The sequence below is a fragment of the Stegostoma tigrinum genome, chromosome 1 (genome assembly GCF_030684315.1).
Source record: "Stegostoma tigrinum isolate sSteTig4 chromosome 1, sSteTig4.hap1, whole genome shotgun sequence".
Lineage (NCBI taxonomy): Eukaryota > Metazoa > Chordata > Chondrichthyes > Orectolobiformes > Stegostomatidae > Stegostoma > Stegostoma tigrinum.
The window spans coordinates 103,812,141-104,304,794 of record NC_081354.1 but is presented as its reverse complement, the minus strand read 5'-3'; the positions used below and the strand labels follow the sequence as shown (position 1 = coordinate 104,304,794).

At 41.9% G+C, this 492,654-nt stretch overlaps 2 protein-coding genes across 10 annotated transcripts; one reads left to right on the top strand and one right to left on the bottom strand.

Moving 5' to 3' along the window:
- Positions 1-6,626: 6,626 nt before the first annotated feature.
- On the bottom strand, positions 6,627-281,625 carry LOC125452898 (gamma-aminobutyric acid receptor subunit beta-1-like). Its single transcript, XM_048531861.2, has 9 exons — positions 281,088-281,625; positions 280,907-280,998; positions 280,620-280,687; positions 139,494-139,714; positions 96,267-96,349; positions 46,391-46,528; positions 41,210-41,362; positions 37,878-38,125; positions 6,627-9,313 (listed from the first exon to the last, which is right to left on the bottom strand). The coding sequence occupies exons 1-9, from the start codon at positions 281,165-281,167 to the stop codon at positions 8,966-8,968; spliced, it is 1,431 nt and encodes a 476-aa protein (XP_048387818.2). The 5' UTR covers positions 281,168-281,625; the 3' UTR covers positions 6,627-8,965.
- LOC125452861 (gamma-aminobutyric acid receptor subunit alpha-4-like) lies at positions 280,420-346,565 on the top strand. 9 transcript variants are annotated; one of them, XM_048531801.2, is made up of 10 exons: positions 280,420-280,693; positions 282,998-283,135; positions 283,314-283,432; positions 284,104-284,171; positions 284,694-284,914; positions 285,028-285,110; positions 285,659-285,802; positions 285,993-286,145; positions 327,992-328,251; positions 337,344-344,993. In XM_048531801.2, the coding sequence occupies exons 2-10, from the start codon at positions 283,053-283,055 to the stop codon at positions 337,884-337,886; spliced, it is 1,674 nt and encodes a 557-aa protein (XP_048387758.1). In that variant the 5' UTR covers positions 280,420-280,693; positions 282,998-283,052; the 3' UTR covers positions 337,887-344,993. The 9 variants fall into 9 exon arrangements, with proteins under 9 accessions (XP_048387758.1, XP_048387765.1, XP_048387781.1 ...); XM_048531808.2 differs by lacking the exon at positions 280,420-280,693 and adding an exon at positions 281,240-281,346; XM_048531824.2 differs by lacking the exon at positions 280,420-280,693 and adding an exon at positions 281,409-281,559.
- The last annotated feature ends 146,089 nt before the right edge of the window (positions 346,566-492,654 follow it).

The window sequence follows — 492,654 nt, the reverse complement described above, 5'->3', positions numbered from 1 at the left end:
TTTCTTTGTTCTTTGTTCTGTCTGGAGTTACATGTAGTCAGACCAGGTAAGGACAGCAGATTTACATCCCTGAAGGACATTAGTAAACCTGATGAGCTTTACAACAACCAACAGCTGTTACACGCATGCTATCTTTTAATTCAGATTTTTAGTTTCATTGAGTTCAAATTTCACTGTCTGCCAAGGTAGGATTCAAACTCATGTCCTTAGAACATTAGACTGGGGCTCTTCATCACTAATCACATGATAATGCCACCACCTCCCATTAAATGAGAAAGAGGGATATAGTATTCCTTTTAATAGCATGAAGAATTTAAGGGATGTATTTGAAGGAGTGGGTGATTAAGTGGAATTAATTTTAGGAACTCCCCCTATGGATTAATTACTTCTTCCTATCCTCCACTTGCCGAAATTCCTGTTCCAGGAATTGTGGGAAAGAAGAACAGTTGTGATCACCTGTTGGCATTTACATTTCACAGTTGTTTTTGTTTTAGGTAAGGGAAAGTCTATTATGAAAATTTTATTTACCTTACATGGTTTTGGGTGAATGCATTGCTAAGTGCTTAACGTGCATGTAATTTGACTCTCACAAACAATTTCAAACTATCATCTGAATGCTAAACTCAGTCTCTTTAAAAACATTCAGGCGAAGGATGGTAGAAAGAGAGAGTTCATTCTGATAACAAACTGTTCATTATCTTTTGGTTAAATTGTTGTGGCTATATCATAATCATTAAAATTCAAGAGATGGTAGGAGCTGCAGATGCTGGAGAATCTGAAATAACAAGGTGTAGAGCTGGATGAACGCAGCAGGCCAAGCAGCATCATAGGAGCTGGAAAGCTGACATTTCAGGCCTAGACCCTTCTTCAGAAATTTCAGCCATTTCTAAAGAAGGGTCTAGGCCCAAAAGGTCAGCTTTCCTGCTCCTCTGATGCTGCTTGGCCTGCTGTATTTACCCAGTTCTACATCTTGTCAAAATTTAAGAGTCCACTTTATCACATGCCTGTGTAATGCTGGATAATAGGCTCTATTGTCAATGACCTGACTTGGGTGGTAACTTGATGTAGCGAACATAAATATCCTGCCTTTAACAAACCAATCTGATTTTTTGTTCTATTGATTTCAGTAGGATAAGTTTGTAGGAACTTGGTTTTTAACAAGGAAGTAACTATAGAAATGGTGCTCACTTCAACAATAAAAATGGCCTTGCTGTAAATGTTAACAAATATAACTACTCCACAATAATCTTAGCTCAAGGTTTAGCTGATAATTATGAACGTGGGATTTTTCAATCTCATTGTTTATGGAGACAACTCAGCCCCTTTTAAATTACAAGATGTTGAAACTATGTCATCGAGTCATTGGGCTGCATGTGGTTGGTAAAGAGATAACATAGACCTTTACAAGTGCAGTACAAGGTGAATTTACATAGGGAAATTGTTAATGTAAAAAGAAATGAGTCTGAGTTAGGTGGAAGGTTCAACCTTGAGATATCTCTTTCCTAATGCAAGCTCACCCTTATCTTTTATTGTGCCTTGGTGGAGACTGGGTGATATATATCTTCCAATGAGGCATGTTGGTATTTCACATATAACATTATTGTTAAGATTTTCTGTTGCAGTTGGCTGGTTATCTCAAGTGTTGCAAAACTTTCACCACAAGGTACTCTATCTGTCACCTTGGTGCAGAATTCTGCCACTTCTGAGGTCTCTAAAGTTAGTTCAGCTTTGGCCTATAATTATCACCAAGCCGCAAAACCATCACTGTACCTCCCACATATGTTTAGCCCTCTCATCCACTCTTTGATTGATCCCCACCAAGCTTGAGATTTTGCTTCCTACCTGAGTATACAGTTGTCCCCGCAACCTCTTTTTAAACATAAACCCCGGTGCTTCTTTGCAGCAGATGTTAGAATAACTTGATTTCTCTTTCTCACATTTCTTAATCACTGCAGTGGCATGCACAAGGTTTCAACTTAAAATTACAGTTCCCTAAATAAGAGAATGTTGGGTTATGTTAAGGGAATTTGTAATGTTCTCACCCAGATCCATTAAAACCCTAGAAGAGTAGCCACCAGGTCTGGAGAATTTATGACAGTGTAGTTTTCTTCATTACTGCTAATTTGCTTACATTGAGTATGGTGAGACTGTATGGTGAGTCCCTGATCCAATATTAATTTTCTTGGAATGCCTGGCATACTGATCTTTTCATTATCCACAAATTCTCATCATTTAATGTGTTCCTTATTTTCATTGACAAGTCTATTGCAAATGGTTTTCACCACTGATTAATTCCTTTGTCGAAAATAATTTAAAACTTTCACATTGACTTATATCCTTTGCCTATTTCTTGGTGCATCTTTCTGGTAACTCATCATCATTTTTGTCATCTTTTGCTGTTCCTTGTGCCTTTCGTGTTTGCCAGGATCTGAGCTACATTTTGCATTTTTTTTCGAAGTTTTCCTTTTGGTTTTGTGATGCCGCTTAACTCTGAAATTATCTAAGGCTGTGTTTTGAGGCAAATGGAGCTCTTATCCCTTCAGGTTTAATCTGTTTCTTTATAACATCAAATTTGTGTTTAAAACATCTCCCAGTCTTTTATCCACTTACAAGTTTACCAGTTTACTGTGGAGAATTTCTGCCTTATATCATTGAAATCAACTTTATCTAAATCTAGGATATTTAAGCTGTTTCACATCTTTCTCTTTGAAACACCAACGTTGGCTGCTATTAGTGAGGAAACATAAATCAGATCGATAAATAACTTAAATTAGAGCTTACTGTTGATTTCATATTGTGAGGTTGACGTGAATCTCCAATTCACAAATGTTTACTGCAATATGTTGCTCAAATCTAGATTTCATAGTTTTATGCTAAACATATTTCATATAATCTGAAGATTAAATAAACTGCAGCTATTAAGATTTGATTGGGTGAAACCTCTTTTCAGAAATGTTCCAGTTTTCATTCTCTATAAATTCTTCTCTACTTTGGAATTGAGAGTTTTACAGATATTATTTCTGCACACAGACTATAAACTTTTGGATTTGATCAATATGCTAGCTTTGGAGAACAGCGGACAGATAAAATATAAAGTTCAGAGACAGAAACCAAAAATTATCTCTGTGGTCAAAATGTTCCACCGGCTGTATAAAGCATAGATGCAAAAAAGGATTTCAGTGCTTAAAATATACCACAAAATTTACACCCATGCTGCCTGCAGTAAAAAACTTGTTGTTTGAAAGTATTTCACTAACAGTTACAATGAGTAATACTGAAGTTAGAAAAGTTTCATAGTCAGTTTCTGTACGATTGTATGAAATGGTATTAAAGCCATAATTAGATGGTTGATTATTATAATGATTGTAACGAGGGCAGCCAGATGGACCTCATAGAACATGAGTGATAATGGGAACTGCAGATGCTGGAGAATCCAAGATAATAAAATGTGAGGCTGGATGAACACAGCAGGCCAAACAGCATCTCAGGAGCACAAAAGCTGACGTTTCGGGCCTAGACCCTTCATCAGAGAGGGGGATGGGGTGAGGGTTCTGGAATAAATAGGGAGAGAGGGGGAGGCGGACCAAAGATGGAGAGAAAAGGAGATAGGTGGAGAGGAGAGTATAGGTGGGGAGGTAGGGAGGGGATAGGTCAGTCCAGGGAAGACAGACAGGTCAAGGAGGTGGGATGAGGTTAGTAGGTAGGAACTGGAGGTGCGGCTTGGGGTGGGAGGAAGGGATGGGTGAGAGGAAGAACAGGTTAGGGAGCCAGAGACAGGCTGGACTGGTTTTGGGATGCAGTGGGTGGAGGGGAAGAGCTGGGCTGGTTGTGTGGTGCAGTTGGGGGAAGGGACGAACTGGGCTGGTTTTGGGATGCGGTGGGGGAAGGGGAGATTTTGAAGCTGGTGAAGTCCACATTGATACCATTGGGCTGCAGGGTTCCCAAGCGGAATATGAGTTGCTGTTCCTGCAACCTTCGGGTGGCATCATTGTGGCACTGCAGGAGGCCCACGATGGACATGTCATCACCAACACCTTCCACCCCAACCTCAAGTTCACCTGGGCTATCTCCAGCACATCCCTCACCTTCCTGGACCTCTCAGTCTCCATCTCAGGCAACCAGCTTGTAACTGATGTCCATTTCAAGCCCACCGACTCCCACAGCTACCTAGAATACACTTCCTCCCACCCACCCTCCTGCAAAAATTCCATCCCCTAATCCCAATTCCTCCGCCTCCGCCGCATCTGCTCCCACGATGAGGCATTCCACTCCCGCACATCCCAGATGTCCAAATTCTTCAAGGACCGCAACTTCCCCCCCACAGTGGTCGAGAACGCCCTTGACCGCGTCTCCCGCATTTCCCGCAACACATCCAACACACCCCGCCCCCGCCACAACCGCCCAAAGAGGATCCCCCTCGTTCTCACACACCACCCCACCAACCTCCGGATACAACGCATCATCCTCCGACACTTCCGCCATCTACAATCCGACCCCACCACCCAAGACATTTTTCCATCCCTACCCTTGTCTGCTTTCCGGACAGACCACTCTCTCCGCGACTCCCTTGTTCGCTCCACACTCCCCTCCAACCCCACCACACCCGGCACCTTCCCCTGCAACCACAGGAAATGCTACACTTGCCCCCACACCTCCTCCCTCAACCCTATCCCAGGCCCCAACATGACTTTCCATATTAAGCAGAGGTTCACCTGCACATCTGCCAATGTGGTATACTGTATCCATTGTACTCGGTGTGGCTTCCTCTACATTGGGGAAGCCAAGCAGAGGCTTGGGGACCACTTTGCAGAACAGCTCTACTCGGTTCTCAATAAACAACTGCACCTCCCAGTCGCAAACCATTTCCACTCCCCCTCCCATTCTTTAGATGACATGTCCATCATGGGCCTCCTGCATTGCCACAATGATGCCACCCGAAGGTTGCAGGAACAGCAACTCATATTTCGCTTGGGAACCCTGCAGCCCAATGGTATCAATGTGGACTTCACCAGCTTCAAAATCTCCCCTTCCCCCACCACATCCCAAAACCAGCCCAGTTCGTCCCCTCCCCCCAGTGCACCACACAACCAGCCCAGCTCCTCCCCTCCACCCACTGCATCCCAAAACCAGTCCAGCCTGTCTCTGCCTCCCTAACCTGTTCTTCCTCTCACCCAAACCTTCCTCCCACCCCAAGCCGCACATGCATTTCCTACCTACTAACCTCATCCCACCTCCTTGACCTGTCCGTCTTCCCTGGACTGACCTATTCCCTCCCTACCTCCCCATTATACTCTCCTCTCTACCTATCTCCTTTTCTCTCCATCTTTGGTCCGCCTCCCCCTCTCACCCTATTTATTCCAGAACCCTCACTCTATCTCCCTCTCTGATGAAGGGTCTCGTCCCGAAACGTCAGCTTTTGTGCTCCTGAGATGCTGCTTGGCCTGCTGTGTTCATCCAGCCTCACATTTTATTATCTCATAGAACATGAGTTCCCTGATTGGGGCTGTTAATCTGGTCCAATCAGGGAGCCTTGGCTGACAGATATAAACAGGAGGGTAGGACATCCTGACACTTTGAGAACTGGCTCTGAGGGAGCTGATCAGCATCAAGGACTTTCCACGTACAAATAAAGGGTGATGGAATACAGCCTCTGCGGAGTTATTTTAACCTTCAGTGATTTTCACTTCAGTGTGTATAACAGTAATAAATGCTGTCCACAAACATTGCTGGGACTGCAAGTTAGCTCTGACATTACAGTATCTGTCACACTTTATGACCAATGCTGCATCACTCTGAGTGCAGGGTATATTGTTACTTCTTAGCATCAAATACTGGAATGTTTAATAGTACTTGGCACATTGCTTTTTCGGTCAATATTTTGCAGTATTTAATTATTATAAAAAGTTTATAGATAAAGTTTATAAGTAAATTGCGGTATTGAATAGATTTAGCATTCTCAACATGTGGCTTAAGTAATTAAGGCACTATATTCAGCCATATCGAAGGATAAATACACTTATAAAATCTGTTCTGTTTTTCTTGCAAAACCTGGGAATAATTGTTAGAAATATGATTGAATATAAAACTTTGGTACACTGAATGAGGCATGGATTTAAAATTCTGCTCTCTCACTTTTGCGAACTAGAGTTAAAGTGAAAAGAGAGAAATAGAATGGGACAGTTTACTCCACTTGCTATTTGTGATAAAATTTCCATGCATGATTCAAAATAAATTATTTCATTAAAAATAGTCACCTGAAGAAATTGCTTTGAATATCACTCTTAACAGACATTAAGGTCTCTAGGTGAGCATGATTTGGGAGTATTCGCAATACAATATTGGTAATTAATTCAACAGTCAAACCTGAAAAGACTATAAATAAAAATAGCTTGAGATTTGAATACGGAAGAGGTGAGTAGGTTCTGTATTTCCTGTGTTTAGATACATTTCAAGCCAAGGCAATCACTACACTATAATAAATGCATGCTACACCTAGCTGTAAGTCAACTATGAAGTTTGTAAATACATGAAATGGCCCATCCAAATGCACTGATAACAAGCATGTAGACAAGCAAAAAATAGAAAAAAAAACTGTGTTAGAAATATAATAAAAATGTATTCGTATGACGATGCATAAAACAATTGTGTTAAAACAATAATGTTCAAAAAACCCACAAAAAACAGAAGAGAACAAAAACCAGCAAAATCTATTTGAATAAACAGAGACTGATTTTATCACATGAGGGTTCAAATCTCACCTGCTCCAGAGGTGTGTAACTACATCTCTCACAGGTTGATTCGAAAGTAGTTTTTTTTTCATGCAGAACCCAGATATTAATTGGGTAGTGAGTGGTTTGAGAAGGTGCATGGTGGTATATTTTAAAGGGCCTTCTTTAATTTGTGATGATTGGTAGCCTGGTGGCTGGGTGGTTGCAAAAACATAGGCAGGGAGCTCGGAATCCATGGGCACTTTTTCACCAGGCAGTAAAGCTAAAATGTGCCAGGCAGTGATTAGGCCTGCAGGTTGGGATGTAAAAGGTGAACATGGACATCAGGTCTGCATCATTGGAATTGTAATTATGATTTTGGTGGAGATGAAGCTATGAGGGTTTTACTCAGGAGGGTTGGATCTGGGGCATCATGGTTGCAAATAGGTTTGGGGCAAAGCAAAGATTTCAGAGCTGCCAATAGGATTTGGTGTGGGCCTGGAGTGCTGAGGATATCAAAAGGACAGAATTATGATTGGGTACTGGTTAAATTGCTCAAACCTAACAGTTTAATCTTCACACCCGTCCATCAATGTGGTCTAGAAATCAGTGTTGCCAATACTAGCTGATACACCCATTGCAATTGCTTTCATTTTACAGATTAAATGCATTTAAAATGAAGTGGGTAATACTGAAAAATACTGGACAGTATTCATCCATTAAAACTGTGAATAGTAATTGCTCCCTCTATATACCTATGATTTAGTGTTTTTTTTATTTTCCTGTAAGTGTAAAACGGGGAAAATCAAGTCTGAAGATCAAATGCTCATACACTTTATGAAGGAATAAAATGATTTGATTCCTAATCAAACACAATACATGGTATTTGATCTCCTACTAGGCTGTGAATAGTCATGAATAGTCATTCCGCCCAGTGGGAAACAGAGACCATTAGTACACATCAATTTCCAACTGTGTGTCAACCCATTGCTATTGGTTTTCTATTGGTAGTAAGATGGCCATACATCAGCCATGCTTAATGTGGTGGCCCTATTCATTGATTGGAAAGATGGTGGCAACTTCATTGCATTCCTGGAGAGCCCTGCTGAATCTAAATGTCAATCAGGCAGCTCGATAGTGCCCATCTTTTATAGGAAAAGATTATGCCCTTCCCCTCCCAAATCTGCTCACCAATCAAAGGGGTGGGGCTCTTCACTGCCACCAGTAGAAATGGTCGCTGCTGGACCGGCAGAAAGCCTGACGCAGCAGCCATGCTGATGATGGTGGTGATGGTGATGGTGGGGGTGGGTGGGGGAAGGTGCTGCAGGGATAGATAATTGGGGCCGGCTCACTAGAGCCAGTCAGACAATAATATCTGACGTGGGTTTAAGGTGTCAGTTTGAGGAGCAGGGAACAGTTTTCAGTGGCAGATATCCTTGGCTTTGGTGAGGCTCTCCATGAGATACAGAGTAGCAGGAGCCCCCACTGCTGTAGGTATAGTAGGTGGCCCTCCCATTTGATTTGGGCATTTTCACTTGCCACTGGTAAAGTATAACCAGTAGTGATGAACTGAGATTGTCAATTGGCCACCTAAAGGCTTTAATGGGCCTCAAGGTGGGTAGTTAGTCTGGGCCATTCCCAGCTAAGATTTAAATGAATGGAACTGGGCAGGTGACTGGCTTTCCCCCATGCAACCCTAATCTTTTCCCACTGTCTCCACCACCCAGGTTTGTCCACTGGCTTCGGGACCCACTGTACCCACCTCCTGGGGTCTCCTTCCTGGCTACTGCTTCACAGCCGGTGAAAAAGTTACTGCATTCCAAATAGCCAGCAGCTCTTCACCTCTCAAGTTTTGGGACCCCTGACAACAGTTACCAACTGGATGTGATCCTGTCGGGATTCCCAAAAGTGGCTAATGCAAGCTTGCCACCATTTTTGCAGTTGTAAGGTTGGTGGGATGGGGCCACCACTTCAACCATTATTGTCAAACCTAAACTTTTAAAGCAGAAGATATCAAGTAGCTATCATTAGGATTTAAGTATTGAACGATAGCAATTTATTTCAAAAACAAACTATTCATCATGACCAAACGTAAGCTCATTGGCATATACATTTATGAATTTAATCCCCACAACATTACAAGAGCTGAATATCTTACCTTGAGCTTGTTGCTATTTTGCTACTACAGTTGTTTAAGGGTTAATAAATGAAAACAAAAGAAAGAAGGTATTTTATCTGTACTGTACATACTGTCTGAGTTAGTGCACATAGTACAGCCAGTACACCAAGTTAAAAAACCCAAATGTAACAGGAAAGACCACCCGTGACCACCTGTCGATGGCATTCACATCAGCCAAATCTGGGATCTTAATTTTCAGTTGTGATGTTCGTCGCCGTAAACGTCCCTTCTTCTGAACAGTGTGCCTTTCTAGTGTGCTTCTACCATAGCCATCTCTGCTGGTAGCTGGCCTTCTGTATTGGATGTTGGAACTGTCATAAGAAAACATGGTCGCTCTTGGATCATTGATATTCGTTAACACCTCAGAAGCTTTCACTTCATTCCGAATTTCAAGACTTGTTAGGAGAATGTTTCCATGGGCATCCACCTGTCGCGAAAAGAGAAATATTTTGAGAAACAGAGAATGCGTATTAGTTGGGGCATTGCAGTCTAGGGCTGCTATCACTGCTTATGCAGGAATGCAGACATTTCATAAACCGATGAGTAATTAAATGGCATTTCTGTGCACAACCCATAGTCATCTTGATGTAACACTAACTTTCTCTAAGCGCCTTATGAACTGAAGAACATGAAAATTCCATTTTGGCAGCTGTAGCACCAGATTTATGGTAGGATGCTTGTTCAGTCCACCGGTCCACCTTAGCACTGATTCTGTCCAAAAAGACAGGGTTGAGTTCATAAAGACTTGATATATTTACAACATTTCCTGCATGCAGATGCCGCAGGAGTCTGAAAATTTGGAATGTCACCTTCTTACCACGCTGTGGAAGAAAGGATCTTGTCAAATTCTGAAGAAAAGGCTTTCATCTCCAGATATAACTTTCTTAGAATGGAGCCGATCTCTTTGAGACTGATAGCCATTGGAAAATTACAGAGCAATTCTGTACAACTTGCCATTGTTGAATATTTTGGGAACTGGTGGTATTGTCAGCTGGTTAGGCTATCCTACTAGTCTTGTTTCTTACAATGATATCATGGAGCAGGTGAGGGTCAGGCAAATAAACACTTGACCCGCTCACATTAAAATCTGCATCTGGCTATTAAAGGATACACAGTCTAACGGTGATGGATTCAGACATGAGTTTAAGTCAAATTCAAGTTGTGAAATGAAGTTTCATGAATCTGCCAATTTTGCATTCAGTAACAATGCACAATAGTTCAGTTAATGAATTGCAATAAGATTCGGTAGTTACTGATAATTGTGAAAAATGGCCTTCATTGTCATCTGGGGACTGATGTGATCAGGTAGGGAGCAACATACTGATGAAATCAGACTTCCTGCAGCGAATCACTCAACTAACATTCAAATGCATCCTGAATGTGACCTAAATATGTGCGTGCACTGGGGAGTTTCACAAGGGAGGGATTAGAGTTTTAATTAGTAGAGTCATACGTCCAGAGTTCATAACTGCATATCTATAACTAAAGTTTATTTATTTGTAATAAATAGTAATTCTTGTTATGTATAGAAACCTGATCTGTGCATTCTCTCGACCTGAGTCTAAAAGAAAGGCAAAATGTATTTTCTGCAAATGACAGACTTGTTTTTGGCGAAGATTTAAAACCCAGGTTGTTTGACTTCACAGATAATGGGAACTACAGGTGCTGGAGAATCCGAGATAACAAAGTGTGGAGCTGGATGAACACAACGGCATTTTAGGAGCACAAAAGCTGATGTTTCAGGTCTAGACCCTTGGCTTAACTGGAAGTAGCATTGGTTGACAGAGCTAAGACAGAGATAATTGAGGTACAAGCACAATACTTGGGCTTAAAGGAAATTCAAGAGAGACCAGGCAGTCTTGGTAGTGAAGCTTTGAAATCAGGTGATATTTAGTTGCGGCTAAATTAGCTTAAACATGAGGTGATTAAAAGAAAACTGGAATTTCAAAGGAAAGAGTAAGTCAAGGAAAAGGAAACGGAATTGAAAAGAAGTGAAAGAGAAAACTAGAATTAGAATTGCAAGAGAGAGAAACCAAGATAATATGAATATCAGCTTAAAAGAATGCTAGATAACAAGGTGTGGAGCTGGATGAGCTTGGATTCTCCAGCATCTGCAGTTCCTATTATGTCTGATACAATTAAAAGAATGCTGTCGCTTACTTCAGTGTAATTTTATGAAACCTTTAACTTTTATTATGACACCAGGAATAATGAGCCAGTGAGGAGTAACACAATGTCCAGTCAATTTGGTTCACTCTACATTATGTTTTGACATAACTTACGCATTGTTTGCAGCAAAGGCTGTGAGCCCTCTTAATAACCTGTGAACCTGGCTATAATGCTGAATATCTGACCACCCTAACTGCTGGTCCTGTAGTCAATGTGATACATAACACATACAATTTCAGCTGATGGGAATTTCCTACTTGAAACATATCTGCTAGGTGCCTTGAACACTCTATTCCTCACCTCGTTGTCAGCATTCACAAACAATGTCCATGTATCTGTGCTGAGATCTGTGAACACTAAACATAAAGGATCACAAGGAAGCTTCAATTAGATTTTTTCAAGGCTATACTTGAAATATTTTCTGACTTTTTGCTATGGAACACAGAGTCACAGAACTGTTATGTTATAGACAGAAGGTCATTCAGTTTGCACTCAACTCTCCAACAATCACTATGACTTAGAACCATTCATCTGCATTCTCCCAATACATCTGAAAATTGCTTCAATTTAAATAGCCCTCTTGAATGTCTCAATTTGTTCTGGCTCCATTAAACTTTCAGGCAATCCATTTCAGATCTGAACAACTTGTTATATGAGAGGTTCTTTCTCACATCTTATTTGCAATATTTGCAAATCACTTTAAATCCGTGACCTGTCATTCTCAGTACTTTTATGAGAGGAAGCAGGTTTCCTCTACCTACATTATCTAGCTCTTTTATGATTTAGAAATTCTTTCAGATTTCTTTCAGAAATCTAGTCACTTCTCTACAATATCAGTTCAAAATCTCATCCATTTATCTCATAAATAACATTTTTAAGCTCATGAACAATTTATTTTGAAAATCTCTTCTGCACTCTTTTCGACAATAGAGACTACAGCCCAAATCTCAGGGTTAGTGGTGAAGATTTATTCTGCTCATTTTTTTACATTAGAGTCTTTGCATCTTTTGCATACAGCAATCATAACTCCACAATACTCATGGTTGCAATGGAAAATGACCATGATGGGCATAAAATCAAAGTTTAAACTGAGGCAAATCTGATGTTAATCAAATCAGGTATGATTTGGCCAGAGTGGACTGGGAGAAGGTACTTTTAGGTAAATTTGTGTCAGAGCAGTGGGTCACATTCAAGAAGGAAATGAAAAAGGCCAACATGTTCCAATGAAGATAAAGGGTAGGGCGTCAAATCTTGTGAACACTGGTTATTGAGGGATATATAGGATTGGACAAAGAGAAATAAAAGGAGGCGTATGGCAGATACTGAGGGTTCAAAATTGCAGAAGCCTACAGAAGTACACAATGTGCAAGGGGAAACATCAAAACAAATTTAGGAGAGCAAAAGGGGGCATGAAAAGAAATTGCATGGAAGAATAAAGGAAAACTCTCAGTTATTTTACAAGCACATCAAGGACAAAGGATAACAAAGGAAAGAGTAGGGCCTAATAAGGAGCAAAGTGGTAATTTGTGCTTGCAGCCAGAGGATGTAGTAGGTAGAGGTTCTAAATGAGCACTTTGTGTTGGTGTTCATTAGTGAGAGAGATGTAAAAATCAGGGAGATTGTGATATACTTAAATAAATTAGCATAGACAGAGAGCTGGTTCTGAGCAGTCTGGCAGGCTTTGAAGTAAATCAACAGGGCTGGATGAAATATGTCCTGGCCTGGTGAGTGAGGTAAGGGGGAAAATAGCAGGAGAATCAATTTTCAATTCTTCTGTGGACACCAGAGAGCTTGCAGAGGGCGCCTAAAACACGGCCTTTGTAGTACGATTATCCAAGAAAGGAGCAAGATATAAACCAGGAAATACAAGCCAGTCTGTCTAATTTGGGGAAAACTATTGGAAGCAATTCTGAGCAACAGAGTTAATCTGCACTTGGAGAAGCAGGGAGGCAGGGATCAATCAAGAATAGTCAGTCTTGTGTTAAGCAGAAGTCGTGTCTAACCAAATTGATAGAATTTTTCAAAGAGGTGATCAGATATGCAAATGAGGGCGATGCATTTGATGTAGTCTATTTGGATTTCAGCATGGCCTTCAATAAGATCCTGCATGGGAGACTGAGTTAAAAGGTAACAGCTCACGGGATGCAGGGGAATTCAGCAAATTAGATCAGAATTGGTTCAGTGGCAGGAAGAAGAGGGTAATGGTTGAGGGGTGTTTTAGTGACTGGAAGCCTGTGTTCAGTGGGGTTCTGTTTTTAGGCTCTTCTGGCAATGTAGTATATACTATAATATATATAATATATATAAATTTAGACTTGAATGTACAGCGATTGATTAATAAGTTCACAGTTGATATGAAACTTGGTGGTGTGGTAGATAGTGAGGAAGATAGCCCTGGATTATAACCTTAGGATTTAGATGGACTGGTCGAATGGATTGATCAGTGGAAAATGGAATTTAATCCAGAAAAGTGTGAATTGATGTACTTGGGCAGGACAAACAAGGCAAGAGGACACACAATGAATGGTAGGCCCACGGGAAACACTGAGGATAAGGGGGACATGGTGTGCATGCCCATTGTTCACTTCAGATATCAGGTAGGGTACATAAAGTGATTAAGAAGGCAAATGGGTTCCTAACCTTTATTAACTGAGGCACAGAGTTTAAGAACAGAGAGTTTATGGTGGAACTGTCTAGAATTTTGGTAAGGCTACAGCCAGAGTATTGTGTGCAGTTCTGGAATCCACATTACAGGAGGGATGTGATTGTACTGGAAAGGATGCAAAGCCTATTAACCAGGATGTTGCCTGGACTGGAGAGTTTTGGTCATTAAGACAAATTGGATTAACTGGAGTTGTTTTTCATGGAGCAGTGGAGGTTGAGAGAGGACGTGATTGAGATGTTAAAAATTATGAGAGACATAGGAGGACGAAACTTTTACTCTTGTTGAAGGCATCAAGGTCCAGGGAACATGGATTTATGTAAGGGCAGAAGGTTTAGAGGGGATATGAGAAAAACATCTTTCACCCTGAAGCTGGTGGGAATCTGGAACTCACTGCCTATAAGGGTGGTGGAGGCTGGAACACTCATAACATTTTAAGAAATGTACACTTTGGTACACTTCGGATACCAAGACATACAAAGCTATGGGCCAAGTGCTGGAAAATAGGATTAGAATAGTTAGGTGGCTGTTTTCCACCAGCTCAGACTCAACAGACTGAAGGGCCTTATTTGGTGCAGTAGAGCGCTAGGACTACCTTGAGCAGAGTCAGGAGACTAAAGATTAAATGCAGTTCCCATGAAGCCACGCCCTCTGTCATCTTGAACTGATGACATACCTTTAAAGATTTGTCTTCAATTTCTTCAAACTTACACAATCTTAAATGGAGCTGTCTTCCTCTGCGATTGCAGAATTCTCCCCTCAACAACCAAACTTTTTCCTTATCCCCAGCAATGGCTCCTCTGATACGCCTTATAGACATTCATTGCCCTTTCCCTGACATTGATCCTTTTCTCTCACCCGAATAATGTTCACCACCTTTCTTACCTCCAACCCCTCTCCCCACCCCATCAACAACCATTCTCACTCTGTATCTCCACAGGTGAGTCTTTCCTGTCTGGTCGGGGGGGGGGGGGGGGCGGGGGGGAGGAGGGAGGTGGTGGGGGTGTAGTGTGCACTGGTCAGCACGAATGGGAATGGTGGTGAACATTGTTGGAAGTTCTGTTGTACTAATTTATCTTGGTGACAGTACTTCTTACAGACTTGGGGTGGCATGGTGGCTCAGTGGTTAGCAATGCTGCTTCACAGCACCAGCAACTTGGGTTCAATTCCAGCCTCGGGCGACTGTCCATGTGCAGTTTGCCCATTCTCACTGTGTCTGTGTGGGGTTCCTCTGGGGGCTCTGGTTTCCCCCCACAGTGCAAAGATGTGCAGGTGGATTGGCCATGGTAAATTGTCCCTAGTGTTCAGGGATGTGTAGATTCAATGGGCTATAAGGGATGGGTCTGGGTGGGATGCTCTGAGGGGTGGTGTGGACTTGTTGGGCCGAACTGCAGGGATTCTATGATTGTTGGAGGTTTCTGTGATTTTGGAGTACTTTGATGCTTCAGCTCATTTACAAACATGAGTACAAACTTATGAAATAGAGACAGGAGTAGGTCATTCAGATCTTTAAGATCTGCATTCAACAAGATCATGGCCAATATCAATGGAACTCCAAATGTGCATTTCCACTTACGTATAAGGAACCTATTTACCTCTGCCTTAAAAACTGTCAAAAAGTCTGATTCCATCATCTTTTCATGATGAGAGCTCCAAGGACACATGACCTCAGAGAAAAAAAAGTCTCATCCCAGTTTTAAATAAACAATTCTGATCATTCTATCATGAAAGGAAATATCCTCTCCATTGCAATCCAGTCAAACCCACGCAATATTGTTTCAAATTTATTTCAATTAAGTTGCGGCTTAATTTTCTGCACTGCACAAGATAGAAGTCCTATATCTGAGATATATGTACACTACTGTCATGTGTAGAAATGTGTCGAAACTGTAAGTTGTTGTCAGTGTTAGAACATAGAACATAGAATATAGAACAGAGATCATAGAACAGTACAGGCCCTATAGTCCATGATGTTGTGCCAAACTTTTACCCTAAGTCTAAGGTCCACCCCTACCTTATACTATCATCCTTCTGCCTATCTAATAGCTGCTTCAATGCCCCTAATGAGGCCAACTCCACTACCCTGTCCAGTAATGCATTCCACGCCCCGGCCACTCTCTGAGTAAAGAACCTACCTCTGACGTCTCCCCTATATCTACCTGCTTTCACTTTAAAACTATGCCCCCTCGTAATAGCTACCTAGCTAGGTAGTACACCTAGCTAGTTAGCTAGTAAAAATGATGTGTGTTTGACAGCCGACACTGTTATTAGTACAGCAAACTCTGAATAAATATTCCATTGCAAACTGCATCAGGTCAAATGCTAGAAATCAAATTTTGTACATAACTTTGTTAATGTATTGGGTAGATTTTCTCATTAAATTCAGAGATCCAGGAAGAAATAGAGTGCTGTTATCTTTGTACCCATCAATTACTTTGAATTCAACCACGTTCGGCTTCTCTAGTGCATAACAAGATGTAACACTCATGCTGGGAATTCAATGCACTGTGGGTGGACAATCTGATTCTTTGTACTGCCACTGTTTACACACAGCATTGGAAAATCCTCTTTACTGAGGTTGAGAGTAATCTTGCACAGACTCCATAATATTGTCTTTGTTTTTCAAAAATGACATCAAATCTTTTCACTTTAATTCTAGTTAATTAAAAACTGTCCAGGATTAACATCCTTCTTGTCAAAAGGATTCCAATCTACTCAAGCAATACAATATTGATTTAATCATTTTGCCTCAATGATTTGCGGCAGGCTACTATTATTTGTTTTTCACTAGTGCTGTCATACTTTTCTATACAAATCAGATGTGACAACTCCCCCTCTGTGGATTTGGCTGGCATTTTATTGACTGTCAGATCCTTCCTGATGAGCACAGCACCCTCCTGCATATAATGTGTTTTTATCTTGTCTGATCATTCTGCAACTGGGAGCTCACATCTCTTGTTTGTAACCACATGCAGTAATTGTTGAGACTCTCCTCTCAGCACTGAACTTTACTCAATGGGATAAAAGATCAGGGATTCGTGTAGACGAATAAAGAAGCTCAATTTCTGCATCCAATTCTATTATCCCTGCTCATACCAGGAGCCGAATCTCATAAAGGTTCACCCAGAACTTCATTAACTGGTTACTTGCATCCTTTCAATACATTCATAAATTGGCTTTTCAATGTTGCAATGTCCTTTATAATGGGACGTTCTTTGATTTTACTGTCAGTGCAGTTTTTATTTTGACCTAATATATATCTAACACAACTCAAATGTTTCGTCTTCTGATTTTTATAAACATCTTTTATTTCCAATTCCCATGTTCTCTGTGGCTTCCGCTGCTGCACTCCCTATTATGATATAAATGTGGCTCTCTATCTCCTACTGTCTCACAAAAGTGTTCATTTCAGTCACAGCAGTAATTGGTCTGCATCATGTTCACTGTTGAGACAGCATTTGGCTTTTAGTCTCACATCCGGTAAATAAGTGCGACACGTCTTTCGTATTCTAGTTACCCAATAATGGGCAAGCTCAGCAAATGTTTGCTTTTTCATTACACATATTAATGTTGTATGCAACTCCTTTTAATGCATGGTAATCATTTGTGATTTGGTTTCATAATCCAGTCACAGCCATTTCAAACAATGAAGTAATCAACTATATTGCTAAAATCATTAAAAGATATTATTCAATAGCTATTGTCACTTTTACATCCCAAAGAACAAAATGGTACTAGAAATTATGTAGAATTATTTTTAAGCTTTGTTAGAATCTAATACTTGATCACTTGACTGTGGAGTAAAATAAATAGTAAAGTAGTCATTTGCTAGTGCAGAACTTGATTATTGCTGAAAAACAAATAAATTTTCTTAAAGCTTTTCTTCTTGCGCTTATCAGGACAACCCACAAGAAATACCAATGTAAAGGGCAAACAACAGTTATGCTGCATAAGAGTAGAGTATTCCTTAGCAAGTGGAATATGATTGTTAGAGGCATCACCATTGGGGGTGAACCAGTTAATGATGATTGACAGTTAACTGCTAGCTTTTGTTTAAATTTTTAATTTGACAGGTTGAGTCTGATTCATGAAGGCATTGCCCTCAGAAGTAAACTGGAGAAAGGCTGTCACTTTTTTTTGTAAATAGAAAATGCCATAAAATGTGCAGATTGTTCTTACTATCTGCAAAGAACAAGGCCCTGTGTATTAATCTATGTAGCTTCCAGTGTGCGCAAGTGCAGGCCCAATTGGCAAAAGTTGGTTCAATGTCACTATCTGCACACTCAGGGTTGGTTAATAAATACTGTCCAATCACAGAAACACATCCGATGTTCGATACTGTCTGCTGGTTTGATAAGTGTTGGCTGGTTGGGTATGGCCAGTACTTTGCTTGTCGCAAACAGCTGAAGGAATATGCTGTTTAATATGATCCCGTGTCTTTGGGACAAACAGCCATGCCATTGCACTGGCACTGAAATCATACACCATGTTAATCAATTATGTGATAGGCAAAATGTCTTTTGGCTTGACAACAGCATCCTGTTAGTGGCGAACACCACTCATATTGCTATAGCATTGTAGTAGCATGAAATTGGAATAGATTCATCTGGCACTGCAACTTTCAAAGCATTTTATCCAGGTTAACGTAGGCATTTTTCAGGGCAAAAATTGGAGGTCTTAGGTATATTCATGTGTGCACGTAATAAATTACAAGAAATGATATAGTCAGGGTAGCTATTATCCTGCAGGAATGCTTTGTGCACCTTATTTCAACATGATGCAAACAAGTGGCTGTGGAGATGCGCCTGCAGGAGACAATACTAGAGAGACTTCTGGCTGATTTCTCAACGAGAACATCAAAGAAAGCCAGCTCATTTAACTGCTCCATTTCAAAGGTGAATTTTGAGCACATGTAAGACGTGTAAGGGACGTGCTTCTCAGAGGGACGTGGATCTTTAGAACTTGCTGCCTCAGAAAGTAGTGGAGGCAGGACACTGAATATTTTTAAGGCATGGCAAATAGATTCTTGTTCGGCTGGAGAATTAAGAGCTATTAGGGTAATTCAAAATACAGACAGCTTGGTTGTGATCTTATGAAATGGTGGAGCAAGGGCTGAATGGCGTTGTCTTACACTCATGTCACTTTGAATTCACCAGTTTGTATGTTCTTAGAGCAATAATTCAGGATCTCTCTTCATGCCTTCTGGGTATGAAAATTCATATTGTTGCCCTGCTCAGATTCTGGCCAATGGTATCCTTCCCAGGGCACTGATAGTGAGGGATTCAGCAATGATAATACTGATGAATAATACAGGGCACTGGTTAGATTCTCTTTCATTGGAAATGCTCATTACCTTGCACTTAAATTCTGGTGAATGTTACTTGTCATACATCAGCCTTAAGAAACAACATTGTCCAGGTCTTGCTGTATTTGAACATGGACTGCTTTTGAAGACTCACGAATGATGCTAAACATTGTGCAATCATCAACGAACATCCCACTTCCGACCTTCTGATGGAGGGAAGGTCATTGATGAAGCAGCTGAAGAACCCCTGTAAGCCTAACATGGCCAATGTTATAGGTTGGCTAGAGACACACCTAGTTTTGGAGAACAGATCTTCAGTTTTGTTGTCAGGGCCCAAAACCTTTGCAGCATCCAGTGCCTTCAGCCATTTCTTGAAATCATGTGGAGCAAGTTGAATTCGCTGCAGTCCTCAGTTAAATCAAGAGAGACAGCATTCACTCAGGGACTTCTTGTACTGTCAGTCGAGGGAAATGTCTGGTATTAGTTCAGAGGTTCAGGCATCATCAGTCAGTCACTCAATTCAGTCAGGGTCACCTCATATGGGGTGAGAAGTACATTATCAGGCAGCCAATCACCCGTCTTGCTCTATTGTAAGATGTTTTCCTCATGGAATGAGAGAAAGAGAGGGATTGAGTAAGATGAAAGTAGATGACACAGCAGTAGAACTTGTCCCTAGAGACCTGTGGAAGAGATCAAGGGGGATTATCGACTTTGGTGTTTCTGACTGAAGATCGTTGCTGAAGTTTCATCACTTGCACTGGGTACCAGCACCAGTTCTACTGCTGTGTCATCTACTTTCATCTTACTCAATCCCTCTCTTTCTCTCATTCCATGAGGAAAACATCTTACAATAGAGCAAGACGGGTGATTGGCTACCTGATAATGTACTTCTCACCCCATATGAGGTGACCCTGACTGAATTGAGTGACTGACTGATGATGCCCGAACCTCTAAACTAATTCCAGACATTTCCCTCGACTGACAGTACAAGAAGTCCCTGAGTGAATGCTGTCTCTCTTGATTTAACTGAGGACTGCTGACAACTCTGATAAGCATGTGTCCGTACTAAATGACAAGGCAAGGCAGAATTAATGTGAGCTCTGGCAGCTCTGGTTGGCAGGGTTAAGATGGGGGGAGGGGAAGTGCCAAAAGGCAATACAGGGCACGGATGTTGTGAGCATCCAGGGAGACTCAAGGCAAGTGAATTGTAAGACAGAGAGAGAGAGTTAACACGCCAAGATGCAAGGGGCCCAATGTGTGGTCTAGACGACTGTCTCAGCCTGCAAGGCGTCCTTGCAGTAGCATTTCTGTAGAGGTTGTGCTTGTGCCCCAAAATGCAGCTCTGAAAGGAGGGTCCTGAGAGGCTGGAAACTGCCAGACGCCAGAGTTCATGGTTGTCAGGCACAGAGGTTGATGCCCTGATGTGTTAGTGGGTATCCAAGATGGTGGCCTGGAAGAGCAAGTGGCGAGCTGGAATCTGCAGATACCCACTCTGACTTTCCTGTTAGGAATTGTTGACATCTAGTCTCCATGTGTCAGGAGGTAGCATAGGAAGCTGCACATTAATGAGGTGAGATTGGTTGTCATTGGTGCTGTTAACAAGCAATAATCCCCATTAACAGGCTTCTTGCCACAGCCCATAGCTAAGATGATTTCCAAGCAGTTGTCAGGACTTAACCTCCAGTGGACGTCAGTCCTCCACTACTACCAATCCAGAGATAATAGGATCTGCAGATGTTGGAGAACCAGGTTTGTCACCAGTTTGTTTCTAAGTGGCAATTTCTATCATTCATAGCCTGCCTCTGGCGAGATCCATCAGAGGTGGAAATGTTGCAGGGAGCCACTCTGATAAAAGATTTCCTGAAATGTACTGCTCTCCTAACTCCTAACTTGTCTATGTGTGACTAATAAGATTTCATCATCTGACATTCAGCAGCATTACCATTTCTGAATTCCCCTTCCTACAAACCATGGGCCCACCATTGGCCATATACTTTCCTGAAACTGCTACACAAATACTTTGATGAGATGTACAGACAAGAGGATGGAATTCTGTGACAGTTAATTATCCTGACTTCACAAATCATGTCAACCATATATGAGGCACAAGGAACAATGTGACATGGTACACTTCATTTGTCTGGGTGAATGCAGCTCCAACTGATTGCTAATACTTAAGAAACTAAATATGCCATTCAGGAAAAACAGACCTCTTAAATCAGTAAATAAAAACCAAAAGAACAGTGAATGCTGTAAATCAGAAACAAAAACAGAAGTCAGCAGGTCTGGCAGCATCTGTGAAGAAAATGTCAGAGTTAATGTTTCAGGTCACTTAAAAATTCACTCCTTCACCAACAAGTCACAGTGACAGCACTGTTGCCATCTAAAAGATGCAGAAATTGGCTAAACCTCATTCAACAGCAAGAGCTAAAGGTGTGACCTCAAACACCTCAAAGGGCAAGGGTGTCTTCAAAGTTACATTCCATTCTGATTTTAAAAATACATTGCCGTTCCTTCACTGTCTTTTGGTCAAAATCCTGGAGTCTCGAGCCTGACAGCACCATGAGAATGTATCATCATTGCGCCATGCACTGCAGCAATTCAATAAATTGAGTCATCACAATCTTCTCAAGGATAATTAGGGATGAACAATAAATGCTGGCTTTGCCAGTGATATCCATATCCCAGGAAAAATAAAGAATAATAATCTTTTCCTGGAATCACACGACACCAGGTTAGAATCCAACAGGTTTATTTGAAAACACAAAACTTCAGAGCCTTAGTTCTTCTTCAGGCGTTAGCGCTCCCCAGTATGCCAACATTTCATGTACAGGTTTGAACAAGACTTCTTTGCTGCACAGAACCTCTGACCAACGCTACATGCCAGATATATTGACAAAATTTTCTTCGTTTGGACTCATGGCGAGGAATCACCAAAACAACTACATAGTGATATGCACAAGTCTCATCCACAATCAGACTTACCATGGACTACTGTTTAGAATCAGTCTCATTCTTGGACAAACACATCTCCATGAAGGACGGGTACCTCAGCATATCATTCTACCAGAAGCCTACGGATAACTTCACTATGCTGCACTTCTCCAGCTTCCAGCCAAAACATGTTTAAACAGCCATTCCCAACAGGCAAGCCCTACACAACGCAGGATCTGTTCCATTAGGGAGGAATAAGACTGACGCCTGAAGGTATTGAAAGACGCCCTCATAGGAACAGGATACAATAATCAACTCATCAATCACTAGTTCCAATGTGCTACAGCCAAAAACCATAATGGTATTCTCAGATGACAGACATGGGATACATCCGATAGGGTGCCCTTCATTGTCCGGTACTTCCTGGGAGTGGAGAAACTAAGCCACGTTCTTTGCAGCCTTCAGCACATTATCGATGGTGATGAGCATCTCGCTAAGATCTTCCCCATACCTCCACTTCTCGCCTTCAAACAACCGCCAAACCTTAAACAGACCATCGTTCACAGCAAACTACCCAGCCTTCAGGACAACATCGACCATAACATTACACAACCGTGACATAGCGACCTCTGCAAGACATGTCAGATTTTCAACACGGATACTACCATCACACGTGGGAACACCACCCACCACATGCACAGCAGATACTCATGTGACTCGGCCTATGTCGTCTATCTCAAACGTTGCAGGCCAGGATGCCCCAAGGCATGGCATATTGGCGAGACCATGCAGATGCTACAACAACAGATGAATGGACATGGCCTAACAATCGCCAGATAGGGACGTTCGCTTCCAGTGGGGGAACACTTCAGCGGTCAAGGACATTTGGTCACGGATCTTCAGGTAAACATCCTCCAAGGCAGACTTTGGGATACACAATAAAGCAAAGTCATGGAGCACAGTCTGATAGCCAAGTCTGCTATGCATGAAGACGGCCTCAACTGGGATCTTGGGTGATATACACTCCCATACGCACACTCGCACACATACACACAGACACAGATACACACACGCACATGCATTCACACACACACACACACACACACACACACACACACACACACACGTGAATCTATGGGGTGAATTTGTAGATATATTTTACTTTGTTCAAAAACCACACAATTTATAGACAGTCAGTGTTGCGTTTTATAAATTCCCACTTTAGAAATAATACCAGTCTGACTCCAAACTAAAACACATACAGATTCTAAACAAGGTCTCACACTTAACATGCATTGTCTGACCTAAAATGTCACCTCCTCTTTATACTGACAAAACCTTTCATTCTCTCGGGACCATGACTTGAAAGGAATTCGGGGATTTATGTATACATATTAATGAATTTTGATTAAAGATTTACCAGCATCTTAGGTTTGTGTAGTACATCCTCATCAATGGTGTGAACCTTTGATCTTTTACTTATAAGTTCGGTGTCTGATGATACCTCTCTCACTAACACCTGAAGAAGGACTCAGACTCAGAAAGCTTGTGATTTCAAATAAGCCTGTTGGACTATAACCTGGTGTTGTGCGATTTCTGATCTTGTCCACCCCAGTCCAACACTGGCACGTCCAAAACATGGCAATCTTTTTCTGAACTGCTCTCACATCTACATGGGAGATATCAGAAATTCTTGAATAGTGAGGCTTAAATGACACAATAGTGCCATTTTGCTCTCACCCATTTATAACATCCTGTTAATGGAATTTATATGATATGTTTTGCAGAACTCACGAAAGAAAACTCATGTTTGATACCAGAACTTTCAGTCCTGCTAACCGTAGGCAACAATTCAGTTCCACATTTGTGCTAAAGAAGATTACATCACTTGTGAGCAATGAGTTGTTGAGGTATAACACAAAGTGGCTCAATGGACTCTCTCTTACCAGTGTCAATCAAGCAAGGCAACATTACTCGAGGGCAGAAAGTACAAGGCACTAATTAAAACAGCACTGACACAAAATCATGAATTGTTTCAGCTGCAACGATCCCAGTCAATTCTTAACTCAGATCCAAATAACACATATTAAAGTATTAAAATTAGTTAATACACAGTTTGAGCTTGCATTATTATATTAAGCAAAGTTTTAAACTGTGCTAAGATATCACCTTCAAAAAAGCTATGTCTTGTGCAATATAGTTAACTTCAAGTAAGATCAAGCTGCCAACAATATAAAAACTAATAAAAACTAATAAAAACTGCTTAGTTGAAATTACATTATTAAAGCTTTATAACTAATACAATACCTCCATTCAGAAAAAGTTGCACTTTGCAGTGGTTCTCAGTTTTAGTCCCTGCAGCAAGTACTACAAGGAAGGCGAAGTTACTGGGTAACAGTATAAAACAGTGATCAAAGGCAAGAGAAACATGTAGACATCTCAATCTGAAATACTAGATCCTTTCCCAAACTGTACAATCTTATGGATGATCTGGGGTGCTCGAACACGCCCTGTGTTATCTTTATGTGAATACATGGAAAATGGGTGCTAATGTGGAACTACGCCATCCACTGATTTTCTCTTGGGAAATGCTGTGTGATTACAGCCAGGGTTACTCAGTCAGAGGGAGGTAAGTGTAAATTCATTTACTGGTCTCGACCTGGATAGAATTTTGTTTTAGCACTATTTTCCTCTAGCTCTTTGCAATGTAAGGTTTAAAGTTTTTCTGTTTTGCTTTGCTTAGAGGAAATTTGATTACCAGAATATAAAATACAAGCCAAGATGGTGACTGAATTCACTCTTGAAATCAGGAGTGCAGGCATTGAGATCTGAGGAAAGTTGTCCTCTCTGTCTTTGCTTCACCAGGGAGGTGGTGAAGGAATTGTGGCTTCTGGAATTGAATCTGTATACAATCTCGCCTACAACTTCACTGCAGGTTCCCTTGGGAGGCCTGCATCATTAATCAATAAACAGTAAAGACATATCATAGAACATAGAACATAGAACAGTATGGCACAGGGTAAACACTTCAATTACTTCTCGCAATAAATAACAGCAGAATGAGAAGGCACATTTTTTTTCCATCTAACAGTCTTCCCCAAAATCCAGGGCCTTATTGATGGTACTCTTGCAGCCATTTGTTAACAGAAAGCTGCTCAGCACTATGTACCTGGTGCTCCTCTTCTTCATTTCTCTACCTGATGGCAGGTCCTTGCCAGTTATTTATCAAACTGCAGGCTTTTTATTACAGGTTCAGAGCTTACCTCAGTCAGAACAGGCATTGCATCCAGTGCTGATGGTTAGTCCTCTAGTTAAGTGAACTAACCAACCTGTCCTCAATATCCATAACCCCCTCCATTCCCTCCACCCACTGACCTAACCACCTAACTGCAGTATGCGTATGCACTGCCTGTGAATTAAGTGGATCTAGCACTGTGTGAATCTGGTCCATTACTTATCTCAACTGCACATGGATATCTGAACATGCAAACAAGGAAGAGTAGGCCAGTTGGCCCTTCAAGCCTGATCCAATAAGACGATGGCTGATCTGATTTTAACTTCGAATCCACATTCCATCGTACCCCTGATAATCTTTTACCATTTGGGACTTAAGAATCTATCATCCTCCACCTTAAAATGTTTTAATTCTGCATCTACTGCCTCTTAGGGAAGAGTTGTTTTTTTCCCTCATCACTGATATAAATGGGTGACCCCTTATTTTTAAGCTATGATCTCTACTTCTGGATTTTAGTATTTCAAAAGAAATATCTTCTTTTCAGGATCTTGCTTGACCTTTAGTTATAAATGATCCACTTCCTTTGTCACCTGCTCTATGTTTTAGTCTCTCTGTCGGTAATGTCATTTAATATGTGACCAACAATGATAACCATGAGCAACTAATTGATCAGAAATGCTGCTTCAAAATGTCTACATTATATTGTCAGTAACTAGGCTTTTGTCTCCTGTGCCTCACTCAGCCTTTGTTCTGATAGTGCTTGCAGCTTTCACAGTGATAACATGAGCCAGGAATGAAGACTTAGGGTGGAACATTGCCAGGCCCTGAACGATGGTGAGACAGACGGGAAAGGATGGGGACATTGGAAAATGAGATTCTCAATGTCAAGAGGAAAAGTTTGATTTTTGGCATAAGATTTCAAAAGCTAGCTGAGAATCTCACTCGAAAACAGTGTGGGGCACGCAGCAATGTCTCATTATTAACTAATCACACTCCACCTATGTGCAAGTTGCTATTTTCTCAGGTAGTGGAAAGAATCTAGATGGCAACTATTTCTGATATGAAAGGCACAGCTGGTACGTAATGGTTGTGGTGGGAACAGCTGACTTTATCACCAGAAAAGGGCTCTGTTCAGTCAATGTAAAAATCATCTGTGGTCATCGGTATCAATTCTTCAAAATCAAAACCAGGTAGCCTGGATCATTGCAAGACAATGGCTATTCACTGCAACCGTGGATAATGACTCAGTTATGCAATTCCCTAATGCTGAGCATACATTTAATACAGCCCATTCTTCCAACAAGAACACAGCGGAAGACAATAGGCCACTTCATGAAGAGATTGCAACGCTTGAATTGAACTGTGCACTTTGCTTTTCAATCCAGGAAGAATGTGCAACTTAATCTTAGCATGCTGTCCCCAGTACAAATGGAGCAGGCAAACAGAGAACAAAATGGATACTGACGAATTGGAAAAATAGCAGCAATTTTCTGAGGAGGAAAATGATAGTACAATACAGTGTCGGGTGCAACGAGCTAGACAAGACTCAATTGAGATTCAGCTCCAATAGATCAGAATTGGGTGAAGTCATCATTCACTGACTGTAAATTCGGTGCTGTTTGAAAGGAAAGCAGCCCCTGTTTGTTCCCAAGGCAAATTCTCTCTTTGATTTTCCCATCGGTTTATAGAAGTTAATGTTTGAAATCATCACAACAACTGATGCTACCACATTCAAACATGACACAATGTTATGTCATGACAGGTGTTAGGGAAAGAGCATCACTCCTTCAGATAGAGTTTTAACGTTGTGTTTCATTCTGGAAGGGCAGCCTCTGGAGCTTTATTCTTGTACCAGAAGCTAAAACGCCAGTTGATCAGTCAGGGTGATGACAGAAAGTGCTTATCAATGTGATATTCTATGTAAAATGAAATGTCACCATACCAGTTGTGTATACTCAGGAGCTTTTCATTATCCTTGCTTCACACGCGGGTGCAGCTAGAATGGAGGGACACTGCCCCATACTGGAGCCTGTTGACATGGGGTTTTGGGAGAATAATCCCAGGGGAATTTGTGAAAGGGGATGGGAGAGAGTAATTGAGGGAATATTTGCATAGAGCAGTGGGAGGACTAGAGCATGAGTCTTGGTGAGTGGCGGGTGCACTAGCAGAGTTAGAGTGAGTGTCAGGTAGTAGAGACAATTTGGTGGTACTATATTTACCCTCATGAAGAAGAGAAGGTAATTAACATCTTAGTGACATTGCTGGGCATTCCTTGTGATTGTGGATGCCACACTGGCCCACGTGGCTACTTCAGACCAGGCTGGCAATGTCATGGTCTCGTTTGGAAGTCCAGCAACTCATCCACCAGAGCCTCCAGGTCCCTGCTGTAAAACGGGCTGCCAAATTATCTTTATTGGACATTCCTGGGGAAATTCATCCAACATTACAACTATAAAGGTTTATTCCTAACTGGCATTGTTTGACCTGCTGCACAGCTGGGCTTTAAATAAGGTTCTGTCGGCAGTAGACCCACAAGGTTCCGGTGATGGGACATCCAGAATGTTCCAGGGACAGTTTGTACTTCTGCTGCTGATGAGTGCACGATAGCGTGAGAGTGGGCCCCTGGGGGCGTAGTACATCCTTAATGAGGTGAGGTTTGTAAAATCACATGAGAAAACCTGCTGGAGCTCCTGGAGAGAAACTCTCCATAGAACTCCCAAATTGACGCTTAGCCCAAAGTCTCATTCAGCTACCCTTTCATCTTATCCTTTCTTTCTAAAGATCAATAATAAGGCGTCACCTTAAAATGAAGATGCCTAGTTGAGCTTGTACTGATATTAAACATGTAATTAGGCTGATCCCAAAATGGGGTTTGTTAATCTTAATACAGAGCAGGTGTAAAGCTCCGAACTGAAGACCCACTGAGACCATTGGGAAGGTATCTTTTTCAGTAGTGAAAACACATCTGCAGCAACATTCTTGTTAGCCTTCTCAAGAAGTGAACAAGCCACTGATCTGCCCAAATGGTGAAAAGTTTCTTGATTCTTAATGAAAACTGAAAGAACTACAGGTGCTGTAAATTAGCAACAATAACAGAAGCTGCTGGAAAAGCTCAGCAGGTCTGGCAACATCTGTGAAGGAAAAAACAGAGTTAACGTTGCGGGTCCAGTGACCCTTCCTCAGAACAGGTGTTCTTGTTCCTTAACCTAGCTGTGATGGAAACACTCAGATCCGTGCATGTAGATACGCAGTTGATAGCTTTATTTGACGCTTGACAGACTTGAAGGATTCTTTTATCTGTGGGGAACAACCTATTATTTAGGAGGAGAAACCAGATTTCAGCCTTCAATGTCTGTAATTGAACATTTTTCATATCTATTAGCTATGGTAATCAAGATCACTTAGGGATATTATATTTTACTCCAAGAACGATTTCAACAGCTTTCACTGAAGTTATATAATCTTAATTGTTAGAAAGACACTTGTCTACTATGTATTGACTGTCAGCAGACAACACCTTTCATTGTGTGACTAAGGACTAATATTCTGCAATTGTGCAATGTATGAAGAATAAATAATAAAAGACTGTTAAAAGCAAAAATATCATATTCAGAGTCTCTGCATATGAGATCATCAGTAAGAAAGAATATAGAAGTTTGTATTTTCTTTCCTTTGCAGGGTAAGTGAGGATCCTTCCTGTTGTTAAACAGGACTGTCCACATGTCAAATCATATTCAATTATATCTATCAGGGATTTTGACTGGGTAAACTGAGGTATTGTGGATTCGAGCAAAATCAATCTTGGATTTTAAACAGTTGTTCTACTCAAACGGATTTAACTTTATCTTTGATAAAACTTAGGAAAATATTGATTTAGCTACAGAGTAAAGAATCAAAATATCTGCCTTGTGGTTCCATTCAACAATATATCTGTTTGTTCCATTTATTAAAATATTTTTAAAAAAACCTTCATTATCTATGATTCATCTAGATTTTTAAAACTACTGCCTTGGGTTGAATCATCATGAGTAATGGTTCTGGTATATCGACATGCAACATGCATTCTTTAACAATCTGCTGTGATGTTACTTCATATGAATGTTCATTAATAGCAAACACAACCATACACAGACCATCTACATGAAAGTAAACATCATTCATGCTTCACTGGATGAAAACAGCCTTAGGAAAGGTTTACATTCTGTAAATAGTAGTAGGGTAAAATGGAAATCAAATGTAAGTAATCCTCAAATATTATGCTATCTGAGGATTTGACGGACCAACAAAAATATGCTTAATGCATTCTTTTTTACAGTTTTACCACAATTTTTGAATGTGCCTTAAACTAGTAAATACTAAACTACAATTGTCTGGGAATATTACATTCTTCTTGCATAATTGTGCAAGTGATCATTTTATGGAAAAATTATATTCAGCTCAGTTGGGGCAGTTCAAGGTTTACTCTGTTGAAATGAGATTTTTTTAAAGTTTGGAAACAAGACTAGAAATGTAGCTTAGTATAAATGCTTGTCATATTGCGGAATATGGTCAATAATTGTAGTGTTTTAAGTTTGCCATGAATTTGGCTGCAGCTATTGGTCTATGATTAGCTTGCAAAATTTTGACAAACTTTGAACACAAATGGTTCCCAAACTGAAACTATGATCCCCATTTTGATAAATCAGTGCTTCAGCAAACTGCAAGGGTACTTGGACTCATAACTTATTATGTATGAAAGGATTTACAGCTGTATCTCACCATCTGAACATTTCACTTACTTTCCCCACCATGAATTATACTTCAATATTTTAATGACAGGCTCCAAAGAAAGAGTAATATTGGATTAGATGCTGTGATTGCCAGTGATTTTTGAATGTATTTTATGTACAGAATTAAAAATACATATAATTTTAAAAATGTATGCTCTTGTAGCCCAAGCAATAGCTAGAAATCTATCAGCTCCAATGTAGAAATGTGTGATTAACTTCAAAGTGTCATTTTGCCTTCTGTATAGGCGTAGATTGCTATAATTATGATTTTTTAATAGAATCATATGGAAAAGCGGCACTGGAGGAGGCTGGTTAGCCCACTGAGTAACTGGTACCTGCTTGGGCCCCAGCTATGCCTGCCTCTTTGTAGGTTACGTGGAACAATCCCTCTTCCGTATCTACACTGGCCCGAAACCCCACCTCTTCCTCCATTACATTGATGACTGTATCAGTGCCGCTTCATGCTCCCAGTAGGAGCTCGAACAGTTCACCCACTTCACCAACACCTTTCACCCCAACCTCAACTTCACCTGGACTATCGCTAACATCTCCCTCACCTTCCTGGACTTCTCTGTCTCCATTTCGGGCAACCTCTTAGAAACCGATATCCATTTCAAGCCCACCAACTCCCACAGCTACCCAGAATACACCACCTCCAACCCACCTTCTTGCAAAAATGCCATCCCCTATTCCCAATTCATTCGCTTCTGCCGCATCTGCTCCCAAGATGAGGCATTTCACTCCCTACATCTCAGATGTCCTTATTTTACAAGGACCACAACATCCCCCCCCTCAGTGGTCGCAAACACCCTCGATTGTGTCTCCCGCATTTTCCACAACTCATCCCTCACACCCCGTCCCCGCAGTAACAACCAAAGTAGAATACCCCTCATCCTCACATACCACCCCCACAACCTCTGTATCCAACGCATTATCCTCCGACACTTCCGCCATCTGCAATCAGACCCCACCACGAATGACTTTTTTCCCTCCCCACCCTTGTCTGCTTGCCAGAGGGGCCACTCCCTCCATGACTCCCTTGTCTGCTCCACACTCCCCTCCAAACCCACCACACCCGGCACCTTTCCCTGCAACCGCTTGAAGCTTGAAATCCAACACTGATGCCATTGGGCTGCAGAGTTCCCAAGCGAAATATGAGATGCTTTTCCTGCAGCTTTCGGGTGGCATCATTGTGGCATTCAACTCCCCCTCCCACTCCATGGAAGACATGTCCATCCTGGGCCTCCTGCAGTGCCACAACGATGCCATCCAAAGGTTGCAGGAACAGCAACTCATATTCCACTTGGGAACCCTGCAGCCCAATGGTATCAATGTGGACTTCACAAGCTTCAAAATCACCCCTCCCCCGACCACATTCCAAAACCAGCCCAGTCCGTACCCGCCTCCCTAACCTTCCTCCCACCACAAGTCCCACCACTCTGCTACCGACCAGCCTGATCCCTCCTCCTTGACCTGTCCGTCCTTCCTGGACTGACCTATCCCCTCCCTAACTTCCCACCTACACTCACCTTTACTGGCTCCAACCCCGCCTCTTTGACCTGTCCGTCTCCCCTCCACCTAAAGGAGAAGAGGGGTGATCCTTTATCCATCTTCTATCTGCCTCCCTCTCTCTCCCTATTTATTTCGGAATCCCCTTCCCCTCCCCCACGTCTGAAGAAGGGTCTAAGCCCGAAACATCAGCTTTCCTGCTCCTCTGATGCTGCTTGGCCTGCTGTGTTCATTCAGCTCTACACATTGTTACCTTAGAGCAGAGGTGGGATGCTCTTCAGAGGGTCACTGTGCACTTGATGGGCTGAATGGCCTGTTTCCACTCTTTAGGGATTCTATGATTCTAAAGGGCTCCTGCAGATATTAGATCAATGAATGCTTCCACTATATCTCTGTTTTCATTGGAATGCACCATTACTGAAGCATTCATGGTCAGGCTTATCAGATCATGCAGCATCGCTTTGCACAATCCTCCCTTTCTTCCATGGGCTACAACAATGAGCACGGTGATTTTTTTTTAAAATACAGGGACTGAACTATGAATGAAATGTGCTGAGCAGGTTTGATTATCTTTGAAATGTCTTTAAAATTTTGTGGATGACAGATTGACAACTTTCTAAAATAGCATAAAAAATGTACACGATTTTCTCCTAAAACTTCCTTAGGGCAGCACAAATTAGTTGGATACACCTCCAAAGTTATCAGTGCCAAGGTAACTTTGGGTGAAAGCAATACAAGCATTTCTGATTCACATATATCCTGTTATTACGCAAGCAACTTAATCCAGATATCTTCTGATGAAGGGTCTAGGCCCAAAACGTCAGCTTTCCTGCTCTTCAGATGCTGCTTGGCCTGCTGTGTTCATCCAGCTCCACACTTTGTTATCTCAGATTCTCCAGCATCTGCAGTTCCTATTATCTCTAATCCAGATATTGACTGTTTCTCTGTTTCTTTTCTCATTCTCATTTCCATTTTTCCATTAGGCTATGAACTTCCGTTCGATCAGTCTATAGTTACATAGTGGCTTGTATTCCCTTCTGTAGAATAGCTGACAAGGAGACTTTCCCACTGTTATCGCCTGCCATCAGGCATATTGAATGGGTTTACAGACTGACAACCAACATTTTTAGGTATATCGAGGGGCTGAATGGTCTACTTCTGCTCCTATTTTTCATATACTTCATGAATGCACCTTCCATAGCCATGTCTATTACTGGGCTGTTACTATACAGAATTTAAATAATTGGTATATTACTAGTTTTTTTAGTTGGTAAATGTCAAAAAAGAGCAAGCCTCCTGGAATGTAAGCTGCCTTCCGAGAAGATGGTGACGGAGTAGGATGTCCAGCGAGAGGTCATCCAGTTCTGCCCCTTTGTTTCCTTCTTTTTCCTTTTTTTCCCCTTTCTTCTTCCTTCTCTTGGCCTCGGGCACCTGGCCTCTGATGTGGGGTCAGCAGATTCGCTAGTGGCCAGAGCAGGGACGCCAGCGACCAATGGCCCAAGGTGGGGAAGCTGGTGACCAGCAGCCCAGTGCGGAGTGTTGTAGCAGCCAGTGGCCAGACCACATGGAGGCTCCCTGCGTTGGTCTGCTGCGCAGAGTCTCTGGAGAGAGATTGTGATGGTTGTCTTTTTAATTTTGATTCTTGCTTCTCAGGCCTACAGTTATACCATGTACAGCAGTAATGTAACTTCTTTTTTCTTCATTTCTCTAATCTGTAACTAAGGTTTGTATCCAGATATCTTTGTACCTAACCATCTTAGGTTGTTATAGGCAACGTATAAATGTTTCACTGTACTTACCTGAGTACTTGTGACAATAAAGTTAATTCAATTCAATTCAATTTGAATGTTTGGAAGGAAATCATCTGAACAATGTCAGAAGAAATGTCTCTCTCCTCCTAATCTAAATAAGTTATTCAGGGCCACGTCAGAAATGATGTAAAGCTGCATTGAACGGTGAACATCCACAATTGAAAGATCATAGTTGACATATCTTACTCTCATCCACATCTTTGTTGTGTAACTTTTTAAAGGCATCTTCATCATTCTCCCAATATTTCTCTGACAAAACTTGGCCTACAACATATTGTAAGTATTGTACATAGAAGTAAAAACATGATCTTCCCCCGTGAGGCTGATGTGAACTCACATGAAATGTAGATTCTTCTAAAAATGTGACAGGTGGAATATTTTCAGAGGAAAGCCATTTTTAATTGCAACTTAACCACAGAATTACTGCATTTTAGTGGTTTTATATAAACACCATGAATTGGTCCTATTTGAGAAAAATCCATGAAGCACTCTGGATACACAGACAATGAACAGATTGTAACTCAATGGCAAGACGCTGCAGCAATGATGACCAAGAAAGCAGCTTAAAACAAGACATGTATATAAACTTTACCCTGAATACTCTTGGAATATATTTGTCAAGCTGTGTAATTTTCATCATTTGGCCAAGACGTCATTTCAGCATATTTACAGTTAAGGGGAAAGGTTAGCTTAACTCCCAGACTGTCATGAAGCATGAAATCATCCATGGAATTGTACACTGCCTTAACCCTTACATCTGGGCCAACCTGCCTTTGAAATGTTACGTAAAGATTTATTTTCTAAATATAATCTGCATTAACCCTTTGAGCACTGAAATGCCGTTTGGCAAATGGAATAACTGAATCTTGAAAACTGTTAATGGCTATAAGGCACATATAATTAAGATAACACAAAGAAGTAAACTGTAAATGTATAAAAAGCACCCTAAGATGCAATATTAACGATATAATTATTTCTTTAGCTTGGTGTTCTGAGAATGTATTGCACAATAAAAGCAAGGCTGAAGCATACATTGAAATGTCTTTTGATGACAAATTAATCTTAATTGCATTTTTGTTCTCTTCCTTTACAATACAGTAGATTCCCTTTTCAAGACAGCTTATGGAAAACCTCCTTCACCTGACAGGGAATCATGGGGATCAAGTGGATCCACTGGTGTTTTGCTCCACCTTATGTCTTTGTTACTTCAACAGAGAAGAAAATCAGGTTGTGTAATAAAGCAGCATTTTGCCTGATCTTTTCAATTTGCAGGTGTGTGGATTAGGTTTTAATTTCTTCAGGATATCTGTACTATCTTAAACCTCTTTAAAATATTTGTTATTAGGATGTGGGTGTTGCTGGCAATGCCAACGTTTATTGCCTGTTGCCAACTGCCTTTGTAAAGGTGGTGGTGTCATCTCCGAATCTCTGCAGTCCCTGTAGTGTAGGTACATTGCTGCTGGAAGGAGATTTCCAGGGCTTTGGATTCAGCCACGGTGAAGAAACAGCGATATATTGCCAACTCAAAGTGGTGTGTGCCTTGGAGGGGAACTTAAATGTGGTGGTGTTCCCATATATCAGCTGCACTGTTATTGCAGAGTTCATGGGTTTGGAAAGTTCTGCCGAAAAAGCCTTGATGAATTGCAGCATATACCTTTTAAAGGTATATACTGCTGCCACTGTCTGCTGGTGGTGGATGGTGTCAATGTTGAATCTGGTGCGTGGAGTGGCAATCAAGCTTGCTGTTCTGTTTTGCATAATATCAAGCTTTTTGAGTATTTTGAAAAGCATTCATCTAGGCACTCCAGCAAATGAAAGACATAATTTGCTGAAACAAAAAGTGGAGTGTTTCTACTTCTGACTTGTTCCTAGAGCCACAGCATTTACATAACTAGTGAAGATCAGTTTCTGACAGTGGTAATCGCAAGATGTTGATGGTGATGGTTCGGGGACGGCAATGCCATCGTAAGAGAGAAATGTGAAATTTATCTGTTGGAGGTGGTCATTGCCTGACACTGGTGTTACACAAATATCACTTGTTGTTTATCAGGCCAGACCCTTATCCAAGTCTTGCTGTACAGGGACTTGGATTGCTTCAGTATCTGAAGAATTCTACATAGCACTGAACATGATAAAATCTGTGGTGACATCTACAAATCAGACGTTACATTGTATGCTGTGAGTTTGACTTGTTTCCCATTTGATGAGGAGTGAACTGAATTGCATGAAGGCTGGCATCTGTGATGCAGGGGACCTCTGGGTCATCCACTTCATACTTCTGGATGAAGATTCTTACTCATGCCTCAACCTTATCTTTTGCACTGATATACTGGTTTCCTCCATCATTTAGGATGTGGATGATATTTGGGACCTTATCCATCATTTAGTCTTTTAATTGTCCATCTCCATTGACAAATCTCCCCATGTCCAAGTATGTGTCCAACCAGCAGAGGGATTTTCCACTGATTCCCATTGACTGTAGTTTTGCAAGGGATTCTTGATATCACACTCAGTCAAATGCAGCTTTTGTGTCAAGGATTGTCACTCTCACCTCGCCTCTGGGATTCAGCTCTGGAGAGAAGGTCGTATTGTAACAGTACTGGAAAGTCCCGGTTAGCAACACTGCTAGTTTTGGAGCACAAGTCTTCATCAATTTTGCTGCATTGTTCTCAGGGGCTATAGCCTTCACAATATCCAGTATCTTCAGCCATTTCTTGATATCATATTGGGTGAATCAAATTAGCTCACATTAGCATGTGTGATTACAGGCAGATGGTAAGATGGATCGTCCACTCTGCACTTCTGCCCGTGGTTTGTTGCAAATGCTTCAGCCTTATCTTTGGCACTGATGAACTTGGTCCCTCCATCACTAAAGATGGGGATGTTGTGGGGCCTCCTCCTCCAGTGGGTTGTTTCATCATCCATCACCATTCACAACTGTTTGTGGCAGGACATCCACAAGGTTAGATCCGATCCGTTGGTTATGGAATCACTCAGCTCTGTTCATTACTAGCCGCTTATGCTGTTTGATATGCAGATAGCCCTGTGGTATAATTTCACCAAGTTGGCACCTAATTTTTAGATATGCATAGTGCTACTCCTGACATCCCTCCTGCACTCCTTTCATTGAATCTTCTCCCTCTTACCTTTCTGTTATTAGTTTTGTTCATCATTGTTTCAAATGTCTCCTTGTCTGGTTTTTCGACACTCATTACTTGTCTTCTGCTTTTCTTCAGTCCCCTCCAGCTTCTATTTTACAGAAACTGTAAACCTCAGTTCAATTCTGAGCTATTCTGTTGCAACCACATACCAGCTAGTGCTTCAGCACACTGCTACTAATGTACTTACATTCCGATATTAAATATTATTATTACTAATATTGACTGAAAGCAGCTAAAATAAACAGCAATACTTTACTTTGGACTATCTCACCTTCTCAAGAGGTCTGTCTAGTCTTAAAGTATTTAGGTGTGTTCAAAGCAAGTAATACAAATAGATAACAAAGTGTAGACCTGGATGGACACTGCAGCCAAGCAGCGTCTTAGGAGCACAAAAGCTGACATTTCCAGTTCTACAGTTTGTTATCTTTGATTCTCCAGCATCTGCAGGTCCCATTATCTCTAATACAAATAGACAGGTATGTTAGCTTAATGTAGAGGCATAGAGTCATACAGCACAGAAACAGACCCTTCGGTCCAATCAGTTCATGCTGACCATAATCCCAAAATAAACTAGTCCCACCTGCCTCCAAACATTTCTTATTCATGTACTTATCCAAATTATTTTTAATCGTTGTAACTGTAATACATTGAGACACTGCAGTATTTAGGTTTTTAGGAAAATAAAAAATAGACAAGAACTCATTTATATTTCAACAAAGTTGGTGATCAATTGGATGTTACTATCTTTGAACCTGGTTACCTGTCAGTCACAAAATATTCTACGTTCTGATCACAGTTGAGATGTAACGTATAATATGCAATTGATGTTTACAGCCAATATGTTGAAGGCTTGAAATTAGGTTAAACAACAGCTATTATTATGGGAACATAAGCAGTGCCATAGCATTAGAATACAAAAGAAAGAAATGATTGAAATTCAGTAAGTAAACAGATTCAGCTGCTAAAAGTTAAGCTATAGCTGCTGAGCGTATGAATTTCAAAATCTGGATATTAGAGATGCCTTGGACAGTGGAGTTGGATATTTAGACTGAGGTCATATAAATGCCTGTTGAAAATCTTTGATATATTGAATATATTGAATGCTGGTCAGTAAAATGTAAGTACCACATAAGTATGATCAATTCTGACTACCTTGCACCGAAGACAATGAGTCAGCTACAGATTCATGTGTAATCCTAATAAATTAAAGACTATTTCCCACAGTTCTATAAAGGAAAATTACTTGCTAAGGGATAGTTCAATTTCACCATTACCTCTTGTCACTTTTGACTCTAACCAGATCTCACAGCAAAAGAAACATGCTTAACGGTGATTCCTTAAACTGCAAATTACAGTAAAGATAGGAAACAAATGTATAATAAAGAGCTAATTTATTTGACCACTCTGTCTTACATAACAAGCTTGAATTTGTTTACCTGTGTTTTGTTGGTTCCAAATCTGCTTTTCGCGTGGGGCTGTGTTGGTTTCTGAGTTGCTTTTTTCTGAAGCTGTGGCCCTCTTCCAAAGAATATATAGTTGACAAAGGCATATTCCAATAATGCCAGGAATACAAACACAAAGCAACCCATCAAGTAAATGTCAATAGCCTTCACATAGGGGATCTTGGGAAGGGTTTCTCTGAGGTGAGTACTGATAGTTGTCATGGTAAGTACAGTTGTGATTCCTATGAAATGTTGGAAAAATAAAAGTCAATAAGAAATTTTGAAGAATATATCTACTTCCATCTATTGCATATTTTTAAAAAAAATCCGACACCTGCACACAAAAACGACAACTTACACTGATATGATACATTTAAAAGGGCAGCTATTAAATAGGGAAGCACGGTGGCTCAGTGGTTAGCACAGCAGCCTCATAGTGCCAGGGATCTGAGTTCAATTCCACCCTCAGGCAACTGTCTGTTGGAGTTTGCACATTCTCCCTGTGTCTGTGTGGGTTTCCTCCAAATGCACCGGTTTCCTCCCACAATCCAAAGATGTGCAGGCCAGGTGGATTGGCTGTGGTAAATTCAGGGATGTGTAGATTTGGTAGGTTATAGGGGGATTGGTCTGGGTGGGATGCTCCAAGGGTTGGTGTGGACTTTTCGGGCTGGAGGCCTGTTTCCACACTGTAGGGATTCTAAGATTCTATGAAAAAGACCAAAACGTTTCGAAATGTGTCAGAAGGAATTGGTGGCCAAAAGCATAATAAAGGAAGTGGACTTGAAAGAGATTCTCAGGAAGTAAGAAGAGGTGCAGAGGCAGACGTCTCAGATGACCAAAGACATAACTGCCAGTGATGGAGTCACGGGATAGAAGTTGCATCAGATCATTGTCAGAGCAACAGAAGGATCAGCGTGGGAGATAACAGGACTGAAAGAGATTACAAGGAGGCTGAGGCCATTTCAGTGATGCCAGGAAGATGGATAAGCTGGACTTGGTTTTGAACTGAATACAAGGGAGCAGAGTTTGGATAATCTCAAGTCTGCAAAGGGTGCTGAATATTTTTTTCTTCAGGACGTGGGTATTACTGTCAAGGCCAGCACTCATTGGCCAGTCCCATTTGCCTTTAAGAAGGTAGCAGTGAGTCACCTTTGCTGTAGTCCATCTGGTGCACATACACACACAGGTCTGCTGAGCATGGAGGTTCAAGATTTTGATTCTATGACAGTGAGAGAATGGCGTGATAGTTCCAAGCCAGCATGGGGGCACCTTGCCAGTGGTAGCATTCACATGTATCTGCTGATCTTGTCCTCCTTGGTGGTAGAAGTCACAGTTCGAAAGGTGCTTCCAAAAGAGCCTTGGAAAGTTGCTGTGGTGCAGGAGAGGCAATGACCTAGGAGTATTATCACTGGACTGTTAATCTAGAGACCCTGGTAATGTGTTGGGAATTCTGTTGAAATCCTGCCTCAGCAGATGGTGGAATTTGAATTCAATAAAAATCTGGAATTAGGAGTCGAATGATGACCATGAATCCATTGTCAATTGTCAGGAAAATCCATTTGGTTCACGATTGTCCCTTATGCAAAGAAACTGCCATCTTTACCTGGCCTGGCCTATTTTTGACTCCAGACCTTACATCAATGTGGTTGATTCTTAACAGTCCTCTGGGCAATTAGGGATGGTCAGTAAATGCTGCCTAGCCAGCAACACATCCATCCAATGAATAAATAAAAAGAAATTTTGTAAATAGAATACAACGATGACACTCTGAACCAGTCATGGAGGGAATTAATGTTTACATTGATGAATGACATAGCAATCTAGTAGGTTTCTTTATCCTGGATGGTGTGGAGCTTCTTGGATGTTGTTGGAGCTGCATTCACCCAAGCTTGTGGAGTATTCGTGCACTGGTAAACAATGGATAGATTTTGGGGAGCTTGGAGATAAGTTACTCACTGCAGTATTTCCAGCTTCTGACCTTCACTTGTAGCTAAATATTTTACATTGTTGGTCTAGTTAAGTCTCTGGTCACATAGTGAAGGATTTAACAATAATATCGTGACTTAATGGCAAGAGAATTTGATTAGATTCTCTCTTGAAGGACAATGCCTGGCACATGTGTGGTCTGAATGCCACCTGGGCAATATTTGGATGCCAGCCTATGCAGCACTGGGTTAGTCAAAACTAGAAAGGACAAAGACAAGACTAATTGAAGGATGGCCACATACAAGCAATGATACAGTTTCTGTGATGAAGATGGTACGGGGTTGAGAGCTGAAGTGGGAATCTTCAGTGCATCACCAAGGTTGCAAAGAGTGTGGTTCAAACTGAGACAAAAAGTCAGAGTTGGGGAAGGGCTAAGATCAATAGCAACACTTTGAAGCACATGCTATGGAATGCTACATCTAGTTATGAGGAAATATGGCGCTCCTAAGATTGGATGGTGGACAATATTTCGAACAAAATGGAGACAATGCCAGGTTGAGAGAGAGATGTAGGGAATAGAGCTGAGTGTCATCAGCATCCATGTGGAAACTGACCCATTCCTTTATGGATCATGTCTGACTTAGTGATTATAGTCTCACATCACTCCAGCAGATTAGTAGAGGAGGTAGTGAAAAGTGCAGCTATTCTGGGATCCTCTGGTAGGTAGCAAGGTATGGCCAGGACTCAGGAGCCACCTTTCTATGTTGTGCATGTGAAACTTCAGTTATCACATTGTCAACATCAACCTGCTCTTCAGACAGGCTCTGATGCTTCAATCAATGTGACACCTCTACTTCCCAAAGCCACCAAAGTTTTACTATTTTATTTCTAATAAGAATATTAAATAAAAGTATGACTAAACACAAGGGCAGAATATAGGGTTTAAAGTCCTCATTTTCCAGATGTCCACATCATTCCTGTTGTCTAGATTCACCTTCTCCCACACCCCTGAGATGAATGTATGACCATCTTGTGACTGATACAACTCGATTCATTAACATTTCATCTGAATCACAGTGTAGGGAGTCACCGTTAAATCACTGCACTGTGATGTATATTTACACACTGGTTATATTGCTTCCAGACTGATAACCCAGAGGGGTCCTCTCCAACAGCTACTTAAAGCACGCCGATGCCTCACTCCCTATTGCAGTCCATTTAAGATTATCCAAAGACTGTAAAACCAGCTTCTAGTATTCTGTACGGCACTCTAATTTACCTTAATATTGCATCCCCATGCTGGCCCTCACTTGGTGATCTCTATCACCATATCCAATGGATATACTTTCGTACGTTATATCTCATTCACAGATCAGGATTGCTGAAGGTTATTTAAATACCTAATGCAACTCTTGCAGCAGAAGCATCATAATTAATCCAGAAGGATACCCATGACAAAATTGTGATTAAAATTGAGGGCATATATGTTTGTAAGATGAAATAGCCAATATTTCTTTTCAGTCGAAAACTCAGTGATAGTCTTGGATAAGAACCTAAAAATGAAACAAATAAATGAATCAAAACAAATGCTTTACAGTGCCTATTATCACACCACACCATTTGCTCTTGTACTATGAAAGTTTTTGTTGACTCAAACCCATCATAGAGTTTCCATTGGTCCTTTGCACCCATACCCCCACCTTTTATTTGCTCATAACATGTTATATTTCTAATATTCCTCAGTTCTGCTGAAAGCTCATTGACATGAAACATTGAGTAGAATTTTCCAGGCATGCCTAGTGCTTTTAGAAGGATGGGCGGGGAAACTTCATTGGGCACAGGCAAAAATTCAGTTTCACAATGGCAGATTAGGCTTTTGCTCGTAAGATCTCAGAACCTCTCAGTCCGATCAAGTTTCATGATCATCATTGTTGAGAACCTGTTCAATATTCACGAGATTGTTATGAATACTAATGAACACCCTAAACCGCTGGAATTATGTTCAGAGGCGGAAACTTGTTTGGCAAAAACAAGAAACACAAGTGTTCACAAACCCAACCAATAGTCAAGGCATGAACCTGGAGCTATCTGCTCTTTGTGGACCATTCAGAAACTAATCATTACATGTATATTTGTCCTGACTTATCTTTTTGGAATCACCTTTTATTTCTAAACTGTGTGTTAGGTTACTTATTCTCAGGTTCAGGAAATAGTAAATTCACACTTTGCTCATTCAAGGGAATCTGAATTAATTGGGTCCTTTTAAAGCATAGGTTCATGTGATCTGGGAGAAAGGTACTCACAAAGGAATGGATCCTTTTTAAAGGAACCATATGACAACCAACTGAGGTGGTGGATGAATAAACAAAGGGAACTAAATCATCCCAGCTTACCTGGGAGCTTAATGGTTTGGGGTATCCATTGAAACCATAACAAATTGAGGAAGTTCATCTGGAATTTGGTCACAGCACTTTCCCTTTGCAAATTATTCTCTTAATTTAGCCTTTTGATAGCATCTCAAATAAAAATAGTGTACCCCATTCAGGAAATGTAAGGTAGCAGTGCAGATCAACTAGACCATTTATACATTGCTGAAGCTAAATAATACCTTTGCACAAATTGATGATAAAGCTGTAATCAATTCATAGCAAAATAACAATCATTCAACAAATCTTTGTGCCTTTTTTCCCCCTGAACTTGTCCACTTGTTGCAGTAAATCAAACCTAATTTTAGAAACATAAATCAGAATTATAAGCAGATATCTCTGTAGAAATGGTATCTTATTTTAAGTGTCAAACTTGGGAAACAATGTCCTGTGTTCAAACAGTGAAAGTTATTTAGGCTACCACTACCCTTAGGCTACCATATTGGAATAGGCATTTGAGATCTCACCTGAAACAGGCACTTAAGTTAAAAATGCAGCTCAGCATTACTTTGGGGCCCCTGAAGTAAACCAGTTCCTCATGTTCTTCATACTGGTCTGAGAAGAAGCCACAAAGAATGGAAGTATATGAAGAAAAGAAATATTTCTGTGAAGTAAGATCAAAGGATGTGTGGCTGTGACCTGATAATGGCACTTCCCCCCCTTGGCTTTCCATCTGCAGCCATTATTTAATGGTTGCCTCCCTTCAATGAGGCAGATTGTTAAGATGATAGGAATAGCTCTGGTTTTTTGTTATTTACACCATTATTACTCTCTTGACCGATGTGAAGATTATTTACACTAGTGCAGTGCAACTCTACCTCTGAAAGAGAGAGCTCAGAAGAGCCAGGAGGAGACATGAGAGGTTGTTGACGGATAGGATCAGGGTAAACCCTAAGGCTTTCTATAGGTATTTAAGGAATAAAAGAATGATGAGATTAGGATTAGGGCCAATCAAGGATAGTAGCAGGAAGTTGTGTGTGGAGTCAGAGGGGATAGGAGAAGCGCTAAATGAATATTTTTCAACAGTATTCACTCTAGAAAACGACAATGTTGTCAAGGAGAATACTGAGATACAGGCTACTAGACTGGGTGGGATTGAGGTTCACAAGGAAGAGGTATTAGAAATCCTACAGAGTGTGAAGATAGATAAGTCCCCTGGGACAGATGGGATTTATCCTAGGATCCTCTGGGAAGCCAGGGAGGAGAGTGCCGAGCCTTTGGCATTGATCTTTACCTCGTCATTGTCTACAGGAATAGTGCCAGATGACTGGAGGATAGCAAATGTGGTTCCCCTGTTCTAGAGGGGGAGTAGAGACAACCCTGGTAATTATAGACCAGTGAGCCTTACCTTAGTTGTTGGTAAAGTGTTGGAAAAGGTTATAAGAGATAGGATTTATAATCATCTAGAAAAGAATAATTTGATTAGGGATAGTCAGCACAGTTTTGTGAAGGGTAGGTTGTGCCTCACAGACCTTATTGAGATCTTTGAGAAGGTGACCAAACAGGTAGATGAGAGTAAACCGGTTGATGTGGTGTATTTGGATTTCAGCAAGGCGTTTGATAATGTTCCCCACAGTAGGCTGTGGTACAAAATGCGGAGGAATGGGATTGTGGGAGATATAGCAGTTTGGATCAGAAATTGCCTTGCTGAAAGAAGTCAGAGGGTGGTGGTTGATGGGAAATGTTCATCCTGGAGACCAATTACTAGTGGTGTACCGCAAGTGTCGGTGTTGGGTCCACTGCTGTTTGTCATTTTTATAAATGACCTGGATGAGGGCGTAGAAGGATGGGTTAGTAAATTTGCAGATGACACTAAGGTCGTTGGAGTTGTGGATAGTGAAGAAGGATGTTGTAGGTTACAGAGAGACATAGATAAGCTGCAGAGTTGGGCTGAGAGGTGGCAAATGGAGTTTAATGCAGACAAGTGTGAGGTGATGCACTTTGGTAGGAGGAGCCGGAATGCAAAGTACTGGGCTAATGGTAAGATTCTTAGTAGTGCAGGTGAGCAGAGAGATCTCAGTGTCCATGTACACAGATCCTTGAAAGTTGCCACCCACGTTGACAGGGTTGTTAAGAAGGCATGCGGTGTTTTAGCTGTTATTAATAGAGGGGTCGAGTTCCGGAACCATGATGTTAAGCTGCAGCTGTACAAAACTCTGGTGCGGCCGCACTTGGAGTTTTGTGTGCAGTTCTGGTCACTGCATTTTAAGAAGGATGTGGAAGCTTGGGAAAGGTGCAGAGGAGATTTACTAGGATGTTGCCTGGTATGGAGGAAAGGTCTTACGAGGAAAGGCTGAGGGACTTGAGGCTGTTTTCATTAGAGAGAAGAAGTTTGAGAGGTGACTTAATTGAGACATATAAGATAATCAGTGGGTTAGATAGGGTGGATAGGGAGAGCCTTTTTCCTAGGATGGTGACGACGAGCATGAGGGGGGCATAGCTTTAAATTGAGGGGTGAAAGATATAGGACAGATGTCAGAGGTGGTTTCTTTACTCAGAGAGCAGTAAGGGAATGGAACACTTTGCCTGCAACGGTAGTTGATTTGCCAACTTTAAGTACATTTAAGTTGTCATTGGACAAGCATATGGACGTACATGGAATAGTGTAGGTTAGATGGGTTTCAGATTGGTATGACAGGTCAGCACAACATCGAGGGCCAAAGGGCCTGTACTGTGCTGTGATGTTCTATGCTCTATATGTTCTATATATTTTGTTAGTGCAGCTTAGGTTTGTTGACATATTCATGTAGATTTTGGATCATTCCTCTTGCAAAAAGCAAAGCATTTAGCATTTACGCAGCTTAAAAGACGAAGACCAACCATTATCTGAAAGAAATGTAACATTTTCCTTCCCTTTCTTTATTCTCTTTCTTTGGAAGGGGGAGAAAGTTTAGTCCTTTCTCAATCAATCAAATTCTTTGTATTACAGAGTCACATACTTTAGTTAATATTTAAAAGGAACAAGAAAATGATACATTGTGCAACTATGTTCAAATCAAATGAACAACATTGAATTATGTTCCAATACATGAACAAAATGTTCCTGAAGATGTTTTGGAGCAGATATTTCTAATATTTACATGGAGACAACAATTACTGGGCATAGAGAGCAGTAGAAGATTAGGTGATGAGGATTGGGCATCCATAACTAAGTCCACCTGATTTTATTTAATGTGCTGAATTCAGATAGCCTTTTAAACTCGAGTACAATCAGAAAAAAATCTACCCCTTCTTAGTTTTTCTTCTTATCTTATTTTTTCCCTACGGTTTTAGCTATGTACGTAGAAGATTAGTTTGTTCATCTAAATGCAGTGAAAACATTGATATTTATTAATTCTTAAAAGTCTACATTTAGAGGGATCTTGTGATGCAGTGGTATATTTCCCACCTCTGGAGTCCAGGAGGCCCAGGTTCAAGTCCCACCTGCCCCAGATGTGTGCCGTATCATATCTGAGTGGATTGCTTAAAATCATTTTTGGGGGTAGGCAATGGCCTAATGATATTAGCACTAGACTATCAAACCAGAGACCTAAGTAATGTTCGGGGGACCTGGGTTTGAATCCCATCATGGTAGATGGTGTGATTTGAATTCATTTATAATCTCAAAATAAGAGTTGAATGATGACGGTAAAACCATTGCTGATTGTCAGGAAGAACCCATCTGGTTCATTAATGTTGTTTCGGGAAGGCAATCTGCCATCCTAAATATCCTCTAGACTCACAGCAATGTGGTTGACCATTAATTGCCTCGGGGCAACCAGGGATGGGCAGTAAATGCTGGTCCAGCCAGCGACATCCACATGCATGAATGAATAAAAGGAAAGCCAGAAGTGAGAGAGTACTGTTTCTCTCATGTTTAAAAGGAATAGAAAGCCCTCATACTCCATTTTATCATAATTGTTTTGAAATAGTATCCACTTTTAGTTGGCAGCTGGTGGAGAACCGTGGATGGGGAAAACCTGAAACCTTCTCATCATTCACTGACTGCTCAAAAGTTTCCAAAGCTAAACTGTTTTGCTCTACACTCACACTAAGCCCGAAAGTTGGGTGCAATTCAGAATATTTTCTAGCACTCTATTTTTAACAAGCTTGAACCCCTGGAGTTCAGCAACATAAATGATTAATACAGCATCTATTCCCCTTGGAATAGCTTACCTGTAGCAAAAACTGCTCTTTTTGAAACCAGCTTGTGTTCGACAATGGAGAACTGCGGCAGTTCAATCTTCTCAACTCCTGTGACTGCATAGCTACCACCTGTCCACTGAAATTCAATGTCATCCGTTGTGTACCCATCTATAAAGGAAAGCCAGAAATCTGTAAGGAATTAAACTCTTTCTGCACAGTCCAAGTGCTTTGATAAATGAAAACCTCACTCTTCAAACACAGCAATGAAATAAAAGCAACTATCAGTACTGCTGTCTGGCTTCACATTTTGAAAGATTAACCATTCCCAATTGCTTTTTGCTATTCGTAGGATCCCAATGCACCTGCCTGCAATCCTTCTATGTAAACTGTGGTAAGTGAAAGCACAAGTGTTCTTTTCAGCATGTTGTCTCTGCAGACCTAGGTTAACCGGCAGAAGGCACTCATCACTTGCAATGGAGTGAAGCAAAATGAAATTATTCCAACATGACCTAAAATAATTTATAGTCCCTTCTGGGAATGCACAAGGTCAAATGCCATATTGTAAGTATTTATGAAAGGATCTTATTGAGCTGTGGCCTAATGAACCTTTGGATTTAATAAAAGGTTTACGAGCCCTAATAACTCATTCTCCTGCAACAAACACTTTGCTGTAATGCTCGCTGCAGTGGATGTGCCATCACAGACCTTCTTTGATGAAATTGACGCATCTCTAACTTTCTTTGAGTGTGATGGAAGTTTATTAACCCAAAACATTATTGGTGCTTTTTTCTCCACAGATTCATCCATACTTGCTGAATATTTCCACTGTTTTCTTTTTCAATTTTCGACTACCATCATTTGCAGTGTTTTGCTTCTTGGGACGAGAGTTGCTGGTGAGACCAGTGTTTGTTGCTTACCCTTAATTGCCCTGGAGAAAGGTTTATGGTGAGCCACCTTCTTGAACCGCAGCGCTCTTTGTGATGCGGATATACCTATTAGGAAATCCCAGTGACAGTGGAAGAATGACAATATAGATCCAAGTCAGGATGGTATAGGTCTTCGATTGAAATGTACTGGTCACGGTATTTCCATGGATCCACTCCCATTATCCTTCTAGTTGACAGAATTTATGGGCTTAGGAAGTATTGCCAAAGGGAGCTTGACAGGTTGCTGCTGTGTATCATGTACATGGCACTCATTGTTTTTGCTGTACATCAGTGGTGGAGGTTGTGAATGTTGAAGATAATGGATGGAGTGCTGATCAAGTCTGCTGCTGTATTTTGGATGGTGTTGCACTTTTTGAGGGTTTCTGGAGCTGCACTTATCCAGGCAACTAAAGAGTATTCAATCACAATTCAAACTTATGCCTTGTGGATGCTTGGTAGACTTTAAGCAGTGGACTACTCTTATGAGTACAGTATATATGTACAGGTCCAGTTCATTTTCTAGACAATGGTAACTCCCAAGTTATACTGGGGGAATTCAACTATAGTAATGCCATTGAATGTCAAGGGGAGATGGCCAATACCTTTCACATATGTGACGGAAATATTACTTCACAATTATTAGCCCAAACAAGTTTGTAGTCAGTGCACATTGCCTGCTGTGTTATCTAGGTATTCTGATTATATGATGGAGGGAAAGTCATTAAAGAAGCAACTGAAGATGTTTGAGTCTAGACACTATGCTGAGGAACTCCTGCACAGATGTCCAGGTACTGAGGTGATTGACCTCCACAACCACAACCACCCTCTTTTGTTCCAGGTACGACTCTAACCCATGGAGAGGTTTACCACTTTCATCAATTTTCTCGGGCTCCCAGATGCAACACTTAGGCAAATGCTGCCTTGATGTTTAAGGCCATTACTCTTATCACATATCTGGAATTCAGCTCTCTGGTGATATTTGAAACAAAGCTATAATGATGTCAGGAGCTGTGGGATCCTTGCAGAACCAAAACTATGCATTGGTGTGCATGTTCTTGCTGAGTTAGTCCACTCTGAAGCACAAGGCTTCACTTTTACTGCCAACATGTTGTTATGGTTTGTAGCATTCCTGTATCTGAAATTTGATATCATGCATAATAAGTGGAAATGGTTGATGGCTGTTATCGGTGATGCTGGTTAGCTTGGGAGGAGAGTGAGGTGGATTCCGGATGATGATGTTTGCTAGTATCTCAGCCTTTACATTGTACAGACATGGTGGGATCTCTCTTATTGAGCACTATTGTTCACAACTTCAGAAATTTCATCTAATCTGCCAGATTTTGATAGTTTAGCTCTGTCTAGAACATGATTCCTCTGCTGTCAGCAGGCAGGAATTCATATGTTGCTGCTTGACCAGGTTGGCAGATTGTGTTTTTGGTCTGGGAGGTGGTGGCCCTGGCATGCTGTCCCATGCATCTGTTTGCACTAAGGATGGTCTCCCAGTTCATTATGAATGATAGAGTGAGGGATACTCCAGGTTGTTGTTGAATACAATTCTGCTCCTGTTGGTTGTCCACAATACCTCATGGATGCCTAGTTTTGAGCTTATAAATCTGCTTTCTACCTAATCCATTTAGCAAGGTGGTAATGCTATACATAGGAATATGTGGATTAGAAGCAGGAGTAGGCATGTCAGCCTGCTCTGCCATTTAACATGATCATGATCATGATCTCACCCTGGTCTCAACTCCACTTTCCTGCCTGCTCCCTTTATCAATCTTTTCATCAGAAACATTTCTATTTTTTCTTGAATCTATTGATTGATTCTGCCTCTACTGCACTCTCAGGCAGTGAGTTCCACAAATTCACAACCCTCTGAGAGAAGTAGTTTCTCCTTATCTGTTTTGAACCTTTCTGCTCTCACTCTGTACCTATAATCTCTTGTTTGAGACTGTACCACAAGGGGGAACATCTGTTCAACATCAACCTTATCAACCCCATTTAGCATTTTATTTATGTCAGTCAGATCCGTCTGCATTATTTTAAACTCCAGTGAGTAGAAGCCCAAGCTATTCAATGGCTCCTCATACAGCCCTTTCATCCTTGGAATCAATCTAGTGTACCTCTGCTGAACTGCCTCCAGTGCCACCACATCATTCCTCCAGTAAGGAGAGTAAAACTGGGCACAATATTCCAGATGTGGTCTCACCAATGCCTTATATAACTGTAACAACATTTCTTTACTTTTATAATCTAGTCCTTTTGCAATTAATGCCAGTAATTCCACTTGCCTTTCTTATTAGATACTACATCTGCATATCCACTTTCTGTGATTAATGCACAAGGACACTCAGATCCCTCTGCACTGACACACTTTGACTCTGCTTTCCACTTAAATAATAGTTTGCACTTTTATTTTTCCAGCCAAACTTGACAAATTGCACCCATCCACATTAAACTTCATCCTTCAGATTCTGGCCCATTTTCCTAGACATCGATAAGCTGTTTATCTGCTTAATGCAGCCTGCATTCCACCTATGCGAACTTTTCTATGTTAAACCTGTAACTACTTGAAGATTATTGTTACAGATTATAAACAGTTGAGGTCCGAGATCTGAACCCTGCAGCATCCCACTAGTTACTGTTCACTATCCAGAGAAGGACCCATTTTTCATGACTCACTGTTTTCTGAAAGTCAGCCAATTTTCTTTCCAAGCCAATTCTCTACCTTTAACCCTCTGGGATCTAACCTGCTCATCAGTCTTTTCATCAGTCTTTTTTTTTGTCAAATACCTTCTGGAAGTCTAGATATACTGCATCCACTAGATCCCCATTATCTACCTTCCTGCTTAAATCCTCCAAGAACTCCATCAAGTTTGTCAAGCATGACTTGCCCTTCATGAAATTGTGCTGAAACTGGTGGATTGTGAAAGCAAAGTGTGGGGCTGGATGAACACAGCAGGCCAAACAGCATCTTAGGAGCACAAAAGCTGACGTTTTGGGCCTAGGCCTTTCATCATTTTTTCTAATGAAGAGTCTAGGCCGAAAACGTCAGCTTTTGTGCTCCTAAGATGCTGCTTGGCCTGCTGTGTTCATCCAGCCCCACACTTTGTTATCTTGGATTCTCCAGCATCTGCAGTTCCCATTATCACTGGTAAATTTGTTTTTGTTTTTCCCAAATGTTAAGTAGAATGATGAGGGTGAGTTGAAGCAGGTTTTCACTCATGTTGGCTCCTTCAGCACAAGTTTCAGACCCAGACCGGTAGCTTTGTCTTTTAGAATTTAGCCAGCTCGATCAGCAATAGTGGTATTTAACTGTTTTTGGTGATGGACATTGACTCCCACCACTGAGAGTACATTAGCTGCCCTTGCCATCCTCAGTCACTCTTCTAAATGGTATTCAACTTGGGGGAGTAATGATTCATTAGCCGGGTGGGACAATAAGGTGGTGTGAGAGAAGGTGGCAATCAAGAGGAGGTTTCTTTTCCCATGATTGATCTGATGCCATGAGAATTTATGCAGTGTAGTCAATGTTGAGGACTCACATTGCAAATTCCTCCTGATTGTGCAGCAGTATACTATCACTTCGAGTAAGTCTGCTCTGCCTATGGGACATGACATAACCACAGATGATGATGAATAAATCTTATGGTTCAACTTCTTTTTAAACATGGCAGTAGTTTCATGCATTCAATTAAACTTTAAATAGGTGCATTTCTCTGCCTTTCCACCGTTTAATTCATTTTACAATTTGTAGTGAACGTTCTTAGCAAAAGTCCTTATGCTATGATTTCTTGAACAGTGAAAACAAAATTGTGATCAGCCAGTGTAACTGTAAGTACCCTCTAATTGTCAGTGTGTTCATCTCCATTTCGATGTTGTCAAACTTGAGGATGGGACTTTTCATGAATAAACCCACAACAGTAGTTGCAGTCTGACCAGACACTCGACTCAGGCTTGTGTTTTCTCTGTCTTGTGTTTATTCACACTTTGCAGGATTACGGATGGAGTCCCACTATATCAGATTGTCACAAATCGCTTAACCTGAGGATTTCCACAAAATACAACACTGTATCCTGCTTGCTTTTCATTAGGGAATGGTTCTGGGTCCCAGCAGAAGCACCTATCCAAATTTGACACCGTAGCTTGCTAGTATATCCATCGTACAAAGGCAGGCTGAGGATTTGAGACCATATATTCATTTTAATTTGTAATTCTTCTGTCCTGGATGATTTCTGGGACTAGCAGCCTCCAGCTCAGAGGTTCAGTACACAGGTGCAGGCATGGATGCTGACAGTTGCACTCCCACCATGGTTTGTAAGTACATGTCTAAGCAAGCAGTGACTCTCCATCTGGGTACATATATGGCCTGAGGAAGAAGGAACTGTGGGCAGCTGTATCCTTGGAATCACAGTGTACCAGAGGAACAATACAAAGAGTCTGGCACCCAACTGATATCCAGTCTTGTATACATTTATCCACTTAGTATCAGCACAAAAACAATAGCTAAATGCTGCAGAAACTGGAAATCCGAAATGAAAGCAGAAAATGATGGAGAAACTCAGCAGTTATGGCAGCATCTGCGGAGAGAGAAACAGCATTAGAGTTTTGAATCTGACAAGACCTGACTTCAGAACTGAAAGGGGGTGGAAAATGGTGTTTTTTTATGTTGTTGACAGAGGGGAAGATGAGCAAGTGGAACAGATGGTGGGAGTGCCCACAGCAAAAGTCAAAGGTGTGGAATTGATGGTAAAGCAGTGGTAGAGGTGTAGAATAGGTATAAATAATACCTGTGTAATGGAGAAAATGGGCCATTCTCTGGATAGAAAAATCAACAAGACCCAAACAAGACAAACTGAGGGTGGATACAAGTAAAATGGATGATTGATGTCATGCTCTGAAGTTGTAGAGTTCAATATTGAATTCCGGAAGCTGTGAAGCGATGAAGAGGAAAATAAGGTGTTGTCTTTGAGCTTGTGTTGTACTTTGTTGGAATGCAGTGTTAGAGCATTCACTAAGACCTAAACAGTTTATTTCAGCAGAATGAAACTTCAACTTGCTCTCAAGAAATGGAGGTCTCAGTTGGCCTTTCTTCGGTGCTTTGCCAAGAATTCCAAAGAGATAGTCCGGAAATTTGACATTATGGACTAGGCTCACCTCCTGAAGCAGTTTGGCTGTCAGTGTAAATTTGGGATTTCCTCAACTCCTGCAACCATTTCAATCCGAATTGTTCAGTGGATAATCTATCTTAGCCTCCTCCTGAGGTTCCCTGAATCACAGATGCCAGCTTTCAATCAACTTCTATTCATTTCAGGAATGGAAGAAATTATTGAAGGCACTGAATATTGCAAAGGCTGTGCGTTCGAATAACATTTCAGTATTGGCACTAAATACTTCTGACTTTTGGAATACTGCATTCAATGCTGGTTGCCCTTCTGTAGGAAGTATGTTGTCAAATTTGAGATGGTGTAGAAAAGGTTTACAAGGATGTTTCCTGGATTGGATGGTTTGAGATCCAAGGAGAGGTTCATTAGGCTGGGCTTTTTTCCCCTCGAATGTTAGAGACTGAGGGATGATCTTACAGAGGTTTATAAAATCATGAGGGACACGAATAGAATGAATAGCCAAGGTCTTTCTCCCCAGGGTGGGTAGAGTCCAAAACTAGGTTTACAGTGAGATGGGAAAGATTTAAAAAGGACCTGAAGAGTAATTTTTCACACAGAGGGTGATGTATGTATGGAATGAGCTGCCAGAGGAAGTGATGGAAGTGGGTACAATTACAACATTTGAAAGGCATCTAGATGCATTTATAAATAGGAAGGGTTTAGAGGGGTATAGGCCAAGTGTTGACAAATGGGACTAGATCGGATCGGATGTCTGGTTGGCATGGATAAGTTAGGCTGAGGGGTCTGTTTCTGGGCTGCATGACTCTATGACCTCAAACTGACCATGCCAAGCTGTTCCAGTACAGTTATAACACTGGGGTTTACATGACTATATAAAAAATTGCCCAGCTATGTCCTGTGCACAAAAAGACAGACAAATCCAACCCAGCCAATTACCGTCTTCCCTATCTGTTCTCAATCACCAGAGTGATGGAAGGTATTGTTGACAGTGTAATTGAATGCTATTTACACAGCAATACAGTGGTCACTAATGCGAGCTTACCAGGGTCATTCAACACCTGAACTCATTGCAGCTTCGATCCAAACATGAACAAAGGAGCTGAACTGTAATACGAGGTCAGAGTGACTACCTTTAACATCAAGGAAACATATCATTGAGTTTGATAACAAAGTGTCCTAGCAAAATTGAAGTCGATGGTATTAGGGATAAAACTCTCCAATGATTGGAATCAAATCTAATTTCTCCACTTCATGAGACCCATTATTGTGCTTCTAGTTGGTGTATGCCCGAACCAATAACTTATTCCAACAAACCTCTTTACGTTCCTGATGTTGGCACCCAGGAGGCACCAATGCATTTACAGCATTCTAACTAATTCCCTAATACCACTCCACTAAACGCCAAATCATAATATCAATATACAGCATTCTGGCAAAGCTGAAATGCTATTAAGATACCCGATAAAGCAACATATTAAAATTGAGCAGTGTGTGTAGAAACTTGCCTGTCAAAATACTTGCATACCTTCTCACAGATTTGCCGAACATTTGTGATATTTTTGAATGTTTCTGCACTTCCAGTCTGGCTATTTTGGTCCTTATTTGTATTGAAGGATAACATACAATTACTGAATAAACAAATCTAATTTTCTGAAATAAAGATAATAAAGTGTGAAGCTGGATGAACACAGCAGGCCAAGCAGCATCTCAGGAGCACAAAAGCTGATGTTTCGGGCCTAGACCCTTCATCAGAGAGGGGGTTGGGGTGAGGGTTCTGGAATAAATAGGGAGGGAGGGGGAGGCGGACCGAAGATGGAGAGAAAAGAAGATAGGTGGAGAGGAGAGTATAGGTGGGGAGGTGGGGAGGGGATAGGTCAGTCCAGGGAAGACGGACAGGTCAAGGAGGTGGGATGAGGTTAGTAGGTAGGAAATGGAGGTGCGGCTTGGGGTGAGAGGAAGAACAGGTTAGGGAGGCAGAGACAGGCTGGGCTGGTTTTGGGATACATTGGGGGGAGGGGATGAGCTGGGCTGATTGTGTGATGCAGTGGGGGGAGGCGATGAACTGGGCTGGTTTTGGGATGTGGTGGGGGAAGGGGAGATTTTGAATCTGCTTGGCCTGCTGTGTTCATCCAGCTCCACACTTTATTATCTTGGATTCTCCAGCATCTGCAGTTCCCATTATCTCTAATTTTCTGAAGTTGCTCTGGTTGCATTTCTGGAACTCTTCTGTTCTATGCATTTATCTTCCATTTTGCAAACAGCCAAGTTTTTAACAGTGACAAATAACCTTTGAAGCAATTGAACTGTTGACTGCTGTGGTACTCTGCACCATGTGTTATCTATCAGGAGCACTGATTGTATGCAAATTAAGTGCTGGATATTGTCCTGGAAGAGGAACAATCAGAAATGACTTTGCAAATTTTGCACTTCACTATTACCAACACCCACTACAAATTGCTAATTTGAAACACTTTTCACATTCTCTGGATATTCTTAAACAATGGAGAGTTACTTAATTCGAAAAATTAGTCACTGTATGTCGAAATACATTGTTGCATGGTCCCACAAATACACAAGATTCCACAAAGTGGGGCAGCCCACAAAATGAGTGACCAATTTTTGACTTTTCTTTGTTCTTTTACTGACCTTGACCACTATGTGACATCTTTGAATTCTTCTGGCACTTGATCCAGTTCCTCAGGATCAGATTGTGGAAATTGACCTCACTATCATAGAATCCCTACAGTGTGGAAATAGGCCCTTCAGCCCAACAAGTCCACACTGGCCCTTGGAGCATCCCAACCAGACACATTCCCCTACAACACACACACCCCTGAACACCACGGGTAATTTAGCATGGCCAATCCACCTGGCCTGCACATCTTTGGTCTGTGGGAGGAAACTGGAGCACCTGGGAAAAACCCACGCAGACACGGAGAGAACATGCAAACTCCGCACAGACAGTCGCCCAAGGCTGGAATTGAACCCAGGTCCCTGGCGCTGTGAGGCTGCAGTGCCAATCACTGAGCTGCCGTGCTGTCCCAAAATCTGTTCAATCCACTCCCATTTCTTCTAATGTATTCCTTTTGGCCTCCTGATTTCAACTGAACGTATGGCAATCCTTTTCTTGCATGCTTTCTGTCCGAAGCCTCCAGTGCAACTAGAGAACCCAGGAGCTCTCTTGGTTATTCCTTCATTTGATATTCTCCTCCTTAGAGTTAGAGGTAGTCAGCAATCTCTTCTGTGCGATGAATGCAGCTCTGCTTTATTGAAATAGATGTTAGCCATATGTGCTGCTGAGCCCCTGTTAACTTTTCCAGCCAGGCAGCTCTGCTGATGTGCTGACCAATAGGCTGGGGCCAGTAAAGCACAGTTTGGAACAACAAAGTGCTTTTACCATGTAGTTATTGTTATAATGTAGAAAAACTCTGAAGCCAATTTCTGCACAGTATAGTCCCACAAACAGCAATGTAATAATAATGCGTTTAGTTATGTTAATGATATTAATTGAAGGGTGATTATGGCTAAGACACCAAGTTCCTTATTCTTTTGCAAATTAGTGCCAAGGGGAGCTTTATATGAGGGCAGATGTTGCCTTGGTTTAAAATTTTATTTGAAAGACAGCACATGCAATATTAAAGGGTTCACACCTGAACATGCATACAGGTATCTATGTCAATGGTGATGATATGACCACATGATGATAGACATGGTGGTATCAACACACTAGCTTTTATCATGTACGTAGTTATAACATTTTTAGCTCATTTGATGTAAACAACAACTGCTTTAAAAAAGACCCAGCATCGAGCTATATCTTTACCTGACAGTAATGCCCCACAAATATCAACTAGAACAGACCAACTGTACAATATTTCTTCAGTACCCACAGAAGCATCAGCCTTAGGTTATTTAAGTTTCTGAAGGAAAAACTGGATCCATTATCTTCTGAAACTGAGGTAAATAGGCTCGCCCTGAGCTCTGAAGAGGCCAGAGATCCCATAATGTATGTAAATGTGCATGTTTTCTGAAATTTATCACCACAAAGTTAAACTTTAATATTAAATTCAGTAATCTTGTACTTCATGTAGAAAGCTATTCTTTAAAACTGTATGGGTTGGTGGTAAATCATGTCTCTTCTTTGCTAGAGCAGCTTCAGTGACAGTATGAATTATATTGCTAAGGGTAGCAACTTAAATTTGATAATAAGTCAGTGTTACCATACCTGATATCAAAACTAAACATCCATATGTTATTGTCTCCATGAAGGAACTCACTTCCATTCATTCTCAATGCTCCAAATTACCTTTATTTCCATTGTGTTAAGTGGCTTGTCATGGCTGGCAAGGGATAAAAGGATGCCCCTCATCATCATTATAAGGGCAGACATGGGGATAATCACATCTGATTGTATAAATTTTAGCTCCATTCATGGCTCTTCAGATACACAAGCAGCCTTTGTCCAAATGCAGCAAGACCCAAACAACACTCAGACTTGGTGTGATAAGTGGCAAGTTATATCCATGCCACAGAGTGGCAGGCAAATGACCATCTCCAACAAGAGAGAGTCTGACCACCATTTCTTTACACTCAATGGCATTAACATCATTGAATCCTCGACAACCAACATTGTAGACATTATTGTTGATCAGAAACTGAACTTAACTGGCCAAAAATATGCAGTGGCTACAAAAGCAAGTTGGAGGCTAGGAGTATTGCAATAAGTAACTCATCTCCTGACTCCCCAAAGCCTGACCACCATCTACAATGTACAAGTCAGAAGTGTGATGGAATATTCCCACTTGTCTGTATGAGTACAGTTCAAACAACATTCAAGAAGTTTAACACTATCCAGGACAAAGCAGCCCACTTCACTGGCACCAGATCCACAAATATTCAGCTTTTCATCACCAACATTCAGGAGCAACACTGTGTAGTATTTATAAGATATGCTGTGTCTAAATGTTTCATTGCCAGCATCTTGCAAGTCTATGACCTTTAGCGTGTGTAAGGACGAGGCTAGCAGCTGCATGGGAACAACACGATCTGCAAGTTCCTTTCCAAGCCACTCACCGTCCTGAGTTCAATTTGTATCACCGTTCCTTTGCTGTTGCTCAGTCAAATCCTGGAAGTCCTTTCCTGACAGTACTGTGAGTGTACACACATCACATTGACTGCAGCTTTACAAGAAGGCATTTCAATGTCTTTGTGAGGGCACTCAGTAATAAGCAACATAAGCTGATCTAATCAGATGTACCCACATTGTGTGAATGAATGAAAAAAAGTAATACTTCACATGTCAGGTAGCATTGCATTGCATTACTATCAACAATATTAGATTTTGGGAAATATTGAATACATAGTGTCTGATTTTATGTCCCTGAAAAATTATTGACGGACGATCATGAATTATGCACCTGAGGCTTCCTGGCAGACTATTTCATGAACTGTTAGTATCACCTACCTAGGCATTAGAACTTGTGCTAAAGAAAATCTTAGTGTTAACAAAGTGTGGGGTTGGATGAACACAGCAGGCCAAGCAGCATCTCAGGAGCACAAAAGCTGACGTGTGTTGAATAAAGCCACAGAAATACTGAACTAAATTATGCCACTTCCTCCAGTTTGTGCTTGCTACAAGTTCCCTGGTAATGTTGACAGTGTTGAATTCACCATAGCAACAGCTCCTGAGAGTCAGCTCATCATCCACCCAAAAGCAAGCAGTTCGCTTCATTATTTTAAAAGAATAATACAGCAAAACACGGAACTTAAACATCACAAAAATTACTTTAAAATGCAATTATTGCAAAAGCGATTATTTTAGTTTGTCATGTTAAAGTATATTCCTATAAACATAGACATCAGGAGCAGGAATACACTGCTCAGCTTCTTGAGCCTCCTCTTCCATTCAGTATGATCATTGAAGCTCTAATTACTCAACATTCCTGGCTACTCCCGATAAGATTTACCTCAGGCTTATCAAGGAACTATTCACCTCTGCCTTAAAAATATTTAAATACCCTGCTTCCACTGCCATTTGTGGAACACAGGTCCAAATGATTCACAAGCCTTTGAAAGGAAATAAATTCTCCTTATCTCACTCTTAAACAGACAATCCCTTATTTTAAGACAGTGACCTTTACTTCCAGATTATTGCAGAAGTACATTCTTTCCACCTGCACCGTGCCATAAACCCTGAGGATCGTATATATTTCAATAAAATCATTTCCTATTCTTTTTAATTTCAACAGCTACAAGCCTAGCATTGAATTTTTCCTCATAATTCAAACTACCCATTCCAGGTAAACTCCTCTGAACTATTTCCAATGCGTTTATATCCTTCTTCAAGTAACAAAATCAGTGCTGTGCAAAGTACTTCTGATGTAACTCAGTTGACTAAATGGCTAGTGTATTGTTCAGAATAATGCCAATAGGACAGGCTCAATTCCTATTTTGATTGAGATAGATTTAGGACCTGCCTCTTTACCTGTCCCTGACAACATTATTACCAAGGAAAAACAGGTCAGAATAGAAGTGCTGACAGACAATAAACCAAGAATATGGGCAGCACGGTGGCTCAGTGGTTAGCACTGCAGCCTCACAGCACCAAGGACCCGGGTTCAATTCTGGCCTTGGGCGACTGTCGGTGTGGAGTTTGCACGTTCTCCCCGTGTCTGCATGGGTTTCCTCCGGGTGCTCCAGTTTCCTCCCACAGTCAAAGGTGTGCAGGCGAGATGGATCGGCCATGCTAAATTGCCTGTAGTGTTCAGGGGTGTGTGGGTTATAGGGGGATGGGTCTGGGTGGGATGCTTCAAGGGACGGTGTGGACTTGTTGGGCCAAAGGGCCTGTTTCCACACTGTAGGTAATCTAATAAACAAAAAAAACTAATCTAATATCTTTTGAGATGTTTCCTACATCATGAAAGAAAACTTGATGTAACTTATTTAAAGTAAAAGACAAATGAACAAGACTATTTTAATTGTTTAGAATAAAAATATGTTTGGATTAAAATATAAGGTTGAAGTGTGCCTGAATTTGGTGTTCACCACTTCTAATCCCAACAACTACATCAGAAGTACTTTGCACAGCACTGATATTGTTACTTGAAGAAGGATATAAACGCATTGGAAATAGTTCCGACGAGTTTACCTGGAATGGGTAGTTTGAATTATGAGGAAAAATTCAATGCTAGGCTTGTAACTGTTGAAATTAAAAAGAATAGGAAGTGATTTTATTGAAATATATAAGATCCTCAGCGTTTATGACAGGGTGCAGGTGGAAAGAATGTACTTCTGCAATAATCTGGAAGTAAAGGTCACTGTCTTAAAATAAGGGATTGTCTGTTTAAGAGTGAGATAAGGAGAATTTATTTCCTTTCAAAGGTTCGTGAATCATTTGGAACTGTCTTTCACGATTGGCAGTGGAAGCAGGGTATTTAAATATTTTTAAGGCAGAGGTGAATAGTTCCTTGATAAGCCTGAGGCAAATCTTATCGGGAGTAGGCAGGAATGTTGAGTTATTAGAGCGGCAATGATCATACTGAATGGAGGAGGAGGCTCAAGGAGCTGAGCAGTGTATTCCTGCTCCTGATGTCTATGTTTATAGGAATATACTTTAACATGACAAACTAAAATCATTGCTTTTGCGATAATTGCATTTTAAAGTAATTTTTGTGCTGTTTAAGTTCTGTGTTTTGCTGTATTATTCCTTTAAAATAATGAAGTGAACTGCTTGCTTTTGGGCGGAAATTGAGCTGACTCTCAGGAGCTGTTGCTATGGTGAATTCAACACTGTCAACATTACCAGGGAACTTGTAGCAAGCACAAACCGGAGGAAGTGGCATCATTTAATTCAGTATTTCTGTGGCTTTATTCAACACATAACTGTTTTTTTGACTGAATATAGTGGTTTAATCAAAAATGGTTAAAAACAAAATTCTTTTTTTTTGTAATTCTTTCCCTCCCAAAGCTGACCTGGAGGGGAGAGAACGATTTTCCACTTGCTGTAATATTGGTTCATGAGTGGTCTGCCAAGAGGTGTGTCTGAACACAGTGGAAAGAGTGGTAATGAGATGCGGGTTTGGGTTAAAAACATTTGTCACAACCATTTTTCTCTTTCTCCACAAAGCAGCACAGAAAAAAAATGAGAAAAGTTGCTTCGGAGATCAAAGTCGAGACTCTGGATTTGGCACACGTGTATCACTTTATGCTTCAACTGTCTATTTTGCAGTAGGTAACTTCAAATTCAAAATGTGACAGTAAGACAAAGAATGAAATGAATGAACAAATCCCAAATCGATTTGCAAAACACTTTAGCCTTGTCAAAATCTGGAAGTAATTCTCTGACCCAAAGTTGCACTGTGCAGGATGCAGTTTCACCGGGGGAACTTTTCTACACTGCTCTTAGGTCCTCATTTCACCCTGTGTAAATTGTAACTCTGCCAGTTTTCCTTGGTACAATTTAGTAGACAAACATTCTGCCCCATCTGGGGGTAAATCCTGCCTCCAAGAGCTGCTGGCCATTTGAGAGCTCTTTTCCCAGCAGCACTAGCTGATCCAACCAAACAGAATCAAGGGAATGCTGAGTGCTCTGTTTTACAGAGACATGGCTCAATCCTGCTTCTGCTGACTGTGCCTTACAACCTGAGCGCTTTCCAATCCACCAGATGGACTGAACGACATCCTCATGCAAGGCAAAGGGCAGAAGGGCCTGCCTCCTGATCAACACCTCTTGGTGCTAGCACATGATGACCCTGGTGTGTTATTGCTCCCTGGACCTATAATATCTAATGGCGAAGAGCCACCCTGACTTCCTACTGTGGGAGCTTACTTCTGCTATTCTGATAGCAGTTTACATCCCACCCCATGAGGGAGTGAAGAGCACACTTGATGAAATGTAGACCACTACAAATAGCCTTGAGATGGAAAACCCCGAGGCCATGTTCATTGTAGCCGGTGACTTCACACAGGCCAATGTCAAGAATGTGCTATTACAATACCATCAATGTGTCTCCTGTCCCAGCAAACTCCGAACATCCTTGACCATTGCCACACAACCATCGAAGACACCTATCGCTCTATCCCCCACCTGCATTTTGGTCAATCAGACCATAAGGCTCTGCTCCTTCACCCTTCTTCTTCAGAAACTGAAGCATGAGGGTCCAGTACAGGAAGTCGTACCATGTTGCTCTGAGGTAACAGGCGAGCTCACACGTGACACTTGGAATCGGTGGACTGGTCCATATTCAAGGACTCAGCAGCCAGTCTAAGTGACTATGCCACCACCATTATAGACATCATCAGTATGAATGTAGAGTACTACGTGTCAATCCGAGTGTTCCCCAACTGTAAACCACGGATGAACTGGAAGATCTACTGCCTACTGAAGTCCAGGTCTGAGGCATTCAAGTTGGGTGACCCTGACTTATACAGGAAATCTAGGTATGATCTTTGGAAAGCCATCAGGGACACCAAGAGACAATACCACACCAACCGTGGCAAGGCTTACACAATATAACAGGCTACAAAGCAAAGTCGAGCAGAATCACTGTGAACAATGCATCCCTCCCTGATGAGCAATGCTCACTTTGAACAGAAGGTCAGTGAAATGATGTTACTTGACCCAACAAGCTCGGTTTGCACTTGTACCCACAGTTCCCTCCGCAGTCATCAGATTAGCCTTCTTGAGAGTGACTGGTCTGGATAGAGTCCTCAGCTGTGCACTCAGAACCTGTGCGGACCAACTGGAAGGAGTATTCACTGACATCTTTAATGTCTCCTCACTACAATATGAGTTTCAAAATGACCACTATCATCCCGGTGTCAAAGAAAAATCAGATGATGTGCCTGGTGGCTCTGGCATCCATCATGATGAAGTGCCTTGAGAGGTTAGTAATGGCATACATCAACTCCAGCCTCCCTTGATCCACTACAATTCACCTACCATTGCAAACGCTATCTCCCTGGCCATAAACTCATTCCTGGAACATCTGTATAACAAAGTCATCTGTGTAGGACTCCTATCTGTTGACTTTAGCTCTGACTTCAACACCATAATTCCAACCAAGTTCATCCCAAACTCCAAGACCTAGGACTCCGCTCTCCCCTCTGCCCCTGGGGGTCCTTGATTTTTTTGACCCACAGACTGCAATCAGTAAGGAGAGGTGACAGTGCCTTGTCCACGATAATCCTTAACACTGGTGCCCCGCAAGACTGCATACTCAGCCTCTAACTACACTCCGTATACATTCACGACTGTGTAGCCAAATTCAGCTCTAACTCCATTTACAATTTGCCTTTGGCACCACCGTAGTGGGTCAGGTCTGAAACAATGACTAGACAGAGTAAAGGAAAGAGGTAGACAACTTGGTGACATGGTGTAAAGATAACATCTCTCCCTCAATGTCAGCCACATGAAGGAATGGTAATCGACTTCAGGAAGTGGAGTAAAGGACATGGTCCTGTCTGTGTCAATGGTGCTGAGGTGGAGTTGGTCAAGAACTTCAAATTTGTAGGCAAAAACATCACCAACGATTTATCCTGGTCGACCCACATTGATGCCAGTCAATAAAGTATACCAATGCCTCTACCTCTGCAGAAGGCTACTGAAATTCGGCATGTCCACAATGAATCTTACCAATTTTTATAGATGCACCATAGAAAGCAGCCTATCTAGATCCATCACAGCTTGGTATGGCAACTGCTCCGCCCAAGACTGCATGAAATTACAGAGAGTAGTGGACTCAGCCCAGTTCAGGATTTGTGTTCGCTGCCCAGCTCTGCCTGCCTGCCCAGGAAAATTGCAGTTGTCAAGGACAAAAAGAATCCCTAGCATACAGATGGTTTAAGATTGCTGTGTGGTGAGGGCAGACAGGTAGACACCAGGGGCAGAGCCCATAGCATAGTACCCGACATAATGCTTGTACCACCAATAAACCTACATTAGGGTGTAATACTCAATTCACTGAGTGAAACAGAAATACTAGCATTCACAAAATGTCTTCACAAATAAAGAAAAACATAATTATGGACAAAGGTTTTTTTAGTATGGTGTTGATACCATAATTGATAGTTGTATTGTAAGTGTTTTGCTAATTAAAATCTGTTTTATTGTTTATTTTTAATGACTGTGTCTTTAGGATTTGATTTCACCAGTTGACTTAGTTTCTATTTCTTTTCTGTCCATTGGTGAAATAGATCATTAGAGGAAATATTTAGGCCTGACATAAGATATTTTGCAAATTATTGGTAATAATTGGTCTTCGTCCAGTAAGATGACCACAGAGTAACAGGGCTGCCTGTGGACTCTTGCCCAGGGCCCATCTGATCCCATTTGCTTTCCTTCTTTCTTTTACTTTTGCTTCTGCTCTTTTCTTTCACTTTGTTTTCCTTTTCTGTTGGTATTTTTTAATTCTCTTCTGTGGTGAGCTGTTTGGCCGCACTGGTGCAGCAACGAGAGTGAGCTGCCTGCGGAGCGATGGATGTGGTTTCTCCTGGCGATAGGAGGTGGTGGTAGGTTCTCTCACCGATCAGGGCCGATGGCAGCAAAGCTCCTCCATGATTGGGGATGGCAGCACCGGCAGCAGTGGACTCTCCAAGATAGGCAGCTGAAGCAGGACTTGTGGCCTCATGGCGGCCTGGCTTGGCAGCAGAGCCAGAGACTCTTGGTGCGGGATGAGTGTGGGATCAGTGGTATCAATGAATTGGGCCCAGCAGCAAAGAGATGGCACCTAAATTGGGTGACACCTATGTTGGTGGGTTCGGCACAGGCGGTGGAGGGGTGGTAAGGATCTCCATTGTGGCTAGGTGCCAGCATGGACTGAAAGACTGATATTCTGAACATTTCACATCTTTATTTTTCTAATTTCTTCCTATGATCTGTAATGCTGGGCTATTTACTTCTTTACTTTTTAAATTATTTTTGTTCCCTAAGAATTTGAACTTAAGTAACTGTACCTACCGACACCGCTGGAACCCTGCCCACAGCCGACGACCTCATCGCTCCACCCACAGCCAGCAGCTTTAGAGGCGACAGCCACACTGAGCCCTGACGAATTTTCACCATCCCCCTCGACCTCCCACTGACTGAGGACGAATGGTCAGTCCTCAGCAAGGGGCTCACCTTTGTCCCCCTCCACCCACACATCAACGAATACGTTTGGACATCGAGCAGTTTTCCGCCACCTTTGCCTAACTTGTCTGTCTCCCCCACCTATCTTTTCCTCTACCCACCTTTGACCTGCCTCCCCCTCTCCTTATTTATTTCAGAACCCTCTCCCCATCCCCCTTTTCTGATGAAGGGGCTAGGTTCGAAACGTCAGCTTTTGTGCTCTTAAGATGCTGCTCGGCCTGCTGTTCATCCAGCTCCACACTTTTTTTATCTGCTACGCTGTAATGCAGCGACTGTAAAATTTTCACTGTGCTCATGTGAGTGCATGTGACAATAAAGCTAAATAAAAACTGAAAGAGTTGTGGATGCTGTAAATCAGGAACAGAAGCAAAGTTGCTGGAAAAGCTCATCCGGTCTGGCAAATGTGAAGGAGAAAACAGAGTTAACGTTTCGGGTCCAGTGACCCTTCCTCAGAACAACCGGACCTGAAACGTTAACTCTGCTTTCTCCTTCACAGATGCTGCCAGACCTGCTGAGGTTTTCCGGCAACTTCAGTTTTCGTTCCTGACAATACAGCTAATTCAATTCAATTCAGTTCAAATAGTTAGTTGATTTCTGCTTAAATATCCTGCACATATCTATAAAGCATCTGTAAAATTATATTAAATGAATATTATACCCCCGATTGACACTTTGATATAAATAAGATGGCAGCAGAATAAGATGCTCCAGCCGGAGCTCCTCTGCCCGGCTTGTTATTTTTCTTTTCTCTCTTTTATCCCCCTTTTTTGCATTTAAAAGAAAATTGGCACAAATTTATCCACAGGGGAATGGAGCAGCTGGAGAGGCCTGAAGACAAATCCATAGCAGAGGCCTGTGAGGGGAAGCAATCCCGGAGCAGCGGTCAGCACGTGGACTGAGTCCTGGAGCGGAGGCCAGTGAGGGGAATGGAGTCCCGGAGCGGATGTTGGCCAGAGAATGGAGTCCCGGAGTAGAGGTCGGAGAGGGGACTGGAGTCCCAGAGTGGAGGTCGGTGTGGGGAATGGAGTCCCGGAGCTGAGTTTGGCTGGGGAAATGGAGTCCCGGAGCGGAGGTCGGAATGGGGAATGGAGTCCCGGAACAGACATTGGAGCGGGGAATGGAGTCCCGGAGCAGACATTGGAGCGGGGAATGGAGTCCCGGAGCAGAGGCCAGCCAGGGAAATGGAGTCCCGGTGCAGAGATCAGAGCAGGGAATGGAGTTCCAGAGCAGAGGCCAGCCGGGGGAATGGAGTCCCGGTGCAGAGATTGTCGCGGGGAATGGAGTCCCGGAGCAGAGGCCAGCCGGGGGAATGGAGTCCCGGTGTGGAGGCCGGAGGGGTAAGAAGTCCGAGAGCAGAGGTCTCTGTGTGGTATCGAGTCCCAGAGTGTCAGCCGGCGCAGGGAATGGAGTTCTGGAGCGGAGACTGGTGCAGAGAATGGAGTCCCGGAGCAGAGATCGGCACGGGGCAGTGAGTCCCATTTAAAACCTACCTTGGAGCAGCTGAGAGATGACTAGAGGCTTCGAGTGGGATGGGCTGATTGCTGGATTGGGGTCTGGTGCAGGTGGTCAGACCACACCTGGAAGCCTCTGTGTTGAACTACTGCAATGTATTATTTATTTGTAACTTGCTTTTCTGACTGAAATGTCTCTCATTTTAACTATCTTATATCTCTAACTTATACAATGAACCATTGTAAGGTAATGCAACTACTTTTTGTTTCTATTCCTGTTTTTGTATCTAAGACTTGTATCTCGGTACGTTATACCTAAGATGGAGCTATAAGAAGGGTCATTGTAAAACTTTTTACTGTACTCCTGTACTTCTGCAATAAAGGATCTTCTCATTCTCATTCTAAAATAACAAGTGGCTTTGATTTTCAGGCTATATCTGGAAGTCAAAGATGAGTGACAGGTCACTGGGAGCTATACCAAAGCCTGTTGGTGATTCAATAACAGCCTGCATTAATACAATGTTTTTAATGTAATAAAACCTCCCAAGACACACGGCAGGGGTTTGTAAAATAAAGCATGACACTGAGCCACACAAAGTTATATTCAGGCAGACGAGTAAAACCACGGTGAAAAAGACAGCAGAAATTCAGGGATTGAAATTGATCATTTCAGAGTTTAGAGACTAAACAGTTAATGACAGGAATAGCCAAAGGTGAAGCCATTAAAATCAAGGCTGATCATGAGGCCAGAGTTTGAAGAGCATGGGTGCAGGTGAAGTCAGAGGAGATCACAGAGTTATGGATAGGCCAGGTCACGAAAGGAATTAGAAACGAGGATTTTAAAAAAGGCGTAACAGATCCACAGCAGATGCTATTTCCCTATCCCTGCACTCATCCCTGAAACATCAGGACAACCAGGGCACCTACCTACTCATTGACTACAACTCTGCCTTCAGCACCATAATCCCTTCCAGACTGATCTCAAAACTCTGAAACCTAGGTCTCTACACCAACCTCTGCAACTAGATCCTTAGCTTCCTGACCCATAGACCACAATCAGTGAAGATGGACAACTGTACCTCAACCACAATAACCCTCAACACTGAAGATCCCACGGGTGCATTCTCAACCCCCTACTGCACTCCCTGTACACCCACAACTGTGCAGCCAAATTCTGAATTAATGCCATATATAGGTTTTCTGATAACACCTTTGTGGACAGATATAAAACAATGATGAGTCAGAATACAGAAAGGAGATAGAGGGCTTGACAGCGTGATGCAATTACAGCAACCTCTCTCTCAATAGCAACACAACTAAAGAACTGATCATTGACTTCAGAAAGAAAGGAGGAGAACGTGCCTCCATCTGCATCAACAGAGCTGAGGTTAAGAGGGTGGACAGCATCAAGTTTCTTGGAGTGACGATAACTGACACACTTGCCTAGAATTCTCACATAGATGGAACGGTCAAGAAGGCATAACAACACCTCCTCTTCTTCAGACAGCTCAGGAAATTAGACATGTCCATAAGGACTCTCACCAACTTCTACAGGCGCACAGTAGAAAGCTTACTATCCAGGTGCATGACGGCCTGGTACGGTAACTGCTCTGCCCAGAACTGAAAGAAACTACAGAAGGTGGTGCGCACAGCACAGGCCATTATGGAAGCCAACCTCCCATCCATGGACTCTATTTACACTTCTCGTTGCTGCGGAAAGGCAGCCAACACCATTAAGACCCCACCCAGCCGGTAATGCTCTCCTGTAACCTCTTCCATCAGGCAGAAGATACAGAAGCCTGAACACATGCACAAGCAGGTTCAGGAACAGCTACTTCCCTGTCATTACTTGACTGATGAATGGTTGATCAATGATTAATGTTGATCTTGCTTCCTGCCTCTCCTGTCCAGTGTAACCTGTATGCCTCACTCTATCTAAGGACCCTATGATCTGTATGTCAGCGTTTGCTATGATTTGCTTGTACTGCTGGCAAAACAAAGCTTTCCATTGTACTTAGGCACATGTGACTACAGCAAATCAAATCAAATCAAAGTAGTTGTTTAATTGGGAGCTAATGTAGGTTAGTGAGATTTGAGGTGGTGGCGCTGGGCAAAGTGGTTACACATTCCTGGAGGACATGGTGATCCATTGCTTTTCCCCATTGCTTTGTGATATGACAGTGTTTGCAAGGTATAGAACAGACAACTCTTACTCTGACCACAGACACTGCTTCTACTTTAAAAGTGATGATCACTGGAACAGAACCACCCATCCATGAGATGTTATGGCTTAAATTTAAATTGTTTTGTGTCCACAGACACATAAGATTGATCTCTCATAGCAGAATTCCCTTAAGTGGACCTACATGTGTTTATTTTCTTCAAATAGAATGCTCAGAATTTTGGAGAGTAGGCTAAGATGCAGTGTGGGCAGACACATTATATGCTGGAAAGGCTCAGGGTGGAGACCCTGTCACATTCACATCTCCCCCAATTAAGCCTGGGATGGGAAGGTTTGAGAATGTTTTGACTATGCCCAGTGGTCAGGTGAAACTGTTGGCAATACTATACCAGTAGCAAAGTTGGACAGGTGGGTGGAAACATTATTGAGAGGCCTAGTTGCCTGGTAGGGGGACTCATTCTTAGAGCATAGAGCATAGAAAAGTACAGCACAGTACAGGCCCTTCGGCCCATGATGTTGTGCCGTGGAATAATCCTAATCCCAAAATAAAATAACCTAACCTACATTCCCCTCAATTCACTGCTGTCCATGTGCATGTCCAGCAGTCGCTTAAATGTCACTAATGGCTCCACTTCCACGACTACCACTGGCAAACTATTCCATGCGCTCACAACTCTCTGGGTGAAGAGCCTCCCACTGACGTCACCTCTGTACCTTCCTCCTAACACCTTAAAACTATGACCCCTCGTGGCAGTCAAACCTGCCCTGGGGAAAAGTCTCCGGCTATTGATTCTATTCATGCCTCTCATTACCTTGTACACCTTGATCAGGTCACCTCTCTTCCTCCTTCTCTCCAGAGAGAAAAGTCCGAGCTCAGTCAACCTCTCCTCGTAACACAAGCCCTCCAGTTCAGGCAGCAACCTGGTAAACCTCTTGCACCCTCTCCAAAGCCTCCATATCTTTCCCATAATAGGGCGACCAGAACTGGACACAATATTCCAAGTGTGGTCTTACCGGGGGTTTGTAGAGCTGCAGCATAACCTCGCGGCTCTTAAACTCGATCCCCCTGTTAATGAAAGCCAAAACATCATATGCTTTCTTAACAACCTTATCCACCTGGGTGGCAACTTTGAGGGAGCTATGCACTTGAACACCAAGATCCTGCTGTTCCTCCACACTGCCGAGAATCCTGCCTTTAATCCTATATTCAGCATTTAGGTTCAACCTTTCAAAATGCATCACTTCGCATTTATCCAGGTTGAGCTCCATCTGCCATTTCTCAGCCCAGCTCTGCATTCTGTCAATGTCTCGCTGAAGCCGGCAATAGCCCTCGATACTATCCAACAGCGTCAAATGGAGGCAACCATCAGCTAAAGTCAGTGGAGTTGTGGATAGTGCAGAAGGATGTTGTAGGTTACAGAGGGACATAGATAAGCTGCAGAGCTGGGCTGAGAGGTGGCAAATGGAGTTTAATGCAGAAAAGTGTGAGGTGATTCACTTTGGAAGGAGTAACAGGAATACAGACTACTGGGCTAATGGTAAGATTCTTGGTAGAGTGGATGAGCAGAGAGATCGTGGTGTCCATGAGCATAGATCCCTGAAAGTTGCCACCCAGGTTGATAGGATTGTTAAGAAGGCGTACGGTGTGTTAGGTTTTATTGGGAGAGGGATTGAGTTTCGGAGCCATGAGATCATGTTGCAGCTGTACAAACCACTGGAGTGGTCGCACTTGGAGTATTGCGTACTGTTCTGGTTGCTGCATTATAGGAAGGATGTGGAAGCATTGGAAAGGATGCAGAGGAGATTTACCAGGATATGGAGGGAAGGTCTTATGAGGAAAGGCTGAGGGACTTGAGGCTGTTTGCGTTAGAGAGAAGGTTAAGAGGTGACTTAATAGTGACATACAAGATGATGAGAGGATTAGATAGGGTGGACAGTGAAAGCTCTTTTCCTGGGATGGTGATGGCTAGCACGAGGGGACATAGGTTTAAATTGAGGGGTGTTAGATATAGGACAGATGTCAGAGGTAGATTCTTTACTTGGAGAGTAGTAAGGGTGTGGAATGCCCTGCCTGCAACAGTAGTAGACTTGTCAACTTTAAGGGCATTTAAATGGTCATTGAATAAACATATGGATGATAATAGAATAGTGTAGGCTAGATGGGCTTCAGGTTGGTTTCACAGGTTGGCGCAACATCAAGGGTCGAAAGGCCTGTACTGCGCTGTAATGTTTTATGTTCAGCGGCAGGGTCTGTCTCCATGAGGAGAAGCCTCACACACTTCACACCAACGGCTCTACTTTTCCTTACCAGGGCCACCCTAACCTGTGGTCTGAAGTTCCACTAACCAGCCTCCTCTTGGCATTCTCCAGGACTGAAGTACTGGCAGTGGCCACCCTTCTCAATAGCACTGTTGGTCCTGAAGAGCTGCCTTCTCTAGACTGGATGACAACTGTCAGAGATGGGACATCTTCTCTGCAGCATCTGGGAAGACCAACAACATGCAACAGACTGCCTGACTAGAGTTTCATCATGCTAGGGCTCCCAGAAATGTCTGGCTGCTGTTGCTATTGGTCTCCAGACGATGGATCGATCTACAAATATGACTATAAATTCTTTCCACTCTGTGCTCTGGCTCATTTAAAAATGTCCAGGGCTTTTGTGCATCCATAAAGATGTACACAGCATGCACATTTCAGAAACATGAGAACAAACACAGTGCAGTACTCTGTGAGATGCCTTCCTGCAGGTATCCCTGGCTATTGTTTGTGTAGGCTTTATTACAAATGAGTAACCTTTCCCTCCTAATATAAATGTCTATGATGAAGTAGGGGGTAAAACGTCACTGTTATATCTTGGCAATCATATAAGCACTTCTGTAATCACTAGAAAGATGAAAAAGTAGTGCATGTAAAATCATTAAAATGTCATCATTGCGGAGGTCTCTATTACTTGTGGCAGCACCTTACTATTAACCTTGAGAATAAAGAAAGTAAAATCAGGCTGTTTGCCTGAGCTCCTATCAAAGCCAATAGTTCTGTCATAAATCTTATAATAGTTCAGGAGGAAACTGACACCTACAGTGTACCATCATTCCAGTTCAATCTCCATGGCAATAAACCTTAACATTCACAATGTACAAGGATCTAAAAAGCTGTCCATAAAAAATTAACATAAATTTTTAACACTCCATTTCTGGACTGATACGTTCATCATCATCATCATAGAATCCCTACAGTTTGGGAACAGGCCCGTTGGCCCAATACATCCACATGACCTTTGGAGCATCCCACCCAGACCCATCCTCCTATAACCCACCTAGTCTACACATGCCTGAACACTATGGGGTAATTTACCACGACCAATCCACCCAGCCTGCATATCTCGGGACTGTGGGAGGAACCTGGAGCACCTTAAGGAAACCCACGCAGACACAGGGAGAATGGGCAAACTCCACACAGACAATTCCCCAAGAATGGAATCGAAATGGGTCCCTGGTGGTGTGAGGCAGCAGTGCTAACCACTGAGCCACCATGCCACAACGCTCCTATTGTATGCTCCAATAGCATAGATCCACTATTTTGTTCTTTCTCTTTTCTCAGTCAGTCTCTTGTGACTGAGGATGTGGTATGAGAAGGCTGATAAGTCTAACCCGTGACCTATGTATTTGCCACATGTGAGGCAGGTGGTGCATAAAGCGATGAACTGTTTGAATGTTTGAGCATTCTTTCAAACACCTTGAGGTCATCCTTGCACGTTCCCAGTTAAGGCAACTGATGTGTTCACTCTTCCCAAATGAACTTGCTCCACTTTGGTTAGAACAAAGCAGGGTCTTCCATGACTTGGTGGTGATATATAACCTCTTCAGAGATGCTTTGAGGATGCTTTTACAGAGACATGGGCGGCACGGTGGCTCAGTGGTGAGCACTGCTGCCTCACAGCGCCAGGGATCTGCATTCAATTCCAGCCTCAAGTGACTGTCTGTGTGAAGTTTGGACATTCTTCTTGTATCCACATGGATTTCCTCCGGGTGCTCCATTTTCCTTCCACAGTCTAAAGACCATGCTAAGTTGCCTATAGTGTTCAGAGATGAGCAGGCTGGGTGAATTGTCCACAGCAAATGTCCAGTTACTGAGATTGTGTGGATCTGGGTGGAATCCTCTTTGGAGGGGTGGTGTAGACTTGATAGGCTGAAGGGCCTGCTTCCACATAGTGGGAATTCTATGATTCTATGACATGGTTACAAATTCATCAAGGGTGGGATATAAGTATTTCAGGGTACATAATACTTCAGAGAGGCAGGCAGAATAGCAAATTGTGAAATGTTGCTTTAATAGCAAGTAATTACGTATAAGCAATAGTGAGGCAGGATCTGCCTTAGAAGAGTCAGTGTGGTTGGGAAATAAGAATAGCAAGAATAATGGTAGGGCAAGGAGTTTATAAGTCCCCTATGAGTAGTTATAACACTGGATGGAGAATTAAACAAGTAATTATTGGCGCATGTAACAATAGCAATGTGATAACTGTGAGGGGCATTAATCTTCATGTAGGCAGGGGCAACCAACTCGACCAAAGTAGTCTAGAAGCTAGGTTTGTGGAATATTTTCCTGAGAGTTTCTTGAACATTATGTTATGGAAGTGACTTGGGAGATAGCTATCTTAGGTGTAGTATTATAGATTGTAATGTTATATATCTGGTTCATAAGAAATGCTGTAGTACAAAATCCTCTAGGAAATTCTGACCATGGGTGGTATTCTCCCAGGCCTTGAATGATGTGGGTGATGACAATCCAGTTGGGCAAATTTAGCGAGATCAGAAAAATTATTTATTGGTGTCAGGAAAAGAATTTTCCACTCAAATCGTGAATGACAGGTAGAGACATCACTTCTGAGCGGCCGATTTGCATGCATTAGCATTCCATTATTATCTACTCTCAAAGAACAAAGAACAAAGAAACCTACAGCACAGGAACAGGCCCTTCGGCCCTCCAAGCCTGCACCGATCAAGATTCTCTGTCTAACCTGTCATCTATTTTCTAACGGTCTATGTCCATTTGCTCCCTGCCCATCCATGTACCTGTCCAAATATATCTTAAAAGACGCTAACGTGTCTGCGTCTACCACCTCTGCTGGCAACGCATTCCAGGAACCCACCACCCTCTGTGTAAAGAACTTTCCACACATATCTCCCTTAAACTTTCCACCTCTCACTTTGAACTCATGACCCCTAGTAATTGAGTCCCTCACTCTGGGAAAAAGCTTTTTGCTATCCACCCTGTCTATACCCCTCATGATTTTGTAGACCTCAATCAGATCACCCCTCAATCTCCGTCTTTCTAATGAAAATAATCCTAATCTGCTCAACCTCTCTTCATAGCTAGCACCTTCCATACCAGGCAACATCCTGGTGAACCTCCTCTGCACCCTCTCCAAAGCATCCACATCCTTTTGGTAATGTGGCGACCAGAACTGCACACAGTACTCCAAATGTGGCCAAACCAAAGTCCTATACAACTGCAACATGACCTGCCAACTCTTGTACTCAATACCCCGCCCAATGAAGGAAAGCATGCCATATGCCTTTTTGACCACCCTATTGACCTGCGTTGTCACCTTCAGGGAACAATGGACCTGAACACCCAGATCTCTCTGTAGATCAATTTTCCCTAGGACTTTTCCATTTACTGTATAGTTCGCCCTTGAATTTGATCTTCCAAAATGCATCTCCTCGCATTTGCCGGGATTGAACTCCATCTGCCATTTATCTGCCCAACTCTCCAGTCTATCTATATTCTGCTGTAATCTCTGACAGTCCCCTTCACCATCAGCTACTCCACCAATTTTAGTGTCATCTGCAAACTTGCTGATCAGACCACCTACACCTTCCTCCAGATCATTTACATATATCATAAACAACAGTGGTCCCAGCACAGATCCCTTGGAACACCACTGGTCACAGGCCTCCAATTTGAGAAACTCCCTTCTACTACTACCCACTGTCTCCTGTTGCCTAGCCAGTTTTTTTATCCATCTAGCTAGCACACCCTGGACCCCATGTGACTTCACTTTCTCCATCAGCCTGCCATGGGGAACCTTATCAACCGCCTTACTGAAGTCCATGGATATGACATCGACAGCTTTTCCCTCATGAATCAACTTTGTCACGTCCTCAAGGAGTTCTATTAAGTTGGTAAGACATGACCTTCCCTACACAAAACCATGTTGCCTATCACTGATAAGACCATTTTCTTCCAAATGGGAATAGATCCTATCCCTCAGTATCTTCTCCAGTAGCTTCCCTACCACTGACATCAGGCTCACCGGTCGATAATTACCTGGATTATCCTTGCTGCCCTTCTTAAACAAGGGGACAACATTAGCAAGTCTCCAGTCCTCTGGGACCTCACCTGTGTCGAAGGACGCTGCAAAGATATCTGTTAAGGCCCCGGCTATTTCATCTCTCGCGTCCCTCAGTAACCTGGGATAGATCCCATCCGGACCTGGGGACTTGTCCACCTTAATGTCTTTTAGGATACCTAACACTTCCTTATGTCAACTTGACCTAGTCTAAGTAAACATCTATCCCTAACCTCAACATCCGTGATGTCCCTCTCCTTGGTGAATACCGATGCAAAGTACTCGTTAAGAATGTCACCCATTTTCTCTGAATCAGCACATAACTTTCCTTCTTTGTCCTTAAGTGGGCCAATCCTTTCTCTAGTTGCCCTCTTGCTCTTTATATATGAATAAAAGGCTTTGGGATTTTCCTTAACCATGTTTGCCAGCAATATCTCATGGCCTCTCTTAGCCCTCCTAATCCATTGTTTCAGATTTGCTCTACATTCCCAATATTCTTGCAAAGCTTCGTCTGTCTTCAGTCACCTAGGCCTCATGCATGCTTCCTTTTTTCTCTTGGCTAGTCTCACAATTTCACCTGTCATCCATGGTTCCCTAATCTTGCCTTTTCTATTCCTCATTTTCACAGAAACATGTCTCTCCTGCACGCTAATCGACCTCTCCTTAAAATCCTCCCACATATCAAATGTGGATTTACCTTCAAACAGTTTCTCCCAATCCACATTCCTCAGATCCTGCCAAATCTTGGTATAGTCAGCCTTCCCCCAGTTTAGTACTCTTCCTTTAGGACCACCCCTATCCTTGTCCGTGAGTATTGTAAAACTTACGGAATTGTGGTCGCTATTTCCAAAGTAGTCCCCTACTATAATATCAACCACCTGGTCGGGTTCATTCCCCAGCACCAGGTCCAGTATGGCCCTTCCCGAGTTGGACTACATACATACTGCTCTAGAAAACCCTCCTGGACACACCTTACAAATTCTGCTCCGTCTTGACCCCTAACACTGAGTGAATCCCAGTCAATGTTGGGAAAATTAAAATCTCCCATCGCCACCACCCTGTTTCTCCTACACCTTTCCATTATCTGTTTACATATTTGTGCCTCTATCTCACGATCGCTGTTGGGAGGCCTGTAGTGCAGCCCCAACATTGTTACTGCATCCTTCCTATTTCTGAGTTCTACCCATATTGCCTCACTGCTTGAGTCCTCCATGGGGCCCTCCTTCAGTGCGGCTGTGATATCGTCTTTGACCATTACTGCAACTCCTCCACCCCTTTTACCTCCCTCTCTATCCCGCCTGAAGCATCGATATCCTGGGACAACTAGTTGCCAGTCATGCCCTTCCCTCAACCAAGTCTCAGTAATAGCAATAACATCATACCTCCAGGTACCGATCCAAGCCCTAAGCTCATCTGCCTTGTCTACTACACTTCTCGCATTAAAACAAATGCACCTCAGATCACCTGTCCCTTTGTGTTCATCATCTGCTCCCCGACTACTATTCCCTTTAGTCACACTGACCCCATTATCTAGTTCCCTACAGGCTTTCGTTTCTACCTCTTTTCTGTCCAATGTTTGGTTCCCATCCCCCTGCCACATTCATTTAAACCCTCCCCCACAGCATTAGCAAAAGCACCCCCAAGGACATTGGTTCCAGTCCGGTTCAGGTGTAGACCATCCAATTTGTAATAGTCCCACCTTCCCCAGAACCAGTTCCAAATAAATGAAGACCGCTCCCGCTCGAGGTAAGCTTTTTGATTTGGCAAAAAAAAAGTTACCTTCCCGGCAGCCTCCTGGTGCTCTCTCTGTCTGGCTCTCCCGCCCTCCTTGCGAAAAGGAGGAGGGCGGGTGGGCGACACTACACGTGTAGTGTCTCGGGTTCAGCCGCTGCCCAAATAAATGAAGATCGCTCCAGCCCGAGCTACGCTGTTTAAAGTGGCAAAAAAAAGGTTGCCTTCCCGGCAGCCTCCTGGTGATCTCTCTGTCTGGCTCTCTTGCTCTCATCGCAAAAATCTCATCTCATTAAATGCAGTTTTTATTCTCCCATGTAATAGAGAAATCAGATGGCCACATATGAAAGTCACAGCAGGCACTTGGAGGTTCCTTGGGGTCTCCATCTTGGCTAGCAATCCCCAACATCTTCAGGGCCTATTCCACGGGAGCAGCTGCCTGCACACTCCCATTCATTGACATTAGCATTGGACTTGCGGCAGACTGCCTTCATCATCATGGCACATCTCTCACATGCTTACAATACACTTCTCCACTTCAAATTGTACTTTGGAGCACAATCATAACCTTTCACTGTAATCCTGCTGTCACGTCATTTTGTGTGGAGGACTTGGCGCCTATCCCATGCACTGCAGAAAGGTACTGCTCAAGGTTCTTCATTGTCAACCACCATTCATAGCTGGACATAGCAGGATGCGCAGAATAAATCAGATCCATTGGCTGTGAGATTGCTTCATTCAATCACTTGCTGCTTCTGCTGTTCGCCACGCAGACAGTCCTGTTTGGTAGCTTTACTGAGTTGACACGCCACCTTTCGATAAGCCTGGTCCTGGCTCAGCTCTTCATTGATCTCGATCCTGATTTTAATGGTAGAATGGGGTATATTCCAGGTCATTATGTTGCAGATTGTACTGGAGCACAATTCTGCTGTTGCTGACGGCCTACAGTGCCTTGTGGGTACTTGGACTTGAATTGCTAGATCTGTTCAAGGTCTATCCCGTGCAGCCTGGTAATTGTGCCACACAACATGATAGAGGGCATTATCAATGTGAAGGCGGTACTGTGCTGTGATCAGTCTGACAGATACTGTCATGGATAGATGCATCTGTGGTAGGCAGTTTGAGGAGGATAAGATTAAGTATGTATTTTGCTTTGATTTGTTTCCTCACCACCTGCTGCAGATCCTTTCTATGTCCTTTAGGGCCTGTCCCGCTCAGCCAGTAATGGTGTTGCTGAGCCACTCTTGGTGATGGGCCAAGAACAGGAGCCAGAGTACATACTGCACCCTTGTCACCCTCAGTACTTCCTCCAAATCATATTCAACCTCGAGAAGTATGAATCCATCACCTGAGGGGGGTGGAGCGGGGGGAGGCAGTGCGTTTTGTAGCAAACAGCAAGAGGCTTCCTTTCCCATTTTGACCTGAAACAATGAGAAATCCCAGGGCAACTCCCATCCAATGCTGTATCCCATGCTTCCACATCTGATGGATGTGTCCTACCAATGGGACAGGGCACGTGCATGGATACTGATAGTGGGATACTCTCTGTAAGGTATGCTTCTGAGAGTACGACTATGTAAGGTGTTGCTCCCAAGTTTTGGCACTATTCCCCAGATGTAATTAAGGATAGCGTTGCAGGGTTAGCAGAACTGTGTTTGCAGTTGTTATGTCCAGTGTCTACTTCGATGCCAGGTGGTCTGTCCAGTTTAATTCTTTTGGGAGACTTCTCAGCGGTTAATACAATTACGTGGCTTGCTGGGCCATTTCAGAGTGTAGCAGCTTCCTGGCTGCTAAAACACAGATTGCCAACTTGGCCAAACAGCAAGGGATGCCTGGTACATTGGCCAAGTGCAAGTGAAATCACAAAACCCACACACAGTGCAAATGCAGCAGCCTGGTGCTAATGTAAAATATGTAAAATGCAACAGTCAGACTGCACAGACACTCCGAACAACTTAACCATTAAACAAAGGGCAGCCCAGACAGAAAGGCATCGGGTCCTGCTACACAAAGAAACTTGATAGTAGCGTGCCATCAAACTGATTGACCCCTTGTTTCAAACTATTAAGCGCTATCTCTCTAATTGGTCAGATCACAGGTATACAAACAGAGTTCACCTGCAGGCCTCTCCCCTGGAATCTCTCTTGGAACTGCTCTTGTCTAAGGCCTTCTGAGAAGACAAATATGGCAAAAGGCAGGGATTAGCTGACCATTCAGACAGAGAGCGGGAGAAAGCAGCTTCGCAGACCCAGGGACGGAGTCACAGAGAGAGACAGAGACTGTGTAAATTTACAAGAGACTTGGGAAATATTGTAACTGTAAATGGCCAAATAGGATCAGGGATAGTATGTTTAATATTAAAAAAATTATTGTAATTTTGTTCCTAATAAAGTGGGAATGACTTGATTTGGTACCAGCTTGTGTTCGTGTTGATTTGACCACTTTGATATTGTGGGGCACCCAGGCAAATTTATTTGTAACATTCTGGTTGGAGTTGTCTGCAACTTGTTTAAAGAGGAACCAGATGACAAGACAGGCTCTGAACTACTAATCCAGCCATTACTTTCCCTTTACCATGTCATTGGTCGTTACAAGTTGCTCACAGCCATCTCCAGGAAGGAGAAGTAATCGTGGCTCATCTTGAAAGTGTCACCTTTGGGGCCATAATTTACAAAGACCATTCAGGGCCTCACAGGCTGCACAAGCCTCTCACCTTGAAATGCATGTATTTACTAATGTGTTCTTATATGCAATTCTTCCTTTCTTGGTGGGAGGGCAAGGTTTCAGAAATCCTCCTGCACTTTCAATTTCCCACTGTATTTACCTGTTGTGGCTTGTGCTGCAGCAATCAGAATAAGGTCCCAATGTCAAAGATCTCATGGTCCTCTCTGTTGGAATCCTACTATATCAAGGACAATGCTAAACTGTTATTTGTATGCGATGAGAATGGCAGTGCGCCTTATTCATTCCTTTTTCCGATATTTCCCACATAGGTTTATTGCAAAACGTGACTAATGGATCATACCTTAGATGGGACAGTGTTGCAGAGTCTACTGTGTAGCAAAGGTACAGAAGAATTGAGGGAACTCTGAAATTGACATTTAGTTAATTTTCTTTGTTAATTTCAGCCTCGTAATATCTGTGAAATCCATACTAAGTTGAAAAGTTACATATCTAAATTCAAGCATTAACCTTAAACTTAAAGCCAGTCGCATAGATATGAGAAAAGAACTGACTAAGGTGAACTTAGCAAATAGACTAACAGGTATGGCTGCAAATTTGTGTAGGCTGCATTTACGGATACCATCAAAATGTTCAATAGAGGTTTACTCCATTGATAAATAGAAGCTCAGCAAAAACGACCTATTTCACAGTTCACTCAGGAAGTTATGGATCATGTTAGGTTAAGTAGAATCTAAAATAGCAGTAGTATGTTGTTACAAAAACATCAAAAATATGAAGCTTGGTGTATTTTAGAAACTAACAAAGGGATACCAAATAGCTAATAAAAAGGTAAAAAAGTAGAATCTGAGAGAAACAAGCAGAGTGTCAATAAAGTGTCACACAAAAAAAGTAATGTGCAAGATAAGGAGTTATGGAGATGTGATGACATATTCTCGTGGATAGAGATTGAATAATGGATAGGAATCTCACAATGAGCATGAACACTACATTTTTGTGTTGCAGACAGTGAATAATGGAGTCCCACTGATGTCAGTGCTGGAACCTTAGCTATCTATATTCAACATTACTAGACCATATGACCATAAAATATAGGAGCAGAATCAGGCCATTCGAACCACTGACTCTGCTCTACTACTCAATCAGACTGATACATTTCTCAACCCCATTCTCCTGCCTTCTCTCCATTACCTTTAATCCACTCACCAATCAGGAACCTATCTATTTCTGTCTTAAATACATTCAATGAGTGTATACCTCCACAGCCCTCTGTTGCAATGAATTCCACAGATTCACCACCCTCTGGCTGAAAAAATTCCTCATCAACTCAGTTCTAAAGGGTGATCTGAGGCTGAACCACTAATCCAGCCATTACTTCACCCTTTACCATGTCATTCCATTCTGAGGCTGTGCTCGTGGGACCCAGTCTCTCCTAATGGGGGAAACATCTTCTCCATGTCTATTCTATCCAGGTCTGTCAATATTCCATAAGTTTCAATTAGATATTCCCCTCATCCTTCTAAGCCCAATCAAATACAGACTCAGAATCCTCAACTGCTCCTCATATTAGAAGCCTTTCATCCTTGGGATCATTCTTGTAAACATCCTCTGGACCACCTCCAAGGACAACACATCCTTCTTTAGATATCCATGGCAGTATCTTGCGCCAGACATTATGGGCGCTTGTCTTATTTAGCAACCTCCTGTGTGACGCCCGTTGAAAGGCCTTCTGGAAATCCAAATGGACCATGTCCACTTGCTCGTTACCTCCTTAAGAAATTCTAACAGGTTTGTCAGACATGACCATCTCTAGATGAAGTTGTGCTGATTCAGCCCTATTTTACCTTCATTTACTGATTTGGATGAAAAGTCTGAGAATTATGTATTTAAATTTGTTGATCATACATAACAGGGCAGAAAGGCAGACTGTGCAGATGGCACAAAGAGGCTACTAACTGAGTGAGCAATAAGATTACACATGAATTTTAAAGGAGGGAAGGATCAAGTTATTCACTTTAATCACAACAGTCAGAAAGTAGTGCATTTTCCAAGTTACGAAGCTTGTGTGTGAGATGTTGAAAGAGACTTGCATGTGCTTGAACAAGGAATTTAGAAAGTTAGCATGCAGATACCACAAGCCATTGGGAAATCAAATTACAAGTCTTATTACAATTGAACAGAGTTTTGTTGAGACAACATTTGGAATACTTGCGAACAAAGTGTGGGGCTGGATGAACACAGCAGACCAAGCAGCATCTTAGGAGCATAAAAGCTGATGTTTCAGGCCTAGACCCTTCATCAGAAAAGGGGGATGGGGAGAGGATTCTGAAATAAATCAGGAGAAAGGGGGAGGTGGACCGAAGATGGAGAGAAAAGAAGATAGGTGGAGAGGAGAGTATGGGTGGGGAGGTAGGGAGGGGGTAGGTCAGTCCTGGGAGGACGGACAGGTCAAGGGGGCAGGATGAGGTTAGTAGGTGGGAAATGGAGGTGCAGCTTGAGGTGGGAGGAGGGGACAGGTGAGAGGAAGAACAGGTTAGGCAGGTGGGGACAAGCTGGGCTGGTTTTGGGATGCAGTGGTGGGAGGGGAGATTTTGAAGCTGGTTAAATCCACATTGATACCATTGGGCTGCAGGGTTCGCAAGCAAAATATGAGTTGCTGTTCCTGTAACCTACGGGTGGCATCTTTATGGCACTGCAGGAAGCCCAGGATGGACATGACGTCTAAGGAATGGGAGGGCGAATTGAAATGGTTCACAACTGGGAAGTGCAATTGTTTATTGCGAATCGAGCATAGGTGTTCTGCAAAGCGGACATAAGCCTCCGCTTGGTTTCCCCAATGTAGAGGAAGCCGCACCGGGTACAGTGGATGCAGTATATCACATTGGCAGATGTGCAGGTGAACATCTGCTTGATGTGGAAGGTCATCTTGGGGCCTGGGATGGGGAATGAGTGAGGAGGTGTGGGGGCAGGTGTAGCACTTCCTGTGGTTGCAGGGGAAAGTGCTGGAAAGTGGGGTTGGAGGGCAGTGTGGAGCGAACAAGGGAGTCACGGAGAGAGTGGTCTCTCCGGAAAGCAGACAGGGGTGGGGATGGAAAAATGTCTTGGGTGGTGGGGTCGGATTGTAGATGGCGGAAGTGTCGGAGGATGATGCGTTGTATCTGGAGGTTGGTGGGGTGGTATGTGACAACGAGGGGGATTCTCTTTTGGTGGTTATTGTGGGGGCGGGGTGTGAGGGATGAGGTGTGGGAAGTGCGGGAGACTTCGTCTAGGGCGTTCTTGACCACTGCAGGGGGAAAGTTGCGGTCCTTGAATTACGAGGACATCTGGGATGTGCGGGAGTGGAATGCCTCATCCTGGGAGCAGATGCAGCGGAGGTGAAGGAATTGGGAATATGGGATGGAATTTTTGCAGGAGGGTGGGTGGGAGGAGGTGTATTCCAGGTAACTGTGGGAGTCTGTGGGTTTGAAATGGACATCTGTAACTAGCTGATTGCCTGTGATGGAGACAGAAAGGTCCAGGAAGGTGAGGGATGTGCTGGAGATGGCCCAGGTGAACTTGAGGTTTGGATGGAAGGTGTTGGTGAAATGGATGAACTGTTCGAGCTCCTCTGGGGAGCAACAGGCGGCGCCGATACAGTCATCAATGTAACAGAGGAAGAAGTGGGGTTTGGGGCCTGTGTAGGTGCGGAAGAGGGACTGTTCCACATAACCTACAAAGAGGCAGGCATAGCTGGGGCCCATGCGGGTGCCCATGGAAACCACCCCGCCGTCTTTGTCTGTAGGTAATGGGAGGAATCGAAAGCAAGGTTGTTGAGGGTGAGGACGTGTTCGACTAGGCAGATGAGGTTGTCAGTGGGGGTGGACTGGTTGGGTCTACGGGACAGGAAGAAGTGTAGGGCCTTAAGGCCATCTGCATGGGGAATGCAGGTGTATAGGGACTGGACGTCCATGGTGAAAATGAGATGTGGGGTCCAGGGAATTGTAAGTTCTGGAGGAGGTGGAGGGCGTGGGTGGTGTCGTGGGCGTAGGTGGGGAGTTCCTGGACCAAGGGGGAGAAAATGGAGTCCAGATAGGTGGAGATGAGTTCGGTGGGGCAGGAGCAGGCAGAGCCAATAGGTCTACCAGGGCAGGCGGGTTTGTGGATTTTGGGAAGGAGATAGAAACAGGCCATGCGGGGTTGGGGAACAATGAGGTTGGAGGTTCTGGGTGGAAGGCCACCTGAGGTGATGATGTCATGGATGGTTTGGGAGATGATGGTTTGGTGCTTGGGGGTGGGGTCATGATCAAGGGGGCGGTAGGAGGAGGTGTCAGAAAGTTGGCATCTGGCGTCAGCAATGTAAAGGTCAGTGTGCCATCCTACAACTGCGCCTCCCTTGTCTGTGAATTTGATGGTGAGGTTGGGAGCAGAGGGAGTGGAGGGCTGCCCGTTCTGCAGGGGAGAGGTTGGAATGGGTGAGACGGGTGGAGAAGTTGAGGCGGATGATGTCTCAATGGCAGTTGGAGATGAAGAGGTTGAGGGAGGGTAGGAGGCCCAGGGTTGGTGTCCAGGAGGAGGACTTGTGTTGGAGGCAGAAGGGGTCAGTGGAGGGAGGGTTGGGCTCACGGGTGGAGAAGTAAGCGTGGAGGTGAAGGCAGCGGAAAAACTGCTCAATGTCCAGACGTGACTGGTACTCGTTGACGTGTGGGTGGAGAGGGACCGACGCCCTCATCTGCCTTGCCAAACTTGTCTTCACCCTCAACAACTTCTCTTTCGATTCCTCCCATTTCCTACAGACAAAGGGGGTGGCCATGGGTACCTGGATGGGCTCAAGCTATGCCTGCCTCTTTGTAGGTTACATGGAACAGTCCCTCTTCTGCACCTACACGGGCCTCAAAACCCCACCTCTTCCTCCGTTACATTGATGACTATATCGGCAGCGCCTCACGCTTAAACAGATCATCCATTTCACCAACACCTTCCACCCCAACCTTCAGTTCACCTGGACCATCTCCAAAACATCCCTCACCTTCCTGGACCTCTCTGTCTCCATCACAGGCAACCAGCTGGAAACTGATGTCCATTTAGATTAGATTAGATCAGATTCCCTGCAGTGCGGAAACAGGCCCTTCGGCCCAACAAGTCCACACTGCCCCTTGAAGCATCCCACCCAGACCCATTCCCCTATAATCCACACACTTCAAGCCCACCGACTCCCACAGCTACCTAGAATACACCCCTTCCCACCCACACCCCTGCAAAAATTCCATCCCATATTCCCAATTCCTTCACCGCCGCCGCATCTGCTCCCAGGATGAGGCATTCCACTCCCGCACATCCCAGATGTCCGTGTTCTTCAAGGATCGCAACTTCCCCCCCGCAATGGTCGAGAATGCCCTTGACCGTGTCTCCCGCATTTCCCGGGACACATCCCTCACAGCCCGCCCCCGCAATAACTGCCCTAAGAGAATCATCCCTCATCCTCACATACCACCCCATCAACCTCCAGATACAACACATCATCCTCCGACACTTCCGCCATCTACAATCCAACCCCACCACCCAAGACATTTTTCCATCCCCACCCTTGTCTTCCTTCCAGAGAGACCACTCTCTCCGTGACTCCCTTGTCTGCTCCACACTCCCCTCCAACCCCACCACACCCGGCACCTTCCCCTACAACCACAGGAAGTGCTACACTTGCCCCCACACCTCCTCCCTCACCCCCATCCCAGGCCCCAAGATGACGTTCCATATCAAGCAGATGTTCACCTGCACATCTGCTAATGTGGTATACTGTATCCATTGTACCTGGTGTGGCTTCTTCTACTTTGGGGAAACCAAGCGGCGGCTTGGGGACTGCTCTGCAGAACACCTCCGCTCGGTTCACAATAAACAACTGCACCGCCCAGTCGCAAACCATTTTAACTCCCCCTCCCATTCCTCAGGCGACATGTCCACCCTGGGCCTCCTGCAGTGCCACAACGATGCTACCTGTAGGTTGCAGGAACAGCAACTCATATTCCGCTTGGGAACCCTGCAGCCCAATGGTATCAATGTAGATTTCACCAGCTTCAAAGTCTCCCCTCCCCCCAGTGGATCCCAAAACCAGCCCAGCCTGTCTCTGCCTCCCTAACCTGTTCTTCCTCTCACCTATCCCCTCTTCCCACCTCAAGCCGAACCTCCATTTCCTACCTACTAAGCTCATCCCACCCCCTTGACCTGTCCGTCCTCCCCGGACTGACCTGTCCCCTCCCTACCTCCCCACCCATACTCTCCTCTCCACCTATCTTCTTTTCTCTCCATCTTCGGTCCGCCTCCCCCCCTCCCTATTTATTCCAGAATCCTCTCCCAATCCCCCTTTTATGATGAAGGGTCTAGGTCCGAAACGTCAGCTTTTGTGCCCCTGAGATGCTGCTTGGCCTGCTGTGTTCATCCAGCTCCACACTTTGTTATCTTGGATTCTCCAGCATCTGCAGTTCTCATTATCTCTTATCTTTGGAATACTTGCTGCAGTTTTGGATATACTGACATTGGAGACAGTAGAGTTCAGGTTCATTAAATTACTCCCTGGGATGAGGTGATTTTCCTATGATGCAAGTCTGAGCAAGCTGTATCCACATTCTTGGGACTTCAAAAGAATGAGTGTTAATCCCAATGAACCTTTGAAGGTTGTGAAAGGGCTTGTTGGGGTAGATGTTGAGAAATTGTTTACACTGGTCTGGGAGCCTAAACACGAGGGCACAGTCTCAAGACAAGGGGCAGATCTTCTTGCACAGAAATATGAAGACATCATTTCGCCCAGAGGGTTGGTGCATATTTGGAATTCTCTGCCCCAACGGGTTTTCAAATCTCTATTGTTGGGTGTATTTACTACTGGAATGGACAGATTTTGGAGAATGAAGGCTCTTGGGAAGAGGCAGGGAAATGGAGTAGAAGCCCAGGATTGATCCTGACCATAGTGATTGGCAGAGCAGGATTGATGAGCCATCTGGTCTAATCCTGCTCCTGTTTTCTTGTGTTCCTGTGAAAGATTTGACCTGCCCTCCTGGGAGTCTCCCAGCACAACTGAATTCTACTTAGACCAATTGCTTCAGGGATTTGCTATCAGGGACATGAAGCAGACCTGGCACACAATGGAGCTGGTTTTGAATGTTTAGTACCTTGATGCTAGGCATATTGGTTTGGGAGACAACACTTCTGTTGGACCACCTTTCTTGCTATCAAACTTTGAGGGCCTTGTAAAGGTTTTGCTGGTGGGATTTCTCCAGTGCTTTGAGGTGCCGCTGTATATTGTCCAAGTCTTCAATGCACATATAGAATCACCAGGACCACCACTGCCAAGACCTTTATTTGGGCTTAATACAATGTTCCTGGATTGGCCAGAAGCCGAGCTGGTGCTGTGTAAGTCAGGACGAATTTCATCACCTCTGCCTACATCCCTCTGTATCATTATTCAATTCAACTTTATAATGATCGTACCAGAATACAACATTACTTCTCTAATTCCCCGCTCATTATTCATCAATATGTACCATAATGGAATGCAAATTGTAAAGGCAATTGCACATTTAAAATATGAATTTTTCAAAAAAAATTAACATAACGTTTTACTCAAGTGTTTAACAGGTCAAATAATATAGTTTAACAGTAACTGCAATTAGTTATGGCGCTAGTTTCGTCATAATTAACTTTTTCCCTTCAAGAATAGGATAATGATGCTGCACTGATAATTAGACTATATTTATGAGCATAAACATCATAGAGAATATTTTCAACGACCTTTCAAAAAAAATTATTTCTTCTACCAGTTAAAAAAAGTCTTTGTAAGATCCTAACTGAATTGTTTCATAGCAAATATCAAGCCATGCAGATAATCTGGTGCTTTTTAGGTACTGATTTCCTCCTAAATGAGATGACAGCAGACTGATTGGCCTTAATGTTTTATTATTTTGCTCCATGTTTGTACCAATGTTTTATTGCAGTGACGCATTTGTCATTTATACCGACACTCATCTGGAAAGATCACTGGCTGCCTTACTCCATGTTCATGAAAAGGGCTCGACAAATATATTTTCTGAGGAAAGCGAACAAAAACTTAATGCATCACAGTTATATAGCTTATTACCTTCCTGTAGATATCAGGTCAGAATTTATATGGGGTAGGTTTTCAATTTATTGCCAAGATAAATGTCCATTGCGGATAGACTGCCCAATAAGTGGAAATTGAGATTGGGTGTTTCTATAATGGGTGGCTAGTCTGCAAAATCTGCTTTATGCCTGGATAGTGAACTGCATATTTATTGCGATAACCTCTTATTCACAGCATTATACTTGTACTGGATGTTTAATTGGAAATATGAAAAAAAAGATCATTTTCACTTCAAATATGCAAAATTTATGACTACCAAGAGAACAGTTGTATTATCTAGTGAGCAGGAATCTCAGTCAAAGATAATAACATTTCTAGCACCTGTCAGAATAGAAAGAACCACTTTCATATCAGTTTTGATTAAATTGGACATTACACTTTCAAGTTATTTCCTTTTATTTCTTTAGGTTCTGCCTGTAATATTTCTTATTATAGAGAGGGTAGCTCAATGGTCAGAGAATGCTACTACTATTGTTTCAGATTATTAGGATGCATGTGTGTATTAGATGCAAGTTGTCTGTTGTACACTTTCACTGAGGACCGCTGAAGTGCCATCTTGGCTCAATTGGTAGTATTCTTGCTTCTAAGTTAGGTAGTTGTCTGTTGAAGTCCCACTTTAGGATGTTTCCATAATACCTTACAACACTAAAGGAATGCTGCATTAAAGGTGGTGCAGTCCAAGGATGGAAAGTAACCAGGTTTCTGACTGTCTTTCAGGTGGATGTTAATGATCTACAGCTCTATCTGAATGAGATCACAGAGTCTATCTGAGCTTCTGCCCTACACGGTGTCATATTACTTTTTATGAGTCCTTGCAAATCCCTTTACGGTAACAATAAATGCACAGGGCAAAGATTCTAGGGTCATGTTTTGGGGATTTGATAAGGCACTATTTAAGACTACATTTTCTTTGCCATAGATTAGACTTGATAGTTGCTGAGATATGGGATTTTTTAAGGTTGTTAATGGGGTGTGGTATGTGTTATTGAGCACAGATATATTTGAAGTGGCCCACAAGATCAGATATGGACAACCAGCCCAATGATGTTGGGAGTCCATAGCGAAGATTCATTTGGCCCTTGAAAATCATTAAAAAAATTTAGGATCGATAAAGATGGTATTATATAACATTAGCCGTTATTCAGAACCGAAAAAACAGGCCTTTTAGATCCACACATCTAAACTAGTGTTAATATTCGACATAAACATTGTCCCATTTAATTCTCATCAACAAGTTCTATATTTTTTCCTCACGTACCTATCTAAGTTCCCCAATCAAATGTAAATGAAACACTCAAGTAATAAGAAAACTGCTTCTACCAGGGAGGTGGACACAGGTCCTGTTCTGTTTGCTCCTCACGCAGTGTGACTGGCCATACAACGACATGAACAGAAAAAAGTATGTAAGTCTCATACTGGTCATGAATTTACTGCCGTCATCGCTCAACCTTGAGCAGTGAAGAATAGAAAGATCATCAAAAGTGACATTCCAGAAGTAACATTCTGATCTCATCAGTTTCAATTGAGAGTACAGTGCTGGATAGGGTATTAAGTAAAGCAGGCAGGCTAGATATGGATAACAAAGTGTGGAGCTGGATGAACACAATAGGCCAAGCAGCATCTCAGGAGCACAAAAGCTGACTTTTCGGGCCTAGACCCTTCATCAGAGAGGGGGATGGGGAGAGGGAACTGGAATAAATAGGGAGAGAGGGGGAGGCGGACCGAAGATGGAGAGAAAAGAAGATAGGTAGAGAGGAGAGTATAGGTGAGGAGGTAGGGAGGGGATAGGTCAGTCCAGGGAAGACGGACAGGTCAAAGAGGTGGGATGAGGTGGTAGGTAGGAAATGGAGGTGCGGCTTGAGGTGGGAGGAAGGGATGGGTGAGAGGAAGAACAGGTTAGGGAAGCAGAGACATCCTGGGCTGGTTTTTGGGATGCAGTGGGGGGAGGGGTTGAGCTGGGTTGGTTGTGTGATGCAGTGGGGGGAGGGGAAGAACTGGGCTGGTTTTGGGATGCGGTGGGGGAAAGGGAGATTTTGAAGCTTGTGAAGTCCACATTGATACCATTGGACTGCAGGGTTCCCAAGCGGAGTATGAGTTGCTGTTCTTGTAACCTTTGGGTGGCATCATTGTGGCACTGCAGGAGGCACATGATGGACATGTCGTCTGAGGAATGGGAGGGGGAGTTGAAATGGTTCGTGACTGGGAGGTGCAGTTGTTTGTGGCGAACCGAGCGGAGGTGTTCTGCAAAGCGGTCCCCAAGCCTCCGATAGATTTGTTTTTTTCTGTAGGCTATTCTGTCTTGGTATGATTCTGCCTTTGTAGTCACATCCTTTCACCTGAACAAACAGTGACATTCTTAATTGTGGAATTTCATGACAATCCTTCATGCGACAACAATATCAAAAGATATTGACGGAAGGACCCAAAGTGATGTTGTACATTGGAGCTATAGCTGATAGAATATGGGCTGCGGTAGGATAAAAAAAATGATATGGCAGCTGTCAGGATAAATCCATTGTAGAAGGCACAATTTTCCAAGAATCCAAGAATTCAAGAATCCAAGGTGAGATAAATTTGTTAAAACTGCTAAACCTGCTCAAATTTTACAAATAACAAAATAATTATATATCATTCTCAAGGTCCCAAGCATAGGAGAAAGAAACAGTTGGTAGGAATTTTGCTGTTTGATTGGGGCCTCGACATTGTGAACATTCCTGTGTTCTGTTCCCCAATGGTGTTGGTCTGACACAATATAGAACAGAGAACAGTAGAGCATAGGAACAGGCCCTTTGGCCCACTGTGACTGTGGCAAACATTGACGCCATTCTTAACTATTCCCATTTGCCTTCACATGGCCCATATCCCCCTATTCAATGCCTTTTCATGATTTCTAAATGCTTCTTAAATGTTGCCATCATATCTGCTTTTACCACCACCCGAGCAATGCATCAGTTTTTTGATTTGAATTCATGCTTTGAAGTTCTGACAGAATTCATTTGCATAATCACAAGTATGAAATCATTTGTGAATTAGCACAAGTGGGCAGTATTTTATAACTTAATCTTTTTGCTCAAATAAGAAAATATTATTTGACATATTTAAGAATATTTATTAATATCGCTGTAAAGGGTCTATCACAAAACCTAGTAATTTTTAATGAGTGATAACAAAGTTTGGGGCTGGATGAACACAGCAGGCCAAGCAGCATCTCAGGCGAACAAAAGCTGACGTTTCGGGCCTAGGCCCTTCATCAGAGAGCTAGGGTCTAGGTCCGAAACGTCAGCTTTTGTGCTCCTGAGATGCTGCTTGGTCTGCTATGTTCATCCAGCCCCACACTTTGTTATATTCATAGAACATTACAGCACAGTACAGGCCCTTCGGCCCTCGATGTTGTGCTGATCTTATCTTGGATTCTACAGCATCTGCATTTCCCATTATCACTGATACAATTTTTAATGAGTGTCTAGCCCACTATGCTTTTGTAGCCCATTTTAAGTTACTGAAAAATCAGTTAAAAAGCTGTGCAGAATTATTTAGTTTTTCGCTGATGTACACAAGTAAGCTTCTCAGGAGAAGTTCATGAAAATTTGGTTTGTGCTGAATGTAATTTTTAAATTTGTGCTTAAGATACAGCCATCTTTTGTGATGTCAGTTTTGCTTCCAGCAGGGTATCTCTACCTGATGTGGTAATGTTTATGCTATCCTTCATAACTTAAGTAAATGAGCATGGATTACATGGTATTGAATGATCCAACAGATGTTTGTTACAACTGGTTATTATGTACAGTGATTATATGCACAAGTACAGATGTGACTGGGTTGGTATTCAGATATTTAATTACAAACGACCAGCATCACACTCCCCTCCAACCCCACCACACCTGGCACCTTCCCCTGCAACCACAGGAAGTGCTACACTTGCTCCCACACCACCTCCCTCACCCCCATCCCAGGCCCCAAGAAGACTTTCCACATCAAGCAGATGTTCACCTGCACATCTGCCAATGTGCTATACTGCATCTGCTGTACCCATTGCGGCCTCCTCTACATCGGGGAAACCAAGCGGAGGCTTGGGGACTGCTTTGCAGAACAGCTATGCTCGGTTCGCAATAAACAACTGCACGTCCCAGTTGCAAACCATTTTAACTCCCCATCCCATTCCTCAGATGACATGTCCATCCTGGGCCTCCTGCAGTGCCACAATGATGCCACCCGAAGGTTGCAGGAACAGCAACTCATATTCCGCTTGGGAACCCTGCAGTCCAATGGTATCAATGTGGATTTCATAAGCTTCAAAATCTCCCCACCCCCACTGCATCCCAAAACCAGCCCAGCTCATCCCTGCCGGCCTAACCCTTTCTTCCTCCCACCTATCCCCTCCTCCCACCTCAAGCCGCACCTCCATTTCCTACCTACTAACCTCATCCCGCCCCCTTGACCTGTCTGTCCTTCCCAGACTGACCTATCCCTTCCCTTCCTCCCCACCAACACTCGCCTGTACTGGCTCCATCCCTGCCTCTTTAACTTGTCTGTCTCCTCACCACCTATCTTCTCCTCTATCCATCTTTGATCCACCTCCCCCTCTCTCACTATTTATTTCAGAACGCTCTCCCCATCCCCCATTTCTGATGAAGGGTCTAGGCCCGAAACATCAGCTTTTCTGCTCCTAAGATGCTGCTTGGCCTGCTGTGTTCATCCAGCTCCTAACCTTGTTGTCTTGGATTCTCCAGCATCTGCAGTTCCCATTATCTCTCTTTTCAATCACGTTATGTTTCAAACATTCCCAAGTAAAATGATGTCTGAGACCTTTATGCCCTCATGTCACATATAGTGATAAAATCAAGAGCATGTCCTATAAAGGTGTATTGACATCCTTGGTCTGTTAAAGTTATGCTAATACGCTGACTCAAACAAAAGCAGAACACTTATATCGTAAGTATACAGAATTAGTTTTAAACCTATCTAACTGTCTGGTGATAGAAATAACTAGCAGGTTTCAAAGATCAAGATCTGTTTTAATGAAATAATTGAAGAAACATCAAGTCAGGAACGACAACACATTCTCTTTTATCCTTAACCCTGCATCACATTTTATTTCTTTGGTTTGATCCCTTTATTGTGGTTGAAAGAATGCAAAACAAATGGTATTTTGCCTGTGGTGGGAACAGCACAATATTATGTAAACCATTCACTTAGCTTGGTTCCCTGATGTTGTGTGACTATCAGTCAATCAAATACAATTAATTTTTTTTACTGGGACTCTCGCTACAATTCCTAACATTTGCCACTAGGTGGCAATGCACTAATGCATTTGCTTCCACAGGTGGATTAATTGGTAAAGAAAGGCATTTTATTCTCTTTTTTGCTATTCTGCAATGCATTCCATCCTCAATGAGCATCTTTCTCTGACACTCTTCAATGAAAATGCCTCCTGATTATCCCTTTTTCTCTTACCCCTTAGACAATTCTGGCTCCTGACCTATCTCCTCTCCAGCTGTCATTTGCGCATCACATTCTGTCCCCTCACTGCCTCTTTTCCATCCTTAGTTGACCCATCCTGTGCTCTACTACCACTCTTTTCACTCCCTCTTCCTTGCTCTCCTTTCTCTGTAGTTATCTTATCAACTCCTTTGATTACTGCTAACACTTCAATTACTCAATGCGTGAATGTAGATGATATAAAAATTGAGTGTATGGGTGATAATGAGTAAAATGAAATCTGTCGGCGCAGGCTTGGAGGGCCGAAGGGCCTGTTCCTGTGCTGTAGGTTTCTTTGTTTCTTTCTTTGACTGCAGAAAGATATCAAGCGAATAGTCAAAAGGGTGGTAAATGGAATTCAGTCTGGAAGAATGTGAGTTAATGTATTTACGAAAGGCAAACAAAGAATACAGTACATAGTCAACGGTGATATTCTGAGTGGTTTCAAAGATCTTCAGGGGGTCTTTGGAGTATGGAGCAAAGATAATTGAAAATAACTCGACAGGTGGATTAGGCAGTTAAGAAGTCATGTGAGATATATTACTTAATTAGACTATATGACCATAAGATAAAGGAACAGAACGAGGCCTTTCAGCCCATTGAGTTGCTATGCCATTCGACCATGGCTAATATATTTCTCAACCCCCATTCTCCTGCCTTCTCCCTGTAACCCTTGATCTCATTACTAATCTACCTTAAATGCATTCAATGACTTGGCCCCCACAGCCTTCTGTGGCATTGATTTCCATAGATTCACAACTCTATTGCATGAAGATATTCCTCTTCACATCAGTTCTAAAGAGCTCTCACACTCACACTGTGAAGCTGGGCCCTTCGGTCCTAGTCTCTTCTTATAGACGAAAAATCTCCTCCACATCCACTCTATCAAGGCCTCGCAGTATTCTGTAAGTTTTAATCAGACACCCCCTCATCTTTCTAAACTCCACTGAGTATAGACTCAGTGTCTTCAACTGCACCTCCTATGACAATCCCTTTAACTTCAGGATCATTCTTGTAAGCCTCCGTTGGACCTCCTCCAATGCCAGCACATCCTTCCTTAGGGGCCAAAAACTACTCACAATATTCCAAATGTAGTCTGAACAAAACATCATACAGACTCAGCAGCACATCTCGACTCTTGTATTCTAGCCCTCTTGAAATGAATGCAAAAATTGCTTTTGCCTTCATAATTAACAACAGAACTTGCATGTTAACCTTAAGATAATCCTGAACCTGGACTCCCAGGTCCTTTTGTAAATCAGATTTTTGAAGCCTTTCTTCACTTAGAAAACATTCTGTGCCTCTTTTTCACTTGACATTCAATGACAGTGACAACATTGAGACCTTCACTATCCTGGGGATTACCATTGACCAAAAACTGAAACGGACTTGCCAAATAAATACAATGGGTACGAAAACAGGCCAGAGGCTGACAATCCTGTAGCAACCTTTCTCCTCTATCCCCAAAGCCTGACCATCATTTACAAGGGATAAGCCAGGAGCATGATGGATTAGTCACTGCTGGATAAGTGCAACGCCAAGAACACTTAAGGAACTTGACATCATCCATGAGAATGCAACCTGCCCGCTTGGCACTGCATCCACTGCCTTCCACATTCTGTCTCATCATCACCAACAATGCACAGGAGCAGCAGTGCGTGCATGTACTCACCAAGGAACTGTTCTCAGCTTGTTCTAAAACCATACACTCTACCACTTAACTGAACAAGGGCAGCAGATGCATGGGAACACCACCACCATCTGCAAGTTCCCTTCCATATCACACATCATCCTGACTTGGAAATATATCGCTGTTCCTTTATATTCATTGCTTCACCGTCACTTGTCAGAATCTTAGAACTGTCTCCCTAATGGCATTGCAGGTGCCTCTACACCTGAAGGACTTGCAACACTTCAGAAAGACGGCTCACTACAGAGATAGGCAAGAAATTGCGGGTCTAGCCAATGATGCTCACATCCCATGGACGAATTAAAACAAGCAACTCATTCAGTCTAATTCCTGTCCTTCCCTCTATGTTTTCCCTCTTGAGTTATTACCCAACTGCCTTTTGAAAGCCTCAACTGAATCTGCTTTGGCCACTATCCCATTCAGTGAATTCCACATCCTAACGAATGCCTGCTGTTTTCTCATGTCATCATTGCTTCTTTTGTCAATCGCTTTAATGTAGCGTCCTCCAGTTCTTAACCCTTCTGCTAATGGCATTGGTTTCTTCCAATCTACAGTGTCCAAACCTGCTAAGGTTTTGAATACATCTAACAAATCTTGCTGTTCCTGGGTTTTTCAATCTATCAGCATAACTACAATTCATCATCCCTTTTTTCTGAATTCTTTCTAATGCCTTCATATCCTTCCTAAAATGTGATTCCTAGAACTGGGCACAATGATCCAGTTGAGGTGGAACCAAGGTTTAGTACATGTTCATCAGGACTTATTTCCCTTTATACTGAATTCCCTTATTTATCAAACCAGGATCCTGTGTTCTTTATTAGCATTTGCTCAATGTATCCTGTCATCCTCAAGTCTATACACCTCTTGCTTGCCCTGCACTTTTACCTCCTTAAGATATATAATCTTTAGATTGTATTGTCTTTCTATGTTCTTTTGACCAAAATGATAAATGGATTTGGTAGCATAGATACTGTGAAAGTATTTCCTCTTCTTGTGAAGTCAAGAATAAGATGGTATCATCTTAAAATCAGAGCCAGTTCACTTAGTGGTGAAATTTGGAAACAAAGTTTCACTCAAAGTGTAGGCAAAATCTAGTACTCTTTCTTGAAAAGGCTGTAGATAACAAAATAAGTGAAATTTTCAAGACTGGGATTGGTTAGATTAGCGTACCAAGGGTTAGGGAGCAAAGGAAATTAAATCAAGTTCAGTCACATGTGGAAATTGAATGACAGAATATGCAGAAGGGGCTGAATAGCCTACTCTTGAACCTATGTGCTGAAATGTGTGCTTTATTGTATTTTTCTGCTTTAAAACCATTACCCAGCACTGAAAAAAATACCTATCATTGATGATTAGCGCTGTGACTGTTCTTATGACAGACAGATACGACAATATTTTGAAGTGCTGCGTCTAATGCCTAATGCTCAACTACTGAGAAGAGAGGTAGAAAGAAGTGCTCATAAATTAAATTAATTTGATGCTTTAAAAATGTGTTTTATATCCTTCCAGGCTGTGAAACCTGAGGACAGCCAATAAGGGTCTAGGCCCGAAACGTCAGCTTTTGTGCTCCTGAGATGCTGCTTGGCCTGCTGTGTTCGTCCAGCCTCACATTTTATTATCTTGGAATCTCCAGCATCTGCAGTTCCCATTATCTCTGATACAATTTTAACCTCACTGCGAAGCCTCTTCCAGGGATGCCTAACCTGAAGAAGTTACCCTCCTCCCTCCGGACCAACCTCAGGGAATCTCTCTCCCATGACAGCCAATAATGTGCAGGATTTGAATTTTAGCTAATTGTGTATCTTGCGTCAGTTCAGTGTTGTGAGGTCGGCAAGGATTGAGCAAGTGTCATCTAAGGTGTAGCTTTCTGAACAAACCTTCTAGTACCGTGGCATCAGGCCACAAAAAATGTGATAAGTATTAACATCCAATTTTCTATTAACCAGTTGTTACTTTCATCACAATGCCACAACTTGATCTCTATCATTGCTACTTTACAATGAAACAAAGAACCTGATTGGAAGACTTACAGCTTTCTATTTCAAGTGTACAGTTCTGTTCATCCAAGGGATACCTCCTCAGATCCATCATACATGCTGCTGTCGTCGTGATTCTGTGAGGAAAGAGTAGAATATGTTTTTCAGAGTTTTTGGCAAACCTTTCTAGCAGCATTGATCACTTATAGCTATTTTGTTTGATCATATCATGAAGGATTAATGTGAAATAACCCAAATGAATTCCATTTCGGAGGTTTATTTGTATGATTGGGACGAGTGAAAAGGAAGATCCTGTTGAATATAAAATAACTGCATTATCACCCCTCACAATACTGTTCTGGTAAATCTACACAAGATATTATTGTATCAGCTAAGCCCAAAAGATTTCATCATCATCCTGATGGAATAAGGCAATAGAGTAAAGTTGCTGTTCTGGCAGTAGGTGGGAGCTATATTAATTTTGTATTCTGTACTTATTATTTACACATCTTTGAGAAGTACTGCCTTCAGTTTTATAATCTCCCACACTGTAAGACTTTTGGAAGAGTATAATTTAAATTCTCAGCATCAAGCAAACCACTCTCATTGCAGGCTGTTAACTTTACTGCACCAAATCAGGTCATCGATGAGATTCCTGTGGAAGGTTACTGAAGTCCCAGATAACATTCACAAATGTCATTATTGGTGTAAAGATTGCCAGAGGTTCGGGAATAGTCTACAGTGTCGGATGCCTGACCATAGATCCACGGCAGAAAGTCCAACTGTCCAAGTTACTTAAAGGAATAAAAACAGAAATTACTGCAAAAGCTGAGTAGGTCTGATAGCATCTGTGGAGAGAAATCAGAGCTAACTTTTCAGTTCGAGTGACCTTTCCTCAGAACTCACAGCAAATAAGCCAGAGAATGTAATGGAACAGGGGAGTGATGCAGCTCTGAGCTAGAGTGAAGCGATGCTGTTGGAGAGAGAGAGTATGGCATGGCACTGAGTGTGGATCTCAGGATGTGGCAAGAGCAGCTGTCTCTAGAATGTTGAATATCACGGCGATACCTATGGTCCTGGGAGGATTCAAAGCACAAGGGATGAAACTTGAGTTGGAATCCATGCCGAGTGACTCTGAGTCACAGACAGTCACTGAGGAGTGTGATATGGCTGTGGAGACTAGCTTTAGCAAATACCTGATCAAACACCAGGAGTGACAGTGAAATTTAAGTCGGTGGGCAAGAAAAGAAATTGGAACAGAAATCCTGTCAGAGAGAGGAGCAAACCTTCTTCAAGGGCGGCATGCCCAGAACAGATGTTGCAGTTAGTTAAATACTAAACATAAACAGAGAGAGCTGTGGATGCTGTAAATCAGCAGTAAAACCAGAAATTGATGGAAAGGTTGACAGGTCTGGCAGCATCTGTGGAGAAAAATCAGTTACTGTTTCGGTTTGAGTGACCCTTCCTCAGAACTGGAGGAGAATGAATAGCTGCTAATGGGGACTATTAATGGCTAACAATGGGTCATCTGTAATAGCAGACCATGTGATAACAAGGCCTAGAGCTGGATGAACACAGCAGGTCAAGCAGCATCATAGGAGCAGGCAAGCTGACGTTTCGGGCCTAGACTCTTCATCAGAAATTGGGGAGAGGACAGGGGTTCAGAAAAAAATAAGGAGAGAGGGGGAGGCGGATCAAAGACGGATAGAGGAGAAGATGGAGGTGGGAGGACAGACAAGTCAAAGAGGCAGGGATGGAGTCAGTAAAGATGAATGTAGGTTGGGAGGTAGGGAGGAGATAGGTTAGTGCAGGGAGGACGGACAGGTCAAGGGAGCGGGATGAGGTTAGTAGGTAGGAAATGGGGGTGCAGCTTGAGGTGGGAAGAGGGGATAGGTGAGAGGAAGAACAGGTTAGGGAGGTGGGGATGAGCTGGGCTGGTTGTGGGATGCAGTGGGGGAGGGGAGATTTTGAAGCTTGTGAAATCCACATTGATACCATTGGGCTGCAGGATTCCCAAGCGGAATATGAGTTGCTGTTCCTTTGTTACCTTGGATTCTCCAGCATCTGCAGTTCCCATTATCTCTGATACAATCATGTGATAACAAAGCCTGGTACATGTTCCTCTAGGTCTGAGGGATGGAGGAAGAAGTTTTCCTTTTGGAACTCCTACTATATCAGGACAAGAAGGAGCAAACCTGTCAGGCCCTACAAGTAATCTTTGGGCCTCTCAGCTTCAGTTACTCCTACCTCCTCTTGGCTGTTAAAATGCCACATCTAGCTTTGCTCCTCCCAATTCCTGCCTTAATATCTGATTGAGTCAGAAAAATAAAGCATAAAGTGCACCAGCCTCAAGAGCCTTCTTTCTCCTTCTACTGATTGTTGACAGATTTATCCTCCATCGTCCCCACCTCGTTTTTATTCACTTACAGGATGTGGGCATTGCTGGCAAGCTCAGTATTTATTGCCTATCCCTAATTGCCTAGAGGGCAGGTGAGAGTTTATCACATTGCTGCATGTCTGGAGTCACATGTAGGTCAGACCAGGCAGATTTTGATCCTCAAGGAACCAGGTGGATTTTTCCTGACAATCGGCAGAAGTTTAATGGTCATCATTAGATTCATAATCACAGATTCTTTTTTAATTGAATTTAAATTCCACCGCCTGTCATGGCAAGATTTGAACTCAGGCCCCCACATCATTACTTGTGCCTCTGGTGTAATAGTCTAGTAATAATATTACAAGATCATTACCTCCTCCTTAATCGTACCTCAAAGCTTCCTCCTCCTCAATTCTCAAGTCAATAATGGGGACCATTGTAACAGAAGCCTGCTCACGGCCGTATACAAGCACATAGGTACACCAGATGTTTTGTGGGAATCTGCACGCTCTACTATTAAGTTATTAAGCTCAGAAGAGTTTTCATTTCTTCAACTTTGGCAGGTTGTTTGCGAACTACTGGGCTTCTCAAATCCTCCTTGATCTCAGTTAATATAAGGCTATTGCTCCTCCTTCAGTCAAGTTGTTTGAAATGTTATGGTACTGACTTTCGTTCCAGACTTCCTTCCTTTCTGAAACAAACACACACATTGCTCTTGCAGACACGCACAATTGTGTTGATATCAAGTAAAATTTACCTGGAAAGGGAGTGAAATGTAGCAAGGGGTCAATAAGATCTGATAGTGTTCAGCTGCTATCTCTATGTCGGCACAGCCATTCACTACAAACATAAATTATAGTATGGGAAAAGCAAACAACTATAGTTCTCAGAGATAACAAAGTGTGAAGCTGGATGAACACAGCAGGCCAAGCAGCATCTCAGGAGCACAAAAGCTGACGTTTCGGGCCTAGACCCTTCATCAGAAACAGAGACATCAGAGACATGTGATCTGATGAAGAGTCTAGGCCCGAAACGTCAGCTTTTGTGCTTCTGAGATGCTGCTTGGTCTGCTGTGTTCACCCAGCTCCACACTTTTTTTATCTTGGATTCTCCAGCATCTGCAAGTTCCCATTATCTCTGATCACTATAGTTATCAGAACATAGTTGACAGCTTTAAACTAAAATCTTGATATAGTTGTTTTTCAATATATTAGCATCATACAGTAAATAAAGCTGTAATGTGGATTTATCTCTGGAATTTAAGCTGGAGATGACCTGTGGCTTGGAAAAGACTGGAAACTGGGATTTTGAAAATTTGTTTACCATTTTGTAAAGACTTTTTGGATTGATGCCAGAGATTAAAATTCATCTGCAGCAGCTTTTGTATTTTTGGCATGAGTGTAGAGATCTGGTTTAAGTGCTAACAAATCTGTTATCCTAGCAATGAGCTTGTCGAGATCTCCCACTACAGTCACATTCCTGTTGTGTTTTAGATGATGCATGGAATAGGCAAACTTCATTGAGTGATTTTGACAGTGACATGCAGGATTACACTCTTTCAGGGATGCTCACTCTTCTATTGCCTCAACCAGTCATCTGTTTTCCATAGAGTACCTCTGATTTGGTCACTTCAGCACAGAAGCAGGTATCTATAACCAAGATAGACAAACAGGCTGGAAGAACACAGCAAGCCAGGCACTAAATGGAGGAAAGGAGAAATCAATGTTTTGGGTACTAACCCCTCTTTAGGATTAGCTGTGGGGGTACGGGGACTGCAGATAAAGGCGGGGGGAGGAAAGTAGCGGATTGGTGGTGATAGGTGGATACTGGCAGTAGTCACAACATAGTTGGTTGATGGGAGGGATGAATCGGGCTGGAAGGGAGGGTCAGTAGGTAAAATGGAAGGGAGGAGGTGGGGCAGGAAACAGAGCTGGGGGATGGAGGGAAGGTTATTTGAAATTAGAGAAATCAATGTTGAGTCCTCCAGGCTGTAGGATGCCCAAGCAGGAGGTAAAGTATTGTTCTTCAAATTTGCATTCTGAATCACTGTCACATTGGAGGAGGCTGAGGACAGACATGTCGGAGGGAGAGTGGGATTGGGAGTTGAAATGGACAGTGACCGGGAGGTTAGGTTGGCCATTATGGACCAGTTGAAGGTGTATCGCATTTGGTCTCACCAACGTAGAGATGACCACGTCTGGAGCACCAGATGCAATAGACTAGGTTGGAGGGGATGCAGGTGAAGCTCTATCTCACATAGAAGGACTGTTTGGGGCCCTGGATGGAGGTGAGGGAGATGGTGTGTGGGCAGGTGTTGCTTCTTTTAAAGTTCCAAGGGAAGGTACTGGGAGGGGGGGTGGTTGGAATGGTTGCTGGGGAGGGTGGTGTGAACTAAGGAGTGTCGAAGGGAATGGTCTTTGCAGAAGGCAGAGAGAGGAGGGGAATGGAAGATGTTCCAGGTGGTGGGGTCTGATTGGAGTTGGCAGAAGTGATACTTTCATTTCACCACCTTTCGCCAGACTTTCACCACCATTCCACTACTCCCCTCTTATCTGCAGCTCCCCCTACCCCCACATCCAATCCTGAAGAAGGGTACTACCTGAAATGCTGACTCCTCCTTTTCTCCAGATGCTGCCTGGTCTGCTGTGTTCTTCCAACCTCCCTTTTGTCTACCTTGGATTCCAGCTTCTGCAATCTGTTTTGTTTCCACCCAAATCTATAACTAAAGAATGTTTGTTATCTTGCCAAGAAGGAAACTGGAGCACATAACTATAGCTCAATATTACTGACAAGATCTATTAAGATTTCTAAAAATACTTATTAATACTTTTTAATACTTGTCTCATACTTTAGAGACTTTTAAGCGACTCTCGGATAGGCACATGGAGGATAGTAAAATGTAGGGTACGCAGGGTAGATTGATCTAAATCGGATAATAGGTCAGCACAACATCATGGGCCGAAGGGCCTGTACTGTACTGTACTGTTCTATATTCTATGTAATAGACTTTGTTTCCCAATTCTGTTATTGTCCCTGGGCTGCTTCAGTTTATACTCAAACTTAACCTAAAGAGTTAACTACACTATGGAGAAAATAGGTGTCTATTAAACAAAGGTCAATTTTTAAAGGCAGGAAGAAAATCACGGATTCCAGAAATGTGAATAAAAAAAAGATGTTGGAAGTACTCAGCAGGGCAGACAGCATCTCCAGAGTTCATACTGTAGGTGTGATCTCTTTAAACTTTTCAAGGGGGTTAAATGCTTAATTACCCTTTGAAATGACTTAGGATGCCATTCACGTCAAGGGCAATCAGTGGTGTACAACAAATGATGCCAACAATGCCCAGGACCCACGAAAGAAAAATGAAACTGAGTGATAGAGATCGGTCCACACCTAAGATATTCTTATAGGTTCTCTACGCCTGCTGACTGCTGTTTCCAGCATTTTTGTTCTTGTTATCGCTTTTAAGAACAGGCAGTTGTTCACTGAGATAGCTGAGAGTTGCTATGCTCAGGACAACTTTTCTGAGAGCTCCTGTGTATACTTGTCATTAGAAGATAAACATCCATTTATCAAGAACCATTGCTGTTGCCGTACTCCAAGATTCACAGAAAAAAAACCCTGAATGCAATATGCAATTGGATGGCCTGGAAATGTTTCAGATATTTATTCTGGAAAAATGAGCAGGCAGCCAGTACATTGTTACAATGCCTTTTTAGAGCTTCTTGTCTAACATGCTTTGCATGCAGTTTGACAAATTAAGTAGCAGAGATGCTAATCTGTAATTTCAGAATCCAACTTTGATCTCAGCTTGAAAAGAAGCAGGATCTTCATTGCCCAATCACTCTTAATAGCTTTAGTTTCAGAAACAAATTAAACAGATAAGCAATTGCAGTTACTCCTTCCTTAGAAAGGAATCCTTGTGTACCTCTGTAGTCAGTGGTTTTGTAAGGTTACATTGTTGAAGGAGTTGACCACTCGCTTAAATGATTCTAATTTAGACACGTGACTGGGGTCTTTAGCAATAAGTACTGAAGCTGATCTAATATTTTTGTCATGTAGCAGCGTTGAAGAGTCCACACTACAAAAGTCCTCTGAATCCAGATGTTGCCACATTTCTGCATTACAAGTATTTCCAGTTTTCTTTTTATCACTGATAAATGCTGGATATCTGAGTTTTGGCTGAAGCAGTTACTAACTGTGAAGGAATCATTCTGGCACAGTAGTTCTGACTTTGAGCAAACTGGATTAAGATTTGATGCCCACTGTTCTCTTTAAATGATTTTCTCTTCCACCAAAATTTACCTCCATCAATTATTTTTTATAGTTGCTAATCTCGCTGAGGAGAAATATTTTGTTGATTCCATATCTATAAAAAATGCAAGCTGTTTCTGCAGAAGCAGCTATCCGACATAAAGTGTCGGGCAAATCACAATATTGGGATTGAGGCCATGCTGAATAAGTATAAGACTAAATTCTTGAGCTGTGCTCGAGAGAACATTGTATGTGTTGGGTATCAGTGTGTCAAATTCACAATTGTTCCCTTATATTTCTGGTGATTAGGATAATTGCTAATGCATGAATTGGATGTGCTGCCTTCCATTCCAAATTGTATGATCTGTGATCCCATCAAGCAAGGCTGTGGGACCTCAACTTCTCCAAATTCATCCTTGCTTGTATTCATTGTGTCTTAATAGACTTGCCTTCTAAATAATCATAATAGACATTACTGCAAGGTTACATACTTCGCAATATGAATAGGCTTGCTAGAAAATTTAAAATGTTTGCCATTCAGCAAGCCCTTCACAGCCTAAAATTTCTGTTTTCCATTTTTTTAAGAGCTAGAGATAAATGTTTGGGTGTCATAGCATTCTGCTTAGGGACAGTGGTAATTTAACACAATGCGTTTTAAATTAAGCTGTGTTAAGATAGATTATGACGTAGCTCTCCATTAAAGCGATGGTCAACTCTTCCCTACTAATGTTAACTCAGGAGTTGGAGCTTAGGGAAGAAAACCTATCATTCCGACCCTATCTCTGATCAGGCCGACATATGACTCCACACCCACAAGAATGTCATTTACACTCAATTGTTTTTTAAGATAGTCACTGAGCCATTCAATTCACATCATGCCACTAAAAGGAATTCAGATGAGAATAAAACTAAACAGACTACTCAGTACTGATACAGGCATCAGAACACCACAAGGACAGGCAGAGCACAGTTCACCCTGCAAAGTCCTCCTGACAAACATCTGGGGACTTAGGCCAAAATTGAAAGGCATAGCAGGCGGCACGGTGGCTCAGTGGTTAGCACTGCAGCCTCACAGCGCCAGAGACCCGGGTTCAACTCCAGTCTCCACACAACTGTCTGTGTGGAGTTTGCATATTGTCCCCCTGTCTGCATGGGTTTCCTCCAGGTGCTCCGGTTTCCTCCCACAGTCCAAAGATGCGCAGGCTGGGTGGATTGGCCATGCTAAATTGCCCGTAGTATTCAGGGGTGTGTGGGATGGGACTGGGTGGGATGCTTCAAGGGGCGGTGTGGACTTGTGGGGCTGAAGGGTCTGCTTCCACGCTGTAGGGAATCTAATCTAAATAAAACAAGAAACGACCTGATGCAGTCATACTCACAGAAACACACTGCACAGCAAATTCCAGAGACTCTCACATTATTACATTATCATTGCAATGCTATGTTCTGTCTGTTCAGTAAGGCAGACTCAGCTGAGTTGACTCCGCAGGACTATTATGGTGCAGTCGGAGACCATTTGACAGCGTTGTCTGTACGTTGTCTGCAATGGTTGTATGCTGTCAGGTGGTAATAGTCCTGGAAGCACTCAACATTAAGTCAGACACAATGATGTCTCTTCGTATCAGATCAAACATGAATACAGTATCCATGGGCGCTGTGGGCCACTGGCAGCAGCAGAATTGTACTCTAGCATGAGCTGTAACCTTATGGTCCGACATATTCCCCAGTCAACCATGCAAATCAAGCCAGGGATCAACTGTGGTTTAAAGCAGACAGCAGGTGGGCATGCCAGGACCAGCACCAGTCCTGCCTAAAAATAAAGTATCAACCTGGTGAAGCCACCAAATAGCATACTTGCACGCCACACAGTGAAAGCAGCAAGTGATAGGCAGAGCTAAGCGATCCCACAACCAACGGATCAGATTTAAGCTCTGCAGTACTGCCACATCCAGTTGTGACTGATGGTGGGCAATTAAACAACTCACCGGAGGATGAGATTCCACAAATATCCCCATTCTAACAATGGAAGAGCCCGGCACATCAGTATAAAAGGTAAGGTTGAAGCATTCGCCGAACTGCTAAGTGGCTGATTCAAAATGAACTCCTCCAATGGTACCCGACATTACAGATACCGGTCTTCAGCCAATTCAATTTACTCCACATGATATCAGGAAATGGTTGGAAAGGCTACAGGATCTGATAACATCCTGGCAATAGTACTGAAGACTTGTGCTCCATAACTTGCCGCTCTCCTAGCCAAGCTGTTCCAGTACTGTAACAGCACTGGCATCTATTCAGCAATTGCCCACGTATGTCCTATTCACTAAAAGCAGGACAAATCCATCCTGGCCAATTACCCCCCCATCAGTCTCCTCTCAATCATCAGTAAAATGATGGAAGGTGTCATCAACAGTGCTGTCAAGCAGCACCTGCTCAGCAATAACCTGCTCAGTGATGCTCAGTTTGGGTTCTGCCAGGGCCATTCAGCTCCTGATCTCATTTCAGCCTTGGTTCAAACATGGATAAAACAGCTGAATTCCAGAGGTGAGGTGAGAGTGACAGCCCTTGGTATCAAGGCTGCATCAATTGAATGTGGCATCAAGGAGTCCGAGCAAAACTGGAATCAATGGGTATTGGGGACAAACTCTCTGGTGGTTGGAGTCATACCGGGCACGTGGCAAAATGGTTGTGGTTGTTGGAGGCCAGTGAGCTCAGTTCCAGAACATCTCTGCAATTCTTTAGTATAGTATTCTAGGGCCAACCATCTTCAATTGTTTCATCAATGACCTTCCCTCCATTAAAAGGTCAGATGAAGAGATGTTTGTTGATAATTGCACAATGTTCAGCACCATTTGTGACTCCTCAGATACTGAAGCAGTCCATGTTCAAATGCAACAAGATCTAGACAATATCCAGGCTTGGGCTGACAGGTGGCAAGTGACATTCACACCACACAATGACCATCACCAATAAGAGACAAACTAACGACCACCCCTTTACATTTAATTGTGCTACCACCACTGAATCTCCCATTACCAATATTCTGGGAGTTATCATTGACCAGAAACTCACTGGATTCACCACATAGACACTGGCTACAAGCACAGGTCAGAGGCTGGGAGTACTGCAGTGAGCAACTCACCTCCTGATTCCCCAAAGCCTGTCCATCATCTGCAAGGCACAAGCCAGGAATGTGATGGAATACTCCCCACTTGCCAGGATGGGTGCAGCTCCAACAACACTCAAGAAGCTTGACAACATCAAGGTCAAATCAGCCCCCTTGTTTGACACCACATCCACAAACTCCACTTCCTCCATCCCAATGACACTCAGTAGCAGCAGTGTGTACTATCTACAAGATGCACTGCAGAAATTCACCAAAGATCCTCAGACAGCACCTTCTAAACCCAATGACCACTTCAGCTAGAAGGACAATGGCAGCAGACACATTGGAACACTATCACCTTTATGTTTGTATCAAGGGACTCATCATCCTGACTTGAAATATATCACCATTCCTTCACTGTCGCTGTGTCAAAATCCTGGAATTCCCATCCTAAGGGCACTGTGAGTCAACCTACAGCACATGGACTGTGGTGATTCAAGAAGGCAGCTCACCACCACCTTCTCAAGGATAGTTAGGAATGGGCAAGAAATGCTGGCCAACAACAATGCCCATGTCCCAAGAATGAATGAAAGAAACAGGAAACCTGCTTTTGATAACCACATATCACTTTTGCTCAGTTGATGTTTAATAACTTCAGGTGCAATCATTGAGGCTGGCAAGAGCATGACATATGACCTGGATAGTGGTTGGTGCAGGCGGTGTGGGGGTGGATCATCAACTTAAGAGCAGTTCAGTAGTACCACTATTAACCAAGTTGGCCAAGTCCTGAAGGATAGACCTGGAAGTCTAGAGGGTAGAGGGTGGTTTGTCATGTACAACAGAATGGGTAGAGTAGAGGCCTAGATGTTCTCTTTAAGGTGATATGTAGGAACAACATGCCCAAAAGTCCCTGGTTCTGTAAGATTCGGTAAGATAGAAAAGGGGATTTTAGCATGGGAGCAAATCAATAGAGGCCCTAATGGGGTATAGATACTGCAGGGGAGAGCATAAGAAAGCAATGAGGAAAGTAAAGTGAGGGCATGAGAAATATTGATGGGTAAAGTCATGGAGAATTCCAAGATAATCTAGAAGTGGACAACCAGTGAAAGAATAGGACCTAGGAAAGAATAGTGCTACACTTTGCCCCCATACCTCCTCCCTCACCCCCATCCCAGGCCCCAAGATGACCTTTCATATCAAGCAGATGTTCACCTGCACATCTGCCAATGTGGCATATTGTATCCATTGTACCCGATGTGGCTTCCTCTACATTGGGGAAACCAAGCGGAGGCTTGGGGACCGCTTTGCAGAACACCTCCACTCGGTTCGCAACAAACAACTGCACCTCCTAGTCGCGAACCATTTTAACTCCCACTCCCATTCCTCAGATGACATGTCCATCATGGGCCTCCTGCAGTGCTACCATGATGCCACCCGAAGGTTGCAAGAACAGCAACTCATATTCCGCTTGGGAACCCTGCAGCCCAATGGTATCAATGTGGACTTCACAAGCTTCAAAATCTCCTCTTCCCCCACTGCATCCCAAAACCAGCCCAGTTCGTCCCCTCCCCCCACTGCATCACAAAACGAGCCCAGCTCCTCCCCTCCCCCCACTGCATCCCAAAACCAGCCCAGCCTGTCTCCGCTTCCCTAACCTGTTCTTCCTCTCACCCATCCCTTCCTCCCACCTCAAGCCGCACCTCCATTTCTTACCTACCATCTCACCCTGCCTCCTTGACCTATCCGTCTTCCGTGGACTGACCTATCCCCTCCCTACCTCCTCACCTATACTCTCCTCTCTACCTATTTTATTTTCTCTTCACCTTTGGTCCGCCTCCCCCTCTCTCCCTATTTATTCCAGTTCCCTCTCCCCATCCCCCTCTCTGATGAAGGGTCTAGGCCCGAAACATCAGCTTTTGTGCTCCTGAGATGCTGCTTGGCCTGCTGTGTTCATCCAGCTCCACACTTTGTTATCAAAGAATAGGACCAATTAGATTCTAATGGGGGCTATCTGCATGGAACTGGAAAACATTGGTTGGGTATTAAAGAAGTTCTTCATTTCGTTGTCACTTGGAAGAAGGAGAATGCAGACAGAGAAGAGTTGTATTCCAGGTTGCTTTGGGAGGTGAGAGAGGAACTTCCAGGGGCTCTGACTCAAATTTTTAAATTTATCTCTGACATAAACAAGGGAATTACAGGCCAGTGAGTCTCACATTGTTGCAAAAAATTCTGAAAGAAAGAATTTATCCCCTCTTGGAGAGGCAAGTTTTGATCAGGAAGAGTCAGCTTGGCTTTTTCAGTGGGAGGTCAGGCCTAACAAATTTGGTCGAATTTTTTGAAACAAGCCCAGCATGTTCAGTCTCTCCTCACAAAACTACTCACTCATTCCAAGTATCAATTTGGTCAACTTCTTCCAAACCTTATCAAAGAATTCATATCCTTCCTTAAACAAGGTGATTAAAATTAGACAGGACATTCAATATGTGGTCTCACCAGTATCTGTATAACTGAAGAATAACATCTTTACATCTGTTTCCAATTCCTCACATAATAAACAAAAATACCCCACTGGCCATCTTGATTTACACTGTCCCTGCATAGTAGTTTGTTGTGACTCATACATTAGAACACCTAAGTCGCTTTTCACGTCAGCATCTAACAGTCATTCTGAAGTTAAATAATATTCTGAGTTTTTAAACTTCCTGCCAAAGTCAACAACTTCGCATTTTTCCACTTGCCACAATTTTGACCACTCACCAAATCTATCAATTTCTTCCTGCAGCCTCTTTATGTCTTATTCGCAACATACTTTATTGAACATCTTAGCATCATCTGAAAATTGAGCTGCCTAACACTTCATCTAGATATAGGTCTGTTAAATAATAGCCACTTCATTAAAGAGCCTAAGATAAAGTGTGTCAGGACCTGAAGACATGTCAGACCCCAGGTCCATCAGTTTATAGAGTGTCGCTTCCCTCGTGATTGTAATTTCACTAAATTTCATAGACCACTGGGCTGGTGCCTCTAGTTTTTTTTCCAATTTACATTTATGACTTAGATGAGTGGAGCAAAGGCATGGTAGCTACATTTGAAGATGACATAAAGATGGGTAGAGAAGTATGTTTTGGTGAGGACATCAGGAGGTTCCAAAACGATAGATAGCTTGACTGATTGGGCAAACATCTAACAAATAGAGAATAGAAACATAAAAGCATGGAAAATAAGAACAGGAGTAGGCCATTCAACCCTTGCTCCACTATTCAACATTATTAAGGCTGATAATTCAATTTAGTACCCTATTCCCACTTTGTCCCCATACGCTTTGACCCCTTTAGTGCTAAGAGCTATATCTAAATCCTTCTTTAAAACATTCAATGTTTTGGCATTAGAAAGTTCTACCCATCCCAATCCTAAATGGTCTACCCGATATGCTCAGGCTGTGACACCTGGTTCTGGACTTCCGGTCTTTGGGACCATCCTCCCTGCATTTACCTGCCGAGCACTATTAGGAGTTTTATTGAGAAACCCCTACATTCTTCAAAACTCCAGTGAATATAGTCCTGACTGATCCAATCTCTCTTCATATGTCAGTCCTGGAATCAGCCTGCTAAACCTTCATTGAACTCTCTCCTAAGCCATAACTTTCTTCCTCAGATAAGGAGACCAAAACTGCACACAATACTCCAGGTTTGGTCTCACCAAAGCTCTAGGCAATTACATCTCAGTGAGATATTTGGATAGAGATAGAGGAAGCTGATGTACTGAAAATTTTGTCAAACATTAAGATTGACAAGTCGCCAGGCCCGGATCAGATTTGTCCTCGGCTGCTTTGGGAAGCGAGAAATGCAATTGCTTCGCCACTTGCGAAGATCTTTGCATCCTCGCTCTCCACTGGAGTCGTACCTGAGGACTGGAGAGAGGCAAATGTAATTCCTCTCTTCAAGAAAGGAAATAGGGAAATCCCCGGCAATTATAGACCGGTAAGTCTCACGTCTGTCGTCTGCAAGGTGTTAGAAAGGATTCTGAGGGATAAGATTTATGACCATCTGGAAGAGCATGGCTTGATCAAATACAGTCAACACGGCTTTGTGAGGGGTAGGTCATGCCTTACAAACCTTATCGAGTTTTTTGAGGATGTGACTAGTAAGGTTGATGAGGGTCAAGCTGTGGATGTGGTGTATATGGACTTCAGTAAGGCATTTGATAAGGTTCCCCATGGAAGGCTCATTCAGAAGGTCAGGAGGAATGGGATACAGGGGAACTTAGCTGCTTGGATACAGAATTGGCTGGCCAACAGAAGACAGCGAGTGGTAGTAGAAGGAAAATATTCTGCCTGGAAGTCAGTGGTGAGTGGGGTTCCACAGGGCTCTGTCCTTGGGCCTCTACTGTTTGTAATTTTTATTAATGACTTGGACGAGGGAATTGAAGGATGGGTCAGCAAGTTTGCAGACGACACAAAGGTCGGAGGTGTCGTTGACAGTGTAGAGGGCTGTTGTAGGCTGCAGCGGGACATTGACAGGATGCAGAGATGGGCTGAGAGGTGGCAGATGGAGTTCAACCTGGATAAATGCGAGGTGATGCATTTTGGAAGGTCGAATTTGAAAGCTGAGTACAGGATTAAGGATAGGATTCTTGGCAGCGTGGAGGAACAGAGGGATCTTGGTGTGCAGATACATAGATCCCTTAAAATGGCCACCCAAGTGGACAGGGTTGTTAAGAAAGCATATGGTGTTTTGGCTTTCATTAACAGGGGGATTGAGTTTAAGAGTCGTGAGATCTTGTTGCAGCTCTATAAAACTTTGGTTAGACCGCACTTGGAATACTGCGTCCAGTTCTGGGCGCCCTATTATAGGAAAGATGTGGATGCTTTGGAGAGGGTTCAGAGGAGGTTTACCAGGATGCTGCCTGGACTGGAGGGCTTATCTTATGAAGAGAGGTTGACTGAGCTCGGTCTCTTTTCATTGGAGAAAAGGAGGAGGAGAGGGGACCTAATTGAGGTATACAAGATAATGAGAGGCATAGATAGAGTCGATAGCCAGAGACTATTTCCCAGGGCAGAAATGGCTAGCACGAGGGGTCATAGTTTTAAGCTGGTTGGTGGAAAGTATAGAGGGGATGTCAGAGGCAGGTTCTTTACGCAGAGAGTTGTGAGAGCATGGAATGCGTTGCCAGCAGCAGTTGTGGAAGCAAGGTCATTGGGGTCATTTAAGAGACTGCTGGACATGCATATGGTCACAGAAATTTGAGGGTGCATCCATGAGGATCAATGGTCGGCACAACATTGTGGGCTGAAGGGCCTGTTCTGTGCTGTACTGTTCTATGTTCTATGTTCTATATCCCTACACCTGCACTTGAACCCTCTCATCATAAAGGCAAACATTTTCCCGAAAAGTGAACAACCTCATACACTTGAGGTGCAGAAGGATTTACACTCAAGTCACAAAAAGATTCAATGCAAGTACCTCAGGAAATTAAGATGGCTAACGGATTGCTTTAGACGAGTAGGGGAAGACGGTAAAAAGTTTCTTGTTAGGAAAGGGAATCAAAGGTTATCGGGAGTAATTGGGAATATGGAATACAGGCACAAAGAAATCTGCCATGATCTCATTTAATGGCAGAGCAAGCAGAACCAAATGGCCTATTTATGATCCTAATACATATTTTATTTGCATGTGTATTGTAGATGTTACTCTGCAGCCACTGTATGTCAGAGGTGGATCAAGTAAATGTTGAAAGTGCTGGGGTGTAAATCAAGTAGGTTACGTTGTCTGGCACACCTTTGTAATGCCCAGGCTAATGCAGTTGTCAAGGTAATGTTTGATGTGGGTCATGCTGGATAAGGACAGATGTCATCTTTCTTATAAACTGGCACTACAAGGCTATATTTTACAGTGAAGGATATTTAATCTGCAGCAATACTAAATTATAACAAGATCTAATATAGAGTTGGTAAATTGTCTTGTGCAAGAATTTTAGAAAACAATAAATTTATCAAAGGCTTGACAGAAGATGCAAGGCACTAACAAACATAATTGAAATACTCCATTGATTATTCAACCAATACATGTGTATTGGTCATGGGTTACTGACAAAGAAAATTTATATCCCTCATTTCCATTTGTATTCCCAGATCTCCTATTTCCAAAGCCATGCATAATGTAGTGGTAGTAATTCATTGATTTCACATCATTTAAGCTTTAGAATTAAATCATTTATGTTTTATATAAATATGCACATTTTAATCTGTCTTCTAGTACAAAAATGATCTCTGCATAGTCCTGCGACTGTGTGTCTGTATGCGTGTACATATGTGTCTGTCTGTCACTTTGAAATAATTAGGCTATTCAGTTTGAAGAGCTTCCAGTCCTGCAAACATTAACACTTAGCTCCATGAGGTGTCTGTTGATTTTTGATTTCTTACACTGACTGCACTACTCATGTACAAACTGGCACCAAACCAATTTATGGCAACATGTATCTTCATAATTCACCATGACAGTCTATTATTCCACATTTGCTGTCTGACGTGTGCATGCTCGTGTGGAAAATGACTACGTTAGCAGACAGAGCTTGCAATGAGAAAGAATATCCTCCCACATATATCTTGACAACTGCTATGCCACAGCATTAGATTTAGAATGAGAATGTCTTTTTAAAAAAAATTATTCTTAACTGACTATCATGGTCTGGTTTCTGTTAGAAGCAACACTGTCCAGTGTAGTAACGCAGATGGAAAAGCATTATTTCAAGTAGTTTGGCGACCTAATGAGCAACATTGATAGAAATGCTACAATACTACACAGTGGACCTACCGTATGTTTTATCAAACCATATATAAAGGAAGGTTCCAATGTTTGACAGCAGAATGGCTGAATTAGGCTATGTCAGCCCAGGTAGTAATTGGCAACATACTCGAGAAATATGAAAGAGAATCAGCCAATGCTATTCCTTGACCTGTGCTCAAAAGTGTGCATGTGTCTCAGACATGAATAATGCCACTTAAGTGAAGGATTGTCCCTCTCAGAGGATTGTGCGACTTTGAAATTCCCTGCCTCAGAAAGTGGCAGAGTTCAGGATCTTTAATCATATTTAAGACAGAGATACATAGATTCTTGTTAGGCAGGGGAGTCAATGGTTTTAATGGGGTCAAGATGGGAATTTAGAACTTAGAGCATAAACAGATCATCCATGATCTTGTTGAATGGCAAAACAAGTTCCAAGTGGCCAAATGATTCACTTCTGATTTTACTTTGTACGTGCGGAGGAATGGAATTGTGGGAGATATAGCAGTTTGGATCGGAAATTGGCTTGCTGAAAGAAGACAGAGGGTGGTAGTTGATGGGAAATGTTCATCCTGGAGACCAGTTACTAGTGGTGTACCGCAAGGGTCGGTGTTGGGTTCACTGCTGTTTGTCATTTTCATAAATGACCTGGATGAGGGCGTAGATAATAAAATGTGAGGCTGGATGAACACAGCAGGCCAAGCAGCATCTCAGGAGCACAAAAGCTGACGTTTCGGGCCTAGACCCTTCATCAGAGAGGGGGATGGGGGGAGGGAACTGGAATAAATAGGGAGAGAGGGGGAGGCGGACCGAAGATGGAGAGTAAAGAAGATAGGTGGAGAGAGTGTAGGTGGGGAGATAGGGAGGGGATAGGTCAGTCCAGGGAAGACGGACAGGTCAAGGAGGTGGGATGAGGTTAGTAGGTAGCGGGGGGTGCGGCTTGGGGTGGGAGGAAGGGATGGGTGAGAGGAAGAACCGGTTAGGGAGGCAGAGACAGGTTGGACTGGTTTTGGGATGCAGTGGGTGGGAGGGAAGAGCTGGGCTGGTTGTGTGGTGCAGTGGGGGGAGGGGACGAACTGGGCTGGTTGAGGGATGCAGTAGGGGAAGGGGAGATTTTGAAACTGGTGAAGTCCACATTGATACCATATGGCTGCAGGGTTCCCAGGCAGAATATGAGTTGCTGTTCCTGCAACCTTCGGGTGGCATCATTGTGGCAGTGCAGGAGGCCCATGATGGACATGTCATCAAGAGAATGGGAGGGGGAGTGGAAATGGTTTGCGACTGGGAGGTGCAGTTGTTTTTTGCGAACTGAGCGGAGGTGTTCTGCAAAGCGGTCCCCAAGCCTCCGCTTGGTTTCCCCAATGTAGAGGAAGCCGCACCGGGTACAGTGGATGCAGTATACCACATTGGCAGATGTGCAGGTGAACCTCTGCTTGATGTGGAATGTCATCTTGGGGCCTGGGATGGGGGTGAGGGAGGAGGTGTGGGGACAAGTGTAGCATTTCCTGCGGTTGCAGGGGAAGGTGCCGGGTGTGGTGGGGTTGGAGGGCAGTGTGGAGCGAACAAGGGAGTCACGGAGAGAGTGGTCTCTCCGGAAAGCAGACAGGGGAGGGGATGGAAAAATGTCTTGGGTGGTGGGGTCGGATTGTAAATGGCGGAAGTGTCGGAGGATAATGCGTTGTATCCGGAGGTTGGTAGGGTGGTGTGTGAGAACGAGGGGGATAGGCCAACCTCCGGATACAACGCATTATCCTTCGACACTTCCGCCATTTGCAATCCGACCCCACCACCCAAGACATTTTTCCATCCCCTCCCCTGTCTGCTTTCCGGAGAGACCACTCTCTCCGTGACTCCCTTGTTCGCTCCACACTGCCCTCCAACCCCACCACACCCGGCACCTTCCCCTGCAACCGCAGGAAATGCTACACTTGTCCCCACACCTCCTCCCTCACCCCCATCCCAGGCCCCAAGATGACATTCCACATCAAGCAGAGGTTCACCTGCACATCTGCCAATGTGGTATACTGCATCCACTGTACCCGGTGCGGCTTCCTCTACATTGGGGAAACCAAGCGGAGGCTTGGGGACCGCTTTGCAGAACACCTCCGCTCAGTTCGCAAAAAACAACTGCACCTCCCAGTCGCAAACCATTTCCACTCCCCCTCCCATTCTCTTGATGACATGTCCATCATGGGCCTCCTGCACTGCCACAATGATGCCACCCGAAGGTTGCAGGAACAGCAACTCATATTCCGCCTGGGAACCCTGCAGCCATATGGTATCAATGTGGACTTCACCAGTTTCAAAATCTCCCCTTCCCCTACTGCATCCCTCAACCAGCCCAGTTCGTCCCCTCCCCCCACTGCACCACACAACCAGCCCAGCTCTTCCCCCCCACCCACTGCATCCCAAAACCAGTCCAACCTGTCTCTGCCTCCCTAACCGGTTCTTCCTCTCACCCATCCCTTCCTCCCACCCCAAGCCGCACCCCCCGCTACCTACTAACCTCATCCCACCTCCTTGACCTGTCCGTCTTCCCTGGACTGACCTATCCCCTCCCTACCTCCCCACCTACACTCTCTCCACCTATCTTCTTTACTCTCCATCTTCGGTCCGCCTCCCCCTCTCTCCCTATTTATTCCAGTTCCCTCCCCCCATCCCCCTCTCTGATGAAGGGTCTAGGCCTGAAACGTCAGCTTTTGTGCTCCTGAGATGCTGCTTGGCCTGCTGTGTTCATCCAGCCTCACATTTTATTATCTTGGAATCTCCAGCATCTGCAGTTCCCATTATCTCTGGATGAGGGCGTAGAAGTATGGGTTAGTAAATTTGCAGACGACACTAAGGTTGATGGAGTTGTGGATAGTGATGAAGGATGCTGTAGGTTGCAGAGAGACATAGATAAGCTGCAGAGCTGGGCTGAGAGGTGGCAAATGGAGTTTAATGTGGACAAGTGTGAGGTGATGCACTTTGGTAGGAGTAACCGGAAGGCAAAGTACTGGGCTAATGGTAAGATTCTTAGCAGTGTAGATGAGCAGAGAGATCTCGGTGTCCACGTACACAGATCCTTGAAAGTTGCCACCCAGGTTGACAGGGCTGTTAAGAAGGCATACAGTGTTTTAGCTTTTATTAATCGAGGGATCGAGTTCCGGAACCAAGAGGTTATGGTGAAGCTGTACAAAACTCTGGTGCGGCCGCACTTGGAGTATTGTGTACAGTTCTGGTCACCGCATTATAAGAAGGATGTGGAAGCTTTGGAAAGGGTGCAGAGGAGATTTACTAGGATGTTGCCTGGTCTGGAGGGAAGGTCTTACGAGGAAAGGCTGAGGGACTTGAGGCTGTTTTCATCAGAGAGAAGAAGGTTGAGAGGTGACTTAATTGAAATATATAAAATAATCAGAGGGTTAGATAGAGTGGATAGGGAGAGCCTTTTTCCTAGGATGGTGACGGCGAGCACGAGGGGGCATAGCTTTAAATTGCGGGGTGAAAGACACAGGACAGATGTCAGAGGTAGTTTCTTTACTCAGAGAGCAGTAAGGGAATGGAACGCTTTGCCTACAACGGTAGTAGATTCGCCAACTTTAGGTACATTTAAGTCGTCATTGGACAAGCATATGGACGTACGTGGAATAGTGTAGGTTAGATGGGCTTGAGATCGGTATGACAGGTCAGCACAACATCGAGGGCCGAAGGGCCTGTACTGTGCTGTAATGTTCTATGTTCTATGTTTCTATGTGCTCTCAGATGACTCAATTTGACACATCCTGTCAATCAGAAAAGGACACATTTGTGCACATTTTATATTTTCTGCCTGTCATCCAATCTTCACCACAAGCTACTACTTTTGCACAATAACGTAATAAAACCCCTTTCAGAATATTCACATCTCCCCTTTATCCACAACATCTATCATTCTTTCAAAGACTAAAATAAATTGGTTAAACATGATTTAAAAGGGACCTAAGGGGCAACTTTTCCACACAGAGAATGGTGCGTAAAAATCGACTAGATTAATTTAGGATGTCTGGTCGGCATGGATGAGTTGAACCAAAGGTACTGTTTCCATATTGTAAAGCTCTGTGACAAGATTTACCCTCTTTGTTTCCTGCAGGGTCTTGCAGACACTACGAGCTGGCTGCTGCCTGATGGACTTGTGGTCAAAGGTGGTTTTCTTTACAAATTCCTTGAAGAAAGACAGGTGATACAGAATGGTCCAACAACTTGGAGCATTCCACTGCAATGAAGCAGAACCTCAGTATGTTGTGACACTTGGTGCTTGCATACTGAGAGCCTATGCATAGCTTGATACAGCCCCATACAAAGGTGGCTTTCAAGATGAAGGCAGCATTAGGTATGCTCTTGCCCCCAAACCAGAGCTTTGTACATTGTGGCCTTGTGGACAAAGTCCATCTTAGACCTCCAGGTGAAGTGAAAGATTGGTCGGGCAACGAATGGGCCAGGTACAACAAAAGACTGCCTCACACCTGATGACCGGGTTTTTACCCACAATGGGGATGGAGCTGAAACTGCCAAATCCCAGTTTCTGCCTCTGGTATCTAGAATGCGAGGGGGTTAATTGGGGATATTTTACGTTTGACTCTTTATTTTTAGAAATTGCATGAAGTGGGAGGGTCCCCGGGCAGATTTTACCCCTTGCCCAGTTCGGGAACGCAATGCCCTCTTATTGTGTTTTTTCAGGTTGACTGGCCTGATCACCAATGCAGCCTGCTCCTTGGGCCAACAGTTTGAAATGTGGATGGTCACTTCCACGGATAGAGTTCCCAGAACCTGGGTCTTACTCAACTCTAAATCTCCAACCCTGGAATGGAAATCGTGTCCTTCTCTCAAGGATGTTAGTGAAATATATTGGTTCGTACAACAATTGATAACAGGTTCATGGTAACTATTCCTGAGACTGACTTTTAATTCTAGATTCATTGGCCAACTTAAAATCACCATTTGATACAGTCTGCCCAGTCTGGGTCTCTGGATTACTATACTAGTGGCATTACTAATGTATTTACTCAGGGTGAAGGTAGGGAGCAGGCAGCCTCCCTATTCACCACCCTTCACTCTGATTAAATGTCCTCTTCCACAACAAGAGGATAGCACAGGATTCTGCCCATTGCAGTCTCCTGTGACTTTGAATAGATGTCATCTAACAGTTATCTCCACCAAAAAGAATTAAACCAAACTAGTTTATAAGTATGTTACCGAGACTGGAAGGTTGAATAATAAGGAAAGTCTGGGTAGGCTGGAACTTACTTACCTAAATTGTAGGAGACTGAGGGGTAACCTATTGAGGTTTATAAACTCATGACGGGCATAGCTGAAGAGAATAGCCAAGGTATTTTACCCAGGGTAGGAGTGTCAAAACTGCAGCAAATGGGTTTAAAGTGAGAGAAGAAAGATTTAAAAGGGATTTGAGGGACATCATTTTCACACTGAGAGTGGTGCATATATGGGATGAGCTGTCAGGCATTGTGGTAGAGGAGGGTACATTTACAACATTTAAAAGACATTTGGATCGATACCCAAATGGGAAAGGTTTAGAGAGATATAAGAAAAACAAATGGGAGTGGTCCAGTTTAAGAAACCTGGTTGGCATGGATGAGATGGACTGAAGGGCCTGTTTCTGTGCTGTACGACTCTATGACTGTAAATGTCAAGAATAGAGTTTCAATGACTTATTTTTACTATTAAGAATTTCTTGAGCATGTGGATCTACCCACTGTTGACCTGGAAGATTTGGTTGGTTGCTGTTGGGTGCTTTTGAGCCTGTAGAACCCAAGCTTGCTGAGCGTGTCCTGCCCAGATGCACATTCACTATCAGTGTTTGTGAAGTGATGTACCATAGAAATCACTACAGTGTGAGGGCCAGTCCCTAGCTTGCAGCCTCTGAAATGGCACACAATTGAGTTTTAAGTATAGTCCCAGTGGCATAAGGTCCCAGCAGTGACGCTCATGTTCACCTTGACTGCATGTAATTCAATGAGAAGGATGATGTACAGAGCAGTGAGGTGAAGCACACAATATTGCATAAAACAGCTGCTATGTGTCATATTTTACCCGGCATCATGTGACACACTTGACAAAACACTTTAAGTGCATGTAAAAGCCCAACATCCCAGTTGCTGTAGTATACCAGACATGTTGAATGACAGTGGCACTCAATTCATGACTGAATAATTCAGCTGGGTCATAAATGTAGGTAAAATTTAACACCACACACCATCTTCACACACTGTTCCCGGTCAAGTGAGAAGGCTAAGGTGCCTATGAAAATTGCTAAAGGGATCCTAAAGAAACCAAGTAAAGCCATCACACACTTGTATAACAGAATCTTTGAGTGGGAAAACATACCTGTTGAAGTAAAGTAGTCCAGTCAAAGGTTAATGTCTTACTATTCACAAACTACACTTCCCAAAGCTAAATAATTACTCAAACCAAAAGTAGCAACTGGGGTGAGTGACAAAATCAAGGTCTATCACAGGGAAAATGTTAGAAACTAATATTAAAGAAGTTACAAGGGGGTACTTGGATATGTTCAAGATAATTAGGCAGATTAGACATGGTTTGGCCAAAGAGAAGTCACATTAAGCTAAGTTATTGGAGTTCTTCGAAGGTGTAACTTAGGAGCTATTGTGGACCAAGAGGCCCATGTTCATATCCCACCTACTCCAGAGGTATGTACTAACATGGAACAAAAACAAAGCTGCTGGAAAAGCTCAGCAGATCTGGCAGCATCTGCGGAGGAGAAAACAGAGTTAATGTTTTGGGTCCGGTAACCCTTCCTCAGTCTGTATTAACATCTCTGAATACGTTGATTAGAAATATAAGTGAAGTAATTCGTGCTGGTGCTAAAGAGGAAATGGTGGATGTAATGAATTTAGATTTCCAGAAACATTTGGTAAGGTGTTACACCAAAGGTTATTGTGGAAAATAAATGCTCTTGAAATAGGAGATAACATTGGCATAAATAGAAGATTTGCTGGCTGACAAGAAGCAGAGAATAGAAATAAATGGATCATTTTCCCACTGGCAGGATGTCACGAATGTGGTGCTACAGGGGTTGATGCTGGGGCCTCAGCTCTTTACAATTTATATAAATTTGCTGACGACACAAAGATAGGTAGGAAAGGGCATTGTGAAGAGGACATAAAGAGCCTTTAAAGGGATATCGATAGGTTAAGTGAGTGGGCAAAGACTTGGCAAATGGGCACAGTTTGAGAAAGTGTGAAGTTGTTCTTTTTGCCAGAATGAATAAAAATAGACAGATTATGTAAATGATGAGAACTTACTTGGCTGTGTTAGTGCATGAATCATAGAAAGTCAGTATGCAGGTATAGCAAGTAATCAGAGAAGCTAATAGTAAGCTAAGTTTTATAGTGGGGGAGGGAAATAAATCGAAAAGTAGGGATGTTATGCTTCAGTTATACAGGGCAGTGGTAAAGCCACGTCTGGAATACTGTGTACAGTGCTGGTCACTGTACCTACAAATGAATGTTAATGCTGGTAGCAGCTTAGAGAACATTTACTAGACCAATACCTGGAATGAACAAAAGGTCTTTTGAGGAAAGACTATGTATATCATGGCCTTTAAACTCTGAAGTTTAGAAAGTCAAAGGTGACTTAATTGAGACATAGAAATTTCGAAGTGAGCTCAGTTGGGTGGATGTTGAAAGGAAATGTTGCCTCTTGTGGGAGAATCTAGAACTAGGGGTCGCAGTTTAAAGATAAGAAGTTGCCTGTTTGAGACAGATAGAAGGAAACGTTTCTTTCTCTCAGGGGGTTGTGAGTCTTTGCAACTACCTTCTTGAAAAGACAGTGGATGCAGAATCTTCAAGTAATTTATGGTAGAGGTAGGTAGATTATTGGTTACCAAGAGGATGAAAGAGTTTGGGGAGATATGCAGGAATGTAGAGATAAGGTTAAAAGCAGATCAGCCATAATATTCTTGAATGGTGGATCAGGACTGAAGGGCTAAATGGCCTACTCTTGTTTCTTGTCCATGTGTCCATATGAAAGGTCAAGCAATGGAAAGCCACATTTCACTTTGATAAAACTGTCAGGTTATTTCCGGGGCTGAACCAATCAGAGTGCAAACATTCAACGTTCCAACTAAAATCTTGGGAACTGTGTAGTCATTGATTACACAGAGTCAATATGAATCACCAGATATAGCATTATAGCCACATGCACATTGGTATAACTAGTGAAACTGTGCCTTTACTACAGGCAGTGAATCAGGATGAAGTGACAGGTTTTATTGGTAGAGGAATTGAGATTCAGAGCCATGAGATCATGTTGTAGATGTACAAAACACTGGTGTGGTCGCACTTGGAGTATTGCGCACATTTCAGGTCGCTGCATTATAGGAAGGAATGTGGAAGCATTGGAAAGGGTGCAGAGGAGGTTTACCAGGATGTTGCCTGGTATGGAGGGAAAATCTTATGAGGAAAGGCTGAGTTCTTTGAGAAGGTGACCAAACAGGTAGATGAGAGTAAACCGGTTGATGTGGTGTATATGGATTTCAGCAAGGCGTTCGATAAGGTTCCCCACAGTAGGCTATTGTACAAAATGCGGAGGAATGGAATTGTGGGAGAGAAAGCAGTTTGGATCGGATATTGCCTTGCTGGAAGAAGACAGACGGTGGTGGTTGATGGGAAATGTTCATCCTGGAGACCAGTTACTGGTGGTGGACTGCAAGGGTCAGTGTTGGGTCCACTGCTGTTTGTCATTTTTATAAATGACCTGGATGAGGGCGTAGAAGGATGGGTTAGTAAATTTGCAGACGACACTAAGGTTGATGGAGTTGTGGATAGTGATGAAGGATGCTGTAGGTTTCAGAGAGACATAGATAAGCTGCAGAGCTGGGCTGAGAGGTGGCAAATGGAGTTTAATGTGGACAAGTGTGAGGTGATGCACTTTGGTAGGAATAACCGGAATGCAAAGTACAGGGCTAATGGTAAGATTCTTAGCAGTGTAGATGAGCAGAGAGATCTCGGTGTCCATGTACACAGATCCTTGAAAGTTGCCACCCAGGTTGACAGGGCTGTTAAGAAGGCATACAGTGTTTTAGCTTTTATTAATAGAGGGATCGAGTTCCGGAACCAAGAACTTATGCTGCCACTATACAAAACTCTGATGCGGCTGCACTTGGAGTATTGTGTACAGTTCTGGTCACCGCATTAAAAGAAGGATGTGGAAGCTTTGGAAAGGGTGCAGAGGAGATTTACTAGGATGTTGCCTGGTATGGAGGGAAGGTCTTACGAGGAAAGGCTGAGGGACTTGAGGCTGTTTTCATTAGAGAGAAGAAGGTTGAGAGGTGACTTAATTGAAACATATAAAATAATCAGAGGGTTAGATAGGGTTGATAGGGAGAGCCTTTTTCCTCAGATGGTGACAGGGAGCACGAGAGGGCATAGCTTTAAGTTGAGGGGTGAAAGATATAGGACAGATGTCAGAGGTAGTTTCTTTACTCAGAGAGTAGTAAGGGAATGGAACGCTTTGCCTGCAATGGTAGTAGATTCGCCAACTTTAGATACATTTAAGTCGTCATTGGACAAGCATATGGACGTACATGGAATAGTGTAGGTTAGATGGGCTTGAGATCGGTATGACAGGTTGGCACAACATCGAGGGATGAAGGGCCTGTACTGTGCTGTAATGTTCTATGTTCTATGTTTTCGTTACAGAGAAGAAAGTTAAGAGGTGACTTAATAGAGACATACAAGATGATCAGAGAAGTAGATAGGGTGGACAGGGAGAGCCTTTTTCCTGGGATGGTGAGGGGACGTAGCTTTAAATTGAGGGGTGATAGATATAGGACAGATGGCAGAGGTAGGTTCCACATTCCGAGAGTAGTAAGGGTGTGGAATGCCCTGCCTGAAACACTAGCAGACTCACCAAATTCAAGGGCATTTAAATGGTCATTGGATAAACATATGGACGAAAATGGAATAGTGTAGTTTAGATGGGCTTCAGATTGGTTTCAATGGTCGGAGCAACATTGAGGGCCAAAGGGCCTGTACTGCGCTGCAATGTTCTATGTTCTATGTTTACCATCTGCACAGAGGACAGAATGATCTTTAGTCCTAGAGGACCACTGTTCCCCAAAAATAAAAATGGACCAAGAACACTAATTACCATGGCAATGAGAACTTCCACAGGAAAGGTGCTCTCTGCAGAAGGAACATCAGTTTAGGATTGAACAGATGCTTGAAGAACAACCAAGAACAACATAAATATGTACCAGTAGGAGAGCTGCACAGTTTAAACACTACGTATCCAATGCATGTACTGAGGATGACAAAATGAGAATTGACTAGAATTAACTGTCTTGTTCATGAATGATAGTTTCATTTATGATTATTTACTTTGGGTGACTGCAAATATTATGTATACATTGTGTTTTATTTTACACAGAAACATAGAAGATAGGAGCAGGAGGATGCCATTCAGCCCTTTGATTCTGCTTTGCCATTCATCACGATCATGGCTGATTGTCCAACTCAATACACTAATCCAGTGTTCTTCCCATAAACTTTGATTCTCCCCAAGTGCTATATTTAGTCATCTCTTGAACACATTCAATGCTTTTGCATCAACTACTTCCTGTGGGAATGAACTCCACAGGTTCACCACTCTTTGGGTAAAGCAATGTCTTCTCATCTCTGTCCTAAATAGTCTACCCCGAATCCTCATACTGTGACCCTGCTTCTGGACACACCCACTATCGGGAACAACCTCCCTGCATCTACTCGAAAGATCATTCTGTCCTCTGTGCAGATGGTGAACATAGAACATTACACCACAGTACAGGCCCTTCGGCCCTCGATGTTGCACTGACCATTAAAATCAATCTGAAGCCCATCTAAACTACACTATTCCATTACAGTCCATATGTTTATCCAATGACCATTTAAATACCCTTAAAACTGGCGAGTCTGCTCCTGTTAGAATTTTTATAAGTCCCTATTAGAGGCCCCTTCATTCATCTAAACTCTCATGAAAACAATCCCAACCTGGGCAATCTCTCTTCATGCATCAAACGCCCCCATCCATGGAATCATCGTGGTAAACCTTTGCTGCACTCCCTCGAGAGCAACAGCAGTCTTCCCCAGGAAAGGAGACCATAACCTATGGAAGGGAACATATTTGGGGACAAACTAGCTGGCTTGGCATAATCATGTGACCTCCACCTCTGTGATAAGTGTGCAATCTATGGGGCTTATTAAACGCACATTACTTGAAAGAGACACTGTTTGCAAAGCTGACAAAGGAGCTCATAAACATTTCCCAATTCTCTTCCTTCTTGTGGGAGCTTATCTGAGAATTGATTAAGCACAGTTGATGCAGATATCGATCCTTTTTCTTGTTGTTTCTATATACATTAAACCTTTGAAAAATAGTCATGAATTCCCATTATTCGAGGATGTTAGACAAAAGTTGGCCAGAAGTAAAAGGCAATGATGAAATAGCTTCTGGCCAATTGATTTTGAGAAGCCTCATGTGTGAACAATAAATGACAGACATAGTTATTAGTTTCTGTTTGACTGGAATGTCAATGCCATTGAGAAGACATCAGTGATACTTATCACAATAAGATCATTAGACAACTGCAAATAGGTACAGGAGTAGGACATTCAGCCCCGGGAGCCCTTTCTGCTGTTCAACCGGATCATGGCTGATCCAACATTCCTCACGTCCACTTTCCTGTGTTTTCCCTATAACCCTTCATTCTCCTAATGGTCAAGGATCTGCATAGCTCATCCTTAAATATACCGAAGGACTCTGCCACCACAGCTCTCTATGGCAAGGAGTTCTAAAGACTCACAACCATTTAAACAAAGAAATTCCTCTTCATCTCAATCTTAAATTTTCACCCTTTTATTCTAAGACTATACCCTCTAGTTTAAGACTCTCCCATGAGGGGAAACATCCTTTCAGCATTTATCCAGCGAAGTACCTTAAGAATCCTATATATTTCAACCAGATCACCTCTCATTCTTCTAAACTCCAGTGAGTAAAGTCCCAACCTGTTTAGTCTTTGCTCATACAACAATCTATCCATTCCACCCACAGCCTCCAACCTCATTGTTCCCCAACCCCGCATGGCCCGTTTCTATCTCCTTCCCAAAATCCACAAATCTGCCTGCCCTGGTCGACCCATCGTCTCAGCCTGCTCCTGCCCCACCGAACTCATCTCCACCTATCTGGACTCCATTTTCTCCCCCTTGGTCCAGGAACTCCCCACCTACGTCCGTGACACCACCCACGCCCTCCACCTCCTCCAGGACTTCCAATTCCCTGGCCCCCAACACCTCATATTCACCATGGACGTCCAGTTCCTGTACACCTGCATTCCACATGGAGATGGCCTCAAGGCCCTCCGCTTCTTCCTGTCCCACAGGCCTGACCAGTCCCCCTCCACCGACACTCTCATCCGCCTAGCTGAACTCGTCCTCACCCTCAACAACTTCTCTTTTGACTCCTCCCACTTCCTACAGACTAAGCGGGTGGCCATGGGCACCCGCATGGGCCCCAGCTATGCCTGCCTCTTTGTAGGTTACGTGGAACAGTCCCTCTTCCGCACCTACACAGGCCCCAAACCCCACCTCTTCCTCCGGTACATTGATGACTGTATCGGCGCCGCCTCTTGCTCCCCACAGGAGCTCGAACAGTTCATCCACTTCACCAACACCTGCCACCCCAACCTTCAGTTCACCTGGGCCATCTCCAGCACATCCCTCACCTTCCTGGACCTCTCAGTCTCCATCTCAGGCAACCAGCTTGTAACTGATGTCCATTTCAAGCCCACCGACTCCCACAGCTACCTAGAATACACCTCCTCCCACCCACCCTCCTGCAAAAATTCCATCCCCTATTCCCAATTCCTCCGCCTCCGCCGCATCTGCTCCCACGATAAGACATTCCACTCCCGCACATCCCAGATGTCCAAGTTCTTTAAGGACCGCAACTTTCCCCCCACAGTGATCGAGAACGCCCTTGACCGCGTCTCCCGTATTTCCCACAACACATCCCTCACACCCCGCCCCCGCCACAACCGCCCCAAGAGGATCCCCCTCGTTCTCACACACCACCCTACCAACCTCCGGATACAACGCATTATCCTCCGACACTTCCGCCATTTACAATCCGACCCTACCACCCAAGACATTTTTCCATCCCCTCCCCTGTCAGCTTTCCAGAGAGACCACTCTCTCCGTGACTCCCTTGCTCGCTCCACACTGCCCTCCAACCCCACCACACCCGGCACCTTCCCCTGCAACCGCAGGAAATGCTACACTTGTCCCCACACCTCCTCCCTCACCCCCATCCCAGGCCCCAAGATGACGTTCCACATCAAGCAGAGGTTCACCTGCACATCTGCCAATGTGGTATACTGCATCCACTGTACCCGGTGCGGCTTCCTCTACATTGGGGAAACCAAGCGGAGGCTTGGGGACTGCTTTGCAGAACACCTCCGCTCAGTTCGCAACAAACAACTGCACCTCCCAGTCGCAAACCATTTACACTCCCCCTCCCATTCTCCAGATGACATGTCCATCATGGGCCTCCTGCAGTGCCACAATGATGCCACCCGAAGGTTGCAGGAACAGCAACTCATATTCCGCCTGGGAACCCTGCAGCCATATGGTATCAATGTGGACTTCACCAGTTTCAAAATCTCCCCTTCCCCTACTGCATCCCTAAACCAGCCCAGTTCGTCCCCTCCCCCCACTGCACCACACAACCAGCCCAGCTCTTCCCCCCCCACCCACTGCATCCCAAAACCAGTCCAAACTGTCTCTGCCTCCCTAACCGGCTCTTCCTCTCACCCATCCCTTCCTCCCACCCCAAGCCGCACCCCCTGCTACCTACTAACCTCATCCCACCTCCTTGACCTCTCCGTCTTCCCTGGACTGACCTATCCCCTCCCTATCTCCCCACCTACACTCTCTCCACCTATCTTCTTTAATCTCCATCTTCGGTCCGCCTCCCCCTCTCTCCCTATTTATTCCAGTTCCCTCTCCCCATCCCCCTCTCTGATGAAGGGTCTAGGCACGAAACGTCAGCTTTTGTGCTCCTGAGATGCTGCTTGGCCTGCTGTGTTCATCCAGCCTCACATCTTGGAATTCTCCAGCATCTGCAGTTCCCATTACCTCTCATCCTGGTGAACCTTCTTTGAAATGCCTCCAAGGAAATGGTAATTTTACTTAATTATAGGGACTGAAACTGCTCCCAGTATTCTAAGTGATCTCACCAGCACCTTGTATAGTTGCTGTAAGAGTTCCCTGATACTTAATTCCAATTCTCTTTGAAATAGGGGCCAACATTCCAGAACTGCTGAGTTTGCCTGCAATTTCTTTGGTCCAGAATTCACAATCAGCCCAGCTCATCCCCTCCCCCCACTGCATCCCAAAACCAACCCAGCCTGTCTCCACTTCCCTAACCTGTTCTTCCTCTCACCCATACCTTCCTCCCACCTCAAGCCGCACCTCCATTTCCTACCTGCCACCTCATCCCGCCGCCTTGACCTGCCCGTCTTCCCTGGACTGACCTATCCCCTCCCTACCTCCTCAACTATACTCTCCTCTCTAACTATCTTGTTTTCTCTCCATCTTCGGTCCGCCTCCCCCTCTCTCCCTATTTATTCCAGTTCCCTCTCCCCATCCCCCTCTCTGAAGAAGGGTCTCGGCCCGAAACATCAGCTTTTGTGCTCCTGAGATGCTGCTTGGCCTGTTGTGTTCATCCAGCTCCACACTTTGTTATCTTCTGTTCACAATTTGTTGTTTATTTTATTCTTCTCCTCATTACCTGCTGCACCTGTCTGCCAGTTTTCTGTGTTTTGTGTACATGCCCTTTGTGTAGCAGCTTTCTGCAGTGTTTTTCCATGCAAGTAATATTCTGTTTTTTTTTTCCTTTCCAAAGGAACAACTTCTCACTTTTTCACATTATACTCCCTTTGTCAACTTTTTGTGCATTTACTCGACCTATCAATATCTCTGTAAACTGTCTACATCCCTCTTACAACCTACTTTTACAACTTCTTTTGTGTCAAATTTGGCTTCTGTTCATTCACTCATTCCTCCAAGATGTTTGTATATTGGAAACAGTTGCAGTCCCAGCACTGATCCCAACTGGAACCTCACTGGTGATAGGTTGCCAACCTGAAAACAGCCCCTTAGCTCCACTCGCTGTTTTTGGTCCAAGAGCCAATTCTCTACCCATGCTAATCACCATTATATCCCTACAGTGTGGAAACAGGCTCTTCGGCCCGACAAGTCCACACCAACCCTCAGAAATTCTACTGAGACCCATTCTCCCTATAACACACCTAATTTACACATCCCTGAACACTACAGGCAATTTAGCATGGCCAATCCACCTAGCCTGCACACCTTTGAACTGTGGGAGGAAACCAAAGCATCCAGAGGAAACCCACACAGACATGGGGAGAACGTGCAAACACCACACAGACAGTCGCCCAAGGATTGAATCGAACCCAGGCACCTGGTGCTGTGAGGCAGCAGTGCTAACCACCGAGCTATGGTGCTATACTACCTGCAACACCAGGTGTCCTTATCTTATGACTTAAACTTTTGTGAGGTAGCTTGTCAAATGCCTTCTGAAAGTCCAAATACACCACATCTACTGCTTCCTCTCGAGTCATTCTAGCTGAGACTTCTTCAAAACAACTCTAATAAATTAGTCAGACATGATTTCCCTTTCATGAACCCATGCTGACTCTGATCAGATTATGATTTTCCAAATGTTCTGCCTTTTCTTCCTTAATAACAGATCCTCATACTTTTCCAATAATAGACGTTAGGCCAGTTTTCTAGTTTGGCACATCTGTAAACTACCTCTCAACAAAATGTGTGAAGTGATTGTATTATCTGTTCATTGCATCTCTCTGATAGTACTGAATTAATAGTCTGACAACAAATGAGACAATCGCTTTTTATTACAACCACAACATACTTGTTGAGAGAGTGTGATGTAAAATGCTGCGGCAAAAAAGAGCACATCCTTCAATACAATTATTTGCAATATTGCTAAAGTATCAACATGTATTTATTAAAAGACTTAGTAGAAAGGTGATTTCTTAAGATCTTAACCAGGAACACAAGCTCATTTCATCATCTATATATCTGTACTGAATCCAAACTTGTGAATGTGTTACATGTCAAAGACAAAACAAACCACTCTCTTGTTAGAATGATAAGGTGCACTTTTATCCACTGTTTTCCTCCATGACATTTTGATAGATAGTCCTCAAGAGGTGTTCGAAAGCCATCCTAGCAACTGCATATAACAGCATTTGACCAGTGAAGAAGATATCATTGTTTAAGTGTCCAGAGCAACCAACAAAACTGACACAAATCAGATTCTTCACTGAGGGCAGCATAGTTGATTAATTGTTTAACAGGAACTTCTGCCTAATTTTCTTTCTCATCAACCTTTTTTGGACGTGATATAACATACCTCCGTCACATATGGGACTTGCAGGTAGATCTTCTTGTCCAGCGGTAGGGACACTAACAATGCACAGCAAGACTCACACCTTAACTTTTTTTAGATAGGCACGGTTCTACAATAATTCTTTTCTCCAGTTGTAAATGTAGGTAGCAATTAATCTAGAACCAAATATTGACAGCAGAGCAAGAATTGAAATATTTGATTAAAATATCAATTGATAAAGTGCCTTTACTATTTTTAAGAATGTAAACAAACTTAAATAATACACTTGACCAGATTTTTGTGCTGTAGAGTAAAGCAATTCTGATTTTTCAGAGGGTTGTGGGTTTCAGTGCATCCAATTGTGTGAAGATATAAGAATACTATTAGCAAGGACACAATTTAGCAGGAAATGAAATCAAGAACTTGCTGAGGATGCAACATGAAGGGTGTGAAGGGGGAATGGTGTGGGACAAAGCTAGCAATTAATTGGTAGAAATGAAAAGATTCGTAAGATGATACAACAATCTTGTTACCTTGTCAAACTGTCACTTTCTAAATAAGTAGATTCTTACACTGTGATAGCACATATTTCAGATTTCAACACAGGAAACTATAATGGGTTAGCTGTTTGAAGGCCAGAGCTACTTTTAAACTGCATCTTATCATTCTAACAAGAGAGTGGTTTGTTTTGTCTTTGACATGTAACACATTCACAAGTTTGGATTCAGTACAGATATATAGATGATGAAATGAGTTTGTGTTCCTGGTTAAGGTCTTAAGAAATCACCTTTGCACTAAATCTTTAAATAAACACATGTTGATACTTTAGCAATATTGCAAATAATTGTATTGAAGGATGTGCTCTTTTTTGTCACAGCATTTTACGTCACACTCTCTCAACAAGTATGTTGTGGTTGTAATAAAAAGTGATTTTCTCATTTGTTGTCAGACTATTAATTCAGTACTGTATCAGAAAGATGCAATGAACAGATAATACAATCACTTCACACATTTTGGTGAGAGGTAGTTTGGAGATGTGCCAAACGAGAAAATTTAAATGCTTTGTTTAGTTATCACTTGCAGCGTTTGAAATCACTGTTTATCAAACAAAATATATTTTGTTGAAAATGAAATTTTATTTGCAAAGCACTGTTTTTGTACCAAAAGGTCTGATTCAATGTGGGATAAGTCAGAAGAGAAATGTGGCTGGGCAATTAAAATTGAACAATTTGATATTGGCTTGTAGTAAATTGTTGCACGACCAGTCAGTCACTGATGCTGGCTGGTGATACAATTTGGTTTCTGAAGGAAGAACAATGAATTGGAGGTATACAGTAAGTTGAGAGGTTATAGCCATAGTAGTGTAACAAATCCCTGAAGAAGGAATGATTTTATCCTGGGGAAATATTCAAAAATATTGGCCTCACGAACAGAAACAACTAATAGACAGCAGGGACATGCTGGATTGTTTCTTGACTGTGTTGTGACTGGATCTCAGAACAACAGAATTAGTCGAGGAAAGGAGGGATCTACGGAAAGAGATGTGGCTTGGAAATTATGTTATCTAATATTATTTTTGAAATATTAAATAAAAAGCTGAAGCAAAACAGAATGAGGCTGAGACGTTTACCCCATTTTCCTTTACAGAAATATAACAGGCAGTTCTTGAATTGAGAGAGTTATAACATACAATCTACTCAGAAATTGAAACCAACACATCATGATATTATTTAAAAGACAAAGGGTCAATTAATAAATGGAAACCACCTAAAACACTCGTGGATGAGGATTGGGTAATAGTACAGCAGGTGACAATTCATCTTAGAATCATAACAAATTTTATGATTATCTTACAAAAATTAAATAGCAAGTCATTTGGGTATTGGGAAAATGCAGGATACAATATTAAGATACTTTTTTGTCCAAGATTATATCACCATGTGGTTAGATTTTGTTAGATATGCTGTACCTGTGATGTGGGTGGGACCTGAATTATAAATTAAACCCACAACTTTAAATCTAGTATAGTTTTTGATGAACTATTCAGCAGTTTTATAACAATTTGTTTAGAAATGTGTTTCAGTATCTTTGAACAATTATGGATGCATGGACAACCTTTCCTAAGGCCATATCTTTGCAAATAATGGCAATATTTGTAATGGAAAAATGCTGCAATCCTTTGTAAGATATGGATTACTCAAAGAAATACAATTGGATCAAGATTAAAATTTTATGTCAAATACTCGAAGATACAATGAACTATTTGGGAATAAAATGACGTATGGCTTTAGATTACAATAAACAATCTCAAACAGCATTTGAAACAAACATCAAACTATAAAATTTATTGTCATGAATGTCTGATTTATTGGAGTGAAGAAATTCCCTTGCTACTATTTGGCAATAACGATGTCCCTAGTAATCTTTGGAATTGCCCAGGTATGTCCTGTACATAAAAATGGAACAAATCCAACCCAACCAATTATTGTCCCATAGGTCTCCTCTCGATCATCAGTAAAGTGATGGAAGGTGTCAACAACAGTGCTGTCAAGCAGCACCAGCTCAGCAATAACCTGCTCAGTGACATCCAGTTTGGGTTCTGCCAGGGCCACTCAGCTCCTGACCTCATTACAGCCTTGGTTCAGCTCAAAAGGGCTGAATTTCAGAGGTAATGTGAGAGTGACTGCTTTTAAAAATGAATGGGTCAGATGTATCCCAGATAATGGGAATTGGCCGATCATTGAATTCAGTACTCTGTTTCTTCTTTCACTCACACCCTTGATCCCTTTATCTGAAAGTGTTATATTTATAATCTTCTTGAAAATATTCAAATTTTGGCCGTAACCTTTTTTTTATGGCAGAGAATTCCACAAGCTCACCACTCTCGAGGTGAAGAAATTTCCCCTCCTCTTGGTCCTAAATGACCTTTATCCTTACACTGTGACTCATGGTTCTGGACTCCATGGTCATTGGGAACAGTCTTCTTGCATTTGGCCTGTCTAGACCTGTTAGAACTTGACAGGCTTCTCTGAGATCCTCCTCATTCTTTGAGACTCTAATGGATATAGTCCTAACCAATGCAGTCCCTCTTCATATGCTAGTCCTGCCTTCCCAGGAATAAGCCTAGTTAACCTTCGCTGCACTCCCTTCACAATCAGAGCATCCTTCCTCTTATCTCATACCTTTAATAATATCATGGACAGCCTTTGACAACATACCAGAAACAGTGTTCAAATGTTGCTGAATGCTTGAATTACTTTTAATCTGCTCACATTCTATGTGCAGTTTGGGAGTTGGTGATTAGTTAAAACAGTTGAAAGTGACTGAGACGATGGTTCCAACACATAAACTTTTGGGTTTTACTGAAACACAATAGGCTTCCCAGGCATCCTGACACAAAGGGAAAACAGTGGCAATGGAGAGGGTTGAAACTCTATGTCAGGGCAAAGAGTTGATTGTACATGTTTGACACTCACTGCAGCTTTAATAGCTGCTCATGGGGAAAAGCTTCTGCAAAATATTTGGGCTGGGATGTTACTTTACACATTGTTTGCAATGCTTGTAAGTCCAAACTACATTTTGGGGCAATATATATCAGATCAGCTTCAGTGCAGCTTACGTCACATTAAATTGGATCTCAGATGAGAACCAGAGAAATTAGTGAAAGGCCACTGTCACAGTCCTACTGCTCTTTAAGAATAAAGGCTTTTGCAGAGGGTCGCAACTTGCAAGTGATGTATCCAGTGTACAGGATCTACTGATAGAGGACATGCATCTTACATACGAAAATACAACATCAGTCAAGAACAGCAGTAGATTCAGGCTCTCAGGTCTACTCTGTCATTTGACAAGATCATGTTCGACTTGTTTGTGGCCTTCACTCCACTTTTGAGTCTACCTCCTATACCCTATGACTCCCTTTTCAATCAAAACTCGAACAATCTTAGCCTTAAAAATATTCAATGATGCTGAAATAAAAGCAAAGTGCTGAGTCCTGGACATCTGAAATAAAAGAAAGTGAAGTGTTGGAGAAATTCGGCAGGTCTGGCAGCATTTACAAAAGAAGAACCATATCAGACTTGAAACCTTCCCTCTGTTTTGGTCTCTACAGATGCTGCAAGTTTGCTGAATCTCTCCAAGCACTTTCAGTGATCTGACTCTTTTGCTGTCTGGGGAAGAGAATGCCACAGATCAAGGATCTTCTGAGAGGAATAAAAATCCCCCCACCTCCATTTTAAATGGGAGAGACTTTGTTTTTACATTATGTCACTGAGGTCTTTTTCACAAGGGGAAACATTCTCAACTTCCAGCATGTCAATTCCCTTCAAGTTTTTACATGTTGATTATTTTGAATGAATTATTGTCACTTGTACATAAGTACAGTGAAAAGCTTTGTTTACGAGCAGTATAGGCAGATCATAGTAAGCGAGGACGTATAGATTACATCGCACATAGCGTGCGCTAGGTAAGATCAACATTAACAAGATCAGTATTATTTGAAGTTAGTGAGTCTAACAACAGTCTAATAACAGCAGGGAAGAAGCTGATAGTCCGGGCTGTGTGCACCACCTTCTGTAGCTTCTTACAGTCCAGGGCTGAGCAATTGTCATACCAGGCCATTATGCACCTGGACAGTATGCTTTCAATGGTGCGTCTGTAAAGGTTGGTGAGGGACCTATTGGACGTACAAAATATTCTGAGCTGCCTGAGGAAGAAGAGGCGTTGTTGTGTCTGCTTGACCGTCGCATGTACGTGGGAATCCCAGGACAGGTTGCTGGTTATTGTCACTCCTAAGAACTGTCAACCCTCTCAACCTTAGCACCATTGATGTAGATGGGGGCACATTCTCCTCCTTCTTTCTGAAGTCAACGATCAGTTCTTTAGTTTTGCCAACATTGAGAGAGAGGTTGTTTTCATGTCACCATGCCCTCTATCTCCTTTCTGTAGTCTGACTTGTTTTGTTAGCTATCCGTTCTACCATGGTGGTAACGTCTGCAAACTGGTAGATGGCATTTGTTCAGAATTTGGCAACACAGTAATGGGTGTACAGGGTTTACAGTAGGGGGTTAAAAAGCATCCATGGGGTTTTCAGTATTGAGTGTTATTATGGAGGAGGTACAGTTGTCTATATTCACAGCTTGTGGTCAGTGGGTCAGAAAGTTGAGGACCCAGTTGCAGAGGGTGGACCCCAACCTTAGTTGTGAGTTTGGAGATCAGCTTGGAGGGGATAACGATGTTGAAGGCCAGGCTGTATTTGATGAGCAGGAGTCTGACATAGGTGTTCTTGTTGTCTAGATGCTCCAGAGATGACTGCAGGGCTCGGGATATGGAGTCTACTGGGAGCTGTTACAATGTTTCAATGTTAATAAAATCACCTGTCATTTTTCTAAACTCTAATGAACACAGGCTAAACCTACCCAACCTCTTATAAGACAACTGTCCCATCCTAAGAATCAGTTTTAAGTGAAACTTCATTAACTGTTTTGAATGCTGAACTGCTTCTAATTGTTTCAGTTGCGACTTAAGAAACTTCAGGAGTTGCATGAAGTGCACAGCGCATAGTCCACAGGATCATGAAGTCTGCTGAAGCAGGATCTTCTGTGGCTGGAGCCAATAACCATACTTGGTCCATAGCTGTCAAATCACCAATGTTCTTGACTTTTTTAATCTCTGAATTCGATCAAGGATGTGCTGCAAACTTTTTCGGATTCTTGAGGCAAACCACATTCAAAAGTAAAAACCACTGACAGGTGCGATGCAGAGATTTCTTTAATATATCACACATCTGTTCATCTCATCAGTATATCGATCCCTTCTGAAAGTATGTTACTACTCTCTGCATAAAAATCTGCTCTCTCGAGAATATGAACAATTGACCCTTACTTTTGCTTTCTGTCTCCTCATTAATTTTTTACCGTGGCTGTCACTATCCCTTTAACCCCATTAGATTTAACTTTGCAATTATGTGATATTTTATAAAATGTTTTTTTAAAGACGGTACATAAATTTGCTGCACTACTTTCATCAAACCCCGTTTGTTATTACATTAACAAACAAATCGAATTTGTCAAACATGATTTGCTTTTAAGTCTGCTTCTTTGATTAAGTTATCTTTAATTAGCCTGGTTGCATTCTTCTTACTCTTTATTTATTTAATGTTCTTCTATCAGTTAATAAAAAAACTTGCATTTATAAAGCTCCTTTCATGTCGTAAAGCATCTCAAGGTACTTCTAGAATTGATTATCATAGCAAATGAACACCAACTCATCTATCACAATGTTCTAGATGTTTAAAGGCTTGATCAAAAGGGCTGGTTTTTAATGAATATATTAAGGAGGAGAGAAGCGAAGGAGTAAAAAAGTTTTGGGAAGGAATTTGTGGTGTTAGCGTCTAGGCAGCCGAAGACATAGCAGCCAATAGTTTTATCATCTTGTCATGGCATGTGAGTATTATTGCTAAGACCAACATCTTACTCATCTCTGATAATGGTAGATAAATTAAAATCAGGGATGTGAAGCAGGCCAGCATTGAAGCAGTAGACATATCTGAGGGAATGTAGAACTGGAGCAAATTACAGAGATAGGGAAGAGCGAGACCGTGGAGAGATTTGAACACAAGGACAATAAATTTCAAATTGGGCTATGGTCAGATTGAGAGCTGAAGTTATATTGTCATCATATACATAATGCCAACATTTATATACCAACAGGGCCCCTCATGTAAATCCAGTCTGCTGCCTTACATATACATCCATATCATCCCTGACATATAAGACCACACTACTGTCTAACATATGAAAGTGGTCTTTTGAATTTGTACTACTGGCTTTTTACACACACTAGACCAAGCTACTAAGAAACTACTTGTGAGGGTAAGGGCATCATGTGTGACTGTCCATCTTAACTGCTTGAATGCAGCAAGTAAAGATGTCATCGGTGGACAGGTCTGGGCTTGAGGAAGAGCATGAGGAGTTTTGACGAGGGAAAAATATGGGAGAACATTGAAATAGTTGAGCCTAGAAGTAATAAAAGAATGGATGAGGATTTCAGCAACAAATAACCTGATGTAAGGTTGAGATGGGCAATGCTTTGAGTTAGAAATAGGTAGTCTTAGTGATAGAGATGATGAAGTAAGAAACTAAGCTAGGATGGAGTCTATGGAAAGAGAACAGAGTTTGTGTTGAAGACCAAAGGCATTATTTAATTAGTAGAGTTGTATAATCTTTCAATATTGAATGTCAGCTAACCAGTGTGACAAATCAAAGGAAGTGGAGGTGTCAACAAAGGTGCTGATAAGGTGCAGCTGCATTGTTATAGGAACAAAGGATATAGGACTTAGTAACAGGAGTAGGCCATTCAGCCCTTACGGCCTTCTCCAGCATTCAATTATATCAGTACTGATCCAGGTGTGATCTTAATGTGCCTTTCTACATACCACATCTCTCTAATGAACATTGAGTCCCTTGTCGCGTCAAAAATCTAACTAACTCAGCCTTAAATAAATAGAATCTTCCTATACTATGTTGGCTTTCAGCACTCCTTAACACATTGCAAAATTATCTGTCTCCCCACGTGGGTAGATAAAATCCTAATAATTAAATAGAGGCCATTTCCAAGGTTTCTGAAGATGCATTGTTACTTCTTCATTCGTGCTTTCTCATGCTTCACTAGCTTTCAGCTTTGACAACAAAAAGCTGTTTGTCTCTGTAGCCTTGGGTGATGATCTATCAAACCCCTTTTTAGTTATATAAGGATTAAAAATTAAATATTGATCCTTTGAGGATTGCTGTAGCTTCACATTCCCTTAGTGTATTGTAAATAGTCTACTGAATTCACACAATAATTGGTTTTTGGTTCGCACAATTATCAACCTGAACTATGTTGTTCTAGAAATTGTAGAGTCCTGGCTCAATTCAAAAGAAATATTTTCCTTCACTGAAAATAAAGGGATAGGCAATAATTATTCATTGTGGTCCATTTGTACTATCCATTTAAGGGTAGCACAGTGTCTCAGTGGTCAGCACTGTTGCCTCACAGCACCAGGGACCTGGGTTCAATTCCACTCTCAGGCAACTGTCTGTGTGGAATTTACCCATTCTGTGTGGATTTCCCCTGGGTGGTCTGGTTTCCTCCCACAGTCCAAAAGTGTGCAGGCTAGGTGGATTGGCCATGCTAAATTGCCTGTAGTATTCAGGGATGTGTAGCCTAGGGGGATGGGTTTGGGTGGGATGCTTCAAGGATCAGTGTGGACTTGTTGGGCCAAAGGGCATGTTTCCACACTGCAGGGATTCTATGAAGTATTTTATTTTAAACCTTTCATGGGATATGGACACTGGGGCAAGGTCAGCTTTATTTCCCATCCCTATTTGCCAGTAAGAAGGTGATGGTAAGCTACCTGCCACTTGAACTACTGCAGGCCATGTGGTTTAGGTGCATCTACTGTGTTCATAATATTGTTTGTTTGCTGACTGTCCACCCATATACTTTTACTACTCTGCAGAATTGCATTCCTACATATTTCCCTGCATAGCGCCCATTAACACAAATATTGAAACTACTTCTCACACATATATTTAGATTCTCCTTTCACATATATGTGCATATGCTTTTCATGTTGATTTATTGCCATCACACATACACCTATACAACCTCTATGTAAATTCACTCTGCTACTGTACATATATATCTATATCACCCTGACATATAGGACCACACAGTTGTTTAATATACAAAAACATTTCAAATTTATGCTACTGTCTGTCTTTTTACAAATCACAACAGCCTACTAAGAATTCAGTTGGGGTGGTAAGCGCATCATGTATGATTCTCCATCTCTAATTAGAGGATAATCTGTGGAGTTTGTGGATCATCCTGCACAAATACTCATCTGTGGTCCAAAAACTTGAAGCATTGAGTCTGGATCATTAACTGGTAAAACCAACCCTGTACTCAGTATCTACACAGTATCACACATTTATGTGTACAGGCACTCCCAGGTTACGAAGAGGTTCCATTCTTGAGTCTGTTTGCAAATTGATTTGTACACAAGCTGGAACACAATGCTAGGCAACATAAAGTAGCCATTCATAAGTTCATAAATGTTTGTATGTCGGATCTTTAAAATTACACAACTACATAGGATCACCACAAGTACAAGTGTTTGTCAGTTGGGCATTAGTAAATCAGGGAACCTGTATACTTAAGCACTGATTGATGTCCTTCTCTGTGACAATTCTCAGGACAACAATGTGCTCACTAAGTTTCCAACTTTGAACCAGCTGGAAGTGATCATAAATGTGCCTCCCTTTGCATGTATGCACATTTAAGATAATATTGTCTGCTTCGATTACCAATAGATTGCTCAGAGTCAGTCTGAAGATCAGCTTAAAATAGTTGAATGCTCAAATTCTGTGAGATTTGCCACAGTCTGGCAGGTTCCATGATCCAGCATAAATGTCTCATTCCATTAAATGGAAGATTTGAACTGTTGTCTCCCTGAGATACATCTAGATGTATGACCTAACTGTATTTGCTGTGTCTTCCCTATCAATACAATGTCAACACCACATTTACACTGGAATTTGATCCATATAAGCACACTGCTCTTTAATATATGTCTACAATCACTACGTCACAAATATTTATACTACCTATATATACGTAAATATGTAGTTTTCACAACTAAGTCAACCATATGGCCAATATTGAAGCACTTCCGATTTTAAAAAAATCATTCTTCCGAATAATGTCAAGTGATAACCATTTGTGCCAATTATAATGGTGGTGTCACTTGTATTGGCTTTAAGCAAATAGTAACATCAAAGTGTAGATGTGCCTCCTATGGTTCATGTACATATGCTCAGCTATGCTGCTACAGATGCATTCTCAACAAGAGGGAATGACCAGAGGGTGGGAGAACTGTTAACCCTGTTCTAATTGCTGCCTAAAGAATAGCATTGATGTGGGCCTGGGAGCAGGCAATTACTTCCTTTAGAAATTGAATTATCAGGGGCAATCTGCAAAGAGAGAAGAGATGCGGCAAATTTAACAAGGAGAGAGCAATAATCAAATGTGTGCTTATTAGAAGATTCTTCGTTTCTGCAGAAGGGTCTAGGCCTGAAACGTCAGCTTTCCTGCTCCTCTGATGCTGCTTGGTCTGCTGTGTTCATCCAGCTCTACACCTTGTTATCTCTTATTAAAATATTGTTATCTCGTATTTAGCAACAGATAAACTGCTTGGATGCCAAGAGCCTGCCAACTGTGATCTACATAACTGTTCAAATAAAGTTAAAACAAACCTCAGGCTGTAGAGCACTGTGCCATCTGGGTGCAGACGAATCATTCGATTTTTCACTGTAACTCCATGCACAAATGACTTTTTGTCATTAATAAAGTAGGTGTCGGGAACCCAGAGTTGGTCAGCCACTCTGTTATCTAGAGTAAGATTCAGAGGTATCCCAGAGTATGAAAGCCTCTTGTCTCTCCAGGACTGCTGGAAGTACATTGTCAGAGTATAATCCTGTACAGAAAGAAGAAAAAAAAGTCAACTCCTCAAGTTCAAAGTTTCTTTCTCTCACCTCTTTCACCATTAATGGACCAAACCACCAGGTGCCGTTTTCTTTCCAAGTGTGATCATGGATCATGAAGATGCACTTAATACTACTTCCCAACAGTTCTGGGTCATGGTCGAAACACTCACTGTTTCTGTATGATGCAAGAAACAGGCTGGCCATAACGCTCTTGTGTAATTCAAATACATTTTTAGATTTTAGATTAAAACAAGAGAATGTTGCAGAGTATTCCCTTCATTCGTAATACATAGAGCAGAAATTGGATCCAGGGATTCATAAGAAGTTATTACAGCGTCATAACAGATTAAATATTATGTCTGCAGGACCTTTAGGACCTATTTTCTCTGCTTTATTGTCTATTTATTTTGTGTGTAAATACCGATGCTCTACATTGGGGAAACCAAGCGGAGGCTTGGGGACCGCTTTGCAGAACACCTCCGCTTGGTTCGCAGCAAACAACTGCACCTCCCAGTCGTGAACCATTTTAACTCCCCCTCCCATTTCTCAGACGACATGTCCATCATGGGCCTCCTGCAGTGCCACAATGATGCCACCCGAAAGTTGCAAGAACAGCAACTCATATTCCACTTGGGAACACTGCAGCCCAATGGTACAAATGTGGACTTCACAAGTTTCAAAATCTCCCCTTCCCCCACTGCTTCCCAAAACCAGCCCAGTTTGTCCCCTCCCCCCACTGCATCCCAAAACCAGCCCAGTTCTTCCCCTTCCCCCACTGCATCACAAAACCAGCTCAGCTCATCCCCTCGCCCCACTGCATCCCAAAGCCAGCCCAGCCTGTCTCCGCTTCCCTAACCTGTTCTTCCTCTCACCCATCCCTTCCTCCCACCTCAAGCCGCACCTCCATTTCCTACCTACCACCTCATTCTGCCTCCTTGACCTGTCCGTCTTCCCTGGACTGACCTCTCCCCTCCCTACCTCTTCACCTATACTCTCCTCTCTACCTATCTTCTTTTCTCTCCATCTTTGGTCTGCCTCCCCCTCTCTCCCTATTTATTCCAGTTCCCTCTCCCCATCCCCCTCTCTGATGAAGGGTCTAGGCCTGAAACGTCAGCTTTTGTGCTCCTGAGATGCTGCTTGGCCTGCTGTGTTCATCCAGCTCCACACTTTGTTATCTAAGCTTTAATATTGTTGGGTCAATGAGGAGAAAATCAAGCAATGCTGCTTTTCAACGTTTTGGACTGAACGCTGAGATCAACAATTTCAGAATGCAAACTCCTTCCCCCCATTTTGTTTCTTTTTCTTTGTATGTCGCAGGTGTATCTTATTTTTGCTTCAGACAGCGGCTCGCTTGCTGCAGGCATCACTTTCAGGTGGAACCTTCCAGTCCTGGAAACAGCAGCCTGGAGGATGGAGGGACACGTCATCAGGTTAGGTGGCAAAGTCTCAGAACTTCACCATCAGTCTGCCTCCAAAGCATTTAAGGCCATAAGATGTACCAGTAGTGGCAGGCCATTAAGCCCATCAAGTCTGCCATGTCATTCACTGCGACCAGACAGTCCTCAGTTAATGAACACTTAAGGATTCATTCTGAGATGGTCCCTGTTTTTTCAATTCCAGGTTGGAATGATCCATCAGCCTACCTGGCCAAACTGGTAAACTAGATACTATATGCCTACCTGACTGGTAGAGCATTGTGGTAAATGAGTATACTGGGTAGGCTGTCAGTTAGGAGGTAGTCCCTCAGTTTACACTAAGCCATGCATGGTCAAGATAGTTCTGAACCCCGTGGCTTCCCTCCCCCCCATCTGTGCGAACTCTCCCTGTTGACACTCAACTATTCTCTGGGTTGCTCCTCCATCCTGGGAGTCCAGCGAGTGCTGTACTGGCAGCAAACATGGTCTCTTCTTCCATGGCACTGCTAGAGCTACAAGCCTCTCATTGGCCTGCAGGTTTTTGGAACGCAGGACTACCTGAATGAATATCCTAACCCAAATGGAGAGCCAGAAGGTGACCCAATCAGGTACATGTTTGCTAAAAGATCTAGCAAGTTTTCCAGAGCCTACCAAATTCCAGATTGTCCCTGCTAATCTTTCCTGCTTTTGAACTTTGCCTGAAAATCAGAATATTCTGCCACTTGCTTCCTCTTCAGTCCCATCATGATTCCCTATGGCCCTTTAACACTGGGCTGAATCTTGCCATATTTTCTCGAGTCATTTTGTCATGTTTCATAGCAGGCCTGGAGGATTTTCTCAGGCCATTGTCCCAACGTTGCTTCATTATTTACCTACCATATCCCAGTGATGTCTTCTCACCCAATACTAGCCCAATATTCCCACTCATTTTATTTGGAAGTACACGCCGCTGCTGAAATATCCCATGATCTCGGGGTTGACACCATCTTAAACTCAGCTGTTGTGTAGCCGATTAAGTGTCTGCAGCTCAGACTGTAGCTGCCCCAGGACAGTTTGTGACATTTGCCATGGACATAGTATAAGGGAAATCAGTGCTCCACTTTGTGGACAGGGACCTGGAGGTCCTGTACGGGATGGTGTAGAGGAGGTTATCAACATTAGTGCAGTGTTAACCTTCTGGAGTAATGCCCAGCAGTGTAGTAATCAGGTCAACAGGGTAAGTGCCATCATCTTCCCTCTGCTACCTCACACTCAGTCTATCTCTGCTACTGGATACATCTTCCACCAAGGTTAATGCTGTACCACTCTCACTGTTGTATGCTGGGTTCAAATGGCTCCTTCTGTGCTGTAGTATTCAATGGTTCGCTTTTATTTGTCATATACTTTTTTCCATTCTTTTGTCCTTGCCCCGTTAGCTTTCGCCTGCCTGTTACCCTTCCTTTTTAATTTAAACTTCTCTCCATATCATTTGTTAGTTTCCCAGTGCGGTCATAAGTCTTGCAGTTTTGTCTGTGTGAATTTTATCAGTTTTACACAGGTCATTGCTCATCTCATGCTGATCCCTGTGTCCCACAAATCTTGCCCATTTCACTGGCTCCCTGATCATACAGGGACCTTCCCTTATCTGACGCCTTATGCATTAATAAACTTGTGGTATCAAGAATGTTCCTGAAACCATGTCAATTCTTGAAACTTCTGTTGGAGGACTACAGTTCTGTTTCTTCCTATGTCAATAACATTTGATAACTCTGCTTTGTTCTCCCACATTTTGTGCCCCCTTTTATGTTGCCCCTCATGATGGTATTTGGGTGGCTAAAAGAACAAACACGTCAATATGTTAGGACTACATTCTTACGCTTCACTTTCACCCTTCTGCAACTCCTGGCCCATGACTGACTGCCACATTACTGCCACTGTCACAAGGAATCTATATTTTTAATAATAATCTTTTGGGTGGGGAATCTCTGGAATGCATTTATACAGAGGTCAACTCATTAAATATATTTAGGACAGAGGTAAATAGGTTCTTGATTCACAAGGGGATCAAAGGTTACAGGGAGAAGGCAGAAAAATGGGGTTGAGAAGTGTATCAGCCATCGTCAAATGGCAGAGCAGACTCAATGGGCTGAATGGCCTAATCCTGCTCCTATGTTTTATGACTTTTCTAATAATGTAGAGCAATCCTTGAAATTCCTTTCATATGCCTCAGTTCTAAGTCTCATTAAAGAATTTTAGTGGTTTACAATGCTCTGGAACATCCACATTGGCTCTGTTGTTAAGTCTGTGTCACCCTCACAATGATATTAATTGCAAGCGTGGGAAGTAATTACAAAGTCTAGGCACATCATTCAGAGAGAGATAAATTGTGCCAAGGAAACATAATAGGCAAACCTTAAAAAATAATTTATTTGAAGAAGAATATCAAGGAAAATGTATAGCTTGCCAACATGAATTCTTACATTTTGAAAGCAAAGACTGGAATACTATCTCAGTTAAGTTAATCAGTACATCTGTTAAGATCTTAAATGCGCTGTGTGAAAGGGTGGTGAAAACAGATTAAATAATAACTTACAAATGGAATTGGACAAATACTTGAAGAGCTATGAGCAACAAGGAAGGGAATGGGACTAATTACTTAGTTTGTGTAAAGACAGACAGTATGGACTGAATTGCCTCCTTCAGTATTACACCATTTCATAATTGTATGGTTGTCAGCGCAAGATTAGTGTTCTGCTGTTGTACAAAATACTAAATTATACTTGTGTAAATAGATATGTAACATGCTGCTATACAGCACTGTTACTTGTAATATGCTGGCTGCTCTTTGTGGTCGATCTTTCATTCTTAGCAGTCACTCTCAGCAGATTTACTTTTGTTTTGGTCTATTGGCTTTCATTCATGGTTTCCCTAGCTATGGGATATCAGCAGAATATGGGTGTGTAGAATCAATGCTGGTTCCTTCTGCTCCTCTTGAAGCCCAGTGACCAAAAATATGGGAATGCAATTAGAAATGTCAATGCAGCAGCTGAAAAAAAGTTTCTTAAAACAAAGACATTAGAAAATCAGCAAAGGAGACGTTTAAAATTAGGATAACCTTCTTGCAGGGGCTATGAGCTATATCCCTGGTGCTGGGGTATTGGGTTGTTATTTCACTTGGATGGATGAACCGAGTGTACAGAAGAATAATGCCAACTGTTCAGGTTCAAACTCTGTGTTAACTGGAGTAGTTAATGGAGACCTGCCCACTCACCATACCCCATGCTTGTGAAATAGTTATGCTCCAGTAAGTAACTTAACCAATTGTCTCTCTTGAGCAAAAAGAAGTGATTGCGGCTCCACATTTTCTCAGGGCAACTGAAATCTTTAGAAAAAGGGGTATTTGTAGCACATTGGTAGTGATTCTAACTCTGGGTCAGGAGGACCGGGTCAAGTCCCACCTACTCCAGATTAAATTGATTAAAAGTGTTTAAAGTCTCAGAGCAAAATGTTGCAGCATTTCTGAGGGTGACCCTTGAGTAAGACTAGGTAGTCTTTAGGAAGGAATTAAGAAAATAACACTGCAGGTTAAATTCATGATAATAGCTTTTTGAGTACCTGCTGATGGTAGATAAAGTTCTCTGTTAGCACTCTGTACTGTGAAATTTAGCCCCATTTAAAACGGTTAATCAAATTTGAGGAGTTACTGTTTCTGGCACAAAGCTTTGTAAAAAAAAGATTAAAATGTTAATTTGCCCAGGCAATTCTATAATTCCGAAAAGTATGCCATTCTAAAATTCAATTAAAATGACCACGATAACAAATCATTTTGTATAATGATTATCTCCAGAACAACTCCATACTTTGTAAATCAAACACTTGAAAGAATTTGGTAAACAACTGCCAATGTCTACCTGAAGGAATGGATTGAAGCCAAACATGACTATCAGTTCCATCACACCTTATTCCTGAAATTGCCTGTTGAATTCTTAGCCTCCTTGTTGCTAACCTTCTTAGTTTTTTTAAAATTCACTCATGGAATGTGTGCACCACTGACTGGCCAGCATTTCTTGCTCATCCCTAGTGGCCCTTGAGAAGGTGGTGGTGAGCTGCCTTCTTGAACCACTGCAGTCCACTTGCTAAGGGTTGATCCACAATGCCCTCAGGATGGGAATTTCAGGAACGCACAGAAGCTTTCTAGGTGGAAATTTCCTTCTTTGCCTTTGGCTTTTTGTTCTGGTATTTCTCCAGACATGGAGGCGTGGCAGTATTGTATTGTTTGATTGGGAGGTTCATAGACCCAGTTTCAAATTAAAGTGCATTGACAGTGCTGATCATTGTGCTAAGACTTTGTCCTTTCCCCACAGTTCAAGATGCAACACTGTGTCTGTAAGGAACTTGAGACAAGCAACCAGGCATGGTCTGACAGCTCACTGAGCTCACTATTCCTTGATTTAAGAAAAGTGATTATTTCAGGCATCAGATTTTTTAAAAATTGCAAGGCCTCTTTAGGAAGGATGTGGCAAAACATGAAAATGTTCAGAAAGGATTTACCAGGATGTTGCCAGGGTTTGAGGGTTTGAGCTTTAGGGAGAGGCTGAATAGGCTGGGGCTATTTTCCCTGGAGCATTGGAGGCTGGTGGGTCGGGGTGGTCCGGGGCTGACTTTGTAGAATTTTATAAAATCATGAAGGGCATGGACAGAGTAAATAAACAAGGTCCAAAACTAGAGGGCATAGGCTTAATATGAGGGGGCAAGATTTAAAAGGGACCTAATGTGCAGCATTTTCATGAAGAGGGTGGTGCGTGTATGGAATGAGCTGCCAGAAGAAGTGGTGGAGGCTGGTACAACATTTAAAAGGCATCTGGATGGGTATAAGAATAGGAAGGGTTTAAAGTGATATGGGCTGAATGCTGGCAAATGGGACTAGGTTAATTTTGGATATCTGGTCAGTACAGATGAGTTGGACTGAAGGGCCTGTTTCCATGCTGTACATCTCTATGACTCTATGAGGGGCATAGATAGGGAGAATAGCCAAGGTCTCTTTCCCAGGGTAGCAGAGTCCAAAACTAGAGGGCGGGTTTAACGTGAGAGGGATAAGATTTAAAAGGGACCTAAGGGGCAACTTTTTCACGCAGAGGGTATTGAGTGTATGGCATGAGCTGCCAGACGAAGTGGTAGAGACTGGTACAATTACAGCATTTAAAAGGCATCTGGATGGTATATGAATAGGAAAGGTTTAGAAGGATATGGGTCAAATACGAGCAAATGGGACTAGACTGATTTACAATATCTAGTTGGCATGAATGGGTTGCACCGAAGAATCTGTTTCCACGCTGTAGAGCTCCGTGGCTCTGTGACTTTCCCCCAACTTAACTACATTGCATTAGCTTGCAGAACTAGTTCACCATAAGCAGCACTGAGTCGGAGTAAGGGTTTAAACAAATGATGTGGAAGGGCTCTCGCTCGAATCAAGTTTACAATGTTAACAACAACTTTCATTGTTTGAGAAAAGTCCATAACTTTACTCACTAATGTTTGCAATTGGGTTATGCAGTGGTAATCGACAAAAGAGGTAAATCAGGACCATTTCTACAGAATGCAATGAAGCCCACATTTGCACCAAGTATGGCAGGTATACCTTCAGTGGTGATAGAAGCAAGTGCCTTGACTACAATGTCTTTTTTTCGAGCATGAAAATTTTAAATTCATTGTAGATATCCTCTCTCTTTGTTCTCTGTTTAAATGGCAAAAGCATGACAAAATCCACTTTAGTTGTCATCTCTGCAAAAACAATGCACACAAAAACAATCAGCTGTGCTGGGTCAACCTTATTGATAGGTTCTTCGAATTACAGTGAGAAGCATTCACAGTCCTTCGGGCCCTGCTGTATTTGCTAAAAGATGTCTTCGTACAAAGATTCCACTCATCTGGCTACTGCGGAAGCACTAAGTGACAGGTTCTGGATTGCCATTATTATTTCTTCTTTGTTGTTAAAGTCTTTGAATAAAGAGTGTCAGCAGCCAGTGGTTCTTCCATTGCCACATCATCTGTCAATAATTTCTTCGGTTTTTTCAGCTGACATAAATGCGAAATGATACATCAGTGCAGGTGTTAGCTTTCGCTGCCGATTTAGGCAAATAAAAGCTCAGTTGAGCTTTCAAAATAGCCTTCAGCTCATCAACTTTCTTTATCTGAAGCATGATGTTCAAAGGAAAGCTACATTTGAATTGATATTTTTTGGATTTACTGTGCATTGTTGTGTAGTGTCATTCCAAATTTTCAGCTTTACTTATCGATATACAGTACTTTTGTGACATAATTACCCAAATACTCTTTTCATTCATGTAAATCCTCTTTCCCATTCCACAAGGAAGCCGTATATTTCTTTGTAGGTGGTCCAGGTTCATCACACATCATAATTATTTCACCTTGTAGTTCATGATGTGGATCTGCTGCTGGTTCACGTTGCAGGTCGGCCTCTGGATCTGCACCTCTGGCTTATTGGGAATGCTGCTGACTGTTTTCAAATGCAGATGAAGGGGAAGTGCTGGTGTTGGACTGGCGAGGACAAGGTCAGAAATCACACAATGCCAGGTTATAGTCCAACAAGTTTATTTGAAAGTTTATGTTTACAAATAAACCTGTTGGATTATAACCTGGTGTTGTGTGATTTCAAGTGCAAAGGCATGGGAGGTCACTCCTGTGGTTGTGATGTGTTTCTGGGACCTAAAGTTGGCTTGCATTGTTTGGATATTGGTTGCAGGAGGGTTGCCTGTTCTCAAAATTGCTCATGGTCTGCACAGATCTATTTGATAAGCAGCTGAAGAAACAAAAAAACACAGACCTACAGGGACTAGGCAAGGGAGTGGAACTAGCTAAGCTGCTCTTGCAGAGCCCATATAGACATGATGGGTGAATAGCCTCCTATATTTCTATTATAATATAGTGGCTTCGCACATCAGTTTCTAGTATAGTTCATGTTCATTTGTATGCATTATCAACTCAAAACTTACATTACTCTGCCATGATCTGGACCAAATGGCAACAGGATATAACAAGCTGGCAAAACCTGTTAAGAACTTCTCTCCATGCCCATGGCTTTGATGCAGTAGCATGGTGATTGACATGTGAGCTGAGAGGGAACTCAGTTGGGTGGTGAAATTAACTGCCACAGACTCTGTGATCAACTAATGATTGTGGTCTATATGTTGGAGACCACTGATGTCAGGGATTCTCAACATGAAGACAGGGCTTCATCTCCACAAGTTACTCTTTTCGACACTGTCATGGACACATTCTTCTGTAGCAGGTAAATTGGTGAGGATGAGGTCAAATGTATTTTTTTTTCTTGTTGGTTCCCTCACCACAAATCACAGATCCAGTCGAGCAGCAATGTCCTTTATGATTCTACCAGCTCGATCAGTAATGCTGCTACCAAGCCACTCTTAGACATTGAGGTCCCCAGATTACAGTTTGCATACAGCCCTCAGTGATTCTTCGAAATATTGTTCAGTATCAGCTGAGAGAGAACAGTATATAGTAAAACAGGAGGTATCTTACTCATATTGATGCCATTAGACTTGAACAATGTATACCTTAGCAAGTTACAATAATGGTTGATTCCTCTTCATGTAGATTATTCTTTTTAAGTCTGTCCCAGCAGGTATTTGCTAAAGAATTGGGACCACAATATATTTTTTTCAAGTTATTGTCCTGAGATTTTAGCTGGCTACCATTTTGGACACTGGAAATAACACATTTTTTTAAAAGAAATTATCAAGTTGAAGGATAGATACATAGCAGCATAGAAAATAGGTGCAGCAGTAGGCCATTGGGCCCTTCGAGCCTGCACCACTATTCAATATGATCATGGCTGATCATGCAATCTCAGTATCCCAGTTCCACTTTCTCGGCATTCGCCTTGGCCCCTTTAGCCACTAGGGCCACATCCAGCTCCCTCCTGAATATATTTAACAAACTGGCCCCAACAGCTTTCTGTGGGAGAGAATTCCACAGGTGAAACTATAATGCAGCACCGAAGCTAAGAACAGTTGGAAGGAAGATAAGTGAAGAAATATAGTGCAGGCGCCACTGAACATAGATGGGAAAACTAAGGAAGGTAGTTCTAAAGGAAGTAGGTTCTACAACTTTGAATGCTGATAACGTATATAATGTGGATTTGTTCATGATTTAAAAAAATAAGAAAACATGTTACTTGTTATAAAGGTAATTACCTACTCAACTGCCTATGTTTTCTTTCTCTCAGTAGTTTGTATTTAAGTATTTGTTCTTACCTGAATAAAAGCAGCAATTAGGAATTGCTTAATTGGAGTTTTTAAGAAGTGTAATTGACTGTTAGCTAATGAATCCGTAGTTTTCCCACCTCCAGTATCAGAATTGTGAAACCTTATGTAGGCAAACTTAGTGCATGTAAATGATTTTAAAAATTGTTGATTCTACACAGATGGAAACTGCTAGAAAAACTAAGCAGGTCTGGCAGCATCTGTGAAGAGAAATCAGAGTTAACATTTTGGGTACACTGGCCCTTCTTCAGAATCTAAAAGGTTAACATTGATTTCTCTCCACAAGTACCGCCAGACCTGCTGAGTTTTTCCAGCAATTTCCATCGTTGTTTTTGTTTCTGATTTCTAGCATCCACAAATCTTTTGGTTTTTTGGTTGATTCTATGGCTGCTTATAGCGATGATGGCATGATTTACATCTACCAACTACACTGCAGCTAATTACCAAGAAACCTTGGCAGTAACTTCCAAACACATGTTCTTGAACACTTCAAAGAACAAAGGCAGTCAGGTTTGTCTGACCAGTTCCTCCTTTAAGATGATCCTTAAAACTATCAAGTTTTTGACCTGTGTTAATATCTGTTTATGTGGTTTGGTGTCAAATTTGCTTTGATATGCTCTTGTGAGTATCTCTGGGATGTTTAACTGTATTAAAGACCCTTTATGAATGTATATATGTACTGCTTTTAATAGGGGACGAAAAGGCAAAATTCATGGATAATTTTATGGGCCTAGGCAATGCATTCGGATAGAGAAGAGTAACCACATCAACATGTGAATGTAACATGTGACTGTCTGCAACAATATGTTTGGACCCACTGTGAAGTTAAAGGTACAGATGTCAATTTATTTTGTTGTAGCGTTCAGCTGTTCATGTAGCTGCAACTCCAGGAGTACTTTCAATCTGCAAATGAAACAATTGGAAAGGTTCCATGAAAACCATCTCACATCAAAATCAGTGTAATTAACACTGATGGGCTCCAAATCGCCAATATAGCACTGAAGTCATAGTTATACAGGAACGGTTGGATTGTTCACATGTCAAATGAATGGTTTTCCAAAGCTGCATTTTATAATCAGCAGATGACAGGTGGTAGGACAGTAGGGAGTCAGAGGAAATGTTTTAAGTATAAGCTGACACTCATCCATAAGTCTAGGAAAACACAGCCAACAAACATACAATTTACAAATCTTCTCATTGGCATGAATTCCCTTATCCAACCATTATACCCGTTCAAAAGTAATGGTTCTTCTTTCCTTCATACAGTCACAGAAGCATCCTGTGTTTATACAGCATTGAAAGGCCTGCTGATGCAGTAGGAGTTGAAGTAATATCCTTCTGCAGCAACAGGGGAACCCAGGGAGACTACTGTTTATGTTTAAAAATATTTACACCCAGAAATGCTAGGGCCTTCTTAAGGTCCGTCATGCAATTTACGTCTACTCTTGTCTCAGACTGCATTGGGCCTGCTGGATTGAGAAATGGCTTAAATTCTCAGTGTGACCTCGTAGTGGACTTAAACCTGATGCCAAAGAGTTTCCTTAATGTGACAGTGGTTTGGGCCTAAAAAGCTTCCAAACTCTTGGAATCATATCTGTGGTGAAAACTCTGATCTGATCTCTGCAGTATATGGTAGTACTAACATCACTTCTTCACCAGGAAATCCACTCCCCTCAATAGGATTGCAGTAGGTCAATAGTTTGGTTAGGGTCAAAGTCATCCCATGGCACAGTTGTTATGATTCTAGATTAGCCTGCCAAATTTATGTTAGCATCTGGCTAGGGATCAGTAGAGTCACAGAGTTATACAGCACAGAAACAGACCATTTGTTCCAACTTGTTTTTCCCAAACTGAATTAGTCCCATTTGCCTGTGTTTGGCCCATATCCCTCTAAATCTTTCCTATTCATGTGCCTGTCAAAATGCCTTTTAAATGTTGTAACTGTACCGGCATCTACCACTTCATTAAGCAGCTCCTTCCATATATGCACTGCCCTCTGCACCAAAAAAATGTCTCTCAGGTCCCTTGTTAAATCTTCCCCATCTCTCCTTAAACCTATGCCTTCTTCTTTTGACCTCCCTCACCCCAGGGAAAGACCTGCCATTCACGTTATCTACACCATTCATGATTTTGTAAACATCTATAAGGTCACCGCTCAGCTTCCAATGTTCCAGGGAAAAAAGTGCCAGCCTATCCAGCTTCTCTTTATAACTCAAATGCTCCAATCCCAGTAACATCCTTGTAAATACTTTTTGCACCTTTTCCAATTTAATAATATCCTTCCTATAGAAGGGTGACCAGAACTGCTTGCAGTATTCCAAAAGTGGCATCAATAATGTCCTGTACAGCTGCAACGTAACATCCTAACTCCTAATCTCAATGTGTCAAACTTTGAGAACCCTGGTATTTACTAAGAGATTAAAGCCACAAAATTCCATGATTTTGAATAAATGAAAATAAATTTTACTACATTAGGGTAGAAAAGTAATCCAATCTAGAGTGAATAGACAATTTATATTCTGACATCCAGAATTATTATTAGGTAATCATGGATAACAGACAAACTGTAGTCAAGCATTCCACAGACCATATGAAATAATGACGTGGTCAGCACAGATTCCACAGAAACCCCTTATATTATTGACACTTTGGATTATCCAATCTTCTTAAAGCTCTACAAGGATTTCCAGTCCTCTCTTTTAAGTCTAACTTTAAAGCTCTATTAAAAGCTACTCACAAGGACCGCAACTTTCCCCCCACGGTGATCGAGAATGCCCTTGACCGCGTCTCCCGCATTTCCCGCGACACATCCCTCACACCCCGCCCCCGCCACAACCGCCCCAAGAGGATCCCCCTCGTTCTCACACACCACCCTACCAACCTCCGGATACAACGCATTATCCTCCGACACTTCCGCCATTTACAATCCGACCCCACCACCCAAGACATTTTTCCATCCCCTCCCCTGTCTGCTTTCCGGAGAGACCACTCTCTCCGTGACTCCCTTGTTCGCTCCACACTGCCCTCCAACCCCACCACACCCGGCACCTTCCCCTGCAACCGCAGGAAATGCTACACTTGTCCCCACACCTCCTCCCTCACCCCCATCCCAGGCCCCAAGATGACATTCCACATCAAGCAGAGGTTCACCTGCACATCTGCCAATGTGGTATACTGCATCCACTGTACCCGGTGCGGCTTCCTCTACATTGGGGAAACCAAGCGGAGGCTTGGGGACCGCTTTGCAGAACACCTCCGCTCAGTTCGCAAAAAACAACTGCACCTCCCAGTCGCAAACCATTTCCACTCCCCCTCCCATTCTCTTGATGACATGTCCATCATGGGCCTCCTGCACTGCCACAATGATGCCACCCGAAGGTTGCAGGAACAGCAACTCATATTCCGCTTCGGAACCCTGCAGCCATATGGTATCAATGTGGACTTCACCAGTTTCAAAATCTCCCCTTCCCCTACTGCATCCCTCAACCAGCCCAGTTCGTCCCCTCCCCCCACTGCACCACACAACCAGCCCAGCTCTTCCCCCCCACCCACTGCATCCCAAAACCAGTCCAACCTGTCTCTGCCTCCCTAACCGGTTCTTCCTCTCATCCATCCCTTCCTCCCACCCCAAGCCGCACCCCCCGCTACCTACTAACCTCATCCCACCTCCTTGACCTGTCCGTCTTCCCTGGACTGACCTATCCCCTCCCTACCTCCCCACCTACACTCTCTCCACCTATCTTCTTTACTCTCCATCTTCGGTCCGCCTCCCCCTCTCTCCCTATTTATTCCAGTTCCCTCCCCCCATCCCCCTCTCTGATGAAGGGTCTAGGCCCGAAACGTCAGCTTTTGTGCTCCTGAGATGCTGCTTGGCCTGCTGTGTTCGTCCAGCCTCACATTTTATTATCTTGGAATCTCCAGCATCTGCAGTTCCCATTATCTCTCAGTCACAGAATGCTTCAACAACTGCTCACACCCTGGTAGTTCACTCTCCCAGTTGGGACTGCATTCCTTCGGATTCTGGAAACTGTACTCTGGCACATACCCTCAAGCACAGTTTCAGCTTTTCCATAGACAGTGCAAGGAACGTTCATTTTTGGGAACTTAGTTCCTGAAGTGGAAGAAAATTGGAGTTTTGTTTTCAGTTCTGTGAAGTCCTGACTTGTTCTAAATGGTCAGAAAATAATTTTGAGCAATGAGTTAAAAAAAAACAGCATTCCAAGCAGTCATGTAATCTTAATAACTAACAAGCCACATGTAGTGGTGATTGCTGAACTGACTTGAGTTTTATGAGCAGAAGAAGAGAGAGAGAAAGAGGAGCCAGAAACGGTTTCACTTAGAAAGAAGTAGAGGTGCTGTTAGTTGCAGTTTCCAAGTGTCAGAATTGGGGTAAAATGTCGAGTTGCTTCGAGGAAATCTCCAAAGCAGAAGTATACTGAGGTGTCAGAGAAGTAGACACCACACAAAGCTGTTGAAAAGATGACGTTAAGCAACCCATGTTAAGAAGCAATAATGAGCTGAGCAGGGCAAGAAGATTTATTGTGGAGAAAGGAGTCACTCTTCACTGAGGTTTAAGTGTCTGTAAGTTATTGCTGGAATTAAAGGGTTATATCTTTCTTTCCGATATTTGTAATCAGTTTGTTCTAATATTTCTTACATAGTGAAATAGTTTTTGTATCTTTTGTATTATAAACTATTATATTATTTTCTTAAATGTCTGTTTCGACAACATCTTGAGAATGTATTCAGTGACTGACCTCCATGGTAAATGAAAGAAATGTAAAACTTATGGTCTACCAAAGTAGCCCTTAATCTGGAAGCAGATTTGTCCAGAATTATCTTTAGATGGAATTATAATGTACACTTCCCAAGCTGGTACTGTCTCTTTTTTTTACCCAGTTCTAATCTTGCTCAGCTGCACTAAGCACTACTGCTTGTGGGCTCCATTTACCCCATCCTCTATCACTCTGAATGGCCCCGAGGCTACTTTTGAGATACCCAGCAGTTCCCAGGATTTTACCTGACACTCCAATACGTAGCTGCGCCTACTAGTTCTCAAGACTTCGCCTGATTCATAACTGTACTTAGCTATTGTCAGTTCATGGAACTTCTTCATGAGCTCCAACTACACAGTTATTTTCAATTATCTTCTCAGCAGCACAGAGACCAGTGCACCTTCTGCATATTGATTGCTTCCCACTCTGTCTTTAACTATCTAACTGACTACCAATTGATTGATAACCCTCGATCTGTCCTGAATGACCTGCTGAAAATCTAGCAAGCCCTGTGCCTATTATTAGGCTGAAATGAATGTAGCAGCCATTACTACTTGAATGTTACAAACATCAGAACTCTTTGTTCCCTGAAAGCTCGAGGATTCAGAGATTGTTAGGTGGCATGGTACAAATGGGGACAACAAAAAAGGGATTTCATCTCCCAGTGTATTTGTCACAAAGAGGATGGTTGGAAATTGGAATGATTTTGCAATGAGGAGCCATTCAGGCAGTGACCATTACCTTTCTAAAAAAAATGCAAATATTAAGACACAAAACTGTAGGAACGAGATAAAATAATCAGATAATGCTGGACTAATAACTCAAGATTCGATGTAATGATCTTTAGCCCTTGGTTCAAATTTCACCAGCATGAATAAAACATTAGTATCACAAATGGTGACATGAAATTACTAAATTATTGTAGGAAACCAACTCAGTCATTCAGAACCTCACAAGGGACTATGATGGTACAGTGTCTGGACTAGGAATTCAGGGGACCAGACAAAAGTTGTTGGGATTTGGGTTCAGCTGACAAAATTTGAACTCAATTAACAAAAAAAGATATTACTTACAAACTAACACTGACAGTTAGAAAATTTCATCTGGATTGTTAGTGTCCTTTATGGAAGAAAATCTACCTTCCTTACATGGTCTTGTTTACATTTGCCTCCAGATCCACAGTATTGTAATTGACTCTTAACTGCTTCCTGAAATGGTCTGGTCAGACACAGTGCTCAAGGACAATAGGGATGGCCTTGCTGGGCTTGCTAATGACACTCACATGCCATCAAAGAAAAAAAAATAACCTTTAAGGAAGGAAATCTGCCATACTTTTTGAGATGCAGACTTACAACACGAGCCATTCAGTTGAAGAAGGTAGTTTGCTGTTTCTTTCTCAAGGGCAGTTAGAGGCAGGCAATAAGAGAACAGAACAAGATAAAGCTGAAGGCCTACTGAGCAATTTCCTGATGACCCCTTCACATTGTCCTTTCTGTGTTGCTAGTAAACTGTTAGATAACCTAAAGGGATGGAAACCAATCAGAAGACTTTAAAGTGTTAAAAAGTATTTACCATGGCTCACATTCAAAATACAAAACATGCTCTTGTCATGCCTAGCTACAGCAGATCTCATGGTTTGAAATATGTGCTTAACTCAGGTGATAAACCAGCAAACTGGATTTTGTAGGCAAGGTGAAAATGTTGTCATCCCTGAAAGTGTGAAAAATTGAGTTTGAATTTCAAAAACAGCTGTGCTGACAGAGTTACTGGAAGATTCACTTATGTGAAAAAATGTACCCAATGCAACAAGAAAGTTCAAGTTTGATTATAATGGATTTTTAATACTGTTAGCTATGCTCAGGAAGAAAGTCAGCAAAGTATTGTGTGGGATTTATGACAGAAGATACATGTCGGCAATTCTTCTGAAACCACATTGAGAGAGGAATAATGCCATTGTGAGCTAACAATATTTTAAGCCATATTCCAGGAACTTCGACAAAAGAATAAAGGATACAATGTGTTGATAACTGAATTGTAACTAACCTATTGAGTTATGACAGTCCCCAGCCCTGTTCACTCTTCCCACTCCTCATTATTTTCCTCTTTACTTCATATTTTTCAAAATACACTTGTTTAAGATACAACTAATGGTGATGAAAGCTTCTGGCCAATCATGATGCATATGTACACATCACATAATGTAGTTCCAATATTAAATATTTGACCATTTTTAGGTAGCACAGAATTTAATTATGACTGACATTTTGTTGAGGCTGTTTGTCTTGCACTCGCAACAATTGTTGCAAAAATATCAATTTAAGGAAGAAAACAGGAGTTATACAGTGTGCAAGCAACATGGCCTCTGGTTGGTAGATATGTTAATGCGGAGAATTAATCACATATTGATAATTGCTAGTGAAATGCCAGGCTTTGTTGAAATATGAAGCCAGCCAACTTAACTGATTGGTCAAGACCGCCATAGGAATTGAACCAGTGAATGGCTGTCATCTGCTCAGCTGAGATGAAACAGACAAGGTTTGATCATGACCCCACGCCTGACCACCAAAACATCATCTCCCAAGCCATCCACAACCTCATCACTTCAGGTGACCTCCCACCCACAGCCTCCAACCTCATCGTTTCCCAACCCCACCCCACCTGTTTCTACCTCCTTCCCAAATTTCGCAAACCTGACTGCCCTGGTTGACCCCTGTCTCCGCCTGCTCCTCCCCCACTGAATTAATCTCCACTTACCTCAACTCCATTTTCTCCCCCTCAGTCCAGGAACTCCCTACCTACGTCCGTGACACCACCCACACCCTCCAGCTCCTCCAAAACTTCTGATTCCCTGGTCCCCAACATCTCATCTTTACCATGGATGTCCAGTCCCTATACACATGCATTCCCCATGCAGATGGCCGAAGACCCGACCAGTCCCCCTCCACTGACACCCTCATCCACTTAGCTGAAATCGTCCTCACCCTTAACAACTTCTCCTTAAATTCCTCTCACTTCCTACAGACAAAGGGGGTGGCCATGGGTACCCGCATGGGCCCAAGCTATGCCTGCCTCTTTGTAGGATACAGGGAACAATCCCTCTTCCGAAGCTGCACTGGCCCTATCCCCCAACTCTTCCTCCATTTCATTGATGACTGTATCGGCACCACCTCAGGCTTCCATGAGGAGCTTGAACAGTTCATCCACTTCATTAATACCTTCCACCCCAATCTTAAGTTCACCTGGACCATCTCCAATACCTCTCTCTCCTTCCTGGACCTCTCTGTTTCCATCTCTGGCAACCACCTGGAAACCAATATCCATTTCAAGCCTACCAACTCCCACATCTACCTAGAATACACCTCCTCCCACCCACCTACCTGCAAAAATGCCATCTCCTGTTCCCAATTCCTTTGCCTCTGACTCATCTGCTCCCGAGATGAAGGATTCCACTCCTGTATATCCCAGGCGTCCTCGTTTATCAAGGACTGCAGATTCCCCTCCACAGAGGTCGAAAATGCCCTCGACCATATCTCTCACATTTCCCACAACTCATTCCTCACACCCCTTCCCGCAATAACAGCCATAACAGAATCCCCTTCATCCTCACATAGCACCTCACCAACCTCCGGATCCAACGCATCATCCTCTAACACTTCTGCCACGTGCAATCCGACCCCACCACCCAAGACATTTTTCCCTTCCCACCCTTATCTGCTTTCCGGAGGGACAACTCTCTCTGTGACTCCCTTGTCTACTCCACACTCCCCACCAGTCCCACCACCCCCATCACTTTTCCCTGCAAGCGCAGGAAGTGCTACACTTGTTCCTACACCTACCCCCACCCCCCATCCCAGGTCCAAGAAGACCTTCCACATCAAACAGATGTTCACCTGTTCAGTGGTTAGCACTGCAGCCTCACAGCACCAGGGACCCGGGTTTGATTCCTGCCTCGGGCGACTGTCTGCGTGGAGTTTGCACATTCTCTCTGTGTCTGCGTGGGTTTCCTCCGGGTACTCTGGTTTCCTCCCACAGTCCAAAGATGTGCAGGTTAGGTGGATCAGCCATGCTAAATTGCCCGAAGTGTTCGGGGGCGTATGGGTTATAGGGGGATGGGTCTGGGCGGGATGCTTCAAGGGGCGGTGTGGACTTGTTGGGCTGAAGGGCCTGTTTCCACACTGTAGGGAATCTAATCTAATCACCTGCACATCTGCTAATGTCATAATATTGTATCCGCTGTTCCCAATGTGATCTCCTCTACATCAGGGAAACCAAGCGGAGGCTTGCCGGCCACTTTGTGGAACACCTACGCTTGGTTTGCAACAAATGTCTGCACCCCCAGCTGCGAACTATTTCAAGTCCCCCTTCCACTTTTTGGATGACATGTCCATCATGGGCCTCCTGCAGTGCTACAGCGATGCCACCCGAAGGTTGCAGGAACAGACCTCATATTTTGCTTGGGAACCCTGCAGCCCAATGTCGCCAATGTGGACTTCACAAGCTTCAAAATCTCCCCTCCCCCTACCGCATCCCAAAACCAGCCAAGCTTGTCTCCACCTCCTTAAGCTGTCCTTCCTCCCACCTCTCCACTCCTCCCACTGCAAGCCCCCGACCATCTCCTACTTACCAGCCTCATCCCGTCCCCTTGACCTGTCCGTCCTCCCTGGACTGACCCATTCCCTCCCTAACTCCGCACCTAAACTCACCTTTACTGGCTCCAACCCTGCCTCCTTGACCTGTCTATCTCCTCTTCACCTATATTCTCCTTTATCCATCTTCTATCTGCCTCTCCCTCTCTCCGTTTATTTCAGTAACCCCTTCCCCTCCACCATTTCTGAAGAAGGGTCTTGACCTGAAACGTAGGCTTTTCTGCTCCTCTGATGCTGCTTGCCTGCTGTGTTCATCCAGCCCTACACATTGTTATATCAAAGTTTGTGCTTGCAAGAAGCTGGGCAGTTGATTAGACTCAGGAACTGAAATGTTGTAATTTTTGGAATATTCCCTGTGTTATGTGCTGGACAGTACAGAAATAGCAGAATAGGGCAGATGAACATATGGCTCAAGATTCAGAGCTGGAGGGAGAGTTTCAGGCTCCTGGATCACCACGATAATTTCTGGGGAAGGTGGGATGTGGGATAGTGTGCATCTGAACCAGAATAGCATAGAATGTGGTATGTATACATAAATTATTAGAAATAACAAGACAGAGTGAGAAAGTGGTTAACAAAGTAGAACTCATCCTGGGCTTTATCATTAGGCACATTGAGTACAAAAGCAAGAAAATTATGTCAAACATTGATAACAAAGTTCTTTTTGCCACATCACCCTTCCTTCCCTTGCTCATCACTTTAATGTTGTTATGGAAATTGTCTGAGAAGACTGGAAAAAGTGAGTGTTATACTATTATACTGTATTGTACAGCTTAAAGAGGTCACCAGGAAGAAGCCAGCATTTGGCATCTTGATGGGAGTACATCTTGATTACTAGGAGAGGGTCAGGAGGGCACCAGCTGCTGCATGTGACAGAGAAAGAGAGAGAGAGAGAGAGAGAGAGAGAAGGAGGGAAAGAGAGGGAAAGACAAAGGCAGGAAGGATAGGAGTGCGAGATACAATGCATCTCTTCATCTCTGGGCCTGCTCCACCAGATCAGTCAATGCAGTGCCCGAAACCCTGTGTGCTTCTCACTCTGTCCCTTAGCAATTCTGACATGGGCCATGGTGCCTCATCCAGCTTCTCCATACATACTGGGAAATGGCTGGGTGAAGCCAGCGAACATATTGTTTACAAAAGCCGTACTTTATCAGCTTTGTAAGTGAGTGCTAAAACAGCAAGAATTTGTTTCTGCACCGCCAGGCAAGTTTAGATTTTGGTAATTGCTAATTAGAACAAAAATTTTGTACTAAAATCAGACTTTCAATCAGGCATGTCTTATTAGCACTGTATACATTAGTCCATGCTTTCTATCAAAAAAACCTCTTTTGTATTCAAATGGCACCTTTTGCATCGTTGCAACATTCCTATGTTCTTTAGAACAGTTGCAGTATATTCAAAGTATAATGACTGTTATAATGAAGGGAAACCTGGTATCAATTTGAACACAGCAAGGCCTCAAGCACTAAAAGAGGTAATAATTTGAAAATGTGTTTTAATGATTAAAGGAGAAATATTGGCTTGGAAACTAAGAAAGGCTCCAAGATTTTATGTATAATATACTCACTTCAGAGAGTATGAGGAATCTAGGAAGTAAATCAATACACGCTATGCAAATATGACCAAACATCTGAATACTACCATCAATATCCTTTGTAAATGATCTTAATGAAGAGTGAAACATTGGATGGTCTATTAGTTAGTGTGTTAGTTAAAATGAATCAATGTCTCTTTCACAGTAGCTTACTGTCATAAAGAAAGAAAACTTCCATTTATATCATGTCTTTCAGATCAGATCTCATTCCAAATCATTTCACAGCCAGTCAAGCACTTTTGAAATCCAGTCAATGTTGTAGGGGAATCCATTCTGCACATGACACACAACCAAGTTCTAGAAGCATCGGTAAGTTAAATGAAGAGATAACCTGGTTTTAAAATGTTGGTTGAAAGTTAAATACTAATCAGAACACTGGGAAAACAAGCTTCCTTTCCTTTCAATAGCGGAATGGGGTCATTTGTAGCTATCTGAGAAGACAGCGGCATCTTTGCTTCGACAGCTCAAAAGCTGGGCACCTTCAGAATTGCTGCACTCTGTCGGCACTATAAGGGAGTCTTAGCCTGAATTATGTGCTTAAGTGGTGGACTGGGCATTGAATGACGTTCTTTAGACATGACAATACATCCACGAAGGGTGATTTCCATCAGAGAAGCATTTCTGCTGCTGACTTGCACTCAATGTGTTAGAACTTTGCCTCAATCATTGGCAAAATGAACTAGATCAGATTTGTCATCTGGAATACACCAGTGTCAGATATTCAGTTCGTTTGACTGGCTCAGCATTGTGTTTAGTTGGTCCATTCATGGAATCCAGGGAGATAGCTATTTGGATACAGAGTAAAAAACCGAAAGAACTGCAGATGTTGTAAATCCGGAACAAAAACAAAGTTGTTGGAAAAGCTCAGCAGGTCTGGCAGCATCTGTGAAGGAAAAAACAGAGTTAATGTTTTGGGTCAGATGATCCATCCTCAGAACAGTTCTGTTAAGGGTGTAAAAAAGGTTTACAGGAATGAGTTCTGAGGAAGGGTCACTGGACCTGAAACATTAACTTTGATTTCTTTCCACTGATGCTGCCAGATCTGCTGAGCTTTTCCAGCAATCTTTGTTTCTGTCTCTGATTTACAGCATCTGCAGTTCTATCAGTTTTTACAAGCATGTTGTCAGGGTTGGCGGGTTTGTGCAATAGGGAGAGGCTGAATAGGCTGGGGTTATTTTCCCTGGAGCATCAGAGGTTGAGGGATGATCTTATAGAGGCTTATAAAATCATGAGGAGCATGGATAGGATGAATAGTCAAGGCTTTTCTCCCAGCGAGACCAAATCTAGAGAGCATAGGTTTAAAGTGAGACAGGAAAGATGTAAAAGTGATCTAAGGGGTAACTTTTTCACATAGAGCCTGGTGCATATATGAAATGAGCTGCCAAAGGAAATACAGTTACAACATTTAACAGGCATGGGCCAACTGCTGGCAAATAGGACCAGAATAATTTAGGATATCTGGTCAGCATGGATGAGATGCACCAATGGGCCTGTTTCAATGCTGTATAACTCTTTGACACTGTACTGCCCATCTCATGCCACTATCCAAGACAAATTTCTCCTTTATTCTGATAATCCATTTTTGCATCAGTAGCAATTCTGAAAGCGGAGGCAAATAGAAGACACTTGCTCAATTATACTTTTTTTTGTGCAGCTACTGACCATTTGAAATCCACTGGGAAATAAAGCTATGTTTTGCTTTAAAGATTCAGAAAAGAGGGAAAATGAATTGAATTGCTAGATTTTTATCAATATATATGTGGAAGTACGGGGGCGGGGGTGACTGTGTTGAATACTATTTAGAGAATGCAGGTCATGCTTTTTTCAGTCCACATGAAGCAAATTGACTGGAGCTATTTTTTTGCGGTATAAAAACAGATAGCCTTTATACCTTTCAAGAAGTGGGAATTTGCAACCCTTGTATCTATGCAACTATATGCCGAGAGAGATACCAGTATGTACTTATTAAGTGCAGGGTGTCAGATGAACAATTACCATCAGTATTAATTTTATGGTCCTGTACTGACAAGGGAGAGCTACATGTATTGGCAGAGCAAATTGAAAATTCAGGAGCATGAGTTTCTAATCATTAATTTTAATAACTGTAAAAGTTCTGGCACTGATTGCCCAAATGTCCAATTTCTGCTCCTGTTTGAGAGATTCTCACTTGGACTTCTAAATTTATCTCTTGTAAGTTTGGTATAAATTGTGTCCTATTGTTGGATTTTTACCTGCAACTACGAAAGCCAAGCTCATTCACATTACATACCTACATAACATTCCGTCAATAATATTCATCTTTGATGGAGTAGATTTATAACTTTGTACCTCTGAGCAGGGCATCATGCAGATAATGGCAATTTGGGTCAGAAACCAACATATGATTTTTCCAAGCTTTAAATTCAAAGGACAGAAAGTTTTAAACTTTATTAGAATTCTAGCTAAGTACATCAACCAATATTCACTTCCAAGCATTAACGTTGGTGTTGAGTTCTACACATTTGGTGTGCAGATCTTGACATCTGAGTGTCTGAGCTATGTTCCTTTGGAATGCGACACAATGTCAGGTAATGAAGTTTCACAATTTTAAGGCATGTGCTCTTGGACATTTCACAGAAGTGAAAAGGCTAGGTGCGGACAATTCTGTTCACTACATTATAGGAACATTGCAATTGCATGAGAGAAGGTAGAAAGGAATTTAACCCAGAGCATTTTAGCTGTGAGGCAAGTTAGATAGGTTGTTGTTTTTTTTTGGAACAGAAGAGGCTACGGGAGATTTAATTGAAGGATACACTATATGCATGCACGAGATGGACTGAATAGGTAGAACATATTTTCTATTAGCAAAGGGGTCAATAACCAAAGACAAGGATTGAAATAATTGCTAGAGAATTGTGGAGGAGTTGAAGCGTAATTCTTTCCATCAAGAGGATGGTAGAAGTTTGAAACTCACAGCCTGAAAAAAATTGACAGCAGTCGAAACCCTTATCACATTTTAAAAATACACGGATAAGTAACTGAAGTGTTGTGATGTATAGGCAATTCACATCAAAGGGCTTCTGTGTAAACCCATTACTGTTTATTAATTTAACTGGTGTGGCCTATTTTCTTGACTCAGGCCTTTTGATGTTCATGGCATTTTGGCACAGTCTTTTGCTGGGAATTGCCAATGGGGAATGGGGAGAGGTAGTATGAGGAAAACAAATCTTTCCTTCTGCTGGTGGCTCTTTGCTGCTCCTGGAATAGTCACAATGCAATGGGATGAATGGCTTCTGCACTGTAACATTTCAGTGATTCTTCAGTCATATTTATTCCAAAGGCACACTAAAGGTGAGGTCACTCCTTAAACCCCTCAGAAAGTAAGTACGTATGGAGTATGTAAAAAATGCACAATTCTATTCTGATATGGATGTCATTGGTATAATCTTCAAAGCCATACATTGACATGCAGAATTGTTTGGCAGTACAGGCAGTATCCTTTTCTGTCGACTAACACTATGGAATGTTACACATATATTTGAACAGTAACATGTGAGACTGACAGAAGCTACCTATGTCAGCTGTAGCTCTGTCAGTAGGACTTTTACATTGGAGTCATGAGGACAAACATTTAAGTTAAACTCCAGTACTTGAATCTATAAAAACTCAAGGCTGACACTGTGTCCCCCACCAAGTTAGTACAGTATTTGCTGTTAATACGTTATCTTTTGGATGAAATGTTAAACTGAAGCTCTGTCATCAGCTTGTTCAGGAGGTTGTGAAAGATCCCACGGCACAAGAAGAGCGGGGAAACTATCCATGGTCTGGGTATCTATCCTTCAAACAACATTGCAATAAAAATTTATATAATCATTACTACATTGTTAACTGTAGAATATTCATTATGTAAAATGTGGAAAATGGATTTTGGCCTGTGATGTTATCAACTGAGGAGGGAACACTGCAAACACTATACTGTTGAAAAACATTTGTGTGTCTTCTACTCCTGTTACAGCCTAGTGTTGAATTTATTGTAGTCAGGGCTATCTGTAGGGTCTTGTGGTTCAGCAGCGGTGTTCCTACCTCTAAGCCAGGAAGCTGGGGCTCAAGTCCCACCTGCTTCAGCGGTGTGTTATAACATATTTGAACGGTTTAATGAGGAAAATGTCTAAAGAGAGAACCTGTGACCTTGGCAATGTATCAATGTTCACAAACAAGCTGATCCCAAGCCTGCTGCACGCTGTGTTTTTATTGCCTCTGTAAACTCAGTGCTGATAATATCATTGGAACACATCTAATTCCAGTAGCAGTGATTATTGATTTATCATCTACAGCCAGACTTACAAATCATATCAATACAGACCTGGGGGAAAAGTGGATGAGTCCTGATAACCTGCAGGGATTGAGATTAGAGATTAACCCACTCAGGCTATTTGCAAATGTTATGCTGCCATGCTGAGTGGCTGCTCATCAGATCAAGAGCACAAGTTCATATGAGGCTAGCACTACTTAACCTGTACCTTCTAAAGAGGAAATGCATCTGGGGTGCAGCAAGTGTCGGAATAACCTGAGTCTATCAGCGCAAGAAGAACAGTGTAACAGATGCAAATTCAGAGGGTATGCTCCAAAGCTCCCTGATGCAGCATTAGAGATATCACTAGAAAGGAGGTCAAAGGTCTTCAATCCAAACAGGGCCTTCCAACAGACACTGAGAAGGCTATAGGAACAGATAGCCCTGACTGTCAACACAAGCCATTTTGTCTGCAGGAACTGGATGCAATGCAGGAAGAGGTGCAGAGTCCTCAAATGAGTGATCAAGGTAAAGTGAATCATTCTTTATTCACTATGTCCTCACAAATGAATAATCAGTTCTCCACACTGGCCTATTCACCACAGCCCACATCACCCATCTATCAACATACTGAATTAAACACAAATCCTACTTCTCATCCACAGACTCAGCTCATCCTGATGCAAGCCTCACGACCACAACTCGCATTTTACAACTCACCGCCCGTGTGTAGTCAATGGCACCCTGGGCCGAGGGGAAGCACGCACACAATCCTGCAAAGCTATGTGCTCAATCCACCTGGAAAACCTAGCTTAGACTGAAACTACAGAAGTGCTCACAAAATGCAAATCAAAATAGCATGTTTTTAACATTGACGTCAAGGATCCTGGATGGATAAAGTCCCTCGCTGATTGCCATTTTACCCCATCGCCTCCTTCTTTAGCAAACAGCTTTTACTCTTCTGAGCTACTTCTGCTCCATTTCCCTTTCAAGCTACTGACTTTCGCTAAAAAGGAGGCATTGCAGTTATGCTGGAAGGGTGCAAAATTTCCAAGTATATGACTTAAACAAATTGAACTGCTGAGGAAAATCTTTGAATCACAGTCTCCTCATGTACTGTGAAGTGGAGCTAAATTTACTTTCTATAACATAATTGTAGCCTTCAGTGGTAGCAGGTTCTAGGGCAACTAATCCTTCTGATTGTCCTTTGTCCTTTTCTCTGATGAAGGGTCTGGGCCCAAAACGTCAGCTTTTGTGCTCCTAAGATGCTGCTGGGCCTGCTGTGTTCATCCAGCTACACACTTTGTTATCTCGGATTCTCCAGCATCTGCAGTTCCTATTATCTCTGTCCTTTGTTATACTTTGTTGTTAATGTTTCTGAAATTTTATATTTTGCTGATTCCTCAGGGGACTGAAACATTTGAATGCTTTCTTGTAGTCATCTTTCAGTGAGGTCTCCTGACCATTTACTGACTCTCTCTGCTACGTTGATGTCGATTTTAAAAACATGGTATTTTGATGTTGCATTTTGAGGCAGACATGAGTGCGTTTGTCTTTAATTAATACTTAACAATGCGAAAAGAACATTAGCAATGGGGCCATGTGTTAAACTACATTAAACCAGATTACTCCCCGGAGTAATTCAGGATTCAAAGTGAAAGTCCATTAATGCTAATGTGCAAAATTACTTCACATTGATGCGTAGTCAGTGTGCGTGGGAGTGGTACTGTCATTTACAGTACCACTTGACATTTAGTATAATGTTTTCCCCTTTGGACAAACCTTTTTTTGAGAACAAGTGGAAAACTTGAATTAAGTGTTAAAAACGCACCTCTGAACGGCATTATCAATGGAAATAATTTGAGTCATAAAAATAGGAATAATAATAGATGACACATACTTTCTTTTTGTGAAACAGTTGCTAAAGAGAATGGTAGAATTCTGAAAAGAATGGAAGGTTAGGTTCTATTATTCAGCAATAAAGTGTAGTTTCAGAACAATAAAATTATAGGACAATTACAAAGTCATCAGACTTAGACTTGGTCTGACAACAACCTTACAGACTCTGAAACTGACAGGAATGCCTCAGAAAGTAGGATTGCTCTTGTCTGACAACAATGATCAAGAAGACACTAACATTCATAGCAAACACACATCACTTAAGATGCTGCTTGGCCTGCTGTGTTCATCCAGCTCTACACTATGTTCTCTTGGATTCTCCAGCATCTGTAGTTCCTATTATCTCTCACTACTTTTAGTTGTGAATCTAGTAAACTTTGGCCCTTACAATAAAATTGTATCCAAGACTTACATTTCCATTTCTGAATGGGTTTGTAACTTAAACAACGTACAATAGTTGCGTTAAAGAGGAGGCCATTTGGTCCATCAAGTCTGGGCTGTTTGCAAGAGCACATTTGCTAGTTCCCAGCCCCCAGATCCTTTCCAGATGGCCTTGTATCGTTTCAATCTCTTCAAGAGCTTTACGCATTTCATTTGTAAGCCTAGATTAAATTGGCCTCTACCAGCCCATCAGGCAGTACATTCTGGATCTCACAGTTTAAAACAGGCTTTCTGACAGTACACGTCAGCTCTTTTGACAATCACTTGATCTTGCATTGGTTCTGCCAATGGGAACAGCTTCTCATTTTTGCTTACAAATTCCTCCATGCCTTTGTCCCTTCCTATCTCTGTGATTGCTATGCTCATGGACCTCTTCAGCCCACCCTGATTTGAATTACTCCAGCATTGGTGGCCTTAACCTCTGCAGTTCCTTTCCTAGACTCTTTACTTCTTGACCTCCTTTTCTTTTTTAGCTCCCTTTTTAAACCATACCTTTTGCCAAAGTTTCAAAATTGCATCCTTAATGCTACCCAAGAATCTGGATTATAGGGATCTCTGAAATATATGACATTCCTCAGACCACGGTTCTAACTGCTTCCTGGTATATGCACCTATTGTGCTGCACCGCTACATGTGTACACTTCACCTCTTTCTCCAATAGCACTGACTTGCCTACCTTAAAGAAGTTCTAGTCTTATGTATCATTTTCCTCCTTCGTTTCATCCGGTGCTTTAACAAAGAAAAGTCTTTTTTCTTGCTTTGAGGTGTTAAGAAAGGCAAGATTCAATTTCTCACAGCCATCAACACCCCTTCAAATCTTTCTTATCCTTCACTTCCCTCTAACAAGATCCCTTCTTCACACTGCAATGCCTTTTGGCACTATCAAGATCTTGAGTACGTTTTGCCCAGCTTTGGTTCAGCTTCAGAAAATCTGTTCTAATACTTGTTCGCCAGATTTCTGAGGAAAAAAATTATGCTGCAACTCATTTTTTTTCTAGACACCAAAGTGTGGAGCTGGATGAACACAGCAGGCCAAGCAGCATCTTGGGAGCACAAAAGCTGACGTTTCAGGCCTAGACCCTTCATAGTTTCTTTCAAAAGCTTATAGTGACGGGCAAAAAGAATAATTAGGTACCAATGATCAAACAGCATGGATTAAACAAACAATAGGGTTCTAATATGAGTCTGATGTCGGTAATGGGTAACTTGTTGGAGGTGATTCTGAAGGATAGGATTTACATGCATTTGGAGAAGCGAGGATTGATTAGGGATAATCAGCATGGTTTTGTATGAGGCAAATGGTGTCTCACAAACTTGATTTGTGTTTTTTAATGAAGTAACCAAAAAGATTGATACAGCGCAGCGGTAGAATTTGTTTACTGGGGCTTCAATAAAGCTTTTGACAAGGTTCCATAAAGTAGGCTAATTAGTAAGTATGATCACATGGGAATCAAGGTGAGCTTGCCAATTGGTTACAAAACTGACTTTACGGTAGGAGATGAAGGATGGTGGTGGAGGATTGTTTTTCAGACTGGAGGCTTGTGACCAGCAGTGTTCCACAGGGATCGGTACTGGGCCCACTTTTGACTATCATTTATCTAAGTGTTTTGGATGACAATATAGAAGGCATGGCTAGTAAGTTTGCAGTTAACTTTAAAACTGGTAGCATAGTGGACAATGAAGTAGGTTGTGTGAAATTACAAAGAGATCTTCATCAATTGGTTCAGTCGGCTGAGGAATGGCACATGGAGTTTAATTTGGATAAACGTGCGATATTGCAATTTGGTAATGCATACAAGGATAGGACTTACATAATTAATGGTAGGGCCCTGGGTAATGTTGTAGAACAGGGACACCTAGGGGTTCAGGTAGATAATTCTTTGAAATTTGCATTACAGGTAGGCAGGGTGGTTAAGAAGGCGTTTATTGCCTTCAATGCTCAGACCTTCGAGCATAGGAGTTGGGACATCACGCTGAGGTTGTACAAGACATTCGTGAGGCTTCTTCTGGAGTATTGTGTGTAGTTCTGGTTGCCCTGTTATAGGGAGGATATTATTAAACAGGAAAGAGTTCAGGAAAGATTTACCAAGATGTTTCTGGGAATAGAGGGGTTGAAATGTAAAAATAGAGTGGAAAGACTGGGACTTTTTCCACTGGAGCATAGGCGATTGAGGGGTGGCCTTACTGAACTTTATAAATCATGAGGGAAATAGATAAAGTGAATGGCAAGGGTCCTTCCCCTAGGGTGGGGGAGTTGAAAACTAGGAGGCGTATTTTTAAAGTGAGAGGAGAAAGATTTAAAAGAACATGAGGGGCAACTTTTTTACGCGGAGTGGTTCATGTATCGAATTAACTGTAGGAGAAAGTGATGGATGCAGGTACAGTAACAACATCTAAAAGACATTTGAATAGGAAATACTTGGAGGGATATGGGTCAAACACAGGCAGGTGGGACTAGTTTATGTTGGGAACATGGTTGGCATGAACTGGTTGGACCAAAGAGTCTGTTTCCATGCTGTGTGGCTCTATGACTCTATAAACCTATCAGCCAATCAGAATGATAATCAGGAGCCAAGGTGACCTCCATGAAAAGAGTGATTAAAATGTGAAGTAGAGTTGTGGCTAGAGTGAAGGAGGTACAAACTTTTGATTAAAGGATGGGACTTTGAAAGGACATTGTTTCATTCCTGAGTGATTGAGATTGCGTCAAGGCATAAGAACTCAATTCCACAGTCTGCTATGAAAATGGATGTGTTCACATATTACTTTCCTCGTTTTTAGTGTTTAGTCACATCTGTCCAGTATACAGAAATAAATTGCTATGGCTGGAATGAAGGGCAAAGTTGTGTTTTTAGTGTATCTGACATTACATTTCATGCACTTTCCAGGCATTCACCAATTTCCAAAATGTATTCCTGCCATATGGAGCTCTGAGCAGGGAGTCCTAAAGACGAAAAGTTATCTAGCATGTTTAATTTGACCAAAGACAGTGTTTCATCAGCTCAGGTTGACACTGCCAGCTTTAATCCTGAATTCACATAGTTCTTTTTGAAAATAGGCCTTTTTCAGGAATGTAATATGACTTCAAGCCACCCCAAATTGAGACAACCCAAATGATTAAATTCTGCACTACACTGTCGCTGCTTATAGGAATTCCTATCAGACTACATTGTCCTGTTTTGCACTCTTTTCACATCTTACCTGTAGCACGTCTGCAACTACTCTGTAACATTCCCAGTCAACCGTGCCTAGGAATATCCCTCTTTCTGCTGCTGTCTAGTTTGCCCTCGAGAAGAGATCTCTGTAGATTTTCAGGTCTGATCTAATGGCCAAAATAGTGACATTTCCTTTTTTGGTTGTGACTTTTTCAGAGTCCTTTTAGCCTTTGTGATTGCAAGCATCTCTTCAAATTTAAGCACAAGTCTTAGCATCTGCATTTCATAGCCCCTTGTTTTCTTCCACGGGTTTTTATTTAATGTCCAAGTGCTTGAATCAGACAGGAAAGTAAATAACAGAGAGCATATTTGCATATTATTGTTTTCCTTATGATAAACTTATGTTTTCTTGTTGGAAATGTATCCTCTGACCTCAAGAAATTACATTTCTATTCTTGTTCTGATTTCAGCATCTCAACTACAATCTTCTATATCATTTGATCTAAATAGAAAAACTTATCTACTTGCTTCAGTGGGGCACCATCCATTTGAATCTACACTGCTATTCCTTTGATATATCAAGGTCATCACTAGGCAGATGTGAGTTGCTTATGACAAGGGATTATTTCTTGTTAGAAACCTTATTAACTGCACATTTCACCTTATTAATATGCAGCTTTCTTTCATACTATGTTTATAAACCAGATGCTGCAAATCCTCAAATTTAACACACACAACAGGGAGCGAGGTTGTTTATAAAGAAATGTGGTCGATGGAGTGTAATTGTGGACACAGAGGTGGTTTGAGGTGTGTGTACTTCAATGCTACAAGAATCAGAAATAAGGCGGATGAACTTAGAGTATGAGTCAGTACATAGAACATAGAACATTACAGCACAGTACAGGCCCTTCGGCCCTCGATGTTGTGCCGATCTGTCATACCGATCTGAAGCCCATCTAACCTACACTATTCCATGTACGTCCATATGCTTGTCCAATGATGACTTAAAAGTACTTAAAGTTGGCGAATCTACTACCGTTGCAGGCAAAGTGTTCCATTCCCTTACTACACTCTGAGTAAAGAAACTACCTCTGACATCTGTCCTATATCTTTCACCCCTCAATTTAAAGCTATGCCCCCTCGTGCTCGCCGTCACCATCCTAGGAAAAAGGCTCTCCCTATCCAACCCTCTGATTATTTTATATGTCTCAATTAAGTCACCTCTCAGCCGCCTTCTCTCTAACGAAAACAGCCTCAAGTCCCTCAGCCTTTTCTCGTAAGACCTTCCCTCCATACCAGGCAACATCCTAGTGAGTCTCCTCAGCACCCTTTCCAAAGCTTCCACATCCTTCTTATAATGCGGTGACCAGAACTGTACGCAATACTCCAAGTGCGGCCGCACCAGAGTTTTGTACAGCTGTAGCATAACCTCTTGGTTCCGGAACTCGATCCCTCTATTAATAAAAGCTAAAACACTGTATGCCTTCTTAACAGCCCTGTTAATCTGGGTGGCAACTTTCAAGAATTTGTGTACATGGATACCTCGATCTCTCTGTTCATCTACACTACCAAAAATCTTACCATTAGCCCTGTACTTCGCCTTCCGGTTACTCCGACCAAAGCGCATCACCTCACACTTGTCTGCATTAAACTCCATTTGTACTTGGAACTATGATGTTGTGACCATTGCAGAAACTTGGGTAACTGAGGGACATCACTGGTTGCTGGAAGTTCCGGGATTTAGATGCTTTAAAAGAAATAGGGAGGGTGGAAAAAGAGGCGGGGGTGCGGCATTGCTAGTCAGGGCCAGTATAGCAGCTACTGAAAGGTAGTTTGAGAATGATACGTCTGCAGAGTCAGTTTGGGTTGAGGTCAGGAACAAGAAAGGAGCAGTCACTTTGTTGGGGTTTTTTTACCAACCCCCTAATAGTTGCAGAGAAGTGGAGGAGCGGATTGGGAGGCAGATACTGGACAGATGCAGAAGTCACAGAGTTGTAGTCATGAGTGACTTCAACTTTCCAAATATTGATTGGAGACATTTCAGTTGGAATAGTTTAGGTGGAGCGGATTTTGTCCAGAGTGTTCAGGAAGGATTCCTGACACAGTGTGTAGACAGACCAACATGAAGAGAGGTCACTTTGGATTTGGGTCCTGGCAATGAACCGGGCCAAGTGTCAGACCTGTTGGTGGGAGAGCATTTTGGTGATAGCAATCTTTTGTAATAGTCATGGAAAAGGATAATTGCATACAGCAGCGTAAGGTTTATAATTGGGGGAAGGGTAATTACAACTCTGTTATGCACGAACTGGGTAACATAAAATGGGAACAGATGCTGCCAGGGAAGAGCGCTATTGAAATGTGGAGATTGTTTAAGGAATGCATACTGCGTGTGATCGATATGTTTGTCCCTAGCAGGCAGGGAAGATGCAGTCGAGTGAGGGAGCCTTGGTTCTCAAGAGAAGTCAAATGACTGGTTAAGAGGAAGAAGGATGCTTATGTAAGGTTTTGGAAACAAGGAACGGTAAAGGCTCTGAGCTGAAGAAAGGGCTTGGGAGAGCTATAATGGGAGATGAGAAAACCTTGCTATATAGGATCAAGGAAAACCCAAAGGCATTTTACATGTACGTGAGGTATAAGAGAATGGCCAGAGAAAGGGGAGGGCCGATCAAGGATTGTAAAGGGAATTTGTGCATGGAGCCCAAGGAGATAGGAGAGGTCCTTAATGAATACTTTTCTTCGTTATTCACAACTGAGAGGGACCTAGTTGTAGAGGAAGACAGTGTGAAACAGACTGGTAGGGCAGAGGAGGTCCATGTTGATAAGGAAGATGTACTAGCAATTTTGAGGAACTTGAAGATAGATAAGTCCCTCGAGCCTGATGGGATTTATCCAAGGATTCTATGGGAAGCAAGGGAAGAGATCACAGGACCTTTGGCGAGGATCTTGTCATCCTCACTGTCCATAGGTATAGTGCCGGAAGATTGGAGAGAGGCAAACGTCATTCCCTTGTTCAAAAAAGGAAATTGGGGCAACCTTGGAAATTACAGGCCAGTTAGTCTTACATCAGTGGTGGGCAAATTATTAGAAAGGGCGCTGAGGGATAGGATTTATGATCACTTGGAAAGGCACAGTTTGATTCGTGATAGTCAGCATGGATTTGTGAGGGGTAGTTCATTCCTCACAAACCTTATTGAATTCTTTGAAGAGGTGACCAAACACATGGATGAATGTAGAGGAGTGGATGTGGTAAACATGGATTTAAGTAAGGTGTTTGATAAGGTTCCCCATGGTAGGCTCATGCAGAAAGTAAGGAGGCATGGGATAGGGGGAAATGTGGCAGGTTGGATTCAGAATTGGCTGATCCATAGAAGACAAAAAGTGGTAGTGAATGGAAAATATTCAACATGGTGCTCAGTTATGAGTGGTGTACCACAAGGATCTGTTCTGGGCCCTCTTCTATTTGTGATTTTTGCAAATGATTTGGATGAGGGAGTGGAAGGGTGGATTAGCAAGTTTGCAGACGATATGGAGGTGTGTTGCGTTGTGGACAGTGCAGTGGGCTGTTCTAGGTTACAAAGGGACACTGATAGGATGCAGAGCTGGGCTGAGAAGTGACAGATGGAGCTTAACCCTGAAAAGTGTGAGGTGATTCATTTTGGAAGGACAAACTTGAAAGCAGAATACAGGGTTAATGGAAAGATTATTGGCAGTGTGGAGGAGCAGAGGGATCTTGGGGTTCATGTTCACAGTTCCCTGAAAGCTGCCACCCAGGTGGATAGAGTTGTTAAGAAGGCATATGGTGTGTTACCTTTCATTAATAGAGGGATTGAGTTCAAGGGCCAAAATGCTATGCTACAGCTATGCAAAAGCCAGGTTCGGCCACATCTGGAGTATTGTGTCCAGTTCTGGTCGCCTCATTACAGGAAAGATGTGGAAGCATTGGAAAAGGTGCAGAGGAGATTTATCAGGATGTTACTTGGAATGGAGGAAAGGTCTTACAAAGAAAGTTTGAGAGAGCTAGAGCTTTTCTCTTTAGAATGACGAAGGATGAGAGGTGACTTGATAGAGGTGTACAAAATGATCAAAGGTATAGATAGAGTAGACAGCCAGAGACTTTTTTCCTAGGGTGGAGGTAGCTATTATGAGGGGGCATAGTTTTAAAGTGAGAGGAGGTAGATATAGGAGACATGTCAGAGGTAGGTTCTTTACACAGAGAGTCATCAGGGCGTGGAATGCATTGCCAGAGAGGGTAGTGGAGTTGGCCTCATTAGGGGCATTTAAGCGGTTATTAAATAGGCATATGGATGATAGTACAAGGTAGCTTTGGAGGTTAGATAGACCTTAGGATTAGGGTAGAAGTTTGGCACAACATTGTGGGCCGAAGGGCCTGTACTGTGCTGTACTGTTCTATGTTCTATGGAAGTCAGAGCAGGTACCTGCAAGCATTTTCCATGTTGATCATCATGTAATATCCAACAAAATGCAACACAAGCTTGAGGAACAACTCCACGTTTTCCACTAATTCACTTTGCAGTCTCTTGGACTCAATATTGGATTCCATGATGCCACAGCCTGATCACATGACATCTCTCCTCTATTCCCCCACTACCATCACATCCCTCCATACCACACCATAGCCTTGTCCTGTATGTCATTAAAATAAAACAAAGAACTGCTGATACTGGAGATCTGAAATAAAAACAGAAATTGCTGGAGAAACTCAGTAGGTCTGGCAGCATCAGTGGGAAAAAAGCAGAATTAATGTTTAGAGCTTGGTGCCTGGGGTCCTCCAGTGTCATTCAGCCCGAATTTGGAGTGCTGTATATTGTATAATCAGAGCAGGTAGTGAGGCAAAGATAGATGCTGCAGAACTGGGTGAACAGGAGCAGTTTTCTGAGCACCATAAGGACATTTGTGGAGGACGAAGCTCTTCTTGTCCATGACAGAGCTCAGATGCTTTGGGTACCACAGGCCAGACAGGAATCAGACTCGGTGCCAGTAAAAAAGACCTGGGCATGGCAGACAGTCATGGACTGTAAAATAGTCATTGGTCATGATGCCAGCAATGGTGTGAACTGCAGCCTCTATCGGTTTTAGTCGTTTTGCTTTTGCATTTGCAATTGTAAATAAAAGCTTATGTTTGTAATTGTCCTATTGCTTGCCTGTATGTGATGTTTGATGACAAGATGTGGTTATCCACTGGGCACTGGGACAGAGTAGCAAGGACCTAGAGAGAGTATTTAGCTGGGGTGTTCCTAAGGACAGTTGCTGACTGTGTGGCCTGATGACTAAGTAGTGACTAGGCTGAGAGAATGGGTTTCTATGTGTTAGGGAGTCAATCATGCTGTTAGATGAGCCATAAGCAGCATGGCTTTGTGACTGCTGTGCCATTATGTTGCCCATGGCGGCCAATGCTGGTTTGCTAACGTTTGTCCAGGTGCACAACAGCCTTTTAAAGATGAAGCAAGAGGCATGGATGAAGGTGCTTTGGCAAATATCCACAGATATCCAGTTGCTCTGGGAATGGCACGTGGTAGAACAGTACATGGTGTCCTTACACTACGTGAGTAAACATATTTAGGTCAATGTACTACTTTATCATCTCCTTGCAAAGGCGAATAATGTCACTACCCTCCCAGAAGTAGATTCTCATTTAAATGAATAATGCTTGTTTTGAAAGTATTTTATGAGTATAACTAAAATAAATCTATATGCTGTAAGCACTGAAATACATAACAAAATGCAGTAGCCCGGTCCCTTCTACACACTAGATCTTTTTTCTTGCTGTACTTGTGCTCGTAATTCATACACCATTAAAGTTGTTCCAGAGGAAAAAATCAACCAGCTCATGCTTTACCTGATGCCGATATTTTATATGAAATAGACCATGTTATCTTAGCTGGTTAAGTAACATCTTTCAATTTCTCTGCAGCATTATTCTGAGGAGGACATACTGCTAATTACTAATGTTCTGCCTCCACATTTCCTTGGCAGCTGGCACAGAAGAGTCTTCCAAGTCACAATTCTCACAAGGTCAAGTTCCTGGTTTTCAGCTTCAACGCCTGATGCCCTTCAGCTATGTCCTTTTCCATGTTCTCTCCAAATTCTGAAGTTCTGAAGAGCACAGCATGCAGCACTAAAGCAAGAAGGAACCTCAGTCGCATATTTCGATGAATCTCCCGTTCTATCAAAATAACAAGCCTCGGCCTCCAGAATGCCCACAGTTTTCTTAATGGTCACTCACTCTAATTGATGACTGTGCCTCATTAAACCAATGTTAAACTATCGAGTTTTCAGTTGGATGCAGTTATGAACCATGCAAGCAAGCCTCATGTTCCAGCAACTGATCTGGCACTTGAATGCCATTTCAGAACAGAACTCAGAAGCTAGAAATTCCCACAATATAATTAATAAGACGACACCCTTCAACTTTAGTAAATAGAAATTGTTAGCCTCACTCCAGTGGATTTACACCAAATATTCATGGTACTACATGGCTACCGTCTATCACCACTTGAACTTTGGGGAAATGAGAAAAATGAAGGTGCTGAATAGTCCTGCCATGCTGTTGTCGAAGCCAATTCTGAAACGAATGAATTCCCTACCTCTGCTTACATCAGTATTGACTCTCTGGAATATAATGATGAGTACCACCCTGCGTGTTGGTTTAGCTTGGAAGAGCATAAAAGAGAAGAACAGGAACAGAATTTCACAACCATTGGTTCAATTGTTTGGACAATTGAACTGGACTTCTACCTACTATTCAGTAACATTGTGAAGACATACTATCATAACTTCTTTAATGATTACCATCTTTTGTACCTGTTCGTGGGTTCTGACTTACCATGTAGCATGTAGACTCAGCCTGCTACTACTGCTGCACTGTACCCTGGTTTACCAGAGAGGTCAACCTTTCCTGTAACCACCAAATGTAGCACTTTAACTTTGCCAGTCAGCAAACATTAGGTTCAAAAGCATCCATTTATTACCTTCTTTCTGGCTTCGTTTTTGCTATTCACTGGTTTCCAATATCTATTTCGCTAACCACATTCCTGGAAAGTCTACCAATAGTTCTCAGTTCTATGTTGCTATGTTGCAATGTTGCAGGTAGAAAATACATTTTATTCTCCCTTTTGGCTATTTATGTTGAGATGATTCCAAGCTTTACATTCTGTCCCTCCACTTCAAAAAAGCACCTAAGCAAGACGCTTGGAGTTCATCTTCAATATTAAATTAACACAACATTCAACAACCAAGATTTTTAATAAGTATTGCTTAACCAGACCCATGCTATATGGCTGCATCTGGAAAATTAACCTGTTTTATTTTATATCGATGATTCTGGTATAATGAGAGCAAAGCAATAATGGGAATACAAATATGTTTGCGGGAGTAAGTCTTCATCTTTAGTGTTCCTATGACACAGATCATGAGCTAGATTTCTTAGGTGATATTTCTAATCCTTCAATAGAAAAGCCCACCCACCCAAAGCCTGGCTGCCTTGCAGCAATATTTTGTTGGAGGCAACATTTATTGATTCAGATTGGGATTTCCATCTGGGAGGATGAACTGACCTGGAGTTGCTGGAAGTCTGTCTCACACTCCCTCACTCCAACCTCATTCTCTAAACTTCTTCATACTGCTCCCTACCACTACCCATTCACAAATCTCACACCCCAAACCTTGATCTCCAATGAAGCAAGCTTCACATCGGTATATCCAACCTGGGATCTGGGTTCGATTCTAGCCTCGGGTATGTATTTGCACATTCTCTCCGTGTCTGCATGGCCTTCCTTTGGGTGCTCCAATTTCCTCCCACAGTCCAAAGATGTGCAGGTTAGGTGGGTTGGCCATGCTAAATTGCCTATAGTGTCTAGGGTGAGAAGTGCAGGGATAGGGCAGGGTGTGGGTCTGGTTGGGAGGCTCTACGGTGCGGCGGTGTGAACCCGATAGGTGTAATAGCCCACTTCTACACTGTAGGGATTCTATGATTCTATGATTCTATTCCATGATTCTATGATTCCTGGCCTCCGAAATCCCCAATCACAGTCTTAAAACCCATTTCTCCCACCCCTGCCAATCAGTCCCACTCTCAGGTCTTTCATGTCCAACTTACTGCCACAGTGTTCCACTGCCTTTGATCCATCTCCCTTTCTTCTCTGCTCCTTAGCTGCCACATGGTGTCAAAGACCCACACACTCATTAACTAGCTGGCCTCTCAAACTGAGCAGTTCAGTCCACATGTTTCTCTGTATGTGTTACGTACATTCACATAGCTAGGCTTCAGGGTTCAGCCTAACTCCACACGCATCTCTCTCTCTCCTACTTTAACTCTGGCCAAGTGCTGTTTACACCCAGTCAGGAGCAGCTCTGTGACATCGTTGCAAGGTTGCTTCAGAGTCCTTACACAACACTGAGTCCTAGATTTTGCATTCAGCACACAGAGAACTCAAATATTAGTCTTGGTGATCATGCACAAAGCATGCCTTTGAAGATGTTTTTGTCACAAGAGAGTGTTAATTGTCTGGTTTGCTGGAAACCAGAGAATCCAGAAAACATCTGCAGCCCTGAAAAGAATCAATTAACGTCTTGTGGGTCATTGATCACATAACTAGTGGTGAATTTAAACAGTGGGAAATGTCAGGAGTGGACGGTAAAACAAATCACTTTTTAGATAGCGTTTTCACAGGACTGACCTTTGAAAAGCATTTTTCAACAGCTTGCATATATTGCTGAGATTAAACTGCTGCAGTATTCCAATATTATGCAAATTATAAGAATAACCGTAAACAGTTGTTGTTTTGCAACAACCTGAAACTCATCACGTTCAAGAAGAACACTGTCGGGATAAGAAGTGTTGGGGTGCTTTGACACTCCAGCTAAATACTCAGCATTACTGAGGCTTTACATCTGCTCTGAAAATTCTAAACTGAATCTGTGCTAAAACCAGAGTAAGCATGTGTAAAATTTCTCATTTCTTTGTGGTTCTGGCTATCTAATCTCATTGATGTAGGAGTCTTGGAACAATGTAGATGAGGTAAAAGTGGTAATTAGAAGTTTAAGCTTCCTAAGTGAGTACCACAGTTGGTGCATGGATCTTCTTTGGAATCCAGATGTGTATCAATAAATTATATCCAAGGTCTCTCCCTATAATGGAACATTAGATCCATATGGAATCTGGTTTCCCACATTGGCTGTGCAGAGTGTTCTTGGTCACTATGGTCTGAATATTATGAGTGGCAGAATGGATGTATGGATCTATAAATGAAGGCATCATTCCATGAACAGTGCAGCCTCCCTTAGTCCGCTTATCCCCACACTACTACAATTCTAGGAGCTGCTGGAAAGCTTTGGTTGAATGGGGAGGGTGGTGGACCTGGCCTCTCGATGGGCAAATAAGTGCCTGGATAAAAACAAGGAACCTTGCATTTTTGTAGCACCTTCTGCATGTCCCAAAGGAATTCATAAGCAATTAAATATTTCTGACGGATAGTTGCTGTTGTAACATAGAATTTCCAGCCACAGATTTATGCACAAGTCCCAACAGATCACAATGTGATAATCAAACAATAATTTATTTCTCAATGACTTTGGTTGAGTAACAAATTTTAACCAGCTCACATTGAGGTCTCCCGGGCTCATCCTCAAAACTGGCATGAATCATTGCCATCCTTATCGAGAGAACAGTTGGGGCCTTGGTTTAGTATCAGAATGATCACTGAAAGAAGGGTCTGGAAGAAAGGTCACTGGACCCAAAATGTTAGTTCTAATTTTTCTCCACAGGTACCTCTAAGATTTTCCAGAATTTTCTTGTTTTTGTTTGAGAAGTTTCATTTCAATGTAAAGGTTGATGTTTACTTGGTCTGCCTGAGTGAGATGAAATGGTAACAGTCCTGATGCAACTAGGCATAGGCTTTGCTTTGTTTTAGGAATGAACATTGATCAGTTTTGCTCCAGCCCCACCACCACAACCGTTGTCATAAATCTTCCAAACTAACTGGGTGCTCAGGCTACATCAGCGTGAGTGGTTGGAGATATGTGGGTGATTGTCAGTGTGTTGAGTAAAATGAGAAGGCAAAAATATTTGGAGCATGAAAATTAACCTCTTTACAGTCTCTTGCTTGGGCTGTTCCACACCAGATACCGATTGATGAGGCTTGCACATACACATCCTACAATTGGTTAATGAAAATCCCATCAAGATCGTAGAATGTGTATAGGACTTGATAGAAAATTACAGATTTTTATTTGGAAGCACTTGCTGTTCCAGAACATTCCTCTGTAATCTGCAAAATTACTGTTGGTTACTGCTGACATAGGTTCTCCCCACTGTGTTCGATTTCTTCTGATCCCTCTCAGAACTACCTAGCTGTTTGCCATCACTGCAAGGCAATGAGGCTGGTCCTTAAAATAGGCTGCTTTAAATATTGGCACAATCTGGCAGCCTGTTCCACACTTGGAGTTAAACGCTCCCTCATAATGTTTGCAGACATTAACATGGAATTGCATTTAGTTAATTTTTTCTAATACATAAATGCGCTTTGATGTTTATTGCTGAGTTCACTTGGCACATTGCTGAGGAGGTAATTAGAATGATTGGCCTTTTCATTGCTGCTAAGGCTATTTTAGTGATAGCTTTGAGATAATTACACATAATAACCACACAACCAGCATGCCATCACCCTGTGTTTCCATAGTCAGCTAGGCCAGCCAATGGAATGTAAAATGTATTGAGCCAAATTAAACAGCACAGCAACTGGATGACCCATTTGAACTTTGCTAATAAGTATGTGTAAAATTTAGATTGTGTTAACTGAAGAATGGTATCCAAGACCCATTAAAGTATCAGAGACAGAAATCTATATGTAACGAACCAATTCATTGAGATAAATCATGATAAAGGGACACAGATATTTTGTACAAGAAACAAGTTAGATAATTTTAAGTGACACAAGGGTGTGATTTGGTATTTTGTTCAGTCCTGATAAGGTCTGGCAGCAGATGTTGAAGAAAGAAACAGACATTCAGAAAGTTGTCAGGTAATTTACACACACATATCACATGGATGACCCAAGTATCAATGCTATGAAGAGCTATCCATGAACCTGCATGGCAATTATCATGCAAGGCCAACGCAAAACCTTCAGATTGGGACTTGGATTTAGAGATCCCCAACCAGCCAACTCACTGGTGTTAGAGCCAGTGGGAAACTTGCATTGCTGCAGTGAGGGTGAAATGACCAAACTAAGAACTTAGAGATAGTAGGAACTGCAGATTCTGGAGAATCTGAGATAACACAGTGTAGAGCTGGATGAACACAGCAGGCCAAGCAGCATCAGAGGAGCGGGAAAGCTGACGTTCCAGGCCTAGACCCTTCTAGAAAATTTTCTGAAGAAGGGTCTAGGCCCAAAGCATCAGCTTTCCTGCCCCTCTAATGCTGCTTGGCCTGCTGTGTTCATCCAACTCTACACCTTGTTATCTCACATTAAGAACTTAACTGTGATAATGGGAACTGCAGATGCTGGAGAATCCAAGATAATGAAATGTGAGGCTGGATGAACACAGCAGGCCTAGCAGCATGTCAGGAGCACAAAAGCTGACGTTTCGGGCCGAGACCCTTCATCAGAGCTGATGAAGTGTCTAGGCCCGAAACGTCAGCTTTTGTGCTCCTGAGATGCTATGCTGCTGGGCCTGCTGTGTTCATCCAGCCTCACATTTCAAGAACTTAACTGGCCTGCAATAGGCCTTCCTCAGGATTTAGAGCTTCAGGCACAGAAATACCTCTTCACAAAACCTGTTCACCAATCAGAGGCTGATTAATTAGCCTAATTAGCCATGGATTGGTCCTCTGCATCAGTCATTTCCATTGCCCACTGATTGGCGTCAGTTTTCCTGCTGATAGATCTGGGTCGTACAGCTTTCCTTATGATTAAAGAGGCCCATCTGCCATTAAGCCTGCTCCACTGGTCTCCATTAAACATCAGACATGATCCTTTCACTTGATTTTCACTCACATTCATATTTCACTCAGTTTTCCACGTTACACAATATCTTGTCATGGATATACATTGCAATTCTTTCATTAATACTGCATCAATATCCTGGAATTCCCAAACTAGCAGCATTGAAGGAGCACCATCATCACTTTGGATATCAAAGTTCAAGAAGATAGCCCACAACCAGGTTCTCAGAGCAACTAGAGATGATCAAAAAGGCTTGCTTATGTAGATATGCCATCACCAGCTTCACTTGAAAAAAGAAGCCACTGGCCAGTTATCTGTGCATTTAAAAAATACTGGAGTAAAAAGCCATCAACAGGACTATTTGAGGAAATCACATTTTAGATGGACAATGGAAAACTTGGTAAGACAGAACTAGACTTTGAAAAGGTTGATATTGTATCACTAGTGGCTACAAGCTGCATTCAGTTAAGTTGTGATCAAGATCCACAAATGATCATGGGGCCACGATTTAGTTGTAATATTAAGGCTCCTACCTATATCAAATGGCATCCTTAATACCTAATAAAGGAGCTCAAATAATATGGCAATGAATAGGAATTGAACAGGAATGAGAGGTGAACAAAATGCTAACAATTTAAATTTAACAATGTTTTCTCCATAGAAATAATAACGAGCAATTCATTGGCTGTCATAGCAACTGACAATCCCATGTACTCACTGAATTGAGAATTTGATGATGATTTATTATTGTGGACAGTGAAAATTTTAAAGAAAACAGAGACAAAGGCAAATGCAGGTCTTTTTTTTAGAAAAAAAATGATAAACAGATTGCCGCAAATGCAAAAAGGTCCAAAATAAGACAATGACAAGGTTAGGATGTGGGAGAGTAATGAGAACTTATATTTTATCTTAGACAATAACTGATGTTGAAATCGTTCTTTACTCTGGATGATTACAGAACAGCAATTTGCTGTGATTGAATTAGGTAAATATGTTTATGACTGGTTCTGTATTTGTTGATTTGTGGAATAACGCAGCTTAATGATTCACATCTGGTCTCACCTCACTATGATTTTTTTCATCTCCCTTCATTAAAATTAATTTGATCAGCTTTATTGTCACATTTACTCACATGAGGACAGTGAAAAGTTTACAAGTCGCCACTTATGATGCCATCTTAGGTACAAAGGTACCTAGTTACAGAACATTGGCACAAAGCAGAAAAATAAAGAAAACAAAGTTAAAAGTTACAGTCTTTCTTATGAAAAAACGGTAGAAAAACAAAGGAACACGGTTAGAATTCAACACCATAGTCCATAAACACTTGGCCATGCTTGGCTTGGAGTCCTCACAATGGCTTGACCTCTCCCCTGCCACCACCCTGGGCTTCCTGCTCTTGCTGCCTTGCAGCCTGTTCCTGCTACTGCACGCACACAGGCATTCACATTCATGCGCGCACACACACACACACACGCATATAAAGCCAACTGATTTCTGCAGTTACCTCAATTACACTTTCTCACACCCCACTTCCTGCAAAAACAAAACAGTCCTGAAAGAATTCATACTGGACTTGAAATGTCAACTGTTTCTCTCTCTCCACAGGTGTTGCCAGATTTGCCGAGCTTTCCAGTGTTTGCTTCAGATTTCAGCATCTGCATTATTTTGCTTTTAAACCATGTTTCAGTTTCAAAACCAAAGTTGCTGGAAAAGCTGAGCAGGTCTGGCAGCAACCGAGGAGAAAACAGAGTTACCATTTTGAGTCCAGTAACGTTTCCACAGAACTGCAGGTTTCAGTTTTGCTGGATCATTTCTGAGAGCCTAATCTGACTAATCAGAGTCAACTTCTCCTGGTTAAAATTTAAACAAAGTCTAGCAGTTAGCTGTCAATCAGAACTAATGAATGGATTTTCCATACAACACCTCCACCAATTAGAGTCCATTTGCCAACCAATCAGCATTTACTCTCGTCAGAGATAATGGGAACTGCAGATGCTGGAGAATCCAAGATAACAAAGTGTGGGGCTGGATGAACACAGCAGGCCATGCAGCATCTTAGGAGCACAAAAGCTGACGTTTCGGGCCTATTTTTCTGATGAAGGGTCTAGGCCTGAAATGTCAGCATTTATTCTTGTGCAGTATAAATATTAGTTTTCTTCTTGAACTCCTTAGCTTGTGAATTGACCCCATGCATTAAAAAAAAGGTTTTAACAAAGTATGTCTTTTTTCAGCAATACCAAAACTCCCTGCAGCCAAACATCTAAATGTAAAATGTCAAAAGGAGCAACTCACTCAAAGAATAACGAAGGCCTGAGTTTCTGTGAATTTGTGACAACTCCACTTGAATCTACCTCCCCTTTAACACACAGGATATCAGAAAACATCTATGAACATCTCTTACATTCTGAACTATATTCTTACATTTATAATTTTTAAATATCATAGTTCATTTCTGAATTCTGCCTGCATTTGACAATTGAGAGTACTCACTTTTTCATTATAGATCAGACCATCTTCCAATTACAATTTGACATTCCAAATGACAATGAACCTGATGAGAATTTTTCAAAGCCTTCTTCCTCATAGATCAACTAATTTTTTTCTAGCTTCTTGTGACCTGTAAAAGCTTGAATTAATTTCATGCAGTTCATGGTCACAATCCCTTTCCCCTTTTAAAGGTTTTATTTTACACATGCTTTACGACCCACATCTTCTATTCACCAGATGCCATCAATCTTTTGTTTCTCTCTGCTGTTGCATTCCTCTCTCACACTGGATGACATTCTATAGACCTTTAGAAACTAATTCCTTAAAGATTGAGGATGTTATTGAATTTTCCACAGGTAATAATATAGTGCAAGATCAGTGCTCAACAAATCTGCCTTTTGGTGAAGTAATAATAGGAACTACAGATGCTGGAGAATCTGAGATAGCAAAGTGTGGAGCTGGATGAACACAGCAGGCCAAGCACCATCTTAGGAGCACAAAAGCTGTCGTTTCGGGCCCAGACCCTTTATCAGAAATCTCTAGGCCCGAAGATGGGTCTAGGCCCGAAACATCAGCTTTCCTGCTCCTAAGATGCTGCTTGGCCTGCTGTGTTCATCCAGCTCTACACCTTGTTATCTCAGATTCTCCAGCATCTGCAGTTCCTATTATCACTGCTTTGGGATCAACTGGTGATTGCAGTGCAAATTACTTTGAAATTTTGAAATGCATCTTTTCCTTAGAGTTTTGACTTTGACTTAATTGCAAAGTTCTGGATGCAAAATCTGCCATGAACAAGGGTTATCAGCAGCCTAAGTTGACATCCTGAATCCTGGAACCAGCTGGCAACACAGAATTCTGGATCTTGTTCTTTGCTACAGGAGACATGTCAATGTCCCATTAAATACTGATCCTTACTCTCACTATATTCATTTTTACTGTCATCCCTGTACCAGAGTGCCATGGTCAGTTAATCCATCCATCCTGCAACTCCACTCTCATCCAAACAAACCGAAATAACCTTAAACCTGGTGGACAATTGCAAAGATGGTAGCCCCTGCACTCTTGTCCACTGAGGTCCCTTACCAGCCTCAGAAGGAGCCTCATTCCCCACTCCCGTGGCGTGTGACAAAGATTCACTAGACTTGTTCCCAAGACGGTGGAAATAAGGAGAGATTAGGGAAACCAAGGCTGTATACCCTCGAGGTTAAAGAATGAGAGATGACCTCATTGAACCTAAAAAGTACTTAAGGGCATTGACAGGATAGATGTAGGTAAGATATTTCCCCGGTTGGGGAGCATAAAATCAGGACAGAAAAGTTAAAACGAAAGGGCATACCATTTAAGACCACCATGATGGGAAAAGTTTTCACTTAGGGTTGTGAATCTCTGGAATTCCTTACCCAAAAGATTTGTGTAAACTCAGCATTTGTGTATGTTTAAATGGATTTGATTAAGAAGGAGTAAAGGGTTCTGGGGACAGTCGGTAAAAGGCATTGAAATGTTCAATATGTCATGATCATATCAAATGGCAGAGCAAGCTTGACTCGCTGAGTGCATAACTCCTGCTCCTATTTTCCTATGTCCCATATTACTGATCAAAACAGAAAACACTGTCCTAAGATGTGTAATGCTACTGAGTAGAAAATAATGAGGTAATCTTTCCACTCCCTGATATGTTACACGGACTGCAGCTCAGGCCTGAGTTCAACGTCTCTGAGCCAAAGATCCTGAGTAAACACTTTCTGCAGACATGTTTGCCCTGGCTCACGCTGGCATGCAAAATCCCCCACTTCTTTTCATAGAATCACCACAGTGTAGAAACAGGCCATTCGGCCCAACAAGTCCACACCAACCCTCCGAAGATCATCCCACCCAGACCCATCGCCCGACCCTAACTCTGTAACCCTGCATTTCCAATGGCTAACACACCTAACCTATACATCCCTGAACACTATGGGTAATTTAGCACAGCCAATCTACCTAGCCTGCATGATTTTTTTTTGGACTGTGGGAGACAACTGGAGCACCCAGTGGAAACCCACACAGACTTGGGGAGAATGTGCAAACTCCACATTGACAGTTACCATCGTTCATGTGTAATAGTCAACCACTTAATTATTTCAATTAATTCATTATTTTTGTTTTTGTATGTATCATTAAAGTCACCACCAGTTCCTTGTTCTATTTTAAACCTAGAAATAGAATAGATCTTACGCTTTTAAGGTGGTATAACGGACAGCAAAGAAGGCTATCTCAGAGTACATTGGGATTTTGATCAACTGAGGTGGTGGGCCGAGGACTGGCAGATGGTGTTTAATGTAGATAAATGTGAAGTAATGCATTTTGATATGGCAGACCAGGGCAGGACTTACACAGTTAATTGTAGGATGCTGGGGAGTGTTACCAAACATAGAGACCTAGGGGTGCAGTACATGTCTCCTTGAAAGTGGTGCCACAGACAGACAGGGTGATGACGAAGGTGTTTGGCACATCTGCCTTCATTGGTCACAGCATTGAGTAAAGGAGTTGGGATGTGTATGTCACACTGTACAAGACATTGGTAAGGCTGCATTTGGAGTACTGCATACAATTCGGGTTGCCCTGTTATAGGAAGTACGTTATTAAACTGAAAAGGGCGCAAAAACGATTTACAAGGATGTTACTGAGATTGGAGGGTTTGAGTTATAAGGAGAGGCTGGATAGGTTATAGTTTTTCTCCCAGCTGGGTAGAAGGCTGAGGGGTGACCTTGTTGAGGATTATAAAATCATGAGGGGCATGGAGAGGCTGAAAAGCCAAGGTCTTTTTTCCCAGGGTAGGGGGTTCCAAAACTAGATGGCATAGGCTTAAGGTAAGAAAGATTTCAAAAGGACATGAGGGGTAACTTTTACAACAGAGGCTGGTGCATATATAGAAAGAGCTGCCAGAGTAAGTGGTAAAGATGAGTACAATTACAACATTTAAAAGACATTTGGATATATACAGGGATAGGCAAGGTTTAGAGAGATTATGGGCCAAACACAGGCAAACAGGACTAGTTCAGTTTAGGAAACCTGGTCAGCATGGATGAGTTGGGCCACAGGGTCTGTTTATATACTGCATGACATTATGGCACTATGACTTCTTTACACTTAACTGATACTTACCAAACAGTGAAGTTCTTCCTCTGCAGTAGGGTAAGGACCATTTTTAAAGAATTAAAGGGTTAGCAAAACTAACGATCGTTTCCTTCCCCTAACACTCTTTTAAGGGCTTCAACTTACCCAGTCACCTGACTTCTCGGTGGGTGAGAATAGTGGCTAGTTTCCCAACTGGGAAATTCAGGACAACCTGTCTCCCAAATGTCCAAATTTGGGTAAATCATTGTCATAGAGCCATAGAGTTATACAATCAGAAGTACAAATGGAGGATAAAGGGATGGCATCAGAAAGCCAGCCTTCCAGCCCTTATCTCTGAGGCTCCAGGGGAGGGGATGGCCTGGTGGCATTACCAGGTGGTATTACAGTTTTAAACTATAAACCCACCCAGAGAAATATTCTGGGGCCCCAGGTTCAAATTCTGCCACGGCAACTGGTGGAAGGTGAATTCAATAAAAACTTGGAGTTAACAGTCTAATTACTACTGTTGTTAACTGTTGGTAAAACCCATCTGCCAAACCTATCCTGTCTGGCCGATGTGTGACTCCAGATCCACAGCGACCTCTGGGCAATTAGAGATGGGTAATAAATGTTAGTTCAGCCAGCGATACCCACATTCCATGAATAAATGAAAAGCACAACATCCCTCCCACAACTGCTGTGAGAAGAATGTGATAATAATTGCTCATGCTAGATCCCTTTAGCAACAGGCCTCGACAGCCTCTTCTGAAAGTTAGGCCGTCAGTGTTGAGGCACCTGATTGGCCTGGAGAATCTGAGATAACGAAGTGTAGAGCTGGATGAATACAGCAGGCCAAGCACCATCTTAGGAGCACCTGTCAGCTCTTAATGAGCTGATTGATAGATAGTAGGATGATGCTGCTTACTGTCACTTATGAGGCAATTAGGAAAGTAGCATCCATAGAAAAGAACTGCAAGTGTAAGCAGATGATCGGGAAATGAGTAACGACACTGAGAGCTGCGATCCAACTCACAACATCTGTTCTTGGTGTTGAAGAGAAAAGTATAACAGGAATTATCGATGACATCACAAGGTCCACCAAGTAGTCATAATGATTCAAAACATCCAGCAGTCTTTTGGGAATGCAACAGGCAGCAGCAGCCCATTATATGTGAATAACATGTATAATCTAAGCCATGAAATCAATGCAGCATTACAGTTCTGGTAACAAAAATGTCAATGTTTTGTCTCTGACCCTGTGAGATGAACCAATGTTGCCTGTAGCACAATCTTTAACTTGCCATCTGTTTTGCCATGTTGAACTGCCCTCAGTAAGTCAAGCTATATCATTATGTGACTGGAACTCAGCCGTGCTACACAGCAGGGAGAGGAGTAATGCCTGGATTTTACAGCAGTCCCAATTCGCTTTCAACCTAAATGGACATATAGCACAATTCTAATATAATGTAAGCCAGCCGAAAAAGAATACGTTTGTGCATTTTAAATCATGCAATATTTCTTACAGCACAGAATAGAGATCACATAGAAATTTTGTTTCACAATCTGTATCACCTACTTCTAAGAAATATAGCCCACAAGTAATCAGGTAACTCAAGAAATAAACTACAGATAGTTAGGAAATGAATGAATTAGTTAAGAATAATAGTGAAATAATATAATATAGCCTGTGTATAAAGATTAAAGAATGTGGGAGATTGTGCACAACAGGACTGCACTAAACAGCCAAGATAACGAAGTGTGGAGCTGGATGAACACAGCAGGCCAAGCAGCATCCAGGAGCACAAAAGCTGATGTTTCGGACCTAGACCCTTCATCTTGGCCTGCTGTGTTCATCCAGCTTCACACTTTGTTATCTTGGATTCTCCAGCATCTGCAGTTCCCATTATCACTGCACTAATCAGCCAAATTGACAAGGAATGTATCTGGTTCAGGACACTTTGTATAGTTGAGATAGAATCCGAGTAGGACTGAGTGGAGAAATAATTACTGTATCATTTACTCCATGATGCAGCCATATAGCAGACAAAGGCAGATACATGCAAGGGTAGAGAATAAATGCTCTTCATCTAGCTAAAGGGAATGTGGGAGAGATAGTGAAAGATTTAATAGACACTGTTTGTGTTCAACAGATACAAACAGTTCGTTACCTGTGAGGGGAAAGCACTTTTGAAGAACAACCTGGAAACTTACAAAGGTGGTATGTCCAAGGGGAAAAGGGGGCAGAATAATTTAGAATAATTTCAAAAGGGGATTCTATGATTGAGTTGGATGGATGGCTTTCTTTACAGTCGGACTGAAGAGCTTTATCTACTTGGTGCCATGGTACAGGACATTGAGAAATACTGAGAAAGACTCTGGAAAAGGAATGGGTGGATCCAACTGTCGCACTCTGTTATGTAGCTATACCAAAGCAGTACATTGTATGAGCTGCTACACATGATAAAGATTGCTATCACCATCCTCTCTCAGAGTAGGGAATTACAGAGTCCGCTTGGTCTACTTTGGTCAAAGGAAGTCCACTTATTGGTATAATTGAGGGTGTGATTTATAAACATCAATATCATTTAGTTTAGAGAGTGATAATGGGAACTGCAGATGCTGGAGAATCCAAGATAATAAAGTGTGAAGCTGGATGAACACAGCAGGCCAAGCAGCATCTCAGGAGCACAAAAGCTGACATTTCAGGCCTAGGTCCTTCATCAGAGAGCCCAAAACGTCAGCTTTTGTGCTCCTGAAATGCTGCTTGGCCTGCTGTGTTCATCCAGCTTCACACTTTATTATCTTTCATTTAGTTTAGAGTTTTGATTTTGTTCTAATCGCTTGTGGGTTTTAGTTTATGTGCATGGCAGCTTTTATTAGTTAACTTGTCAGTCTTTCTGGAGCTAAGAATTTTAAACCAATTTGTGCGAGAATGCAACTTTTGGTATAATAATGGGAATAGGTTTACTCTGAGAATTTAATGTTCAAAGACAGTAACTATGAAAAACCATTTGCTGGTTTTTAATTGAGAACAATCAGGAATTGATGTTACTGATTAAGGATAAAAACCCTATAGATTGACAGCTTTTGGATTCAGTTTTCAGAAGCCCTGGTTGAAACTAAATCTAAGAACAGCTGCGCCTAGAGAAATTAGTTATTTCAGAACAGCGAGGAAATAGGTTATTTTAGTGAAAATATTTTTTAATTGAAAATTTCAGATCAGAAATGCTTGCTTAGAAATCTGAAACTCAGAAAATTTAAGCTCTATTGTGCCTATCAAAGAAAGGCTATCAACTCTCAAGAGTGAGAATCGAAAGACACAGTTAAGTCAATCCTATAGATGTGTGATAGTGAAGGGAACTCTCTCTGGGGTTTGAGTTTATAAACTAATAGTATTGGGATAAATTAATATTTCTGTGTGTTTGAAATCTTTCAAGTTGTGTAAATAGCTAGATTATTATATTTTACCTTCATTTCTTAAATAGTGGGTCAGTTGGGGCCAATCAGATTTAGATGGTAATTTGTATCAGAAGGGTAACGTCACTGGATCCAGAGGCCAAGGATATTAGTGCCCTATAAGAAGAAGCTTTGACAATTGTGTCTATTTTCACAAATACTCAATTTTATACGGAATTCTAAAAAGGGAAATAGGTAATCGGCAATTTAGCAAATCACAAAGGGGGTAAAATCCCAGGTCCTGATGGAGGGAGTGGTGGTGTGATGGTAATGTCACTGGGCTAGTAATCCAGGACACCAGGCTAATGATCTAGTTTCATGTCCCCACATCCCACAATAGTAATTGGTCATATTTGAATTCAATTAAAATAAAAATCTGGAATTAAAATCTTGCCTAATGGTAAACATGTAGTCACTGCCAATTGTCATTAAAAAGTCACTTTGTTCAATAATGTCCTTCAGGGAAGCAAATCTGCCATTCTTATTTGGCCCAGCCAGAGGAAGTAACAAGGATACGAAGATGGGTCACATTGTGGACAGGGTAGTGGGCTGTTCTAGGTTACAAAGGGACGTTGATAAGATGCAGAGCTGGGTGGAGAAGTGGCAGATGGAGTTTAACCCTGAAAAGTGTGAGGTGATTCATTTTGGAAGGACAAACTTGAATGCAGAATATAGGGTTGAAGGAAAGATCCTTGGCAGTGTGGAGGAGCAGAGGGATCTTGGGGTTCATGTCCACAGTTCCCTGGGAGCAGCCAACCAGATGGATAGAGTTGTTAAGAAGGCGTATGGTGTGTCACCTTTCATTAATAGAGGGATTTAGTTCAAGAACCATGAAGTTATGGTCTAGCTATACAAAAGCCTGGTTCAGCCACATCTGGAGTATTATATCCAGTTCTGGTCATCTCATTACAGGAAAGATGTGGAAGCATTGGAAAAGGTGCAGAGGAGATTTACCAGGATGTTGCCTGGAATGGAGGAAAGGTCTTACGAGGAAAGGCTGAGAGAGCTCGGGCTTTTCTCTTTAGAACGATGAAGGATGAGACGTGACTTGATAGAGGTGCACAAAGTGATCAGAGGTATAGATAGAGTAGACAGCCAGAGACTCTTACCGAGGTGGAGGTAGATTTTATGAGGGGACAGAGTTTTAAAGTGAAAGGAGATAGATAATGGGGAGATGTCAGAGGTAGGTTCTTTACTCAGAGAGTGGTCAGGGCGAGAATTGCATTGCCGGAGAGGGTATTTGAGTCGGCCTCATCAGGGGCATTTAAGCGACAATTAGATAGGCATGTGGATGTTAGTATAAGGTATGGGTGGAGGTTAGATAGGCCTTAGGTTTAGTGTAAAAGTTTGGCACAACATCGTGGGCTGAAGTTCCTGCACTGTGCTGTACTGTTCTATGTTCTATGAGGACAATTGATGAGACCAGAGTGGTGGACGTGATCTTTACGGATTTCAGTAAGACGTTCGACAAGGTTCCTCACGGTAGATTGATTAACAAGGTTAGATCGCATGAAATACAGGGAAATGTAGAAGACTGAGGGTGGTGGAGGAGGGCCTGACTGGAGGCCTGTGACCAGCAGTGTGCCACAAAGATCGGTGCTAGGTCCACTGCTTTTGTCATCTATATAAATGATTTGGATGTGAACATAGGAGGTATCGTTAGCACATTTACATAGAAACATAAAAACATAAAAGATAAGAGCAGGAGGAAGCTATTCATCTCTTCAAGCCTGCTCTGCCTTTTTTCACAATCCTGGCTGATTGTCCATCTCAATAGCCTAATCATGTTTTCTCCCCATAACTTTTGATCCCATTCACCCCAAGTGCTATATCTAGTTGTCCAATGTATACATTCAATATGACACTAAAATTTACGGCATAGTGGACAGTGATGAGTAACTTCAGGGTACAATGGGATCTTGACACGATGGGTCAATGGGCTAAGGAATGACAGATGGAGGTAAATTTAGATAAACATGAGGTGCTGTATTTTGGAAAGGCAAGTCAGTGCAGACCTTATACACTTACTGGGGAGCATTGCTGAACAAAGAAATCTTGGAGTGCAGGTTCATAGTTTCTTGAAAGTGGAAACGCAGGTCGGTAGGTTGGTGGAACTGAAAGAAGGTATTTGATATGCTTGCCTTTATTGGTAAGTGCATTGAGTAGGAGTTAGCTGTACACTGTACTGTTCTCTCAGGTCCAACCCCAAGATTATTATCAAACCTGTTGATAAGGGCGATGTGCTTGTTGCCTGGCTTGCTGACATCTATATGGCAGAGGGTGAGTTACAACTCTCAGACATTTCGTTCTACCTCCCCCTGGATCATGATGTCACCATTGAACATCAGGCTACAGTTTCCAGGACTGTCACAGACACCTTATTCACTCTGGAGATTTCCTCTGCTTCCCACCTCATCGTCTGCCAATCTGGCAAACCTATCCCCATTGTTTCTTGTAGCCCCGTGTCAACGTGGTGTTGACTCATGAATGTCCACTCATCCCCATAGCTGCTTTTAGCTCCAATGCCCACTTTGCATGAGTTCATACCAATCCACCACCCTCTGCTATTAGAACCTCCATGCAAAGTTCTTCAATGGGCAGTTCTCAGGAGCCACACTGAGTTAAAATAGTGCTTTTAATATCTACGGCAGGCTTCACTAGGGAAAACAACTTTCTGCATCTTTGAATTGCCTCAGAATAAAGCAGGTGAATGGTAATAATGCTTATGACAACACTTTGCATTAAATCAACAAACATCTATTGAAACGTCAGGAAACAATTTTTGACAACACAGAGATATGGACAGATTGTTTCTTTTTCCAAACTTTAAATAAACAGCAGGCTATTAAAATAACTTGGCGGCTTGACAGTTCCTCAGGCTCTTTCTGTGTTTTCTGAGCATTTACATCCACTCTAATAATTTGGTAAATCACATGATTCTGGATAAGGTCTCTCGCTGCGCCAGAAAGCAGGTTTCTTTGAACTCAGCATTGAATTCCAGTGGCCATGCTGAATTCAGGACTCCCCGTGCACGAGTCATGTTCTGCTGTTGTCCTTTTACCAGCAAAATGTAAATCTGTTGGAAACAGGGACAGGCTTTTCACAGCCTCGTCCTGATGTTATTTTGGATAAGCTGTGGAGTCTTGACCTCTCTGCAAAAATCTAAACCCCACTTTTATGTCAATTGAAAAAATTTGTTGAATTTAAACTGAAAGAAATAATAGAAGAGTACCTAGGAACAAAATGTCTAATAAAATATAGCTTGGGTTCTGAATAGCTTAAATTATGCTTAATGAGCTTGATGGAATTCTTGCAGGAAGTGAAAGGAAGAATTAATAACAGCAATGCAGTCAATTACAGCATCATAAGTGGAGATTTTAAAGGCATTTAACAAGCTACGGCATGATAAGGATAAAGAAAAGGGCACTTGAAGTCAGGTGACAAATAGCTGAAGAGGTAGTAAATTGGCTAAAAACTAGGAAGTAGAAAATGTGGGGGGGGGGGAGTTAGTATTCAAATTAGAGAAAGGTAGAACACATTTCAACATGGATCAGTGCTAGGATCACTGTCATTTATAACTTAGATTAATGGTTTGTGCTTGGCAAGTGCAAACTGGGGCCATAGCTAATACTGGGGAAGAATGAAACATTGTGCAAAATGACATTAGACAATTTGCGAGCTGGACAGTTAAATGGTAAATGAGTTTTAACAGTAATAAATATGAGGTGTTACAACTTAATAGAAAAGAATTACATTACCTATTCCCTAGAAAAGAAGGGGCTCAATGAGGTGAAGCACAAAGGAATCTAGGGACACTGGTAAACAAATCATTAGCAGTAGCATCAGAGGTCAGCAAGGCAATTAAGAATGCTAACAAAGTCACTAGAGTTACACTTTTCTACCAGAATAAGTAAATGAAAATGAGTATGTGAAAGAAAAACAAACCGGAATACATGCTGAAAAAAACGAGGTGAGGCAGATGGAGTGTAAGTGAAATCCTGTGCAGTAAAAACACCAGGAAGGGCTAATTGAGACATATGGCATATTCAAACGCTTTATATTCCATGTGATGCTATGTAACAAGTCAAACTCATCTAAAGAGTTGCTTATCACATAGTCACAATTGGCAACCTTTTCTTTCCCATTTTCTTTGTGGAATTTATCCACATTAGATGCTCAAAATTGGCTTACAATGAATCAATGACCTGTTTTACAGTGCAGTTGATTTTCTTTGGCATTGACTCAGTTGAGTACCATTTAAAAATGGGCTGCTGGTCCTTCTCTGAGCCTGTTTCTCACTTCTGTCGCAGAAAAATGTCTCAGAATCACAGAATTGTTTATCTTAGAAGGAGGCCATTTGGGCTGTGGTTCCTGCACTGCTTCCATCACCGAGCGTCAATCTCCTGTCTATATTCCTACACACCATGTTCGTCCAAATACTCATCCAATGCCCTCTTGACTGGCTCAATTGAACTCGCCTCCATCATATTTCTAGGAAGTGCATTTCATACTTTAATTAATTGCTGCGTGAAAAAGTCTATTTCTCTCACTATAGTTTCATTTGCATTCATTTGTCACCTCCAAAATGTCAGGCTACTTGACAGTTTATGAGTCATCATTAAAGCTCTGGCATAATTATATCATTGCTTTGACATTTTTAAGACTGTCCAGGCAGTTAGGTGGGTGTCTCCCAAAAACTGTTGTCTTATTCGTTTATAGTATAAATCAATACTCTTCTGGGCTAGAAAAGTACCCTCATACCCATTTACACCTGTGCCCAAGGCATTCTGGATGGATGGATGATTTTATATACTAGTTCAAAATTATGGTGAATGAAATAAATAATTAAAAGCAACACCCACACCCCACCCTTCTGACAACGAGAAAGTTTCAGTAAAGTAGGAGAGATACTGGTTCCCCACTGTTAATCAGCTGATCCATGTTCAAAATTTCATGTTTAGTTAACCAAGGCGAAATTTCACAGATGGTCATTATCTAAAAGTTGGTGCTATTCCCACTCTATAGTGTTGGTCAAAAGCAAAGGTAGCACATGCTAGAAATTTGATTTTGTGTTTTATATGATTTCCAGTTACTTATTTTATATGACAATCTCATTCGCTTAAACACTAATCTCAAAATTGGTAATTTTAATCCTTGAGTACTCTGATAATTCCAGGAGGAACAGTTCTTTTTGAAAAGGTAAATTTCCCTGCTTATTTTCTGAACATATCCAGTCACCATTGCAGAGATGAAAGTTTTTCACCACGTTCATATTCATTTGAATTGCAGAAGTGAAAACTGGATAGCTGCAAGTGTTGTGCTCTGATACATATGAACCTTCCTGGGGCATATCTTAAACTACTGTTGATCATTATCCACATCACAAGATATGATGAGTGAGTCCCATGTAGAGCTGTTGGGGTGTTTCAATCAACATTAATAACAGTAACATCTATGATGCTGGGCACCCACTGAATGTTAAATTTAAATAGTAATATTTACAAATAAAAAGCCCACATTATTGCTTCACCAATCTTTGTGTGTGGTTTGTATGTTCATGTCTCAATGAAGAATGGAACAAATTGACAATATGACTTTGAAGGTTTGACTGAGCAGAATATAAGACTCAATACTTCCCATCCAGTGCAAGAAAGTAGCTTACCGTGTAAGTAATTTTGCAGGGTTGTTGGAATTCTGCATACCAGGGGAGATGGTAGCAAATTGGTGATGTCACCAGATTGGTATTCAAGAAACCCGAGCTAATATTATGGTGATCTTGGTTTAAATCCCACTATGGCAGATGGTGAACATGGATTCAATAAACATACGGAATTAAACAAACCAGTTTAATGATGATCATGTGGCCAGGACTAATGTTAGGCCAACTCTATGTATCTTTCTCCCTAAGAAAAAGCCAGGGAACTTTAGGCGAGTGAGCCAGTAGTGGGCAAGTTATTGGAGAGGATACTGAGTGACAGGATCAACCAACATTTGGGTAGTCAAGGTCTGATTAGGGATAGTCAGTATGGATTTGTGCGTGGGAAGTTATGTCTGACAAAACCTTTTGGATTTTTTAAAATGGTAACCAAGAGGATAGATGAGGGTAGAGCAGTGGATGTTCTCTATATGGACTTTAGTAGGACCTTTGAAAAGGCTAGTCATGAAGGTTAGGTCACATGGGATCCAGGGAGAGCGAGCTAATTGGATTCAAAACTGGCTCATGGTAGGAAGCAGAGGGTGATGTTTGAAGGTTGTATCTCAGACTGAAGCCTGTGACTCATGGCGTGCCACATGGGTCAGTGCTGGGACCTTTGTTACTTGTTATTTACATAAATGATCTGGATGTGAATGTACAAGGCGTGGTTAGTAAGTTTGTGGATGATACAAAATTAGGAGGTACAGCTGATAGCAAGGAAGGTTATCAAAAATTACAGAGAGATCTTGATCAAATGGGGAAGTGGGCTGAGGATTGGCAAGTGTAATTCAATAAAATTAAGCGTGAGGTGTTTGGAAAGTCAAACCAAGGTAGGGCTTTATACAGTAAATGGTAAGGTCCTGAGGAGTGTTGTGAAATGGAGGAACCTAGGAATATAAGTACATAGTTCGTTAAAAGTGGTGTCATACGTAGACAGGGTGGTGAAGAGGTATTTAGCATACTGGGCTTCATTGGTCGAAGCATTGAGTATAGGAGTTGGGACATTATGTTACAGTTGTATAAGTTGTTGGTGAGGCTGCACTTGGGGTATTGTGTACAGTTTGATCTCCTTGTTATAGGAAAGACATAGTTAAACTGGAAAGTGCGCAAAGAAGATTTATGAGGATGTTGCCAGGACTAGTAGGCCTGAGTTATAGGGAGAGGTTGGCCAGGATAGGGTTTTATTCAGTGGAACGTAGGAGATTGAGGGGTAACCTTATTGAGGTGTATAAAATCATGAGGGGCATAGATAGGATGAAAGTGAGAAGATAAATCCAATACCAGGGTCCAGTGTTTAAACAAAAGAGGTGACAATAGGATGAGGGAGCAATTGGCTAAAGTAGACTGGTAGCAATGACTGTATGATGGGACAGTTGAGGAATGGTGGGGGACTTTCAAAGCAATTTTTCAAAGTGCTCAGCAAAAAGGAAGGACTGTGAGAAAAGGGGTAATCAGCCATGGACATCTGAGGAAATAAGGGAGGCTATCAAATTAAAAGATAAGGCATACATAATGGCAAAGACCAGTGGGAAACTAGAAGATTGGGAAAACTTTAAAGATCAACAGAAAGCTACAAAAAAGGTGATAAAGAAAAATAAGATAGAATATGAGACTAAACTAGCTCAGAGTATAAAGACAAATAACAGAAGTTTCTATAAATATATAAAATGAAAGTGTGGTAAAGTAAACATTGGTCCTTTAGAGGATGAAAAGGGGGATTTAATAATGGCAAATGGGAAAATAGCTGAGGCACTGAACAGGTATTTTGTGTTGTTCTTCACAGTGGAGGACATGAACAGCTTGCCAGTAACTATGGACAAAGAGACTAAGTCGGTGAGGGCTTAGAAATGATCATTATCACAAAACAGGTAGTGTTGGGCAAGCTAATGGAACAAAGGTTAGGCAAGTCTCCTGGCCTTGAAGGAATGCACGCCAGGGTACTGAAAGAGATGGCGGGAGTAGTAGCAAACGCACTTGTGGTAATTTTCCAAGCTTCGCTGGATTCTGGGGCATTTCCAATGGATTGGGAAACAGCCAATCTGATGCCACTGTTCAATCAAGGAGGTAGACAAATGATGGGGAATTATAGGCCAGTCAGCTTAACTTCCGTAGTGGGGAAAATGCTTGAATCTATGAAGGGGGAAGAAACAGCGAGATATCTAGATAGAAATTATCCCATTGGGCAGATGCAGCATGGGTTCTTGAAAAACAGGTCATGCTTGACTATTTTGCTAGAATTCTATGAAGACATTATGAGCATGGTGGGCAACGAGGACCCAGTAGATGTGGGGTAACTGGATTTCCAAAAGGGGGCATTCGACAAGTAGCCACACAAAAGGCTGCTGCATAAGATAAAGGTGCATGTTGTTATGGGCAATGTATTAGCATGGATCGAGGATTGGTTAACTAACAGGAAGCAAAGAGTGGGAATAAATGAGTGTTTTTCTAGTTGCCAAACAGTGACTAGTGGTGTGCCTCATGCATCAGTGCTGGGACCCCAATTGTTTATAATTTACACAAATGTTTTGGAGTTGGGAACCACTTGTAGTGTGTCAAAGTTTGCGAATGGCACTAAGATGAGTGGTACAGCAAAATGTGCAGGATTCTGAAAGTTTTCAGAGGGATATAGATAGTTTAAATGAGTGGGTGAAGGGCCAGTAGATGGAATTCAATGTTGGTAAATGTAAAGTCATCCATTTTGGTAGGAATAACAGTAAAAGGCTCTATTACTTGAATAGTATAAAATTGCAGCATGCTGCAGTGCAGAGGGATCCTGGGTTCCCTTGTTCATGAATCACAGAAGGTTGGTTTTCAGGTACAACATGTAAATAAGAAGGCAAATGGAATTTAGTCCTTAATTGCTAGAGGGGTTGAGTTTAAAAGTAGGGAGGTTATGTTGCAGTTGTATAGGGTGCTGTTGGTGGCACACCTGGACTACTGTATACAGTTTTGTCTCCTTACTTGGGAAAGGGTATACTGGCATTGGAGTGGGTGCAGGGGAGATTCACTAAGTTGATTCCAGAGTTCAGAGGGTTGGCTTACGAGGAGAGACTGAGTAAGCTTGGATTATATTCATTGAAATATACAAGAACGGTTGGGGGGGGCGGATTATGGGGGTATCCTATAGAAACATGTAAAATAATGAAGGGAATAGGTAGGATACAAACAGGGAGGTTGTTTCCACTGGGGGGTGAAACTAGAGCAAGATGGCATAGTCTCAAAATTAGGGGAGCTGTTTTAGGACTGAGTTGAGGAGAAATTTCTTCACCCAAATGGTTGTGAATCTGTGGAATTCCCTGCCCAGTGACCCACTTGAGGTTTCCTCATTTAATGTTTTTAAACCTAAGATAGATACATTTTTGAATAGTAATGGAATTAAGGGTTATGGTAAAAGAGTGCGTAAGTGGGACTGAGGCCATGAAAAGATTAGCCATGATTTTATTGAATGGCAGAGCAGGCTTGAAGGGCCAGATGGCTTACTCCTGCTCTTGGTTCTTATGTCCTTATGCTCTAGGGCCTAAGAAGCAACTTATTCATGCAGAGAGTGGTGTGTATATGCATTGGGCTGCCAGAGAAAGTGGCTGAGGCTGTTACAATAGGAACATTTAAAAAATATGTATACAGATATATGGATGGGAAGGTTTTAGAGGGATATGGACCAAATGCAGGCACTGAAAGTAGCTGAGTGGGCACCATGGTCAGCATGGACCAGTTTGGGCCAAGGGGCCTGTTTCCATGCTGTATTACTCCATGAAACTGTCAATTACCATATTAAAAATATTCTGATATACTTGTCTCCTGTAGGGAAGAAAATCTGCATATATTTGCCTCTGTTCACACTGCAATGTGTTTGGCTTTTAGCTGCACTCTGGGCAATAAGTGCTTGCCTATTAAGAAAGACAGTCAAAAGAAGAAAGGAGGTGGCCACATCAGCATCTTTAGCAAAGGTTCCCAAAAATCAAGTGTCAGCAAAAGAGGGCGAAAGTTTTGATCCAGAGGTGGGGAAATAGAATATAGGAGTAAAATTGCTGGGAGCATAGAAACTGAGCTTTAAAGCATCAATAAATAAATGACCAGGAATGAACTAGTAAGGACAAATGTAGGTCCTTTACAGTCAGAAGCTGGCTCATGACTTTAAAAAAAGTACTAGGGAGCAAGATATACAGAGTTGGCCTAAAATCAATATTTGGAAAAATTGTTAGAGTCAGTTATAAAAGTGATAACATAATATTTGAAAAGGATTAGCAGGATTACACAAAGTCAGCATGCGTGTATGAAAGGAAAATCATGTTTAACAAACTTGCTGGAGTTCTTTAATGCCGTAACTAGTAGAATAGATAAGGGAGAAATTGTGGATATGATGTATTTTTGATTTTCAGAAGGCTTTTGATAAGTTTTGCTAAATAATAGGAGTGGGCAAAATTAAAGCACATTGGGTATGGAATTAGCATGGATAGAGAATTGGTTGACATGACAGGAAACACAGCGTGAGAATAAATAGAAGACGTTTTGGGATGGGACACTTCTTCATTTTCTGAAGAAGGGTCCTAGCCCAAAACTTCAAGCTTCCCTGCTCCTCTGATGCTGCTTGGCCTGCTGTGTTCATCCAGCTTCACACCGTGTTATCTCAGATTCTCCAGCATCAGCAGTTCCTACTATCTCTGTGAGAATAAATAGGTCTTTTTTGAGTGGCAGGCAGTGACTAGTGAGGTATGGCAAGGATCCACACTAGTGCTTTAATTATTCATGATATTTGTAAATGACCTGGATGAGGGGAAACAAATGCAACATTCCCAAGTTTGCTGATGACACAAAGGTGGGCAGAATGGTGAGTTGTGAGTTGGATGCAAGGAGGCTTTAAGGTGAGTTAGATAATTTGACTGAATAGGTAATCACAGCAGATGCAGCACAACATGGCTAAATGTGAAGTTATACACAATCTCAACTTCAAATGACCTCTTCAGGGCTTTATCAAACACTCCCAGTCTGGTACAATTACTCAACTCCTTATTCAGAGGTAATCTATTATTTACATATCTAACTATCTAATTCCTTTCTTAGAGTAATTGTTTTACATATCTATCTTCATTGAAGACTTCTACAGAAGGGTCTGAACTGAAACCAAAGCATTCTTTTATTCCCAAGCTTAAAATTAAGTCCAGAAACTTTTAACTGAAACATTCACGCACAATATTTTTTCTTGCTGTGTTATAAACTCTCTTGAGCTAAACAAAACCCCATAACTCTTGGAAGCTACTTCTTTATCAAGTTGTTTTAAGAAGAAATCCAGGTGGCTACATAAATACTTACAAATTAATCACTGAACTACTTGGATACACATAAAATCCTATGAGCCATAAATTCAAAATGTAAAAATCTGAAATGTAATTTAATTAATTAAAATATGTAAATCACACACACAACATCAAATCATGAATGACCTTCCATCACTGCAAAAATATGTAAGTCACACACACAACATCAAATCATGAATGACCTTCCATCACTGCAAATTCAGAGATGGAGTGTAGCTGATGATTGCACGATGTTCACACGTTTGCAACTCCTCAAATAATGATGCAGCCCATGCTCAAATACAGCTAGAACTGAACAATACCCTGAATTGGGCTGATAGTGACAAATAACATTTGTACCATACAAGTGCTAGTAAGAATCTCAACATGATGAGAGATGTTTTAACCATCACCAGTATTTGCAGTCTTCTGCTTTTACACAAATACTCTGGCTAGAAGAGCAGTCAGAGATTAGGAATGGTGCCGTGAATAACTCACCTCCTGCCTCTGCCATGCTTGTCCTCAGTCTACAAGGCACTACAAGGAGTGTGTTGGAATACTGTCCAGCTGCCTGCAAAGGCACAGCTCCAACAACATTCAAGAAGCTTGACACTATTTCGGACAAATCATATAGATTAATGGTTTAGAGAAAAAATTGTGAATGCACCATAGCTAGATTTTCAGACAACACAGAAAAAGGTGGAAATGCACATTATGAGACGGATACAAACAGTTTACAGAGATATATTGGTAGGTTAAATAAGTGGGCAAATGGAGTATAACGTGGGAATATATGAAGTTGTTCATTCTGAAAGAAGAACAAAAGAACAGTATTATTTAAAAAGAGATAAACCACAGAGAACTGCAACACAAAGAGGCGTGGGGAAACTTGTACATGAGCTGTTTTGAGTTCAGGTGCAACAGGCATTCAAGAAGGCTAATGGAATGTTGGCCCTGATTTCAAGGAGGTTTCAGTATAAGAGGAGGGAAGTCTTACTGCAATTGTACAAGGTCCTGGTGAGACCACATCAGGAGTCCCGTGAGCAGCAGAGGTTCTCTTATTAAGCGAAAGATATCATTTCATTGGAGACAGTTCAGACAAGGTTCACTAGGATGATCCCTGATATGGAGAAACTGACTTAAGAGCAAAGGGCATGTTGGAACTCTACTGCAGCTTAGAAGAAATAGAGGTGATCTCATTGAAATGTAGAGGGCCTTGCCAGGGTAAATGCTGAGAGAATGTTTCCCCTCGTGGAGGAATCTATGACCAGAGGGCACAGTCTCAAAAATAAAGCTGTGCCAAATGTAAAACTGGGATAAGAAGGAGTTTCTTTTCTCTGAGGGTTATGAGACTTTGGAACTCCTTACTACAGAGAACTGTGGGTACAGAGTCCTTGTGAATATTTAAGGCTGAGATAGACAGATTGTTGATCAGTAAAGGAATTGAGGGTTATGGGGAAATTCTAAGGAATGTTGAATCTGATTGAATGGTGAAGCAGGCTCAAGTGATGAATTGGCCAACTCCTGTCCCTATTTCTTGTGGTTTTGTGGTCATTCCTATTGATCGGTATTCCTTCTATCACCTCCAACGTTCATTCCCTCCAACACTGATGCACAGTGGCAGCAATTTGTGCCATCTACAAGATGCACAACAGCAACTCACCAATGTTCTCCAAAGGTATGCTCCAAACGCACAACCTCGACCACCTCAAAGGAAAAAAGGCAGCAGATGCATGGTAAACCATCAGCTGGATGGCCTCCTCTAAACCACATGCCATCCTTACTTGGAAGTGCACCATTACTCCTCCAGTGTTGCTGGGGTAAAATCCTGGAACTCCCTCCTGAACAGTACTGGGATGGGTCTACACCAGAAAGACTGTAGCAATTCAAGAAGACAGCTCACCATCAAAGGTAATTAGAGATGCAGAATAAATATCCAACTTTATCCAGCTCTGCTTATATCGCATATATATTGCTTATAAATAAATGATATGCATGCTCCTTTGCGGAAGAGTATTTTAAATCACAGCTGTACAGAATATGATGCACTCATCCCATGACATGTTCAGCAGTTCAAAGCAGTAATGATAGGAGTAAAATATACCATACTGAATGCACTAACTGCACTACCCAGTAAAATAGATGCATAATTAATTTTATCTGCAAAAATATCTTCACTATTATTTCATACATCATTGTCTGTGATTGGTGCATTTGCTTCGAAAAGGAAAATGTAACAACATGCAGCTTGTCGTGGGATAGAGACAGAGAGAAAGTCTATTTTTCTGCCGGTGTTATACCACATACAGACTATCATGGGCACACAGCGTTCACACAGCCCTTTCAAAGTGTCAGGGACTGCATTTGTTTTGCTTTGCAAATAATGTGGCATTGATGTCCTGTGCACCTCCTGGCAGCTATTTTCAATGATCTGGGTGGATGCACCTGGAATGTCGTGAAAACATATTTTCACCTATTCCAGTTCATATCTCTGCCGTGTTTCTCGTCAGGGAGAGTTTTGTAATGTTATGCCTGCTGTACAAAGGGTATACACTGAGTGCATGCAGTTGCCGTGTCTGTGACACTATTGTGACCCATGTCCCTGTGTCCTATGAGTCTTTCAGAATTTTAGCAAATAGAAGAAATTACAACAAATTAATTTGCCCTTGGTAAATGCCAAGGAAGATGAATTGGTGCAGTAGATTTTGACCTGCCCAAAAGAAATGTAGAGAAAATGGATGAGATGCACATCTACCCCAAACTAGGTTTGGGATTCCCAAAGCATTTCCAGATCTGTGATAACAAAGTGTGAAGCTGGATGAACACAGCAGGCCAAGCAGCATATCAGGAGCACAAAAGCTGACGTTTCGGGCCTAGACCCTTCATCAGAGAGGGGGATGGGGAGAGGGTTCTGGAATAAATAGGGAGAGAGGGGGAGGCGGACCGAAGATGGAGAGAAAAGAAGATAGGTGGAGAGGAGAGTATAGGTGGGGATGTAGGGACGGGATAGGTCAGTCCAGGGAAAACGGACAGGTCAAGGAGGTGAGATGAGGTTAGTAGGTAGGAAATGGAGGTGTGGCTTGAGATGGGAGGAAGGGATGGGTGAGAGGAAGAACAGGTTAGGGAGGCAGAGACAGGCCGGGCTGGTTTTAGGATGCAGTGGGGGGTGGGGATGAGCTGTGCTGGTTGTGTGATGCAGTGGGGGGAGGGGACGAACTGGGCTGGTTGTGGGATGCGGTGGGGGAAGGGGAGATTTTGAAGTTGGTGAAGTCCACATTGATGCCATTGGACTGCAGGGTTCCCAACCAGAATATGAGTTGCTGTTCCTGCAACCTTCGGGTGGCATCCTTGTGGCACTGCAGGAGGCCCATGATGGACATGTCATCTGAAGAATGGGAGGGGGAGTTGAAACGGTTCGCGATTGGGAGGTGCAGTTGTTAATTGCGAACCGAGCGGAGGTGTTCTGCAAAGTGGTCCCCAAGCCTCCGCTTGCTTTCCCCAATGTAGAGGAAACCACACCGGGTACAGTGGATGCAGTATACCACATTGGCAGATGTGCAGGTGAACCTCTGCTTAATATGGGAAGTCTTCGTGGGGCCTGGGATGGGGGTGAGGGAGGTGGTGTGGGGGCAAGTGTAGCTCTTCCTGCGGTTGCAGGGGAAGGTGCCAGGTGTGGTGGGGTTGGAGGGCAGTGTGGATTGTAGATGGCGGAAGTGTCGGAGGATGATGCGTTGTATCTGGAGGTTGGTCGGGTGGTGCCATCTACAATCCGACCCCACCACCCAAGACATTTTTCCATCCCCACCCTTGTCTGCCTTCCAGAGAGACCACTCTCTCCATAACTCTCTTGTTCACTCCACACTGCCCTCCAACCCCACCACACCTGGCACCATCCCCTGCAACCGCAGGAAGTGCTACACTTGCCCCCACACCTCCTCCCTCACCCCCATATCAGGCCCCATGATGACTTTCCATATTAAGCAGAGGTTCACCTGCACATCCGCCAATGTGGTATACTGTATCCATTGTCCCCGGTGTGGCAAACTGTGGCCTGATCAGTGACAGCAAATTACTGATGACCAGTTATCAAATGAACCTTACTTTTCTGGAATAAAAACTGGAATTGCTGGAAAAGCTCAGCAGGTCTGGCAGCATCTGTGGAGAGAAATTAGAATTAACATTTTGGGTCCAGCAACATTTCCTCAGAACTGACAACAAAATTTTTTAACGGAATATTTTCTCCTCTGAGCAAATATGTCCTGCCTGGTTTATCTGTCGCAAATATATTTCAAACCACACAACAAAGTGCACACAGGCTGTCTTGCATGAATGTAAGTATAAATTTTGCGTCAATTTCTCATAATAAAAAAAAGTCGAAAGAATCATTTGTGAATAGAGGCACATCAGAAGCCAGCGAACAGGTTCACACAGCATATGTGCACTTGCTTATGTAGGAGTAAATTAGTTTAAACCTACTCTAGCATTAATGACTTATCGCATGTGGACCAGTTTAGACAGCTGGCACAATCAGTAAGAAAACTCATTTAACGCTAAGGTTCTTCATTAACATTAAATGGATTTGAAGATTGACTTAGCCATGTCCAATACACATGTATCAATCTGCAGCATTCTTAGCTTTGGGCAAAGAATAAGATGATCGGGATCAAAATTTACCAGATTACGATGCTCCGGATGAGTGACCAATTTAGAATGCTTCTCTGTTCTGGTGCATAGTCACAAAGAAAATGGCCAGACAATTTAGCAGTGATCCTGGCAGTGGATCCGTGCACTAATCATTATAGAATGCAATGCAAATTGACAACACTAAATACTCATCACTGCACGTGCTTTTACATGTAAAAATAACATAACTATGTTGAATTTATGTTCCAGTATATTATGTAAAAGTAGATAAATGGGGATTTGCAGCCTTAAAATTGTTCTTTTCTTGGAAGTTATTGATAACACAAAATTTGTGACTTCTGCATTTGGCATTCTTTAACAAGTTACTGTTTGGTAGATTATATACCTTTCTATTTTTGTTTGTCATAATTCATTTTGGCATTCAGTTATATGAGTCTTTGTCAGGACCAGAGGGCAAAATATTTAAAATTACAGTTCCCTTAATGTCAGCTTAATACTTTTATTATTCTAAGCAGATTCTTTTCTTGAATGAGTTCAGTGAATTTTATACCTATTTGAATGAGGGGTGATGATGGTGGCAAATTCATTCTGGAAACTTCATTGCTGCAAAGGGTAGGACTGGGTTATGCAGTTGTGTTAAGGAAACAGAAATGCAAGTGAATATGAAACAAAAGAAAGAGTAGAGTGTGAAAGGTACAGGAAAATACATTAGCCAAAAGAATAAGCTATATTTCTGTTGTGCTCACACTAAACAGTCTGGTGCAGGAACAGCAATTCTTTGTCTCAGACTCACATTCAAATCATATTCTACTGATTTTAGAAGATGCATATATTAATTTATTTTCTCCACTTAAGGCTTTTCCATATTGAACCTTCACCTGCAAACAAACCAATAAATAGTTCACCGAGTGCCATTAACATTCATTTTCATTTGTTTTGATTAAATGCATGTATTATTTTAAGTTGTATATAGGGTACTTCAGCTGCTACAGAGTCAATACTTCATGGTCCTGGAATTTACATTGCACTAGGACCAAGCACAATTGGTTCATGAGTAGTGCACAGTGTACTCAAAATATGATAACATATAAGCCCTTGTCTCTTGAACCACTTACACTTAAAAGCAGACATTCTTTTTCATTGGTCAAGGCAAAAACTCTCATCACATGTAAAAATACTTAGGATATGCACTCGAAATGCCATAAACTGCGCATTCATAGCGACATAGCTTTTACAATAGCAACATTTAAAAAACATTTTGATAGGCACACGGATGGGAAGGGTTTAGAGGGATATGGGCCAAATGCAGGCAACTGGAACTAGCTAAGTGGGCACCATGGTGAGCATGGACCTGTTTGGGCTGAACAGCCTGTTTCCATGCTGTAATGCTCTATGACTCTATGACTGTACAGACCAAAAGTTGGAAAGTGGGACTATAGGCTGGACCGCTCACTTTTCATGGACACAGTGAACCACCATAGGCACGATGAACCAAATAGTCTCTTTCATTGCCTCAAAATTGTCATATTTCTATATTCAATTTGATTTGAATAGCAGCCATATTCAACAAATAGATAGCACATTATGAAGTCCAATTGCCCTCTCTGCTTCGTGTCCTAAAAAGCAGTCAATGGCCATAGAAGAAAACATGACTGGAAAGTGAAATGCCACTAATTTCAGCTTGAAAAAAAGACTGTCCTGCTGCATCACATTGCTGAGATGCCCTAAATTAGCCAGCATAAGCTGGCAACATGCGTTGTTCTTCCAAAATCTACTGTCTCAGATTTGCTAAAATAGTAGCGTAACTGTCAATTGAATCAAACACGAAGCTTTGCTTGATAACTCAAAAACTGAAGAGAATTTCTGAGATAACACAGTGTGAAGCTGGATGAGCACAGCAGGGCAAGCAGCATCAGAGGAGCAGGAAAGTTTGACATTTAGGGTCAAGACCCTTCTTGGTCTCTACCCGAAATGTCAAACTTTCCTGCTCCTCTGATATTGCTTGGCCTGCTGTGTTTATCCAGCTTCACAGTGTGTTATCTCAGATTCTCCAGCATCGGCAGTTCCTACTGTTTCCGAAGAGAATTTCTGTTTGCATTTGATGCAACATGGACGGTGGGAAATGTGAACAAGGGGGATAAGAAAATTAGGATACTCTGACTGCTTTAAAGGAGTTCACCATATGGTTATTTGTGAGTAAGTGCAGGAATATGTTCTGAATCAGTTTGTCCTAGGCCTAGGAGTCACAAGAAGGATCACAAATTGTTATGATTTTAGACAGCTCTCTGGGATGTATTAATATTTCTAGACTGAGGATCATTTAACCCAAAGTTCTCCCTAAATTACAAGGGCCAGGTTTGTGGGTTTGATGTAGAAATTGGGAGAGGGCTGGCTGACAGAATTTTTGATTGGTGGATGTGGGAGTGAGGTTTGCTATTAGAGACAGACCGATGCCAAGCAGCCAGGTTAAAGCATTTTACTCCCTGCTACTGCTACAGGGACGATGGCCAACTCTACAAATTAATGTGAGCCAAACCCCTCCAATTCTCACATTGTTATCTTCTAATTAACTTTTTAAACGTATCGACTTGACTTCTATACATATTTCCAAAGTGATCATGTTGCCTCGAGAGTAAAACTGAAGCCTGTGTTCTTCTGGACTGGAGGCTAGGTGCCAGTGTGGAATGCATTGGAAGGACTGCTGTTCTGAACTTTTTATTTCTCTATTTTCTGATTTATTCCTACAATCTGAAATGCTGGGCTTCTTTTATTTATTTAATTTTCAATTTTTTTTTCCAAGAGCTTGCACTGAAGAATCTGTACCTAGGTACGTTGTACCTAAGATGGCTCCATAAGTAGCAACTTGTAAACTTTTCACTATAGTCATTTGAATATGTGACAATAAAGCTAATTCAATTCAATTCAATTCAGTTCAATCTCTCCAACTATTTACTGTAATTGGTAACAGCTCTCTTTGTTTTTAGTGGAGGCAGTTTCTTTGCAGATAGACCTGTTGCCTTCTTGATTCTTTCACACACACATTTATCCTAGTATTGAAGGACATTAGGGCATTCTGCAAATCTGTAACCAGTAGTCATTAGTGCATCACTGGATTTTATTTCAAGCGGGACTTAATGCATTCAGAGCTTTCTAACTCAGATCCGTTTTGTAATTAATAAGAATGGATTGTCATTTGCTTCATAGGCTCATTCCATCACAGCAATATTAGCTGCAAACCTTTTTTCACTCTTGCTTCTGATATTTTGAGAGTGAGGGACTGTAAATAGTATCTTGAAGAATGTTCCATTTTACTTCTGCCCTCTTTTTGGAGATGCTGGTGGAAATACTGTTCAATTTAATCAATTAAACCTCCAGAGGAGGAGCTTAAACGAAAGCTATTGAGTTACTTGCAATGGGCAAGTTCTGGGTGATGAAGTTATATCACCTGAACTCATCAAATGCAGAGAAACAGCAGTCCTGTAGCATTTGCACAAACTCGTGCTTTCCCACAGGTTTTCTGCAGAGCAAAGATAATGTTGTATGAGGACAAGGATGACCACAGTAACAGCTCTTGAGGCATCTCCTTGCTGAGCATTGTGGAACTATGGAAAAGTATTTGCTTCCTCCCCTTGTTAGGTTGGAAATCTTGGCTGAACACGTACTCGGAATGTCCAAATGATTTCAGAACTGGAAGGTTCACAATTAACAAGATCCTCTCAGTCCAGCAGCTGCAAGAGAAATGCTGTGAACAAAGCAGCCATTATGTATTGCTTCAGTTGATCTCACCAAGATATTCACCATGTGATGCAGAGGTGGTCTAAACTGCAGGAGAAACACGGTTTCCCACTGACACTGCTCAAGGAGATCTCCTCTTTCCACGACATGTTAGAGAAAGTCAGCTATGTTAGGGCAATATTGGAACTCAATAAGGTCTGCAGTGGGGACAAACTGGCTTGTATTCAGCATTGATACTCTTTGGCATATTTGTCTTTTACATCCTGTCATATGCTTTCTAATAATCTACAGAAGATGTCTACTTACAAACCATAACTGCTACTAATCCGTTCATCCTTGCTTAGCTGATATCCAAGACAAAAGCGCCCCTGGTCCCCATCAAAGAGTTGCTCTATTTTGAGCATGTTACGTTAGGATTCCGTACCAACGAACACTTTTAGTGGTGAATAGATAGACTTTCCCATGGTTGTAAAGAGTTTAATTTGAGAATCAGCATCAAGAAGGTCAAGGCCGTGCTGTGATGAATCAGTATTGACAATATGAGGTTGTTGGAAAATCTATATTCTACAATCACCAATAATATGGCTCTTGACGCTGAAATCAACATGTGCCTTTCAAAAGCTACTGCCACCATGGTCCATGTTAAGATAATACAGGATAGCAGCAACCTCAAAATGCAGGTTGGCCAAGTTTGCATCTTTAGCAGCATTCCTTTCTTTACAGTGAAGGGACTTGAACAGTACTTTCTGGGCAGCAGAAGAAGTGGAATAGTTTCTATTTCCTTCATCTCAGACATATCCTCAACAAGGCAAGGTGACATACAGAGGTTCAGGAGTGTGCTAATTACATCATTACACATTTTTTGATCAGCCAACAACTGACTCAGTCACCATGCCTATGCACCCAAAGGCCTTCTGTTTGGTTAACTGGGTAGTGGGTCAAGAGCTTCTGGGAGTCCAGACCTCTGCTACATGGACACTTACAAGTGAGAGATGAGATGTCAGGCATTGATACTGACAATAGGAGGCAGCTGGTGATGGCTATGACATCTGGGAGCAGAGCCAGAGAGGTCAGCATATAGAGAGACTGCCCATTGAAAACATTGAAAACACCAAATCCTGTACCATCTCAAACTTCACATGTATTAAATGTGGCAGAAACTGGTATGCTAGAGTGGGGTTCCTGAGCTGTTGTAAAAGGCAATTGGTAGCTGGAACAATTAATTGACATCAAGTGATATGTTCCATAAATCAGGGTAAAAACAACTGTACCCGTGACAGCTAACCAGTTGTGTATCAGTGATAATGGGAACTGCAGATGCTGGAGATTCCAAGATAGTAAAATGTGAGGCTGGATGAACACAGCAGGCCAAGCAGTTGTGTATCAGTTCTGTGTTTGTTACCAAAAAATATGAAGATGAGTACTTCCACAAGTTGAGCCTGAAATCTCATATGAGAATGTTACGGTAGCTTATGTTAATAGTAAATCAGTAGTAACATGAATAGCTATTAAGTGTAATGTGATAAATGTTTACTCTTTACCCATGAGCCTACATTTTGCTTAAGACTTGGTGTGGGCATATTTCCCCACACCATATCACTAGCTTAGCCTGATACAAACAAGAATGATTGGTTGCAGTGAATCTACCAAGGGTATCCTGACTAGTTGGTTTGAACACAACTACAGCATAAGACATAAGCAACATTTGGCACAAGGGTCACACATGGTAGTAGCTGTTGCAAACCAGAGAGTTAATTCAGCCACATTTGCTGAATGGCTGTGTGGATTTCAATCAGATACTGCTCATCTGAAGAATTCTCCAGCTCTACAACAGTCACAGATGGCTGAGTAGAAGAAGAAAATGTTCCAGTCACAACACTCTTGAGAGTATCTTTAAATATTCAGCAGCTTAAAAACAAACTGCCTGCCTCTAGGAGCTTAGAACAGCCATAAATGGTTAAAACTATTGAAAAAGCTTGTGCACACCCAGGAGAGTCTTACCAGAGCCACAATGGAAAAAAAACAAGGATAAGTGGTCGATATCAGACACCTGAAGTAAGACTATACCATTAGAGTGAAAATTTCTCACACTTTGTGGAAAAATTCTAGGCTTAGAAGCTGAACAAAAGTTCAAATTGCAGAAAAAGCAGATGAACAGTATTAAATTCATTAAAAATTTTTGCCAAAACTGCAAAAGGCTTTAGAAACAAAGGGTGCCTGTTAACATTATTTAGAACAGTACAATGTGATCAGAAAACTGAAAGCAGAGCAGCAGTTCATTAAAAACAAGCATTTTGAGAAAAAATAACAAGTTTTCATTGTGCAATCAAAAATGTTCTTAAAAGGCATTTTTAAAATTAAAACCAGCATAAGTATCTTGGATCACAAGCAGAAAGGCATAAATAAACCATGTTACAAGAAAAAGACCTGAAAGCCACGGAAGAAGGGAAAATAGTTCTGAAATAATACTCTTTCCTCCATCTTGAGAGAAACAAGGTAGAGCAATCCTTCAATTTTAAACAATTCAGCAATCTTTAAATTATTGAAATTTTTTTCAGCACAAGCATCTTGGAAAAAGAGGGTAATTTTGAAGCATTTAAAAATTTTCTTCTTTAAATGACAGAAATTAAATTAAAATTTGGAAAAGAGAGTAGAAGATTGCAGTTAAAAATCTTCATTAACATAAGTCTTTATTAAAAAATCACCTTTAAGATACGGCAACAAAAAAAATTCTTATCATAATCAAAAACAAAAGTATTTAAAAATGTTCTGAAGAAGACAACATTTAATAGAACTGACGTGACTGTAAACTATAAAACATTAAATAGTTTTTTTCTTAGATGGTCCTTTGTGACTGAAGATGACTTTCCCTTGGGAGCTGTGGGTCCTGGGGTGGTTAAACATCACAATGTTGGATCCACACACCTTGCTGCCACTATGGGAAGCAGTATTTGAAGAGGTGGATGGGTTGGATGCTTGGGTTTGAACTTTGCCTTTCCATTATTTGTGTTTGGCCTCCACCTGGGTCTGTTGGAGATGCTTGAAAATGGTGGTACCTTTAGTTTGAGTGGTCTTGGACAAGAGACTCCAATGGCTTGGTAGAAAGTTTTTCGCTAAGACTTTCAGGATGTACTTTTAGCAGTTCATATTGCTCCAGGTAATTATTTGCTGCGACAAAACCCAGAATGGAAAACATGTTTTAGTCCACCAATACATCTGATTAACACTATCAGTGCCTCAATACTGGCGACGTTTACCTGAGTGAGGATACCAATATCAGAGCAGCTATTCTGCCATTGGAATTGCAGGATTGTGTTAAACCTTTTTTGGTGACATTTTTCTGGAGGTTTGAGGTGTCTGCTGGACATGTATGGTAAGAGTATTTGGCAACTGCTTTACATTAAGAACCAATAGTAAAATGGAAAGGCCGAGATCTAATAGAAGGATACAGCTTTCAGAACTCCCCATTGACAATGTTATCAATTACATCGATGCATTGTCAGAATTTTGTGATTGTGGTGTTTTACCACCAGAACTAACTGGGGACTGAATTATCTTTTAAATGTTACAATCAAAGATGAACACACATTGGAAAGAGATATTGTAATTGGGGTAGAAGCTAAAATCTGGAAACAGCAAAAGAGAATGATGGGAGCAGAAAGCCAAGCTAGCACAAGAAGCTCATCAGACTTTGTCAAATTTCTAAGGTGTGAGAACACTAAAGCATTACATAACAGACCAACACAAATTGTTTTTAACTCCATCGATGCTACAAATTACTGTTCTCAACATGGAGTTAAAATGCTGCATAAATAGTCATCATATCCACTTTTATCACATTCATGCAACTTTCCTAAGAAACTGGAATATTACCAGAGAATTTGCAAGAATCAAAGACAACCTTTTTTTGAACCATTAAATTAATAATGCTAGGGTGCGTGAAAAGGTTAACATCTTACAGCAAACATGTTTGGATGAAAACCCAGAAAACAAGGCATATCATTATGAGAACACACATCATCATATGATGATATTCTACCTTTAGCTGACATGAAACAAACTTTCCTTTGATGGCTTATGTGAACCAGATATGAGAGAGACATTACAGCAGAACAGTCATTCAACTCATTTCAAATGTGGCACCGAGGCAAGTGTCATTGTTTTATCTGAACAAAACTTCTTTGTAGAAGCAAATGAAAATTGCAACCTTCTTGGGAATAATACCACACAGGATGGGGTGGAAGTGAAACAAGCCCCAAAATTAAAGAGGCATTAACAATGTCTTTGAGGCCTGAAGACTATTGTTATACTGAAAAGGGTATATTTTATTCATAATCAGCAGAGCTTGTCGTTGAGTGGTTTCCCCAGTGTCCTTGACTGAGATGACCAAAATACGTGTCATCTCACACGTGACAAGACCAATAGAATAGTATTCGGGCATGGTCACATATGAACACCCAATCGTTCAAACAGATTATGTGTTGATTTTACATTTATCAATAAGACGGTGGTTCGACCTATCCTATGAATGAAAGGTTAACCAAATTCTCTAAAAACAAGATCTTCACTAAATCTGGTGCCTACAGTGCTGTCTGGCAGGTTTCATTAGACAAAGAGTCTAGACTGTTTACCACATTCATCTTGCCGTTTGGGAGATTTTGTTTCATCAGATTGTCTTTTAAAATTGTCTCAGTTCCACAATATTTTTCCAACATGTAATGTTCACTTTACAAGGCCATAAGGATGATATCCTGATCCATTTAGAGATGACAGAAACTCGTGACCAAAGAGTATATACAAATGAGTGTAAGCAGCAGGGCTGACCTGCAATAAGAAATGTTAAGTTCTCCAAAGACTTTCTCTGATTTCTGCGACATATCATTGATGCATTGAGAGCCGAAAGGCCTGTACTGTGCTGTAGATGTCATAAAATCAGAACCCTAGAAAACAAAGATGGTAAAAGAGTTCCGATTCCCAAGTTAATACTTGACTTCAATGATTTTAGGAATGATAAGCTACTTAGAACTTTTTCATTAACCTCCTTGGCAACCATTAATCATTGAGACACTTACTCTAAAATTGTCAATGGATGGCGTAGAGTGCTAATTCCGAATATTTCTGATTCAATTCGCAGTTACTGAAAAGGAAGCCCTCTCACTTATATTTGCCTGTGAGAGACTTTCAGATTACATACTGGGTCTCGTAGTTCCTACAGAGATTGATGATAAACCCCTGGTCTCACTGATGGTGGAAAAGCATTGGAAATATGTCTCCATCGATATAATGATTTTTTCCTCATTTTGTGAAACTTGCTGATACCAAATATGTGCAAGGAAAATGACAGATAGTGGCAGATGCTCTCTCCAGAGTGACTGTTGTTAATGTTACACCAGTAGAAAGGATTTTGCTGGTGAACTGAATTCCTACACTCAAGCCTCAAAATTGTTAGGGACAGCAGCAAAAATAAAGCTTAACCTCAGCAAAGAGAAATAGAAAACAGATCCCAAAAATATCACGATACATTGATGCTGTATAGAAGTGTGTCAGAAATGAAACCTAATGGCTTAATTATGAAAGCTTAATTTCTTCACTGATAAAATTTAACTATTATTGATAGTTGATGACTCATTATCATTTTTTCACTCTGAACCTCGAAGCATCAAGACAAAGAAGCATCAACAAATGTAGAGACGGAGCTCCAGTTTCAGTACAGCAGTCAGGAGACACAAAATAGTTGACGATCTCTTAAGTGATTGCCAGATATGCACCACCCTTTGTCACAAATGAAGGAAAAGGAAGAAATTGATTTCTGTGACCTTTCCTACCAGACCATGGGAATGCCTCGGTACTACCCTGGTTGCTTTTATAAAATAGTGGCCAACTATTTATCGTGATAGTCCAACGTAAAGAAATTATATTCCACCACCACCATAATCGTATAGTCCCACACGAAATACTTGTCAGCTGAAGAATCCCAGATGTTGTTATGTCTGATAATGGTCCAGAATTTACCAACACAAGGGTCACACATAAAGCATGGTAACAGTGGTGTCCATCTGAAGAGTTAATTCAACTGTATCTTAAAATATCTGGGCTTTGAACAACCAATAAGATGTTAGGAAGACATAATTGCAAATGCACAAGTCTTTGATCTTTACACAAAAATACTATTCAATGCTTTAAAAAACCACACTGCTCCAATTAGATTGAACCTGAAAACCTATACTTCCTGATGGCATTAACCTCTGAATAACGAAAAAAAAGCTTTATAAGTGGGATAAGATTTAGTGTAAGACATGCAGTTGGAGAATTGGTGGGAGCCTCAAAATACCTCCAGGGACGGTTCCGATGCTTGTGAAACATCTTTCAACACAATCATGTTTGTGGTGGGATGGAAATGCTGGCCCTCAGAGCTGGTGGAGAATCAGACATTGGCAGGTCTCCGTGGCTGAAGATGACACCAGGAGCAGCAGTTCAGCCAGAGGCTCAACATTTACCTCCAGGACACCCAGACCACCATTATATTCCTGTGGGCTCAGGGACAATTTCTTTCAAATGGCTCATTAATGAGACTCCTTTGATATCCCACTGCCATAGGGCAGGATTCCCACCTCTAACATAATTGAGGAGTGTTTTCCCATGCCGGAAATCTAAAGCTGCTTCTCCTGCTTGATTCTTCTGACCCAAAGTTTCTTGCCATCATTGCTACTCTGGCAAACTCCACTGTTTCTGCAGGAAACAGCCAATTTTACCTGGTGATTGAAACCGGCTGAATAATAAAAGGCACATAGAGAGTGTAACTGGGCAAGGAAAAGCTGGCCATTTACTCTCCTGGTATACTTTTAACTGCAGGTAAGAGGGGAGAACAGAATTTTGAATGTTGGAAATGTGAAATAAAAGCAACATCACTGCTGGGGACACACAGGAGTTAGTTTGCATCTACAGGCAGTCCCTGTGTCGTGAATGGGCTCCATTCTTGAGTCTGATCACTAGTTGATTGGTGTGCAAGTCAGATCACAATTAAGGCAATATAAACTAGTGCTTTGTAAGTACAGGAAATGTTTATGAGTCAAATCTTTAACATTACACCCCTCTATGGGATTGTTTAGTGAGTGTAAGCTCTCATAAGACAAATGTTTACAAATCAGGGGCCCCTACATTTAAAGACAACCATGAAGCATCATAATCCACATTCACTCTTTATAGGTGCAGAGTGACTTGATGTGCATTTCCAGCATTTTCTAAAGCTATTCTAATTTGCAAATGATTGACACTGTTATTCAGTAAATTTCCAACGAAACTTTAAGTTAACTCAGTCGGCTGGATGGCTAGTTTGCAATGTAACGTGATGCCAACAGCTTGAGTCCAATTCCTGTACCGGTTGAAGTTACCATGATGGATTCTCATTCTTCACCTCTCCCCTTGCCTGAGGCATCGTGACATTCAGGTTATACCACCATCAGTTCTCACTCTCTAAGGACAGAGCAGCCCTATGATCCACCAGTACAGCGGTTTCTTTCCTGGTTGTTTATTGTCTAATTCGTACTTTGATCATGAAATGTAGCTCTGACCCATTATCAAGAATTACAATTAATTTGGGCATTCTCCTCAAGTACCATTTGTAACTTTTTGTCTACTATTATAAATTCAATTACAGTGCAATCCAAAATCTGTTGGACAGTAAATGCTTTGAATTTGAAAAATCCTCACATGCTTTTTGACCCATACCTTGAACAAATTTAATCAGTGAACTTATGAACAACAGGCTGTGGTTTGCTCGTTTATTTCTTCACTTTAATGAAATCGGTCATTTTCCATCAAGCTGTGGACTGAAACATCTGTTCCAATTACCAATGCTCAATTGCAGATGCATGCGTTATTTTCAAATCAGTTCATTTTTTCTTGTTCCAGCAGCTAATTTTATTTCTGAAAAGGCACAGCAATCAGCATTACAATTCCTTTACTTGAAAAACAAACATGTTACTGCCCATAAAAAATTAACTTCAGTCAGTTTCCCTGCAACATGTCAAATAAAAAAAAATCATGGATCAAAATCATGAACTAGTTTTACACCTTGATTAAAATGATAATCAAAGATAAATCCTTTGATTTTCTTCAGTTCCTGATTCAAAATCCATTCCCAGTCACTGTCTTCATCCCTGGAAGTAGCAGCTGTCTGAGGGAGACACAGAGATGCACAACACGGAAACAGACTCTTCAGGCCAACTCATCATGCTTATCAGATGTCCTAAATTAATCTAGTCCCATTTGCCAGCATTTGGCCAATATCCCTCTAAACGCTTCCTATTCATGTAGCCATCCAGATGCCTTTTAACTGTTGCAAATGCGCCAGCCTCCATCACTTCCTCTGGCAGCTCATTCCACACAGGCACCACATTCTGCATGAAAAAGTTGCCCCTAAGGTCTCCTTTAAATCATTCCCCTCTCATCTTAAACTTGTGTCCTCTAGTTGTGGACTCCCTTACCCTGGGAAAAAGACCTTGGTTATTCACCCTATCTATGCACTTCATGATTTTATAAACCTTTACAAGGTTACCCCACAGCCTCTGACACTCCAGGGAAAATAGCCCCAGCCTTCATAGAATCCCTACAGTGTAGAAACAAGCCCTTCAGCCCAACAAGTCCATGCCAACCCTCAGAGCATTCCACCCAGACTCATCTCCATATAACCCACATAAATCTACACATCCCTGAACACTACTGGCAATTTAACATGGCCAAACCACCTAGCCTGCACATCTTTGGACTGTGAGAAGAAACCGGAGCACCCGGAGGAAATCCACGCAGACACAGGGAGAACGTGTAAACCCCACACAGACAGTCACCCAAGGATGGAATCAAACACAGGTCCCTGGCACTGTGAGGCAGCAGTGCTAACCACTGAACTACCGTGCCTCTCCCTATAGCTCAAACCCTCCAACCCCGGTGACAACTTTGTAAATTTTTTTGTACCTTTTAAGTTTAATAATGTCTTTCCTATACAGAGATACCAGAATTGTATGCAATGTTCCAAAAGTAGCCTAACCAATGTGCTGTACATCCACAATATGCAAGGAACTGGCTATTTGCATTCTTGTTCTTATATTTGACATTATGTTGGTTTTCAAACTCATAACTGTAGAAGCAAATAGATCAAAAATATCCACCCAACAAAATCCTGCCTCAGCTCATGTACTGCTGGGATTTTCATACATGCTTCTCTGAACTGTCGAACATACTCCTGACCTTTATTAATTTGAGCACTTGTAAAACTCTCTGCCCACATCCTAACTTGCAACAATTATTGTTCCCTTGTCACACTTGCGCTCGCTTGTCTAAATCAATTGCTAGTTAAGCCATCACACGGTGTGAAGCTGGATGAACACAGCAGGCGAAGTAGCATCAGAGGAGCAGGGAAGTTTGATGTTTCGGATCGAGACCCTTCTTCAGAAATTTGATTTCAGAAAAAGAGTCTCAACCCGAAACGTCAAGCTTTCCTGCTCCTCTGGTGCTGCTTGGCCCGCTGTGTTCATCCAGCTTCACACCGTGTTATCTCAGATTCTCCAGCATCGGAAGTTCCAACTACCTCCAGTCAAGACATGCTTGATTTAAACGTTTTAATTCTTGTTTCCAATTGCTCCTGGCTTGGCTCCTCCCTATCTCTGTAATTGTCTTTAACTCTTCTATGTTCAAGCTACTATGCTCCAGTGATTTTGGGCTTCTCAAGGCACCGCAATTTTATTTTGGCCACCACTGGCACCTTTTCTAGATTAATGCAGTTAGCAACAGGAGAATACATGGAGATCGGGGTGACACAATGATGTCAGAGTCATGTGACTAGGTATAGCAATCTGCAAAAAAATGCAGAAGTTCCAGTTTCATATGAATATCCATTGTGTGTATATTTTTAGCTTTAAATAAAGATTTCTTGCATGAAAATAAATAGACTCGAGCAGCAAACCAAATAACCAATCACATGAAAGAAAACCTTCAGCCCCACGCCCTGAAATGTCCACATTTAAGTCCCTGAATCTTATCTCTTGACTCTTGGTTGTCTGCCATTATATTTGGCTTGATATTAAATTTAGTTTGATTTTGCACCTGTGAAGAATGTTGAGAAATTTTATTATTTCAAAGATGCTTCACACCAGTACATATAATTTAACAAATCAAATTTAGTATAACTTTCACAAGACAAATAACACATTTGCACAAACTTTCAGAACACACTTGCTGACTATAAAAAACATTAACGTGGTTAACTATATTAGCAAAATCAAAATTGTTTAGTAAAATTGTGTTTACTACAAAATTACAAAACAAGAAAAGGAAGAAGGTAGCTTACATAAGGTGGAGGAAGCTAGGGTCAAGTTCAGCTAGAGAGGATTACATGCAGGCAAGGAAGGAGCTCAAAAATGGTCCGAGGAGAGCCAGGAGGGGGCACGAGAAAGGCTTGGCAGAAGGAATCCGGGAAAACACAAAGGCATTTTACACTTACGTGAGGAATAAGAGAATGGTCAAAGAAAGAGTAGGGCCGATCAGGGATAGCATAGGGAACTTGTGTGTGGAGCCTGAGGAGGTAGGGGAAGCCCTAAATGAGTTTTTTGCTTCTGTCTTTACGAAAGAAACGAACTTTGTAGTGAATGAAACCTTTGAAGAGCAGGTGTGCATGCTGGAATGGATAGAGATAGACGAAGCTGATGTGCTGAAAATTTTGTCAAACATTAAGATTGACAAGTCGCCAGGCCCGGACCAGATTTGTCCTCGGCTGCTTTGGGAAGCGAGAAATGCAACTGCTTCGCCACTTGCGAAGATCTTTGCATCCTCGCTCTCCACTGGAGTCGTACCTGAGGACTGGAGAGAGGCAAATGTAATTCCTCTCTTCAAGAAAGGAAATAGGGAAATCCCCGGCAATTATAGACCGGTAAGTCTCACGTCTGTCGTCTGCAAGGTGTTAGAAAGGATTCTGAGGGATAAGATTTATGACCATCTGGAAGAGCATGGCTTGATCAAATACAGTCAACACGGCTTTGTGAGGGGTAGGTCATGCCTTACAAACCTTATCGAGTTTTTTGAGGATGTGACTAGAAAAGTTGATGAGGGTCGAGCTGTGGATGTGGTGTATATGGACTTCAGTAAGGCATTTGATAAGGTTCCCCATGGTAGGCTCATTCAGAAGGTCAGGAGGAATGGGATACAGGGGGACTTAGCTGCTTGGATACAGAATTGGCTGGCCAACAGAAGACAGCGAGTGGTAGTAGAAGGAAAATATTCTGCCTGGAAGTCAGTGGTGAGTGGGGTTCCACAGGGCTCTGTCCTTGGGCCTCTACTGTTTGTAATTTTTATTAATGACTTGGACGAGGGGATTGAAGGATGGGTCAGCAAGTTTGCAGACGACACAAAGGTCGGAGGTGCCATTGACAGTGTAGAGGGCTGTTGTAGGCTGCAGCGGGACATTGACAGGATGCAGAGATGGGCTGAGAGGTGGCAGATGGAGTTCAACCTGGATAAATGCGAGGTGATGCAATTTGGAAGGTCGAATTTGAAAGCTGAGTACAGGATTAAGGATAGGATTCTTGGCAGTGTGGAGGAACAGAGGGATCTTGGTGTGCAGATACATAGATCCCTTAAAATGGCCACCCAAGTGGGCAGGGTTGTTAAGAAAGCATATGGTGTTTTGGCTTTCATTAACAGGGGGATTGAGTTTAAGAGTCGTGAGATCTTGTTGCAGCTCTATAAAACTTTGGTTAGACCGCACTTGGAATACTGCGTCCAGTTCTGGTCGCCCTATTATAGGAAAGATGTGGATGCTTTGGAGAGGGTTCAGAGGAGGTTTACCAGGATGCTGCCTGGACTGGAGGGCTTATCTTATGAAGAGAGGTTGACTGAGCTCGGTCTCTTTTCATTGGAGAAAAGGAGGAGGAGAGGGGACCTAATTGAGGTATACAAGATAATGAGAGGCATAGATAGATTTGATAGCCAGAGACTATTTCCCAGGGCAGAAATGGCTAGCATGAGGGGTCATAGTTTTAAGCTGGTTGGTGGAAAGTATAGAGGGGATGTCAGAGGCAGGTTCTTTACGCAGAGAGTTGTGAGAGCATGGAATGCGTTGCCAGCAGCAGTTGTGGAAGCAAGGTCATTGGGGTCATTTAAGAGACTGCTGGACGTGTATATGGTCACAGAAATTTGAGGGTGCATACATGAGGATCAATGGTCGGCACAACATTGTGGGCTGAAGGGCCTGTTCTGTGCTGTACTGTTCTATTTTCTATTTTCTATTAATTCAATATGGTAATCTCTCCAGTTATTGACGTATGCAAAGTTTCCATTTTTTTCATGAGAAGTACTTCCTCTCTGATGTGAATCTTTGAGTTCATTACTGCTTGTTACCATTGGCAGCTGACATAATTTGGGCTGCTGTTATAATTTGTCACATAATGCCATGGAAACTGGATTAATTATCATTTTATCCAATGAAAGGTAATAGTTTACTGACAAGGAACATGTCCTTATGAAGCTATTTATGAAGCTGAATACTTATAATGCTAAGTCTTAAGAGGAAACAAAACACATTTCAATATTCCATTTCCTTCAAGGTAATTAAATCCAGACACCATTAAGACCATCTAGAAATTAATCCTTTTTTTGGAATGCAGGATTTTGAATACAAAGTTCGAAAATCTTAGCTATCAATTTTAATCATCTATATTAAATGCCTTGCAATTGTACACACTTCCTGTTGTCACACTTGATTTCTGATTTATTATTTATATGTCTTGGTTGCATCCAAGCTATCCAAACTTAATACTGTATTTAACTTTCACTCCTCTTCAGATTAGTTGGTGTCACTGCATCTGCACTTCCATTATATTTGTATGCTTGGTCATAAACCAGGCAGCTCAGCTGCTTAGATTATTCGAGTACGTTGCACATTAACACCAATGACGTGGCTCCAATTCCTGGTTGAGGTCAGTATAGGGGTCTGCCTCGCAGCCATGCTCCTCACCAATTTCATCCCATAAACCATGATTAACAACTCTCAGGCATTGTTTAACGTACTTGATGATAAATCAGGCAATCGAGATTAATCGGTTACTAGTAAATTTGACGTTTCCTGGTTTAAAATGACATAGTGTCAGCATTTTTTAATAGCAGCACTCTTCCTTTAGTGGGTTCAGGATCCATTCGAAGGACCTGAGCGGAAACTCGAGGCTGATGCGACTCTGAGTTCAGAGCCACTTTCTTTTGGATGTGATGCTAAATCATGTGAAGGATTCCACAAGGAAATACAACAAGGTCAGGGAAGTTCCCCACATTAACCAGGCTGATATTTATTCTTCAACTAACATCATAAAAAAACAGATTGTCTGGTCATGAAAACATCACTCTTTGTGGAACCTTGCTGTGCACAAAGTGGCTGCTGTATTTCCTTAATTCCACGAATAACTACATTTCACAAGTATCTTAATTGACACTAAGATATTTAAGGATATCTAGAAATCATGAAAGTTACATAAGCATATTCCTTTCTTTAAATTTTAATGATAGTCACCTGTTTTCTGATGCCGACTATTTATGTTGCCTGACAGCTTTCACTGTTTATTCCTGCTCCCTCTTCCACACGCAGCCACCTGCTGTGGTATCCTGAGCATCATGCTTTGGCTTATTCATTTTGGCTTTAGCTGCGTTTCATTTTGGAAAGGGTTGATCTTCTGCTCTGACATCCACTGCATATCCCTAGAGGCTTTAACTTCAATTTGCTTGTACCCATTGTCTCCAGCCCCAGATGTCTCTGACCCACATTAACATAAAGCAACAGGGCAGCTGATAAGGAATCTTAGAACCAGAGATTTTTACAGACGAGACCAAAATGCCTCAAAAAATGTTAAGGAAATGGCCTAAGCACTAATCTTTACCTTATTCACAGGCAAGTCTAAGGTGCTGCATTTCAGATGTGATTCAATTGGTCACACTGCTAGACTTTATTAGAAAACTTAACAGAATAATAGGTTCTTTAACTACTAAATAGTAACTGTTCCAATATGGTAACATCACACAAATGCACCCTTGGTAAAGGCAAAGTCAGTAAAACAAATTGTCTGACATGTGATTCTGCCATTAGAGGGGGAACTTAAGTAGCAGAGACAACGAGAGACAGTGAGAGAGAGAGTGACAGAGAGAAAGAGATGTGGCAGCTTCTATATTGAGCTCCAAATCCACAATAACTGAAAACCCCACTTCTATGTGAGCCTGACTCCACCTATTCATGCTGTTCCTATTGTTCCAACTTTAAGCTAAAATCCCCAAGGCTTTGCAATCTGTTTATTTTATTAGCTTGGAAGAGGCACCTCATTGTCTGTGGCTCAAATCTCTCTTAATTCAGATAAGATAACTCAGATTCCTCTGCCTGCCACCTTGCAGGTTCTATTTTTCTCTCTCCAATTTCCTCTTTGCTTTTCGTTCCCAAATGTGTAATTATCCATTGAGGACAAATCATTGAATGTTTCCAAGAGTATGGAGATCTAAAGGGTGTGGAGACAAAGCAGATTGATGGTACTGAATTGATGAGTAGCCATGATCATATTGAATGGCATAGCAGGTTTGAAGGGCTGAATGGCATACTCTTGTTCCTATTTTCAATGCTCTTATGTTTCTAAACAGCCGATGCTCCAATGTTTGTTGCTGCAAATCATAGCAAAGGTATTATCCAACAGCCACCACTCTCACACTGCAGTCTCTCAGTGCCCTCAAACACTCGTTCTGCTATAAGTCACTCAATCACATCTCTCACTCAACCTGAGCAATATGAAAAGTATTTTCGACTGGATCACTTATAGTCATGAGAGTTCAGTTTTGTGCTGCTATCAGGTACAATATAGAAACATTCAGGAATGGCAGCACCAAAAGGAAACTGACGTAAAACTGATTGGTGTAGTGAGTGAGGACTTCATTGTCATATATTCATTCACAGAAACAATGCCGATGTCGAAGGAGCTATTCAACAAATGCTTGTACTTTGGAGGTAGAGATACGTTTAAAACCAAAACTTACTTTAAACTGAATATATTTCTATCTATACAAGATTTCCCTTCAACTTGGAGATTTTAACCAGCCTCATTCCTGAGATGTGAAACTCAAAACCACATTGCTCCTCTGGAAAAGGTGCCATGCTTTAATGTTAAATTTACTGGCAGACAGACTGCCAACGCAACCTTAAGCAGGAATTTTTACTTAAATTAGTTTCTCAGGGACGCAGCTCTGAAGGGAGGAGGTCAGGTGTTGAGATCAGTGGGTGCCTCAGGGTTCCTCAACCATTCACTTCAATGATGGGAAATCCTATGGAAGGTGCTGAGTCAAATGTTGTGAACAGAAATATGTACATTCTATGAACATTGTATCGGTTTTGACTTTGTAACTGAAAGTCTCTTACACAGGCTTTAGCAGATGAGACTGCTTTATTATATAGCACTATAGATCTACAGCGTCAAGTGATTTACCTTCCTACATCTTCTCAGAAAGGACTTTTAAAAGCTCAGCAATATACAAACCTGCAGTGCAATCTTATAAATGTATCAGTGATAATGGGAACTGCAGATGCTGGAGAATCCAAGATAATAAAGTGTGAAGCTGGGTGAACACAGCAGACCCAGCGGCATCTCAGGAGCACAGCTGACGTTTCGGGCCTAGACCGTTCAGGGGTCCCTGAAGGGTCTAGGCCCGAAACGTCAGCTTTTGTGCTCCTGAGATGCTGCTTGGCCTGCTGTGTTCATCCAGCTTCACACTTTATTATCGTGCAATCTTATAAAGTTTTCTTCAGAAATCAACTTGCTCCAAGTTGAAATTATCTTTCAGTGTGGGGTTCTGTCACTAAAGGTTATTGGCAATTTTTAAGAATATTTTTGGCTGTATTAAATCATGTCTGTCATTTCTCATATGTCGGTCTGGCCCTGTTACTCCAAATTGCTGTTGGGGTGGAGATAGCGGAAGATTTTGGAGATGTGGGAAGTGTTGAGGGTGGATACACTGAACCTGATTGGATGAATATCTTGCCCTGTTGTTGGGGCTTTTGATATCTACACTGGTTGATTAAGAGATCTTCAGTATCATTATGGCATCAATGTCCACCCTCAGTAGACGGAAGGCTTCCTGAATGTATCTATGGTGGGGTGCCCAGTCTTCGCCACAATTAATAAAATGCATGGTACAGTTGCACTTTCAAATAACAATAAAGGCAACTTCCATTTGTTACACCTGTAATGTCACTGGTCTCAATACACACGGATAAAGAAGGGCACAAATTTGACTGGGCCAACATATCCGTAATAGCACGAGCCAGCCAGAGACATACCAGAGAATTCCTGGAGGCCTGGCATTCCAACTGGAACTCCATCAATAAACACACTGAATTTGACCCAGTATACAAACCACTGAAAAACAGAAGCAGAAGTCATTCTAAACATCCCTGCAAACCGAGGCATATAAATAACAAGCGGGACAGAACACCAGCGCTTCACTGGAGGTGCACTGATGCTGTTACCAAGCAGGGTGATGAAATATCTGCAACCAAACACATTGGCTCGGCAAGCAAATCTCCAACATCATCCAGAAGCCGAGCTACAAGAGCTTCTCAAAAACTTGAAATGTTGTTTTCCATCTGAGACGGTGCATGCTTCTAATCCTTTTTGAGATGCTTTGACCTCTACAGTTGTCTCTCTCCTTGGTTAGAATATGTTTCTCATGACAATGGCTGGTTAAGTGACCCGAACACTGTTTGGTGAGTCTTCTGCCACACACATGGAAAATCCTGCCTTAAGAGCTCACATAATGATCATACCTTATTAGCAGAATCTGGTAAGTGTGGTACTCGGAAGTTTAAAAATTCTGTAGGTCCCCTTGTCTTGGGGAATAGGTATGTATTGTACATCTTTGAGTTTGCCTGATTCTGGAACTTGAATAGATAGAACCAATCAGTACATTTCATCTACATTCTCAGTTATTTCTTGTTGTTGAAGACGAATCATTCACGACAAGCTGCTGAATATAAATTTTGGATGTTCTCTTCCTTGCTTAGCCGGATTACTGCAATTGAATCAGCAATCCAAATAAATCCAGCAATATTTCCTATAATCCTGTCCACATATTGCTGGAAGAGTTCTGGACTGATGGATAAACCAAAATATAATTCATGGAAGCAATATATTTCAAACGGTAGTGTTTTCTTATGATCACTCCATCAAGTGAACTGACCAATACTCATGTTTGGTATCCAGCTTGGAGAAGAACTTACCTCTAATTACTTGCATGATGGACAATGGAGAACCTGTGGATGTGGTGTATCTGGATTTCCAGAAGGCATTTGACAAGGTGCCACACCAAAGGCTGCTCCATAAGTTGAGGTTGCACAGTATTACAGGTAATGTATTGGCATGGATAGAGGACTGGTTGACCAGTAGAAAGCAAAGAATAGGGGTAAATGGGTGTTTTTCTGGTTGGCGGTCAGTGGCTAGTGGTGTGCCTCAGGGATCAGTGTTGGGACTGCAGTTGTTTACAATTTACATAGATGATTTGGAGTTGGGGACTGAGTGTGGCATGTCAAAATTTGCAGATGACACTAAGATGAGTGGTAGAGCTAAGTGTGCAGAAGACACTGAATGTCTGCAGAGGGATATGGATAGTCTAAGTGAGTGGGCAAAGGTCTGGCAGATGGAGCACAATGTTGATAAGTGTGAGGTCATCCACTTTGGTAGGAATAACAGCAAAATGGACTGTTTTAAATGGTAAAAAAATTGCAGCACACTGCTGTGCAGAGAGATTTGGGTGTCCTCATGCATGAATCGCTAAAAGTAGGATTGCAGGTGCAGCAGGTAATTAAAAAGGCAAATGGAATTTTGTCTGTCATTGATAGGGGGATGGAGTTTAAAAAGAGGGAGGCTATGCTGCAGTTGTATAGGGTCCTGGTGAGGCCATGCCTGGAGTACTGTGTGCAGTTTTGGTCTCCTTACTTGAGAAGAGATATACTAGCTCTGGAGGGGGTGCAGAGGAGATTCACTCAGTTGATTCCAGAGTTGAGAGGGTTGGATTATGAGGAGAGAATGAGTAGGCTGGGATTATCGCAGCTCATTGGAGTTCAGAAGAATGAGGGGAGATCTTATAGAAACATATAAGATTATGAAGCAAATAGACAAAGTGGAGGCAGGGAGGTTGTTTCCGCTACCAGGTAGAACTAGGACTAGGGGGCATAGCCTCAAAATAAAGGGAAGCAGATGTAGGACTGATGTCAGGAGGAACTTCTTCACCCAATGGGTTGCGAATCTGTGGCATTCCCTGCCCAGTGAAGCGGTTGAAGCTAACTCGCTGAATGTTTTTAAGACATGGCTAGATAATTTTTTGAACAGTAAAGGAATTAAGGGTTATGATGGGTGGGCGGGTAAGTGGAGCTGAGTCTCAAAAAGATCAGCCATGATCTTATTGAATGGCAGGGCAGGCTCGAGGGGCCTGATGGCCAACTCCTGCTCCTAGTTCTTATGTTCTTATGAATTTGACATTAAATTCCACTACTGCTAGGATTGTGTGTGAACATGTTTTTAAGGAAAGCCTTGGGGTGGTGGGTGGAAATAGGGATGGCTTCCTCAGCAGCTGTAGAGCTGTCAATCACCAGGCTGCGTTCCCAAACTTACAAACTCCCAAATGTTCCCACAGAGGTGTCAGTGTCTGTGCTGGTGTGTGCTGCAGGAGGAAGCTTCGTTGATGCTTCCTGTGGCATCACGACTCTTGCCCTCAGATGTCAAGGAGGTGGTTCTAGGAATCTGGTTATTTAATTTTGGTGGTTGTTAGGGTCAGTAAAAGATTTCATAATAGAGTGAAATATAATCCCATTTATCCCAACACTGTCACATTCTAGTATGCAAATACCAGACAGGATCACTTTTTTGCTATATCTGGATGTTTCACTAAAATGTTCCTTTCAATTGCTGATCTTGAGAATTTAACAGCCTCTTCCTTGATTATTGTACAACTAAGCTTAGATTTTCTCAGCTCCACATTACCCATTCAGGGTTCTACCAAATATTTTTGGTCTGAAAATTTCAAAATAAAATCCTTACACTTAGGTAGCCTCCTTCTTAACTGTTCTGAACCATTTCCTTTCATCAGGAGAAACTATTTCTTACATCTAATTTCAACCAGGATTTCTGCAAATGGAAAACAAATGCTTTCTAACTTATGGGTTTTTCCCTTAAATGAAGAAAAAGGCCCTTTTAAACTGAAAACAAGCTAATGATCTTTAATGTTTACTCTGTCTGACCATAGCACTCTTACAATATAAACAAATTCCCATTGTCGTTCCAGGTCCTCTCTCCCTCACCCTTACACCAGTCTGAAAACAGGCTGTAGAAACACTGAGAAGTTAATCATGAACACCTCCCCACAACCATACACATATACCAAAACCCACATGTCACTAAATCAAAATCCTGGCACTAAATGACATACATATATATATATATAAATCAGACATCTCAAATCACACACTGGCTATCAGAGGTTGATTTTTGATACATATTCTTTAGGATCCTGTTGTGTAAGATATTCAGGTTTACTCCTTTGTTGACTTTGGCTATGCACATGTATTTGCTTTGCTTTGGGCATATGATGCTGATAGTAGCAAAAGGCTTCGAATGTTTTTGTCACAGCATCAGAAGCCTTTTTCTACTCTGAATCTTTACTCTCGAATTTCTAACTATTAATCGTATGTAGGTAATTTCATATTTGGATCTCTGGCACACTCCCTCTCATTGCCTGCATGTTGTCTTTTGTATCTAATTTTGTCCTCCAGTTGTACTTCCAGAATCAGATTTCCTCCACAGTCCATAGTGCGGTCTCATTTTTCTGACATAAGTTGCAAAGATCTTGGAATACAAGATAGTTTTGCGGTGAGTGCAATAGTTCATTTCCTTTGGCTTTCTGTATCTTGGCTAATACACCAATAGTGGCCTTGCAGCATCTGTAGAGAGAAACACACAGTAAACGTTCACTGGACTTGAATGTTAACTCTGTCTTTCTCTCCATATTTGCTGCTGGACCCACTGAGTTTCTCCAGCATTTCCTATTTTTGTTTCAGATTTCCATCATCCACATTTCTTTCTTTTCCTTACACCAAAATACTGGCAGCTACACATAATTCTTGAAGATACTGCTACAATTGCTTCAGGTTTCCACAATGTGTTAGTATCATGATCTTTTCCTCTTGGCGGCTTTCTTGGAAAGATTTCAGCAAAAATTATATGACTAGGTTTACTTTACGCTCAGACTGTTCAGCTTCTGAGAAATCACAGACAGTGCCCGTGTCATGGAATCTGTTGACACACTGATCAATCAATTTTTTTTTGTTAGTTGCTGCCTCTAAAACATCCAAAAGGTGAATCGCTTTGATCCCACAGCAGGTTCTACGGTGTAACAGGGTCTTTCTGATCTTCCACAGACAGGTTCCAAATGTTAATGCTGTACAATGGTGCTCGCCACATGTTCTACCTCCTAGATACTTGCTTACTAGCATATTTCAGTTTAAATTACTATTACAAGAATAATTTTTACCATAATTAAAAACTGAATTATTCCTTTAAGCAGACCACACAACCCCTATATCCAGGATTTGGTGAACTGCCTGATACCTGGCTATGTGCTACAATGTTATATAGACCATCTCCAGGTTTCTTCCAAATGTAAATTTATATGCACTTCTTTAACCATCCAAACGTTGAACTATCTTTAGTGATCAGTTGAAACATAAATAATGAAATTGTGCTGGACAACAGCAAATGCACAATCCAACAGTACTAGTAAATCTCACTTTTAACCTAACATTACTTATTTCTTTCTTTCAAGAAAATAATCTCAACTGAACTGTCCTGAGCTAATTTAAATAATTTACAATTAAAATAATATTTAATAATTGCAGCCAGGCTGCTGAATTTGCTGCCTGCCAGTTTACTGTGTATTTTAGTTATCCATTTACTGAAACCACAGATTTCAGCCAGACCTGCTAAGTCTTCCCACCAATTTTTGAATTTGTTGCTCACTACATACTTAGCATTTTCTTTCCACTTCATTTAATTTTTTGAAGCACTTTTTCACTGCAGAGTTTGAGGATGTAATAATAAGATAATCTTTGTAATTGCCCAGATATACTTACAAAAAGATATCAAGCTTACAACAATTGAAAATATTTAATTAATCCACCTCATTGTTTTTGAAGACAAACAGTTCCAAAGTCACATAACCTTCTGAAAGGAAAAAGAAGCTTCTTTTCATCTCTGTCTTCAAAGGATAGTCCTAAATTTGAAAGAGAGCCTTATCTTTCGGGATTTAGCCACAAGAAGAAATATCCCTACCATTTCCACCTTGTCAAGGCTGTTCAGATCTTACACACTTCAGTTGTCACCCCTCACTTTTCTACACTCCAGTGGATACAGGCCCTACAAGTGTAACCTACTCAAAAAAGATAACTCATAGGCATCATTCTGGTAAACCATGCATTTACACCTTCCTTAAAGAAGACCAAAATTGCATGCAGTATTCACAATGTGGTCTCACCAGTGACCAGTGAAATTGAAGCATAAAATCCTCAGCTTTATGTTCAACTTCTGTCATAACAAAGGACAGTATTTATTAGCCTACTTGATTGTGTCGAGACAGCACATAATATTTTGTCACTCACTCACTGAAACACACAAATCCTAGTGCACATTGGAATTCTTAGTCATTTTCCATATTCTGCTATTTCATGCTCCCTGTAAAGTGAAATCTATACATTTTCCCATTTCAGCCTATCTTGCATATTTTTATCCTCTCTGTCAACCCAACAACATCTTTTTCAACTTTCTTATGCTTTGTCACTACATACCTTCCTGCCTATCTTGATGTTGGCTGCATATTTGGCTTATTTTAATTCACTTATGGGATGTGGACGTTGTTGGCTAACCAGCATTTATTACCCATCCCTAGTAGCCCTTGAAAAATATGATGGTGAACGGACTTCTTGAAACACTGCAGTCCACCTGCTGTGGGTTGACTTACAATGCCACTGGAGAGGAAATTCCAGGATTTTGACCGAGCAACAGTGAAGAAATGTGATATATTTCCAGGTCAGGATGGTGAATGGCTTAGAGGGGAACTTGAAGGTGGTGTTCCCATGTATCTGCTGATCTTGCCCTTGCAGATGGAAGTGGTCATTGGTTTGGAAGGTGCTATTTGAGGATCTTTGGTGAATTTCTGCAGTGCATCTTGTAGATAGTACACACTGCTGTGACTGAGCGTCACTGGTGGAGGGAGTAGATGTTTGTGGATGTAGTGCCAATCAAGTGGGCTGCTTTTTCCTGGATGGCGTCAAGCTTCTGGAGTGTTCTTGGGGCTGCACTCATCCAGGCAAGTGGGGAGTATTCCATCACACTCCTGACTTATGCTTTGTAGATGGTGGACAGGCTTTGAGGAGTCAGGAGGTGAGTTACTCACTGCATTATTCCAAGCCTCTGACCAGCTTTTGTAGCTATTGTGTTAATGCAATGAGTCCAGCTGAATTTATGGTCAAGGTAACCTCAAGAATGTTGATAGTGGGGGATTCAGTGATGGTAATGCTATTGAATGTCAAGGGGTGGTTGTTAGATTGCCTCTTATTAGTAATGGTCATGGCCTGGCATTTGTGCGGTGCAAATATTTCTTGCCACTTGTCAGCCCAAGCCTGGATATTGTCCAGATCTTGTTGCATTTCAACACGGACTGCTTCAGTATCTGAGGAGTCAGGAATGGTGCTGAACATTGTGCAATCATTGACAAACATCCCCACTTCTGACCTTATGATGGAGGGAAGGTCATTGAAGAAGCAGCTACCATGCTTTTTCTTCTCTCTTCTAAGTCATCCATGAAAGTGAAATTGAGATGAAAAGTCCCTTAGCATCCAACTAGAAATGTAAACTATTTGTGATGATCAGTCAGTTGGGCCTGAGAAGCACTCCTTTAAAGGCCATCCAAAGATGTGGCCTTGAGATTACAGTGTAGAATAATCAGAACAACAACAAATCTTTTCTGTCTTTGTCAGAGATTCCTCTTTTTATTGTATTAGCAGATGTGCTATGCCATTTAAAATGAAAGCGTAAATCTCAAGAAAAGCTTAGATTTATGTGTTTGCACTTTTTATTTCCCAAAGCAATTTCAACCTATCTATTCCCAGAAGCTGGTGCAAGGAAACACTGAAATACCTTGCGTCGTGCTAAGAACAAAGGAGAGACAGCAAACTAAAATTTGGACAATGCAAACTATGGTTTAAGTGCAGTGTATGCTTATAGGGACTGAATACTAAACTGAACCAGCGCAAATAACATTTGTGAAGCTGAACCAAAGGGAAACATAAGCCTGTTGGCTTATTGAATTTTCTATATGGACAAGCTTCCATGCATAACTTGATCTTGCATTAAATATTTTGTTGTACCGGGCAACCTTCACTGAAGCTATCAAATTGAATGAGCTCAGAACTAAAAAATGAAATAGTGTTCCAGATCCTTGATGCATCATAAGTCAGACAGGTCCTAACTGTATTGAGGAAGCACTAAAAGAATAACAAAATAAGAAGGTAACACACCATGCCTGATGTTGCTTTTTCAGTAAAAAGACATATTACCTTTCATGATGTATCAAAATAAGCAAAATGCAGACATTATTACCATCTACACACCTTTCAAATCTTTTCCAAGAAGAAAATCAATAAGATTTGCTACAAATTGGTTGTAACACATCATTCTGTGAACCTCAGTGGTATTCACTGTTATATTCTCACAGATTGCAGGTTGTAGGTAACAAATCACTATTGTCAATCTGTCCACCACCTGAGCTATAAAAAACAATGAACAGAGTTTAATTAATTGCCCAAAAGAGAAGAAGCAAAAAAATTGATAAAAGAGAGACATTTGTAAGTTCGACACAAAACATCTAATGAAACGTGTACATATATCTATTATAAAGCTGCCAGGAAAAATTTATAATACATATGCCCATATCAAAATAATGAGTTGTTTTCTTTCTCTGTGTTGCTAAAAGATCATATTCTAATAGCATTTCTCATGTTCACTGGAATAGGAGTAGGCTATTCAGCTACTTAAACCTGTTTCAGTATTCGTGGTTAGATCTCGGTTGATTTGTGCATCAGCTTCATTTAGGTATACATTCTCTGATTCCTTCACTAAATAAAAATGTATTGATTACAGAAATGGAAATTTTAATTGCTTCAGAATCCATAGTAAGTAAGGGAGACAAATCAGATTTTCTTTACATTGTGTGAAAAATTGTTCCTGCTTTCACACCTGAACGGCCTAAATCTAAGACAGGATTATATCTCCTAATTCTGACCTGAGGAAACAATTTCTGTCGCTCTGCCTAAACAACTATTTTAATCATTTTAAACACCATGATTATCATCATTCAACCATTATTAATCACTTGCCTGTTTGACTGCGGTGATAGCCTCTCTGATTGCCATGTGGTGCATAATCATCCTTCTCTATCAGTCTTATAAAATTTGTTCTAGAAATTTTTCATCCAACAATGTTGTAAAATAACTAATTTTCTAATGGGGAAGCTGATTTTGTTTTACATCTAAGGAACAACAATGGCTATCTAACAGAAAACAGATGATGGTGAAATGGGGCACTTTCAGGGTTATCACTTGATAACCAGTCAAATGCCGCAGAGATTCATGTTGGGGAATCAACTGCTTACAACTTGCAGTGATGCCCTTCATGAAGGGAGTGAGTGTATTTGCTGTTGATAGAAAGGGAGGTTGGGAAGGAAGTTGTGGGGAGAAAGCAAAATCTAAATTTTCCTGATCCTGTGCAGGCAGTGTGTGTGTATGAAACAGGGGAGGATACTCAAAGAGTGTTTGGAACCAAACTGAGTGCGCAATTTCAAAGCTTCAAGGCCTCATTTGGGGACAGTTTTGTGGCCAAGCTTGCATTTTGCTCCATGGCTCAACAGAAGCAGTTTCACTGTGGCAGGCATGTTGGAAGAATAGATGCTATGCGCCAAAGATAATGTCAAGGGCAGGAAAAGTAACATCCACAGCTCAAATGTTCTGCTAAAGGTAAAGAAGTTTCTCTTTCTCTCCAAGGAGCCAAGTGATCTTATTTCTCTGAATATTTTACTTTCAATTTACACCTCCAAAAAGACCTCCTTGATGAAGAGCCCTAATGGTGTACAACATACCTTTGCAATGCCTGCCACCTGCCTTGGGGTTATATCGAGTTGCCTGTGTGTTACCTTTTTATTTTGTTATTCTTTTTGTGCTTTCTCAATACAGTTCGGACCTGTGTAGCTTTTGATTGGGTGTTTAGGCCCATGGTTAAACTCATGAACTTGTCTCCTCTCTGCTATGACATCAATAGAATCAGGTCAGGGAGTACATTTGTTTCTGTGGTTGTCTTTTAGTTCTAAACCGCAACTCAAGACTCAGAATTTGTCCACAAACTATTTGGCACTTCATTTTTAAAGCAAAATATATAAATTCTTCTCATGTCTATCAACAGAACAAAACAATAAACAACAGCCCAATATTCCACACACTTTAACCACCAGGAGTCTTGACAGAAATCTCACAGGAATACAACTAAACATAGAACATTAAATCTGGTTCTTCACAGACTATGATCTATTATAAACTCCAGTTTGTGCAGGCTCTATCAAGGGAATAGCAAACCTTCTACAGTTCTCTGAAATATCTATATCAAACTGCATGTCACAGCTTTACATCAATTTAGTTGGCAAAATAGCACAAATAGGATTTTGTACATGCAGGGACCATTCATCTTTCTGTGTGGTTTTCCTAATGCAATGGAAATTTTAATTTAAAAAAAGAATCATGAGCAGTGTTTCTGTCACAGGGCTATGTAATAATGGGAGTGAGTGGGTTGCCATGTAATACAGCCTTGAATTTTTGAGTATTAGTTGCAAAGTCTGTGGAGGATAATTTGCTAAACTAAACTTATCGCCTAACCAAGAAAGAATAGGAAATGGAGAATGAGCGAAAACCAGGATCGAGGTTGGAAGTTGGAGTAATGTGGTGATCTTATTAAAAACATATTATCAGCAAAACAAAACATTGTTACAAGAAGAACTCTTTACAAAATAATCCACCATAGAAACTTTATAGCCATCTTTGTTACTAAACAGCAGAAGTATTAAAAAATACTTGAAATTGAAATTAAATCTATGCAGAAATTGTATACTGACAGATCAAAGTTTATGCAGACCATCCCCAAATTGAAGTTGTATCACCTAATCTTTCTTCTTCATTCTGTTATAGACATGATAGGAAAATTTAACTTAAAGCTGATTTACAGTTTCCCTAGCCTATTACCACAGCGTTGTTCCTTTAAGGAAGATAGAGATTTTGCAAAAACTAATTAAAGTAGCCTTCCAGTGACAGGGATAAGAAATAACATTTATATTACTCATCTTTCTCTAAATTATTTTCCCAACCCACACCAGGCCCTGTCAGCACAAGTAACTTATTTTCACCTACTTATAGTCTCAGTTATCAGCTTTACTTTCTTTCTGGTTTACCATTATCTAACCCTTTGTCTGCTGAACTTTTTGTCAGTCTGGGCTCCGTCTCCACCTACCTGCTCACTCAATTCCCTGCCCCCTCTCAGTCTTCAGCAAATATACCACCTTTTTCTTGCTGCAGTCAGTTCTAAAGAAGGGTTATTGGGCTCAAAACATTGATTCTGCTTTCTCTGCGCAGATGTTACATACCTGCTGAGCTTCTCCAGCAATTCCTGCTTTTATTTTAAATTTCCAACATTTTATTACACACGTATTATTGTAGAACCAGTGGTTAGCACTGCTGTTTCACAGCACCAGGGACCCAGGTTTGATTCCAGGCTCAGATGACTGTCCATGTGGAGTTTGTACGTTCACCCTGTGTCTACGTGAGTTTCTGCCAGGTGCTCTGGTTTCCTCCGACAGTCTAAAGATGTGCAAGTTAAGTGGCTTGGCCATGTTAAATTACCCAAAATGTTTAGGGAAGTGTAAGTGAGGTGCATTAGCCACAGGAAATGCAGGGTTACAGGGAGAAAGAGAAGGGAGGTGGGTCTGGGTGGGATGCTTGTCAGAGGGTTGGTGTGGACTTGTTGGACCAAATGGCCTGTCCTCACACCATGGAGATTCTATAAAGAAAAAAAAAATGTGTATTTTAATTGGAGTTGGTTCATCAATTTTAATCTTAGATGCAGCATTATGTATTCTTATAGTAAATCAACTGAAATGGAAGTTTGGATAAATGTAATACATTCTGTCTAGCCAATTTGACTAGCTGGATTGGCCATGCTAAATTGCCGATAGTGTCCAGAAGCATGCGGTTTAGGTGGATTAGCTATGGGATATGCAGGGTTACGGGGGTAGGGGAGTGGATGCTCTCTGGAAGGTTGGTGTGAATTTGATGGGCTGAATGGCCTGCTTCCACACTGTAGGGATTCAATGAAACTCACTATAATCTGTCTAGCACTGTTGTATAGTCGATCTATCCCACTATTACTCATAACACTGCAATTCTTCCCACTGTATTTTTTCAGAAGAAAATTGCAGGCAATGGCTCTAGCCTTCTTTTGTAGTGTTCTGAACACTATCTGTATGCCGAGGGGGTATATTGGAATTCAGTCACATGCTGTTCAAAATTTCCTATCCAATTGGAGGTGCCATTTTTGATATTCCTATCTATACAGAGCAAGAAAGTTCTGAGCACTAAAAGATCAAGAAATTGTGCCTGCAATTATGTTATGCAAATAATTTCCTACATCCTTCTACACATCTCTCGATTCCTTTGTCCAACATCAAATTGAGTTATGTAACTGGCTTAAAGGGCTACAAATGTGAATTTCCTGCAATTATGCAAGTTCAGCCCATAAATAATTAAACACATAATTTTCAACATAGCTGGAAACAGAACTTGCTTTGGACACTTTCTTGTTTATCATCATTATTAATCAATTTATTTGCGTTGTATTTTCTATTCATTTAAATGCACTTAGAGATGATACTATAAAAATTGACAAGCTTCCACAAGTTCTTAGCCGAACTGAGTCAAACATGCATGAGTAATGGCTTGAAATATGAATTTATTTACTGGTACTTAAGGAAGCAATATATAGTGTGAATTAGCATTTTCCTTAGGTTCAATTATTGACTCTGATTTCTGCTCTTGAAAGTCTGGTGTAATCTTCCCAGCTGCTGAATGTCATGGTCTTTGGTGAATCGGTTGGGAAAATAGAGTGGGATTTGCAGAAAAGTTTCTTGACATTGAGAAAAGTCCAATTATCCAACTATGTATTAAACAACAAGACAAGAATCTTGATTGTTAACCTTTCTTGCATCGATTTGCATGCATTAGTACGAGGTGCAGTTTCCCATTCTCCCATGCACTGGATAGAATATAGATGGTGAGAATTCCAGACAAGAAAGCCAGGGAAGGTGCCTAGCTACTGCAGGTCACCACTTGCTGCTCTAAACTCGCAGCTTAGGCAGAAGTTCCCAGCAACTCAGGGTGTTGTCCATTTTCACACACCCACCATCCAATGACATTGGCATTGAACAAATACCAGCTTTCCCAAATCCCTGCGGCATTTTCAAACCACCTACAGTACAGTTCTGCACCATGAAGTGCACTGGCACATTTCATTGTAATGGTGCTGTCAGCATATTTTGTACTTAGAAACAAGCAGCCATCTCATGGATTCAACCAGAGAGCACCTTCGGGGTTCCTCACTTGCTCCCTTAGTGTTTATTCATTTTGTTCCAAATTGGATGCTTATAGCATCAATGCCTGACCTACTTTTTGTTCTTTGCCCTCTCAGCAAGTGTGTAAATGCTCACAGTACTTATTATTGCCTCATTATTTAGCACAGACACAAAGTTAGGCAGTTTATCATGCTTGTCAGCAATGATCCGTGAAGGGGATGGACATGTTACTGCATGTCATTGTGTGCTATGTCAATCTCACACCTGCACCATGCGCCAACAACATATGTGGCAAGCACAGTGCATACGCATCAACAAACTGGTGATGTCACAAAGTCTGAGGGGGGAATCTTGAGTCAGGTCAAGGGAGACAGCCTTCAGTCAGGAAGTCCTGGCAGAGTAAATTAAGGGTGTCATCTGATATCATCCAAGGTCTTTGATATAGTTAGTTTGCTGCTTGGGTTGGAAAGGGTCTGTCAGATATAGGACTATAGTCTACCTTACAAGTCTAGTGCAATCACTCCAGGGAGGTGTGGAAAGTCAGTTGGGGAGATGCACAGATCATTCAGGAGTCTCAGAGTTGGTGGGAACTGCAGATGCTGTAGAAACTGATAACAAGGAGTAGAGCTGGATGAACACAGCAGGCCAAACAGCATCAGAGGAGCGAGAAAGCTGGTGTTTCGGGACTAGATCCTTCTTCAGAAACGGGGGAGGGGAAGGGGATTCTGGAATAAACAGAGATCAAGGGGGAGGCAGATAGAAGATGGATAAAGGAGCAGATAGGTGGAGAGGAGACGGACAGGTCAAAGAGGCGGGGATGGAGCCAGTCGAGGTGAGTGCAGATGGGGAGGTAGGGAGGGGATAGGTCAGTACAGGGAGGTCATGGAGGTGGGATGAGACTAGTGGGTAGGAGATGGGGGTGGGGTTTGAGGTGGGAGGATGGGATAGGTGGTTGGAAGGACAAGTTAGGAAGGCAGGGACGAGCTGGGCTGTTTCGGGATGTGGTCGGGGAGGGGTGATTTTGAAGCTTGTGAAATCCACATTGATACCATTGGGCTGCAGGGTTCCCAAGGGGAATACAAGGAGCTGTTACTGCAACCTTTGGGTGGCATCATTGTGGCACTGCAGGAGGCCCAGGATGGACATGTCATCTGAGGAATGGGAGTTGAAATGGTTCACCATCTGGGAGGTGCAGTTGTTTATTGCGAACCAAGCATAGGTGTTCTGCAAAGCAGTCCCCAAGCCTCCGCTTGGTTTCCCCAATGTAGAGGAAGCCACAACAGGAACAGCGGATGCAGTATATCACGTTAGCAGAAGTGCAGGTGAACATCTGCTTGATGTGGAAAGTCTTCTTGGGGCCTGGGATGAGGGTGAGGGGGGAGGTGTAGGGGCAGGTGCACCACTTCCTGCGGTTGCAGGGAAAAGTGCCGGGTGTAGTGGGGCTGTAGGGGAGTGTGGAGTGGACAAGAGTGTGTCTCCGGGAGACGCCACCAAAGACATTTTCCCCTCCACACCCTTATCTGCTTTCCGGAGGGATCACACTCTCCGTGACTCCCTGACTGCTTAACAAAGATGGTTAGTGAGAGACTAAGGGAGACCATGGTGATGATTCCATTACGGAACCCAGTCACTGAGGTCGAGGGTCGATACAACGCTGCCCATCCTTCCACCATCATCACGGTAGAGAGGATGATAGACCGCCAGAAGATGAGCTTTCAAAGCTTGGATCAGTTAGGGTGGGGGCATTTCAGTAGACTCCAGGCAATGTGCTGCATAATCCTAGCATGCTGTGCAGTACAAAACTGGAGCAGGCTAAGAGGAGATGTGATGGATGCTGAACGGCTAGGAGAGTTGGAGCAGTCTTCCAAAGAAGGAAGTAAGGCCACTGGGTAGGAGGAACATCACCTTCATCATCACAGACCAATGCAGAATCAGGCACAAGAAGCCAGGCAGGAACTAATTGACAGATCTGAGCTAGGTGAAGTGACCACTCATTGAGTATAAATTTGTTACTGTTCAAAGCAGTGTCTGCATGCTCCCAGAAACAAATGCAGCTTCTGTCTGTTTGCCTTTTCCTCACTTTTACTGCTGCTGATTATAAGGTTTTCAGGCAACTGCAGGCTTTCTAGTGTGTGATGACCCTACATTGAACATATGGCTGTGTTACCTTCTTTCACTTGTAGTTTCACATTGATTCATAGCAGACATCTGCAATATACGTAGTTTCAAGCTTTACTGCACAGCAACTTTATTTAATATTCTTCCTAGTCCAGTTGCCTAGAGGTCAATTAATATTGCGTCCATTGTTTCCTAGTGGAACTGACCAACCACGTTACTATCTTTGCATCTCTAGCTGCCACAGCATTATCACAATAGTCAGTGAGATTGATCATAGGAACTGCCGAGGCTGGAGAATCTGAGATGACAAGGTGTAGAGCTGGATGAGCACAACAGGCCAAACAGGATCAGAGGGGCAGGAAAGCTGACTTTTTGGGTCCAGACCCAAAACATCAGCATTCCTGCTCCTCTGATGCTGCTTGGCCTGCTGTGTTCATCCGGCTCTGCACCTTGTCATCTTGTTTAGTCAGTGGGAGCATTGTTTTCTGTCTGAAATTGACATTCGCTGTACAACAAATTGTAGAATGTGAATGTTCATTATCAATAACACTAAAATAATCAAAGAAAGAAATAGAAACAGCAAGACATTGTCAGATTTGCATCTCAATATGTAATGCCTCAAGATGTCCCAAAGTATTGTCATCAAATTAATAGCTTTTATATCTTTGAAGTGTAGTCACTATTTTTAGTGTCAGAACACAGCAGCCAATTTGCATACAGCAAGATGCCATATAGTGCAATGTGCTAATGGCCAGATAAAATGATCTTGAGTGATGCTTGTTCAAGGATAAACATTGGATCAGGCCATCAGGGAGAACTCTCTGCTCTTATTCCAGTGCTGGATGTGGGATATTTCATATTTGTTTGAAAGGGCGGCTGGAGCTTCAACTTAAAAGACTCACTGGACTTTGGATTTGTAGCATTGCGACTGCAGGAAAGAATATACTACCTTGAAGTGTCTGGTTCTGCTAATCTAATTTCATTTTCTGTGAGCTGTTGTTCGTAATTACCTTTAACAGAAATGTATGCGCTGCTTTCAGATAAACGTGTCTGTACTGCACTGGAACTTTGACCACCATAGAATTGCATGTAACTAGTACCAGCATTTGGCATACTCATTGCACAATGTTTCTCCATTAGTTGTCCAATTGCCATCATTTAACAAGCAGCAATGATGCTGTAACAGAGTACATCACCCTATCTAGTCAGATAGGATGATGTCTTATTTTTCTTTTACGTAATGTCAGGCTTCAATACTGTGACCGTTGCTTTGACTACCCTGCTTCTGAGATGTTTTTGAAATCATTACCTCGATGACAAATGTCCTGTGTAGAAAACCTTGACTACATAATGAATAGATGACAAACACGCTGTACAGTTAGTGCACAAAGCATCATTTACATGGCAGAGCCGCTTTCAAAATGTCCATTTATGGTAGCAGTAACATTAACAGACAGACAGAGGTCTAAACACCATGGCAACTAAACCGCATGTTCACTGCAAAGGTTCTGTTCTGTTTTATTTGATCATTTCTATGCTGTGATGCTATCACATGTCTAACACTCTCCATAACAACAACTTGTCACTTTCCTGTAATGCTTCAGCTACATTGTTATTGGGCTTTCATTTTTAAACCAGGGACCACATTTTGTACATAAGCTTTCGAATCAAGGAGCAAAAATGTCTATTTTAATTTCTGATCATTTGTTGACCATTGGTGCATACACATTCAACATATGACAGGCAATAAAAATCAGAAATTAATGTAATACAATCAAATGTCTCACCATCTGTTATTATCAATGTTCATAAGTTAGCAAGTCAGATAGGCACTTCATTTCCAGGTATGCCTGGTGCTGCTCCTGGCATGCCCTCCCTCACTCTTCACTGAACCAGGGTTGATCTCTTGGCTTGAAAAGTAATGGTCGTGTGGAGAATATGCTGGGCCATGAGGTTACAGATTGTTTTAAGTACAATTCTGGGGCTGCCCACAGCACTTCATGGATGTCCAGTCTTGAGTTGCTCGATCTGTTCGAAGTTTGTCCAATTTAGCACAGTGATAGTGCTACACAACACAATGGAAGGCATTCTCAATGTGAAGGCAGGACTTTGTCTCAATGAGGACTGTGCGATGGTCACTCTTATCGATGCTGTCATGGGCAGATGCTTCTGCAACAGGCAGGTTAGAAAGGATGAAGTCAAGTATATTTTTCCATCTTGTTCATCCCTCACCATCTACTGCAGACCCAGACTTGCAGCTATGTCCTTTATGTCTTGACCAGTTCCATTAGTAGTGCTGTTGCTAAGCCACATTTGGTGGTGGACAATGAAATCCCCCACCGAGAGGACATTCTGCACCCTTGCCATCCTCTCTACTTCATCCAGTTGTTCAACACAATGAATGTCCTAAATCTAAAGCATTTAGCATTGAATTAGGAAGCTTCATTTGTACTTTTTATGGAAAGTGACTGTAATCCTTAGCTTGTTGAATCAGAAACTTGTGAAGAGCAGGCACGTTTCAAGCGTGATTACAATTTAAATCTGAGATGTGATTTGATAATTGCAGGAAGTCAATGAATTAAGGTCTGAAACATTACTACATATCACAGAGCAAGATCCTAGGTAGCAGTCTGCTGTGAATGCTATGAGGGCAATTAGCAACACTTTGGGAAGACTGGAAAGGCTGGGAGAGGGGTGGATCTGGAGTTTGTCCCTCTTGCAGCATCATAGTATTATTTATGTAGAAAATAGCAGGTTAGCTTGAGAAGAAGAAGCCTGTGCTCCTGCTGCTATTGGCATATAAGCTGTGATGGAAATCCACCTAACAGTGGGATCTGGCTACTCTTGGCTCCCTGCAGCTGCTGGGAACTCTGAGTCCTTGGAAATCCAGCCCACGTGACTTCAACTGATCCACATAGCTTCAGTAAAACACTTAATCATCTGCCTTGGCAACTCATTTAAAATATATGGGTGGGATTGAAGATAGAGATAACAAGGTGTAGCACTGGATGAACACGGCAGGCCAAGCAGCATCTTAGGAGCAGGTAAGCTGACGTTTCAGGCCTAGGCCCTTTCTGATTGGGGTCTAAGCCCGAATCGTCAGCTTTCCTGCTCCTTTGATGCTGCTTGGCCTGCTGTGTTCATCTAGCTCTCCACCTTGTTATCTCAGATTCTCCAGCATCTGCAGATCCTATTATCTTTGGGTGGGATTGAAATTAGTTTTCAGTTTTAACTCTTCCAATGGTCTCCTGTCTGTTTGAGAAAGATGAAAATGCTCCAAAGCGCCATCACCACTGCTCCCCAGCCCCATGCAAACAGACCCTAATGATCTTGAAAAGTCTTTACACTGCAATCCTGGTGTTGACCGAACTCATCCAAATGCTATATGATGTTATATATATTTATAACTAAATAAATGAACGTGAAACGGTGACAAGTCCATTTTAGCAATGAGAATAATGATTATCATAAAACAATGGCTTCACCCCTTAAAGCTGCTGCTCAGCTAATCGTAACAGCAACTGCCTGAAATTTCAAGGTTCTTTCCTTCGGGCAAAATAACACAGCAAGGTAGCATTGTAAATTTATTACTGTGTGTATATAACAAACCAGGCAAATTAACACATAAATACTTCTTGAAATATTTCAGACACACTGCTGAGTTGACGCCATATTGATTAGATGTCTGAAAAGACTCCATTATTCGATTCACAATTGATTATTTCAGTATAATCAGAAATACTTTAAAGGTAGGCTATGCTCGTTTCTAACTTCTATTGTAGTAAGTAGTTAAGCAGATGATTAGGGTTCACTCATTAATTAATTGGCTGGGTAGATATAAAGTGGAAGCAAGGGATCCTTGTGGTGCTGTAGTACAGTCCTTATCATGAGTTCAAATCCCACAATGGCATTTGTCAAAATTTGAATTCAATTAAAAAAATCTGGAATTAATAGCTAGTTTAATGTCAACCACTATTAATTATTGCAAAAAAAACCATCATGTTCACTAATGTATTTGAGGAGAGGAAGGAAATCTGTCACCCTTACCTGATTTGCCCTACATGGGACTGTAGATCCACAACACTACGGTTGACTCTTAACTGCTCTCTAGGATCCCGCTTATGGAAACCCAATGAGTTCTGGACTAGCTAGTGGTTCCTGCTCATGAAATCTCTTTGCTTCACCGGACTGAAACTTCAATTTACATCAGACAGTTGCATTGCTATCTTGTATGGACAAGGGTATCTCCCACATGGTGTACTTCCATGGTACCTCTCACTTGCAGTCAGAGCAACCATGGTGTTGTAGCTTTCTGGACTCTCCTTTATTTGAATATTCAGATCACTGCAGTCCACCTTATGAATGACTCCATTAGAAATCGTTCAGACAGTTTTGGTGTATTAGTCCATTCAGCTACTCACATACGACTTAACACCCCTGTTATGTTGTGCTATCTTATTAGCTGTCACGGAGCTGAAAAATTAACTACAGGCTGAAATCTGAATGCAGATTTCTTACAGTGTGGAAGCAGGCCATTTGGCACATCGAACCCACACCAACCCTCTGAACAGCATCCCACCCTATCCCCGGAACCATGCATTTCCCACAGCTAACACATTCTTGACACTACAGGCAATTTAGCATGACCAATCCACGTAACTTGCAATCTTTGGACAATGAAAGGAAACTGGAGCACTGGGAAGAAGCTCCATGTAGACACAGAGAGAACATGTAAACTCCTCACACAGTCTCCCGAACTGGAATTCAACCCAGGTCACTGGTACTTTGAGGCAGCAGTGCTAACCACTGAGCGATCAAAATCACCTGATTAGCTTCTATTTCCTTAGCAACTTAAAACATAGTTTAATTTATCAGAAACAATGTGACAGTCAAGAAAACTAATTAAGAAACACCCTCCACCACCACACCCACATCAAAATTCTGTTTCAAGAATAAAGGCTATTAGACCATCTTATTTCACAATTTCTCATTTTCGATAAAGCAAAAGGACATTACTACAAAGTCAGATCCCAGTCCAACTCTACAATGTGGTTGTGTGAGATTATTACTTGCCCTCCGAGCTTGAAACTCAATAGAATACAACTGAAGTGAAATGTTAAATTTAGAATTTCCTGGTAGTCCAGTCAACCGATACAAAACTGAAGGAAAAAGGCATTTTTAGCTATTGACATTTAATGGCCAAATTTGCACAGAACATACAGCACAGGAACATATAATTCGTTCAGGATTTATATTCAATTAAAGCTTCGTCCTATTTATACGTCCTACTAGTACTTTGCACCCAAATATTATTATCCAGATTTGCCTGAAATGCATCTGTATTATTGGCCTCAACCCCTCTCTGTGGCACCATGTACTTACCGATTCACTAGCCTCTAGATTAAGACATTTTTACTGAACTCTGCATTTGATTTTCTGTTGACTACCTTAGATTGATTTAGCAGCCCATCACACATTGGAACATGGGCAGAATTTAATCATGGAGACGTGGGCCTGCTGGCATATAAGAAAATAGGCGGCATGGCCATGCAGGATTGACCAAATGCATTTACATGGATACTGTCTAATTACTGGTTAGAAAGTGTGGGGCATGTTCAATGACATGATTGTGCTGAGAGTCAGGGCGAGGTCCACACACCACTGATGCCATTTTCAATTGGTAATTGGCCCTGCCTGGAGAGTTAAATACTCTTTCACTGCTTCTAGGGAAAGACATGAGAGCCTCACAATGGTACATCTCAGCCCTAAGAATGTCATCACTGAGTGTGGAACTGAACAATCCAGATTCAAAAGTAGACTCTTTCATCCTCTGATGAAATCCCTAGTTTTCAGAACTAGTGAAAAAGTGCGTGGGCTTCATCTGACCAGATGACTTATTAATTTTGCTGTTGGCCACACTCTCTGTGGTTTCAAAGGTTGTGCTTTTTGAGTCATACCCTAACTTAATGAGAGACTGAAATTTTAGATTTAGAACCACTGGACAATAAACACTCCTAGTGAAATGGAAACTTCTGGTTTCTGGGGAAGCTGAAACTGGTGGAAACTAGAGAAAAGATATTCTAACATTTGACTGCCGATCACCCAATAATGCAGTGAACGAAGAAAACCCAAGAGACAAAACAAGTAAATACACGGTTTCTTCAGCTTTTGCTGTGACTTAAATTGACCAACCACTCTTAGCTGTACACTATACAAGGTTGTCATTGAGGACTCAGGTATAGGTTAGGCTGGTGGGCACACATATTCAATGCTAAACAGAGGAGCTTCTGGAGAAGTGCACATTTTGTTGGGCCTGTGAAACTCAGGTTGCTTGGGAGGTGCTTTCACATAAAAATCAATGGGCTAAATCTTTGAAGAAAAGTAGCTGGGTTTCTACTGAGGAAGGTTAGATCTTTGAAGCATTTTGTGACTGCAATTGGTGCCATTTCTGCTTACTGGGCCACCTAGTAAATAAATGGGATCTATCTTTGTTGCATCTGCTATTTAATGTACAATTTATAAGACCAGAAGACCATAAGGCACAGGAATGGAAGAAAGGCCATTCAGCCCATCGAGTCCACTCCGCCATTTCATCATGGCTGATGGGCATTTCAACTCCACTTCCCTGCTCTCTCCCCATAGCCTTTGATTCCTTGTGAGAACAAGAATTTATCAATCTCCGCCTTGAAGACATTTAACGTCCCAGCCTCCGCTGCGCTCTGTGTCAATGGATTCCAGAAGCCCACCACTCTCTGGCTGAAGAAACGTCTCCTCGTTTCCATTTTAAATTTACCCCCTCGAATTCTAAGGCTGTGCCCATGGGTCCTAGTCTCATAATACATGTTGACCTTGACTTGTCTGTTACTTCATCTATAGTTTATATGTTGAATTTGGTTTGATTGTTTACAGTAAAATAAGTTTTTCATTAGGGCTTTCAGTAAATTCAGTCCTTTTGCTTTGTCCATCTCCATGGAGATGATAACAATGCTCAGAGCCATTTTGTGTATTTAGAGAACAATATCCTTCTCCAATATGGGCAATGTGGGATATCTTTTTTCCACTTCCCATCCAACTGAAGAGGCCTGAATTGAAGTTGCAGCAGAGGTGAGCAGACATTGGGCGCAGCTAAGAGACTGGGTCCAGTTTATGAAGTGAGTGAATGACCTTCTCAGCACCCAAGCATGAGGTTGAGTGAACGATGTGTGCATTGTGGTTGCAGGTAGGCCAGAGGTGGAGAATCAATAACTTAGATGGGATTACAAGGGTAGCTGCATGTATACTTGTTCCCTGTACTGGTCTCCTCAAGAAGAAAGACATGTGATGCCCATCATAGTCTGACAGAGGCCAACAAAAATAGATTCAATGCAACATGATCTTGAAGCTTGTTGCCCAATCTAATACAGGTAAGTGGATATGAATTTACAGCCATTACAGTGACCTGCATTTATAGCTGGGAACTAAATATTCAGGAGAATGCGATTTTAAGAAGTACAGGAAGGAAACAGCAGTGTGGTAGCATTGTTAGTACAGGATGGAATAAGTACTGTAGCAAGAAATGATCATGGACCAGAAGATATAGAATCTAAATTGGTAGAGATAAGAAACAGGGAAACAAAACATGTGGAAATAATCTACAGGAATGGCAACAAAAGCTATTCGGTGGGACTGAGAATAATCAGGAGATAATGAGAGCATGGAACAAAGACAGTACATTAATCATGGGTGACTTTAATTTTCATATAGATTAGGATGTTGGCAGAGGTAGATTCAAGGAAGAATTCATTGAATGTTCTATGTTATATGTTTTCAGGACAATTTCATACAACAATGATTCATAAAACAGCGATCAGAGTATTTTGGATCTTATTAGCTGTAATAAGGAGTTTGAATAAATGATGTCAGAGCAAAAGATCCCATTGGAAACAGTGACGATAGTTCGGTAAGAATTTTGCATTCAATTTGAGAGGGAGGAACTTGGGTTAAAAACAGCTGGTGCTAAGCTTAAATAAGGAATGAGGGCAGAGGTGGGCAAGGAGTTTAGCAACAAGTCTCTTAATAAAAGTGGTAAATGTTTATGAAAATATTTCATGGCTCGCAGCAAAGATACATCCCAGTGAGAAAGAAGGATTCAAGGAAGGAGATGAGCTGACCAACTAGGGAAATTAGGGATAGCATCAAATTGAAAGATACAACATACAATGTAGCAAAGATTAGTAGTAAAAGTCTTCACAGTAGAAGATTTCAGTAACATGCCAGAATTACTAACTGATCAAGGGGTAATAGTAGGAGAGGAAATAAATGCAATAACTGTTACTAGACAAAAAGTGTTCAGAAATTAATGGAGTTAAAGACCAATAAGTCCCCTTGGCATGATGGGATATATTCTAGGATATTGAAAGCAGTAGCTACAGAAATAAATGGCTGCCCTGGCAGTAATCTTCCAAGAATCCTCAAATTTTGGAAAAGTCTCAGAGGATTGGAAAACTGCCAATGTAAAGCCTTTATGTGAAAAAGAACGGAAACGAAAACCAAGTAATTATAGGCCAGTTAGTTTAATGTCTGTTGTTGGGAAAATGTTAGTGTCTATTTCAAATGATGCAGTAGAACAGGATTCAGAAATATTTAATATGATCAAGCAGAGGCTTCACAATGGGGAAATCATGCCTGGCAAATTTATTAGAATTGTTTGAGGCGCTATCAAGCATGATACATAAAGGGGAAATGATAGATGTAATATATTTGGATTTACAGAAGACATTTGATAAGGTATTATGCATTGGCTTAATAAGACAAGAGCCCCTGGTGTTGGAAGCATTACACTGGAATTGATGGAGGATTGACTAATTAATTGAAAACGCAGAGTAGTGAAAAGAGGGGCATTTTCTGTATGGTGGCCCATAACTAGTGAAATGCTTCAGGAATCAGTGCTGGGTCCACTATTATTTGCTATATATGTATATGACAGATGAGTAAAGTAAATATATTTTAGCCACATTTACAATTACTCAAAAATTGATGGATGGCAAATGGTGAGGATGATATGAGTCTGCAGAGGGATAAGCTAGGTTAAGCAAGTGGGCAAACAACTGGCAGATGGCATATTATGTGCAAAAATGTGAGTTTATGCACTTTGACATCGAGAATGCAGGAGCTGAATATTATTTAAAAGGAAAATGTCTGCAGATATCTGTAGCACAGAGGAATTTGGGAGTCATTGTGCATCAATTTCAAAAAGTTACCATTCAAGTTCAGTAGGTAATAGGAATAGCAAATGAAATATTGGCTTTTATTTCAAAGGGAATGGAGTATAAAAATAAGGAACCCTTGCTGAAACTATATAAGGCCACAGCTGGAGCACAATGAACAGTATTGGGCTCCTAATCTAGGGAAAGATATGCTAGCATTGAAGGCAGTCCAGGGAAGGTTCACTACGCAGATCTCAGGAATGGAAGGACTGTCTTATGAGGAGAGACTTGAGTTGGGCCTGTAGTCATTGGAGTGATGAGTGAGAGGTGACCTAATTGAATCATACAAAATTCTTGGGGATTTGGCAGGGTAGATGTGAAAAGGCGGTTTTGCCTTATGGGACCGGAGGCCATCAACTCAGAGTAAGGAGGTCACCTTTTTAAGACAGAGATGAAGAAGAATTTCTTCTTTTAGAACCTAATGAACCTACGGAATTCTTTACTGAAGAGGGCTGTACAGGCTGCTTGAGTAAGTAATTCAAGGCTAATATTTTTTAATCAGTAAGGGAATCAAAGATGATGATGAAAAGACAGAAAAGTGGAGCTAAAATGATCAGATCAACCATGATCTAATTGAATGGCAAAGGAGATTTGAAGAGCTCAATGGCTGACTTCTGCTCCTACAGCCTAAGGGCTCACAAAAATTGGATAAGCAGGAACTTGTGAGAAGGAATGCCGGATATTTGAAATCTGATCCTGTTTGAGATGGAGTCACTCAAGTTGGCCAGAGAACAGGATGTTTGTTCTATCTCCAGTACAAAGACCAGAGCGGTAGGCATTGAGAGTGAGGAGGACAACAGAGTCATTGACCTTTTTGGGCAGAGAGGAAGACCTCCACACCCATGGATGGGAGGAGGTGTTTGAAAGGCAGAGAAGATAATTAAAAGACCATTAGATGTAGGAGCAAAATTAGGCCACTCAGCCCATCAGGTCTGTGCGATCATTTGATTATGCATGATGTGTTTCTCACTCCCATTCACCTGCCTTCTCCCCGTAACCCTTGATCCCCTTATAAATGAAGAACCTATCTATATCTATTTTAACTAATCATTTTGCTTCTCTCATGCAGATACACATACTCTGGAGAGTTGAGGAGAATCTCTTAGGCCCATACTGAGAAAGAGTCTCTACACCTTACAGGGTTCAACAATGGATCTTTCACACACACCATTCATGAGTGCAGAGAAGAAAAAAAATGCAAGCATTGAATAGGAAGTACACATATATTGCAGCGGAAGGTGAAGGCAGAGTAGTGAACGTATTATTATGGGTTTCAACAAGGCATTCGACAAGTTCTGCATGGTAGACTGGTGAACACATGGAATTCAGGAAGAGCTGGCCATTTTGATACAAAATTGGCTTGAAGGAAGGAGACAGAGGGTGGTGGTGGAGGATTGCTTTTCAGACTGGAGGCCTGCTACTAAGGGCGTGTTGCAAGGCTAGGTGTTGGGTGCACTGCTTTTTGTCATTTATAGAAATGATTTGGATGAGAATATAGGAGGTATAGTTAGTAAATTTTCAGATGACACCAAAATTGGTGGTGTAGTGGAGAGCTAAGAAGGTTATCTCAGAGTACAATGGGACCTTGATCAGATGGGCCAATGGATTAAGGAGTGGGCAGATGGAGTTCAAGTTATATAAATATGAGGTGTTGCATTTTGGTAAGGCAAATCAGAGCAGTATGAATACACTGAATGGTAGGGTCCTGGAGAGTTATGTCAAAGAAAGAGACCTTGGGACAGAAGTTCATAGTTTCTTGAAAATGGAGTTGCAGATAGACAGGGGAGTGAAGAAGGCATTTGGTACCGTTGCCTTTATTGGTCAGCATATAGAGTGTAGGAGTTGGGAGCATATGTTGCAGCTGTACGGGGCATTGGTTGGGCCACTTTTGAAATACTTTGTTCAATTCTGGTCTCCCTGCTATAGGAAAGATGTTGTTAAACTTGAAAGGGTGAAGAAAAGATTTACAAGGATATTGTTAAGGTTTGAGCTGTAGGGTGAGGCTGGATTGGCTGGAGCTATTTTCCCTCGAGGTTTGGAAGCTGAGGGGTGACCTTATAGATGTTTATATAATCATGAGGGGCATGGATAGGGTTAATAGACAAGGTCTTTTCCCTGGATTGGAGGAGTCCAAAACTAGAGGGCATAGGTTTAAGGTGAGAGGGGAAAGATTTAAAAGGGGCTTAAGGTGCAACTTTTTCACACAGAGGATGGTGCGTGTGTGGAATGAGCTGCCGGGGAAGTGATGGAGGTTGGTACAATTATAACAATTAAAAGCCATCTGGATAGGTGCTTGAATTGGAAGGGCCAAATGCTGGCATGTGGAACTAGATTAATTTAGGATATCGGCATGGATGAATTGGACTGAAGGGTTTATTTCAATGCTGCACATTGAAATAAACCCTACGACTCCATAAAGTTTCCCTCATAATTAATCAATAGTGATGAACTTTTAAAAAAATGCTTGTGTGAGTAAAATGTATTTAATCTACCAACAAATTAGTGTTCACGATACTGATTACCTTGTAGTATTCCCTGCATCATTATTCTCCGCATTCTTGCATATAAAGTGTTGGGCAACATTTTATTTTTAAAAATGGAGTTTACTCCAATTCATCCACTTAACTGTAACAGTACAACACCACTGGTGTATACTTCATCAGCTGAACTGGTTTATTTCACTATTAACCTGTGGCAGTTGGATCTCTACATCTCCCCCCAGACATCTTCATTGTGTGGTTTGTATCGACTTACCTTTTTGTTCTCAATTTCCTAACTCCCTGTAGATGGAACTGAGCACTCATTTGCCCCTAGTCCTGACAGCCTCTGTCTGTTGTGAAGCAGCACAGGAAATGATTTATCTCCATTGTCTAGTCTCTAATTATTGGAGTGAAATTCAAAACCAAGTCTTCTATTTATCAAAATATTTTGGCTGTCAGTTTTCTCAGGAGAGTAAAACAATTGAGTTGTTTATATTTTATTCGCACTTACAAAATTACTCTTGCTGAAACAATCTGTAGCAAGTCATCGGCAAACAACTGTTGGCAATATTACTGATCAAGCACAGATTCTTTTTGCATTGACATTGCATTGAAAGGAGTGGCACTGAAGTGAATATGGGGAAGTGACCTGAACTGTATGGAGTGAGTGATTGCTGAAGTATCATTTTTGACCAGATGATTGTTACTTGTGGTTTTTTCTCTCTGTTAAGTACTGAGTGGGCTGTTTGATTGACATCCAAACTGTTCATTACGTAGGGAAGTACTGGCGGCTGAAGAGTTGATTTTTCATTCTATGCTGTCCTGAATGTTGTACCTGTATTTAGATTGGCTGCTTTTGTTGATGATGTTGTATGAAATGATTCATTACATTGTACAAGTGAAGTGGCAGTTGCATTGCAAGAACCCAGTGTAGCAAAAATCAGCAGAGGGCTGGAGAAAGGTTGAGTAGACCGCACCTCCACTTATTCAAGTTGAACAGAATGCTAGATGATCTTGTTGAAACATAAAAGACCCTGAGGAGCCTTGTCAGGGTAGGTGCTGATTCAAGGGATCTTGCATTTAAGATGGAGATGAGGAGGAACATCTTCATGTAAACTATGACGATTTAACTGATGACATTCTCTGCAAGATGCCTGTTTATTCCCAGAAAAATTCCTTATTCTTTGACTGGGAAAAGAATAAAATCTCAGTTCAACAGCATGGTTAAAAGCAGGGTTATATCGCCAATGACAGAACTGGCACACTGGTGCTCAGAGTTAGTAATTGTTCCCAATGGAGAGCTACGATTGCACACAGATCTCAATCAGTTCAACAAAAAAAGTAAGGTGAGAACTATATTTATTACACCATTCAGGCAGTGTTGCTTTACCTGCCTATCATTTTGGATCTCCAATGCGCTGGAGATTTTTCAAAGGGTAATATCTAGAATCTTGAATGAATGGGGAACCACTTGCCTCAAGAATAATTTCCTCATGGATAGCAAAACAGAGAAGGAAACGACAAAGTGTCAGAGATGTGCAATTGAGTGCAGAACCTATAGTAGAGGAGAAATGCCAATCTCTAGAATGCTGATACCATTTTTAGGACATACTGGGCCAGATATTCTGAGGACAGACAACCTCCCACAGATTGTCAAGAAGTTATAGTCCACTGGGCAGGAGGGTGGTTTGAGTCTAGGTGGGGTTTATGGCTTCGATTGGATTAGGTTCTGGTGGTGGGGAGAAGGGGAAATCAGGCCCTTGGCATATAGGGGTTCTGGGGTAGACTTATTGGGGATGTGTGAGGTAAGTATGAAGTTGGATTAATAGTTTCCCAGGAGTTACATTACGTAACTAATAAACTAACTTTTCCTGATTAACTGTTTTCCTAACTTCATTGCAACCATTTTAAATGGAGTCTTTCAATGTGATTCTCGCATAGAGGAATTGCCCAGCAGAATTTTCAATTCCCTGGATAATACCTTATGAGTGTGCTTTGATCGTGATTCCACAAGGTCCCCTTGTGCAACTCCCATCTACCCTGGAATAACAATTGTCTAGTCAGTGGAAAATCTGCCTCATAACCCCAGAACAAGGCAACATAATGGACCCAAGGGAGACAAGAGGCAGCAGTAAATTTTTGGCACGGAAGTAAGTTGAAGTATACTGCTTCTTGGGCATGGTGAATCAACTGGGAAATTTTCTCCCTGGCTTAGCCGCTTTTATTCAACCCATCACAGAACTTTTTAAAAAGAAAACCTATCAATGATATTGCAGTCAGCAACAGATCTTAGCTTTTAAAAGGATTAAAGAGAAGATGTTTTCTACCGATCTTCTAACACTTTACAGTCCAGACTAATTTGTGATAGTAGCTGCAGGTGCATTGTCCACAGGATTAACAGCAGCCCTTATTCAAGTGAAAACTGATGAGACTTATAAACGTGTTTATTTTATTTTAAAGATTTTGACAAAGGCTGAAGAGAAGCATGCAATCATACAGAAGGGACTGTTAACAGCCACATGAGGATATGAAACATTCACAAATTACCTGATGGAACTGAAATTCCAGGTCACGATGAACTACAAGCCTTTGGGAACATTAGTGGGATTGAAAGAAATTTCAAAAATATGTACAAATGTTTGGGCTAATGAGGTACAGCTATGGACTAATTAACGATCCAGACAACAATCAGGTAGCAATGAACACGCTCAACAGTGCTGTAGATTGAGCAGGAAAACAAGATCTTATTCTGATAGGAGATGTGGATCCTTATTCCATAGCAATAACTGACACTTTACCAGCAACCAAAGGGAAACTCAGACAGATTCATGTAGCTCAAGATCTGACAAGAAATACACAAAATTCAGGAAACTCTGTCCACAAGAGTGATCAAAATATAGTCCAGCAGACCGACAGCTGAACCAGTGCCAGGAGCAGAAACAGCAATTGAAAATAGTGGAAGATTTATTAATGTATGACCATAGAATGGTGACACCAAAGTCTATATGAAGACAAATCTTAGAGAGCCTTCACAGGGAGCATCAAGGTATCATGAAGTGCAAAGCAATAGAACAATATTTAGTGTGGTTTTGAGGCATTTTGAAGGACAGTCATCTTGCCAAATACGCACACCATGTCACCAACGTTTCCAGAAAGGCCATGGGAAAAGTGGGCAACAATTTATTTGGTTTTAAAGAGAAAATATATGTTTAGGTCGAGTCAATTTTTTACAAGATGTCTTGAGGTGGCAAAATTTCAAGCAAACACAGCAGATGGAGCAATCAGAGCACTGAAAATGTATTTTGTGCTATATGGTTTCCTTGACGAATTAGTATGGGAAACGGGTCTCAATTTCTGAATGGGGATTTCAGGAAGTTCATGTATAGCCAGGCATCCAAATGTAATATGTTTTTCACACCATCCTCAGTCAAACAGGGAGGCAGAAAGAGCAGTCAAAACCGTGAAGTCCCTGGTACATAAGAACTCAGGCTGGGAATTAGATCTGCTCATTTATAGAGCAACACAATTGAACACTTGAAGCTAATGGAATTATTAATGGGAAGCGATGTGTCAGTTTTAGAACACAACCTCAGACCAAACGTAATCTCTCAAGATCTCTCATAATCTTTAAGAGAAGCTAGAAGAGAAAATCCACAGTAAAAAGGAAAGGTGGTACTAAACATGTGGACTTGGATCCCTTTAAATACAATTATTGTACAGTGTGGGACATCATGTTCATTCAGCAGCTCTTACCCACCTCAGCCTCCCAAACTGATCACCCTGTGGTGACACCCCAAACAGACTATATGTCCTCCTAGACCAACTAAGAACTGCTCCCCTTGGACTTTCAGATATGGCTATTTGGCTGAGGCGCATTGCAGTGTGTCTGTCGTATAAACTGCTGGCTCGGGCATTATTTTCACTGGAGCATAGGAAGTTGAAGGTTGACTTTGTCGAGGTTTATAAAGTTATGAAGGACATAGATAAATTGAATAGCAAGGGTCTATTCCCTAGGGTGGGGGAGTTCAAAACTAGAGGACATGTTTTTAAGGTGAGAGGAGAAAGATTTAAAAAAGGATGAGGGGAAACACAGAGAGTGATTCATGTGTGGAACGAACTGCCAGAGGAAATGGTGGATGCAGGTACAGTCACAATATTTAAATGATATTTGGATAATTACATCAATAGGAAAGGTTTGGAGACACACTGTCCAAATGCAAGCAAGTGGGACTAGCTTAGTTTGGGATTATGACTGGCATGGACTAGTTGGACCGAGGGGTCTGTTTCCATGCTGTACGACTCTGATTGTTTAGGTGTGACATTGATTTAGCTCTGTACTGTACAATGATATCCAGATGCCTGCCTGCTCAATGCTCCTTGTGATAAGCCGTCTGCCTTCCCCTCCATGCTAAAACGCAATACATATCACAGAAGTTGGTAGTCTCCAAGTAAGCAAAAAGTGAGTGTGCACTAAGAAATACTGCTAAAAGATGTAAGATGTATCCTCTGTACACGATGAGATGATGTTTGTCCCTGAACTCAAAATGACCTTGCAGAAGCATGCATGTTAAAGAATGTCACTTGGTAACAAAGAAGAAGTAGCCTCAGGGAAAGCATATGTGAGATGCCAATAACACTTGACGCTCTGGCCCAATGTGAAGGAAGTGCACTGGTTTAAAAGACGAGACAAAGCGGTTAATGTTTGGGATTCTCCTCCATACAGTGTATCATGAAGTACAGAGGCCCCTTTAGCCCGTCGAGTCTCTACCACCAAAAAACACACTACTACCTACATTAATCCTGCTTTCCCATACAAGGCTCATAGCCTTAGCGTCTGGATCATTGATTGTACTCAAAGCTGAGTTAGACAGATATTTGATCTTCAAAGGAGTCAAGTGTTATGGGGAGAGAAGGAAGGGGCAGCAGGGTCAGGACAGACAGGGGTGTAAAGATGGGAGCACAATCAATCAGTTTTGATCTTAATGTTGATGGAGAAGGCTCAAGGAGCCAACTCTTGCTCCTATTTTCTTTTAGATTAGATTTCCTACAGTGTGGAAACAGGCCCTTCGGCCCAACAAGTCCACACCGCCCCTTGAAGCATCCCACCCAGACCCATACCCCTATAACCCACGCACCCCTGAACACTACAGGCAATTTAGCATGGCCAATCCACCTAGCCTGTACATCTTTGGACTCTGGGAGGAAACCGGAGCACCCGGAGGAAACCCATGCAGACACAGGGAGAATGTGCAAACTCCACACAGACAGTCCCCCGATGCTGCAATGGAACCTGGGTCCATGGTGCTGTGAGGCTGCTGTGCTAACCACTGAGCCACCGTGCCATCCCCTTTTGAAGAGCTAGCTGCTATTTTACAGAGCTCGACAGCCAGATGTTGAGTGACAATCCCCTGCCTGCTTCTGCTGGCCAAATGATGTGTGGAAATTGTGTGATGATTCTAAAAGAAATTATTGAATCAGATAAGGTCTCCTTGCCCATGTTTGATCTGATGTCATGAGACGTTGTGGGGCTCAGAGTCAATGTTGAGGACACCTAAGGCTGCTTCCTACTGATGGTTATCAATGTGCTGCCATCTCTGGAGTGTGTGTCCTGACAGTAGGACAAGACAGACCCAGGGATGTGACTGTGGTATCTGAGATATTATCTGGAAGGAGAGATTCCGATGTCAGACAGTTGTCTGACCGGTCTGAGGACAGCTCTTCTGAGTTTGGTACAAGTCTCCATATGTGGAAAAGAAGACTTTGCAGTGTCAATAGGATTATATTTGCCATTGTCATTTTCAGTAACTGTTAAATAGTCCAATTTGGTTTCACTCATTTCTTTGCACTTTGTCTTAGATCATTCTTAGCATTGCTTTTGAATTTATGAACTTAACTGAGAAACGTAACACCTTGAGATCAGATTGAGATTATGAGCGAAATGAATATCTCCTCTGTACCTGAGAAACACTTGCTTAATTTTCAGAAACTGCATAAAAGTCCAAAGATTAAAATTATCAGGAATTTCTGTCTGTATCCAGCAGCTTTCATGAACTAATGTCTATACAAAAAAAAGGCACTAACATAGTTAATTGAATGAGTTTTGGAACTGGATTTGAATTCAGCCCTGAATAATGGGGCAAAGTTCTTTTCTGACTGCTAGCCAATATTGTTTGTATTCCAAGTGAAATTGGCCAGCCTCAATGCAGTTCCCAGTGGGTGGAAACCAACAGTGCACCATTGCAGATGACTCCGGTCTAATTGTTACTGGCAGTCTCACTCAGGGAAAGATAGTTTTGGAAAGCACAATGTCATTTAGCGTTCAGGAGGTGTTTTTGTTGTTAGCTGAAGAAAGACACTTGGAGCAGTATAAAGGAAGCTCCTGCTGTCAGTGATCAGGGAGTATCTGTTGCCAATGCTGAAATGTGAGTTTCCAATGTTGTTCTCCTGGTGCATAACTTCATTCACCATGAGCACAGATTGGAGGTTTAATTTTCCAGCCATTTAAATGAATTGTTGGAAAGTCATTTCTAACACAATTGAATTCCTGGTGCGTGTTCCCATTAGGGGAGACAACTCAAAAAGAGTGCTCTGTTGGAAAATGACCTTTTTGAAATCAAAAGAGAAAAATATGCTCCACTTCCGAGAGCTAACAATCCTTCTCATGAATATAAAATTCTTCAAAAAACAACATAATGGGTAAAAACTTCCTAGGTAATTTTGGTACATGTTGCAGAGTTAAAGATTTCAAAAATGATGTTGGGTCAAGATTCCAACATCATCCTACATCATTCTACTCTTTTACACTGAGACTGGATTGAAGACAAATGAAAAAGTCTAGTAAGTAAGTAGAATATTTAACAAAGGTACAAAGTTATGTCTTAACATTTAATTCTGGATTTAAATGTTAGACACCTATTTCTCAAACTGTGCACATTTTGCCAGGCTCTGATGAGCTTCTTCAGTGACACTGACAGGCTGCAAGGCTTTGCTCCCTGAACTGAAGCATTCTAGTCATGCCCAGGTAAGAGGCTGCTGTTGAAAACACTAATCCTTTGATCAAGTGCCTTCAAAGCCAAACAGCTGCATTTCCTCACAGTTAGCCTTCACCAGGGCTTGGGAACAACTTACACAGCTTCAACTTGTATCTCTAATTGTTGGGGAGGTGGCAAGTAAAGGAGCAACACCAACACAATCAGGAACAATGGCAGCAGCAGGTACAATGGCAGCAGCAGGAACAATGGCAGCAGCAGGTACAATGGTAGGATCATGGCACAATGGCAGCAGCAGGAACAATGGCAGCAGCAGGAACAATGGCAGGATCATGGCACAATGGCAGCAGCAGGTACAATGGCAGCAGCAGGTACAATGGCAGCAGCAGGAACAATGGCAGCAGCAGGAACAATGGCAGCAGCAGGTACAATGGTAGAATCATGGCACAATGGCAGCAGCAGGTACAATGGCAGCAGCAGGAACAATGGCAGCAGCAGGTACAATGGTAGGATCATGGCACAATGGCAGGATCATGGCACAATGGCAGCAGCAGGTACAATGGCAGCAGCAGGTACAATGGCAGCAGCAGGAACAATGGCAGCAGCAGGTACAATGGTAGGATCATGGCACAATGGCAGCAGCAGGAACAATGGCAGCAGCAGGTACAATGGCAGGATCATGGCACAATGGCAGCAGCAGGAACAATGGTAGCAGAAGGTACAATGGCAGCAGCAGGAACAATGGTAGCAGAAGGTACAATGGCAGCAGCAGGAACAATGGCAGCAGAAGGTACAATGGTGGCAGCAGCATTAATTGCTTTCTCCTCTCCACCCCCAAAGGTAGGAGACACAGAGATTCAGTTGTAGGGAGGCAAGACTCCAGCACAAGGTATACTGCCAGAGGATCAGCTCTCTTGGCATGTCTGAGCATCAATGTCCAGGAGGCACAGGCTCTCGTGGGAAGTCACTACTGAAACCTGCAGCCATTTGGAAGTAGACCGGGGATGGTCCAATAGACCAATGGATCGGGGTCAAATATTGCCAGTGAAAAATCAGATGCCCATCACTGGAGGAACACTCTCCCTCCTCAAAGTCTCTGCCTTTGACCAAGGTTGTGTAATCTTTTCTACTGCAACGAGAGAAAGCAGTGAGTTAAGAGTAATAGAAATGGCATTTGTGGAGAGGAGGAAGGACACCATTTGCACTGAGTAGCTGTAAGTGAGAGTGCAAGAGGACAATAGGATCACAATGAATGTGAGTATGGGCTACACAATGGGGATCCCTTTGTCTTCTAGTCTCAGTGCGAGCAGCTGGGTGTGAGTACAGGACAAATCTGTGGAGGGGGAACTCAGAGAGACTCCTTTGATGCAGGCAAATGGGTTTTCTCTACAATAAATAGATTATATCTGTTCAGTAGCTCTTTCTTCCTCCACTTCCTCTGGCAGGATATGGTTCTGCCTGATGGGCTTCCCTCTCAGTCTCAGTTACTTTCAGCAATCAAGCTCTATGCCATTAGCCACATTGTAGTACTCGTGGGTTTGGGTTAAGTGAAGGCAGAGGCTGCCTGTTGTCCACTCCTGCCTGTGGCTGGAGGAGGAAATCTAAACAGCAGCAAGTGCTTTGTAGTGTTTCTTTTGAGATCTCTCCAAAAATGTACACTACAGAAGAGCAGTCACACTGGACTCAAAATACTATCTCTGCTTCTCCCCACAGACCTGCAGAGTTTCTCCAGTGTTCCATCTGTTTGTTTCAATTCCAAGCATCTGCAGTATTTTACTTTTATGAAGGCTGCAGCATAAAGGTGTTTTTTTTCATCCACACTGTAAGGTAGTTAGAATTTATAAAACAAAATCATAAAGCTATTCTTGCAATCTGGGTTGAAAGTACTGGGTCATGCCCCCAAATATGAATTTACTGTTCTTATGGAAGGTAATTGAGCTGAAACATTAGCTCTGTTTCTCTTTATAGATGATGCCTGACTTGCTGAGATTTCTAGCACTTTTGTCTGTTTCAGATTTCCACACAAACAAACACTGGATTACACTGTTGCTGTTCTAAGTATTAATGAAATAAAAACAGAGATGCTGGGAATCTGAAGCGATCACAGAGAGTGCTGGACAAACTCAGCAGGTCTGGCAGCAGCTATGGAGAAAGAAACAGAGTTAATGTTTTAAGTCTGATATGACTGTTCTTCAGGAATCCACAGATGCTCCCAGACCTACTGAGTTTCTACAGCACGTTCTGTTTATGTTAATTAACAGCCACGGTAGTTTACTTTTATCTCAATGTTATTGCTATATGCTGCATTTATCAAAGGACGTCTAAGACCAGATGCCAACAATAGATGTTATTATTTGACTAAGATTGTTCTGTGATAGTTTGGTGAATTTAACTTGTGAATCTTGAGAGGGGATGATCAATACCATGAAGGATTGAGGGCCGAGTGTTCGGGTGGGAGCTGAAGCAGGATAAAGGGACTCAGGACTAGCCCATTCTTTACCAGCTAATTGACTTAAATATTACGATGCTCAAAGGAGGGAAGGAGGTGAGAGTGGGCAGGCTGCTTTTTCACCAACTCTGGATTGGAAACGGAAGCAAGAGGTGATCTCCTTTGGGGAATACCTTGTGTACATCCCGGGAACAGCCTCCCACGGTGGTAGCTCCCCTTTATGTTCCTGTGGCTCTCAAAACCTGATCCCTCCTGAGCCTCTCCCACATATCCCTCTCTGAGCAAAAGGTCAGGGTCATCTCAGCCTGGAATTCATGTTGTCTTCTTCATGGGACTGTCTGCAGCCCTGGCAGTGGCCCCTGCTGAGGTCTGTACTACTGAGGTTGCAAGGGCAGTTGGCTAGTCTGATTGGCAGGCAATTCTCAAGGGTGGGCCTTCATCCCAGTGAGGGGAAGGAGTCCCATGCTGAGCCTGTTTTGGCTGCATGCAGTGGTTTCTGTTTGTCAGGCAGCCTCTTTCTCTGTGCAGAGGTGAGGTGGGAGGGGTGGGTGAGAGCAATAGGTCCCTTACCCAAGGAGAACGTTTTTTGCGCAGTTGAGTTATTGTGATTTGAATGGCACTGCCTGAGAGAAAGGGTGGTGGCAGCAGATACAATGGCCAAATTTCAAAAGGGAGATGGATAAAACATCAAGTAGGGAAAATTACAGGGCTCCAGGAAAAGATCAGGCCTTGTGCGACTAACTAGATATTCAGTCACAAAGGATGGATACATCAGGAGAAAATAAGAGCACAACTCCACCACCAATCTACAGCATGAAAATGTCGCAGCCATATTTGAACTGTCATGTTCCTTGATGTTCCTTTTGAGATAAGGAATAATATACAGCTTAGGAAGAAACATGGGTTACAATAAGGTTGAATCAGTGCTGGCTTGGGGATTGACAACACGTGGAGTTGACTGTAGTTTATGAAATGCTTTGGGTGCCTTTGCAAAAGTTCAATCTATTAAAGTTGTTTTGCTAGCTGGTAACCCCTATATATACCAACTATGTCTCCTGCCTTGTAATCCAAGTAATACTGTCGCTATTGCACAGTGAAGTTGCTCTGCTCTCTGTTTCCCTTGAGAAATAGATTAATTGAATAGCCTGTGCAAACAAGTAATCTGTGACCTGTGTGATCCAACTGTGCGCTGCAGGCTTCTGGCATACTGCTGCTTATGTAGACTATGCAGTTATGCAGCAGTTACCTTGGCACAGTGATTGCTGCACGGGACTAGTTGGCAAAGTTGATAACAGTACTGTGTTGAATTTTGTGACAGTTTTTTTTGTGCAAGCTCAATGCATCTCCATTCAGTTCTGATGAAATTCTTTCTGCTGCTGATTATTGTTAAAAATGAATTATGTCGACATGGTTGTGTGGCATGTTTTCTCTGACCTCCAAAAAAACCTGTCAACCAGGATCAGATGCCAAAGGAATACTCATGTACATCACTGGTCTAAAGCTTTTTAGGGCAAAGATGCCGATGACAAAGAATAATATTTTTAAAAATGATACAAGCAGGTATAATTTCCTTTCTGCCTCAGTATAGAGTGAACATGTTCACCAGCAACTGCCTAATGTTGAATTACTGACGAAGGAGCAAGTTGTTGGAAATAGCTCATTTTTAGGAAATTGTTGATTACATTTTAGCTCAGGGCTCGATTAAAATGTCTTTTCTTTTTATTCATTCATGACATGGAGGCTAGGTCAGTCATATCAAAGGGCAGTTACGGTCAAATCACATGGCTGTGGGTCTGGAGACAAATGGAAGCCTGATTTCCTTCCTTAAATCACAGTACCGCATAGTTAGTTAAGTCAATTAACTGTGTTAACATGGCTGCCATTAGACAAGCTTTTTTTAATTTGAACTCAAATTTCACCACTTGTCATAGTTGTATTCAAACCCAAGCCCCGCCCTCACCACTATGCCACCTCCTACACTCAAATGGGTATTGAGAGGAAAGTAGGAGGCCGATTATGTTGACACTCTACCTGAACTCCAAAACAATATCAAATAATCACAATCCTGACAACCATAAACATAGACATATGACTTCCACTTAGTCCAAGCAGTTAGGTTAAGTCATGTGGCTTGTAGGAAGTGTCCTTTTTTATAGAAGTGCCACACTGGTCCTTCAGTGACCTTTAAAAAAACGGTTTCTGGTATATGTTCAGCATCTCTGTGAACTAATTTTCATAAATCTCAGACATGACTCCTCATAAAGTATCAATAACTAATCCACTTTCATAACAACTTGAATGCTAACATCCTGCTGGTCAGTCACCTAATGAGGACAGAACACTATAGTGAATCACTGCATTGTAAATGTACTTAAATCATCATACATTGTGGGATTTGAAGTCAGTGAGATCTTTCAAAACAGTTCTTAATTCCATTATTAGCTCCCTTCAAGCTTCATAAATTAAGTAGCCTGATGTGGCTCCCACAGTCTTCCAAAATCCACTTAAATGGATGAAAATATCAATGTTAAGGAAATTTCTATTTAACCTATGTGTTTAAATGTTGATCCCAGTGTCACTTTATGTGAGAATTGCATTACAACCCACGACAGTTCTCACTTGTGAGAAAATTGAGTCAGTTATGAATAGCCTGACTTTAAGACTGTGAACCTGCTTGTGAATCTGGGCCTCCGGACATGAGTACAGACAGTGTCGGGAGGCAAAAATCTGTCAGCTAAATTGCAGTACACATTCTCTGTAAGCTTTGCTTTAGTATTGTCAGACAAAGGATGACTTGATGGCCAATTACAGATAAGGTAAGAAGCATGTGACTAGTCAAATAGAAAGCTAAAGTTATAACTGCTGTAATCAAACCTGGGCTCTTTGATCATTTAGACACAAACTTAAAGGAGCTCACTACTTGGTATCCTTTCCTCTGCAAAATCCAGCGGCCTGTCCTCCTTCTCCTCTTGCTTGAGGTCACACATCTCCTAAAAGCTCTCCCCTGATAGGTGGTGGCAAGGGTTGCTCCTCTTAATGATGAGGCTATGGGGGAAGCTGCTTACTGCCATGAATTTTGATACATGAAGGTCTGCTCCGGAGAGGTCCTGTTGCAGAAGCATTGCTTGGCATGGCCAATGGTATGATATTCATCACTCCTTGTGGCAGTACTGCTCCCATTGTAAGATAATAAAATGTGAGGCTGGATGAACACAGCAGGCCAAGCAGCATCTCAGGAGCACAAAAGCTGACGTTTCGGGCCTAGACCCTTCATCAGAGAGATGAAGGGTCTAGGCCCGAAACGTCAGCTTTTGTGCTCCTGAGATGCTGCTTGGCCTGCTGTGTTCATCCAGCCTCACATTTTATTATCTTGGAATCTCCAGCATCTGCAGTTCCCATTATCTCTGCTCCCATTGTAGGCAGGTTGTGCAAGTGTGCATGGGTTCTGGACTACAATCATGAGAAATGTCTTGTGTAAATAAGATGAAAGTTGAAACATGCTCAAATGACTTTAGTTCATCATCCTAATATGTGTGCAAGGAAAAATAATGGAATTCCTACTGAAGGATAAATAGAAAAAATCTATAAACTGAAAGAAAATATTGAATAGCTGGCAATTTAGCAAGAAAATTCCATTGATTTCACTGAATAGGTAACAGAAACACTACACTTGCATGATACAGTCGAGATACTTTATGCAAATTTCTGAAAGGTTTTTGATAAGATATGATTCATTTTGTTAAATCAAAGAAACCACAAAGGTAAGTCAGTGTCAGATTAGTGGGAAGGCTACTGGTTCAAAATAATTTATTTGCAATAAACAGTGCAAAATCTTTTAATCTGAATTAGACGGTTAATTTGAATTGGGCAATTTGGTGATTGAGTAAAATTTTCTCATTTGTGATGACTCTGGGAACAGTAGGGCTCGCTTCCAGCTTGCTACCCCAATAAATCATGACAACAACCAGCACAGAGTTGAGAAGGGAAAGTCGTGTGTCTCTATCAAGATTGAATTGTTGGAGGATTTAACAAGGAGGTTTTTAAGAGGGCAGTACATTATCTGTGGTTTATATGGATTTGAACAAAGCGTTTGGCAGATAGTTCAGAAAAGTAATGGTCTATGGGGTATAAAGCAAAGTAGCAAGTTGAATCCAAAATTAGCTTAGGGACAAGAATCAAGCGTAATAGTCAACAGATATTTTTCTGACTGGAAAGTTATTTTAAGTAGGTTCCGCAGGGCTTTGTACCAGGTACTTTTCCTTTTGTGGTAGATATCAATGATTTGGAATTAAATGTAGAAGGTAGGAAGACAGATATAAAATTGCAGTAGATATAAAATTGTTGCTGCAGTTGATAGTCTGAAACAAAGCTGAGGGAAGATGGTAGGAAGCTCTCAATACACTAGATAGCAAATAGGAAACAATCCTGTGAAGTGTGAATTACTTCTGGCAAGATGACCGCAGGGTAAGTCATTCAATTCGCAGTTCACTCTGCTCGCCAGTTCACTTTCTCTTTCCTTCTTTGTCTTTTTTTTTGCCTAATTTTCTCCTCCTCTGTAGTTATTCTATTACCACCTCCACCTTTTATCCACTTACTGAAGGAGTTGGGAAGGAGCTGGGTTGGGACCAGAAACCACATGGCAGGAGCTGAATGGCGTGGGTTATGTCCCACAGCGATGGCGGATCGAGCGCAATTCGGAGCTATGGCAGCAGATCAAGAGCAGACCAGCAAGAATGGGCCGGTGAGGCAGCGGTGACGAGAGCATGCTGGTAAGGCAGCTGAGAGTGGGCTGGTGAGGCAGTAGTGGTGAGATCAGACCAATGAGGCAGCCAAGAGTGGGCCAGTGAGGCTGCCCAAAGCGGGACACTGGCAGCTGCATGGCATGGGCTGGAAAGCTCGTAGCGGGACTCTGGCAGAGATATGGTAAGGGCTGGAAAGTCCTAGTGGGACTGCAGCTGTGGAAGGGAATATTGGGCTCCCTTAAGATTTTAAAAAATTTTATTTTAAGTTAATGCAAATGGTGTCATGTATGTACAGCGAAGGTACACACTTTCCACCGTATTTTTACATTGAATACATGTCAATAAATGATTCAATCAATTCAATTCAAGTATAGCAAAGCATGGGAACACTTAAGTGGTAAATATTGAGAAGTGCAGAGAAACAAAGTGACTATGGAACTGATGTTCGCAGATCTCTGAAGTTGGTTGGGCAGCTAGAAAAAGCAAAAAGGATACTTGCTTTATTATACATAAAAATTACAATTTGGAAACGAGTCTTTCAATATGAATAGCGAACAGTCTTAACCACTGATCCAAGCAAATAATTTTAATGACAGTTAATCACACTGTCCCTAACTCCTGAACTCCCTTTATCCAAATGGTACTTCAGGAATTTGGAATGTAATCAATCTCCCGGTTCTAAAAATAATAGACCTTATTCTTCTGTAACATTTTAACAGAACATTTTAATATTCATCTTGAAAGATTCATCACCTTGGTGAAAACTTTTTCGTAATAAAGGAAGACAGAAAATGCTGAAATTACTCAGCACGACTCTGTCCATTGATGCTGCCTGATTAGCTAAATATTCCTACCATTGTCTGATTTCAATTCAGATTTCCAGCATTATATAGCTTTTGAGGTCGTGCAAGGGATTATTCATCAGAATGAGAACAAATAATTGTATTCCATCAAAGAAAGCAGTGCCTGCTTAAAATGAGAGCATTTAGGTACCCTCAATGTAACGCTGTCTTTTACCTTATGGAGTTGCATGGTAACTCAACCATTACTTTCAGTTCAGATCATAAATCTTCAGTAACTTTATTTGTCTTTTCTTGTTGATCAGATTGCACTATACACTGATGCTGCTATAAGTATGGTAAAGTTATAAGGCAAACCATTTATTGCTCTCTGTGGTGGACATTTTTACAACAACTAATTAAACCAACCTGCTGAAACATGCAGAGAAGAATCCTAACTAATTACATCTCTTAAAAGGTACTGTTTAACTTAATTATTTTAACAAACACAATATAGGATGACAACAGCTGTTGTGTTACCTAACTGATTATATGCTCTATGAAATTGTATGAATTAGTATCAATTAGAAAAGCCTTTGTTTTGAAATGCAGTGTTTTCTATTTCCAGTGAAAGTTACAATGGAAAAGGGTTACATGGGCTATTGTAATTTAACAGTATGTTTGCTTCAACTTAACAGCAATAGGCCATTCATCCCAGCGAGTCTGATCCATCATTCAGTTAGATCTTTTTTTATCAACACAATCGTGCTTGATCTTCTACCTTAGTTCTACTTGCCTACACCATCTCTATATCCCTTGATGTCATCAATCTCTCAAATTCTTTTTTGAACATGTTCAATAATTGAGCTTTTACAGCTCTCGAGGATAGAGAGCTCCAAAGATTCACCACCCTCTGAGTGAAAAAAAACCCTCCACGCTACTAGTGTTGATCTAGTTTACCCAGTCTATGTGTAAATTTAAATCACATTGATTACTTTATTAACTACATTACGTGCAACTCTAATTTCCTGATTAAGACCATGCCTTAATGTAGTCACTACAGTGCAGTGACCTATAGACAACTCCCAATGTTTGTTGCCCATTGCTATTTCTTAGCTCCACACAAACTGATTCTACACTTTGTTCCTTTATTCTAAGACTCTCTCTTACAAATCTTGTCCCTTATGAAGAATGGGATTTCAAGTCCTTTTCTATTTGCATATCCCTCCAAAATGATGAATATCCTTGGACATTCCAGTCCTAATCCTGATTACGCTTGATCTTGATAATCTTGATAATAGCAATTAAATTAAAGGCCTCCACACTTCTAACCTGTGGATATGATTTAACTGCTTTTTAATCTTCTTCCTATCTCCCTGAAACCTGCTTTCAGAACCTCATCCCCCTTTCTACCTAAGTCATATGTAAAAATTTGGCCCACGACCTTTGGTGGTTCACCTTTCCCCAGAAGAATGTATAGCACCCATTCCCTGAAATGCTTGACTCTGTCAACAAGGCTTGACTCTGTAAAGCTACAGAAATGCCTGTAGGTTCCCTTAATTAATGAATCCCCTAAAACAACTGTTCCAACCCTCTTCTTCATCTCTTCCTGCACAGCTGAGCCACCCCTGGTGCTACGAGCCTGGTCCTGACTGCACACTTCTGAGAAACAAATGCCCTAATCAGTGTCCAAAACAAAAAGAATAATTAGTCAGCAGGACCTCAAGGGACCCCTGCACTTTCTGCCTGCTTCTCTTGGGCTGCTTGGCTGTCAACTCTCACTTTTTCTGTCTCCTTACTTCTAACCTGTTCTGTGACAATCTATCTAAATATGCTATGCATGTAGCTCTGAGCCCAGGGCACCAATCTGAGGAAATCCTCCAAAGATTGAGATGACTGACCTCTGACAACTACAACCATTTTCTTCTATGCCAGGAATGACTCCAATCAGTGCAGATATTTCCATGATTCCCATTAACTCCACCCCTTCTAGGGTTCCTTCATGGTCATTACAACCATGATGCCAACGGCAGTCACTCTCACCTCCCCTCTTGAATTACAGCTCTTTTTTTCCACTTTTAGACCAAAACTGTATTGAGGTCAGGAGTCAAGTGATTCTGATGGAATGCAAATGGAGCATTAGTGAGCAGATTATTGCTGCGTAAGTGCCCCTTTCAGCACTTTGCAGATGATCAATAGAAAGGCTGATGGGGCAGTCAGTAGCTGGGTTGGATTAGGAGTGCCTTTTGTGCAAAGGGCATACATGGGCAATTTTGGGGAGATGCCAGTCATTGTAGCTGTGCCAAACAGTATGGCTAAAGGCATAACTTGTTCAGAAGCTAGGATGTTAACAGGGCCCATAATGTGGGAGCATTACATGGCTTCAGCTATTTCTTGATATCATGTGGAGTGAATCAAAATAACAGAAGATTGGCATCTGTGGGCGGCACGGTGGCTCAGTGGTTAGCACTGTAGCCTCACTGCGCCAGGGACCCGGGTTCAATTCCAGTCTCGGGTAACTGTCTGTGTGGAGTTTGCACATTCTCCCCGCGTCTGCGTGGGTTTCCTCCGGGTGCTCCGGTTTCCTCCCACAGTCTAAAGATGTGCAGGCTAGGTGGATTGGCCATGCTAAATTGCCCATAGTGTTCAGGGGTGTGTGGGTTATAGGGGAATGGGACTGGGTGAGATGCTTCAAGGGGCAGTGTGGACTTGTTGGGCTGAAGGCCTGTTTCCACACTGTAGGGAATCTAATCTAATCTAAAAGAGGAATGGACATGGTTTACTATTTGAACCTTTGGCTGAAGATGGCTGCAACCGTTTTAGTTTACAATTGTGTACTGAAGTGCTGCGATTCATCATTATTAAGGACATTTGTCAAGTCTTCTCCTCTTATTAGTTAACTTCCCACCACAATTGATGCCTGGTTGTTTATATAGTCATTACTTGCTGTGATCATCAACGTCTACTGTAAAGATTGTATCAAGGAAAGCCAGGTAAAACACATAGAATATGAGTGTTCTGATTGGGGCTACTAATCTGGTCCAATTAGGGAGCCTTGGCTGATGGATAAAAACAAGACTGTCAGATGTTCCGTTCACTCTGACAGCTGGATCAGTGTCAAGGACTCTCCATGTGAAAACAAAGGGTGTTGGGATACCAGTGTCTGTGAAATTATTTTGGAGTGCAAATCCTGACCGGTGTGAAAATTTGAGTTTATTTACTGTGTTCTGGTTATGATACACAAAACAAGTCTTGTCTGGGCTTCACAGCTTCAACAAAGCTAGCCCAGCAGTGGTGTACCTGTGAGGTCGGGAGTTTTGTGGGTTACATCATGGTAACTGTAGTTACTCTGCAATGTAACAGTATGCTGCATGAGAGGAGATGACTGACCATCAAGCAGTCAAGAAGAAATAGGCAGGAATTGGAGGATCCCCAGCTTACATCTCACTCTCCAACCAGTATTTAGTTCTGGTCTATCATACCGTAGCTCTCCCAGCTGTACCAATAGCAGAGGGCACAAAGAGGGACTAGAGAAAATTAGTGACATGAGATTCAATGGACAGAGGATCAGGCAAGCATTTCTGCAGGCATTGATATAAATCCAGGATGGGATATTGCCTGTCCAGTGTCAGAGTCAATGATATCACTGAATTTCGGCACAGCACCCTGAGGGAAGAAGATGAACAGCCAGCATTCCTGCTCCACATTGGTACCAACAACATAGATAGAGAGTGACGTGTGGTCCTGCAATCCAAATTTACAACACAGGACTTCAAAAGCAGTAAACTCCAGATGCCTCATCGTACCATGTCCAAGTGAGTACAGAGGACACAGCAGATGGAACAGTGGTTGGAACAAATGTTGCAGGAAGGAGGGCTTTACATTCTTGTAGCTTAAGATCAGGTCTTAGGGATTGCAGACCTGCGCTAAGTAGGCAGATTAACCCTAACTAGGGCTAATATCTTTGTGGAGCTGATATACTAGTGCTATTAGGGATCACTTCAATTAAATTGGAAGTTGTGAGAGAATCAGGAGGTATACATGAACAGGGATACCAAAGGTGTTCTGAGGAAAAATCATGATAGACTACAAATGTTGGAGATAATGGGAACTGCAGATGCTGGAGAATCCGAGATAACAAAGTGTGAAGCTGGATGAACACAGCAGGCCAAGCAGCATCTTAGGAGCACAAAAGCTGATGTTTCGGGCCTAGACCCTTCATCAGAAAAGGAGGAGGGGGAGAGGGTTCTGAAATAAATAGGGAGGCGGGGAGGCGGACCGAAGATGGATAGAGGAGAAGATACGTGGAGAGGACAGTATAGTTGGGGAGATAGGAAGGGGATAGGTCAGTCTGGGGAGGACAGACCGGTCAAGGAGGCTGGATGAGGTTAGTAGGTAGGCAACGGAGGTGCGGCTTGACGTGGGAGGAGGGATAGGTGAGAGGAAGAACAGGTTAGGGAGGCAGGGACGAGTTGGGTTGGTTTTGGGATGCAGTGGGGGAAGGGGAGATTTTGAAGCTTGTGAAGTCCACATTGATACCATTGGACTGCAGAGTTCCCAAGTGGAATACGAGTTGCTGTTCCTGCAACCTTCGGGTGGCATCATTATGGCACTGCAGGAGACCCAGGATGGACATGTCGTCTGAGGAATGGGAGGGAGAGTTAAAATGGTTTGTGACTGGGAGGTGCAGTTGTTGATTGTGAACCGAGCAGAGGTGTTCTGCAAAGCAGTCCCCAAGCCTCCGCTAGGTTTCCCCGAAGTAGAGGAAGCCACAATGGGTGCAGTGGATGCAGTATACACATTGGAAGATATGCAGGTGAACATCTGTTTGATATGGAAGGTCATCTTGGGGCCTGGGATAGGGGTGAGGGAGAAGGTGTATGGGCAAGTGTAGCACTTCCTGCAGTTGCAGGAGAAGATGCTGGATGTGGTGGGGTTGGAGGGGAGTGTGGAGCGGACAAGGGAGTCCCAGAGAGAGTGGTCTCTCCGGAAAGCAGACAAGGATGGGGATGTAAAAATGTCTTGGGTGGTGGGGTCGGATTGTAGATGGCGGAAGTGTCGGAGGGTGATGTGTTGTATCCGGAGGTTGGTGGGGTGGTATGTGAGGACTAGGGGGATTCTCTTTGGGCGGTTATTGCGGGGATGGGCTATGGGGAATGTGTTGCGGGAAATCCGGGAGACATGGTCGAGGGTGTTCTTGACGGCTGTGGGGGGGAAGTTGCGGTCCTTGAGGAACGCGGACGTCTGGGATGTACGGGAGTGAAATGCCTTATCCTGGGAGCAGAGTCGGCGGAGGCGAAGGAATTGGGAATAGGCGATGGAATTTTTGCAGGATGGTGGGTGGGAGGAGGTGTATTCTAGGTAGCTGTGGGAGTCGGTGGGCTTCAAATGGACATCAGTACAAATGTTAGCTTTGCTTTCATCTCCACAGATGCTGCCAGACTTGCTGTGTTTCTCTAACATTTTGTTTTATTTCAGATACCCAGCATCAGCAGTATTTTGCTTTTATTCCAGTTTTGAATATATTAAATGGCACAGCCTCCACTCTCCTCAAGTGAATGTCACAACCTATGATTCTTATTGAAGAAAAAAAATCCTTCTTACCCCAGACTATAAATGGGAGACTCCTAAGTTTTAAACAGTCAATTTTTCTCCTCTGTTCTTTTTGTAATTTGTTGACCATGACCTGAATTGGCTGCTATTTTAGACGGAGGGAGTTCAAAGTGAATTACATTGGTCTTGGTCTGGAGTCAGAAGGAAGCCAAACCAGGTCGGAATCAAAAATTTTCCCTCCTGAAAGATCATTACTGAACCAAAAGTTATTTGAAGCAAAAGTTAGTGATCAGCCAGCCTTAATAATGATCAATCAACCTTAACATCAAGATCACATTTTAATCAAGTTTGGCACCAGGAATCCATAGTAAAACTGGAATCAATGAGTATCAGGGGAAAACTTTCTGCTTTTTGGAGTGCTACCTGACACATAGGAACATGGTGGTTATTGTTGGATGTCAGTCATCTCAGCATCAGGGCTTCATTGTGGGAGTTCCTCAGTGTAGTGTTCAAGGCCCAATCAACATTAGCTGCTTCATCAATGACCTTCCCTCCATCATAAGGTGAGATGTGGGGATGTTCATCAATGATTGGAAAATATTCAGCACCATTTGTAACTCCTGAGATACTGAAGCAGTCAGTATTCAAATATAACATGACCTGGACAATATCCAGGATCTCAGTTCTGAGGAAGAGTCACCGGACTCGAAATGTTAACTCTTTTTTCTCCTCCACAGATGCTGCCAGACCTGCGGAGCTTTTCCAGCAACTTTGTTTTTGTTTTTGTTGTTGTTGTTGTTGTAATATCCAGGAGTGGGCTGACAAGTGGCAAGTAATATTTACTCAACACAAATGCCAGGCAATGTCCATCTCCAATAACGGACAATCTGACCACCACTCCTTGACATTCAATGGTATTACCATCATCAAATCCCCCACTATCAACATCCTGGAGGTTACCAGAAACTCAATTAGATTTGCCATATAGATATAATGGCTACAATAGCAGGCCAGAGGCTAACATCCTGTGGTGAGTAGCTCCTTTCATGACTGCAAGGTCTGACTTGCAAGGCACAAGCCAGGAATGTGATAAAATGCTCCCCACTTGCCTGGATCGGTGCAGCTCCAACAACACCCAAGATGCTGGACACCATCCAGGACAAGGTAGTTTGCTTGACTGGCACCACATCCACAAGCATCCATGTGCTCCACTGCCAACATTTGACAGTGGTATTCAAAATCATGCGGTATCTGGACTGAATAGGTATAGTGAAATTTCCCATTCACAAAAGGGTCAAGAATCAAAGGTCATTGGCAAAAGAAGCAATGGCAAATTGATAAAGAAATACCATGCAGCGAGTGTTTTGGACCTGAAATTCATGGCATGTGAGCACAGGAGACAATGTCAACTGTACGTTTTCAAGGGAAACTTGATCATCAGAAAAAGAGCAATTCACGGGGCTACAGACAAAATGTAAGCGAACATGCGTCAGAGGATGGGCACAAACAAGATGGGCTGAATGACTTCCTTCTGTTCTTTGACTATTTTATGATCCAACAACATGTTTCATTCCATTGAAAAAAACTCTCAGCAAGTTAAAACTATATGAGTAACTTTTGAGCAATGAACCTATGTGGCATGTACTTGCAAAAGGAGCAGTTTGTTAATTAAATGCACCATAATATAAGCAATTAAAATAGACATTATCCGAAAAGTACTATTGCTTTCTGTCCATTCTCATAACTTCCACAACAGAAATCTGTTGGCCTTTCTGAATTCAAGAAAGAGTAAAATACAACACAATTTTTGTTATGGTAACATCAATATAATTGTTTTAATATTGTTATGTTAGAATCTTTCTGATCTCCAAATGTAAGACTTACATCATACTTTTATTGCTAGCTATGAAGATGAACTAAATGTTCATAGCTCTATTTCCATTATATATATCTGCAGTATAACAAATTAATTTAATACAGTACATGCCAATTCCCAACTCAATTCTCAATATAATGAAAATAATTTTGGTGGCTGTTGGTTTATGACATATTGTTTATACATTGAAATATTTCTTGGTGAATTATATTGCAAGTTCTCTCTTATTTACAAAGGGTTTTGTTGATGTTAAAAGTCTTTTTTATTAAGATGTTGTAATTAATTGCTGTCTATTTACATAGTAGCATGAAGCATAAATGAAGACAAATGGATTGCCTCCTTTTGTTCCTTTGCTTTTAAATAAACTGTATAAAATATGCACTTCCTTATCAGAGCTAGATTTTTGAACATTTTCCTTGGTCAAAATGTACAATTGTAGACCCTAACAAAAGGAACCTTCAGAACATGGTCTGAATATTTCAACTAAAATGTTTGCACGATGGTAACAGACATACGAGCCCTGACCAATTTTGAGTTGGGTAAGAGCTGAATAATATTACTTGCATTCTGTAGCATATAATTTCAATGCTCATTTTACAATTCTTGGGTTTAATGTGGGTATTGGCATGCAAAGCAAACACAATCGTTACACATTTTCAAGATGATTTGCAGTTTTAAGGGTTAACTTACTTGTTGATCAAACTTTCTGGTGTTGTTCCAGAATTTCAAACCTTCCTTGGTATGTTGCTCTTTTACTTTTCTTTTAATTAATGTACAATATTCAGCACTATTTGATCTTTTAGACTGTAGCTGGAAACAATGTCACATATTAAAGAAATAGAAGACTTTAAACTTCAATGGGTTCTGCATAAATATGGTACTGTACATTGGTCAGGTATAGAATTTGAAATTTGATAATTAAAGTGTTTTGAATTTTGTGCTGTAAGAGCACTAAAAGAATATGGGATTTTCATCCTACATTTCATGTTACTTGTCAAATTTGCCTGCAGTCCTGTGAGCAGATGCTGAAATAGGGAAGCCAGGATTGATGCAGTTTATCTGATCTTTTGCACTAAAGTTGATTTTTATGTGTATTTCTTGCTCCTTGAAAAATTACATTTGTTAATATGTATTTATAGAAACCGCTTTTCTGTTTTCAACTCCTTCCCTCATTATACTTGGGGTCATCTTGAGGTTGGTTGATGACATTTTTGCGTCTCCTCCTTCTTCCTGACAATTCCTTCTCCATCACTTGGCTCAACCTATGTACTCTCACTGCAGCCGTGATTGTAACATTTCAATCTCTTCTTAGCTACATTTTCCGAAGTTTCTACAATTTTCACTGATTCTCTGATGTGCTGACTACTGATTTTGTTCGTTCTTGTTAATCTACACATCCATCTCAGCATCTACGTCTCATTAGTATCCAGGCAATTTTTTCCCTCTCTTCTTGAAGTCAGCCAAGTTTCAATTTCCATACTTTCATATTCTGCCACCACTGACCCCCCAGCATTTGCAACTAGTCACTTTCTCCAAATCTGTGCATATAATCTCTTTACACCTTTACTCTTATGCTCTTTCTAAGTCTCAAACTGACAGTATAAACTGGATTGGGTCTGGGACAAGAGGTCACAGTCTCAGGTTAATCATTTAGACATGTAGAAATATAGAAAATAGTAGCTGGAGTAGGCCAACTAGTACATTGAACCCACTGTGTCATTCAATACAATCATGTCTCAACCTCCATCTGTTTCAGACTGAGATGATGAGGTGAAATTTGGTTATTTGGAGAGTGGTAAATCTATACAATTCTCCACCACGTAGATGATGGAGGCCAAGTCACTGTACATACTTAAGCAATAAATAGATTTCTAAACACTTAATGGATCAAGGAGTTTGAGAAGACTGGGAATATGGCAGTGTGATAGAGGGTCAGTTATGATCATTTGAATACGGAACAGGCTCAATAGCTACTTCTGCTCCTATTTTCTACATTCTTGTGGATTTTTTTTTCTGCTGAACTTTAGTGATTTTCTCCATTTTCCTAGACACCCACTCTTGAACCAACTACATGGCTCAATGTCAACTTTTAAACATTCATTTCCATGACACTTCCTGTCTCACTTTTTCAGTTAGAATATCTCCAGTATTCAGGATCTTCTGTGCTGGTCCTTGGGTATATGCTGTCTTTGGCTTTGAAACTGTCAATTACTACCTCCTCCCATGTGTTATTTCTTATTCTTGGCTCACATTCTTTTTTTAACAGATGAATATATGAATGCAGGTGCTCAAGAATATTTCTCACTGAGTATTTCTTTCCCAAATTTGTATAGTTTTCACGACTAATTTATCACATGACCATCTTTCCAAAAATTTCTAAGTATCTGTTTCATCTTTATGTAATTAAGATCCATGAAAATTAACTTCCATTTATACAGCTGCCTATCACTTCACTATACATTGAAATGAAACTTTCTGTACCGTTTGCACACATCACAATCATGATTGTTGATTAGTATTAGACACAGTCATCCAAGTAAGGAAATTCAGAATAATTACAAGTATTTTGCTTCTGTTGATGGGTAGAGCAGGTTTGATCAGTTATATGGTCTGCCTTTATGGCTATTTACCCAATGAAACATTTCGTGGAACTATGTTAGGAAGAGGGCAACAGAGATTTGTAAATGAATGAGATGGAGCAATACGCCTTGACTGCATCTACTTTGATTATGAAAGTTGAACACGAATGTATTGAGTTTATGTTTTCAAATCTAATAATACACAAATATCCTCTGTTATGAAAACATAGGAATATAAGAAAGAGGATCAGGAGTAGGCCATCTGGCCCATTGAACTTGCTTTGCCATTCAACAAGGTCATAGTTGATCTATCTGTGGACTCAGGTCTACTTACCTGCCTGTTCATCTCAACCCTTAATTCCCCTATTGTTTGAAAATCTATCTATCACATTCCATGAGGTAGCTCAATTGCTTCACTGAGCAGGGAATTCCACAGATTCACAACCCTTTGATGAAGAAATTTCTCCTCAACTCAGTCCTAAATCTGCTCCACCTGATTTTGAGGCTTGGCCACCTAGTTCTAGTTTCACTCATCAGTGGAAACAACCTCCCTGCTTCTATCTTATCTATTCCCTTCATAATTTTTTGTTTCTATAAGAACCCCTCATTATTCTAAATTCCAAAGAGTATAGTCCCTCCCTTATAAATCTCAACTCTGGAATCAACCTAGTGAACCTCCCCTGCAACCCCTCCAGTGCCTACATCCTTTCTCAAGTAAGGAGACCAAAACTGTACACAGTACTCCAGGCATGGCCTATGATCTACAGGGTTTCATGTATATGGCAATAATTTACTGGTGAGTTCAGATGACAAAGAAGCACATTACAAGGTGCATGAAGGAGAAAAATATATAGCTTAGAAACTGTATCCTAGTAGTGCTTAGACTCCAGAAGCAATTTATGTCTCCACCATCACTTATAGTAAACCATAAAAATAAAATGTCAGAAAATTTGTTGGGTGAGTTATCACATTCTTTATGCTCACACCTGACAAACAGTAAAACACTAGACTTGAGAAATATACTCACATGATCTTTTACCTTCTGAAACAAGCAAACTCAAAATAATTTTGGTTCTTTGCATGCCCAAAGTAAACCTTCCCTTTTGTTAATCTCACTCAAACAGTGGAATTCATGCAGAATGATAACTATTTATCCGTAATATAACTGACACTAATTACATACAGTGCTACTTTTTGAATTTGAATGGAATTTCTATTTTAAATATAATTCTATAAATGCAGTGGCAAAGAAAATTGAGATTTCTCTTGTGTTAATGCATTTGAAATGTATAGAACTAAAAAAGTGATTCATTACTGTCCATAATAGATGATAATAACAAATTTGTTAGATCCAATGGTGCCTCAGTTCTCATCAATATTTTCAAAATCTCAAATCTCCTTCATTTGTCTAAAACTAAATGCATCATTACACCTGGAAATGACATTCTAACATTCCTCCACACTGTTGTCAAAGGACAAGAAAAATCAAGTGATCTGTTTGATAAGAGATTTCTTCCTCTCCTTCCCACCAGTTCCTTTATTTCAATTGCAATCTTCCTTATTTTTATTCATAGATATGGAGATATGGTTACCTTATTTTAAATGTTTCTGTTTTACTCCATATATTGCGTCCTTCACAAGCTCTTCCATGATATTACATTGAAAATTCATGGTTAAAGTCCCCAGCTTCTCAATTCATCCCTAAGACCTAACGTCCTTTTGACTCCGTCAGTCTTTCTAATTTCACTGAAACACTTGACATCATCCATCACTAGTTGGCAATTTTCTTTATCTACCCTTTTCAATCATGTTGCTGGACTTACAGCACTGAGTTTTGCCCTTTACCTTGACTTTTCAATTAACAGGCGGTGTCCCTAGTTACAGGTGTGAATATTTGCTAATACAATTTTCTTGCTAAACTTGTAGACGCCACATTCTGGATTAGATCCACTGTGGAAGTGGGATATGGGAAGTCGCAGGTATTGCAGTGGTTTGCAACTAGTCTTATCTCAAACGTTACGTTATCAGCGCAAGTAGGATCTAGATAATTAGGGTCAGGTCTATGAAGCCCCCTGCATAATAATCGTATTATGGGTATGATCAGTCGATGGCACTGAGAGGTAGTGAATTATTATAATCACCAGATGGCGGTATTATACATTCTAGAAAGTTAAACACCTTATTATAATACTACTCACTTTGAGTAGATTTAAGCAGCCGGAGGTAACGAAGCCACATCTACACAAGAGTAGTATACTGCGATATAGTTATTGCTCCAGTTGCCGAACAAACTCATGTAACTCCAATAAATGCAATATTCGGGAAATGGCTCCACACTCACCATCATCACCGAATCCATGGGAACAATGGGGCGATCACGCATTTCAAATAGATAAATATGTTTAAAACAACACGCTTGGAGAGTTCATTTCCACAGACCGGTATTTAAAGAGTGCACTCACCATATTGACTTCAGAGACCATGTCTATGCTGGCAATATCTATGTTCATACCAACGTCCACAGGGAGACCTTGAGGTAAACAATACATTATCTAATTGTGATATTGCAATCCATTTTCTTTAAAATAACATCGGTGTACATCACCGCGGGCAGCAGATGTTGCACTGCTGCGGTTAAATCTTTATTATGTATATACAGTAAGTCTTGTTTATTTGACTCGTTACTGACTGCTGGAGAACAGGAACTACACACAGATACATGGGACTATAACGAGAGGAGCTGATTTACCTCCGAAATCTGGTCTTAATCGAATGTCATATCCCTTCAGCAAGTTATCCACGGTGTCTTTCACGTATGACATGTTGTTGGACTCATTAACTCTGGGGGGGGGGAGAAATGTGGATTTTATTGGCACTAAATGTGAAGCAGAGAAAACAATGACAAGGAACGGTTAGAGATCAGAGCTCACCTCTGGGCATTGCAAACCATGGCCACCATCACGGGGATCGTCAAAATCCCGAAGCATCCTCTGTCCTGAACTCTCCACATTCCTAACTTTGATTATTGAAAGGTCTTTTCAGCGAAGATTCAAGGAATGCAACTTAGTCCAAAGCAGTACAATAATTCCGAGGCGCTACGCATGCGCGCAGCTTCCACAACATCAAACAGACTGTTTGCTGTGGAAACAATTTCACTTGCAAAATAGTCAAACAATCAGACCCTTCGAGGTATTTTCTTTCTCTCTCTCTCTCGCAAATGATTACAGGGTTGTTATTATGCTAATTAAATCACAAGGTCTCAACTCGGTGTTAGCTGAATTACCTTCAGCAGGAAAGACGGAGCGTGGCTCCAATTTGTATTGAGGTGGTGAGACTGCTTCAGGAAGGTGGAACGAGATTGAAAAGCGTGCCTTGGTCCAATGTAGTAAAGCTTTTCCAAAGGTATACCGCAGTGTTACAATTTCAGTGAACAATGGGGTAAAGATCACCTCAAACACTGACCGAGTCGTTGTTGGCAACCGCTTTGAATTGTTTACTTACGCTCAAAAAAGATAGACGTGGCGAATTTGGGCACATTTCATTCTGAAAGGGGCGCCACGCAACGCAATCCCAGCGTTTAAAATCGATAACGGTAAAAAAAAATGGTGACGAGCTATCAAAACAGAGCTCAGGATCATCTCTGTTTTTAAATTGTTACAATATTATCGCCACGAACGCATTAGTCGAACCCTCTAAGAGGAGGCGACGTTAAATACATGTGACTGACTTTGTCTGTAACTTTACTGTTTGACTTTGGAACGTGCAACCTTTCATCTGAATGAGCAAAAGCACGCATCAGACCGATGCTGGAAAACAGTTGAGGAAGGGTCACCGGATCGAAATGTTAACTGATTTTGTTTTTCTTCACAGATGCTGCCGGACCTGCTGAGCTTTTCCAGCAACTCGCGTTTTTGTTCCTGATTTACAGCATCCGCAGTTCTTTCGGTTTTTATTCCAAGTGATTTATGGTGTGCCATAGACTGTCCTTGATAGCTGGGTGAGATGAGTGAAAAGCATTAGACAACGTGAGAATGTTTTTATTTGGCACCGTTTGTTTCCCCATGCGGACTACACGGTTATGAAACTCCAGAAAACCAGACTGCTAGTCATGCAACGTCTTTGCGTGACTCGATTTAGTGCAAAACATGGGGTTTCACCTGGTGCAAAGCAGTGCACACCCTGAGCCCTGGGTCATAGGAGCTGAGTAAGGCGAGGGAATTCAGTTCCCTCGTATCGTCAGCTCAGCTCCAAGCCCGAGTGCCAGGAACTGTGCACTCCCCTTCGCGGTAGTGAGGACGATCGAGAATAGGAACAACAGGAGAAACCTTTAAAAAAAGACAGCAGCTCAATATTAGCTGCAGAATCTATCGTGGGCAGACCAGTGACAACAGATCCAATCCCAGGTTAGCTGCCTATCAATGCCTATCCATACATTTGACCGCAAAACTATCGCAAGGCGCCTGTGCAAAAAAAAGTGCAGGAACTGCTTCATCTCTACGTGTTCATCTCAAAGCAGGAATGTGTGCCTTGTAATTGCCAGCAGCTCTCATCGACCTCCCCCCCCCCCCCCCCTTCCCCACCACCACCGACATTTGGCACTCCATGCAGCAGGTGATAGAGCAGGAGAGTGAGTTCCGTGCTAATGCTTAAGTTGCCGTTCACTTCTGACCTTGTGCTTGCAGCCTGGCGCCTGCCAAAGGTTTGGGGAAGCGGCCGGGCTGATGCGAGAGCCTTCGCCTCTTAGTGAAGACTGCCAGGAGGAGGAGGGGGAGGGAAAGACAGGGAGGGAAGTACTCCATAAACACCAGTGTGTTTTCTCACGGCTGTGATCTCTCCTCAGGACAAGGCAATTGGCGGCTTGCAAAGGGAAGAAGCTTAAAGTATGGCATGCAAAGATGGTTCCAGCCAGGGAGTCTGTGATCAGGATGTCTTACAGTTACATTTCCACTCTGCTTTACTTTATCTACGTGACAGCGTGGTAAGTAAGGGAAGGACAGCGGCTCTGCCGCCTCGTTTCACAATTGTTTGGGCAATGTACTTGCTTTGTGTCTTTGTACGGCGCAAAGGACTAAAAGATCGATAAGATAATAGGTGGCCGGTCAGAGCTGCCGCCTTGTCGTTATCTGGTCACACCAGGTCCCTATCTTCACTTTCAGTATCGGTGAGAGCTCACCAGAAATCAAGAAAGATGAGAAATTATATCCAGAAAATTTTACTCGTATACTGGACAGACTCCTGGACGGATATGACAACCGATTGCGACCCGGATTCGGGGGTAAGTTCGCACATATGTTTATTTACGACCTTTATAGCTTAACTCATCAGAGCATCTTGCCTGCTCAGCATTTACGTTTTTACTTGGAAAACTGGCTGTATTGTAGCTTTATATCTCGAGTATGATTATAAACAGGGCAGTTAGTTTACCCTGGGGAGGGGTGGGGTTGGGTGGATAAACATGAAGGCGTCGTTGATAGGAAGCAGAGGGGTGGGGGGAGGTTTGTTGGGAGAGAGTTGATGGCGATACTAAAGGTGCAGGTAATATCGCCGAGGTTTTAGCAGCTAATATGGAAATCAGTGTTTGAGGGCAGTGCATCCGCTTTCTCGTTTCTTCTGACTGTTACCACCTTTTGAAAACCTTTGCCAGGGACACAGGTTTATCTGGACATATCTAGAGGTGTGCAGGCACAGTGGGAAGATAGGCAGACCAGCAAAGTTGAGATCGTGCGCATTCATGCTGTGAAAAGCCTATAACTTGGTCATACTGTCAATAGAACTTGGAAAGAATACCCGGAATGTATCTGGGAACGAGAGGAAGATTGCAGGCTGCTGCATATTACCGGAATTTAGGAAGAGCTGAAAGTCCAAGAATCCACATGTTCTTGGTCAGCTCATTGGGACCGGTTGCTGTCGGAGAGAGTAAAAGTGTTTCCAACGTCTGTTCCACAGGGGCTGTGACTGAAGTGAAAACAGATATCTACGTAACAAGCTTCGGGCCAGTGTCTGACGTTGAGATGGTAGGATTTCATTATTAAAACTTCAGTGTTTCAAGTGGACATTCCACCTTCAGACTCTTTGCAAAATGATATTTAATTGGCGCGTGCATTATCATTTACCCAAAGCGGTTCATATTAACATTCAGATATGGGGTCAATGTATTCCAATGTATCTGGAGAAGCCATACATACCCACTTAAAACATTTACCTCGAAAACAAACCACATGCCTGGAAAATGCTTCACCATTCATTTCACTTGAATAGAAAACGGCAAATAAAGAGATAAACCTGACTGCTTGATGTAGCCCATGTGGATTTTAGCCCTGCGTCCTATTGTGTAATGTTTCGAAAGACGCTGAATATTAAATAATGCATTACACAGGAACTGTGTAGATTGCACAGAGGCATGATGGCACTCTGTATGGAATAAGTTAAGTAAACGTTATAATATTAAATATGTTTTTAAAGCAGCTTCACACATTACACGACAGTGTTTTACTTCAGTCATCCATTTTTATGCTTCTTCCCCGTTTCCAACCAAGGAATACACAATGGATGTGTTTTTCCGCCAAACCTGGGTGGATAAAAGACTGAAGTATGACGGCCCTATTGAAATTCTTCGCCTTAACAACATGATGGTCACTAAAGTCTGGACACCTGACACGTTCTTTAGGAACGGGAAAAAATCCATTTCCCACAATATGACCGCTCCAAACAAACTATTCAGAATTATGCAGAATGGCACAATTCTGTACACTATGAGGTAGGATTTCCACATTATACTGTATAAAGTCTTTAATGCCATTACTAAAGTACTGAAAGCAGCTAATTCCAAATATTAAAATAATCTGATGTGATTTTCATTTTTAATTTTAGACTTACCATTAGTGCAGAGTGTCCTATGAAACTGGTTGATTTCCCAATGGATGGCCATGCTTGTCCTCTTAAGTTTGGAAGCTGTGAGTTTGCCTTCTTCTTGACTTAATATATTGAACTTCATTGGTACCGTTCCTTTTTTATTTATTTGGAATTGTGCACATATTTTAATAATGCGGTGACCTTTGGGGAAATAAATTTGTGCTTGTCGCAAATAAAATTCAATTATGTTCTAATTTCTTAAGACAAAAGTAAATGGTTTAATACCTTAATTCTGTGCTCGGAATTGTTTTGAAGAAATAAAGCAAACAAACAGAGCAAGTAGTTGGAAATTTTGCAAAGTGATAAAAAAGGGAGAATGATTGTCATTGTATTTGGAATGATCATTGACCCTCCAACATAATTTTCTTTGTAGTTGAGTATTTGTTTTATTTTATTTAGATTACAGTATTAACATCAAAATAGATTTGCACACTATCAGAAAATAGCTTGAATATGTAGACAATTTTGGAATAGTTTTAAAATAAAGTTCACACGAACCATACTGAATAGGTCTTTTTACCCACATTTACTTGGTCGGGAAAGAATTTATGCAGTATTGTTATAAGTTCACTATTTCCATATGTTTCAGATGCATATCCTAAAAGTGAGATAATATACACATGGACAAAAGGTCCTGAAAGATCAGTGGAGGTACCCAAAGAATCTTCTAGCTTGGTGCAGTATGATCTTGTTGGACAAACAGTATCTAGTGGCACAGTTAAATCCATTACAGGTAAAGGCATAACTTTATGGAATTTTCAATAACCACCACAATCTCCAAACATCTGAGTACACTTTGAGATTTATTTTTGTGAAATAATACATAATTATTGCCAGATTGTTAATGTACTTCTATCCAAATCAGTTCATCAAACTTAAAACCGAATTAATACTCATGGAATGGAGTTCTTTTTCATTTTTAGGAGAATATGTGGTGATGACAGTCTATTTTCACTTGAGAAGGAAAATGGGCTATTTCATGATTCAGACTTACATACCCTGTATCATGACGGTTATTCTCTCTCAAGTGTCATTTTGGATTAACAAGGAATCAGTTCCGGCTCGAACAGTTTTTGGTATGTACCTTTAATCCATAAGCAGTGTGCTGGGTCATTTCGTTTTAATTCTCTGTCTCTCCAGCCCATGCAAATCAAAGTGTTAAATTTCATTGTCTATCAATGCTGTTTCTGTTTCCACATTTCTTAATTTACTCATGAGAATCCTATTTACTTGAGGATCAGACACTTCTACTCTGGGCCTAAAAAGTCTTTGGAAAGTTGATGAGTTGATGAGAGTTCAATCAAGAACTTAAGGTTCTTGCTAAATTGGTGCATATTTTTGGTTTAGGATTTCCTTGTGCAGGATAGCTTAGCAAAATTTAAATTTCTTACCTGTGGTCAGGGAGGGGCATTAAAACAGCAGGGAGAGTAGTGAGTGTGGGTCCTGCTGCCTTTCATTTCCACCCTGATTGCATCTGTGATAGGAAGACCGGTGGATAACCTTTCCTGAATCATTTATATGGGAAATAATGTTTACTTAGTGACGCATTTACCATCACTGATATCAATACTGTGCTGGGTTGGAAGATTCACTATACAGAGAACATGACACACAAAAATACATTTGAGGCTATTTGAAGGCTCACAGGGGTTGTGGGTGTTTCTTTCCCATTCAAAGGCATTCCATGCCTGATTGAGGGGAGGGGAGGGGTATCTGCTCAAGAGTAATCCCTCTGTCTTTGCAGTTGAATATCCTCAATGTTAATTACTCCACCTGTGGCAGCCATTCTTTCTGAGGGGTTGCCCCCACACCTCCCCCCTCACCCCCATCCCAGGCCTCAAGATGACTTTCCACATGTTCACCTGCACATCTGCCAATGTGGTATACTGCATCCGCTGTATGCGGTGTGGCCACCTCTACATTGGGGAAACCAAGCGGAGGCTTGGGAACCGCTTTGCAGAACACCTACGCTTGGTTCGCAATAAACAACTACACCTCCCAGTCGCAAACCATTTCCACTCCCCCTCCCATTCCTCAGTTGACGTGACCATCCTGGGCCTCCTGCAGTGTCATAATGATGCCACCCGTAGGTTGCTGGAACAGCAACTCATATTCCGCTTGGGAACCCTGCAGCCCAATGGTATCAATGTAGATTTCACCAGCTTCAAAGTCTCCCCTCCCCCCAGTGGATCCCAAAACCAGCCCAGCACGTCCCCGCCTGCCTAACCTGTTGTTCCTCTCACTCATCCCTTCCTGCCACCTCAAGCCGCACCTCCATTTCCTACCTACTAACCTCATCCAACCCCTAAACCTGTCCGTCCTCCCTGGACTGACCTATCCCCTCCTACCTCCCCACCCATACTCTCCTCTCCACCTATCTTCTTTTCGCTCCATCTTCGGTCCGCCTTCCCCTCTCTCCCTATTTATTCCAGAACCCTCACCCCATCCCCCCTCTCGGATGAAGGGGCTAGGCCCGAAATGTCAGCTTTTGTGCTCCTAAGATGCTGCTTGGTCTGCTGTGTTCATCCAGCTCCACACTTTGTTATCTGTGGCTTCTGAGGGAATGACCCAAATCTCAAATTTTTTTCTTAAACTATCTGCCTTACATGTTCTCTTGTGTCTGTCAAGATTCTCTTTAAAATCTACGTTTTACACCATGTTTTTTGTTCACCCGTCCCAATATTTCCTTATGTGCTTTGGTATCAAAATTTGATTGCTAACACCCTCAGGACATTTCAACCACTTTAAAGTGCTACCTAAACACTAGCTGTTGTTGACAATGGACAGAATCTGAATGAGTCTAAATTGGAACAAAGAACTGTAAATGCTAGAAATCTGAGATCTAATCCTGTTTTAATATGTGACATAATACATATGCACATGTGCATGCACACACACAAGCACATGCACACATACAGGATAAACACAAACATCATGGAAAGCATACAAGAAAATAGACACAAATGTATTTCATCAAAATTATTAGAATTCAGTCAGGAGAATAAAAAGAATAAGTGTTATTTTTTGCATTACCTAAAGGGATTAATGCCAGTCTTAAGGTCCCAATTGAAACCAACTAGCCTATGTGGAAACACATTTTAACTTGGGATTTCTTCATTTACATGGTAATGCTATATGTGCGCATGTGTGTATGTATGTCCCATGTGTCTGTCTTGTTCCCACATCTGCGGCTGGATGAACACAGCAGGCCCAGCAGCATCTCAGGAGCAGCTGGGCCTGCTGTGTTCATACAGCCTCACATTTCATTATCTTGGATTCTCCAGCATCTGCAGTTCCCATTATCATTGTTCCCACATCTCTTCTGTAAATTTCTCTGGCTATCCTGCCAAAAATCTTTCTGCCATTTGTAATCTATTCCAGAGCTGTCACATCTTTCAAAGCTATTTCTAGCTCTGACAAGATAGTATAGTTTCTCTGCTAATAACATTGAGCATTGTGGCAGAATTAAAAGATAAATATTGATGTTTCTAGCACCAAACGCTACTGGTTTGATTTTGACAGTAATTCTGATAAATGTGAAAATGCCTATTTCAAATATTCTTTGAAGAAACAACAGAAGGTTTTAGTATGAATTTATGAAACGTTACATCTATTTTTCTTTGAGATCATTGAACAAAATTCATCCAATACGTTGCAACAGAAGTTTTTTTGACCTTTATCAGAAAAATCTAAATGTCTATAGTACTGAAGTAAACTGAGGATGAAACTGGGGATAAATTTCTTCGTGTATTGCCGAGTTTCTTACACTCATTGACTTTTGCAACTGGACATCCAGCATTGGAAACATGCACAAAACATGACTGTCATCTTCATACTAGTTATATTAAGCATCCCTGGTAGCTGCTTGAAATCTTTACTATGTTCATACATGAATAAATATCCCACTTGTGGGAAAGTCCTTTTGGAAAATCGATGCTTGAGAGAATTTGATTCTCTCCATCTTCTGCACAGAAAGACACCCCACACACACCCAAAAAGGAATCAGAGCACGTAAGATTCTAATATTACTCCTGGCTGTAGGCAATACTTGAAGCATTTTATAAATTTTTTGACAGGATGTGGATATCGCTGACACGGTCGACATTCCTTGCCCTTTCATTGAGAAGATAGTAGTGAGCTACCTTCTTGAATTGCTGTATCCCATTCAGTATAAGTACAACTACAGTGCTGCTGGAAAAGGAGACTTAGGAGTCTGATGCAGTGACAGTAAAGGGATTGTGAGATAGGCTCTTCTTGAACTTCTGAAGTGGCGATACTCCTTTTAATGTTTGCTGACCTCCGAGTGGCCACCTGTTTCTGGGGTATGTGGGAGTTGGGACCTGATTTACCAAAGTGCCCACCAGCTGACAATTTAAAGGCTTGATTAACTTTTAATTCAGTGGGTTTCATCGCTGTTAGAGATGGGGTTGTTTCAGTTGATAGAACAGCCACTTCGCCAGGAAAGGGAAAATCCTGGATATGGTTGCAAGTTAGGATGATCTGTGTCTTTCACTGGAAAGAGGAAGGTGACAGTCTTACCATATATCCTGTCTTTCCAGAAGGTTCATAATCTGGAAGATGCTATCAATGGGGCCCAGGTAGGCTTTTGCAATGCATCACATTACCGCTATTGGGTACCAGAAGTGGAGGAAAAAAAAAGTTTCAAGCTACGAATGGGATATTGATTCAAAAGGCTGCTTTGTTCTATGTAGCATTAGGTTTCTTGAGTGCTATTAGAGCTGCAATAATCTAGGCAAGTCACATTCCTGACTTGTCCTGGTAGATGGAAACAGCTTTGGGAGTCAAGAGGTGAGTTGCTTGTTGTAGAATTTGCAGCCTCTGACTTGCTTGTATAGCTTTTTGTGGCTGGTACAATTAAAATTCTTATGAATGTTTACCCATAAGATGTTGATTTTGAGGTTGGTAGGGAGGAGGAGTGAATCAGTGGGTGAGGGGGAGTGAATGTGTGAAATTGGTGGCAGTGTTGTTGAAAGTCCAAGGGAGATGGTTAGTTTTCCCCTTGTTGGACATTGCTTGGGATATGTGTGGTGTGAGTATTACTTGTGCCTTATTAGCCTGATTTTCATTTGCTGCTTTAACTGAGTTTAGGTTCTTTTTATTCACTTATAGGATGTGGATAGGTCAGCTTTATTGCCCGACCATATTTGCCATTGAGAAAGTGATGGTGAACTGCCGTCTTGAGCCATTGCACTACAGAATGTTCTTCGTAAGATTTTTAGAAACAGATGTAAGAATTTTGTATGTAGTGGTATTCTGTCACTTCACTAGACTCAGTAATACTGTTAAAGGATGGAAAAAGTGTCAGCATGTATTGCTATGCTTTGGGATGATATGTGTGTAGATGTTGTGAGAGGTGGGTGTGAGGCTTGCTGCAGAGCCAAGTGTGTGAGGGTGCGGTGGGTCATATGGTCACTGTGGATTGCTAGATTTGTTGATGAGCGAGTGATGGAGCATGTGCATTGATCAGTATTTGAGTTTGGTGGCCCAGTGATAGGATATGACATGTAGAAGATTAAATCTTTGATCCCAACCTGTCTTCGAGATCACTGAATATTTTCTGGTATCCAGGTTCTCAGGACTAAATCATTAGCATTGGCCTATCTGCTCCCAATGTTTGCCAGGACCCCTGTGCTTAGATCAGCTCACTCCTCCTTTCAGCTTTCTGCATTAATTCCTTTAAGAACTTTCTGTCTGGTTCTCAGTCCCTTTACTCAGAATTCTTCCTGTTCCTATAATGAATCCCAGCCAGCTGAATGAATGTTGTATTCAGAATGCACCTTGCCTTTAAGAAGTACGGGTTAATATTAATTGGTGTTAACTTTGGAGGAACATGAGCCATTGTTGAAAGTGCAGCCACTCGGCACCTCATTTAACACTAGGCTGCATGCCACAATTATAGAAGTGAGTTTAATGCACTGTATGTATTACTTTTGACAGATGTAGGTTAATTTTACCATTTGATACTGGAATTCCTGACTTAGCTAAACTGGTGAGCTGCATTTGTCATAGACTCATACAGATCTTCAGCATTTGTCTGTGCCAGTCAAAAACAACCACCCGGGAAGTAGAGTTGAAATGCCCATCAGCCATGATTTAAATGGCGGAGTGGACTTGATGGGCTGAATGGCCTACTTCCACCCCTATGTCTTATGGTCTTATGGTCTAACTATTCTAATCGCAATTTCTCGCACTTGGCTACAGTCCTGTCTGTCTTGGCATGACAAATGCACATCTAAATACTTCTTAAATGTTATGAAGGTTTCTGCCTCTACCGTCCTTACAAACAGTGAGTTCCAGATTCCCGCCACCCTCTGGGTGAAAATGTTTTTCCTTACATCTCCTCTAAGTCCCCTGACTCATGCCTCAGTCATTGATCCCTTTATCAAGGGGAAATGTTTCTTGCGGTCTATCTATATTCTTCATAATTTTATTCAATCATGTTTCCTTCTCAGTCTCCTCTACTGTAAGGAAAACAACTCAAGTGTCTTCATAACTGAAACTCTCCAGCCCAGGCAACATCCTAGTAAATCCTTTCTGCGACCTTTCTAATGCTATAACATTCCTCCTACAATGTTCCAGCATAATCTCTCTGATCTTAAACTCTATACCTTGGCTAATAAAAGCATATAAGGCTAATAAATGTGTCCCATTTGCCTTCTTAACCACTTTATTCACCTGTCCTGCTTCCTTGAGAAACCACTGGGCATATACACCAAGTTCCCTCTGCTGTTTAGCGCTTCCCGGGCTCCTACCTCCCATCATACATTCCCTTGCCTTATTTGTCCTGCCCAAGTGCAATATCTCACACTTATCCAGATTGCAATCCAATTGCCACTGATCAACCCATCTGACCAGCCTACCTATATGCTCCAGTAATCTACAACATAATTTACTAAGCCACCAATTTTTATATCATCCTTGAACTTATTGATCGACCCTCCTACATTCAAGTTAAAATCATTTATATAAACCACAAACAGCAAGCACCCCAGCCCTGATCCCTGTGAGATCCTATTGGACACAGATTTCCAGTTAGAAAATACCTTTCAGACATTACCCTCTGCTTCCTGCCACTCAGCCAATTGTGGATTCGTTTGCCAAATTTCTTTGGATACAGTGGGCTTCACTATTAGTTTCCCATTCAGGACATTATCAAAAGCCTTGCCAAAATCCAAGTAGATTACATCAAAAGCATTGCCCTCATCCACACACCTTCGTAACATACAATCAAGTTGATTAGACATGACCTCCTCTGAACAAAACCGTACTGACTGTTCTTGATAAGGTATTGACATGTGTGATAGGACTGTCCATGGTGAAGAGTATATGAATTCTGAGCTACTTTGGCAGTGGTTGTTAAATTAGTAGGGAGGCAGAGACCAAGAGAGGGAGAGAGAGGACAGTGGTGAGAGGGGGCAAACAATGAGTTTTTGGTTTCAGTGCAGCTGATGGGAGCACACACCCCTGGCTCCACCTTCAGGTAAGTAGTTTCTGAAAACTTAGATTCTGGGTACAGCTGGGAGATGTCCCCGAAGGACTGCAGATTAAATATATACAGGCTTGGTTTTCCTGAATGCTGCCCAGCTGATGATGATGACTGAACCAATTTGGCGAAGGGAGCCACACAACATCATTAGGCCATTTGTTTTCCCACTTAGGGAGCCTAATGCCTGATTCCGATGCATTTCTCTGGCTGACTTTTAAGTTATCTGGACAGGCATGAGGAGTATCAGAGAACTTACTTCTCGGAATGTGCATGCGCATGTTACTGACCATTTTGAAGGCTTTGACTCCTGTTTTGGACCTCCAAAATGGCACAGTCATCAAAGTTCTAGGCCTTATATCATGACTTATGTAAGTAGTCATAAATAAGAAAAGATTGAGATATTTCACTTGAGAAAATAAACTCACATCCTTAGTTATGTGCTAATCAAGAATTCAGTTGAGTATGGAAATAAAATTACAACTGGTAATATAATTTGGCATATAGGCTGCTATATTAGTCATGGGTGGCACAGAGGTTCAGTGATTAGCACTGCTGCCTCACAGGACCGGGGACCCGGGTTCAATTCCAGCCTCGGGTGACTGTCTTTGTTGAGTTTGCACGTTCTGCTTGGATGCTTGGGTTTCTTCCAGGTGCTCCGGTTTCCTCCCACAGTCCACAGAGGTGCAGGCCAGGTGGATTGGCCGTGTTAAATTGCCCATAGTGTTCAGGGATGTGTAGATTATGTGGGTTATAAGGAGATGGGTCTGGGTGGGATGCTCCAAGGGCCAATGTAGACTTGTAGGGCCGGAGGGCCAGTTTCCACACTGTAAGGATTCTAAGATGATGATTAGTCAAGCGATTTTCATAATGACTTTGGATGTTACTGTCAGCAAGTTAATTTACTTTGTCATTCCCTTTAAAAAATACCTTTGATTTTATCATCTTACACCTAACGTATGACAGGGATATGTTGAAAGTATTGACATAAAAAAGTCAGTGAAAATAGTCCATATGAAAGCATTACCCAATGTCATTATGAGACAGCAGCAACAATTGGATTTCTGCTCTTTCACTGTGAGAGTGAGGAGAACAAAGTGAATTTATTGGAGCATGCCTACTATCTCCAGAAATTTTGCACCTTTTTTTTCAAACAAGCTAAATTATCTTTTGGTTATTATTGTTTTATAACCTTCTCTAATTCTATTTCATAATAGCCATTTTTAGAAACTGAAGAGAAATTCGTTTTGGGTACAATATTTGTTCCACAAAATAGACTTAAAAGCAACTTACTTTCAATGATAAATAGAAAGATAAGGAATTCCAGGTATCTGATCTTTGGGCAATGCAAACTCAATTAAATATGAAGGTATTCATCTTTTTACTAGAATTTACATCAAGCAGAGTATAGAAGTAGCAGATCAGTCTGAATGTATCATTGCATTGGTTATAAATACCCAAGCAATGTCACTTATAACTTGATAACTTAGACAAATGATTTTGCTTAGTTACTACCTGAAGCAAAACCATAAATAAATATCAAATTTATCCTGCTTCTATTTCTTTGAAGCTGTAAAAATAAATAACTTAATGTCAAAAAAAGCAGGAAACTTATAATTTTTAGTTCAATGGTGATAATACAGAGTATTTGAACCAGACTTAACCTTTCAGGTACTCTCCAGATGTAAATTAGGATAAAGGAATTAATCTGATGGACAACAGATAGTAGGAACTGCTGATACTGGAGAATCTGAGATAACAAGGTGTAGAACTGGATGAACACAGCAGGCCAGGCAGCATCAGAGGAGTAGGAAAGCTGACATTTCGGGCCTAGACCCTTCTTCAGAAATGGGGGAGGGGAAGGGGGTTCTAAAATAAATAGGGAGAGAGGGGGAGCCGGATAGAAGATGGATAGAGGAGAAGATAGGTGGAGAGGAGACTGACAGGTCAAAAAGGTGGGGATGGAACCAATAAAGATGAGTGTAGGTTGGGAGGTAGGGAGGGGACAGTGAGGACAGACAGATCAAGGGGGCGGGATGAGGCTAGTAAGTAGGAGATGGGGGTGGGGCTTGAAGTGGGAGGAGGGGATAGGCGGGAGGAAGGACAGGTTAGGAAGGTGGGGCGAGCTGGGCTGGTTTTGGGATGCGGTAGGGGGCGGGGAGATTTTGAAGCTTGTGGAGTCCACATTGATACCATTGGGCTGCAGGGTTCCCAAGCGGAATATGAGTTGCTGTTCCTTCAGGCGGCATCATTGTGGCACTGCAGGAGGCCCAGGATGGACATGACGTCTGAGGAGTGGGAGGGGGAGTTGAAATGGTTTGCGACTGGGAGGTGCACTTGTCTGGTGCGAACCGAGTGGAGGTGTTCTGCAAAGCGGTCCCCAAGCCTCCGCTTGGTTTCCCTGATGTAGAAGAAGCCACAACGGGAACAGTGGATGCAGTATAGCACATTGGCAGATGTGCCGGTGAACATCTGCTTGATATGGAAAGTCTTCTTGGGGCCTGGGATGAGAGTGAGGGGGGAGTTGTAGGGGCAGGTGTAGCACTTCCTGCGGTTGCAGCGCCTTTTTGACCTGTCTCGCTCCACCTACCTTCTCCTCTACCCAACTTTTATTCGCCTCCCCCTCTCTCACTATTTCTTTCAGAATCCCCTTCCCCTCCCCCATTCCTGAAGAAGGACCTAGACTCGAAATATCAGCCTTCCTGCTCCTCTGATGCTGCTTGGCCTGCTGTTTTCATCTTGCTCTACACCTTGAAATATATTTGACAAGTAGCTTAGATAATGTAATGTAATCAAAGTGAAGAAGTTTTCCCCCCCCTGGCTTTCCTTCTGCCCTGTAGTAATCATCTGGAGAGAGAGTCACCATAAACTGTATAAAATAAACATTTTAATTGCAACTTTTAACTATAACACTTACTGCTTTTGGCTGTATTACAATTAATTAGAAAGGATGGACTCATTCCTTCACATGTCCCTCTCTTTACTGGCCTCAGGAAAGCTTGAATTCAAACAGGAGGCGATATCACAATAATGTCAGAGATAATGGGAACTGCAGATGCTGGAGAATCCAAGATAATAAAGTGTGGAGCTGGATGAACACAGCAGGCCAAGCAGCATCTCAGGAGCACAAAAGCTGACGTTTCGGGCCTAGACCCTTCATCAGAGAGGGGGATGGGGAGAGGGTTCTTTTCTCTCCATCTTCGGTCCGCCTCCCCCTCTCTCCCTATTTATTCCAGTTCCCCCTCCCCATCCCCCTCTCTGATGAAGGGTCTAGGCCCGAAACGTCAGCTTTTGTGCTCCTGAGATGCTGCTTGGCCTGCTGTGTTCATCCAGCCTCACACTTTATTATCTTGCGATATCACAATATATGTATTCTGTATCCTAGACTGCCTGTGGCTTAATGACAGAAACAAATTCTCCAGGTTCCTTAAACTGACAAATAAATAATTAGTTTATTCGGAAATAACGACTTGAACAAAGAAGTGAAGATCATTAACAAAAGGTTTAAAATGTGTAAATTTTAATGTTCAGCCACACAGCATAAAAATTAGTGCACCCAACTTCTTCTTAATCTTAAACAAGAATACAACGCTTTGCTAAAGTAATGGTTAAATTCCAAAATAAAAGTATCATTCATTGATATGTCTGAATGCAGCTGAAATTACTTGCCTCTCAAGTGTGGAGGTTTCTTCCTGGATCAGCAATGATTGTTGACTTTTGTTTTTGGTTGCAGTGTAGATTCAGAGTTCTCCTTTGATAACTTTCCACTTGTGGTGATGTGGTATTTCAATTTACAAATTTTGATCAGAAGGGTTTCGAGAAGAAAAGAGAAGGCAAAAGCTATTTCCTCTGTCGCATGTTCTCTCTGTGCTGAAAAAAATGGTACATCCCACAAGCTGAATCATGGGCCTAGTGTCTCAAAGTATCACAGCCTCAATGTCTCAAGTGAAGCAACTTATTTGTAAATACTACATTGTTTCTGCTGTAGACAGCGTCCTTTGATTTGCAAAGTGTCCTGTTCAAAATCATCAAGAATAATATGACCAGCTGATAATATCATAATAGATAAACCAATTCCTACCAAGTGCAACAATGTTTTCGTAATCTTTAGCTGGGGTTGTGTCATGAGGTCTCCAGTTATCTATTTTGGAACTGGATATCTTTCTGTAAATTCAGATTCCACACTCAGAGCTGATGGCAATGTTTAAAATGACGTGCAGAATATTGTTTTTCTTTAAAAGTCTTCCATCCAATTTTCAGATTTTAGAATTGGCACTAAAAACAAGTGGTGAAATAGTGCAAAATCAGATTGCAAAGTGAAATCCAACAGTTGTATGCAATAGAGCCTACAAAAATAAATTATATTGTTTCTAATCTTTTAAGTAATCCCAAATGAGTCACTGTGTGGGTGATGATAAAAGATGCCAATAAAATAGTATACCTGGTTCACTACTGTTGTAAAGAGTGGCATGCATTTTATGAATTTAAAGAATATAATCTAGACCAATAGCCAAGTCCCTGCTGCCAAATGATTAGCTTTTGTAATATACAGTTGTACATAATAACTAACTAAACCTGAGCATAAATAATTGAAAATACCCACATTTAAATATGAATTACCTGGAAGGGTATAAAGAAAAGCTTTGTCACTGGTAAACCAGTACAAAAGGTCAGAGACAAACACAAGATTTGGGAAAGCGGACATCGCTGAATGTGTGTCTTGAGGTACAGGAATAGAACTAGAATGAAAATGAAGTGGGACACAGACTCACTATAACATTAACTGCAGATATACTCAACATTCAATCTCTTTCATCCACAGGGGAATAAAGCTAGTACAAACCAACTGGAAGTTTGAACCTAGGTGAATTTAGAATTGTTGAAGGAAGATGTGATTGTTGTAGACAGTCAAGTAGATTTTCTGTTGCTGGTGCAAGTGGTAAGGTGGGTACAGATTGCATCTAAAGTTACACATTTTTTTGAGAATTTTTTTTGGTCAATTTTCTGCTCAAATCAATGTGCATTTAACTGTGCAAAATCTGCTGGGGACCAGTGCAATTAGGTAGTGTTTTAAAATGAAAAATGTAAAATCCTGGAGACTGGTAGGAAATGTGCATAAGGACACTGTGGAAGTCCTGAAGTGTGGACCTATGTGGAAATTGCTTTGGTAATTTAAACTTCTGATGGTCAGTTCCTGTATTTGTTGGGATGCTCTGTGGATGCTAACTGGCTTTGAATTAGCATCAGAAACCTTGGACAGTTATGTGGTACTTTCCAGAATAATATTACCACAAGATGTTAGATAGATCCAAACTGAATATAACATCTCGATAGCTACATAATTCATCACCTTATCATCCCTTTTGACCTTTTAAACACTTACCAGTACCTTACTGCTCCACCAACAATACCTGACTAACACTGCCATCTGACCCATAGCCCTCACCGACCTAGCTACAAACCCCAACTTGATTCCTGCCAACCATTTGACCACTGCTTCTACTTACTGCTCTCAATCCAAACTTAATACCCACTGACATGACCTCACTATTCCCTGACCACCCGGTTTCTCTCCCCTATCTAACTAGACCCCAACATTACCTGACTACACCTGATTTGCCAAACCCCAATGACTTAATTACCCTCTGTTCAGGACCGTTTCACCCAAAACCTACCCTACCACCCTATTACCCTCCAACTGGACTTCACAAATCCCTTCCAACCAGATCTGATATCCCTCCCAAATAGTTGGCTATCCTCCCAACTATCTGACTACTACCCAGCTCAAGTACACACTGACCAACAAATGTGTCCTACCCTCTACTCAATTACCACTTGCCATCCTATTCACTTTCTAACCCCTGCATCTGCCCACTTATCCACCTAACTGTTCACTTACATCCACTCACTTCATTCGCTCATCCAGTTAATCACATGGCAGCTTGTACTATAATATGAGGATGCGCCATGTTTTCTCTTGTCTCTACTCTGCTCCAACCGAGCTGTCCATGAGATTCTATGCTGCTCATTTCTGTGTTTGCTGACATTGGAAGACTCCAGGAGAAAATCTCCCTTTGAATTACTCTTTCTGCTGTGTGGACTCCGAGATCCATGTGAGATAGCAGCTTTAGGAAGCAGAAGCTAATGCATTGACATATGACGAACTTCTCAGCACCTATATGAGCTGAGAGAGAACCTTACTCAGACAACTTCACGTCAGTGTGGAGTGAGGGGAAATTTCTAAGTGCAGCAACAAGCTAACAATAATTACTACTGCTTGAAGGCCAAAATTACCAAAACAATTGCTTTAAAAAATGGTTTTTTAACATAATTAAGAATGGTAATTAACTAGAGTTATAACTGGAAATAGATGCCTAAGATCTAATAGACATTTGTAATACAGGGTTAATTTTAATTTTTTTAGAAGCCCATTTTTTTAATTAGCCTGTTCAGAGATGTTATTATACATCTCTGGACTAGGTGGGACTTGAACCCAGGCCTCCAATTCAAAGGTTAGGGACTCTGCTGCTGCACCACAGGAGCACCCCTTTCAGAGTAAACTTATGTGTTTTCTAATCAACCTGTTCAGAGATTTTATTACACACCTTGGCGCAGGAAGGATTTGAACCTGGGTCTCCTGGTCCAGAGGTAGGGACACAATCACTACATCACAAAAGAACCCCCTTACAGAGTAACCTGGTTTCAGCTGACCTGAATTAAGTTTTACAAACTGGCCTGAGCCATTTCCAAGTTAGATTGGAGTTCAGTTGTTAGTTTTTTTTTTCAGTAGACTTTCCAAACTTACTTGAAGGCCCACAATTTTGACATGATTGACAGCAACTCTCAATAGTGATTAATTGACCCTGGGGTCAACAACAACTTTGTTCAGACCGCTAAGCTGTGCTGCAATTAACATAAGTTAGGCTTAACATTTCATAATCTTTTCTGTCAGTGATGTCAATTCTAGCTGAACTGCCCTGGAAAGTCCACAATAATTCAGTGGAAACTATAGGCCATAATATTTATCAGTGACGTTGTCTAGAGGCTTATCCCACACCAAGGACTGGAGTTTGGTAACAGTGTGCTATTCCTGATATTGTAATTGGAGCTGTGTGCCGCTCCGCTTTTTCTGTTTCTGCCTTTTCCCACTGTATTAGAATTAAGAGTCTACGTACCAGGAGTGTCCATGCTAAACACATTTGATTCAACATTTGGGCAAGCTTTTCATTGATCAAACTCACCAACAATTCACAATACTATATCTCTGTAATCCAACAGGGACCCTCTGCATAACAATTATAACTTTTCGGATCAAAGCACAAAGCTATTAACACGAGCCTTGAGAGTGCCAAGGGTGCTTGATGTCATGGGTGTTTTTCAAAATTAAAGATCACTTGTAAGCATTTCATATTGGATCTTTACTTTATTTATGTCTGCATCATTGTTTTATTGTTGATGCCAGCATAGTCAGAGAATTAAATGCATTCGCACACTTCATACAGTCATAGAGATGTACAGCACGGCAATACACTCTTTAGTCCAACTCGTCTGTGGCAACCAAATATCCTAAATTAATCTTATCCTATATCCTCCTAAGCCCTTCCTGTTCATATACCCATCCTGATGCCTTTTAAATGTTGTGATTGGATCAGCTTCCACCACTTCCTCTTGCAGCTCATTCCACACGTGCACTACCTTATGTGTGAAAAAGTTGCTCCCTTTTAAATCTTTTCCCTCTCACCTATGCCGTCTAGTTTTGGGCTCCCCCACCCTAGAAAAAAGACCTTGGCAATTCACCCTATCCATACCCCTGATGATTTTATAAACTATGAAGTCATCCCTCAGCCTCCGATACTCCAGGGAAAATAGCCCCAGCCTATTCATCCTCTCCCTATAGCGCAAACCCTCCAACCCTGGCAACATCCTTGTAAATCTTTTCTGAACCCGTTCAAGTCGAACAACATCTTGGTTGGCATGCCTTGACAGTTACATGGAAACATGGAATTTTTCTTTACTGTGGAAGATACCATGTTGTGTTTCTTGTATGTTCATATTAGTGGTCAGTGTTATACACGTTGGTCTGTGGAACATAGTTGAAATCATAGGCTCAGCTGGCTCCTGCTTCAATGCCTTGTAAGGGACTTTGCCAGTGATCCCCCTCGGTCGGGGTAGTTGATATGATGTTGATCAGTTTAAAGCTCTGTAACAAATCTACCAGTCAACGCTGTGTAAAATGGATCCACATTTGGATAGTACTGATTCTGCCCTTTATGGCCCTCATTTTCTGACCTTGACTGACTGTCCCATTGCTACCTGCGTCCCCACCCCCACACTCAGAGCCACAATACACTGAGGACACAAGGACCTTTACACTCCTCTCCTCAATTTCACCCTGAATCCTTATTCCAATCCTCTAAGCCCACCTTCTCACTCCACAACTCCCTCAGTACTAAGTCACACTCATCTGTCCTGAGCCTCCATGCAAGAATCCATTCCTCTGCTCCTCAGCAGGTGCCTTGGGATTTTCATGTGCTGCTGACTTGCCCTTGAAGGTAGGACATTATTGGAAATTGTTTCGTATTATTGAATACTCTTGATATATCAGTGTATTAAAAATGTGAGCCCTCCGCATCCAGGTGTTATTTTCATTGCACTGCAAACATACTGCTCACTTTATCACTGCATCCCAACTGTTGAAAATCAAAATTTTGTTCCCTACCTAATGGTATCACAACACATGCCACATTTCCTGCCGTTCGTTGTTGGTTCCAGAAAACTATCCTGTGATTTTTTTTGGAGATAATGGGAACTGCAGATGCTGGAGAATCCAAGATAATAAAAATGTGAGGCTGGATGAACACAGCAGGCCAAGCAGCATCTCAGGAGCACAAAAGCTGACGTTTCGGGCCTAGACCCTTCATCAGGTGCTGCTGCAGGCTGATGAAGGGTCTAGGCCCGAAATGTCAGCTTTTGTGCTCCTGAGATGCTGCTTGGCCTGCTGTGTTCATCCAGCCTCACATTTTTATTATCTGTGATTTTTTTTAACATTTTTACGTACTTCATTTACTGTATTATGCCTAATACAATCCTGACTTCTAGACCAAAATCATTTTGCCAATGTTGTCACCGAAGTTCTAACTATGAGAATAAATTTATTTGTTTGAATTTTAGCATAACTTCAATGCATTCAGTCCCTTTCATTGATGACCTAATCCTAGATGCACCATTTTATTTTGTGAACAGAAATCTTTACCATGAGGTACATACCATGACCTCAACTTAGATGCATTGTATACTCAAAAAAGTGTCACAATATTTCATTTGCCTTTGACCCTGATTCCATTGCAATGACAGGACTTACTTGAATTTGGGCCATGTGAATTTACTTTGGCTTGTGTAATTTGAGGGGCTTAAATGGATAAGTCAATGTTACCAAAATTAAACCTCAGAGCCAATGTTGACCATAGACCTATGGGCTGTCTTCTAAGTACTACAGCTGATTGAAGGTCCCTGGACCCTTACCAAGCATAGATAAACAGACTAAAAATTGCTGTGAAAATTGCAGAACATGTTCAAATACACAGGCAGACCACCTAATGATCTACATGACACTTCACAAAGAACACTGGAGTCTTCTAAATATGGAATGCTTTAAGGAACCTTCAAAATTAAGTAAGCTTTTATTTTTCAAACCTGATAAATGAATACAAATAAATAAATGCACTGGCAACAATACCTTACAGAAGTTCAAGTGCAAACAAAAGTGGGAAACGTAAATGCCCGATCAATTGGATCTGACATCATCAATTTCCACTTGCAACTGATCAGATTTGTTCTGTCAGTTTCCACTATTTCATTTTAACCATTCCAATTTGTTCTGACAGCCTGTAGTTCCACTCTCCACCTGACCTTATTGCTTGACATTGGCAACCTCCAGTCTTGGTGATGTTAACTGGTTTCTCTTGTAAAGCACTAACAAAACACCATATAATTTGAATATTTAACTTTCAATTTATAAAACATATATGAGTATCAAGTGTTTGGAAAGTTAGCTGGCGTATAGTTCTATTTTGTTTTTAATATAAACAGAAGTGAAGATGAGTTGGCAATCATACTCTGTATCTCTGGATGAAGTACTGAAGAGAAGCCAAAAATGGTGTCTATCAATGAGAAACAATAGTGGTAAAAGCTATGCTGAGCAGACCAAATGAATAGCACTCTCAAGAAATATTGAACATGATATTTTAAATTCTCTTCAGTTGCGAACTTCTCCTTGACATGATATCCATAACTAATGTACATTAAGCAGGACAGGTGGGAACGTTGGTTTAATAGCTCTGCCTTTCAGCTGAAAGGCAATCTCAACTCCTTGTATACAGTGGAGAGCAAAGTCAAAGCAGCTGATGGGCCTCTGTCGGCCAAGGTTTACAGCATTGGAGAAATCTAGCTGAATTGTCAGCCCATAAATTAGTAGTGATTAGACAAAACTTCTCTTTTTGTTCAGATTTTACTTGAGGTACCAACATCAGGCCATACATCCTTCAGCTATTCTGATTCAGAAGCTTAAATCTTGATGCATGAAACAAGAAGTTTTGTGTATTTCAGGGAACCTTAAGTGTCAGTCTATTGCAACATTTCCCAAACTGTAATTTGCGATCCCAGTGGAGCCACCAGTTGGAAACTTGGGGCAATGAACTCTAAGGCAGTGGAATCTCCGAGTACTGTAGACAGTGACCCCTTTAAATCCTTAGCAATTATTTTAATAGTTATCACAGCCTAACTGGTTGACTCTTGAAACAGAGATAGTCTGAAGAAGGGCCTAGGCACGAAACATCAGCTAACCTGCTCCTCAGATGCTGCTTGGCCTGTGTTCATCCAGCTCTTCACCTTGTTATCTCAGACTCTTGAAGCAGACTTGTCTTATCGTAATACTCAATGGAAAGCTAGATGCTTTTTACTTAAAATCTCTAGATAATACAGATATAACCCCTCCATCCTTGCATCTCCCACCCATGTCCCCCTTTCACCTCCCCCAGGCCCCAAACCCTGAAATGGTTTGCACAGACCTGAGATCATGAGATTAAAGGTGATCGTAAAGAGAAAAATATTGGGAAGAATTTGCCTGAAAGATTGGTGCAACACTACATGACAGCCCAGTTATGGAGAAATTACACTAAAGAAACACAAAACCTACTGTTCCATGTGTGGAGATTTAACCTTCTGAATCAGAATGGCTGAAGCATGCATTAAGTTATGGCCTGATGTTGGTACCTCAGGAAAAACTTGCCAGAAATCATCAAGGTTCAAATTGTGAGACCTACATTTAATTGCACAAAGAAGAAATTGAAGACCTGAGGGTCACTACACCTAAGACAAGGGAAGTGGATGAGAAGATGTGAGCATCATGCTCATCCTCGCTGGTGTGAGAATTGAACCTACACTGTTGCGCAAACCAGCTATCCAGTCAACTAAGCTAGCTGACACCACCCTCCCCTCCCCAATAGCCCCCTTTACCCACTGATCCCATTGATAGTTTGCAAAAAATGGCATTTTGTCTTTGGTGTCTCTATTACATTGTGAACTTACTGTAATTTGCTATTTAACTTGCGATGGAAAGCTAATTAAAAACTGAAAGAACTGCGGATGCTGTAAATCAGAGACAAACATAGAAATTGCTGAAAAAGGTCAGCAGGTCTGGCTGTGTCTGTGGAGAGATGCTCATTTCTGCGTTACTCGACATACAACATTAACCCTGATTCTGTCCACAGACACGGCCAGACCTGCTGACCTTTTCCAGCAATCTCTATTTTTGTCACAGAAAGCTAATTCTTGGCATTAGAAGCCTAACTACCATTTTAACATTAACAGTAAACATTACTGATTACTAATCAATCTCTAAGGCAGCAAAAAACATTACAAGCATGGAAATTCATTTCTTTAGGTTTCCATACCTTTAGAATGATTTCAGAAATGACTAATTTTGTATTAAATGCTTTTTATTACAATAAATTTCCACCTCCTCTTTCTCTCCCTCTTATCTCTATATTTCTTACTGTCTCTTTATTTTATTTTTGATATCTCATTTGCTTTGAATTAATCCACTCAAATTCACCCTCTTTTTTTCAGCCCTTCCTACATTAATTTCCAAATGCTTGAATTTGATTGGTTAATAAGAAACATTACATTTGCCTGGCTTAGTCAAGTTCCAAATGCACTGTGTCGATACATCGTCATTAACTCAAACTTCCAGTAACTTCTGGGTAAAACGTTTTTGAGCTGAAGGGTACGGGGGCAAGTGTAACTCATAATAGCTGCTGTTAAATCCCCTGCTTCAGAAAATATGGGCCCAATTAACTGCATTAATTGCTTACCAAGTAACAATCTTACATTGCTGCTTGATTAAGAAACAAATTTTCTCAACTCCATTTGTGCCAGAGCACAGGCAGTGGTTTTTATAGTCTCATGATAAGGGTACAAGCACTGAACCTATTCTGCAGGAATTCCAACTTACCTACTCCATGAAGAGTTGGCACTTCAGACATCCCACTATTTCCATGGTGTTGGTTCCATTTTGGATGGAAATACATAGTCCATAGCACCTCAGAGCAGTCTGCAATTGAGAGCTTTTTGACCGGTGTGTTCAAAAGGTGTTGACACATTCACATGATATGATTGTGCATTATAAGTTTAGAATCATAGAATCCCTACAGTGTGGAAACAGGCCCTTTGGCCCAACAAGTCCACACCAAACCTCAAAGCATCCCACCCAGACCCACCCCACTATAACCCACCTAATCTACACATCCCTGAACACTATGGCCAATTTAGCATGGCCAATCCACCTAGCATGCACATCTTTGGACTGTGGGAGGAAACTGGAGCACCTAGAAGAAACCTATGCAGACACGGGAGAATGTGCAAACTCCACACAGATACTTGCTTGAGGGTAGAATTGAACCTGGGTCCGTGGTGCTGTGAGGCAGCAGTGCTAACCATTGAGCCACCATGCAGCCCCCTCAGTTTGTATGCTTTTACTGCAGACTTAATGCTAGGGATTGGTTTAGAAATGGTAAGTGATCAGTAAGTTGACCAGTATTGTGCAATTCTTCAGACAAATTAGAGTACTTAATCTCAAAAGAAGGTGCTCTTCTGCAATAAAAACATTGTGATTTTGATGTATTAATTTGCCTTAGAATTTTGTTTTTGACAGCTCATTTATTTGTTTGAACTTTGTAGCAATGGAACAGATGATCATTAGCTTCTGTGCTTCAGTATTTAAACAAATAGCTGAGGTCTTTTGAACTTATCAAAAATGTTAACATCTTCAGCTTTGGAGGTTCTATTTATGCAACTCTGTAATGGATCCCCTTATGAATGCATGACTGAATTTCAAATCTAAATAACAACTTCTGTTCAGTAGGAATTGTTGTCACAGCTGATAAAGAAACTGTGAGTGTTTTAATTGACATGTTTATGAACAATTAATAGGATTACCATTTTTCAAGAGGCTTATTTGGACCATTATTGAGAGGACTAGCTCCTTTTCAAGTTAAGTTTGAAAAGATGTATATTTGACTGGCAGTTTTATGAGACAACAACTGTATTAACATTTTAAAAGAGATTTTTGAATAGGTGTTTACTGTTTTTGACAGCCCATGTGCATCTCACAAACTTCCTATCATTTCTAAACCAATCCCTGGCATTAAGTCTGCAGTAAAAGCATATTATAGGGCACATGCATTCTATAAATTGTGGATGATGACTGACTGGCTATGGGATGATATGAAAAGAAATAGGAGTATAGAGGGGGCTTGAACATATGCAATGGACAAGGAGGTATATGGGGGGGCATGAAGTTTGGGCATGGGTCGATATGGATAATGGAGGTGCAGGCTAAGGTGCCTGTTCTTATGCTTGAACAGGAAACATCTGCCTATGATTGGAGATGGGCCTTCTACCTTGTCCAACTGAACATCTATTATCCTCAGTTTCCAACTTGGGCCTGTTTCTATAGCGGTGACCTTAACAGCAGTCTGTCCCAATCACCCTGCCATGGGAATAGTGTGGGTGGGCAGTGCCAGGCAAAAGGAGATGCTGCAACATGTGAAAGCAGCCTGCTTTGTTCTTCACGTTTCAAAGTTGAAAATCTGGACTTAAGTTTCAAATTGTATTCTGGCCACTTTAAAATATTCTTAACTTTTGGTTGTGCATCTCGGTCACAAAACATAATGAAACAAAACATATTCATTGGGGTCAGTCATTGGTAATTTGTTTGTTCCTAAGATTTATGTCATTTTATTATTATTTATTTAAGATGGAATGGATTTTAACTGTCTAGATGCTAGAATAATAAATGGGTACATGCCAGATTTCCATTGCATTCCTCAAGTGATTCTCTTTAATTGAGTTCAATTAAAACAAAACCTAGGCAGGGTGTGAAAATAACGGTATTGGTACATCAATTTCAGAATTCGAATTTGAACTTTGTGAATCTGTTCAGGCAGATAATTTGCCCTCACCACACTTTCTATGTCAGTTCTGCCTCTTGTGGATAGTTTATGTAATTGAAGCTATTATTGTCATGGCAACCTGACGTTTAAAGGACTGCTCAACTGTCAGATCCTTCGGCCTGTTTCCACCGAAGACTGGTGTCCACGTGAGCAACCTTTATGTGAATTTTAAGACTGGTGTCAAAATGCAGCTCATGGCTTGGATAGTTATATCTTTGACTGATGCCGAGAAGCCAAATTTGGATAAGCGCTGTCCCAAACTTTCCAAGCAGGAGATAGTGGCGGACATTTCTCACTTCGATATATGGAGCCTGGCTCCAACCTACAGCTAATAAATTTTATGCTATTTTCTGATATTTTTCGATTTATTTTTCATCTTCAGAAGGGCAAGTGTGTAAGTTTACAGTAAAGGTAGGAGTGCAGCACATTAATGGGAAGAAGAAAATAAGTAGGCAACCTAAGGTTGGAGGATATTCCTTCAAGAACTGCTGACCAATCTAAAAGCTGGCATTCTTTAGTTCTGCAGTGTAATAACTTTGCCATACGGTCACCAAGTACTGTCTTTGAACCTGTGCTATCCTGTGGGCCCTTCTGGTGATAATATCTAAACTCTTGCCTCCGTGTCTAAGGTCGTACATGCTTATTACTTCCGTGGAGTAGTCCTACTTCTTCCTCTTGCCTCTGCTGTGTTTGTCAGGGAGCAACTTTTCAGCATCTGAAAGTCTAAAAGCAGCAAATGATGGCTGGGAAGTGGGAAAGGAAGTGGGGAAGTAAACAGGATTATCTTCATCTTCCACCTGATGCCATTTCTCAGGATGAGGGTAGGAATAGAGAGTCGAAAAGGGACAAAAGGTGATCAGTTTCGCCATCCTGAACAGCTTTTGATGCGCTGGATGCCACAGGCTGCAGTTTCTGGTCCAAAAATATTTTCGATGATTTCATCCAGACAGCGTAGATGATGGCTGCAGTGTGTCATGTGCTCCCTTTTCATCCTAGTCATCCACCTCTCCCTCATGTTCTATGCAACCTTCACCGACAGACAGAGTGTCAGTGCTAGTTTTCAGTCCAGTTTGTAGATGATTTTGCTGCAGTTTATGGTACTTACCTGAGGAACATTTTTGTTTTGGGTGTATTTGACAATCTGGAGGCAAATGGAACTTCATTTGTATCATGATGCGCAAAGAATTTTCTATGGAGCAGCACCATGGAACTGCATTATAGAATACAGCAGCATATTATTTTCTTGCTGGCATTATGTTTTTAAATACATTTTTATATTGGTATACTGATATATTTTATCATTGCACCATGAAAATATGTTTGATATTAAATAAATATTTTCATTAAGTGTGATTAATCTGTCACCTGTGAGCAAGGTAACCTGATTTTTGATAGCTGAAAATGAGTTGACAAACTCATTTACTCCATAGTGCACAATTCTGGTACCATGTGTGTATTTTATGTTACTTGTTTCCCAAAGGTGTAACATACACCTACAACTGTTTGAATGCATGCTGAGAGTTTCGGAATTTCTGAATTTGAGGGCAGACATGTGGTTGAACGTTTGCTTGATCACAGGTTCCAGGAGTTGGCCATCCAACTGCCAGACAGAGAACAGAGAAGGCAGATAGTATGTGGAAGAGGCAGACTGTGCCAGAAACTGCTGAGGGTGTATCACTTTCAATCTGACATTTACATTGAATACCACAGAGAGTGAAGAAATGTTGATGGTGTGCAATGCCAACCTGGTAACATGGGAAAAGGACTGGACAGTAGGCATGGCAGAGTATAGGCACACAGAAGTCACCGGGCACTCCACAATGAAGAGGACAGGCAGGCGGTTCTGTGAGGGGAAAAGATAGCATAAAGGATTTACAGAATAGTCTGTAGAATGAAGGGTTATAGCCAGGAGTCATAGGATCTGTTGGGGAACTGATATAGGATGGATGAGTGTTGAGATGTTGCAGTCAGGATTTATGAAGGTGAAGAGGAAGTTAAAAGCAGGATCTGAAAGGTAGTAGTATCTGGATTATCCCCACTGCTACTTATTAGTGAAAGTAAAAGTAGCAGGATATGCCCGGTTAATACGTAGCCAGAGACATGGTGCAGGAGCGAGGGCTTTGGGACCCTGGGCTATTTGGACCCTGACCTGTGGCTGGAGTAACCTGTTGAAGCCTGACCAGAATTATGGCCAATATATTCTCAAAGAGATTAGTCAAACATGATAACTGTTTCATAATCTGAGTTCATACAACTTAATCATGCCTCTGCTTCATGCACCATGTCTTTAGCCAATTGTTAAATTGTCCTACTTCAACTCTAATTAATGCATAAAAATGGCCATAGTCAAGTTAATACTCTGTTTGAAGTCTTGCCTTTAAATTCCTCCCTAGCTTCTTAATCTTGACTGTTGGACCTCAACTTTTTCCATCCCATTGGTGCTTTCAGTATGCACCATGACTTCTAGCTTTTCCCCCTCGACCTGTTATCACATCCCTAATAATAGATTCCAGGATTTTGCCTGCTATACATGCTAGGCTGATGCTCCCTGTTTATTCCCTTTCTCCTTTATAGCATCATGGTTTATTTTGCTACCTCTCATTCCTTGGGAAATGTTCTGCCACCCAAAGGATTATGGGCGCTTAATACAAATGCGTCTATCTCTGCAACTTCTTATTTTAAAACCTGAGGATGCAGGTTATCAGATCCAAAGAGATGCATTGCCTTTTATTATTAATTTGTCTAGGACTATCTATTTACTCAACCTGATTCCTTCACTTGTTTTTGACACACTTCTTGGCTACTTATTATTTCCAGAATGTTTTTATTTGCCTTGTATTGTGAGGGCTTCCACAAAGTTTGGGGAGTCTATAGCCTCATGGTCTTGTTCCTGGATTGTTAATCCAGAGACCCAGGTAATGTTCTGGGGACCTGCGTTTGAATCCTATCATGTCAGATAGTGGTATTTGAATTCAATAGAATTCTGGAATTAAGAGTCTGATGATGACCATGAGACCACAGCTGATTGTCAGGAAAAACCCATCTGGCTCACTAAAGTCCTTTGGAGAAGGAAATTGCCGTCCTTACAGTACTGTGGGCAACTAAGATGGCCTAGACAGTGATGTGCTCATCCTATGAAAGAATTTTGTAAAAATGCGTTCGGTAATGTTTCTGCCATCTCCCATTATAATTTTAATTGTCTCTGCCCTTAAGGGCCCATGTTCATCTTTGCTGATCATTTGCGAATCACATTTATTATTCAAGCATTTACATGCTTTAATGCCATGTGCTACTTCATTCCCATACCTTCTTTTTCTTTCTCCTTATGAGATTCTTGGTCCTTCTTGTTGAATTCTGAAATCCTCCCAGTCCTCAGGCTCACTATTCTTTTTGGCAAAATCATAGATTTCATCCTTGATCTAATGCTTTCTTCTTGTCAGACACGATTACATTACTTTTTCTGTATAGTTTTCCTGAAGAAAGAAGTTACCTATTAAGTTATCTATTAATTCTTTTATGGCTAGTCATTCCTTATCTACCATTGTATTATTAATTATGTTTTCAAATATACCTTACTCAGCCCAGCCCTCATAGCTACACAGATAACAAGGTGTAGAGCTGGATGAACACAGCAGGCCAAGTAACATCAGAGGAGCAGGAAAGCTGACGTTTTGGGTCTAGATCTTTCTCCAGGACTCAAAACGTTAGCTTTCCTGCTCCTCCGATGCTTCTTGACCTGCTGTGTTCATCCAGCTCTGCACCTTGTTATCTCAGATTCTCCAGCATTGGCAGTTCCTACTATCTCATAGCTACATAGTTTGCTTTGTTTAGATTTAGGATCTTAGTTTCAATTCAAATTCAGTAAAACAATTCTACTATATTATGGTCACTGTTCCCCAGACATATCAGATCCAAAATTCCATTGTTGCAAGTTGGTTTCTGATTCATCTTTTATATATATATAATATATATACATTTTATGAACTTATCTTCCACACTATTGCTATGATTTATTATTTATTATTGTCTTCAATCTATTAAGATTGAAGATTCCATTATTGCTTTGTTCCCCTCATCACAAGTGCCTCAAATTTCCCAAGTTGTAATCTGTCCTACACTTCAATTACTGTTAAAGGAACTTATGAACAATTCCCACAAATGTTTACTTCCTCTCATCACCATTCAAGTTATTGCTGCTTCTTGATTTTCTGAGCTAAGATCCTTTCTTTTGGCTGCCTTTATTTCATCCCATCATCATCAACTATCCTCTCTCATCCATAGTAGAGTATCCTGGAATATTTTACCTTTCTCGTCCATAGTAGAGTATCCTGGAATATTTAGCTCTGAATTTTGGTGGCTTTATGACAACTTCTCCACAATGGATATCAAAGCGAATAAATTTTATACATGCTATTAATTAATATTATGTATCGTAAATGCTACAAACATTTACATCTCTTTTTAAATGTGATATTTTTCTAATTTTCCTTGATGTCACCTTAGTTTCCATTACCTTATTGTCTTGCTCCTTTCACTGTGCCTTCCTAATCCAGTTTGCTTATTTGACTCAAAACACTGCTCTGCTTTAAAGTCTGACATTTCCCTTCATGTCTGTGAATTGTTTCTTCCCTGAATCCTCCCACTCCACCTTCATTAGTTTAAAGTTCAGTCTACGACCCTAGTAATTTTATTTGACATTTGGTTGTGCCTTTTTTCAGTGGAGCCCATCCAAAAGAAACAGCTTCATCTTTTCCTTGCACTAGTACGAATAGCCCATGAATTAAAGCCCTTCCCACATCACTCCTCCAGCACTATGTTTATCTGTGCATTGTTAGAGCCTGACTCGGGTAATAACCCAGCAGTTTCTAATTTTGAGGCACTGCTTTCTAATAAGGATCTTAACACCTCATTGTAACTATGCCATTGGTTTCTATGTGGACAAAGGATCCACCACCATCCAGCTGTGAGTAGACATCTTTAACCTTGACATTGGGCAGGCAACATAACCTAAAGAACTCTGGTCAAGGCTATGGCATATAATTTTATTTAATTTTATTGATTTTATTGCACTGAAAGACGGTGAAAAGCTTTGTTTACGAGTGGTACAGGCAGATCACAGCAAGCAATGGATGTACAGGTCAAAAAGACTTAGATACATACAGGTTACATTATTTGAGGCTAGAGTCCATTCAGTGGCCTGATAAGGGCTGGAAAGAAGCTGTTCCTGAAACTGTTTGTGCATGAGACCCACACTGCCACCCCCAATTGTACAAACCCTGACCATTACCACAAATCTGTTCACTTTCCCCACTTATAAGATCTCCTGTACCATGCTGCCGTGGTTAGTTTATTTATCTATCGACACAGGAGTGATTTTTAAAATTTATTCATGGGATGACAGCATTACTGGCCAGGCAGCATTTATTGCCCAGATAACAAAGTGTGGAGCTGGATGAACACAGCAGGCCAAGCAGCATCTCAGGAGCACAGCTGCTGCTTGGCCCGCTGTGTTCATCCAACTTCACACTTTGTTATCTTGGATTCTCCAGCATCTGCAGTTCCCATTATCTCTGAGCAGCATTTATTGCCCATCCCTAATTGCCCAGTGGGCAGTTAAAAGTCAACCATGTTGCTGTGGGTCTGGAGTCACATGCAGACCAGATCAGGTAAGGATGGCAGTTTCCTTCCCTAAAGGACATTAGTGAACAAGACAGGTTTTTCTGACAATTGGTAGTGGATTCAATGTCATCATTAGACTCTTAATTCCAGATATTTTTATTGAATTCAAATTCCACCATCCTACACAGCGGGATTTGAACCCGGGTCTCTGGATTTACAGTACAGCGTTAATACCAGTTGACCATTGCCTCTCCCAGTGTGTACTTGTACTTGCTGGGACAATGCCAAGGGTTAAATCTTCTCTATCATTCCTGCTGGATCCACCCGCCTGACTCACAGCCACACCAACCCAACCACTGAACAGCTTAAAAGTTCTGCCTAGCCTAACTGGTGCAACTATCTGCTGAAACAAAATGGCTAAGTAGCTCTCCCCCTTGATGGTGCTCGAACTATGTCTGCAGCTTAGACTTCAACTCAGCAATTCTGAGTTGTGGTTCCTTGATTGTAGATATTTATCAGAGGGAAGGTAGCCAGGGACGTTAACACTCCACACAAGCTCCTACATGCTGCATGCTGACCCATCCTCAGAACAGACGGTGGCTGGGAAAACGTCAGTTTCTATGCAGAAAAAAGGGAGGGGGGTAGGGAGTAAACAATAGGATAGAGCCCAAAGAGAGAGTAGAGCAGTTGAACAGATAAAGGAGTTGCTAACGATCAAGCTGAGAGGGTGAATAGTTGTTAATGGGATCTGTTAGTGACAATATTGATTTATTTGTTGATTTAATCAGTCTATTTATTATTTTTAATCTGCTTCCAATATTTTAGTTTAATCAATTAACTGGTTATCTAATTTAAGTAAATAATCTGGGGGGAAAAACAGAAAATTACAACTCTCTATCTTAGTGATTGGAAGAAAACACGCCATAAGATAAAAGAAAGAAAGTGAAAGTACCACTCTCCTATCGGCTCTGAATTTCCACCTGCCTGAAATTCCCAACTATTAATGCACCATTCCATTCTGCAAACACTCTGAGCTCACCGCTCTGCCAGCGCAAACTGTGTCTATCTTTGTTCTCAGATTTGAGATGGGCACAAATCATCTCTTGCGCCTGATCTCCTTGCATCTTCTTCTCACAAGCGCATCAGATAAGGGGATGTCCATTGGGAATGCCATTGTCGTCAGTAACAGAGAAGGGAATAAGATAAGTTATAGTAAATGGTGCAAGATTAATGAGAAGGTAGTTTGCAACAGAGGGAGAACGCAAAAGGAAAACCAGTATGAATTTGGGGCATGAAAGGTAAAAAACAATGACCACATTAAGTAGAGAAATGGCTCAGATGCATTTCAAATATAATACCTTGTGTTGAAGAAGTAAAAGTAGAAGAAGTAAATACTTAAGAAAGTATTTCATTACATTACTGAGACCTTCTTGAGTACCTTTTATATGTTTTCTATTAGCTCACAAGCCTTGATGCAAGTTTCATTGTGACATGCATGTGAATGGACAATGTGAATGAGCCAAAATCATGATGGGAGATAGATAATTTACCTGTGTGGTTGGCATATTGGTGAATATTAGAATGGCACTAGAAACAGAAGCATATTGTAACCTTGACTATTCCAGTCATCTGTCATCCCTTATGTTAAAATGGTGCAACTCAACTGGCTCACTGTGACCTCAAAGCCAGTGAAGAAAAACAAAAGAACACTGCATTTACATTGTAGTTTTCAAGTCCTTGGGTCATCTTAATACCTCACAAATGATAAAGTGTAGCTATTGTTGTATTTCAGGGAAGAAATTGACCTTAGCCATTCAGAGGTGAGTGTACCAAAGCTCACTTGGATTGATGAAATTGTGATTGCATCCAATGCTGCTTGGGTGTTAGCTGATCTCTGAGCTTGCCTTCTTTGACCTTTTATTTCTTCAACACAAGGTATTACATTTGAGATGCATCTGAGCAATTTCTCTAATTAATGTGGTCTTTATTTTGTTTTCTTTCATGCCCCAAATTCAGGCAGGTGTCTGTCAGCTGCAGCTCAATGTCTTGTAGTTCCTTGAGAACTCAAAATCTGTATTGAAGGAGCTTGTGATTCATGTTCCCTCCTTTTTTATATTGTACTAAACTCCTGTTGATTCTTCACTTATGGTCAGCTTTCAGTTTTTAGAAAGCAACACAGTGAGTGGAACTACAGCTTGGATTTTAACTTGAAGATGCAATCTTTGCTGTTGGGTAGGAAGGCTGTTGTGGGTTTGTGAAACCTGGAAGAATGTGTTTCTTAGATATCTTGCAAAATGTAACTATAGAACACATTTAACTGGAGTTAGCGTCCATAGGCAGCCTGATAGACTGGAAGCTTTTTCTGTGGAAAGCCTGATTCACAGGGCTGTAGCCTGTGAGGACAGATAACTCAAAGAATGAGCATGAACATGTTAGGGGGTGGGGAGCATATGGCACAGATTGTGATATGGTGATTGTGGATGATTGAGAACTTTGATTACAGTCCTGTCAGCAGGAGTGCAGGAAGTGATTGTCAAAAGGCATGATTGAACAGTGTATGTGTACTAGGTATTATGACTCACTGGGTGGCATGCCGTTAATTGTGCCTTACTATTCCTGGAGTTGTGAAAACTATTAGCTTTTTTCTGAAGTATGTGCAGTACCCAGTTTACCTGCCTTTCAGATCAAGGTTAATAAAAGACACAGGCCATGTGCCTGTAGTAAACAGGAATTATTATTAGTTACAAGCAAGTAGACTCTAGCAACAAGTAATAAAATGTGAGGCTGGATGAACACAGCAGGCCAAGCAGCATCTCAGGAGCACAAAAGCTGACGTTTCGGGCCTAGACCCTTCATCAGAGAGGGGGATGGGGAGAGGGAACTGGAATAAATAGGGAGAGAGGGGGAGGCGGACCGAAGATGGAGAGCTCAGTTCGCAACAAACAACTGCACCTCCCAGTCGCAAACCATTTCCACTCCCCCTCCCATTCTCTTGATGACATGTCCATCATGGGCCTCCTGCACTGCCACAATGATGCCACCCGAAGGTTGCAGGAACAGCAACTCATATTCCGCCTGGGAACCCTGCAGCCATATGGTATCAATGTGGACTTCACCAGTTTCAAAATCTCCCCTTCCCCTACTGCATCCCTAAACCAGCCCAGTTCATCCCCTCCCCCGACTGCACCACACAACCAGCCCAGCTCTTCCCCCCCACCCACTGCATCCCAAAACCAGTCCAACCTGTCTCTGCCTCCCTAACCGGTTCTTCCTCTCACCCATCCCTTCCTCCCACCCCAAGCCGCACCCCCAGCTACCTACTAACCTCATCCCACCTCCTTGACCTGTCCGTCTTCCCTGGACTGACCTATCCCCTCCCTACCTCCCCACCTACACCCTCTCCACCTATCTTCTTTACTCTCCATCTTCGGTCCGCCTCCCCCTCTCTCCCTATTTATTCCAGTTCCCTCCCCCCATCCCCCTCTCTGATGAAGGGTCTAGGCCCGAAACGTCAGCTTTTGTGCTCCTGAGATGCTGCTTGGCCTGCTGTGTTCATCCAGCCTCACATTTTATTATCTTGGAATCTCCAGCATCTGCAGTTCCCATTATCTCTAGCAACAAGTAAATAGATACAAATCACACACATACACACATTCCAGCGGTCTTTGCTTCCGATTTCAATGTTGAGATGACCTGCCTTTGGTTAGCCAGCTTTTGCAAGTGTCTGCTGACTTGTAAGAAAGACAGAGTGAATGATTCACTAGGAAAATGTCTCTGATTTATCAATTCAAATTCATAGCTCACATCAAAGATGATCAATGAGGGTAGAGCAGTGAATATTGTTCACATGGATTTTAATAAGGCTTTCGACAAGGTCTCGCATGGTAGGCTCATCCAGAAGATTAAGTTGCATAGGGTTCACAGTGACTTGGATGTGTGGATTGAGAATTGGCTTGAACATAGAAGACAAAGGGTAGTGGTAGTGGTAGTGGTGGAAGGGTGTTTCTCAGGTGGAGTTCAGCGGAGATCTCTACTGGGACCTCTGCTGTTCGTGATGTACATAAATGACTTGCTTGAAAATATAGATGGGTGGGTTAGTAAGTTTGCAGATGACGTAAAGATTGGTAAAGTTGTGGATAGTGTAGGAAGTTGTCAAAGGATACAATGAGATATAGATCAGTTGCAGATAAGGGTGGAGAAATGGAGTTTAATCTGGGTAAGTGTGAAATGCTGCACTTTGGGAAATCAAATATTATGGAAAAATATACAGTTAATTGCAGGACCCTGAACAGCATTGAAGTTCAGAGGAATCTTGGTGTTCAAGTCCATAGCTCCCTGAAAGTGGCCACACTAGTAGAGCAGGTAGTAAAGAAGGCACATGGAATGCTTGCCTTTGTTTGTCGGAGAATTGAGTATTAGAGTCAGGATGTCATGATGCAGCTTTATGAGATTTTGGTTACACTGCACTTAGAGTGTTACGTTCAGTTCTGGTCACCACATTACAGGAAGGATGTGGAGGCATTTTAGCAGGTGCAGAAGAGGTTTTTATTGGAGCCAAAGAGATATACAGCCTGAAAACAGATCCTTCAGTCCAACTTGATCATGCCGACCAGATATCCTAAATTAATCTAGTTCCATTTACCAGCATTTGGTTGATATTCCTCTTAAAGCCTTCCTATTTCACCCTATGAATTTGTTGGGCTTTCCAAAGTAGCTCAAAACTAACTGGAGCAACATTTAAAAAAAAATCATTGACCTAAATTTTGAAGTTGAAAATACTTCCAACCTCTAGTTTTTTTTTGAGGGGTGGAGGTAATTGAAAGAGGATAGTAAGCAAAGATGGTAAATATGGCATCTGACTTTTTGTTGTATGTACTGAGAATTCTAAACTTGCCATTGTTTACAAATATTAATATCTGTGTTTATGTTTTTCCAGGATACTGCCTGGATTACAGGGTATGAGCTATAAGAAGAGGTTTTAAAAACTGAGGTGATTTTCTCTGGAGTGGCAGAGGTTGAGGAGAAACTGAATAGATGTCTATAAAATTATTAGATGCATAGATGTGGTTGTCAGTCAGAATCATTTTTCCAGGGTGGAAATGTCTAAAACCTGGGGGATGCATTTAAGGTGGGAGTGTGAAAGCTTGAAGGAGACGCGAGGGGCAAGTTTTTTGCAGAAAGAGCAGTAGGAGTCTGAAACGCGCTGCCAGCGGTGGTGGTGGAGGCAGATACGCTAGGGGTGTTTAAAAGACTTTTAGATAAGCACATGAATGTGCAAGGAATGGAGGGATATGAATCAAGAAGGGATCAGTTCAATTTGGCATCTTGTTCAGCACAATATCGTGGGCCAAAGAGTCTGTTTTTCTGCTGTATTGTTCTATGTTCTATGTTCAACTGCTGCAGAAAAAGTAACTGATTTTCTTCAAGTTTAGGAACAGATGAGAATTAAATATAGGCCTGCTATCTGTAGACAGATTATAGGGAAGAAAACAAACCAGGAGTTAGAAAAGGCATATAAGAAAGGCACTATTACAATAATCATGGGCAACTTCAATATTCAGGTGTACTGGGAAAATCAGATGGAAGTGGATGCTAAGAATAGGTGTTTGTACAATGTCTGCAAGATTTCTTTTGGAGCGGCTTGTGGTAGACCCCACTAGGGAACTGCAGTTCTGGATTTAGTGATATATGATAAGGCAGACTTGATTAAGGAGCTAAAGGTGAAGGTACCCCTAGGGGACAGTGACCATAATATGATAGAATTCACTCTGCAGTTTGAGTGGAAGAAGCTGGAGTCAGATGTAACAGTATTACAATTGAATAAAGGTAACAACAAAGACACAAGTGAGGAGCTGGCCAGAGTTGATTGGAAGGGGACCCTAGCAGGAAAGATGGTGGAGTTGCAATGGCAGGGGTTTCTGCGAGTAATTCAGGAGGCACAGCGGAATTCATCCCAAGGAAGAAGAAACATACTTAAGGGGAACATGAGATAACCATGGTTGACAAATGAAGTCAGAGACGGTATGAAAGCAAAATAAAAAGCACACAATGTGGTGAAGATTAGTGGGAAGCTAGAGGATTTGGAAACCTTTAAAAATCATCAGAGGACAACCGAAAATGCAATAAGGAGGGAAAAATAAAATATGAGGGTAACATGTCTAATAATATAAACAAAGATTGCAGAAGTCCTTTTCAACATACAAAAGACAAGAGAGAGGTAAGAATGGATATTGGACCATTGGAAAATGAGGCTGGAGACTTAGCAATGGGAAACAAAGATATGGCAAAGGAACCCATAGGTATCAGTCTTCACAGTGGAAGACACAAGCAGTATACCAGAACTTTAAAAGAGGCTGGGAGCAGATGTGAATGTAGTGGCCATCATTAGGGAGATGGTACTGGGAAGCTGAAAGGTCTAAAAGTGGTTAAATCACCTGGATCTGTTTCACTATGCTCCAGAGTTCTGAAGGAGGTAACTGAGGAGATTGTGGAGGCATTGGTGGTGATCTTTCAGGAAGCACTGGAGTCAGGGAGGGTCCAGAGGACTGTAAAATGGCTAATGTAATCCCTTGGTTGAAGGAGGGAGGGAGACAGAACACAGAAACTGTAGGGCAGTTAACGTGACCGCAATTGTTTGTAAGATTTTAGAGTCCATTACTAAGGATGAGATTGTGGAGTACTTGGAAGTGCATGGTAAAGTAGGGCTGAGTCAGCACGGCTTCATCAAGGAGAGGTCATGCCCAAAAAATCTGTTAGACTTCTTGAGGGGGTAATGATTAAGTTGGACAAAAGAGAGCCAATGGACATAATCTGTTTGGATTTCCAGATGCCTTTGACAAGGTATTTCTTAGGTAGCTGCTAAATAAGATAAGAGCTGATGATGTTAGGAGCAAGGCACTGGAAAAGATAGAGGCTTGGCTGACTGGCAGAAGGCAGAGAATGGGCATAAAGGGGTCTTTTACAGATTCCTAGCTGGTGACTAGTGGGGTTATGCAGTGGTCATTGTTGGGATAACAACAATGCACATTATACAGTAATAATCTGGACAAAGGAACTGAGAGGATTGTTGCTAAGTTTGCAGATGACACAAAGATAGATGGAGTGACAAGTAATGTTGAAGAGGTAGGGAGGCTGCAAAAGGACTGGGCAGGCATGGAGAGTGCACAAGGAAGTGACAAATAGAATACAATGTGGGAAAGTGTGACGTTATACTCTTTGGTAGGAAGAATACAGGTAGAAGCTATTTTCTAAATGGCGAAAGGCTTTGGAAGCTTGAAGCACAAACAGACTCAGGAGTACTAGTTTAGGATTCTCTTAAAGTTAACATGTAGCTTCAGTTGGCTGTTAGGAAAGCAAGTGTAATGTTAGCATTCATTTAAAGAGGGCTAGAATATAAAAGCAGAAATGTATTGCTGAGGCTGCATTAGGCTCTGGTCAGACGGCATTATGGAATTTTTTGATAACAAAGTTTGGAGCTGGATGAACACAGCAGGCCAAGCAGCATCTCAGGAGCACAAAAGCTGACATTTCGGGCCTGGACCCTTCATCAGAGAGCCATTTTGGGCCCCATATTGAAGGAAGAATATACTGGCCTTGGAAATGGTCCAGAGGAGGTTTACAAGAGTGATCGTAGGGATGAAAGGCTTGTCAAATGAGGAATGGCTGAAGGCTCTGCATCTGTAATCAGTGGAGTTCAGAAGGGTGAGAGGGGAATCTCATTGAAACTTACAGAATATTGAGAGTCAGTAAGAGTCAGACTGCAGATGCAGTGGGTTAGTAAATTTGCAGATGACCACTAAGGTCGGTGGAGTTGTGGATAGTGACAAAGGATGCTGTAGGTTGCAGCAAGACATAGATAAGCTGCAGAGCTGGGCTGAGAGGTGGCAAATGGAGTTTAATGCAGAAAAGTGTGAGGTGATGCACTTTGGTAGGAGTAACTGGAAGGCAAAGTATTGGGCTAATGGTAGGATTCTTAGTAGTGTAGATGATCAGAGAGATCTCGGTGCCCATGTACACAGATCCTTGAAAGTTGCCACCCAGGTTGACAGGACTGTTAAGAAGGCATACAGTGTTTTAGCTTTTATTAATAGAGGGATCGAGTTCCAGAACCAAGAGGTTATGGCGAAGCTGTACAAAACTCTGGTGCGGCCGCACTTGGAGTATTGTGTACAGTTCTGGTCACCGCATTATAAGAAGGATGTGGAAGCTTTGGAAAGGGTGCAGAGGAGATTTATTAGGATGTTGCCTGGTATGGAGGGAAGGTCTTACGAGGAAAGGCTGAGGAACTTGAGGCTGTTTTCATTAGAGAGAAGAAGGTTGAGAGGTGACTTAATTGAAACATATAAAATAATCAGAGGGTTAGACAGGGTGGACAGGGAGAGCCTTTTTCCTAGGATGATGATGGCGAGCATGAGGGGGCATAGCTTTAAATTGCAGGGTGAAAGATATAGGACAGATGTCAGAGGTAGTTTCTTTACTCAGAGAGTAGTAAGGGAATGGAACACTCTCCCTGCAACGGTAGTAGATTCACCAATTTTAGGTACATTTAAGTCGTCATTGGATAAGCATATGGACGTATATGGAATTGTGTAGGTTAGATGGGTTGAGATCGGTATAACAGGTCGGCACAACATCGAGGGCCGAAGGGCCTTGACTGTGCTGTAATGTTCTATGTTCTATATGTTCTATGCTGGAAGCTAGAGTCAATAAGTGTGGAGCTGGAAAAGCACAGCAGGTCAGACAGCATCCAGAGAGCAGGGAAGTCAACGTTTCAGGCCGAAACCCTTCAGTAGGACTGGGAAGAGGACTAGGCGAGGAAGAGGGGAGCCCAGAAATAAATAGGGGGAGGAGTGTGGGGCCAGGCGAAGGGTAGGTGGAATGGGAGATAGGTGGATGTGGATAGGAGGTTTATTGAGGTTGGTCAGTGGGAAGGGTGGAGCGGATAGGTGAGTTGGGATACGGACAGGTTGAGAGTAGAGAGATTTTGAAACTGGTGATGCCAATATTTCGGCCATTGGGCTGTAAGCTCCCAAGGTGATATATGAGGTATCGTTCTTCCAGTTTATGTTTGGCCTCACTCTGACCGTGGAGGAGACTGGGGACAGACATGTCACCAGGGGAGTGTGAAGGGGAGTTAAAGTGGATGGCTACCAGAAGGTCGGGTTAGTTGGTGCACAAAGAGCGCAGGTGCTTTGCGAACTGGTCCCCAAGACTGCATTTGGTCTCACCGATAGATAGGAGACCACATCAGGAGCAACGGATACATCAGGAGCAATGGTAATACAGTACTTGTGTTTAGATGAAGTGCAGGTGAATCACTGTTGGATTTGGGAGGATTGTTTGGGGCTTTGGATAGAGGTGAGAGGGGAGATGAAAGGGCAGGTGTAGCACCTCTTGCGGATGCAGGGAAAGGGCAGGTGTGGTGGAGGGGTTGGTGGGGAACGTGGAGCTGACAAGGAATTCACAGAGTGAACGGTCCCTGTGGACAGCAGATAGGAATGGGGAGGGAAATATCTTTCTGGTGGTGGGGCTGATTGTAGCTGGCAGATATGTCAGAGGATGATGTGTTGTATTGGGAGGTTGGATGTCAGTGGTGAGCTGGGAATCTGGATACAGTGGACATGGGGAATATGCTTATAATAGTAGAAGAGGTTAAGACCCAAGGGCATAGCCTTAGAGTGGTATATGAGGACTAAGGGGATTCTATCCTTATTATTGTAGGAGAGAGAGGGCTTGAGGGCAAAAGTGCTGGAAATGGGGGAGATGCAGCCGAGACATGCTTAATAATAGGGAAGGGTAAACTATGTCCCTAAAGTAGGAGGATATCCGGGAAGTCCTCAAGTAGAAAGCCTCATTCTGAGAGCAGATGTCGCAGAGATGGAGGAATTATATGTATGGGATGGCATTTTTACAGTAGGGTGGGTGAGAGGAGGGATAGTCGAGGTAATTGTGGGAGTCAGTAGGTTTGAAATCGATGTCACTGGTGAGCTGGGAATCTGGATAGAGTGGACATGGGGAATATGCTTATAATAGTAGAAGAGGTTAAGACCCAAGGGCATAGCCTTAGAGTAAATGGACAATCCTTTAGAATAGAGACGGGGAGGTACTTCATCAGCCAGAGTGTGGCTAATCTGTGAAACCCATTGGCACAGAGGGCTGTGGAAGCCAAGTCATTGGGTATCTCTGAGACAGAGATAGATAAATTCTTGATTAGCGAGGGGATCAAGAGTTACAGGGAAAAGGCAGGAGAATAGGATTGAGAAACATATCCATGGTCGAATGGCGGATGTCCTAATTCTGCTCCAATTTCTTTCTATTCTTACGGTTTCAAACTGGGTCTTTTTTTCCTGTGGAGCATCGGCGGCTTCTGCTGGGGAGAATGGCAGCACACCCTTCTGTGTCTTTCTTTCTATCCTCATGACTGTGCCTCTGTAAATTGTTGCCAGTTCCAACCTGAGCAGTTAGCTGTGAACCAATCAGCTTCATTTGTAAACAACTCCTTGACTCTTGGTCAACTGTACATTGCAGGAATCCTTAGCCACAAAATGTCGAGTGGACAACAAATATCCAATTTCTTGCTGTGGTAATCCTGCTCCATGTCTGTTTTTTAGAAACAGTTCTTTCTCATTGCAGTCCATAATTTTAAAGAAATACTGCTTATGTTTTCGGTGGTTGGTGGGTGCACTTGGTCCCCAGTGGTTTTATTGGTAATTGCCAGTGGGCTACAGCACCATTGCAGTGATGGGGAAGGGACCGCTTAGAGGGTTGTTGGGGATAAAGGAAATACTGCTGCACTTTCTGGTCTGAAAGCACTCCTGAAATGACATTAACTTAATGATTCTCCTCCATTAAACTGCTGGGTTTCCTGAGGCTGGGGACACTTCAGTACCTGGGCCGAAAAATTAATGATAATTACATGTTAAAGGGAGGCACGTGCCTCTTGTAATGTTTCAATGACTAACCTACTTCCAGTGAACTGCTTTGTTACTCCTTCCTTTTTCTATCTCCATTGAATCCGCATGTGAATGGGTTCACAAATGGGATTCCTTTTTAGTTTTTATCTTAATTTTAAACTCTGCCATGACTCAACTCACAGGATTTTTGGAATTAATATTCAACACTGTTGACTAGGACAGTTGGGAATAGTCTTGTGTCAATTAGTGTGACTTCAATATTTCTGAAGTTGTTTTAAAATCAGCGATTTAAATAAAGCTCATGCAAAACCCATGTCAATTAGTCCCTGACTACCTGAGGCTATTTACATTAAAATTTGAATAAACACCAAACCTTCAAAATCAGTCAGCATCTTTCATTGCATTGCAAATCATCACATTATGAATTAGCAGACATTTAATTTTTGTCATGAAATGCTTAATTTCTCCATAAAATGATCTTGACTGGAATAAATTTGATCTGAAGTTTGCAACTGGATACTTAAAAGTAGAAGAAAAATTGCCAATTAATGCAGCACGGGAAAATTAGCCTCAGATCAGCAGTTAACTTTTGAAACATAACTTGTGAATAAACCGTTTCGTTTAAAAGTAAAGTGAGAAGTGAAATCTAGAGACATTATTCAAGCCTTTTACTTTTTTTTACATTTCACATTTTTTTCTTCATTTGTTTTTATTTTTATTCTTTAAGGGAGTGATACTTGTTCATGGAATGTTATTAAAATTTATGCTTAGATTGACTGGTCTTATTCAAATAACATATTCTGTGTTTACGGTACTCCTTCACGATAAAATGTTATTTGACCATAGAACATAGAACATTACAGCACAGTACAGGCCCTTCGGCCCTCGATGTTGTGCCGACCTGTCATACCGATCTCAAGCCCATCTAACCTGCACTGTTCCATATACGTCCATATGCTTATCCAATGACGACTTAAATGTACCTAAAGTTGGCGAATCTACTACCGTTCATTTATTATTCAATAGGTCAAAATTATGATGTAAATGTTATCGTATGATAAGGAATATTTGAAGACTAGGATTAGGTATGTTGTCATTGCTGGGCTGCTGTGTATTTTTTTGGCCTCAGAGATACAGAGATGAGTCTAATTCTAATCCAAACAGTTTATTTACATAATTTTAAAATATCTCAGAAATTGCAGGAACTTCAACATAAGCACATTCACATTTCAAAGCCCAGATCCTCCTTGGAATTCGATGTTGGGAATCATTTGACACCCTCACTCCATCCATAGGCTGAAGTAATCAAGCAAGTTTCCAACGATCAGGGAATAATACTACCGAGCAAACCAGAATAATTACACCATTGAGCACGGCATAATATTCCCTTTTCAATGATAGACCTTAATTTCAATTAAGTCATTCTAAACAACAAACATACATTCAAGTTATCTATTAAATTTCAATATGTCTGTTTTCTCTAAGCACACAAATAGTCTTTGGGACACAAAAGTCTTTTTGATTTGCATTTGCTAATGAGCTGTTGTTGTGTTTGTGTGGTGGTGATGAGGTGGATGATCCATTTCACACTAGAAAATGAACTATATCCTCAATATTATGGCCTTCTTGCTGTCAAGAATCTTAATATCAACTTAGATAGGTATTGGTAATGAGCAACCCCTTGATCTGATTTGGACCAATGCAGATGATGCACATTGTGGTTGTGATTTGGTCATTTTACTTGAGCCCAATGCCAAGCATCAAATCGTGATTCCCCTGTGCCTCTTCATTTTCAAAAGTGTGCCTTCACTTAAAATATCACTTTGTGATTTGATTTGCTTTTCTTGTACTCCAACATTCTCTTTAACTGGCATTAATGGCTTAAGAACAATCTGTGGCCTGTGAAAATTGTGACTTACAGTTCAAATTGCAAGTTCCTTTCTTCATCTAGGCCCCTCTTTTGAGTAAAGCCTTGTTACATTCTGAATACTTGTAAGATTCCCTTTCGCGCATGTTCTAATTTGCACAGGATGTGCACTTGTATTATTCCTTTACTGACAGATTTCTGGCCACAAGATAGACAAATCTTCCCATTTTGTCCAGTGTCTGTATTTTGATGTCCGTAAATGCAAAAACTCATTGGTACTTTCAAGTTGTTAAAGAAATGCAAAAGTGCCAAAGTACTGTCAACGTTATTAATAGTGCCAAAGTGTTGACTAATAATAATTGTAGAGCTTTTCTTCAAAAGCTAGTTATTTCAGTGTAATCATTGACATGAGACAATATGGATTTCTGAGACAAGACTGGTTTCCCCACCAATCATTTTCACAATGGGGATCCTGTCAAGTCAGTACATTGATAAACAGCTCCATGTGGTTTTAAAGTGGTATTATTTTCATAAGATAGTAACCACTTATATGACATGTTTGCTTTAGTATAGAACTACCTTAATCAGTGAAATGCTTGTTTTCATAATAGGTTAGGTGAAGCAATTTCAATAGATTGATTTTTAATAATGCAAGTATTGTTAAATATTAATGTCATCAATAAATGCAATAATTTTATCTTAAGCCAGTGGAGGTTCTAAGGCTTGCCCATGGTGCAAACTAGATGAGATAGCATAGAGGGCAGAGGGCAAACGTGTCTGGGTGAGCTATTGATTATCTTGAGTTACCAGGAGTTTTCATAACGGTCAGAGTGGTGGTAATGTGCATGGAGTGTCATAGGGGTTTTAAAGGGCTAGATTTGTGTGTATTCTAGTATAGGTGAATAGGGTCTATGTGGCATGATGGTGATGTCTAGTGGAGCATAGGATTTAATGGGTGATATTGGGACATTGGGTATTGCATAAGGGCATATTGTGGCACAGAGTCTTAGAAAGCCTAACTCTGTGGGTACTGTGGAATTTGTTGACATTGTTATGGTAGGGACGGGTAGAGGAGTTGAGGATTGAATGGTGGGCTTGTGGAACTGCTGGGTATGAGTATAACGACATAGGGTGGCGTAGTGGGAATGAGTTGACATAACTTGGTGTGGATGCATAAGGCGATAGAGGGTTAGGGGCATTGATAATTACATCAGGCCTAGAAGAAATGAGCAGCAGCAAGAATGCCAGCCCATTTTTACAATAGTGTTGGTTGGTTGCAAGCTTAAAAGGAGTATCTGCCAGCTGATTGTGCCAGCCTATCCTGAGCTGATCTGGAAGGAATGCAGTCTGGATGAACCAGGACCATTCATCTCTGCTCCTCTCAGCTCCCAGATAACTCTGTATAGTGACTGATGAAGGGTCTAGGCCCGAAACGTCAGCTTTTGTGCTCCTGAGATGCTGCTTGGCCTGCTGTGTTCATCCAGCCTCACATTTTATTATCTCTGTATAGTGATTGTGGTCAGCCAGCTGGACTGCATGGTAAATGAGTTCCCTGACTGGAGCTGTTAACCTCATCTAATCAGGGAGGCCTGGCTGACATAAAAAGGTGAATGTCAGGGATATTTGATCCCCTGAGTGTCTGACTCAGTGAGAGGCAGTGCTATTGCCAAAGGTTTAGCATTTGTAAATAAAGGTGATTAGTGATGGAATGGAAATAACACGGAGTTATTTCCCTCTGGTGTCACTCCCTCAGGCCTCTTCCACTTCACAGCCTGGTACAAACGGATGCGGTGTGCACTGGGGAGTGTAGCTCTCAGGTGAAGTTTCAAAAAGTGAAACAATCTTATGACGCAAAAGGTGTAGATCTGTTATCAACTGCCACCAACACACTAGCCAATCTTATGACTCTCTAAAAGGTTCTCTATTTCATCTTTGGAGGGTGTTGGCTTCCGGTTGGTGCAACTGGCGTTTTTAATCACTTGCCGACCCTGATGGTTGCCCATAACTTGGCAATTGACCCCACAAATTAGGCTTAAGGAAGGATGGACAGGAGCTTCACTCTGTTGCACATATACTGACAGGATAGTGACCAGAATCAGGTGGGTGGGTAGCACTTCTGTTTGCAAATGTATGCAGAGTCTGCAAGCTCTTGAATATTTTGATGTCTGGTTTACACTTGTAAAATGGTGAACATGCCATTGGTCTATCCTATTGTAAACATTATCATTATACTGAATGTCCGAAATAATTTTAAACTTCAGGTTATTTTCTATCCCATAGTTTGGCTTGAACATCATGATAAATTTTAAATTTCACTGTTGGAAAATTTGTCAGCAACATCTCTTATTCCTACACTGTACAAATAAAAAAAGATATTTGATACAGAATAAAATGGTTTCTTTGCATGTACATATTACAAAAATGTTTTTCATAATCTTTCTGTGTTTTGAGCCTGAAGTGCCAGCTTGCAGTCCCCTTTGAATAAAATAATATATTTTCTCAATTGAAGGTATAACAACGGTTCTAACTATGACAACACTAAGCATCAGTGCTAGACATTCTCTGCCAAAGGTCTCCTATGCTACAGCCATGGACTGGTTCATTGCAGTTTGCTTTGCGTTTGTGTTCTCTGCTCTGATTGAATTTGCTGCTGTTAACTACTTCACAAATATACAAGCCGAAAACGCCAAAAAAAGGGCGGCCAAGCCTCCTGCTGCATCTCCATTGACTTCAATAAAGACAGTGTCTGCCTCAGAGGTTGTGATTCAGGTAACTGCTTTATCAATTGTTAAGAGAATGATACAGAATTGTGCAAGTTTTAATTTTTTAAAAAACGTATAATTTCTAAAGCAGTGGTTCTGTGCGCTGTTAGTTACAAGAGTTGTGGAGGTTGAATCTTATGTGATATTCGCCTACCCACTGAGTTTACCAGTGTGCCACTAAAGCCAAGGCCAGGTTTTCCCATTCTGGTGTGAGTTTATTTGCATCAAAGAAAATAAAATGATACCTGGATCTAGAATTTGTACCTCCATTCCAGTGCCAGCAATGCTCATCAGTATCTAAATCAGGGCCTCAGATTCTAGAAAAGTTCAGAATTTATTTAAGCAGAGCATGAGCATATTTTAACAATTTAGTGGAAAACAATCCAGCAGAAAAGGAAAGGTCAGGACAAGTTAAAGAAGTAAATTAACTGGGACTGTCATTAAGCCACATCTTGATCAGCAGATTTAAAAAGCACACAATGAGATATTTCTGTTTAAAGAATGATGTAAAAACAGGGCTTGGCATTTTAGACTGTGAAAGGTAAGAAAACATCCATTTTACAAGGGAAAAAAGCTAAAACTCCAACTTGGCTACAGAAGGTGAGAAAGCCTGAGAAGAAAGTTACAGTATCTCTGTTCTGACCATTCAAAACAGTTGGACAGCCCAGAAAGCAGTACAGAGAAACAATATTACAAAGAAACAAATTTAAATATGCTTGAAAGTCGTCAGCCATTACAGAACTGCCACAGTTATAATTCAGAGTTTTATTGAAGAAATTGGTGCAGACTTATAGTGATGCATTCTTTGCACACTGTACTCATTGTTGAAACTGTCCATGTCTATACGCAGTAAGACCTATACAATAGCCAGGTCTGGGCTGATCAGTAGCAAGTAATATTTGGTGAACATAAGTGCCAGCAATGACCATCTCCAATAAGTGCAAATCTAACCATTCCTCCCATGGTAATCAGTGATGTTACCATTGCTGAATCCCTCACTGGCAACAACGTGGCGTTTAAGGGGGTTTTACCATTTGCCAGAAACTGAACCGGACAAGGAATATAGTTACATTTGCCAAAAACAGCAGGTCAAAAGCTAGCAATCGTACAGTGAATAACTCATCTCTTGACTGCCCAATGTCTGGCTGTTCCCCATCTATAAGGCTCAAGCCAGGAGTGTGGTGAAATACTCCCGTCTTGCCTGAATGAGTGCAGCTCCGACAACACGCAAGGTGGGCAACACCATCCAGACCAAAGCAGCCTGTTGGATTAGCAACACATTCACAAGCATTCACTCCTTCTACTGTTCACACTTGGTGGCAGCAGTCTGTACCATCTACAAGACTCACTGCAGAAATTCACCAAGGCTCCTTCATTATCATCTTCCAAACCCATGACCACTACCATCTTGAAGGATATGGGAACAGAATCACCTGCAAAGTCCAAGCCGCTCACCGTCACGACTTGGAAATATATTGCCATTCCTTCAGCGTCACTAGCTTAAAATTCTCTTCCCAGATGTGTGCCTTCCTACAAAGAGGCAGCTCACAACCACCTTCTTGATGGTAAACATTGGCCCAGCTAACAATGCTGACGTCCCATAAAAGAATTAAAGCAATGTAAAACTATCGAATTGAAAAAGACTGGCAAGTAAAGGGAAATCTGCAAAGAATTTAACAAACATAAATGTCATTTAATCTAAAACTGCTTTTTTGAATTAAAAGAATATGCTTTTAAGGAACAGCAGATTGCCAGTCATATTGCAATGATATAGAATTTTTTAAAAATTCTGGCAATAACATTAATCAGAATATTGAGAAGCAATGATGAAGATTAAATACTCTCTAACAGATTCAAGTTCAGTGACGTACAGAACACAAAAGGTGTTCTTAGAGTTGTACAACACAGAAACAGACCCTTCCAGACCCAACTCATCTATGCTGACCAATATCTTCAATTTATCTAGTCCCATTTGCAACAATTTAGCCCATATCCCTCCAAACCCTTCCTATTCATATACCAATCCAGATACCTTTTAAAAGTTGTAATTGTGCTAACCTCTATCGCTTCCTCTGGCAGCTCATTCCTTATGCACACCACCCTCTGCGTAAAAGTATTGTCTCTTAGGCCCCTTTTAAATCTTTCCCCTCTCACCTTAAACCTATCCCTGTAGTTTGGGCTACCGAACCCTGGGAAAAAGACCCTGGCCATTCACCCTATCCATGCCCCCCATGATTTTATAATCCTTTGTATAGCCACCACCCAGCCACTGACGCTCCAGGGAAAATAGCCCCAGCCTATTCAGGCTGTCCCTATTGCTCAAACCCTCCAACCCCACAACATGATATCTCAACTCCGATAATCAATTTGCTGACCAATAAAGGCAAGTGTACCAAATGCCTTCTTCATCACCCGGTCTACCTCAGACTCCACTTTCAAGGTGTCTTTATTCGGCAACACTCCCTAGGACAAGAGTGGAAAGAATCCCTGGTTTAATCCCTACTGAAAATGCAGTTTACCAGTTTGTTCTTTCATTGCTTTTCCTATTGTTCAATAAAACTATATGTGAAAAACTGATAAAAACCTTGATTGAACTTCTTTGAGGTGACAGTTCTTATGATACAGCATTGCTGCAAAATTAAACTTTGAGTGCAAAAGTGGCCGTTACTGGGTTGCAGAAAATGAAGAGATTACAAATGCAAAGACTGTAATGTAATACTACAGTCTCCTCTGGAAAAGGTAACCGAACCATTTAAAGTGAAACTGGTGATGCTAATGATCCAGGATTCACAGAACTTGTTTATGTCAATGGACATCCAATGCACTGAGGGCTTTTTTTGTTTTGTTCATGAGATGTGAATGTTGCTGGCTGGACCAATATTTATTGCTTAACCCTAAAAGTTCTACAACTGGCTGACTTTGTAGGCCATTTCGGAGGGCACTTAATCTGGGTCAAGGCAATATTTAATCCAGATCATGTAAACATGACAGATTTTGTTTCCTGAATGCATACTTACAACAATCATTACATGATTGTCATTATACCAGCCTTTTAATTTCAGATTTTTAAATTGATTTCCAATATCATTTGCCATTGTAGGATTCAATCCAGTGTGCCTAGAGCATTAGTCTGGGACTCTGGATGGCTAGACCAGTTACATTGCCACCTCACCACTGAAGTCGTTATCCTCTTAGTCCAGTTACTATGGCTCAGGAAGCAAATGCTACAGCCTGTAGAGCTGAGAATATATGGCATTGGTGAAATAACCGTCAATTGCGTCTGAATGCTACAAGTTACAGTGAAACACAAAGATTGTAAGACAACTGAAAATGCGTATGCAGTTGCCAATCAGCACTCCTCACATTTGAGTGAGCATGTTTGTTTGGAACTCCATTTACATAAAAAGTTTGAAGGAATCCCATAAGTTCCAAGAGAACAACTAATCCAGAAACAAACTGTTGTCAAACAGTTGGTCAAGGGGCTGTCAACAGAAGATTTCATTGGACTTCCTAGATTCATGGCAGAAGCAAAATGAAAGAATGTCACCTACATTGCTATAAAAAGAAATGTTTCAAATGGTTGAGAAGAAAGATGCTCAAACATAGTTTATTACCATTCACTGATTGAAGGATGGCCAGGCCTAAAGCCTATCAACTTGGCTGAGAACACACTGAGCACCACCATTACACCATCGCTTGCTAGAGTATGACAGAAGACAAGTTGTCCCAACATCTTTTCTGGAAGGTACATAGGAAAGAATGCACTGGAGACACTTAGGGTTTATGACTAAAGCTCAGTCAGCAGTATGGTAGCTAGAGATCTTAAAAAGAGATTGACAGTCTTCTAACGCATTGTGGAATCTGTGATCATACAGGGTTGGCAAGTCTGGAAAATATTCCTGTCCTCACTGTAGTCAGATGGGAAGCTAAAACTCAGCAAAGCTTTTGAGAAAAATCAATACTAAGAACAAAAATGAGCTGTAAGATTTACTTGAACCCATTCAAGAATCTTTAACTGATATTGTTCAGACAGCAGAGCTGTTTGGTGAATGACCTGATGGAGTAAACTTAATGTCAGTAAAAAGACTGCCAAGCGACCAGCAATCTTTTCGTAATACAAGTGAGAATGAGAATGTGATCAAGTTATATTTTGCCAGCCACAATGGAAAAAACCCTCACTCTTTTTTCCTTTGTTCCTCACCCCACTGTGTGGTTCCTGCTCAGAGCCCTCTGCATCATTGCCTCAAGTGATTTGGGGTTTAGCATTTCTTATCTCCTCTACCAAATTGTTTCCACATCTTGATTTCCTGAATTGAGGTCTTCCCTCTTGATTGTGTGAACATCATCATTAACTATCTCTCCCCTTTTTCCTAGTTTCCTATCATTCCTGAATGCCCTGTTTCCTTCATGATTCAGGTCCTAATCCTCACAATCCTGCAGCCGTGTCCCTGTAAAGGTGACCAGGTCATATTTATTCAGTTCTAATTGCACTTTCAGTTCATCTGTTTTGTTTTGAATGATTGCTATTTAACAGAACTTCTAGCCCAATGTCTATGCATAGTAAGTTTCAATTATCTTCATAAAACTCAATCCCTTAGTGATGCTTTTAGATATCTATTTTATAATTCCTCATGGTATTGAACAGGTTGAGATCAAGGTAGCCTCTGCAGACATTTTAAAACAGTGTCATGGTTCATTTAAAATTGTTTGCCTTCAAAAGTAAATCCTCGATATGAAATCAGTGAATGCATTAGTGATCAATAGTTATACTATGACTTCACAACACAAGCTATTTCTGATGATCTCTTTATGATATTTCTGTACACAGACACAATCAGTCAACAAAGTTCATTTTAACTTCTGAATGGGTTTTGAATGAGGAGTGAACTCATGGCCTTTCATGAAGACTGTGACCAGAAGCCAGGCTTCATTTTCATCAAACACAGTGGCAATCCTATGTATTTTTCCCAAGCATCAGCAAATACGATCAGCCCAGAGAAAAATTTGCAGACGAGCCATTTTAGATTTGAAACGTTAATTTTGTTTCTCTCTCCGCAGATGCTGGTACACCTGCTGAGTTTCTCCAACACTTTCTGTTTTTATTTCCGAGGTCAGCCTGTTGTCGGTAAAGTATATTCTGGATAGGTTGTGATCGTTGAGATGAAGAGGATGAGAATGCAGCAACTTGGGTTTCAGTTTTCACCCGAAGTCACTCCAGCCAGCTCTAGCCTCCGTTGGCCATGGTAGTCCTATGTCACTTACAGATCCCTGCTTTGTATGTTAAGGAAGGCTTAAAAAAGGCAGACATTTTGGTTTCTCACCGAGTGTATGAAAGTGGTGATGGGCTGTTTATTGGCATTTAAGGGACAGTAAATCTATTTTAAGTTCATCACCATCATCAAGTTCTGCAAGTTATAATCAACTGTATAAATTCATTCACGTACAGGTGGAGTGATATTTTTCATTCTATCTTGATCATAGCCTGTAAGAGATTGTTTACTGGCTTTCTGTAGAATCCATTCAAAATCTTTACTGTTGATGTAAATGGAATAAAAATTAGTAATGCTTTATCACAGGAGAGCAACTTCCTTCTGTAGGTTACGGTTGACACTTACTTACACAGCCTAGGTGGTTCAAAGAAAATCAGTACAATTTTTACTCGAGTAAAGCTTTTGAAATCTCTGCTCTAATTTTTCTTCAAATGAGTTGAAATGGATTTGAAGCTACAGGAAGCTAATGCGACAATGTCCAAAAGTATAGCTGCCTCATCAGTATGTACACATTTCTTGGGAAGACTAATGGCAGCTAGTCTATGACAGTTAACCCCACAGGGATCAGTTAGCTAAGATGCAACTCTGCTTCATGAGGGCACCTTGTGAAAGAAAACAACTTTCCTTTGAGGATATCATGCCCTTTTTAGAGCAGTCCGATTGTATACCTCTTCAGTGACACTTGAAAGAGAGAAACAGTACAGTAATACAATTCCTGTGAAATTCCCATGTTCTCTCTGAGCCTCAAACTTCCCAATGATTTTGTGATAGCAATCAGGAAGGAAAACCATCCGTCAGGTTGAAATTAGCTAAGCTTGCTGAGATATTTGTCTCATCAACAGCCACGGGTGAGGTGTTGGAACATTGGCTGACATGGTGCTACTGTTTACAAAAGGTGGTAAGTAAAAGTAGGGAGCTATAGACCAGCGAGCCCAACATCAGTGGTAGGCAAGTTCACAGAATCACAAAATCCCTACAATGAGGAAACAGGCCATTTGGCCGAATAAGTTCACACTGACCCTCTGAAGAGCATCCCACCCAGACCCATCTCCCTACCCCTTCCCTGTAACCCTATATTTCCATGGCTAATACACCTAGCCTCTACATCTCTGAACACTATGGGTACGTTAACATGGCAATCCACCTAGCCTGCACATCTTTGGACTGTCAGAGGAAACCAGAGCACCTGGAGGAAATCCACTTAGACACAGGGATAACATGAAAACTCAATAGCTTGGATAGTTGCCCAAAGATCGAATTGTAAGGCAACAGTGCTAACCACTGAGCCACCATGTTGGAGAGAATCCTGAGGGACAGGATTTACATGCATTTGGAAAGGCAGGGACTGATTAGGAATTGTCAACATAGTTTTGTATGTGGGAAATTGTGTTTCAATAACTTGATTGAGTTTTCTGAGGAAGTAACAAAGAGAATGGATGAGGGCAAAGTGATGGATATGATCTTTATGGATCCTGGTAGACTGGTTAGTGAGGTTAGATCACATGGAATGCAGGGATAACTAGCCATTTGGATACAGATCTGGCTTGAAGGAAGAAGACAGAGGGTGGTGGTGGAGGCTTGCTTTTCAGAGTGAAGGCCTGTGATCAGCAGTGTGCCACAAGGATTGGGTTCACTACTTTTTGTCATTTATGTAAATGATTTGGATTTGAACATAGGATGTATGGTTAGTAATATTGCAGATGACACTAAAATTGGAGGTGTAGTACACAGCAAAGAAGGTTACCTCAGAGTACAGTGGCATCTTGATCAGATGGGCCCATGGACAGAGGAATGGCAGACATAGTTTAATTTAGATAAATGTGAGGTGCTGAATTTTTGAAAGGCAAGTCAGAGCAGGACGTAATGGTAAGGTCTTGGGGTGTGTTGCTGCACAAAGAGAACTTGGAATGCAAGTTCATCGCTACTTGAAAGTGGATCAGCAGGTAAACATGATATTGAAGAAGGTGTTTGGTATACTTGCCTTTATTGGTCAGTGCATTGAATATAGGAGTTGGGAGGTCATATTGTGTCTTAAGGACATAGGTTAGGTCATTTTTGGAATGCTGCATGCAGCTCAGGTTTTCCTGCTATTAGAAGGATGTTGTGAAACTTGAAAGGGTTTATAAAAGATTTACAAGGATGTTGCCAAGTCGGAGGGTTTGAGCTATAGGGAGGGCCTGAATAGACTAGGGCTACTTTCTCTGGAGCGTCAGAAGCTGAGGGGTGACCTTATAGAAGTTTATAACATAATGAGGGGCATGGATAGGCTGAATAGGCGAGGTCATTTCCCTGGGGTGGGGGTGTTCAAAGCTAGAGGGCATAGATTTAAGGTGAGAGGGGAAAGATTGAAAAGGGAGCTAAGGAGCAACCTTTTCGTGCAGAGGATGGTGTGTGTATGGAATGAACTGCCAGAGGAAGTGGTGGGTATAATTACAATATTTAAAAGGCATCTGGATATATGAATAGGAAGGTTTTAGAGGGATGTGGGCCAAATTCTTGCAAATGGGCCTAGATTTGTTTAAGATATTTGGTTGGCATGGATGAGTTGGACCAAATCTTCTATTTCCATGCTGTACAGCTCTATGACTTTATGACTCTAAATCTGCAGATTGAAAATTCAACATTGGAGAGTTCCGGTCTGTAACCTTCAGGCCCCCACTGAACCAATTTACACAGTTTGCATATGTATTTGTAATTTAAAATATTTTCTTTCTTCTTAATGTGATCAACTCTGGTATCCAGCTGGTCAGTTTACAGGAAGTCAACTTTGTTGATTTGGATTTGAATGCTAGGTATTCAAAAACCTCGGTTTGGGTAAGTTAAATGCTCCTTTCCTGTTGACAAGTACTCTGTTCTGCTAGGTCTTTTGTTATTATAATCACCAGTTGGGGATGACATGTCCATCCTGGGCTTCCTGCAGTGCCACAATGACGTCACCTGAAAGTTGTAAGAACAGCATCTCATATTTCGCTTGGGAACCCTGCAGCGCAATGATATCAATGTGGACTCCACAAGCTTCAAAATCTCCCCTCCCCCCAACCGCTTCCCAGAACCAGCCCAGCTCGTACCCACCTCTCTAATCTGTCCTCCCCCCATCCCCTCCTCCCACCTAAAGCCCCACCCCCATCTCCTACGTACTAGCCTCATCCCGCCTCCTTGACCTGTCCGTCCTCCCGGGACCGACCTATCCCCTCCTGAACTCCCCACCTACACTCACCTTTACTGGCTCCAACCCTGCCTCCTTGACCTGTCTGTCTCCTCTCCACCTATCTTCTCCTTTATCCATCTTCTGTCCGCCTCCCCCTCTCTCCCTATTAATTTCAGAACCCCCTTCTCCTCCCCCATTTCTGAAAAAGTGTCTAGACCTGAAGCATCAGATGTTGCTTGGCCTGTTGTGTTCATCCAGCTCTATACCTTGTTGTCTCAGACTCTCCAGCATCTGCAGTTCCTTCTATCTCTGTCAGGCATAGTTCTATTTTATGACAGACTGATGCAAGCCAATAATTATTGGATGAAAAACATTGTGTGGAACAATGAACTTTGTTCAAGATGTAGCGGCACTAAATCAGACAATTTCCAAAGTTTTGAAACGGGAATGAAAAGATATTGGAGAGGTTGGTTTTCTCGCGATTGTAACCAAGAATCCAGATTTTAAAGCATAATGTGATCAAATAGTTTAGCTTTAACTGATGAAGAAAGTTAGGCTGACAAATATTATTGCTGTTGCATTCACAAAATCACTTGTACGTAGTCATTTTTAACCATTAGATGCAACATGAATCCATGCTTTCTGCTATTGAAGCAATGTTATTTCTCCATTCTCTTGAAGCACCCTGATTCAAATGGTAATTTGAGGAAGAGAATGAACTTCTTGGTGCAATCAGATAATCTTGGCACTGAAAAAGACCACTTGGAGAATGATAACAAGAGTGCAATATCAAGACCATCTCTAATTGGCCAGGTACCTCCCTCAACTATTACTTCACCGTCTTCTGTGCCAACACCCAGTAAATTTGGGCACGCACATGCATCCCCTACAATGCCATTGGCAAGAAGCACACCACCACCCCCTCCTTGCACTCCTACAATAGCCTCATTGAGACCCACTCCAGTTCATCGCCTATGTGGAGCAACGCTAGAGCAGAACCTGCTACCATCCAGACTGTTTGGTCAATCCTCAAAGCATTCTTCACCCACCGCCGTTGTATCTGCTCCAGCCCTTCCTCCAGCTTCATCTGCAAATAGTGGAACAAGCAAAATTGACAAATATGCTCGCATACTTTTTCCGGTTACATTTGGTGCATTTAACATGGTCTACTGGGTAGTCTACCTCTCAAAAGACACCATGGAGAAAATGGAGGGTGGAATGTAATTTTGCTGCTACAGAAAAATCATCTCATCTGTAAGAACATTTCACAATCCATCAAAAAAATGCAGGGGTTTCATTTAAGGTGTGTTAATCTAATGTGTATAGATAGCAGGGTTCTCAGTAATGGCTGATTTCAATTGAACAGTACTCATGCAGACAGAACTACCATATCTTATTGCTGAGGATAAATGTGTGTAGCTGGTGTTATCGTCCTCTAAGGTTTGAATAAAGAAGTAAAAGTTGGAATATACGAAGATAATCAGCAATGTAAAGAAAAGCATCTGCATTTAAGAAAACTAAACAGAAGTACTGAGAAACAAAACTGCAAGCTCATCAGCAGCTGAAGGAAAAATGTAATGTTGCCAGTGACAACCAAGCCCTTTCAGCAGAACTGAGTTTTCTGATTTCAGTTTTTAACTCTGGACTCAAGTGATCAAATGAAGTAAGTTCTCAATTCTGCTACCTGAAGATCCACCGAACGAAAGATTAAATATTTTGTGGCTGTCCAAATATTTTAACATGCAATGTCATCTTTTCCGGGCTAACCAGAATATAACAAGGAAAAATAATTTACAGTTTGGTATTTTTATAACTAGTATTAATTTAAAAATATATTTTGTTCTAAGATATATTTGGTGACACCAACAAAATTTTTACAAGTTGGTGTGTTTCTAACAATTGGAAAAGTGCCTGTGAATTCTCAATAGAAATCAAATATAGAAAAAGTAAGGTGAGACCAGAGCATCATTAGTAAACCTATGTTCATTTCCTGTGACAAGTAGGAGGTGCCACCACTGAGTAACTAAAAACTGTCGAAAATGGAACAGTCAAGCCATGAGGCTAAGATCAGTTCTTCATTGCATTCACGTTTGACGAAACCCGTGATACTTCCACATCATAACGTCAGGCAGCTTTTGAACTTGACAAATGTAACTCTGAGATGTTCAGTGGTTTGTTTTATTGACAATGTATTTCTGTGCAGCTGATTCCACTGTCTTTTTGGAGAGGAGATGTTAATGACCTGAAAAGTTGATAGCAAGCAAATGGTTTAGGAGATTCTACGACCTGGAACAGGAACATTCCCTCTTGACAAAGAGATCGTGGTTAACATACTGTCCTCTTTCTGCTCTTTCATTGTTTTTGCTTGAGCTTTCCATTTGGCAACTCTACATAGATCAGGAAGTTTGTTGGCCTGCTGAGTGGTCTGTGCAACATGAATGTACCACTTAATAAAGCCTAGTTATGAAGATGGTATCTCTAAAATAATTCAATGAATTTATTTTTGTGGAACTGGGAGGAGCAGCCTAAATTTCTAAAATGAAGACAGAAATTGCCAGGTAAACTCAATGGGTCTGGCAGCATCTGTGGAGAGAGACAGAGTTGACGTTTCAAGTCCAATATGCATCCTTTGGTTCTGTCATTAAGACAGCTCAGTAGTACATATTTCTGGATCATTATTTTTTAAAGTAGGCATTAATATTACACAGTGTCTATGCTTTATCTTCATAGCAATATTTCCATAGAAGTTAGCAAAATCAGGAAGGAATTGTCCCTTTTGATCACATTAGTGGTGCCTTTCAGTATTTTAAGGAGTTAGGTCATTTCATTTCTCAAGGTGGCTGCTTCCGAAATTGTTTCAGTTGTACACACTTAATATGTTAGGTTACAAAGTTATAAATGCTTCTCTTCTTTCCAAAACATAATTGCCTTTTCCAATATAAAGTGCCAAAATTGTCTTCAATTCCAACAATGGTGTTACCAAAGATTTGCAGGGTTAAACCTGTTCTCATTTATTCTACACCAGTTAGTTTGTTAACGTCTTCCTGCTGACTAGATATTGTTAATTGGTACATTGCTCAATCATTGCATTTCTTTTTGCAAAGCACGTCAAGCTCACCTTTTTATATCAACACACATGGGTGCTTTGTGACAGAGTGGTAGTATCCCTACCTCTAAACCAGGTTACTTAGTTTCAAGTTCCACCTACTCAGACGTGTGTAACACCATCTCTAACAGGTTTATTAGGAAAATATATAACAACAAGCTTAAGCTCGAGCCCATTGCACCATTAGCAGGCTGTACTGAATTTCTACTGTGAAATCGATAATTTGGATGGGCAAGCCCCACAAAAAAGAAACGATCACCAACACAATATTATTTTAGCTTTTATTTCATCTCACTTAATTAAATTAGATTTTTTTGGAATTTTTATAGCCCATAAAACGACTCAGATTGAAATTGGATCTCAATGCCCCCTTTCTGTTGGATAAAGAAGTATGAGGCGCAATTCATGCACCAATGTCCTGCACCCCATTGATTGCTGAAAAATGTTGTACCTGAAAGTAGTAAATCTCTGGTGGTAACATAAAATGGATGCTAGGCCTTTCTGATATTTGAATAAATACACCCATAATATTATGTTTCACCAATAACGTAATTTTTCCAATAGACATTTATTTCAAATCATCTTTGCCTCATTTCTTCACAATTGCCTCTTTGAAGCCTTCTAGAAATATCAATCTTTTTGACAACTAATGTCAATTATCCATGAACCACTTTAAAACATTTCAGCTTGATTTTATGTTTGTCACTGCTTATTATACTTACATTTCATTTTTCTTGAACATTATTTGACTCCATTCCTTAGTCAGCAGTAATTATTAGTTGATCAAGGTCTTTGCCTTGCCATAGCAATTCTGTATTAGCACGCTGAATCTAATAGGTCTTTAGGATTCTTCAATGACTCGTGACCAATGTAGTAAATGTTCAGGTGCCCAGTGTAGATAAACTGGTGACTTCAGGCCTGAAATTAGATGCTGATTTTTTTCTAAATCGGTCATATTGAGCATCATTCTTACCATATCAGATTTTTCCTCCTCAGGAATGCATACAGTCCAGTAGCCATTGTAAATGCTTGCTTTAATGAGCTCCCACAACTCCCTTCATAACACTTATCCTTTGTATGAAAGATCATTTCACTTACTTGTTTTTTGCGAAATGTATTTTCCTTGATTTCTTTTATAAATCATTACTTCATGGGATATGGGTGTCACTGGCAAGACCAGTATCTATAGCCAATCCCTCAATGCATTTAAGAGACAACCACATTGCTGTGGCTCTGGGATCACATATAGAACTGACCAGGTATGGACAGCTGTTTCCTTCCCTAAAGGACATCAGTGAAGCAGATGGGTTTTTATGACAATTGACAATGATTTCTTAGTTAGACTCCTAATTCCAGATTGTTATTGAATTCATATGCGGCAGGATTCTTATCCATTCCCCAGAAAACAACTTGGTTCTCTGAGGTTTTTCCTTGTCTAATTACATCACTAGGTCAGAAGAACCAGGAGCAGGAGTAAACCATCTGGTCCTTCGAGCCTGCTCTGCTATTCAATAAGATCATGGCTGATCTTTTCATGGCCTCAGTTCCACTTACTCACCTCTCACCATAACCCTTAATTTCTTTACTATCCAAAAATTATTTATCTTAGCTTTAAAAACATTAAATGAGGAAGCCTCAATTACTTCACTGGACAAGGAATTCCACAGATTCACAACCAATTGGGTAGAGAAGTTCCTGTTCATTTCAGTCCTAAGTCTGGTCCTCCTAATTTTGAAACTATGCCCATTTGTTCTTGTTTTACTGCCAGTGAAAACATTTCCCTGCTTCCATCTTATCTATTCCCTTCATAATTTTATATGTTTCCATAGATCCCCCCTCATTCTTCTAAATTCCAATGAATTTAATCCCAGTCTATTCAGTTTGCCCTCATAAGCCAACTCTTTTAACTCTGGAATCAACCGAGTGATTCTCCTCTGCACCCCTTCCAGTGCTGGTACATCCTTTCTCAAGTAAGGAGACCAAAACTGCACACAGTACTTCAGGTGTGGCCTCACCAGTACCCTATACAGCTGTAACATAGCCTCCCTGCTTTTAAACTCAATCCCTCCAGCAATGAAGAACTAAATTCATTTGCCTTCTTATTTACCTGTTGTACCTGCAAACCAGCCTTCTGTGATTCAGGCACAAGGACACCCAGGCCCCTCTGCACAGCAGCATGCTGCTATTTTTACCATATTAGTAAAATCCCTTTGACTGTTATTCCTACCAAAATAGATGATGATTTACCAAAATTGAATTCTATCTGGCAGACCTTTACCCACTCACTTAAACTATCTATATCCTTTTGAAAACTTTTAGAGTCCTTTGCACACTTTGCTCTACTCTCATTTTAGTATTATTCACAAACTTTGACATACTATACGTGATCCCCAACTCCAAAACATCTGAGTAAATTATAAACAATTGTGGTCCCAACAACTGATCCCCAAGGCACATCACTAGTCACTGTTTGCCAACCAGAAAAGTACTCATTTATCCCCATTTTTTGCTTCTTGTTAGTTAACCAATTCTTGATCCTTGCTAATGCATTGCCTATACACCATGCACTTTTCCCTTATGCAGCAGCCTCTTGTGCAGCACCTGGTCGAATGGCTTTTGGAAATCCAGATTCATCACATCTACTGGGTCCCCATTGTCCACTGCGCTAGTAATGTCTTCATAGAATTCCAACAAAGTAGACGTGCATCACCTGCCTTTCGTGAATTCATGCTGTGTCCACCCAATAGGGACAGTTTTTATCTTGATATCTTGTTTTGCCTTCCTTGATGATAGATTCAAGCATTTTCCCCACTATTGGAGTTAAGCTAACCAGCTTAACCATCATTATCTCCATAAGTTCCCCTCTCTATTCCTCCTGTCTGAGAAGTTGACTCTTTTCTGGTCTTAACAGTCCAGATAGCAGATGCCATCTGATAAATAGATTAAGTGAGAGCCAAAAGAATGAAGGAATAGTATTTCATGTTGGTTTTTCCTTTACCTTTGTTGTATTCATAAGAGGGGATGGATAAGGTGAATAGCAAAGGTCTTTTCCCTCGGGTACAGGAGTTCAAAACTACAGGGCATTCTTTAAGGCGAGAGCCAAAAGATTTAAAAGAGTCATGAGTGGCAATGTGTGGAATGAATTGTGTGGAATGAATTGCCAGAGGAAGTGATAGATGCAGGTAAAGTTATAATATTTAAAAGACTTTTGGGTAGGTACATAAGTAGGAAAGGTTTAGAGTGATACAGGCCAAACGCAGTTACGTGGGACTAATTTAGTTTGGGAAACTTGGTCAGCATTGATGGGTTGGACCGAAGAGTCTGTTTCTGCAGTGCATGACTTTATAAAAGTTTATAAAACTCATTTGAAATGCTGCAAACATCATTTATGTTATTGTACCAGGATTTCTAGATCTCTGTAACTCGTGCAATGAATGAAATGGAAAATCTCACAGAAATTGACCTCGTCAATGTCAGTGAACCATATTAGTTTGGAGAAAATGAGAGAGGAGACATCATAATCAAACCTCTTTCTGTTCTAATGCAAAGTTTTTTTAATATATGAACTAAAGGCCTTGACACCCAGGTTTACTTTTTATTTGTCTTTGTGTCCTTTTCAATGGGAATGGTATCCTTCCTATGATTAGAGGTCTGGAACTCAGTACAGAACATCAGATAGATTCAGACCAGTGCTATTCACAATAGCAATAATTGTCTTCACATTTATACTTTGTTCTTACATTCATTTAACCCAGGAACATATTTGCCACTATTAATACAGCTAAGCACTGAGATGATGGTTTCATAAATTAAGCACTTAGAACATTTAGATATGCATCTTTCTTTGCTAATCAGCAGGATGTTCAAACTACAAAAAAAACTGGAAATACTTAGATCTGAAAAATTAATTCTGTTCCTCTCACAGATACTACTTGACCTGCTGAGTATTTCCAGCATTTTTGTTTTTACTTTACATTTCCAGTATTTTGCTTTTGTGTTAGCTGGTTGTTTGATTTAATTCATAATTCCTGTTTCAAAACAATTTACATTACTGAATGCTTTGCAATGTGACTTCTCCCATCAATCAGCTTGAGGCTGGAAAATTGGATGGTTGTTTGCGGGGTGCAAACATTTTGTTGTTTGGAAGATGTTCCCCAAAAGTGTAAGATACGTGCCTCACTGTCTTTATGGAATCATTAGTGTTGTGTCCCTATCTTAGTTATCTTTCATTTGATGATATGATGTCATTTCTTCTACTTTGCGAAAGCATTTACCTGTCTGAGCTACTAGTAATAGCAGAATCCAAATTATTATTGTTTGTTGGCATAATGTAAAATCATATTCACAAATTGCTTCCAACAGCTTCTTTTCAGTTATGCTATCCATCCTTTCATACACATGATGTTATGTTTCACCCATAATATCACTTCTCCAGTTGACATCTATCTTTGCAAAATTTTCAAACCATCTTTGCTTCATTTCTTGACAATTGCCTCTTTGAAGTCTGCCAGCACGTCAATCTTTTTGACAGCTTATTTCAATTATACCTGAACTACATTAAAACATTTCAACTTGTTCTTTTGCTTATCACTGCTTATTATACTTGTATTTCTTTATTTCTTGAACATTATTTGACTCTTAGTCAGCAGTAGTTATTGTGTTCTTCAAGGTCTTTGCCTGTCCATAGCAATTCTCATTTCAACATATAAAGTTCCATCGGCCGCTTTAAAGTATTTGTTAGTTTCATTTAATCTTTATGCTTGAATATGTCTTCAAAAAATATGATGATTAAATGGGTTAAGTCACAATTCCAAATAAAAAATAACTTTATGGAAATAATTGCGAACTTAAAGACAAAAATTGGAATATGTTCCATTTCAAAGATAAAAATATGTTTATACACTATGGCCAGTTTATGCATATACAGATACGAGGAAATATAATAACCGCACTACCACATTAAGATTAAAGATTACACTGTCTTCCTGATACTTATTGGCAGATTCAACAAATTATATTAACTACTATGATGGTTTTCAGTTCTCAGAAAACTCTAAATGAATTCACATCCCATATTTTTAAAAAAATTCATTTTCACTTCACAGGATGACTTTTACAACAATCGTGTTACCAGTTTGATGCCTAAATGCTGGTTCATGTTTTCTGTTAGAATTACTGGGCTTTGTAAACAAAAAAGGAAAGTATCTGGATGAAGAGTGGGAATTATTTTTTGAAGGGAGATTGTTGGAAGACTTTTGTCAAGCTTTAGTATTACAAATTTTAAAAAATCACATCAAAGGCTGCAAAGAGATTTGAGGGTACTCTAGAAACCCAATTCCATGTTTTGAACCACGTGGTACATCGTACTGTTGCCTGTGTGTTGTACACTCCTTGACAGATGCCTAGTTTTGATGCAAAGTTCTGTGCTAAGTCAGGCTGTGATCTAGATTGATGTCTTGTGGAACTGTGAAATTTGATTGTACATACAAATGTATAAATATTCTGAATAAATATGTTGTTAAATGCCTATGTATGTAACATTATCAATCACTTAATAGATTTTAAAGATTATACTGGTGAAACTTTTCAAGTTAATTCACTTGATTTCAGTCATTAAAGAACGATGTTCTGTAACCTCCTTTGCATTCCTTCTATTGAGAATCCAAAGTTTTCATACTTGTTAACTAAATGTGTGCCTCACTGTTACCTACCTTCTAATGAAGCCCCTGCAAAAAAATAAAATTATTGTATGAATAAAGTATTGAAAGTGATTGTTATTATAGCATTTAACTATCCCAGGCCCTTTATTTTTTTTTTTGAATGTATCATTACATTTTATAGACGTTGTATTACATTAATGACAGTTCAAACAGCCACAATGAAAGAGAATGTAATGTAAACATGTGCATTTCACACTTTAAATGTACTTTTTGAATGCGATACTGACTATCTGTGTTGATTGATTAACATACCATGTATTTGAAAAGTGCAGGCCCGAGACAAATGTTATTTTGCAAGCAAAAAACTTCATGCATTATTCATGTACTTCAATTTTGGGGTTTGACTTAAAATGTCATTGGTTTATTCAAGCAATATGCAGATTCTAGTGAATTTATCTATGTAAGTGTGAATGATGTTAAAGTTACCACAATTTTGGAGGGCTACCAGTCATCGGGCAAAATGAATTCCTAGATGTATTGAAATCATTATAGTGTATATCTCTTTGGTCACTTTAACAATTGTATTTTTTTAATGATGCAAAATGTATCAGAATGCCATAAAGTGAAGATACCATATCATATTGGAGGATCCACAAAATGACGAACTTTGGTTTCATCAAATTATGAGCAAAAAAAGGCTGACTGCCATTTTTGAGCATTGAAAGAAGGGGCAAATGCCCTTCTTTTATCCATGAGCATTAAATAACATGCCTGACTGTTGTGCATATAGGAATATTGCATGGGGAGGATCATGTACTTTTAATCAATTTTGCATATGTTATTTTGGATGGGTTTTGTTACTAGTGTTCTATTTACTTAATTTTGACTCATGCACCCTATTTATGTAACAGCTTACACTCGAGCAAGTGAGGCAGAAATAATTATTTGTAAATTGATGTCAGTATAATACCACAAAGGATAGCACCTGTCATATTGGATCACTGATTCATTCATGGTATCCCTATCAAGAAACTTGGTAATTTTCAGTTGCATGTTATTGAATCATTCTTTATTGACCCATACATGGGAATGTTAACAGTTTACAATTTTACCTGCAAATAGATCTAACCTGAGTGCTTGTACATTACTTATGTATACTCTATATTCAAAATAAATAGTGAAAACGAAAACTAAAGCATTTCCACTTACTTGCTCTGGCTAAAATAATGTTTTTGAATCAGTTTGTCAATAACTTATAATTATCAAGCATACATTCTCACTTCATTTAATTATTTTCTGTTTCTGTTAATGATCATTCACGTACTTGTAGACAATCAAACATAATGCTTAGTGCAGTAAAGAAATTAAAATCTATTCGACAATGCAGAAAAGTACCTAGATATGGCCTCAAAAAGTGGCATAAATCCACCTTCCCCTGCAACTGCAGGAAGTGCTACACTTACCCCCACACCTCCTCCCTCACCCCCATCCCAGGCCCCAAGATGACCTTCCATATCAAGCAGATGTTCACCTGCACATCTGCTAATGTGGTATATTGTATCCATTGCACCCGGTGTGGCATCCTCTACATTGGGGAAACCAAGCGGAGACTTGGGGACCGCTTTGGAGAAGACCTCCGCTCGGTTCGCAACAAACAAGTGCACCTCCCAGTCGCGAACCATTTCAACTCCCCCTCCCATTCCTCAGACGACATATCCATCATGGGCCTCCTGCAGTGCCACAATGATGCCACCCGAAGGTTGCAGGAACAGCAACTCATATCCTGCTTGGGAATCCTGCAGCCCAATGGTATCAATGTGGACTTCACAAGCTTCAAAATCTCCCCTTCCCCCACTGCATCCCAAAACCAGCCCAGTTCTTCCCCTCCCCCCACTGCATCACAAAACCAGCCCAGCTCTTCCCCTCCCCTCACTGCATTCCAAAACCAGCCCAGCCTGTCTCCACTTCCCTAACCTGTCCTTCCTCTCACCTCAAGCCGCACCTCCATTTCCTACCTACCGCCTCATCCTGCCTCCTTGACCTGTCCATCTACCCTGGACTGACCTATCCCCTCCCTACCTCCTCACCTATACTCTCCTCTCCACCTATCTTCTTTTCTCTCCATCTTCGGTCCGCCTCCCCCTCCCAATTTATTCCAGTTCCCTCTCCCCATCCCCCTCTCTGATAAAGGGCCTGGGCCCAAAACATCAGCTTTTGTGCTCCTATGATGCTGCTTGGCCTGCTGTGTTCATCCAGCTCCACACTTTGTTATCATAAATCCAACATGGCTAATTATTACTCCACCATTCTATACTCAGTTATCAGAAAACTGATACGAGATGCTATTGGTATCAAGTGGTGATTACTCAGCAATAACCTATGCAGTGATGTTCAGTTTGAGTTCTCCCAGGGCCACTCGGGTCCCGAACCCATTATAATCTCGATACAAACATGGACAAAATTTTGAATTCCAGAGTTGTTCGTAAAAGCAAAGCAATGTTTAATCAATCATGCAAAGGGGCCCTAGCAAAATTAAAGTCGATGGAGGTCAGGGGCAAAACCCACTGCTGGCTGGAGTCACATCTAGCTTAAAGAAAATGGATATGTTTGTTTGAGATCAACCATTTCAGTTCCATGACATCGTTGCAGGAGTTTCTCAGGGTAGTGTTCCTTTTTGCCCAACAATGCACAGCTGTTTCAACAATGACCATCCCTCCAAAATAAGGCCAGAAGTGGGGATATTCAATGGAAATTGCCCAGTGTTTAGCACCATTCACAATTCTTCAAATACTGAAAAAGTGTTTGACCACATGCAACATGATCTGGACAATATTCAGTTTTGAGTGACAAATCACGTTTGCATCTCACAAATCCCAGGGAACAGCTAGGTCCAGCAAGAGAGATTCTAACAATCTTTGCTTGACATTCAATGGCAAAACCATCAGTGAATCCCCGATTATCAACATCCTCAGGTTACTATTCACCACAATCATAACTGAACCAACTGCAAGAGCATGTCAGAGATTGAGAATTCTCTGGTATTTAGCTCATCTCACAACTGCTGCCCTTATCGTTCTCGGTGTTGGAATTTGGTAACAAATATTGTTACCACATCACCTGCCATGACACACCTCTGTTGTTAGTCACTAACAGTCCCCAGAAAAAATCTATTCACCCTCTCAGCCTGATCGTTAGCAACTCCTTTGTATGTTCAACTATGTTTCTCTCTCTTTGAGCTCTATCCCATTGTTTACTTCCTAACCCACCCACCTCCCTATTTTCTGCATAGAAACTGATGTTTTCGCAGCCACCATCAGTTCTGAAGAAGGGTCACTGGACCCAAAATGTTAACTCTGTTTTGTCCTTCACAGATGCTTCCAGACCTGCTGAGCTTTTCCAGCAATTTTGTTTTTGCTACTTATTTTCAACATCCACAGTTTTTTTGGTTTTTATTGGGTGGTAGAATTTGCTGGTTTGGAAATAGTTGTTGAGGAGGCTTATTGCACGATTCCACAATCTACAAAACTCAAGTCAGAAATATGATGGGATACTCCCCATTCCCCTGGGTATGCACAGCTCTACTAATATTCAAGAAATGCAGTGACATTCAGGACAAATAGGCTGGTTGATGGAGTTAGAGATCTGAGGAAGGGTCATTGGACCCAAAATGTTACCTTTGGTTTCTCCCCACAGATGCTGCCTGACCTACTGAATTTCTCCAGCAATTTCTGTTATTGTTTCCATTTGATTGATACTGCATTTACCACATGAAGAGTCTCTTCTTCCTTTACTTGTGTGCAGTGGCAGCCATGAATACCATCTCCCAGAGATTCTGCATCAACTCACTAAAGCTCCACAAGCAACACTTACCAAACCCAGAAAAGTTACCAGCTAGAAGATGCAAGGGAGTACCACCAATGGAGAGTTTCCCTTCAGGCACTGGAATTCACAAAATACTGAAAGGGATGAATAGGGTAAATGGAGGTAAGCGGTTTCAACTGGTTGGAATTCTAGAACCGGTGGAACAATTTATAAATAGGGTGGATGACACTTTGGTCAGAGATGAATAGAATTGTTTTTACACAAAACATTGAACAGTACAGCACAGTACAGGCCCTTCAGCCGACGATCTTGTGCGAAACTTTTATCCTAATCCTCAAGTCTACCTAACATCCAAAGCTACCTTGTACTATCATCCATATGCCTATCTAATAGCTGCTTAAATGCCCCTAATGAGGCCAACTCCACTACCCTCTCTGGCAATGCATTCCACGCCCTGATGACTCTCTGTGTAAAGAATTTAACCTCTGACATGTCTCCTATATCTACCTCCTCTCACTTTAAAACTATGCCCCCTCATAATAGCTACCTCCACCCTAGGAGAAATTCTCTGGCTGTCCACTCTATCTGTACCTCTGATCATTTTGTACACTTCTATCAAGTCACCTCTCATCCCTCATCATTCTAAAGAGAAAAGCTCTAGGTCTCGCAACATTTCTTCGTAAGACCTTCCCTCTATTTCAGGAAACATCCTGGTAAATCTCCTCTGCACCTTTTCCAATGCTTTCACATTTTTCCTGTAATGAGGCAACCAGAACTGGACACAACAGTCCCAATGTGGCCAAACCAGGCTTTTGTATAGCTGGAGCATAACTTCAAGGCTCTTGAACTCAGTCCCTCCATTAATGAAAGCTAACACACCATACACCTTAACAACTCTATCCACCTGGGTGGCAGCTTTCAGGGAACTGTGGACATGAACCCCAAGATTCCTCTGCTCTTCCACACTGTCAAGAATCTTTCTGTTAAGCCTGTATTCTGCTTTCAAGTTTGTCCTTCCAAAAATCACCTCATGCTTTTCAGGGTTAAACTCCATCTGCCACTTCTCAGCCCAGCTCTACATCCTATCAATGTCCCTTTGTAACCTAGAACAGCCCTCCACACTATTTACAACTCGACCCATCTTCGTATAATCCGCAAACTTACTAATCAACCTTTCATCCTAATCATTTACAAAAATCACAAATAGAAGAAGACCCACAACAGATCCTTGTGGTACACCACTCATAACTGACCACCATGTTGAATATTTTCCATCCACTACCACCCTTTGTCTTCCAGGGGTCAGCCAATTCTGAATCCAACCTGCCACATTTCCCCCTATCCCATGCCTCCTTACTTTCTGCATGATCCTACCATGGGGAACCTTATCAAACGCCTTACTTAAATCTATGTCTACCACATCCACTGCTCTACCTTCATCCATGTGTTTGGTCACCTCTTCAAATAATTCAATAAGGTTTGTGAGGCATGAACTACCCCTCACAAATCCATGCTGGCTATCACGAATCAAACTGTGGCTTTCCAAGTGATCATAAATCCTATCTGTCAGGGCCCTTTCCAATAATTTGCCCACCACTGATGTAAGACTAACTGGCAGGTAATTTCTGGGGTTATCCCTATTACTTTTTTTGCACAAGGGAATGACATTTGCCTCTCTCTAATCTTCCGGCACTATACCCGCGGACAGTGAGGATGAAAAGATCATCGCTAAAGGGCCTGCGATCTCATCCCTCTCTTCCCATAGAATCCTTGGATAAATCCCATCAGGCCAGAGGGACTTATCTAGCTTGAAGTTCCTCAAAATTCCTAGTACATATTCCTGACTAACATTTACCTCCTCGAGCCTACTGTCCTGTTTAACACTGTCCTCTTCAACAACTAGGTCCCTCTCAGTTGTGAATACTGAAGAAAAGTATTCATTAAGGACCTCTCCTATCTCTTTAGACTCCGAGCTCAAATTCCCTTTCCAATCCTTTATCAGCCCTCCCCTTTCTCTGCTCATTCTTTTATTCCTCACGTACATGCGCAATGCCTTTGGGTTTTCCTTGATCCTATCTGCCAAGGTTTTCTCACGCCCTTATAGGTCTTTTAAGCCCTTTCTTCAGCTTCTTCCTGGATAACTGGTATCCCTCTAGAGCCTTTGCTGTTCCTTGTTTCTTAAACCTTACATAAGCATCCTTCTCTGATGAAGGGTCTAGGCCCGAAACATCAGCTTTTGTGCTCCTGAGATGCTGCTTGGCCTGCTGTGTTCATCCAGCTCCATACTTTGTTATCTTAAATTTAAAGAAGCATACTTTTTTCATCCCCAACAGTTAAAATACAACAAAAAAGAGGAACTTGGAATGACATAACTCTACTGGAAACCTTATCAGAATAATAGATAATTTACTGCTAAGCAGTAATTGTTCCAATGTTGTAATATTCCATAAACACACCCTTGGGAAAATGTAAATTCAGAAAACAGAATTGTCTCACATGCTACTTCAGCAGCCTAGGAAGAAAATCATGCAGAGAAGCCAGAGAGAGAGACAGAGTGAGTAGCAGCCAGGAAAGATTCACTTCCTTCCAGCTCTGCTGAGACCCTAGCAACAACTGCTGAAAGCTAAACTGAAAATCCTTGTTCTGTGGGATTTTGACCACACCCGTTCAAGCTGCTTCTATTATTCTAACTTTTTAAAATAAAAACACAAGGCCTCACAACCTGTTTACTTTCATACAGACAGCTCTTCACTTTTCCTTTAATCTGTCCTTTAAAAGCAAACAAGATAAAATAACCTCTTAAAGCCACAGCCTCGCCACAATTAGAATGATTCAAGGAGATACTTCAAGTAGTATGACTGATAAAACCAAAAGAACTTAACTTCAGTACAGTCTCTAATTGTGACATCCATCACAAAATTTCATTGCTGTTGCAAAAGTTTTTCAATGTATTTAATATACAAATGGCTTGACATAATGCTATGAGCTAGAGCCATAGATTCACAGAGGCATACAGTGAAGAAACAGACCCTTTGGTCCAACTCATACAAAAGATCATAAGACCATAAGAAATAGGAGCAGAAAATAGGCCAATTGGCCCATCAAGTCTCATCCACCATTCAATCATGGCAGATAAGTTTTTCAACATCATTCTCCCGCTCTTTCCCCCAAACCTTTGATCCGCTTAACATTCAAGAACCTAACCATCTCTGTCTTAAGTATGGCAAGGGCCTGGCCTCTACAGCCCCCTGTGGCAATGAATTCCATAGATTCACCTCTCATCCATGCTGACCAGGCTCACTAAACTGAACTAGTCCCCTTTGCCTGCATTTGGACCATTTCTCAGTGAACCATTCTGTTTCATGTATCTGTCCAAATGTCTTTCAGATGGAATTGCAACCACCCTCACTATTTCCTCTGGAGGCTTGTTCCATGCATGCACCACCCCCGTGTCAATAAATGTGGAACACTTCACCATTTCTCTGTGGCAGTAACATCCTACAAAAAACTGAAAAGGTCAATTTTGCATCCTGATGACAGGATGTGATTAAAAAAGATAATATTTTTCTAGTCTAAAACAGAAACAGAACAGGTCCAGTTAAAAAGTATAAATGATGTTATTCAAATTAACCTTCCGCCAATGTCCTTTTCCTATAGAATTAAAAAATCTTTAAGCTGATTATACCCATCATCTTGAAAGCTGTCGCATAGCATATCTGAAATAATCGCTTGGTGTGAATGGTATTGAATAAAAATATAGAATGTGTTCAAACATTCACTCACCGGGGTGGTCCTTTTATTGAGGAGAGATATGAGTGAGCAGCCTTATAATTGCTCTAGACTGAGAACAGAATGGTTGATAAATTTGAAATGAATGTACAAATGAGCTGTATCTTGCAGTAGTAGGACACACATTATTTCACATGCCAGAATCAGCTCCAGTCTCAAAAACAGAACTGGAGTGCAGGAAAGCAGTTCCACGGTGTAAGGGAAAATTAGAGACTGAGAGAGCCTGGATCATTCTCAAAATAATTCCTAGGAAAAAGTTAAAGATCAACACTAGTAGCTGGCAGCACAAATTGTTTTTCAATTCCCTCAGCAGGGGCTCAAGAAACAGAAAAAAATGAAAATATTACTTTCAAGAACTTTGACGATCTGAAGAGGTCTCCTTAAGAAGAATTGTTTTACCCTGGTATTTGGTTATTACAATGCCATTAAAACCGATGTTTACGTTACATTTGAATATAAAATCTATGACTATTCTAATGAAGTTGCAAAAGTCCCATTGATGGATCCATTAGTTACATATATCTTACAATGTGCTTGTTCAATGTAACAAGTTTTAAAAAGAAGCTAAATAAAAACAGAAAGAACTGCGGATACTGTCAATCTGGAACAAAAACAGAAGATGCTGGAAAATCTCAGCAGATCTGGCAACATCTGATTAGCTTCTGAGGAAGGGTCACCAGACCCAAAATATTAACTCTGATTTTTCCTCACAGATGCTGCCAGATCTGCTGAGATTTCCCAGCAACTCCTGTTTTTGTTTAAAAAAATGTTAATTGGAGTGAGTTTTCCAAAATATGTAACAGATAATTGAGATGATTAACTGAGATGGATTAAAATGATCACAAACTTGGTGGCTGAATTAAAATGGCTTGTTGTATTGTTTTTATTTACTCATGGGGCTTGGGCTGCCTGGTCAGCATTTTATTGCCTGTAACAAAAAACCAAAAGTACTGCAGATGCTGGAAATCAGAAATAAAAAATAAACTCAGCAGGTCTGGCAGCATGTGTGGAGAGAAAGCAGAGTTAACACTTTGAGTCTAGAATCCCTTCTTCAGAACTGACTTTATTTTATTACCTGTCCCTAGGTACCCTTGAAGAGGTGGTGGTGAGCTGGCTTCCGTCTGCTATAAGTTGACCCACAATGCCCTTAAGTAGGCAATTCCAGGATTTGACCCCGCGACAGTGAAGGGATTGTGATATATTTCGAAGTTAGGATTCTGAGCGGCTAGAAGGGGGTCTTGCAGATGATGGTATTTCCATGTATTTGCTGCCCTTGTCCTTTTAGATAGATGGAAGATGCTGTCGAAGAAACTTTGGTGAATTTCTGCAGTGCATCTTGTAGGTAATACACACTGCTGCTACTGAGCATTGTTTTGGAGGAGGTGGATGCTTGTGTTTGTGTTGCAAATCAAGCAGGCTGCTTTATTCTGCATGGTGCCAAGCTTCTCAAGTGTTGTTGGGGCTGCACTTATCCAGGCAAGTGGGGAGTATTCCATCACACTCCTGACTTATCCTTTGTAGATGATGGATACGCTTTGGGGAGTCAGGAAGTTAGTTACCCACCACAGCATTCCTACCTTCTTACCTGTTCTTGGAGGTACCATGTTTATAACATAATAACAAAATTTGAAAGAAAGGTTTCTGCATGCAATAGTTGGATGCACATTTTATAATTATTACAATTACTTTTAGACATCCAAAATGGCATCTTTGGGTATGAGTGAACACTTTGGTGGAATTTGAGCCAGATGGCACATTGGTGAGGGCATTAGTCATGCACAATGAGCGTCTGTTGAAAGCATGAAGAGACAGTTTATGATGTCAATCAGCATTTAACATTGTCTCTTAATCATTCTTGGCTGAACATGCATCCAGCAGCAGAAAGGAACCAACCACAGAGATATTTAAAGGGATCATCAATTACTCAGCTTGGTTGCAGATGGATTTAACTGACTGTTACTACAATTGCATAAGCCCTGAGCAACTTCACAGGTCTGTGGGAAGTACCAGGCCCTGTTAGAAGTGGTGAGAGATGGGCTGAAGTAAATTGCCTTGCCTTCCAGACTGCAGCACAAAGCAGTTGCTCACAGACTTGTCCATTAGTAGTTATTCCTTTTGGAATATGGCATGGCTGGCCAAATGAACAGAGGGCCTGCACAGAAACCTACTGGAAGAAAAGAGAAAAGAGGGGTATAGGCTTTCAGCAGGAGGTCATGTTCACTTCAGGAATTCAGGAAGCACTTTTCCTACCCAAACCTCAGCATAGTACGTGTCTGTAGTTCACTGAATTACATGTACACTGAAATCTGCTGCCTGTTAGTGCTATCAGTGGCCCAGTGTATAGCAATCTTTACTCTGATTCAGAAATATTATCGGTTTGAGATCCATTCCAGATACTTGAGCAGGAAAATCAATGTTGACACTGTAGTGCTGTACTGAGATATGTGGCACTGTTAAGGACTTTCCTTTCAGGAGAGTTATTAAACCACAGACCCATTTTCTGCCCTGGGTAGATGTAAAACTACTTGAAGAGATGAAAGCTATCTCAGGTGGCCTGGCAAATGTTGACAATGAAAATTAGATCAGATCCTTATGTGAGGATTTTCAGCCCCATAGGGAGACATGCACCAAGGCAGATGGGCATGAAAATTTAGAATATCTCTTAGTTTGAAATTCAATGCTGCGTGAAAGTGTCACTGGGTGTCTGTATTCAAAGGGAAATGAGTGTGTTTCATTGTCCCTGCTCAGAGATAAGCAGCTATGGAGTGAACACATGACTTAATGAGGATTGTAACTTTTCCTGGTGTGCATTCTCATTTGAACTGCAATGAAAAACTAGAAGTGGTTATAGGTCAATGAAGATTATACAGTGGTGATATAGGTGAAACCTCAGTCCACAACCCACAATCTAGTGACAAAAATGCATACAATTTAACTATGCTTTCACATGAATTGAGATAGAACCAGTCGGTTATGCACAAAATCAACTCTACAGATCTGACCGCAAGATTATAAGATATCGGAACAGAACTAGGCCACTTGGCCCATCAAGTCTGCTGTGCCATTCAGTCATGGCTGATATGTTTCTCAGTCCCAATCTCCTGCCTTATCCCTATAATCCTTGATCCACTTACTAACCAGGAACCTATCAATCTACGTCCTGAATACACTCAATGACTTGGCCTCCATAGCCTTCTGTGGTGATGAGTTCCACAGATTCACCACCCTCTAGTTGAAGAAATTCCTCCTCACGTCCATTGTAAAGGGTTGTGCATTCACTCTGAGAGCGTGTCCTCGGGTTGTAGTCTTTCCTACTAATGAAAACCAAGATCTTCCACATACACTCTATCCAGGGCAGTCCATGCTCTGAACTGGTGGAAGAGCCCTGCATTGCTCAGCAAAGCGACTGTCAAGATTTACATTAGTATGGCCCATGCTGGCTAACTTTGCCATTCATAGGGCATGACCTTGGCCTCCTGCTATGTTAATCTAGGGAGGAGGAGGAGAAGGAAAGGAAGAGGAGAAGAAAAGGCAAAACAGGCAGCCCTTGCAGAGTGTGGCTCTCTATCAGCTGATATGAGTGCACAGTCAGTGAACACAAACCCAATTTCCCAATCATCAACATTCTTATATCTTGCATTTCTTCTTTTATTCTTTTATCCTCCTCCAATGCCTCTGCACTGCTATCCAACTGACACTCAGAGGCCTGCTAGAGAACAGGCTCCTGCTGAGGCTATGACAGGTGATCAGTCTCTGGAAACAGCCAATGATAAGCTGACCACATGGAATAGGTCAGCAGTGGAACATATAGCATCAGCTCGGTTTGAGGAGATTGCACAGTGCCTGGACAGACCACCCCTAGTAGCCTGGGACTTTTGAGACTCAGGACCATTGCAGGACACCCACAAAAGTCATCATGACAAAACACAAAGCACTGATGTAAATAAATGCACCATGACTTTCTGTATTTTTGTGCTGTTGTGCTCTGGTTACATGTCTGTAGCAGTTCTGCATTCCTTTTTTGGAATTCCTTGAGGGTCAATGGTCAGTCTAGATGCACAAAGTACTGAAGCTCTTGGTCTCATCTGGGAAGGAGGAAGCTCTCTGAAGAAGGAGGAGAACAAAATAAACTGTCAATCAGAATGGCGAGGCTCCTCTACCTATCTGTGATAGATGACTGTCCCTTGCAAACAAAGATTTATGTGGCACAAGCTTGACTCCCATATCAGCACAACAGAATTCCATCCTCATGCTCTGGCCATCAAACTAAACAAGTGTTTACTGGTGCAAAAAAAAGGTGCTCAATATACGACAAGCAGAACAATGTAAACTTTCACCATAATGAAACAAGATCCCCCTGAGGGCTGTAAGGTTTATGCATCATGACTATCAATTACTTCTACATGTCCCCATATGTTCATGATATGTCATCAGTTCTTAAATCTAGCTGCTATCAGCTTCTTTCAGGTCCGTCTGCCTCATCTTACCACTGTACTGACTTCCTCAGCATCCTTAATATGAGCATTCACTCTCTAAGCATTTCTGTCAGATTCCCCTTCTTCCACACCTCTGGAGAAAGGTGATTGTTCTATCTCCTCTTCATCTATGTTCCTGGCATTGAGCTAGATTGTGCAGTGCATGGGGAACTCACTATTCAGGAGACACTATCCAGCGAGTACTGAAGAGTTCCTCCTGTACTGTCTTAATCATGGAAGTACATCTTCAGAAACCCGGCTGTCTGTTCAGCAACAGCCTGAGTGTATGAAAACACTGCATTGCAGTGCTCTTTACCATCAGTCTGAAGGTTTCGCACAGGTATTGTGAGGCATGCTTTCTGTAGGGGTAGTGCTTCTCACCTACGCACCAGCTCTGGAGACGATATGAAGGCAGGGAGTTGAAGAGTTGGAAGTAGAACCTGGAAGTCGTACAGAATGTATGTGTTGTGACTGCTTCTGAGGTAGCAGCTGTAGGAATTGTCACTTGTAGTCACAATCATGCTGGACATTGAGGAATGAAATCCTTTTCTGTTCAGGAAGCTGGCTGGATGATGCCCAGGGAGCTGTGAGCACCTCCTCTGTGTAGTCGATGGCCCGTTGTGCCTGAGGGAACCTGACAATTGCTGCAATTCCTATGGCTCAGGCAGCTTGGGGGTCAATGGTGAACTGGACAAATTGAACTGCTTTCCTGTAAATGACATTGGTAACTTTCTGAATGCACTTGTAGGCTATAGATTAGCAGATGCCATATGTGTCCCGAGTTGAACTTTGAAAGAAGCCATTGGTGAATAATTTCAATTGTGTTATGATCTTCAACATCCTCCCAAGCCTAATGACTACAAACCTGCTTGCAGGCTATGGAAACGATGGTGATCCGAACTATGTAGAGGCATTCAATTCTGATTGTTTCTTTTGGAGATTTGTTAGCTGTGTCTAAACATAAACAAATAAATCTGGGCACCTCCCTTTTGCACTCACTTGGAAAATGACTTAGCACAAAATGCTGGAGATAAGTGTTTCTTCTGAGTCCTTTACCTTCTACCCTGCCCTTTTTTGAGTATATTCCTTCCCATCATAACTTTTGATAGCCTTCCCTTTTCATCTCTCTTTGCTCTGTCCACCTTCAACTCTCCACTTGACTATCAGCCCCTACCTTATATCCTTGGAAATTACTGCTCTTCCCACTGATCGCATTCCCATTTAAATCTTTACACCCAACCTCTTCCTTACACCTACAACACTGCTTCATTCAGTTTCACAGTTCTTTTTCCCCTCCTCAAGGTGGTCTGCAATTTAGCCCATTGTGTTCCACAAATCTTGATACCCAGCTCCCATCCTTCATTATCCTACTGGACCAAATGAATCCGCTCTTGCATCTACGTTGATTTACTCCATTTACCAAGATCTCTCTTGCATCTCTGGCAATGATGCTCTTGCCGTTCTTTCCCACCCAGCCCAAAACACCACTAGACATAAAAGTACAATTAGGCCATCTGACTCATCGAATCAGTTCAAACATTTGATCGTGGTTGATATGTTTCTCAACCTCATTCTTCTGTCGTCTCCCCATGACCCTGGATTCCTTGTCAATCATGAGCCTATCTAACTCTGTATCACATACACTCAATGACTCAACATCACAACCCACTGCAACAATGCGTTCTACAGATTCACCATCCTCTGGTTGAAGAAATGCCTCCTCATCTCAGTTCTAAAGGGTTGTTCCTTCATTCTAAGGCTGTGCCCTCAGGTTTGGTTCTCTCCAACTAGTGGAAACATCTTCTCACATCTACTGTAGTCAGACCTCTCGGTATTCTATAAGTTTCAATGAGATAGCCTTCATCCTTCTAAACTCCATCAAATGCAGACTCAAAGTCCTCAACTGCACTTCATACGACAAGCCCTTCACCCTGGGATCATTTTTGTAAACCTCCTCTAGACCCCCTCCAATGCCAACAAATTATTCCTTAGACACGAGGCCCAAAATTGCTCACAATGCTCCAAAATGCAGTCTGACAAGACCCTTATATAGCCTCAGCAGTGTATTTCTGCTCTTTTATTCCAGTCTTCTTGAAATGAATGTTAACATTGCATTTGCCTTCCTAACAGCCAACTAACCCTGTATGCTAACTTGAAGAAAATCCTCAACTAGGACTGCCAAGATCCTTTGTGTTTCAGATTTCTGAAGTCTTTCCTCATTTAGAAAATACTGAATCGTACCAAAATAGTCTGCACTTATTCTTTCAACATAGTGTACAGCTTCACACTTTTTCACACTGCATTCCATCTGCCATATCTTTGCCGACTCTCCTAGCCTGTCCAAGTCCTTTTGCAGACTGCCTGCTTCCTCAACACTACCTGTTCCTTCGCCCGTTTTTGTGTCATCTGAAAACAATATCCCCAGTTCCTTTGTTCAGATCATTAATGCATAACGTGAATACTTGTGGGCCAAATACTGGTCCCTGTAGAACTCCACTAGTCACCGGCTGCCATCTGGAAAAAGGCTGCTTTATCCTTACTCTCTGCCTTCTGTCAGCCTATCCTCTATCCATGCCAGTACGTTGCCCCTAACATCAAGAACTCTGATCATTTTTAGCAGCTTCCTGCATGTCATGTTATCAAATGCCTTCTGGAAATCCAAATAGACCACGTTCACTGGCTCTCCATTGTCTAACTCGCTCATTACTTGTCAAAGGAATTCTAACAGATTTGTCGGGCATGCTGTCCCCTTGACAAAGCCATGATGATTCAGCCCTATCTTACCATGCACTTCCAAGTACTCCACAATCTCACTCTTAACAACGGACTCTAAACTTTTAACAATGACTGAGGTCAAAATCTCATTCTACATTTTGTGTGAATTCCCTTGGTTGATCCGCCTTTAGATTAAGTTTCCAGTTTAATTGGTTCCCCCCTTAAACTTATGATCGCACATGGAATCCAGAATTCCTCTCTCACCATTTAGATAACATGCTCCTCTTATACTCTTTCTGCCAAAATTGACAATTTCATATTTTCCCACATTATGATCAGTTTGCTATACCTTTTTCTACTCACCTAATGTAATTCAACCTTGTTGTAGCTCCTTATATCCTCTTCACATTTATCTTTCTTACTTATCTGGTTGCTGTCAGCAAATGTGACCTTCTATCTCTTTTTCTAAGTCATTTGTATAAATGGTAAACATTTGAGGTACCAGTCCCCAACCCCTGTGGATCACCATACATTGCATCTTGCCAGCCTGAAAAGGATTCTTTTATCCTATCCTCTGTTTCCTGTTAGATGGACAATCTTCTTTCCATGCCTATACGCTACCACCTGCACATTGACCTACCATTTTCCGCAGTTTTCCTTTTCAAGTGACACTCTATCAAATGCCATCTGGAAATCTAAACAGTACATCCACCAATTTCCCTTTATCCACAGCATGTGTTGCCTTTTTAAGAAATTTCCAACAGATTGGCCAAACATGACATTCTTCTCACAAAAATATGTTGATTCTGGCTGATCACTTGAACTTATCCAAGTGCCCTGTTATAATTTCTTTAATAATATTTCTCACATTTAAACTAACTGTCTTTTAAGTTTCTGCTTTCTGACTCCACCCCTTTTTGAATTAAGGAGTGACATTCACTATTTCCAATCTAAAGGGATATTCCCTGAATCAAGGAAATTTTGGAAAATTAAAACCATCTCTTCAATCTCTTGGACCCAACTCCTGTCTGCCCACAGTTCCATCAATTTACTCAGTACACTTCTCTGACAATTGAGATTTTCCTGGGTTCTTCCCTTTTTCCTGGTTTATCATTGCTTCTGAGATGTTACTTATATCCTCTACAGCGAAGACGGATGAAAAATTCATCTTTAGTTTCCTTATTTTGTATTATTAATTCTCTAGTCTTTTTATATGAACACCACTAACTGTTAATTTTTTGTCTATAAGTATTTATAGATCTGTTGTTTTTCTGGCCAGCCTTCCCTCTTTCTCTATTTTAATCTTTTCATTAATTGCTTTGTGTTGACCTGACTTTGCATAATTATGTTGGTTTTTCTTTTAGTTTGATGCTTTGTTTAAGATTTCTAGTTCACCAAGAACATTGGGTTGCTCCCTTTGAATTGTTCTTACTTGTTAAAATGTTTCTACTCAGTATATTCTGAAATATCTCCTTAAGTGTCAGCCATTGCATCTCTGTTGAGAGTCCTTTTACCTAATTAGCCATTTCTGCTTTCATGTCCTCATAATCCCTCATTTGAAACTTTTAAAAAAGTCATCTGGGACCTACTAAGCTGAGTATAATGCTCAGTCACATCATGATTTCCGAACGAGTTTTAAAAGACTAGCTTATAGAATTTGTATGGTGACAGTACAGCTGCATTTAGTTTCCAACCTGAATATTATTTATACAACAGATTACACTAGTCATCACCATAGGATGAATCTACATTTCATCTGAAGTAGGCCAGGCTTGGATAAAGTGATATACAAACTTTCTGTGAATATAAGCAACCCAACAGTATTCATTTTCCTGTTTCAGAGATAGTAGGAACTGCAGATACTAGAGAATCTGAGATAACAAGGTGTAGAGTTGGATGAACACAGCAAGCCAAGCAACATCAGAGGAGCAGGAAGGATGGTCTAGGCCCAAAACATCAGCCTTCCTGCTCCTCTGATGCCACTTGGACTGCTAGGTTCATCCAGCTCTACACCTTGTTTTCTCTTCATTTTCCTGTTACTATGTTACAAATGATCAGATTTATCAAAACCAGTGGCATAACTCGTTGTAGAAAGTCTTGAGTTCATGAAACCTAAGCTACTTGTCAAGTAACATAACCACTTCATTATCGTGCCCAGGGAGACCTGGCAGTGGTGATCCAGGGTAGAAATGATTTTGTGCCATAGAGTATCTTATCTTCCAAGCAACAGTGCCATTCAGTTGTCTAACTTTGCAAAAAAAGAGGAAAAAGAAATGCTTAACTTGTTTCGGGATTTCCAGAGGATACATGGTGTTCAACAATCCCATTTTGTCACCTGGGAGCTGTGACAATCAAAAAGAGTGAGAGCATAATTAGAGCTGATGTCAACAACAGCTTCGCCTCCACATCCGCAACTCATTTCTGCTCACCTTAGAACCGTCACTCATATGGCATTACTCTGTCAAATTCGCAAACAGTTTTCACTGGAATCTGTGGGTAGCTGTATCGGTAACTGTTCAGTAATATTAATCAGAAGAATATGGGCGGCACGGTGGCTCAGTGGTTAGCACTGCAGCCTCACAGCACCAGGGACCCGGGTTCAATTCCAGCCTTGGGTAAATGTCTGCGCAGGGTTTGCACATTCTCCCCGTGTCTGCGTGGGCTTCCTCCGGGTGTTCTGGTTTCCAGCCACAGTCCAAAGATGTGCACGCTAGGTGGATCGGCCATGCTAAAATTGCCCGTAGTGTTCAGGGGTGTGTGGGGTGCAGGGGGATGGGGATGGGGATGGGTCTGGATGGGATGCTCCAAGGGGCAGTGTGGACTTGTTGAGCCGAAGGGCCTGTTTCCACACTGTAGGTAATCTAATCTAAAAAAAACTTGGTCCTCTGCAATACTTTGTCCCACTCAGAATGCAGACCGACAATACAAAAACAAATTGAAGAATGGTGGCTGCAAGAGATACGGCACTATATACTCTGCAAGTAGTTTGACTGGTTGTATGAAGGGAGACGACCAGTTGATGTGAAGGGAGACAAGTTAGATGGGCAATTTTAATCTCACTTTCCTGATGCAATCACATCAGTCAATGCTTTATATTCTGCCAAAATTTGGCTGGACAAAGCTAATCTGATTGTGTCAAATTTTGATTGAGCATCTCTCCCCATCTACTTCGAGAATGTCACAGAATAACAATATTTTAACTGCAGAGTTTGATTTGTCATGCAAGAATATTTCAAAGTATCATTTGGCAAGATAGATTTCTTAGCAATGAGTTAACCAGAAGCTACAGTCTGTTTACTGAATATGCATTTTTCAGTGAGATGATAGTGATGGCAAAGGCATATGTGCCCTTTGGTGCAATACTCGCCAGAAATTGATGGAATGAGCCCAAATTGGATAAGATAACTTGGAATACCAAAGCTAAGATAGTGTGACAATTTACAGGAAGATCTGAATCTAAGAGTGATAACAGCAGTCAGCTGCAGGCGCTGACAGAGGGCAGAGTGTGCTAGTGAGGTCTTGTAACTTGCTTATGATGACAGAATGATTATTCATGACCAAATGTTGCCTCCACATTTTTCCTTTCTTCTCCAATTCTATCTTGCAACAGTGACTTTAGTTCAAAAACATGTCATTAACTAAAAGTTATTTGTGGCATTCTGAGACCATAAAATGTGCTACATAAATGCAAAATCCTTCTGTTCTAATTTCCTTTCTAATCTTTTAATTTTCAGTTGAAGTGAAGGATGACATTGGGAATATTGCCCTAACTTTGTTCTTTACAATTGTTGACTGACCCACGTATATTCAGCATTTGTTAATTATATTTATACAATTACATAGAACATAGAGCTAACAAAAAGCTATTCTGCCGAACCAGACCATATCAGCTTCAATCAGAGATAGTAAGAACTGCAGATGCTAGAGCCAGAGATAATACAGTGTGGAAGTGGAGGAACCAGCAGGCCAGGCAGCATCAGAGGAGCAGGAAAGTTGACATTTTGGATCGGGACCCTTCTTCAGAGCTCAGAAGAGCCAGGAGGGGACATGAGAAGTCTTTGGCAGGTAGGATCAAGGAAAATCCTAAAGCTTTCTATAGGTATGTCAGGAATAAAAAAATGACTAGAGTAAGATTAGGGCCAGTCAAGGACAGTTGTGGGAATTTATGCGTGGAGTCCAAAGAGATAGGAAAGGTGCTAAATGAATATTTTTCATCAGTATTCACACAGGAAAAAGACAATGTTGTCGAGGAGAAGACTGAGATACAGACTATTAGACTAGATGAGATTTTGGTTCACAAGGAGGAGCTGTAGTAATTCTGGAAGGTGTGAAAATAGATAAGTCCCCTGGGGCGGATGGGATATATCCTAAGTTTCTCTGGGAAGCCAGGGAGGAGATTGCAGAGCCTTCGGCTTTGATCTTTATGTCATCATTATCTACAGGAACAGTGCCAGAACACTGGAGGATAGCAAATGTTGTCCCCTTATTCAAGAATGGGAGGAGGGACAATCCTGGTAATTACAGACCAGTCAGCCTTACTTCGGTTGTGTTGGAAAGGATTATAAGAGATGGGATTTATAATAATCTAGAAATGAATAATTTGATAAGGGATAGTCAACACGGTTTTGTGAAGGGTAGGTCATGCCTCACAAACCTTATTGAGTTCTTTGAGGAGGTGACTAAACAGGTGGATGAGGGTAAAGCAGTTGATGTGGTGCATATGGATTTCAGTAAAGCATTTGATAAGTTTCCCTACGGTAGGCTATTGCATAAAATATGGAGTCATGGGATTGAGGGTGATTTAGTGGTTTGAATCAAAAGTTGGCTAGTTGGAAGAAGACAGAGGGTGGTGGTTGATGGGAAATGTTCATCCTGGAGTTCAGTTACTAGTGGTGTACAGCAAGGATCTATTTTGGGGCCACTGCTGTTTGTTATTTTTATAAATGACCTGGATGAGCGCATAGAAGGATGGGTTGGGAAATTTGCAGATGACACCAAAGCCAGTGGAGTTGTCGATAGTATGGAGGATGTTGTAGGTTACAGAGGGACAGAGATAAGCTGCAGAGCTGGGCTGAGAGGTGGCAAATGGAGTTTAATGCAGACAAGTGTGAGGTGATGCACTTTGGTAGGAATAACCAGAATGCAAAGTACTGGGCTAATGTGTGGCTGAGCAGAGAGATCTCGGTTTCCAAATACATAGATCCCTGAAAGTTGCCACCCAGGTTGACAGGGTTGTTAAGAAGGTGTATGGTGTGTTAGGTTTTATTGGTAGAAGGATTGAGTTTTGGAGCCATGAGGTCATGTTGCAGCTGTACAAAACTCTGGTGCGGCTGCATTTGGAGTATTGCACACAGCTTTGGTCGCTGCTTTACAGGAAGGATGTGGAAGCATCGGAAAGGGTGCGGAGGAGATTTACCAGGATGTTTTTACCAGGATATGGAGGGAAGGTCTTATGAGGAAAGGCTGAGGAATTTGAGGCTGTTTTCATTAGAGAGAAGAAGGTTAAGAGGTGACTTAATAGAGACGTACAAGATGATGAGAGGATCAGATAGGGTGGACAGCGAGAGCCTTTTTCCTGGGATGGAGATGGCTAGCACGAAGGGACATAGCTTTAAACTGAGGGGTGATAGATATAGGACAGATGTCAGAGGTACGTTCTTTACTCAGAGAGTGGTAAGGGCGTGGAATGCCCTGCCTTCAACAGTAGTAGACTTGCCAACTTTAAGGGCATTTAAATGGTCATTGGATAAACATATGGATGATAATGGGATAATGTAGGTTAGATGAGCTTCAGTTTTGTTTCACAAATCGGTGCAACATTGAGGGCCGAATGGCTTGTACTGCGCTGGAGTGTTCTATGTTCTATGTTCAGAAATGAAGAAGGGTCCCAACCTGAAACGTCAACTTTCCTGCTCCTCGCATGCTGCCATGCCAGCTTCAATGTTCCATTTGGATTTCTTCCTTATCTATCCTTCCCAAACATTTTCTAACTCTTTATTTACTTCTCCCTCACATTCTTTTCAAGTTATTCCTCGAACACATTAATATCAGTCACCTCAACTACTCTCTGTTGTTGTATGTTCCACGTTCTGACCACTCTTTCAATGTAGATGTTTTTGTGAAGTCTTTAATGGATTTCTTGGTCACTATCTACTATTGTTGGCTTCTAAGTTTTCACCTCCCAAAAGTGGAAGCATACACTTTGTGTTTAATTTTCTAGTCCTCTTGAGACGGGTTTAGAAATACAGGACACAGGTACAGTGAACTTAAGAACAGGAGGGAGCCATTCAGCTCTTTCATTTTGCTCCATCACTCAATAAGATCATGGCAATTCCCCTTTCTCGTTTGGTCCCCATACCTCTTGACTCTGTTGTCTATCAAAAACCTTTCCAACTCAGCCTTGAATGAATTAAATGACTCAGCCTTGACTGTTTCCTGGGGAAGATAATTCTACGAATCACTGAACCCTCTGAGAGAAAAAAAAGGTCCTTCTCTGTCATTAAAAAGAAACTTTACATTTTAAAAATGCCTTAATTTGCATCCCCTAATTCTAGTATCCCTCTACTTGAGAAAACATCTTCCTAGTATTCATATTTTGAAGGTCCCTCAAGATCTTACATGTTTCAATAAGATCACCTCTCATTCAGTTAAAGTCTGATAGCCAACGCCCGTTCAATCTTTTTTCATAAGATGAGGCCTTAATTTCCATGAATGAGTCAAGGGAATCTGTCCTGAACTGTTTCTAATGCAATTATGTATCTTTCAAATAAGAAAACCAAATTGTACTCAGTGCTCCAGATGTGGTCTCAACAAGGCTCTGTCCAGCTCATGAAAATTTCGCTACTTATATATTCCATTCCCCTTGAAATATGCAACAACAACACACTTGCCTTCCGAATCACTAACCGTACCTGTATAAAAACTTTTGTGATTCATGAAGTAGAACATTTCATTCTTTCTGGAGGAAGAAGTTCTGCAATCTCTCTCCTTTTAAATAGTTTACCGAGTTGCTATGTTTCCTGCCAAAGTGGAGAAGTTCACCTTTTCTCACACATGTATCCTATCTTGCTATTTTTTGGCCATTCATCTAGCCTGCTTATGTTCATTTGCAGCTATTTTACCTTCTCTTAACAACTTACTTTTGTACCAATCTTGATGTCATTCGCAGACTTAGCAACTATGCATTCAGTGCCTTCATCCAAGTCATTGATACAGATTATAAATAGCCGAAGCCTCAGTTGCATTTGGTGGTATTCCCATATATCTGCTCCCCTTGTGCTTCTAAATGGTATTGGTGGTGGCTTTGATAGGTGAACTTTTGTCATGCATCTTGTAGATTGTACACACTGCTGTTATGGAGTGTTGCTGGTGGAGGGAAAGGAAGTTTATAGACATTGTACCAATCAAGCAGGCAGCTTTGTCCTGGATGGTATCAAGCTTCTTAGTGTTGTTGGAGCTGTACTTATCTAAGCAAGTGAGAAGGTTTCCATCATACTTCTAACTTGAGGCTTGTAGATGGTGAGCAGGTTTTGGGGGAGTCAGGAGGTGAGTTGCTCATTGCAGGATACCTGGTCTGTAACCTGCTGTTGTAGTTCCATTTCTGGTCAATGTTATCTCCCAGCATATTGATAGTGGGGTATTCAGTCGTGGTAACATCACTGAATGTAAAGGGATAATAATTAGATAGCCTCGTTGGAAATGATCATTGCCTGGCATTTATGTGGTACAAACATTAGGTGTCACTTATTAGCCCGAACCTAACTATTGTCCAGATCTTGTTCTATTTGTGTATGGACTGCTTTAGTGTATGCAGAGTTGTAAGTGCTGCTGAACATTGTGCAATCATCAGCGAACATCCCAGTTTGGACCTTATGGTGGAGGTGAGGCCCTTAATGAAATACTAAAATGTTTAGTCCTAGAACACTGCCTTGAGGAAGGACTTTTGATGTTTCAGAGGTAGGGGCACTAAGAATATAAGGTTTAAGTGCCACATACTCCAGAGCAGTGTCATAACTTGCGTGGACAATTTGCTTAGAAAATATTTACCCTGAGGAACTCTTGCAGGGATGTCCTGGAGCTGGGATGAATAACTTACAAAATGCATTTTATTTTATAAAATTATGAATCTTTTTATCAAATGATGAATTGAACTGGACACTATGTAGAATCCTATGTAGGTGCGTTATTATCTTAGCATTAGTTCTCTATTTTTCAATCCTGTCCCTTTCAGATTAAACGTTAATGTTCAGTTTGCTTTTTAATGGCTTTGTTAACATGCATTGCAATTTTTAATTAATTGTGTCTTTGTCCTCTCAGATTCTCTATCCAGTTTGGGTTTTTATTTCCATACATAATATGTAAGGAAAATACTTACATCTTAAGTAAAGATGGATAATTCCTTTAGGAAGAGAGCAAAAAAAATTAGGTTATGATACAAATGATTGAGAATGAAACATTATGCAGAAGAAAGAAAACATAGGTGCTTGGATCCAAGGCAATATTTTAAAATGATAGATGACCAACATGACAAATACTATGTCTGTAAGACTTGATAATTGCTCTGTACCCGTTAGGTACAGAGAAGGAAAATAGAATTGGATGTGACAATAGGCACAGGGATTGTGATATCTGGTTATTCTGTACTCAGTCCCATCAAGACAGGCAACACGCCGACCTTATACTGCTCAAAATTATTGCAGAGATAGCCCAGCACAAAATGTGCTGCTTATTTGCTGCTCACACAACTGACTGAGAGGCATGTCTGGCTAAATGACCAACAACCAACCTGCACTACCCTTCTTTCAGGGCAGGTGCACTCATGGAGAGGAACCATTTGAACCATCTCAGAAAGACGTTTCTGGGAGAAGGAGAACTGCAAACAGTGCAAAAAGACAGAGAGAGAACTTCCAGAAATCTAGATGCAGCACTTGAAGTTTTAGTAGTAGAAATTCAAAATTGGACAGAATTGATTTTTTTTCACTTGATGGCCCTCATAGCAGACCTCCTAAAGGATATGGAATAAGATAACTAGAAAAGCCAATTCCCAAATGTTTGGCCCAAGGATCTGACTGCAGTGTTCAAAAAAGTTTAATAACATCACATGAGTAGCAAAGGCCAGTGATGCCAGCCTCAGAGGAGATCTCCGACCCACTGATTCACCAACTTTGCACAATGTTCAATGCATCATCTGTCAATATCCTACTGATCAGAACTCAGGATTCAAGCCTAGTTGACAGATATTCCATCTCCCCTTTACACATTAGTGCTGTCAGCTTCAGAGTCAGGTCTTGCAGTCTTAACATGACCCCTATTCTTCGGCTGCAGCTGTCACAATATAGAACAATACATTCAGTGATGTCCTTGCTCTCACTTGTAGGGCAAAATTTTGCAGAATCATAGGGAGAAGCAGAAAGTTAGAATGCTGCCCTGTAAGCCCTGAATATTGATTCCATGCACTCTTTCATTTTTAATGGCTACCTTTATTTCACTCCTTGCTTATCTGGTTCCAACACAGGTAGATCTAAAAAGGATATTTCTATCCTTTGTTCAGAACGTTTATATTCAGACAGGACATCTGCAGCCTTCCAAATCATGCTGGGGAATTTAGTAGTCATCTTTCTGATGTTTTGAAAATGCCGTAGATGTTTAGGTGATTTAAAATAATCTTGCCACTATCTGTTTATGATGAATGAAGTTTCAGCCATGCAGCGATTTGATCTTTATTTTACATTCTGGCCTATGCTTTTTCGAATTGCAGCTTGAGCTTTTCATTTAGAAGTCATGTCCTCACTACTTGTATAGCGATTTCTTTATCGGGAGGCATACATTTCCTGGTGTAAGTGTTCCAGTTAGTTTAAAGCTATGTTTGAGCTTTTTTGTGTGGGCTTCAAGCATGATGTACGCCTGTACTTTCCATGCAATGTTTAATAGTTAGATGACCATCTTACTAGTAAGCACTGAAAGGCCGATTTGCAAACACTTATATTTCATTATTGTTTATTCTAACCTCATGTTTACACAAGTTACAATATACCAAACACTGATCACTATGTTGCATTTCATGTGTTGTTAGTAAGTAACACCTCAGGTGGAAACTTGGAGTGAGAGATAACTATGTTCGCTTGTATACACCATCAAAACGCATGTGCTAGGAAGTCATGTGATTTCATTCTGGTCAGAGATAATGGGAACTGCAGATGCTGGAGAATCCAAGATAACAAAGTGTAGGGCTGGATGAACACAGCAGGCCATGCAGCATCTTAGGAGCACAAAAGCTGATGTTTCAGGCCTAGACCCTTCATCAGAAAAGGGGGATGGGGAGAGGGTTCTGAAATAAATAGGGAGAGAGGGGGAGGCAGACTGAAGATGGATAGAGGAGAAGATAGGTAGAGAGGAGAGTATGGGTGGGGAGGTAGGGAGGGGATAGGTCAGTCTGGGGAGGACGGACAGGTCAAGGAGGGGGGATGAGGATAATAGATAGGAAATGGAGATATGGCTTGAGGTGGGAGGAGGGGATAGATGGGAGGAAGAACAGGTTAGGGAGGCAGGGATGAGCTGGGCTGGTTTTGGGACGTAGTGAGGGGACAGGAGATTTTGAAGCTTGTGAAATCCACGTTGATACCATTGGGCTGCAGGGTTCCCAAGCGGAATATGAGTTGCTGTTCCTGCAACCTTTGTTTGGCATTATTATGGCACTGCAGGAGGCCCAGGATGGACATGTCGTCAAAGGAGTTGGAGGGGGAGCCGAAATGGTTTGCGACTGGGAGGTGCAGTTGTTTACTGTGAACCGAGCGGAGGTGTTCTGCAAAGCGGTCCCCAAGCCGCCACTTGGTTTCCCCAATGTAGAGGAAGCCACAAGGGGTACAGCGGATGCAGTATACCACATTGGTGAATGCGCAGGTGAACATCTGCTTGATGTGGAAAGTCGTCTTGAGGCCTGGGATGGGGGTGAGGGAGGAGGTGTGGGGGCAAGTGTAGCACTTCCTGCGGTTGCAGGGGAAGCTGCCAGGTGTGGTGGGGTTGGAGGGGAGTGTGGAGCAGACAAGGGAGTCCCGGAGAGAGTGGTCTCTCTGGAGGGCAGACAAGGGTGGGAATGGAAAATGTCTTTGGTGGTGGGGTCGGATTGTAGATGGCGAAAGTGTTGGAGGATGACGCGTTGTATCTGGAGGTTGGTGGGGTGGTGTGTGAGGACGAGGGGTTTCTCTTTTGGCAGTTATTGCGGGGGCGGGGTTTGAGGGATGAGTTGTGGGAAATGCGGGAGACATCGTCGAGAGCATTCTCGACCACTGCAGGAGGGAAGTTGCGGTCCTTGATGAACAAGGATATCTGGGATGTACTCCACTCTCGTACATCCCAGGTGTCCTCGTTCTTCAAGGACTGCAACTTCCCTCCCACAGTGGTCGAGAACACCCTTGACTGTGTTTCCCACAACTCATCCCTCACACTCCGCCCTTGCAATAACCGCCAAAAGAGAAACCCCTAGTCCTCACACACCACCCCACCAACTACCGGATACAATGCATCATCCTCCAACATCTCCGCCATCTACAATCCAACCCCACCACCAAAGACATTTTTCCATCCCCGCCATTGTCTGCCTTCTGGAGAGGCCACTCTCTCTGTGACTCCCTTGTCCGCTCCACACTCCCCTCTAACGCCACCACACGCGGCACTTTCCCCTGCAACCACAGGAAGTGCGACATTTGCCCCCACACCTCCTCCCTCCCCCAAATCCCAGGCCCCAAAATGATTTTCCATATCAAGCAGATATTCCTCTGCACATCTGCTAATGTGGTATACTGTATCCATTGTACGCGGTGTGGCTGCCTCTACATTGGGGAAACCAAGTAGAGGCTTGGGGATCGCTTTGCAGAACACCTACGCTTGGTTCGCAATGAATAACTGCACCTCCCAGACGCGAACCATTTTAACTCCCCGTCCCATCCCTTAGACGGCATGTTCATCCTGAGCCTCCTGCAGTGCCATAATGATGCCACCTAAAGGTTGCAGGAACAGTAACTCATATTCTGCTTGGGAACCCTGCAGCCCAATGGTATAAATGTGGATTTCACAAGCTTCAAAATCTCCCGTCCCCTCACTGCATCCCAAAACCAGCCCAGCTCGTCCTCGCCTCCCTAACCTGTTCTTCTTCTCACCTATCCCCTCCTCCCACCCCAAGCTGTACCTCCATTTCCTGCCTACTAACCTCATCCTGCCCCCTTGACCTGTCTGTCCCCCTGGACTGACCTATCCCCTCCCTAACTCCCCACTTATACTCTCCTCTCCATCTATCTTCTCCTGTATCCATCTTCGGTCCGCCTCCCCCTCTCTCCCTATTTATTTCAGAACCCTCTCCTCATCCCTCTTTTCTGATGAAGGGTCTAGGCCCGAAATGTCAGCTTTTGTGCTCCTAAGATGCTGCATGGCCTGCTGTGTTCATCCAGCTCCACACTTTGATTTCATTTTGGTTCTTGGTTTGTTATCATGTCTATCCCTTGAAGCAACATAGCACTTAAAGCAATGAAACAACAGGAACTTTCAGATGCCTATAAATCAAACTACTGTCAAACAGTAAGTTGACATTTCATCTAGTCATGTACTGCAGGCCCTGAAAATTATGCAAATTTGATATTGTGAAGCATTAGTTACCTTACATTGAATAAAGAAACAAGAAGCCTGAAGAAAGAACTTGCATTGCACAAAAATCACAATACATGTGAAAAGGAATAGGCAATGAAGAAAACACAAGCTAATTTGCCTGTCACATTAAAAAGTATTTAGACATAGACTTTGATAGATCATAAATCTAGCTAAATTTAGCAGCATGAAGCAAGATTATAATTCACGTTCAGCTAAATCTCAAATTAAAGAACCTTGCCCCTGAAAAGGAATAAAATGCCATAAAATTCCACTTCCTTCCTATTACATTTCATTCATTTGGTACTAAAACATGAAAAATTATATCAATAACCAAATCAATTTGAGGTTCATTAATATTATAATTATATCACTTTTTGTCATTTAATCCAGTTTTCTTTTTAGAGCCTCCTCATTTATGCTAAAAATAGATCGAGCCACCTTGCCTATATTGAACACTGGTATGACTAGAATCAAATGATTTTCAAACCTTTAAAATCTATCCCAGCAATGGACTGCATCCTTTTTAAATGAATATTTTTCTATTTAATCCTTGCAAATAGCACAGAAACATTACAGCACAATTAGAAAAGCGTGTAAAACCAAAGGAACTTTGGCTATGGCATTTCCGAATGTCAGCATAACATCTCTGTTTTAATCTTTAACAATGTTATTAGTCAGTGACAATGCTGCTTGGTTATGATTTGCAATATTGCACTATCAGAATAGTATTCACATACATAGAATTGCATCAAGGACTGTGACAGGATACTCCCCTCTTGCCTTAATGAGTGCAGCTTCAATAATACTAAAGAAATTTGACACCGTTCAGGACAAAGTAGCCCACACGATTGGCAGCACAACGAAAACTGTCCATTTCCTCCACAATCAATGGTCAGTAACAGTTCAGATAACAATATGAAGAGCTGGATGAACACGGCAGGCCAAGCAGCATCAAAGGAGCAAGAAAGCTGAAGTTTTGAGTCTGGACCTTTCTTCAGAAATGGGGGAGGGGAAGGGGATTCTGAAATAAATAGAGAGAGAGAGGATCAAGCGGATAGAAGGTGGAGAAAGGAGCAGATAAGTGGAGAGGAGACAGACAGGTCAAAGAGGTGGGGATGGAGCCAGTAAAGATTAGTGTAGATGGGGAATTAGAACATAGAACACAGGACATAGAACAGCACAGCACAGTACAGGCCCTTTGGTCCACGATGTTGTGCCAAACTTTTACCCTAAGCCGAAGGTCTATCTAACCTCCACCCCTACCTTATACTATCATCCATACGCCGATCGAATAGTCGCTTAAATGTCCTTAATGAGGCCGACTCCACTACCCTCTCCAGCGATGCGTTCCATGCCCCTACCACTCTCTGAGTAAAGAACCTACCTCTGACGTCTCCTCTACATCTACCTCTATTCAATTTAAAACTATGCCCCCTCTTAATAGCTACCTCCACCCGAGGAAAAGGTCTCTGGCTGTCTACTCTATCTATACCTCTGATCATTTTGTACACCTCTATCAAGCCACTGCTCATCCTTCATCATTCTAAAGAGAAAAGCCCTAGCTCTCTCTCATTTTCCTCATAAGACCTTGCGTCCATTCCAGGCAACATCCTGGTAAATCTCCTCTGCACCTTTTCCAACGCTTCTGCATCTTTCCTGTAATGAGGCGACCAGAACTGGGCACAATACTCTAGATGTGGCCGAAACAGGCTTTTGTATAGCTGGACCATAACGTCACAGCCCTTGAACTCAATCCCTCCATTAACGAAAGCTAACACACCATACGCCTTCTTAATAACTCTATTTACCTGGGTAGCAGTTTTCAGGGAACTAGGGGCATGAACCCCAAGATCTCTCTGCTCCTTCACACTGCTAAGAATCTTTCTGTTAAGCCTGTATTCTGCTTTCAAGTTTGTCCTTCCAAAATGATTCATCTTATACTTTTCAGGGTTAAACTCCATCTGCCAATTCTCAGCCCAGCTCTGCATCCTATCAATGTCCCTTTATAGTCTAGAACAGCCCTCCACACTATCTACAACTCGACCCATCTTCGTATAATCCGCAAATTTACTAATCCACCTTTCACCCTAATCATTTACAAAAATCACAAATAGAAGAAGACCCACAACAGATCCTTGTGGTACACCACTCATAACTGACCACCATGTTGAATATTTTCCGTCCACTACCACCTTCTAAGGGCCAGCCAATTCTGAATCCAATCTGCCACATTTCCCCCTATCCCTTGCCTCCTTACTTTCTGCATGAGCCTACCATGGGGAACCTTATCAAACGCCTCGCTTAAATCCATGTCTACCACATCCACTGCTCTGCCTTCATCCATGTGTTTGATCACCTCTTCAAATAATTCAATAAGGTTTGTGAGGCATGAACTACCCCTCACAAATCCATGCTCGCTATCACAAATCAAACTGTGCCTTTCCAAGTGATCATAAATCCTATCTGTCAGGGCCCTTTCCAATAATTTGCCCACCACTGACGTAAGACTAACTGGCAGGTAACTTCTGGGGTTATCCCTATTCCTTTTTTTGAACAGGGGAATGATGCTTGCCTCTCTCCAATCTTCTGGCACTATACCCATGGGCAGTGAGGACGAAAAGATCATCGCTAAAGGGCCTGCAATCTCTTCCCTCGCTTCCCATAGAATCCTTGGATAAATCCCATCAGGCCAGAGGGACTTATCTAGCTTGAAGTTCCTCAAAATTCCTAGTACATCTTCCTGACTAACATCCAGGATGAAGGGTCTAGGCCCGAAACGTCAGCTTTTGTGCTCCTGAGATGCTGCTGGGCCTGCTGTGTTCATCCAGCCTCACATTTCATCATCCTCTAGCCTACTAGCCTGTTTCACACTGTCCTCCCCTACAACTAGGTCCCTCTCAGTTGTCAATACCGAAGAAAAATATTCATTAAGGATATCTATCTCTTCAGGATCCGTGCACAAATTCCCTTTACGATTGTTGATCGGCCCTCCGCTTTCTCTGGTCATTCTTTTATACCTCACGTACGTGTAAAAAGCCTTGGGGTTTTCCTTGATCCTATCTGCCAAGGTTTTCTCATGCCCCCTTATAGCTCTTTTAAGCCCTTTTTTCAGGTCCTTCCTGGATAACCTGTATCCCTCAAGAGCCTTTTCCGTGCCTTGTTTCCTGAACCTTACATCAGCATCCTTCTTCCTCTTAACCAGTTGTTTGATTTCCCTTGGGAACCAAGGCTCCCTCACTCAACTGCATCTTCCCTGCCTGCTAGGGACAAACATATCGAGCTTTCGTGGTATGTATTCCTTAAACAATCTCCACATTTCTACAGTGCTCTACCCTGGCAGCATCTGTTCCCATTTTATGTTACGCAGTTCTTGCCTAACAGAATTATAATTACCCTTCCCCCAATTATAAACCTTACCCTGCTGTATGTATCTACCCTTTTCCATGACTGTTATAAAAGTAACAGAGTTATGATCGCTACCACCAAAATGTTCTCCAACCAACAGGTCTGACACTTGACCCGGTTCATTGCCAGGAGCCACATGTGTCTCCTCGTGTTGATCTATCTACATACTGCGTCCTTCATCCTTCTGATCACACTGGTCAAAATCGGCTCCATCTAAACTATTAGACCTAAAATCCTTCCAATCAATATTTGGAAAGTTGAAGTCACTCATGACTACAACCCTGTGACTTCTGCACCTTTCCAGTATCTGCCTCCCAATCTGCTCCTCCACTTCTCTGCAACTATTAGGGGATCTGTAAAAAAATAACAACAAAGTGACTGCTTTTTTCTTGTTCTTGACCTCAATCCAAACTGGCTCTATGGACGTATCATTCTTGAGCTACCTTTCAGTAGCTGCTATACTGGTCCTGACTAGCAATGCCACTCCCCTGCCTCTTTTACCACTCTTCTTATTTCTTTTAAAGCATCTAAATTCCGGAACTTCCAACGACCAGTCCAGTCCCTGAGTTACCCAAGTCTCTGTAATGGCCACAACATCGTAGTTCCAAGTACTGACCCATGCTCTAAGTTAATCTGCCTTATTTCTGACACTTCTAGCATTGAAGTATACACACTTCTAACCATCTCTGTGTGCACAATTATGCTCCATCAACCTCATTTCTTTATTAACAACCTCACTCCCTGTTGCGTCTGTTGGAAGGCCGAATACCTCATCCTGTGAGTTATAAATCTGGTTCCCCACCCCCTGCCAATCTAGCTTAAACCATCCCATGTAGCTCGAGCAAACCTCCTTCTCAGGATATTTGTGCCCTTCCGGTTCAGGTGCAACCCGTCCTTACTGTACACGTCTCACCTTCTCCAGAATGTGCTCCAATTATCCACATAATGGAAGCCCTCCCTCCTACACCAACCCTGTAGCCGCGTGTTTAGCTGCACTCTCTCCCTATTTCTTACCACATTATGACGTGGTACTGGTAGTAATCCAGACATAACTACCCTGTTTGTCCTGGACTTCAGCCTCCAACCTAACTCCCTGTACTCGTTTTTCACATTCACAGCCCTTCTTTGACCTATGCCATTGGTACCGATGTGTACCATGGCTGCTATTTGCACACCCTTCCCCTTAAGGATCTTGAAGACATGATCTGAGACTTCACAGACCCTGGCACCCGAGGGTGCAGCACACCATCAGTTCATCTTGCTCATGTCCACAGAACCGCCTGTCTGTGCCTCTTACTATTGAATTCCCCACTACAATTGTTCTCCTATCCTATCCCCTTTCCTTTTGTGCCACAGGGCCAGGCTCAGTGCCAGAGACCTGTCTGCTATGGCCTTCCCCCCAACAGATCCAATATGGCATATTGTTTTTGAGGGGAATGGCCACAGGGGATCCCTGCGCTGTCTGCCTATTCCCTTTCCCCTTCCTGACAGTCACCCAGCTACCTTTTTCCTGTACCTTGGGTGTGACCACTTCCCTGTAACTCCTTTCTATCATCCCATCAGCCTCCCGAATGATCTGGAATTCATCCAGCCCCAGCTCCATTTCCCTAACACGGTCTGTGAGGAGCTGGAGTTGGGTTCACTTCTCGCTGGTGAAGTCAGAGGGGGCACCAACAGTAACCCTTAGTCCCACATCCTGCAAGAGGAGCATGTAACTGCCCTAGCTCCCATTCCCTCTACTCTCGATTCCCAGAAGAATAAAAAACCAGCCTTATCTTACCGACACTCCACACAGTTCTTTTTGTTTTGGTTAGAGGAAGAGGATGGGTGGGAGACGCTACACATACAGTGTTTTGGCTTTAGCCAACGCGTGAATATATTAATTCCTTCCTGGCTCGCATTCTGTCCACACACCTGCTGGTCCAAACAAGAAGGCCGCTGCTGCATGACCTAAGTTTTTACACAGGAAGTAAAAGATCTCACCCTCCAGTTGGCACCCTGGCTCGGGCTCCTGCTGCTCCAATCAAGGGTGGGGATTGGTCAGTCAAGGGAAGACGGTCAGGTCGGAAACAAAGAAACAAAGAAACCTACAGCACAGGAGCAGGCCCTTCGGCCCTCCAAGCCTGCGCCGATCAAGATCCTCTGTCTAACCTGTCATCTATTTTCTAAGGGCCTGTGTTCATTTGCTCCCTGCCCATCCATATACCTGTCCAAATACATCTTAAAAGATGCTAACGTGTCTGCGTCTACCACCTCCGCTGGCAACGCCTTCCAGGCACACACCACCCTCTGCGTAAAGAACTTTCCACACATATCTCCCATAAACCTTCCTCCTCTCACTTTGAACTCATGACCCCTACTAATTGAGTCCCTTACTCTGGGAAAAAGCTTTTTGCTATCCACCCTGTCTATACCCCTCATGATTTTGTAGACCTCAATCAGGTCCCCCCTCAATCTCCGTCTTTCTAATGAAAATAATCCTAATCTACTCAACCTCTCTTCATAGCTAGCACCCTCCATACCAGGCAACATCCTGGTGAACCTTCTCTGCACCCTCTCCAAAGCATCCACATCCTTTTGGTAATGTGACAACCAGAACTGTACACAGTACTCCAAATGTGGCCGAACCAAAGTCCTATACAACTGCAACATGACCTGCCAACTCTTGTACTCAATACCCCGCCCAATGAAGGAAAGCATGCCATATGCCTTCTTGACCACCCTATTGACCTGCGTTGTCACCTTCAGGGAACAATGGACCTGAACACCCAGATCTCTCTGTTCATCAATTTTCCCTAGGGCTTTTCCATTTACTGTATAGTTTGCCCTTGAATTTGATCTTCCAAAATGCATCACCTCGCATTTGCCCAGATTGAACTCCATCTGCCATTTATCTGCCCAACTCTCCAGACAGGCCAAGAAGGTGGGGATAAGGCTGGTAGGGAGGAGGTGGGCGTTGGGTTTGCGTTGGCAGCAGTACTTAGGTGGGAGAAAGGACAGACAGAGGTTAAGGCGACAGGGATGAAGTGGGGCGGTTTTGGGATGCAGTAGGCAGAGGGGAGATTTTGAAGGGTGTGATGTCCACATCGATACCATTGGGCTGCAGGGTTTCTCCCATCCTTTCTCCCACCTATCCACTCCTCCCACCTCAAACCCCACCCCCACCTTCAGCCCACCAGCCTCATCTCCGCCTCCTCGACCTGCCCATCTTCCCTGGACTGACCAACCTCCACCCTAACTCCCTACCTACACTTACCTTTACAGACTCCATCCCTGCCTCCTTGACCTGTCTGTCTCCTCTCCACCTATCTTCTCCTTTATCCGTCTTCCATCTGCCTCCCCCTTGGTCTCTTTATTTTCAGAATGCCCTTCCCCTCCTCCATTTCTGAAGAAGTGTCTACGCCCAAAATGTCAGCCTTCCTGCTCCTCTGATTCTGCTTGGCCTACTGTGTTCATCCAGCTCTACTCCTTGTTATCTCAGATTCTCCAGCATCCGCAGCTCCTACTATCTCAGTAACAGCAGTGTGTTTCATCTACAAGATGTACTGCAGAAGTTCTCCAAAGATCCATTGGTAGCACCTTCCCAACCCATGGACACTTCCATCTAGCAGGACAAGGACAGCAGAGACATGGGAGCACTCAAAATCCTGACCCGGAAAATATCACCATTCCTTCTGTGTTTTTGGGTCAAAATCCTGGAATTCTTTTCCACCCGGTGCTCTGGTTTTCTCCCACAGTCCAAAGACATGCAGAATTGGTGGGTTGGCCATACTAAATTGCCCCTAGTTTCCAGGGATGTGCAGGCTCGGTGGATTAGCCATGGTAAATGCACAATTACAAGGGTAGGGTAGGGTGTGAGTCTGGATAGGATGCTGTTCGGAGTGTCGGTGTGGACTTGATGGACCAAATGGCCTGCTCCCACACTGAAGGGATTCTATGATTTGATGACTCTAAGTGGCATTGTGAGTCTGCCTGCACCGAATGGACTGTGGTGGTTCAATATGGCAGCTCAGCACGACCTTCTCAAGGGCACCTGAGAAGGAGCAATACATGTTGGCTGAACCTGATGCACCAATATCCCATGTGTGAATAGAGAAAAATAGGTCACAAAATAATTACACAGTAAACGAGTGGAACTTCTTTCTATTCATGAAGGCTGTGGATTAAATTGCTTGTTAATTATTTTCAAGAAGCTTTTAGTTCTCTTTTTGTTTGTTAATGGAGCATTTAGTTGCTTTTCTGAGAAGATGGGAAATGTATGTTACCTGTGATTTTTGTTATTTTGTAAATTTTGCTCAATAGCTTTGGGATGTGTAGAGATGGAGTCTACCAGTTCTAGAGTAAAAATATTTGTTGACCACATATGGGTAACTGGTTGACATAAGTTTTTTTTTCCAGTGCATTTTAACATTCTTTTAAAAAAAAATTCAGGGATAAGACTATCACTGGGAGTGAAATCTGTGCTCTCAAACCGGAAAAAAAAAAGCACTGCCCACTCCAGATGTGGCAGCAGCTGTTTCTCATTCCCACTGCAAATTTGTAATTTGGATGAGAATGGAAGACACCTGGGCTGGTGCTTCACAGGCTCAACCAGTTAATCTAGGTAATTTACCAAACCTTCATATTCCTTCATGCCTGGCATTCCCAATCAAAACTGTTAGGTTTGAGCCTCCTCATGTTCCTTCTCACCTCTTTTATTTAATTGTTTCCATCCCCACTTTAGCGTAGTGTCCTCACTGCAATTAAATGAAACCTCCTGAACCTGAACAACTCAAATGGCCAATGAACTCTGCTCAAGTCCCTGGACAGAGATAGAGGATGCCCTTTCTTCACTGTGTTGGGACTCTTGACTGACCGTGATGCTGCTTGATGTGACTAAGGACTACACCCCTTAAACTTTGAAACATAGCCATTTAATCAAAGCACATTTAGCCTGTTTGCAATGTAGGCTGCTGACACATGGTATAGTTGTATCATTGATGTACAGCTCATTGGCTGATCACTGCTGAACATGACATGGCTTCTGACTTTGTATATGTGCTGGGAGGCAAGTTTTGTAAGCCTGTAGGTTCTGAATGATGCCATAATGCACAAAACAAAACAGCAAGACAAAACACAGCAGAGATGCAAGTCGGTGCAAGGTGAATGAATGTTATGAAAGTGTGCCTCACATTCTGAAATCCAATCCATTCCAACACATAAGATGGATCTCTGTTCCGGCTTGCAAATTTGTCAGTAGCAGCATTGCAGTGAATGGTGTTGTTGAGCTCTGAAGCGATGTTAAGAAGCGATGAACTGTATTATGTGAATCAGAATGTGACGTTATGATGTGTTGAGGTTGGTTCAAGTCCGGTGCTAACCTCCATGGATGGAGGGAGTGTGTACAGTCACTGACAATGGAGCGTGCCTTAAGATGTTGGGGAAAATCTGACCAGAGAAGCAAGCTGGAGCTGACAGGTACCCACTCTAACTTTCATGTTGAGAATTATTATTCTTTATGCTCTATCTTTCTGCTACGTGAGAGAGTAGCAATTTGCATAAAAATGAAGTTGGAATAGATAATAATGAAATATAAGTGCTTGCAATTAGGCCTTTCAATGCTTACTGGTGAGATTCTTATCTCATTATTAAACCTTGCACAGAAAATTGGACACTTTTTTTCCTCACAGTTGAAAATCTCATTTTTCCAGCCTTGTGATTTTTTTTAAACTGACTTGCCATTGGTCATATTGTTCAGAGGTTGCAAAGACTCTTCCAGAACTATTTATTTTTAGATATAACGAGGGGAGCTGATGGCCTAGTGATATCATCACTAGACCATTAATCCATAGACTAAGGACATGTGCTGGGAATGCAGGTTTGAAATCCCATCATGGCAGATGATGGAATTTGTACTTCCCAAAAAATATGGGATTAAGTGTAACGATGACCATGAAACTATTGCTGATTGTCAGGAAAATCCCATCTGGTTCACTCATGTCCTTTTAAGAAAGTAAACTACCATCCTTACCTAATCTGGCCTGTACGTAACTCCAGATCCACAGCAATTTAGTTGACTCTTAACTACCCTCTGGGAAATAAACACTGGTCTGGCCAGGTTATCCAAGCAACGCAAATGAAGTAAATTCTAAAACATTGAATTTCCATCAACTGCCAAGATGGGAGTTCAGAACATGAGTTCAGTTTTCTGGATTAGTCCAAGATATTACCATTACCTTTACAGATGAATAGCTTCCTCTTTTTTTGTCTTCAGCTTCTACAAGTATAAAGTTTAATCCTTTCCTAACTGCAGGATTTATAACATATTTGCTGTCCCACTTTAACTGTTAGGACTCTTGCTGGATTATAGTGCAACCTTCTCTCTCTCATCTTCTTCAGCTAAACAAAGTCTACTTCAGAACTTTGACAATAAATTCAAAAATGATGCATGTAGCTCTAAATATTTCACGGTGCCTATTCTTGTCTTAGTCCCTAAATATCACAACAGTATTATTATAAAACAATGGAAATATGGTCTCCAGGCAACCATTCAAATGTATTGCCATTGCTGGACAATTCAGGTAGTCGTACTTGGAGAATAGAATGAAATATTTTTTGCAGAATGTGATTGACATCAGTCATTAGCTGGATGTTAATCTGTCATTGCTAATTGTTTTATGCGATCAGATGCTGCTTGGAGAAAAATTGAGATCAATTGTTGCTCTGATAGTGACTCGGCCCCTTATACAAACAGCCAACTTGGTTTCAGTATCTGTTACGCTGCCAGTGAGACAAAGCAATACAAAGCCTCGTTGGGTCACAAGCTACTGACATAAGAACTAATAGAACATAGAAAAATACAGCGCAGTACAGGCCCTTCGGCCCACGATGTTGTGCTATGGAATAATCCTAATCCAAAAATAAAATAACCTAACCTACATTACAGCCTCCAACCTCATTGTTCGACCTCCCACCCACAGCCTCCAACCTCATTGTTCCCCAACCCCGCACGGCCCGTTTCTATCTCCTTCCCAAAATCCACAAACCTGCCTGCCCTGGTCGACCCATCGTCTCAGCCTGCTCCTGCCCCACCGAACTCATCTCCACCTATCTGGACTCCATTTTCTCCCCTTTGGTCCAGGAACTCCCCACCTACGTCCGTGACACCACCCACACCCTCCACCTCCTCCAGGACTTCCAATTCCCTGGCCCCCAACACCTCATATTCACCATGGACGTCCAGTCCCTGTACACCTGCATTCCGCATGGAGATGGCCTCAAGGCCCTCCGCTTCTTCCTGTCCCGCAGGCCCGATCAGGCCCCCTCCACCGACACACTCGTCCGCCTAGCTGAACTCGTCCTCACACTCAACAACTTCTCTTTTGACTCCTCCCACTTCCTACAGACTAAGGGGGTGGCCGTGGGCACCCGCATGGGCCCCAGCTATGCCTGCCTCTTTGTAGGTTACGTGGAACAGTCCCTCTTCTGCACCTACACAGGCCCCAAACCCCACCTCTTCCTCCGGTACATTGATGACTGTATCGGCGCCGCCTCTTGCTCCCCAGAGGAGCTCGAACAGTTCATCCACTTCACCAACACCTTCCACCCCAACCTTCAGTTCACCTGGGCCATCTCCAGCACATCCCTCACCTTCCTGGACCTCTCAGTCTCCATCTCAGGCAACCAACTTGTAACTGATGTCCATTTCAAGCCCACCGACTCCCACAGCTACCTAGAATACACCTCCTCCCACCCACCCTCCTGCAAAAATTCCATCCCCTATTCCCAATTCCTCCGCCTCCGCCGCATCTGCTCCCACGATAAGACATTCCACTCCCGCACATCCCAGATGTCCAAGTTCTTTAAGGACCGCAACTTTCCCCCCACGGTGATCGAGAACGCCCTTGACCGCGTCTCCCGCATTTCCCGCAACACATCCCTCACACCCCGCCCCCGCCACAACCGCCCCAAGAGGATCCCCCTCGTTCTCACACACCACCCTACCAACCTCCGGATACAACACATTATCCTCCGACACTTCCGCCATTTACAATCCGACCCCACCACCCAAGACATTTTTCCATCCCCTCCCCTGTCTGCTTTCTGGAGAGACCACTCTCTCTGTGACTCCCTTGTTCGCTCCACACTGCCCTCCAACCCCACCACACCCGGCACCTTCCCCTGCAACCGCAGGAAATGCTACACTTGTCCCCACACCTCCTCCCTCACCCCCATCCCAGGCCCCAAGATGACATTCCACATTAAGCAGAGGTTCACCTGCACATCTGCCAATGTGGTATACTGCATCCACTGTACCCGGTGCGGCTTCCTCTACATTGGGGAAACTAAGCGGAGGCTTGGGGACCGCTTTGCAGAACACCTCTGCTCAGTTCGCAACAAACAACTGCACCTCCCAGTCGCAAACCATTTCCACTCCCCCTCCCATTCTCTTGATGACATGTCCATCATGGGCCTCCTGCACTGCCACAATGATGCCACAAGGTGGTTGCAGGAACAGCAACTCATATTCCGCCTGGGAACCCTGCAGCCATATGGTATCAATGTGGACTTCACCAGTTTCAAAATCTCCCCTTCCCCTACTGCATCCCTAAACCAGCCCAGTTCATCCCCTCGCCCCACTGCACCACACAACCAGCCCAGCTCTTCCCCCCACCCCCCCCACTGCATCCCAAAACCAGTCCAACCTGTCTCTGCCTCCCTAACCGGTTCTTCCTCCCACCCCAAGCCGCACCCCCAGCTACCTACTAACCTCATCCCACCTCCTTGACCTGTCCGTCTTCCCTGGACTGACCTATCCCCTCCCTACCTCCCCACCTACACTCTCTCCACCTATCTTCTTTACTCTCCATCTTCGGTCCGCCTCCCCCTCTCTCCCTATTTATTCCAGTTCCCTCCCCCCATCCCCCTCTCTGATGAAGGGTCTAGGCCCGAAACGTCAGCTTTTGTGCTCCTGAGATGCTGCTGGGCCTGCTGTGTTCATCCAGCCTCACATTTTATTATCTTGGAATCTCCAGCATCTGCAGTTCCCATTATCTCTGACCTACATTCCCTTCAATTCACTGCTGTCCATGTGCATGTCCAGCAGTTGCTTAAATGTCACTAATGACTCGGCTTCCACGACTACCACTGGTAAACTATTCCATGTGCTCACAACTCTCTGGGTGAAGAACCTCCCTCTGTCTCCTCTATACCTTCCTCCTAACACCTTAAAACTATGACCCCTCGTAGCAGTCAATCCTGCCCTGGGGAAAAGTCTCTGGCTATCGAATGGTTTGATTGTTCTCTATCTTTTCGACTCTTTGCTCTTAGCATTTTCTGTTCACCTCCCCCTTGTCAATAACAGGTTCTTCTTCAAAGCTAAAGTCAATAGAATTATAAGGAAAATTCATTACTTTTTAATGAGATTATCTTTCCTTTATCTTTTTGCAAATAGTAGCAACTACCTTTGTAGTATTTCCCAGGGCAGGACTTGAATGCAAAGTTAGGAATCTTTTGTGGAGCACTTAGTCAGAGCTTTCTGCTTTTACCTACATGTGAGATAGAAAAATACAGTGAACATCAAAGTTAATGGAGGAAATCTGTGTTGTAATTTTTAAAGAGGATACCTTCCTCAACCTTGCAAGAACACCTCTCCTCCACACCGTTTCACACAAAAGAAGTCATGGTTATTATACCAAAGTGGTTTCAATCATTTAAAAACTAAAAGAGATAATTTTTAGGAAGTAATAGCAACATCTTTAAAAATTCTATATAGGAATGTCTCACAGCATAAGTAGAGCTGAGTCAGAGATCCGCTGCTAATTTCCCATCCAGGAGACTCGGCAATAAAGGTGGCTCTGCTGAAAGAAAAGACTTAACCTTAACAATTTGCCTCCAGTCACATTTCTCTGGGCTGTTGCCAGTCCATTCACTGGAAAACTGGAGAATTATTCAGGAGTAGATGTGAAATAGCACAATATGTAGTCCTGATCGTGAAGTGATCTGACTATTATGGCTTTGAATTATTTTATTGAATGATTAGACTTGGGTAGTATGGGATGCCTCTGACGGTGTGAAATGAGAATTGTTTATGGAAGTGGCCTCACCAATGACTCTGGGAGTATGGTTAAAGTAAGAGAGAACGCATCATTGTTCTAACTGGAACTGTACCACCTATTTTCACTGGTTTTGCCTTTTCTCACTAGAATTAAAATTCTAATTGCCAGTGCTGCCCATGCTAAACACATTTGATTCAACATTGGGGAAGATTCTCATCAATGAAATTCACCATCAGCTGACAATATTGTATCTCCAGACAAAAAGCTGGACCGGATAGGCCTTATTCCTCAGTTGTTTAGAAGATTCAGAGACAACTTAGTTGAAATGTCTCAGATTCTGAGGGTGCTTCAATGGATGAATGAAAGGTGATTTATTGTCACTTGAATGTTACAATGAATAACACGGTAAAATATAGTGAAAAGCTTCAACAGTTGCCACAACCCAGCAGCATTCTAAAATTTTAAGAATAAAAAGATATAGCTGAAAAGAAGAGATAGCAAGGCGTAGAGCTGGATGAACATAGCAGGCCAGATGGTATCAGAGGAGCAGGAAAGTTGACGTTTCATGTCTGGACGCTTCTGAAGACCCGAAGTGTCAGTTTTCCTGCTCCTCTGATGCTGCCTGGCCTGCTGTATCCATCCAGCTCTACACCTTGTTATATCAGTTTTTCCAGCATCGGCAGTTCCTGCTTTCTCTAGCTGAAAGGAAGTCCCTCTTCATTCTTCTATGTTCCCGTGAGTCCTTAGCCATGAGCTGGCTGACCAACAACACCTCGCTCTCACCCTTCTGCCACCTCTGCTGGACCCAGCAATGTCAGAGCTGCCACTCTTCAGGTGCTAACTCTTTGTCACTGAGCCCACCTTGCTGATGGGCTGTCAATGCCAGGTTCAGTACTGGACCCTCATTCGCCCTGTAACAGGATCCTCCGGCTCCACTGCTCCCTGGCTCCGGGCCTACTGCAGCCAGGAGTCACTGGCTCCGGGCCTACTGCGGCCAGGAGTCCCTGGCTTTACTGCCAAGCTAGGCAGCCACCTCACCAAGACTCCTGCTCTAGATGATCTCCTCCATGGCGTCACTGTGCTGTCTGCAGGAAGAAGATTAAGTAATAAGAGAAGTGTTAGGAAGCTGAAAGGATGATTCTTTCGGTTTTAAAATGAGGGGTTGCCTATTTAGGAAGAAAATTTCTGTCAGAGGTTGGAGACCATTGGAACTCACTGCCTCAAAGGCAGTGATTGCAAATATTAAAAATAATTTAAGGCTGAGTTTGATTGTTTCTTGATTACCAAGGGGTTGAAAGATTATTGGGATGTGCAAGGATGTAGAGTTGAAGTTAAAATCAAATCAGGCATGATCCTCTTGAATGGAGGAAGCGGGCTCAAAGAGCTGAGTGGCCTACACTTGTTTGTATGTTTGAACACCACCTGCAAGATGCTGTCAAGGCACACATCATCTTGACTTGGAAGTATATCAGTATTCTTACCTTTATTGGGCCAATACCGTGGAACTACCCTCTCTCAGCAGCAGCACAGATAACAACTTGGACTGACCTGAGTCAAAGAGACAGCTCGCCATCACCTTCTTGAGGGCAATTAGGGATGAACAACAAATATTGATGGACATTTGGGTCTTGAATCAATTGAGTCTTAGAAAGATCAGGCAGCCCCATGGGCAGATTCATGGGTACCAACCTCTTTACAGCTCTTGAATTTTTAAAAATGAACTAAATGCCTGATCTCTAAAGATATAATTTCAATTCACATTCTTTGATTAATCGATGACTTTGGATTACTATTCTATGATTTTAACAGCTAAAAATAATCACATTGGAAGAAGTTCCAATATTATAAAAGAGGGTGCTAAAAATTATATCTCAATTAAACACGAAGTATGGCTGAATTTATCTGTTGCTTTTCAGTAGGCTGCACAGATATTAGACAACAAAGTGTGGAGCTGGACGAACACAGCAGGCCAAGCAGCATCTCGGGAGCACAAAAGCTGACGTTTCGGGCCGAGACCCTTCATCAGAGAGGGGGATGGGGAGAGGGAACTGGAATACATAGGGAGACGGGGGAGGCGGACCGAAGATGGAGAGAAAAGAAGATAGGTAGAGAGGAGAGGTGGGGAGGTAGGGAGGGGATAGGTCAGTCCAGGGAAGATGGACAGGTCAAGGAGGCGGGATGAGATGGTAGGTAGGAAATGGAGGTGCGGCTTGAGGTGGGAGGAAGGGATGAGTGAGAGGAAGAACAGGTTAGGGAAGCAGAGACAGGCTGGGCTGGTTTTGGGATGCAGTTGGGGGAGGGGACGAGATGGGCTGGTTTTGTGATGCAGTGGGGGAAGGGGAGATTTTGAAGCTTGTGAAGTCCACATTGATACCATTTGGCTGCAGGGTTCCCAAGCAGAATATGAGTTGCTGTTCCTGCAACCTTCGGGTGGCATCATTGTGGCACTGCAGGAGACCCATGATGGACATGTCGTCTGAGGAATTGGAGGGGGACTTGAAATGGTTCGCGACTGGGAGGTGCACTTGTTTGTTGCGAAACCAAGCAGAGGCTTGCGGATCGCTTTGCAGAACACCTCCACCTCCACCTCCCCCTCTGTCCCTGTTTATTCCAGTTCCCTCTCCCCATCCCCCTCTCTGATGAAGGGTCTCGGCCCGAAACGTCAGCTTTTGTGCTCCTTAGATACTGCTTGGCCTGCTGTGTTCATCCAGCTCCACACTTTTTTTATCTTGGATTCTCCAGCATCTGCAGTTCCCATTATCACTGCACAGATATTAGTTCATTTTTACATCTGTATTGATCTCTGTAAGTCATTGAGCTGTAGGACTTCATTACCTCTTACTACAATATATTATCTGATGCATTGCAGTTGCTGTAATTAAAGGTTGATCTTTTTAAAATTAAATTTCAGATTTCATTATCTGATACGCTTATAAATAGGAAATTTGCAATATCACAAAACTGAATGTTTCAACTGTAGTATTTTCTTAACATATTAATGAATAGATATCAGGAAGTTATAAATGTTGAAAGATACTGCATTCTACAGATAAAAAGGATCTGCTCGAAGCCCACCTTAAAACTAAAGGGCTGGGCATTGAGACAACTCTCCTATGTTATTTATCACATATTAGTATCTGTTATTCTGTATTGAAGCAAAAGCACTTCCAATAATAGCAAATGAACTAAATCCAATGTACAATTAATTAAATCTCCCTGCATTAAAAAAAACTAACAGGAAAAGAAACAGAAAACCTGCTGCTAGTTATTAAAAAATCTATTAAATTCTTAGCGTAAGGAATTGCACTTTGGAATTTGATATAATTTTTTTCCTAAATTCTTCTCTCCTCCATTTAAAGTATAATTTCTAAAAGACAGTGTTACAGCCATTGTCAATATGATGCAATAATGAATATTGTCAAAAAGTATTGACTCAATGTTCTTAATATTGCACAGAATATCTCCTATCATTCACCCTGGGTTTGTCCAATCTTTTTGCATCAGCGGGGGACACATTGTTATCCTGCTCTCACTGAAGGGGCCAGAGACCTAATTTCATAACGTTTGTCGCAACAGTAAATGTGCATTTTGGGGACAACAATCCAAACAATGCATTGATTGTTTAAATTGTAAATGAAAGCAAATGATCATTCACAAGTGCTAAACAGCAGGTCTAACTAATAAAACAGCGAGAGAGAGGGAGAGAGAGAGAAAAGAACTAGGGCCCATGACCAGATCACAAAGAAAGGGTTTGCCTCTGAGCAATAAAGGTCAATAAAGACGAGGCACAGAATGGATTTGTATGGCCTAACCCAATTTATTCCCACACTCACCCCTACTAGTCACCCACCTATCCAGCTCCTGAGAAATTTCAGACTCAAGTGATTGATGTCCTATTGAAACTTGTGGTATTACAGGACTTATATTATCACTACATAAGGAAGAACATTATACCACTTTAATATGTTTTACTGCTAGTCATATCTCTTTTAGTCCATTGTTGGCTCTGTGTCTCTGTATTCTGCTTCTGGTATTTAACATTACATTTTTAATTTTCATCACATTTTCAGTATGTACATAATTAACAAACAAAAATGCATTATTTAGGCTTGATGCCAATCTGTAATCTTAGCATTTGAGAGCAAATTAGTCCAAGACACAATCAAAATAAATTGTAGGTTTTTCACCAAAAATGAGAAAAAGATTAAAACAGCAGCCCAATAGTGAATTAAAATATGTCTTCGTACCAGCAGGAATTTCTCCATGGCGATTCCAATAAAGCAAATGATAGATATTCCAAGGATTTTTAAAAATCTAATTCGTTCATCATTTGTGATGAACTGGGAATTAATTGGTATTTATCACATTGCTGTTTGTGGGAATTGGCTACATTGCAGTGAATACACTTTAGGATTAATTCAAAATCCACTTAATTGGATCTAAATCATTTTTTGATATCATGAAGATGTGGATGATTAAGTGCAACTACTATTTTTTGAAAACATTTGCCCACTATTTACAGTCTATTAATAAATTCTGTTACAAACTAAAAGGGCAACTTGCAAAAAGAGCTGATATGAATGATATTATAATGCCGTCTTCTGCCAATACCTGTAGGTTTTAAAAAAAAGGGAGGCAAAATGCATGGAATTATACTCGAGATAAATGGGGCTGCAGATGTTGGAGAATCCAAGATAATAAAGTGTGAAGCTGGATGAACACAGCAGGCCAAGCAGCATCTCGGGAGCACAAAACCTGATGTTTCAGGCCTGGACCCTTCATCAGAGCTCTGATGAAGGGTCTCGGCCTGAAACGCCAGCTTTTGTGCGCCTGAGATGCTGCTTGGCCTGCTGTGTTTATCCAGCTTCACACTTTATTATTTGGAATTATACTCTGGTTACTCTGATTATTTTTATAAAATGTTAGAGGCTATTGTAAAATATTTACTAGTAGAAGGTTTAGAAACCAAGTACATGGGCTAGACAGAGTCAGCAAGGATTTACAAATTTACCAAAATTTTTGAAGGATGTAACAAGTAGAGTTGCTAAGGGGGAGCCAGTGGATATGGTTTACCTGGACTTGAACAGAAAGGCTTTCAATAAATTCCTCCATAAGCGATTATCAAATAAAATTAAAGTACATTGGTCTGAGGGTGGGTAATTGACATGGATGGAAAAATAATTTGAAAACAGCAATTTAAAAAGGAGCAATAAACAGGTCTTATTCTAATTGCAAGGCAGTGACTAGTGGGGTACTGCAAGGGCCCCTAGCTATTCACAATATATGTCAATGCTTTAGACGAGGAAAGCAAATGTAATATCTCGAAGTTTGTAGATGACAAAGTTGGGTGCAAGGATAAACTGTGAGGATGATGCAGAAATGACTGTGTGATTTGGACAAGTTAAATGAGTGCAAATGTATTGCAGATGGAATATAATTTGGATAAATGTGCGGTCATCCACGTTGGTAACCAAAACAAGAAGGTAGATTGTTATCTGAATGGTAATAGATTGGGAAAGAGGATGGTGCAATGACAACTAGATGTCCTTGTACACCAGTCACTAAAAGTAAGTATGCAGGTGCAACAGGTGGTGAAGCAGGTAAGTGGCATGTTGGTCTGCATAGTGAGGAACTTTGAGTACAGCAACTGGGATGTGTTGCTACATTCATACAGGGCTTTGGTGAGCCTACATCTGGAGTAGTGTGTGTAGTTGTGGTCTCCCTGTCTGTGGAAGGATGTTCTGGCTATAGAGTGAGCGTAACAAAGGCTTACCAGACTGGCTCCTGTAATGACAGGACTGCCGTATGATGTATGAGACAAGAGATCAGATGGGCTGTGTTTACTGGACTCCTGAAGAATCGCGGGGGATCTCATAGAAACCTATAAAATTCTCAGAGGACCAAACAGTATAAAAACAGGAAGGATGTTCCTGATGCCTGGGAAATCCAGGATCAGGGCCACAGTTTACAAACATGGGATTGGCTATTTAGGATAGAAATGAGGTGAAATACTTTCAACCAGAGAGTAGTTAATTTGTGAAATTGTTTGCCACGGAAAATGTTTGAGGTCAAAACAGTGAATAGATTCTAGGATTTAAATATAGGTCTGAAGTCAAAATCAATCAAAGAGTATCTGGAGGAAGTGGGAACAAAGTACTGAGTTGGATGATCAGCCATGGTCACAGTGAATGGTAGAATCAAATGAGCAAATGGCTTACTGCTGCTCCTAAATTTCTAGGTTATACACTTCAAGACTTTTTATAGCCAAGGTGCAAAGGTATGTTGTTATTGAGAGAAAGAAGGAGAGAGATAGATGCTCTGAGTTGTGCAAATGAGGTAAATGGCCTACCCTGCACTCTGACCCTGTAACACCTGGTTCTGGAATCCCCTGCACTTGGGAACATCCTTTCTTCTTGTTCAACCTGAAAAAAGGTTTCACTGGGGCCTGCGAATGGGGTACCTGCTGCTATTATCGTTGGTAGTTCTGAACAATAATATGGAAGCATTGTGGGAAAATTGAATGTTGCATTCAGTCAGTTGACTTAGTTTTTTGATATTCATTCCACCACCATGACTAATTTGGCTTCAGAAGTTAACAAAGTGTGGAGCTGGATGAACACAGCAGGCCAAGCAGCATCTCAGGAGCATAAAAGCTGACGTTTTGGGCCTAGACCCTTCATCAGAGAGGGGAATGGGATGAGGGAACTGGAATAAATAGGGAGAGAGGGGGAGGCGGACCAAAGATGGAGAGAAAAGAAGATAGGTAGAGAGAAGAGTATAGGTGAGGAGGTAGGGAGGGGATAGGTCAGTCCAGAGAAGACGGACAGGTCAAGGAGGCAGGATGAGGTGGTAGGTAGGAAATGGAGGTGCGGCTTGAGGTGGGAGGAAGGGATGGGTAAGAGGAAGAACAGGTTAGGGAAGCAGAGACAGGCTGGACTGGTTTTGGGATGCAGTGGGGGGAGGGGTCGAGCTGGGCTGGTTTGGTGATGCAGTGGGAGGAGGGGAAGAACTGGACTGGTTTTGGGATGTAGTGGGGGAAGAGGAGATTTTGAAGCTTGTGAAGTCCACATTGATACCATTGGGCTGCAGGGTTCCCAAGCGGAATATGAGTTGCTGTTCCTGCAACCTTCAGGTGGCATCATTGTGGCACTGCAGGAGGCCCACGATGGACATTTCATCTGAGGAATGGGAGGGGGACTTGAAACGGTTCGCGACTGGGAGGCGCACTTGTTTGTTGCGAACCGAGCGGAGGTGTTCTGCAAAGCGGTCCCCAAGCCTCCACTTGGTTTCCCCAATGTAGAGGAAGCCACACCGGGTGCAATGGATACAATATACCACATTGGCAGATGTGCAGGTGAACATCTGCTTGATATGGAAGGTCATCTTTGGGCCTGGGATGGGGTGAGGGAGGAGGTGTATGGGCAAGTGTAGCACTTCCTGCGGTTGCAGGGGAAGGTGCCGGGTGAGGTGGGGATGGAGGGCAGTGTGGACCGGACAAGGGAGTCGCGGAGACAGTGGTCTCTCCGGAAGGCTGACAAGGGTGGGGATGGAAAAATAGTTTGGGTGCTGGGGTCGGACTGTAGATGGCAGAAGTGTTGGAGGATGATGCGTTGTATCCGGAGGTTGGTGGGGTGGTATGTGAGAACGAGGGGGATCCTCTGGGGCGGTTGTGGCGGGGGCGGGGTGTGAGGGATGTGTTGCGGGAAATGCGGGAGACGCGGTCAAGGGTGTTCTCGACCACTGTGGGGGCGAAATTTGCAGTCCTTGAAGAATGTGGACATCTGGGATGTGCAGGAGTGGAATGGCTCATCCTGGGAGCAGATGCGGCGGAGGAATTGGGAATGTGGGATGGAATTTTTACAGGAGGGTGGGTGGGAGGAGGTGTATTCTAGGTAGCTGTGGGAGTAAGTGGGCTTGAAATGGACATCAATTTCGAGCTGGTTACCTGAGATGGAGACTGAGAGGTCCAGGAAGGTGAGGGATGTGTTGGAGATGGCTCAGGTGAACTTGAGGTTGGGGTGTAAGGTGTTGAAGTGGATGAACTGTTTGAGCTCCTCTGGGGAGCAAGAGGTGGCGCCGATACAGTCATCAATATAACGGAGAAATAGGTGGGGTTTGGGGCCTGTGTAGGTGCGGAAGAGGGACTGTTCCACGTAACCTACAAAGAGGCAGGCATAGCTTGGGCCCATGCGGATACCCATGGCCACCCCCTTTGTCTGTAGGAAGTGGTAGGAATCGAAATAGAAGTTGTTGAGGGTGAGGACAAGTTCGGCTAGTTGGATGAGGGTTTCGGTGGAGGGGGATTGGTCGGGCCTGCGGGACAGGAAGAAGCTGAAGGCCTTGAGGCCATCTGCATGAGGAATACAGGTATGTCGGGACTGGACGTCCATGGTGAAAATGAGGTGTTAAAGCCAGGGAATTGGAAGTCCTGGAGGAGGTGGAGGGCGTGGCTGATGTCACGGACGTAGGTAGGGAGTTCCTGGTCCAAAGGGCAGAAAATGGAGTCCAGATAGGTGGAGATGAGTTCGGTGGGGCAGGAACAGGCTGAGACAATGGGTCGACCAGGGCAGGCAGGTTTGTGGATTTTGGGAAGGAGATAGAAACCTCCTCCTGGGCACCACCCCCAGGCCTCCGACCCTCCCTTGACATCTTCATCTCCAACTGCCATCGAGACATCAACCGCCTCAACCTCTCCACCACTCTCACCCACTCCAACCTCTCCCCTGCAGAACGGGCAGCCCTCCGCTCCCTCCGTTTCAACCCCAACCTCACCACCAAACCTGCAGACAAGGGTGGCGCAGTGGTAGTATGGCACACTGACCTCTACATTGCAGAGGCCAAATGCCAACTCTCTGGCACCACCTCCTACCGCCCCCTTGATGATGACCTCACCCCCAAGCACCAAACCATCATCTCCAACACCATTCACGACCTCATCACCTCAGGGGACCTCCCACCCACAGCCTTATTATTCCCCAACCCCGCATGGCCCATTTCTATCTCCTTCCCAAAATCCACAAACCTGCCTGCCCTGGTCTGAAACACCCTCCATTCTATCTTATATGTTGCGCATGGCCCACTGGAATACTTCACATACTGAAGTATCAGTTTTTATTAGCTAATTGCAAGTTGTGCTGACTTTGGACAGACTTTTGCCATGTTTTCTTGCTGAATTTTATCAAATTATCTACCACACTCCTATCCATCATTTTACTCACACGACATTCCCAGAATAAATTGCCATTCAGTAGGGATGTCTGGGTGTGTTGGGGTTGATGGATAAGATATTGTGGGCAGATGGGTTATGGTTTGAATGTTGGGATATGTGAACATAGAACAGTACAGCACAGAACAGGCCCTTCAGCCCACAATGTTGTGCCGACCATTGATCCTCATGTATGCACCCTCAAATTTCTGTGACCATATACATGTCCAGCAGTCTCTTGAATGACCCCAATGACCTTGCTTCCACAACTGCTGCTGGCAACGCATTCCATGCTCTCTCAACTCTCTGCGTAAAGAACCTGCCTCTGACATCCCCTCTATACTTTCCACCAACCAGCTTAAAACTATGACCCCTCATGCTAGCCATTTCTGCCCTGGGAAATAGTCTCTGGCTATCAACTCTATCTATGCCTCTCATTATCTTGTATACCTCAATTAGGTCCCCTCTCCTCCTCCTTTTCTCCAATGAAAAGAGACCGAGCTCAGTCAACCTCTCTTCATAAGATAAGCCCTCCAGTCCAGGCAGCATCCTGGTAAACCTCCTCTGAACCCTCTCCAAAGCATCCACATCTTTCCTATAATACGGCGCCCAGAACTGGACGCAGTATTCCAAGTGCGGTCTAACCAAAGTTTTATAGAGCTGCAACAAGATCTCACGACTCTTAAACTCAATCCCCCTGTTAATGAAAGCCAAAACACCATATGCTTTCTTAACAACCCTGTCCACTTGGGTGGCCATTTTAAGGGATCTATGTATCTGCACACCAAGATCCCTCTGTTCCTCCAGGCTGCCAAGAATCCTATCCTTAATCCTGTACTCAGCTTTCAAATTCGACCTTCCAAAATGCATCACCTCGCATTTATCCAGGTTGAACTCCATCTGCCACCTCTCAGCCCATCTCTGCATCCTGTCAATGTCCCGCTGCAGCCTACAACAGCCCTCTACACTGTCAACGACACCTCCGGCCTTTGTGTCGTCTGCAAACTTGCTGACACATCCTTCAATCCCCTCATCCAAGTCATTAATAAAAATTACAAACAGTAGAGGCCCAAGGACAGAGCCCTGTGGAACCCCACTCACCACTGACTTCCAGGCAGAATATTTTCCTTCTACTACCACTCGCTGTCTTCTGTTGGCCAGCCAATTCTGTATCCAAGCAGCTAAGTTCCCCTGTATCCCATTCCTCCTGACCTTCTGAATGAGCCTACCATGGGGAACCTTATCAAATGCCTTACTGAAGTCCATATACACCACATCCACAGCTCGACCCTCATCAACTTTTCTAGTCACATCCTCAAAAAACTCGATAAGGTTTATAAGGCATGACCTACCCCTCACAAAGCCGTGTTGACTGTATTTGATCAAGCCATGCTCTTCCAGATGGTCATAAATCTTATCCCTCAGAATCCTTTCTAACACCTTGCAGACGACAGACGTGAGACTTACTGGTCTATAATTGCCGGGGATTTCCCTATTTCCTTTCTTGAAGAGAGGAATTACATTTGCCTCTCTCCAGTCCTCGGGTACGACTCCAGTGGAGAGCGATGATGCAAAGATCTTCGCAAGTGGCGAAGCAATTGAAGCGGCCTTGTTCGTCCTTAGGCCAGATGTAAGATGGAGTGACGGTACTGGGGTGTTGAAATCATGCTGGCAAAGGGTATGAGGTCCAGGCTGCAGCATATTTTAAGGGATCAAGAGACTTGCAGTTAGAGGAGTGTAGACCCTGTGGAATTAGGGGTTCTGCAGGGCGCTGATGCTCAACCCCATTCCATGCTGCTGCAATGGCTATCTGAGTATTGGGATATACTGGCCAATTCAACAGCAGTAAGCTGAAGTCAGAAAAAGATTTAAACCAAGAAAGCATTTTTGAGACCAAAAAAAGCTTTATTAAAAATCAGAATATATTCAAACACAGAAAACAATGCTATTTTGTTGAGAAAATAAGGAGCAAATCATTCCCAGAAAATAAAAAGGCTCAAATCCTCACTTTTGTTCAAGACAGTAGGAAATTTTCCAGGACACTAGAAAATGTGAAATGCCTCCATTTTGGTCGCTAAAACTGGGAAGATCTCCTCGTACTTCAGAATGAAGTATTTAATGGAACTGATAAGTTCTGAAGCATTTAAAATAATTTTTAAAAATTAATTAGAAAAATATTGCTGCAGTACAGAATTTTAAAGCACAATTTTCTAGTACAAGTATTTTACAAGAAAAAACATTTTAGAGCTAAAAATAATAAATCACCACAGAATAACATTCAACTTATTTAAAAGAATTTGACATAGTTCAACAGTGATACAGACTTAACAAAGACAGGTAAGTAAAGAAAAAGTTGCAAATACATTAGCAAGCTTCAAAGTATTCCTGAATACAAGAAAAACTTAGAGTATCAGATTTGAAACAAATTCAAATTATACAGGTTAAACTATTTTAACTCTAATAAATTTAATCAACACATGTAGGAGTCTGGGGAAAAAAAATACAATAAGTCCTACCAGATTTAATATCAGATAATCTAAGCAGAACACTCAATGCCAGCATATCTGGAGAAAACATTTCCTCAGATATATTTATTGCAAATTCAATAGCCAAATTAGAAGCAGAACAAGTTAATGCACTACTATATTCAGTGGACCCAACTGCTTCCACTGCCAGTACATCTACCCTTAGATAAGGGACCCAAAACTGTTCACAATCTTTCACCTATGATCTGATTAGAGTCTTGTACCAATTTAGCCAAACCTCCTCACTTTTATGCTCCATTCCCTTGAAATAAAGGCCAGTATTTTATTTGCTTTGCCGGTTACCGATTGTATTTGGACGTTAGCTTTTTGTGATTCATGGATGAACACTATCAAATCCCTTTGTTCTGTAGCTTTCGGCAATATTTCTGTATTGAAATAATATTCAGCTCCTCCCTTTTTCTTGCTAAAATGCATAACCTTATATTTTCCTGCATCATGTTCCATCTATGAAGCTTTTGTTTAGTCACTTAACCTGTTTACATCCCTTTGCAGACTCTTTGTGTCATTCTTACCACTTGCCTTCCCAACTATTTTTGTGTTGTCCTCAAAACTTCACTATATTCATTTTTCCTATCCAAATCATATATACATAACTGTGGCCCCAGCACTGATCCCTGTGGAACTCCACTAGGTACAGGTTACCATCCTGAAAATGCTCACCTTATCCCAACCACTCTGTCTTCTATTAGTTAGCCAATCCTCTACCCATGTTGATATACTACCTCTGACACCATGGACTCTTTAATGTGTTCGTGTTAGGGTCATGGTTACTGTTTGATATTATCAAACCCCTTCTGAAAATCCAAATCTCTGATATGACATCCACTGCTTCCCCTTTATCTATCTTGTTTGTTACCTCTTAAAAGAATTCTAATAAACTCGTCAGGCATGATTTCCCTTCTATGAAGCCAAATTCACTCCACCTGTTCATGTTATGGATTTCTAAATGCTCTGCTATTATATAATTTATAATAGACTCTGACATTTTCCAATAATAGATATTAAGCTAACTGGCCTGTAGTTACTTTTTCAAGTATATTTTTCTTTGTAAATAAAGCTGTTACATTGACAGTTTTCCAATATTTAATCCTCTACAGAAGATTATCTGATGATTTATCTAATTACAGTTTGTGGGACTTCTCTGCACACAAACTGGATACTTCAATTTCCCACATTACACCAGTGACCACAATCCAAAAAGATCATTACTGGCTGTAAAGTACTTGTGGGGCATCCTGAGGATGGCTGATGTGTTACATCAATGCCAGTTTTCATTTTTTGCTATAAAAGCATTACATAACCTTTCTGAAATCATTATATATAAAATGACAAGTTTCAAACTCAAAATTAAACTGAAGGTGAAGTCATTACTTTTTTTTTCAGTTTAACATTTCTGTCCTCTGTTCTGCATCTCCTGAAGGCAAGCTTTTATTGTGGCTTTCAATTTGTTTTTTTTTTTCGCTTCAGCACCAGATGTGTTGTTTTGCATTTCAAGACCAAGTAATTCAAGGAGATGTTCTGAATCGAGTAAAATTTCATTTGAATTCTTCACCATTGTTATTACTGTAAGTCTATTTCAGAACTATTTCTTCTCCAAAATTTGAATTGAATGTTTGCAATGCAAATGACAGTATTTCCGAAACGCCAGGAATAGAGATTGTTCACGTCATTTGCTGAACTACCAACAATTCTAACAACTTATACTCTGCATTACCTGAATGTTGCCCTTTCTCAGAACTTTCTCATCAGGTTCCATTATGTTATAAAGGAACTGCCACTTAATAACTTAGTGAAATTGCTCCACTGGTTTGCATCCATTGTGTCCATTCAATAAACATTAACGGTTAAGAATTAGAATACAAATCAGTTTATCTAATCTGCATTAAATATCCATCTGTTCCTTTAGAACTAAGCATTTGACAGGATTTCCACTCCCCCTCATCTTCTCACTACTATAAGCCAGTCAATTTAAACTTGGTGGCGGAAGAGCTTTTAGAAAAAGATGTGGGTTTGAATTAACAGTCAATTGTCACATAAATGCTTGCTGGCAAAGTTGAAACCCAGGGAATAAAAGGGATACTGATTCCTTGGAAACAAAATTGCCTTAGCGCAGAAAAAAGTAAGCAGTATGAGTAGTTGTCTTTCGGACTCAAGTCCAGTGTTGAATGGTGTCCTTTACAACTATATTAATAATTTGGACATGGGCGTACAGGCCACAATAGTGCAAAACGTTAAAATACTGGGACCAATGATGGAGTAGGATAGACTTGAAGAAGAGATAGATAAACTAGTGAAATTGGTGAACTTCTAACAGATGAAATTTAATACTGTGAATTGTGAAGAGCCATGAGAGGAATGAGAAGAATTACAAATTAGTGGGTAAAAATTTCATAGGAAAAGTTAGCTTGGGAGTTTTTGGTATTAAGATAAGGAGATACCTTCTGCGGTGGAGAGGTACCTGGAGTGCGAAAGGAAGTTGTGGTCCTTATAGCTATCAACAACATAGGTTGGAAGTGGAAAGATATTCTGTATTGGGATTACAATTAGCTTGAAGTTAAATTACAAAACAGAACCACAAAGGTAATTTGATTTGATTTACTGTGGTTATGTGCACCTAAGTACAGTGAAAAGCTTTGCCTGTGAGCAGCACAGGCAGATCATATTAAGCAAGGACATATAGTGCGTAGTGTGCTTACACAGAGAGAGACTTACAGATTAAACTGCATACAAGGTGCACAAAGCAAGGTCAATATTAACAAGATCAACAATATTTTAAGTTAGAGATTCCATTCATCAGTCTAATAATGGCAGAGAAGAAGCAGCTCTTGAACCTGTTGGTGTGTTTGTTCATAACTTCATGATTACTACCTGAGCAAAATTATCACAGGGTAAATAAGATTAGAGAAGTAAGTGCGTGCCTCAACGATTAGTGTCCGAGCAATGGCTTTTCATTGATGGAACACTGAGGAAAGACAAAACTGTGTTGATGGGTTGGCCTTCATTTGAATTATTTGTTCAGAAGAAGGATCATGCTGTGCTTTCTCCCGTTAGTTGCCAGACATGCTGAGTTTCTCTGGCAATTTCTCTTTATGTTTCATTTGAATCATGCTGAGACTGGTTTCCTGGCAAATTGTACAACTAGATTTATCCATAGAGTGTAAACTAAGTAGTGGAGTGGTGAGGAGGCTCAATTTAGGGGAAATTTAAAAATCAAAAAGACACAACTAAGCATCAGTGTGACAAACAAAAATCAAGGTGTGAAGGAAAAGGCAGAAAATATAAGCAAAACAGTGTAACAGAAATGAGAACCAGAGTAAGTAAATATGGTTGAAGAAGTCAAAGCTTAAGGCTATTTATCGGAATGATTTTGTTTTTGTAACAAGATAGGTGACTTGATAGTAGAAACAGAAATAAATATGACTTTGAAGCTATGACAGAGAGGATAGTGCTTTTCACTATGGAAAGTTGTTGCAGGGTGACCAGGACTAGGAACTCAATTTTCAAAGTTCAAGGTTATACAATATTCAGGATAAATGGGTATGAAAGAAAATGAAGAAGGGTAATGCTGTTCATTATGGAAGGTTGTCAGTACAATGGTAAGTAGTGATATATATGCAATAGATCATGATGTGGAATCAGTTGAGTGGAAATGAGGAATAGAAAGAGAAGAAAACCACAGCTAAGAGTTGTCTATATGCCCCAGGAATTGACTCGGTGTAAGACAAAGTTGAAATCAGGAAACAATGGAGGCTTGTAAGAAGAAAACTGCAATTGCCATGAGTGCTTTTAAGCTGCATGTTAACTGGACAAATCAGGAGGGAAAAGAAAACATGGAAGATTAAGTTGTAGAGAGCATAAGGCATTGTTTCTTAGGGCAGTAAATTGAGCTACCTGCCTGGACAGACTATTTTAAACCTAGTAATGTGTGATGAAGTAGGAGTAATAAGAAATCTTGTATTAAAGATGCTCTAGTGGGTAGTGATCACAACATGGTAGAATATTAAATTCAGTGTGAGGGGAAGCAACTTGGGTCTCATACAGGGGTCCTTCTCTTAAATAAGAGCAGTTACAGAGGTATGAAGAAAGAGTTGTCTCAAGTGGACTAGGAAACTAAGCTAAAGGGAAGGCCAACTGATGAGCAGTGGTTGATATTTAAGCAGGTTTTCCATATCTCGAACAATAACTTATTCTAGTCAAAAAGAAGGATTTGATGAGAAGGGTGAACTGTTCATAGTTATCGCTGGCAGTTAAGGAGAGGAGTATCCAATCAAAAATTAAGGCATACTACCAGCAAAAATATTGGTAAGCCAACATATTGAGATTTTTAAAGAAACTAACAGCAGTTGGCAAATTAACTAATACAGAAGGAGAAACTTTGTTGTGAAAGTAAATTGTCAAAAAAAATAAAAACAAACAATGAAGCTTCTGAGTGCATACGAAAAGAAAGGGAGAAGCTAAAATGAGTGCAGAACCCTTGGAGGATGTGACTGGGGAACTGATAATGGAGACAGGGAAATAGCAGATAATTTATACCAAATTTTGTATTGGTCTTCGTGGTGAAAGACATGAGAAACATCCAAACGATATCGGACAAGCAAGGCACTAATGAGAGAAAAAGTTCTTTTAATAATTTCTATCCCAACGTGAGAAGTACTTGACAATTAATGGGACTGAAGAAACAAAAAATTGCCAGGACTAAACTATCTGCATCTAAGGAGTTTAAAGGAAGCCCCAGTAGAGATAGTGGAGGCAAAATACTGGAAATCTGGAATAAAAGCAGGAAGTGCTTAAGAAACTCAGCAGGTCAGGCAGAGAGAAACAGAATTAATGTTTTGAATCTAATATGACTCTTCTTCAGAACCTCTGAAAAGAAGTAGTATTGTGTACAAATGCCAATCCAGTTTCCTTCTTTGCAGATGCTACTGATTGCAAAGGCATGTCAACATGTTTCAAAACTCACTAGATTCAAGGAGAGTTCCTGCAGATTGAAAAACCATTAAATTCATTCAAGTTAAAGAGGATGTGGAGATATAAAAGCAGGAAATTTTAGGCTGGTGAGACATCCATTTAGTGAAAAAATATACTGGAGCCCATTATTGAGGAAGAGAAAACAGAACATGTAGAAAAGTTTAACTCAGTTGAATAAGGTCAACGTGGTTTTGTGAATAGGAAATCATATTTGACAAAACTGCTTAATGTTTAGAATGGCAGCACGCTAGGAAGCACAGAGGAACAGAGGCATATTAGAATGCTTGTCCAGAAGTTCCTGAAGTGGCAGGACAGCTTAATTGGGTAGTTAAGAAGACATATGGAATACTTGCATTAGAAGTGTTATTGATTATAAGAGCAGGGACATTATTTTGCAGCAGAACAGGAAAAGTTTGGTCATAGCTGGAGTACTGTGTGCAGTTCTGGCCCTCCACATGATAGAAAGGTTGTGATTACACCTGTAGGGGTGCAGAGAAGCATCACCAGGATGTTGCCCGAGATGGAACATTTCAAATAAAAGGAGAAGCTGGACAGGTTCAGATTGTTTTCTTTGGAGCAGGGAAGGTGGAGGAGTGTCCTGACACAGTTACATAAGATCATGAGGAACATGGACAGAGTAAATAAAAAGCAGCTATTCCCCTCAGTTGAAGGCTTAATAACAAGGGGCATAATTTTAAAGTGAAAAGCACGCGATTTAGAGATTTGTGAAAAAAAAAGTCTTTCACCCAGATGCTTAGGGTTAGAGTCTAGCTCTATTGCATTTCGCGGGCTGGTAGTTGAGATGGGAAACCTTTATAACCTTTAAAAAGTGCTTGGCTGAGCAGTTAAAATGTCACAACATTCAAGGCTATTGGCCTAATGCTGGAATATGGGGCTAATGTAAATAGTAGTATACTACGGCCAAAGGGCCTCTTCATATTGTACGATTGTATAAGTCTATGATTGAATGAATGTAGGAAAGTGTGAGGTCACTTTGATAGGAATAATTAAAAAGAAGTTTATTATTTAAGTGGAGAGAGATTCCTAAAAAGTGAAGTGCAGGGGCTGTTCAAGAGAAATTCCTAAGGCTGATTCTTGGGACAAATGGATTGACTGAACATGAATGGCTAAACGGGCGAGGCCTTTATTAAGTTAATTGGAATGAAAGGTTATCTTATTGAAATGTACAATTCTGTTGAGAATTGTCCAAGTAGATTTTTGAGAAGCTGTTTCCACTCATTGGAGAATCTCAGACTAGGGAATGTTGTTGCAGAATAAGGCGACATCCATTTAAAACTGAGATGAGAAGAAATTTCTTTTCTCAGAGGGCTGCGAATATTTGGAATTCTCTATGCCGGAGAGTTGTGGAAGCTAGATCACTGAAAGCGTTGAAAGAGAAGTTAGTAGGTATTTGAAATATCAAGCAGTTGAGAGCTCTGTGGATCTGTGGAAGAGAAGTTGAGGTCTCGTGTGGACCAGCCATGATCTTGTTAAATGGTGAGGCAGGCTTGATGAGGTGGATGGCTTAATCTTTGCTCCTATTACTTATGTTCTTATAAGTTCACAAATTGTTAAAAATAGCAGGGCAGACTGATAAAATAGTTAAAAAGCATATAGATAATAATATTTGAAAACATGAAACTAATCAATTCCTGGGGAAGAATAAAATCTATTCTTCCTAAAATGAAAACTGGCAGATGTTCATTTTTAGAAGTATTTGGTGCCTTGACCATCATTTAGAATCCATTGTTTAAGTCTCTCTATTTGTGTCGGTGACTAATACTGGAGATGTGGTCTGAACATGGCATTCTTTAGTTGACGTCAGCACACTTTGTCATTTGCATTCCATCAATTTCTATTTATTTTTACTAATTTGCTCGCAATCAATGGGCTTTCCAAGTGCTCAACTTGCTAAGAACTTCAGATTGCTTTCAATTTTTTTTTGTTTAGCTGTTTGAAATAATCAGAGCACTGAGACCATCCATGTTTCAAGTCTAATCTAAAGATTTTCACAAATTACAATGGAGAATTTCATCTGTTATTGGTCTGTCTACTTACATAGTGGTTTAGAATTACTGTATGAACCTATAAGATCATGGTTAATTCTGAATATGACAATGAAAGCAAATGTCTTTAGTCAATGAACATGGAGCCCAGACCTGAGCAGCAGGGTTCTCAGAATACTCCCTCTCCATCTTTGTTAATATTGTATATAGCTTAAAAAACTTCTAGGTTGTAAGGATATGCTTGGGAGTCATATCTGAATGCTGTTCCCAAATAAGGACAGCTCTCAGACTGAAGAAGTACTTACCCATAGCAATGAGAATGGCACCCGTGAAAAGTTAAAAGACCAGTAATGACAACTCAATCACTAGAACAAACAGAATGGGAGACCAACCATGGGGAGGACGAACTATGCACTCTTTTCTAACTTACTTACAGCATCTAAAGACAATGCATGCCTTAGAAGAGCTGACCAACAAAGAAGCTCCTATGACATGTACTGAGTGCACTTTGGTGGAAACAGAAGGAACTGTGATAGAAAGATGCTAACTGTCATTTTACATATTCCTCAAAATGACAAAACAAAGTATTACAGGCAGGAAGAAGGCTTTACCCATATGAAAGTTATAGTTGCAGTTTTGACAGTCTTCATTCATCACTGAGGCTTGTGTTTATAACACATAAGATACATGATTTGTAAGACATATTCTTGGAAAAGTTATGGACCAAGATAGTCAAGATGCAGAGTGCAGGAGTTGCTGTTGGCGACCACCACAAATATGTGAATTTAGACATGAAGGTTGCAATCACTGTTTTGCCATGGCTTCTCCATGGATGAAATAGATTCAACCTGCACCCATCCAACACTTTGTTCCTGGAAAACCAAGCATTGCAGTAAAGGGCCATTATAACTATAGAGAAGCAAACAACTTGTGGAAATACTGTCTGCTCTACATGGCCAGCATTCTCGCTGTTTGGCAGGAGAGTCTGTGCAGCTCTCAGCCTCATTCTTAAAGAAGTTGTTGTTGTTCAGTTAGACCATCCCAGAGATATTCCCCAAGAAAGGATTCCATCTTCTGATGGGTAGCAAGAGCACTATCAATGTCCCATCGTTTCTCAACAAAATCTAATAGTAGTGTCTGACAGAGGCTGAGGAAGGAGGATCACAGATACAGAAAATGTTAGTAGCTAAGTGGTAAGAGATGCTAATGGTGAAACCATAATGATTGTAAAGGAATAGAACAAAAACTCAGAAGGAGATGTAGGACAATGGTTAAGCCCTGTTACGCTGACGGATAGCAAACATGATGTCTGCAGGCATTAATGAGCATGGACATGAGGTCTGAGCAGCAGGGTTCCCAGAAAGTTAAAAGACCAATCTTTGTTAATATTGTGTATGGTTTAACAAAAATTCTTGGTTACAAGAATCTGCTTTGGAATTGTCTTTGAACACCATTGCAACAATCAAAATGTCTAATGCAAATTGCACTTGTTTTCTGAATTAATTTCATGGTTTCATTATCTGCTCAAATTTATAATATGATTATATATAATCATAAACATAAAGGATGAAATCTTATAGGTGTCTGAGCACCGTGGGCTGTAGAGAGTGGTATGGCAGAATCGGGCAACAAGTGTGCTAAATTTATTCTTGATAATGAGTGCAGTACGCACAATTGTTAATGCTAACAAGTGACATGACAAGATACTCACTAGGCAGTGACAAGTTGCAAATTGACTGTGATTACTTTTTTCTAATCTTTTGTGGGATGTGGGTGTGACTGGCTGGCCAATATTTCTTACCCATCCCTCGTTGCCCTTGAGAAGGTGGTAGTGAGCTGCCTTCTTGAACTACTGCAGCCCACCTGCTGAGAGTTGACCCACAGTGCTACTAGGGAGGAAATTCCAGGATTTTGAACCAGTGACAGGGAAGGAACAGTGATATATTTCCAAGTCAGGATGGTGAGTGACTTGGAGGGGAACTTGGAGGTGGTGGTGTTCCCATATATCTGATGCCCTTGTGGTTCTAGATGGAAGTTGTCATAGGTTTGGAAGGTGCTGTCTGAGGATCTTTGAATTTCTGGAGTCCATCTTGTAGATAGTACACAATGCTATTACTGAGCATCTGTGGTGGAGGGAGTGGATGCTTGTGGATGTGAGTCAATCGAGCGGGCTGCTTTTTCCTGGATGGTGTCAAGCTTCTTGAGTGTTGTTGGGGCTGCACTCCTCCAGGCAAGTGGGGAGTATTCCATCACACTCCTGACTTCTACCTTGTAGATGGTGGACAAGATTTGTGGAGTCAGGATGTCAGTTACTTGCCGCAGTATTCCCAGCTTCTGGCCTGCTCTTGTAGCTGCTGTGTTAAAGTGGTGAGTCCAGTTGAGTTTCTGGTCAATGGTAAGCCCCAGGATGTTGATAGTGGGGGATTCAGTGATAGTAACACCATTGAATGTCAAGGGACAGTGATTCGATCCTGTCTTATTGGTGACAGTAATAGCCTGGCATTTGTGTGGCACTAATGTCACTTGCCACTTGTCAGCTCAAGCCTGGATATTGTCCAGATCTTGTTGCATGTGAACATGGACTGCTTCAGTATCTGAGGAGTCATGAATGGTGCTGAACATTGTGCAATCATCAGCAAACATCTCCACTTCTGACCTTATGATGGAGGGAAGGTCATTAATGAAGCAGCTGAAGATGGTTGGGTTGAGGACATTATCCTGAGGAACTCCTGCAGAGTTGTCCTGGAGCTAAGATGATTGACCTCCCACAACCACCACCATTTTTCTATGTACCAGGTATGACTCCAATCACTGGAGCATTTGCCCCCTGATACCCATTGATACCGGTTTTGCTAGGACTCCTTGATGCTGCACTCGGTTGAATGCAGCCTTGATATCAAGGGCTGTCACTCTCACCTCACCTCTGGAATATAAATCTTGTTAAACACCTTGCTAACTGCCCAACTTGCCTCAGTAATATTGAACCGGCCATATTAATAAACTTGCCGAACAATTTCAGAGTTGGGAAAATTCAACAAGTAAACCAAAGTAAGATCCCAAAGGATTTAACACTCTGCTTGTTCCAAATGACCTCCATGTTGGGTCCCAATGTTTTAGGGCAAATTCCAAGGACACTAGCCCCCTACACTATGCATCCACAAGCATTAGCCCATCTCCATTCCATTTGTAGAATAATTCTGCATGTCAATGCTGCAGCTTACATACTAAGCAACAATCATTGCAATGCTTTACAAGGACTCTTTGTGCTCGGGTATACACAACAACCTCCTGGGCTGGACCTGGCTGAATTTCTGGGCACTTCACTTCCTCTCATACAATCAGTTACTCTGAGCCTAACTGGATATTCACATCACCCCTGCCTTGATTTGTGTTGCCTTTTTCTTTATACTATGGGAGATGTTTGGTACAGTTGTTACTGTCGATGCAGGTGGAAGGATGCCCCAAGTGAGTGAGGAGCCATTGCAGAGGGCACGCAGGTTAATGATATCAAGGAATAAGCTGCGGAGATCATTGGGAAAAATGACAGGAGGATGACATGAACCTTAGAGACAGTAAGGACTGCAGATGCTGGTAATGCTGGTGGGAGCTGGGGACAGTCGCAGAGACAGAGTGAATGTGACGTATCGGAGAGATGATGGTGACACTTACACTGGTTGGGTGGAAAAGGATGTTGAACCAACCTCAGGGAATCTCTCTCCCATTGCCCCCTCTCTCCCTATTTATTCCAGTTCCCTCCCCCCATCCCCCTCTCTGATGAAGGGTCTAGGCCCGAAACGTCAGCTTTTGTGCTCCTGAGATGCTGCTTGGCCTGCTGTGTTCATCCAGCCTCACATTTTATCATCTTGGAATCTCCAGCATCTGCAGTTCCCATTATCTCTGATACTATTTTAACCTCACTGCGAAGCCTCTTCCAGGGATGCCTAACCTGAAGAAGTTACCCTCCTCCCTCCGGACCAACCTCAGGGAATCTCTCTCCCATTGCCCCCTCTCTCCCTATTTATTCCAGTTCCCTCCCCCCATCCCCCTCTCTGATGAAGGGTCTAGGCCCGAAACGTCAGCTTTTGTGCTCCTGAGATGCTGCTTGGCCTGCTGTGTTCATCCAGCCTCACATTTTATCATGTTGAACTTCTTGCTACATTTGCTGGGAATACTTTAACCTCAGACCAGGCTTGCACAGTCTGGTGTCATGGCCTCCACAGCCTGTCCTGGAGGAGGAAGAAATTTAGCATGGGCACCAGCCCCTCCATGCCTGTGCCTGAAAGTTGGGGTGCCAATGTCTCCCTGCCTGTGTCATGTTCATGGCATGTGCTGAGTTTCCTCTGGAATCAAGAATTTAAAGTACAGCCTTATCCAGTGCAAATCGAGTTTCCACAATCTTTTGTGCTGGTTTGGCTAATTTCAAGTGAATTGAACAGGAAAAGCCAGCAAACTAGAAACCCCTGACTTCTGCGTTTAACTAGCTTTATAGTATCGTTGTTACATCTTCAGATTGGGGTCAATGTTATTTTCCTTAATGTGTTGTAGCTGAAAATCAGAAGAATCTGTTTGACTTACTGGATCTGGATCATTGCTCTCCTCTTCCAATGTTTTTCAATCTTTCTTTGCTGTAAAAGGAGTAGCTCCCCACACTTATTTTCCTATGTCTTCTGTCGGGTCCATGATAATGGAAGGTTGATTGCTTGCCAACTCTGGGACCCAATTTTGCTATCACTAGTTTCAAATAGCAAATACAAACTCAGAAATGTCATTGTAATATAATGCATTTTCAAGGTCTGTAAAATGTTAGAAATCATTTCCTTAAGTTCTCCACTCCGCATACACTGGCTTCTGAAACTTTCTCGATTTATCGTCATACCTGATGTTTGGACTCGTGGTGCACTGTCAGCTTTGATTCTTTCCCCGAGTTTCTCTGTTGAAGTAACTGACAGAATAAGCATGTGAAATACAGACAAAAAGACCATCGGAACCTGTGATAATAAAATGTGAGGCTGGATGAACACAGCAGGCCCAGCAGCATCTCGGGAGCACAAAAGCTGACGTTTCGGCCTGGACCCTTCATCAGAACCTGTGAATTCCTTTTCTCCTTTGTCTCTACTCAATGTAACAATCACCAAGTGGAAAATGTCAACCAAATCATACACTGAAGACAATCATGCAGAAACATTTTCAAACACAGTGTTATCTAAAGAAAGTATTAAATTCCTAATGTTATGCAAAATTATCAGGAACTATTGGGTCTTTAAATTTCTGTTGACAGGAGAAACTGCCTCTGTTTAGCGGGAACATTAAGATCCACGGTGTATGATTTAAAAGCAATTATCTGTTCCTTTTGAAGGTTAACGTTATCTTTCAGTGGGTGATGATGTTGTGAAGGACATAATAGAGGATGAAGAGAGAGGTTTTCTGAGCTTTAATGTGTAACAGACATGATTTAGCCTCAGATTAAACTAAACTTTTAGCATGCCGTACTATTTATTGTGACTATGCTTTCGATGGGAAAAATGCACTTTGTCAAATTTCTCTTCCTCAGGGCTCCAAAGATGAAGTCATGGAACTATCAGTTTAACTTTCAAGAAGTGACCACGGTTTATGGAAAAAGACAAGTGATTGGAAAATAAATTGAAACTGCTGTTAAAGCAGAAACGCGAATAGTTTCAGCCAATCTCAGCTAAAATGACAGAAAGATCAGGTCACTCAAGTGTTGTATGCTTTTTCAGGATACCATGAACAAATTTTGCTTACTTTTGATGTAGACAATTTATGCATAGAAAGATTCCTATTCCCACATTAAGTTGATATATGAATCTGATAGTACTATCATAAAATATCAAAACTCCTCAAAAAATTGTAACATCTGTTAGCTACAAGAAGTTAGGAAAGAATGTTTGCCCATCATCTAGCCTTGCAAGCTGCTCTCTGTCTGAAATTTTGAGTCAGCGCAGACTGATCAAGAATAAAATGGGGCTAGAATACAGAGGAAATTATAGCAAGACCGAGTGAAACGATTTATGTTATGAGAGGCTTTCTGCACTTATACGAGCTTAATCTTGCTTGCTTGAAGACGATGATTATAATGTGCAGAGATACGTGTAGTCCAACAGATGGGAAATCAATAGCTTTTAAGACAGTGCAAAAAACACAAACCCTGTGCCAATCAGCCAAACTTTCTATTTGCTGCCCATGGGGTTTTGTAAAACAAACTCAGTATTGGTTTGTCATAACTGGCATCTCAGTGCAGAACTCAAAAATGGTGATTCACAAAAATTCAAAGACAAGCATCCAAAATTCCTGAAAACATATGTTTTTGCCCGTGTGCATGTTCATTTATCAGGCATTTGCTGTTCCTGCTTGAAGCTGCAGGTAGTTCAGGTATGCTAGCAATACACAGTACAACTTTGTATTTATCCTCTCTGGACTTTGTGAAGGTAATTTTCGTCAGACCAAGTATGGGTACCCATACTTGTCGAAGGTTAGTAACTCTTTGGTGAGTGTAGCTAATAAAGTTATGCTGCTGTTAATCACTTTGCCATTTTCTTTTCTTGGAATCGTAGAATCCCTGTGGTGTGAAGAAGGCCATTCAGCCTATTGAGGGTACACTGACCCTCTAAAGAACATCCTACCCAGACTGACCCACCTACCCTTTCCTTGTAATACTGCATTTCCCATGGTTAATCCCCTGAGCATGCACATCCCTGGACACAATGGGCAATTTAGCACAGTCAATCCACCTAACCTGCACATCTATGGACTGTAGGAGGAAACCAGAGCACCCGGAGGAAACTCGTGCTGACATGGAGAGAATGTGTGAGCTCCACACAGTTGCCTGAGCCTGGAATTGAACCTGAGTCGCAGGTATAATGAGCCATCGTGCCACTCCAAATTTCATTCAGATCCATGGAAATAAGGCACACTCCAGTTGAGTACCTTTACTCAAATAACAACTACTCGGCTTATGTGTGACCTACTATGTCATGATAAAGTCAGATTACATGAAATGGGACCTCAGCATGTAGAGTTCCAGCAGTGTCCTCAGATACATACATCTCTTGTATATTGTTAATACTTAATAAGAGTTGCTGATATTCACCGACGTGGGTCTGGACTATCTTCCAGCAACAACTCAAACCTAATCTTACTACAGATGTTATGATTTATTGAGGAGTTTTGATATTTTATGGTATTACTATCAGATTCATATATCAACTTAATGTGGGAATAGGAATCTTTCTATGCATAAATTGTCGACATCAAAGTGAGCAAAATTTGTTGATGGTATCCTGAAAATGTATACAACACTCGAGTGACCTGATCTTTGTCATTCTCCATTGTTCTACCTGGTGTGATTTTTAAAATTTTGTTTGCATTTTTGCACTGCCCAGAGCCAGCCATTGGATAGCATTGTAACATTAAGGGGACAGACAATTCCAAGGTTTTGTAACATTCAGGTCCTACTACTTTGCTACACATGACATTTTCAAAATACAGTTGCATTCAATACTGCCTAGCAACAATAACAGCACTTAATGAAAAGTTTTCAAAAGGTCACTCAATGTAATGACAGGGGAATGTTTCTTAGCAGTTATTTGACAGATAAAGACAGGAGCAAGCTCCAATCCAGAAAGAAGTGTTAATGTTTACTTCTGAAAAGACAAGTGAACCATTCTGGCTGTGCATAGTGGGGACTCAGTTAAGGGCATTTTGATGACTTTGTGCTGTGAGAATGAGAGAAATCCATGGTGTTAGGAGACAGCGAAGTGAGGAATCTGGCCACTGGAAAGCCCTGAGTGTTGTCTGGGCTCAGAAGCATGTGCCACTAATAGTTCGGTGTACGTGTGTGGCACTAAAATAAACCCACAAAAAGTATTTGCTTTGCATAACTGAAATACATTGAAGCTCAGGAAGCAAATGTGAGGATAGTACTGTGACATCTGGCTCATGGTTGACAAAAAGTCTGAGCTGTTCCTGTGAAGAAGTGCTGGACAGCAGTTTCAAAAAAAAATCCAAGGGAGTCTAATCACTGGAAAAAAAGGTTGAAATTCCAGAGCAAAGAAAAGTCATTGTGGCATTCCATGATAAAGTCAAAAGTGAAGAATTGAGGACATTCGTGAACCAGATGGGTTTTTACCAACAATCGACAATGGTTTCATGGTCATCAGAACTTTTAGTTGTGGATTATTATTGGAATTAAATTCTGCCAATGGCCATGGCAGGATTTGAATGCAGCTCCACAGAACATTTCTGTGATTAATAGTCTAGTGATAATACCGTTATGCCATCGCCTCCCCGAATTTAATGTTGAGCAGTGGTTTGCAATATGTCCACACTCCCAAATCAATGTGTTGCGTGATGTTAAAAATACATAATGTATTATAAACTCAGAGGCAATTCCATCCAAGACATCCTAATTTGTGAGCACTTTGGGCAAGTAGGTCTAGTTTGATACTTGCTTCTCCTTTCTCTGCCCTTTGCTTTGTCTTATCTTGCTGTGTGGAGTGTAATAGTCAAATCATTTGCCTTATTAAAGCAGCCGTTCCACTTCAGGTGTACATCTGTACAGTGTAACCAATACAGCCAGCAACTAGATATGACTGATTATTCAATGCTGCCCTATCGAGGTCCATATCTGCGTTATTGTTTGCTTCCACTCCTTGCCAGTGAGCAAGGAAATAAACCATCCTTTATTTTGATAATGTTTGCAGCCATCTTGTGGATATTGAATGTTCTGATATCAACTCTATGTTAGCCTCCAAGTAATGTTGGACATCAAATATCAAAAGCAGGAGTGAACTAAATGAAGCCCAGATTCATGATCAGTTTGGAGAACATTAGCAACTGAACAATTCCACAAGTTGACTGCAAATATGAACTGTGATAAGTTTCTGTCATTTAGTCTATGAGCTAAGAGCCAACCGACAGGGAGATACCATGTTTATCTTTCCGCTGTGTAAATAACAGAACAGAAGATTAGAAATTGTTTCTTATCTTGCAGTTCTGCATAGATCGAGAGATTGAAAGATGAGGAAAATAGGGTGTAACAGGTTGTTAAGTGAGTCATGGGCTCCGGCTCAGGTAAGACAATCAGATTTGGGAGCAGCAGTAGGCTATTTAGCCCATTGAATTTGTTCTACTATTCAATAAGATCATAGCTGATCAATAGCCCTCGAATCCACTTTCCTGGCTTTCCCCCATAACTTTTGGATTCCCTTACTGATTAAAAATCTGTCTACCTCAACATCAAATATAATTAGTGGCCCACGCTCAACTCCCCTCTGCAGTAAGGAATTCCAGAGATTCACTATCTTTTGGAGGAAAGAATTTCGTCCTCATCTCCATCTTAAAGGCTGTTGAGAGAGAATGGGTCTGCAGGCAAGCAAGAAATCTATGGTTACAAAATTGTCCATCAGGTCAGATAGTACAGTGGGGATTGATGTTGTGAGGTTCAAAAGGCAGAATGTGCCATCATCTTCAATGTTCCCAGCACATTCGATACTAGGGTCCTATCAAAGTTGGTCCACGTTGTGGAGAACTAAGACTATACAGCCATTGTTAAGCCTTTAAGTGCATATATATGGCAACCTGGGTGTTACTGCTAATCTTATCTTGGAAATGAGGAAAAAAAAAGTGATATTTTTGACTGAAGCAGGCCCAGGAATGTTTGAAACATTCAAGAATTTGCTTATCTTTACTCAACCAGAAGACATGCCCCTGTCAAACATTGCTGTAAGATTGAGTAGCACTACAGCTCCAAGCCATTGGAGATTTCAAGAAAGCTATCAGTTTGGAACAAGGGATTGATTACCTAGCGAGGATATTGCAGAGTTAATCACTGCTTTGATAAAATTGCCCATTCTTTATAATTTTGGAAAGTTTCAAGATGAAACATTTTGGGACAAATGTGAGCAGTTTAAACAGTGAAGAAATTCAAAGTTCTTGACATTGGCAAAGTTGATATTTGTTATAGCTTGCCAAACAAAATTGCCTATGAATATGTAAATGTAACTCTGTAAGATTTCAGATAGTCATGGAAATGAACAGATATTGACCAGAAGTGAAGATTTTGCACTGGGGGAAGGCCAGCTGTAATATGATAAAAGAGGATCTGGCCAAAGTAGACTGGGAGCAACAACTTGTAGGAAACTCTACATCACAGCTGAGGGAGTGTAGAGCTGTCATATTCTTGTAAAGGTGAAGCTGAGAGAAAACAACTTCCAGATAACAAGAAATGTACATGATTTGATAAGCCATAACAGGGAAGATAGCGAGGCTCAGAACATTAGAAACATTAGAAGCAGATAGACAGTGTAGGGCTACATTAAAATAAAATTGGAAAGCAAGGAGGGAAGGAAGCAACAGTGGATGAAACATACAAATAAAGGCATTTTATAAGAATGTTAGTGGTGAAAGAGTGTAGCCCGTTAAGAAACTAAATAGCAATTTGTGGGTAGAGTCAGAAGACATGGAGCAGGTTTTAAATGAATATTTTAAATATGTATTCATGGTAGAGATGCATATTATAGAAATCAGGGAAGAGGAAAATGATACAATTGAACAAGTTAAAATTGAAAGGAAGGAGGTATAAGCAATTTTAGTTGAATTGTAATTGGATGTCTCAGGTCCAGGCGAGGTGTATCCCAGACTGCTGTGGGAGGGAAATGAAGAGATTGCTGGGTCCTGACATTAATTTCCAAACCTTCTCTGGAGACAGGAGTCATGCCAGAGGACTAAGAGTTCCTAGCTGACTACAGGGCTGATCTCTCATCTGAGCGAGAGAGATGACTGGTATAGCCTGAGGCTCAAGCAAAAGGAGGAGGTTGAAAAGGAAAGATCCTGATAATAACCTCAGTCGGTGAAAGAATTGTTCCCAAGCTGTAGGCATCATTCACCAGCCATCCAGTCAACTGAGCAGGACAGCTAATATGTCACCATTATTCAACAAGGGTGGTAGTGATAAATCAGGAACTATATGTCATTGAGTCTAATGGTGGTGTAGGAAAACTATTGGAAAAAGTTCTGAGTGTCAAAATTAATCAAGCACAGTTAGCATATCTTTGTCAGGATGAGATCACGTCTGACAGATTTGATTAGATTTTCTGAGGAAGTGGCTCGGTGAATTGATGAGAGCGCTGCCATTGGCATGATCTACATGGGCTTCAGTAAGGCTTTTAACAAGGTCTTGCATGAAAGATGAGTTAAGGAGGTGAGACCCCATGGCAATTTGGAATTTCGCAATTTGGATCCAAAATTAGCTTAATGGTAGGAAGAAGTGGGTGATAGTCTCGGGTTATTTTTGCGACTGGAAGCCTGCGTCAACTGTGGCCTTTGCTTGTGTACATTAATGATCGAAGCATTGTAGGAGCATTCTTCTGCTAACTTCTAGCAGTTTTGTTCAAAGGTACCATTGTATTTCACTGAGTGAGTAGGCTGCTTAGTAATGCCCAGCTTTTGACTGCCATTTTGTAAGCCAGCATGGGCCACTTAGTGTGGTCAGATACAAGTCACTTTGCAGCATGAATATAGAGGATATAATTAATAAGTTTGTAGATGACACAAAGTAGTGGTGTGGTAAATAAAAAGGAGGAAAGCCTTAGACTACATAACGATAAATGGGATGGTCAGCTGTCAGGAACAATAGCAAACCAAATTTAATCCTGTAAAGAATGAGATGACGCAGTTTGAGAGAACTAATGAGGCAAAGGAGGACACAAGGAATAGTGGACCTTAGGAGGTCTCCCAGTTGAACTGATGGCCCTCATTGTCTGAGGTACCTTGATGTGCATATCCATAGGCCTTTGAAGGCAGCAGCATAGTTGAGTAAGGTGGCTAAGAAGGCATGTGAGATACTTGCCCTTATTAGTACAAGCATTGAATACAACAGCAGGGAGATCAAGGAAAAGTTGTTAAGACATCAGTTAGACAACAGTTGAATACTATGTACCATTCTGGTCATCATGTTATTGGAAGAATATTGATGTACTGGAAAGGGTAGAAAGGAGACTTAACAGGATATTGGTTGGGCTGGAGTGATATGGCTATGAAGAGAGACTAATGGGCTGGGGTTGTTTAATTTAGAGCAGAAAAGCCTGAAGGGGCACCTAATTGAGATGTACAAAATTATGAGAAGTGTAAACAGGGTAGATGGGAAGAAAATTTTCCCCTGACTAGAGGGATCAATAACCAGGGCATAAATTTATGGTAAAAGGCAGAAGGTTAAGAGTGTGTTTAAGGAAGATATTTTGTCACTCACAGGATTTTGGAACGTGTAGCTGGAAAGGGTGGTATAGGCAGAAACCATTGAAACATTTAGGGAGTACTCAGATGATCACTTGCAGTGCCATAGCAAAACCATACTATGGACCAAGTACTGGAAATAGGACTAGAGAAGGTATGTGCTTGATGACCAGCACAGATGCAATGGGCAAAAAGAAATGGTAAACTCTTCCTGTATTTTAGAACAGAATTCAAAAGAAGTCAATACTAATAACGGCCAGTTTCTTATATTCTAATCAATCTGTTCAGAGAAATGCAAACACATCACTTTGTAGCATGAGCTGGGCCTCCTGGCCCAGCAGTAGGGAGACTGCAATACACGAGCACTTGCAACTGTCAGTTTTTTAAAAATTGTTAATAATTCTGTCATGATTCTGGGAAGCAGCCTCTGCTAAGTGTAAAGGGCATGTGAAGCTTGGTATTGTAGCAGTCCTGGATCTTTTCTGTTGTTCAATAACTATTTCCATGTAAATGTAGGCTTGATATCTTCGGGTGAACTACATTCAATATATATGCTGTACATGTCCCACTGGTTGTGACTATAAAACATCAGTCAGTAAGAAGGTCAACTAGCATGGCACTAATGTTAGTACTATCAGGCACTTATAGAATAGTCTATTGAGGTTGCTGTAAATGACCTACACAACAGTTAAATTAGGGGTTCTTCCCATATCCCAGTCGTTTTAAAAAAAAGTTCTAATCAACCTGTTCAGAGATGCCATCTCACAGTCCTGGAGCAGGGTTAGACCGATGTCCATGGTTCCTGGTCCAGAGGTGGGAACTCTACAATTGTCCCCCATGAGCCCTGCAGCCTACGTTTACTGTTTGACTGCCATCACTGAAGCAAATTGGCTAATTATTTACCTTATTTTTCTAATCAACCGGTTCAGTGATTTTATTATACACCTTTTTGGAGCAGGTGGGACTTGAACTCGAGCCGCCTTGTCCAGAGGTGGAGACACTACCACTGAGCCACGAGATTCCTAAGAACTGCCAGTTTTTTTTTTGCAGGCATAAATAGGCTGCAGCTGAAACTTGAAACACAGTACAAAATTATCATATAGAATCCTCATGCATTTAGTGAAACTGTCCACTCGACTCATGGACATGAGGCAAATATTCAGGTTCAGAGGAATGTTAGATCAGTTTACTGCAGATTTGGCCCAGTATCCAGTGCTCCAAGGTAAAAAGTTGAACTAGGGCTAAAAAGACTGGTGGCAGTGAATGTTGTTGCGAACATTGTGCAGAGTTATCGTGCTACTCTCATTGTGGGTGTACAAAAAGCAAACAGTAATGTAAAGCTATGTGGACTTTATAAAGTAACTGTAAATCAGGCACTAACTGCCAACTTGTCAAACATTGAGAACCTGTTCATTGCATTGTCAGGCAGCTAGATTTTTCAAAATTAGATCTGACAAATGTTTATTTGCAACTGGGATTAAACGATGAACTAAAGTCAAAATTGACCATTAATACTCACAGGGGTCTATTTCGGTTTATTTGGTATTTTCTTCAGGCCCTGGAATCTTTCAAGAGGTAAGTGAATCAAGTTTTGCAAGAAATTGGGGAGGAGTGTGTTTTATTTGGATGTCAGCTTCAAATTAGCAGACCGATGATGACAGGTTGAAGAAAATGCTCCAACATTTGGAAAAACAAGGAGTTTGAGCAAGTCAAATTTGAAATGTTTCAAAATTCTTGGAGTATTTGGATCATGGAGAAGAACAAAGGTGGGCTAGATCCTACCCAGAAATAGATTCAAGCAACAAGAAATGTGCTTCAGAATATTTCTGAAACTTGAGACTAATTACAAAATATATACCAAATTTGGTAATTTTATTGCATCTATTCAATAAGCTCCCGAGGAAGAGTGTTACATTGTTTTGGACAAAGTAGAATGATATAATATTTGAAGTTGTGCAAAACTAAACTGGAAAATGGCGCAGTACAGTGCTTGTACTTTTGATGTGCCCTAAAAAAAAATAAACCAGCTTATGATTTCTCTCCATATTCAAGAAGTGTTGTAATCTGTCATGCTAGAAAATGTTGAGGAATGACGAGCTGTATTTGCCTCATGCATCCTTAGCAAGTGAAATTATGTTCAGAGTATGAAGCATTGTCTTTAATTTGTGGACTAAGAAAATTCATACATAATTAAATGGTTGTAGCTTCATAATTGAAAATTATCTAAACCACTAATGCCTTTTTGAATACAGTGGCTCTGGTTCCCACTTTGACTGCAGGCAAAGTGCAGAGATGGGTTTTGATTTTGCTCATATGTCAATTAAGTATAGATGATTGTTAGGTCATGTCATGCCAGTGCAATTTCTAGCTTATCATTCCTTTCCAATGAAGAACACATGGGTTTCATTTCAAATATAGATGACTTGCCATTCACTGAGGATGATGTCAGTAGAGCATTTTATAGGACCATCATATTGTCAAGGGGATACAGCTATAATGATTGGCTAAAACAGTGAGTAGAAGCCAGCCCATTTTTAAAACCTGTGAAAATGAGCTAGGTGCTGATAAGTGATGTGTAATTTGGTAGCAAAGTTCATAATTTTAGAAAGGTAAGATTACAGTTGCTATGAAATATGTAGGGATGAGCTTGACATAGATCCCAGCAAGAACCTGTCTTTGCTGACTAGATTTAGATAAGTACAAAGTAGACACAGTGAAATGGTGAATGGCATGCCAAGCTCTGAAGAAGCCGCCACCAGTGGTACCTTTGCAATAATGGAAATGGCCTGTCATAGAATGGTAGGGGCTGTATATTGATACTGTAGAATTTGAAAAGCATCAACAGTTCATTGGCCTTTTAAAGTGGGGTGAGCTGTTTTCAATGAACCAAAAAAATCTAGGAAAGCTTAGAGACTTAACATAGTTTGATTACTGCTGTAGGTTCCCAGAGGAGATTGTGTCTGACAATGGACTTCAATTTTGTTCAGAAAAGTTTTTTGAAATTTCTTAAAAATAAGAGGTAAGCTTCAGATGGAACTGCAGAGCGCACAATACTCATTGTTAAGCAGTTCTTGTTAAACGAATGCTAGATACAAACTAGTAGAAATGTCAAATGCCATTAAACTACAAACTAGTGATGTTTTGTTTACTTATCTCCTGCAACAACTGGTAGAATGCAAGGTTATAAAATGTGAGGCTGGATGAACACAGCAGGCCAAGCAGCATCTCAGGAGCACAAAAGCTGACGTTTCGGGCCTGGACCCTTCATCAGAGAGGCCGGGTCCAGGCCCGAAACGTCAGCTTTTGTGCTCCTGAGATGCTGCTTGGCCTGCTGTGTTCATCCAGCCTCACATTTTATTATCTTGGAATTCTCCAGCATCTGCAGTTCCCATTATCTCAGAATGCAAGGTTACTTCTTTCTAAGAAGGCAATCTAGAATCAGGTTTCATTTTCCAAAGTCAGCAAAAAAAAATACAGACAAAAGGATAGCCATAATGGGAATAGAGTGAGGAAAAGGCATCTGGAGTTGGACCAGAAGGTTAAGATGAAAGAACATCATCATGAGTGGTTGAAGTAACTAACAGGGAAAGTAAGAAAAAAAGATATGGCTCATGCATATATTTAGTCAAAGCTTTTGGTGTTGAAAAGGTTCATGAAGAGGAAATGAATGAGCTTAATGAATAGGTAAGTTGAGAACTAATTGTTACTCCAACTCAAGTTGTGAATGCAACCAGTGTTAGATTAAGACCAACATGCCTACCAAAGAGGATAGGTCAAAGGCAAAATCTGATCTGGTTGGAGACGACATTTCCCTTGTTTTAGAATAAAGCGAGAAAGGCCCTTCTCAAGTTATGAAAGTTTAAGTTGAGAAAAAAGGAATCTTCTTAGGAATAGTAGAACAGTGATCAAGTTAGATTTGTAAATAAAAGGGAGATAAAATCTAAATTGGTTATAATTTTGTACATTGTGTAAAATATTCATTTTAAGAAGGGGGGTATAGTAGCACCCTCTTGTGGCCATGTGTATATATGTATATAACAGAATAAACTGTTCTTTTGTTTGTTCATGACATCCTCTGTCCTGTAAGTTTTTTATTTCAGTTTGAGCTGCAAAATATATCTGCAAACATTGAATGTCTCTTAGGCCTGATGAATGGAATTTTATTAGATTAGGTGTTGAGGTGGCTATAAAAATAGCACAGACATTTCCTTGGAGTCGTGCCACGCTTTTCCTGAATGATCATGTTCTACTCAGCCCTTTTACATGTATGTATATGGGTAAAACACCAAATTTCATGGTCAGGAGATTTTGAAACCTGCTAGGACTTTCCATGCTCCGAGATCCATCTAAAATACACCCAGGTAATAGTTCAATTTCTGTTACCCAGTAGCACCACTCAGCTTCCTCTCACCATGTCCGCCCATTCCTGGACACCAGGCAAAAGGTGAGGGTCTAATGAAGACAGTCCAGGAGAGAAAGGATGTTCTTTTTCCTAGTAATGGCAACAAGAAGCTGTCCTGATTGTTGAAGATGTGCTGGCCTCCACAGCCCCTTGAGTATCTCAAGAGTACCTGGGTCCAGTACCACAAGAGGATGAATGATCCGCTGTTCTGTGTCAGGATATGTACCACTGCCTACACAATGCTTCATACTCCATTGCCTGAGTTAGTATTGTAAGCTTGCCACTTCAGAGGACTATCACACAGGAGTCTGGGTGCCAGGAATGTCAACCAAATGCCGAATGCAATAAAAGCCAGTGTCTTTGCAGTTGCCAATGTAGAGCTACTGGCACCACTGTGTTAATACTTCTCGCACACCTGCCAGGGCTCACACTGTAAACCTCAAAGGAGCTACAGTACTCTATGGATTATGCACCATCAGGTCACTGACCTTACATCACAAGCAGGAGAAATTACACATCTGATAGCTTTTTAACCAGAGCTTTACATGGAATAAGCGTACAGGGACAAAAGATGGACTTTGGTGTTGAGCTACCTTTCTAGTTCCTGTAACCTTGCAGAACAAATCAATAGACCATTATAAAATATATAGGCTTTTTTCCATTCGTTGCATTACAGTGTATGTTTGGAAGGGTGGATGGCAGTGTGGCAGTGCAAGGGTGGGGCATGCAGGTGGAGAAGGAATCAGGAAGGTCCTGCAATGGTCAGCGATCAGTTCTGCCAGATTACTATGGAGTTGTGAACTTTACAAGTACTCCCCAAATCTCCAAGACCCTGAATGAATATTTGACATTGTGTCATATAAAAGTGCTTCAGATGCAAGTTTCAAATTGCCTCATTTTGATTAAAATCTCTCAAAAGGATATGTTTTTGATAAGAAGAGCTCAAACATCCACATTCATCTACACTCATGAATTGCTGCATGCTAAGATCTTACCAAATGATCTGTTGCCACCTTTGCTGTCATTTATTTCTGAATTAATTAAAATTGGATAATCAAAGACAAGGAATCCTTTGAAGTATCTGTGAAAGCCACACACAGAGGAATGCTAGAAGCCATATGGTGTGCCGCCTTTTAGAGCTAGGAGATGAAAGCCCAACTGCACATTCAAACAGCCTCAAGGCAAAAGTGACCAACAGTCTTGGTCATTAGATTAGTCAAGAGTTCATTTGCTGTGGTTACTGTACTTGATACTTTTGCTGCTGCTGATTTCTTATTTATACTTCACTATCCCTTAAATTATTTTTATACATTTTCACAGCTTTTTTTGTGGGAGGAAGCTCCTTTCCCATACTTTCCCATGATCCATTGCCGGGTCACTATATTGATCTTGGAGAAAGGAATAATGATTGTCTATCCCAAACTGTCCCTGAGTAAGCACTGGTGAACCATTATTCAAACTGCTGTGGTCTAGTCCGACAGTGTATAAGCCAGCAACAGTGAGGGAATGGTAATACAAGGCACAGGGTCCCTTGCAAGTTGTGCTTCTCCTAAAGGCCTGCTGCCCTTATCCTTCCATGTGGTAAGGGTTGCAGGTTTGGAAGCTGATGATGGAGATTTGGAGGGCTGTTGCAGTGCATGTTGTATAGATAATGCATTGCTAACAGTACGTACTGATGGTAGAGGAGGTGAATATCTTACTGTTCAAACCGTCTGCTCTGTCCTGGGTGGTGTTGAGCCGTTTGACTGTTGTTGGACTATATTAACCCACACAGCTGAAGGGTATACCATCATACTCTTGATGTGCCTTGAGGTGGATGGGATGGTTTGACAATCAAAGGGTCACTACAGAACCCCCAGACTCCAAAGTGCACTTGTGGCCACAGTATATGTGTTACTGATCCATTAATATTTATGTTCAATGATAACCCTCAGGAGTTTGGTAATGTCATTGAACCCATCAAGGGGAAATGGTTAGATTTTCTTTAGTTGGTTATAGTCATTGTTCTGCACTTGTATGGTATTATACTTACTTATTACTTATATCAGCGCAAGTGTGAATATTGTCCAGGTCTTGCAGCACATGAACATAGACTGCTTCAGAGCCATGAACAATACAGTGAATATCCCCACTTCTGATCTTATGATGGAAGGAATGTCCGTGATGATGCAACTGAAGATAGTTGGGCCAAGGAGATGGTCTCCTGCGGCTATGTCATGGAGTTTAGAAGATTGCATCCCAATTACCAGAACCAAACTTCTTTGCACTGGGTATGACTGACTGGAGAGATTTCCCCTGATTCACCTTCAATTCAACATTGTTCGGGCTCCGTAATAACATTCTCCATCCAATGCTGTCTTGATGTCCAGGGCAGTCACATTTACCTCGCCTCCTTGAAATTAGCTCTTTTATCCATGTGTGCACAAGGCTGTATATGAGGCCAAGAGCCAAGTGACCCTGGTGGGACCCAAACTGTGCATCTATGTGCAGGTTCTCATGCTGCATTATAGCACTATCAAAGAATCTAACAACCCCACTTTGCTGATGATTGAGTCTGATGATGGATTTGTCCTACTGTTTGTGTACAAGATATGTCTGGATAACTTTCCATTTGGTCAGGTAGGTGCCAATATAGCGGGTATACTGGATCAGCCTGGCCAAGGGGCCACAGCTGGTTGTGGGGGAGAGGTTTCAGCACTGGGCCAGCCTGGCTAGAAAACAGCTAATTGTGGAGCAGAGATTTCAGTGCTGTTAGGTGGTCAGATCCCATTGTCTTTGTCTTGATATCAAGTGGATTGAATTGAACTGGCTGAATTTGGATAACTGTGATCACTGGGGACCTCAGGAAGAAATGAAAATGGACCACCCACTTTATACCTCTGGTGGAAAATGTTTGCAAATGCTTCAGCCTTGTTTTTTTCACTGACATGCTGGGTGCTCTTAGCGTAGAGGACAGGAAATATGAGGAGAACTTTCATTTGATTATTTGCTCTTGATTGGATTGTAGCAGGACTGCTGACTGTTCTCATTTATTGTTTATCTTTCTATTGTACGCTGCATTGACTGTTTTTAGTATGCATGTTAGAACACATAGAATCCCTACAATGTGGAGCCAGGCCCTTCGGCCTAACAAGTCCACACCAACCCACAGAGCATCATCCCATATCCCAGACCCATCGCTCTATAACCCACCTGATCTACACATCCCTGAACACCTATGGGCAATTTACCACGGCCAATCCACCCAGCCTGCACATCTTTGGACTGTGGGAGGAAACCGGAGCACCTGGAGGAAACCCATGCGGACATGGGGAGAATGTGCAAACTCCGCACAGACAATTGCCCGAGAGTGGAATTGAACCGGAGTCCCTGGCGCTGTGAGGCTGCAGTGCTAACCACTGCGCCACTGTGCTGACGCTGGCAACGTTATCCTGCATTCTAGTTTCTGCAGGGTGGCATCTCATTTTTAGGTATGCTAAACTAATGGAACATTTTCCTCCATTCTTAAAAATGTTAACACTATTAATAGGTTTCTAGATTTCATTGTCTGGAGTTTCTGACTAGGCAGCATTTCAGGATTTCTAATCTGGGTATTGGACTGATTGGCACATACTAGAGAATTACGATAGACCAGAAACAGATGACTCCTGCAACAAGCATTGAAGCAGTGGCACAGAGGATTAAAACTGCCTAAACATATGTAATGTCCTAAACCTAATCACTTCTCACATTTATAGAGTTATAGATTCATACAGCACAGAAACAGACCTTTCAGTCCAACTAATATACGTTGACCAGTCCCATCCGCCTGCATTTGGCCCATATTCCTGTAAACTTCTCCTATTCATGCACCTCCAAATATCTATTAAATGTTGTAACAGTACCCACATCTACCACTTCTGGCAGTTCATTCCACAAATGAATCACCCTCTGTGTGAAAAAACTGCCCCTCAGGTCCATTTGAACTCAATTTTAGGCAAAAGGCAAAAAAAACCACTTTTTTTTTTAAACTCCTCTAGCCGAGGTAAACGATCTTCAATATTCACCTTATCCATGCTGCTCATGACTTAACTGTGATCTTGTAAGATCACACTTCAGTGTCCTACACTGTAGTGAAGAAAGTGCCAGCCTATCCAGCCTCTCCTTATAACTCCAAACCCTCCAGTTCTGTTAATGCTCTGGTAAATCTTTTCTGCAACCGTCTCAATGCCATAATATCCTTCCTGAAGCAGGGTTAATCAGACTGTACGCAGTACTTCAAAAGTGCCCTCATCAACATCCTGTACAACCTGTGCTCCTAAGATGCTGCCCGGCCTGCTGTGTTCATCTAGCTCCACACTTTGTTATCCTGTACAACCACAACACACAACATGATGAAAGCATGCCAACAGCTTCCTTTACCAACTGACTAGCTGTGACACAACATTCAAGGAACTCTGTATGCCTGGGTGTCTGTTTGACAACACCTCCCCCCACCCCCCACCCCCCGCAGGGCCCTACCATCAACTGTGTAAGTCCTGCCCTTGCTCATCTTCCCAAAATGCAACACCTTGCATTTATCTAAATTAAACTCAATCTGCTACTCCTTGGCCGATTGGCCCAGCCGATTAAGATCCCTTTATAATCTTAGATAATCTTCTTCACAGTATGCTATACTACCAATTTTGGTGTCATCTGCAAACTTACTAACCAGGCTTCCTATGTTCTCACCCAAATCGTTTATATAAATGACAAACAACAGCAGATCCATCACTGATCCCTGAAGAACATTACTGGTTACAGACCTCCAGTCTGAAAAACAACCCTCCATCACTACCCTCAGTCTCCTAACATACATTTCAGAATCTCTCTCCCAAACTGCAAATATTGTGTGCTTATAATTCCTTTTGTACTTTTTAAAAAGAGTGTTTGTGCTAAGTAAATGTCAGAAAATCCAGCAGAGCTCAACTTTTGTGTATAGTTTTAGTCTCATTACCTAAGGAAAGATATACTTGCTATAGAGATAATGGGAACTGCAGATGCTGGAGAATCCAAGATAACAAAGTGTGGGGCTGGAAGAACACAGCAGGCCAAGCAGCATCTCAGGAGCACAAAAGCTGATGTTTCAGGCCTAGACCCTTCATCAGAAAAGCTTTTCCGATTATGAGTCTAGGACTGAAATGTCAGCTTTTCTGCTCCTGAGATGCTGCTTGGTCTGCTGTGTTCTTCCAGCCCCACACTTTGTTATCTTATATACTTGCTATAGAGGCAGTGCAGTAAATGTGGACCAGGCTGATTCCTGGGAGGGTAGGTTTGTTGTATGAGGAATGATTGTGTCAACTATGCATGTATTGACCATTTGGTTTAGGAAAATAAGATGACACGTCATTGAAACATATAAAATTCTGACAGGTTTGGACAGACATGAATCTGGGATGATGTTTCCATAACTTGGGAGTTCCCAAACAAGGGGTCATGAATGTAAGATGTAGAATGGTCATTTTAGACTGAAATGAGAATATTTTTCATTCAAAGGGTAGCGGAACAATGAAATTTTGTATCACAGAAAACTATGGAGTTAAGTCACTGGTTATGTTTAAGAAAGAAATTCTACAGGCTAAAGATGTCAAGGATTTGGGGAGACAGTGGGAATATGGTGTTGAGACGGAAGATCATCTATGATCGCATTCAATGCCGGAGCAGGGTCAATAGTTTGAATGGCCTATTTCTGCCCCTATTTCCTTTGTTTTGTTATTCATCCACCTCCTTAGTTGATTGTAACAAGATTAATGTTAAAAAGATTCCTTCCATGTGGATGCCTTTCTACCAAACCAAATGAGCTTATGCTTTTTAGAAGGAGTCAATTTAAGCATGTTTTCTTGAATTAACAAAAATGGCATTTATTCATTACCAAAAAAGAATAACAATGCAACATACTCAGAGGTGAATACAATAAGATAGAAGTGTTTAAAAATGATATTTTGAGTAATCTCTGAATTGTTGAAGAAGAGCAGCTATTGGAACATTGGAGCCAATTTCACCAGTCGAGTTGATGTTGTTAGTTAAACAATCAATGTTGAGATTCTTGCAATAAAAAACAAAGTTGCTGGAGAAGGTCAGCAGGTCTGGTGGCATCTGTGAATGGGAAAAAACCAAAATTAACGTTTCGGGTCCGGTGACCCTTCCTCAGAACTGATGGTGTCTCGGAAAGTGTCGGTTTATATCCGTGAGTTGATTTTCTTGCATCTGGATATCCTAAAGAGTGTCAATCACAGTCAGATTGTCACAACACTCGTTTTCTCACTTTAGCACTGAGCTCATATTTCTTGCCAGGAATTCTGAACTTGTCTCTTTCAGAATTGCAGAACGCACCTGAAATCAACACAGTTGTTGGGTAATGAACAATATTCAGAGGAAGGCAAGCTGCACACCTACTAGCAGCAATCAGTTGCTGTGTTCTGAGATTTTAATGTCCAGCAGCACAGTCAGAGGGGGGAAAAAAAAAGGAATTGCAGATTCTGGAAATCTGGGAAAAAAAAAATTGCTGGAAAAGCTCAACAGGCTGCAGCATCTGTAGACAAAGCAGAGTTAATGTGTCGGGTCCTATGACCCTTATTCAGAACTAGGAAATGATTGGTATGTTTAGTGAGGGAAGGGGAGAGGGGTGTAAACAGTAAGTGGAGATGGAACTCCGACACAGGTCAGCAGTTGCACAGGCAAAGGAGTGGGTAAACCTCAGCCTGGGAGAGCCAATAGCGGCTAAGGGAACCACTGATAATGGGTTATGTGTGAGAGCAGTCCATGTAATGGCAAGGCCTGGTGTGTGGGGTTGGCGAATGGACATAGGGGAAGGTGCTCAGGCCCTAAAATTATAGAACTCTGTAATGAGTCCTGAAAGCTGCAGTGTCCCCAGATGGAAAATGATGTGGAGATGCTAACATTGGACTGGTGAGAACAATGTCAGAAGTCACACAACACCAGGTTATAGTCCGACAAGTTTGTATGAAATCACAAGTTTGTATGAAATCACAAGTTTGTATGAAATCACAAGTTTGTATGAAATCACAAGTTTGTATGAAATCACAAGTTTGTATGAAATCACAAGTTTGTATGAAATCACAAGTTTGTATGAAATCACAAGTTTGTATGAAATCACAAGTTTGTATGAAATCACAAGTTTGTATGAAATCACAAGTTTTCCAATGGCAGATCCTTTCAGGTAAAATGGAAAATAAGATACTGTTCTTCCAGCATTGCTGAGCTTTGCTGGAGCACTCCAGCAAGTCTGAGACAGAAATGATGGCCAGGGAACAGGGTGCTGTGTTGAAGTGGCACAGTTTGGCCCTGGCTAACATCCTTGTCTTTGGCCTGCTGGAGTACTCCAGTGAAGTTCAACCTAAGCTGGAAGAATAGTATCTTATTTTCCATTTTGTGCCCCTACAATTAAATACTGAGATCAACAATTTTAGGGCCTAAGCACCTTCTCCCATGTTCACACCCCAACCTCCACACACCAGGCCTTGCCATCACATGGACGGCTCCAACACGCAACTCATTATCAGTTACTAATAGCCCGCATTAGCGGCTACTGGTTCTCCTAGACTGACTATTACCCATTCCTTTGTCTATCCAGCTCCTGTTCTGTCTCTGAGTTGCATCTCCACCTTTGTTTACTCCTACCCTCTACAACTAGCTCATCTTCACCAAATATATCAACCTTTTCATAGCTACAATCAGTTCTGATGAAGGGTTAATGGGCCTGATACATTAACTCTGCTTTCTCTTTATAGATGCTGCTAGACTTGATCAATTAGCGCAGCCAGGCACTTGGACACTGTTGTGAAAAAGTAAATAAGTATGGTAAGTGTGGGGTTAGGCTGACTAGGATGAGAAACAGGAATTGCCACACTTTTGAAATGTAAGTTACTGAAAATTATTGTAAGTCATACTTCCACTGCTGTTTCATTCAAGAAGTGAGAGCGAGGAGGGCTCGTTTTGTAATTGGCTGGCACCAGGATGTATGTACTCTTAAATCAGAACATAGGTTGTCAGTAATTTTCTTTTAAAATGTTGATAACCCTATAATTTTGTAAGACTTATATTTTGTCTGTTCAATAACAGAATACTGCTACCAATATTCTGAATGCTTTGGTCTGTGTTTCTGGCTGATATTCAATGAGGTTTTTAAATGTCCACCACTGAAGACATGCTAGTACCAGATTATCAGAATTGACACTGTGGTGTGGGCTTTACCTCCAGCAAGATGTGTGTACCTAATGTGGCAACACGTATTTCTCTTAGCTCCCATAATATGGGAATTAGATCAGGATAATATGATACTGAAAGTTTCAGCAGACATTTATTGCAGCTCCTGATATATGCCTTGATTTCAATTTCATTCACTTCAGTGTCTGAGCTAATATTAAGCATTTGGTTACAAAGTAACCTGCTTTCAACCATGCTTTAAGTAGTATGAAAAGTAATGGAATCTGACTGCTTTATACCCTCAGGTCACTTGCCATGATACAATGATAAAATCATGGACATATCTCAAAAGTATGCGCAAATACAAACACAAGAGACATGTTCACAATAGGACCAAGCACACCTAGGTGTTTGACTGAACATTGATGTTGCATGCAAGTTCTGCTGTGGAGGACTGAGATGAAGACTTGATGGGGCAGACTATAATAAGGCTGATTGATGTGCGCAGTGAAATGTTAGGTACACTAGCAGAATTTTTTGAAAGCCTGTTCGACTTATTGAGGTCTCTGGAAGAGTACGGTGCTACCTTTGCACAGGTCTTTGTGCAAATCTCGAGCCTATCCTCTACAGCGATGGTAAAATTATGTTGTAGCATCAGATGGCCAAAGAAAGCTTTCCATTACAGTGTATGCAGAGGTCACGAGAATCTAGGTGCTGTTGCAGAGATGCAGAATACTTTCATGCAAGCTCAGACTGTTGACATCATAGCTGTCGGCAGGAGTGCTTGAAGGGGCTTGCAAAGGTTCGCGGGAATCAGGCAACCTGCCCTTCAAGCAACTACCAGGATTATTGAGGAGCTAACCCAGAGGGGTGGCAGTGATTTCATGGAGCACAAATCTGTTGTCCTTTTTCACATTGAGAGCAATTGCAATCCCAGCCCTGTTGCTCCACCAAGATCTGGCCTTTCAGTCAGTGAGCCATGTTGGTATTTGTGTTCAGAAATAATGGGAACTGCAGATGCTGGAGAATCCAAGATAACGAAGTGTGAAGCTGGATGAACACAGCAGGCCAAGCAGCATGCTCCTGAGATGCTGCTTGGCCTGCTGTGTTCATCCAGCTTCACACTTTGTTATATTAGTATTTGTGTTGTTATTTCCCATGCCATGAAGTGATCTGAAGGTTTGCCCACTACAGATCTGTTCTTGGTTTTCCTGCAAGGTCATTTGCAGTCTTCCCCAGTGAAAGTCTGCAGGCTTTAGCCAGCTGCGCTGGAGCCAGTGGGATAGCGCTGCATAGGAATACCAGGACAGATATGTAGCAGACGGAAACAAGCACAAAGTGAATATACAAGAGTGTTTAGACGAGGTTTGTACGTAAGATGGCATAGCTTGATTAAAACATTTAACTCAAATTGCTTATCTTGTGTTCTTTTTATTCATAGCATTGCAGTCAAGAGTTTGCTGAGATGGTCAGCAACATAGGTCCAGTTAGTAAGGATTGTATATAATAAGGTATTCATGGACAGAAAGGGACTGTGTTGATTGCATCCTCCTTTTCTCTCTCACACTCAACCGGTCACTAAATAGCTGGTGTTAGGGGCTGTGGCTTGTTGGTGGAAAGATACAACAGACAGGTGATGGTTGAAGGTTGTTTCTTGGACTGGAGACCCGTGACTAGATTGTGCCACAGGGGTCAGTGTTGGGTTTTTTGTTATTTGTTATTTCAATGAATGATCTGGATGTGAATGCACAAGGCATGATTAATAAGTTTGCAGATGATACAAAATTAGGAGATATAATTGATAGCAAGGAAGTTTATTGAAAATTACTAGGCTGAGGATTGACAAATACAATTCAATGCAGACAAACAAGATAAGAAAGTATGGAGCTGGATGAACACAGCAGGCCAAGCAGCATGGCCAAGGATCACAAAAGCTGACGTTTCGGGCCTAGACCCCTCATCAGGCAGATAAATGTGAGGTTTTGCACTTTGGAAAGTTTAACCAAGGTAGTACTTATACAGCAAATGGTAATGTTCTGAGGAGTGTTATGGAACAGAGAGACCTAAGAATACAAGCATATAGTTCGTTGAAAGCAGCCACACAGGCAGACTGGGTGGTGAAGAAGGCATTCAGCATGCTGTCCTTCATTGGTTGAGGCACTGAGTATAGGAATTGGGACATTATGTAACATGAATAAGTCTTTGATGTCGCACTTGAAGCATTATGTACAGTTTTGTTCACCCTGTTATGGGAAAGACATAGTTAAACTGGAATGTGTGCAAAGAAGATTTACAAGGATGTTGCCAGGGCTAGTAGGCCTGAGTTGTAGGGAGAACGTGGTCAGGATAGGACTTTATGCCTTAGAACGTATGAGAATGAGGGGTGCCCTTATTGAGGTGTTTAAAATCAGGAGGGGCATGGATAGAATGAATGCACATAATCTTTTTCCCTGGGATGGAAATGAGAGGGCGTAGGTTTAAGGTAAGAGGGGAAAGATTTAAGAAGGACCTGAGGGGCAATTTCTTCATGCAGAGAGGGGCATGAATATGGAATGGGCTGCTGGAGGAAGTGGTTGAGGCAGATACAATAGCAACACTTAAAAACATTTGGACAGGTACATGGATGGGAAGGGTTTAGGGGGATATGGACCAAATGTGGGCAATTGGAACTAACTGAGAGGGCACCATGGTCAGCTTGGACCAGTTTGGGCCGAAGGGCATATTTCCATGTTATATTACTCCACGGCTCTATGGCAACAGGCAACTGTAAAGCTCGCCGTCTGAATTACTCCAGCACGATTCAGGCAGCAGACATTGTTTCAACACCCCATTAGTGAGCTCTCTTACATTTTGTGTGACAGCTACTTTTCATTGTACATTGCCCTCTTGTGTGTAGGCTGTGCCCTGGAGTTCTGAGTCATGTACTAAACAAATAGGCCTTTGGCTTGTTGCGCTGACTCAAATGCAGATGGCAACTTGTAATATCACAAGTGGGGGCATCATGACTGCTGCCACGACACCGAGCTGCATCATTTGCTGCAGGAGTGAATCAACGTTGGTTGCAGTAATTTCCAGGATTAAAATTCAGCACCAGCAAAGGAATTCACTTGCTCTCAATGGCATTTTGCACACTGGGAGCTCTGCGACTTTATAAAGTCACATGCTCACTCTGCCGGCTGCTCGCTTACAAGACAGAAGGCTGAGTTTTCTTTGAAAACAGGCCCTCACAGACATCTCTTGGCAAACACGAAATTGATCTAAATACCGGTTTGCCGCAGTGTGGAATGAATCAGTTACATAAATGGCCATGGCTAGAATCATTGTCACAGCCACTTGCAAGTATAATTCTTCCCCTCCTTTCTAGTTGCAGTATTGGCTGTTCTGGAATCAAATCAGCATTTAACACTAATTTTACCATCCCTTGTTGGCCAGTTGGTATGCCCGGGGCCCTGTACGTTTCCCAGGGTGTCATTCCTGCCACTTATCTGCTTGCTCTCAACTTGGCAGGAGTGTCAACTTGGAGCAGGTGAAGCCAAGGCTTGCATGCCCTTCCAGTCAAGATTCTGTAATGTTCCACTCACAGACACTTTGCAGCCAGCCTCAGTTTGGACGCTGGCAAGAAGAGTTCAGGGCAGAGTGTGGGCTGACATAAATGTAGCCCAGATTAATAGGGCAATGGAAAGAGAGAACCAAAATGTTATCAGGAAAAATGCAATGTGTGGATGATATATTTTATATTTATTCATGAAGCTAAGAAATTGCACAATTCCTGATAGATTGCTAATTTTGTAACTGGGAATTTGCGGTAGCAGCTGACTTTGTGATATTAGTGGAATCAACTGAAACATAAAGTATGTGAAAGGGTTAACATTTTTATATCTCATCAGGAAAAAAATAAACTGTGAATACTACAACGTTTTCTGACACTCTACACATATGCAATTTGAAAAATTCTAGAATGTGGCTTCTGGAGAGGGCTTGGAGGCAGCTCTATCTGCTAATTGCACCTGCTAATTTTGGCATTTAGTGGGTGGTTTGTAAAGTTGTTTTCATGATGATTCTTTGCAGACACCAAAGTGTGCATGTTGTGCTGAATCTTAATCAAGAGATTCACAATCTACATCAAATTTTCACAAAAAAAACCTTAGACGTATCACTACGGCCTGCCAATTTCACCCTTCTTTAATTATAATAATTATGAAGTCATTGCATTTTAATGATTTGTTTTTATATTTCGCATTAAAAGGACCAGCCACGCACAAGCAAGTCCTATCTAACCATTAGAATATTGTGTTTCCTTTGCAGTCTGCTGCGTTGTTGCAATTATCTGATTCAGTTTTGATGAACCTGGTTGCATTTTAAAAAAAAAAGTTGCCTTTTCGCTTTAGGGCTGATGGGTTAGTTGCATACTTCCATAATTTTATGTTTGTTTTTTAATTCCCCGAAGAAAATTAACATTCTGGGACCCTATCTTATTGTTTGTTATCATTGCTTTTCCCATCTCTATTTCTCCCTCAGTATCATTATGCTCTTCTTAGTGTTTACAAACCTATATGGTTTGTAATGGTTGGTGCTCAAGTGACTGACTGCTCAGAGGTGCTTGTTAGATCATTAGCTTTACTTTTCTGTGTCAATTCTGCAGAAGAACATAAACTTTATGTTATAATTATAATAGCAAGAAGTGGATAGCAAGAAACTTTTTCCCAGAGTGGAGAACTCAATTACTAGTGGTCACTATTTCAAGGTGCGATGGGAAACGTTTAAGGGAGATATGTGCCGGAAGTTCTTTACGCAGCAGAGGTGATAGAGGCGGACACAGTAGTGTCATTTAAGATGTATCTAGCCAGATACGTGAATGGGCAGGGAGCAGAGGGATACAGATCCTTGGGAAATAGGCGACAGGTTTAGATAGAGCATCTGGATCGGCGCACGTTTGGAGGGACAGGGGCCTGTTCCTTTTGCTGTAATCTTCTTTGTTTGTGTAAGTTCCTTGCTACCCTGCTATTGTGTTGCAATCACATCTTATTGTGGTCTCTGATGTTCAAACTCATATTTCCCTGGATTTTTCATTCCCTAAATTCAAGCTTGGCATCGTATAACTACTTCTTGAAGAATTCATGTTATTATAAAGATTTCTTTCAGCCTTGAATCGGTAGGTACACTCGTGCCTGTAAATTGGAGGCCCCCATTGCCAGTTCAGAGACTTAAGTCCAAACCAGAAATTTCCTTGGTGATTGCTCCGTACTTCTAGTGAGATCATGGTGGTAAAATGGGAGCAGCTTCACGGGAATCCAGGCTGGGACAGAAGTGCAGTGTTAATAGGATGCAGCACAGTTGGCAGTGCCATTGTTCAGATGTTAGGATTTAGGTTCCTGTCTCTGTGGAGGAGTGGGTTCATATCTCACTGCCAACTGTTTTAATTGTGTTCCGTTCTGGTCACCTCATTATCGGAAGGATGGGGAAGCTTTGAAGAGGGTGTGGATGAGATTTACCAGGATGCTGCCTGGACTGGAGTGCAGGTCTTACGAGGAAAGGTTGAGGAAATTAGGGCTGTTTTCACTGGAGCGAAGAAGGATGAGAGGTGACTCGAGAGAGGTTTACAAGATGATAAGAGGCATAGATAGAGTGGATAGTCAGAAATTTTTTTTTCCCAGGGTAGAAATGACTATTATGAGGGGGCATAATTTTAAAGTGATTGGAGGAAGGCACAGGGGAGATGTCAGAAATAAGCTCTTTACACAGAATGGTGGGCGTGGGGAATGCACTGCCGGCAGTGATAGTGCAGTCATATACTTTTGAGATTTTTAAGCAACTCTTAGATTAGCACATGGTGGATAATGAAATGTAGGGTATGCAGGGTAGTTTGATCATAATAGGATAATATGCTGGCACAACATCGTGGGCCAAAGGGCCTGTAATGTGCTGTACTGTTCTATATTCTATGTTAAAGCAGAAGGATGGGTGGAGGCCACCATGGGGTTTCCTGGTTCATTTGTCGCATTTTGATTTTTGCTCACTCAGCTTTTTGTTTCCTTGCATTACAATAGTGACTACATTCCAAATGTATTTCATTGGTTATAAAATGTGTTCAGGTATCAGAAAGATATGATATAATTGAAACCTATTTTTTTCCAATTTTGAAGCTGACTTACAATATGATATTTGGGATTATGTGTTTCTTCCTCTTCAGCAATGTCAGGTCAACCCTCTCTGTAAAACAAAATTCTCGTTGTCCTTCAGCATTGCTGGCTTCCAGCCGTTCAGTTTTTGTTAGTGTTCACAATAAAAGACACCAGCAGCATACCAGAACTTCATGACAGTCAGAAGGAAAATAATAGTGACCATCACTAAGGAGAAGGTACTGGGGAAGCTGAAAGGTCTGAAGGTGGGTAAATTCCCTGGACCAGTTGGACAACACTCCAGAGATCTGAAGGAGATAGACGAGGTGATTGTAGAGGCATTGGTATTGATCTTTCAAGAATCATTGGAGGCTCCCAGAGGATTAGAAAATGGTTGATATACTCCCCCCATTTGAGAAGGGAGGGAGGCACAAGACAAGAAACTACAGGCCAGTTAGCCTGACATCAATTATTGGTAAGATTTTAGAATTCATTATTAAAGATGAGATTGCAGAGGTGGATGGTAAAGTAGGGCTGAGGCAGCATGGCTTCATTTGGAGGATGCATTTGTTAAAATTATTTGGGAAGGTAACGACTAAATTAGACAAAGGAGAGCCAGTGGGTATGATCTATTTAGATTTCCAGACTGCCTTTCACAGGGTGCCACACAGGGCACTGCTAAATAAATATGAGTCATGGAGTTAGAGGCAATGTTCTGGCATGGATAGAGGATTGACTGACTGGTAAAAGGCAGACAGTGGGGATTGAGGGGTCTTTTTCAGGATGACAGCTGGTGAATAGTGAAATTCTGCAGGGTTCCATGTTGGGACCACAACTATTCATGTTATACATTAACAATCTGATCCAAGGATCTGAGAAGATTGTTGCTAAGTTGCAGATGACACAATGATAGGTGAGGGGAGGGTAGAGTTGAAGAAGTGGAGAAGCTGCACAAGCACATGGGACAGGGTAGGAGTGTTTGCAAAGAAGTGGCAGATAGAATACAATATGGGAATGTGTGAGGTTTATGTACTTTATAGGAAGAAGTGTAGAAAATTTTCTAAATGGGGAAAGCCTTCAGAAATCTGAAGCACGAAGAAACTTAAAAGACCTAGTTCAGGATTCTCTTATGGTTAACATGAAGGTTCAGCCGGGAGTTAGGAAGGCAAATGCAATGTTAGCATTCATTTCAAGAGGGCCAGGACACAACAGCAGAGATATACTGTTGAGGTTGTATAACCTTTGGTCAGATCATATTTTGGAATATTGTGAGCAGTTTTGGGCTCTGTATGTAAGGAAGGATGTGCTGGCATTGCTGGGTCTAGAGGACATTTACAACAATGGTCTGTGGGCAAAATCCTTGTCATATGGAAACCGGCTGAGGACTCTGAGTCTCTACTCAATGTGGTTCAGAAGGATAAAGGGGGATCTCATTGAAACTTATAGATTACCGAGAGGCCTCAATAGGGTGCACGTGGAGAAGATATCTCCAACAGTAGGAGAGACTAGGACCTGAGGACACCACCTCGACTGATCGGATGACCTTTTAGAACTGAGATGAGGAGGAATCTCTTCAGTCAGAAGATGGTTCATCAGTGAAACTCATCGCTGCGGAGGGCTGTGAAGACAAAGTCATTCGGTGTATTTTAGACAGAGGTTCTTGAATGATAAGGGGATCAAAGATTATGGGGAGAAGGCAGGTGAATGGTTTTGAGAAACATATCAGCCATTATCTGAGGACAGAGTAGATTTTGATGGGTCTAATTCTCCTCATGTGTCAGACGATCTTATGGGCAACTCTAACTTTCTTTTCAGCCTCCAAAATCTATTTTTCCTGGAAGTCCATATTTGAAACCCTCTAATTAGCTTTTTACCCCTTGAAAATTGAAATAGCTTTTATCAAAATCACAGAGCACATTCTATGAGACTGTAACAAAAATGAACTTGCCCTTTCATTCTTTTGATCTGTAACCTTTTGACATGATTAACTGTCCTTCTTTAGTATTTCTCCAGAATCACCTGCCCGGCTTTGTCTATATTTAGCTCCATTTTTATGTATCTCCTTTTAGACAGAGATATACTTGGAATGGTTTCTCTTCCTGCTAACACAGCAGTACCTTTGATGCCCCCCCAAGGATATATCCTTGGTCCCATCTTATTTTTTATCTACATGTGGTTCTTCAAAAACATTGTTGTAAGATGCATGGTAGTTGTCTCAAATATGCTTCGACTGCTAGCTTTACCTCACCACCATCTTTCTCAATTTCTCATGTGCTGCAAAGTCCTCAGATTGTTTATCCACCATGCTGCCATGGAGGAGCAGAAATTTCCTCCCATCAAATACTGTTAAGATTGAATCCATTACTTCCAGTCTCCACTCCAAACTCCGTGAATCAATCATGCTCCCTGGCAACAATTTGAGATTAACACTTAACAACCTTAGTGCCACATTTTACCCTGAAATGTGCTTTAGACGACATACTCATGCCATCACCAATATCACCTATTCTCACCTCTGTGACATCATTCATCTCTGCTGCTACCTCTGCTCACCTCCTGCTGAAACTACAATTCGTGCCTTCATTACCCCTAGACTTGACTATTGAATGCAGTCCTGACTGGCCTTCCATATTCTACTCTCTGTAAATTTGAAGTCATCCAAAAATATGCAGCTCATGTCTTAATTTGCAGCAAGCCCTATACCCTATCATCCCTGTGCACTTCAGGCCATGTCTTGGTTTTATGAGTGTCATCTTTGTTTGCAAATCCCACAATGGCCTTGTTTCTCCCTGTTTGTGTAATCTCATCCAGACCCACAACCCCCGAAGATAACTGCATTCCTCTAATTCTGTCCTCTTGTGCATTACCAATCACTATTGCTCCACTATTGGTGCCTCAAGCTCTAGAGTATCATCCCTCCAACTGTGTGCCTGTCAGCCTTGCTTTCTTTCTTTATAACACTGCTTCAAACCTACCTGTTATACAAAGATGTTGGTTATCTGAGTGGCTTCATGTTATACTTTGTTTTATAGTGGTCCTGTGACACACCTTGTGACATTGATTATATTAAAGGCATGGTATAAATGTCTTTTGTCCTCACTCAATTAAAAAAATGTCGTGAAATTACAAGACCATTAGAAAATAGTGAAAAATGAGTCCAAGAGGGGTCTGAATCCATGCTGTATGATGCTTTGACTCGATGACACATTTGTTCATAATAAACGATGTCTCTTCAAGGTGTTTGCCTCTCATAAGCTTGTACATCTATTTATAATTAATACATCCATCATTTAAGTGCCATCATTTATGACTAGCTGCTGATGATTTCGGCATTTGCCATCCAACCCATACTGTCTGATCCCCATCTCCCAGCCAAAGATATTGAGATTTAAACACTTATCAAATTTCGTGTTCTTCAAAAAAGTCTCCAGCTCAAGCATTCTCCAGTTTTATTTATTTACCATTACATAAAACAGAAATTGTTTCATTCTAAAGAAGAGTCTAGCAGACTTGTTATGTTAACGCTGTATTCTCTGCTCAGACACTGCTGTACTTGATATGTTTCCCCAATCTGTTTTTATTTCAGACCTCATTCATCACAGAATCAGACAGTGACAGAATTGTTGTAAAAACCGAAAGAACTGCGGATGCTGTAAGTCAGGAACAAAAACAAAAGTTGCTGACAAAGCGCAACAGGTCTGGCAGAACTGTTATGGTCCAGAGAAAGGTCATCATGTCTCTACCAGCTCTTCAAACAAGCATCACTACCTCATGCTTGTTTCTTGTTTTATTCCTATACACTTCTACACTATTTTTACCCAAGTAATTATCCCACACCCTCTTATCTACCTCCACAGTGAGTTGCTTTTGTTATCCTTTATTTCCCACCATAGCTGGCTGATGCTCCTATTCTCCCCACAATACCAATCCAACAATGTAATCTAAACTTCCATCTTGAACAATTTAATTCCACCCAAAAAAAATGAATCGGAAGAAAAGAACAGCATTTACAAGTCTGTTCAATATTTAATTATCCATGCATGCAATTATTTTAACACACGGCAAATGAGACACTCATGCAGCTCCTTTGAAAATAAACAAATGCATTGATTAACTCTGGAACCTATTCCATATGTTAAGTGCTTAAAGTTCTCACTCAAAACTTCATAACTCCATATTCTGCTAATGCAGTCAAAGATTATGTTAAATTACATGCCTACGTCCACATTATTCATGACTGGGCGCATGCTAAATACCTGGATTATTTTTACAGACTACTTACTGCTCTCCAAAGAACACTTCATTATCTTATCTCATCGTTTTGAGTTATTTTGTGTCTTACGGGGGTAATTTTAACTTTGTGACAATGTAAAATTAGTGACCTCAAATCTGTTGCTTTTTAAAGGCAGAAATACTTCCATGTATACAGCACCTTTCATGATTAGAAGACTCTTAAAACACTGTGCACACAACGAAGTGTAATCACTGTTCTAATGTAGGAAATACAGTATCCAATTTTGGCATTGCACGTTGCTGCAAACAGCAATGCGATAATGACCAGATAAGCTTGTAACCGAGACATGACAACAATGAATTAGTACTGTGAAATGCGCTGATCACGACAAGTTGTAACTTATTTTGTGATGTCTATTCGTGTGGAATATGGCTCCATGCTGATCACGTCAACTTGTGTTAAAGTGTTAACCGTTAACAGCTGCCCTTTGATCAGTTCACAAATAGCTATAGTAAGCAAGAGGCAGATGGGAATGTAATCAAAAGACAAGCCAGTTAAAAATTGTACACTGGACGTAGAATGTAGAGTTTATGACACACAACTGTTGGGTATAAATTGGTGCTCAAGACACTTAGAAGTGAGAACCCAAATGACCAACACTCAAAAGAAGTTGCCTGGGTCTTAGTCAACAAAATGTGAGGCTGGATGAACACAGCAGGCCAAGCAGCATCTCAGGAGCACAAAAGCTGACGTTTCGGGCCTAGAACCTTCATCAGAGAGGGGGATGGGGTGAGGGTTCTGGAATAAATAGGGAGAGAGGGGGAGGCGGACTGAAGATAGAGAGAAAAGAAGATAGGTGGAGAGAGTATAGGTGGGGAGGTAGGGAGGGGATAGGTCAGTCCAGGGAAGACAGACAGGTCAAGGAGGTGGGATGAGGTTAGTAGGTAGATGGGGGTGCGGCTTGGGGTGGGAGGAAGGGATGGGTGAGAGGAAGAACAGGTTAGGGAGGCGGAGGCAGGTTGGACTGGTTTGGGGATGCAGTGGGTGGAGTGGAGGAGCTGGGCTGGTTGTGTGGTGCAGTGGGGGGAGGGGACAAACTGGGCTGGTTTAGGGATGCAGTAGGGGAAGGGGAGATTTTGAAACTGGTGAAGTCCACATTGATACCATTAGGCTGCAGGGTTCCCAGGTGGAATATGAGTTGCTGTTCCTGCAACTTTCTTGTGGCATCATTGTGGCACTGCAGGAGGCCCATGATGGACGTGTCATCTAAAGAATGGGAGGGGGAGTGGAAATGGTTTGCGACTGGGAGGTGCAGTTGTTTGTTGCGAACTGAGCGGAGGTGTTCTGCAAAGCGGTCTCCAAGCCTCCGCTTGGTTTCCCCAATGTAGAGGAAGCCACACCGGGTACAGTGGATGCAGTATACCACATTGGCAGATGTGCAGGTGAACCTCTGCTTAATGTGGAATGTCATCTTGGGGCCTGGGATAGGGGTGAGGGGGGAGGTGTGGGGGCAAGTGTAGCATTTCCTGTGGTTGCAGGGGAAGGTGCCGGGTGTGGTGGGGCTGGAGGGCAGTGTGGAGCGAACAAGGGATTCACGGAGAGAGTGGTCTCTCTGGAAAGCAGACAGGGGTGGGGATGGAAAAATGTCTTGGGTGGTGGGGTCGGATTGTAGATGGCGGAAGTGTCGGAGGATGATGCGTTGTATCTGGAGGTTGGTGGGGTGGTGTGTGAGAACGAGGGGGATCCTCTTTGGGCGGTTGTGACGGGGGCGGGGTGTGAGAGACGTGTTGCGGGAAATATGGGAGACGCGGTCGAGGGCGTTCTCGATCACTGTGGGGGGAAAGTTGCGGTCCTTGAAGAATTTGGACATCTGGGATGTGCGGGAGTGGAATGTCTTGTCGTGGGAGCAGATGCGGCGGAGGTGAAGGAATTGGGAATAGGGGATGGAACATTTGCAGGAGGGTGGGAGGGAGGAGGTGTATTCTAGGTAGCTGTGGGAGTCGGTGGGCTTGAAATGGACATCAGTTACAAGCTGGTTGCCTGAGATGGAGACTGAGAGGTCCAGGAAGGTGAGGGATGTGCTGGAGATGGCCCAGGTGAACTGAAGGTTGGGGTGGAAGGTGTTGAAGTGGATGAACTGTTCGAGCTCCTGTGGGGAGCAAGAGGCGGCGCCGATACAGTCATCAATGTACCGGAGGAAGAGGTGGGGTTTGGGGCCTGTGTAGGTGCGGAAGAGGGACTGTTCCACGTAACCTACAAAGAGGCAGGCATAGCTGGGGCCCATGCGGGTGCCCATGGCCACCCCCTTAGTCTGTAGGAAGTGGGAGGAGTCAAAAGAGAAGTTGTTGAGGGTGAGGACGAGTTCGGCTAGGCGGATGAGGGTGTCGGTGGAGGGGGACTGGTCGGGCCTGCGGGACAGGAAGAAGCGGAGGGCCTTGAGGCCATCTGCATGCGGAACGCAGGTGTATAGGGACTGGACGTCCATGGTGAAGATGAGGTGTTGGGGGCCAGGGAATTGGAAGTTCTGGAGGAGGTGGAGGGCGTGGGTGGTGTCACGGACATAGGTGGGGAGTTCCTGGACCAAGGGGGAGAAAATGGAGTCCAGATAGGTGGAGATGAGTTCGGTGGGGCAGGAGCAGGCTGAGATAATTGGTCGACCGGGGCAGGCAGGTTTGTGGATTTTGGGAAGGAGATAGAAACGGGCCGTGCGGGGTTGGGGAACAATGAGGTTGGAGGCTGTGGGTGGGAGGTCCCCTGAGGTGATGAGGTCATGAATGGTGTTGGAGATGATGGTTTGGTGCTCGGGTGTGGGGTCATGATCGAGGGGGCGGTAGGAGGTGTTGTCGGAGAGTTGGCGTCTGGCCTCGGCGATGTAGAGGTCAGTGCGCCATACTACCACTGCACCACCCTTGTCTGCGGGTTTGATGGTGAGGTTGGGGTGGGAGCAGAGGGCTGCCCGTTCTGAGGGGAGAGGTTGGAGTGGGTGAGAGGAGTGGAGAGGTTGAGGCGGTTAATGTCTCGACGGCAGTTAGAGATGAAGAGGTCGATGGAGGGTAGGAGGCCTGGGGGTGGTGTCCAGGAGGAGGACTTGTGTTGGAAGCGGGTGAAGGGGTCAGTGGAGGGAGGGTTAGCTTCCCGGGTGAAGAAGTAGGATCTTAGTGGGTCTTAGTGTTTGATTTGAAAGACAACTACTAGCCAAGATACCAACAAACTTTTCCCGATCTTTTTCAAAATAATGGTGAGGTCTTTCACATCCACTTGAGAGAGAAAATGGGGTCCTCAGTTTGACATTGCATCCAAAACCCTGGCATCTACTGCAGAACAGCACAGCATCGAAGTGTCAGCCTTGATTTGGGAACGAGCATGGGGTTTAAAAACTTGGAACATTCTAATTGAGAACCTTCTTAAAGATGTAGCACTACCAACTGAGCTGGGGCACATAAATGAATACTGCTCCCGAGTTCTGTTTTTTGAACTGAATGGAAAATATAATGAAGTAAGAATTTTAACAAGCAGCTGATTCTCCATCACCTGTTAACCACAATAGCAGAAGTGCTATTTATTCCCACAATTCCCCTCCCCGCCACTTCCTTCAGACTGGAGATTTTCATGTTGCTTCCTCAATTTTTTTCCTTGTTACAATCTGCTGTAAAAACGGCCATGTTGATGTTTACAGTGGCTTTCTACCTTGTGATTTATTGGTAGGGTTGAACCAAATGTCATGAGCTCCCACTTATCATTTACTTTAAGTTCTTTAGCTCACCGATTTATAGCTTCTCTCCTGCTGTGCTATTCCTATCATTCCCACACATATATGTAACATGTTTTTGTGTTCCATTTCCTTCTGTGGCTAAAAATACTTCATGCTCCAATATTTTCTGACTGTGCGTCATCTGGGAATATCTTTTTGAATCATATAAGATTAAATTGTCAGCAAAGGTAATTGAAGTATGTAAATAATTAAGAAACCTTTTTCACATAGATGATTATTGCAACATGGGCTATTTTAGCCTCAGTCTCAATAGAAACTGGTGATATCACATTAAAATGGAATTGGTGAAGTATTTCAAAAGAAGGAAGAACTTAAATGAATGCTGAGAAAATGAATTAAGTGGCTGTTTCAGTTGAACAACCATCATTAACACAGATTTGACAGATCGGGTGGTCTCTTGCTTTTTTTTGTCATTTCAATGAGGCCATTTTCACCCTGACCTTCTGGGGAGGATATTACATTTTCCATGAAGATTGTAATATAACTGTGTGTAAAAATCTTTAGTTCAACTTAAGGTAAAATTCCTTACCTAGAGACTGATTAGCACATGGAATTGTAGAAATGATTTGTATGAGTTTAAGTTTGATTTATATCAGATACATCAATGATAACATAGAGTCTTAGATGAATAGAGTTATACATCACAGAAAAAAGATGCATGGTTCAACACGTCCATTTTACCCAGGTATCCGAAATTAATCTAATTCCATTTGCCGGCATTTAGCCTATATACCTCTAAACCCTTCCTATTCATATACGTATCCACATGCTGTTTAAATGTTGGCATTATACCAGCTTTCCTCACTTCTTCTGGCAGCTCATTCCATACACCGTCATTTTATCAGGTCCCTTCTAAATCATTACCCTCTCACCTTAAACCTATGTTCTCTAGTTTTTGCCTCCCCTACGCTGGGAAAAACACATTGGCTAATCACCCTAATGCCCCTCATGATATCATAAACCTCTATGAAGTCACCTGTCAGCCTCTGATGCTTTGCAGAAGATAGCCCCAGCCCATTCAGCTTCTCCCTCTAACTCCAACCCTGGGAACATCCTTGCAAATCTTTTGGAAGCCTTTGAAGGTTCACAACATCTTTCCTGTAGCAGGGAGACCAGAACTGAATGTGGTAAAGTAAGATGGGAGGAAGTTTGTGTAAATCACAGACTGCACCATAGAGCAGTTAAGCCAAATGACCTATTTCTCTGAACACTTTCCTTAAATTAATCTAAACTGGGTTCTCATGAAATATCAGTGTGGCAATCAGAAATGTCACATTGTATCCCTCTCTACACTATAATCTAAATTATTTTTGAGCCAAGTGGCCAAGTATTGAGAAGATGTGATAATGCACCTGGCTAGAATACCTATGTACTGTCCCATGGCAGGAATTAGACTCAAATTTTAGATCTAGCAACAATGAGCAAATCTACTACAAAAAAAGTTGCACATTCAAAATGTTGTTACAGAAAATGGACAGACAGAAGGGCCTGTACCCCAACTATCTTAACCAAAGGACAGGATGTTGGAGTCAACGTGAGTATTATTTGATGAATGAATTGTAATAATTATTCACGATTGAGAGTCTAAACTTAGTATTTAGTGAATTATCTTTTGAAATAGGATGCATTTGGTTATTTTTAATCCAATTTTTGCATAAAGCTTGTTTCTAGGAATGGTACTTGTCTAATTTTGAAAGGCTTTGCTCTAAGCCCATAAGCCCAATTCATTCGTGGTGAAATCAGAGTTACAGTTTTTACTCCATTCCCAGAGTCAATGCCAATCCAGTACCCGTCCCAAAACCAGATAATTTTCAAATTAAATCTTCTAGTTGTTTGAAACAAAAGTAGCCATTTCTACTTATCAAATGCTAATTTTCCAAAAAGTTATGTGTTCTTTGGATTTTATGTTTCACCACTTGAGCCCTCCTTTACGAACTTAATGGTGAATTAAACTTTTCTCCACATGTCATTTTTGACTTCAGTTTTCTTAAATAAAATTGGTACAGCAACAGACGGTGCTTCAAAACAAAACTGAACCTCAACTTAATGTTGTTGAAGATCTTTCTTTGTCCAATCTGGTCTGACTCAATTGTTGATAACAAGGTGTAGAGCTAGATGAACAAACAGGTCAAGCAGCATCAGAGCAGCAGGAAAGCTGACATTTCAGGCCTAGGCCCTCCTTCAGAAATGGGGGATGGGAAAGGGGCTCTGAAATACATAGGGAGAGAGGGGGAGGCGGATAGAAGATGGATAGAGGAGAAGATAAGTGGAGAGGAGACAGACAAGTCAAAAAGACGGGGATGGAGCCAGCGAAGGTGAGTGTAGGTGGGGAGGTAGGGATGCGATAGGTCAGTCCAGGGAGGACGGATGGGTGAAGGTGCAGGATGAGGTTAATAGGTGGGAGGTGGGAATGGGGCTTGAGGTGGGAGGAAGGGATAGGTGGAAGAAAGGACAGGTTAGGGAGATGGGGACGAGCTGGTCTGGTTTTGGAATGCAGTAGGAGAGGGGAGATTTTGAAGCTTGTGAAGTCTGCGTTGATACCATTGGGCTGCAGGGTTCCCAAGCGGAATATGAATTGCTGTTTCTGCAACCTTCGGGTGCATCATTGTGGCACTGCAGGAGGCCCAGGATGCACATCTCGTCTGCGGAATGGGAGGGGGAATTAAAATGGTTCGCGACTGGAAGGTGCAGTTGTTTGTTGCGAACCTAGTGTAGGTTTTCTGCAAAGTGGTCCCCAAGCCTGTGCTTGGTTTCCCCAATGTAGAGGAGGCCACAACGGAAACAGCAGATGCAGTATCACACATTAGCAGATGTGCAAGTGAACATCTGCTTGATATGGAATGTCATCTTGGGGCCTGGGATGGGGGTGAGGGAGGAGGTATAGGGGCAGGTGTAGCACTTCCTGCGGTTGCAATGAAAAGTGCCAGGTGTGGTGCGGCTGGAGGGGAGTGTGGAGCGGACAAGGGAGTCATGGAGAGAGTGGTCCCTCCGGAAGGCAGATAAGGGTGGGGAGGGAAAAATGTTTTTGGTGGTGGGGTCTGTGACTCAATTGTTGCAGTCCTTTTCCATTTAAATAATATTCAGATCCTCGATTCTTCCTGCATTTGGCCTATATCCCTTCAAACCTCTTCTATTCATGTACCTATCTAAACATTTTTTAAATGTTTAATCTGTAACTCTATCCACCACTACTTCTGGCAATTAGCTCCTCAAACGGTTATCTCTCATTTTCCGATAATACATTCCATTTGCCAGGTTTTACCCACATACTTAGCCTGTTTACGCCCCGCTGTAGAGTCTTTGTTGTCCTCACTTGCCTTCCTACCTATATTTGTGTCATCTGTAAACTTGGTGATCTGACATTTTCCTTATCCATGTTCATACATTTTTGTAAATATCTGTGGTCACTGTGACATTCCACTAGTTACAGATGCCATCTTGAAAACAGCTCATTATCCCAATTGTTTGTCTTCCACTAGTTGGCCAAACTTTTAGCAATATTAATATACCACCTTCAACAGAATGGGCTTTTGTTAAATTGTTTTGTGCATACCTATCAAATGCCATTTGGAAATCCAAATATGTTGCAAATTCTGGTTTACCTTAGCAATTCTAATATGTTAGCTCTTCAAAGAATATTAATTTATTTTTGTCAGGCATGATTTACCCTTCATGAATCCATGCTGACCCTACTTGATGATATTATGAATTTTTAAATACACTGCTTTTGTATCCTCTATAATAGGTGCTAACATTTTCCCAATTTTTTTTTCCTTTATTCATTCACAAGATAAGGGGTGTCCCTGCTCGGCAGCATTTATTGCCCATCCCTAATTACCCAGAAGCAGTTAAGAGTCAACCATGCTGTGGGTCCTGAGTCACATGTGGGCCAGACCAGGTAAGGATGGCAGTATACTATTAAATTAGAAAAGGTTTAGAAAAGATTTCCGAGGATGTTGCTGGAACTGGAAGGTTGTGTTGTAAGGAGAGGCTGGGAACTTTTTTCACTGGAGCAGAGGCAGTTGAAGGATGACCCTACACAAAGGTTTCCAAAATCATGAGGGGCATAGATAAGGAGATTAACAAAGGTATTTTCCCTAGAGAGGGGGAGTTCAAAACTAGGGGGAATATTTTTAAGGTGACAGGAAAAAGATTTAAAAGGGACATGAGGGACAACTTTTACACACAAGGCGATTCATTTGAGGAGTTAATTGCTGGAAGAAGTGGTGGACAGAGTTACAGATACAACATTTAAAAGATATTTCGATAGGTACATGAATAAGATAGGTTTGGAGGGATGCAGGCAAGTGGGATTACTTTAGTTTGGGAAATTTGGTTGACATGGGTGAGTTGGACCAAAGGGTCTGTTTCCATGCTGTTTGACTCTCTGTAACTCTAACAGACACACTAGTAGAATTCTCAAATGGAAAGAGAAAAGAAAAAGACAATTTCTGGTTGATTTGAGATGATATTCTTATGCCTTATCCTATTATATACCTGGTCTTATGAAGATGTATCATTAAAACTTTCAATACGAGCAACGACTATACTGCATTACCAAGATGCTGCTTGGACCAGAGGGCAGGTATTATGAGGAAAGGTTGAGGGAGCTAGGGCTCTTTTCACTGGAGCGAAGAAAGATGACAGGTAACTTGATAGAGGTGTATAAGGTGATGACAGGCATAGACAGAGTGGTTAGTCAGAGACTTTATCCCAGGGAGGAAATGATTATTATGAGGGGGCATAATTTTAAGGTGATTGAGGAAGGTATAGGGGAGATGTCAGAAGTAGTTCTTTACCACTGCCAGAAGCACATTCCACACGCCCACCACTGTCTGTGTAGTGGAGTCAGATACTCTAGAGACTTTTAAACTACTCTTGGATAGGCACATGGAGGATAGTAAATTGCAGGGTAGTTTGATCTTATTAGGGTAATAGGGCCTGTACCGTGCCGTACTGTTCTACGTTCCTTTAAAAGCACATACATAAATTTCATCCATCTGTTCCAGCACGACAATGATGTAACAGTGAACTGAGTGCTGAAGGTAGTGCATAAGTTGTTGACCTATAAAATTAGTTCATACAATCTGTTTCTAAGCTGTTGAAATGGATGTAATGAAATAGATCTTAGTGTTAAACTGTTGAAATCAACTTTGTGGAAATTATTTTTCACAACCGCCTGAAATGAAAATAACATATTTGGGTTGATGGGTGAGGTAGGATATGGACAGGAAGGATTTGGATGAGTTCAATTTTACAGAGGTCCCGAAGTAAAAGGTCAACCTGGAGTACACTGGAATTGTTCATTGAAACATAGAAATTAGGAGTAGGAATAGGCTATTTGCTTCTTTCAGCCTTCTCTGCTAATTAATAAGATTATGCCTGTTTCTTTATCTCAATACCATATTCCTACTTTTTACCTATGTCCCTTGTCACCTTCAAAATTTAAAAATTTAGCTATCTCTTTCTTTAATATATTCAGTGATTTGCCCTCTACAGCCTTTTGTGGTAAAGAATTCCACACGTTCACCACCTTTTGCATGAAGAAGTATTTCCTCATCTCAGTTCTAAATGGCCGACTCCATATCCTGCCTCCAGACTCCTTGTCCAGGAAAACCATCCCGCCTGCATCTACACTGTTCAGACCTGTTAGAATTTTACGTGCTTCAATCAGTTCCCCCTCCATCTGTCTAAGCTAGTGAATATGGGCCCAGTCAACCCACACTCTCCACCTCCTCCAGAACTTCCAATTCCCTGGTCCCCAACACCTCATTTTTACTATGGACGTCCAGTCCCTATGCATCTGCATTCCCCATGCAGATGACCTGAAGGCCCTCCGCTTCTTCCTGTCCCACACCCGACCAGTCACCCTCCAATGACGCCCTGATCTGCTTATCCAAACTCGTCCTCACCCTCAACAACTTCCCCTTTAATTCCTCCCACTTCCAACAGACAAAGGGGGTGGCCATGGGTGCCCACATGGGCACAAGCTATGCCTGCCTCTTTGTAGGGTACGTGGAACAATCCCTCTTCCAAAGCTACACTGGCCCCAAACTCCACCTCTTCCTCTGTTACATTGATGATTGTTTTGGCACCGCCTTGTGCTTCCACGAGGAGCTCGAACAGTTTGTCCACTTCACTAACACCTTCCAGCCCAAACTTAAGTTTACCTGGACCATCTTTGACACCTCTCTCTTCTTCCTGGACCTCTCCGTCTCCTTCTCTGGTATCCACCTGGAAACTGATATCCGTTTTAAGCCTACTGACTCCCATAACTACCTAGAATATTACTGTTCTCGCCCACCTTCCTGTAAAAAGGCCATCCCCTATTCCTAATTCCTTTGCCTCTGCCGGATCTGCTCCCGGGTTGAAGCGTTCCACTCCCGAACATCCCAGGTGTCCTCTTTCTTCCAAGAACCGCAACTTCCCCTCCACAATGATTGAAAATGCCCTCAACCGTATCTTCTGCGTTTCCCGCAACTTATCCCTCACACCCTTTATCCACAATAATAACCAAAACAGAATCCCCCTCGTCCTCACATAAAACCCCATCAACCTGTAAATCCGACACATCATACAACGACATTTCTGCCATCTGCAATCTGGTCCCACTACCAAAGATATTTTTCCCTCCCCACCCTTTATGTGCTTTCTGAAGGGACCACTCTCTCCGTGACTCCTTTGTCTGCTCCACACTCCCCTCCAGCCCCACCACCCCCCGCACTTTTCCCTGCAACCGAAGCAAGTGCTACACCGGTCCCCTACACCTCCCCCCCCTCACCCCTATCCCAGGCCCTAAGAAGACTTTCCACATCAAATGGATTTTCACCTGAACATCTGTTAATGTGATATACTGTATCCGCTGTTCCCGTTGCGGCCTCCTGTACATCAGGAAAACCATTGGGAACCGCTTTGAGGAACACCTACACTCAGTTCTCAACAAACAACCACACCTCCCAATCGCGAACCATTTCAACTACCCCCACTCCTTGGACGACATGTCCATCCTGGGCCTCCTGCATTGCCACAATGATGCCACCTGAAAGATGCAGGAACAGCATTTCGTATTTCGCTTGGTAACTCTACAGCCCAAGGCTATCAATGTGGACTTCACAAGCTTCAAAATCTCCCCTCCCTGACCACATCCCAAAAGAAGCCCAGTTAGTCCCCGCCTACCTAACCATTCCTCCCACCTCAAGCCCCACGCCATTTCCGACCGACTAACCTCATCCTGCCTCCTTGACCTGTCCATCCTCCCTGGACCGACCTATCCCCCCCATAGCACCCCACCTATACTCACCTTCACTGGCTCTAACCCCGCCTCTTTGACCTGTCTGTCTCCTCTCACCCTATCTTCTCCTTTATCCATCTTCTATCCGCCTCCCCCTGTCTCCCTATTAATTTCGGAGTCCCCTTCCCCTCCCCCATTCCTGAAGAAGGGTCTCGACCCGAAACTTCAAACTTTCCCGCTCCTCTGATGCTGCTTGGCCTGCTGTGTTCAAGCAGCTCTACACCTTGTAATGTCAGTGCTGAGAAGCAGTCTATTTCATGGAGAGATGATGTCATTGGTTCGCGAATGCAACTTGTAGCAGGGACAAAAGGCAATGGCATCTGTCTTCCCAATGTTTAGTTGCAATGTAGCCATGAGCATTATTATGGTACTTACTTGACAGGACATTAGCCCACCAGTGACAGTTATTTAGCACCTTTAAGATGCAAGAATTAAACTTCTTGGTCATTAGACTGACACATATATTGATTGCGGCAACCTAATATTCAGAGAGCAGGAATGATAATTTTTACTGACTGTGAGATTTATTTCATTGCTGATTAGAGGCTGATAGCAAGTGCACTTAACTATGGCATAAGAGCACACTTGACAAACCAGCTATCAAGCCCAGGAGGAAATAATAAGAGTATCATTTGTCATCTGTACAGAAATAACTGTACAGACGCTGGTATCCTGTCACCAAGTCACCCCTTGTTTACTTGTCCACAGGACACTGGCTGTGGCCATGCAAGCTCAGAGTCAGTCACCTGAACTGAGGAGATTCTGAATCCCCTGAATGTATTCGCCAGCCAGGGATTTCCTGACTGGCCCAGGTTAATAACTCCAATCAAGGATCTTGTAGTCAACAAAATCCACCTGGTTCCAATCATAACATCCGTTCCACACTCCACCCCAACTAAGTCTGGGAATGTAGGCCTGGTCTTTCTCTGGTAGCTTTTCCCGCGATGTTTCGTCCCAAGTCCGGTTCGTCTGATTCGAACTCTGACATGGGCAGCTTGTACTGGGCCGTGGCTGCCTCTTGCATCCAGACTGTCCCAGGAGCGTTTTCTCATCATCTTCTGGTGAGAACGGTATCAAAACTGCATCCTCCTCAAGCTTGGAACCTGTCCTCGACAATAGATGGTGGGGGAGAACCTACTGTTTCTGACAGGCCTTCAGGCCGCTTCTGAGCGGTCAGATGTGTTTTGCTCCTGCCTCGTATGTGAGGTAACAGCTTTCATGTGAACCACGTGTTTTTTCAGAACTGTATCTCCGACCCAAACTTCATAAGTCACAGGACCTGACCTTGTGTCAAGCGCACTTTGAACCCACACAGGGCCATTCGCATTGTTCAGGCACCAAACTTCGTTCCCTGAATTAAATTGTCTCTCTCTTGCTTACAGGAGGCATGCGGGTGGCATTTGTGCTCCTGCTGCCGTTGCACATTTTCCCAGCCTCCCCACCCCAACCCTAACCCCCATCCCCAATGTCTGGGAAGATCAGGTTTAACCTGGTGCGGAGTCTTCTCCCCATCAGCAACTCTGCTGGAGTTACCCCTGTCAGAGCTTGTGGGATGGTCCTATAATTGAACAGGAACTGGGACAGTATGCTATTGAGTGACATTGTAGGCTGCTTCTTTAAGCCTGCTTTCAAGGTTTGGACCGGTCTTTCCACCAGACCATAGGACAATGGGTGTTATGGAACTGTCCTAATGTTTCGAATGCCATTTGACTTTAGGAAATACTCAAAATCCGTACAGGTAAATGATATCCCATTGACTGTGACCAATACTTCCGGGAGTCCTTGTATTGCGAATGATGCTCACAGCTTCTCAATCATCATCCCTGAGTTTGCCCAATGAACTTTATACATGTCCAACCACTTTGAATGGCATCCATAATGACCAAGAATGTTGAACTCATGAAAGGGTCAGCATAGTCGACATGTAACTGACTCCAGGGTTTACCAAGCCATTGCTGCTGGTGGCAATTTTAGTCCTTATTGGAATTCTGGGCACTGCTCCACCAAAGCAGCTATAAAGATAGTGGAATCAAGGGTTATGGGGATAAGGCAGGAACAGGATACTGATTATGGATGATCAGCCATGATCATAATAAATGGTGGTGCTGGCTCGAAGGACCAAATGGCCTACTTCTGCACCTATTGTCTATTGTCTATTCTATTGTCTATGTCAGCATCTAACCCTTGCCATCAGACATAGCTTCTTGCCAGCATCTTCAGCTTGGAAAGCCCTGAGTGACCCTGGTGGAGTTCAGCCTGTATCTGTCAGTGACCTTTACTTGGGACAGTCACCCTCGCTCTCCAGAGTGATATGTGGTCTCCTGTGGTGATCTGGTCTCACCGGGCTCGGAAAGCTTATCATTGTGGTTTGCGATGGCTCTTCTGTCACCCCCGTTATCACCAGCTGTTTTAATTTCACTAGAACCAGGTCGTCTTGTGTCCACAGTCGGATATTGTCAGCAATGTGCCCAGGAGCAAAACAAACTTTTCCAGGGGAGGAACCACTGGTGGAGTATCTGCCAATAGGAGGTGGCTCAAGGCATCTGCATTAGTCACTTGGCTTCCTGGATGGTGCTCTAATTTGTACATATAGGCACTGAGGATAAGGGCCCAACGCCAAATTCTATCAGAAGCTGCGTGGCACCACCGTGTCTTCCTTCAGTAACCCTAGCAGGAGTTTGTGCTCTGTTATTATAACAAATTCCCATCCATAAAGGCATTGGTGGGACTTCCTCACACCAAAGATGACCAGGAAACCTTCCTTCTCTACCTGGGCATATTTGTGCTCATCAGTCAATATCTGTGGACCATACGCTACTGGGCGCTCTTCTCTATCCGATTTTGTCCACATTGTAACCCAAGTAAGTCACTTGGTGCACCTGGAACACACATTTTTCCCTTCTAAGGCGTGCTTCTATCTGGGAGAAACATTCAAGCACTATGCCCAAGTTCCTGAAGCGCTTTTTATTGGTCTTCCTGGTTATAAGCATGTTATCCAGATAAATTGTGATCTTGGGTAGCACTTGTGAAATCTTCTCCATGGCCTGCTGTAAAAAGGCTCAGGCTGATGATACCCCAAGTGGCAATCTTGTATATTGATATAAACCCTTATGTATATTAAGTGTAATGTACTCCTGGGGCTCCTTATCCAGTTGTGATTGCAGGTAAGCATGGCTCATGTCCAACTTTGTAAAGGACCTCCTCCTCCCCACCAAAATTTGCATAAAATTCTCTATGCAAGGGCTGGGGTGTTTATCCAGCTGTGAGAATCAGTTTACCTTTTGCTTAAAATCCCCACAAAGGGGAGCTGAACGATTAACCTTCACAAGCGGAATGACTGGAGCTGCCCATTCTGCAAATGCTCTGGTTTGATGATTCCTTTGCTCTCCAGCTTCCTGGTTTCTGTCTCTGCTTTTGTCCTCAAGCCAAATAGCAGTGAGTGGGCTTTGCAAAATCTCGGATTACATCCTGGTTAAAATGTACATTGGCCTTGTCCCCTTTGGTAGTCCTGAGCCCTTTCTGAAAAGCTCCTGGGTATTTCACTGGGGCTTCACTGAAACAATCCAATCTTTCACAATTCCGATCCAATAGGCTTGAGCCTGAGCCTTTCACTACCATCAGTGGTAAGTGAACCAACTGCTTCTCATAGGAGACCAGAACCAAAGTTGTACCCTTAATCTGCAACAGCCCCCAGTGTAGGTTCTCAATCTGTCTTGTGCAAACTTAAGAGTTGGAGCCCCAAGTGAATCTTGCTAAAGGCCGATTCTGCAACCACATATACAGTTGTGCTGGTACCGACCTCCACTGGAACAGGGTGACCATTTAACCTAACATTCATTTTAAATCTGCTCTGATCTGGATGTTACAAAACAATGGAATCTTTCCAGCCCACATGCAGGGTGTGCACTCTCCTGGATACCTGCCTATGAGTTTTCTTACTCAAGTCAGACCTTGTAGGATTCCTTTACTGTTTCAACTCCACATACCAGCAACAACTACAATGGCTTGCTGGCCCAGGCCCTGAAGAACATTTTAACCACTTCGTGCAGGTTCGGCTTTGTTATGGGGCTCTGCTGTGGGCTGGTCTAGGGTCCCCCTGCTCAGGATATGTCCTGTGTGAGGCTCTGTGAGTGCCCACACTCAGGTGATGTTCATCAAGCTCAGTCAGAGACGTGAGGGAGTCGACTTCCATTGAGATGCGCTGTAGCTCCCACGCACCACTTGGTGCATTTTCTAATGACAGTGCCAGTTGTAGTGCCTGTTTGAAGTCCACTTGGGCTTCAGGCACTTCCGCACAGTTATGTCATCAATCTTACATACCATTCTCAGCATCTCATATTTAGTGTTAACCCAAAATCACATGCCTCTGCCAGTTGTCTCAACCTCATCAAAAATCCCGTTATGTATTTCCCTGTATCTCTAACAGCCGAATAAAACTGATGGTGTCTCAGAACTAGGTAGTTTGGGGTCATAATATTCCCTGACCAATTCCATCAACTCCTGGAAAATTTTAGTGTCTGGTGTCTCTGGGAAGGTTAAGCCTATTATTATCGAAAATGTTGCGGGTCCACGAGCAGTCAGAAGGGTTGCTTGTTGCTTTTCATCTGACCCAAAATCATTTGCCCGGAAAACATGATGCATTATTTTCACTTACTGGACAGCCTAGGATGGCAGGATCAAATGAATCAAGCTTCCTAAATAAAGGCATGATGCCAGAAAAACTTACTCCAAATTGAAGATGATTTATGTGAGCTAAAGTTCTTCAGGCACAGCCTGTTTCCTTTCGTTGCCACTGAAATGACTGCACAGAGGCCGGTATCCCAACAGCAAGTCACCCCGTACTTACTTGTGCACAGTACACTGGCTGTGGCCAGGCAGCTCAGAGTCAGAACCCCTGTCTAGAAAGGTCAGCCAGGGCTTTCCTGATTGGTCCCAGTTACCAACTGCAATCAAGTGTCTCATAGTCAATGAGATCCGCCTGGTCCCAATCACTGCTCCTTCCAGGCAAAGGGCTATGTAGAAGGTCACAGCACTTGCACTTTTGTTTGCCAATTTTTTTAAAAAACTTGTACTTTGCATGGGTAAATAAAAACATTTTTCTACATTTTTAAATGTTCTCAACAAAGCATAAGCATTTTAAAAAGTCTATAAATTTCAAGGTGCCTGAGTAACCTACAAATATTGGCAGTGATAAATGTGAAAATGTTTTCGTAATAGTAATAAAGCTCCAAAGAAAACGTTACCTTTACCTGCTCTGCTAGGATTGTCAATGGGGAGGTCACCACATGAATATGATCTCCTTCATTGTCATAACCATGGAGGTATTCCCTATGTGTTTATAAATTTTAAGCAGACTAATTGGCCACAAGTTGCATGCTGAATACACGTTATTTCACTTCATACCATCATATTTTCCCACAGGGAATCACCATATATCATCGTTGATAGGAACTCCAATTGATCTTTCCTTACCATCTTGCAGAGACTTGCAGCACCCATTTAGTCATTTATTTGTAGCAATGAATCTTGTAATAGTACAGTATGCATTATAAATCTTGCTAGTTACTGAGCAATCAATGGAAGAATTAACAAATTATTTGAACTTGCCAACTCAAAAATTCAAACCTTAAAACTACATGGTATTCAACTTCAAGTTGAAACAAGAAGCTCTCTGAAAAATCAATGAACCCAGGCAAAAGAAATGATGTTTAAAATTTTGTCCTGCATAAATAATAGAAGATGCTGACCTTTTCTGAGTTGCATTGAGCAAACAATCAAATAGACTGAAAGCAGGTTTTCATTTGAACGCTGACTATTATATAACAGTAAGCTTTGTATTATCATTCACAATCTTTTAAATAAATACATTCTTCCAGTTCATTGGAAACAATCTTAGTTATTGAGATGCAAATGGATTTTTAGGCTTTCTAGAAATTTTATATTAATTTGCTGGAGATAAGAATGAAGATTTTCCTGATTTTCAATCTGACTTGTTGGACTGCATGAAATGTGTTTTCTACCTGATGTTGTAAGATTCACTGTGACCAGTCAGTATAAAATGGGTGGCAGAGTGGCTCAGTGGTTAGCACTATTGCCCCACAACATTAGGGACTTGAGTTCAAACCTAACCTTGGGTAACTGACTATGTGGAGTTTGCACATTTTCCCTGTGAGTGTTTCTTCCAGGTGCTTTGGTCAGGATGCTTTCTGGAAAGTTGGTGTGGACTTGTTGGGGGAATGTGTTTCCTCACTGTAAGGATTCCATTAAATAATTCTAAACATATTGACCACATTCCACACCTTCCCCTTGTTCTATTCTAATGTATCCATTTGCAGTTAGAGAATCACTGCAATGGCTATTAATTTTGCTTGCTGTGTCTTGCGGTTCCTAGAAATAAAAAATAATCACACTTTTAGACACCATTACTGGAGCATTGATTAAATATATTTTTCACATCTCTCTGTGCATGTGGCAGAATGTTTCATTACAGATTCAGTACACAGACTGTAGCTTCAACATATTTTTCCAAAATTATTTTGGAATTATATCACAGTACAATTTTGTGCTGATCCCAAATCGCCCCCTGCTAGAACAGGAATCAAACCCCCATGCTGTTGGCACCAATTCAACCCAGATTGTCAAAACAGCCAAATGAACTAACCACACTGGCCACCCGGGTGTTGACGATGCTGTGGCAATGTACACTTTTGCATGCATTTTGCAGCTGGAGCTGTGGATAGTGGTGTTAAAGTTTCCAATGTCTTTCCGTTACATGGTTGACCTGGAAAAGTGCCATAAAGTGCAATAAGAGCAGATAAAGTTCAAGAAGAAATGAACTGCATCTTCGGAGAGAGAGTAATTTCACCAGCTATTATACTGATGAGATGGTGCTCAAGTATGGCTACAGTACCATAACCTAATGGGTCAAAAGGAATCTTTGAGGATCAAATTCAATTCAATAAGGAATGGAATGTGAAATTCACCTGATGTATATGCAGTGGTTGAAAGTCCGGCAAAACTAACTAAAAGTACCCTGCTCATAAAACTAGATGCTAACAGTGGATTTTGGCAATTACCTCTGGATGAAAACTCCAAAAAGGTTGACTGAATATGTCGTACCTTTAGGGTATTATCGTTACAACAGATTACTGATTGGAATAACAACTGTTCCAGAAATCTTTCCAAGCTTAATGCCAAATACGATGGAAGGCATTGACAGAGTAATATATCATGTGGACAACATAAAAGGAGAGTACGATCAAAGTAAACTATTTGAAAGTCCTTCAAATTGCAAGCCCAACATTGAATGAGAAGGGTGTTTTTTCAAAACTGAGAATTAAATTCTTGGCTACGTGAACTAAGCTCCTGGAATCACAGATGGCACACAGGCACCTAAGAAGCATTGTCTCAGGACAGTCAAGAGGTGTCCATCCCTCCGTTAGGGGAGGTGAAGGCTTTATGTTATTAACCCTGAAACTGAGCTAATGTTCTGGGGACCCAGGTTCAGATCCCACCACAGTAGATGGTGGAATTTGATATCAGTTTTTAAAAAATCAGCAAGTAAGAATCTACTGATGACTGTGAAAACATTGCTGATTGTCGGAAAAACCCATCTGGTTCACTAATATCCTTCAGGGAAAAGAATCTACCATTCTCACCTGGTCTTGTCTACGTGTGATTCCAGGCTCATAGCAACGTGGTTGATTCTCATCTGCCCTCTGAGATGGCCTACCAAGCCACACAGTTCAAAGACAGCAAGAGACAGGCAATAAATACTGGCTAACTGGTGGTGCCCATGTCCCATGAGTGAATAAAAAAAAATCCGCTACTAGTGATCCCAGAGCCTGACATAGTACAACCCTCTCTGATGAAGGGTCTAGGCCCGAAACGTCAGCTTTTGTGCTCCTGAGATGCTGCTTGGCCTGCTGTGTTCATCCTAGCTCCACACTTTGTTATCACAGTACATGCCAAGGTAAGTAAGACAGCTTTTGACCAGGAGGCTTTTGACAACCCAGAACCAGTTAGATTCAAAGGGTCACAAGATGACCTTTCAAGTTTCCTAAATCAATGAAGTCAACGACTGAGCAGATTCCCTCCACCTCAGCTGTGAGCCACAGGCCAGCAACCCAGATGTAATGGGAGAGGGAGAAAGAAAAAAGTATACTGAGGGCACATAGATGATGTGGATGTGACATTGAGTTATTTACAATCATTGTTATTAATATATATTCATGTGCTTTGTTACAACGTCTGCTACAGTACAGTTTTCACCAAAGGGTCTGGTCTATACAGACCTGTGCGAGAGATGAGGATCTCTTCATACATATCAAGCTTGCAAAATGTTGCAATTGCCAATAATTGTTCATCTCTCTCAAACAATGGAGTATTCGACTGCAGACAACATCAGACATTGGAGATCCTTGATTCTGAATTTTAAAAACTTCAGCCAAGGAATAACAGTGAGGCAATGTCCAGCCTTCCTACTACACCTCATTCCACACTTACATCCACCTTATGAACAAGAGCACATAACCAATGATGATTCTATCCATCACTCTAGGAAATTATTGTTTCTGTGTATGAGCTTTTCAAGGGAATGCAGTGATGTTCAACATTGGGAGACGTTCAATTTTTTCACATACTGTCTTTCACACCACAGTAGTCCATCAAGAGAAACTGCACAAAACACAGATACTCTCTGAGTCAATGGTGTCATTGAGAATGCTCCAATATCCGTTCAAGAAGCTTGACACCATCCAGAACAAAGCAGCCTGCTTGATTGGCACCACATCCACAAACATATATTCCCTTCATCACTGACATTTAGCAGCAGCAGTGTGCACCATCTACAAGTTGCACTGCAGGAATTCACTCAGACTTCTTAGACAATACGTCCAAAACCATGACTGTTATCACCATAGAAGGACAAGGGCAACAGATACACGGGAACGCCATCATCTTAAAGTTCCCCTTCAAGTCACTCACCATCCTGACTTGGAAATATATTGCTGTTCCTTCAATGTCACTGGGGCAAAGTCCTGGAATTCTATTCCTAACAATATTGTTGATCTACCTACATCAAATGGACTACAGAGGTTCACGAAGGCAGATCAGCACCAGCTTCTTGAGGAAAACTAGGGATAGACAACAAATGCTGGTCTAGCCAGCAGTCTGTACATTTCATGAGCAAATAAAAATAAAGCCACTGAATAACATATGCACAGTATTAAAACTTGAAGATGTCCAGAAGATCCAAGAGGTCGAAAGAGGCTCCTCAGGTAACATAGCAACCTGAAGGCTATCATGAGGGACAGTGCTACACATCACTCAAATGTCAAAATCTCTCAAATGCCTTAAGAGCTTTAATAACTACCTTATGTGAATTGTAAGTGCACTGTCAGACTGCTGCTTTTTTTCCCCTAAATGATCATGTAGTGATAGTTTGAAGTGGGATCATCCATATATCCTTATTACCACAGATAATGAGACATTTATTCAGGAGTACAGAAGGTGCAGGGTTGCAAAGTAAAAAGCTCTTCATTCCCTTTGCACCAAGCAGGAGAATGCGTATCAGATGAGTCACAAATCTGTAAATAATCAAACAAAGTTTGTATCTAGCCCAGTTATGTTGGAAGCAGGTTACTATAACTTGTCTCAGGCTCTGTGATGAATGTTGTTTTTATCCTGCCCTCTTGGGTGGCTCAATTCTTGGTGAATGCCCACAGTCTGTCTCATCTTCATCCTCAGAAAATTGCTATTGATCTCCCATAATATCTGCATCCAGGGCATGCCCTCTTTGTTAGCTCAAATTGTGATGAGCACAGCATGGCACAATGGTGCAGCACACCCTTTCAGAGTAATTTTGCAAGGCTCCACTGGAATGATCCAGGCATCCGGACTTCATCTTAAGGGACTTGTAGTCTTTCTTGTTGGAAGCCTGAGCAGTATTGTATCTTTGAAATGTGTCAGGCTGAGAGTTTGTAAAAGTACCATGAGCTATGTTTAAAGGGTGTAGCCCTTGTCTCCCAACAGCCACCTTACATGACATATGGACCTTAGATTTCTGCCTCATTCTATGTGTCCTCCAGTATCTAAGTGTTTGGCTAATCCCCGAGTTTGGCTTCAATGGTCACAAATGATTTGAACATTAAAAAAGAAAGAAGCCTTTCCTCTTCACAAATGTAACAGGTTAGTGTGATAAGGCATGCTCAAATCACCATTACGACAATTAACAACGGTTACATGTTATTTTTAAAATTCCAGATGTTTACTGAAATCAAATTTCACCATCTGCCATGGTGGGATTCGTGTCCCCAGTACTTTAGTCTGAATTCTGATGACTAGTCCAATGACATTACCGCTGTGCCACGACCTCCCCAAACTCATGGTGGTTGAGCTGAGAAGCAAGTGTGCTATCCAGCTTTCTTCCTTAGCAGTGTGGTAAAGACATTTATCTTGAGGGGTCTGCCCTACTCTCTCCTCTTACCTGTTGGGTTGCTGTGAAACCAAGCTGACATGAGTTAGCGTAGAATAGCTATTAAAATGAAGACAGACAGTTGCATTGTAGTGATTGAATCTGACATGAGTGAATTTAAATATGCATGTAATGCATTGAATTATCTTTTGACTGAGTTATCTGCTGGCCTAAGTACTTGTGTGATAAACTGTTTTAGTTCATTCAGCTATGCTCTATGTTTCATTTGAATCTGGAGAACAGATTATTCATCTCCCTCCCCAATCTTAAAATGATGAAATCAACCAGATTTAGCCCTCAAATATTTAAATAATGGTTTAAATATGAATAATACTCTATTTTCTCTTTTTGGGGTAATTGCTCCATTAAATTAAGTTATATTCTTCACTGCTCCAACAACAACGTAATATAAATTCTTATTTCTTAAAATTCTTCGCACAGTGCTTAGTGGCACGAGTTGCGACAGGAACAATAATCCTTGCTTTTCCTAATCTGTAAATGTCTTCCACTCTGCCTGCTTCACAATGATCACATAGGCCTCTATATTGCCTTTATTCTTCCAGGTTCATTATGCTACTCAATAGTAATTAGAGAAGCTCCATCTATGTTGTAAGAAATAAGCTAACCTTGCACTTTTATCAAGATGCATAGCATTAACGCAAAAATCAATTGATCATCAAAACAATTGTTCTTTTTACAGTGCAGCAATGACGTGATAATGCTTCTGGAAGAAATGGTACAATTTCCACAAAGACAAAATTGCACTCATGCACTGCAGCAAAGATTTTGAACAGTTTTATCATATTTTTATCAAAGGAAGCAGAGGTTAATCGATGAACAATTCAATTGAGCAAAAGCCCATTGAGCTGAGCTACAAATACCTTCCCTTACCTGTTAAATTTTGCAAGTCAACTTCTGCTCATCTGTCTGCAAGTATCAGTCAAATTTTGCATTCAACTAAGAAAATACTGCAGGTTTGGTTTTATTGTCTGGAACATTTAGAACACGTGCGTTTTATGTTAAATATAAAGTTCACAGTTAAGCAAACTGCTGGTGATTGGACGCCTAGATTTCAAGATTTAAAATGTTAATTGAACCCACCTCTCTCTCAAGTCGCTGACATGCTGAAAACAAAAATCACTGGAAATCATAGCGGGTCATGCAGCATCTGTGGAGAGAGAGCAAGCTAACATTTCGAGTCTAGATAACTCTTCAGCAAAGCATCCCTCTCCATGGATGCTGCCTGACCCGTTGTGATTTCTAGCAATTTTTGTTTTCAGCAGGTCAGGAGGCTTGGATGAGTATTTTTCGTGTTCAGTACAGATCCCAGCATCTGCAGTAACTTGCTCCCGACTTGCTCATGTGTTTCAAGCATGTTCAGTCTTTTTTTCACGTCTTCAGCTCTTAGAATTAGACTGGTCCATTGAGATGGCACATACTACACACAAGACTTAAAGCTGTATAATTTTAGAATATGGGTTGTACTGTTTAAGGTGACTCTAAATAGTCAGACATTTTGAGCATTCAAAAGAAGTTCCTGGTATCTACAGTGCATTAGATGGTAAACTATCTAAAAGCCAGAACAAAGACTTCCACTTCCCCATCTTTCACTTCTCCTTTCAAAACTCAAAAGCCAATTGTTGAGAGAACTTTTGGATATTCCTCTGGGTTCTACTCCAATGGTGGAATTTGTTACCCTTTGGGAGAGTAGGCTCAGAGATGGAAGAACATAAAGAGACAGGGCGATTCAACGGCACAGAGCCTGTTGCTTTCCTGGCTCATCCAATTAAGTACAGGCAGCAAGGATGTAGGGTTTCTTTCTGCCTGTAAACCAACTTAGACCAGTAAAGGTCCACAGAAGAGCTTTAACATGCAGATTTCATTACTCTACCAATGGTGGGAGAGAGAGGGGTCACAACATGGGCAAGTTACCCAGCATACCCTGGCAGCTCTGACAGTTCCAAGAAACGTACCACCTCCTCGGCACCCTGTGTGCAACAAAGAGACCTGTTATTGGCAAGGGCTGCCCCTCCTGGAACACACTCTCTGCTCTATACTTGATTGCCCTCCCCTCAAGCCTGATTGGCCTGCTTGACTGACCAACTCCATTTAACCAGCAATCTGACATTCCCTGGCTATTCATCTAGGAGTCAACTGCAGTACCAGCAGTGGGCAGAGCTCCCAGAAGTGCTGCTTGTGTTGAAAAGCTGCCAACCTCTGATTGACCAACCAGGGTGGGAAGCAGGACCTCCCTCTGCAAGATGTGGGTGCCCCAGCAATACCCAGATAAGAGATAGGAGGAACAGCTGATGCTGGAGAATCTGAGATAACAAGATGTAGAGCTGAATGAACACAGCAGGCCAAGCAGGATCAGAGGAGCAGGAAAGCTGACGTTTCAGATCAAAATCCTCCGGATATCAGTTTCCAGGTGGTTGCCAGAGATGGAAATAGAGAGGTCCATTTCAAGCCTACTGACTCCCACAGCTACCTAGAGTATGCCTCATCTCACCCACCTTCCTGCCAAAAGGCCATTCTCAATTCCTTCACCTCTGCCACATCTGTTCCCGAGATGAGGCATTCCACTTCCGGACACCTCAGATGTCCTTGTTTTTCATGGGCCGCAACTTCCCTTCCACAGTGGCCGATAAAGCCCTTGACCGTGTCTCTCGCATTTCCTGCAAATCTTCCCTCACACCCCCTCCCCGCAATAACAACCAAAACAGAATCCCCCTCATCCTCACATAACGCTTCACCAACCTCCAGATCCAACACATCATCCTCCCACACTTTCACCATCTGTAATCCGACCCCACTACCAAAGACATTTTTCCCTCCCAACTTTATCTGCTTTCCGGAGGGACCACTCTCTCCGTGACTCCTTTGTCCGCTCCACGCTCCCCACCAGTCCCACCATCCCCAGCACTTTTCCCTGCAACCACAGGGAGTGCTACACCTTCCCCTACACCTCTTCCCTCACCCCCATCCCAGGCCCTAAGAAGACCTTTCACATCAAGCAGATGTTCACCTGCACATCAGCTATTATGGTATACTGTAGCTGCTTTTCCTGTTGTGGCCTTGTCTACATCGGGGAAACCAAACAGAGGCTTGTGGGCCACTTCGTGGAACACTTATGCTCAGTTCATGCCAAACAACTGCACCTCCCAGTCATGAATCATTTCAACCCACCCCTCCCACTCCTTGGAAAACATGTCCTTCCTGGGCCTCCTGCAGTGCCACAATGATGCCACCCGAAGGTTGCAGGAACAGCATCTCAAATTTCGCTTGGGAACCCTGCAGCCCAATGGTATCAATGTAGACTTCACAAGCTTCAAAATCTCCCCTTCCCCTACCGCATTTCAAAACCAGCCCAGCTCATACCCACCTCCCTAACCTGTCATCTCACCTATCCACTCCTCCAACCTCTAGCCCCACCACTTCATCCAGCCTCCTTAACCTGTTCGTCCTCCCTGGGCCGAACTATCCCCTCCCTAAGTCCTCGCCTACATTCAACTTTACTGGCTCCATCGCCGCCTCTTCGACCTGTCCATCTCCTCTCCACCTATCTTCTCCGCGATCCATCTTCAATCCGCCTCCCCCTTTTTCCCTATTTATTTCAGAATCCCCTTCTCCTCCTCCATTTCTGAATTCCCAGACAAGTGTGTGATTGACTCTTTCCTCATATTGAGGATCCCAAGAATGGCCGTGGCGTGGTTGTTGCCAGGTCTCCAGGCGCAGGTGGGTAACTGCCGAGGCCACTTACTCTAGCCATAAGACTGGGCACTGACTCCCTTTATTCATTATACCTAAGATTTCTTTCTCCTGATGCGAAATTGTTTTCAATTTCAAAATAATTATGTCTGAATTTGTTGCTTATTAAATAGATACTTTAGCAATTTGCATTTTCTTAAACTTGACAGCATTTGGGGTTACTCGCGTGAATTATTCCAGCAAAGCATGTTGATAAAATTCTGAATGAAACGTGACTTTTCCTGTTTTGCTAGGTTCAGACTTAATATTTGTAAATACTCTTTTCCTTGTACACTTAAGGTAATTGGCGGTTGGGTTGGGAGAAGGTAAAGGAGGCAACTGGAGATTTCTTCTGATCTGCCGCCACTGAACTAAAAGTCTCAATCCTACCAACACTTACATTTTTCATCATTTTACTATTCTCAACTTCAAGTTGATTGGTGTGCGCGGCATGTGTCTTTGTAGGAGAATCAGATTATGCGAAAAGATCGTGTAAGCAGCAGTTGGTTGTCAACTCTGACCAAGGAATAATCCACAAAGTTTATTCCTACTGATACTGAATTTGCAGGCCACAGGCAAGAGAGAGGAGGAGTTCAAACATTTGGCCAGGGTCTCTCAGCTGCAACAGTAAAAAAAAACACTTCCTAATAATTCCAACTAGAAAGTTACAATGATAGTGAACAAAGTGGAATCACTATAGAAAGAAAAATATATCACATCTCATAGTGACTCTTTGGACAGAATAATTACAACAGTCTTTCTTTAAATATTTGCTAATCAATCTTATCATAGATATTATTACACATTCTGAAGCCTGGGCCTCCTGGCTCAGAGATAGGGTGACTGTAACAGGATCTCTTGTTGTATATTTTTCTTTATATTCAAAAGTGCTATTGCACACAACAGAGCAACTTTCCCACCACCAATTCACCGTGATCTTTTCTTTTTCTTGAAACTACTAACCACCAACAGTATTCACCCATGTAGCCAATAAAATATTTAAAGGCAAAGCCCATCATGAGCAATCCAACTAAACAAATGTGAGAGGGAGATAGGGAGAGAAGAGAAGGACTGAAACAAAATGAAAGTGAAGCAGGAAATACGACACTGTATCCCCTACGGTGGCTACCTCACTCTCTAAAGGCATTGGGAGCATTGATAGACTCTGCGTGCTCCCTCTCCTACAACACCTGGGCATGACCATAGCCACAGAAGAGGGACAGATTGTCAGCAGAGATGACTCCTTCCAAAGCCCACAGCCTGAGATTGTTTATCCTATTGGGATGCATCACAGCGTGGTTTGGCATCTGCTCTTCCCAGGACTGCAAGAAACAACAGAGTCATGAACACACGCCAGTCCATCACACACACCATCCTTCCATCCACTGACTCCATCTGGACTGATCGCTGTCTCAGGAAAACAACTGACATCATCAAAGACTCCTCCCACCCCAGTTATAATCTCTTCTGCCCTCTTCCATCAGGCAGAAGATATAAAAGTTTGAATATGTGTATTGAACACCTTCTAGAACAGCTTTTTCTCTGCTGTTAGCCTTTTGAACAGGCCTCTCAAATGTTAATTCTGATCTTCTTCTCTGCACCTCCTCTGTGGCTATAGCACTGTATTCTGCATTCCGTTCTGTTACTCTGATATACTTTGTATGGGACAATCTGCCTCTATTGCACACAAAACAACACTTTTCCCTGTATCTTGGTACATGTAAAAACAATAAATCAAACAAGAATGAAAGTCAAGATTTGAAGATGTCCAGATACTGCCATAAAACCAACCATAAATGGCATCAAACCGCAATTCAACAGCATTTTTCCTATTAGTTTCTCTTTAAAAGGTTTCTCTTTAAAAGCACTCTTGGTACTAATAACACCCTCAACTTGTGCATCTGAATAATACAATTAACATACCTTTAACAAAGTAAAAAGTGGGAACGGCCACTTAGTTGTAAATTGCTGTCTAATTTATCAATGATGCCATGAGTATTTCAGTCTGATATTACCCTATTATGGTCAGTGCCCATGTACTTTTTAGTTGGAGTTAATGGGTTGTGTTTCTACTCTTCATCAAGTGACACGGATCAGTTGTGGACTAATTTTTCATGTTTCATGAAAATTATTAGTATCTGATCAATCAATCAAGATTGAGTACAATCAATATGGCTGGAGCTTAAGTTCTATCAGAATTTAAGATGCAATAAAACGCAATTCATATTAAAAAAAAATACAATCACAGCAAGTAAAGATGGTTGGAATGCACAGACTGCTCTTTCTTTCTTCCTTCTTCTCTTTCTCCTTGTTGTGCCCAAAATCTTCTCAGTTCCACAAACCTCTCAGGGCAGTTTGATTAGAGTTTTCTTTGAGAGATTTTTCCACTGCCTGTTGGACTGAGCCTCTCCAAAGTCTTTCAGTAATATTGATTTTCGTGGGTGGGTACTTGGATAAGGAGCCTGTTTGGATTAGGTGGTTTGTGTATCTATGTGGTTCAGAATAATCCCAACAGCATGAGTTCAGTTCCCATTCTTGCTGAGGTAGACCTAGGGTCTGCTTTGTCTTTGATACAGGCCATGCCCTTCAAACTATATAACCAATTATCTCTCTCTCTAATAGAGAGAGATGCCTATGGTGGCTCATGTGTCGCATCTAATGACCTATCTACCATACCTGGATGGATTATTGGTCCTTTAGTCCCAAAAAGATTCACTTTATTTTGAAATAGCAAAAAATGTTATACATATCTCTGGCCTTGATCTGTCACCCTTACCTCATATTTTCCTGACTGCATCTCAAGCGTTCTTGAGAATCCTTTCAGTAGCATTCTATTTCTAGTCTTGAACTACCTCCCAAATGTTTCATTATTTGTATCTGATCTATAATGACCATTCAGTTCAGCTGTTCTTATTTCTTACCAGGCTAAGGGATCATTGTATGATTCACAATGGTAATTTCTATTCTATTTTCACGTGCTAATGAAATTGTACTTCAATAAACAAGATTAAATGAAACACTAACATTGTACAATAGTTGTTTAAAATAAAGAACTGGAGAAATTGTTGGAGAAACTCAGCAGGTCTGGCAACATCTGCAGAGAAACAGTGTCGATATTCTGGCCCAGTGACCTTTCTTCAGATCAGTACAATACTTATTCATGCCATGAGGGTGTCACTGGTCATATCAGCATTTATTACCAACCTCTAATTGCCCAGAGGGCACTTAAGAGCCAGCATATTTCTGCAGGTCTGGAATCACATGTCGACCCAACCATGTAAGGATGGCATTTCTCTTTTCTAAAGGTCAACAGTGAACTCGGGTTTTCCCCAACAATTGATAATGGATTTACGGTCATTATTAAACTCTCGATTCCAGATTTTTATTGAATTCAAATTCTACCGTCCGCTGTGGTGGGATTTTGAATTAAGATCTCCAGAACATTCCCTGGTTTTTGGATTAGCAGTCCAGTGATAATACCACTACGCCATCACTATTGTCTGTTTTAAATAGCAAACGATTGCTCTCTCATTTGGTCAAGTCTGCCCATGGGCTCATTTTCTAGTGAGGGACCACTGTCAGCATCTAAACCTCGGAGTAGCATTAATCCATGCCTTTACCTATTTTAATCTGTCTGGTTTTCAGTACCACCTCGAGTCATTTTAAATTTCTGGGAGCAGCTTTTATCACAAGATGAATACAAACAGAATAACTCAACCATTCAAATAGACATTCAATCATCCAATCATATCATTTATAGACTTCTGTCCGTATGGCTTCTGAAAGTCCATTTCAAGAATTGGCGCTTTTTGCAGGAACTTACTTTACTCTGTTTCTACTTATGCGCTGTTGTCCTAAGAATTTGTCTTATAATTTTTATATGCATTATATTAATTGTATGAATATTCAATAGTTTATCTTCATTCATTGTTAATTAATAGAATATAGAACAGAGAACAGTACAGCACAGTACAGGCCCTTTGGCCCACAATGTTGTGCCGAAATTTTATCCTAATCCTAAAGTCTATCTAACCTCCACCTCACCATCATCTATATGCCTATCCAATAGTCCCTTAAATGCCCATTAATGAGGCCAACTCCACTACCCTCTCCGACAATGCGTTCCACGCCCCGGCCAATCTCTGAGTAAAGAACCTGCCTCTGATGTCTCCCCTATATCTACCTCCACTCACTTTAAAACTATGCCCCCTCATAATAGCTACCTCTACCCTAGGAAAAAGTCTCTGGCTGTCTACTCTGTCTATACCTCTGATCATCTTGTACACCTCTATCAAGCCACCTCATCCTTCTTTGTTCTAAAGTGAAAAACCCTAGCTCTCTCAACCTTTCCTCATAAGACCTTCCCTCCATTCCAGGTAACATCCTGGTAAATCTCCTCTGCACCTTTTCCAATGCTACCATATCTTCCCTGTAATGAGGGAACCAGAACTGGACACAATACTCCAGATGTGGCCGAACCAGGCTTTTGTATAGCTGGGGCATAAAATCTGCAGTTCAAAACCATATTTTGAAATTTAAAAACAGTATTATTAATAATTTAAATTAGTTAACTCAATTAGCTCACTAAGTTGGATTTGGATGGAAGTGAGTTATCAAATATCTTAAATGAGACTGCATTAACAGTACCCTAGATTGTCGTGTGTTGAGAAAGTTGGTGCATTAAATTTCTTGGTGTATCTTTGCTGGAGATAAGTTCAATAGATATTCTTGTTCTTTTGGACAGGAAACAATGAAAACTCAAATTGATTGGAGGACTTGAGTGAGATTGATTTTGGTCAGCAGTGCAAACCTATCAATAAAGTATCAGCAGCCGACTTTATATTCTGTGATAATGGGAATTGCAGATGCTGGAGAATCCAAGGCAACAAAATGTGGAGCTGGATGAACACAGCAGGCCAAGCAGCATCTCAGGGGCACAAAAGCTGACGTTTTGGGCCTAGACCCCTCATCAGAGAGGGGGGTGGGGAGAGGGAACTGGAATAAATGGGGAGAGGGGGAGGCGGACCGAAGATGGAGAGAAAACAAGATAGGTAGAGAGGACAGTACTCTCCTCTCTACCTATCTTGTTTTCTCTCCATCTTCGGCCCGCCTCCCCCTCCCCATTTATTCCAGTTCCCTCTCCCCATCCCCCTCTCTGATGAAGGGTCTAGGCCCGAAACGTCAGTTTATGTGCTCCTGAGATTGCTGTGTTCATCCAGCTCCACACTTTGTCAACTTTATATTCTGCCTGATTTTCTTTTCCATTGAAGAAATTAAACAATAGAAGTACATGGAGCGCAAGTCAGCCCACAGACATCCTGCAAGTGTAAATTAGGCCGTGTGTGAACTAGGCAATCAATTACTGACCAAACAGTTTATGTAGAATCTCCAAAGACAAACAAAACCCTGTTGACTTTGCCTGCCTCTGACTGAGCCATTATTGTGGGCCTCCATTCACTTGCTGGTGTTATAACACACACACCATACAAGCGCCAAGCAATAATAACCTTTGACAAGACAGAATCTATTTATTTCTCTTTGGTATTCAATGGTCTTATCTCTGTTGAATCTCTTACCATCAATGTCTGGGGCTGACAATTGTTCAGAACCCTAACTGGCCCAGACACTAAAATACGGTGGTTGTGAGAGCTGGTCAGGAATTCTGGGGCAATCAATTCACCTCTTTCTTCCCAACGCCTGTACACCATACAATGCTCATGTCAGAGATGTAATTTCACTTTCCTAAATGAGTGAAGCTCTAATAACACTCAACACAGTCAAAGACGATGCAACCCACTTGAATGACACCCTATCCGTTCACAGCACTTAGTGGCAGAAGTACGTAAAACCTACAAGAGATGCTGCAGAAATGCATCAAACCTCCTTCAATAGCACCTTCTACAACCGTAGCTTCTACAAGCTGGAGATGCAGCAGACAATTTGGGTATACCAATACATGCAGGTTCCCCTCCAAAACACTCACCAAACTGAGTGGAACCACATTGCCGGTCCCTTACAGTCACTGGGTCAAAGTCCTAGAATTCGCTTCTTAACTGCCTGGTGGGTGTACCTGCACAAAGTACATTGCAGTGGTTTCAAATGTGACTCAACATCACACTCTAAGGGTAATTACAGCTGAGCCACAAATGCTCTCATAGCCGGTAATGTCCACGTGCCACGGAAGAATAAAAAGACTAGATGGTTGTTGGTGGTTTGAAAGGTTGTGCTTTCCTGGTAAAGGATAAGGATGAATTGCCTTGAGTAGGTGACATCCCACATGTATTTTTATCCCATGTTTGTTGTTTGGAAGGTTAAACTTCACCACAATGCAATTTTAGCCTCTTACATCTGTCTATTTTCTGTGGGTAGACCTTATAGAATATGTACTGGATTTCTCTTAAATTGGAAGACCTGTCATACCCCTGGTAGTTTAAAGATAAGTCTAGAAGTTGTTCCTCCAACATTGCTGTATACAGGGATGGAACTTGGCTGTGTAAAAGGTTAAAATCAAATTTAATATATTAGATATATCAATATATTCTATACATCTGCTGAATCCAATTGTCTTCTTCTTGATACCGAAAAACCCCAGTTTTAACCTCATAACTCAATATTCTAATGCAGACTAATCAGACATCTGGCTATTTTTGCAACAATTTCAGTGTTTAACTGTATTGCTTGTTTGTAGCTAACTGGAAGTGGACCATATACAGAAGTTGCTACCTAAGTTAAGCATTAGAAATTTTAAGTCCTACCAGCTCCAATTTAAACTGTGTTAATTTCACATTATAATTCATGCCCTAATTACTTGGTTAGTTGATTTTACATAGCACCTTTACTTTAATAAATGCTGAGTCTTGAGCCATTTCATACTTATCTAAAATAGTTTTGTAATCTAATACGAATTTCAGTTTTCTTCTTCTAATGTGCACATCAAGAATATACGTCATCCATTTATTCTTCAAGTATATGAGTCACTACCCTTTTCTGTTTTATGCTTTAGTCGGACCACATCTAGTTCCCTCTTCCATTACTTTCCATTATCCAACCATTAAGGTCTTATACTAGCAATTTGATGGAAACACAAAAAATAGTACATAAGAAATAGGAACAGGAGTAAGCCATCTGGCCCACTTAGTAAGGTCAGGCTGATCTCTTTGTGGATTCAGTTCCACTTACACACCTAGTCACCACAGCCTTTAATTCCCTTACTGTTCAAAAGTAGCCGTGATCCCAGGTGAGAACTGGAAGAAATGGCAATAAATGTACAGGGTAGATTTAGAATTAAGGACAAATCTCATTGCAGAATTGGAACTAGGAATAAACTTAGAGAAAATTTGAAGGAAGTCAAGGACTCAAAGGTTTCTATCAGGTTTCTGTTTCTATGACATTTGGGAGGTAAGTGAGAACAGAGCTCCAGCTCAGTAGAAACCTGATAACAAATCATATTTCCTGATTTGGAGGATTACTCAGTACTGATTAAAATTTTCAGAATTTTACACCCACCAGCTCAGCTTTGTGAGTGGGAGTATACTTTTGGATGTCAGTAATTTCTTTTGGCCATGGGTTTAGTTAGGGAGGTGATTTTTCTGGTACTTATCAGGGCAGTATGCCCGCTTCTTTTTCAGAAAGTGACAAATGTACTGATCTAGAGCGCTGCCAAGTTAAATCATGCCTTGAACAGTACAAACAGAAAAGTTCATCTCACAGCAACATTTTATGCTTTATATGGTTGGTGCTACGTAGGTGGAGATGCTGTTGCTGCATTACATTAACTCCTCAATTGTGGGTGGTATGTGACATTCAGAAAATAAACCTCCTAACTTATTCTTTTTAATGTGTTCTGGGGATGTTGGCACTGCTTATAAGGCCATATTTATTGCCCATCCAACTGCCTTAAAAAGCCTGCATTAGGGAATTAGACCTTCCTGTTGATTTGCTGCAATGTTTGCAGTGAGACTGCTGCCGTAATAGTTTTAGGATAAGAGATTCTGGGATATCCAACCAGAAATGAGACGATGGATACTTCATGCTGGAAGTCATCCTTCACATAATAATGTAGCCATGGTACAAACATTACGGGGATAAAGAGTCCAACGAATGGAGTGAAAATCAATTTAACTGGTTGGTCCTGGATTGAGTTTAGTGAACTTGAAGACAATGGCAATCATGTATTCTCCAATGGCTGAAGTCATACTTGACAAACAATAAGATGTTTGTGGTTATTGGAAATCAAACATTTCAGCCTCAAACAGAACAGTACTGTGCCAGGCCCAAGAGCCTTTATCTGCTCTTGAATGACTTTCCCTAGAGTCAGAAGCAAGGATGATCACTGATGATTGCATGATGTTCCATACTATTAAATCTCCTCAGATACTGAAAGATTTTATATCTATTTGCAGCAATACTAGAGAACATAAAGATTTGGGCTGATCAGTGGCAAATGACGTTTCTACCCCTACAAGTATCCAGCAGAAGCCAATTCTGACAGAACTGAATCAAATATGTTCATTGATATTTAATGATACTACCATCATATTATCATTCTGGGGGGTTACCATTAATTAAAAAGTGAACTTGACCAGCCAAATAAATTATGTGGCTAAACAGCAGATAAGAGGCTGTAAATTCACGATTTGATTCTTCAAAATCTATCTACCAAAGCACAAATCAGGAATGAGTTAGGATATCCTTCATTTGACGAGATGAGTGCAGCTCCAACAATATCATTTAGGAGACCAATCAAGACAAGTGTAGAGCTGGATGAACACAGCAGGCCAAGCAGCAGCAGAGGAGCAGGAAGGTTGACATTTCAGGCCTAGACGCCCAGACCCTTCTTCACAAAATTTTCTGAAGAAGGGTCCAGGCCTGAAACGTCAGCCTTCCTGCTCCTTTGATGCTGCTTGACCTGCTGTGTCCATCCAGCTCTACACCTTGTTATCTCAGATTCTCCAGCATCTGCAGTTCCTACTATCTCCAAGACTAATGAACTTACTTTGTCGGCACTCAATTTACCATCTTAAGCACTAGACCTCTTCAACACAACTGACCAGTGGCAACAAAATATGCCATCTAGAACATAGAACATAGAACATAGAAAAGTACAGCACAGTACAGGCCCTTCGGCCCACGATGTTGTGCCGTGGATTAATCCGAATCCAAAAATACACTCCCCTCAATTCACTGCTGTCCATGTGCATGTTCAGCAGTCGCTTAAATGTCACTAATGACTCTGCTTCCACGACTACCACTGGCAAACTATTCCATGTGCTCAATAAAATCTTAAATTTTCAGAGATTGAGAAATCTTGAAGTCCAAAGTGTTCTGGGTGTCCATGTGCACAAATCATAGAAAGCTAACACACAGGTATAGCAAGCAGTTATGAAGACAAGTGGCACATTGGCCTACATTACAACAAGGTTTAAGAACAGAAGTGCGTCACCTGTATAGAAGCTTGCTGAGAGAGCACCTCAATTATTGTGTACAGCGTAAAGACCACATCTTTATATTCCCTTTATTTTAATTTGTAGACTAGGTCAGATTACTTACAATTGAGTACAGACTTGGGTATTTGACCCATCCCACTTCAACAATTAACAATAACAAATAATCTGATTACAGGATATTAAACAAACACAAGCTTCCGTCTGAACTTAAATAAAGGTTCCTGCAACATGCCTATGGCTGTTTGGACACAGGGAGGGAACCAGCCACCACCCTGAGCTTCCTGATGCAAATACACCTGCTTCGTGTGCTCAGTCTTTAATTTAGCTCTCAGTCCATTTCCTTTACGTTATTTGATCACACACTCACACTCCAATACAGTGTGACAATGCAATGATGTGCTTCAGGTCACCCAACTGCTCCCGCCATCCCCGGCCTTGCGCAAGTGTGTATGTCTGTGCATATCTGTTTGTGTTTGTGTGTGTGTGTGTGTCTGTGTGCACGTGTCAGTGAGCCCAGGAGGTGAAAAGGGCCACAGCCTTGCTGAATAAGCAGCAACTTCAGCTCTCCAGGAAGTTACTGTTAATCAGAGCTGAGAGTATTTCTTTCTCCTGAGAATTCAAGGATTCATTCCCATTCCAAAGCTCAGTTATAAGTAACAAAGAGAAGGGATCAATTGTCCCAGAGATGGATCTGCTGGAAAATTTCAAAATGGTGGGAATTGTGCGGCACTTGATTGGGGAGAAGAATTGGGAATCGGATTTGGGACGTCAGACATCAGAAGGAGCACAAAGGAGTTTGGGGAGAGTATGGACAGCTCGCTAGGGCAGAGAAAATATATAGGACTCTGTATGTGTGTGAGTGAGAGAGAGAGAGAGAGAGAGAGAGAGAGAGTGCGAGAGCATGACAGAGTGTGAGAAAGAGCACATAAGAGCTCTTGTCCTCTTGAGCCTTCCATTTCTAACTTTTTCATAATTTTCCATTAAACTGAACCCACCACTCAAATATTTAATTTAAAGCTCTATCCCCAGCACTAGTTTTGTGATTCAGCAGGACTCTGGCCCCAGTATGATTCAGGTGGAGCCCATCCCATTGGGAACAGCTCCCTCCTTTCCTAGTACTGTTGCCCATGTCCCATGAACTCAAACCCATTTCTCTCACACCAATCTTTGAGGCACACATTTACTTCATTAATCTTATTGACCCTGTGCTAATTTGCTCGTGGCTCAGGCAGTAATCCAGAGATTATTAACTGTTTGGTTCTGCTTTTTTTAAAAAAATGTACTTGGTTTAATCACCAAGGGGCCTTCAGCATTACCTTCTAAAATGCTTAACCTCCGAGAAGAATAAAGGCATCAAATGCAACCACCACCTGGAAGTTCTCCTCCTAGACACATATGATTCTAAATTCAAAGTATATTGCTATTCTTCACTTTGCCTGAACCTTCTCTGTAACATCACTTTGACAATAGTCACACCTTTAAGTCTTGGATGCAATTCTTGACTGACTGGGCGGAATTTACACATTCTCCCTGTGTCTGCATGGGTTTCTGCTGGATGCTCCAGTTTCCTCCCTCAGTGCAAAGACGTGCAGGCTAGGTGGATGGGCCATGCTAAATTGTCCCGTAGTGACCAGGGATGTGCAGGTTTGGTGGATTAGCCATGGTTAATGCTGGGTTACAGGTATAGGGTACAAAGTCGGTCAGGTGGAATGCTTTTTGGAGGCTTGGTGCAGATTTAGAAACATAGAAACATAGAAACATTGAAGATAGGAACAGGAAGAGGCAATTCAGGCCTTTGATCCTGCTCTGCTATTCTTCATGTTCGTAGTTGGTCGTCCAACTCAAAAGCCTAGACCTGCTTTCTCCCCATAACTTTTGGCCCTATTCAACCCAAGTGCCACATCTAGCCACCTCTCGAATACATTCAATGTTTTGGTATCAACTACTTTCTGTGGTAATGAATTCCATAGTCTCAGCACTCTTTGGGTGAAGAAATGTCTCCTCATCTCCATCCTAAATTGTCTACTGTGAATCCTCAGTCTGTGACCCCTGGTTCTGGACACACCCACCATTGGAAACATTCTCCCTGCATCTACCCTGTCCAGTCAAAGAACAAAGAACAAAGAACAAAGAACAAAGAAACCTACAGCACAGGAACAGGTCCTTCGACCTTCCAAGCCTGCGCCGATCAAGATCCTCTGTCTAACCTGTATTCTATTTTCTAACCGTCTGTGTCCATTTGCTCCCTGCCCATCCATGTGCCTGTCTAAATATATCTTAAAAGACGCTAATGTGTCTGCGTCTTCCACCTCTGCTGGCAACACGTTCCAGGCACCCACCACCCTCTGTGTAAAGACCTTTCCACGCATATCTCCCTTAAACTTTCCTCCTCTCACTTTGAACTCATGACCCTGTTAGAATTTTATAAGTTTCTATGAGATCCCCATCCATTCATCTGAACTGTAGCTAAAACAATCCCAACCTACTAAACCTCTCCTGATACGTCAGTCCTGCCATCCCCAGAATCAGCCTGGTAAAGTTTCGCTGCACTCCCTTGAGAGAAAGACCATCCTCCCTCAGAAAAGATCAAAACTGCACACAATATTCCTGTGTGGCCTCACCAAGACCCCTTACAACTGCAACAACACATCCCTGCTCCTGTAATCGAACCCTTTTGCAATGAAGGTCAACATACCATTCGCCTTCTTTATCACTTCCTGCATCTACATGCTTACCTTCAGTGACTGGTACACAAGGATAATCAAGTCCCACCGCGCACTCCTCTCTTCCAATTTACAGCCATTCAGGTAACCATCTGCCTTCTTGTTTTTACTTCCAAAGTGAATAAGCTCACACTTTTCAAATTATACTGCATCTGCAATTGATTTGCCCACTCACCCAACCTGTTGAGGTTATGCTGAAGGATCTCTGCATCCTCTTCACAGCTCACCCTCCCACCCAACTTGGTATCATCTGCAAACTTGCATATGTTACATTTGTTCCCTCATTCAAATCATTGTTATATATTGTGAATAGCTGGGGTCCCAGCACTGATCCCTGTGGCACCCCACTAGTTACTGCCTGCCAATTTGAAAAGGACTCATTAATTCCCACTCTTTATTTCCTCTCTACCAAGCAGTTTCTTATCTGTCTCAATACACTTCCCCCCAATCCAGTGTACATTAATCGTGTACATTAATCTGCGATGTGGGACTTCATCAAAAGCTTTTTGAAAGTCCAAATATACCACATTGACTGGATTCCCCTTGTCAATTCTACTTGTTACATCTTCATAGAATTCCAACAGATTTGTCAAGCATGATTTCTCCTTCATAGATCCATGCTGACCCTGTCTGACCCTGCTACTGGTTTCTAAACGCTCTATTATAAAATCCTCGACAATGGATTCAAGAATTTTCTCCACTAACAATGTTAGGCTCACCGATATATAATTCCCTGTTTTCTTGAGGGACTGAATGGCCTCTTTCCACAGTGTAGGGATTCTATGGTTCATGGTCATGTTCTCAAGGGCAACTCAGGATAGGCAATAATTGCTGCCTAGCCCGCGATGCATACATCCCATGAATGAATAATAAAATTTGACTTCTTCTTTCTTGGTGGTTTAGCCATTACGACCACACCGTGCAGGTCTATCTATCATCATTCTCATCTACTTTGAAAATTCAAATCAAATGATAGCATTCTTAGCAGGCCAACACAGCCAACAAACTTTCACCCCGCTGGCTTCCAAACCATGTAAAAAAGTCAATAAAATGTTTGACCTACTTACTTTAAATTGCAACTCTAAATTGCCTCAGGTCCTTAAACATTTCATGTGCAATAGGTACAGCAATTTCAGACATGGTTCATAAAAGGGATATTGTCACCACAACTACATCATTAACATTATCTTGATTCCTTCCGGTTTCGCTGCACCCAGCCGAATCCTACCAAAATGTACACGATTTACAAGAAGAGTAATCTGTCATTATGATTCTTATTTCCTCATTTGACCGATTGTACTGTTTGAATTAGCATACACAAACATAATTGACATGAAAATTGACCCTAACAAATTCAGATATGTATAGCTCAGCACGATGTGTGCAAGGTTACTGCTCTAAAATTGTTTAAACTGCTTTTACATCCAATAGTCAAAAAAAGCCTCGAATGGCTCACAGAAAGGACTTCGTAAGACAAAAGCATAACTGATTTGGTAGTCTAAGCACTGATAATGAAATCCACATGCTGCATAAGAATTAAGTGCTTTATGTGAGGCCACAATTTAGGTCACACAAGGTTTATGCATACCCTGCTGCTTTATTAACTCCTACTGATGTCGGCTTGACCTGCTTCGAGTTCCCAAATGAAAAATAAACTGTAGTCATGTAACATCTCATGCTTTAAAGGCACTAAAATTAAAAATAGAAGGGCTTGGTTTTCTGATTTTTGCGTCTGGTGAATCACGTAGGGTAAGAGTGTGATACCAATTAAGTTGGAGCTGAACCCTAATTTTGCACAAATCTAGATGTGTTTCAGGGATTTCCTGATAATGAGAGCACAGTGACCTTGCCAAAAACAGGTGGGGCCATTTTAAGGCCATGCAAATAACTCATGAGTAGAATCATAAATTTTTTAGTGGAGGTACAGGAATATATTGCTCACCCATAGTGGTTGATAACTTACTGAATGTAAATTTTGCTGCCCTATGATGAGAATGGCTTTGACACGGTGAGAGTGGGCCCCCTGTCCCTCAGAAAAAGGAAATCAACCTTTCCCCTCCAACATGCCAGGCAGTCTGAACAGCCATTGGCTCTTGTACTGCCGGCAGTGTCATCTGCAAGTGGTGACAATTACTAGGAGTGCAAACAATCCGAGGAATAAGAAGATGGGTTCTGGACTTCATGATATGCCAGCAGTGATTATTTCCCACTCTTCAACCTACTGAACATATCACAGGAGGCTGTTGGGTAACCAGCCTGGAGAGGGGTCAGTGGGTCCATCCAATAGAACACCCTGTTCCCCTACAAAAACCATGCCAGTATAAAGTGGTCATGCCCAACATGACCACTTCCCTTAGTACCCCCCATTTGCCACCTATGCATCCTAATCTCACCAGGACAAGCCCACTCCACCCCACCCCATCACAGTTATCTGAACTCTAGGCCTCCATCATCAGCTGGGGCTGGGGGCTGAGTATAGCTGCCGCAGTGGCTATTGCTGTCATTGCCAGGACATCCTGCTCTTTGAGGGCAGAAGCTATGACTTCAGGCAACTTCCAGGACTGGTAGGGTTGTACCTGGCTGAAGGCAGAGCCATTTTTCTCAGTGTTGAATTTGAGGCTTCCTGTCTGTTGGGAGAGAGGAGTCTTATAATTCAGCTATAATTAGACTAATGGTGAAGAGATAATAATAATGTCCTTTCTGGACAAGCCTTTATTTCTAGATTTATGACCTTAGCTTAAAGATGGAAAGTGGTGATGTCTGTATGGGTTGGATAGCTAAGCTAACCAGCTGTCGGGTTTGTAATCCAGAATGGCACAAAATGTGTGGTCACTTTCTGTACTGGCTGAGGTCACCAGGAAGGTCCTACTTTCTCAGCCTTGCCCCTCACCTGAGGCACAGTGACCGTTTGGTTAAGTTCACCATAGTTGTCTCTCTCCCATGAACGGTGGTCTAAAATTGTCAGCATGATATGTCACTTTATTCTGTCTCTTTTGGCGACTGCAGTAAAACAGCAAACAAAAGCCTCCTGATTGACTGGCATTGTTGGTGTTAAACAGGAAGCAGTTACCTTCTCGGAGATACTGGAAGCCCCTTCTCCAATCTGCAAGTGCTGCAGGAAACTTGCAAGTGGAACACTGGCTGCCTGAATCATTGACAGGAAAATAATGTACAGCCCCTCTGAAGTTGCTTCGAAATGCTCAGTATTATGAAGAAGCAGCAATAGAGTGGGACTAATTGTCAAATCCTTGTAACAAAATACATTAACCAAGCGTGGAAAGACAATTTACTTGTACATATTTATGTGCCGGGCAAAGGCAATGATCACTCCCAAGTGAATGGATGCGCTTGTGCTCTTTTATGTTAAGACTCAATTTGAACGCTGCGGCTATGAATCAATCTCATAAGGTGATCTCAATGATCGTATTGGAACTTCTGCTTCTGATTTGTCAATCTAACTCCAGGGATTTGATTTTACAGCCACAACTTCCCCACTTTCCCATCGGCCATATTTTTAGTGCTGGAGTGGGCAAGTGTAAAATACCTGGGGATCCTGCTAAACGACCATCCAGGCCACACTTTAGCTGTCCACCATAAAATGGTAGGTGATTACCCAGTTAATTAATTGGCACATTATGCTGCCTGTGTCATAATAGGTTTATTGTGGGCAGGCAGGATCACGCAGACAATTTTTGTCAGGCTAGGTTGGAAAATGTTATCAAGGAAACAAGGAGCACATCTTCTGGGGATGCTCTGTGCACATTGGAAGCACAACCCATGCGAGGTCTTATGCCACCTTTATTCCTCCCTACCTGCGCTCCAGGACAAGCTTCTGCATCCCCATTCACCACCTACCCCCCCTCCCCCCCCCCGCCACACCCCCCCCCCCTATCGCCCCCTCCCCCCGCAACCGTGATGTCTGATCTCTCACGCCCAAAGAGGCATTACTCACTTATGTCCAGCAGCTATGTTCTCTTCTGAGACAGCCCACTTTCAGATCTGGCAGCACTCATGACCAAGTTCTGATGTAACAGGGCCTCCTAGCAGCAGGTGGTGACAGTGAGGAAGGGTACCAGACATGGGAGCCAGATAATCTTTATGGAATCTCCCTGGTGGAAATGGTGCCTTTGTGCAAATGGGGGTGGAGTGAGTGGCCTCATGGAGGGTAAGAGAGAGAAAAAAAGGAATTGCCCAAATACAATATGCAACTACAGGCTCAATTCAATGTAAATATCCTGCTTTCTGAATTTCATTCTTAATTTATTGAAATATTTGTAAAGGAGAATTGAGGTCACCAGGAAGGCCCTGCTTTCTCAGCCTTGCCCCTCACCTGAGGCACAGTGACCCTTTGGTTAAGTTCACCATAGTTGTGTCTCTCCCATGAATGGTAGTCTATAATTGTCAGCTTGATTATATCACTTTATTCTGTCTCTTTTGGCGACTGCAGTAAAACAGCAAATAAAAGCCTCCTGATTGAAGGAAAGTTTTCTTTAACGGAGCAGGTGGGAGGTGCCTGGAATATGATGCCAGGGGAAGTCGTAGAAGCAGACACAATAACAATGTTTATAAGGCATTTAGACATATACATGAACTGGCAGGGAACAGAGCGATATGAACGTTGTACAGAAGATGGGATTAGTTTAGATGGCGTCATAGTTGTCATAGACACAGTGGGCCAAAGGGCCTGCTCTAATGTTCTATGTTCTATGATGTACGCACTGTTTGAGGTCAACATGAAGGTCCTGCCTTTGCAACCATGCCCCTCAACTAAGGCATGGTGACCCTCAGGTTAAACGGTCACCAGTCAACTCTCTCTAATGAGAGAGCAGCCTGAAGGCCCTCTGGGTCAGTGAAAACTTTACCTTTACCTGGAGTTGCTGGGATAGCAGACTGAAACAGGAAATTGTGTAGCTGGGACTCTAGCATGGAGGTGGCAGCCGGACAAGAGGCTTCTGAGCAGGGAGTGAACAACTCCTACAGACCATCTCTGGAGGAAGCAGTATCTTCTACAGGCCTGGTTTGGAGTAAGAGGCCTCATGGAAAGAGCGAGACGAAAGCTTTCACACCCAACATATGCAATTACATGTTTGAGCCAATGTAAATACACTTTTAATAATTTTAGCCTTAATTCTGCTGAATGTCTGTGAAGACCTGATGCAACGTTCTTAAATTTCATGTCATGCCAGAACCGCTAGATTTGTAAGTCAATCAAAGTAGCCAGCAGATTTTAGGGGCAGCTTTTCTCCCACTAAGTGGCAACAATTCAATTCTCAGATTGCTTAGCCGTTCAGATTCTTCAGCTGCCAGGAAACTTTGCTACTGAGAGATGGAATTGAGAGGAGCGAGCAGTGTGAACCAAGCCACAACCATTGTAAAATCCAACATTCAGTGAAACAGAAATCTTTACACCTCTCGCATGATGGTGGTAACAATAAGGAATAATTTTCTATGATGGTACCCTCAGTCAAATAATATAAAAGTGCATATCTGAAATGCTGAGGTGTACCGCTCATGGTATCTTTTGTCATTAAAAGTATGGGCTGTAAAGTTGTGTACCTGAATTTCTGATCCACTCTATTGGCTGTTGAGGCTGTACAGTCAGCGGAACGCAGCCACAAAATGAACATTTTGGAGTTTACTTCTGTTTGATGCACTGTCAGTTTTTGCCTCTGTATTATATTTGGGTTTCCTTTCGTGGATGGAATTAAGAAAGAGAACTCTGGCCAAAAAAAATGCCAGTGGAAAGAACTTTGGAGCACTAATTATTTTACAGTTGGGTGGTTAGGTTTCTGAAACTGTATGTGTCACTGGTAGGAATTTGCACATAATAGCTGTCATATCACAAAATTGTCAGTGCATTATTCATTACTTTAAATCTTTTCTATTGCTCAAGTTGGAATAGTGGAAAATATCTTCGTCTGTCTAGTCTGATATTTTAGATTGTTTGTGAATAGTGCACTGTGGTGAGAATGAAAAGAGTAGCAAAAAAGTTGTGCAGTAAAATCAATATAGGAATTGATTTGTTGTGTTGTTGCATTTTATTGCTATTATATTCCAAAGTGATAATTGAAATCTTATAAATTTAGTTCTGTGTCATTCATTTTCACTCTGGGCAATACAAGTTACTTGTCTGGCCACACTGGGAACAATGGCAAATTGTACACTCATAGCAAAACCTAACATAGAGTCACAGAAGAGGAGGCCACTTGGTCCATCCTCTCTTTGTAGAGCAATCCAGTCAGCCTTTGACTCTGTAGCCCGACAAATTCAAATTTCTACCTTTTGAAATCATCGATTGCATGGATTTCTCTTTCCAAGGTGTATTGACGAGAACAGAATGCAATTTTCAAGCTATGAAACAGTCAGAGTTTTATAAAGATTTGGCATTACTTCCCCATTTTATACTCAATGCCCTTTTTTTTTAAAGAAATCCCAGATTGCGCATGTTTTGCTAATTGCTATCTCAATATGCTTTGCATATGAACCCCATGTTCCTCTCTGGCTGCATAATATTTAGAACTGTTTCATAAAGTCAATTTTGTTGTTCCTTATGCTTTCTGCTATAATTTAAGACATTGCAGTTCTCTGTTAAATTCTGTGTGCTACTTTCTCACATTATATTTGCCTTTCTCTGTCTGTCACCATCGTTTACCATTCCTCCAGTTGAAAAACAACCAAGAATTATGGCTTGCTGTTTTCTGAACTTAAGACAATTTTTAATTCAAATTGACACTGAATCTTCTTTTCCTTGAACCAATATTTTGATAATCAACATTTTATATAGTGTATTTTCTGTGGCTATTTCCTTAATGACTATATGGACAATAGACTTCATGCTGTTATCATCCACATTCTGTTACTTCATCAAAAACTTCAAGTAGATCCAGATCAGTCAAACATGATTTGCCCTTAACAACTCTATGCAGGTTATCTTCAATTAATTCAAAACTATCCATGTGCCTGTTAACTCTTTCCTTGATTATTATTTCTAAAATTGGGCCCTCTACTGTTGTGAAATTAATCAAGTTGCTACCAATGTCTTTATATGCTTCATTGACCAAGAGTGTCATATTTATCACTTTCCAATTCCTTGGTATTTCTCCTGTACCTAGGGAAGTTATGACAAGTGCTTCATCTCTTGGAGTGCAAGCCATCAGATCAAGCAGACCAATCAACTCTCAGTATAGCCAACTTTTCTTGTGCATTCTATTTACTCAATATTCTTCAAGTCATCAAATTTCATAACTGTTTTCCATCGACTGCCTCTGCCTCAAATTCAATTAATATTTTGTCAACATCTTCTTCCTCAGGCAACATCGATGAAAAGTATTCCTGACCTGCCTATATTTCTAAGCATACATCATGACCCAGATGGCTCAGGTCAAACTTCTCCCTCTACGAGAGGTGTGTAATAGTTTCCCTGAGCAGGCTTATTAGAAAATATCCATACCATCTTTCTTATCCCTACTAGATCCTGCTTATTAACCTTTATATCCTGAGGAGGATTTTGGAGTTCCTATTTCTGCTAATTACCATTCTATTATGTTTACTTTTATCCAGCCTTACTTTGCTCTTCACTTCTGCTCCAACTATGATGTCTGGCTCTGGAAGAATGTTCTTGAGATGCTTCATACACCATCTTTTTTTGCTTCATCATATTATTGATTTCCCTCAGAATTACATAGAACATAGAACATTACAGCACAGTACAGGCCCTTTGGCCCTCGATGTTGTGCCGATCTGTCATACCGATCTGATGCCCATCTAACCTACACTATTCCATGTACATCCATAGGCTCATCCAATGACGACTTAAATGTACCTAAAGTTGGCGAATCTACTATCATTGCAGGCAAAGCATTCCATTCCCTTACTACTCTCTGAGTAAAGAAACTACCTCTGAAATCTGTCCTATATCTTTCACCCCTCAATTTAAAGCTATGCCCCCTCATGCTTGCCATCATCACCATCCTAGGAAAAAGGCTCTCCGTATCCACCCTATCTAACCCTCTGATTATTTTATATGTTTCAATTAAGTCACCTCTCAACCTTCCTCCCTCTAATGAAAACAGCCTCAAGTCCCTCAGCCTTTCCTCGTAAGACCTTCCCTCCATACCAGGCAACATCCCAGTAAATCTCCTCTGCACACTTTCCAAAGCTTCCACATCCTTCTTATAACGTGGTGACCAGAACTGTACGCAATACTCCAAGTGCAGCCGCGCCAGAGTTTTGTACAGCTGCAGCATAACCTCTTGGCTCTGGAACTCGATCCCTCTATTAATAAAAGCTAAAACACTGTATGCCTTCTTAACAGCCCTGTCAACCTGGGTGGGAACTTTCAAGGATCTGTGTACATGGACACCGAGATCTCTCTGCTCATCTACACTGCTAAGAATCTTACCATTAGCCCTGTACTTTGCCTTCCGGTTACTCCTACCAAGGTGCATCACCTCACACTTGTCTGCATTAAACTCCATTTGCCACCTCTCAGCCCATCTCTGCAGCTTACCTATGTCTCTCTGCAACCTACAGCAGCCTTCATCACTATCCACAACTCCACTGGCCTTAGTGTCATCTGCAAATTTACTAACCCATCCTTCTAAGCCCTCATCCAGGTCATTTATAAAAATGACAAGCAGCAGTGGACCCAACACCGACCCTTGCGGTACACCACTAGTAACTGCTCTCCAGGATGAACATTTCCCATCAACTACCACCCTCTGTCTTCTTTCAGCAAGCCAATTTCCAATCCAATTTAGAAGTCCTAATTTAGGTGTTTCCTTTCTCTTTTCCATAACTCATCTAAAGATTACGTATACATACAAATATATGAGACATATGAGAAAAGACATTCGGCACCTCAGCCTGGTTCCTCTACTCAATGGTTAATCTGATTGTAAACTCAAATCCACATTTCCACCTAGCCCCGATAACCATTTAGCCCTTTGCTAACCGAGATTTTACCTACTCTTCTTTAAAATTATTCAGACTTTGCTTTACGCAATGTTTTCAGGAAGAGATCCCCAAAGACTCAGTAGGAAGTGAGAAAAAATATTTGCCAATATTTGTATTTATATATGCCAATACATGTTATACTCGAAATGGGTAAATCCTGGTTTTTGATCCATGATCCCTAGTTTAGATTTTCCAATAAGAGGATACATCTTCACCACTTGTATCCTGTTAGTAGCCCTTGTGATTTAATACTTTTCAGTGAAGTCACCTTTTAGTCTTCTAGATTCTAGGGGACACAAGACTAGCCTATCCAACCTTATCAAAAAACCCAATCAATCCAGACATTAATCTCGTAAACCATCTCTGAACTGCATCCGTGCATTTACACCCTTCCTTAAATAAAGAGACCAAGGCTGTACACAGTACTCTCCAGATGTGGTCTCATCAGTGCCCTGCAATACTTAAATATAAACTTCTTACTTAGCTATTCAATTCCTCTCATGTTAAATTATAACGTTCTATTAACTTTCCTAATTACTTGTTGTACCTGCATATTATCTTTTGCATGAGAACACACAGATTTCTCTGCATCCAAGCTTTGTAATCTCTTACCATTTAAATAATATTTTTTTTAGTTCTGGTCAAGGTGGACAATTTCACATCTTCCCACATTATACTCCATTTGCCACATCATTGACTGCTCACTAAACCTATCTGTATCTTTCTCTATCCTCCTTGTGTCCTGTTTACAAATTACTGTTCTACCTATCTTTATGTCATCAGCAAATTTGGCAACCATAACTTCTGTCTCTTCATCTAAGTCATTTCTATAAATAATATTCAGTTGAGGTCCAACTATTGATTGCTGTGGCACCTCTTAACAACCTGAGAAATATCCATTTACAGCTACTTTGCATTCAGTCAGCTAGTGAAACATCTATGCATGTGCTACCCCTTCATCATGAGTTATTATTTTACACAGTAACCTCTGATGTGGTACCTTAGAATACTGTGTCCAATTTTCGGCCCCACACCTCAGGAAGGACATACTGGCCCTGGAGCGTGTCCAGCAGAGATTCATGCAGATGATCCCTTGAACGGTGGATTTAACGTACGATGAACGGCTAAGGATCCTGGGATTGTACTCATTAGAGTTTAGAAGGTTGAGGGGAGATCTAATAGAAACTTACAAGATAATGTATGGCCTAGAAAGAGTGGACGCTGGGAAGTTGTTTCCGCTAGGCGGGGAGACTAGGACTCATGGGCACAGCCTTAGAATTAGAGGGGGTAAATTTAAAATGGAAATGAGGAAACATTTCTTTAGCCAGAGAGAGGTGGGCTTGTGGAATTCATTGCCACAGAGTGCAGTGGAGGCCGGGACGTTAAATGCCTTCAAGGCAGAGATCAATAAATTCTTGATCTCAGAAGGAATCAAGGGCTACGGGGAGAGTGCAAGAAGTGGAGTTGAAATGCCCATCAGCCATGATTTAAATGGTGGAGTGGACTCGATGGACCAAATGGCCTTACTTCCACTCCTATGTCTTATGGTCTTATGGTCTTATCAAATGTAGTGATCACTTTTTGCCCAAATGTTACCCACAGGCATGATCCACGTATCCCACAGCATCAGATCCAGCTTCCTTCCTTGTGGGACTGAGAACATGGTGGTCAAGGAAGTTTTCCTGAACAAGTTAGTGAGGATCCCCATTTCACCCTTTACCCTTTATTTTAATACTGTGCTTCTCCAGGTAGCATTCTTGCTTATCTGAGGGCTGTCGAACTGAGGTTTAAGCTTTGATCTTTCCTATGAGGAAGGGTGAGGAGGGAAGCCCCAGGTGTACTCAGTCAGAAGTGGAATGACACCTGTTGACCCGTTGGCATTATTTCGACCCACCTCATAACTGGCAAGGCTTCTGTGTGAGCGACCATTCAAAAGATCTGTAAGCCTTTGATTTGAGCAGCAGCTCTCCGCAGATGGGTTTCTTGACTCTGACCTCCTTGATCATGTGAATAGACTGAGTAATTCTTAATATCAGCAGACTTTCTGAATTAGGGAAATATAAATTTGTCTCACCCTATAGCCAGAACAACAGATATCTACATAAATCAGTTGCAAGTGTTTATAATAGGTATTTCAGCACTGAATTCCTTATAGTCATTTTAGTCTCTTCCTATCTGATGCGATGCTACTTCCTTCTCTAGTGCTGTTAAGATAAAATATGCCCAGCTACATTCCTCTTATTCTGTAATTACAAAATTGACTATGATTCCAGAAAGTAATCAAATTCAATTTATTTTTCACACTTTCAGACTTTAGATGAGTAGCTTACAATGTTGTGGCTGAAATTTTCCTCAAGTTACAATCACACTTCAGGTGATCAGTCCACAGCTGATGTAGTCAGTCAATTCAATAAACTTGCTGAAGAAGTATCCCGACCCGTAGCGTCAACTTACCTGCTCGTCTGATGCTGTCTGGCTTGCTGTGTTCCTCCAGCTCCACACTGTGTTACCTCTGACTCCAGCATCGGCAGTTCTTACTATCTCTCAATAAACTTGCCTCTGTTTTCTTTGTCAGAGAGTCATACAGCTCAGAAACAGGGCCTTTGGCCTAACTCATCCATGCTGACCACCAGCTTTCTGAAACTCAACTAGTCCTGTGTTTGCTCTAACTCTTTCCTATTCACGTACCTGTCCAAATGACTTTTAAATATTATAATTGTAGCTGCAACTACCACTTCCTCTGGCAGCTCATTCCATATACACCCACCTTCTGTGTGAAAAGGTTGCCCCTCAACTCTTTTAAATCTTTCCCCTCTCAATTTAAACCTGTGCCCCCTAAATTTGGACTCCCCTACCCTGGGAAAAACATGAATGCTATTTACCTTATCTATGCCCTACATGATTTTTATACACCTCTGTAATGTCACCCCTCAGCCTCCTACGCTCCAGGGAAAAAAGTCCCAGCCTGTCCAGCCTCTCCTCATAACTCAAATTTTCCAGTTTTGGCAACATTCCTGTGAATTCTTTTTGCACCCTTTCCAATTTAAAAACATCTTTGTATAACAAGGCAACTCGATTTGTACACAGTACTCCAAATGCAGCCTTTCTAAGTTCTTGAACGGCCATAACATAATATCCCAACTGCTATACTCAATGCTCTGACCGATGAAGAAAAGCATACCACATGCCTTCTTCGCCACCCTGTCTCCATGTGATGCCACTTTCAAGGAATAATGTACCTACGTTCCTAGGTCTCATTGTTCACTCCCCAGGGCCCTTCTATTAACTGTGGAAGTCCTGCCCTAGTTTATCATTCCAAAATTCAACACGTCACATATATCTGGATTAAAATCCATCTGCCATTCCTCAGCCATTGAATCAGTCATCAAGATCCAGTTGTACTCTTAAACAGTCTTCATCACCAAAATTGCTGGTATAGTGGACACATCCATTGATGTGATGTTCCCAGGTGGTACAAGAATTGCAAGCATTAGCTCTCAGCTGCTCAATCATGATCTGTATAAGAATGATATTCCTCTTTCAGAATTTAGTTAACACCTTGCTAACTATTAATTTTAATTCATGCCTCTAGACCAAATCTGTACTCATTAATTTACCTGCTACTGATCCTATGTAAAATGTTTAACATTCCAGTCCCCAGCTTAAACCAATGCCATAGTTTAGAATGAAAGAAAAGAGAAATACTTTGTTAGCATTATGTAATTTATTTGAACCATCTGTTTCAGTCTTTCAGTTTGACATTTGCCAAGAAACTTTTCTTTCAGGAGTGAGATATTGATATCTTTTTTCCAGTTACCACATCGACAGTATTCAACATAAGCCAGTTACAACACAGGATCTATTCTACCCTTCATTCTTCAAGATAGTTATGACAATAGAACTAATGTATTTAACAGAACAATACCATGTGTGTACCATTTCCCTTTGCCAGTGTTAACCTTTACTTTATTTGTGTGTGGAATCATCCAACTTACAAAAGCCCAAATGAAGTTTGAAATTGTCCAATAACATTCATTCATTGCTAACCTGTCAAAGCCTTCCTATTTTGAATCTTATTTAGCCATTGGGCAATAAACATATTTAACTCCCTTGTTGACTGAATTATAAAATCAAGTAGATTGCAATCTTACAGTATGTGGGAAGAAAACTTAATAAAGAATAAAAGAAAACAATTTTAGAATACTTTTAAAATTGCAATTTTTCTTTCTTTGTTACTATTTATTCAAGCCCTGTTATTTCCTCTGTTTTGATGTGAACCGCAGACTGATTCTGTATAGAATATCAAAGCCAGAATCATCACACTGTGACAAAACGTCAACACTATTTCATTCTTTTTGAAGAATGATTGCTTCCCACGGGAGCAACCCAATTAGTTGGCTATGAACATATCTCATTATGGGAATAATTTGTAAAGATATCCACACTGTCCTTTGAGTGCTGCAGTGCTAGGTGTACCATCAAGCACAAGTAATATTTCGAGATGCTTTGTAGAGCTTTAGAGGTGCTGATTCTATGTTGTAACTGACATACAATAAACTATATAACTTGTCGTCTGCTAGTTTTATGTTGTGGCCTTCCTAGATTGGCAGGATGTGACCAGTGGTGCCCAACAAAAACCTGGGTTAAGGCTTCGGTTATTCATCTTATATACCATTATCTTGGACAATGGCATAGAAAGTAATGCACCCAAATTTGTTGATGACACAAAATTATGAATCATTGTAGACAGTATAGATGATGGCATAAAATTGCAAAGGCATATTGTTAGATTTGATGAATGGAAAAAACTGTGGCAGATGGGATTTGATGTAAGCGCGTATGAGTTTATCTATTTTGGACCAATAAAACATCCATAAGGGTTCATTTGAGATGATATGAAGTTAAATACAGTGGACTCTTCTCCAAAAATGACAGTGATGCTGGATTTGTTGTTAATTCTAAATCTGAGATAGATTTTTTTTTGTTAAGTGACAATATCAAAAGAATGTTTGAAAGGCAAGTATATGGAGTTAAACCATGGATCAGCCACAATCTCATTGAATGGCTGAACGGGTTCAATGAGCTGAATGGCCTATTCCTGCTCCTATGTTCCTCATCTGGCTTCTCTGGCTATTCTAGATTCCTCAGGAGATTGAAAGGTTTTCTCCTCATAATACTCATGAACACAGCATGACTACATCTGCTTCAATTTTGTTGGCTTGAACAAAATAATGGAATCTCTCTGTGTCGGAGTGCCAGTTCTCTGTTTTATCATCATATGGTTCCATGGTGCTAAATGGGAAGGGCCATAATGTGATGTGCTACAAAACATTTAGCATGATCTCCTTCCCACTTAAAACAATTTATTCCTGAGGCTGCTTGTTTCTTTCTGAGTTTACAAAATTATCACAAGGCATTTGCTTCCATACAGGGTATTTGTTACTCTCGGTGTTCCTTCAGGGTGGAGCACAAAGTGAGCTTCTTCTGGGCAGTTAATCTCTTTCTTTCTGTCAATTCTGACTCTACCTGCATTGTGCAATAATGGTGCCTTTTAATTTCTTTTCTTCTCTTAGTCGAAGCACCTCTGAGATCTGCACTGTGGACTGCGGATCCTTTTTTTTTGAGTCAATGGATTGACCTGGTGGATGTCAAGGCGGTTTTTATCCTTGTTGCCAGTTTACTTTGTGTGTTATGCTCCCACAAAGACCGAGAAACCAAATTCTTTAACAGCAGAATCTTCGTTAAGGAGATGTTTACAGATGGTAAGGTTAGACTAAGCTGTTTCCCACCCAGAATGGGGGATAATGTCATCATCACATCATGCGATTGGACTCTTGATGTCCACCATACTGACCACATACACAACCAGGAGGAATTGCAAGGAAATTCAAAAGCACAGTGCCAACAAAAGACAGTTTGAGCAAGAGAGAATCACATGTTTTCCTGAATAATATCACAAAAGAACAACTCGACTGCTACATTTTGACAGAACTTGCAGCATCAAGGAAAAACACAAAAGCTTA

What these genes read in the sequence shown, in the direction of transcription:
- LOC125452898 (XM_048531861.2), bottom strand. Translation starts at nt 281,167, where the DNA reads ATGTGGAGAGTTCAGGACAGAGGATGCTTCGGGATTTTGACGATCCCC. An exon ending in ACAGTGCTCTACAGCCTGAG is followed by an intron (nt 96,350 to 139,493) that starts GTTTGTTTTAAC and finishes CTTTCCTCACAG; the next exon opens with AATCACGACGACAGCAGCAT. An exon ending in TTGGAACCAACAAAACACAG is followed by an intron (nt 9,314 to 37,877) that starts GTAAACAAATTC and finishes TTTTCGCGACAG; the next exon opens with GTGGATGCCCATGGAAACAT.
- LOC125452861 (XM_048531794.2), top strand. Translation starts at nt 282,123, where the DNA reads ATGGTGTGCCATAGACTGTCCTTGATAGCTGG. An exon ending in TTTATCTACGTGACAGCGTG is followed by an intron (nt 283,136 to 283,313) that starts GTAAGTAAGGGA and finishes CTTCACTTTCAG; the next exon opens with TATCGGTGAGAGCTCACCAG. An exon ending in CCTCAGAGGTTGTGATTCAG is followed by an intron (nt 328,252 to 337,343) that starts GTAACTGCTTTA and finishes ATTCTCTTGAAG; the next exon opens with CACCCTGATTCAAATGGTAA.